Raw genomic sequence first — 576,716 nt, 5'->3', positions numbered from 1 at the left:
TGTTCAAAAATGTACTTTTATTTCTCTTCTTTTTCACAGTCCAAATGGGGCAAGTCAGAGTGGGCAGTGATTGTAGAAGAATCTAAAAACCTTTCATAAGCCAGGCATAGTGGAACATGTCTATAATCCCAGCATTTGGAAGTAGAAGTATAAGGATCAGGAGTTCAAGGGCATCCTCAGCTACATAGTGAGTTCAAGGCCAGCCTGGACTTCTTAAGAGCCTGTCTAAGAAACAAAGCAGCAACCATCAAGATTCCATTGATGCCTGTAGTTCAGCCACTGGTTATCTTAGGAGTTGGGCTTGGCTTGGCTTCGTTACCTCAGGTGGTCTGAGTGCATGTGACTGATGTAAATGAGGTCTGCTTTGCACAGCCTCTCCAGCCAATCAGATGGAGGCTCATGTAGCAACCACCATCCTCGGGCAAAAGCAGGGCCAATTAACCAAGGGTCAAACACCATCCGCTTGTCTCCCAACTTGAGGTCCATGCAGGCATGAGTGAGATATGTTATCTGTTAGAAGAGAGTGAGATTACTGTTATGATCGGGTTACTGGTCAACCACAATGGAGTGATGGCTCAGGATGTTTCTCTGACACGGTCAGGTCAACTCTGCTCAGTTCCAACTGCAGGAATGCACTGACAGAGCACAGCCCCCTCCACAGACTGCCAGAACAGGGCCTGGTGTCAAACCAACGGATGCACCTGATTTTACTCTCTTTAAACCAGATCCTCTATGTTTAGGTATTGTGTGGCCAATCTAAGCAGCACAGTTTCCAAGGTAAAGCAGTTAGAAACATTAGGACTAGCATCAAGGAACATAACACGACAGTGTGGCATCAAGGCATGTTGATTACATGACTCCTGATTAGTTTGGTGGGTTGGAACAACTGCAGACTGGAGTGAAATCATGCGAACTGAACTGTATGGTTTTCTGCACTACATTACCTTCTTACTACCTATGCAGGTACCAAGGGCCTCCAAGAATGGGTATCAACAATGACTTCCAGACAGACACAGGTAGGGGATTCTAAATTCATTCCTCACCCTCTTGCTTCCCCCTGCCTGGCACACCTACAGATAGGGGAATTCTAAACTCATTCCTCACCCTCTTGCTTTCCTCTGCCTGGCACACCCACAGACAAAGAACACAAGGAGAAAAGATAAGATAAGAGTTAGCTATGACACAAGGAACCGTCAGGAATCAAATTCTTTTTTATTATTCCTGAGTGCAGTCTCATTTGTTCAAACAAAGCAAAGCAAAACAAAACAAACAAAATAGTTGTCCAAATGCACACAGCTTCCTGAAGCTACAGAATATATATATATATATATATATATATATATATATATATATATATCTTTGTGTATTTATCTTCCCCAAACTTCTGAAATATTTTCTTTAGAGGAACATGTCCTGAAGATAGAAAATTCATTCAAGACTCAGGATGAGGTGCAAAAATGCACAGCTTGTTATCTGTCACAATGGGAATACAGATTATTCCCCAAAGGTCCTGTGCTTGCAACTTGGTAGCCAGGGTGGGGATGCTGAGAGTGCATGGGATCTTTAAAAGGTAGAGCCTGGTGTGAGGTAATTAATTCATTAGGGGCAGAAATTTTAGAAGAGATCAACGTAGTTCTTGCAGCATCACAGGATCTCAGGAGCTGCTAGTTCCCTCAAGAATGAGTTTCATGAAGGGACTGGCCTGTCCCTCCAGTCATTGTTCTGCATGTATGACATGCCACTTTCATGCACACTCTTGCCATTGTTAGTCCATCCATCACCAGATCTGGGCACATGCAAACAACATGCTTTTGAAGCTCTCAAACTATGCTTTAAATTAGCCTCTTTCCTTCATAAAGTCTTAGCCTCAAATATTTTATCATCAAAGCACTGATGATATACCATCTTATCCAAAAATGTTCAGATACTAAGGGTAGTTCCTGAACTTTTCCCAACTGTTTTACATATCTCTTCATTGAAACCTCCTCTAAAACATAATTTTTGCAGGTTACATGTGTGTACATATATAATTTCTTTCTATGTAAGTAAATATAGGTATGAAGATATGCAAATATATCTATGAAGGAGATCTTAGTTTTATTTTGTTGTTAGGAATATTATAATTTTAATATGTCCTTACCTGTACTTCCCCAAAAGCCAACTCTTCAGGAGTCCTGGGATCAGAGTCCCAAGGGTTAGGAGGATTCAATTCTATAAGGAAAAGCCCATCGTTTCCATCCATTTCGACAACTAGAACCAAAGGGAGATAAATCTGAGCAAGTGGTAAAATGATCTTTTCGGAAATACACTGAAAGAGAAACATATAGTACAAGCAAAGAGGTTCAAAATCACTCACAACAGAAGAGAATACTCATTGATTGCACAGCACCTACCAAAACAATGGCTACTGATGATGTTCATACCCTTATTCATGCTACACTAAAGTAACTCAGGGGATCTCAGGCATGTTTGACACATCCATCTCCACACAACTGCTGTGTAATGAAACCAGTGAAAGAGAGAAGGTCAAGTGGCTGAGAGAATGTACGAGAAGGAACTCCTAACCTGATGACAAATGCCAAGACGTATAACTAGGAAGTAGTTTCAAGTCACTCACATTAGACTTGAGAGATGAGATGACTGACAGATACAAGAAATAAGCCACAGGCAGGCAGCATGATGAGTGACGTCTTGCAGAGGAATCCTGCGCAGGCAGCATGAGTGACGTCATGCAGAGGGATGCTGCCATGCAGAGGAATGCCAGCATAGGAAAGCTTAGAATACACCAAGATGTGTCACATGTCCATTCCAATCATGAGCCAAAAGAAACCTCTCCTCTCTTAAATTGCTCCTTCCCAGGAATTTGGTCACAACAATAAGAAAAGTAAGTAAATAATTCCCAACAACAGCTTTAGTTTTCTTCTCTTGCAGTATGTTTGTCTGGTTTTGGTATCAAGGTATTACTACTGACCTAGTTGGTCTGAAACAGAATCACTTATGCCCAAGTGAGCTCGATTGCCAGACTGGTTCAATATTTGAAAAATGCAATGATAATTCAATATTCAAAACTCAACGGGCTACATCATATTGGCAGAAGGAAAGGAGGAAATACATGAGCATCTTAACGGTTACAGAAAAGATATTTGACAAAATGCAGCATCCTTTTATGAGTTAGAAGATACTGTTAGGAGACAGAGAGTAGCAAAGCAGTTCCTCAACCTGAAAAAGGACAGTTGACAAACACACAGCTGCTTTCACTGTGAGAGCAGAAACAGAACCAGGAGGCTCTTCTCTTGCCACTTCTGCCTGGAGGCTTCTGATTAAAAACAATTATGCAAGAAAATGGAGTAAAAGACATGCAAATCAGATAGGTGATCAATATGAAATCAATATTTCTATACATAGCAATAAGCAATCTTAAAATTATGTTTATGGGATGGTCAAAAAGAATAAAATACTTAAGAATGAATTTAATCAAAGTACAAATTTTCCACTGAGCCAAGATTAGAAAAAAGCAGGATGGTACAAAGATCCCAAAAATATACATTAGTGAAAAGAAAATAGCTTCAACAAATGGTGCTGGTAAAACGAGATACCCACTTGCCAAGAATGAAATCAGATTGCCATCTTTTACTCTATTGAAAATTAACCCAAAAGGATCAAATACCTTAATACAGGATCTAAAACAGTGGAACTTCTAGGGGAAAGAGTAGGTGAGAGAGTCCAAAATGTGGATGGCCATGGGTATGAAGTTTCTGAATAGGACTCCAGTTCTATCAGGAAATGGCACCAACAATCGACAGGTAGGACTTCATGACATTAGCAAGCTTCTGCCCAGCAAATGGAGCAATTTGGTGAAGAATGGCCACAGACTAGGAGAATAGATTTGTTTACTATACATCTGGCAGAAAAGTCATACCTAGAAAAGCTAAACAATGAGAAATCAAGTACCCAATCAATAAACGAGCTAGTGAAAGGAGCGGGCAGGGTCTCCAAAGATGAAAAGCAAATGATCAATAAACACGAGAAAGCACGGCCTTGTCTCACAAAAACTATCAATAAATCAGGTAGGTCGAATGGTTTAAAATCAGAACAGATCCAACACTTGGAGATTGGAAGCTGCCAAAGTCTCCCCTCCCCGACCCACCCTAGCAGGAAGTATTGATAAGTGTTTACCCAGCTCGTCCTGACAGAAGCTCCCTGGAGGGTTGATGTACTTCATGGTGCTCACATCTAACTTCCAGTTGTGCTTTGTACATTTAACGGACCTGAGGGAGTGTGAGGGGGATGATAGTCAGCTGTATGACATAGTGAAAAAGACAGTTAGTGCTGATGAAGCAGGATGGCAACTCATGAGAGGGAAGTCAAAGCAATTGATGGAACGCAAAATAAATGAAAGAAAATCTATGAACAGATGATACTAGGGGAGCCAAGGAAATGCTGGCTAATCATCAAACAACGTTTTTAAATGTGATGATCAAGTCTGTGTCATGCAATGTTGTGTGTTAGAGACAACAGAACGGTCGTCTCCTGAGCCAGTGCTCAGAGGGATAGTCAGTCTGGAATGAGGTTAGTCATACACAGGCTCTAGGGGAAAAAGTGAAGGCTGGCCAGGGGTAAAGCGATGACTGTACCCAGAGAAGCAAAGTGATGATAGGAGCCCACGCTCCTGAAGACAGCCCTTGTCCAAAACTGCTCAAAAGGCCCTTCCCATAACAGCAAAGTGAGGTTCAGTGAGAATGTGCTCATACATATGTGTGACTTATCCACTTGCAACCCTTCAGCTCTAGTGTTCAACTAGTTTCAAATCCCAAAAAATGTTTCCCTAGAGTTTAAGGTTTGAGAGCATGATTACTGGATCAGTTATGATATACTCAGATAAACATGAATTTCAGGCAGAGTAAGTATATTTTTTTCTTCTTTTCTTCCTTTGATTTTTCAAGATAGGGCCTCTTTGTATACCTATGGCTGTCCTGGAACTCTCTTTGTAGACCAGGCTGGCTTTGAACTCATAGAGATCCACTTTCCTCTGTCTCCCAAGTGTTGGGATTAAAGGTGTGTGTGACCACATCTGGCTAAAAGTGAATATATTCTTGAATGCATATCTCTCGTAACATTTACAACATACACTAAAATTTGGTTTTATCAGTCATTATTTGGGTGAGTGTTCTACATTTCTATTTACTAATTTAATTCCATTTCAGAATAAGACTTAGACTAGAGCAAGCAGGAGACTTCTTAGAGGAGGTGCTGTGCAATTTTTGCTATTTGCTTGAACCAACTCCCTTCTTTCTTACCTTTCTTCTTGCTTTCTCCCTTCAACTTTCTTGAGACAGGATCTCATGTAGACCAAGCCAGCCTTGACCTTACTATGTAGCTGAGGATGACCATAAACTCCTAATCCCTCTGCCTCCTCCTGAATGCTTTGATTACACATGTACTCCACCATTGCGTGGTTCACTCTGCCTAGCTCAGTCTTATTTTTTGTTTTTTTTGTTTTGTTTTTCAGTCAGAATTTTACTCTGTAGCCCAAACTGGTCCCAAATAAACAAAAACAAACAAACAAACAAAAAAAAACCCTGCCTCCGTCTCCCAAGCACTGGAATCCCAAGCATGAGCTACCATATTCAGTGTCCTTTCGTCTACCCAGAAAATAAAGCTTGTCAGACTTGGGGTTGCTCATAAGTTCCTGCTGACATTCAAGAAGCAAGGAATTTTTTAACCAAGGGATGTCTCCTGCCAGAAACATCATTTGAGGAAGAAATCAAAAACATCTATTTAAACTTGTAAGCATGTCATGGTGACATTTCTAAGCTTCATTATATCCAGAATTTTTAAATGTTCATTACTGGTCAGTTAGAAAGCACAGTCTGTAGTTCAATTTATGAAGGATTACTTTGTGGCCCTTTCTTTCTCAGGAATAAGTGAACAGCAACCTCTAAAACTTAGGATGAGACATTCATTCCAAATGGAACTGTAAAGCACACTAGGACCCAAGAGAGAAAGCTGTCAGAGCTCAGTGTAGTTGGGTGGCAGCTTGATGGGAGGAGGCAGGAGTGGGACAAGAGAAGATGCAGGGTCAGAAGAAAGGAAGAGGTGAGGAAGGGCTAGGAGGGGACAAGAGAGAGACAGAAGTGAACAGGTGGGCATGAGGAGGACTCCACTCCACACACAGAAGTTGTGAGCATGTTCAATTTAAGGACATGAAATGTATAGCCCCTGAGATATGTTGCTCTTGGTTATGTGTCAGGAAGAAAACTGACTGAATGGCAGGTAGGAATGGACTATGCTTGAGTGTACCCTGGAGAAGATGTCTCTCAGGGATTGGTAACTACACAGAGGGCTCAAGTAGAAGAATAGAAGGTCAGGCAAATGGGAGCCATCAAAGGCATACAGTTTAGCTACTGAGCAATGAGCTCCACAAAGAATAAAGTGAAGCGTGCCTGGCTTCCCTGTGAAGGTAGCAAAGAGAACAGGTATATGGACTAGGGAATGGCTCAGTGGGTGAAGGGCTTGCACACAAGCAGGAGAACTTGAGTCTAAACCTCTGCACTGCTGCAAAAAGCTAAGAGTGACAGCGTGCACCTATAACCAGCACTGGGAATGTGGAGACAGGAAGATCCCTGGGGCTTCCTAGCCTGATATAGCTTAATTGGTGAGTTCCAAGTTCAATGAGAGACTCAAAAAATCACATGTAGTGTGACTAAGGAAGAAACTCTCCATCAACATCTGCCCCTCCCCACATACACACCACACACACACACACACACACACACACACACACACACACACACACACACAAATATTCACACAAAACAAGGCTAAGCTCTTGGCAAAGTGAAAGTAAGATCAACCACCTTATGGCTTTGCTTTAGGCAAGAATGGCTGATCTGTGGTGAGGAACTGAATGCAGAAAAAATCAGTTCTTCTCAATAATCTGTATATACAGACAACACAGGAAGTTCATGTCCCACAGGAAGAGTAACAATGGTGAACATTTATTGGCTATTCATGATATACTACAGGGGATGGTCTTCTAAATACTTTTTGTAGGTTTTGAGTGAGTGGATGATTCTTTTTGTGTGTGAACACGTACATGCAAGTGTGTAATCCAAAAGTCACTATCAGAAGTCTTTCTCAATTTTTTTCCATTTACTTTTTCCCTTTTTCAATTTTTTTAAAATAAGCTTTATTATTTTAAAAAATCTCGCAAATAAATTTTTAAAAATTACATACCAAAATTTTCCAGGAAGTCTATGAAACTTCATGAACTTACATATAGTTAGAATTGACATTCAGAATAGAACGTGAGCTTCAGTCTTACCCGTTCAGAATTGAATATATTTTATGCATTTATCCACTACCCGAACCAAAACATCCAAGACAGAATTAGAACTTGAAAAACAATTAGCTTCATATTGTCTTTCATAACGTGTCCATCACTTGCAGTCGCTCCTTCCTCGTTATTTCCACTTACTCTTTTTGACCCAGGGTCTCTCATTGAACTTGGAGTTCATTGATTACATTAGACTGGCTTTCTAGGAAGCCCCAGGGATCCTCCTGTCTCTGCCTCCCCAGAGGTTGGGGTTGCAGACACATGCCAGAGTGCCTGACTTTTTACATAAACACTATGGATTTGAACATAGGCCCTCATGCTTCAATAGCAAACATTTCATTTTACAGATGAGCAGACCGAGGCCGAGAAAGGTTATGAACTTGCTCAAGGTTATTCCTGAGCTGGTGAGTGGTGAGGCGGGCTTCTAATGCAGGCAGGCAGGAAGGAGAGATCACACTTAGCTTTAACACCCCCCCCCAAGTGGTTTGCTACGTGTTGAAAGACAGGAAATTCAAAGTTTCCCAACGACAATCAGCAAGAGAAAAAACTTCTATCCACCCTGAGTTCTGCAAAAATCTACTAGAGACAGTGGAGATGAGATTCCCTCAGAAGAAAGCCAACAGACAGCCCACTTGGAATATTACCTGCACTTTTTGACTACAGGTGTGACAGATTAGCACTGGAAAGTCTAATAGCACATGTAATAACATGAACTGTGAAACTGCATGTGTAATAGCATGCACATATAATAACATGAACCGTGAAACTGCGTGTGTAGCCCCACAAATCTATGGGTAGATGTGCAAATGTCCTCTACACAATGATAGGGGGACATTCTTGGACAACTCCTCAGCGCCCTCTAGCACCGAACTATCCATACATGACTAGAGCAATAAGATCAATGACACAAAGGAAGGAAAAGGCCCAACACCCAAGGACACAGGCCTCAGACCACGTCAGGCTGCAGAGGAGTCTGCTACAGCGGTGCTTCTTAGCCTTCCTAATGCTGGGACACTTCAAAACAGTCCCTCAGGCTGTGATGACCCCCAAGCATACAGTTATTTCCTTGCTCCTTCATAACTGTAATTTTGCTAGTCTTATGAATTGTAATGTAAATATCTATGTTTTCTGATGTCTCAGGAGACCCCTGTGTGAAAGGGTTGTTCAGTCCTGAGGAATCGCAACCCACAGGTTGAGAACCACTGCTGTAAAGGGTTCCGTATCCAGAAAGCAACTGGTGCTGACAGAGCAGATGCCCCGGAATTCCCTTGAGCTGTGCCAGATAGTTTCCCAAAGCCAAACAACTCTGTCCTAACATTGCTGCTGCCCAAGGAGAGATGAGAATGGAGGCTGGCAAAAGCATGAGTCCTTAGAAGGAATAACCAGACGACTAATGTTAGGATGGGGACAGCTGGGACTTTGTCTCTGATAAGCAGGGCTCGGCTGACGGAAGAATTCCATCTACTTCCCAGCACGGTTGGGAAGGGCTCTCTGCCTGTCTCTCTGTGTCTCTGTGTCTCTGTGTCTCTGTGTGTCTGTCTGTCTCTCTCTCTCTCTCTCTCTCTCTCTCTCTCTCTCTCTCTCTCTCTCTCTCTCTCTGGTGTGTGTGTGTGTGTGTGTGTGTGTGTGTGTGTGTGTCCTGGGAAAACGAAACTTCTGGAAGACTTGAATCTTTGATGAATGCAATACCGCATATGTGTGTGCCCACCCCTGCATCCCGAACATTCCCACACACGTACACATACTCTAGAAGCTAGGTTACAACAGCGAGGATTGTCAAGCTAAATTAGAGTTCTTAGAAAGAGAGAAGAGAAAGGAAACCTAAGCAACACATATAATTTTGAAGCTAGAAAACTGTCCCAAGGAAACAAGAGGAAAGCTTTCTAGAAGCAATTTGTTTATTTGGTCGTTTGAAATGTCTGTATGAGCACGTTTCAAATCTAACTGCAAACAGGGTCCCCGGCAAGAGAGCAAAGGCCCCATGGTACCTTCCGTCTAAATCCTCAATGTCTTTTATGAACAGGCCTCCTTGGTGCTTGCAGAGGTTCTTGCATGCCTTTAGGTGGTTTTTCTCCTTGTATAAAATGTACTCTTTGCCAGTAGTCTTATTTCGAAAAAAATTGATTCCTTCCTTGAGGTTGGCAGTTTCAGCAGGTGACAGAGACAACAGGGTCTCAGCTGTCTGTTTCCTGAGAAGGAAGACAGCATTATGAGGAGCATTAGTGGTGCTGGCTTTGAAAGCATAAACATTCTGAACAGAGAGCTCAAAATTCCATCTCCCACAACCCATTCTCAGTGGCTCCCTACTAATAGTGCCCTTTCTCCACCCTTTAAATGCATGTAAATAGCGTTCTGCTGTCCTGCAGAACTGGGCCCTCTCTCACTTGCCTGTCCATTGCTGTCAGCTCCTGGGTATTCCAAAGCAATTGCCAGGGTTCCTTTTACTTCTGAGGCTCTTATGCTCACACCAGGAAGGTGAAGAAGGCGTTAACTGCCTGGAGAGAGAATGTTTACCCAAATTCACTATTTCCGTTGATAGTTGATAGGGTTTCCTCTCTCCACCCCACCCCCCCTCTTTGAAAAGCCTGGGTCTTCAGTTCAGTTTTCCCTGGCTTCCCTTTCACATTTGGACATTCCTCAGCCACACAGGGAGTTCAGGTCCTCCAGGATCACCATCAGCCTGTAGGTTGCACCTCCCTGGCTAAGCCTCCTGGATCCATCCCTGTAACTCCACCCTCAGGGCACAGCTCCTGGTAAGCTGCCTGCTCCCTTTAAATGTGTCTGCTTTGAAAGCCCTGTCTTCAGTTTTCTCTTCCATCACTTAGCTTGCTGTCCTTCCCATGCTGTCTTCATCGGTTAGCTATTTAACAAATTAACCCTCTCAGGCACTAAGTTTGAAGGATTTGCTGAAGACATCAGCAACAAAGGAGGTATAGAAGCACCAAGCTTTAATTCAACCCAGTTTCTGAATAGGTTTTCTGGGAACTTTGAATCGGGACAAAATTGAAGTTCTGTGGAGAGGTTTTCCAAAATGCACTTTTTTGCTTTTCTGTGATGTAAAAATCTGGGTGTATGTGGTTACTTGTATCTTTTACTCCAAACTTAAAGTGACCCAAATTATCTCCTCTCCTCGTGTTGCCTTTAAAAACAAGCCCAAGTGTATGTGGGGATGATTTCACTTTCACTCTGTAAATGTCTTAAACTACATGGTAAAAATAATTGGGTGGGGGGAAGGGCGAGGAACTCAAGCTATTTCCAGTTGTAAACAGAGAAGGCACAGCTCTGGGACAGATACACATCCCACAGCAGAGCCACTGTCACTTCTGTCCTGCTCTCTTCCCAGATCTCTTCACAGCAGATGTGGCATTATTCCAGAGATACATTTCAAATGAATACAGTGGGAAGAGATCCATTCGAAACCCTGGAATCACTTTACTGACTTTTTACAATGTAATGAGCCAACATCCACTTAAAAGCCAGTACAGGTACCATGCCTGTAGTGGGTAGAGGTGCACAGAGAAACCATCTTCAGATGCTGTGATCTTCAGATGACTTGATTGAATGGATCACAAGGCCCACATTCTGTGTTAGAGTCCGGGTTGTGTCACCCCCTTAAGAAAGCAGGTACAATGAACTGCATCTCTTTCTGGCATCATATGCAGCCACATTGGAGATAACACAAAGGAGGAAAAATATTGGTGCTCCAATGTACAAGCTTGTTTTTGAGACAGGGTCTTATGGAACCCTTTTGGTCTCAAACTCTCATGTAGGCAAAAGTGTCAGAGGTCAAGGGCATCCTCACCAACATCAAGGCCAGTCTGGGCTACAGGAATCCCCCACATTAGTTAATTAAAAATAACCACAACAGATGTACATAAAGACTATTATATAGAGAAATATATCTGTCTTAATGGCTTAAAATATCCTGAATTCTTAGTTTTCTGTCATATTTTTTGATGGGATACATTTTGCTTGTCTTTCACTTACTGTTCAGCTGTGTGTGTGTGTGTGTGTGTGTGTGTGTGTGTGTGTGTGTGTGTGTACTTTAGACAGAGTCTCTATGTAGCTATGGCTGGCCTTCAACTTGCCAGGTAGACCAGGCTGGCCTCACATTCACAGAGATCTGCCTGCCTCTGCCTCCTAAGTGTAGGGGCACCACTACGTTAGGCTGCTCTAAGTTTTAAAGGATATGCTCTCGCTGTGTATCCCTCTGACTCAGTCTCCCAAGGCCTGACCTCGTAGGTGAGGTGTGCACTCCAACAACACAGAGGCCAGCTTTGTTTGTTTATTGTTTGTTTTATGGTGCTGTGGCTCAAATCTTTGTAGTTAGAAATGCTAGGCAAGCATTCCACCTTCGAGCCACATCTTTATGGTTTTTGATGATTAATTATGACCTGAACTATGAACTAGCTATAATTCCTCTTCATAAGCAGTCTGTGTATCTAATCTGAACTGTCTTCTAGAAATTCTCCATCATAAGATGACAGTAAATCAACTTAAGAAGCCTTTAGGAGCAGTAGCTGTTGTGGGGTTGTGAGCCCAGGACTGTGGATGGAGCAGCATAGGATCCCAGTCCTGGGCTCTGCTGCAAGCCTGGATGGGAACCAAGGCTCCATGCATACACTGCATCTGATGGGCAGAGATTGCTCCGTGAGGGTACCACCATGCCCGGCCCAGTCAGAAACCTCCTAACTGCTGCTTTGCTCCCTGCGGGGATGGCTCAGACAAGATGGAACAGTTGTCCAGGAAGTCAGGGATGCACCACACAACCTAGCACCTGATAAGCAAGACCCTTAGGTGCAGGGGCAGCCACAGCTCTACCCATCCAGTCACACCCTGACTGAGAGGAGTCAAGTGACAGCAGCACTGGTTGTAGGTCTCAGTTAAAGCCTTCTGGCCACCTGGACAGCAGAAGGGTCACTTCAGTTGCTGTGTATCGGGACAATGACAAGGGAAAGCTGAGCAAGGAGGTATCAGCACACACACTTTGGAATCCCTGTGAGAGGCCCTCAAATTACATATCCAAGAGGAGATTGGAAAGTGCCAGAGCGCAGATGGCTCAAGTTTAAAGGAGGCCTTTGTGTGTATGATAAGGCCGGATGACTTTGCTGCCTCTGAGCCTGATGGGAGACTCACCACGGAATGCTGACAGCTATTTGAAGGCCGAAGCCCTTTGAGCTCTTGTCATCTCCCCAGAGAATCACATGAGCTCTAAGTGCCCTATTCCCTACAAGTGGAGTGAGGTTAAAGCAAAAACGTTCCTGATAAACAGCAAGAGGCACAGTCAGTGTGTCAGGGTGTTGGTGAATGAGTTTAGGAGGCAGGGGCAGGGGGATTGCTATACATTCAAGACCAGCCTGGGCTACAAAGCAAGACCTTGTCTCAGAAACAAACAAAAAAACTGGATGCGCTGGCTGTGTTAACAAGTGGTTAATCCACATCCCCCCCATCACTTTTGAATCATTACCAGTATTTTGTGTGTATAAATGAGTAAGGTAAATTAGGCAAATGTTTTGAAAACATTACTACATTAGTTATCATCGTAAAGTGCTTACTTTAACATAGACAATGTTATTGATTTACTGCTTCTAAGATCTGTAGCAAGTTAGATGTGGTGGTTCACTTCTGCTAGCTCCGTACTGAGAAGGCTGAGGCAGGAAGATCATGAGTTCAAGCCCTGCCTCAGCTACATAGTGAAACTCTGTCTCCCAGAAGGAGGTGAGACATAGCACCATAAGTGATGCTGTGGGGATTTATTTTGAAAACCCCAAATCTAGAGCCATGCTGGGTATGGTGGGACACATCTATAATCTCAAGAGGACAAAGCAGGGTAATCAGGAGTTCAAAGCCAGCAGCATACATACTGAGTTCCAAATCAGCCTGGACTACAGGATGAGACACTGCCTCAAAAACTAACAATGTAGGCCAGGCGGTGGTGACCCATGCCTTTCATCCTCTCATGGCCCAGCCCAGTCTGCTAGCCATGATGAATGTACTACTTTCCCTGCTCTTGACATTTCCAGATGCCTCTGGCCACACTCTCCCTCATATCTACAATAGAAACCTTCCCCTCAACCACAAATAGTCATGTCCTCACCTGATGCTAAAACCTCCGGGAGGGCCACAAATAGACAGACCCCTTCCAAGGGCCTGGCTTCTCCTAATTGAACCAAGCTGCTGATCTGGCTCTCCTAAGGCATGTGTAGGTCATTTGTTCCTGCACCCACCATACTTGAGTCCACATTCTAGAGTCTGCCTCTTCAGCCACTTCTTCCCTCTACCTGGTATGCTTCTCCACTGAGATTCCTGGCATCTCTCAGTCTCTCTGGCTCTTGGAGCCTGTGATGCTCTCCTGGGCACCGGTCACATGCAAAGGCTTTGTTTCTCCTTCTGCCTGCTGGATCCTCATCTACTTGGTAACTGTTACCTCAGAACTGCCTGTTGTGTCTCAGCTGGCTCACTGGAGCCTACTATTATGATAGAAAGCCACACTGGTGTGCTGGGAAGCTCCTCTTGCCCCACTGGGCCTCCATCACATGCAGGATGCCCATCTCCCTTATGATTCGGGACATTTCTCTCTGACAAGTCTCTCAGTATGCTTAGGGATGCCACACCCCAACTGAAATCCTTGTCAACAGGATACTTATCCTTCTCTCTCCCATCCTTTTCTCCCTTCCTACATGTTCTCAGCTTCCTCCTGGAGCTTTCTCATCTCTACCTAGGAACTGCTCATGTCTGTGTCCTTGCTGTTTGTCCTTTGTCACTGGAGCCTTCTGTTAAAGTCCCACAGCTTTCTTATGCCCTCCTGGGACTCTACAATATAGGAATCCTCTCTTGGGTAGAGTTCCCATTTTGTGACATTTTCTCTCCTTTTCTGATTTGTTTTTTCTAATCTTTTTTCCTCCTCTGACTCAGAGATTTCATCAAAGCTTTGCTGTCTTTCTACAAATGACTTGACCTCAGTACAGCTCAACGGCTAAAACACGACACACTCATATAGACAGAGTTTCTGTTCTACTTGGTCCCCAAGCCATTTAGCCCCAAATAAACACACTGATACTTATATTAATTATAAACTATTAGGTTGTTGAATTAGGCTTCTTACTGGCTAGCTCTCTCTTAATTATTGACCCATAATTATTAATCTATGTATTTCCCCATGGCCTTACCTTACCAGAGAATGCCCAGCTTGTCCTATCTTCTTGTAGCTACATGGCATCTCACTGGCCACTTCTCTCTGCCTCCTCTCCCCAGAATTCTCCTCATCTGGTAGCCCCGCTTATACTTTCTGCCTGGCTACTAGCCAATCAGTGTTTTATTCATCAACCAATAAGAGAAACATATATTAACAGCATACAGAAGGACATCCCCCATCACACCTGATTTTCAAATTCTTGCAAATTATAACAACTTCTGCCACTGCACAAACAAATGGTCCTCAAATCTCTTATATCTAAACCTGCTCTTCTCTACTCTCAGAAGTCTTTTTATCTCTAAGCTGTTTCTTCTTTACACTCTTGAAAATCTTTTATCTTTATGAGTTCTTTGCTCTTTGCTCTAAAAAAAATCTCTTAGGACTATGTCATAAATCTATCTCAGGATTTGTAAGTTTATTGAATATGGTTTAAAATCTATAAAATCTGGAGTTAAGAGCACTGGCTGCTCTTCCAGAGGTCCTGAGTTCAATTCCCAGCAACCACATGGTGGCTCACAACCATCTAGAATGAGATCTGTGGGCCTCTCGGCATGCAGGAAGAACACTGTATACATAATAAATAAATAAATAAATAAATAAATAAATAAATCTTTCTAAAAATTATTAGTTTTAAAAAAGAGAATAAAAAGATAAAAAGTAAAGATGACCCATTTGCTTGTACAAATGACAAGAGAATTCTCTGCAGAGCTTATAAGAGTTTCCACATTCTCAAAAAAACAAAAACAAAAACAAACAAACAAACAAAAAAGAGTTTGAACAACCCATGATTACAGGAAAAAATAGGTCAAAAGGTTTGGACAGGAATTTCACACAAGAGAATAGTCTGACTATCAATAAATGTCTAAAGGGAGCCAAGTATCTCTCATAATTGTGGAAATTAAAATTAAAATCATAACAAGATATGGCTGCACCCACTAGAAGAACTAAAATTAAAACAACTGAAAATATCAAGTGTTTCAGGGGTGGGTGGCAATGGAAAATATGATAAGTTACTACGAACAAGCAATGTGATTCAGTCACACTGAAAAACACTGTGGCATTGTCTGGAAAAACATGGGCCCCATCTCCCAGTACTTTTTTTAGTCTCAAAACTAGACAATGATATGCATTTGTTCTTCAAGACACATGTACAATTACAACAGCATTATTTACATTAGCACTGAACTAGAAAGCTCAAATGTTCAACAATGAAATAATACATTATAGCTATGTAGGTTTTTAGGTAAATTATACAGTATCATATTAGGGTAACAGGACACAGAAATCAATTTAACAACTTGCATACATGTAACAATAATCCACACAGGACACTGGGGAGAAGATACCACATATAGAAATGCATGCCATGATTTCATTCAGATGAAGTTCCTCAGTGGACAAATTCACATTCATTGTTTAATAATGTGGGCAAAATATTATATCTTCAGTGGGAGAGTTGTAACTAGAAAAGAACAAGCTACAGATGGATTAACTGAAGCGTGATATGGAAGCAGGTTTGTAGTTAAGTTTAAACGGCCACACCATGGTGTGTCTAGCTGGAGAAAGCAAAGCAGACCAAATCCAGAATGGCAGAAGGAAGAATTCAACAGAGTGGGCGTTAATAAACTAGAATAGAACACAGCAGGAAATGCAACCAAATCAGTTGCTCCAAAAAAATTTGATAGAACATTTGGGAAGATTACAAGTAGCAGAAATAAAAGAGGCTATACCTTACCATCATCTCTATGTTGGCACAATGGGTAAATTCCTAAAGTAACACAAATTGCCAAACTTGTATCATTGTAGCTGGAGTTTCTGTCCAGCCTGGTCCCACAGCTGCTTTGCCCCAAATAAACACAGAGATTAATTTATAAACTGTTTGTTAATGACTAGGGCCTTTTACTGGCTAGCTCCCTCTTAATTATTAACCCATAACTGCTAAATCTATGTATTTCTACATGGCCTTATCTTACCAGAGAATAGCTGGCACGCCCTATCTCCCTGGTCTTTACATGGCGTCTCTTGCCCTGGCCTTTCTCTGCCTTCCCCTCCCCAGCATTCTCCTTGTCTGGTAGCTCCTCCTATATTTCCTGCCTGACTACTGGCCAATCAGTGTTTTATTCATCAACCAATAAGAGAAGCATATATACAGAAGGACAATCCCATCATATCATAAAGAAATAAATAATCAAAATAAATCCATTATAGGCAAGCAGATGGAATTAATAGCAAGGTACCCCTTTCTTTAACTGCTATTAGAGTTCTTGACCCTTCCTAGGGAGCTAGGGCCACACTGCTGTGAGGCTCTCACACCATCTGGGGACTAGCATGGTGCCTGAAGTGCACATCAAATCCTACTCTGAGTTAAGCACCTCTACTTGGCCCTCACCCTCTACAACAAGGTGCCCAGTGGCAGAGCATAAGATCAATGCCTCCATTAAAGCAGTCAGTGTCAATGTTGAATTTTTCTGGCCTGGCTTATTTGCAAAGGCCTTGGCTAATGTCAACATTGGGATCCTCATGGTCAATGCAGGGCCTGGTTGCCCTGCTCCAGCACTGAAGCGGTGACAGAAGGCCATCCTGCCCCCTCCACTGCTGCTGCCCCAGCTGAGGAGAAGAAAGTAGAGGCAAAAAAGAGAGAACACGAGGAGTCTGATGATGACATGGGCTCGGTCTTTTTGAATAAACCTCTTCGACTGATGTGTTCAATAAAAAGCTGAATGTACAAAAACAAAAGGAACCTAAATAGTTCTATAGTTGGAGGTACAGCTCATCTATAGAGCATGTGTTTACAACATTCAAGGCTCAGAACCAAACAAAATAAATTTCATTCCAGAAGTGAAGCCCAAGCCCAAACAACTTCACTGATGAATTCTGGCAAACACTTACAGAAGTATTAATAACAATCATTTGCTCACCCTTTCAAACCAAATGGGAGTTATCACCTCTCACCAAAAACAAGCCTTATTTAACACCTGAAAATTCATGGACCAGTAAAATTGCTCAGTGGGTAAAGGTGTATTCCACCAAGCCTGAGTTTGATCTCTGGGACTCACATGGTGGAAAGAAAGAACCAATTTGTACAACTTGTTCTCTGACCTTCATGTGTGTGCTGCACTCACACATGCACAAAAAAATCAATTTCTTAAAATAAATTCAGGTAACATTATATTATAAAAGACAATTGCATGATAGCACAAAAACTGAAGGAAGACTGAAGAAAAAAAAAACTGTTACAAACTTATAGGTGGAAGAAATTCCTATAACCTGACTATAGTAATCTATGAAAGCCCCATTTGTAACACTAATATCAAAAGAGGGAATGCATAGGAGAAAAATCAATGATGTCTGTTCTTCCCATATCAGTTCATCATTTTATTAGAGGTTCTAGCCAGAAAAGTTGGGTGAAAAAAATTAAAGTATCATCTGCAGGCAGACTGAATTGATCCCTGAGGACCCTGGGATCCTGACTCTGCTGAGATCGCTGGGCTATTCTGGCCCCCAGAGAGTGCACAGAGTGCAGAGGTGAGCTGCTTCAGCCCCTGCGTTGGGCCCAACTTCCGTCTGCCCACCCTGGCAAATCCTGCCCCAGGATCTTCGACAGAACGACTGGACCCCTGAGGACCAAGAAACCCAGAGTCTGCTGACATCTCTGCGCCAGAGCTGCTCTCACCCACCTGGAGAGAGAGTGCCTCAGATCTGCCTGCACCCAACTTGAAACCCATTAGAGTATCAAAGTCAATTGCACACACCTGAAGAGAACACTGGACCCATACACACCAGGAAAGGAAGTGACACCAACTGTACCCACTGGAAGAAGAGGTGGGAAGACAACAATATAAGAACACATCCAACAACAGGAAAACAAATATGACACCACCAGAGTCTAGGGACTCTACACCAGCAAGACATGAACACCCGAACACAGAAGAAGCAGAAGAGAGCAACCTTAAAAGCAACTTCATGATGATGATAGAGAACCTAAGAGAGGAAATCAGAAAATCCTTCAGAGAAATGGAAGAAAAGACAAAGCAAAAGATGCAAAAAATCAAGGAAAGCCAAAAAAGCAAAGAAAATACAATTAAACAGCTGAAGGAAACAGTTCAGGACCTGAAAACTGAATTAGAGACAATAAAGAAAACACAAACTGAGGGAATGCTGGAAGTGGAAAAGCTGAGTAAACAATCAGGAACCACAGATGCAAGCATAACCAACAGAATACAAGAGACGGAAGATAGAGTCTCAGATGCTGAAGACAAACTAGAGGAAATGAACTCGTCAAGCAAAGAAAATCTGAAGTCTAACAAATTCATAACACAGAATATCCAGGAAATATGGGACACCGTGAAAAGACAAACCTAAGGATAATAGGTATAGAAGAAAGTGAAGAAACCCAACTCAAAGGTGCAGAAAACATATTCAACAAAATCATAGAAGAAAACTTTCCCAACCTAAAGAAAGACATGCCAGTGAAAGTACAAGAAGCCTACAGAATGCCAAATAGAGTGGACCACAAAAAAGTCCCCTCGTCACATAATAATTAAAACACCAAATGTACAGAATAAAGAGAAAATATTAAGAGCAGCAAGGGAAAAAGGCCAAGTAACATATACAGGCAAACCTATCAGAATTACACCAGACTTCTCCATGGAAACTCTGAAAGCTAGAAGGACCTGGATAGATATTCTACCAACTCTGAGAGAACATGGATGCCAGCCCAGACTACTATACCTGTCAAAGCTTTCAATCACTATAAATGGAGAAAACATGATATTCCACGACAAAACCAGATTTAAGCAATATGTAACCACTAATCCAGCCCTACAGAAAGTACTGGAAGGAAAACTCCAACCTAAGGAAATTAACTACACTTGCATAAACATAGGCAATAGATACTCCCACTCTACAAAAACACAAAATAAAAGGCAGGATAAATCCACATACAATACCAGTACCAACAACAAACCAAAAACAAACAATAATAAACACTCAATGGACCCTAATTTCCCTCAATATTAATGGTCTTAACTCATCTATAAAAAGACACAGGCTAAGAGATTAGATACGAAGACAGAATCCATCCTTCTGCAGCATACAAGAAACACACCTCAACTTCAAAGACAGACATTACCTCAGAGTAAATGGTTGGGATAAGATACTCCAATCAAAAGGACCCAAGAAACAAGCTGGGGGTTCCTATCCTAGTATTTAACAAGATAGACTTCAAATTAAAGTCAATCAAAAGAGATGAAGAAGGTCATTTCATATTCATCCCAGGAAAAATCCATCAGGAAGAAGTCTCAATTCTAAACATCTATGCCCCAAATACAAAGGCACCAACATTCGTAAAAGAAACATTATTAAAACTCAAATCACAAATAAGGACTCACACAGTTATAGTGGGAGACTTCAACACCCCACTCTCACCACTGGACAGGACCACCAGACAGAAACTTAACAAAGAGACAAAGGAACTAACAGAAGTTATGACCCAATTGGGATTAACAAACATTTATAGAACTTTCTATCCAAACACAAAAGAATATACCTTCTTTTCAGCATCACATGGAACCTTCTCAAAAATCGACCACATTCTCAGCAACATAGAAAACCTCAACAGGTACAAAAAAATTGGAATAATCCCGTGTCTTGTCAGAACACCATGCTTTAAAGTTAGAAATCAAAAACAAATCAAAGTGCAAAAAAACCTACCAGCTCATGGAAATTGAACAACATGCAATTGCAACATTCCTGGGTCAAGGAAGAAATAAAAAAAAAAGAAATTAAAGACTTCCTAGATTTCAATGAAAATGTTGACACAACATACCCAAACTTATGGGACACTTTGAAAGCAGTACTAAAAGGAACGTTCATAGCTCTAAGTGCTCACATGAAGAAACCAGAAAATAGCCACAACAGAGATTTGACATCACAGATGAAAGCTCTAGAAAAAATGGAAGCAAATTCACCCTGGAGGAGCAGACGCCAGGAAATAATCAAACTGAAGGCAGAAATCAATAAAGTCGAAATAAAGAAAACAATTAAAGGATCAATATAACAAAGAGTTGGTTCTTAGAGAAAATCAACAAGATAGACAAACCGTTATCCAAACTAACCAAAAGGCAGAGAGAGAACATGCAAATTAACAAAATCAGAAATGAAAGGGAAGACATAACAACGGACACTGAGGAAATCCAGAGAATCTTCAGGTCATACTTTGAAAACCTGTACTCCACAAAATTTGAAAATTTAAAGGAAATGGACAATTTTCTGGACAGTTATCACTTACCAAAATTGAATCAAGAACAGATAAGCAACTTAAACAGACTTATAACCCCTAAGGAAATAGAAGCAGTCATCAAAAGTCTCCCAACCAAAAAAAGCCCGGAGCTGGATGGCTTCAGTGCAGAATTCTACCAGAAATTCAAAGAAGTGCTAATACCAATACTCCTCAAATTGTTCCACAAAATAGAAACAGAAGGGACATTGCCAAACTCTTTTTACAAGGCTACAATAACCTTGATACCCATAAAGACACAACTAAGAAAGAGAACTACAGACCAATATCCCTCATGAACATTGATGCAAAAATTCTCAATAAAATCCTGGCAAATCGAATACAAGATCTTATCAGAGAAATCATCCACCATGATCAAGTAGGCTTCATCCCAGGGATGCAAGGATGGTTCAACATAGGAAAATCCATCAATGTAATCCACCATATAAACAGACTGAGGGAAATAAAATACACATGATCGTCTCACTAGATGCCGAAAAAGCCTTTGACAAAATCCAACACCCCTTCATCATAAAGGTTTTGGAGAAATCAAGGATAACAGGAACATACCTCAACATAATAAAAGCAATATACAGCAAGCCAACAGCCAACATCAAATTAAATGGAGAGAAACTCGACCCAATTCCTCTAAAATCGGGGACAAGACAAGGCTGTCCACTCACTCCATACCTCTTCAATATTGTCCTTGAAGTCATAGCTAGAGCAATAAGAAAACAAAAGGAGGTCGAGGGAATACAAATTGGAAAGGAAGAAGTCAAACTCTCACTATTTGCAGACGATATGATAATCTACATTAGTGACCCGAAAATCTCTACCAGGAAAAACTCCTACAGCTGATAAACACTTTCAGCAAAGTGGGAGGATACAAGATTAACTCAAAAAAATCTGTAGCCCTACTGTATACGGATGACACATTGGTGGAGAAAGAAATCAGAGAAGCATCACCCTTTACAATTGCCACAAACAACATAAAATACTTTGGAGTAACACTAACCAAAAAAGTGAAAGACCTGTACCATAAAAATTTTGATTCTCTGTAGGGAGCCGTCCCTGCATTCTCCATTACAATGATGGTGCCTGCAGGCACTGAATGTAAATTATTTCGCAGGCGCTGGGTAATTTTCCATTTCCTTGATCTCTGCCTATTCCGTGGCTCATATGGCCTGAGGAGCTGAAGCCAATCATAGGGTGACACGTCCCAGGCAGCGGCTGCCAGCCTTTATTAGGGGACGGGATTCTTGGCTCGGGGTCTCCGCTCTGGTAAGCTTATGCTCTCCTCTCAAGACGCATTAAAGCTTTCCTGCAGAAGGATCCGAATGTCCTGTGTGGTTCTTGCTGGCAAGACTATCGCACGGGACATCTGGTGCCGAAACCCGGGAACTTGTTAACATCGCCGGCACTGCGGAGACCCCTTGGCTACAAGGCGGATTCAGAACTGCAGAGTGGTAAATTCAGAGAGGTATGTCTTTTCTGGACTTTGGCTTGGGAATGTTGCTATTTTGGGAGGTTAGTGTAGAGGCTTCTGTGCTTTTACTAGGAGCCATTTTGACCTTTCTCACTGTTGTAGGAATCTTAAAGAAGTCCAGAATTACATGTCAGAAACCGAATGTAGTGAGAGATGGGGCGCGCCCAACAATAAAATATAAGGAAAAAGGACCTCCCGGGATGTCTAATGACAAGGGAGTGTGTATAAGAAGAGAAACAGCAACGAATAAGGAAAAAGGACCTCCCGGGATGTCTAATGACAAGGGAGTGAGTAATTTGTTAGATGATTCTGTAAATAAGTTTAAAGTTTTAAATCTTGATAGCTCTGATGACTCTGAAAGCTCAAGAGATAAAGTTTTAGAGGAAACAGCTCAGCTAGGTGAAAAAGAAACAAAAAAGGAGGGAGAGAAAATAGGGAATAACCGGTCACACCCCGGTAAATTTAAGAGAAATAAAGACTCAAAACCTAGCCTCTGCCCTACAATGAACTAGAGGCCTTGGAGCTGAACAGCTCAGACTCTGAGATTTTAGACTCTAGTGACCCGGTAAATTTAAGAGAAATAAAGACTCAAAACCTAGCCTCTGCCCTACAATGAACTAGAGGCCTTGGAGCTGAACAGCTCAGACTCTGAGATTTTAGACTCTAGTGAGGAAACAGAGCTAGAGCAAGACAGATACCACCCTGATAGAAAAATGAAAGCAAATATGAGGCCATCGCCTGTTAATCCAGCGGGTGTACTTCCATCAGCACCCCCATTATTTGGTACTGACTCCTTTTTACCATTAGAGGAGCGGAGAAAATTACAGATGGCTTTCCCAGTCTTTGATAGGGGAAAAGGCCATGCATGTTATTCAACACTTCTTGGAGGCCTGGAATGCCTGGGGCTTTAAAGCCTCATAAACATTGACGCTCGGGGCCATACTGCGGCCAAGCGTCACACCTCAGAACCTGAAAGGCCAAAGGAAATGGTAAAAGATATCTTAACTGGTCTTTGGAGAGTCCCGGATCCTATTCTCATAAGATCCAGGGGAGCTATATGTGTTTTTCCACAGGATGAAGAGAATCCCCTGTAGATCCCGGAAAGACTCACACGAAGAGCCCCTTCGGACCCTCAAAAGTTAAAACTCCACCCTCTCCCCGGGAGTTGAGAGCAGCTATTATCCAGATTAACTCCTGTCCTTGACGGAGAGATTGTCATCATGGATCGCTTAATGGGTGGGGATGGGATTGTTTGGTGCAGCCGTTTGCTGCGGATTGATGTTACTTCTCTGGCTGGTCTGTAGGCTCAGGGCTCAAACTAAGAGAGACAAGATGGTTATCGCCCAAGCGCTTGTAGCTTTGAAACAAGGGGCTTCCACTGACATTTGGTTAACTATGCTTAAGCAATAGGCCGCCGGCCAGACAGCTCTTGCACACCCGGAGCCTAGGCTCATTGCACAGGGTAGAGTGTCTGGTTTGAGCAGCCCATGAGGGATGTTGAGCAAGGCATCGCACAGAGAGTTGCCCAGTATGCAGGCTTCTCTGGGAGGCATGTTGTCCTGCATAAGGGTTGCCTGCCCTAGTCTCCCTTTCCCAGAAAAACGGCAGAGGACAGGTCGAGAGTGCTTCGGGTCAAGCTAACAGCCTGATGGCGACTCTTGTACACAGTCTTAATGTTTGATTGGGAAGGTACAACCTCTGCCTCTATCCCTCAACATATGGGTGACCTATTTGCTTGTAAAAATATAAAGCCTTATCATTAATTAATAAAAAAAGGGGGAGATGTAGGGAGCCGTCCCTGCATTCTCCATTACAATGATGGTGCCTGCAGGCACTGAATGTAAATTATTTCGCAGGCGCTGGGTAATTTTCCATTTCCTTGATCTCTGCCTATTCCGTGGCTCATATGGCCTGAGGAGCTGAAGCCAATCATAGGGTGACACGTCCCAGGCAGCGCTGCCAGCCTTTATTAGGGGACGGGATTCTTGGCTCGGGGTCTCCGCTCGGTAAGCTTATGCTCTCCTCTCAAGACACATTAAAGCTTTCCTGCAGAAGGATCCGAATGTCCTGTGTGGTTCTTGCCGGCAAGACTATCGTGCGGGACAATTCTCTAAAGAAATAAATTAAAGAAGATACCAGAAAATGGAAGGATCTCCCATGTTCTTGGATAGGTAGGATCAACATAGTAAAAATGGCAATCTTGCCAAAAGCAATCTACAGATTCAGTGCAATCCCCATCAAAATCCCAACACAATTCTTCACTGACCTGGAAAGAACAATTCTCAACTTTATGTGGAGAAACAAAAGATCCAGGATAGCCAAAACATCCCTGTATAATAAAGGAACTTCTGGAGGCATCACCATCCCTGACTTCAAGCTCTATTACAGAGCTATAGTCCTGAAAACAGCTTGGTATTGGCACAAAAATAGACTGGTAGACCAATGGAATAGAGTTGAAAACCCTGATGTTAACCCACACACCTACAAACACCTGATTTTTGACCAACAATCCAAATTTATACGATGGAACAAAGAGAACATCTTTAACAAATGGTGCTGGCATAACTGGTTGCAGACATGTAGAAGACTGCAGTTAGATCAAAGCCTATCACCTTGCACAAAACTTAAGTCAAAATGAATCAAAGATCTCAACATAAATCCAGCTACACTGAACCTATTAGAAGACAAAGTGGGAAATACCCTTGAATTAATTGGTACAGGAGACTGCTTCCTGAACATTACACCAGTAGCATAGACACTGAGGTCAACACCTGATAAATGGGACCTCCTGAAACTGTGAAGCTTCTGTAAGGCAAAGGACACAGTCAATAAGACAAAACGACAGCCCACACATGGGGAAAAAATATTCATCAACCCCACATCCAACAGAGGGCTGATATCTAAAATTTACAAAGAACTCAAGAAGCTAGTCTCCAAAACACCAAATAATCCAATTAAAAAGTGGGGTACAGAACTAAATAGACAATTCTCAATAGAGGAATCTAAAATGGCTGAAAGACACATAAGAAAGTGTTCAACATCCTTAGCCATCAGGAAAATGCAAATCAAAACACCTCTGAGATACTATCTTACTCCTGTCAGAAAGTCCAAAATCAAAAACACCAATGACAGTTCATGTTGGAGAGGATGTGGTGAAAGGGGAACACTCCTCCACAGCTGGTGGGAGTGCCAACTTGTTCAGCCACTTTGGAAATCAGTATGGCTGATCCTCAAAAAATGGGAATCAGTCTACCACAAGATCCAGCAATTCTTCTCTTAGGCATATACCCAAAAGAAGCACATTCATACAACAAGGACATATGTTCAACGATGTTCATAGCAGCACTATTTGTAATAGCCAGAAACTGGAAGCAGCCTAGATGCCCCTCAGCTGAAGAATGGATAGAGAAAATGTGGTACATTTACACAATGGAGTACTACTCAGTGGAAAAAAAACAATGGAATCTTGAAATTTGCAGGAAAATGGATGGATCTAAAAGAAACCATTCTGAGTGAGGTAACCCAATCGCAAAAAGACAAACATGGTATGTAGTCACTCATATGCGGATTTTAGACATAGAGTAAGGATTATCAGCCTACAATCCACACTGCCAAAGAAGCTAATAAACAAGGAGGACCCTAAGAGAGACATACATGGTCCCCTGGAGAAGGGGAGAGGTTCAAGATGTGCTGAGCAAATTGGGATCACGGGAAGAGGGGGGAGGGATCTAGGAGAATGAGAAGGGGAGAAGAGGAGGGATGCCGAGGACATTGAGGAGCAGAAAGTTTGAGTCAGGGGAAGAATACATGATAACAAGAATGGAGATATCATAATAGAGGGAGACATTTTAGGTTTACAGAGAGATCAGGCACTAGGGAAATGTCTGGAGATCTACAAAGATGACACCAGCTAACAATCTCAGCAAAGGAGGAGAGGCTCCCTTAAATGCCCTCCCCTGATTATGAGATTGATGACTGACTTATATGCCATCCTATAGCCTTCATCCAGCAGCTGGTGGAAGTAGAAGCAGACACCCATAACTAATCACCGACCTGAACTGGAACCCAGATGCAGAGAAGGACCAGTGAAGAGCACAGAGGTCCAGACCAGGCTGGTGAAACCCACAGAAACAGCTGACCTGAACATCCGGGAACTCTTGCTCCCTAGTCTGATAGCTGGAATACCAGCATGGGACTGATCTAGATCCCAGGAACATGGGTTTCTGTGAGGAAACCTCAGAAATCTGTGGGACCTCCTGTAGAAGCCCAGTATTTATCCCTAGTATAGGTGTGGACTTTGGGACCCCATTCCATATAGAGGAATACTCCCTGAGCCAAGACACATGGGGGTGGGCCTAGGCCCTATCCCAAAGGATACAATAGACACTGATGACACCCTATAGAAGGGCTCACTATCCAGGGGGAGCAGAAAAGATATGTGACAGAAAAGGTTTTAGTTGGTGGGGGGTAGGGGAGGATGGGTGGGAGAAGGGAACTGGGATTGTCATGTAAAACAATCCTGTTTCTAATTCAAATAAAAAAGTTGAAAAAAATTAAAGTATCCAGATCAGTATCCTGAAACTCTTTGCAGACAACATGACCTTATACAGAAAACCCTGAGTTTGTCACAAAAACAAAACAAAAACAAAACCAAAACAAAACAACCCCCCCGAAAAAATTGTAAAGCAGTGTTTAAAGGAAGTAAAGACCTAAGTAAAGAGAGAAAGATATCATATTCATAGAATGAAAGACTTAAAGTCAGTTGATCTCTTTACATTTATCTACAGATTTAATGCAATTCTTATCCAAATACTGGAAATTGGCAAATTAGACTCAAGAAATTCTAAACAATAATCTGGAACAAAAACAACAGTACTGCAAGAATCATGTCTAAATTTCAAAACTACAAAGTTAGCGATGAAGGAAAAAATATACATGGACAAGATAGACATGATCATCCTGAAATAGAACAGTGAGTATTTAGTCCCTTAATTTCCAACCAAAGTGTTAAGACCTTTTGATGCAGGATGAATGGTCCTTTCAACCTACTCATGCTGGGATAACTAAATAGATATGAGCAAATAATAAATTGCACTCCTATCACAAGTGACATGCAAAAATTAACTCAATACTTCTCACAAGGGAAAATGTAACAACTTAAACTATAGAACTGCTCAAAGCAAGTGGTGAGGAGTCCCTTTCGAGGATTTCTGGACTGAGAAAATGCAATGACTATAACATAGCTGAATTCATCATGTTCCTACTTTTACAGGCCTGCAGAGGAGCAAGCCCTTCCATCCCATGCTACCCAGAGGCTTTGTGGTGCCACCTTTTGGTTGGTCATGCAGAATCAACCCAAATGTTCATTGGTGGATGAGTGGATTAAGAAAATGTGGAATATTTTGGTTGTAAGTACAGTCTTTAATGGCTGTGCCAGAAGACTCCAAGTAATGGGGGATAGGGAGCCTGAACTGGCCATCCCCTATAACCAGGCAAGACTTTCAGTGGAAGGACTGGGACACCAAACCAGCCACAAAGCCTACCTATAATTTGTCCTGCTTACAAGATGTAGTGGGGTAAAAGTGGTGCAGAAATTGTGGGAGTGATCAACCAATTACTGGTCTAGCTTGAGACCCATGCTACAAGAGGGTACCCACCCCTGACACTGCCTGGAGGTCAGGACCCAGAGACTATATATCCCAGAGACTCGGATAGAATCAAACATAACTGGCAAAACAAGTCAATGAAATGATTCTAATGATATTCTACTATACTCATTGGGCGAAGCTTGGGGAATCCTACAGAAGAGGAGGAAGAAGAATTGTAGGAGCCAGAGGGGTCAAGGACACAAGAAAACCCACAGATCAACTAACCTGGGTTCATAAGGACCCAGAGAGATTGAATCGACACCAGGGGAACCAGAAAGGGACTGACCTAGGTCCTCTGCATATATGTTACAGTTGTGTAGCTTGTGAGACTCATAATAGTGGTAACAGTGGCTGTCTTTAATTCTTTTGCCTGCTTTTGGGACCCCTTTCCTCCTACTGGGTTGCCTTGTACAGCCTTAATATGAAGTCTTACTGCAACTTGATATGCCATGTTTGGCTGATATTCATGGGAGGCCTTCCCTTTTCTGGAAAGAAACAGAATAAGATTGGAGGGGGAAGGCAAAAGCAAGGTGGGGACTGGGAAGAGGGGAGGGATGGGAAACAGCAGTCAGTGTGTTAAAAAATAATGAAAAGAAAATATGGTACATATATACACACACAGTACAATATTAGGTCCATAAAAAAGTAAGTTCTGTCATTAGCCTGATGAGTTCAGAAGTCATTATGTTAAGTGAAATGAGCTAGCACAGAAGTACAGATACTACATGATCTCACCTGTGTGTAGAAGCTAAAAATTCTGGCAACAGAATAATGGCTGGCAGAGGCTAGCAGTAGCAAGGAAAATGGGTAACAGAAGTTGGGCAGTGGGTACAATGTTATAGTTAGGTAAGATACATGTGTCCCAGTGTCCTATAGCACAGCAGGGTGACTTGTTAACAACAGCATGTACATTTCAAAGTAGTTAAAAGGTTTGAATGCAGCACCACAAAGGAATAATGAATATTGATGGATAAAGTAACTACACCAATTTGATCATGTTATATACATGTATAGAAATATCCCCCTGTACTCCATAAATATGTACCATGATTGTGTATCAAATGGTTAAAAATACAGTAACTAAAAAGTGAAAGAATTAGACTTCAGAGGAGAGTCAGAAAGAAATTCTACCAGAGGATGAAGAAAGACCCTTGTAGTTAGAAAAACAGCCCATACCAAGGGATGTGGGCAACACAAAGCTGAAGATGACCAGGAAATGACTCTCTTTTGATGCGCCCCTATAAGGTAAGAAGCTGATGTTGTCCTAAAGAGTGGATAAGAGAAAGAAAGAAAGAAAGAAGAGGGGGAATGGAGGGCAGGGAGAAGGGAGAGAAGCAGGGAGGCAGGGAGGCAGGGAAGGAGGGAAGAAGGGAGGCAGAGAGGGAGGCAGGGAGGGAGGCAGCAGACAGGCGAAACCTGATTTCTATCCACAGAGCCCACATCACAGTAGGAGAGAATCTACTTCACTAGGTTATCCCCCACCTTCACAAGTGCACTGCGACACATGCCCCAACCCCATCACTCACACACACAACAATAATAAATAAATAAAAACTAATGAATGAAAGGAGCCACCCCTTCGTTATTTTTGTTCAAAGATATCCTATGGCAAAATGACATGCAGTTCAAAAGACATCGCCCCACTACTAGAATCCCATTCAGTTATTAATAATAAGCTCCCTCTACCATTATACTGTAAGAATATGTCTCCAAGATGAGAACACTCAGGCTTGCATGTTCTCATTCAATTTGTTGGGTTCCTAGAGCAAAAGTGCTCATGGTCATGGGATCCTGGTAGAACTGAACGAAGAGATAATACTATTCTCTTCTTCTGAGTTTCTCTCAAGTTATTTATAGAATGATGGATTTCTTCTGCTACATAACCCACTCCCCCCCCCCCGTTTTTAATCCTCAGAATCTTTGTTTCTTCATTTATACTCAGACTTTGCCCCCTTTGGCAAGACATTGGGTTTGCCTATTTATACTAGTTCACCCAGTGCCACTTCCTCAGTCCGTTCCTAGTCACATGAGGTGAAGACACACAGGTGCAGAAACTAATGGGCTATTTTTAGTACCAGGCAAAATATGTACATTCACCAGATGGGACAGTGGCACCAGCAACCACTTAAGAATTTCAACACGGAGTTTAAAATTACAGTTACAGAACCATTCCTACAGACAACAGGACTCCTCAGTCCTATGTCCGCTGTGGCAGGTAAGGAAGATTGAGATGATGAACAGAAGGAAGGGAGGAGAGGGGAAGAAAAGGGTAGACAGGATGGAGGAAAGAGGGAAAATCTGTTACTTCTCACATAAGCTTTTTATCCCGGACCCTCATTCCCAGGTGGTTGTGGAATATTTGTACACTATGTGAAGCTGTGTTGCTGTGATCAATGCAATAAAAAGCTGAACTGCCAATAGGTAGGCAGTGGAGGATAGGCAGGATCTCTGGGGTGAGAAAGAGAGTCGCCAGCCAGATGTGGAGGAAGCAGGATGGGAAGTGTTGAGATGAGGTAATGAGCCACACAACAGAGTGTAGATTTTAAAAGATGGGTTAATCTAAGTGAATGAGAACTAGTTAGGAACAAGCCTAAACTAAGGCCGAACTTTGATAATTGATAAGTCTCTGTGTCGTTATTCATGAGCTGGTGGCCCAAAGAAAAGTCCAGCTAACCCAGGTCTACCAGAGAGCAGAAGAACATCCAGTAGAAATACCTGGTCAGTCTCTCCCATGCCACCCTCTACCTCTGTCAATTCTAGACAACCAAATCTTTTTTTCACCTGTATTCCACATTTAAAATTTGTTTTTACCATTTTTTATTAATTTTTTTCATTTATTTTACATACCAACCAGTTTCCCCTCCCTCCTCTCCTTCCATCCCACCTGGCCCCCCACCCCCGCCTCCCTTCTACCCCTTCTCCCATCCACTCCTTCTCCATCTCCACTCAGAAAGGTGCAGGCTCCCGTGGGAGTCAACAAAGCATGGCACATCAAGTTGAAGCAGAATCAAGTCCCTCCCCCTGCATCAAGGCTAGGTGAGGCAGCCCAGCATGAGGAATGGGTATCCCAAAACCAGCTCAAGCACCAGGGACAGGTCCTGATCTCACTGCTAGGAGCTCCACAAACAGACCAAGCTGCACAACTGTTTCACACATGCAGAAGGCCTAGGTTGGTTCCAGGCAGGTTCCCTAGCTGTTGGTTCAGAGTCTGTGAGCTCCCACCAGCTTAGGTCAGCTGTCTCTGTGGGTTCCCCATCATGACCTTGACCCCTCTGGTTTGTACAATCCTTCCCCTCTCTCTTCAATGGGACGTCTGGAGCTCAGCTCAGTGGTTGGACAGACAAATCTTTTGACTGCTCATTCCCTACTACTGTGCAATGAGGAAGAGATTTCTACTCACTGTTGGACACTGTGGTGTGTGCCATGTGTCCTTTGGTCAGAAGGAGTTATGTTCAGCAATGTCTCCTGTTCTGGATTTCCTTTCACAATCTGAGGATATGTGTTTCCCCTACATGAGCACATCTCTGCTCTAAGTTGGGATGGATTCTGTGAAGGGACCGGCTCCCCATTTCGGCAGCCATAATAGCTTGTCTGACCTTGTCTTAGTCACTAAGGTCAGATGCCTGCCCCTGTTGGCAGTCATAACAGCTGAACACATGCTTGTTTGACATTGTCCTAGTCACTAGAAAGTCAGATGCCTGCCTTGTGGCAAGGAGCCAATCAGAAGTTAGCTGGTGGCGCTATGCTTTACGGCTCTGGGTGTGCTTTACGGACAAGTGCACAGCAATGATGCGTGGAGCATAGCAACCACCCTGGGAGGGCCTATGGGCCATAACAACCAGTTGGCCAATCAACACAGGGCAAGCCCTCCAAGCCTAGAGGCACACCAATCCTGAGCCTGTGCATACCCCTAGACACTCCCCTTACGATGCCCTACAAGATCGATCAGCAGCCGGTTCCAGGTGTCTTTGCCAGCCATACGCCATGGCAGGTGGGTGAAAGACCCGAGCTAACATGGGGTTAGCTTGTTAAAAAAACAATAAAGCCTCATGCAGTTTGCATCAAGCTCTCGAATCTGCCTGGTGATTGGGGTGGCCACGGTTGTGGCCTGGGACCCCGGATACCTGAGTTTTTCCAGGGGTCTAACATCTGAACAAGATGCCTGAGTAGCTCCCATTTCTATACAGCTCCAATCTCATCCACCAGCTATGTTTGGAGCCTTCCCATCCACAGCCTCCAGTGGTCTCTGCTTTTCTTGCCAGCAAAAACAACTGTCCTTCTCAGTATGATATGCCTGAAGGGACCAGCTCCCCATTTCGGCAGCCATTACAGCTGAACACGTGCTTGTCTAACCTTGTCCTAGTCACTAGAAAGTCAGATGCCTGCCTCGTGGCAAGGAACCAATCAGAAGTTAGCTGGTGGCGCTATGCTTTACAGCTCTGGGTGTGCTTTACAGACAAGCGCACAGCAATGACGTGCAGAGCATAGCAACCACCCTGGGAGGGCCTATGGGCCATAACAACCAGTTAGCCAATCAACACAGGGCAAGCCCTCCAAGCCTAGAGGCACACCAATCCTGAGCCTGTGCGTAACCCTAGACACTCCCCTTACGCTTCCCTACAAGATCTCTATGCAGCCCCTTCGAGCTGTCTTTGCTAGCCATCTGCCATGGGGGGTGGGTGAAAGACCCGAGCTAACATGGGGTTAGCTTGTTTAAAAAACAAAACAAAACAAAAACAATAAAGCCTCATGCAGTTTGCAGCAAGTTTTTGAATCTGCCTGGTGATTGGGGTGACCTCGGTCCTGGGCTTGGATTCCGGAGGCCTGAGTTTTCCGGGGGTCTAACATGCCCAAAGGTGGGCCAAAGGAACTGGGGTTTCAATTCAGACGATTATTACACTGCAGCAGCTTCTCAGTGTGCACTAACTCATGTCTTCACTGAGCACTCATGAATATATGTCTATCAATTACAGTCATCTCCCAAACCCAGAAGGGATTTCTGGTGGCTACCAACATGCTTGGCTTTCATGTACCCTTTGAGCTTCCAGAGGGCCACATATTATATGGTCATCTCTTAGTATGACCCATCGCAGATTTCCATTTCCTTTTCATCTGGTCTATATACCTAGACCACTGATAGTTGTCTATGGGTCAGTAAAATCACAAACTTACAAGCTCTGCTGGCTAGATAGTCACTTTGATGTGTCCAGACTTTGAATCACCTAGGAGCATACCTTTGGACTTGTCTGTGAGAAGGTTTCTAAAGCAGTTTATTTGGAGAGGGAAGACAACCTGAATATGCCCCATGATGGATCCCAGGTTGATTAAAAAGAACCAAGGAGAAAGAGAGATGTGCCCTCTCATTCATAAGTCTCTGCTTCCTGACTTTGAAGAGAAAGTGGGTATTGAGCCTGGGATACATATTTGGTAGTGTTTTGTAGTTGAATGATGAAAATAGGGTGATGTTTGGCAATAAAGGGGTTTTAGGTGTTTCATACCCAGGGATCTACCTGAGAGGCTAGTAAGGGGAAAATGTGTGTCAGATTGTGTGGTTTGGAAAAGGAGGAGGGGGAAGAGCTGGTGAGCCTGGGGTCAAGCCAAGGAGGAGGAACTTAAGAAATAGAGGCTCCCACTTTGACTAAGAGGTCCCTTCCCAGCAAGGGGAAAGGACAGGCTGGTACCACTAGGAAGAAATGGGTAAAGGGAATACCCCTAGAGATACAGCTGAGTGATGGGGTTTGGTGAGGCTGGTAAGGCTGCCCCCCTACTCTGACACACAGAGGAACAAAAAAGAGAGGTGGGCCCCCAGTACTTCATCAGGATGATGGAAAGGAGATGAATCACCCTGATATTGTGATGGCTATCTGAGGCCCCCAGTTGGAGATGGTGGTGGTCAGGCCATGGGAGCTCAGACCCCCTCAGTTGTTCATGGCCAGACCAAGGAGCTCAGTTGAAGGGCAATCTGGGCTTGATATTCTCATGCAGTAACAGATACGGAGGCAGTCAATACCCAAATGTCTTTCTTGATGGCACCTTGGACATAGTCCTGGTGGTTTACAAGGACTCAAACAGGCCTGAGCCCAGTGACCCTCCTGACCACATTTGAAACAGGGACATGGAAGTTCTTGGGCTTTAGAAGATCAGGGAGCCTGGGCTTTTGCTTTGGCCATCTGAGAGGACTTAGCCATCATCAGGTATTTTTGGTTTGGAGTTTTTCATCTCTCCCCTGGAACACCTTGAAGGCCACAGTTAAGACTTCTGCCTGTGTATTCAGGGGTCCCCTCTCTAGACATTTAAGTTTGGCCCTAATATCAGGGAAACTTTGGGAGAAGAAGTAGGTCATAAGGAGTTGTTTTCTGTCTGGGGTCTTGAGATCCAGATAGGTATATTGTAAGAGGGCCTTTATGAGGTGGTCTAGGAATTGAGATGGATTTTTGTGTCTTTCCTGGATGACCCCTTGGACATTTGCATAATTTACTGCCTTAAGGGCAGTCTTTCAGATACCAGCCAGGAAGCAAGTTAAAAATTGATTCCTACCTAGGATGTCCCTGGGGGGTATTGTAATTCCATTTGGAGTCCTGGTTGAAGACTGACTCAATCGGGACTGGGTGGGTAGCCTATTGCTGAGGAGGGAGAAAGAGAAACCAGAGAGTCTAGAGAGGAAGAGAAGGGACTGTGTGTTGAGACCAATAAGGAGGAGGCTTGTTAGTGTGAATGTGGGGGACCAAATAATTCTGTTATGTTTAGCATAGCCTCAGGGTAATATGCCTCCTATTTGCATCTCTGTGGGCCTAAGCATCTGAATAGGCCTGCACCTGGGTGGAGGTGAGAGGTGTGTGAGTGACTAGGGAGGACAGGAGTGAGGGGTGAGGGACCAGAGGAGAGAGGAGAGCAAGGAGAGAAATGGTTCCCTCGTGGTGAGGAAAGGATGGTTAAGAAACAGCAGAAAAGATGGCTAATAAAGAAATGACTCTAGTTCTACAACATGGAACTGAGAACTCTCTAAAGGTGACAAGATGCCTGTGTTTAGTCTTTATAGCCCCTGGGTTGCTAGGAGTTTCAAGGTCCACACACCCCCATTCAGGCCGAACCTCATGGATTAAAGCTGAGACATCGTGGGACACAACATGTGAATATATAATGGAGAGATCATCCTGCTTGGGCTTCACAGCTAGGAATTGTTTCCTGCTTAGTTGGTTTATCCCAAAATGGCATCACACCACATGGTTCCTTTAAGATTACCCATGTATAGATTTTTGACTCTAAACCCCAGGGTTACAGACATTTCAGATTTTTAACCTTACTCTTTGTGTTTAAAAATCTTGAAGTAAAATTTCTACCTCAGCAAAAGTTTTAAGAGTTAGAAAAAAATCCAAAGAGTATGAGATGAGTAGCAATGGGAATAGTTTGTCCCTTTATTTTGTTTTCCTCTCCCTTCTCTGTCACATAGCAGGTGGTTCACCTGATATGGGACAAAGATTTTGAAGGAAGCATGCTTGGGTCTAGAGGAAGGGGAGCTATACCCCAACTCCAAAGGCAGCTTTTAATTGAAGTGGGAGAGCTTAAAAACAGAGCAGGCTAATGCCATTCATGCCTAAAAGACATAGTCAAATCCTTATAAAACTGAATCTAATACACGGACAACAAAGAAGGCTTAGAGATAGGAAATTTTTGAACCCTGGTCATAGATATAAGATGCTACAGGAAAGAGATAAGAGATGCACCGGCCAGGGAGGAGTGTGTGCCAGGTATGTGCATGCTGCAGGGGGGCAACTCCTTTGCTTTTTGCCCCTCCTGCTAGGTCTGGCTTCCCCAACAAACTTACAGATCTATCCACAGTAACTTAAAAAAACTAACAGGATGTTTCCTGTGTGTGTGTGTGTGTGTGTGTGTGTGTGTGTGTGTGTGTGTGTATGTATGTGTGTGTGTGTGTGTGAAGACCAGACAAAAAATAAATAGGGCTAGAGTGGAGAAAAGAGAAAGCTTGAACACAGGCAATGGGAATCCCTTTGCATTTCCACAATTGCTCACAGTCGTTGTAAAGGTCCTCAATAATATTATGATCTAGGGTGTTGTTACACAGACATTTGGATTGATTATCCAAGGGGTATTGGGACCACATTTGACTGCAAAGGCAAACAAGTTTCAGACCCTTCAGGTTGGGTGCCAGGTGTAGAGGCTGGAGATTTTCTAAAAGGCATCTCAAGGAGAAATGAGAGGGTAAGGAAGATACTATTCCCATGGATGACAGGAGGAAAATGTCACTGCAGCCTGTAGTTGTGGACATCCCCAGGACTTAGAGAGGGACAAACAAGGACCAGGCTCTTCAGAGGGTCATGACTACACTCAATGGGGATCAGAAGCTTAGTCTGGCTAAGCCAGAAGAGAGACTCAGAGCCTGGTACCAGGGCTTTCATAGAGGCCAGAAAACAAGGACAAAAACTGAGATCTAAGAAGGGGGTCTCATTCATGGGAAAGGGTCACAAATGAGGTTGCAAAAGACATGAGGGCCTTGAAAAGCTGTGGGATTATAGGCAGTTCCAGAGGTAAGATGAGAGAAGAAGGCAGGAAGAGGCACCATAGCCCATTTGGGCTTAAGGGAACTGCAGGATTGCATCTACAAGTATGGTGGAATAGGGTCAGGTGAAGAGAGCATTAAAGACCATGTCTGGGCGTACCTCTGCATCCAGAGGGGTGCTGGACACTCAACAGTCACTTCCTCAAACTCAGGGAAATGTTTACACAGATCAAAGGGGGAAATTACCCAGTTGACCTTGGTGGATGGAGTGCTGAGCCATCATTGACCCCCAAAGGTTAGTCTGTTGTGGGTGGACTGCAGATGAAGGATAGGGTTCCAGTGCAGTTCAGATCATGAGAGGGTGCACAGGCACCAGGACAGCCTATCTGAGTCACAGTAAGCATTGTAGCTTGGATGGAAAGGCATCCTGGCAGTCAGGAGCCAAAGAATACCACAATAGGATAGCAGCTTACAGGACCCCTCTAGGGAAATGTTTCCCCAAAGCAAGTGTAACAACTCTGCTACAGCAGAGAAGTTATTACAACTCTGATCTGCTCTGCTCCAGAGCAGTGTTACAGCTCTGTTGCGCTAGGGGAAATTTTATCCCAATGAAAGTGTGACAGTTCTGCTCCAGTCCTGCTCAGGTGAAAGTTTTAGCTGGGTTCCAATCCCCCAAAAGTGTCACACTGCACAATAAATCTCACTCAAGAGATTTATTGGGAGGGAAAAATCCACAGGAAGGGGGGGTATCATAACACAGAGTGTCTGGACTCTATATAGTGCTTCACTAACTTTAAATCTTTTTAAGTGCTAATGAGCAAAAACCAAGAGCTGCTGAGAGACATTGGATCGTGGGGAGAAAACTATCAAATTAAAGCAATCTTATGTATTTTAAGGATATCTTGACTTCAGAAAGGAAGTCAGAAAATGTGTTGCAATGGGGGAGAGGGTATGCCTTTGTTTCCATGAGAAACAAAAAGATATGGATTCCCTCAAAATCAATAAAGATCAGATTTCACTGGGGGAGACTTCCTGAAAATCTTGACTATAGACATGAAGACAAACAAACAAACAAACAAACAAACAAAACCAAGAGAAACCAAGGTGATATATATGCTGATCCATCTACATGGTAACAGCTCTGAGACTAGAAGAGACATGATGAATTTTGTTGGTTACAGAGTCCTCATGACAGTTTGGTTATGCAGTCCAAATGGACTTATAAAGTTAACAGATGTCTTTTTCCTTCTCAAAATAGAGCAGAAAATCATCTTTAACTGACTTGTGCACACTGCACATTTTATGATCATGCCAATGCAAATATGTATATCGCCTTTCAAAGTTTTATGTTTTCAGAACAAAAGGACCAGACAAACACCAATAAAGACATGACAAGTATCCTAGGTATTCCACCCTCATAGAATACCTCTGTTGCTGTTTCCTCAAAAATCTGCATCCAGGACAACTTCAAAGTGACTTTCTAAGATGGTCCAGCCTCAAAGACTACTCCAGCCAAATAAGCCTTGCACTTTCCCATCACACACAGAATGGATAATGACACAGACTTGACTATTATCCCAAGTTTCTCAGGGTCCCCTAAAAATCATTGCCTCCTGACAACAGGAAATAATTTTAGGAGTACAACATGCACATTCCCAAGAGATAGAATGGGTGGGTTTTTTGGTTGTTTGGAGGGGGTGTAGTTATGGATGTTTATCATCATTTAGGGAGTTAGTTGTTATTGGTCATGGTCAGGGAAAAAACTAAGCAAAGGAGGTTAGATTCAGGGATCTCTTTCTGAAAAGAAAAAAGGGGGATATGGGAATGATAGGATAAAAGGGTAGACTATTTAATTTACTTTTAACCAAAAAATCAGCTACTAGTCTTAACATTGGTATGGAGTTTTGTATATTGACACAAATTTAAGGTTGTTTTTGTTACATCATATGTAAGATATTATACCTATGCAACTAATTTAAAATAGTAATGTAAAGTTCTAATCTTTGAAAACTACTATTACAAACTGTTTAGGATAACTAAGATAATAATCAAACTTGTAGTAAGGATTTAGATATAGACAAAATAAGCTTTATTTAGTTTCATATATTTTAGGTAGATAGGTGATCTTTAAATACTTCAAAGAACTACAGAATATAGCATTTAAGGTGTTTTAATAACATAAGGCTTTTTATGACTGTGAGACATTTGTTCCTGGCAGAACCAATCTGCTTCAAACAAGATGATGGGCAGTGAAGAACCTCCATATGGAGTCTTCTTTTAATGTGACCAAGTCAGCCACTGGGCAAGAAACTGCCCTTGCCTTGACTGCTGACAGTACACTGTTCAAATTGGACAAGCAAGACACAAAGAAAGTCAACTGCCGAACTTTGCCAAGACAAGGTAGGTCAGTCCTTTAAAATTCCTGCTTCACAGAAAAGTCTGTCAGATATTCTAAGCCCCAAATGGATGTCCCAACATTGCAGAGGAATCTTGAGTGACTGTCCAGGCAGCCAACTGTCTATCATTTCTATAGTTTAGAAGTTGCTTGCTCTGTACTTCCTATTTACTCAGGTAATATTATATCCTTCTCAAGTCTCTGATGGAATTGAAGACTAGATATTTATAGTTTTACAGTTTTCCTTGTTACCAAATTCAGAAAAGAAACTTACAAAAAAGATGTAAAGTTTAAAAAGATTGAGAGACATAAAAGCTTAAGTTGCTTATCCAAGAAAATGCTTTAAAGTCTAGAAAGATATTTTTAGAATGGTGATACAAGTTGGCATAAAAAGCAGTTTAGGCACAAAACTTTGGACTCACCAAGATAGTATAGATAATAGAGTACTTTCTTCAAAGTTGCCAAATACAAATAGACTGGCCATTGTGAACGTAATTCTTACCTGATAAATGTTCTTATTGCACATACTTCATTGATATTAGAAAAAGAGCCTTTATTGGGCTAAAGAGGTAGATGTTGGGATAACCATTTTGTACACTGTGTGAAAATGTCTCTGTTTTACTTTACCTGCTCAAGGCACTTTTTGATTGGTTTAATAAAGAGCTCAACAGTCACTAGCTAGGCAGGGGAGGATAGGCAGAGATAGGAACTCTGAAAAACTCTGAAAAGGAATCTGAGGTGGGAAATTTGGCAGCCAGATGCAAAGGAAGTCTGACATACAGTACTGAGGAGAAGTAATGAGTCATGTGGCAGAATGTAGATTAATATAAATGGGTTAATTGAAGTTTTAAGAACTAGTTGTGGAAAAGCCTAAGCTAAGGCCAAATTTTCATAATTAATAAAATGTCTCTGTGTCATTATTCGGGAGCTGGCAGTCAAAAGAAAGTGCCATTGTACCCTTTCCAATCCTTTTTCATCACTCCAGGACAAACTCTTGCTCCATCACATGGAAGTTTGCTTTCTGTTGCTGTGATAAACACTTTGACCGAGAGCAACTTAGGGGTAAAGGAGTTTATTTCTGCTTACAGAGTTGTCCTTCACTCAGGGCAGTCAGCTGAACTCAAAGTAGGAATCTGGAGATAAGAGTTAATGCAGAGGCCATGGAGAGGTGCTGCTTAGCGGCTTGCTTGCTCAGCTTGCTTTCTTATAAAACCCAGGACCACCTGCCCAGGAATGGTACTAGCCATGTTGAGATGGGCACACTCTCATTCATCATTAATCAATAAATGCCCCAAAGCCTTGTCCACAGACCAATCTGATGAAGGCATTTTCTCAATTCGTATTCCCTCCCCCCAAATAATCTTGACTTATTTCAAGTTGCCAAAAATAAATAAATAAATAAATAAATAAAGAAAGAAAGAAAGAAAAAGTAAAAACAAATATCTAACACACATTTTTTTTCTAAAAGGCCTGGCAGCACCTATCCATAATCTCAGTATTCAGGAGTCAGAGATAGGAAATTGTGAGTTCAAGGCCAGCCTGAGACACTGTACACAATTTTTATAATAATAATAGTAGTAGTAGCAGTAGTAAAAATTCCTGTTAGTGGTAGAAAATACATTTTTGCTTAGAGAAATTAAAGAGGAAATACATTTTTTGTGGTACTAGATGCTGAACTAAGGACTTTGTGCATGCTAGGCAAGTGCTCTGCCACCCCTATTTTGTACATTTAATGCTGAGACAGAAACTAAGGAAATTGCCCCAGCTGTCCCGGAGATAGTGATTAATTCCCTTTGTGCAGCTGCCTGAGTATCTGGGATTAAAGGATTGCAACACCATACCCAACTAGAGAAAGGAAATATTTCTATGACATCCATATGATAAAACAAGATTTTATCCTCATGTAAAGTTACTAAAATGGATAGGACAGAACTACAAGATTGAGCAAATTTAAGGAGGACCATAAAGGATGCTAATTAGAGGGCCCCAAGAAGCTGCTTTGTGTCTCAGAGTGTTCTAGTATCTACAGAAGACCACCAGATGCTGCTGTGGATTTCGATACCAACCTTTCTTGACTGGTAGAAATTCTCTTTACTGTTTCCAGCAACAAAAGGGTGGTAAAGAGGATTCTGAAAAAAAAAAAAAAAAAAAAAAAAACGGGACAGCAAACGGTCTTGCTGAAAGTCACCCTGTAGTCCCCTTCAGGGAATTTAGTAGGAAGAAGCCACTTCAAGAATGACTTCTTAAGTTCATCATACCATATAAAGGGGACACAAAATTCAAAAGACATTCTCTTTCTCTCTCTATCTCTCTCTCCCTCTCTCTCTCTCTCTCTCTCTCTCTCTCTCTCTGTGTGTGTTGTGTGTGTGTGTAAAGTAGAAAGGGGATCATGAGAGGGAAGGAAAGATCTCAAGGAAGGGAGAAAGAGGAGTCATAAGTTCAACTTTGCTCTTAGCTTCTTAGACTCTATAAAAAGGGCAGCATATATTTGGATATGCTAATAAATACATGATTTAAAAGCTTAAGAGAGACTCTGGGGAGAAGGAAGGTAACCATCTGGAGGAAAAAGTGGGTCCCAGGGTGGGGACAGTGTGTCAAGAAAGCAAATGAGCACAAACTATATGTATGAAAATGCCAGAAGGAAACCCATTACTTTGCATGCCAAATTTTTTAAAGACTCAAGAGAATCTAATAATATCAAGCCCTATAAACAGGAACTCATATGAAAACAAGAGTAAAACAATAAGTAGTGCCAAGCAGCCTATTGGTCTGTTCAGTCTTCTGCTTCTGTTCTTTGTAGTTAGAGCCTAAAATCACATTTGTATCAGATTGTATCAGAAGACACTGAAATAAATTGCCCCTTTGCTTTATTCTCTCTGTTGGTCTGTTTGCCTGTGTTGCAACACAGTCAGAAGAATGATATGTGGAGAACAATGGAGAACTTGGAGAACTATGACACAGGTTCCAGGAAAAAGAGTCAGAAGGTCTTTTTCCTCAGATACCTTTTGTTCCCTGTGTTGTTCTTAGATGTGATTTTTGTGCTTCCCTGTGACAAATATATGCATTCAATTTATAAGACATGTCCGTTCTTGTTGGTTGTCAGAACATGGCCATAGAACCCAATCTGGTTCTTGTACCCTGAGTCTGAATTGGGCCTTCTGCCTTGCTTTAGTGCTTCCCCAGATATAATTTCTAGTACATGCCAGGCAATTGGTCTGTCTTTAGAAAGTTGAGGGAAAGGGCTGCTCTGTTAATATTTAGTAGGTGTTTACTGGTGTTCATTAGCATGTTTTTTTCTGATCATGGTTTTCTGAACTCAAGCAGCCCTCCTTGGATCACTGCTTTCTTTGATATATTTGTGTATAAAAGTACACTGAAACTGAGGTAAGGTTGTCTACAGCACTAGACTGTAGTCTGCCCCATTCTTTCGGAGAAGATCTGCACAGGTTGATAAAAGTTGACAGCCTAACTATATGGTGGATTGAATTCCCCAGGACATTAAGTATACATTTTCTTGGTTGTTTAGAATAGGAATTTGATGTACTTTAAACTACTGTGCAAAAACAATTATAAAAGAAACTCAGGCTATGGAATCAGTTGTGGTATTCAGATTTATCTCACTTTAGCAGCAGAATATTACTCTATGGAGGACAACACAGAGTCTATCTACTCAGAAGTAGTCTAGGAAGATTAATCTCCATGCCCTTAATCTCTCAAGAATGAGGAGGGGGGCCTGGAGAGGTGGGCTAGTAGTTAAGAGAGCTTACTCCACAATCATAAGGACTAGAGTTCAGATCCTAGTACCCATATAACAAACTGAACATCCCACATATGCTAGTAGTTAACATCAGATATGAGTGTGGGAAAGATAGGAAGGTTGCTGGGACTTGCTGACTTCCAGCCATGCCAAGAAGACAGGAGCCCTAGATTTAAGGAGAGATCCTGCCTCAGAGGAATAGTCTAAGAACACAGAGGAAGATACCTGATGCCTTCTTCTGGCCTTTGAGAGTGTACATACCTGCACACCTTACATACAGACACACATAGAAAAAAACAGGATAGGATAGGATAGGTGATAGATAGGTAGATAGATAGATACACTTACATACATGGCTTAATGAATAGATAAATAGACGATCGATAGAAGGAAAGAAAGAAAGAAACTTCACAGCTTCTGTGTTTCCTTCTGATCTCTCCCAGCCATTTTGTTTGTCCACCTCTTTCTCCACAGACTAGATGTTGAAGTCCTGACTCCTCTTCCTCCAGTAGGCGATAGAAATCTGAGTCCCATTTCCACAAACTACAAAGTACACAATAGTACTCAAATCTTCCCCTGCCTTTCTGTCTTAGAGCTAGCCATAATGACATTTGTAAGCCAGGTGGTGGTGGTGCACACCTTTAATCCTAGCACTCAAGAGGAAGAGGCAGGTGAATCTCTGAGTTAGAGGCCAGTCTGGTCTACAGAGTGAGTTCCAGGACAATCAGGGCAACACGGAGAAACCCTGTCTTTAGAAAGCCAAAAAAAAAAAAAAAAAAAAAAAAAAAAAAAAAAAAGACTTTTGTTGACTTGCCTTGTCTGAGAGTAGACCCTAAGATCTATATTTCACAAATAGGTTTTCTGGTTTTTCCCACTCAGTTTATTATCTAATTGGATAATATCTAATTTTTTTTGCTCAAACACATTTAGACATTGATGTCCACGTTTTAGTTGCACTTATACCATGAAGTCTCCATGAAAAGTCTATCACTTCCCCCATCTGATTTTATTTTATTTCTCATTGTAGTGTGTGTGTGTGTGTGTGTGTGTGTGTGTGTGTGTGTGTGTGTGTGTGTGCAAACACATTTCCTGGCACACATGTGGAGGTGAGAGAACTTTCAACACTCATCTCTTCCACCATGTAGATCAAACTCGGGTCACCAGGCTAGGCAGCAAACACCTTACCTGCCGAGCTATACAGTACCTGTCCCTTCCGTTCATTTTAATCTAGTCTTGCTTGTAGTGACTTCTAGTCTTCATTCATTTCCTCAAAGCACAGCCCTCTGCCTGGAATATTCTCTGATTCCTTTGTATATATTTAGCTCCCTTACCTCCCAACCCCAAGCCCATCAATCATCAAGAAAGACTTCCCAGAGAAGATGAAATCCATGACAGGTATGGCACTCTCACAACACCATGACTTTTCCTTAGTGTGATATATCAAAAGTCATCATTTCAGGGTTTGTTTTGTTTGAGACAGCGTTTCTCTGTGTAGCTTTGGAGCCTGTCCTGGAACTTGCTTTGTAGACAAGGCTGGCCTTGAACTAAAAGAGATTGGCCTGCCTCTACCTACTGAGTTCTGGGATTAAAGGCATGCACCATCACCACCTGGCTTTCGTTTTTAACTATGATGTTTACTAATTTCTCCATTCTCTAGAAAACTGTCAGCCATATGTATGCATGTGTTTGCATGATACCTCCCCAACCTGACTCACAAAAGAATTTTGATAAACATTGTTTGAAAGAATTGATGACCATTTCCCCTAATAGCCCACAGAGGTGATTTCCACAAAACCTTCTCAGGAACCTTCACTTTAAACCCAATGCCATTCCTCAGGTATCTTCACAACAGTTGCATGCTTATTTCAATAACTAAAACTTAACAAAATGTTACATTTGACTTTCTAGAATTCAAGGGTTTAACTGAGAGTACCCCAAATGCTGGCTAGGGAGTGGTCTACAGAACCATTTCTATTGTGTTTGATAGTCCCCAACAGAAACAGAAGGCAGGTGGCATGTTGTTCTGACAAACCTTGTGAAGCATTCAACATTTTATTGACAGGTGTTTTGAGACTGATTGCATTCTGTTGTTTGACTTGAGAACAGGAATCTCAAAACAGCATCCAAAGCTGTCCAAGAACCCCCCCCCCCGTCATCCTACCCTCTTTGGATCCATGAATTCAATTTACCTCCTAGGCCAGTACACCCTCAGCGCGAGACCGTGAGTTCTCTAAGCCCTGAAACCCTTGTTGTTCAGTATCTCTCTTGGCTGTGACACTTATTGAGCTCCTGAGCAAACCACAGAGTATTAATATGACAGTAGAAGTAAGAGTCTGGAGCCATGAAGATCAGATGCGGCTGACTGAAAGTAAGAGAAGTCCCCAGAGAAAGACGGGTAAGAGTGGACAGTGGAGAGTACTGCATTACAGAGAGCAGGCACTGGAAGACAGAGTAGCAAGAGCAAGCAAGGTGTGGGCACCGGACAGGTTCTTTGTGCAAGTACCTCAGCTGCCTAGCGGCTGTTCCTCAGGTAGACACTGCTGTATCTTCAGAGATAATTGCAGTGTCATCAACTCTGCCACCAAGAACTTGCAGTTCTTCTACCTAGAAAAAATGTAAACCCTTAAACTTGATGTGGTAATATGCACCGGGAATCCCAGAACTGGGAAAATGGAGGCAGGAAGATCAGGAGTTCAAGACACTTGACTGCTTAGGGGGTTTGAGGCCAGCTTAGGCTACAAGACAACACATCTCAATAAACAACTGCCTATTATATAGATTGAGATAGATAGACATAGATACCCTTATTTGAATAGAATAAACTAGAAATCGTACCTTTACTCCCTTCTGAGTTGAAAAGTGTCACAGCATCAGAGCAGCTGCTCAAGGAATATCAGAAGTCCAGGCCCAGATTTTCTTTTAAATGATGTCTTCAACCAGCAGGGATGCAGCCTGGAAATTTTAATTTGCTTGATTAGAAATTTGCTTTGATTTTCTTGTGGCCGGGAAGCCTTTCCAAAAGCAATTACCGGAGTACAGGAGGGAAGTATTCAGTTCCTTTGGAGACACAGAGGGTGAGCAGGCTGTTGTGGCTATTCATCTTTGTATGTCTGCCAACTACACTGCTCCTCTCCAAGCTCCACCAATTAGACACAAACAAGGGGGTTAGGAACTTTAGATAAACTGAATTATCTGCCAGGTCAGAGCTAGGGTGTGTGTCTGCATGCATGAGTGCATGAGTGCGTGTGTGTGTGTGTGTGTGTGTGTGTGTGTGTGTGTGTGTGTGTGTGTGTGTGTGTGTGTTTTACAGATACGCAAATGTGGTCTAACAGAAGAAAAGCCTAAGAATAACTTTATCTACCCCCTGACTAGTATACTTTTCCGAAGTAAGTCAGTCTACCATAAACAATTTGGTTGTATCAGGAAAAACATTGATGCCTGCTTTATACTGAACAAGGATCAGCATGTCTGGGGCATAGAATTTAGTTCTAGGCTTAATGCCTTCTGATCCCCTTGATGCTTGATTAATATATGTCTGTCTTGCTAGTCCCAAGGGCTTAGAGTCCAAGCCTAGATCTCACCAGTCTACTTCCCCCTTTTGAGAAATTCCCCTATTTCAGTTCTTGAAAAGGTGGTTTTCTATAGTTATCTCAACAAGTATAACAGTGTCAAGAAATATCTAGTACCCTGCCTCCTATTCTGACTTTTAAAATTTCACTCTCATTGAAATCAACTAGCCAAGCAATGGTGGCTTGTGTCTGTAATTCTAGTACTTTGGAGGCTGTTGTAGGAGAATTACCATGACTTGAAGCCAACCTGGGCTACACTGAGTTCTAGGCCATCCTGGGCTATAGAGTAAAACCTTGTCTCAATAAACAAATTAGTTAATAAGTTAAAACCAAAACAGAACAATGGCCAGGGAGATGGCTCATTCAGCAAAAGCATTTGCTCTGCAAGCCTGGCAAACTGAGTTCAAATCCCACGACTTACATGAAAAGCTTCATGCTATAGTTCATCACTCATGTGAGATAGAAGGTAGAGATAGGGAAGTGTCCTTGGATCTCTTGGGCCACCCACCATGCTCTGGAGCATTAGGTGAAGCAACAGAAACAAAGAGGGATCCTGTCTTGACAAGGTGGATGGGGAGAACCAATTCTCCAAAGTTGCACTCTGACCTTCACATGTGCTCCACAGCACAGCATTCCCCATACCCACAGTGCACCACGCCTGTCATTCTAGCACACAGTAGGCTAATGCAAGAGGATAACCAGGTAGCTTGACTACAAAGTGAGATCCTGTCTTGGGACAACAGCAACAAAGAAATCATTAATACTCCATTCCTAAGTTTTCTTTCTCCTGACTCCTGGGAACCTCCAAACTTTCATTTAAAAAACAAAAAGGCTAATATTGAATTCTCCAGATATTTTATTTATGTGCATCTTGACTCTCTAATGACATTATACGTTTCTGATTGGACTGCAAACTTGTAGTTAGATTATGAGTCTTGCTTTCTAATTAGATTGGCCCTATAATTAGGTTATTGGCCCTGTAAATACAGCTTTGCTCCTGCGTTTACCACGGTGCTTAAAATGGCATATAGGAAATAACCTGATAGCAAGCTTCTGGCAAAAATAAAAAGGGAGTTTTAACTGCATCTCTAGCTACAGAAATGCCCATCCGGATGAAAGACAGAAGGCAATTTAACCTTAGAATTCTTATGGGCACTGCCTGGCCCCTAATGTTTCCATTTCTTCTCTCAGTCAAGGTCTTTAAAATTCTTGCTTCTGCTTTTCTATTCAGTGTCATGTGACTATTTTTATGTCCATTTTAGTTTTTTGAGTCAAAGTCTCACTCTTGTAGACGAAGGCAACCTCAAACTCATGAAACTGCTTCAGTTTCAGATTTTCCAGTGCTGAGATATCAGCTATAAGCCATCACATGACATTTTATCTTTTTCCCTTTTTTTTATTAGAAAGAAAATTATTTTACGTATCAATCCCAGGTCCCTCTCCCTCTCCTCCTCCCCTGCCCCCCTCCAATTAACGCCCTACCCATCCCATACCCTTTCTGCTCCTCAGGGAGGGTGAGGCCTTCCATGGGGGGGGGGTCTTCGAAGTCTGTCAGATTCATCAGGATAGGGCCTAGGCCAACCCCCTTGTGTCTAGACTCAGGGAGTATCCCTCCATGTGGGATGGGCTCCCAAAGTCCATTCCTATGCTAGGGATAAGTACTGATCCACTACAAGAGGCCCCATAGATTTCCAAGGTCTCCTCACTGATACCCACATTCAAGGGGTCTGGATCAGTCCCATGCTGGTTTCCCAGCTATCAGTCTGGGGCCCAAGAGCTGTCCCTTGTTCAGGTCAGCTGTTTCTGTGGGTTTCACCAGCATGGTCTGGACCCCTTTGCTCATCAGTCCTCCTTCTCTGCATCTGGATTTCAGTTCAGTTCAGTGTTTAACTGTGGGTGTCTGCTTCTACTTCCACCAGCTGCTGGATGAAGACTGTTGGATGGCATGTAAGTTAGTCATAAATCTCATTATCAGGGGAGTACATTTAAGGTAGCCTCTCCTCTGTTGCTTAGATTATTAGTTGGTGTCATCTTTGTAACTCTCCAGACATTTTCCTAGTGTCTGAATTCTCTTTGAACTTATAATGTCTCCCTCTATTATATTATCTCTTATCTTGCTCTCTTCTGTTCTTTCCCCCAACTCAACCTCCCTGTCCCATCATGTCTTCCTCACCCCTCCTCTTCTCCCCTTCACATTCTCCTAGTTCCCGCTCCCCTCCCCCCATACTCCCTATTTGCTCAGGAGATCTTGTCCTATTTCCCTTCTCCAGGGGACCATGTATGTCTCTCTTAGGGTCCTCCTTGTTTACCAGCCTCTCTGGCAGTTGGGCTGCAGGCTGGCAATCCTTTACTCTATGTCTAAAATCCACATATGAGTGAGTACATACAATTCTTGTCTTTTTGTGACTGGGTTACCTCACTCAGAATGGTTTCTTATGACATTTTAAAAACAACCACTTAAATTCCTTTTAGAAAGGCACTCTAATCGCGTGTGCGTGCTTTTCTTCTTTTTTGGTTTTGTTTTTGTTTTTATAGAGCTGCACATCCATGCAGCTATCTCCCACATGGAAAGATGGAGCAGTGGGGTTGGAGAAATGGCTCAGCAGTTTAGAGTTCTTCCCCCTCCGGCAAAGCACCTGAGTTTGATTTCCAGCCTCCCCCCTACTTCCCCCGTGTTAGGTGACTCATAACTCCAGCTGCATTGAGTCCATTGTGCTCTTCTGACCGACACTGTCACTTGCCCATGTGTGGCTAATGCACACAGAGACATGTATACCCATATACATGCAAATTTTAAAAATAAATCTTTTTTCTTTAGGTTACAGAGAACTTCTAGGAGTCAGTACACCCCTCCTGGTCAGCTCTCATCCAGAGATTGATCACTACAGGCAGTGATGCCTGCTCTACACAACTCTCATCACTCAGTTGCATACTCTCCTGTTTGGCCTTCTCTCCTAGCATCATGACAATGGTGTTCAACAAAACTGTTATGCAGAGCAGTGATTTATTCTCTTCATTGTTGGATAGCATTATGTTTTATAAATAAAAACATTTTGTTTATCTACTCATCTACTGTTAGATATTTGGGGCTATTCCTTGCTTTTGACTACTATTGTTGGATAATACCCTCTTTATACATAATGTTGGGTGGGCAGAAGTACCCATATACATTGGAATATGCCCAAGAGTAGAATCCCTGACCAAACAGCAGTTGTACCGTAAGCTTTCATAGGTGTTTTCAACCCATTTTCCACACCTAGCAACAAGTGAAAGAGATTCCTGCTGCAGTACCCCTGGCTTTGGGTACCTACCATTTGAGTTACCTGAATGTTAAGGAACAGCTGACTCCATTTTTCCTTTACTCAAATTTGATTTATTTCTCTATTGTTCCCTATGGTGTTTTCTTTAATCATGCCCCAAACTGAAGGTTAAACTATAGGTCAGCTTGGTTTTAGACTTATTCTTCCTCTATTATCTTGTGATGTGTGCATCATAAATTGTTCCCAGTATGGCTGACCATAAACCCACCACATGTGCTTTTCTCATAATCTTAAAAAATAACTCACAGCGAGACCACTTTCTTTGAGATGTAGGACTCTCAGCTACTTCTCCAGCACTGTGTCTGCCTGCCTGATGGCAATGGACTAACCCTCTGAAAATACAATTAGGATCACACTTGCCTGAATACCCCTGTTAGAGACTTAATGCCGCTCTTTGGGATCTCCTGGCCTGGGGAATGCTGGCAGGTCAACTTGCCCCCAGCAGTCCAAGGAATCCAGAGTCTGCTGACATTGTAGTGCTAGTCCCACCTCCACCCACCAGGAGAGGGAGTGTCTCAGACCCACCTGCATGCATCATAAAACCCATCAGAGTGTGGGACCTGCTTGCACCCACCAGAAGGGAACCTTGGACCCCTACCCACCAGGAGAGGAAGAGACCCCACCTGCACCCAGAAGAAGGGATGGGAAGTTGACAATATAAAAACACACTCAACAACAGAAAAACCAATATGATGTCACCAGAGTCCAGGAACACTACACCAGCAAGACCTGAACATCCCAACGCAGATGAAGCAGAAGAGAATGACCTTAAAAACAACTTCATGAAAATGATAGCGGCCCTCAAAGAGGATATGAGAAAATCCCTTAAGGAAATGGAAGAAAAACAAACCAAAAATGCAAGACATCAGTAAATCACTTAAAGAAAGCAAGGAAAGCCAAGAAAAAACAATCAAACAGATGAAGAAAACAATCTAAACAGTTCAAGACCTGAAAACTGAAATAGAGACATTAAAGAAAACACAAACTGAGGGAATGCTGGAAATAGAAAAGCTGGGTAAATGATCAGGAACTACAGATGCAAACATAACCAACAGAATACAAAAGATGGAAGAGAGAATCTCAATTGTTGAAGATACACTAGGAGAAATAGATTCATCAACCAAAGAAAATCTTAAGTCCAAGAAATCCCTAACACAAAGTATCCAGGAAATATGGGACACTGTGAAAAGGCCAAACCTCAGAATAATAGGTAGAGAAGAAGGTGAATAAACCCAACTCAAAGATGCAGAAAACATATTCAATAAAATCATAGAAGAAAACTTTCCCAATCTAAAGAAAGACAGGCTAATGAAAGTACAAGAAGCTTATAGAACACCAAATAGAGTGGACCACCAAAAAAGTCCTCTCACCACATAATAATCAAAACAACAAACATACAGAATAAAGAAGGAATATTAAGAGCAGCCAAATATACCCAAAAGAAGCACATTCATACAACAAGGACATCTGTTCAATGATGTTCATAACAGCATTATTTGTAATAGCCAGAACCTGGAAGCAACCTAGATCCCCTCAACTGAAGAATGAATGGAGAAAATGTGGGACATTTACACAATGGAGTACTACTCAGTGGAGGGGGGGGGGCGGGCGGGCAATGGAATCTTGAAATTTGCAGGCAAATGGATGGAACTAGAAGAAACCATCCTGAGTGAGGTAACCCAGTCACAAAAAAGACAAACAGGGTATGCACTCATTCATATATGGATTATACACATAGAGAAAAGGATTACCAGCCTACAATCCACACTGCCAGAGAAGCTAGTACACAAGGAGGACTCTAAGAGACACATACATGGTTCTCCGGAGAAGGGAAAAGGGACAAGATCTCCTGAGCAAATTGGGAACATGGGGGGAGGGGAGAGGGAGCTAGGAGAATGTGAAGGGGAGAAGAGGAGGGGTGAGGAGGACATGAGGGAGCAGGAAGATCTAGTCAGAAGAAGAATAGAGGAGAGCAATAGAAGAGATATCATAATAGAGGGAGACATTATAGGTTTAAGGAGAAATTAGGCACTAGGGAAATGTCTGGAGATCTACAAAATGACACCAACTAACAATTTAAGCAGCAGACGAGAAGCTACCTTAAATGCACTCCCCTGATAATGAGATTTATGACTAACTTATATACCATCATCCAGCAGCTGGATGGAAGTAGAAGCAGACACCCACAGCTAAACACTGAACTGAACTGAAATCCAGTTTCAGAGAAGGAGGCGTGAAACCCACAGAAACAGCTGTCCTGAACAAGGGAAAACTCTTGGTCCCAGACTGATATCTGGGAAATCAGCATTAGACTGATCCAAACCTCATGAATGTAGGTGTCAGTGAGGAGACTTTGGAAATCTATGGGGCCACTTATCCCTAGCATAGGAATGGACTTTAGGAGCCCATCCCACATGGAGGGATTCTCCTTGAGACTAGACACATGGGGGTGGGGGGGCTAGGCCCTATCCCAAAGGATATGACAGACTCTGAAGATACCCTATGGAAGGCCTTACCCTCCTTGGGGAGCAGAAAGCATACGGGGTAGGTAGGGTGTTAGTGAGGTGGGGCAGGGGAGAAGGGGAAAGAGAGGGAACTGGGATTGACCTGTAAAACAATCTTATTTCTAATTCAAATAAAAATGAAGGGGAAAAAAGAGCAGCCAAGGAAAAAGTTCAATAACATATAAAGACAAACCTATCAGAATTACACCTGACTTCTCCATGGAAACTCTGAAAGCCAGAAGTACCTGGATAGATATACTACAAACAGTAAGAGACCACGGATGCCAGCCCAGACTACTATACCCAGCAAAGCTTTTAATCACTATAGATGGAGAAAACAAGATATTCCATGACAAAACAAGATTAAAACAATACATATCCACTAATCCAGCCTTACAGAAAATTCTGGAAGGAAAACTCCAACCTAAGGAAGTTAACTACACACAAAAACATTGGAAATAGATAATCCCACTTTACGGAAAGCCAAGAGAAAAAGTGGGGTAAACCCCCACACAATGCCACCAATAACAACAAATCCAAAACAAACAAGAATTAACACTCAATGATCCTTAATTTCTCTCAATATTAATGGTCTTAACTTGCCTATAAAAAGACACAGGCTAAAAGAACGGATACAAAGACAGAATCCATCCTTCTGCTGCATACAAGAAACACACCTCAACTTCAAAGACAGATGTTACTCATAGAAAAGGGTTGGGATAAGATTTTTCCAATCAAATGGACCAAAGAAACAAGCTGGGGTAGCTATCCTAGTATCTAACAAATTAGACTTCAAACTAAAATCAATCAAAAGAGATGAAGAACATCATTTCATTTTCATCACAGGAAAAATCCATCAAGATGAAGTCTCAATTCTGAACATCTATGCCTCAAATACAAAGGTACCCATGTTCATAAAAGAAACATTACAAAAACTCAAACCATACATAAAACTTCATACACTTACAGTGGGAGATTACAACACCAGACTCTCACCACTAGACAGAATCACTGGACAGAAACTTAACAAAGAAACAAAAGAACTAATAGAAGTTATGACCCAATTGGGTTTAATGGACATCTATAGAACATTCCATCCAAAAACAAAAGACTATACCTTCTCAGCGCCACATGGAACCTTCTCTAAAATCGACCACATACTTGACAACATAGCAAACCCCAACACATACAAAAGAATTGGAATAACCCCTTATGTCTTATCAAACCACCATGCTTTAAAGTTAGAATCCAACAACAGTACAGATTGCAGAAACCTTACAAACTCATGGAAATTGAACAATGTAAAATTGCACCATTCCTGGGTCAAGGAAGAAATAAAGAAATAAATTAAAGTCTTCCTATAATTCAATGAAAATTAAGACACAACATACCCAAACTAATAGAACATTTTGAAAGCAGTACTAAGAGGAAAGTTCATAGCACCAAGTGCCCACATGAGGAAACTGGAAAATAGTCACACTAGAGAATTAACAGCACAACTGAAAGCTCTAGAACAAAAAAGAAGCAAACTCACCCAGGAGGAGTAGACACCAGGAAATAATCAAATTGAGAGCTGAAATCAATAAAGTAGAAACAAAGAAAACAATACAAAAAATCAATGTAACCAGGAGTTGGTTCTTCGAGAAAATCAACAAGATAGACAAACCTTTATTTAAACTAACCAAAAGGCAGAGAGAGAACATGCAAATTTAAAAAATCAGAAATGAAAAGGGGGACATAACAACGGACATTGAGAAAATCCAGAGAATCTTCAGGTCATACTTTGAAAACCTGTACTCCACAAAATTTGAAGATTTAAAGGAAATGGACAACTTTCTGGATAGATAACACTTACCAAAATTAAATCAAGAACAGATAAGCAATTTAAACAGACCTATAACCCCTAATGAAATAGAAACAGTCAACAAAAGTCTCCCAACCAAAAAAAGCCCAGGGCCAGATGGTTTCAGTGCAAGGGGGTCAAGACCAGGTTTTAGAAACCCACAGAAACAGCTGATCTGACAAGGAGAGCTCATGGACCCCAAACTGATAGCTAGGAAACCAGCAAAAGACTGACCCAGACCACCTGAACATGGGTGTCATTTAGGAGGCCTGGGCAAACTATGGGGCCTCTAGTACTGGATCAGTACTTATCCCTATAATACCAATGGACTTTGGGAGCTCACCCCCACATAGAGGGATATTCTCTCAGACTAGACACATGGGGAAGGGTCTAGGCCCTGCTCCAAATGATATTTCAGACTTTGAAGATCCCCCATGGAAGACCTCACCCTCCCTGGGGAGCAGAAAGGGGATGGGATGGGGGTTGGTGGGGGAGCAGGAGAGGAGGGGAGGGAGGGGGAACTGGGATTGACATGTAAAACAAGCTTCTTTCTAATTTAAATTAAAAAAGAAAAAATAACTAAAGGCTCATGCCTTTAATCCCAGCACTCAGGAGGCAGAGGCAAGCACACTCTGTGAGTTCAAGTCCAACCTGGTCTACAGAGCTAGTTCCAGAACAGCCAAGGCTATACAGAGAAATCTTGTCTTGTAAAACCAAAACAAACAAACCAACAAACAAAAAACTGCTAACTGCAAAATCCACTTTTATAATCATCTCGGTATAAAAGGTCCCCTTACCATTAGTCAAGGCCACTTCATTGTCCTAATCTTGAAGAGACTAAATTTGGTCCAGCTGTAAAAAAACTAAAAGTTTTTCGCTTTGCAACATTTCAGTGTTAGTTCCTGGTTTTTGACACCAAAACACTGGACACTGACCAACTACACCCTGGCTGAGTTTGAGGATTGGTTTATCAGAAAGGGGACTTAACCCTGTTACACAACTCTGGCTCAGGCAATTTGAGTCTGAGAGGAGTGCTAGGAGTCCGTGTTAGAGGAGCATACTCGGGAGTCCATATTTTATTACTGTAAGTTCCACATTTATAACCTGCTTCATAAATTCTAAGAGTTTCGCTCTTGGTTTTTATTATTATTATTTTTTTTTACTCTTTGAGACAGGGGTCTCTCTATGTGTATCCCTGGCTGGCCAAGGAATTCTCTATGTATACCATGCTGGCCTAGAACTAGGTGTATACCAGAGTGGCCTTGAATTGTGACAATCCTGATGCCTCTGTTATCAAGGGCTGGGATTCCAGGTGTGCAGCACAACACCCAAATGGAGTCTCACCTTTACCAAGAATCTTGGAGCTGGACATGTTAACACATCTGTAATTCCTGTCCTTGAGATGCTGAGGTAGGGGGTCATGTGATTCAGGCCAGCCCTAGCTACAAAGCAAGACCTTATCTAAAAAATAAGAATGCACAATAAAAAGGAAGCAGGAAGCCATTAGTAGGAAGCAAGTCCTAGGGTGCATAACTGTGAGCCATCTGTAATCACTAAGAACAACTTTGAGGGAGTATTCCTCTATGTGGAATGGGCTCCCAAACTCCATTCCTATGTTAGGGATAAGCACTGATCTACTAGAAGAAGCCCCAGAGATTTCCGAGGTCTCCTCACTGACACCCACATTCATTCAGTCCTATGCTGGTTTCCCAGCTATCAGTCTGGAGACCAAGAGCTCCCCCTTGTTCAAGTCAGTTTTCTGTGAGTTTCACCAGCCTGGTCTTGACCCCTTTGCTCATCACTCCTCCTTCTCTGAAACTTCTCCTTCAGTTCAGTTCAGTGTTTAGCTGTGGGTGTCTGCTTCTAATATATATATATATATATATATATATATATATATATATATATATATATATATATATTATGTGCATTGGTGTTTTGCCTGCATGTATCTCTGTGTGAGGGTGTCAGGACCTGGGGTTATAGACAGTTGTTAGCTGCCATGTGGGTGCTGAGAATTGAACCCAGGTTCTCTGGAAGAGCAGTAGGTGCTCTTAACCACTGAACCATCTCTCCAGCCCTATCCCAAAGGATATGACAGACTCTGAAGACCCCCTATGGAAGGCCTCACTCTCCCTGGGGAGCAGAAAGGGTATGGGATAGGGACGGTGTTAGTTGGGGCTGGGGGGCAGGGGAGAAGGGGAGAGAGAGGGAACTGGGATTGACATGTAAAACAATCTTGTTTCTAATTCAAATTTTAAAAATGGAAAAAATAACTAAAAAAAAAAAAAACAAAAAACAACTTGCAGCTAGCTTGGTGGCATAGGCCAGGAATCCCAGCACTGGAGAGGTGGAGGCAAGATGGTGTTCACTAGGTCATCCTTGGCTACATAGCAAGTTCCTGGAGAATATTGTGCCTCAAATAAACCAACTAGAGGCAAAAAGACAAAGGAAAAGAAAGAGAAGTCTAGTTTCTCCTCACAAGAGTAAGGCTAGGCATGTAAAGAGAATTTGCAGCCGGAAATAACAAGCTGAGTCTTCATTATACAGCTTCTCCCTAGGGGTTTAATAATGGAAACTGAAAAAGCTTGCAAAACATATTTTCCATTTCTAATAATGCTTATTTTTAAAGCAGAATTGTTTGAATTCTCTGAAACAGGGGGACAGGTTTTTGCAATTTCTTTTTGTCTTAGTGTATCCACCAAAATAACATAGAAGACTTGGGGATTCATCTGAGTTCAGGACAGCTGGAATGGGCAGTGAGGGTGGAGGCCTCTTAGGAACAAGCTGATACTATCTAGAGGACTGGGATGCCATGCCTTCCCCACCTCAGGTCCCACCAAAGGTGAATACGACCAGTGCCATTTGCAGAAGAAAGAGCTGTACTCCATGTCTGAGCTGGGAAGGGATGCAAGGAGGGGGTGGTATTGTGAGATCTCCAGCCAGAGAGAGCTGGAGCCAGAGCACCAGAAATAAAAACAAACAAACAAACAAAAACCAACCAAACAAAAAACCCATAATTGAAAAAAAAAAAGTTAGGGGACATGATGGTGTGCACCTGAACTCACAACACTTCTGAGATAGGGGTGTCCAGAGTTCAAAACCAGCCTGAGGTATAATGACTTTTGAGGTAAGCCTGAGCTACAAAATACCCAATCATAAATAAATAGACATATGAATAAATACATTTAATACAATAAGCATTAAATTAATAGCGATGATGAAATTTAGAATTAAGCATTTTCTTGAAATCTCCAAGGAAAGCGTGTTGCAGTGATCACACTGTGACACTCCAGTGTTGAATAAAGTTGACCTTAAATCAGGGGGCAGAGCTTGTGACTAGCTGACTGGAGTTGGCCAAAGAGAAGCACAATTTGAATAGAGAAGGAAGGAAAGAGCAGGGACTTGAGTTTGGGCTTTCTTTTGGTTTAGGGATGAGTGAAGAGACACATTTCTTGCTAGGTCTCTGGCTAAAAAGCAAGGTCAGCTGGCTGCTTCTCAGCTTCTCTGGTCTAGCAGTTTTTCACCCCCACATCTGACTTTGTTGGTAAATAGAATGATAGAGACTTGGTTTACACCTACATATTGTCGCTGCAGCAGGGCCACAGGACTGAAAGGCCCTCCAAGGCCAACAGGGAGGGCATTGACTGTGGGTCGTGGGGCACCAGATGATAATTAAAATATCAGTAGACTCATGTGCAGCCGCTAAGCTGACAGAAAAACACCAAAAGCAGGTGCAGTAGAAAGGGAAGCAGAGAACAAAACAAGTTTGCTAAATAAAGCAAATGCAGAGGTCTGCAGAAGATGTCAATACCAAGCCTCGAAACAGAAAGAATCATCTGGACTTATGGCTTGCAGTGGGGTGTCCAGAGAACAGAAGAACAAATGATCAGGGAAATCATAGCAGAGCATTTCTTCACCTGATTGAAATCCGAGTTCCTATTTAGTGGGCCTAATGATTGTTTTGAAAGAACACTTAAAAAAAGCTATATTATGGGGCTGGAGAGATGGCTCAGAGGTTAAGGTTAAGAGGTCCTGAGTTCAATTCCCAGCAACCACAACCATCCCTTATGAGATCTGGTGCCCTCTCCTGGTGTGCAGATATACATGGAAGCAGAATATTGTATACATAATAAATAAATAAATAAATCTTAAAAAAATAAAAAAGAGCTTCCCAAATTGCAAGCGTTTAAAAAAAGCTTAAAAAAGCTATATTATAATCTGATGGCTGACAAAAAATTTTTTTTAAGTACCAAGAAATCCTACAAATTGAGCATGATAGCAGGTGGCTATAATTCCAGCACTCAGGAGCCTAAAGTAGGAATTAAGAGTTTGAGGCCAGCTCTGCATGTTGAATTCAAGGACACTCTGGGTTACATAGTGAGGAGGAGAGGGGTGAAGGAGGGGGAAGAGGTGGATGAGGAGGAAGACAAGGGAAGCCCTAGAAGTTTCCCTTTGTCCACTCCACTCACCTACAAATTTACACAGATAAAGAAACTGCCTTGAGCCGTCTAGTTTTCTAGTTTGCAAGCCTGGAGAACTACTAAGGGGATTCCCAGGGAGAACTTCCCCACCCCCAACTGTGACTCAAGTGTGGCAAAATGAAAATAAGCTAAAGACATTTTATTCCAGAACACACAGGGTTTCAGCTGTGCTCAGGAGAATCACAGCCTCCTACTCCTCTCTGCCCTGGTGGAATGTGGATGGCCTCTAAGATGCCCTCCCAGCTGTCTCCATGGAGACTCTTGCATGCTCTCCCTAGAGCACTCCTCTAAACTTAGAACGTGTCCAGAAATTTCCCCCCTCTGGCTACTATTCTCTTGCTCCTTCCTCTCCTTTCCTTCTCTCTCTCCCATCTGCCGAGTATCTTCAGTACCCTTCACCCTCCTCCCCTCATCCTGACTTCATGCCCCTCACTATGGCAATCTGACTTCCTCACTGTCCATTTGGACTTCTAACCCAGAGGCCAACGATGCCCTCCCACTGGGGACCCCAGAGCCGGTTACCTCCCTGGGCTTCTTGTATATATGCAGGACTTTGGCTCCTCCTGGTGAGATGCTCCTCCCCAGGGACTCCAGATGCCTTTTCCCCTTAGTGTTTCCATAGTTCTCTTTGTTTGTTTTCCTGTTTGTATGCCTGTGGACTTTACAGTTTGCAGGCTTTCCTCCCTGGTGCTCTAACCTGATAATGAACCTGTTTAACATATTTGTCTCCTTTGTTTATAGAGACTGAAACCCTTGCAAGTAAAGGGAGGGGGTGTTGTGTGCAGAAATTGCTGGGAAGATATCCAGGGATGTTTCTGAAAACTCCAAAATTGGGACTTTAGCCCATATGGGCTGGTGCAGGAGTAGATGGCCCCAATCAGTCTTAAGAGAGATCATTTGCTCCCCCTCCCGATTCTCCTAAGTTTCTACACTGGGAATATAAAAAGAATGACACTAACCACTGGCACTCCCAAGGTAAAGTACAGAAGTTGGCAGGACCACTGTGCTGTATGCATCTTCCACCTGTCTGGGTTAGGAAAGGAAACAGTTCTGGAGCTGGTGACAGAGCCTTGCTTGGTAGTCCAGGCTGCACTAGAATTCAGTATTTAGTCTAGGCTAGCCTCTAACTCATGGCAGTCCTCAGCCTCCTGTATGCTAGAACTACAGGCATGAGCCACCACATTGGAGCACCCATGTCTCCAAACAGAATGCAGGTTGAAAAGTTCCAGACCCTCTGGAGGCATGTTCAGCCACTCTCTGAAGGCATGTTCTCTACCTGCTTTTAGTCAGGTGTCAATGTGGGATTTATAGGCTATTGCAGCAATTAATACATATTATTATTTCTACCCATTTGTGAGGCAGAGGTAGAAATATTTCTTCAGTACATGTGCGTGATCGCTCATGTGTGTAGAAGTCAGGAGACATCCTTGGGTGCTATCCACCCCGTTTTTTGAGACAGGGTCTCTCACCCCTCTTGGGACTCACCAAGCAGGTGAGGCTGGCGGGCCTGTCTCCTCCTCCATAGCACTGGGATTTCAACCACAAGCTTCCACACTTGGCATTTCTACATGAGTTTTAGGGGTGTCAGTTGTTCCTTTGCCTGGCATTTCCACGCCCCACCCTGTGGTAGTTGAGAAACTGGGGTGGGGAAGGCAGCATTTATATGACTGTTTATTTTTTTCCTTTCCTTTTTTGAAACAGGATCTCTTTGTTTTGTCTTGGCCAGGCTGGACTCAAACTCACAGAGATCCTCCAGCCTCTACCTTTCAAATCGATGGAAGTTGCTGCTATCCCTTCCCAGTAGATGACTGGTTTGGGGTCACCCACGCTTCTGTAAGCAGCCTCTCGCTTATGCCCATTAAACTCATCGGCTTGTTGCCGATGCCCTATGTTTCTTTATATCTCCCACGGAATGAGTTTCTCTTTCTCCCTCTCTTCCTCCCTCACTCTTTCCCCAATCCAACCCATTAAGAGTATCTTCCACATCTTGCTAAGCATACAACACCCTCTACTCCCACATCCCATCAAGCCCCTGTACTCTCAATGTCTCCTTGGAGTCTTCTCCCTTTGGGCCTGGTGGAACTACTCTTGACCCTCTGTTCTCTTCCCCTTGGAGTAAATGCACCAGCCAAGTCTGAGTCTACACAGCTCTCATCTGAACCACAGCAGGAGCATCTCATGGACCTTACCACCTCCCAGACACTGTCCTGGCCTCCATCCAAGACATTTGATATAGCCCAGCTCTTCAACCACTCAAATCGGATCATGTTTGTTCCCTCTTTAAACTCTCAATGTTGTAAGAGATGCCCACAAACCTTATAATGACCTGTTACACCCATCCTAGTCTGGTGTGCACCTGCTTCTCCAGGCTCAGGCCATACCATTCTGTCCACCCAGGCTGAATACCCTCCTTGTGGGTTTTCTGATGCTCCATGCCTTCTCTTCTTGGCCAGCTCCTCCTCTTGAAATCCACTTCTTCCTAATCTTTGCCTGGCTGATGCCTGTTTTCAAATTTCTGCTCAGATTTCAAAGTAATGCCAGTTTATCTAGATAACTCTGACTTCCAAAGAGTTCAAGCCCAGCATGAGAGCAGATAGCTTGCAGAACTGTGTCTTTTGCCTTCTATTGTTGAACAGCCTTACCACTGCTCATCCAATTGATCTTCAGCTTTAGACACATGGAAAGGACAAGGGACATGTCTGTCATGTTCACTACTAGATCTCACACATCTTCCACAGTGCATATGTCAAAATCTATGTTCTTTACTTCTTATTGACATGTAACATGGGCTACAGTGAGACATTTCAAATGCATACTTATGTTGGGTAAAGTGACCTTGGATTGATTGACCATTTCATCACTTCAGATACATTATCATTTCTTTGTGCAGAGAACATTCTGCTCCAGTAGCTATTATTCAGTATTGAATTGTCAACTATTGTGACCCTCCCGTGCTTTCAAGCATTAGAAGTCATTCCTTCTGTCTAACATGACACGTGTCTTCCAGTAAGTCAATGAAGGAATGCATGTTTTGGAGCAGACATTTGGGAGGGCTGCTTATGCCTGTCAGTGGAAGGGAAGTGAGGCTGAGCAATCTCCAAATACATAGTCTCAACTGGAAGCTTGGTTCAAGCCAGAGGAGGACGTATGTGGTAGCTCAGTCCTATAATCCCAGCGCAGAGGCAGGATTGTGAACTGCAGCCCAACCTGAGCTACAAGGAAAGACACAGTCTAAGAAAGGGAAAGGAAATGAAAGGACATGAAGAGGAAGGAGGGGGAAGGAGAGGAAAGAGAAGAGGAAGGGGAAAGAAGGAAGGGCAATGGGAAATGGAGAACATGAAGGAAAGAGGGAGGAGGAAAAAGGGAGAAGGAAGAGAGGGGGAAATGAGAGAGCCAAGGAAAAGGGAAAGATGGGGGAAGCAAAAGGAAACAAAAGGAGGAAAGCAAGAGGAAAGGGGGAAGATGGTGGAAAAGAAAGGAAGGAGAGGGCAGAGGTGAGAAGACGATGGGGAAGGGATGCAGAAAAGAATAGAGGGGGAACAGGGAGAGGCAAGAAAAAGAAACAGGGTCAGAACAGTGTTTTTAAAGGCAGACATATTTACAGAAATAGCAAGGCATTTGAAACAGCATGTTTTGAAAGAAGCATTGTATTCTTAGTGCTATAGAACCAACGGGATTCAGGATGTGCCCAAATTCAACAACTGCTATCAGTGCAAGGTGCAGTCCCTACGGAGGACTGTTGTGGAATACTTGTTTAACTGTGCAAAAATGTGTCTCATTTCTTTAACTATGTAAAGATGTGTTGTATGTGTTAATGTTGCAGAATATTTGTTTGACTATATAAAGATGTATTGCATTTGTTTAACTATGTAAAGATGTGTTGCTGTTTTACCTTGCCTGCCTAAGGCACCTGATTGGTCTAATAAAAAGCTGAACAGCCGATAGTGAGGGAGGAGATATAGGTGGAACTTCTGGACAGGGAGAGTAAGGAGGAGGAGGAATTTAGTCTGGGGCAGAAAAGAAAAAAGCGACAACATGGAGATGGGGAGGGGGAGGGGCACAAGGGCAGCCAGCCAGACAACGAGGAAGCAGGAAAGTAGAACATAATGAAAGAAAGGTAAAAATCCCCAAGGCAAAATGTAGATGAGTAGAAACCAGTTAAATTAAGTTGAAAGAGCTAGTGGGACAAGCCTAAGCTAAGTCTGAGTATTGATAATTAATAACAAGTCTCCATGTCTTTATTTGGAAGCTGGTTGAGGCCCAAGAAAATCCCAACTACAGAGGACACATTTTCTATAGTAGATAAATGCATTCTGCATAGTTTTAGTCAAGTAAGAGTGATTTCAGTAGGATGAGACATTTAGGGTTAGCCTACTCACCTAGCTAACATAAGACACAGGAGAGACCCAAAGCAAGCAAAGTTTTACATGACTAAAAGTGTAACTTTTAAAGATTTGTTTTTTATTTTTATTTATGTGTATGTGCATGTCTGTGTGTATGTGCATCCACATGTATGCTGTAATCAAGCCTAGAAGAGGGTGTTGAATACCCTGGGGCTGGTTGTGAGCCACCCAATATGTATGCTGAGAAGCAAAATTGCATCTTCTGCAAGGGCAACAAGCACTCTTACGGGATAAACTATCCCTGAAAAATGTAAAACAAAAAACAATCCCAGGACATCATGGCTCACACCTGTAATCCCAGTACTTGAGAGGCTGAGACAGGAAGATTGCTGTGAATTTGGGATCACCCTAGGCTACATATAAGTCAGAACCATAGTGTGAGATACTGACTCATGAAAACCATTCCAAGAAGTATTTTGAACTGCACAATCTAATCTAGAGCGTCATATTAATCATGCTCACTTGGCCACACATCCTGTGCCCACTCCCTTCCTGCTTTATACAATACAGAAAGCCAAGGCCAAGAAGGTGAGCTATTTTCTTTTCTAGGTAGAATTGTAATAAATGCATTTTATAAATAAAATTTTAACTGAAAAGCCGCAGTACACGGAAAAGGAAGAAAGGCTATTAGTCAGTAAAACCCGGTGGACATCTGCAGTAGTTTTATTGACAATAAAGAGTTCTGGGGTTTTATATCTTTGACTACTTCCATGTCTCCTGCCAATTATGAAAATAGATTTGACTCCAAACCCAGTCTTAAGTCCCAAGTTTTATCTTGAAATTATAGTTTTAATTTTTAAAAAAAGTTGTTTAGGATAAAATGCCCAGAAAAATGGTGGATGGGTATGACAAAACAAAATAAAACAAAGCAGCAATATGTAATTGTGTTTAATAGTTATTCATTATATGGGAGGTCTGTTTAAGGATAGTATCTAGGAGGCACTTACTCTGGGGGTTTCCTCAATAATTAATCTGACCTAGACTAGCACTACCAAAAATAAAAGTATCACATAAGGGGAACACATTTACAATATTGCTATTTGTAAAGGCAGTAAACCAAAAGAAAATATTATCAATAGTACACAGACATCTTATATAATGACCATGGCACTACCAATGGACTCTATGCATTGTGCCATTTTTTTCACAACTGTAACTACCACCTACCATCAAAGGAAGGATGTGATTAAAGTCAACGGTACTGTGCTGAATTGTCTGAATTCAGTGCCCCGCATATGAGGAAAGTTCATTTAATTCAGCAACAATACAGTACATTATGAAGATGCTATGCTTAGAAACAGATACTACAGAAAAGACAGTTTACATGTCATTAGTGGTGAATCTAATCATAGAAACCTGTGGTAGAATATTATTTTAAGGTATGTGATTTTTTTATGCTGCATTTGCTTAACTCTGTGAAGCTGTGATTCTTTGCCTGTCTAAAACACCTGATAGTCTAATAAAGTGCTGAATGGCCAATAGCAAGGCAGGAGCAAAGATAGGCACGGTTGGCAGGCAGAGAGTATAAATAGAAGAAGAAACTTGGAAGAGGAGCAACATGGGAATGAGAGAGGAAGGAGATGGACTTCAGGGGCCAGCCACTCAACTACACAGCTAGACACAGTAAGAAAACAAAAAGGTATACAGGCATAAAGATAAAAGCCCCAAGGTCAAAGATAGATGGAATAATTTGAGAAAAGCTGGCAAGATACATTAAACTATGTATCTCTATGTAGTCTTGGCTTACCACCAGAGAATGCCCGGACCTGTTACTCCTTTGGTGGCTACATGGTGATGCATTATAATTAACAAATGCCTCTGTGTGTTTATTTGGGACTGAAGGACAGTGAAACTAGGTGGAACAGAAACTCCATCTACAAATGGTGCCCAATGTTGAAGACAGATAGTTATGGTTATGGCTATGATAAAAGATAAATTACATATTAAACTTTAGACTCACAAAGATAGGATAGATGATAGAATATTTTCTTAAAATTTTGCCAAATGCTAATGGACTAAATATTGTTAAATATAGTTCTTACTTGATAACTGTTTTGTTATATATAATTTTACTATGTTAAAGTTAAAACTTTCCTTTTATTTAGACAGAAAAGAGGAGATGATGAGGGATGTCCTGTATGCTGTTAATATATGTTTCTCTTAATTGGTTGATGAATAAAAGACTGATTGACTAGTAGCCAATTGACAGAAGGTATAGGTGAAGCTACCAGAGGAGGAGAATTCTGGAGAAAGGACATACCTCTGGAAGGCTTACAAGGTGAAGATAGACATAACCTGGGGAGGCTGAAGAGGTCCTTAGTGACATTCTGTTCTAAATCATTGTGTAACCTTGCCCCCACCTGTCTGCTGAGACTTCTGGGGAAATCTGTCTCTGACAGAGAAAGTTCTTGTGCTTTAAACATTTGATAAAGATGAACCAGAATTTCCAGTCCTAGATAAATCAATACATAGATGATACATAATAATAGAGGATAGATTATAACAGATAAATATTAGATTGTAGGTAATAATTATAATACATACATTAGAAAGAGGTGATAAATAATAGATATATAAATGATAGATACATACATGATAGATAAAAAGGTAGATGCAAGATATAGGATAATAGGTGACCTATAGATAGATAGTAGGTAGATAAATGACAGATAGAAGATTGTAGGGAAAGATCCTGGATACCTGTACCACTGACCACATACCATACAGGTATCCAGGATCTCTCCCTACAGAAGATTAATAGATAAGTAAATGATAGATAGATAGATGATAGATATTATCTGTAGGGAGACACTGTAGCCCCCCTCCTAGTAGCCCCTACAGGTGTCCCTGGCCACTCCTATGAGGGCGTGGTCAGGGGAGGTCGAAGATGACGCTGGGGCAATTCTTAAGGGGCCGAGGACACTTGGAGACCCCTTCTTTCTCTGGCCTTGCTAGTTTGCTGCCTCTGGGCATGCTCTGACTTGCGTTTGGCTGGTGTTTATCTGAATAAAGAAATCTTAACATTACGGACTACGGATTGTCTTCGGATCATCTTGGCGCACGCTATACTTTGAGCACATTATAAATATCCAAAAGGAGTCAAAGCAAAGACTCAAATGGGAATTTGCACATCTGTGTTCACCATTTTCACTAGCCAAAAGGAAGAAAAGGCCCAATTTTCCATCAATAAACAAATGGATGAACACCACATGGTATGTGCCTATTTTTTTAAAGAAGGGGTGAGGCGGGGAGAAAAAAATTCTGGCATACTTTTCAACAGAGGAGAAACTGGGGGAAAAAAAGTGAGCTTAGTGAAATAAGTCCAACACAAAAGGCCATATTCTTCTATGTGAGCAGTCATGGTAAACAAGTTCACAGGGACAGAAATCAGAGGAGAAATTACCGCCTGGGTGAGGCATTCATGTGGGGTTATTGCTTGCTGTATGCCACGTTTTTATTTGAAATGACAAAGGATTTCCAGGTAAGATATTGAGCGTGGTTAAACAGTCTTGCAAATACACATACACACTTGGAATGTATAATGATTAGGTGATAGGTTATAGGCAATGTATGTTTTGTCACAATAAGAAACAATAATACTCCACCATTTTCTGGTCCTGCCAAGATGGAACTGTCTAGTACACCAAGTTCCTGTTCAACAACAAAATCAAACACAGCAAGCAAAGGAAGAATGATTCCTAAAGATATTCAAGTCATCCACAGCCAGGAGCAGAAGGAGAAACTGAGGGACAAAAAAACTACCAGAAAACAAACCACAAAGTAAATGGGAAATATGGCATAGTAATGGTTACCTTGCAAGGTGGGGAGGCACACACCTGTAGTCCCAGGAGGTGGGAGTCTGAGGCAAGAAGATTGCCACAAGTGTGAAGCCAATCTCAACTACATAGTGAGTCCTCAGCCAACCTGTGCTACACTGTGAGATTCTGTCTCAAGCAAACAAATATAAAAATAAACAGTCTGAAGCTGGGTGATGCTAGTACATGTCTTTAATCCCATCAGAGGCAGGTGGATCTCTGAGGCCTTGGCCAGCCTGGTCTACAGAGTGAGTTCCAGGATATGCAGGAACACACAAAGAAACATGATCTCAAAAGTATGTACCAGAATCTCAAGGAAGCAGATTCCAATGCCAGTGAAGGAGTGGGCTTGCTGCTGAGGCAAGCTAGTGAAAACAGACAGAGCAAAGGCTTCCTTCTCACATGTGCTTATATCGGATTCCAGCAAAAGCAGTGGCCCAGATTAAAGCTGTACTTTTCCACCTTAGGATCCAAATTAAAGGTGTGTCTTCCCACCTCAAAGAGCCTGATTAGAAGCAATCCTCCCTACTTTAAATTAAGCAAAAAATCCCTCACAAGTGTGTCATTCTGTTTTCGAATTTTAGTTAATTCCTGATGGAGTCAAGTTGACAGCTAAGAATATCCATCATACTGTCCTCCAAAAATGATTACAAAGATATTTGGTGATCCTGAGGTTACCAGCACTGACCCAAAAAGTTAGCAAATCCTGTCTTTAGTGTGCTTGCAACAATGTCAAGCAGGAACTTGAGGCCCCATGGTGACACATAAATCAGGGTCCTACTCATTGGAACATATAAAAGTGGACTTTACTGACATTCAGCTTAGCAGAGGGGACCAGAGTTTGATGTTTATGATATGCACTTTTCAACCTGGGTAGAAGCTTTTCTTACTTGCACAGACAACTAGCTTGGAACTTGCCCATGCAATACCACCCACAATGGTAAGGCTAAGTCAGAAGAATACACAGAACTTTTAAAATGGCACTGGCCAAACATTACTAAGAAACAGACCTCCTTTGGCCAGAAATTCTGTCACTTGTCACTTGTTTTGGATGCATTGCATGCCCTGTAAAAGCAGTTATTTTTCTTTTGCGATCATGTTTGGTCTTTCACCTCCACTGTTTCCGAAGGACTCAGGGGACCTCTGAGAGTATGGACACACCTGCTTCCAGCAGTTCTTGAAAGTTCTTGGCTGACACTAGACATATGTCCAATCTTCACCATTCCCTACCTCATAAAATTCTATCAGTGGGTATACCACCCCATGCCACAGCTGCTGTGAACCAGAGACAGGAGCGTACTACAAGTGCTGACTCAGACCAGCCTCTGAAACTGAACATCCCCCAAAAATCTGGGAATGGGGTTGATGGCTCAGCTCCTTCCTTGTCTCTTGATGTCCTTCCTGATGTTTCTTAAAAATTTTACTCTCACCTGGCATGATTCCATCCTTCGTGTCTGTTCTGAGGAGCAGTAGGCAGTTTCCTCTGTCCGACATGCCGCACACTGAAGTGTGCGTCTCCACCTCATGGAAGACTCGATGGACATGGACGTGAGCCTTCTTAGGCCACAGAACTACCTTTTCGGTTGTGAGCTAAAAGCTGACAAAGATTATCACTTTAAGGTGGATAGTGATGAGAATGAACACCAGTTGTCACTAAGAACAGTTAGTTTAGGGGCAGGGGCAAAAGATGAATTACACATCGTAGAGGCAGAAGCAATGAACTATGAAGGCAGTCCAATTAAAGTAACACTGGCAACTTTGAAAATGTCCATACAACCAACAGTTTCCCTTGGTGGCTTTGAAATTACACTACCTGTGGTCTTACGGTTGGTGTGGTTCAGGGCCTGTGCACATTAGTGGACAGCACCTAGTAGCTGTAGAGGAAGGAGCAGAGTCCGAAGATGAAGATGAGGAGGATGTAAACTCTTAAGTATGTCTGGCAAGCGATCTGCTCCTGGAGGTGGTAGCAAAGTTCCACAGAAAAAAGTAAAAACCGATGAAGATGAGGACGAAGATGATGAAGATGATGGATGATGAAGAAACTGAAGAAAAAGTTCCAGTGAAGAAATCTGTATGAGATACCCCAGCCAAAAATGCACAAAAATCAAACCAAAATGGAAAAGACTTAAAACCATCAACACCAAGATCAACAGGTCAAGAGTCCTTCACAAAACAGAAAAAAACTCCTAAAACCCCAAAAGGACCTAGTTCTGTAGAAGACATTAAGGCAAAGATGCAAGCAAGTATAGAAAAAGGTGGTTCTCTTCCCAAAGTGGAAGCCAAGTTCATTAATTATGTGAAGAATTGCTTCCAGAAGACTGACCAGGATCTCTGGCAGTGGAGGAAGTCTCTTTAAGAAAATGATTTAAACAGTTTGAAATATTCCGTCTTACTTAATTTCTGTAACAGTTGATATATCTGGCTGTCCTTTTTATAATGCAAAGTGAAAACTTTCCCTACTTTGTTTGATAAATGTTGTCCAGGTTCTATTGCCAAGAATGTGTTGTCTAAAATGCCTGTTTAGTTTTCAAGGCTGGAACTCCAGCCTTTACTTGGTTTTCAGTTTGTATGGAGTGTTATGAGAGGACATAGTAATAGAGGTCAGATGTGGAAATGGTAGGGAGACAAAAATATATGTGTGAAAGAAACTCAGTATTTTAATAAAGAAAAACAAATAATAATAAAAACAAATTTTGCTCTCTTTTTTATTTTTTGTGCATTAATGATTTACCTACATATGTGGCTTGTGAGAGGCTGGATCCCCTGGAACTGGAGTTATAAACAGTTGTGAGCTGCCGTGGGTGATGGGAATTGAACCTGGGACCTCTGGAAGAGCAGCCAGTGTTCTTAACCTCCGAGTCATCACTCCAGCCCTGTCCTTCCTGATCTTGATGCACATCGGAATCACCCCTACTCAGCCTCTCTGACCTTGTCAAATAAATTAATCGGGAGAGAACGTTGTCCCAGAGCAACTCCAATTTCTGGACATCCTTCAGTATATCTAATTGCCCCCAAGAGGGATTCTGCATTACTTCCTTCAGGTGATGCTACTTGGGACTAGGCCAGGCAGGGATCACCCCTTGGACCACACCTTGATGCCCATGCTAGAATAACAGACTGTGATTTCTTTTGGAGATGGTACCAACTAGTGACACCTTTAGACAAGTTGCCAGAGGACAAAAGAATGATTGTGGGGGAGTCGATTGATCATATCTTAGACACTGGTCATGTGTGAACTTCTCCATAAAGGGAACCTGGAAGGAAGTGCCCACAAGGGACAAAGAGTTCAGGCTGTAACGGGCCTGGGTGGAGGAATAACAAGAGAACTGACCGTAGAGAAGTCTTTCATGTGGGAAAGTCATGTCTCCAAATGCTGGCTTTAGTAAATGTCATCCATGGGCTCCTTAGCCTAGGTCAGACCTGATGGATGTGACAGGTTACTTCTACTGGAGTGGGAAAGACTAGCCAAAGTCTAACTTAAAACACAAAATGGATGTGTTTTAACTGGACCACCTATTCAGTTCATAGGAAAAGTCCAATGTGTGCAAAATAAAAAGGGCTGTATCAGACTAGTTAAAAGAACAGCAATTCACCAGGAGGTGGTGGTTCACGCCTTTAATAGTCCCAGCACTTGGGAGGCAGAGATAGGTGGATCTCTGTGAGTTCCAGGCCAGCCTGGTCTACAGAGCTAGTTTCAGAACAGGTTCCAAAGCTACAGAGAAACCATGTTTTGAAAAACCAAAAGGAGGAGGAGGAGGAGGAGGAGGAGGAGGAGGAGGAGGAGGAGGAGGAAAAGGAGAAGGAGAAGAAGAAGAGGAGAAGGAGGAGGAGGAGGAGGAGGAGGAGGAGTTCCTGATGGCACATACTTCTCCTGTCCTAAGGGTATTTACAACTGCTACTCAGGAGACAGTTGTGATCTAGTGTTCTTGGCACCTGACCTAGAAAGTGAGGTCCAGCAATACTTGTATCCCTTAGATTAAAAAACTAAGTACTCCTGTACTTTTTCTAGTCCTTCTGGGAATAGCGCTGGCTGGGTCCATGACCACCAGTGCCACTGCAATAGGCATCCAACTTTTCCTATGAACTGAATAGGTGGTCCAGTTAAAACACATCCATTTTGTGTTTTAAGTTAGACTTTGGCTAGTCTTTCCCACTCCAGCCAGCTCTCTACCCAGATCAAGGGGGAAAAAACAAAACAAAACAAAAAAACCAAAACAATCATTCAGGAAAACATAGTCACTCAGAATTGGAACATTCGTTGGCAGCAATAGTCCTCCACAATCACAGAGAATTAGACTTGAGTACCACTCAGGGAAGTATGCATGGTTTAAATGAGGAATGCTGTTTTTGTGCTAATCAATCAGGAATAGTATGAGAAAATGTCAAAAGTTTTTTTTTAAAGGATTAAGGCTAGAAGTACAAGTGGGAGCTATGGAGATGATACACCAGGAGTGTCAACCCAGTGTTTCAAGACTGATCTATCAGCTGTTATGAAGGTGAAGAGGAGAGAGTAAAGCTGAATAAGGTAGAGAAGACCAATTATTAGATAATGATTTATTGAATTTATTTAATGATTTACTTACAGCACTGCTTGGATTGATCATATTCAAACATAAATTCATGTGCTAACTCAAATAGACTGACTGAGAATAATAGCAGAAACAATGGGCTGTTGTCCTTAACAACCTTCTGACTGTCATATACCAACCTGCTGACTGTCGTATAGATACTTCGACAAAATCTTGCTTGCTTGCCCACTCCCACCTTCTGGTTTTAGAGTATAAGATGAGAATACAAACTGGACCTGGGACCATGCCTTTCAAGAGTTATCCTAGCTTCAGTCCACCAGTGACATTTCTCTTCCACTCCCATTAGTGTCAGAGCACTTATTCCAGAAAGATTCCCACAACAGCTCTACCCCATAGGTGTGAATAATGTGCCCAAAGTATTTCAAAGCAGGACTTGGCTAGATTAGCATCAATGTAATCAGGGAACATCAACTTTGAAACCCCCCTCTAAAATTTCTCTTTGTAACTTTAAAAAGGTAAATAATGAAGTAACTACTGTAATGTCATTTGCCAAGCAAGCCAACACACCAATAAAGCACATTACTTATTCATTGTCTTTCTTAGTGAAACACCTGTCCTCTTGCTTTGAGGAAGAGACTGGGTCACACTTAGACAGTTTAGACATTCTTGCCATCACCCCTTCCCTCCACTGGGACACATCCTGTTACAAAGGCAGCAGAGAAGTTCCTGGGAGCTCTCAGGCTGACTTCGGTCAGCATCAAATGGGAAGCATTATTACATTTCCTGGACAAGTGCCAACATGATCTATGGTACAAAAGGGATTGGGGGCCAGAAAATTGCAAAAGTCTTAAGCAAAGGGTTTTGTTTGAGCTGTCATTTTAGCCTCCAGAAACAAAGGCTGAGTGAGTCCTCTGATTTCCTCTTGTTTTGAGGTATCTGCGCCCCAGTCTAAGGGATAATCTGGCATTCAAATAGGAAAAGAATCTGTTGGGTCCAGGAACTTCTCATACTGGCTCTTCATAGTGCTATGAGGATTGAGTCAGCACATATTTTCCTTAGAAAGCCTAGAAAGTTTGTGAGCCACCTAGAACTTAATTTCTGTGTCAACACAGATTCTTTTTTAAATTAAACTTTTGGAGATAACTATAAGTTTAAATAATTTTAAGAAACAGGACAGAAATATTTCATATAGGTTTCAACCATATTAACATCTTCCAAAACTACAATGCAGTACAAAGATCAGCACATTAACTAGATGAGAGCATTTCTCCCCTGCTTCCCCCATATTACCCTTTTAGAAGCACACTGTCTCTCCCACCCCCATCATGAATTCTTTGTGCATTGATCTGGGAAGGGTTAAGTGTTTGTATTGACCACAGGACAGCTGAGTGTCATTCCTCAGATGTCATCCATCTTTTTGTTGTGAGACAGGACCTCTCATTGGCCTGAAACTTGCAAAATAGAGCAGGCTCGCTGCTCAGCAAACCCAGGAGATCTTATCTCTACCTCGCCAGTGCCCACACTGTGAGCACATAACTCTATACTCAGGTTTTCTCACATGGTTTCTGGGCATTGGATTCAGGTCTTGGAGATAAAAGGCAACCAATTTACCAACTGAACTCTCTGCCTATCCTAATCATTGACTCCTTTAAGTTTAAATGAGATGAATATTATGTAAGTATGAATGTATTTTCTTTCCTCTTCCTCCCCCCTTCTCCTTCCTTCCCCTCTTTCTCCTGTTGCACTAGAGATTGAAACTAGGGCCTTACATAGGCTAAGCAAGTAGAATAATTATAAACTCTGAGGTTACAGACCACATGTTAAAAATTATAGGGAAAACACAGATCGAAACACACTGAAGACTGTGATATTGAGAAACATTTGCTGAGTGGAACTTTACATTGTGTAGCTACACCCTGTTCAGCTGCGTTTTGTATTTGGGCTTTGTTCCCGGAAATCAGAACTGGCACACAACAAACACATGTCGACCAAGTCACCATCCCAGTGATCTTTCTGAGTACTGAGAAAGCAAAGAGTAGTCTGCTATCCTCCTGTATGGGGAGTATAGAGTCAGAAAATGTGAAGGTTACAGTAAATATGAGGGGATTGATTTTTCAAAGGTATTCACTTTCAAAGTGCCTAGAAAAAAAAAAAAGCATATGATTCATTGCTACAAGAAGAAGACTCCGGGTTAGAGAGGTGTGTCGTTCCCCGATTCTACAGGTCATAATTTCATTCCATGCTTATCATGTGGTAAATATTTGACCAATGTCTTCCTGTTAGGAAATGAAAAGAATGCCTTCACCATGATCACAAGACCTGGTGGGCTCTTTTCCCAGGTTTGCTGTGCTGTTGTCCGTGTCCTTTCCCACAGGCTTCTTAGACCATGAAAGCCATTCTTCCCACTAAGGGGAGGAGTCTTTGTCCTGTCCCATGTGTCTGGATGAGAGTTTGTAAGGACAATGGAGAAAAGAGGTAATAGTGGCATTGCTGGGGGAGGCTATAGAGCCACTGGAATGGGGGATGGAGCTGGAAGATGTGTGTCATTTAGGGGAGGGGTGTGCCTGTTCACTGTCCTATCTCTGTCTCATCAGTGCCTTGTGAAGCCAGGGCTAACGTGGGCAGAGGATCCACCTGGCCCATTCTCTTTGGAATTCTGCTCAGAGGCAAGGCACCAGATTATAAGGAAGCCTAGGTTCCATGCAGGATCCATACATAGGTGTCTAGCGAGGACCCCAGTTAAGAACATGGTCTTCCCTGACCCCAGACACATGAGATTGTGAACTTCTCAACAATTCCTCCCTACCCTCTAAAATCTTTTCTCTGAGACCCAGAGAGCACAAAGCAGAAGCCAGCTGTTTCTGCTGCATTGAACTGGGTACCTACCTCTGGCTTCATGAATAGGTTCAATGGTTATACACACACACACACACATACAGACACACACACACACACACAGACACACACACACACAGACACACACACAGACACACACACACACACACAGACACACACACACACACACACACACACACACACACACACACACACACACACACTACTTTTATTTCCACTAGTATAAAGTGAAAACATTACAGATATTGTCATGTTAGAGGTCACAGATGCCAGAAGCATCCCGTGGAACAGGTACAACATGGAGTATGCACTTCATTACTGTATAGCTCTGGCTAAGCACAGCCGATACTATGTTTGCATGTCACTCAAAGGCTTGTGTGTTAGAATACCTGATTCCAAGATGGCAGTGCTATTTCAAAGGACCTTTAGGAAATAAAGCATTACTGGGGGAAGTGGATCTCTGGGGGATGGACCTCAAGGTGTATATGCTGGCCTCGATTCCTGTCCTGTTTTTGCTTCCTGACCTACCATCATGTGAGCACACAGCCTCACGTTCCTGTTGCCATGTCTTCCCCTCCATGATGGACTGTAACCTTACCATAAGCTGAAGTAAACTTGTCCTTTGGTGGCATCTTTTCAGGTATTTGGTGACAGCAATGTGAACATAACCAACGTAGGTTGTGAGCACAAAAGACGATATGCCTTAGAGAAAGACAGAGTCTAGCTGTAGGAAGATGCCTGATGGATAGCGTGATCACACTGTGCAACTCGCATGAGGTGTCATGAGTTTAGGTAGGATTTGGAGAGACTAAAGACAATATGGCTTGCCAAGCAAAGAGGAACCACTGAGCCAGGAACAAGGGAGAAATGCATATCATTGCCTGGGTTTGCAAGAAGGATGGAGGTGTGCATAGAGAGGGCCAGAAGAGTGGTCTCCAGAAGCCCCTGGGTAGCTGGGATGTCAGCAACACCACAGGCTGGCCCAGTCCCCTTGCCAGGTTGTCCAGAGCCAGCTCCTTTTAGACATAAAGGAACAAATCGAAAATTATCCCAATCTTCTCAGCTGATCTTGACATCAACTGAGTCATTTTCTTATTGGCAGAGTGTGTGAGATGTGGATAACAACCAGTGTTGGTAGCACACTAGATGACCGGTGTCACCATCTAATGCCTAGGAGCAAATACTAACAACTTGACACTATCTCTACCATTTCTAACTTCTAAATGTGAATATTCTGGGGCTAGAGAGGTATCTCAGTGGTTAAGAGTACTTGCTATTCTTACGAGGGGTCTGGATTAATTTCCCAGCACCCACATGGCAGCTCATAACTTCACCCCTGTTCCAGGGGTTCTGACATCCACTTCTGTCCTCCGCAGGTACTATGCCCACATGATGCACATCCACACATGCAGGCAAATAAGCACACATAAAGTAAAAATAGGTAAATGAATCTTTTAAAATAAATGCAAATATCCTTCAACTCAGAAATTATACTTCTAGCATTAATTCCTCCCTTTTTGTTTTTTGGGTTTTTTTTGTTTGTTTGTTTGATTATTTCTTATTTTGTTTGGAGACAATGTCTCACAGTGTAGCCCAGAGTGGCTTTGAACTCACAGCAGTTCTTTTGCCTCAGCTTTCTGAGGACTGGAATGACAGGCCTGAATCATCACAGTCGGCTTCTACAAATTTTGTAAAAAACAAAAAAATCTCAGCCTTTGTGGAGGAAACTACCAATGAAAACAAAATATGGGTTATTAGAGTTATTAAACAAAATAATTCAACAGCACCAAGCTTCCAGTTCTAGTTTTTGATGCAAAGGGGGGAAACTGTTTATTTATCAAATGATCACAATATTTACTTCAGAGACATCCTGTGGTTCAAAAAATATGCAAAACTGAACATTGGAATTTGCTATACAAACTACAGAGGCAAATCTCCCATTGATCTTTATTCAAAAGAAATATTTCTTAGTTGGAGCAGTAGCTCACTCTTGTAATCCCAGAATTTAGGAGGTTGAAGCAAGACTATTGTCATGAGTTCAAGGGCAACCTAACCTATACAGTAAGATTCAATTGAGAGACAGAGAAAAAAAAAAAAAACAGACAGGGACTTCTCTACCAAGTTCAAGTTCAGACAAAGAAATCTCAGAGAGATGTTGGCAGTTCATTCAAGGGGCAGAGGTAAAGGAGAGGATGAGAAGTGTTAAGAAGCCCTGGGACACACCTGGAAGATAAGCACTGAAGGCATCCAGATGGCAGGTGCCATGCCTGAGTGCAAGCCATCATAAAAATGAATTATAAAGTTGCATCATGTGTATGAAAAACTTCTTTGTTAAATATTTGATCCTTGTAGCCAAACTGTCCAGAATCAAGATACTTCCACATAAGCTGCCATCTGACCACGATGACATGCAGTGATCTTTGATCTCTCTTCACAGCTTTCAACAGTTAGTGGAGAGGAAGACACCCACAAACTCAGAAGCCAGTTTTCTGGAGCTGACACCACAAATGTTCATCAATTGCTCACCTCTCACATATCTGGAAGGCAGAAATGACATGCTAGATTGACATGTGGGCAGAATGCTTCCTTCCTGAAGTTTTGAGGGAGATCCAACCCACACCTCTTTCCTTGCTTCACAGGACATGGGCAGCCCCTGGCTTTCTTAAGGCACGTAGAAACCTACATCATAATACTAAATCCATTTGTGTTTTTTCCCTGGTTAATGTCTAAATCAGGCACAGTGAGACAGTAAGAACAATAAGAGGGCTCAGGCGAGGTAACCAAAATGGCTGGATTATATAGAAAAGGGCATCTGGTAGAAGGGCAGTTGAGCCCATGGGCTGGAGAAGTTAGGGTAGGGTGCAGGGTATGCCAGCCAAAAGAACCCTGTAACAGGTGGGAGAATCTGTCAGTCAGGTCTGTTTGCTATGTTAAATAGGCACCTCAACCAACCCAACAAGCACCAGCATTCACCTTGTTGTGGGGAAATTTCTGGAATAAGCACTCTGATGCCAATGACAGTGGATGAGAGATGTCACCAGTACACTGAGCCAGGACAGCTTCTGAAAGGTCTTGGTATTGTGTACAGACTACATTCTCATTTTATCCTCTAAAACCACAAAGTGAAGCAGACAAGACTTTACAGAAGCATAAGAGGCAGTCAACAGGTGATTAAAGTCATCAACCCATTGTTTCATTGGGTCAATCAGCAGGTTATTAAGGTCAACATCCCTTCATTTTAGCTATTCCTTCTGGCAATTCTGTCCAGGTAGCAAGTAAAGTTATGCTTGGTAAATAGGCAGTACAAGCAGTGCTTTAAGTAAACTACTAAATAAATCAGTAAGTTGAAAGGGGAAAATTAATTAAAGTCTAAACCCCAGACTCCAAAGCCCAAAAAGAAAACTCTTAGTTCCCAAAAAGCAGCTCAGCAGACAAGGTTAAACAAAAGGTCCACAAGACTCAAGCCCTTAGACCAGATATCACACCCTAGAATGGCGTTCAGATTTCAGACCAGATATCACACCCTAGAATGGCGTTTACATTCCTCTGGACAATTAACAAACTCATTTCCTCTGCAGCATCCTGCTTGATTGTACCTTGCCTTGAAGCATGTAATCTTTTGTCCTGTCCTATAATCTTAGGGCTTCCAGCCCTACAATTTTCCCTTATAAAAACACCCCTCAGTCAAAAGTGGGCACTCCATTTGTTCCTGAAAGAATGGGGTCCTTGCTGCAGCTCGTATCCTTGAGTCAATAAAGAAACCTTTGTCCTTGCATTCGATGAGTCGTCTCCTTGTTGGCGGGTTCTTCTGGGGTTCTGAATTCTGGGCACAACAAAGTCAATATCTAATAATTGTTTTCTCTACTTTATTCTACTTCAATCTTTTTGTTTTCTTCCTTCCACAGCCATAGCCTTGATCTGCTTCTGCCTTTATGCCATGACAGACTATTTTCTCAGACTGTGAGCACCAATAAGCCCTTTCTTCCTTAATCAGCTTCTTGTCCAGTATCTGGCCATAGCAACAGAAAAAGGAACAAATACAGGCCATTCAAAAGCAAATCAGCTAGCATTTGCAATACAATGCAGACCAGAGCTCCTGGAAACTGGAACCAGAGGATTGAACCCTGAGAAATTCTCTAATGGAATTGTTCTTGGCTCCTATCAAATTTTATAAATTGTCTTCCTCTTTTATTTCTTCTTCTGAAGGGACCAGCTCCCCATTTCGGCAGCCATAACAGCTGGACACATGCTTTTCTGACCTTGCCTTAGTCACTAGAGGTTAGGTGCCTGCCTCATGACAAGGAACCAATCGGAAGTTAGCTGGTGGCGTTATGCTTTATGACTCTGGGTGTGCTTTACGGACAAGAGCACAGCAATGATGCACAGAGCATAGCAACCACCCTGGGAGGGCCTATGGGCCATAACAACCAGTTGGCCAATCAACACAGGGCAAACCCTCCAAGCCTGGAGGCACACCAATCCTGAGCCTGTGGGTATCCCTAGACACTCCCCTTATGCTGCCCTATAAGATCTCTATGTAGATGCTTTGCAGGGTCTTTGCTAGCCATCTGCCATGGGGGGTGGGTGAAAGACCTGAGTTAACATGGGGTTAGCTCGTTAAAAAAAAACACTAAAGCCTCATGCAGTTTGCAGCAAGCTTTCGAATCCACCTGGTGATTGGGGTGACCATGGTCCTAGGCTGGGACCCCGGAGGCCTGAGTTTTCCGGGGGTTCTAACATTTGGGGGCTCGTCCTGGATTTTTGACCACCCCTCACCTGAGTGGATTCGATCTTGGAGGTAAGATGATTCGAGCTTGCAACTTATATTTTCAATGGTCTGTATGTCTCTTGCTGTTTTGTTGGTTTGGTGCCATGACTTGAATTTGATCTGGGCCTGAGCAAGACTCATATTTGTACTGGTATTTGGATTTGTAATTTGGACCTCAGGGGAAAACAGACGTGTTTCGAGACTCTGAAGTCCCACCCTGGACGAAAGTCCGAGGGTCATTTGATTTGGACCATAGGGAAAGCAGACGTGCCCAGAAACAGACGTGTTTCTGTCCCTACTGCCCATGCACATGGCATGCATGGGTCAGGGATCTTTTCTTGATGCCCTGAGCACGTGGTGTGGGACGGGACTTTCTCTGCCATGCGCCACGGGTTAGGGTTAGAATGTGCTGCGGCAGAGTCCCCTGAGGCTGCTGCTCTGAACTCTAACCATTGCAGCAGATCCTGGCTGATGTAGGTGGGTCTTTTTCTGTCCCCACCTGCCGGTCTGTGAGGTGTGCAAGGTGGGGCTGTCTCTGCCCCAACTGCCATCCTGCCGTGGGTCCTGGCTTGTGCCAGGAGTTTCCGTGCTCTGACGGAACATGGCTGCAGGGCTGCCATCTGCCTAGCTGCCCGGCCTTCTCTGTGCTCCACACACATGGTATGCAGGGAAACCGCGGGGGCGGGGTGTCTTTTTCCCACCCCTGCATTGGCCGAGGGTCTGGGGTTACCAGCAGCACCCCCACCCCAGGTCTCTTCCCTCAGCACGTGAAGCTCGGGCAGGTGAGCTGTCTGGTCTGATTTGGATGTTCTAAAAAAAACGGCCTTAAAGTTATTAAAAACTATGGAAAGGACTTTGATAAAAAATTTTGTGTTCACTGAGAAATGAGAGAGAATGAACTAAAGTGATAGAGAGAAAGGGAAAGAGAAATTTGTCTAAGAATGTCTAAGAAAATCGGAAGAGTAAACCAAGGGTATATAGAAAGTTATAGAGGGTTAAAGCAAGTCGTAGAAGGTCAGAAAAAAGGTTGTTAAAATAGAAAAATGTAAACTGTTTGTTCTGGTTTCTCATGTCTACAAATAGTAAAATTTTAAAAAATGGTAATATAAGTTAAAATTTTAACCATGTTAAGCTAATTCTGTTTAAAAAGTCCTGTTTATTTCTCAAGTAATTTATATATACTTGTTTTAAAATGTTCTGTTTCCTGGCATAACCTAAGTTCTCTTACAAGCATGTAGCTAAAACAAATGGTGAGGGTCACCGCCATTTTGTAGCCAGCCACGTGGCACAAAATGACTGGTAGCCATTTTGCTAAAGTTGAAAAAAGATACTTAAACCACCATCTTGACTAAAGGTGACCACATGAAAATTAGAGGTACCATCTTAGAAACAAGTTTTTCAGTTAAGATTTAAAATGTTAATGCTTCTATATATTACAGAAAGACATTGAGGGAATTTAAATTTCTTTTTAAAACCAGTTTTTTAAATGTTTATGTTTTTTAAATGTCTTTTTATTAATGTTTGTACTTAAAGAGCTTCAATTTAGAATCATTTTTAAGCAAAGCCTGACCATGTAAAGTTCTTGTTTTATAAAAGATGCTAATCTAGCCGGGCGTTGGTGGCACACACCTTAAATCCCAGCACTAGGGAGGCAGAGGCAGGTGGATTTCTGTGAGTTCGAGGCCAGCCTGGACTCCAGAGCGAGTGCCAGGATAGGCTCCAAAGCTACACAGAGAAACTCTGTCTCAAAAAAACAAAAACAAAAAAAAATGCTAATCTATTTTAAGATATTACAGTTTATGTTTTCAAAAGTTAAGTTCAGGGCGTTGATGGCACACGCCTTTAATCCCACCTCAGAGGCAGAGGTGGGAGGATCTTTGTGAGTTCAAGACCAGCCTGGTCAGCAGAGCGAATTCCAGGACAGACTCCAAAGCCACAGAAAAACCCAGTTTCAGAAAGAAGTTAAGTTTAAACAAAGCAGCTAAAATGTGTACATGTAGCTACTGTTTAAGGACTATAAGGTAACTCTATGCAGTTTTAAATTCAGCTGTGCTAAGTTTCAAATATTTTACTCAGTTAAAACCAGTTACAGTCAGGCTGAAAATTAATTACAGAAATAAGACCTTACCTAGCCACCTGTATGCTTCTTGTGTGCTTAAGGCAAGAAACTAAAACAGACAGACAGACCTCTAATGCTTCAGAGACCTGCAGAATATGGCACTTAAATTGTTATCTTTAAAGTTTATAATATCAGACAGACTGCCAGATCCTGACAGTGACCCAAAGTCTCCAAAGAAGATTATGAGGCAACCCATTTCCTGCACCTGGACCACTGAGCAAGATGCTCAGATGTGATACCTGCCGCATGCCAGGGCCTGGCCAAGACTGTGGACAAAGCTGCTGGACACTGGAAAATTGATTGCACCCCCTTTGCCTAGACAAAACAAGGTCAGTCTTTTCCATGTCCCTCTTCCACAGAGAGGAAAAAAACCTCTCACCTTATAGGCCTGTCGAAGATTGCTGTTCTTTGAGACATCTGACTCCAGTGGTAATGGAGAAACTTGGGTGTGGCTAATTGTATATGGACTGGCTTCTAACTGGCTTCTGTCACTTTTTAGTAGATTCGGATAGAATATACCCTTCTCAGATCTCTGAAGTATTAATGGTTGTCAGCTTGACAGCATCAGACAGTCAGATCCACTATAGACTATAGTCAGCATGTTAGCTGATAAAATAGTGACTATCTACTGTTCAGGCATAAGCTCAAGGTTTTTAGGTTTATTTTGGTTGTCATCTAAGTATAAACTTAAAGGGCTTTTCATCAGGCCAAAGGCACCTCTGTCCAATCCATACCTAGCTCTCTGGACAGAAGAAAAATGTACATGCTTATAGCCCAAATCTGTAGTTTTTGCTAGGACTCAAAGTTATAAATATGTTCCTGCTGTTAGAACAGATATCCAGATATCTGCTTTTTCTGCACTGTGGGCTTCAGTAAGTAACCTCTGTTCCTAGTTTAAACATGTCTTAAACAGGTTTCTGTTTCTGGCAGACATCTGAGTATCAGTTGCTGACTACAGGCTGTTCTAGTAGACTGTGAGCCCTGGACTTGCTGTGGATGTGAACCAGTCCAGCTGATGTGGACACCCCCTGTCTCTGCAACAAAGTCTGCCAACAGCCCCTGATGGATTCCCCATTGCCTAAATTTCTTTTTATTTTTTTATTTTTTTATTTTTTTATTTTTTGCTTTTGACTAGCATTTCAACCTTCTGGGGTCCCTAACTTCGTCCCAAAGTCAGCAGGAAGTAGCATGGGAAAGAATTCGCCGTCCATTTTCCCTGGTTAAAATGCTAAGTCAGAAGGAACTCCATTGCATGGGGATGCCAATATCTCTCACTCCCTGATGGGGGCGCTAGAGAGACAGCAATTCCATGATTGGAATTTCCAAAAAAGAAAATGGGGGAATGAAGGGACCAGCTCCCCATTTTGGCAGCCATAACAGCTGGACACATGCTTTTCTGACCTTGCCTTAGTCACTACGAGGTTAGATGCCTGCCTCGTGGCAAGGAACCAATCAGAAGTTAGCGGGTGGCGCTATGCTTTACGACTCTGGGTGTGCTTTACGGACAAGAGCACAGCAATGATGCACAGAGCATAGCAACCACCCTGGGAGGGCCTATGGGCCATAACAACCAGTTGGCCAGTCAACATAGGGCAAACCCTCCAAGCCTGGAGGCACACCAATCCTGAGCCTGTGGGTACCCCTAGACACTGCCCTTATGCTGCCCTACAAGATCTCTATGTAGCAGTTTCAAGCTGTCTTTGCTAGCCATCCGCCATGGCGGGTGGGTGAAAGACCCGAGCTAACATGGGGTTAGCTCGTTAAACAACAATAAAGCCTCATGCTGTTTACATCAGACTTTCGAATCTGCCTGGTGATTGGGGTGACGACGGTCCTTGGCTGAAACCCGGGAGGCCTGAGTTTTCCAGGGGTCTAACAATATTATATTACGCTCACAAATGGAAATTAAATTTCTTTTAGTTGAGAAAACCCTAAGAAATATAGGAACCTAGCACTAGGTTTCAAACTGGGACAAGGGCTGAGGTGCTTACTTTACATATAAAAGTGAACCTGGCCTCCAGGTTCTTCCACATCCCTCAGTCCCTACCAGTTACAGGGTATGGCTGGCACATCCTGCCTCTTACCCTAAACTCTCCAGCCCAGAGATACTGGGCTGCCCTTCCCTATATAACCCAGCCATTTTGGTTATCTGTCCTGTTTTGGGCCTCCTGGCTGCTGCACCTGGTTCCTCTCTTTCCCCTCTCTCTTAACTGCCCCCCCTCCTCACATGGTTTAGGGTCATGTTCACTCTGGAAACTTTCCTTTTAAAGTCAACAAATAAAGTTGTATATATTCAGAGTGTCCAACATGCAGATGTGACCTGTGTTTACACTATAAACTGTATTCAAGCTGATCAGCATATGGATGGCTTCACATACTACTTTGAAAAGAGGAATGTTAAGCTTACTCTCTTGGCGTCAGCCTCCTAGTGCTTGGATTCTATGTAGCATCACACCAGCTCAAGACACAAGGACACTCTGCCTTTCTTCCTCAGTCTACCACCAGTTCTTAGCGGGCTGCTTGCTGGGATTGGCTCTTACAAAGCTTTCTCTAGCTGCTTTTCTATTCTTTCTGTTCTGATTACTGGTCAGCCTCGTCCCTTTCATGGGTCACAATTCCCAATAGAGGAATGAAAGGTTTGGGTTGCAAATGGCCAAAATACAACTTTGGGTACCTCTAGCAAACGTTAGGTTATTGAAAGGAAACTGCTTGCCATGAACATAATGAGGCTAAAAGCTGGGGCTGGGGCTCAATTTGTAGTGATTCTATACTGGCAACACATGAAGGCAGGATTGGAGTCACATGCCTACAATCCTAGCACTCTAGAGGAGGAGACAGGAAGATCAGAAGTCAGCCTCAGTTACATAGTGAGTTCAAGGCCATCCTGAGATATATAAGATCCTGAGATATGTCTCAAAAGAAGAAACAAACAAACAAAATGGGAAAAGCAGCTGTGTAGATGAGCTGGTTATTATCAGGGGTATCCATGGGGTAGAGAGCAGGGGCTGAATGTTCTTTTCCTTATTGTGACTGAAAGCAAAGCTGGCCAGCATGGTGGCACATGCCTGTTAGCCCAGTATTTTGGAAGCTGAGGCAAGAGGATTAACTGTGAGTTTCAGGCTGACCTGGGCTATGTTATGAGGTCTAGGCCAGCCCCAGACTACAAGTGAGACCCCGTGTCCAAAAATTAAAACAACATAGCAAAAGCTAAAACAATGGCTTCACAGCAGGACCCATTTATCACAAGAGCAGAAGAGCTTGTTCTGGCTGTTCAGGAGCTGAAAATGCAGACAGCTGCACTCTCTTTCCCACTAAGGCTGTACTCAACAGTGGAAAGGCATATAGAAACTGACAGTGCTATTGGGAAGAGGAAGTGAATGCTAAACAACCACATATTGTTTTTACTCAAAGTCCTTGACTTACCAGATCAGCATGACTATGGGTTCTAGTTCTATGATTTCTCTCTTGAATTTTTAAAGTAGTACTGTTTTTCCTTGTTTTGTTAAAATTAGAAACTTATGTCCTGGGAGTGGTTCCTTTTCCTATGAGTCAGTGACCTTATGAATATGAACTGCCTTGCCCCTGGATTAAGACCAGGAGTAAAATTCCCCTTTACCCTGCTCCACCCAGGAAAAAAATGTTCTCCCCACCACAAAACCTTCATAATTCTTTCTACTCTTTGGAAAAACAGTCAGCCATTGAAGCCAAGTTATTTTTTTATCTTTTCATGGAAAATTGACAGTATTAAAAGAAAACTTATCTGGGTATAGAGGCACATACTTCTAATCCTAGGACTGGGTTTATTGGGGCAGGAGGATGAGGAGTCCAAGATCATCCTTGGCAACAAAGCCTGTTGATCCCAGCCTGGCGGAGCAGGACCTTGTCTTAAAGCAAACAAAATCTAAAGATAATGGTGTGTTAATTCCCTTGAACCAACTCCGGCAATCCTACTATTCACACATGTCCCACATACACACATCTCACTTGTTGTTTTATCACCCCCAGCTGGGTATAATTCTAAAACCCTCAATAGTTCAATAAACATCCCCAAAATATAAGAATCCTAAATACAAATAAGCACACCCCATTGCCTAACTGAACACATCTGCTAAAATTTTCTTCATGTTATCAAATATCTAGTCAGTGCGGCCAGTTTTACCCAACTATTTCATATATCTAGATCACCTCAGGATCCAAATATGGTTTCTATCCATTTCAGGCAAATATTTTAAGAATGTCTAGGTGCTGTAATTCCAGCAGTTAGGAGTTGGAGGCAGGAAGATCAGGAGTTCAAGGTCAACCTTGGCTACATAGCCACTTTGATGGCAGCCTAGCTATGCTCTACCATAGCTCAAAAAAAAAAAGAAATCTTTTAGAAGGGGGCTAGCAAGATAACTGGACAGGTAAATGTGCTCACTGCCAAGATCAACAGCCTGAATTCTATCTGTAGAAACCACATGTTGGAAGGAAAGAACCAACTCCTACACGTTGTCCTCTGACCAGCATCTGCATGTACACACACACACACACACACACACACACACACACACACACACACACCAGATATAATACAATATTTTAAAAAGAAACTGAAGAGACTTTAATACTTGCTTCAAAGTTTACAGTATCAATTTTTAGTTTCAATCTAATTCTCTTTTATTTTAAAATGTAGATGTGGGGCCAGAGCCATATCTCTGTCTGTCATCAAAGCCTAATGACCTGAGTTTGACCACTGACACCCACATGGCGGAAGGAGAGACCAATTCCTGAAAGTTGGCCTCTAACCCCCACATGAGAGCTGTGACAAAAGTACAGATACACATAAATAAATATTTAAATTTTTGTTATCATTTTACACATATGGGTATATTGCCTACATATATGTCTATGAACCATCTGTGTAACTGGTACCCATGGAGGCCAGTAGAGGGTGTTGGATCCCATGAAACTGGAGTTATAGACAGTAATGAGCCACTGTGTGGATGTTGGGAATTGAACCCAGGTACTCTGCAAGAGCAGTCAGTGCTCCTAACCCCTGAGCTATCTCTCCAGCCCCCAACTTCCTTCCTTCCTTCCTTCCTTCCTTCCTTCCTTCCTTCCTTCCTCCCTCCCTCCCTCCCTCCCTCCCTCCCTCCCTCCCTCCTTCCCTCCCTGCCTTCCTTCCTTCCCTCCTTCCTTTCTTCTTTTCTTTAATGTGTACAAGTGTTTTGTCTGTATGTATGCCTGTGTACCACTTGTATGGGGGGGGGTGCCCTTGAAATTCAGAAGAGGGCTTCAGATCCCCTAGGACTGGAATTATAGATGCCTGTGAGCCACAGATGGTACTGGGAATCAAATCTTGGTCCTCTGTTCTTTCAGAACAGCCAGTGCTCTTAACCACTGAGCCATATCTCTAGCCCTAAATATACACATATATTTTGAAAATTTACCCATTAAAAGAAGAGTCAAATGTCACTTTGGAGGTCCTGTTTCTTCTTTACCAAGGAGCCAGATGCTCTTACTGTCTAGTGATCAGCTCTAACCCAGCCATCCTCTCCAAGAAACCCCTTCAGAACCTGGCATGATTTTCTCGTATGATCTTGTTTAGAATAAAGCACAATTGCTTTGTTGTCTCCTTGTGAAGAGATAGCCACCTAGTGGCAACCTGGTGAAGTGTTCAAACTCCTCATTTGCCAAACCCCAGCTAGTACTTTGGTTCCTTTATTTTTTTTGCGAAATAAAAAGGTAAGTACATCTCTTCCTTCTGAGGTTATCAGTTTGTAAAAAGTATAAAGCCTGGTCCATACAGTTTCTCTTGGGTGCTGTGTCCCTCTCATACACCCCCCCTCTAAACAAATTGTGCTGTCCATGCCTGATAGAAAGTACATTCATGACTTCCACCTGGCCACTCTGGCAGATTGACTTGTCCCCTAAGAAACAAGCAACCCTGAATCTGCTCAGATCTCTGGGCTACTCCCACCCCCACTCAGGGCAGAGGTGACCTGCTTCGGCCCCTGCTGTGGGCCCAACTTCTGCCTGCCCACTCAGGGAACTCCTGTCCTGGAGTCTGCAGCCAAGTTGACTTGGCCCCTGAGAACCAAGCAACCCAGAGTCTGCTAACATCTTTGTGCTAGTCTAGCTCCCACCCCCCTGGAGAGCAAGTGCCTCGGACCCGCCTGCAACCACCTTGAGACCCATCAGAGTATCAGACCCTCTTGCACCCACCAGAAGAGAACCTTGGACCCATAAACACCAGGAAAGAAAGAGATACCACCTGCACCCACTGGAAGAAGAGATGGGAAGACTATAAGAACACATCCAACAACAGAAAAACCAGTATGACGCCACCAGAGTCTAGGAACTCTACACCAGCAAGACCTGAACATCCCAACACAGATGAAACAGAAGAGAGCAACCTTAAAAACAACTTCATGCAGATGATAGAGATCCTAAGAGAAGAAATGAGAAAACCTTCAGAGAAATGGAAGAAAAGACAAACCAAAAGATACAAGAAATCAAGGAAAGCCAAGGAAATACAATTAAACAGCTGAAGGAAACAATTCAAGACCCGAAAACTGAAATAGGCAACAAAGAAAACACAAACTGAGGGAATGCTGGAAGTGGAAAAGCTGAGTAAACAATCAGGAACCACAGATGCAAGCATAACCAACAGAATACAAGAGATGGAAGACAGAGTCTCAGACACTAAAGATAAACTAGAGGAAATAAATTCAGGGAACTCCTGTCCTGAGTTTAAGCAAACAAAACTCTTAAGTCCAACAAATCCTTTACCACAAAATACTGGTGGTATTTTGGGAAATATGGGACATTGTGAAAAGGCCAAACCTAAGGAAAATAGGTATAGAAGAAGGTGAAGAAACCCAACTCAAAGGTGCAGAAAACATATTCAACAAAATCATAGAAGAAAACTTTCCCAACCTAAAGAAAGACATGCCAATGAAAGTACAAGAAGCCTACAGAACACCAAATAGAGTGGATCACAAAAGAAAGTCCCCTCATCACATGATAATTAAAACACCAACCATACAGAATAAAGAAAGAATATTAAGAGCAGTAAAGAAAAAAGGCCAAGTAACATATAACGGCAAAACTATCAGAATTACACAGGACTTCTCCATGAAAACTCTGAAAGCAAGAAGGACCTGGATAGATATTCTACCAACTCTAAGAGACGACGGATGCCAGCCCAAACTACTATACCTAGCAAAGCTTTCAATCAATATAAATGGAGAAAACAAGATATTCCATGACAAAACCAGATTTAAGCAATATGTAACCACTAATCCAGTCCTACAGAAAGTACTAGAAGGAAAACTCCAACCTAAGGAAATAAACTACACTCACAAAAATATAGGCAATAGATAATCCCACTTTACAAAAACCCAAAAGAAAAAGCAGGGTAAATCCACATACAATACTACTACCAACAACAAATCAAAAACAAACACGAATAAGCACTCAATGGTCCTTAATTTCCCTCAATATTAATGGTCTTAACTTGCTATAAAAAGACACAGGCTAACAGATATGAAGACAGAATCCCTCCTTCTCCTGCATAGAAGAAACACACCTCAACTTCAAAGACAGACATTGCCTCATAGTAAAGGGTTGGGATAAGATATTCCAATCAAATGGACCCAAGAAACAAGCTGGGGTAACTATCCTAGTATCTAACAAATTATACTTCAAACTAAAATCAATCAAAAGAGATGAAGAAGGTCATTTCATATTCATCACAGGAAAAATCCATCAGGAAGAAGTCTCAATTCTAAACATCTATTCCCCAAATACAAAGGCACCAACGTTCGTCAAAGAAACATTATTAAAACTCAAATCACAAACAAGACCTCACACAGTTATAGTGGGAGACTTCAACACCCCATTCTCACCACTGGACAGGACCACCAGACAGAAACTTAACAAAGAGACAAAGGAACTAACTGAAGTTATGACCCAATTGGGTTTAACGGACATCTGTAGAACATTCCATCCAAACACAAAAGACTATACCTTCTCAGAGCCACATGGAACCTTCTCTAAAATCAACCACATACTCGGCAACATAGCAAACCTCAACAGACTCAAAAAAATTGGAATAACCCCCTGTATCTTATCAATCCACCAGGCTTTAAAGTTAGAATTCAACAACAATACAAATTGCAGAAACCTTACAAACTCATGGAAATTAAACAATGTGCAATTACCCCATTCCTGAGTCAGGGAAGAAATAAAGAAACAAATTAAAGACTTCCTATAATTCAATGAAAATGAAGACACAACATACCCAAACTTATGGGAGACATTGAAAACTATACTAAAAGGAAAGTTCATAGCTCTAAGTTCTCACATGAAGAAACTAGAGAATAGTCAAATCAGAGAGTTGACATCACAACTGAAAGCTCTAGAACAAATGAAAACAAATTCACCCAGGAGGAGAAGACACCAGGAAATAATCAAACTGAGGGCTGAAATCAATAAAGTTGAAACAAAGAAAACAATTCAAAGAATCAATGTAACCAAGAGTTGGTTCTTCGAAAAAATCAACAAGATAGACAAACCTTTATCCAAACTAAACAAAAGGCAGAGAGAGAACACGCAAATTTAAAAAATCAAAAATGAAAAGGGGGACATAACAATGGACACTGAAGAAATCCAGAGAATCTTCAGGTCATACTTTGAAAACCTGTACTCCACAAAATTCGAAAATTTAAAGGAAATGGACAATTCTCTGGACAGATATCACTTACCAAAATTGAATCAAGAACAGATAAGCAACTTAAATAGACCTATAACCCCTAAGGAAATAGAAGCAGTCAACAAAAGTCTCCTAACCAAAAAAATCCCAGGGCCAGATGGCTTCAGTGCAGAATTCTACCAGAAATTCAAAGAAGGGCTAATTCCAATACTCCTCAAATTGTTCCACACAATAGAAGCAGATGGTTCATTGCCAAACTCTTTTACGAGGCTACAGTCACCTTGGTACCCAAGCCACACAAAGACACAACTAAGAAAGAGAACTACAGACCAATAACCTTCATGAACACTGATGCAAAAATTCTCAATAAAAATATTGGCAAATTGAATCCAAGAACATATCAGAAAAATCATCTGCCATGATCAAGTAGGCTTCATCCCCAGGATGCAGGGTTGGTTCAACATTTAAAAATCTATCAAAGTAATCCGCCATATAAACCAACTGAAGAAGAAAAACCACATGATCATCTCACTACATGCTGAAAAAGCCTTTGACAAAATCCAACATCCCTTCATGACAAAGGTCCGGGAGAGATCAGAAATAACAGGAACATACCTGAACATAATAAAAACAATATAAAGCAAGCCGACAGCCAACATCAAACTAAATGGAGAGAAACTCAAAGCTATTCCTCTAAAATCAGGAACAAGGCAAGGCTGTCCACTCTCTCCATATCTCTTCAATACTGTACTTCAAGTTCTAGCTAGAGCACAAAAGGAGATCAAGGGGATACAAATTGGAAAGGAAGAAGTCAAGCTTTCACTGTTTGCAGATGATATGATAGTCTACATAAGTGACCTGAAAAATCTTACCAGGGAACTCCTACAGCTGATAAACACATTCAGCAAGTGGCAGGATACAAGATTAACTCAAAAAAATCTGTAGCCCTACTATATATGGTTGAGAAATGTGCTGACAAAAAAAAATCAGAGAAACATCACCCTTTACAATTGCCACAAACAACATAAAATACCTTGGAGTAACACTAACCAAAAAAGTGAAAGACCTTTACCGTAAGTATTTTGAGTCTCTAAAGAAAGAAATTAAAGAAGATACCCAAAAATGGAAAGATCTCCCATGTTCTTGGATAGGCAGGATCAACATAGTAAAAATGGCAATCTTTCCAAAAGCAATCTACAGATTCAGTGCAATCCCCATCAAAATCCCAGCACAATTCTTCACAGACCTTGAAAAAAAAATTCTTTATATGGAAAAACAAAAGACACAGGATAGCCAAAACAACCCTGTACAATAAAATAACTTCCAGAGGCATCATCACCATCCCTGATTTCAACCTCTGTTATAGAGCTGTAGTCCTAAAAACAGCTTGGTATTGGCACAAAAATAGAGAGGTTGACTAATGGAATCAAGTTGAAAACCCTGATATTAACTCACACACCTACGAATACCTGATTTTTGACAAAGAAGCTAAAGCTATACAATGGAATAAAGAGAACATCTTCAACAAATGGTGCTGGCATAACTGGATGCAAACATGTAGAAGACTACAGATAGATTCAAGCCTTTCACCCTGCACACAACTTAAGTCAAAATGGATCAAAGACCTCAACATAAATCCAGCCACACTGAACCTACTAGAAGATAAAGTGGGAAATACCCTTGAATTAATCGGTACTCGGAGACCACTTCCTGAACATAACACCAGTAGCACAGACACTGAGATCAACAATTAATAAATGGGACCTCCTGAAACCAAGAAGCTTCTGTAAGGCAAAGGACACAGTCAGCAAGACAAAGCCACAACCCACAGAGTGGGAAAAAATATTCACCAACCCCTCATCCAACAGAGGACTGATCTCTAAAATTTACAAAGAACTCAAGAAGCTAGTCTCCAAAACACCAAATAATCCAATTAAAAGTGGGGTACAGAACTAAATAGACAATTCTCAATAGAGGAATCTAAAATGGCTGAAAGACACATAAGAAAGTGTTCAACATCCTTAGTCATCAGGGAAATGCAAATCAAAACAACTCTGAAATACCATCTTATACTTGACAGAATGGCTAAAATTAAAAACACCAATGACAGTTCATGTTGGAGAGGTTGCGGAGAAAGGGGAACACTCCTCCACAGGTGGTGGGAGTGCAAACTTGTACAGCCACTTTGGAAATCAGTATGGCTGATCCTCAAGAAAATGGGAATGAGTCTACCACAAGATCCAGCAATTCCACTCTTAGGCATATACCCAAAAGAAGCACATTCATACAACAAGGACATATATTCAACCATGGTCATAGCAGCATTATTTGCAATAGCCAGAACCTGGGAGCAACCTAGATGCCCCTCAACTGAAGAATGGATGGAGAAAATGTGGTACATTTACACAATGGAGTACTACTCAGCAGAAAAAAAAAATGGAATCTTGAAATTTGCAGGAAAATGGATGGAACTGGAAGAAACCATTCTGAGCAAGGTAACCCAATCACAAAAAGACAAACATGATATGTACTCACTCATTTGTGGATTTTAGACATAGAGTAAGGGATTACCATCCTACAATCCACACTGCCAGAGATACTAGTAAACAAGGAAGATCCTAAAAGAGACAAACTTTGTCCCCTGGAGAAGAGGAAAGGGTCACCATCCCCTGAGCAAATTGAGAACATGGGAAGAGGGGGGAGGAAGCTATGAGAGTGAGAAGGGAAGAAAAGGAAGGATGCAGAGGTCATGAGGAAGCAGAAATTTTGAGTTAGGTGTAGATTAGAAGAAAGGACATATGACAGGTAGGATTTTAGTTGGGGGGATGGTAGAGGAGGAAGGGAGGGAGAAGGTAACTGGAATCGTCATGTAATTCAATCTTGTTTGTAATTCAAATATATAAAAAATAAAAAAACAAAAAACAAAACAAAACAAAAAAGCCTGTTTTAATGAGAGACAGAAATGGTTAACCAGAATCCAGGTGAAAAGCCTGACTCGTGAGTATGCTTGTATTCCCAGTTATGGAGAAATGAGAGATAAGACATTGAGAACCCTGGAAGCATGCTGGTCAGCTGGTCTAGCCCACTCTACAGAGCCCTGGAAGCTTGCTGGCCAGCTAGTCCAGCTAGTCCAGCTCACTCTGCAGAGCCCCAGGCTAACAGGAGACAGTGTCTCAAACAGAAAGACAAAGGTGCCTGAAGAATGACACCAGATATTGTCCGCTGCCCTCCAAACACTTGAGCATACCTCCAAGTACAGGTATGTGCACACACAGAAAGAGAAAAAATAATAAACTGGGTAGATTTATGGTTAATATTTTTGCCTCAGGTAACCAAGAAAATAGTTTTCAATATCACTTCAAAATCCTCCCCAACTATCCCCAATTGGAGTTCAGCACAGCCATAAGCAAAACACTCGGAAGGCCAAGGCAGTAAAGTTCCATTTCAGACTTAGACAACAAGGGGGGGGGTCTCACTCTAGCCCAGGCTGGCCTGTGTTAGAAATGTGTTCAATATCGTAAAGAAGAAGACTACCTCATCAACTATAGTGTCTTGGTAACACTTGAGTGATTTCTAATTGAAAGGCTGTATGGTCCAACATTCAGAAGAGTAAGCACACGTGGCCAGGGTGGCTTCTATCCTTTATCCCTATGACAAGGGGAACTTAGATGTCCCTCAGAGTCCAACCTCACAGACCACTCCCAATGTGTTAACTGGAAAAGCATCTGGGAAAGGAGAACAGAGTCAAAGTATAGACATGACAAGGCTTAAACATTGAAACATTCTAGGAGTTTATGAGTATACATGGTCTCAAATTCAGCAATGAATCAACATTTCAGGAAACTGGTTACATATGGTTAAACTGACTAAACTAATCTAACCAACATTTTAATAAACGGCAAAGGACAGGGCATGTGATCGGAAGCAGGCCCAGTGATTAAACCTGTATGTAAGATAAGACAAGTTTCTCATACCTGAAACTCACTATGAAACCCAGGCTACCCTCAGACTACCAGCCACCCTCATGCTGCAGCCTCCTGAGCGCTGGGATTCCAGGTGTGAGGCACCATCCTCCATTGGCTACAGCTTTTGTAGTTCTGTGGAGTAAGATTTCCTGGGGATTCTGCCTGCAGTGTTGTACATCAGAGGGCAGGCCCTAGCGTCATCAGCCACAGTGGTATCAACTTAGATGTGTCTAATCCACCAAACCATTTGCATTAGGTCTCCAGCAAAGGCTTGCTGGAGCCACACCTTGCCAAGTCAGCAGCCTGCTATGACACATATTAGCTTCTTCTAGAAGGTCTGTTTACAGAGGTCAGGTCTATCCTATGATAGGTTCTGCCAACTTCATCCCATTCCTCCCTGGTAAATAACACATAAGATACTCTTGTTTTGCTTTGTTTTGTTTTTGGAGACAAGGTCTCTCTGTGTAACAGTCCTTGATGTCCTAGAACTCATTTTGCAGAGCAGGTTGGCCTGGAACTCACTAAGATCTGCCTGCCTCTGCCTCCTGAGTGCTGGGATTAAAGACATGAGCCACTACTGCCCCAGTGAGACCCTATACTTTTTAATAAACTTGCTTGACATAAGACATGAGGGAGCAGAAAGGTTGAGTCAGGTGAAGAATAGAAGAAAGGGTATGTGATAGGTAGGGTTTTAGTTGGGGGGGGGGGGGGGGAGGAGGATGGGAGGGAGAAGGGAACTGGGATTGTCATGTAAATCAACCTTGTTTCTAATTCAAATTAAAAAATGATTTAAACAAAGATGACCTTTGACTTGATTTTTTATTGGTCATCTTTCAGAATTAAACAGATTGTTTTATCCTTTATACTAGAGGTCCTAATATTTGAGAAAATACGGTTTCTTTTTCTACTAAGAGATCACATTTTAACTTGGTTAGTATTGAATGATAAAAAAAAAAAAGATACATAAAGAGGCAGGAGGATCTCTGTGAGTTTGAGGCCAGCCTGGTCTACAGAGCAAGTTCCAGGACAGGCTCCAAAGCTACAGAGAGAAACCCTGTCTGGAAAAGATAAAAGGAAGGAAGGAAGGAAGGGAGGGAGGGAGGGAGGGAGGGAGGGAGGGAGGGGAGGGAGGGAGAGGGAGGGAGGGAGGGAGGGGGAGGGGAGGGAGGGAGGGAGGGGAGGGGAGGGAGGGGAGGAGGGAGGGAGGGGAGGGAGGAAAGGTCAAAGATATAGAAGAAGAAAGAAAGAAAGAAGGAAGGAAGGAAAAAAGAAAGAAAGAAAGAAAGAAAGAAAGAAAGAAAGAAAGAGGAAGACAAGGTGCTAAGGAGGTTATAGGAGTGTGATTCATGATCTCTTCAAATTGGCTGTGGACACAAGACAACTGATCTTTCCCCCAACAATAGTATCCTACTGGAGACATTGGCTACCAAACTCAGTCTAAGTGAGTTTCCCTCTGGCCTAGTTCCCAGGACCTATAATGCAACTGTGAATCCAGCTATTTCTACCTTGTTGCTGATACTGTACACTGTATTGGTATCCTACTGTCCTGGCACTGCTGTGATAGCAGCTAGCCCTAACTACACACCTGACCTAGCTCTGAAGAGCTAGCACCTAGCCTATGACCTACTGGATACTTATGTCCCCTTATGTGAACTTTGTTTGGAACTTTCCGGAGAAGGCCTAACCAAAACTTGGTTCAGGAAACCCAGAAAAATGTGATACCTATGAACTGTGTTTTTTGAGGCCTCATTCAAGTTGTTCTGAGCATATGGTAATCAACTGGCTAAGGTATAAATATAAAGAAAAATAAAAATGCCCTGGACGTAGAGAATTTACTTCAGTTCCTCAAAGCTGGAGTCTCCTTTAGCTACGATGGCTAAATTCATTCTTAAGGTGTGTCTTTTGATGGACCTGCATGAACCCACACCAGCGCCATGGCATATTACATCTGTGACAATACGAACTGAAAGAAACATTTTATGGAGACTCAGGAAGGCAGTAATGAGAAAGACACCATCTTGTCAAGTGGGAAGTGACAATTTCCAGATGTATGAGTCTGCTGATCTGACTCACGAAATCAGCCTGATACTTTCCGCAGGGTGAAATTCTTTTCACGTAATAGTCACAGCTTAGTTGGGCATGTCCCAGGCCTACAGTCCTAACACTTGAGAGGCTCCCATAAGAAGATGGCAGTGGGGCTGGAGGATGGCTCAGCAGTTTAAAAGCTAGGCTCACAAACAAAAATATAAGAAGGTGGCAATGAGTTCTAGGCCAGCCTAGCTACACAGAGGACCCTGCCTCTAAAGAGTAGGCATGGTAACAATAGTAACAAGATAGGAATGGAGGTCAAGCCCCAGCATTGATTTGGAAGCTATGAAATACATGCAGCAATAGGAAGTTCTTTGCAGAATACATGTATCTATTAGCATAAGAGATGAAATTCAGTCGGGCATTGGTGGCGCATGCCTTTAACCCCAGTACTCAGGAGGCAGAGGCAGGCAGATCTCTGTGAGTTCAAGGCCAGCCTGGTCTCCAGAGTGAGTGCCAGGATAGGCTCCAAAGCTACACAGAGAAACCCTGTCTCAAAAAAAAAAACGAGAGAGAAAGAGAGAGAGAGAGAGAGAGAGAGAGAGAGAGAGGATATTCACACTTATCCCAAGACTTTTTTTTGTTACCTTCCTTTGCTTGTATGTCCAAGTCTCCAGCAGCAGCAGTCCCAGCTTCTCCACATAAATTGTGGCGTCCTCTGAACCACAGCTATGGGAGCAGCTCAGCCAAGACACAGAACACACAACAGACTACACAGTCAGGAAAGGGGCCAGAGTTAACACATCCTGCACAGTGCAGCTCTAACTGAGTCAGCCCTTTCAGTGCCTCCAGCAAGACCTTTAACCAAGGAAGGCATTTTCCTAGTTCTTGGGTGTACCAGAATTTTCTGACATTTGTGTCGTATCTATAGAATCTCACTGCCTGTGTTAAAAGCCTTCTGTGTATTCTTGGTTGGATCGTCAACTCACGTCTATTTCTCAACAATGACTACGGGGGCCGGGTGTTTTCTCTACATGTTATATCCCATGTATTTTAAAGCTTTCTGTGTGTATTAACTTTGTCATGTCTAAAGGTTGTTAGGCAAGCTTGACTGTTAATAATTTTCTATTCTACATTTCTAGTTTGAGTGGTTTAGCTAGCCTATCAGGCACCAGCAGATGCCCAGCGGTTCCTGCTAATCTGTAGATAGACTAAAGCTGACTTAGAACACTTCTATCTGGAAAATGGACCATTGTGTTTTCTGTTTTATACTCTGAGATACACAAGATCCTGTCTAAAAAATCCAACAGTCCCTGAACAGATGAACAGCTGTGTAGCTCTGATGCAATTCAACATGACTCCAGGTTCACAGATATCTTTCAACTAGTCTCAGAATGAAGGAGGGCTGTTTTGTTTGCTTATTTGTTTTATGAGACAGTGTCTCAACTGGTAAGCCTGCTTTGGAATAATCCTGTCGTACATTGTGAAGATATGTTGCTCTCATCGTTAATAAAAATTGGATTGGATGATGGCTAGGCAGGATTTTCAGGGCAAAGAGACTACCGGGGAGAATAAGGGCAGAGTCTAAGGAGATGCCATGAAATGCAGAGTGAGCAGGATGGAAAGTATTTACATGAGGTAAATGAGCCTCAGAGCAACACACAGACTAACAGAAATGGATTAATTTAATTACAACTGCTAGCTAAAAATGAGCTTAAGCTATTGGCTGAGCATTTATAATTAACATTGTCTCTGTGTGGTTATTTGGGGAGTGGCTGGTGGAACAGAAAAGTCCCTGCTGGCCTGGGACTGGGAACAAGTTCCTTCCTCAGCCTCTTCAGTGCTGGGATTATGGGGGTAAGCTATCACACCCAGCTAAGTGGTTTTAGTTTGGGTTTTTTTCCTTCTTGTTTTTGTTTGCTTTTATTGTTGTTGCTGTTTGAGTGGTGGAATCCAACCTAGGGCATATACCAGCTAAGTGCCCTGTGGGTGAGGTACATCCTTGTTAGGAGTTCCTGCAGATTTCTGCAGGTGATCTGATTCCAGAGTGATAACACCTAGCTTAGATCTGCCTTTTCTGATTGCTACCTCAGCTCTCCTACCTTCTGTTTGATGTCTTATCTGAGAGTTTCCTAGGGGTTCAAACCCTATGCAATACTTAGTTGGTTAAAAACCTGGCATACTGGTGGCCCTCTCCTTTCTCAGACATGGCTTGTGCCCATCCCCTCATATCGGTGTACTCTGAAAAGGGGGAGTCATCTGGCAAAAATGTCACTTTGCCAGGTGTGTTTAAAGCTCCTATTCAACCGGATATTGTGAACTTTGTTCACACAAACTTGAGGAAAAACAACGGACAGCCGTATGCGGTGAGTGAATTGGCAGGTCATCAGACCAGTGCTGAGTACTGGGGTACTGGAAGAGCTGTGGCTCGAATTCCCAGAGTCCAAAGTGGAGGAACCCACCGTTCTGGCCAGGGTGCCTTTGGAAATATGTGCCGGGGAGGCCACATGTTTGCACCAACCAAAACCTGGCATCGTTGGCACCGCAGAGTGAGCACAACCCAAAAGCGATATGCTGTCTGTTCTGCCCTGGCTGCCTCAGCCTTGCCAGCTTTGGTGATGTCTAATGGTCATCGCATTGAGGAAGTCCCTGAACTCCCTTTGGTAGTTGGAGATAAGGTTGAAGGTTACAAGAAGACCAAGGAGGCTGTTCAGCTGCTTAAGAAGCTTAAAGCTTGGAAATACATCAAAAAGGTCTATGCCTCTCAGAGAATGAGAGCTGACAAAGGCAAAATGAGAAACTGAAGACGTATCCAGCGCAGGGGACCCTGCATCATCTCTAATGAGGATAATGGTATCATCAAGGCCTTCAGGAACATCCCTGGTATTACTCTGCTTAATGTAAGCAAACTGAACATTTTGAAACTTGCTCCTGGTGGGCATGTGGGACATTTCTGCATTGGACTGAGAGTGCCTGCCGGAAGTTAGATGAGTTTTATGGCACTTGGCGTAAAGCTGCTTCCCTCAAGAGTAACTATAACCTTCCCATGCACAATATGGTGAACACAGACCTTAGCAGAATCTTGAAAAGTCCAGAGATCCACAGAGCCCTCCGAGCACCACGCGAGAAGATTCATCATAGAGTCTTGGAGAAGAACCCACTGAAGAACCTGAGAATCCTGTTGAAGCTCAACCCTTACGCAAAGATTATGCATAGGAATACCATTCTTTGCCAGACCAGAAACCACAAACTGCGGGTGAAGAAACTTGAAGCAGCAGCAGGAGCAGCACTGGCAGCGAAATCGGAGAAAGGGACAGCAGACCAGAAGTCTGCAGAGAATAAGAAAGAAAAGAAGCCTGTGGATGTCAGGAAGCTGAAGAAGCCTGCAGGGAAAAGGCTGCAACTACTAAGAAACCAGCAGCTGGGAAGAAACCAGCAGAGAAGAAACCTACCACAGAGGAGAAAAAGCCTGCTGCTTAAAATTATTAAAGTCTGTTTCATTCCATAGAGCAAAGAGAGACAGCCTATTTGAATAAACCTGATCAAAGATAAAAAAAAAAAAAACCCTGGCATACTGGTGGTATTCCATGATTGAGAATTTGCATTTGACATTGTCCCTTTGAGAAGCTTAGTTAAAATGTTTGGAGATATGGAAATCAACTTGCTAAAGGTATAAATTAGAAAACAATAAAAAAAAAAAGCCATTGGCTAAGGAAGAGGGTCTCAGTCCGTGAGAGACTGAGTGCCCCTACAGTCAAAAGGCTATAATCAGCCTTATGGTGCCTCTGCCCTCTTTCCAAGGACCTGCATGAACCCACACCCAAACCCAAATCTGTTCTACAACACAACCCAGCTCTTTTTTGACCTTTTATTTTGAGTCAGGATTTCCCTAAAATGCCCAGGCTAGTTTTGAACTTGCTCTGTAGTCAAGGCAGGCCTTGAACTCATGGTCCTCCTGCCTTGGTCTCCTGAGTAACTGGGATTACAGCCTTGATCAACCAGGCCCAGTTTAATGAATGTTAAGTGAAATCTGTGAACTAAGTAGTTTGAGTGACAGATGACATTCACACTCTCCCCTATCTGTGAAGCGTCAGACCCTCCCAACATGATACTCAATGGATACTCAATTCTAAGCCAGATGCATACCTTGGTTTTGGATGCTAAGCTTGCAGAATGGAAAAGGATGAAAATTCTTCATTAAAAGTTCACAAGGTGCCAATGAGATCATTCAGTAGATTAAGGGACTTGCTGCCAAGCCTAAGACCAAGGTTCCACCTCGTAGATCCACATGTGGAAGGAAAAATCCTACAAGTTGTCCTCTGATTGCCACATGTATCCTATGTCATGAGTGCATCTACACACCATGCACACAAAATAAATAAATGTAAGCTTTTTTTAAATGCACAAGGAGATTCTGATGTCTGATTTTTAGACTGTTACCCAAAACAAATACTGGTTTGTCTTTTTTTTTTTAAATCTCAGAAGATCTGTTAATAAAGTTTACAGAGTCACCTATGTTGGCAGGAGTAGGCCATTCCAGTTACTCAGGAGGCTGAGGCAAGAGAATCATTTGAGCAGTTTAAGACTAGCTTGGGCAAGAGAGTTAAAGCCAGTTAAACATTTTTCACTGATGGGGGTGTTGGAGAGATGGTTCAGCAGTTAAGAACACTGGCAGCTCTTCTAGAACACCCAGGTTCAATTCTTAGAACCCACACAGCAGCTCACACCAAGTAACTCCAATTCCAGGGATGACACCCTCTTCCAGGTGTTGATGTAAGTTTTCTGGCCCAGCATGGGTCCCACTACCTGGAGCCCCAAATAAACACACAGACACTATATTAATTATAAATCTGTTGGCCGATGACTAGGGCTTCTTATTGGCTAGTTCCCTGTCTTAATTATTAACCCATTTCTATCAATCTATGTATTGCCACAAGGCTGTGGCTTACCCAGTAATGTTCTGGTATGTTGTTACTCCTTCAGAAGCGTCATGACTTGGCCAGGGCCTGCCTACCTTTCCCAGAATTCTCCTTGAATCCTAGACCCGCTTATCTTCCTGCCTCATTGGCCGAACAGTGTTCATAAACCAATAAGAGAAACATATACAAAAGGACATCCCCTATCACCTCCTCTTTTCTGTCTAAATAAAAAGAAGGATTTTAACTTTAACATAGTAAAATTATATATAGCAAAACAGTTATCAAGTAAGAACTATAGTTAACAATATTTAGTCAATTAACATTTGGCAAAATTTATAGAAAATATCCTAACATTTATCCTATCTTTGTGAGTCTAAAGTCTTACATGTAACTTATCTTTTATCATAACTACAGAAAACTACAGCCATAACTATCTAATCTGTCTTCAACTCCATCAAAGACCTCAGAAGGATAATATATAAACTCTAGAATTGACAGAGACATCTCACTGCCTGGTCAGTCACCCAAAGTTCCTCTGTAATGTCGGAGCATCCATCTTCAGCCCATGGGCCACAGTGTGTCTGGCAGACTTCTCAGCAAAGCAGAAAATTTGAAACTGTCCCACCTGAATTGGCTTTTGTCAGTCATTTTGTGTGTGTGTCCTGCAGAATGTCTGGCTGACTACTCCATGAAGCAGGAACCCCTCAGGACTGTCCCATCTTGTTTCAGCAGTCACTTTCCTGTGGGTCCTGTATGTCCAGTTTATACAGCATACAGTCAAACAGTTCAGGCAAGAGCAGTTTCTTGCCCAAATGGCTATTTCTGCCATGTCAAAGGCAAACTCCATGACGAGTTTCTTAGGTGCCCATCTTCCTCTCTGAAGTAATTGGTTTTGCCAGGAGCAGTTGTGTTTCACTATCATGAAAAACCCTAAACCATTTTAAATGCCATATTCTGTAGGTCTTTGAAAGGTTTGAAGACTATCTATCCATCTCAAATATATCTCTGTATATCTAGAAAACCTAACTAACCTAATTATAAATTTTATAGGTGATTATATATAATCTATCTGTATTTAATTATATGTTACATTTTAAATGAGCTAGATAAACACAATACTTAACCAAGAGGAGAAATATACATATAACAAAATTGACCTTAAATTTGCATCAATAAAACAAAATTCATACCAATACAAAGTATTCATTGCTTTTTACTTTTCTTTTCTTTTTTGTTTTTTTCCGAGACAGGGTTTTTCGGTGGCTTTGGAGGCTGTCCTGGAACTAGTTCTTGTAAACCAGTCTGGTCTCGAACTCACAGAGTTCCACCTGCCTCTTCCTCTTGAGTGCTGGGAATAAAAGTGTGCACCACCACCACCACCACCAGGCCCGAAGTATTCATCTCTATATAATATTACCCCCTGTTTTTCCTTTGGAAAGAGATTAGTTATTGCGTGCGCTCAAAGATGATCCATAGGCCATAATGCTAAGATTTCTTTATTCAGATAAACACCAGCCCAAACGCAAGCCAGAGCGTGCCCAGAGGCTGCAAGCTAGGGTGGCCAGAGAAAAGGGGCATCCATGTGTTCATGGCCTCTTAAGAATTGCCTCTGCGTCATCTTCGCCCTCCCCTGACCATGCCCTCATGGTCGAGGCCAGGCACACTCGTAGGGGCTACTAGGAGGCAGGGCTACAGTGTCTCCCTACAATTCCCCTTTTAGTCTAAAAGAGGATTAAAACTTAATAGTGTAAAAGATCCAAAATTAACAATCATAAAGGTAAAATACAAGAAGATACAATAATCTGCTATTGCACATCCTAACTATGTCTATTCTGGCTAAGCCCTAAAGTCATGTGGAAAAGGTGTCTAACTTGAACACCTCCTTCCAACCCCAACTCTAAACAATAAGAAAGTTATTTCTAACTAGGCTTATACTACCCTAATAAACAATAATGGGGAACAGGGGCGTAGCATCTTCTAAGTTACTTCCTGCTGAAATGGGGCGATGGTAGCCTTGAAAGGTCCTGTGGAAAAAAATGTTAGTATAGGGAAAGTCTCTAATGGGTTATCTCCAGTCCATGTTAGATGGGATTTGCTTGATTGAAGATATAGGTTGAAATCCTCAACCTGATTGAAGTCAGTACTCGAGGCTCTGATCGGAGTGTCATTTGAAATGGAGTAAGTTGGATCCAGTGCAGTCAAAGAGGTATGGCCCAATTCCTTTTCCAGAGCATCCAGGGATTGTCGTCAGGCAGGTCTTCATTGGCTGTATGGGACTCAAACATAAATGTCAGCAGAGAAATGTTTGCTTGCACATGTATGTATACTGGGAAAGGCAACAATGTGAAAATGACAATTATGAGAGGGTGTAGGCCTTGAAAGAAAGAGCCAAGAAAAGACAAAAGATAGTCCTCAAATTCTTCATTTAAAATTCTGTATTACATCAATTGGCTTCTGATATAATACAGAAACTCCAAAATTTAATTAAACAACATGCTTGGACTTTAGGGGAGGAAAGCCAAATCTAACTCTAAATCCAGCATCGATTTAATTGAATAGGGACTAGGAAATGAAGAGAAATAGAGTTATTTGAGAGGCAGCTGTAAAGTTTACCGTATGGCATGTTCCTTTTGTTTGATGGTTATAGCTACCTTCTTTCCTTTAAGTCTCTACCCATGCAGTGTCCTTTGACTTCTGGAGGTGAGTTTTTCTGTGAAGATAAAAACAAAGCATTTCCCATTCCTTTGGGAGGTTTCTATTTAGTTTATAAGATATACCTCAGTGAATACTTGTCAGTCGTCCTTGTCAAGAGGGTTGTCTTTTTCAACTCGAATCTTGATCAATTTTGATGGTATCCAAAGTTTTTCTTCTCCTGTGGAAACAAATGCAAAACCCCTACCCCAACGTAACACATGTCCAGGTTTCCTTACCGAGGTCAGTATATCTTTGAAGTACAGTGGTTGATTCAGTTCAGCAGTGTCTTTCTGCAGCTGTTTGTCCTTTGTCATTGGCATTAAGAAAGTTTAGTGTCAATAAAGCATATGTAACCTATGTTTGGGGGGTTTTGACTTACCAGCTTGCCTATGGAGCCTCTCCTTAAGCATCCTATTAGATCTCTCAACAACTGCTTGTCCTGTAGGATTGTGTGGTATATCTGTGGCATGCTTTATGTTATAATATTTGAAGAACTGTTCCATTTTTGTGGAGACATAATGCTGGAGCATTGTCAGTTTTTATCTGTGCAGGTATGCCCATAACTGCCATCACCTCTAGTAGGTGTGTAATAACGGAATCAGCTTTTTCAGAGTTGAGAGCAGTAGCCCATTGGAAACCTGAGAATGGGGCTACAGTGTCTCCCTACAATTTGTTGTGATCATTAACCATTTATAACCAACCCAATTTAAATTAAAAAAAATTGTAAATAATATTTGGGAATTTGGGTGTTGTTCTCTTCAAACTGATTCCTGCTGTTTGGGGGCAAGGTCTATACCATGGGGAGCCTCAAAAAACACAGAAACCTGGCCAAATCCTGGCTGGTTTTGCCACTTAAACTGAGTCAGGAAACCTCCCTTAAAGAGTTGCACGAGTTTCTGCTTGTCTCTAGCAAATCAGAACCCACTCGAGAAAATGATGCTACCAAGGAGCCTTGCTTGCCTCTGTTCCTTTGTTTTTTAAAATTCCTTTTTAAGCTTTTGTCAGGTTCAATGTGGAAATTCTCTCTCTCTCTCTCTCTCTCTCTCTCTCTCTCTCTCTCTCTCTCTCTCTCTCACACACACACACACACACACACACATTGGTATAGTTTGTTGCTGTTAATTTTCTGGCCTGGCAGGGGTCCCATCACCCTGGAGCCTCAAATAAACATGCAGACACTATCTTAATTATTAAGCTGTTATCCAATGACTAGGGCTTCTTATTGGCTAGTTCTCTGTCTTAATTATTAACCCATTTCTATCAATCTATGTATTGCCACAAGGCTGTGGCTTACCCAGCAATGCCTGGCATGTTGTTACTTCTTCAGCAGCCTCATGACTCTGCCAGGGCCTACCTACCTTTCCTAGAATTCTCATTTCATAGCCCCACCTATCTTCCTGCCTCATTGGCCAAACAGTGTTTTATTCATCAACCAATAAGAGAAACATATGGAAGGACATCCCCCATCATCCAGGTTTTTCAGGTACCAGGCATACATGTGGGATACAAACATACATGCAGGCAAAACAGCCATACCTTTAACATTCTTATTGAAATGAAATTTGCATGTGCAGGCACCTGACACTGAAACAGATCTAGCACTGCCACCAGAAGCAATAGACTGCCTATCATCACATTAGCATCATGCTACCAGAAGAGTTTCCTTAAAACATGTGATTTTCCAAATCTGCATTTTTGAAATTTATCTATTTTTTGAAGATAAAATACAGCATTGAACTTCATTTTTTAAAACAACTGTATTACATTTATTCATTTTTATGTATGGGTGCTTGTATAGGTATGAAGGTCAGAAGACAATTTGTCAGAGTCACTTTTCTCTTTCTACATGTGAGTCGTGGGATTTGAACTCAGATATTAGGCTTGGTTGGCAAGTGTGTTTACCTGCTGTGCCACTTTGCAGGTCACACTCACAAATAAATATGTAAATGTAAAACTAATGCTTATAAAATAAAACAAAACTCAGGAACCCTCATTCACTGTGCATGAGAATTACAAAATGGTCCAACCACTCTGGAAATCACTGTGGAGGATTCTCAAAAAGCTAAAAATAAATCTCTCATATAACCTATCTGTACCACTCCTTAGCATATGCCCGAAAGTCAGCCAGGCGTTGGTGGCACACACCTTTAATCCCAGCACTTGGGAGGCAGAGACAGGTGGATCTCTGTGAGTTCGAGGCCAGCCTGGTCTCCAGAGTAAGTGCCAGGATAGGTTCCAAAGCTACACAGAGAAACCCTGTCTGGAAACAAAACATAAAAAAGCATATGTCCAAAGGTCATGACATCCCATTCCACAGATACTTGCTCAGCTATGTTCATTCACTGCTTCTCTATTCACAATAGCTAAGAAACGGAAACAACCTAGATGTCCTTGAACCAACAACTGGATAATGAAAATGTGATACCTATACACTTAGAATTGTATTCAGCTGTATGAAAAATGAAATCATGAACGTTGCAGGTAAATGGATGGAACTAAAAATGATCATATTGAATGAGGTAACCCAGATCCAGAAAGAAAACCATCGTCTATTCTCTCTTATCATAGGCTCCTAGCTCCAGATCTTCAGACATGAGTACATACCCAGGAGTAACTACAGAAAGCAGGAAAGTAAAAAGAAACCATTGCTGGGGTGTAAAGGTGGGAAAGTATTAGAGATGGAAATAGCAGGTGTGCTGGCTAGTTTTGTTTTTTTTTTTTTTTCTTTTTTTTGTCAATTTAACACAAGCTAGAGTCACCTGAGAGGAGAGAGCCTCAATTGAGAAAATGTCTCCAAAAGATCAGGCTGTAGGTATGTTATATAACTAAAGAAGCTCCATGTTATGCTGGACATCCATGTTGGAACCCACCAACCATTTGTCGCTGATTCTAGTTCCTGCAAGATAAGTTCCCAGTAACCCTGGCTCAGTAACTCCCACCCAGAAATGTACAGTCGTGACTATCTATTTGTTATGATATGACTAACTGCTTTTTCTTTATTTTTCTTTTTTTTTCTTTCTTTCTTTCTTTTTATTTATTTTTTATTTTTTATTTTTTTTTTTGCTTCAGTAACTTGCTTACACAGATAACCAAAGATGGTTTTGAGTTGCCTTAACCACTTGGCAGAACAGAACAGTTTTTGCTTGCTTACTTAGATATTGAAGTTCTCCTGTGTTTTTTCCCCTTTAGAAGCCCTTCATGGCAATCTCAAGTTTGGTTCTGTGATTGTTCATCCTGCTAGCAGTTAACAAATAAATCTTTTAATTATAATTGGACTGAACCTATGATTTTTGTTTTTTGGGTGTTTTTGTTTGTTTGTTTCAAAGCAGGGTTTCTCTGTGTAGCCCTGGCTGTCCTGGAACTCACTCTGTGGACCAGGCTGGCCTTGAACTCACGGAGATCTGTCTGTCTCTGCCTGCTGAGTGGTGTGATTAAAGGCATATGCCACCACTGCCCAGCCTGAGTCTATGGTATTTTACAAGGAGTCATCATTTCCTTAACAACAGGCAAGCCTGTAAAGCATTTTCTTAATTAGTGATTGATAGGGGGAGGGTCTGACCCTTGTGGGTGATGCAAAACTTGGGCTGGTGGTCCTGGGTTCTATAAGAAAGAAGGCTCTTTCTATAAGAAAGAGCAAGCCAGTTAGCAGCACCCCTCCATGGCTTCTACCTCAGCTCCTGCCTTCAGGTTCCTTCCCAGTTCAGTCCCTGTCTTTACTTCCTTCAGTTACGCACTATGAAGTGGAATTGTAAGCCACTTGAACCCTTTCCTCCCTGAGTTGCTTTTGGTCATGGTTTCACCACAGGAATAGTAACCCTGAGTAAGACACCAGTGTACAAGTGATCTGATAAAAAAGTAGAACAAAGGGAGGCTGTCATTAGAGAAGAGAGATAAATAATAAAAAAAAATAAGGGGAGAGGGTAAAATACAGTTGTCTGAAAAGGCCATAAGGAGTCATAGTATTAACAATTAAAAAATGCAACTATGTCATACATTAGTCTATGTATAAATATACATATATAGTTTAAATGAAATTCTCTTATCTGGGCTGACAACGTTTCCTCCAAGACCAAAGACTAACGAAACCTCCAACAACAGACATGGAAGCCCTCTTTTGAGTTGTTAACCAGGGTTGTCCAAAAGAATCCCAAAACATACAGCCAATCGCTATTGCCTTTGGTTGCCCCCTAGAGGTGGAAGGTAAGTCCTTATTGCTAAAGACACCATACTTCAGAAACTGGACCCAAAGTCCCCTTGAGTTCCAACTGGCTGAATGCCTCCTTCCTGAGGACTAGCTATGCTGGTACAAGAAGGTGCCATGCAAGCTTCCAAAGGAGGGAAGCCACCAACAGACTACCCAGCTATGATGTCTATCAACCACAAGAAAACCAGTATGGCACTGTAGCCCTGAGGCTGTAACAAACAGCTCTTAATTGGACTTAAGACCATTAAACAAGATGAAAACTATGCCTGGTACTGAAAACCTAGCCAACCACCCAGGTCTAGTGAAGTCACGGGTCTTGCCGGGAGACCACTTTACTAAACCAGCATAACCCCTACCAACAACCTAAACAATTTGTTTTTATATCCACAGATAAACATAGTCCCCACTCCTCATCAAAGACACTTCTTTTTCTAACAGAAGGAGGTCACTACAGAAAAGTACAACCAAGCAACTGCAAAGTTATGGAGCCCAGTTCCAGCAGATACATCTACAAAGCAACTCTCCCACCTAAGACTCAGGGAACTCGGTGAAAGAGCTGGTGGAAAGACTGAGTGAGCCAGAGATCAGGGAGTTTACTGTGAGATCCTGTCTCGTAGCAATGTCAGATGCTACACCTATAAAGTCTCACCAGCATGACTGCCTAAACCGTAGCTAAACAAGGACAACCAGGGACACGCTAAAGTGGAGGGAGGAAAGCCCAGGAGGCCTCAATCCTACACAAAGAACTACAGGAAACTAGGAATGCTGAGAGCGGGAGAAATTGTCTTTCCCAGAGAAAAGCACACCAATTGGTTGTTCAATACCAGTCCATATGTACTTTCGTCAGTTAATCTGTTAGGAGGATCTTGTTATATGTACATTGAACAGGTCGCTACTCCCCTCTCATAGCCAAGATGGTTTACTAATTGCTTTGATTACAATTTTAAGCTCTAGAACTGCTTCTGTTACAGCTCTAATTCAGCAATTGTATACTGTTGTTGATCGTGTCAATAATTTATCCAAAAATGTTTCTCTTGCTCTTTTTACTCAGAAACAGATAGAAAGGAGACTGGTAGATAGAATTGATGTCTTCAAAGAAGCAATTGTATACATGGGAACTCAAATTCAAAATATTAAGGTTAGAATGACTACAGCTTGTCATTTTGGATATAAGTGGATATTTATTTATTTATTTATTTATTTATTTATTTATTTATTTATTATATAGTGTTCTGTCTGCATGTATCCCTGTAGGCCAGAAGGGGGCACCAATTCTCATTATGGACAGTTGTAAGCCATCATATATAGTGGCTGGGAATTGAACCTCTGTAAGACTAGCTAGTGTTCTTAACCTTGAGCCATCTCTCCAGCCCCATAAATGGTTTTGTATTACCCCCTTACCTTACAATGATTCTGATGTCTCTTAGAAACATATTCAGGCACATATGAAAGAAATTCGCAAGAATTCAGATTTCAATATGAATATTAATTAATTACATGAACAAATTACTGCAATTTCTCATTCACATTTAAAAATGTCATTACCAGAACAAGTTATTCCTAGGCTATATTTTTCACTTACTACTTATGCTTCTGAAAAGAACTTCTGGTTCTTTATTATTAATTTGGATACTGCTATAGTAATTTTTCTTATTTTGTTCCCAGTCTTCATCAGACAACTAAGTCACGGACTTCACATGGCTACTCCTGATATACATGAACTTCATTTAAAAATAAAAAAGGAGGAAATGGCGGAAGCCATGCTGTCACCATTGGGAATAGCTGTGTTGCAAATGGAGCTCCTTATACAGCAAGGCCCTTTGGAGAATCCCATCCATTTGACAAGGACCTATGGATACAATACTGCAAACTCCTGTGCTGACCTTAGGGAGCTCCTGAGCTTTAGGCTTCTCTAACTTTTGCTGTGTTTAATCCTATAGTAACTCTTAGTTTTGCCTTGTTAGTCAATGCCTGAGTTTACAGAAAAATTACACTTCTCAGATCTGTTACAGAAACCAATTTCTCCAGTCATCCCTGGCTGCCTTTGCAGTCATCCTGAATAAGCAGGAGGAACTCACTACGGTTAATAATTATTGTTTATTCAATACCAAAAAAGATAAATATATTCCAAAGAACTTAGGAACCAAGAAAATGGTTTCTTAAAAGATAAAAGAGATAAGACACAAAAGATCAGACATTTCTCTGGCACTAGGATATGAACACTCAGATAATTTTCCAATATCAAAGTATCAGTAAAGGAATCTAAAACTCCTAATTCCTCTTAAAGAAAAGTACATGTAGAAATTTCCAGGAAGAATAAAGAAACTTAGTCTCAATAAAGAGATAGGTATTAATCATTACTATTTTGAGAACTTATAAAGAATAGGATTATAACTGCTATCCACATAATAAAGGTGATATACAGATTACTCAGAAACTGGTATACACCTGAAAATGATACTCTAGGCATCACAATATAGTCAGCTGATCTCATATTGTTAAGAATTAATCACAGGGTTGAAATCTCTTACTTTGTAACCACATGTTTGCTGCTGTCTAGGGCACAGTATGAATAATATGTACCTAGCTAGATATAGACATTCAGCTTGCTATATAATGAGATGGGGTAAAGGTCAATGACATTGAGGGAGTGGGAAAAAAGAAGAGGAACTAAAATGTTAATGATTCTTGGAAAATGATTTGAAACTGCCCATGCTTGAATGCATTAGAACCTGTATAAATAAAGACGGTTTGAGCTAGTCAGACTCCTCATTTTTCACTGACTTCACACATTCTTCCTGTGGCAAAAGAACCCAGCTGGAGCTGGACTCGAGAGGAGCCCAGTGTTGTTGGGGCATGCCTTTAGTCCCAGCACTCAGGAGGCAGAGGCAGGTTGATCCCTGTGAGTTCCAGGCCAGCCTGGTCTACAGAGCGAGTTCCAGGCAGGCTCCAAAACAATACAGAGAAACCCTGTCTCAAAAAACAAAACAAACAAACAAACAAACAAAAAAGACTGCATAGAGAATTAGTTTTCCCCAAGGATGAGATCCTTAATTGGTTGCACAGTACCAAGTTATCAGCCTTGAAATCATATACATACAAGCAACATTAGTCTGATACAGCAGGTTGTAATTTATATATTTGTATGTGTGTGTGTGTGTGTGTGTGTGTGTGTGTGTGTGTGTGTGTGTGTGTGTGTATCAGTAATAATCAAGGAGAGAGGGACCATGAATTTGAGAAGGGGAGTACGTTGAAGGGTTGGAGTAAGGAAAGGGAAAAGGGAGACTATGTAATTATATTTTAATTAAAACTTTAAAAAATAAGAAAAAAGCATGAAAAATAATGATTTTCATTCACTAATTAAAATGACTGGTAACACTTCTTTTCTGTGACTGCTTGTTCCTCCTTTCCTCGAGGCTAAGTAAAGCGAAACAGAACAGAAACAGCTGTAGGTGGTCAATTAGCAAACATTTTCGAGTGTGTGTGTGTGTTTTGTTGTTGTTGTTTTTGATAAGATCTCATGTAGTCTAGCCAAGCCTTGAACTGAACAATCCTACTGCCTTAGCCTTTGGAGTGTCAGGTATAAGGCACCAACCCTGATGACTAGTTTTTTATTTTTGATGGCAAGGACAATTTATCTTTGATCTTCTATCACAGCCAGACCTGCCCTTCTCTGTACAGTATCCAGCGCTGGAAGCTTCATTTTGCTCCACAAACTCCCATGCTTCCTACACTTCTGTGCCTCCTACACTCCCTCATCCCTGTGTTCCCTGCTGGGATTTTCTGGTGTCTCTGGAAATCACTATAGAGGCCTCCCTGGAATGCCTGCCTAGCTGTATATGTTCAAAACAAGGCATAGCCATGGAGCTCTGAATTTCCACACCCACGATCAGGCTTTCCAAGTAATCAGCAGAGGAACAGGTGGCCTTTTGTTGGCCTGTCCCCAGATGTCAAACTGTTGATTTGAAACACTGTTAATCCCTCAAGCCCAGTAAGACAGAATTTACTCTGAGCCTAATAAAATGGTCCATGGTCTGGAAAAAGAACTTAGGTAGTTTCAGGTCATGGAAATGGTTATATGAGCATCCACAGTCACAGAACAAAAAACAGCCATTATTTACTATTTGCCAAATGCCTTGGTGGGGACAGCAGTAAGGTAGGTAACAGCAAAGAGGGGACATCTTTGCTAAGATTTTGGATGCTACCTAATGATGCTGTTAGTTTTAGGATCGATCGAAGCTAGTATCTGCTAAGAATATAGTCCGAAGATGTCTCTGAATAGTCAGAAGGATGTTATGTCAAGAACAGAAAGCAGGTAATTAAGGTGCTAACTCTGTAATTACAAGTAGGTAATAAGTGACTGTTACAGGGATTAATGATGGCTCAAGATAAATTTTGCTCTAGACCCACAACATTCTAACTCTCATGAAGTTCTGATCTTCAGTGGAGGTATGGGCTTTCTTCTGTAAACTTTAGTTCACAGAGTACCTGAAGACTTTTCATTCAAGGATGATTAATAACCTAGCGGAGTGGGGCTGGGAATGAAGCCCAGTTAGTAGAGTGCTTGGCTGGCATATAAGAAGCTCCACATAAAAACTGGGCATGGTGGCATACAACTGGTAGAGACAGAAGGATGAAGAATTCAAGATCATGCGTGGCTACCTAGAGGCTAGCTTGGGCTACACAAAATCTGGTCTCAAAAAAATTTAGCAGATGAGTTATTTCATCATCGTCGTTGCTAACTTCAGGCAACTCATTGGAGAAGGAGGTTGTTTGGGAATATATTTGGAAGTGGATTTCTCTGATTCCCACCTCTTTCCACTTTGTATCATAATTGGGCATTTTAGGGCAGAAGATCTGGTTGCAGAAGCCCCCGCAAGCTGAACGGACCACGCATCCTGGCAGCCAATAAAAGAGACAGCCATGATAGAAAACAGAGATTTACTCAACATGTTGGCAGAAGAACAGATGCGGAAGTCCCATGACTAGAGTTCATCTTCATGGCACATGAGCTTTGTGTTTAAGCAAAGGAAGAACTGGGGCAGGAGAACTTAGAGGTATCGCTGAGTCTGTAGCCCTGGTCAGGGCATGGTTGGCTTTATCATTGTCTCTGCTCTGGATCTGAGAGGCATTCCAGAGGACTCCGTAGTGCTCAAGTCAAGCTGGTTCTCAGGAGGTGATTATATCTGGCCCAGTGCAACCTCACCCCTCAGATAATTGCCCCTGTCAGGGGTGGGGTCCTGTCCTGCCAGGTTTCTAGAAATCCAAGGCGACTGCAGATTTATGTCAGTGGTTACCTTTGTGCCCTGAGAGGGGGTGAGGCAGTTAGGTAGACAGACCCTGCTTGAGCTATTGGCACGTCTGTGCAGAATCGAGGCACTCACTGAGCTTCCTGCTGAGTCAAGACAGAATGGAGGCAGAGCTTCCTGCTTTAGTCACCTCATGCTCACCACCTCATGCTCTCGCTCTTCAGCAGAAGTAGCCTCTGGCTTATTTTTAGTTAAATATATCTGTGTGTGAGTACGTACACGTGAATGCAGGTAGCTGTAGCAAGAAAAGGGCAGCAGGCTAGAAGGGGGCTGGAACTCGAGGTTCAAGCAGCTGTGGGCTGTCAGATCCCCAACTGCGGTCCTCTGGAAAAGCAGCAGGCACTCTTAACCACTTAGCCCTTGCTGCAGCACTCAGAAAAGCAGCTCTTGGTTGCCTCTTGTCTTTATCCCATCTGCTTCTGAGGAGGTTGTATTGGGTCCGATCTTTGCAGAGTTGGCCTCCACAGTTAGGCACTATGAACAGCTGGGGACAGTGTGGGGTACAGAGGAACTCATGACCTGTCCGTACTGTCATGTGCCTTGCCTCTCACCCCTTCACACCAGCTTCTGACTCAGAGATATCTCTCGTTCCTGAGATTTTTCTTTTCAGTTTTTTAAGGCAGATTCTTTGTTTTGTTTTTTTGTTTTTTTGGGGTTTTTTTTGTTTGTTTGTTTGTTTTTTTGAGATATGGCTGCTCTGTGTAGCTTTGGAGGCTGTCCTGGAACTCTCTCTGTAGACCAAGCTAGCCTTGATCTGCCTGCCTCTACCTCCCGAGTGCTAGGATTAAAAGAGATTCTTATTTAGCCCAGGCTGGTCCCTAACCCATTATGTAGTTGAGGATGTTCATGAATACTGATCCTGCTGCCCTCACCTCCCAAGAGCTGGGATTACAGTTATCTGATCCTGAGTTTTTTCTTGATCTCAAGACAGGTGGCAGCTGGCAATGAGAACCATTAGAACAAAGGGTGATGAGTTAATAAATTGCTTCATTTGTTAAAAAAATATAATTCTTGCCTTTAATTCCAGCACTCCGGAGACAGAGGCAAGTGGATCTCTGTGAGTTCTAGGCCAACTTGGTCTACAGAGCCAGGACAGTCAGGGCAATATAGAGAAACTCTGTCTTGAATAACAAAACAAAACAAAAACATATAATTCTTGGCTACATAGTGAGTTCAAGTCCATCCCAGGGTATGTGTAACTGTCAGAGAGAAAGAGGGAGGGAGAGAGAGAGACAGAGCGAGCTAGTCCATGTTGCTACAGTCGGAAGAGGAATCAGTTCTTCAGGGTTACCGGCATCTACTTTATGTTTATTTCTTTAGCTTAGCCTTTTAAAAAGATTTGTTTTGTTTGTATTTATGTGAACACATGTGTCCATGTACATGTGTCTGCAGAGGCCTGGAGATAGAGTTAAAGCAGTTGTGAGCCTGATGTGGGTGATGGAACCTGAACTTAGCTCCTCTACAAGAGCAGCACCTACTCTTAACTGCTGAGCCATCTCTGCAGCCCCTATTTTGGTCTTTCTGGGGAGCCTTGACCTCAAGCAATCTTCCCGCTGATGTTGCAGGGGTGAACCACCACACATGGCTTGAACTCTAGGTTCACACAGAGCAAGAGGGGCTGAGAATGTTCCTCATTTGGTGGGTTGCTTGTTGAGTATGTAGAATTCTTGATTAAATCCCTGGTGTCACCACCGCTGGACATGATGTCACACGCCTGTAATCCCAGGTGGAAGATCATAAAATCAAGGTCATCCTTGACTACAGAGTGAGTTCCAGACTCGACTGGGCTACAAGAGATGCCATCTCTAATTAAAAAAAAGAAAGAAATGGAAGAAGTTAGGGGCGCTTACTGCTCTTACAAAAGAGGACCTATATCAGGCTCTCATAACCACCTATAAATCTAATTTCAGGGAATCTAGCGTCCTTTCCTGGACTCTATGGACTCATGCATATACACGACACACATACTTACACTCAGGCATATGTACACACATACATATAAAATAAAAAGATAATGAATAAATAAGAACAACTGGAGCAGGGGCAATACAAGTGTATAATCAAGCGATCCTCATTAAGGCCGTGGTCCAGCTCATAGTCTCAGAGTCTATTAATCACTGTCATTACCCTGTGAGAACCAACCTGGTTCCTATAGAAAGATCTGCTCCAGCAGATAGCCTCTCCATCATAAGCAACTGGTTTTCCTTTTTTTGTACTTTTTATGAACTTTAAATGATTTTAGTTTTAATGAAAATACAATTACATGTTTTTGTGTAACTATTCTCCTTACAACCCTTCCCATGCCCCACCCCCCTTGCAAATTCATGGCTTCTTTTTCTTTTCATAGACATGTGTGTCTATGAAACACACACACACACACACACACACACACACACACACACACACACACACACACACATATATATATATATATATATATATATAATATACAACCTGTTGAATCAGGCTAGTGTTTCTTGTGTGTATATGATTTCAGGGTTGATTTCTTGGTATTGGATAACCAATTAGGTGGATTATCCCTGGGAAAGACTAATACTCACTGTCTCAGTTGTCTTTAATTGCCTATTGTCTTTGTCTAGGACTGAGATCCCATTAGATTTGGACTTTAGTAAGCCTATCAGTGTTGTTATTGTTTAGGTCTTCCTCAGGCAGCCTATTGTTGAGGTATTGTGGTTGTAGCTTCCCTGTCATTTCTTTGAGACACAATCTCACAACTGACTTCCAGGTCTTCTCGCTCTTAGAATCTTCCTGTACCCTCATCTGTGATGTTCCCTGAGCCTTAGATGCAGGAGTTGTGTGTTGTAGATGCATCCCTTGGGACAGGGAACCCCAGGATCAGTTGTCCTCTACTTTTTGACCTGCTGTAATTTTCTGTGATGGTGTCCATCTACCACCAAGAGAAGTATCTTTGATGAGGGGGGAGAATGATATTTATCTGTGGGCATAGGAACAAATTTTAGAATGCAGCCAGAAACTATACTAGTTAAGTGGAATTAGTAGGTTCTCTAAACTCTATGGGTAGTTGTCTAGATTTCCAATCTTTGAACATGATTTCCCTCCTGTTGAGCAGGCCTTAAGTCTAATTTGACAGCTATTGGTTACCATCAAGATATGAATGCTACTATTGCAATCCTTAGGGATATCTTGCCAACCTGGTCCTTCATCATAGTTGACAGAGCTGAAAAGGAGTATTAGTTACTTTATTTATTTGACAGCTAATGTAGCATCTTTTGGTACTATGAAAACTGGACCTTGTGTGTGTGTGTAGATGTGGGGAGATTTTCAGTCAGATCCAGCTAGAAAGGGGACTTCTTATGCTTGGTGCTGGGTTGTTAGATATTGTTTATGGGTATGTGGGGAGCATTGTCAGCTCATGTGGCATAGCTTCATTTAATATATGTATATATCATGCAATTTTAGGTAAATATAAAATAATTCCTTATGGTTTTTCAAACATCCTTAAATGTTATTAGCCCTTCCTCATTTGTGCATCATTGACATCCCTTTTACTCCCCAATTTAAGCCATTCCCCCATTATCCCCATTTTTCCCTACCACTTGTACCCTGAGATTTCTATCCCTAGTCCTAACACAGTGGTCCCTTTTCACTTTCCTGGGTTATGCCCTCACATCTGAGTTTATCTCCTTTACCTGGGGTCAGGTTTCTGCTTGACTCTGCCTGTCTTCATTGTCTACTGGATTTAGAATCACCTAGGAAATTCACCATTAGGCATGTTTTTGACAGTGTTCCTAGAAAGGTTTAACTGAGGGAGGGCCAAGATGTGATGTGGCCACAATTTACATTGGTGCCATCCAATGTAAAAAGTGAGCTGAGAAGCCATATTTATGTCTCTGCTTCTTGATTATGGACACAATGTGAAGAGACACTCAAACTGCTTCAGCCATGCCTCCCACCATGATTGACTATGTTCTCTCAAGCTGTGAGCCAAAATAAATTCTTCTATCCAGTGCTTTTTGTCAGGTAGCTGGTCACATTGACAAGGAAAACAATTAATATGTAACCATTTTATCCTTTGGCCATGCTGGAGGCATAGAGATGAGTCGACATCTCTAACTTTTTCCCTTGAGTCTTTGGGTACCAGAACCAATAGCACTGATCTATAAACATTTCTGTGACAAAGGACTGAAGCTCCCTCATCCTCCACCCCCAGCTATGTGAAGCATGCAGAGCAAATTGCACTTGAGAATAGAAGCTGCATCCTGGAGAAGATCTTGTAAGATCTTAAGACTGGTCCCTTATAGTTGTAACAGGGATGAACAGATTCAAGGTTATGAGGCAAGACCACACCTGACCCAGACTACTACTACCTCTTCCTCCTCCTCCTCCTCCTCCTCCTCCTCCTCCTCCTCCTCCTCCTCTTCCTCCTCCTTCTCTCCTCCTCCTCCTCCTCCTCCCCCTCTTCTTCTTCTTCTTCTTCTTCTTCTTCTTCTTCTTCTTCTTCTTCTTCTTCTTCTTCTTCTTCTTCTTCTTCTTCTTCTAATTCTTCCTCTATTTTAACCTAAAGCTTATGTCTTGTGTGGCTGTGGTAGTAATCATAACACTCAGAAGGCTGAGCCAGGGGGATTGCTATGAGTTTGAAACTAGCCTAAGCTACATAGTGAGTTCCAGGCCATCCTTAAATACAGTGATACCCTATCCCCCAAACAACAATAGTAACATCAACAGAACTCCTCACACCCCACTAAAATTCATGTTAATACACTAAGTCACTGGACTCCTATGGTGGTTTGGATAGGTATGGCCCTCATACACTCATGTGTTTGAATGCTTGGTCCATAGGTGGTGGCACTATTAGGAGATATGGCCATGTTGGAGTAGGTGTGGCTTTATTAGAGGAAGTGTGTCACTGTGGAGGTGGGATTTTAGGTCTCATAAGCTCAAGTCTTGCCAGTGTGTTTTAGACTCCTTCTGCTGTCCGTTGATCAAGATGTAGAACTCTCAGCCCCTTCTCCAGCACCACCATGTCTGTCTGTATACCACCACGTCCTGCCATGATGAAAATGGACTAAACGTCTGAAACTATAAGTTGTCCCTAATTAAATGTTTTCCTTTATAAGAGTTGTTGTGATCCTGGTGTCTCTTTACAGCAACAGAAACCCTAAGACAACTCCATTGATTTTTCTTCCAAGTGTGCTCATATTGAATCTCATTTTTCTGCTTTTCACCGTGACTTGTCTCTTTAATTGGTACATTGGGATGGGTGCCAAACTCCACTTGAGCAAATGCCAGAGCCCAGGCTTCTGCCCTAAAAGTGCAGTTACTGAGCCAAGCCCAGGCACCTCTACACTTCCCTGGAAGTCTAATCCAGGAGCCCAGAGTAGTGGAACAAATACTATAGTGGATGAACCTTGGCCTAGAAGTCTTGAGTTCTCCTTTAGCTTTACTCTTGAGAGTACCCTGGCTTTGAAAAAGTTTCTCTACAAATCTGACTTTATTGCTACCTTCTTTTCTACCCATGTAGTGTCCTTTGACTTCTGGAGGTGAGCTTTCCTATGAAAATAAAAACAAAACACTTCCCTTTCCTTTGTGAGTTTTTTATCCAGTTTGTGAGATGTACCTTGGTAGTTTACCTGTCATTTTTCCTTGTCGAGAAGTTTTTCCTTTTCAAATGGAATCTTGATCAACTTTGATGGTATCCAAAGTTTTCCTTCTCCTGTGGCAACAAAGGCAAAACCCCTTCCCCAATGTAACACATGTCCTGGTTTCTATACAGAGGTCTATACATCTTTGAAGTATACCAGCTGATTCAGTTCAGCATTTTTTCTGTAGTCTATTGTCTTTCTGCAGCTGTTTGTCCTATCTCATTAGCACTGAGAAAATTTAGTGTTAATAATGCATTATGTAGCCTATGTTTGGGAGTTTTCATACCCACAGCCTGTTTATAGAGCATTTCTTTCAGTGTTCTATTAGATCTCTCAACCACTGCTTGTCCTGTGGGATTGTGTGGTATACCAGTCACATGCTTTATGGTATAATATTTGAAAAATTGTTCCAATTTGATGGAGACATATGTGGGAGCGTTGTCAGTTTTTATCGGTGAAGGTATACCCATAACAGCCATCACCTCTAGCAGGTATGTAATAACAGAATCAGCCTTTTCAGAGCTAAGAGCAATAGCCCATTGGAACCCTGAGAGTGTGTCTATAGTATGATGTACATATTTTAAATTTCCAAATTCTGCAAAGTGAAAGACATCTATCTGTCAAACCTTATTTCTCCGAATGCCCTTAGGGTTACAGCCTGTAGGCAATGGAGCTTGATTATAAAGGAACAGGTAGGACAGTTTCTCACTATCTCCTTGGCTTGTTGCCAGGTGATGGAGAAGTCCTTTTTCAAGCCTTTGCTGTTTATATGGTGTTTCTTATGAAATTCCGAGGCTTCTAGCACACTTCCAATTAATAAATGATCAATCTCATCATTGCTTTGTGCTAGTGGACCTGGAAGACCCTTATGGGATCTGATATGTGTAATATATAAAGGATTAACTCAGTTCCTGATTGTGTCCTGTATCTGTATAAACAGTGAAGTTAATTCTGTATTATCAGGAATAAATTCTGCAGTCTCAATGTGCAAAATGACTCTCTCTGCATATTGAGAATCAGTAACTATATTAAGAGGCTCTATAAAATCCATAAGTACCATAAGAATTGCATGTAATTCTGCCTTCTGTACAGAGGTATACAGACTTAGAACTACTTTACTTACCTCTCATGATTTATAACCTGCCTTACCTGATTTGTTGGCATCAGTGTAGAAGGTAAGAACTCCAAAAATAGGATTTTGTCTTACAATACATGGAAGGATCCAGATTGTCTTTTTTATGAATTTAATTCTGTCAGTTTTGGGATAATTGTTGCTATTTTTTTCCCAAAAGTCAGTAAGAGCTATCTGCCAATATTCATTGTCCTTCTATAAGGAGGAAATTTCCTCATTAGTTAAAGGTACTATAATTTCTGCTGGATCTTTTCCAGTCAGTTGATAGAGTCTTAATTTGCCCTTTAGAATCAAATCAGAAATCTTTTCTATATATGTCTTTAGCTTTTTATTCTGTTTTTGTGGCAGAAATATCCACGGCAATATAATATCTTCTCTCTGCATCAGAATCCCAGAAGGGTATTCTCTGGATGGTAAGATAACCAGAATACAGTCTAAATCAGGGTCTACATGATCTACATGTGCATCCAGTATTCTGCTTTCTACCCACTGTAATTCTTTTTTTTTTTTTTTTTTTTTTTTTTTTTTTTTTTTTTTTTGCTTCAGCGGATAATATTCTTGGACTGTTTAAGTCCTTGTCCCCTTTAAGGGCCATTTTTAAATGCTTTAAATCATGTCCTTCGACACCAATTATTGTCTGTAGTTGAGAAATTTCCCTTAGCAGTTTCTGAAGACTATTAAGGGTTTGATAATGATCTCTTCTAATTTGTTCTTTTTGAGGCCTGATTCTTTGTAAGTCTACTTGTAACCTAGATAATTAATAGACTCTCCTCTTTGGATCTTTTTTTGGGGCAAACTGTAACCCCCAATGAGGTAGAACTTTCTCCATTGTTTCAAACATTCGTTCTAATGTTTCTTTATTAGAATCTGATAATAAAATATCATCCATATAATGGTAAAGAATGGATTGTGGAAATTTCTTAAGAATTATCTCCAAAGGTTGCACAAAGTGCTGGCACAAGGGAGGACTATTTAGCATTCCTTGTGGCAAAACCTTCCACTGAAATCTCTTAACTGTCTGTGAATTATTAAGAGTTGGTATGGTAAACGCAAATTTTTCCCTATTATTTTCTTGTAACGATATAGTGAAGAAACAATCTTTCAGATCAATGGCTATGATAAGCCATCCTTTTGGTATCAAGGAAGGCAAAGGCATACCAGGCTGCAGAGAGCCTATAGGCTGAATCACTTTATTGATGGCTCTTAGGTCTGTGAGCATTCTCCATTTACTTGAATTCCTTTTAATAACAAATACAGGAGAATTCCAAGGGCTGGTAGATTCTTATATATGTCTAGCATCTGTTCCTGAACTAACCATTCTAAAGCCTCTAGCTTCTCAGAGGTCATAGGCCATTGTCCTACCCAGACAGGTTCATCTGTAAGTCACTTTAATGATAGGGCCTTTGACTCCTCTGAAGGTCTATCATTTGCACTTTGTTTCTGTACAGCCTGGATGATTGGTAACTGTTTTCCATAGAGCCTAACTAAATTTTGTCTACCATCAAAAGATTGTACATAATTCACATCTGATACTGGAGGAATGTTAATCTGGGTATTCCATTGCTGTAAAAGATCACGACCCCAGAGATTTATAGCTCTGTCTTCGACATATGGTTTCAGCCTTCCTTTCTGTCCTTCTGGTCCAATGCAGACAACCCAATTAACACTCTGCTGAACTCTAGATAAAGTTCCAATTCCTAAAAATTGTACATTCACCTCTCTAAGAGTTCATTTCTGAGGCCAGGACTTTTGGGTAATAATAGTCACATCAGTGCCAGTGTCTACGATCCTGGTAATAACTTTATTATTAATTCTTACTTTCAAGTGAGGTCTCTTATTATTAATAGAAGTTTGCCAAAATATGCGTTTCTCGTCTCCTCCAGTCATGTTTGATTCCTCATCAGTAGCCAAACTACCATCTAGAGTAGTATAATTTTTACAATAGTCAATGAACTATCTATTCGTCCTGTGAGAGATTGTCCTCCACAGCGACTGAGAATGACCGAACCTTTCTAGGTGTGGGGGACTTCTTGAGTCCCCCATGGTGTTTCTCGACCATAATGGGTTTCCTTGTATGTCTCTGGTCTATCTATATTCATTGGTCCAGTGTCTACCCTTACCAAATCTTCTACACAATCCAGAAGGTGGAGGCCTTCCGTATGAGGCATTGTTAGAATTCCCTTGCCTACAATTTCTCTTAATATGACCTAGGAAACATCTAGGTTCCTGGTTCCTAGGTTCCTGGCCCTATGGCGAAGGCTCTTCCTACCCAAGTTCCTGGTTAATAGTAGTGATAGCATCTGGCTTCTTGGTGCCTATGTTGACCTCTGTAATGTGCTTCTCCTTCCCAAGCCTCTGTGTCATTACCTTTAGAACATTTAAACTCCTGTTGCCTTTTTAAACCTTTTGAGATTGCCTCTCCTTACCCAAGCTCCTGTATCCTGTACATTGTAGTCGAGGTTAGCTGCATGCAAAACCCATTCTTCTAGTGGCACTGATCTGATCTTTAAAGGCAAAAGTATTCTCTTGCATATTGGGTTTGCATTTTCGTAAGCTAAAGAGTATATGATCGATTTTCTTATTTCTAGATCTGTTAACCTGTAATCCTACTGCCCTAGTTAGTCTTTGTAAAAAGTCAGGGAACTGTTCTCTTGGTCCCTGTTCTGTCTTGGTATAGGTTTCCATTCTTTCTCCTGGCTCACAAATCTTGTCCCAGGCATTTAAGGCTGCTGTCCTGCATAAGGACAATATATGGTCATCATGTTCAGACTCAATATGTGGGTTAGCATAATACACTCACCAAGAATCTTATCTTGGGGAGCATAACCTTTCTTTATGCCTTGAAGCTCAAGGGCTTTTGCTTCCTCCCTCCATTGAGCTCTCCATTGTATCTGAGACGAATTTTCAAGCACAGCTGCTACTAGGCGTTCCCACTCTGTGGGTGTCACCCTGTTGAAAGTTGCCCACGAATGTAATAATTGTTTTACATAAGGGCTATGGAGACCATATGAGACAACCGACTCCTTACTTGACTCAATACTCTTGAGATCTTTCAACTGTATGGTCTGCCATTGATATGCCATCTGCCCATGAGGATGCTTTTTAGAGGGTGGATTTTCTATCATGGTTGCTGGGAACACCAGTGGTGTACACATAACAACCTTAGGAGAGTTTTCCTGATATTTGAGTGGAGTAGGTGCATCGGATTGGAGTAAGTCTGTTTCTGAGTCATCCCACTGAACTTTTAGCCTCGCTTCCATAGTCTCATGAATAGCTTCAATTTCATGAATCATGTGAGATTCCAAGCATGTTATAGAAACATTAAGTTTCCCTATTTCTTCATCTACATGAATGAATGAAACCTTTAATATGCTCTTCCTAAGATAGCATCTGAATGGCATGTAAATTGCCTTCCAGATATCCAATCTTAGACTCGAGCTTGTGACCTGTAGTGACATGGATCAAATGGTCTGAGCCAAGTTGCCAATCTTGTTCTGGTTATTAGCTATCTTTGTATCTAAAGTCTTGGACACAGAACAGATTCTTGTTTCTAGTTGACTACAGATATGCTTCACTTTGTTATAGTCCTCAGAGAGCCTAGCATCTAATGCCTCGGACATGGAGCATATCTTTGTGTTCATTTTACCATAAATCTGCTGTACATTGTCCTGTGTAACAGACAACTTTGCATCTAGTGTATCAGACATGGAACAAAGCTTTGTTTCTATTTTGCCATGGATCTGTTCCACCTGCTTTGACAATGTGGTGTGGCCAGTCTGAGTATCCTCCACCTCTTTGTGTAAATGTTTCACCTCTTTGAACTCAAATGCCAAATTTTGTTGGCTGGCTTTTATTTCCTGTATCCAAGCGGTGAAATTATCCTGTTTCTCGGGCGTCTGGCTAGAGGGATCACTTGTATCATAATGCTGGCTGCTAATACGGCATACAGGCAGGTAACTGGCAAATCAGAAACCTCCTCTAACAATGAATTCACATAAGAAGCAAAGATATTAGCAATCGAAATGAATGTTAAATTTTCTGCCATAATGTTACCTGGTGGCTTCTACTCCAGATGCTGTAATTGTTTTTGACCAGCAGGTGGTGCAGGTGTTCGGCTAGTTGAATCTGAAAGGATACTAGGAGCTCTGGGGACCAAGTTAAGAAAGGATGGAAGAGGGGTGGGCTTTTGGGAGCAGGGTTTGGGAAAACACCTACGAAAAGTATCAGGCAGGAACTGCGCTCGGTTATGGCAACAGCGGTAGCTTGGTTTGTGCTCGGGAGCCGGCTCAGGTGACTGAAATCACAGTGTTGGCTGGAACAGTCAGCGGTGACCTCTGTTCGCTAAGCAGCCCAGAAGTGGCTGGTCCCAGCATGGGCGCAGCATTTCCGGGCTCCGGCAGGCTGAAGTGGCACAGGCAGCGGCGCTTGGCTGGGCAGGTGGCAGCGGGGAATGCGTGTGTGCCATGCGGTCTCTGGGCTGGATGTGAACACCGTGGCCTTTCCTGCCCAAAAAACCTCGGGGAGGCCTGTGGGAAAGAAGAACTCTCCTGGCCGAGTGTGTGACTGGCTATCTGCTCATGTGGGTGGGCAGCTGAGTTGGTGTCCTGGTGGATCCCGCATGTAATCCCAAATGGGGTGTAGGCTTGTCACACCCATTGACACCAGATAAAGGGGAATTATCAATACGGAGTCAGGTGAAGATATTAGGATATTTATTAGGGAATGCCTTACTTACTCGGAGCAGCCTAGCCAGCTTGCTGGGAACAAGGTAAGTAGAGCAAGCCGATGAAGAAAGGAAAGAAGAGGCTCCCACATGCATGCCTCTCACTCTTAAACCTCCCTCATGTCACCCCGGGCAGGTGTGGTTAGGGTGTCCCCTACATGAGTATTTGTATTAGGAGTGGCTGTAAGAAGCATAAAGCATCTTCACCAATTATGGAATGTATCTCTTTTCATTACCATTACAAGGAAGGGCTTCTTTGTATCATGACACTATGACTATCACTGAAGTGCAACTGTTTCTGAATTAATACTGAATCCTCCTACTCAGTAAGAGCTGCTACTTAGTAGTTTTGGTAGTATTGTTAAGAAACTGCCAAGTGCAGGAAAGAAAAAGAAAAGAAAATGCCCAAATCCAAGACCCAGCTATAGTGAAAAAAAAAAAAAAAACCTAGCCACAGGGTTTCATAGTGTCCCTATTCAACATGACCCCCAGCTTCAATCATGGATTATTTCTAGAAAATGGCAGATTTTATATTATTTCACTTGTTAACTGAACAATAAGCTAAGTCCTCCTCTTTTTCTCCCCTTCCCCTTTCTTTCTTTCTTTCTTTCTTTCTTTCTTTCTTTCTTTCTTTCTTTCTTCCTTCCTTTCTTCCTTCCTTTCTTCCTTCCTTTCTTTCTTTTCTTCATCTCTTCCTCTTCCTATTTGGCCCCATCCTGACTCATATAGCCCATATTAGCCTAGAACTTATTATGCACCTAAGACTGACTTAGAACTCTACTGCCTCTACCTCCTTAGCACTACGATTACAGATTAGGCATATGCCACCATGCCCAGTGAGTGTGGTGCTGAGGATTAACCCTGGGGCTCTGAGTATGCCATACAAGCATTCTGTTAGTTGAACTATGCCCCCAGTCTGCAAACTGTGTCTTCTTAAAGATAGTTCCAAATTAGCTCCAATCACAGACTTTTTTGTGGTTCTGGGATTGGATCAGGCCCTCAAACATGCTACAGCTAAGTGCTGACCACTGAGCTACATTATTGGTTGGCATAACACGCATTTGAAAGGTCTTCACGAATTCATTGGGAAGGACATTTTTATCTTATTTTATTTTTTAACAGTCTCATTCTAACGAAGGTTGGTCTGGAACTTACTATGTAGTGCAAGCTGGCTTTGAATTCCTGTCTCAGGTTGCAAATATTAGTACTATAAGTGTGAGCTTTCGTTACCATTTTATACACTTCTTTATGAAAGCCCTTAACACAGGATAGTTTCTGGGGTGTGACATTTATCTTAAAATAATTAAAAGGTAAGAAGTAGTGCAGGGAGTCACCGTAACCATGCCTTCTAAGGGCTAGCTACAGGTTTGCCTGACCATGCCTTGGTGTCTCCCTACAGAGTAGAGATACAGTTCAACGGTAGGGTACTTACCTGATACTGGCAAACTCCTGCTTTGTTTCCTAGCATCCCAACAAAGAAAAACAAACAAATGTACAAAATTACATAGGGAGTAAATCCTGTTAAGTTGGTGTTGGTGAGATGACTCAGTGGGACAAGATGCTGGTTGTCAATCTTTATGACCTGAGTTCAGTCCCTGGGACCCATATAGTAGAAGGAGAGACTGAACTCAACACATGCACACTTATACACTGAACAAACAAACAAATAAATAAATGCTATATACTTTTAAAAAATACCATTGTTCTCACTCTCGTAGGCAAGACTGGAAGTAAGTTGGGGACTTTCTGTTATGTTGCTGATCACTCCATTTCTGTTTGTTTTGTCACTGTGGGTTTAATCACTAGACAATATTGGTGTAAATAATAGTATGTTAAGTTATCATAAAAGCATTAAGCATCTTGGCAAATGCTTTATTCAGCTTGTATTTTGTCATCATAATGAAATGCAAAAAATGATATAGTGACATAAATGCTCATGTAGAATTAAAAATAAAAATGCACATGTCAATTCAGGTGTAGTGGTGCATGCTTTTAATCCCAGCACTTGGGAGGCAGAGGCAGGTGGATCTCTGTTAGTTCAAGGCCAGCCTGGTCTACAAAGTGAGTTCCAGGACAGCCAGAGCCTGTCTTGAAAAAAAAAAAAAGCCAAAAACAAAAACAAAACAAAAACCCGTTGTTTCCCAAGTTAACTTTGTCATCCAGAATTTGTTAAATTACTTCACTGTGTTAACATCTTAAAGTGAGGAGTGATCGATGCTCAGTATAAGAACACTTGAACAGTTCTGGGTTTAGTGCAGAGCACAGTAAGGAAAAAGGGGGGAAATGCTGGGTGTGGTGGTCCACATCTATAATACTAGCCCTTGGTAGGCATTAGGCTTGAGGCCAAGCCTTGGCTACATAATGAGGTCTAGGTTAATCTGCAGAGTAAGACTCTCTTAGAAAATGAAAAAAAAAAAAACGAGAATATAAAGTAGAGATTACAGATGGGGCTTAGACGTAGTGTGCTTGTCTAAAATGTAGAAGCATTCAGTTCTATCTCCAACAATATATAGTCAGGCAGGATGGTGCTTGCTATACTTTCAGCATTCATCAGGTAAAGACAGGAAGATCAAGGGTTCAAAGTCACCAGTAGCTACATAGTAAATTTGAGACCAGACTGGACTACTTGTGACCCCTTGTGTCAAAACACCCAAAGGGCTGCAGAGTGATTTATCAGTTGAGAGCACTCGTTGCTCTTACGGAGAACTGCAGTTCATATACAGGCACTCATATGATGGCTTACAACCCTCCATAACTCCCTTACAAGGGGGTCTTATACCCCCTTTTAGTCTCTTCAGGAACTGTACACACCTGGTACACTGATACACTTGCAGGTAACATGCACACATAAAATAAAAATAAATCCCAAAAAAGGAATAGAAAAAAAAATTAAAACACAAAAATATCAAGAAAATCAAGAAGTGCAGGAGTCCTGGATTATAGGATTGCCACTCAGCACCTCTCCAGGCCAAAGGGGACAAAGTTCTTTGTTCTTATTTTCACAAGTTCCCTATTGTGTAGAGTCTTCAGGGCTATTTTTGAAATTTCATTGGTTTATCCAGAAAAACCCCGTTAAACCATGAGCATTTGAAAGACTGTTTTGTGTAGTAATTCCCACTGACTTCAGGGAACAAATAGTTAATATATAAAGAAAATATATAGTTTAGACAAATTGCCAATTTTATTAACAAAGAGGAAAAGAAAGGCCTTAGGTAGTAAGCTCAAGTCAACAAGTGTTTACTGGACATCTGCCTTGTCCAGGTGTTTGAGGCAGAGGTGTGTGGCTGAGTGGCAGAGGCTCCTCTGGCAGTGTTCAAGAGGCTCTGGGTTCAATCCCCAATAACACCCGGATACTTCCTACACTTCCTGCCTTCAAATTGCCTACTGTTTAGTTAGGAAACAAAGAACTATCACCTCCTCCCACTCCAATCCAGTATTCAAGGGTTAAATAGGAAAACTGGACAAAGACACAAGAATGAAGTAAGTCCCTTGTATGGTTGTGTTTTTTACGTGTGTTTTAGTCTTAGGAATCTCAGAGATCTGAAAATCCTTGTAGAAATTTTATCAAGAAGGTACACAAATGATGGGTTTGCAAACAGCAAGAGGCAGATAACCTAAGAGGGTCTTAGAAAGAGTAGAGTCTGGGGGACTGGGAGATGGCTCAGCTAGTATGAACCTTTGTTAGAAAAAATCCAAGTTGATCTCTCTGAGCATGGCACGAATGTGGAGGGATCAAACTGATTACCACAAGTTGTCCTCTGAAGCCCCCTCCCCCCAAAACTGGCCCATTTTGTGCACCCACAGTAACAGTAAATTACAAAAGAATGGACCCTTGCTGAGTAGGCATGGGGGTTGCAGGTAGGGTGAACTAGGTGGGAAGAGAAGGCCCAACCACCACAAGAGTATCTGGTGTAGAAGGTACTCTCTCAGAATAGCCTCCGTTTTCATCAGAACAGTGGTTAATTACTTGCAAGAAATCTTTTGACTGTTGATGCTCCTTCATAGGAGGGGTTGGGAGAGTCAGTGGGATCTTTTTTTTTTTTTTTTGGTTTTTCAAGACAGGGTTTCTCTGTGTAGCTTTGGAGCCTATCCTGGCACTGGCTCTGGAGACCAGGCTGGCCTCAAACTCACAGAGATCCGCCTGCCTCTGCCTCCAGAGTGGTGGGATTAAAGGCGTGTGCCACCAACGCCCGGCTGAGTCAGAGGGATCTTATATGAGATTCCAGCCACTCTTCTACACCTCTGAGCCCGTGGTATGTGATTTGACTCTAACTGCCTGTGGCTTTATGATCTTGGAGGTGCTAGGGTATGTAAAGGGTGGACTCCTAACTGAAAGGGGGACTTCCTTTGTACAGCATTCATGCAAGGGTTTGTGGCTGCTTTGGGGTCACCCACAGTCCTGTAAATAACGCCTCACCCATGTTCTCCAGGATGGACTTTGGTGCAATTGAACTCTGTAATTGGAGAACTACAAGGAGGGTGTTTTCAGTCTTCCCCAAGAAGAGTCCCACCAACAGCACTCCCGGGGCAGCGTTGTCGGAGTAGAAACTTAAGATTGTTTTTAGGGTCAAGGTCTACAGCTGTCTTTATAACTAAACTACCAACTCATCTTGATTGCTCATACTAGGGGTCTTAGTACCTGGGAGGTTGAGGCAGATCTGAGGCCTAGGCCACCAGAGAGACACTTTAAAAAACAAAGAACTAAACAGATGTGGTGGTGCACTCCTTTGATCCCAGAACTCTGGGAGCCAGAGGGGATCTTTTAGTTGGAGGCCAGCCAGCTTGGTCTACACAGCGAGTTCCAGGCCAGCTAGGAGATTCTGTCTCAAAAACCAATTAACCAATCAACAAATACAACACAACAAAAACAAAAATTAAGCTTTAAGGTCGGGACCTGATTGGTCAGTCAGGGATATTCCCAGCTGCAGGTGAAGGAAGTGCACACAAGTACTCCAGAATCTGAAGGAACGTGGATGGGTTGGGTCAGGTAGAATGGGATTTAGCAACCGGAATAGGAATATTCGGCTTTTGTGAACGGCATCTGGCCCTTCGACATACCCTGAGGCTTAAGGAGACAGGGTCGCCATCAAAGGCATTTTCCCAAGAGGCCCCTGTCTTCTCATCCTACGGTTGTCTATAGATTGCGTGTAGCTCTTAATAACCATAGATGTGAAATTAATAACGCGGGTACTAGGGCACGGAGCTCGGAGGGGCCTGAGATCCAGAAGTGCACGAAAGGATCCCAGAAAACAGCAGCTTCCGCAAGGGGGCTCTGCAGTACTCGCTGGGTTCCGCAGCTCCTGGGCCTCAGGGTCCTTTGACCAGCCGGGATTTGGGGACCAGCCTCCTTGCAGCTCCAGTCCTCCTCGCCCGCAGCCAGCAGATGGCTCTCGGGCTCTCTCAGCAGCTCTGTGGATCTCTCTCCAGACGCAACCGCCTGCTGCACCGGAGCGAGGCTGCGAGGAGGGGCGCGGAGCCCGGCGCCGCCGCTGCAGTCAGGGAAGCAGCCACCGCAGCCGAGCACCGTGTCGGTCCCCGGGCTGTGCCCCGCGCCGGGCACCGTGCGCCCAGGCCCGGAGGCCGGCCGGGGACCCGTGCGGAGGCTGCTCTCGCGAGGCGGGGAGGAGACGCAGGGGGACCAGGAGGAGGAGCAGGAGAGGGTGAAGGAGAGGAGGAGGAGCGGGAGAAGGGGAAGGAGGAGAGCAGGGCCGGCCCGCCCCTGCCCAGCCCAGCCCCGCTGGAGGCCGAGACCAACCGGGCCGCCCAACCCTTGCCTTCCGCTTCACCTACGCCCAAGGTGCGGTGCAGAGGCCCGGCTGCGCGGCGCCCGCGCGAGGAGGAGCGGGTGCTGCATCCGCCTTGCGTTCGGCCCCCGGAGCTGCGAGCCGAGCGGGCGGCATGTAGCGGCGGCCGCAGAGCCAGCTCGGATTTGCAACTCTTAGGAATTTTTTTTTTTTTTTTTGGTTCTGCGGGCGCGCGGCAACCTTGGATCCCTGCTGCTCCGGCCCACTCTTCCCTTGCAAGCTGCGGCTCCCTCGAGGAAACATTAAAGGGTTTAGGGAAGGGCGCGGGGCCGAGAGTCAGTGTGGGACCCAGGATCTCCCCGCGCCCAGTGGGCAACCATGACCGACGAGAGCTCCGATGTCCCCCGGGAGTTGACGGGTAAGCCTGGCGCGGGGGGCCGACTGGCCATCGTTCTCTGTACATACCTCTTCTCCGCCTTCCTTTCCACCTCCGTCCTCCCGCAGAGTCCCCGCGCCCTGGCGCGCTTGTGGTATGGGGCTGGGTCGCCGGGGAGCGCCTAGAAGTTTGCTGGCCTGATGGCCGCAGGAGCTGGGTGCAGAAAGAGGAAGGCGTGGGGAGGCATCGGGAGCCCTGGAGGTCTCCGGGTGGGTCTCTCTGCCCTGCCCCACCAGGTGGGTCAGGTTGGCGGAACATGGAGCTGGAGGGACGTCCCTTCCAGCGGCCAGCCCCATGGACCCTAACTCGGAAAAGTCCGGGAAAGCCTAACAGGAGGATGCCTGGCGACAGCATCGTAGATCCCCTCAGGCTCGTGCCAGGCACCCTCCAGGAAATTCCCCTCTGGGGTTGCCCCTCTCACTGACCACCTTAGGGATGGAGGCGCAGACCCAGCGTCAGGACCCGGTCTGGCAAGGCGTGGCTTTGGGGATTGAGCTGGTAGAGAGAAGGTTACCGACTGACGTCTACTTTGGGCCAGGAAATGGGGGGTTAATGATAAAAGCCTTATTTAAATAATGATTTACCTACCTACCACCCCCAGTCTCTTTGGAACACATATATGGTACTCTGTGCCAGGTGACCGGTTGCTCGGGGGCCCTCCTGGTTGGCCGCGGGCCGGGGGGGAGGGGGCTGGGGCGTCCTCTTTTGGAGCGGTGGGTGGGGAGAGCATTAGCTGAAATTTAAGTCTTGGAGCTTTGCTTTATCAGGAAAGGTTAAATGGCAGATGACAAATGGCCTAGGAGTGCGTTAAGGTGAATGTGTCAGCTTGGGCATGCTTTGAGACTGATTCTGACCTGTCTTCTCTGAGGTACCATGCTGAGCACACTCTCAGTGCCTTCATGTTTTTTGGGTGCAGACCTGCAGGGAAATTTCTCACTGAGGGCTCACCTCAGTCTGGAATTTGCCCCTCTGCTACATATTGCAGCGTTTATATTTGAGAGGATTTGGTGTCCTGTCACAAAACTGCTCACTCTGCAGGTGAAACTTGGAGGGAAGAAGCTGTTGCTGATTTTGTATGGAACTTTGCTTTTGTTGAATTAAAACACGCCACCACGACAGCAAAAAGAAAAAAAAAATTGAGGGAGATATTCTTGCACATCCCCTATTTTGTTCCAGGCCCTCTCCTCAGTCACGGGAGTCAGTTCTGAGACATCGAGGAGTGACCCATTTGGTTCTGAGTGTTTCCAACACCCTGCCTGAACAGGAAAGTAACACTGGAGGCTCCAAAGATGCCTCCTAGGGTAGTAGATATTTAGAAAGTTGTGTAGCATTGTCCTGGAACCTGAAGTTTCAGGTGATTTTAGAAAGTTGTGTAGCATTGTCCTGGAACCTGAAGTTTCAGGTGATTTAGACTCAAGGGAAAATGTGGAGGGTGAGGTAAAAAGACTGCTTTTATCAGTGGTTTTCAGTTCTCACTATGCTTAAAAGTTGAATTTGACCCCTCTTTTGAAGGGGATTTTTGTGTTTTGTGATTTTGGAAGTACAGTGGCCGGCAGGATCCTTCTCTGGCTAAATCATTTGATGTATTTCTTCACCAAACCTTCTGTGATATGCCTAGGCCTTTACATGGTTCAATTAGGCTATGGGGGGAAAATGTACCTGCTCTTGCTTTCTAGTTTCAGGAGCTCACAAGAGTTCTGAGCAGTCCAAAATGGCAGACTGCAAGGGCCTCACTGTATTCTCCTAAATGCCCCCTTTAAGGTGTGTAAGCTGTTGATGATGTATCTTTCTGATTAAGACTTTTTTTTTTCTTTTAAAAGATAGGGGCTCTGGTAGCCCAGGGTGGGGTCAACTCACTATGTTGTAGCTGAAGTTGGCTGCAAAAGGTTCTCACTCCTCCTGCCTCAGTCTCCTGAATGCTTGTTTACAGATATGAGCCACCTCTTGAATTTTGTACAACAGTTTTAAATGCAGAAAATAAAGGGTGTAGGGGGTCTGGTGGGAGGGATTTGCAGTGTTCCAAGCTATTAATCCTAACACTGTGGAGGCAGAAGCAAGTGGATCTCTGTGAGTTTGAGGCCAGCTTGGTCTATATAGTGAGTTCCAGGACCGCCAAGACTACATAGGGAGACCCTGTTTCAAACAAACAAACAAACAAACAAACAAACAGAGAACAAGAATCCCTTGTCTGGTGTGTCGCTCATCACCACCAGAGACACTACTTTTATCTTCTGGATTGTGACTTCTGTCTGCTTTCATGTGTGTATAGTAAGTGAATTTCAGTGGTCCACTTCCCATAAGTCTCTTAGTGGGTGGCATAGGGGGAGTCTGTGTGGCTTTTGGTTCTGATGAAATAGTAGCTGGACAGAGAACTCCCAGTGCCCAGTCTCCCCCACATATACCTGTCCGTCCTAATTCTGCCTCCTTGCTGTTCCTTGAGCTGTGTTTTCTTTTTTCCAGCCTTCTTTTTCCTTCTCTCATCTTTTCTCGACCTGCTGTGTAGTTGTTGCCCAGATCAATATACTGAGATTTCTTTAAAAAAATGTTTTTGTTTGTTTGTTTGTTTTTGGTGAGAGGGTCTTGTTTTATCACACAGGCTTGTGTTGGATTACTAGACTGAGTGATTCTTATGCTCCCCTAGAGCCCCCCTTGCCCCCCCAGGACTTGAGACTATAGGCAGGGGGACCATCAAGCCCAAAGAAGGTGGGAGTGGGGCTTGATCTCAGAGGGCCTGGGTCATCATAGGCATGTGCTCTACCACTGAGCTACACCACAGCCCACTGCTATCAAGACTTTAATATCTAGAACTAGAGAGATGGCTCAGCCATTAGGAGTCCTTGCCTTCCAGAGGACTTCAAATTGGTTTCCAGACTTTGTCTCAAAACAAAAACCTCTTGAAGGCTGACAACTCTTAGACTTGTTCATCTCGTAGAAAGAGAGGAGAGCACCAACAATGAAAACAGCTAGACCCACTCCTCCAAATGCCTGTTCTGCACTAACCCCCCTTTTCTTGCTAAAGAAGGAATACAATGAAACCCTTTCTTTCTTTCAGAAAGCATAAAGGATGTTATTGGCAGAAAGATCAAAATCTCAGTGAAGAAGAAAGTGAAGCTGGAAGTGAAGGGAGACAGAGTGGAAAACAAAGTGCTGGTGAGTGTGTCTGCCTTGCTTTTCTGGAGACGTATGGGAGCCGAAGTGTCTTCGCCCTTCTTCCCCTTCCACTGGGTTTCATGCGGCCTTCCTTCTAGTGCTTGATCTTTTCTTCAAAAGTCCGATGGCCAATTTCTTAGGTTTGCTGGACTCTTTCCTTGTTGAAAGTTGGAACTATCCGAAGGGCTGCTCATGTGACTTATCTACACAGTCTTCTGGAGGATTTTAAGAAATTAGCCAGGCAGGGGTGTCACACACTTTTGGTCCCAGCACTCGGGAGGCAGAGGCAGAGAGGCAGAGAGGCAGAGAGGCAGAGAGGCAGAGAGGCAGAGAGGCAGAGAGAGCCAGAGAGAGCCAGAGAGAGCCAGAGAGAGCCAGAGAGAGCCAGAGAGAGCCAGAGAGAGCCAGAGAGAGCCCAGAGAGAGCCAGAGAGAGCCAGAGAGAGCCAGAGAGAGCCAGAGAGAGCCAGAGAGAGCCAGAGAGAGCCAGAGAGAGCCAGAGAGAGCCAGAGAGCCAGAGGCAGGTGGATCTCTGTGAGTTAGAGGTCAGCCTGGTCTACAGACTGAGTTCCAGAAATTCTCGTGTCATTGGTTTAACAAAATGTTCTCAGATGTTACATGCATTAAGTCATCTGGGAGCTAATGACTGAAGAGTGTAGACAGTGCACTTGTTGCATTCCCTGGAGATCTTGGGGTTCTAGAGGAATCACTAGTTTCTAGGTGCAGTGTCTTCGTGCTGCCATTGGACTTGGGTGTTCTATTCATTCCTCTTTAGCTCAAGTCTTTAGGGGCCACCAGTGGCTGACTAGTATGAAGAGGTGCAAAGTGATTTGTTGTATTTCACCACTTTTCTCAGTTGAGAGTACCATAAGTCTAAATTTAAGTGTAGTTGGGAAGCTCCAAGTTGTGACTATGACACCTATAATCCCAGCACTGGGGAAGCTGTGACAGAAGGATTGTCTTGAGTTTGTGGCCACCCTGGGATGTGAGATATCATCTCAAAAAAAGAAAGAAAACAGGAGCTGGAGAGATGGCTCAACTGCTAAGGGCACTTGTTGCTCTTGTAGAGAACCTGGGTACTTCCGTGGTAGCTGATAACCATCTGCAACTACAGTTCCAGGGAATCCAACACACACTTCTGACTTTTCCAGGCATCACGCATGTACATGGTACAAATTAGGCTCAACACTCCTATGCATAAAATAAAATTGATCTAAAAAAAATTAAAGAAAGAAAATACCTCCCACCCTCAATAAAATCAGTGCAGATGGAGAGATTTATTTTATTTTGCTTTTCGTGATGGGTTTTCTCTGTGTGGGCCTGGCTGTCCTTTATAGACTAAGCTGGCCTCATACTCAGAAAAGTCCACCTATCTCTGCCTATTGAGTGCTGGGATTAAAGTTGCACGCTGCTGCCACCACTACCCTGCTTCATGTCCTTCCTTCCTTCCTTCCTTCCTTCCTTCCTTCCTTCCTTCCTTCCTTCTCTCTCTCTCTCTCTCTCTCTCTCTCTCTCTCTCTCTCTCTCTTTGAAAGTCTCACTACTAGCTTGACTGGCTTCTTCTACCTTGTAGCAATGCCCATACCTCAGGCTTTTTAGTACTTCAATTGTAGGCATACACTGTCACGCCTAGCAGGGCAGAATATTTTCCAACATTTTGCCATGGGAAATTGCAAACATGCAAAATTAGAGCAACATATTGTATCAAATCCTGTGTTTGTCATTTAGCTCTAATAACTTTTAGTGTTTTGCCAATATTGCTAATTTATCTATCACCCCCTACTACAGATTTTTTCCCCTTTAAGTATTTTAGAACAAATCTGAAGCAGATGGTATTGAAAGAGAATATTTCCAATATTCCATTTCTTCCATGGAATTGCTGTAAAATTGTAGCGTCTTTCTGATCATGCTTGTCCTAAGAATCTTAGATCATAGACTCAGGACATGTGATTGTCTCATGTGGCTATGAGGATTGTGCCATGGATATGACTTCTGGTTCTCTGTTACACAAGTCAGATGGCAGTGGCATCAGGGTGGGAAAGCTCAGGTGACCTTTGCACTGCTCTGAAATGTGCTCCTTTAGACTCAAGATTCAGGTTATTAATAGAAAAAAATGATTGATGCACAGCTCTATTTTGCTTAGCTTTAAATAGTCAGATCTCTTACATTGTGTTTTCCTTAAGAGTGTACAACCACTTTTGTGTTACCTTTTGGAAATAGCAGTGCAGAGACAAATGTGTTCTTTTATATGTTCAAAGTAACTTTATTTTTGGATTCCCTCCTCCATTCCTTCCTTTGGTAGCAATCAAACCCATCTACCATTGAGCCACATAAAGCCCAGTGTGTACTTTTGACCCCAGGGCCTTACACATGCCAGACAAATGCTTTACCATTGAGCTATACCACGCAGTTCCCAAATGAAGCTTTAGTTCTATAGTATATAGCATAAACATCAAGTCCCATTTGTTCTAACGGCCTGAAGAATGACATTTGGTATCATTTGGTGTTTATGTTCTTCATTACACCAGATAAGCTGTGCCATGGCTTAAATTTATTGATAAAATCTCAAAGACAGAATTGTGCCCACTATAAAATAAAACTGCTGTCATTTTCAAATATCTGTGATGATGGCAGAGGGTGTGTACAGATCAGTGGCAGAGTGCTTGGCTTGCATGTGCAGGCCCTGTGAGCAATCCCCAGCACTGGAGAAAGAAGTGAAAATAAGAGATGCGAGTGCTTCCTGTAAAGTTTTTGGCTCATCTCTGAGTTCATGAGGGTGGAATCAACTTACAGATGGATTTGAATTTAATCATTTATCTCCCTGAATCTGGAATCATTGTGATTTCTAGACTCTTGGCCTGAACTTTAGGCTTTAAGTTTGAACGGGAAGTAACTGACCTTCACATTTTAGTTTTTGGAGTTTTCAACATAGAGAAAATTGAGCTAATTATCAATCTACTCAAACAGGTTATTAGTGAGTATAATTCTCATATGTACTCTTTGAGTGTGTGTGGTGCATGCATGTGAGTGTGTAGGTATCCCCATGAGGAAACTGGGAGGAAGACATTGGATGTCTCTCTTTACTGCTCTCTGTCTGGTCCTTTGTGATAGGGTCTCTCACTGAACTGAAGCTCCATTTCTGCTAGGCTGGTTGGCTAGCTAGCTCCCAGAGTTCCCTTGTCTTTGCCTTCCATCACTGAGGTTACAGCCATGCCTGGCTTTTTATGTGAATATTGGGGATATGAACTTCGGTCTTCATGTTTCCAAAGCAAGTACTTTTACCCACTGAGCCATCTCACCAGCCCCATGTACTTTTTTTTCTCCTTTCTTTCTTCCTTTCTTTCTTTCTTTCTTTCTTTCTTTCTTTCTTTCTTTCTTTCAGGTCTCTATAGCCCAGTCTGTCTTTAACTCAGAGAAATCCTCCTGCCTCAGCCTTCTGAACACTGAGATCACAGGTATGAGCTACCAATGCTGCCTGACAGTGTCCTGTTTCCCATTTATTGTTGGGTAGAGCTTTGTCTTCATCTTTCTTGTCATGAGAGTGTGACTCATGTTTTGGAATACTGAACAAGTGGTAGGTGCTCTGCCGAGTTCTCTGAGTATAACCTTCTATCCCTACTGCTACCCTGTGAAGTAAGGATACTATGTGTATGTCTAATTTTCAGATGAGAAGGTTGAGATTTGTAGAGACTGAAGTGATATGCATCCGGTCACCCACTGAGTTAATGATAGAGCAGGGGACCCAGTACACAGACACTTTCTTTGCTTGTGTTCAAAATAACAGGAAAATACCTTTACTTGTTTGGTGGCTGCTAACTTCACTGGCAGGAGATGCTGGGGGTTTAGAAGAATCAGAATGCCTGCCTTTGATTTGCTTGACCCAGCTGAGTGCCAGGTATATGGCTTGACAAGTTGAGTCAAGTGTAGTCTCTTTGTAGGATCTCAACCATCAGTCTGGTATGGTAACATCTATTCTATATATTCTATATACTATATACTATATGCTATATGCTATATACTATATACTGTATACTAACAGTAACTAGTCTGTGGGTTTGACATGTGCTCTGTAGGAATGAGTGGGGATGGGGACCATGTACAGAAGGGGTAGGGAGGACTTCAGAAAGAGGTGAAACCTAAGGAGGTGCTTAACTAGATGAGAGGAGTCAGCCTTGGGAAGAGTGGAGAGCAGTCTGAAGGGCCTGGAAGCCAGAGCGAGCATAGAGAAACCTGTCAGGTAGTGAATTCCTTGTAACTCTCTTATCAGGAAAGTGGGACTGGTCAGACAGGTCCCCCCCCCCAACCACGTGTTTTTGATGATCCTTACTTTATTCTTTAGCGCAGGAAGGAGACTCTGTGGTAAGGACTTAACAACTTTAGAACAATATTAGTCAGTTGCTTTCTTGAATGAAGCAGGTATTATAATAGTAGTCATTCCTACACCTTGCTTTCCAGATTAAGTGTATATTTAAATACTGGATAGCATCTTGACAGGCATACTATGAATTACTGTGAACACCTAATACTTTGTCATGATGCTTCACTAACCAAGGAGCCCTGCATTCTCTTTTATCAGTGACCAGAACCTGTTAATCTTAAACCCAAGTACTTGGTACTTCTACTGAGGGGCTGGCTATTTTGGATGGGTGTTATTCTGGATGACATGTTTCAATGACATGTGGGAGTGCTGTTATTGACTCAGATATAAACTCCTACCTTGAGGGCTCTGGTTGGGTCTCCCTGCCTTAGGCCACCAGGTAGGTCATGTTGGTGGAACACGGAGGTAGAGGTGATTATAACTTTCTCTCTCTCTTAAAAATGGGGTATTTCTGGGGCTGGAGAGAAGGCTCAGAGGTTAAGAGCACCGACTGCTCTTCCAGAGGTCCTGAGTTCAATTCCCAGCAACCACATGGTGGCTCACAAACATCGTTATGAGATCTGGTGCCCTCTTCTGGTGTGCACATATACATGGAAGCAGAATGTTGTATACATAATAAATAAAATCTTTTTAAAAATGGAGTATTTCTGATAAATGTTGTAAGCATTTGCTGGTTTAGTTTGCTGTATTGTTAAGTCTATCCTATATTCCAGTATGGAAGGGTGATCTCCTACACCTGACCATGTGGTTTTTGTGGCTGGCCTGTCTAATACTTTCCCCATCCCTGCTCTTTAGCCCTCCCGTTCCTCAACTCCTAACTTGGTACAATAATACCTGTGTTACACTCACTCTTCTGTGAATGTCCCCTCTGGAACAGTGCTGTTCAGGGATAACAGGTTGCCATACCAACCCCCCCCCCAAAAAAAAAATCCTTGCAGTAATTAAAACAAACAAACAAAAGAGCAGCAACAACAAACCCACATAATTTCCCACAGGAGTCATAAAGAGTATGTTTTGCAAGTTTATAGATAGCCTCCAAACAGTGAAGCTGTACTGCTGCCTCCCTACCTCCCCCAATAGTCTTGAGCATGTTGGCCAAATGACTACCACAGAGTCATACTCCAAGCCCAGGAAGGCTATTTGGTTGATCTGGAGAGAGATTCGGGCCACCTTCACAGTGTTTGGGATAGCCCCCTTCTGATCTCTGGGCCCTCTTGGGGTAAGCAGGATGGAGGCAGGATGGTGGGTGTTGAGCACATTGTTGATTTGACTGTGGGTACTGGCATTTTAGTCCTGCTGTTCAAGTAGATGTCAGAGTGAAATTTGCATCTAACATCCATAGACTGCAGTTGCTTTTGAAGAGAGCTGTTGGGATGTCATGGCTCTTGGCCTTGGGTTTAGTTAGACCCTGTGCAAGGCTGTGGGACAGTTCTGTAATTTGAACTGCCCTCTTTGTGTATCACGAGGAGTCTCAGCTTTTCAGGGTTGCTTACAATTCACCACACAGGTGATTTTCAAAGCACCTGGGTGATGTTACACAGCTTTAGAAAGCCGAGCTTTCAAAACCAGCAGCCACATTGAACTGATCCTCAGGGGTGGGTGCTGGAGGCATGTACTTGCTGCCAAGGATCCTGGCGCAAGTTCTGGGAAATTCAAAATAAAAGAAGCTGTGTTTGAGTGTTTCAAAACTTCCCTGAACCTAAAACTGTGGTCAATGCCCACCTGGCGGTGCCACTCCTTTCTGTGTAAGGGTGGGGGCTGTCACACTTTCCCAGGATGCAGTTCTGCCTGTGGGTACCTGAGCTGCGTTCACATTCTGCCATAGTCTGCAAGTGGCCCAGTTTCTGCTGTGGTTAGCATGGCCTGTGAGAGTCAAATGACCTTGGGCAAGGAAGCCGCTGGACGAACACCCAGCTCGGTGTAACTTTTCATTGTTAAATAGATACTGTTTCTCCAGCTTCTGGGATTCGGCCTCCCTGGGAACTGGCATAATGTAGCTGGGAGGAGGGCAACCGAGGAGCTGGGAGCTGAGGGTATGAAAGGGGCATTGTATTAAGCAAGGGGCCAGGAAAGCTCACCAAAATATGGAATGAATGGCCAGAACTCCCTTTTCCAGTTTATAGACTAGTTGCAGAGGAAACAAAAAGACATTATGAGAGTTTACCTTGAGTTTCCATTCCAAGGAAACTCTGTTCACATCTATTGTTCAAGTAAATTGGAAACCGAAACAATGTTTTGTTCTTTTAAGAGAGGGTCTTTCTGTCACCAAGGCTGGTTTGGAACTCAATATAATCTAGACTAGCCTAATATAATCTAGACTAGCCTTAATTCTCCTGCCCCAGCCTCTGAAGTACAGTGATTACAGGGAGGAGCCAAGGTTGGGCTTTTCTTTAATTTTTGGAGACAGATTCTCATATAGTCCAGGCTAGCTTGGTGCTTACTAGGTAGCTGAAGATGACTTTGAATTTCTGATCCTCCTGCCTCTACTTCCCCAGTGCTGGGGTCACAGTCATATGCACTACCCTGGGTTTACTTAGTTTTGGATAGAATGTTTTGTACATTCTACCTCTATGCATTTACCAGTTGAGCTATACTGCTATGTTTCTAGCCAGTGTACCCCAGGCTTAAAAGCCTTACCCCCATCATCTTTCTAAAATGCTTTTGTCTGTTAGTAGAATATGAGAATTTACATGGGTTTGTCCTAGCGAATTTGGACACTGTACTATAGCTGCAAATCTGAGTGCAGTGTAGACTACAGACCATCTCGAAAACAAGCTGGGAAAGATACATGACCCTTAATTTCAGTACTCAGGAGGCAGAGGCAGTAGGTCTCTGAGCTCAAGGCTAGTCTACATAACAGTTTTAGGTCAGCCAGTGCTACCTAGTGAGAAAAACAAACCAAACCACAAACAAATACAAAACCAAGCTGGTAAGGTAGCTCTGTTGATGGAGTTCTTTACTTGGAAGCATGAGAATTTGAGTTCGGTCCCTTAGCCAACATAAAGAAAAGAAGCATGCTATTGTAATCCCAGCACAGGGCAGGAGACTGGGATTCCCTGGGGTTTACTTGCCAGCTAGCATAGCCTGTTGGGTGAGTTTCCAGGACCAGAGATTTTTGTCTCAAAAAACAAGGTGGATGGCATGCATGCATGCATATGTACATGAGCTTGTGCATGAGCATGAGTGAACACACACACACACCCCACAGTCCTTCCTCCAGGAAATAACATTTTAAAAGAGAATATTATTTAAAAAAATGGATGTAGACAACAATTTCTTTTCCCTGGAAGGAATTCTGGTCTTTCACATGCTAGGCAAAGCACTCTACTACTAAGCTAAACCCCAGCCTCTGTTTACATTTTTTAAATTTAACTTAATTTTTGAGATGGGAGTCTTACTCTGTAGCCTGAGATGCCCGGGAATTCACTATGTATCCTAGGCTATCCTTGAAATTGCAATACTTCTGCCTCAGCCTCCCCAGTGGTGGGATTGCAGACATGTGCCACAACACCTAGATAATGTATGATATATTTAAAAGGGGTGGTGGTGGTGATCTCAGGTCTCAGAATTATTTTATTGTCTCCTAAACTTCACTTTGACTCTCAGTTTTGTGGCAGCAACTCTTGTCCAAATCTGTTTGAATTTGAATTTGTGTGGTCCTGTGTTCATCCCTGCAGGACTGTAATGTGACCATGGTCTCTATTGCTATATATTCTAGTCATATCCAATATTTGGCCTTGTAAGTGCACATGGCCTCAGTTTTCTTGGAGAAATTTCTGGAAGAGGATTGCTATGGGATGGTTTTCTATCTATTACGTAGGAAGAATTCTGGATTTTTGTTTTTTTTTTTTCTCCTGTTTTTGTTTTTTAAGATACTTAACATATTGATCTCTTTGCTCCTTGGACCCTAGCTCCTGGGGGCAAACTTCATTGGGTTTAGTAATTTTCTCCCACAAGTTATCAGGAATGGAGGAAGCAATGGATGGGAGGGAGTCTTCATGTCTACAGTCATAGCTCTTGGGTGTTACTGTCTTGAGTGCTGTAGCTTGTTTCTCAGGCTAGACTCTTCAGAGAAGTGAGGTTGCATTATGTGACTTTGACCTTAGCCCTCACCATGGAACTGTCTTGTCTTGAGTCTGTGAATGCTACAATAAATGATAGCGAGTGGACTTGTACATGATAAGGTACATAGCACATTCAGCAGGTAAACTATACCATGAGCTCATGTGTTCAGAGTTAGACCAAAGTCTTAAATATGGTAGAGTGTAAAAATGAAAGGTAACACTGCCTTCTCCCCATAGTTCACCAGTATGACAACAGTCTCTGGAGTCCTGTTCCCCCTCCTGCTCCAGTCTCATTTACCTTCCCCACCTTCTGACCTTTCTTCCTGTCACCTTGGCTTTTGGGTAGATGGGCCTCATGATCATGATCTGTTGCTTTTCTTCATGGAAGCTGTTGTGGTCCAATCTGGCTACCCTTCAAGATCACCACTGTGTATGGCACTGTGTAGCAGGTAAGGGGCTGGGGATGCAGTCCAGAGATAGGGCACCTGCCTAGAATCACCAGTCACTCAGTGAAGGGCTGGCTGATGGTGAGGCTCAGTGATAGGATGCTGGCCTACTATGTGAGAAGCATTGGTTTCCACCCTTAGTACTACCCAAAACCAAAGCACCCAACACTTCCCATTCCCAGGGTATACTAGTTAGGGTTCTCTAGAGGAATAGAGCTGATAGAATGAATACATTAAAAGGGGGGTTTATCTGTCCTACATAATCATCAACTAATGGCATCTCACACTAGAGAAACCAAGTATCTGTTAGATGCTCAGTAACCCAGTGGGTATGGAGGACTCCTGCAGATCTGCTGGTCTTCAGTTCTACACTGGAAGCTGGAAGAAACTGGCTCTAATATTAGTGAAAAAAACAGCAGTGGCAACAACAGAGTAGATGAACTTGCTAACAGAGTGGAGGAAAGCAGGTGAAGAGCAAAGTGTCTTTCTTTCATGTCCTTTTATCTAGGCTTCCTAAAGAAGATGTCACCCATTCTTAGGATGAGTCTTCCCATGTCAATTAATCTGATCTAGACAGTCTCTCACAGGAGTGGCCAACATCCAGATCCATTCAAGGTGACAACCAAAGTTAACTAGTATATAGGAGGGATTCACTTTCACCCAGTCTTGTGAAAGAGTCAAGTTAAGTCAACTAGACATGGCCTTAGTGGGATTGGCAAAGTATGGTCCCTTGCAAGGTTCCTTGAGGTAGCTCTCTGCTTGTGAATCTGGCATAGCCACCACCCTGGCCCAGGTCCAGGCTGTTGGATGAAGTGTTTGCAGAACACTTTGTTTTCCTGAATTCCTCTGTCCCGAGTCAGTTATCACATAGGCCCGCTCAAGATTTTATCTTCCATTAGAGCATGGACTGGAAAGAATGGGCTGTGTCTTTTGCTTGCTTAAGCCTGGACAGTCAAGCCCGGCACCCTCTTTCTTCCATTACCAGCAAAGTCTGCCTGAATCCTTGGCACAGCATCCATCCTGCAGGTCAGGAAGGCATGGTGTAGGCTTGTCTCCTGAAGAGCAGGCACCCTCCATGTGAAGATCCCAGCCCTCACTGCCTGTACAGATGCACAATTCCTCCAGGTCCACTGTTTGTGAATTAACTGAAGTTCTAGGAGTGGTCTTCCTTTCAACAGCTTGTGTCATTTGAAAAAAAAAAAAAAAAAGTCTTAGTGTTGAAATAGTCTGTGACCCCTATTTTACTGTGTCCAGGGTCATTAGAGCTCTGCTGTTCAGTTTTTCTTTTCCTTTTATTTATTTAGCTTTTTTGGGGTTCTGGGTGTTGATCATCCACCTCACATTAGGCAAGTGTTGAGCTTAACTCAACTGCTTAACTCTTTGTATTTTATTTTGATACAAGGTCTCGCTGTGTAGCCCGTGCTTACCTTGCTTAAGCTCACTATGTGGCACAGGCTGGCCTGAAACTTTTGAGTTCCTCCTGCCTCAGTCTCTGAGTTCTGAGATGACAGGCATGCACACATCTCCAGCTCCATCTCTTGTTCTAAGTTTGAATATAGGAGCTGGTTTAGTTTTCCTTTCCTAGCCCTTCTGGTTAGCAAAGGTGAGACTCTCAGTACCTACCCCTCAGGGTTTCCTCAGCCCTGCACCACGGAGTGTTCTTGCCACAGAGACCGAGTGAAAGGGCACCTGTTCTGTCTGAGACATGTGCAGGTTGTCTGCAGGGCTGGGCAGCAGTACTGAGTGTTCACAGAGGCTTCACCTTGCTTCTTTTTGGTCCAGCTGTGTCCTTAATGTTCTGAGCTGCAGCTGATTGTTAGCCTGTGGACAACAGGTTGATGATGCTCCTGTGTCTTCAGTTCACATCTTCATCTCTCTAGGGGCTTCCTCTGGGCTTTTGAATTGGTCAGTTTAGGATGAAATTTCCAAACTTCCATTTGTTCCCATTTAACCCAGGCAAACGATGCTCTAAGCCAGTGGTTCTCAACCTTCCTAATGTTGTGAACCCTGTTGTGGTGACCTCCTTCATAACTGTAATCTTACTACTATTATGAATTGTAATGTAAATATCTATGTTTTGTGATGGTCTTAGGTGACCCCTGTGAAAGGGGATTGAGACCCACATTTTGAGAACAGCTATTCTAGGCTCTCTAAGACTTGCTTTCCATTGTGAAATGAGTAACCAAAGTTTGCCACCTTGCCATGCTTTTTGAAAATTTAAAGACACATTGCGTATAAAATATCTTGCATGTGTCTAGCATACAGTAGGCCACTGGATGTTTCAGCTACTTTTGTTCTAAATCAGGCAGAGTGCTTCTGTAGTGAGAATCTGTGTAGTCACCACCACAGATGACTCAGGTGTATTTTATAAAAATATTTCAGAAGGAAACTCTCAACTTTGCATCCCCCCTGGCTGTCTGCAGGATATTTGCTGCCACTCAGTCTGCACAGTGCTATTTTAAACCAGGGTCGGCTGGCTCTAGAAATGGTCTGAGTGATTTTTACCCTGCTTCTCTTAAAAGGGTAGTGTTTTATTTTTATTTTTAATTGTGTGTGGTGTGTCACATGCAGGTGTGCACACCTATGTGTGCAGTTGCAGAGGCAGAAGTTCAATGCCTTGCTCTCTCATGCTCTACCTCATTCCCTTAATTTAGGGAATTAGCTTGGTGCTGGACTTCCAGGTAACTGGCCCAACAATCCTCCTGTCTTGGGCTCTGCCTTCCAGTGGGGGTTACAGGTGTGTGTGTGCCCATTCCTAGCTTTTTATGTATGTAGGTGCTGATTTGAACTCAGGTCTCAATGCTTGGGTATCGAGCACTTTTACCTGCTGAGCCATCTCCCTAGGCACAAACGTATTGCTTTTCAAAAATCTTTGTTAGTGTTTTGAGGCAGCATCTCATACAGCCCATGATGGCATCAAATTTGCTTTGTAGCTGAGGATGAGCATAAGCTCTGTGCCTCCATCTCCCAAGTGTTGGGATTGTGGTGTGCACTTTTCTGGGTTGATCCAGCCCCCTCTCCGCTTGCCTTCCAAATGTTAGGATTACAGGTGTGTAACACTGTGCCTGGCTGGGAAATCTCTCTTTTTTCTTTCCTTTTTAAATTTTTGAGATAGGATTTCTTGGTGTTGCCCTTGACATCCTGGAACTCACTCTGGAGACCAGGCTGCTCCAAATTTCCAGAGACCTGCCTGCCACTGCTGCCCAGTTGAGATTTGTTTTTTTAAACAAAAGGCTCAAGTACATTATTGAGAAGTTTGTTTCTGAAGACAACATTGTGCACATCTTCTATCATTTCTCATCCCTCTTTTACAAGGAAGGTATTAGGAAATCGACACAAAAGTCTTTCCTTCTCTTTCAAGTTACTTGGTAACATTGTTAAATATTCAGTCACTGGCAGTCGCATGCATTGAAGGGTTTGCTTTTCCAGCATCAGCTGCCTGGGGTTAGTTCCTTTCAGTTGCTTCCCCCCTCTCAGATTTCAGTTAAGATTATTCTACAGATTAAGATTAAGACTTTTTGTTTGGTTTTTCAGACAGGGCCTCACTTTACCCCTGCCCAGCTTGGAACTAGATATGTAGATTGGGTTCAGATTCATCTGTGCCCACCTTCCAAGTCCTGGTATTAAAGATATGTACCCCATGCCTGGCCTAAGTTTATTTTATGGGGGTGCAGTGACATGGCATAGCAGGTAAAGGTGTCTGTTACCAACTCTAATGACATTTGTTCTGAGGCTAAGACCCAAAATAATGGAAGTGAAGAGAGCATTGAGTCCCAAAAGTTGTCCTCTACTCACATACTGTAGCTTGTATGTGCACCACACACACAAATAAATAATCAACGTAATTAACAATTTCAAGGATTGTTTCATGGGGAGGCGGCATCGTTTGAGGTTATCTGCTCTTTTAGCTTTGTGTTGTAGCTATGCTAGGAGGGTTCCTGACATGCTGAATGCTTAACCTGCAGGTGTTCTGGACTCTTACTATTTTATTGTTTCTGTTTTCTTTTCTTTCTTTTTTTGCTTCACCCTCCCTCTTCCCCAGTCCTGTGTTTTTGAGACAGTGTCTTACTATGTGGCCCTAGGTAGCCTGGAACTAATTTTATAGCCAAGACTGACAACTCATGATCTTCCTGCCTCAGCCTCTCAAGTGCTTGGGGGATAGGCATGTGCCACCATGCCTGGATGGCAGTCTGCTTTAACAAACTCTTTGGGTAATTCAGATGCTTACTAAAGTTTGAGACGTTGCTGGCTTTGTTATGGAGGCCAGCTCCAATTAGAGACCTGTGGATACGCTTGGAAACCACACTGACCATGTATAGAGCTTCAGACCTGCTTAGGAAAATGGCTTGACTAGGCTCGCCAAGTAGATGTCTTTGATGTCCACCATCGTTTCAGAGCCTTCTGTGTGTGCCCAACTTTCTGTGTTCCTGCACGTGTGTTGCTTTGGATAGCTCTTCTTCTTCTTCTTCTTCTTCTTCTTCTTCTTCTTCTTCTTCTTCTTCTTCATTTTTTTTTTTTTTTGTGGTGTGTGTGCCTTCTTATCGAACAGTCCACTCATGAAGGATCAATCCCCAGCACCCTTTGGTGGGGAGAACACAGCCTTTGGAAGCAGCTTCTGAGTGTGGTCCCTGCTGGGTGCTGTGAGGCCAGGGCTGTCTTTACTGCTTCTCTGCATTGAGTGTTGTTTTCTTTGCGTGGATACTTTGCTTCATGAATTTCTGAAGCTCATGCTCTCCTCTTTTGGGGGATAAAATCTGTTTTGTCTTGTTCTTGTCCTGTCTTTCACCAGCTCACACAGAGGCAGCCTCCTCCAGTCTACCATCTTATCCACAAGTCTCCACATCTGCCTATGGAGAGTTTGCTATTTTCTTGTTTAGAAATGGAAATCACACAAAATAGCCCAGGCTAGACTTGAACTCACTGTATATCCCAGGCTGGCTGCAAGGTAATGTTAATCCTCCAGCTTCAGTCTCCTGTATGCTGGGACTACATATGTGAGCCACCATGCTTGGCTAGAAAGTTTTAACAGTGCTCTGGAGATTTGAAAATGAACCTCCACAGTCTGGCTTTTCTGGTTGGGCTGGGAGGGGGTGTAATTGACCAAAGGGCAAATGTGTGTGTGGGCCAGCAGCAGCCAGTGCTTCATGCCACTCTCTGACATGTGCATTGGGTTGGAACCCTTCCCATCTTCCTGTTGGGTGTTTGCAACAAAATTGGGATGAGAATCCAAGACCTCAGACATTAAAGCTCTTGGATATGCAGACTCTTGAGGTAGCTACAAGGCTGGAATCAGATGACATCATTGCACAGCTGCTCTGCAGTGGGTAATGCTCAATTTGAAGTTTAGTTGAAGACCTTCAGTGAGTGTATCCATCAGCAGGATTTCCAGTTTCCTCCAGGCTGAACCTAATAAAGTTACTGACATGGCTTCTAGCCTCTTATTTCCTCTTCTGTTTACTTCTTTGATACCCTTATGGGAGACCACTATGATCTGAGGCAACACCAGGATGCCATTGCTCCTTCTTACTAGAAGAAACTGAGGAGTACACAGTGACCTGCTGAGTTCATTGATGCACATTGCAATCCCAGCACTGGGAGGTGGAGGCAGGAGGATCAGAGACTCAAAATCATCTTTAGGTACATAGTGAGTTCCAAACCTGCCCATTCCAGGCTATCTGAAACCTTTCTAAAACAAACAAACAAACAAACAAATAAACTGAACAGAACAATCAAGATAGAGAGAAGGTCAGCGGTCTTTGCAGCCACTTTCTCAGAGCAAGGGCACTCAGAACTACTGGGTAGCTACTGCTTCTTTTTACCTGATAGCACCATCTAGGAGCTGGGGTTAGATGTAACTCAGTCGTAGAATACTCAACTAGCATACATGAGGCCTAGTGATGGAGCTGTGAAACGTTCATTTCAGCATGTTAGCAGTTTACCAAAGGATACTGCCTAGGGCATGTTTCAGGAATCCTGGGGCCTGCTTGCTTTCATAGATAAGAGCAAAGAGCCCACTGACTCTATCTGTTCTCGAGGTCCAGTGCTTCAGCATTCTTTATGTGTGGGTGTGCACGTGCTGGGCAAGACCCTCACCCCTGAGCTCTCCAGGTGCATTCTGTCTTACTGTTCTTGCCAAGATGCACTGACAGGAACCATCTCTCCTGGGGGGGGGGGGGTGGTTGCCAAAACTCCTGCCTTAAAAACAGAACAACAGCGAACAAATGAACATGCCAGCATTTGATATACAGGGAATACAGCCTGTTGAACATTTTATAAAAAATTAGTAAGCCTAAAGAGGTATCTTCCTAATTTGAATGGATGAGAGAGGTTCTTTTTGTTGGCTCATGCCTCTTATCTCATGGACTGCCATTTCTTCCCTTTTTGCCTTTAAAGCTAGAGAGAGGACACAGGCCCAAAAACCTTTGTGTGCAGCAAGGTCTTTGGGTTCTTCCACATAAATCAAAGAGGGTGAGCGACATGCAGAGTATTCCACATGGCTGTTCAGGTGCGAATGAATTGGCCAAGTTCCATCAGGAAACAGTCTGGATCTTATGTTTAGTTAGTTAGTTAGGACCTGTTTTCAAGGCCAGCTTTAAAAAAAGAAACAGCTTCCAGCTAATAGTGTAACAGAGATCTGTATTTTCAAAACAGTGTGAGGTTGAAGCTTCTCAGGACCCCAGGCTTTTTTCATTTTCCTCTTTTGGTTTTTTGAGACAGCCTCTCATGTAGGCCAGGCTAGCCTTGGACTACCTATGCTGCCAAAGATATCCTTGAGCTCCTGATCCTCCTGCTTCCCAACAGGCTTCAATGACAAGTGTGCAGCAGCAGTCTGGGCTCCAGGACAGTTGATTGTATTTCTTTATCAAGTGCTCTAGTCCTAATGATGGTCTTTTCATGACATGCAAAGCTTGTTTGCCCAGTAAATGACTGAGACCTGACTATGAAATTCAAGCCCAAACTGGTTTTGCAGGGCCTTGGAGAGTCTCTACTCAGCAGCACATCTGATCTAGTTCAACTTTAATTAGCTTTATAAAGCAAGATGCAGGATCGATAACAGAGTCAGAGATGAGAGAATGATCAGCTGCACACAGCTACCCATGGCAGCCTGTGAACTGGACCCTGCTTGGGACAGTAGAGTTTGAAAGACATGAAGGGCTTGTGGATGGGGGTATCTGAGCTCTGCTTTCCATCACACTGAGTTCCTAACCCTGGAGGTTACCCAAAGCTAAAGGAGAAAGCACATCTTCTCCCTGCCCTGCCCTCCACGTGGGTGGCACTGTGTTCCTGCTGTGGCCTTGGGACAGTGAGTCATAGCCAGTAGGTAAGGTAAGGTGTTCATCCTGTTTCCTCTTCTGCTCTGTCATTTGAGAGAGCAATTTATTTCCTGCTTGGGAAGGCTTGATCTCATCTTTGGCATAACACACACACACACACACACACACACACACACACACACACACACACACACACACACACGAGAGACAGGCATATCGGATGGACTTTCATCTCAGCTCTTGCTAGACAGGATAGTCTCTTCCTCTTTTGTGAGAGATGTTGTCTTCGTCAGGAGTTTTAATGCTGTGTTAAAATACTATGACCAAAAGCAACTTGGTGGTGTGTATTTCAGCTTACAGTTCCGAATCACAGTTCATCATTGAAGGAGTCAGGGCAGGAATCTTAAGTCAGGAACTGAAGTAGAAGCCACAGAGGAGTGCTGTTTACTGACTTGCTCAGTTTGCTTTCTTGTACAGGACCACGTGCCTGGGGACCCTTCCACATCAATTATCCATCAAGAAAATGCCCAGAGTCTTGTCTACAGGCCAACCTTATAAAGGCATACTCAACTGAGTTTGAGAAATGACCCCAGCTTGTATCAAGTTGTCAAAACAACCAACCCCGTTCCCACCCCCACCCCCCAAAAAACTAGCCAGCACAGATGTTTGTACTAACTGAATGAAATAGTTTTTTCCTTATGTCTTCAGTGCTGACAATTGGTTTCTTTTTTTGTGTGGATGTATGTTTTTGGATATGAAAAGGCTTACTCATTGTGTGTCCCAGGCTAGACTTGAACTAGAGATTCTCCTGTCTCAGCCTCTTGAATGCTGAGATTGTGTGAGCCATTATGTCTATGTCTAACTTTGTTTTATTTATTGAGATTTTGTTGCTTTTATTATTTTCCTGTGTGTGTGTGTGTGCATTCGTGTATTGGTGGTGGTGGTGGTGGTGGTGGTGGTGTGTGTGTGTGTGTGTGTGTGTGTGTGTGTATAGGGCAGAGGACAACTTGGAGTGGAGTTGGTTCTCTCCTTCCACTATATGGATTCTGGGGATCAAACTCAAGGCTCTTGGAGACAAGAGCCTTTTCCTGTTTATACAGACAGTATCACATGTGGCCCAAGCTAGCCTTGAAGTCAGTATGTAGCTGACCTTGAACTTCTTATTTTTTTGTTTTCACACCATAATTTATTAGACTATGAAATTTTTGCTGGGACACACCTAAGGCCCCATGATAAATTACATTAAGTATGCAGCTTTCATTTCACACAATTTGGTGACCTTGAACTTTTGATTCTCCTGCTTTTGAGTGTACTATCAAGCCCAGTTTTTTTCAGCACTTGGGATCAGACCCGGGGCTTGTTCATGCTGGGCAAGTACTCCTCACCTTTTGTTTGTTTTGTTTTGTTTTTGAGATAGGGTCTCCTGTATTGCAAACATGAGACTAGGGTGACCTTGAACTCCTAATCATCCTGCCTTATCTCTGCAATGCTGAGATACTGGAAGGGCCTTGGCTCTGGGATATTGATTATTTTTAACGAGTAAACTTTTACCTGAGCTACATCTAGTTGTTGGCCAAGAAAGCCTCTTATTTCCTTCCTGTTGGTTCTTGGAGCATGTAAAGCAGAAATCCCTTGTGGCTCAAAGTCCAGACTCATTTCCCAGTTAGAAATAGATGTGCCGAGCTCAAGACCTCGGCCTTGAGTATCTCAGACTTCAATGGGTGTCTCGATGGGTGTCTGCCTTTCAGTCTTCCCAGCCTTCACCATCCCCATGCAGCAGTGGCGCTAAGAATCCTGAAGCCCTATTTCACATTTCACAAGGCAACATGTTCTGAGGACCTCAGAAAAGCTGGCAGACAGGCCATGGCTGTGGTATTTCATCCTCTACACAAACAAGCAGTGTGTTTGTGAAAATTTGGGCCGTTGTCATGCCTGTCTGTGACATTTTAGAAATTAGCCAGGTGGAAAAAAAAATATGTGAAGGAGTCCCCTTCATCCATTCTGTTCTTTAGGAAGAGTTTTGAAGTGTTTCATTCAAAATTACTGTGATGGTACACACCTGTAGTCCCAGTACTAGAGAAGTGGAGACAAGATCAGAAGTTCAAGGCTAGTCCTGGCTACACAGCACATTTACTGCCATCCTGGATTACCCGAGGCTATGTAAATATACTTTATGTATTCAATAATAATAAATAAAGAAGCTGTGTGCTGTAACATAAAGGAGGAAGAACACAGTGTCTTGGAATCACTGACCATCAGGTCAAAAAAATGAAGTCCCTTTCCCAGGGACTGTCCTTGTGGGTTATCAGATAAGATAGTAGTCTGAAAATTGTAAGTAATAATTCTGCTTAGAAAACATCGAGGAATAGGGCTGAGAAAGGTTCTGAAAATAGATTTCATCTTGTCTGTGATGTGCAGTTTGTAGTGAAGCTGCCCAGTGGCTTTTAGAGGACAGGAATGGATTTGTAAATTGTGTTTTTTTTTTTTTGTTTTTGTTTTTGGGACAGGATTTCTCTATCCCTGGCTTCCCTGGAACTCACTCTGTAGAGCAGGCTGGCCTCAAACTCAGAGATCCCCCTGCCTCTGCTTCCCAAGTGCTGGGGCTGGAGGCATGCCTGGCACCTGTGGTCTTAAAAGGTGGTAATGAGTGGAGGGTGTGAAAGAAAGGGTTATAGTTAAGAAACACCTTTCCAGTGGCCCAAGCAAACTAGTAAGAGGATGCTGATGGGCAGGGGACAGGGACTGAGCTCCCAGCAGCAGGACAGGGTCACGTGGAGATTGCTTGCCCTGGAGATTGTTTGGCCTTCTCAGTGGATGCCCTTAGGGCGTTCAGGTGTGAAATACTTTTGGGAGTCACAATTTTACTTTCCCTGCTCATGTGTCAAACCACATGGTAAGTGTCACAATTTTACCATTAAAAAGGTAAAACTAGGGCTGGAGAGATGGCTTAGAGGTTAAGAGCATTTACTACTTTTGCAGAGGACCTGGATTCAGTTCTCAGCATTCATAACAGGAGACTCACAACCATCTGTCATTCCAGTTCTGGGGATCTGATGCCCTCTCACTTCCACCGATATCTGCATGGACACAGTGCACATATTCTCATGGAAGCACACGCACATGCATATAATAAACGAAAATAGCAAAGATATTAAGACAGTCCTTTAAAACTTCCCTCAGTGATGTCTGACAAAGCAGACACTAAGCACAGTGCAGGCTCTCACTGGCCGCTCCTTTGGCTCCATGCTGCTTGTGGCTGAGCCTGCATCACTTTGACATCAAAAGGAATAAGTAAGTCCGCTTATGGCTCTCCGCTGGGTTTGCTGCATTTCGTTCTGGTGGAGATGAGAGAAAACATCTTGGACAAATTAAGCAGGGTTTGCCCTTTGCTTTTCTTCTCATTTTTAAAAGAGAGGGTCTCTCGTAGTCAGGCCAGCTGGCCTCAGACTCACTAAGTAGCTGAGGAAGGACCTTGGATTTTTTGATCCAGCTTCTACTTCTTGAGTGCTGGGATTTTAGGTGTGTGCTGCCACACCTGGCTTCTGTTGTGCTGTGGATGGAATCCAGGGCTTCATCTAGACAAGCACTAAAATACCCTAGCCATAGCCCTAGCCTTTGATTTTACCTTTCTGAATCGTACAGTTCTTTGTGTAGGGTTTGGGTCTTGTGGGCTTACCTCTGACCATTTTAGCATGTCTGCTGCTGTCCTTGTTCAAGTCCTGTTTAGTAGTCACGCTGGTGAGACTTTGTGGATGTAACTTCTGACATTACTAAGAGACACAGCCTCACTACACTCCCTGATCTCTGGCTTTTTGGCCCCGTCTTCCACATTGTTCCCTGAGGTTTTGGTGAAGGAGCTGCTTTGTAGATGTATCCATTGGGACTGGGCTCTACAGATCTGCAGTTTGGTTGGTTGTGGAGTGTTGATTATCTGTTATTCTCTAGTTGTTTTTGTAGTTGAGCCCTGTCAGTTGAGAGTAGATGAAATAAAGGAATATAGTGTTTCTCTCCCATTCATTGAGAAAGAATGGTCATCTCTGTGCATATGTGGCTAGTGTATAACTGGACAGTTGGATAGTCATGTGCTTGCCTTCTTCACTGTAGACATTGTGTTCATTGTGTATATATTTATATATGTATACATGCATACATATGTTTTTTTTTAAAATTATGTTTCTATAGTTTATGCCAGGCTCAAATTAGTCATTCTCCTGTCTCAGCTTCCTCAATGCTGTGATGAAAGCTAAATACCACCGTGTCTGGTCAAAGAATTTTTTTTTTAAAGATTTTATTTATTGAGACGGGCGGTGGTGGCACACGCCTTTAATCCCAGCACTCGGGAGGCAGAGGCAGGCGGATCTCTGTGAGTTCGAGACCAGCCTGGACTACAAGAGCTAGTTCCAGGACAGCCTCCAAAGCCACAGAGAAACCCTGTCTCGAAAAACCAAAAAAAAAAAAAAAAAAAAAAAGTTTATTTATTTAGTCTTCTGTCTGCATGCCAGCAGAGGGCACCAGATCTCATTCAAGGTGGTTGTGAGCCACCATGTGGTTGCTGGGAATTGAACTCAGGACCTCTGGAAGAACAGTCAGTGCTCTTAACCACTGAGCCATCTCTCTAGCCCTCAAAGAATTTTTTTTAATACAGAAAATTGTCATTAAACATTATACATCCAAGCCAGGAGGTGGTGGCAATGCCTTTAATCCCAGCACTTGAGAGGCAGAGGCAGGAGTTCCTGGCCAAGCTGGTCTACAGCCAGGATTACACAGAGAAACCCTGTCTGGAAAAACCAACCAACCAACCAACCAACCAACCAACCAACCAACCAACCAACCAAATAAACAAATAAATATACACATATATCTAAAATGAGGCATGGTAGTACATGTTCTATACACTGGGGAGGCTAAAGTTGGAGGATTGAAGTTTTAGGCTAATCTGGGCTATGTAGTGAAATTTTGTCTCAAAAAAAAAAAATCCACATGCAGAATCCCCCAACAAACAAAACAATTTAACCAAACCATTACAGTTAATCTGTTTAGTGCTAGCTGAGTATATAGTTCAGTGGCAATGGGTGTATTCAGTGTCCGGAGTGATTTTATCATTTCAGCTCCTGGCCCCTGTGACTGCCATCCTATTCTTACTCTCTAAAATGCTTTTATTCTGAACACTTATAGAAGTGGAATCATGATATTTGGCCTTTTGTGTCTGGCGTATTTTATCTAGCATAGTATTTTCCTTGAGAGATGGCCTTGCTATGTAGTCCAGTCTGACCCAGAATTTGTGGTGAGCCTCCTGTTTCTGTATGCCTCCAAATGTGGTTGTTGTGTGTTTTTTAATGTCGATCCCAGCATTCTTTTTAAAGGCCGACTAATATTCTGATTGTGAATGCATGTCTCCCCTTCTAGTTTTTACTTATTGTATACATGGTGTGTGTGTGGGACATGCACATATATGGTATGCATGTGTCACCAGGTGCTGACGGTGGTCAGAGTGCAACTTCTCAGAGTGACTTTTCTTCCACCTATGGAGTTCTGGGGCTTGTTTGGCAAACACTTTTTACCACTGAACTTTCTTGCAGGACTATATGCTTTTTGTTTGCTGTTCATTCATCGTTTGGACACAAACCGTTTCCTCCTGTTGGCAGTGTGGACAGTGCTAGGAGCTGCCTTAGGCTGTCTGGTCTCTGCTTCTGCTTTGTTTCCACATGCTGAGGAGTTGCTGTGTCATTCAGGAACACCAGGGGTCCTGCTAGCGAATCCATCAGGCTGTGTCCTGCCTGTTCATTTTTAGAACTGAGCAACAGTAACCATGTTTGTGAGAAATGTCCTCATATTTATCTGCCACTTGGAATTTTCAACTAGACACAAGAACAGAGTGTCCTTTGGTCATTTTTTTTTTTTTTTAAACCTATCATGGAATTTTCTGTTAGTTCCTTGCATGTCAGTGTTTGGGTACCTGCTAGTTCCCTACTTTCTTTCACCTGATTTGCACTCTTCCATCTTTGATCACTTTTTTTTTTTTGTATTTTTCATAGCAGTTGAGATATTGATTAGATATGCATACAGCATTACTCTAAACCATAAAAACAGATCTGCTTACCATGCATTGGTTTTGTTTTGCTACATTTAAGATCTGATGTCAGCTCTTAATTTGTTTTGGCTACAGAAGAGGAAGTATTCCTGCTGTTAAAAATAAACATTAAGAAGATAGTCAACAGAGAAGTATTCAGACAGCAGGGGCCAGCTTCCACATGGAGTCTGAATAGTGTGGGAAGAGATTCTATTGTTAGATATCTGCGATACCTTGTCCTCATTTTGTTTATATACTGTATTTCCTGTGGCTCACTGATAGTATTGAAATCTGTAGTTTTTTTCTTCGCATCTTATTTTTTTATTAGATAGATCCATTTTATTTTATGTGTGAATGCTTTGCCTGCATGTATGTATGTGTACTGCATTCATGCTTGGTACCTGGGAGGTCAGAAGAAGGCATTGGGTGCCCTGGGACTGGAGCTAGAGATGGTTGTGAGCCACCATGTGGATGCTGGGAATTGAACTTGGGACTTTGGCAAGAGCAACAAGTGCTTTTAACCACTGAGCTATCTCGAGCCACTCCTCACCTCTCCCCTTTTTTTCCAGACAGAATCTCACTGTGAAGCCCATTTGGCATGGATTTTGTAGTAATCCTCCTGCCTCTGTGTTTGAATCACAGGTATTTGCTACTGTACCTGGCTTAAATTTTTTTCTTTTTTCTTTTGGTTTTTTGAGACAGGGTTTCTCGGTGGCTTTGGAGGTTGTCCTGGAACAAGCTCTTTTAGACCAGGCTGGTCTCAGACTCAACAGATCCGCCTGCCTCTTCCAGAGTGCTGGGATCAAAGGCATGCACCATGACCGCCTGGCTCTGGCTTAAATTTTTAGATTTTGTTTTTTTTCTTTTGGTGGGGTGAGTGAAAAGATGGATTATAGTACTTGTTGATTTTGTTTTTATTGGATACTGAAAATTTTCACCACTTGAGTCAGAATGTTGCCCACTCTTTAACCAGGCATGGTGACACAGGCCTGTAATCTCCATAATTACTGGTGGAGGCCAGGAGATTAGGAATTAAAAGCCAGCCTGGGCTACACAGTACCTCTCTCACAGAATGAAAGTGTGTGTGTGTCCACTTATTTCCCAAAAGCATACCTTTCCAGTGGCTGTGGATGTTGGCTTTCAAATACACAATGATAAGACATTAAATGGGTCACCAGTTACAGTCTGGTGAAAACAGCTGCATTAAGCTATTTCACATTGCTATAAAATTTATTCTTTTAAACAAAAGTATCAGTGATCGCCTTTGTGTTCTTCCGTTTCCTTAAGGATACACAAGTTCTTATTTCTTATCTCTTTTGGTGGTTAACTTGTTCATAGCTGAGCTGCAACTGTTTTTATAGGAATTAAGCTTAAATTTGCAGTAGGCATGAGGCCCATGGTTTCTCTATTTTTCTTGATGGAAGTAGGAAGCTTTCCTTAGCCAACTGCCACACAAAGTTCTATAGGACAGTATTGCACAGCCCTCCCCTCCAAAGTGGGACAGATTGAAAAAACAATATTTTTGTCTCTTGTTTTTGCTTGCTTGTTTGTTTTGATAGTATTGACTGTCTTAGAACTCACTTTAGACCAGGCTAGTCTTGAACTCAGAGATCTGCCTGCCTCTACTTCCCAATTGCTGTGATTAAAGGCATTCTCCACCATGTCCAGCTTATTTTTGTTTCTTGAAGAAAAAAAAAAAATCCAGGCCTAGGGAGATGGCTGAGGGCTAGTGGGAGTGGGTAAGGCACTTGCTATGAAGACTTGAGGATCAGAGTTCAGATCCCTAGCACTCATACAAATTCCAGGTGGGGCGATGGCCTGCCTGTGAGCCCAGTGCTTGGGAGGGAGAGCCTGGGAATCAGAGTGGCTGAGTTGATACATTCTGGATTCAAGTGATAAAAACCCTGTTATTTATTTATTTATTTATTTATTTATTTATTTATTTATTTATTAGCTGCCTGTCTCTGCCTCCCAAATGCTGGGATTAAAGGTGTTCGTGATCACTGCCTGGCTGAGAGACCCTGTCTTAATGAATAAGAGTGGAGAGGGATAAACAGGGCCGGCTAGACAGATACCTGTCTTACCCACTTCCCCCACCCCAGTAAAGAACACTAACATCAACCTTTAGCTTTCACATGCATACACATACCACTGTATCTTCACATACACTTGTGCCTCCACACATGCAAGCTCACAGTTCATACACGCTCGTGCTACACATACACATGCAAAGAAAAAACCCTTGAGAGTCTTCAAGGGTAAGGGACTGGAGCTTATGGTATTGATGTCATTTCCTTCTGCCGGTGCTTATCTGGAGTCTCCTCAGGTGGAAGCTTCCACAGGGTGGAGAAGTATCAGCCAGGACTGGAGTCAACATTATTATTGTCATCAGCATGTGTATGTGTCCCCACTCACACCATGTCTGTCAGTGGATGCCGTGTACACAGTACAGAGGTGAGAGGTCAGGACTGAGTATCATCCCTAAGTAATTATCTGCCTTATGTTTTCTGTTTATCTATTCTGTGTCAGTCTCATCCAGGTATGTATATAAGGAATTTTAGTTTGCTGCACTCCTTATTCCTATCTCTTCTCCTTTTCGCTCCAGACCCCTTCTTCTTTGCAGATCTTCCTCCTACTTATATGTCTTTTTTTTATGTGTGGCATGAAGATGGAGGTTTCTGTCCCTCCTGGTCCCATAGCTGCCTTGCTCCAAATAACACACAAAGACTTATATTAAGTGTTAAACTGTTGGTGGATGGCTAGAGCTTCTTATTGGCTAGCTCCATCTTAATTATTAATCCATTTCTATTAATCTATGTATTGCCACGAGGCTGTGGTTTACCCGTAATCTGGCTTGTTACTCCTTCAGCAGCATGGCGTCTCTTTGCCTCTCTGCCTCTCTCACCAGCATTCTCCTAGCCCCACCTATCTTGCTCCTTCTACTGGCCAATCAGTGTTTTATTCATCAACCAACAAGACATATATACAGAAGAACATCACCCATCAGTGGCACGCTGAATAAAAGGTTTCTTGGTGGAACCCAGGGCCCACACATTTAGCTTGTCTTCTGAAAACACTTTCAGCTAGGCTAGGTGGCCAACAAGCTCTAGGGATCCTCCTGTCTCTGCCTTCCCAGAGCTTGAACTACAAATGCCCATCCTTACTCACCCATTGATGTGGGTGGTGGGGATTGAACTCAGGCCCTCAGGCATGCATGCATGGCAAGAGCACTTTATTGACTGAACTGTCTCCTTAGCCCTGTTACTATTATTGTTTTTTGTTTTTGTTTTTCTGAGACAGGTTTCTCTGTCTGGCTGCCCTGAAACTCACTTTGTAGAACAGGTTAGCCTCTAACTCACAGAAATCTGCCTGCCTCTGCCTCTGAGTGCTGGGACTAAAGCCATGCACCACCAAGCCTGGCTACTATTGTGAGGGCTGAGAATTGTATTGTGAAAAGCTGCCTCTAAAGCAGTGGTTCTCAAACCTTCCTAATGCTGCCTTCCTTTAATAGGGTTCCTCATGTTGTGGTGACTCCCAACCATAAAATTATTTTCTTTGCTAATTCATAACTGTAATTTTGCTACTGTTATGTATTATAATATAAATATCTATATTTTCCGATGGTCTTAGGCAACCCCTATAAATTGCCATTTGGTCCCCCAAGGGGGACATGTCACCCAGCTCCCAAATAATCACACTGAGACTTGTTATTGCTTATAAATGCTGAGCCTTAGCTTGGCTTGTTTCTAGCCAACTTTTCTTACATTACCCCACCTACCTTGTGCTTCTGTGCTTTTAACTTTCTCTATTTCTGTATATCTTTTCTTTCCTTCTTATTCCATGTCTGGCTGTGTGGTTGGATGGCTGCCCCTAGCATCCTTCTCTCCTCCTTTTCTCGATCCTTCCTCCTCTCTTTTTCTCCTTCCATTTATTCTTGCTACCTGGCAGCCCCACCTATCCTCCTGCCTACCTGTTGGCCACTCAGCTCTTTATTAGACCCATTAGGTGTTTTAGACATGCAAAGTAACATAGCTTCGCAGCATTAAACAAATACAACACAAAAGAATGCAAGAAATCTTCAACAACAAACCACTGCTCTAGTGGATTGCAGAAGATACTGTCTAACATCCTCATTTTTGTTGTCTGGTGTCTGATTCTGTCCTAGGAGATCCTGACTGGGTGGCAAAATCACCGGAATTGTTGGGGTCAGAGTCTATGCCCTGGCAGCCCTAACATACTAGGCTCAGTCACAGTCCTCAATAGGCAAAATAAGCAAAATAACTAAGAGTGAAAGGAAGAGAAAGTCATTTGAAGTGGTTATACTAGGAAGAAGTGGTCCAGTGACCCCTCCCAACAACCTCCATCTTCTGGGGATACTGATACAGGGTATAGATTTAAATGGAGGGCAAGAGGTATATGTAGCTAGGCAGTCAGGTCTAGGCCTGGCCCTACCCACTTTTGTCTCATCTCTAGCTCTTCAGCAAGGTGGTCTAACAGGTCCTCAGAACTGCCTGAGATCTCTTCCTGGGAGACAAGCTCCTCCCCTTGCTGGCCTCAGGCTTCATTCCTCCTCCCAGAATTCCTTGGGAAATTCCAATTTCTTGGGTTCCATTGTTTGATAGCCAACTGATAACCCAAAGGGAGGGGCACGATTTAGAATGTCTCCATTCCTGCCTGGATGGTCACACAAAAGAAAGCAATGTGTGTGTGTGGGGGTGGGGGATACTGAAAATTCAAACAGGTTTTTAGTTACTTAATAAATTCCAAATTACATCCTTGTTTTTAGTTTGTTTGTTTTGAGACAGGGTCTTGTTAAATAGACCAGGCTGGCCTCAGACTTAAGGCAATCCTCCTGTTTCAGCCTCCTAAGTACTTGGAATTACAGATGTGTGTCACTACATCTGCCTCAAATGTTTTCAAAAAAATGTATCTTGTCAAGGTGAGGGTCAGCTCTCCGCTTTGTTCTGTCTTGTCAACACCTGTGAGCTTCATGCCCAGCCCTTTGGGACTTTCCTGCCGTGCCCTTAGCAGAGGCTGGGCTGTTGTAATGAAGTACTAATGCTTTGTGTTAGTCCAGGGTCACGTGTCCCCAAAACACAGGCCAGGAGCTGTTCAGAGCTTCAGATGTTGACGGTGGTTCTGAATTTTAAGCAGTCTTCCTTTCCTTTTTCTTCCACTTTCCTCCTTTTAGGAAAAGGGCCAGCAGCATTGCAAAACATAAGTCATCCATTATGCAGGCAGGCTAAGTTCTGTGAATGTGAGAAAGCAAGGTTTCCAGAGAGCCGACACTCATGATAAAACAGGAATTTGACCGTTGATTCTCAACATGGTTTGTTTTGTTTGTATTCACATGTGTGGCATGTCTCTAAAATGGAGGCCACTTGGTTGGGAGATTCATATTATGAAAGGAGACTTTTTGTTTTTTCCTTTTAAGATAAGGTGTCTTGATCTGTAGCCCAAACTGGTTTGGAGTACACATTTGCTACAATCCTCCTGCCTCAGCTCTCCCAAATTTCTGAGATTACAGGACAGATGTGGGTCGCCATACATACCTTACTTTGGAGATGTTACAGTTCGTTATTTGCATTTTTGTCACTGTCTAGGGATGGCTTTAGGATTGCTCATCCTGACCCACTTCAAGTGACTTGTGTCCTTTCTCACTCACTGAGAAGGATGAGGGCAGGGCCACATTGCCAGGCTGTAACTTTTACATTGCTTGAGAAGACAGCTGGCCTGGCTCTGTAGTGTCCCACCTCAGCTCTTCCACTGCTTGTAATTTCCTTTGCATGACTCAGTTTAAAAAAAAAAAAAAAGCAAAAGCAAAAGCTAGGGATCAGATGGAGCCAGTGAATGGGAGGAGGAGGTGCCAGAGCTGCCCCTTCTGGGCTGCAAGGTCCTTTGTATGGGGCTTCAGGGAACTGGGCCTGGGCCAGCTTCTCTAGCCACTTGGGCCTGTGCTGAACTGAGAGAATCCCTCCCCCTCTTCACCTTGGAGGATGTCCTGCAATTTTAGGGATACAAACCATACAGAACAGAATTTATTTCTGCTTCATGATCACGACTGTCTTTAGGAGGGTAGGAATGGTTGAGAGGAAATTATCCAACAGAGATTTGCATGAAGGCAGACTTCCAGTTACCCATATACTGGCTAGTTTTATGTCAGCTTGACACAAGTTAGAGTCATCAGAGAGGAGACAGCCACATTTGAGACAATGCTTCCATAAGATACAAATGAGATCAGGCTGTAGACAAGCCTATATGATATTTTCTTATTGAGTGATTTATAGGAGAGGACCCAGCCCATTGTGTGTGGTGCCATCCCTGAGCTGGTAGTTCTGAGTTCTATAAGAAAGCAGGAGGAGGGCCTGGAGAGATGGCTCAGTGATTAGGAGCACTTGGCTGCTCTTCCAGAGGTCCTGAGTTCAATTTCTAGTAACCACATGGTGGCTCACAAAAATAAGATCTGGTGCCTTCTTCTGGTCTGCAAGCATACATGCAGGCAGAACACTGTATACATAATAAATAATTAAATCTTTTTAAAAAAAGCATGCTGGACATTATAGGGAGCAAGCCAGTAAGCAGTATTTTATGCCTTCTGCATAAAAGCTCCTGCCTCCAGGTTCCTGCCCTGTTTGAATTCCTGTCTTTACTTTCTTTGATGATGAACAGTGAGTGACATGAAAGTGTAAGCCAAATAGACCCTTTCCTCCCCAACTTGCTTTTGGTCATGGTGCTTCACCACAACAATAATAACCCTAACTAAGACAGCCCAGAAAGTGGGAAGGGTCCTCTCTGGTCCTTTAACCCTTCCCTTCCTGTGCCCAGCATCCCTAGTAGGGTTAATAGGAATCCTGACTCCTGCCCACTGCTTGTGTCCTCATGGTTTGTTCACTGCTCAGGATGCTTCTCTTAGTATTGCTTTGGTTTTTTGATCATGTAGCCCAGATTGGCCTTGAACTCACTGTGTGGCCAGGCTGACTAGCATCCCATCCCACATCTTTCCACACCCGTATCTTCAGCTTTGTGGACTCAAATGTACACTGGCACAAAAAATAAAAAGAAAAGCAAGCCTATCACAGTGGCACACACTTGTAATCCCAGCACTTGGGTGGTGGAGGCAGAAAGATCAAGAGTTCACGGTCAGCTACAGGATGAAACCTTGTGTCAAACACCAAACCAAACCACTACCATTGTCCCTGTCAAGGACTGGCTGTGGTTTTAGGTGTTTATGCTATAGATAAATGTTTTGACATTTTTAAAGGTTAAAAAAAATAACAGGTAGATATGTGAGCACTGCATGTAAATCACTCCTGCCTTCCCAACTCCTCCTGTGGCTTCCTTACTCCCTCCCAAATTCCCAATGTCTTCTTTATTATGAAATATTGCACACATATGTAGATATAACCTGCTGAGTCCATTTGACACTGCTTGCATTCACATGTGTGCAGGGATGACTACTTGGGGTTGGATAACTACTTGGGGTTGGATAACCTCTAAGGGGAGCTTCTCCCCGGAGAAAACTGATTGTCCTTCTCTGGAAGCCATTGGTCACCGGCAGATCTTCAGATGTGGATGGAACCTTGTAGAGTTTCTCTGCCATGCTGGCATGCCAGCTGGTGTTGTCCCTGTACTTCCATATTGTTGAAATTTTATGGGTGTGTTTCCCCTGTCATGTCTAGAGGACACTATCTAATACTTAGTAGCAGATATCCTGGTCTTTTGACCTTTATAACCTTTTGTTCTCTATTCTACAGTTTTCCCTGAGTCTATGCATAAGAGTTGTAGTATCACGTGGGGCTGGGACTCCATGAACTCTATCCACTGCATTTTGACTAGTTATGGATCCTGTAATGGTCTCCATCCAGTGCACAAAGAAGCCTCATTGATGAGGGATGAGAGTGACATTTATCTGTGGGCACAAGGATAAATACTTAAATCCAGTTAGAAATTATATTGGTTTAGGAAAATGGCAATAGTACGCTCTTTTTTAGGATCTGTGATCTCTCCAGCTGTGGATGGTTGGCTAGGTTTACAGTACCAAGCATGAATTCCCTATTGTTAAGTGGGCCTTAAGTCCAGCAGTGCCACTCTTTCACTGCTGGGTCAGCCATTTCATTGTTGTGGTTCATAGTAGTTTACAGTTGGGTAGGACAACAGATTGCTCCTCTCTCGGCAGCTTGCATAACACCTTCCAATAATACTCTGAGAGCTAGTTGTGAGGGAGGAGGCTTCCAGGGTAGTTCCAGCTCAGCTCTCCAAGTCTTGTGTCGAAAGTTTGTGATGTGATGTTTTAAGCAATGGGTTCTTTTTTTAATTAAAAATTTTCATGTTAAGGGGGGCTTGTCACATGCCTATAATCCCAGCACTTGGGTGGCAGAGGCAGGTGGATCTCTGAGTTCAAGGCTACCCTGGTCTACAGAGAGAGTTCCAGGACATCAAGACTACACAGAGAAACCCCGTCTCGACCCCCCTCCCATGAATGTTATTATTATTTTAAAGTGTCTTGTTTTATTTTCTTTGCGAATCTTATACATGTTTTGATTATATTTACTTTCTCCACTCCTCTCAGTTGTACGCCTGCTTCCCTTCCCACCTCACTTTGTGTTGTCATTGTTTTTTTCCCCCACCCATCAAGTTCATTGTGGGCTGCCCTTGTATTCTTGGAGGTATGGGCTTCCACTGGAGTGTGGTCCACTTACCAAGAGCTTACACTCCTATAGAAAACTGACTTTCCCTCTCTCAGCAGCTGTCAATAACCGATAACTCTCAAAATCCCTGTGAGTTCATATGTGTAGTTGCCCTGCTGTGTTCCGAGGACACTGTTCCTGTGTTCATCCATCACCTCAGTCTTAACGGTCTTTCTGCCTCCTCTTCCAGAATAATCTCTTGAGACAGCTGGTTGCATCACCACCACAGGCCAATGCATGTTCCACTTTACATGGTTCAGGATCTAATTCTAGGTTGTGTCAAGTTGACAATTAAAGCTAATCAGTGAAGCATTTTATTTTATTTTATGATGGAGGTTCAGTAGATACTCCAGGCTGCTTTCCCATTTTCTGTGATCTGCTTGCCTCAGTCTCCCTGGTGCTGGAATTTGTAGGCCCACCATGCTCAGTTGGCAGGCATCTTCTGGAATGCATAACTCACTCTTTGAGTGGAGCAGGAGCTTCTGAGAGACACTTGTCTCCCTGCAGGTGCAGCCCTGGCATACCCGTTCTCTGCACTGCTCACCTTTAAGGGCTCCTCCGGAATCTCCCTGCAGTGGTAGGCTGCAGGCCCAGCTCTCCCACCAGCCCCACACTACTTCCTTCTTCATTTCTCAGCAGCCTCTTCTTGCACCTTTTTTCATTTTTGGTCTTTTCATCAAGCAGATGAATTCTATTTCATGTCTCCTGTCACCCCTTGTGACAGAGTGAACACCTCTGTGACCTTCCTTTCACACCATGGTCATCCAGATGGACGCAGAGGATTGGTTAGTCTATCCTTCACCCTCACTTTTCTGTTCACTGTCCTCACTCAAATTAGGGACAACAGTGTAAAACAAAAGTAGTAGGCACTCCATAGGCTCTCTACTCGAATTGTGGTTCACAGTTCATCATTTCTTTCAAAAAAGAATCTCATCCCTGTCAGAACAGGGATCAGAGTCCACAGTCATACTATGGTGACTGCAAGTTACATGCAAGGGGCACTGCCAACATGCCTACACTCCCCACCCCCTAACCTGCCTGTCTCTAGACTTGCTTTAAGCAAGTACCCCACCCATGCTGGTTGCTCTCTCCTTCCCTGTCTTTTTTTCTTTCTTTCTTTCTTTCTTTCTTTCTTTCTTTCTTTCTTTCTTTCTTTCTTTCTTTTTTTTCTTTTTCTTTTGATGGACTCATTGTGTTGTCTAGTCTTGTTTTAAACTTGTGGTGATCTTCTTACTTCAGTCACACCTGGCTTAGTTTTCCAGAATCTTCATTTTTGTTTGCTCTCGCGAGTAGCTTTTGGGAGTCCTGAGAGAACACATTGATCTGGGAAGAAGCAGTAAGCATACTCATTGGCTTTCTGCTTTATCTTGCCTGCTGGGTAGCCTTGTGTGCAGCAGGCTCTCAGTGTGTCACACCATACAGCCATTTGGCTGCAGGAATGCAGGCCATCTCTGTGGTCTCAGATCGAGCACCCACACTGAACCTGGTGAGGAGAGGATGAAGATGGACAAAATAAGACCCATCCTGGCTGCCAGAGAGGTGCAGAGAGTAAGGAAAGAGGGACTGTGTTTGCGACCCTGGTTCAGACCTTAGTGTTGTCTTGGGCACCGTCTTTCAGAGTTTGATGGTCTCTCCTTGGGTCAGCAGAGAGACTTTACAAAGTCCTTTTGGTCACACTCTCTTCTCCCTCTTCACCCCAAGTCTGGCTTGGTGGTGTGCTCCTGTAATTGTTATACCCAGGGTTGAGGGGGCGGAGGCAGGAGGACTTTCATGAGTTCCAGGCCAGACACAGGTCTGTATGAGAAGCAAAGCAAAGCAAAACAAACATAAACGTGGCCCAGGAAGATGGCTCAGTTAGTGAAATACTTGTCACACAGTGTAAGGTTTGAATTTGATTCCCCTGCACTCAGCAGAAATCTGTGTGTGCAAACATGCTGCTGTAATCCCAGATTCAGGGACGCAGATTAGGAGCCCCCCCAGAGGCTTGCTGGCCAGGTGTTCCAAATTCAGTGAGAAATCTTGTTTTAAAAAATTAAGGAGGGGAGCCATAAAGCACCCAATGTCAACCTGTGTTTCTCACATGTGCTCGTACACACACACACCCATAAGTACACACACACACCCATAAGTACACACACACACCCATAAGTACATACACACACACACACACACACACACACACACACACACACACACACCCCCTCAAACAACAAATCCTCTCTTGGAAGAGTGGTATGGTTATATTATTTCCGTTCCTTTGCCTCATAGCTCAGTTTGTGCCACTAGAGGGAGGATACTGGATCACTGTTGAACCAACACTCCTCCTTTGGACAAACTCCTGATGCATGGTGAAGTTCTGGGTGTGGAGAAGGAAGAATTAAAGTATTTCCTAGATTCCCTCCCAGGATGTCTTATATGGGAGCAGGGTTCCCTGCCCTTCGTCTCTCTGGAAGAGGGGCCATGTGTACACCCAGAAGGTAAATGTGGTCTGTTTCTCTGGACCCGAAATAGGAGCCGGACACACCCCATACATAGAAAAGCCTCATTTAGTGAACTCTAAAATTTGAAAAATGCATTCATGGGAGACTGTGTTCTTTGGACTCTCTTGAGTTGGACATCTTAATTCAGCAAGGGAAGGCAGGCCCAACAAGGAGCGGCCTGCTTTGAAACAATGGGGGTACATAGCCTCTTCTTAAAGTGTCCAACAGAAGCCTCAGCTTACACCTGGAGTAAGCTAATTAGAGCAATTGTGAGCTGCTCTCCTTTACTCTGAGAAATCCTTGCACTCGGTCAGGTTTCCCTTGGCTGCCTTCCTGGTGGGACTTTGTATATGCCAAAAAAAAAAAAAAAAAAAAAAAAAAAAGATTAGTTCTTACTGTTGATGTGTGGCAGTAATTTAGAAAAGATTTTACAGGGCATATTAGCATGTATTCCTCTAATCTGTGCCCTTTGATACTAAAAGTTATGCTAATTTCAGAGGGCTCCGTTTCCTTAAAAGGAAGAGTCTATGAATCTAGCCGGAGCTATTTGAGGGAGGATCACTGGCTTTGGAGGGGGCTGGGTGATCTGAGAGGTTAGTTGCTCTTTCAGACCAACAATCCAAATCTAGAGCCCATTAACGTCCCCAACCATGCAACTTTGATATTTATTATTAGCAGTATTTTTGTTGTTGTCGGCTTTTTTTTCGTTTTCTGGAGCCCATGCTGCTGTTCTTCTGGGTTCTTTGGTCTCTTCTGAGTTAGTCAACTTAATGTGAGCATGGGAAGGCAGGTCTGACAAGGAGTAGCCTTCTTCACACCTCTTAAGGAGTGGATGGTCCCTAGAAGCTCAAAACTTGTGCAAAATCCTTTCCTGGGGGTCATAAAAGTTCCTGCAGATTTTAAAAATACTGAATCTTACCATGTTCTCACCTCTTTAAGAACACATACCTCGCTGGGTGGTGGTGATCCCTGCACTCAAGGCAGAGGCAGGCAGATCTCTGAGTTTGAGGCTAGCTTGGTCTACTGAGCCAGTTCCAGGACAGCTGTGGCTACACATAGGACCCTGTCTCCAAAAACAAAACAAACAAACAAACAAAAATACATGTCTCTTTGAAGTGAAGTGTCACTCACCTTGTCTGTCATCAAAATCCCGGTGCACATCTTATGTTCAGACAATCGTCAGTTAATGGAGCTCCAATGCCGAGGGCAGGCCATGAGTATATGCCATCTCACTTTAAGACCCAGAATAAAAGCTAGACATGGTGGTGTGTGCCTGTAATCTCAGCATTTGGGTGGGTAATGCAGGAAGATTGCCATAAATTTGAGGCTCCTCTGAGCTAACCAGTAAGTTTGAGGCCAGCCTGGGCTACAGATTGAATCCCAGACTTTAAAAACTGACAGAAAAGCTGGACATGGGAGTGTATGCAGGAGGCTGGGACAGTAGCATTTCACACTTAAAGTCAGTCATGGCTACACAGCTAGACTATTTCTCCCCTCCCCCACAGAACAACATTAGAATGTGAGTGAACCTCACTAGTTTGTTAGGTTTTAAAACAGGCCAGGTAAGATAGGAAAACTTACTCTGTCTCCTTCCCTGGTCTGCCAGCCCTTTGTGAACAAGTCTAGGGGAGGGAGAACCCCATTGGTGATTTCCAGTGGATGAGAGAAAGCAGGGTCGGGAGACCTGCTGTATTCACCAGTGGAAAAGATGGGGCTGGTTCCAGGAAGAGGGAGGGGCTAAAAGGAAAGCCAGCAACGTTAATAGCTGACAAACACGAGCTTCCTGCTTCCCATCTGCTTGCAATCAATTCTGAAGGTTTTAGGTATAACTCAGCTTATGACTTGCAACCTGGCAACACACTATTAGTTCCCCTGAGTAGGTCCTCAGAGAGAGGTAGCTGTGATCTCTTCCTGTGCTGGCTGAACTTCAGGGGTTTCCCGGTTACTTGGCATTCATGATAGCCCTGGTCCTTCAACTGGACACTGCCCCCAAGCTTCCTGTGGAGTCTAGTGGGAGGGGTCTGCATTGGCTATTTCAGAGGATTACAGGAATGGGGAGGACCTTAAAAATCTAGACATTTCTGTACTCCTATCCCGATTCATATTCAGCAGTCTATGTGAACAGCACCCTGCCTGTCTTGTCTTTCTTGTTTTGGAGTCTTATGTAGCCCTGGCTAACCACTGGCATCACTAGCCTTGAACTCTTCATCTTCCTGCCTCCACATCCCATGTGTTATAATTACAGGGTTGTGCCATGATACCAGGCTTTTTAAGTTAATTCTAGAGATATCCAGAGGAATAAAAGAACAATTTTTTTAGAGCCCGTGGATGGCACTCAAGTGTGTCTGCACTTTCATGTGTGGTACACATGCTGTTTGGGCAACATAAGGTTGTCTGTGCACGTGGTACACACTTTACAATTCCTGCTCCATCATGGGGAGTGGACCTAGCTCCCCATGGACTTATAATCAACAGAATTGTTTGATTGATGCCAGAATGTGTTACAGAGGAGTGGAGACACTTCTGAGGGAGAAGTGTGAAGTAGATGGAAAACATTTGTCAGGTCTGACCAATGAGGTAATGGAATAAAACAGAGATGATGTGTGTCTGCAGGACTCCCTGGGCATAGAGGAGATGCCAGTGCGTGGCTGGCTTTCTAGGGCTGTTTCTTACATGTTCATGTAATGCTAATATCAGATCACTGCTGTATTGATGGGCAGCGCTAAGAAAAATATTTCAGCTGGAAGGTGTTGTTAACATTGATTGACACTTTAACCTATTCTAGTGCAGGAGGGGAAATTCCAGTGGAGTAGGCTAACCTCTGGAATGTGAGAGCCACAATGTGCCAGCGCTTGGCTCAATGCTGCCTGATATTCCACATTCAGCACCATTGTAAGTCTGGGAGTGTCTGTTTGCTTCTCTGTGGGCTCCTCTTTGGATTATAGCTGAACACAGGAGGTGCAGACTCCTTCTCTAAAGCATCAAGAGATTGTTTCCCATGGGGTTAGTTCATGTCAGAGTTTCTGTACTTTTCAAAGCCTGCTACTCCATTGAGCATATATACCACTCAGCTGTAGATGAACATTTGAATTGCTGTCTCCTCATGGATATAGTTACTTTTTTCCTTTTCTTTTTTTTAAAAGATAGGGTATCCTATAGCTCAGGCTGACCCAGAAGTCATTGTGTAACCTAAGGACGCCTTGAACATCTGCTTTATCTGTCTTTACCTCCTGAGAGCTGAGGTTACAGACATGCCTGACCATAGCCAGTTTCTGCAGTGCTGAGGATTGAACATAGGGTTTTGTGAGTCTAGGTGAGCCTTCCATCAACTGAGCCACACCTTCAGCCAAGAATTACTTTCTTATGAACCTGGATTATCAGGCACAGAGCTAGGATTTGAAACAGGAATTGGATTCAGCCTGGATCTGACCCTAACGGATATCACAGTCTTTGAGGAGAAAGTAGGTAAATCAAACATTCTTTGTTTCCCACAAGAAGAGCTGTGTTAGGAACGAACAGTTATTGCTGTGTGGCCTGAATTCAGTTCATCTAATTAGGCCTTGAAGGGACTTGAGAGTATGCCACCTATGGAGGAGGGTCTAAGGAGGGCTCTGGATCCAAAGGAAGATGGAATCCATTCTCAAACTGGAAGTAGTTAGGATATGGAGAGAGTTGAAATATAGCTAGAAATGTAGAAGACAACCAGGGAAGAGAAGAGGAAGGGTTTGGGCACATACTGAAGAGAAGAGAGCTTTCCTTGAAGGCCACTGGAGCCATGGGAGGCTTTGGAGCAGCCACTGGGGAGAGTGACAATGGATTTGAAAGGGGTTATGCCAAAGGTGGGTGCTATAAAATCCTGCTGAAGGTGACTTTCTCTTTCCTTGACTCTCCTTCCTTCCCTTGCTTTTTCTCTTTCTCCCTGTTCTTTCCTCCCATCTTCCTTTTTGTTTCAAGTGTCCTAGTAGCTGAGGCTGCCTTTGAACTCCTGATTCTCCTGTCTCAGCCTCCTATGTACCATCCATCCATCCATCCATCCATCCATCCATACATACATACATACATACACCCATTCATTCATTCATTGATTCATTGATTCATTCATTCTTTATACATGTTTTCCTACTGAGCAGGTGTGGAAGGGGCCTTCTCTCAGACAGCAGAGAAGGGCACACTCTGTCTTGGGGACCAGGTTCCTCTGAGCTTTGGGTGAATGTGCTGAGTTTGATCTTGGGTGTCTATGAGAGCAATTCTCAGAGAGGAGGTTGTCACCATCTGGGTGGGGGACAGCCATGGAGATATGAGTATTTGCCAACAGGAGCATTTGTTTTGTGAGAGTGTTCACATGTTGCCACAAGCTGTTCAGTATGGAAGGATTTGTGCTGTGTCATGTGCTGTGAAGGCTGATAGTTAAATGCCTTAAAAATGTGGGGAAGGAGGACCCAGACTCAGGGCTCTGCTGCGGGACTGTTGCTGAGCCCTAAGTGGCATTCTCCCTACGGCAGCTCTCATGTGGTATTGTTTTGACATGAAGGGAAGATAACTTATCGTAAAGAGACTGACTGAAATAGTCTGACAGTTTGCATAATTACATTAGCTTGAAGTTTGCTATTACTGCCTGTGTTATACAGTTCTTTATTTATTTTCTCATAGAGATAATAGAAATGTATTCAGTTACCATCTAGGCAGCAAGAGAGACAGATAAATGATCTGATCTTAGTCCCTTTTATGTTGCTATAATAAAAGGCTGGGTCTTTGATAAAGGAAGAAAGGTTTATTTAGCTTAGTTTTGGGGAGAGAAACCTCTGCTGAGGTTTCTTGATTCCACTGATAAGAGATGCTGAGAAAGGGAGAGGTGACAGAACAAAGCTGGAGATTCAAGGGTCTGGTTGGTCTTTTGTAGAACAACTTGTTCTTGAGAGCTAGCTGTGTGGGCTCCCTGAAAACCGTGTTAATCTTTTGCAGGAGTACCACTACCAATGGTCTGGGGACTACCCATTAGATACCACGTCTTGAAAGGTCCATCATCTCCACATCTGGGGATCGAGCTTCTGGCACACAGAGCTTAGTGGGACAGTCACTTTGGCCCACAGCACTTTGCAAATGTTATGCTTGTGGCAAGGTTTAAAAAGCATTAAGAAGTGATGTTTGGAGTGGGATGGGGGATGTGTAGGGTAATCAGGTGCACACCTGGCTTTTGACATGGAAGCTGGGCCTCCAAACTCAGGTCTTCAAGCTTGCATGGTAAGCACTTTACCATGGAGGCATGTCCTCATATGTTCTCATCCATATTACTTATTAGAGACAAGATCTTATGTGGCTCAGACTAGACTTAGACTCCTGATTCTACTGCCTCCATCTCCTATGTGCTAGTTAGAATTGTAAATGTGTGGCATCATGCATGGCTTAGAGTTAGTTTTTGAAATTTTGTGTTGTTATTATTATTTGTATGTGGGTGTACTAACATCAGTTTCTTTGCACCTTGTGCATACTGGAGCCCATGGAGGCCAGAAGGAGGCATCAGTTGGTCTGTAGTTACAGATGGTTGTGAGCTTCCATGTGGGTGCAGTAAACTGAAACTGGGTCTTCTGCAAGAGCAGTATGTGCTCTTAACCATTAAGTTGCTCTCCAGCCCTTGGAGTTTAGTTTTAAACAGAGAAAATAGCTGGGTGTGGTAGGACATGAGTATAATCCCAGCATCTAGAAGTTGGAAGCAGGAGGATCAAGAGTTCAAAGTCATCTTCTACTACCAATTGAACTTAAGGGCAGCCTGGGCTACATGACATGTAAGAGAGAGATTATGGGGAGAGGAGAGAGAAAAGAAGGGAGAGAGGGGCGAAAGAGCAGGAGGGACAGAGTATAGGAATGAATAAGAACTAGAATGAGCCATCTAGGATCAGGAGAAACAACCAGTGGGAGAATTCCGAGAACCAGAAAATTGGCTTTGCCTGGGAAGTATCCAGACAGACCCAGTGGTGACAGGGCCCTGGGTCCCAGTTGAGTGGCTAATTGAAGCAGCATAGACAGCATTGACCTTCTGAGTAGGTCAAGTCAATTCAAGGATCACCTTGACTTCACAATGGGAGGGACTTTTACAATAGAAGGAACCAGAGATGCACAGCCCCCTTTTTTGTATTTTGTGATTTCCAAATATCAAGCTTTCATTGATTTCTCTGGCTCCCATCCAGCTGCCACTGCTGTGCGCAAACACATACTGAATGAGCATTTTGTTGTCTTGAGAAGAAGAGCATATGGACTTCAACAGCCGGCCATATTTTCATTTACTACTATATTTAAGACGACATCCAAGATAAAACAAAATTTCCTGGTAACTAGCATAACAGACTGTAATAAACATGATCCCTGACCACCTTGTGGGCCTCCGTGCTTCCTACACTTCCTCAACCTGGTGTCTTGGAATTGACAGTCACAGAGGTATCTGGCAGATTTCTATCAGCAGTACAAAAATGCTTGTGACTTTAGGCTTCTTCAGGTTGCTGTTCAAATGGGGTTGTTTTGTCTTAATTGTTTTTTCATTTTGGGTGATTATGAAATGCTGGGACTTGGGGAGGATCTGGAGGTAGTGAGTACTTGGATCTGCTTCATTCTTGGTCTGGAGTCTTTGAAGTTATTTCATTTAATCACAGTTATGTGGTAATGGTATTTTCTACTCTTGCAGAGGAAGAAACTAGCTACTAAAGGTAGCTCCTTTCATTATCACTGTCATCCTCACCATCGCCATCACCAGTGTCAATAATCTTTGCTGTACTGGGGAGAGAAGACTGGCCATAACCCATGCTAGTAATTTTTGCAGTATTAGGGATGGAAGTTATGGCCTTGTCCATGCCAGGCAGGTGATGTCCCACTAAGCTCTGTTCCAGTCCAAGAAAATGCCTGCTTAAATCTATGTCTCAGCACGTGGGAAGTAGAGGCAGGAGGGTCAGGAATTCAAGACAAGCTTTGACTGCATAGTGCATTTGAGGCCAACTGGGCTGTTAGGCCTTTAATATAATGATCAAGAGATGTCATGATTAGAAGTTTGTGCAGCCAGCTCCTTGCGTCTGTAGATTTCTCATCTGTGGATGTGACCAGCCACAGGCCAAATATATATATATATATATAATATATATATATATATATATATATCCTGTATCTTTTATAAGTATGCATACTTTTTTTCTCATCATTATCCCTCAAATACTGCAGTTTAACTATGACATTTACACTATGGATTTTTATCAAATCTAAGGATGATAACATGTACCATTTGCACCATATTAAATATTATAAGGAACCCAGGGAGGCTTTGAAGTACATGAAGGAACATGTTTAAATTATATGCAAAGACTGCCGTTTGGGATTTGAGATTTTTATCTCTGAAGGTGCTGTTTGAATCAGTTCTCCTCCCATATGGAGCCATAGCTGTTATCTTTATGAAGGCTAAGGATGAGGAACTGCCTTTGGAGAGACACTGCCGTTATGCAGACTGAGGTATGAGTGCAAAGGAGCACTTGCTGCAGTGGAACTCAGGGCGCCCTGGGAGAAGCTGAAGAAGTGGATTTGAAATGGGCAGTTACACATGTATTCTTACTCTAATTCCTGATCAGGAAGAGTGAGAGGCAGGAGGACTTGCAGGACTTTGACACTAGCCTGGGCAAGACTAGCAAGATTGTCACAAGAAACAAACAAAAGGATTTGATTATATTTTTAGTCATAACTAAATGCAGATTTCTTCTTATGCCAGACAGATTGATTTCGAAGATCACAGACCCTTAGTTGTCATTATGCATGTATGTGGGGGTTTATGCATATATGTGCATGTGTATTTGTGTTTACATGTGTGTGAGCTCATGTGTGTGCAGGTGTGCATGCTCCTGTATATTTATAGGTGTAAGGCCCAAAGTCTTTCTTCACCACTCTCTATTGAGGCAGGTTTTCTTGCTGAACCCAGAGCTTGCCAATTCCAATTAGTCTACTTAGCCAGATTACCCCGTGTCTTAGTGTTTCTATGACTGTGAGAAACACCGTCATCAAAAGCAGCTGGAAAGGAAAGGGTTTATTTCAACTTACAGCTTGTAGTCGAGCACCCAGAGAAGCCAGGGCAGATGCCACAGAGGTACTCTGGTTACCGTCTTGCTCCTCCTGGTTTTCTCAGACTACTTTCTAATAGCACCCAGGACCACCGACAGGGTGGCACTGCCCACAGTGACCTGGGCCCTTGCACATCCATCATCAATCACACAGGCTTGCCCTCAGACCAGGTGGGTAGGAGCATTTTTTGTTGTTGTTGAAGTTCCCTTTCAAAAATGATTCTAGTTTGTGCTAAGTTGACATAAAACTAGCCAACACACCCAGGGGTCCCCTGTCTCTGCTGCCCGAGTGCTAGGATTGCAGGTGCCAGGGACACCTGCCTCACTTTTACTTAGGCTCTTGTGATCTTAATTCTGGTTTTCACTCCCATGTGGGTGCAAGTGCTTTATCCAATGAGCCCTCTCCCCAGCCATTTGAGTGTTTTGAATGACAGGGCTGAGGGAAGCAGTGAAAAGAGTGGCAGGGCTTTCTTTCCCTTAGGCTTGATGTAGGAGAGGGTGTTTTCCAAGTCTTGGTTCCCCATATTATCACCATATTATCACATATTATCCCCATATTATCACATAGTTGTTTAATAACTAACCCGTGAGAAGCATGAAGTCCTACGTTCTACTGAGGACTAACAGAAGCCATTGGCTAACAGAAGCCATTGCACACACTGGGGAACATGGGGATGGCCTAAGACTGGAAGATGGGAGTGGATGAGGCAGCAGAAAAACAGAGCTTCATTCTATGGTTCAGTGAACACTCCCGGAATGCCCCACAATGGGGTCAGGCCCTTTTATTGTTGGTAGGAGAAGGAAGATAAGATAAAGAGACTGTGCAGACTAGTCAGAATCCAGCTTGGCCTGAACAGCCATCTGGGGCATAACTACCATTTTGTTTGTTGCGTGACCTTGGCATGCATTCTAAACCCCACGGAATAATCAGTTTTTAAGGTACACAGCCAAGGGACTGGGGAGGTTGTTCAGGGGATAAAGTGTTTGTTATGCAAGCACGGGGACCTGAGTATGGATCTTAAGCCTCTACGTAAGAAGATGTACTTGGTGTTGTTCATCTATGCATAGATGTGTATCTGTGGGAAGACAGAGAAAGTGGTTGGATCCCTGGGGGCTAGCCTATTGACAAGTTCAAGGTTCAGTGAGGGACCCTGCCTCAAAATAAGGTGGAAAACAAAATGTAGCGCTTGTGCAAGTGAACACACAAACGTGCACACAGCCAGCTGAGGCCAAGTGTTCTGTGTCACACTCGGAAAGTTTCTGCACTGACATTGGGTTCTTAATAGTTTTCGTTTATTTCTGGTGCTGGAGATTTAACTTGGGCCTTTGTACACACCAACTAAACATTGTGCCATGGACTTAGGAAGCTCTCCTACTTTGTGAATACTTTTTGAGAAGTTTTGTATGTCTTTGCTGATGGCTGTCCAACTTTCGTCTACCTTTGTTCTGCCTTGGGATATTGGGATCTTCCTGTCTTCTGCCTCTCAGAGCATGCTTCTTTCCCCCCATCTCTATTATTGTCCTCTGTGTGATTCTGAACTTGCTTTCTCTCTGGTCTCATAGCACCTTTTGCCACAGTCACCACTTCTCTTTGGTGCCTTCTGCTTCTGTGACTGTTTTAGATGCATTGTGGTTTTTGTTTTGTTTTTTTTAAAAAAAAAAAAACAGACTTGGACACACACACACAAAAATCCAGTGCTGTGTGAGAAGAGTCATATCTGTGGCAGTGGGGTTACAGTGAATGGCACTCTTCCACTCAGGGCTGGGTGGATACCTCTGTGGAGACACTGATGCCTGGAACTGGGGACAGTGGGTGAGGCATCTAGAATTCATAGTGATGCATAGTAGGAGATGGACGGAAGATTGCCTCACAGAGGGCTTTGCTGAAGATTTTGGGGATGGAGAGAGGGAGGATGAGGTGTTTAGAGTGCCACACCTTGACCTCAGGATGGCATGACTGGAGTCCAGGACACCAGAAAAGTGGCATCCAATTTTAAAAAGTTCTTTTGGCTTCAGATGGGAGGAGAGTCAGGGTTCTGGAGTGGCTAAGGCCACATGTTACCTGCAGCTTCAGGTGAGACACTTTTCAGAAGTGTGTGCCTTTTTGTTGATCTAGCTTATTTCAAAGGGTTTTCCCATCCCAACCTGCCCCACAAAGCTGGAACGCAGGCCCTTGAACATGCCAGACAAGTGCTGTGTCATTTAGCCTTATCTCTAGCCCTATTGCCATCATTTTGATAAGTTTAGCAGAAGTAAGCCATATTGAAGAGATAAATTTACTAGATGCTGATCATACCATTGTTTCTATGGGAAATCCATAAGAAAAAAACAAAAATAAAAACAAAACAAGCCAGTAGACCTCTGAGAGGAGGCACATACCTGTCTTTACCTACAGGAAGTTGAGGACTGAAGCCTTGCTCACACTCTGGGGTTTGATAATACCAGAGTGATGTGATTTGGGTGAAGATGCTAAATGGTTTTTCTGTAGCTCAGAAGTGGGAAGGAGGGCAAAAGAGAAACAGGAATGGTTCTTGGGGGTCTTTGCTGTTTTACGACAGGGTCTCACTGTGTAGTCTGGGCTGGACTAGAACTCAGGATGGCCCTGAAACTGAATTGATCCTCCAGCCTCTGCTTCACAACTGCTACAATGACAACTGCCTTCCCCATGCCCAGCCATTTTCAGGTTTTGATCCATATGTAAGGATGACTTGTGCTGAGATGGGGAGAGGAGCATATGGGGGAGGGAAGAAGAAAGCCTAACATTTGAGACATTTAAATTGGAAACAGTCATTACTCAGGCAAACCGAGACAATATTTAATACTCTAGAGCTCAGGGTGCAGGCTCCTTCCCCCTTCTGTATCCCTAGCCTTCAAGGTTTGTATGCATGAATCTTGCATGCATGTGCACACAGTCAAACACACTTGAAGGGAACTTGTCTTGACCACTGAGACCACATCATCCTTGTGTGGTTTGGCTTCCCCAGCTACAGACACAGCTCTGTGATTTTGTATCCATGGCACTTGTGCCCTAGTTTTCGGGCTACAGTTGTCCACGTGACCCAAGCAGGTGTCCTTTACCAGGACTCTGGAAATACAGCACTAAGGAGATATACACCTCTCTTTGTTGCCTGCTCTATCAAGGAAGCCCCTGAAGAGTAGAGCTTACCTGGAACCAGAGACTGGAGAACTGTGTGCCTCTGTTGTTAGCCACGCTGTATCCCTTGGAAAGCCAGGGTGGCATGGTATTAGATAAGTAAAAACTTTGGTCAGCAAGTTTAAAGAATTTTCTGATGACTGAAGCTTTTTGAACATTTCATATCTAGGGTGCTTCCTGCTGCCCAAGGCAGGTGGTGCTCAGTGTTTGCTGAAGTTATTTGATGATGGAGTGCTTTGCTTTCCACGTGGTGTGTGTGTGTGTGTGTGTGTGTGTGTGTGTGTGTGTGTGTGTGTGTGTGTGTAGGGAGCTCTGCCTGGGAACCAGTGTAAACTGCTGCTGTAAGGTGATCTTCATAGTGGTGGTGTCACTGGGAATTTGCAACCACTAATACTGTTTCCTCTCCTTCCCTTCCCTGCCTCTCTCTTTCACCAAGCTTCAGCTGTCCTGAAATTGCTTTGGAGCTAAGGCTGCCTTGAACTCCAGGCTCCTGCCTCTACCACCACGTGCTAGGATTCTAGGCATGGTACATCATGCCCACCATGCCCAGATCTCTGTGCTTTATGTTTTAGTTTACTAAGATGACCATAGTCCTTCTTTCCTGGCTATTGTGTCAGAGCCAGATTTTATCCTCCGCCGCTAAGTTTTGGCTCTGTGACTTGCTTAGAGTCACAGCAAGTAACATAGAGTACTTGTTCTATGCTGTGCTCTCCCTGAGTTCCTGTATTCGAGAGAGAGAGAGAGAGAGAGAGAGAGAGAGAGAGAGAGAGAGAGAGAGAGAGACATGAGCATTTAAAGTGGTCTTCCTTCAGAGGCTCTGGGAACACACCCTAGTCAGTGGAGCAGCTCAGAGGGGCTTGAGTGATGCTAGTGTTGAAGGACAAGCTGTAACTCAGAGTATTGACCTCAGGCAGCAGAGGGTTATGGAGGACCCCTCTGCTCTGTGGGAATTCTGGTGCCACAGAAAAACCTGTTTGTCCCTGTCCTCATACAAGTTCACAGTGTCAATTGCTGTGCAGGAGGATGAGGCCAGTCTCAGCAACAAAGCTAGACCCCTCATGCAGCCTGTAGGCCTGGTTGGTACTGTGTTAACAGCCCTCCTCTGCAGATGGACAGTTAATTCATAGAAATCCTGACAGCATGCCAAACCATTGATATGATTTCCATATGAGTGTCTAAATAACAGTGGCTTGAAATAAGGAAGTGTACAATTGAAAAATAAACCAAGGTCTCTTAAGCAATTTCCATTTTGATGCCATGGTTATTAAAAAGATGTACTTTCTAAGGATGTGGTCATGTTATTTTTCAACTCCATGATTTTTTTGAAGCTGTGCTTAAATGTTACAATTGTTTAGAATCAACTAAGAGAGAAGAGATGGATAAGACATTTTACTGATTCTGACACATCCCCAGATAAGAAGTGCCATTAGGGACTATTTATACATGAGTGAACCCACAGTGTGTTTCTAGATTGATCGTGGAGAACCAATTCATGGAGACCCTGTGAGGCTCCCCCCTCCCCCACCAAGAGTGCCCTGCCATGTGCACCGCCCTTCTTTGTCCCTTGCAGGTGTGCTTTCTGGCTGCCCCTGCTTTCTGCATCCCCAATAGCACACCAGACTCACTTCTGTGGAAGGTAATGTGATGTCTATGTGACTCAGGTTCTCATCCCTGGCTAGCTCTATAGCCTGCTTTACCATCATCGCTGGGCTCTGTCATTTCTATCACATCAGTCCGGCCTGTAGCTGCTTCTCAACTAGCCCTCCACTTCCTGGTTCTCCCGCTGTTGTCCATGTTCTGTACTCTGGGAAACCCCAACCAAAGCTTTCAGGTCCTTCCCAGCATCTCTCTTGAACTTCTGTGATGATCAGTCAGGCTGTGCCCTTCTCTGAGCTGCTCCAGGCTGTGTGTGGAGCATGGTTTCAGGCTGTGCTTTGCCCCAGCAGCTGTATTTTGAGTGCAAACGCAGAGACAGGTTGTGCTGGGTGGGTTTTTTTGTTTTGTTTTATGCCTCTGTCAAATTAGCCCATAGGCAGACTGGTGGGATATTTCCTTGATTAATGTTTGATGTGGGAGGGCCCATCCTAGTGTGGTGGATGCCACTCCTGGCCAGGTGGTTCTGGGTATTGTAAGAAAACAGGTTAAGCAACCCCTGAGGAGCAAGTAGGCATCATCCTTCATGGTTTCTCTTTCAGTTTCCCCCCTTCATGTTCCTGTCCTGCTTGAGTTCCTGCCTAGGTTTCCCTTACTGATGAACTGTGGATAGGATGTGTAAGCCAAATAACCCCTTAACCCCCAAGTTGTCTTTGGTCATGATCACTATCATAGCAATAGGAAGCAAGTTAGGTCACAGAATGACTGTGTGTGTTGTTTGTATAAATACACAGCCTCTACTTCCTGGTGTGAACCATGAGGGCACAGGCATAAATGACCTACCCACACAAGTAATAAATGCCACCAATGAACTTAACAATGTAGATCAGGACCACAGAGGCACATGGGTATGGCATAACCAGAAAACTGCCTATGAACTTTTGAGCACCCAGACCAGTGAAGGGTACAACTGTGTCTGGGACACAGTGACACCCACTGACCATCTGGTGCCTGTTTCTTGGGATAAGATGGACAGGTGACAATTTCTCAACTGTCCCCAAGGTGTTAAGCTTAGCAAGGCTTCACTTGCTTACCTCAGTCCACTGGGAATTGCCTCGCCTCATTCTGTCCTGCAGCTCATTTGCTTCTACTTAGCTTGTCATGAAGGGCTCCGTGAGCCTCCAACAATTTCCTGATTAGACTTGTGAATATCTCTTCTACCCACCGCAGTGATTTTCTTTACCTCTCTGTTGGTTCCTGTCTCTGCTATTAGTAGTGTCTTTTAATCCTTTGCCATTCTGCAACCCACATGTCATTGTATGGTGTGCCCTATATGATCTTTGAATTGATATTAATAACTGACATTGAAATAAAAAAATACTGTGATTGCCAGTGGTCACACTGTAGGGAGAAATTAGCATTACGCAGTGAATCATCACCAACAAAACTGGAAACCTATGTAGCTTGTGAATTTGTTATTCATTAGGTACTAATATTATGGAAAGGGACAAATGTATCCACTTACAGTCCTGACATCCTCTTTGCAGACTGTTTGCTGTCCTGACAAGATCAGGTCCTGGCCTTCATGCTCATAGGTTATGTTGCCCCATGACCCTTGCCCCTATTTCCTCTGGTTCATACTTTAGGATCTAACCTCTGCAAAGGCCTTCATGTCATTGCCTCTCCTCTCCAACCTCCCTGAGCCTGGGGTTGACTTAATATCTTCCCTGGGTATTAAGGTGGCCTGTGATCCCAGACTGTCTGGCATTAAGCCTGCCTCCTCAGTGACACTCAAGTCTTTTACCCTGAGTTTCAACTCTCATCTATATATAAAACTGTGTTTATGTGCTAGGGTGGTGTTAGGATAAACTGAATTTAAGCATGTTAATTGTTCATGAAAGTGCCTGTTCAAACATTCTATTATTATTTATATTTAAATGTATTAATATGTCTTAAGCTAAAATCTATTCTTATTCTACTTTAATGTGGTTTTTCATGTTTTGGGTCCTGCGTGTTAAACACTGGGTTTCCTGCATGTCAAGTACATACTTTGCCCTCTTAGTTGATTTAGATATCTTTTGAGATAGGATCCTGCTATATATTCGTGACTAGTCCCGAACTTGCTATGTATATCAGGCTGGCTTCAAACTTGGCCACAGTCCTCCTGCCTCAGGCTCTTGAGTGGCTGGCATGGACCATTATATGTGGCTCTAGATTTTTTTTTCCGTCATATTTAAAAAAAAAACCAGTATCCTACATAACCCAGCCTGGCTTTGATACATAAATGCACTATGTATCCAAAGCTGTCTTTGAACTGCTGATGTTTTAAGTGTGGGATTATAGGTAATACCTGGCCTGACTATAGACTTTGTACTAACAAATGTATAAATTTGGCACAGTTTCCTTTAAAAGTCAATGCATAGGTTGAATAGAAATATTGTTATAAACTCACAGTATACCTATGTTAATAAGTAAAGTACTTAGCCATAAAACATTGGAGTATGATGTCATAGGCTTAGGGACTAAAACATATATTGCCTTTTTGTGCTTATCAGCATCAGCCACCAAGCACACTGCTGCACTTCCTTATTGTAATTTATCTGTTTGCAAGTTAATAAATGCCTTGCTGCACCTTAACTGTATTACTTCAGATGTTGGCCGTTTAGTTTCCAGGTATTTTCATATATTTGTATTCAGTAATATGTGTTTAATGCTTCTGCACTCTTAGATTTCATTTCTTCTTCAGCCTGCCTGCTACATCTCCACTTTGCCTCTTGCCTGCCTACAGGGCTGGTACTCAAACCCAGAGCCTTGTGTACTCTAGGCAAGCACTCTGCTGTTTTCTCTCTTTGTACATTTCTGGCTCATTATGTACGTTACAGTAACTGATCACATGTCTTCTAACCTGTTGACCTCACCCTTTACAGAATGTAAACACGGTAGAAGAAAAATGAGATCTAGACCAAGTCTAGGAAAGTGGCCAGAGTCAATTGAGTCAGCACACAATGGTGTGATCAGCCTCATCCTCCAAGAGCTCATGTCCACAGTGGCTCTGGTGACAGCTGAACTGCCTGGAGTTGTTCTCTGAGAAGCAGTAGAGAGAAAGTCCAGTGTACAGGGTGATTATGGCAGCTGTGGGCCAGAGCCTGCTCAAGTGCAGTGAATGAGTCCAGTCACAAATGGGGACAGCACAGTGAATGATTCTTTTGTCACAAGGTGAAATCTAGTACTAGAAAGTGTCCCTAACAAAGGATGCTGCTTTGCCAGAGTGGACATAGCACTGTGGAGAGTGTTTGAAAGCTTTCATTCAGTGACTGGTGTTTTGGCTCATTTAAGATAGGTGCTCCAATCTTAGTATTGGTAGGGAAAGGCAGGTACTGCCCATTATAGTTGCAAATATGTAATATTTAAAGTGACTTTGGACCCTGGTCTTGCACAAGTGTCCTAGGGGATTGCTGTCCTCACAGAGATAGGAGCAGCTTGGAGCTTGTGCTGCAGGGTGTCCTAATAGTTCCGTACATATTAGCTTGTAGCTATTGCTATCCCCTACGTGTGAATGTGTGCCCATGAGCACGTGTGTGTTCATGCAGAAGTCGGAGGTCAATGTTCAGATGTCTTTCTTATTCAATCTCTATCTTATTTTTTGAGACAGAGTCTCCTACTGAGCCTGGAGCTGCCTGTTTTGGTTCGATTGTCTGGCCAGCACTCCTCAGGCTTCTGGTTCCATTCCCCTCCATTGCTGGGATTATGAATGCATGTCCCTGCACTGTCTTTCTGCATGAGTACTGCCGATCAGAATTCAGTTACTCATTCTTCCACAGCAGGCACTTTACCGGCTAAGCCATCTCTCCGGCCTCTTTTCTACTTCCTCACTGGTTTTATGAGGAAAGTCTATAATTGGTAGCAGTTTTCCATTTTGTCATTACCACTGAGCAAATGTTAACTGCCATACTTAATTGATAGAATAAGAAAATTTCATTTCTCTGAAAGTTTTTGGTGCTCTTCCAATAAGTGGGCCACAGACAAAATTAGCACCTAATTTTATGGATGAGTTCTGTCTATGATAGAATCTCACCCAATTCTTATTATGCAGCTTTTGTCTTTAGAAAGTTACTTAAAATTAAAGAGATCAGCATGTATGCTTTATATGAGGCAGGTGGAAGGGTGACCCCATTGATTCATCATTGGGGCCCTGGCCAGTGTTATTCCTACTGAAGTGGCCCCTTAATGGTAATAATGCATTTTGATGGAATTTGCATAGTCCATGAATGAAGAGAAGCCTGTGGAATTTACTATTTGTGATTCACACCCCCCCTCCCAACACATTATAGTTTTCTTACCAGTGAAAAATAGAAAGACGATAACAAATCAAGGGGAAAACGAAGTAGTTGTTACTGATGTTGGGCTCACTCAGAAGGACATTTGTTTATGCAGATATGGGTCTGTGGTTGAAGCTTTGGCTTGAATCCTAGCCCTGCTCCATGCAGCCTAGGCCCAGGTCTTTGCCTTGCTAAACTTCAATGATCTTGTCACTGGGCCTTTTGTAAAGATTAAAGAGTAGAGTACAAAGCCATTTGTGAGCAAGGTAAATTGTGGAGAGAGGTTTTTTTTTTTTTTTTTTTTTTTTTGACAGTTTTATGTACCTCAGGCTGGCTTCAGACTCTCCACATAGCTGAGGATCACGCTGAGTTCCTGATCTCTTGCCTTTACTTCCCCAGTACTGGTGTTAAAGGCATGGGCCACTGTGCCCAGTTTTGTGTGGTATAGCTTTGTTTATGCTAAGCCAGCATTCTACTACACCACAGCCTGAGAGTGATGATTTCATTAACATAGAACTGAATATAGATGCCAGTATCCAGGCTCTGGGCTTGTCCTGCCTGTTATCAAACCTAAACTGTCAATGCCATTGTCCACTCAGTCTTCATTACCTTTCCCCCTTACAGACACATGCCTCTTACTTTCAAGATGACTTTCTCTTTAGTCCTACCATAGCCAGACAGTTTCAATCCTCCCTCCCTCCCTTCTTTCATGGGGTCTTACTACGTAGCCAAGACTGGCCTTTAACTTGTGATTTCCCAGTAGCCATGCCGCAGCATACTGACTCAGATTGTTTTCTATAAAAGTAGAACTAAAGCAGAACTTTAAGCATCCTCTACTGAGTTTTCCCCCACCCCTACCCCCACCCCCTCCACCCCCACCCCCTCCACCCCCCGCCATGGAGTTGACCCAGCTGCACAGACACAGACTTTCCTTAGGAGAGTGTGACTTAACTCTGGAGATGCATGGGAAAGCAGTAAGGGCTCCTTGCTCCTCCAAGAGTCAGTTTCCATTGAATAGTCCCTCATCAGAGTGCAGCTTAATGTCTTGTGGAAAGATAGCTGGCTTGTTGATTATTTCTGAGGCAGAGCCCCATGCAGTGCAATGGGCCTCCAAGCTGCCTCTCACCTCCCCAAGTACTGGAGTTACAGATGTGCATCATCAGGCTCTGAGATTGCTGTTCGTTTTGTTTTTTGTTTTTCGAGACAGGGTTTTTCTGTGTAGCCCTAGCTGTCCTGGGACTTGCTTTGTAGACCAGGATGGCCGTAAACTCACAGAAATGCACCTGCCTCTGCTTCCTGAGTGTTGTGAGTAAAGGCGTGAGCCACCATCTCCCAGCCCGAGATAGTTTTTTTTTTTAAATTTTTTAACATGTTTATATCACAACACTATGAAAATAGGATATCCACTGTCTGCCGACTTTCAGCTTATTGGGATTTATAGACCAGGACTTACCTAATTAGAACGTATTACTTTTAGCTATAAGGCAGTCTTATGGGCATCTCTTGGATAGGGTTGATTCTTAAAGAAGCCAGACACCTGTAGGCCAATGAGTGCATATTTGTTTTATAACCTCAGATCAAACTGGCAATCTGTCTTTGCAATGTCACTGTTGACCATAGAAGCATTGGCCACAATAGTCAAGGAACTAGATAGATCCTCTGAAGACCTGTGACCACCCACACTGTGAGGAGAGAATGACTACCTACCTGCATTGTCAGATAGTGTTGGGTGTGTCATCAGTAGAGCCAACCTCCAAAATGAGTCCCTGAGGATGGTGTTATGAGGAACCTGAGTGTCAGTGAGATGATGGTTTGGTAGGTGACAACGTTTGCCTTCAAGCCTACCAACTTGAGTTCAGTCCCCAGAATCCACTTGGTATAAGGAGAGAACCGACTGCTGCAAGTTATCCTCTGACCTCTGCAGTGTGTGATTGTGCACACATACATATACAAATAAGTAACTGTAAAAGTACAAATTAAAAAGAATGTGGACAGCTGTTGCTAAGTGACAGCTATCCAGAATTTCAGACTTCAGGAAAGTTTTAGATATCTGTATTCCGATTTTGGGCTTATATACTTCAGTGACAAAAGATAAGGGGATGCAGTCAACAGGATTTGACAGTGGCAGTTTTCAAATGAATTTAGATCTGAAAAAAAATGTCTTCATACAAGATGGAAGCCTGACCAAAGGAGCCCTCAATTACAGCAGCAGGTGTTTGCACACTGTTATTAAGTGCTGCTATGAAAATTCTGGGTCGTTGTGTGACAAAAACTTGATGCACCTGGTTCTGAAGTCATTGCCATGTTACAGAGGGGCAAACCAGGGGACAGAGTTGTTAGATATTTGATACAGCTATGTAAGTAGCTGAGCTGGAGTTTAAATTGCAGCCATCTGATTCCAGAAAGATATAAGACTTTCAGAAGATGAGTAAAGACAAAAAAAATTATTAAAAGTTCTCAGAGTTGGGTGTTGTGCCAAACACTTGGAATCCCATGATTTTAGAGGCCAAAGCAGAAAGATGGCAAGTTCAAAGTCAGCCTTGGCTACCTGCCGAGATGGTATCTCAAAAACACACCAAACCAAACCAGAACAAAAGAAAACAAAAAGAACTACAAAAAGAAACAAACAACCCACCAAACCAAACAAATTAGCAGAAATACCTATGATGTCAAAAATATGTATTTGAGAAGTAATAAAGATTTAGTTTTACTAAATGAATTTATTTTCAATAAGGTCTTGCTATATATATAGCCCAGGATGGCCTCAAACTGCTAGGAATTCTTGTGTGTGTCATTATACCTAGTTTTTATTCAATGCTAGGGTTCATATTTGCCTAGGCAAGCAATTCTAGCCAGTGAACTCTACTCTCTACTCCTAATCTAAGGATCTTAACAGGATTTGTTTTCAGAGACCTGAGAATACTTTGGATGAAGCTATAGACCCAGCTTAATGGAAGTACACTGGCCTAGCATCCACGAGGCCCTGGATTTAGTCCCCAGTACCACACAACACAACAAGCAAACAAAAAGAACATTTGGAATATTGATAGTTTGGCCATGGCCATGCTCTCTAAGGAAGGACAGAGTGTGATGTTAATCGTGGAGAGGTCAAAGATGAATGGCTTATGCTCTTGCTGAGGAAAAGGCTGGGAAGCCTTGATCGATCCATCCATCCATCCATCCATCCATCCATCCATCTATCTATCTATCTATCTATCTATCTATCTATCTATCTATCTATCTATCTATCTGTTAAATACACTTCAAGCTTACCCTATAGATACCTGTGAAGGTTTCCTTATTTGCTAGTGAGTAGCCCACACTTGGGAGAATTCAACACTCACCGATTAAGGTCATTGCAGTTCTTTCTGAGGAAGCGATTTTCATGTATAAGAAACCGGACCAGACACTTGTCTGGCTGTTTGCTTTTCCATTTGGAACAAAGTCATTTAAATCTCATTTCCATAAGGAGAAAGTCAAGTTCAAAGAGGCTGGAACCACTATTCCAAAGCTACTCAGCTGTCTGGTGACTTTAGCCAACTGCTCCCCTGTCTCTGTCATTTGCAGATGCTCATGCAGTGGAACCTGGTATTCAAGTCTTGCTCTGCTATTGCTGCTGCAACTCTCATCATTTTACTCAACTGAAGACAAAGGGCAAACAAACCATGAGGGCTAAATACATGTCCATTCTTCTTTCTAGCTAGGCCTGAAACCTTTCTTTAATCTGTTAGTTAAAAGAATTTGTTTTTGATTGTTTTTCGACAGTCTCACTGTGTGGTTCAGGCTAGTCTTGAACTCAGCATCTCCTTGCTTTAGCCTCGAGTGCAGGGCTTAGAGGCATGTGCCATCATGGCCAAAAAGTTTCCCTTGTGGCTCTGTGACTTTATAAAGGCATTCTTTAAAGTTCTCTAGATGCAAAGATGATGGTCTAAGGCAGGAGTCAGGTCCCTGCAGAGTCATTTCCAGGTCTTAAAATTTGGATTTCATTCCTTTTGAAAAAAGATGCTTGCAACTTTCTTGGTGTCCCAGCTATGAGAGCAATTTCTGTTGCTGTGGTAACCACACTCCAGTAGTCCTATCAGGAAATATGATACATCTATCTGTCTAATCTTGTTTTTCAGTCATGAAATGAGGACAGTTTCATTTGAAGAATCCTGTGAAGCATCTGGCCTGTAATAATCCTTCTCATTCTGGTGTCTTAGGGTCTGCAGAAGAGTGTACCTTGGGAGGGATTTCCTCAATTCTGACATAACCACCCATCTTCCACATGTACCCGTACAGCTGAACATGCCTTGAGAAAATCACACGTTATTATTGTTTTTAAAAGGGTCTCACATAATCTAGGATGGCCTCCAAAACCCCTCTGCAGCTGAAGATGACCTGAACAACTCCTCATCCTTCTGCATTTACCTACCAGGCAGCAGAGCACAGCCCCAGGCCACCATGCCCAGCTTCACCCTGCCACACTGATCATTGCACTCTGACATTAGGAACACGGTACAGAGCAGACTTGAGATGTTGCCTGTCAGTCATCCCATGCTTTGTCTGTCCTTTCTCTTTGACAACCGTGCCTGTGTTGTCCTTGGTCTGCAGACGGCCACAGACTCCATCCTTTCAGTTGTTTCCGTTTTCACCAAGAAGCAGAGATAGTCAGAAGACAATTCCTGTCCTCCCCAGCTTTCCACCAAACCATTCCCTAGCCCCTGCCTCACCCCTCTCCACTCATCTTCCTGTTCCACCCTGCCTGGCCACCTATCTCAGTGCTGCACGCCAGTCTGTCTCCATCCATCTATGCTTCCTCAAAGACACTGCTACTTACAACTTTCTTGTTATTTCCTCTATCATTTTTGACTGAAGTCCCTTTGGCACACACGTTATTATTTCCCTTCATCAATTAAAGTGTCTTCTCTAGATTCTGATTTCCTCTTGCCTCTCGCTGGTTTCTTTTATTCTTTTATGGCCATAGACGTGTTCATCCTCTTCAAATGGACCATATTTGAGTAGCTTGCCTGTATGCAGTGTCTTGTGTCTCCTCTTCCATGCTCTCCCGAGCACCTCACTGAGGTTTAGACCCTGCACACACTTCCCTCCCTCTGCCTTTGTCAGGACATCGAGTGTTTCTTTGCTGAAGCCATGGTCAGGTCTCTGTCTGCTCTTGCTCTGCATTTACAGCAGTCCTATAAACCCTCTGAGCTGTGGGCTAGCCCTCCTTAACATCATCTTCCCTGGGCTCCCTGAACAATATTCCTGCCTGTTCTTTTTCCTGTAGGCTGCTCTTTAGCCTCCTTTCCTGGTTCCTCATCTGTTTAACCTCTAAATGGAGTGCCTCCGATTGCATGCTCCATAAACTTATCTATAGTTACACTTATCTATAGAAATACGTCTATAGGATAAGGTTTCTATCCACAGTCACCACCTCATCACAGACCCCTTTATCCAGTCATTAGCTGGGCCACCAGTGTGGTCCTTCAGAGATAGCTTGTTCAGAAGGGAAGGCATAGTTTCTGATAATGCCTAGGATGCTGCTGCCTTGGCTGGCAGCCCACACTGCTCCTTCAGAGAAGCCACGGAAGCATTCTTGATGAGTTGTTCTCACACACCCTTCCAGCAGATGCTTTAGACTCCATTTAGAGTCCATTCAGTTTCTCTACCTGTACCGTTATCATCCATTTATTTGTGGATTAATGATGTACTCTTGTAGCTGGCCTTTCTGCTTCCTGCTTGTTCTTCTCCAGTTATCAGATGGACATAGATTGAACTAGCACCTCCTACCTCACTCATAGCAAGAGCCAATATTATTACTGTGACCTGCAAGGATAGCATGCATTTATCATCTGTTACTTTCTGACACTTCTTGTACATCCCCTCCCTCCCCATTTGCAGGGCTGCTGTGGCTTCAGAGCTTTTCCAGTGGCTCTCCCCTCCGCCTAGCACCTCCTGCCACTTGTTGCCATCTGTCCAGGTACCTCCCTCATTTACTTCAAGCCTTTCCTCAGATATCTCTATGAAAACTGTTGTTGTGTATGCCTCTGTGTGTGTATGGTGTGTATCTGTGTGCAGGCACATAAATGCCATGGTGTTCATGTAGAGGTCAGAGAACAAGTTTATGGTGTCGTTTTCTTCCTTCCATGGAAGCGTCTGGGGCTTAAAGGTTGCCGGTCTTGCTTGGCAAGTGCCCTTACCCTCTGAGCTGTGGGCTAGCCCTCAAATGTTCCCTTTCAGTGAGGGCTTCCTCACCACCCATCGGATGTCCGTGATCCTTTTTCTGTTCTTCTTGCACAGGTTCTTATCCCGTAACCTAGCAGCAGATATTCTATTTATTTCGTTCCTTGTCTCCTCATCTCCTGACTATTCCACAAATCCAGGAACCTTTGTTTAGCCCATAACCCATTCTCAGGGCCCAGGGCATAACTCTGGCCATTCTTTTGCCTTAAATTCTTTGTAAATCTGCCAGAAACACTTCTAAAGCTCATTAACATTCTCAAGTTTTCTCTTGTATTTACTATCTGTGTCTGATTAAAGACCATCCAGCAAGCAATGTCAGACTGAGACAGGGGAGGTTTCTCCACGCTTTCCTGTCTTGTTTCAGGCAAAGCGTTCTCAGTGAGAGGGTTCTCAGTGTAGCTCTGTTTGGAACTGTGTTGGCTTGTTGCCTTATTATGAAACAATGGGTTGGGGAGGGCAACGTGGGAATGTGATGATGTCAGAAGCTTGTGACTTCATTATTTATGTCATAGCGTCACTTCAGGATGAATCCGTGTGGTGTGCAGTTGGCTGCTGCTTTCGTATTCCTTGCTTCAGTTTCCGCCTCTCCTGTTTGGGTAATGAAGTCTGCAGCACTCCAAACGTGAGCTCATTTAGATTCTACAGAGAAAAGCTATGGAGCGTTTGACAACTTAATTCAAGTCAAATGAATCATATCGTCTAAATGTAGCTGCTCAATATTTTACTAAGAGTCCTATGATTCCATGTTCTGTTAGTTTTAGTGCCTGCATTAGCAGGCAAAGGACAGAGCCTTGATTTTTGCCTAGTTTGCCAGGTAGTCCAGGCTGGCCTAGAACTCCTTATAGAGCCCCAACCATGTGGCATTTCTATTGCCTCAGCCTTCTACTGCTAAGATTACAGGGGTACACTAGCCTGTGACTAAGGGTTTTGTGTTAATGCTGAGACTTAACAGTGTGATGCCCTGAAACCAGTGCTATTTCGGAGGTAGGAGATCCTGACTGAGTGATCACCCCTAAAACTGGATTTTGGGACTGAATCTGACCTACATGCGTTGTAAAATGTGACTTGAATTCAGTGATTAGAAGTCTTTTTCCCCTAGAAATACTTCCATTTTTTATTCTTCCTTGGGAAACTGGTTCCCAGTACTCATATTGGACGGCTCAAATCATCTACAAGAGCAACAAAGGCTCTTAACCACTGAGCCCTCTTTCCATCTGACTGGGATAATTTTTGAGAAATTAGTTAAACCTGTTTCCTTGCTGGATTCAGTTGTTCCCTGTCCTGGGTAATTCTTACCTGCTGCCTCTTCCCTCTGAGGGGCCTGCTCCAGTGTAGGGGCAGTGGAATTTACAGTGCTTGCCTGAGGATGTTATGTTGGAACCAAAGTGGACCCCCTCCCCCATCCCTCCCTATCTCCCTCCTGGCTCCCTCCACTTGTGTTTGTTTCTGTGTGTGGTGTTGTATGTGATTATGTGTTCATGAGAGAGGAACTTGTGATAGATGATGTGCTCAAAGTACTCCAGATCTTTCTGTGACCCTACCATCTCTCCAAACATGTTATCCGTTCTTTCTGTGTCATCTAAAGGTTTCACGACAGACATATTTGCTTAGCATGTTCTCATTCAGGAGCATTTTTTGTTTGCACACAACTCGAAGCGTGATATTTAAAGAATGAGGTGGAAGCCACACTGGAATTTTGGCATTTGCTGCTGCTGGCAGCCCCAACCTCTCATCCAGGGCAGGAAGCTTAGAAATAAGAGCAAAGCAGTCCCATTTCAGATCACTATGGAAAAGTGGACAAGCGATTCAAATTCTAACTGTTGAAAACTGACAACACGTATTTCCAAGTCTGCATGAACCAATAGAGCCACCTACCTGAACCTCTTTTAAACTTGGACTGTGTAAGGACTTCTACAGCAGAACCTGAGATTTATATTGTGTATGTAAGTGTACAGACTAGGTACATGTCGTCCTCAATGATAGCTTCCAATCACATGCAGTCCCAGAGCACATTGGAATGCACCTGTTTGGATTGTGGTATATTGCAAGTGTGAAATATATACCATATTTCACACTTTGAGGAAATAATGTGGAGTGTCTCATTGATGATTTTTTATTGATTATTTGAGCGATGAAATTTTAGATATGTGCAGTTAAGTAAGTTAACATTATTACTATTATTATTTTAGATTTTTGGATCAGTTCTCCTTCTGTTCTCAGGTAGGACTTAAACTTATTGTGTAGTCTAGGCTGACCTCAAATTTGAGGCAAATCTTTGGCCTTACCTTCTGGAATACCAAGATTGTAGGTGTGTGTCAACATGCCTATCTTAATATTCTTTTTTTTTTTTTTTTCCCCGAGACAGGATTTCTCTGTGTAGCTTTGGAGCCTATCCTGGCACTCGCTCTGGATACCAGGCTGGCCTGGAACTCACAGAGATCCACCTGCCTCTGCCTCCCGAGTGCTGGGATTAAAGGCTTGTGCCACCAACACCCCACAAATATGAACAAGTTTTTTTTTTTTTTTTTGAGACAGGGTTTCTCTGTGTAGCTTTGGAGAAAATATTCTAAGTTAGTATCCTATTCCTTCCCTCCCTGCCTCTCCTTCTCCCCTCCCTCCCTCCCTGCCTGCCTGCCTTCTGTTGGCTACAAGAGAGTTCATCCTTATATACACACACAGCTTATGCCCTGTAGCCTGTTCTTTTGTTCCTCAATATTCGAGGTCCTGCTGCACTTTATGAGAGATAATTAGCAGTCTGTTTTCCAGGCCTTGGCAAAGCACAAAGGACAAATGTAGGCAGTGGAGAGCTGTTTTCACAACTCTTGGCTCTCATAATGTCCATGCTTACTGCTCATGTTAGTGTTTTTGGTGTGTTGAGATTGATTTGATGTTGCCTTTGTCACTCACTGTACAGGCTCATTTTATGTCAATTTGATACACGATACAGACATTTTGGAAGAGAAAATACACCATAGATTGGCCTGTGGTCAAACCCGTGGTGCATTATCTTGATTGACGATTAATGTAAAAGGGCCCATCTCTTTGTGGGTACTGCTACTGGATGGTGGTGGCCCTGGGTGCTATAAGAAAGCAGGCTTAGAGCCATGAGGGAGCAATGCAGTAAGCAGTGCCCCTCCCTGAATGATGGACTACAAGCTATGATATAAACTCTTCCCTCCCCATGTTGCTTTGAGTCATGGCATTTTTTTTTTTTTTTTAAGCAATAGAAACCCTAAGACACTTAATTGTGTTTTGGTGTGTCTCTGTTACCTAATGCTCAAGAGAAATGAACTTGAAGTCATACAGGTGCTGGTTTGAATTCCAGCTCAGACACCTGACCTCAGGGTAATCATTTTGATGTCTGTAAACCTCATTGTCTTCCATTCCACAGGGACCTTGATGACTCATCCCATTGGGTGATGTTAAGGGCACAGTATTATCACATCCAAGTGGTTCTTGTCTGTGCACTGCATCCATGGCCTGGACCATTGCAATAAACACACTGACCCCTCCTGTTGATGGTCATTGTTCTTGGAAACCTTCATTGAAGAAATGTTTAAGAAAGCATCGAATGATTTGGGCTTTTACATAGAAACATGTATGTTAGGTTCCCTATTGACCACATAGCAACTGCAGAGGGCAGGAGCTGGGGTGAGGATCCCATCTATTACTGAGGCACTGGGAAAAGGGTGGGCCTGCTCAGAGATCCCTAGCTTTAGTCACACATACTACAGGTCTGGTGTCATGCTTAGGATGTGACAGGACAGCAGGTCATCAGGGCAGGATCCTATGTCTGGACATCTGGTCTCTCTTCCTGTATGGTATTGATTATCGTATAGCTTGTAATACTAACAGAAGCTTTACTATGGCATTGATTATGGCTATTGCTATATTATGTGTAAGCTGTTGTTACAGCTTTCTGGCAGGCCACTCTGACCATTGACTGATTCTCATTTTCTCCTCTCAGTGAGTGCACCAGGGGTTAGATGCACAGATTCCTGTTATTTATATGATGAAACTGAGGCCCAGAAGGTCAGTTAAGCTGCCTAGAGTCTCAGAGTCTGCAGAGCTGGGTCTGGAGACTTGATCCACACTCCTTTCCTGATCTTCATGTTTGTTGTTTTCCATCTGTTCTGTCACCTATGGGTACAAACTCTCTTCTGAAGTGACATTTTGGTAAGGCTACATCACTGAGTGTTTTTTATCACTCCAAACTGAGCCAGCTGAAGGATGTCTGGCCTGCCACTGTGGGATTTGACTATGTATTTTCTCCTTGGTTGTTTATTATGTATAGGTTTTGAATTTACAAAATTTATTGTCAGTACTTGTAATGTGGGGGACATTGTACATTTCTCTTAACTTTTCATGAATAAGTTGTAAGCAATAGCTCAGTCGGCAAAATACCCATCATCCAAGTATGAGGACTGCAGTTTGACTCTCAGACACACATAAAAATGCCAGACATGGTATGTTGGTAATCCCAGCTCTGGGAAGTCAGACATGGGGGTGGGGTGGGAGCATGGGGTATCTCTGAAGCTTACTGGCTATCCAACCTATCCTCCTTGGCCAGTTCCAGGCAAATTCCCTGTGTAGCCAGTTTCATTTACTCTGCATCTTAGCCCATGGAGTTGGGGATTCGTCTAAGTGGTTTGCAACTAGGAGCAGTTTTGCTCTGCAGGGATCATCTATCCCTTGGGGGGGGCGCGTTTTAATTGTCACAATAAAGTTTGAGATGCCAGTTGCTGTTCAACATGGCATAGTTGAAAGAATTTTCTACATTGGGTATGTTGACAGATGAGCATAATCCCAGTCCTCTGGAAGCAGGAGGGTTGATGAGAATATCAGGCTAGCCTGGGCTATATATAGGGAGACCCTGTCTCAGCAGCCCTCTCCCACATATTATCTGTGCACAGATGTCAATAGTGCTGAGGTGGAGGATTGGCCTGGCAGTGTTCGTGTGACGACTGTCTCTAATTGCATGTCAGTGCATATCACTAGCACTTGGCTTGCAGCTTTCTGGAAAATTTTTCTCTCCTGAGATAGCAGTTCTTTCCTGTTTCAGTCTGCTCTGCCCGCAGCAGGGGCTAAAGCCTAGAGCTAACAGTCTTGTGACCAAGTGGCAATGGATGAGAAGATAAATATCAGCATGCTCATGGGGTGAAAAAAAAGTTTCTGGTTTTCTCATATTTGCAGTGAAAGCATTCTTAACTGCCATACCACAGAGACTTAATGGAAAAGACCTCAGTCCATTATCTTCTAATGGTGTTTACCCTACCGTTTCTAAAGAACAGTTGCTGCTGAGGTGTGGAGGCGTCTTCACAGTGTGAGATGCTAGAGGGTGTGGATTTCTGCTCTCTTAGGACTTCATCTTCCTGGCTCTTTTAACCCAAACTCTCTTACAGAAGTCTTGGGAGAGCTGGCCTCATAAAGCTGGCCAGTTTGTTGACACATTCTCCTACCGATATTCTAGCATGGCCTGCATCCTATAGCCTAACACTTTCTCCTTGGACATCTCCCACAGCCAGGACCCTCAGTCAGGATCCTGTGCTAAGAGTCACCTCTGGAACTGCCATGGGGACATCCTATGTGCTTCTGATTTACCTTGTGAACAAACAGAGCTTAGAGCTGCCTCCTGTTGGGGGTGACTCACAGGTGCCTGGAACTGCTTTCTTACTTCATCTGTCGCGGTCAAGTCTGTTTTCTGAGAAGTGCCTCATAACTCTCAGAACAAATGCTGGAGACCTGTCATTTGACCTGACTGCACTGGATATCCCAGGCTGGCCTCAGACTCGCTATTGTAGCTGAGGATAGCCCTGAACCTATGATCCTCCTGCCTCTGCCTCTAATTGCAAAGATGACTAAATGATGAGATTATTGGTGCTTTCCACCATGCCCAGTTTAGGCAGAGGTGAAGATCAAGTCCAGATGTCATGATTGCTAGGCAAGTGGGTTATATCTCAAGCCTGGTGCTATCCCCCACCCCTTTTCTAAATGCCTCATCTGCTTGGGCAGAGCATCAAGGGACTTCGAGTGTGAGGTGTGGGATGATGAACTGGAAGCAGAGATGGAGGAAGGAGAGACAGACCTATCCCCAGGACCCTACTTCCCGTAGCTAAACACTTCCTCCTAAGTTTCCAGAACTTTCCAAGATATCGCTCCCAGGTGGGGATCAAGCATTCAACACACACTTTGTATTTAGACCACAATGCTATCTGGCTACTTTATTATTTTACTTTTTCTTGTGTTAGTTATCAAACCTATTTCAAGCATGTAAAGCAGTATATTAGCAAGCACACGTGTGCATATCCATGCTGAGTCTAGAGGACAAGCTCAGATGCTCTTCCTCAGGAGCTGGCCACCTTGCTCTTGGCACAGCTGGGAATTTGCCTGGAAATGGCCAAGGGAGATAGGTAGGCCAGCCAGGAAGCTTGAGAGATCACTCCATGCTCCCATCCCACTCCATCTCTGGCTTCCCAGAGCTGGGATTATCAACACACCATGTCTGGCATTTTTATGTGTGTCTGAGGGTCAAACTCCGGTCTTTATACTTGCATGGCAGTTATTTTACCAACTGAGCTATTTCCCTGTGCTCCCCTTAACTATCTTTAAGCCACAATTCAGTAGTATAAATATGTTTCTATTGCTGGGCTATAGATCTGAACTTTCTAGTCTGTGGAATACATTTTATTTCACAGACAGGCATGGTGACTCATGTCTTTGTAATAGTCTTGCCTGCTTCTTGTGCCTCTTTCACAAAGTGATTCCCACTTAGTACAAGAATCAAATTTCCTTGGTGAACTTTCCTCCTTCTTCTAATACTGTGGGTCAGCTGGTCAGTGAGTTTTCTGTAGTAGAATTTAGACCATGCAAGCTCATTTGGTGGGGTTCAAAGTAGAGGTGAATTTTAATACCAACAATGAGGGACTAAGGATTCTTGGTTGCTAAGGGGTTAATTTCACTGGGCAACAATTGAAAACATCTCCATCTTATACAAGGTCTCAGGGTGTAACAGCAGGCAAAGGCGACATTCCTAGCACCTATCCTTCCCTCCCATCCCCAACTTCCCCCACAGCAGTTCCCTAGACCCGATCACACCCTGGCATCCATGCTTTTATCTCAAGGGAGCCGAACCACAGATAACAGGCACTGTCTAGTTTTGTGTTAATTGAGCTTTGGCTGCAGCCTGTGCGGCTTCTTCAGCCACAAATTCATCAGTGTGTCATCAGCCTGGAGTCCTGGCCACACAGCAGACCTACTTTGGGAAAGGGTGCTATCTGCTCAAGTTTTAGTAAGTGGTGCTGGAAAGAGAGGTTCTTCCTGGATCTTTTGGTGATGGCTTTGTCTTTAAGACATCTTTCTTTCCTTTCCTTTCCTTTCCTTTCCTTTCCTTTCCTTTCCTTTCCTTTCCTTTCCTTTCTTCCTTCCTCTCTCTCTCTCTCTCTCTCTCTCTCTCTCTCTCTCTCTCTCTCTCTTTCTTTCTTTCTTTCTTTCTTTTTTCCTCCCCCCCTCTCTTTTCTCCTTTCTTCCATTCCCTTCCTTCCTCTCTGGCTGCCTGCCTACCTCCCCCTCCCTGCTCCCCTCCCTTTTTAAAATTGAGGCCGACTCTCATTATGCAGCCCTGGCTAACCTAGAACTCTAAATAGACCAGGCTGACTTGGAATTCATAGAGATCCGCCTGCCTCTTCGTCCTGAGTGATGGGACTAAAGGTGTGTGCTACCATGCCTGCCTGGCTACTTACTTTGCAGATGTGCTGTGGATCTCACTGCATAATAGCTGTTTCAGTGGGTTTTCTAGGGGTGGGACAGATACTTTGGTCTAAGAGTGCTTTATTATTTTTGTGGCAGCCTAAAATACTAGAATCAGTTACTTGAATTTTTCTCAAGAGGCCTCTCACCTCTAGAAAAAAATAGACTAAGTTGGGTAATTGGGATTTTCCAGTAGGGAATGGTGGTGGTGAGATTGTTCAGGTTCTCTAATCAGGAGAGCAACACCAAGCACAAAAGCTAGAACAAAGCACAGGTGTCACTATTGTAGCTAAGGGGAAGTCTTTAGAAGCTGTTTATAGTCTGTGATGGCTTAAGGGCAAGTTCCCTAGTTCTAGGGGCAGATGATGCAGGAGTTCTATTACCTCTTATGCAAGCTTTGTGACAAATAGTTGATAAATGAAGAAAAGGAGTGGCCATTTATGATGGACTCCTTCTAGTTGCTTTGAATTTCTAGGTGAGACCCACTTAATGTTTGGAATCCTCTCTCTGCATCTTTTCAGTCTAACTGAGCTGGTTGTAAGCCTGTGGTTCAAAAACACAAGACTGACTACCCCCCCCCCCCTCTTATTTTGCTCATATAAGGAGCTCCACAGAAGGGCCTTGCACACAGCAGAGGTGAATTCTGGTTTTCATCTTGACTGACCTCACAGAGGGTCTAGGGAGTCTGTGATAATGTTTCCCAGGAAGATGGATTGAGGAGGGAAGACACAGCCTGAATGTGGCTAGGGTCCCAGGCTGAATCAAAAGGGGGAATGGAGAGAGTCATTGCAGTGCTGTCACACCCCTCCCTGCTTCCTGGTCTGCGGGCATTTGAGCAGGAGCCCCACACTCCTGCCCCCTTGCCTTCCCTGCCATGGTGGATGTCCTCAAACCAGGAGCCCAAACACACCTTCCTCCCTTGTTGTTGCTTGCCACAGGAGGCATTGTAATTGTCATGTTAGACAGTAGACAGCAAGTGGAGATTGGGAGGTAAGAAGAGCTTTTGTCTGCCTTATCATTTATCACCTACCAGGTGAGGCTGCTGCGGAAAGGCCTCATCCAACCAGGCAGAGGCCTCTTGTGCTTCACCTTGCTTCTGTGAGCTGACTCTCCTACACTGGCCAGAAGTGGAAGCCTAAGGACTTTCACCAGCTGTGGTGAGCAGACACAGCTCTGGAAGCCTTTAAAGTGGCCTAATGCAACGTGGTGTTCTAGAATGGCATGACAGGGCACCAGCTTCCCAGACACACATCCTGCTTGCTGATAAGCAGGCCCCCAAGTCAGATGTGTTAGCCTATAAGCAGGCACTGGGCTCAAGGCTACATACAAAGGTACTCAACACAGGGGGAGATTTGCCTATCCTCTCTAGCTCCTTCCAGCTTCCTGGCCTGTGGTCTGTGTTTGGAATTTGAGAGGAGGAACTCTGATGAACCAGCTGCAAGAAATTCAAGTAGGAATCTTTTCCCATGGGTTCCCTCATGTGCACAGTGTGTGTGTGTGTGTGTGTGTGTGTGTAGGCCAACTTGGTGTCATTTTTCTGATTTCTGAATCTGGGTGTGGTGCTTCCTTTAGGAGTGGAGTGTTCAGTTTAGTTGCTAGTATTTCCTACTGTGCAAATAGAAGGTTTCACCAAGTTTGACAGAATGGCTTAGTCATTTAATGAAAACGAAAGTGCTCTTTCTAACATGTGGGGGAAAATTGAAAAAGTTTGACTTGGTTTATTAGAACTTAGCATTGGTGGCCTTAGTGAACAATGGTGGGGCTTTTGACTGATCCTTAGCCGGACCTGTCACCTTTGCAGGTGTATCTTGTCCAAATGGAGGGTGCTAGAGAGGACTTCCTTCTGAGAAGCAGAGGTGGAAGGGGTAGAGGTGGGAGGATCATAGGACTGGGGTCAGCCTGGTTCACATGAGACCCTGTCTCAAAAAAAAAAAAAAACCCAAACCAAAAAAAAAACCTAAAAAATGGAGGGAGGGAGGGAGGAGAGAGAGAGAGAGGGAGGGGGGAGGAGAGAGGAGAGAGAAAATAGGAGAGAGAAAATAGGAGAGAGAAAAGAGAGAGAGAAGAAGAAGAAGAGAAAGGGGGTGGAAGAGAAGGCCACCTTTCTGCTTTCCTGAGGGCTGGGGGCGGGCCTTGAGGCACAGAGCAGCCATTGTTCCCACCCATGCACTAACTGGCTCTCACAGCCCTTGGGAGTTTGCAGTCCTGTTAATAGAACTATGGGTTGGGAATGGAGATACCTGGACTTTCCTGTTTGCAAGGAATTTTGGGTACTGTCTGTGTGTGACCAGGGAGGGAAGAAGGAAAGAGTCTGTATGGGGAGAGGAGTATCGCGGAGGAAGGAGTGGGGAAGGTTCAGACGTTCAGCAGGTAGGTGTTCACTTTCCTACTGACCTCTGCAGTGCTGAATCCCAGGTCTCCTCCATGATACACAAGTTCTCTACCTCTGAGTTGCAGCCTTGCCGTCTGTTGCAGGGCTAGGACCAGAGAGGGAGAAAGAAGAGGACCAGCAGTGTGGGGAGTGGGGGAGTTAAGAACAAAGTCTAAATACATATACAAAATGCCATAATGAAACACATTACTTTGTATGCTAACTAAAAGAAATTAATTTAAAAAATGAAAGAAGAGATCAGAAATTTCTAGCCCAAAGCACAGAAGCTGCAATCAACTTCAAAGGAAATTGAGCTTTGGCAGATTCTTCATTCACCATTTGTTCCTATTATTGTAACACACAAATATTGCCTGTCAGTACTTGACATGCGCTGCATGTTTAGGATTTAATAAGGGCTGGTAAGCAAAGCGAAGAGTGAGTATTTCATGGCTACATTTTTTTTGTTGTTGTTTATTTGTTTTGTTTTCTGAGGCAAGTTGGTTCTCAAATTTGACATTTGACCCAGGCTGCCCTTGAATTTCTGATCTTCCTGCCACCACTTCCCAGATACTCCCAGGATCAGAGCATGTACTACCATGCATGGCCTGGTTGCTTCTTTTGGTAGCCATAGAAAACTTTGCCTTTCGGTGGGCAGGATGGCATTAGAAGCTGGCTAGTGGATGCTTGCTGGTCCATGAGAGACAAGATAATCAGTGTGGTATTTATACTAAACTTGGCTTCACTCTCCTGTATAATAGAGGTCTCATAGATCTTCTAGCTTCAGGCTTCAGAGTTCAGATATCTTTTGTTTTGGATATGCAGGTAGTTGACTGCAAAATTTGTGGAGATTTGTCCTGATTGGCTATTCTTAGAGTCAGTCCTAATAAATGACTCTGAATCTACAAAGTAGCACAGTGGAAAGAATGTTATTGCCAGGGTGCTTAATTGTTTTTCTTGAGTGTACATTTATACATTGTAACAAGAGGAGAAGGTAGAGCTCCTAAAATAAAGTTGTTCTAGTTATTGTGTCCTAGAGAAAGAAGAGTCCCCGCATGAGAGTGGGGCTGGCTGAGGAAGACTGCACTGAGACACCCTTTCTTTGCCATGCCAGCTCACCTGAGGTTCTTTGGGGATGTTCTGACATCTGTGCAAACTGGAACTCACCTTGCTTCCATCCTTGAAGAGCCGGGATGCTGGGGAAGTCTTAAAGTAAAAGTGAATTTAATTTCTGTTTGAAAGCTGTTTTGCTTTCAAACATGGAAACTCTCCCCTAAAGGGTGTGTTTTGGTGCCTGGGTGGGGAGGTCCCTGGGTAGTCCTGGCTAAGCTTCAGTGATTGAGGCCTCCTTTCCTCCTTCCTAAATTCTAGGCTGGGGAGTACTTGCTTGGATGTCCATAGGCTTGAAATGATCTTTTGAGCAAGTCAATTTGTAGAAAGAGATATGGGCTAGGTGAAGTCAATAGATGCCCGTTTTAATTGGCAGGATGTGTGTAGGACTTTGAAGTTCTGGGATTCTTATTTTGGAACATTTTAGGGAATCACAGTGTCACAGAGAACACCTGGACAAATGCTGCTCCTGGCCATTAAGTCTATTTACCCCCTTTATCCTGAGACTTTTTCAGATCGGCGTCCATGTTTGTCATTCATACAGAAAGCCTTTGCCACCATGGCTATCCTACGTGTGAGTTTCTTCATCAGTTGCATAAGGGCCCTTTGCATGTCTCCTGGGCATTAGTAAGGACCTGAAGGGCATCCTGCTAGCGTCTCCTTTGTGGGAAGCAGGAAATAGCAGCTTGTTTTGTGAGTGAGAGGAAAACTTGACCAGTATACCAAGAATACATGGCCGGCACTTTTTTAAGATGATGAGATTTTATAAAACACTTGTTTGAGATAATTGTAGACTGAATACTGCTGCCAGAAATAACACAGTGACACTGAGTACCACTCACTTCCTCCAAGAGTGGCACATTTGCGGTGACTAATTTCTATGTCAACTTGATTGGATTAGGAAACACCCAGAGCTTTAGTGAGCTCCACCTTTGGGTGTGTCTATGTATTTCCAGGGAGGCTTAATTCAGGGGAAGAGCCATCCCAAATGTGGGCAGGATCATCCCATCCATGGCTTGGGAGCCCAGACAGTAAAAAAGGAGAAAGCCAGATCAGCTTCTCATAAAACCAGACCAGATTTAGTTGCAGGTCACCTGGCCTTCCCTGCATGGGCCGGTAGGTCGGGGACTGTATCATCTGACCAGTGAGTCAAAACAAACCCTTTCTTTCTTCAGTTGCTTCTCCTCAGGTTGCAGTAAGGGGGAAGTAACCAGTGAAGTGTCACACAGCAACACAAGTATGTACTGAGAAAATTCACATGGATGTAGTTGCTGACCTGTCTCTAGATTCCATAGGTTTATCATGTACTCTGATAGGTGCTTAGCTCTGTACAATTTTGTCACAAGTAACTCTTGTAGTTATCACTATAAATTACAGAACAGTTCCATCACTAGAATCCTGAGTGGTATCCCTTTATAACCATAACGAATCGTTCCCCTCCCCTTCAATCCCCTCCCCCTGACAACCACTAATTCTCCATGCCTGTAATTTTATCCTTTCAGGCAGATTCTATAAATGGATTATATTCTATGTATCTTTTTTAGCTCACCTTTTTAATAGGCTGGCTATTTGAATCTATTATTTCAACCTTTGCAGCGGTTCCACAAAAGGATGGATTCCCTTCTCTCAATGAGGCAGTGAAGTCCTACAGTTAGTGGACCTGGAAGCTAGGAGGAGCTCAGGTGCACTTGACCCTCAGCCTTGCTGCTCCTGCAGAACACTTGGGTTCAGCGCTCAGTAGCCACATGGTAGCTCAAAACTGCTATAATTCTGGTTCTAGGGATTCAATGCCTCTTCCTCTCTGAAGGCTCCTAGAAGGCATGTGGTGCACATAAATTTACAACACACATGCAAAATCAGTAAAATGTAACAGAAGTAAGTAGTTAGTGACCGGGCTTTCCAGTCGATACATGGTAATTTAGTACAGGCACACTGAGAACAGGTTTCTAGTAGTGCCTTCCCTGGTGGAAGTTGATTAGCTCTGGGAGCACTTTGGGATGTAGAGGGAATTAACCAGAAGATCTGGGTAATTGAGCCTTGCATGTAAACTATCCTAGAAGTGTTTAGATTTCTGCCAAGTGGAAGCACATGCTGGTGTTTGCACAGCCTCCCATGTAATTACACATGTTAGCATGCGAGCTGTGTGTTTACACTCTTCAGTTTTACAATGAAAGTATTTTCACATGTTGGCTGCTACTGTAAATTGGTTTCTCTTGTACATTGGGTAGGAAAACTGTGCCATTCTCATTTGGGAGGGTGTAGCCTGGTTCTGTGATGGAAACAAACTGAAAATGAAATGTGTGGCCTTAAGGATACTTTAGTAGCATAAACTCCCTCTACAAAGAACAGTGTGGCCTTTGAGAAAGTTGGGCCTGGTAGGGTAGGTGCTTGCTGAGCTGGCATAGGTCTGGTTTCTTTGAGGCTGTGTTAGTGGTTTGGGATGCTGCAGTGAGGAACAGAAGGGCAGTCATCTGTGGCTGGGAAAGCTCTCCTAAGGGAGGGCTCATCCTGCCAGTGATCCCAGCACTCAGACCTGTTTATGGTGTAACTGTGTGTGTCTTTCCTGTTAGTGGGTTTGGTATGTGTTAGGTGACCTGGAGTCAAGGCCTGAAGAAGGAAGATCAAAGGAGAATATTACCACAACAAGGAAGGAATTAATATTTGGGGACAGTTAACTTCAATAGCTCACATTTACATCATCTTTAGACTCCCCTTAACCACGTCTCCTGTATTGACTTCCCACTTTTCTATGTCAGCTAGGGAAGAAGTTCAGAGTTTACTCATTTTGCTATTTCCTGATGCTTGCTGGAGCCACAAGAAGACTGTCTGTGTTACTTGGAAGTACTGTTAAACTTAAGTAACTAATAGAGGTCAGACTTGGACAATTTCTGAGAATAATCTTTAGCTGCTCTTTTCCTAAGGGAAATAAACTCAGTTGAGTTCCCTAAAGCACAGTGCAGTTTTACCATTTCTTGAAATAATTTCCATTTCCCTGCCCTGGAAAAGCAGATGGTTACAAAGAGGTTGAGAAAGAATTACAAAGTCATTGGTTTAAATTAGCTCAATACATCACTCTTAGAACTCATGAAACTGGCAGTTAATGCCTCTTAACAAACACTACATACATGCAGATCAGTGTTTTCAGGGGAAAACCGGGGCACACAGCCAACCGGAGGAGACAGTACAGACGAAGCACAGTAGTCTCAGGCAACATCACCTGTAGAATGACAGCAGATAACTGTCAACCCACAGTGACGTGACAGTTCCAGAATTTTCCTATGGAAATATTTAAATCTGACACACTTAACTTTTGTGCCCTTCTCACATTTCAGAAATGTGGATTTTTTTTTTTTTTTAAATGGAGTCAGGCTGGCCTTGAATTTGATAAGTAGCCATGGCTAACATTGAACTCCCCGTCTTCCCTCCTCTTCCTCCCAAGTGCTGGGATTACAAATGCGCACCACTTGCACCCAGGTGGGTGTAGAGTTAAGGAGAAGTTTGCATCTCTATGATTATGCTGAATATACTTTAATGTGACAATTGGTTTAGCATCTTTTGTTCTAGATGCATTTTTTTAAGTCAAAACATTTAATTGGACAAAAATGTTGTGTTGCCTAATGTAATACACAGAATGGTAGAATTCATGCTTCATAGTGAGGAATTATCATTTAATGAAGTGATTATTAGGAGAGTTTGACCCCCTCCTCCCTGTTTTTTAGGGTTTAGCAAGGAATAGCCTATGTGTCCTTATTTCCTGTAATTTTTGGCCAAATTTAAAACTCGTCTTTCGATCATCTGCCTGTCTGTCATGTATTTAACAAAACTGGGGATTGAAACCCAGGACCTCATTCATTTTAGGCAAACACTTTACCACTGTGCTGTACCCCTGCTGCATTTTACAGGACTACATGAGAGGATGAAGTTAAGTGATGGGTCCTGAGCTGGGGCTGGGTCCCAGGAAGGGAACTCAAAATGAGTAGATTTCACCATGCAGCATGCTCTGTGCCATAGATACCATTAGAGCAAGGCCCAGCAGCCATGACTTTGGGTTGGTTCTCTACCCCACCCATCTAGTTTGCTTGCTTGCAGTTGACGATCACGCTGTATTTTGATTTTGTTTTTCCCCAAGGTATTTCAGAAATTACATGACTGCTTCTCATGGATTCAGTTTGTACACTCCTCGGAGGCTCTGTCTGTGTCTGTTTTAACACCACAGGTGTTCCCCCCCCCACCCCAACCCTTCCTATCTGTCTGCCACCTGTTCAACCCCTGTGTGTTACTATGCATTGAAGTGAGATGGAGAAGCCTAAAACAAGTCGTGGACTGTGTGTCCTGCAGGGAGGGCTGGGCCTTTGGGTCACAGTAGCTTCTTTCATCAGCAGAGCCCAGCTAGGGAAGGGACCAGCTGTGGGTGGACCCCTGCTGTCTCTGAAGTGCCAGTTACTTGGTTGTGGATGCTCCTCGTTGGCCTGGAAACATTGGCAGGGAGATTGAAAGGTCCTTTTTGTGACCTACAGTAGTATGCCCTTATAGCCATCCAGGAGTTGGAAAAGCTCAGAGCCGTGCTGGGAGCCTGCGTCAGGAGGGTTTGTCCCTGTATGGGAACCAGGTTGGTACTGTGGATGCTTCTACTTTCCCATCAGGCTGCAAAGCATCCTCCATCCTGGCTGTATTCCTGCTGTCTCCTCTGTTGAGCTACTTTTCCATCATCTTCTTAAAGGTGTATCTGGCTTTGCCTCAGCCTCCCTCAGCTCGCTGTTACAGTACACACAAAAGCACACCAGGATCCTACTCCTCCCAAGTGCATTAGAAGCCAGGAAATATAACCACAGGAATTAAGCACTGGGACCCGCTTCATGCTCTGACAAGTGAGTATTTTTATCTCAGATGTAGGAATTCCGAAGCTTCTGTCCCCCTTCTCCTCCAGCCCTCCTGCAGCTGGAGGCAGGAGGGGAAAGATGATGGAGAGAAAGGGTTTCTTGGCTCTCAGGTGCCCCAGCTTTATAATGTACATCAGCCTGGAGCTGACTGGCTGTTCCCTGACAGTTTATTTTGAGACTGTGTTGTTCTCAACTCTAAAGAGGTGGATGGCTTCATAGTAAAAGAAGATGAATAGGAAATTGTGAGCTGTCTGCATGGCAGGATTGCTTGTTGAAGTGAAAGACAGCCCCCTCCCTCTCCCCAACGGATGGAATTCCCTATCCCAAGCATTTGTGTGGCTTGCAGAATGCTGTGGCCCTACCTCACTGGTAACATGTGTAAACCTGATGTGATTATGTATCTTGTAATCACAGCACTTGTGAGGCTGAGGCAGAAGGATTCCTACAAGTGTGAGGCCAATCTGGGCTATATAGCACAACCCCGTCTTTAAAAGAAAAGAGAGAGAATTAGGAAATGGCAAAATTAAAGGAAGAGAGTGTAAGCAGGTTTTTGGTCTGCTTTTGTTCACTAAGTAGGTATTGCTGTATGTCTTCAGGGCAAGGTAGCATGTTTGTTAGCCTTAGACTCAAACAGACCCTAGTGGGCACCCTGGTTCCGTCATTTTTGAAAGGCCTCCATCAAGTTTAGCATTTGTTACCCAGGCCCCCCAGCAGTAAAGGTGGACAGTGATGATCATGCCGGCCTCTAGGACTGTTCTTAGTGTTAAGATAATGTATGTGATGATTGCCTAGGGATACTTATTTTTAGTGTTTTTGCTGACTTGGGGACCAACAAAGGGAATGGAGTGAGCCCTGCCTTTCGGGAGCTTTCGGCCCACAAGGTTGTAAGTCACATGATCAGGAGGGGTAGGGAGTGTCCACTTCCTATGGTGTGGTGGGAGGGACTTTCTGGAAGCATTGGGATTAAGACTGCCACATTATTCATGGCCTAGGTGCACCATCAGTTTCTTTGTGAAGGGCCCTGTGCAGGGGTGCAGCTTTGATGTCTAGGATTTTGGAAAGGACCTTAAAGGACATAAGGTTTTCAGATAGGTGGGAGGTGTGTGACACTTGGTTTGGTGGGACTGAACAAGGTCCTGCAGGGCACATGAGGTCTCCCAGTAGTGGGGGAGACTTTGGCATGGAGCAGGTGAGTGGGCTGGCTTCATGGCCTGGCTTCTTTGTCATCACTGCCAGCTGGTGGTAGGAGCATACTGGTGGGTGGTACAGGTCAGGTGACGTGTGATGCTGTCTTCTTGTTTCTATGGAAACACCTTTGCTTAGGACCAGGCTGGCTGTATTTCCCAGAAAGCACCTTTTAGATTGCCTTTCAGGTTCTATTGCCTTCCTGGACACTTAGGTTCCATTTGTATAACCATTGTGTTACTCAGCGTATGAAGCTGTGAAGATATGTGTTGCCTTGTACCCCATTTCTGTTTTATGTCATGTCCTTTTTTTGGAGGGAAGGCCATGCTATGGAGACAAGGATGGCCTTGAACTCCCAGGTCTCCTGCCTCATCTTCCTGAGTGGGAATTACAGGAGTGTGGCTGCAGACCTTGCTCAGCTCTTTGCAGGGTTTCTCATTACTTTTTTTTTTTTTTTTTTTTTTTTTTTTTTTTTACCTGCTTAGGAATTTATTCTTCTTAAACAATTCTGTTGGAGGTTCTATAGGGTCAGCAAGGTTTTAAGTGTGTTTTGGCATATTGGTAGATTTCCATTGTCAAGTTCCTAGTGAAACTGTAATGATCAGGAGAAAATCCAAATCGTCAGTATTTATATGATGCCCAGAAACAGAGATCTCAAACTTTTTATTTTTGTTTTTTGAGACAGGGTTTCTCTATGTAAAGCTTTGGAACTCCCTTTGTAGAGCAGGCTGTCTTTGAACTCACAGAGATCTGCCTGCCTCTGCCTTCTGAGTGCTGGGTTCAAAGCCAAGCCCCACCACTGCCTGGCTCTCAAACATGTTTTTAGAGAGACAGAGAACAAATATTTAGACTTGTCAGTCAGCTCTGCGAGGCAGACCTTGTCAAGTGTGTGCACACTTGACACCTCTGTTTCGTGCAGTACCCACAGAGACTGGTTGTTTCATAGTAAAGTTTTTATTTATGGAAATGGGCCAGGTTTGGGTCTCTGAAGTGTCTACTGTCACCTACTCCAAAGGAAAGGCACTTTGTAGTGATAGAAAGTAAATTGAAATTAAAATGGTTTGAGCCACGATAAGCTACACAATTTAAAGATAATTCCACAAAGGTGAAACTTAGTTGGTTTTTACTCCTGTTATTATTACGATAAATCTTTCCATCCAAAAGCCGCCGGGCCCCACTGCCACATGTGCGCTTGCTTTATGCCATCCGCCCGCCCGAGTTAGGCCCAAATGAATACACAGAAACTTGTATTAGGTTCAAAGCTGCTTGGCCAATGACTAGGATTCTCATATGTTAGCTCAGTCTCAATTACCATACATCTATATATTTTATAAGACTTATTGGATGCCTTATTGGCATCCCTCCTTGCTGGTGGATCACATTGTGCTGCTGGAGCAGGAGTGGAGGGGAAAAGAGAGGGCCCTTCCTGTTTCTCCTTCGCTTAAATATGAGTCTCCTTGCTATGTCACTTCCTGTCTGGATCACCACTTCTCCACTACATTTCCCAGAATCCTCTTTGACTCCTAGTCCCATCTAACTTGCTGTTTCATTGGCCGAATAGTATTTTGTTTAACAATCAATAAAATAAACATGCACAGTACATTCCCCATCATGTTATGGTGTGCTTTTATCCAGTGTGTCATTTTCAAAGGCTTTAGTAACACATTGTCCTCCAGGAGTGGTGGTGCATGCCTCTAATCTCAGCACTTAGTAGGTCAAGATCTCTTAGATCTCTTACAGCCGGGCGTTGGTGGCTCCCGCCTTTAATCCCAGTACTCGGGAGGCAGAGGCAGAGGATCTCTGTGAGTTTGAGACCAGCTGGTCTACAAGAGCTAGTTCCAGGACAACAGCCTCCAAAGCTACAGAGAAACCCTGTCTTGAAAAACCAAACCAAACCAAAAACCAACCAAAACAAACAAACAAACAAACAAAAACAACAACAAAAAACTAGCTTATTCTTTAATCTCAGCACTGGGAAGACAGAGTCAGTCGGACCTTTGAGTTCGAGGCCAGCCTAGTCTACAGAAAGAGTTCCAGGACAGTCAATACTACAAAGAGAAACCCTGTCTTGAAAAATCAAAAGACAAAACAAAACAAAACAAAAACTAGCTTACTTCAAAAGAAAGGCGTGTTTAGATATCAGTGATTATCTGTGGTTCAAATGGAGAATGCCAGAAATAACAAATCCTTAATTTAAAATTGCATGTCATTTTGCATAGAGTGACAACGTTTTGTTATTCTTCTCCCTTTTCCTTCTCTCTCTCTCCCCCCCTTTTGAGATTGGTTCCCCTGTATCTCAGGCTGGATTGTGAACTTATTGTATAGCTGAGTGTGGACCTTGAACTCTGACCCTGCACCTCCTGAGTGCTGAATTACAGGTGTGATTACTTGGACATCCTTTTTTTCCTTGAGTAGTCTATGCCCTGTTTTAAGAGTCTCCCAGGGTTTTGGCATGTATTCCCTCTAGATAATGGGGACTGCTATTGCTTGAATTAAACTGGGTAATTAACAGTGATTTGTAAATAAACCCTAAATATCGTTATCTGTAGTTTTTCTTGTTTTCCTACCATCCAACTAGAAATGCCTTTCCCCATTTTTTTTTTTTTTATAACTCTGACATATGTTTATGGGATGTCTTCTTCCCACCAGACTCCAGAAATTTACAAGTTGCTTAAGTCACAAAGGTTTTCTTTGGGAAAGCAGCTGGCTGGACTTTATCTCATTCTACCCAGATGTGGGCTCTTGCCTTTGACCACATCAAACATAGGGCCTAGGGCACCAGGAACCCTGTGTGGCAAAAGGAACTTGACCTTTTCCTCAGTCTACTGCGTATGTGTTTGGGAAAGTGGTTTTGTTTTGCTTTGTTTTTTTCCTTTTTCCTGTTTTTTTCCTTCTGTGTGTATAGTAGAGAAAGTCTGGAAGAATTTACAAGCAGTGAAAATATTTTAATAACTTAGCTGTCAAAATTCCCAGTCTTAATGATTCAAGCGATTGTTTTCCTGCCCTTTAGAGTGTTCACTTAGTTCATGCTTTGAATTTCTGTAAGTTCTGCCTGCCAAACTGTAAATAACTTGTACCTGGCTACAGAGGGCTTTGCCCTTGAGTAGGTTCAAAATAATGGCCCCGTTATGTCTAGAAGCCCCTCCTGAGTATCCTATGTATCTGTCGTCTGCCTAACAACCACTTTGTATGTGTGTGTCTTTCTGTCTGTCTGTATGTCTATTAATTCCATCCCAGTCTCTTTTTTGTATGTTTCTCCTTCAGCACTTCTGGTCCTTTCAAATTGGGTGTGCCTGTCTGTTTCTGTTCACAACACTTCTGGCACCAAATAATCCAGCCACCCCCATCAGCTCTTTAACTCTCAGATACAGAAAGGAGGGCTTGATGTGTGCACTCCAAGCACTTGGAGTCACCCCAGCACTTGGGAGATGGAGGCAGAAGGATCATAAGCCACAGCTGTGTATGTAGTTCCTAATCTCCCACCTTCACCCCCCCCCCCCCCCACCCCCCCAATTAGCTAGCATCAGTTAGTGCAGTCCTACAGCTCATGGACTCAGAAGCCACAAGCTGAACAGTTCCGGACTTCAGTTCAACTGGTTATAAAATTGGAGATCCTAGGAACTTCTCTTTGGGTTCCATGTTGGCTAGAATGGCTCTCAGAATGGTCATGCATTTCTTTCTTTTTTTTTTTTAAACTGGTTTTTTAGAAAGGCTGTAACTCAGGGTCAGCCCTGTAGAAGAGTTTCATGGAGCTTCCATGCCTTCTCTAGGTGCCTCACCCTTTCAGCACCACTGTACTCACCAAACCAGTAATTTCTGAACCCCATAACTTATTTAGGGTTTTTAAGGAGGATCCAATCTGAGTATACTGGCTCTTGCCTTTAATCCCAACACTCAAGAGGCAGAGGCAGATGGATCTCTGTGAGTTTGAGGCCAGCCTGGTCTATATAATTCCAGGACAGCTAGGTCTATATGGAGAGAATCTGTCTCCAAGATAGATAGATAGGTAGATAGATAGATAAATAGATAGATAGATAGATAGATAGATAGATAGATAGATAGATAGATAAGCAAGCGAGTGATGAGGACCCATTATGGTCACTGGTGATTTAATTATTGGCCCGGTGATTCATCCAGTCTTTTTCCTCCAATAGGAGTTTGAGGTGAGGATGCCAAAAACTCCCATCCAAGCACATGGTTGGCTCTTGTCTACTGGCTTTCATCCTGAACCTGTCCAAGTATTTACATCGAGCTCTCCTTGGCCTAAACTTAGGTGTTATGAAAGAGGCTGAGTAGGTGAAAAAGCAAAACAAATGTGCCTTTTATTCCTGTGGCTCAGGAGGTCCCAAGGGTTTTAGAAGCTCTCTGCAGGGAACTAGGGCTGGAGACCAAATGCCATTCGTCTACCGCAGCACCATGGTGAGGCGGGGTGAAGTAGCGGAAGGACCGTGAGGAGGAAGAAAGGCTCTGAGGTTCTCTTTGGTGTGGAATTGGACCCTCGGATCCCAAGCAATACAAAGTGCATGGCACTGTGGGTGACTTTAGGAGCTATGAGGACTGTCAGTGTGAACAGTAGGATGAGGAGAGATCCGAGGAAGGAAGCTTGATGACTAACAAGTGCAAAGGGATAGGAGGGCAGGGAAATGGGAGGTGGCAAGGTGACAAGGCAGCTTCAAGGCAGGAAGGGCCTATGGGAAAGGCTTCTGCAAGAATGTGAGCTTTTTATCTTTGCCCTCATTTTCCTCACAGCTACCGGAAGCTCACTGAGTCAGTGAAGTGCTTTGAGGTGAGAGATAAAAATTAAAAAAAAATGATTTAAAAACAAATATAGTTGGCAGAATATGCCAATGCTAAAATCATGATGAGGATGCGAGTATAAAAATATGACAGTCACTTGTGCATTCTGTTATAAAAACAGAGGAAATGTCATTTCTGTTTCACTTAAAACAGTGGTTTGTCCAGGGCTGGAGAGACAGTGGTTTGTCCAGGGCCGGAGAGATGGCTCAGAGTTTAAGAGCACTTGCTGCTCTTAGACCTGGGTGCGGTTGTCAGCACCCACATGGCAGCTCACAACTGCCCTTAACTCCAATTGCAGAGGATATGATGCCCTCTTTGGTTCTATGGGCACCAGGAACACACACACCTGCAGGCAAAACTCATATACGTAAAACAAGTGAGTGGCTTGCAATCTGGAGCAGTTCTACTCTGGTATCTACAGACCCTTCCTGCTGAGAGTAAGGCTGGTATTCAGTCGCAGCTTTGAGTATGCCCTGATAATTCTAAGTAACAGCTGCATGCGACTTCACTTCACAGCAGGGATGACAGTCACCCAGGACAGGGAGCTGAGGTGGTGGCTAAGTATCCTAGCTTCTCTGCAAGGTCTGAAGGCAAATTCACCAACAAAAATGGTGTTTAGCCAGTGCTAAGGTCCCTTCAGTGCCTTGCAGGCATGGCAGCTCTTCTTCGTGGTCTGGGGACATCCAGGGGACACACTAGGCTAGCTCCTCTGACTAGAAGAGACAAGTGGCAGCTGTAGTGTCTGATGAGACCCCAGTGACACCTATAAAGGGCTCCACAGATGCCCTGGTTTGTGTCTTCATGGCAGCTGTTACCTTTGCACAGGTGCTGATTGTTGTCACAGGAGCAAAGGGTGCCTGACCACCATGGCAGTGGTCTGTACTTCATGCTATGTCCCAAATAGAGCAGTGAGGAGCACTCCAGCTGTGTCTCCAGGGGAACAGTGAGGAGCAGTGCAGTCTGTGTCCCAAGTAGAGCAATGAGGAGCACTCCAGCTGTGTCTCTAGTGGAACAGTGAGGAGCACTCCAGTTTGTGTCCTAAGTAGAGCAATGCAGTCTGTATCCCAAGTAGAGTAGTGAGGAGTACTGCAGTCTGTGTCCCAAGTAGAGCAATGAGGAGTACTCCAGTTTGTGTCCTAAGTAGAGCAGTGAGGAGCACTGCAGTCTGTATCCCAAGTAGAGCAGTTAGGAGCACTTCAGTCTGTATCCCAAGTAGAGTAGTGAGGAGCACTGATCTTTATTTGTCAGAAACAAACTTGAAATTGGATGTCAAAATTGGAAAATGAGCTTTGAGCTTTGTTTACTACTTGGCCCCCTTCAAAGGGACTTGGTAGTTTAGTGGCATGACTATTTGTGTTTATGAAGACTTCCTATGGGAACTCTTTTGTTTATTTTGTTTAGTTAAGATTATTTAATTTTATGTTATCTCATCTGTCTGTGGCTACCCAGGTGCAGTGCCTGTAGGGACCAGAAGAGGGCGACAGATCCCCTATAACTGGAGTTGGCTATGGTTGTTAGCTGCTGTGTAGGTGCTGGGAACCAACTCTGGTCTTCAGCAAGAACAGTTTTCTTTTCTTTTCTTTTCTTTTCTTTTCTTTTCTTTTCTTTTCTTTTTGTCCCCTTTTAAAAAATTTAAATTAGAAACAAGCTTGTTTTACATGTCAATTCTAGTTCCCTCTCCCTCCCCTCCTTCCCTGCCCCCCACCAACCCCCATCCCAACCCCTTTCTGCTCCCCTGGGAGGGTGAGGCCTTCCATGGGGGAGTCTTCAAAGTCTGTCATATCATTTGGAGCAGGACTTAGACCCTCCCCACTGTGTCTAGGCTGAGAGAGTATCCCTCTATGTGGAGGAGGCTCCCAAAGTCCACTCGTGTACTAGGAATAAATACTGATCCACTACCAGAGGCCTCATAGATTAACCAGACCTCCAAACTGACATCCTCATTCAGAGGGTCTGGAACAGTTCTATGCTGGTTTCCCAGCTATCAGTCTGGGGTCCATGAGCTTCCCCTTGTTCAGGTCAGCTGTTCCTGTGGGTTTCTCCAGCCTGGTCTTGACCCCTTTGCTCATCACTCCTCCCTCTCTGCAACTGGATTCCAGAGTTCAGCTCAGTGTTTAGCTGTGGGTGTCTGCTTCTGCTTCCATCAGCCACTGGATGGAGGCACTAGGATGGCATATAAGGTGGTCATCAATCTCATTATTGAAGAAAGGCATTTAAGGTAGCCTCTCTACTATTGCTTAGATTGTTAGTTGGGGTCAACCTTATAGATCTCTGGACATTTCCCTAGTGTCAGATTTCTCTTTAAACCTATAATGGCTCCCTCTATTATGGTATCTTTTTTCTTGCTCTCTTCTATTTTTCCCCGACTCAATCTTCCTGCTCCCTTATATCCTCCTCTCCCCTCCTCTTCTCCCCTTCTTCTTCTCCCAACTCTCGCTCTCCTCCCCCCATGCTCCCAATTAGCTCAGGAGATCTTGTCCCTTTCCCCTTCTCTGGGGGACCATGTATGTTTCTCTTAGGGTCCTCCTTGTTTCCTAGCGTCTCTGGAGGTATGATAATCCTTTACTCTATGTCTCAAACCCATATATGAGTGAGTAAATACCATGTTTGTCTTTTTGTGACTGGTTACCTCACTCAGGATGGTTTCTTCTAGTTCCATCCATTTGCTTTCGAATTTCTAGATTCCATTGTTTTTTTTTTTTTTTTTTTCCCTCTGAGTAGTACTCTGTTGTGTAAATGTACCACATTTTCTTCATCCATTCTTCAGTTGAGGGGCATCTAGGTTGCTTCCAGGTTCTGGCTATTACAAATAATGCTGTTATGAACATGAGCTTCCCCTTGTTCAGGTCAGCTGTTCCTGTGGGTTTCTCCAGCCTGGTCTTGACCCCATGAGCTTCCCCTTGTTGGCCAGATGTCTTTGTTGTATGAATGTGCATCCTTTGGGTATATGCCTAACAGTGGAATTGCTGGATCTTGTGGTAAACTGATACCCATTTTCTTGAGGATCAGCCATACTGATTTCCAAAGTGGCTGTATGAGTTTGCACTCCCACTGCAACACTGTTGGGCCATTTCTTTAGTCCTGGATTGTGGTTTTCAAGGATGAAGTAACCAGGTCATAATGCTGGGCCTAATTGTTTTAACTATTCATCCCTACATTTAGCTGAGTTCTCATAGACTTGAGTACTCTGTTTGGAGTACTTGGGAGTACATGTTTACATGTACCAATAATAGAGAATTAGCCATATTTATTTACTTGGCTAATACCCAATGAGCTTACGGGGTTTGGTTATGATAGACTCATGGATCCATGCTGTTTTCTTGAATAAACTGATGCATGACTGTTTTATCTGGATGTTTAGATTAGTGAGCTCTGCTGTGGTGGATAGTCCCATCAACAGTCAGATTAGCAGGGCTTTGTCATCTGCTTTTGAATTTTCTAGGATAGATTCTTGGGGTCTGTGGATTATTCTGGGCCTTAGAGTCTATTTACTGTTCATGAATACTTCTGTCTAATCATGGGGACAAAGGGGAGATGTGCTTCAGGCTGACTGGATGCTTCTTGGCAGGTTTGGTAATGCAGGCAATGCAATTAATCTTGACTTTTCAAAACAAGGCTGCAGATGGTCTTTGGGTTGCTTCTGTGTTTGGCTCTTGCTTTCCTGCCAGTGTGGTTGATGCTCCCTTTGGGTATATCAGGCAGGCGTGAGTCCACAGGCATAGAAAGAGTGTGATTCACCTTGGAAATTTGGTATGGGCAGTAGCCTGGTAATCAGCACATTTAATTACATTGCCAATCACATGAATGATCTGCAATTTCAAAATACCCTGGTGCAAATTAAGGATACAACATTTTATTTTGATATCTATAGTGTAGTATCTGTTACTGAATTTGTTAAGGTAGTTTAGGGGTAGGAAGTGAAAAACGGAAACAAATGCCCAGGCACCCACTTCCTGGATTAATAGAAGGCAAGCATAAGGCACAGCCCACAGTGAATGCTGTGTAAACTCTGGTCATTGTTACTGATTGATTGTTTTTTTTTTTTTTTTTTTACCTGTCAGAATTTGCATGGAACTAGCAGGTAACAGGTGGGAATCCTCCTGTAGCATACCTCCGAGTCACTAGCAGTACACTGCATGTTAATATTATTCTATTATCCAATAACTGTTCAGATTTAAGGGAAGTTTGAAGTGCTTCTAGGTGCAAGTCTGCATTTGAAAAAATACTAGTTATGCTGGTTGTGGTGGCACATGCCTACACTCATAGGACTAACACCTTAGGAAAAGGAGGCAGGATTCTCTCAAGTTTGAGCTCAGCCTGATCTATATAGTAAGTTTCAGGTCAGACAATAACGCATGGTAAGACGAATGAACAACTAAACAAAAGAAAACTATTAGCTATGAACTGGGGACGGGGCAGATTTAGTGTTTGGACCATGGCTTTTCTTTCAGTCTCCAGAACAGTGATTCTGAGGAATCTGCACAGAGATGTAAGAGTTGACAGCAGAATCCACTGAACACAGAAGCTATTGAACACTGTGGGCAGAGTTCCTATTTCATAAGGCAGGTGATTTCTGTGAGTTCGAGGCCATCCTGATTTTTGAAATTTTGTATGGGAATTTTCACATGCACAAATAAGGGAGTCATAATCATCATTGTCATCATCAGCTACCATCCTATGAATTGCAGAAGTTTCTGGGGAGATGACTGTCTGTGAAGTCATCTTACGCTGTGCAAGCGTCAGACCTTAAGGTCAGATCCCCACCAGGTAGGTAAGAGCCAGACATGGTGCACACATCTGAAATCCTAGCACTAGGAAGGCAGAGTTGGGGGAGCCCTGCTTTCCTGGTAACATTTCACTCATTTCTTTGAGCCATTCTGGAGATTTACCTGTGGAAGGCAGAACACCATAAGGGTAAGGGAGGGCACGGGAGTGGCCTGTTTTTTGGTGGCAATGACTTCTAGGCCAAATGGGCCAGCTCTCTGTGGGGGTGGTAGTGGTGAATTTATAATTACAACCAGATATTGACAGTACTGGAACAAGACTTCAGGGGGAACAGCATTTATTTGTGCATTTCGGGGAAATGGGGACGAGTCAGCAGGTGTGACAGTCGCCCTTGTTCCCAGTGGGCAGTGGCTCCAGGACTGGTTGTGTACTGGCCAATGGCTTTCACTTTGAATACCTTTTGGAGTAAAGAAAAGACAAGAGCCAGGCAGTGGTAATACACACCTTTAATTCCAACCCTCAGGAGACAGAGGCAGGCAGATCTCTGTAAGTTCAAGGCCAGCCTGGACTATAGAGAGAGTTCTGGGACAGCTAGGACTACACAGGGAAACCCTGTCTTGAAAAACCAGAGAGAGAGAGGGGGGGGAGGGAGAGAGAGGGAGAGAGGGAGAGGGTGGGGGTGGCAAGACTAGCTGGGGGGAACCGTCAGAAGGAAGACAGGAAGGACTTTGAACAGATGGGCAGGTGGGTGTCCAAGGTTTCCCTTTTGAGCTCCCTGGTGAGCCTTAAAACTTGTCAGAACCTGTGTCTGCCTGCAGGTGAGACGCTGGGTGTTTGAAGCCTTTTTGATGAAAGAACGTTTTGTTTTTCCAATGTTGAGGATGAAACTCGGGGTCTCATGTATGTAGGGAAAGGGCTCTGCCATGTAGCAAATCCCTAAACCTGGATGAAGCATTGTTTTTAAGAGTCAGAAGTGTGTAAAATCCACTTTACAGGTAACTTCTTTGTTTTGTCTAGAACTCCGAGGCTGTAAGCTTGGGAAAGCTGCTTCTGGTGGTGTCTGTCTGAATTGAAATAGTGGAACATCCTTGATGAAAATGAAGGCTTCATTGTCCTAACTTCTGTCTACCTAGCAATGACCACTCATGGGTTAGTTTCTACTCAGTATGCTGTGAGCTCCCCTCTTCTACCCCACTGCACACCCCATATCCCTGCTTGCACCGCCAACAGTACCCAGATGCTTCCTCATGTGGGATCTGTGATGCCACTGGGCTTCTCTGACTAGGAACAGGCTGCCTTGAATCTACACGCGAGGATTCAACAACTGTCAATGGAAAAGCATTATCTGTGTGGAGCCGGGACAGACTGATTTTCTTGTCCTGGTTCCCTGTACTAGTGCACTGTATACAAACTATTTACATAGCCTTTCTATATTATGCCAGGCATTGCAAGTGAGCCTGAGATGGTTTAGTATGCAGGAGGATGTGCACAGTTTATATGCAAATGCCATGCACTCAGTGTAGAGGGCTTGAGCATTCAGAAGCATGGATTTGGTACCCCAAGGTGTTCTAAAATAAATCCCCTGGGATATGTAGGGGGACATCTGAAATGTCAGCAGTTTTTTTTCAAGAGACACTGAGTTGACTTCAAAGGAACCCGTCCTTCATTGTCTCCCTAAACGTTTAGAAATTATGGAGCTGTCCATCATATGTTTTTATAACTGCAAATCCTCTTTATGTCAGAAATCCCTCTGCAAAATGATAGTTGCTTGAGGTTTTAGTCAGATTGGAAGCCGTTTATCAAATCTTTCCTTCTAAAATGGAATAATCACTGGAGTTGATTATGTGAAAAGGGGACGAATATATATGCATATTTGTACATATATACTTAATTCTAGGCAGTGGGAAAAACAAGTCATCATGGACAAGAGTGCAGTTAATTCTTTCTCCATGCAGTGACTGGAGCCTAGGAGGGCAGGGCACTGGTGCTGGTGTGGGCCACAGCAAGGAGGAGTAGTTCTGTGATAATTACAACAGGGATGTCGCCTCCTCAGGACAGACTTTAAGCATTAAGAATTAGCATGCAGACCCTGAATTTCTTGTGCAGAAAAATTCTCCACGTGGCAGGAGATAGTTGAGTTACATTGTCAGGAAATATTCCCTTATAAACAAGAGGTTGGCTTATAGCGTGTACGCTCTTCTGGTGGCAGTTGCCTATATCAAAAGAGGACAAACCTAGGCCTGGTGAGGGAGTCCTGTGACCCCCCAAGAGTTTGAAGGCAGAATCAGGAGGATTGTGAGATTAAAATCAGCAAAACACGGCCCCATGTAAAAGCAAGCAAACAAACAACTTTAGAATATTGCAAAGGCAGAGAAGCAATATTCTTCTCTGATAGGAGTCATTGGTACAGGACACTCATTGCCCGATTACTTGTTGATATCTCCTTCTCCCATACTGGAGCTGGCTTTATTAGTATATGTTTGTACATTTGTTACCAGGCTTCCCTTAAACGTCTGTATATGCTGTTACTAAATCTGCCAATTTTTCTAAACCAAGTTTTTGGTTTTTTTTTTGTTTGTTTTGTTTTGTTTTGTTTTGTTTTTGTTTTTCCTTTTGGGGGACTGGTTGAGGGTGTGTGATGTATTTAGCACAGCTCCAGAGATGGACCTGACTCTGGCATCGAGGGAAAGAAGAAAAGACAAGCATATAGACACATGTAAAGAAAGAAGAGCTGGGGTAAGAGTTGGTGGGCTAGGCTCTCTGATGGAGATGCTGCAGCACCCTGGAAGTGCAGTGTGTTTATTACAGACAGCTGAACAGAGGGGCGGGACACTACATAGAGCCAAACCAGGCCGAACAAGGAGGCAGCTTTAGCCCATCTCCAAGCCGTCTGTAGGGGGAGCGGTCGTTTGGGTCCTGAGTATGGGGCAGGGGAGCTACGGTGGACATTTCCTACATACACTGTCAATATCCACACTTGGACCAGAGGAAGGTTTGTCATTCCACTGAGTCTTACCCAGAGATAGGTGGGGGGACACTGTCATTTTCCCATGGTACTCTCTGCTCTAAGGATCAAACCCAGAATTATTGTAGGGCACATGGTCTACCACTGAGTTACTCTCCAGCCCCAGCTTTTACTAATTTGATTTGAAAGCTAAAGGAACTCTGATGGTGTATTTTATAAGAGATAGTGATTTGTATCACACAAGGAATGTGACTATTCATTGATAGTCATTAATGATTTGGAAATATTTTAGTAATAATTTACTCTCATGTCGTTTAATTAGGGCAGGTGGCTGGTGAGCTTTCCTAAAGTCCTGGTTTCTCCCTGGTCACCTTTCCAGGGATCAGTGGTTGTTACAGTGCACACTTCAGTGTGGGGCCCAACTCAGAACTATCAGAAGATACAGGGATACTAGTCTGCAAGGGAAAGAGATGCTGATGAGGTCTGATGATGCTGATTGTTCTCATTTCCATTCTACCATTGCTTCCACTTGCACTGTACTGTTGTGATCTGGAAATTGACTTTCCCTTCAATTGCCTTGTTGGATATCACTAACGATTTGCTACATGTTATAGAAGCCATTAGGCATGTGGTTGTCTGTGTAAGACAGTTGGATTGATAATTTTATTTAAGTTAGTATTTCCCCTGGTGCATAAGCTACACATGGACCTGGAGGCTTCCATACAGAGGAGCAGAGCAGAGCAGGTGCCATTGACTCAGGAAGACTTGCCCACCGTTACACAGTTAGCTAGCCAGTGTACAGTGAGGGATGCTGATGAGTTTCGCAGCCAGTTCCCAAAGGTGCCAGGTGGCACCACTGTGTGGGACCTGGCACATTAACCTTGGCGCAAGAAACTGTGTTTCTTTTTTGAGTCTAGTTTTTGATCAGTAGTCCTATGTATGATTGTTACACAGTTGTCTTTGCTGTTGTAGTTGAATGATGCTTTTGGGAGAAAAATAGGGAGGAGGACTTTCTTGTTAATTTCCCTTTTCTTTTCCATGTATTTGTCTTGTTTTTTAATTATGAGTTGTTTCAAACACAGAAAAGCTAGTTGTCCCTCTGTTCATCCACATAGGACCACACAGTTTCTGTCATCTGCATTTCATTTAACGTATCTGTTCGAGCCTCTGTCATTAGCCAGTGTTTGGGGAGGTGTTGACAGAGCAGGAGGCTTGGTGCTTATCGCCCCTGGAACCTGAAACTTCGTCACATGGCTCACTTCCTCTTCTAGCAGTGACAGTGATGATTATGATGAGGTTGGCAGCAAAGCCGACTAAAGTTCTACTAACTCATTTACTAACTGCTATGGCTCAGAAGTGGAAACCGAGGCCCAGAGGGGATAAATTGATCCATACAGTATCATACATAGTGAAAGTGGAGTAAAAAATCTGGTAATCACTTGGACACACCCCTCCCACACCCTCTTTTTATAAAGATCTGGAGTTAGTATTTTCCATGTTTCTTTCTCTGTATCTTTTGTTGTCTAAGTTTACCAACATATTATTACACAAACAAACCAAAAGGGGAATTGAGACCTCAAGGGCATGGTAGTGCATACCACTGAGGGGCAGAGGCTGAAGAATTAGGAGTTCAAGGCTGATCTTGGCCACACATAGTATTTGAGGCTAGCCTCGGCTACATTAAAGCCTGTCTCAAACAAACAAGTATACCATAAAACCTCCAAAGGGACTAGGAGTCTCCTCAGATGATGGGTAGATGAAGGTCTGTGCACTCTTGTTCCCTAGTCCATTGTCTAGGTGTGGTGGCTCCTGCCTGTCACCCCAGTTATCTAAGAGACCAGGTTAGTAAGGTTACACTGAGTTTGAAGCCAACTTCAGTTATACAGTTAGTTCGGCCTAGCCCAGGCTACTGTGTGAGAACCTGTTTCCAAACACTAAAATTAGGATGTGCTGTGTTGGGAAGGAGATAGGAAGAACTAATTTCCTGAGAAGGGTTACAGGATGCTGAAACAAGCAGCCACAGAGACACCTTTAGTCATTGTTGGTGGAATACACAGTGAAGAACTTTCCTATATCCAGAACTTTTCTACATTGCTGGTCAACGGCAAAACCACTGGAAAAGGGGACACTTCTTCCTTCAGGTTTCCTGGCTCCTTTGGCCCTGGTAACATTTTTGTTTTGTTTTTAAATCCAAGTTAAAGAACTATTTTTAGCTGACGCTCATGGAGTCCATATTTTGATCAGAATATAAGACTGTTACCTGAAGGATGTGTCTTCTAGTAAAATGCATAATACTAGGCAGCTGGCAATGTTTAAATCATATCTATATCTATATCTAATCTCTATCTCTATCTATCTATCTATCTATCTATCTATCTATCTATCTATCTATCTATCTATCTATATCTTTGTTCTCCTGAGTGTTGGGATTGCAGGTGTGCATGGCTGTTGCTTTTTGTATTTTGAGTCACTGACTTGTGTAGCGTAACAGGAAGTTTTGGCTAGCATTGGTCTAAAGGTGCAGTTACAGAAGACCGCCGGAGGCAGGGAACAGGGGCACCATGGAGCAGTTTCCAATGAAGTGGGGCTAAGGAAGTGGAAAGGAGCTTCTGCTGAGGGGAAGCCTTTTCTCCTTGCTTCTGTAGGTGGATGGTCATCCATAGGGGTCCCTGTGACTTCTTATATCACAGGCCTTAAATGTGACTTCTGTACCTTCCCCATCGGCAGGACTTTCCTATGCTTTCTAAGGCAGCATGCAAGCTTTTCCTATTGGAGATCTGTTCTTTCCAGGCCACGAAAAGAGCTGCCGCATTGCCTATGGGGTTTCTTCCCAGGAAAAATTAATATCAATTCCTATGAGCTGGAGTTGAATCCCCTGGGTCATTTCTACCTCCCCAGTATTGGGCTTACAGGAACACACTACCTCCCCAGGCTTTGTACTGCCTCCCCGGCCCCCAATCTATTCTTTTCCTTTCCCTTTTATTTTCTCTTTCTTCTCATTATAACTTCATAAACCATACTGTAAACATATCAAATAGTAGAAAAAAAAAAGCAAACCACATTTTCAAAAGTCCTTATTGTATCAGAGAATTATAGAGGTGAATGAGTCTTTACTAGAGGCAAACCATCTTGAGGAAATAAATAAGCAGATAGCATACTTTATGCTAAGGTGGTTGCAGTCATCTATCATGGTAACCTTAACCTCCACTCTCAGTATTCGGGATGAACTCAGGTCCTTGGGCATGTCAGGCAGGTGCTCTGTAGCTGAGTGACATCCCAGCCTGCTTGTTAACAGCCTTCCTCATCAGGAAGGTTTTTGTTCATTTGCTTGTTTGTGGGTTTTTTTGGTTTGTTTGTTTGTTTTGAGATAGAGTTTCTCTGTGTGACTCTACCTGTCCTGGAATTCACTGTGTAGACCAGGCTGGACTTGAATTCACAGAGATCCACCTGCCTCTGCCTTCCAAGTACTGGGATTAAAGGCATGCATCACCATGCACAGCAAGGAAGTACTTACTCTGAATGCCCAGATTGGCTGAGCCATAGGTGTTCTGGGGATGACCTGGTCAACTCTGCATGTATACTGGTTCAGAAGGACAAGTGGACATTTTCTGGCTGGTGTATGGGAGGGCAGAGATGAGAGTTTCTCTCTCTGGTGGCCAGTCCTGTGTCTTCATGACAGGAAGCTATTTACTTTTAGCATTCCTGGCTCTGGCTGATGCCCACTTTTCGTGAACAACCTTTGAGATGGAGGAGGATGCCATTGGCACCTCGGGGGAGGTGGCTATGGAAGTGAGAATAGTTAGGCCACAAGAAGTGTACCACTCAGATGAAGTATGCTTGCAGTCAAGCTTGGTGAAGGATAGAGCCGCTTTTCTACTCAGTGATGTGCCTCACACAGCTGGTATTTACTGAATCTTTATTGCTGATGTGGTTCTTTGGTGAAAGCCCTTACATGAACCCTCATTTAATGTTCATACCACTCATATGGTAGCTACTATTCTGTGTGGATTTATAGGTACAGATATGAGGTGTGAGGGCCTTGGGTCATTCACCCCAGTCATGCAGCTAGTGAACAGTGAGGCAGGCCCAGACATGTCTGTCCTGGGAGTTTTGAGCCATCCACCTGCAATTATGCCTATGGAGATGACCTGACTTGCAGAAATCATGTGCTGTGTCTTGGCAGCTCCAGGTGTGGCCACAGTGGCTATTGCTTTGTCTCCAGATCTGTCTTGACCGCAGAACTTCCACGGGAACCTGTGCTGCTTTAGCACAGTGTGGTGCACTCCAGCTCAGTCCAGCATCGTCAGGGAAAGAGCAGGAAGGCTCAGGAAGGAGAGTCCATCCCAGTGCTCTCTATGCCAGTTCTGGGGCCTGGAAGGCCAACAAGGGTCTTCCTGGTCAGTCTTCACACCATGGAGGTTTCCCGTGGAATGAGAGTGACATTTCTTAGTATAAAGATGGAATTTTGACTTACTTCTTTCATTTTAAGTAAATGCTTTGCCTCACTTATACCTCATCCCTTCCCCAGGATTAGGACTGGAAAGTTTTTGGATGGACTCCCAACCCTCTTAACTTATTAAGTCAGAGACATACATACTATAAGCTCAGGCTGTCCTAAAACGCAACTCTGTAGTTCAGTGTAGCCAAGGACTCACTGCACTCTTCCAGCTCCAGCTTTCTGAGTGCTGGGATTCCAAGTGTGAACTACCGGTCCTGCCTTTAATAACAAGGGTCTCTTATGGAGATCAAGCCCAGAGCCTAGGATATGCTAGGCAAGTGTTCTACCACTTAGCTACATTCCCTACTGAATCCCTATTATGTTCTTTTAAAAAAATGTCTGAGTTGGGGAGTTAGTAAAACTACTTTATAAAAGAATATGAATAGTGGCCATCAAAGTAATTGGCCAAGTGATGTCATGACAGCATTGTCTGTAGGTAACCTGTAGTATATAAAATAATAGAGTCCAGAAAGTTGTTTCAGTGTTGAAAACTCATTCTTCATCAACATCTTCACTGTCCTTAGGAAACATGTGTAAAGTCACTGTACAGAGTTGGCATTTGGCATTATGCCAAGGTAGTGACAGCTTGACTGTCTGCTCAGTCAGAGAAGCCCTGGTTAGGTGCACTCTAGAGACCAGGCTAGATAAATGAGGAGCCAGCCTCAATTCCAAACAACAACAACAACAACAACAACAAGAAAAGTTATTAATTGGCTAAGACCTATGAGATAGTTCTAGTTTGTTTCAATCTGTAATGTCCTTAGTGTAGTTAAGCTTATTTCACAGGAACTAACACTTGAATGATGTTATTGCTATTAATTTTAAAACTAATTATAGTGTGTGTTCACATTCATATGCTGATGTGTTATAGCATGCATGTAGAGGTCAGAGGACATGCTTTTACTCACTAAGGCATCCCACCAGACCAATTTTAAATTAATTTGGAGGCTTATACTTGTTTTTGTTTTAATAAAATATCTGGGTTCTGATTTAATAATTTTGTTTAGGGATTTATTTGATAATTTCAATATTCTCACAATGAGGGAAACTGTATATTTTATACATATATAGAGACGCTTTCCTAATTTTACAGCAACTATAAGCACACAGTACTAAAGCAGGGGCAGCCAGCATTTAGTGGTTCATACAAGATGTAGCATCATGCCTTAGTGGTGTGTGAGTCAGGGACTCAGCTTGTTGGTAAAGTGAGTAATGTGTTTTTTGTTTGTTTGTTTGTTTGTTTTTTCCAGTATCAGTTTTTCTTTGACTTAGTGCCTTCATTCTCAGGGAATTTAACTGATTTCAAAGATGAGTCTAAACTTAATTGAACTGCCTGCCCTATTTACTTCTGGGATGTGCAAGTCAGAGCTGTCAGAAGGGTGAGCCTGTGAGGTTAAAAGGCAAGGGTGGTGACAGCTCATTCTCCAGCTGTCTGGGTAAAGATTATTCCTGAACACTGTTGTTCTGTTCATTGCATCTGTTAGGATTTGTTGGGGGAACAAATGCACCCTGGTATACCAATAAGCACCTCACTGATGGGGCCCCAACCTGGTTACCTAATCCTCCTCCCTTGATTGTGTGTCAGGCATCTTAGCAGACCTCAGCACCATTACTGGGATAGATGTGTGGAAACTTCAAAAGTCCAGCCTAAAGGACACACAGAGGCAGCAACTGTATTTATTGAGCATTTAGCATTTTGAGTCCTGGCTGCCTTTGAACCAGGAGATAAAGGACTTGTATGTAGTTTTCTTTGTCTCTTTTTGAAGTAAGTTTCCTCTTCCTACCTTCCTAAAGCCTCCTTTTCTGATTAAGCTGAGGATACTGTGAAGCAGACTGCTGTTAATCTTCCTCTGCCTGGAATCTTTAAAAGTGAAAAATGCTGAGACTAGCATAGCCCTGTCATTCTCTGTGATCTCCGCGGGGAAATGAGATGCTGATTCTGTGAAGGGCCTGGAACTTAGAGCTGGGAGGATAGCTCTTAAGTTTTTATTTTCTTGTGGCACTTAAGATGTTAACATTGAAGGTCAGGGAAGGAAATCTCATCTGAATGACATTGCCAGAGTGAAGGATGGCCTGTAATATAGTAGAGTCGCACTAGAAAACACCGGAAAAGTGCATCTTAAACCACTTATGTGCAAAACAGGAGACTTTGATGGTAATAAAATAGAACATGTCCTTTTAGAGCTTAAGAGTTTATTTTGTTTGCTTATTCCAGTTTGTGTTTTGTTGCTGTGACGAATACCGGGGCCAAAAGCAACTTGGAGGGGAAGTAATAGCTTTATTTCAGATTACAGCCCCTGCTCAAGTGAAGTCAGTAGAAGCCATCCCTCCCCACTTCCCCTCTTCCTCTCTCCTTCTTTCTACTCACTGTGTAGGTCAGCTGGCCTGAAACTTGCTCTGCGGCCTATGCTGGCCTTAAACTTGTGGCAATTTTCATGCCTTGGCTGAGTTCTAGATGCCATCATTGCTAGTCCTATTTCCCTCAATCCCGTGTTTTTCTCCATTTCTTTTATCACTAGTCATGGATCCATGTCTTATTTGCCTATAATGTGTCTCCACTCTAGGAGAATATATCAGCCACTGGAAGGCAGTGTCTAGTAACATGCAGCCACAGAGTAATTATTTGTTAAATGACTAATCATGGCTCCCAAAGAAAATGGACTAACTAGATCAAGCATGTTGAGGTAAATACTTTGTTTTTTGTTTGTTTGCCCCACCCTGGTGACACTAAAGAAGGAGGAGTCACTTACCTCTCCTGCTCCCCACTCAGAAGACAGGAAGAGGCACAGGTAGACAGAGACAGTGCTGATGCAGAGTTGATGCAGAAGCCCTGAAATTGCGGGAAGAATCTTAGTGGCTGTAAAAGAGGAATGATGATTATTGTTCCCTGAGCAAAACACTTCTCTACATAGCTGCTGCTCTGAGGAAGAAAAATTATGCTAGTGAAAAAAAAAATTACCCCTTCTCCCATTAGTATGCCTTTCCATACACCTAACTTGCTTTCTTTGTGGCTTTGAGATGAAGTTTCTCTATGTAGTTCTGGCTGACCTGGGATTTGCCATGTAGTCCAGAATACCCTCATACTTTGTATTCTATAGGCTTTTATCTCTTGAGTGCAAACATGCTTGACTCTGTGCCCTGGTTGTAAAAGATGGCCTATGTAGTATTTAAATCATCTACTAATTGTCACCAGAATAATACATGATAATTTTATATTTCCTATAAAATCTTCCTCATTGGGATCCTGACCCATCCTTTATATTCCATTCACTTCCATGAGCAGACATCTGCAAGCCTTTATTAAAGTGGATTTCCCTGAACATTCATCCTTTGCTGGAAATGACACCCCAGCCTCTGGGCAATGCAGAAGACTAGTGCTGTTTCATTGGTCCTTGAACACAGTAGGCAATGGGCAGATAGTCCATTGACACCCCCGTATGTCTTCTCTGCTAGTTTCCTTTGCTTGTTTCTCTTCCTTGGACAGCTAGTAGATATGTTTGAAGAGGGCAGAGGTAAGTTGGAAACAGCAGATTTTCTGGCCTTTTCCTTATGGAATATGATTATTAACTCAGAAGGATGTATTAGTTACATGGCAGACAGTAGATGATGTTAGACAGAACTCAGATTTTATAATTAGATTCACAGGGCCTGGAGAGATGGCTCAGTGGGAGAGAGAGAGAGAGAGAAAGAGAGAGAGAGAGAGAGAGAGAGAGAGAGAGAGAGAGAGAGAGAGAGAGAGAGAACACCGGAGTTCAATTCTCAACCGACATGGCAACTCATAGCTGTCTAGAAGCTGCAGGGATCTGACCCCCAGCAGGACTGCACACCCCAGATATGCATTCAGGCAAAATACTCTCATACACATAAAATAAAAATAATCAGAATCACAGATGTAGTAACTTTCCCCCTTCTAGAAGCTAGAATTTTTGCTGCTGGAAATGAGGCAAGGAAGAAAGGTAAGAGTTCCCGAGGCAGAGATGAAAGTGGGCCTTGTGCCAGGTACCTTGGGGGCACTGAGTGAAGAGGACACAGCCCGTTCCTGCTGTCACACACACTATGGTCTGGTATGTTGGCAGATATGAGGTACACAATCCCAGCAATTCAGATTGTTCTGTAAAAGTAGGACGGGAGCCTGGGAGACCCGAGGCTCAGGTTCTTCTTTAGAGTTATCCTTTAGGCTGGAAAGAGGGAAGATGGGGTGGGAAGGGAATCACTGGAAGGGGAAGCATTTAAAAGCAGGGTGTGGTGTAGTAAGCCTGCAACCCCCATGCTCTGTAAACTAAGGTCAGGGTGACTGGAGTTGAGGAACTCAAGACCTACCTAGGTAACATAAATTTGATCATGAACTCTGCAAGAGGAATTTTAGTTGAGCTGTAGGAGAGAAGCCAATTTTGAATAGCAGAGTAGTGATTTTGTACCAAAACCTTAGACTGAGTATATTAAGTTGTGTTAAAAGGGGAAGGAAGCTGAAGGGGGCCCGCAAGAGCTGTGCAGTGTAAATGGAAGTGCTCCGTGGAAGGGAAGCCATATTTTATTTATGGCTCGGCAATCCTGTGAAGGTAGGCAAGATGTCCTAAGCTCTTATGATGGCATAGCCATGTCTCCATTCCTGGAGGAGGAGGAGGAGGAGGAGAAGGAGGAGGCAGAAAGTAGGATGCCTGAAGGTAGTTGGGGAGATGGCTGACAGCTGAACAGTTGACTATTGTCTTTGAAGCTATAGGTTTGAACCCAAGCATCTTGACAAATAAACTGAAAGGCAATCTTAGAGGTGGGCAGTTTGAAGTAATAACCAGCCCAAGCTAAAGTGTGGTGGGATGGCTAAGGCGGTCTAGGGATAGGAAGATCACATGGCTGAAGTCCACATTTTGAACACTGTGTTTATTCTTGTGGCAGCCTTACCGAGGTGTGCAGTGTGACTCTTAGTTCTCCAATCAGGAAAACAGGGCACAAAGATACAGCTTCCTAAAGTCCCATGATCGGAAGGTTTTGCAGTGAGTCAGAATTTATACTAGGGTGATTCATATTCAGGAAATAGTATTCTATGCGAATGGAGGCACTATCATTCCGGGTGACAGAAGTGTGACTGTGTAGGAAGAATGGGACCAGGTCTTGGTACCACATGTGAAGTCAGTTGAAAGAATTTAGGAAACTTCCTGGTCTTTAATGCCTCAACTGTGTTAATCCCCCCATAGCAAAGGTGGTTAGGTAGATAATGAGTGGGCGTTATCAGAGGAATTTAACTTGGTCTGGATCCTACCCCATCATTCCTTGTTGCTGGCTGCCACCACACCCCCTCTCTCCATGTTTTTCTTCTCTGGAATTAGTGCATATTCTCACTCCTCTGCCTCTGTTTTATAATAATATTAAGCAGAGTCCAGCCCTATGACACTTTAAAGGAAGGCCTATTTCTGACTGTGTGTCACTACTAGAACACTGTAATTAAACCATTGTGCTACTCTTCTGTCTTTAAAAACGTCATTAAAAATCACATGCTAGATTACAGAATTTTGTATCACTTGGTATTTTAAAAAGAGGATATAATGCATAATTACATGAAGAACTGACTGACATGGTGGTTCACTCCTGTAATATGAGTACTCAAGAAGAGGAGACAGGACAATTGTGGTAGTTTGAGGACGGCCTTGTGTACATAGCAAATTCTATGCCAGGCAGTGTTATATTGAGAGAACCTGTCTATTAAAGTAAACAAAAAAAGCATCCAACATCAGTAATGTTTTGAAGTAGCACATGTTCACCTGTGAGGGAAGGTTCAGTTGGTTTGTTTCCTTCATGCTTGACTTCTTCCAGCTTGCAGTAATGGGATAGCAGGAAGAATGGAACGATTATGTCTGACAAGCCGTGTGTAAACATTCCATTTCTGTGTAAGCAGAAATAACCAGGCGGGAAGAAAGGATTTGCACAGGTGTTAGAGCACAAAGCCTTTGCTGGCGCCAGGCACCAGAATAGAAGCTGACCTCAGCGGCTTCTTGTCCCTTTCTGCAGGATTGGGGACCACAGGAGGGAGTGACATCCTTATAGCAAACATTTACCACCAGGGGCCTGTTATTCCTAGAAGTCCACATACACCAAGGGCAGGGAAACCCAGAGAGGGCCTAAGCAATGGGCCCAGAATTTTGGAATGTAACTTAGAAACTGGTTTTAACACTTACGTTCATTCACTTAATTCATTCATGAATAGCAGTATCTCACAGTGCAGCCCAGACTGGCCTTGTACTCATGGCCTGTTTTTCCCCCAGTACTGGGATTACAGGCAAATCCAATCTCTCTCTCTCTCTCTCTCTCTCTCTCTCTCTCCCTCTCTCTCTCTCTCTCTTAACTAAGCTGATATAATTAGTGTATTTTTAAATAAAAAAGATTTATATGTTATGTGAGTGTCTGAGTGAGTACATGTATGTACTATGTGTATGCATTACCTGTGTAGGCCAAAAGAGGGCATCAGATTCCCCTGGACCTGGAGTTACAGGCATTTGTGAGCTGCTCAATGTGGGTGCTGAGATAGCTCAGGAGTTAAGAGCACTTGCTGCTCTTCTGGAGACATTAGAACTTATTCACATTCGGGTCACCCAACTAACTTATTCACTCAGGCAAAATCTAATGCCTCTCCCCTCAGTTTCATTACATTATGGTTACAGAATACACTTAATTGTAACAATATAAACAGACTCTGTAACATGTCCCATATAACATAATTCCTTTCCACACCTCATTTAACTCTCACAGCTCTATGAAATACAGATACTATTTTAAAATTCCCAATTAAATTTTTGTGTGTGCAGTGTGTGTGTGTGTGTGTGTGTGTGTGTGTGTGTGTGTGTGTGCGCGTGTGCGCACACCCACGCATGTGCAGGCCACAAGTTGATGCCAGGTATCTTCCTCCATTGCTCTCTACTGTACATATTGGGTCAGGGTCTCTCACTTGAGCCCAGAGCTCACTTACCCAGCTCGAGTGGCTAGTCAGTTTGTTCTATGGCTCCCCCATCTCCATCTTCTAAGCACTGGGATCTCAAGTTGGCTGCTGTGCCTTCCTGGCATTTAACTCCATTCTTCATGCTTTTACTTTATGGCAGATACTTTACCCACTTTGACACCTCCCCAGCCCTTATTCCTTTGTTTGTTTGTTTTTCCAATGTTTGTTTTGAGACAGGTTCTCACTATGTAGTATAGAGTGGCTTCAAAGTCACTGATCTTCCTGTTTCAGCCTTTTTGAGGCTGAGATTATAGGTTTGTGCCACCATACCAGGTTTATTGCTATTGGTCACAGAGGAAGACACTGAGGCACAGCGAAGGTTTAGTATTTGTCCCAAGGTCATAGAAATAGTAAATATGGAAGCTGGAGTCACAGTCAGGTACTTCGAAACCCAGCATGCCCATCAGATGGCTTATACCTGCCTCTGACTCTGGCTCCAGGGCATCTGGCACCCTCGTTTAGCCTCCTTGTGCACTTGAACTTATATTACATACTCCATGTGGACACACACACAAATACACATAATTAAACATTTTTTTAACGCAAGGGATGATATATTGGACAATCTTGCTATGGTCATATACCAATAAAACTGAACCAGGCGTGGTGGTGCATCCTTTAATCCCAGCATTCTGGAGGCAGAGGCAGGCAGGCAGATCTTTGTGAGTTCAAGGCCAACCTGGTCTACAAGGTGAGTTCCAGGACAGCCAGGGTTGTTATGTTCCAAGGGTCCTGAGTTCAATTCCCAGCAACCACATGGTGGTTCACAACCATCCTTTATGATATCTGGTGCCCTCTGCTGTGTAGATATACATAGAAGCAGAATGTTGTATACATAATAAATAAATAAAATCTTTAATTTAAAAAAAAGTATGATGCTGGACACAGGGTCACAGACACACTACACTATTTAAATTCAGTTAAAATTCAACTTACAGTATGACTATAATGAAATTAAGCTGAGAGTCGAGGTGTCTAGATTTAATCTGGGTGAATAAGCTAGCTGGGTGACCCAACTATGAATAAGTTGGAATATTGCTGGGAGAGCAGCAAATGATCTCAAGCGCTAAGCCATCTCATAGGATAGTTCACAACTGCCTTAGGAGGTAGGAAACTTGCAAACTCAAGGCCAAACTGGGCAACATAGCAAGTCTCCCTCTCATAAAACTAAAAAATAAACCAAATAAACATCATTCTCTACCACACTCCACAAAAGAGACAGGTGTATGCTTTTGCCACTGGGACTATAGTTTGTGAACCCTGTGCCAGGCTGTATTGTATAGTGAGAAACACTAGTAGTGACGGTAGAACCCACACTTGCTAGCCAGGAATGCTGCTTCTGTTTTAAAAGGGACTGGGGACCTGGGGTGGCCCTACCTTGAAGCATTTCTGATGTTCCTTTTGGGTAAAGTGTCCTCTTGCCTCAGCTAACGCTTGTGGCTACTGTGGCTGTGTGTGTTGCTAAGAGGCTTAAAACGAGAAGCGAGGTTCTAGTCTCTCAACCCATGTGACCTTGCAGGAGTCTCTCATTATCTGTCACTCAGCATTCTCCACAGTGGTGGCCACAAATCTCATCACTTGCTCATGCCCCTTACTCAGGTGTGTGTGGTGGATCACAGAGGGCTTGTCCTTAAGGAGCTGAGGAAATGGCTCCTATCATTTTGTTTGTTTGAAATTTACAGGATGTATTGGGCTATAAGATCCTCTTCAATGATCAGCATGCCACCTGCATGAGCATGGATTTAGGGAATGAAGTTAAAATGGTAACATTTATTAGTGTTCAAGGAGTGTGTTCCAAAGTCCATCTCAGACTGCACCACCCCTTTAAGAAAATGTAGGCATTGCTGCGGAGCTGTGTGCTTTAACAGTGTGCAGAGGTTTTAGAAGACACTGCAGTGTGAGACTTTGCATTTGGAATTCCTTTAGAAGCAAAGGGGCTGGTGCTTGCCTTTCAGTGAAGATCAGATGAGATTCACTCAAGTTGGCACTGTGGGGTACGCCCTAAGTGTCTGTGGAAGTCTTACAGAGTGGCTGGAGGGCAGTGATGGCTTTGCTCCTGGTGAGCATACACACACCCTCAATATTCCATTCCCCTTGTTTCTTACAGTCAAGGTCTTACAGTGTAGCTCAAATCTGGAAGTCACAGTGATCCTTCTGCTTCAGCCCCCCAAGTGTGATTATAGGTGTGAGTTATCATGCTACCTTCCCTTCTCCTCCTCCTCCTACTTTGCAAGAAAATTCTTTCCCTTCAAGGCCAGAATTTGTGTATTGACAGAAAATTTCAGCTTAGGGTTTGCCTTAATATCTTTGTGGGTTTTGTTTTGTTGAGCAAAATTGAGAAAATGGACCTTCTTACCCTTGGGACCTAAAGAAAGTTGATAGAAAAGCTTGTGTTCCATGGGGAAGGGCCTAGGCCTGGCCCAGGATGATGTGGTAGACTTTGGGGAGCCCCTTTTGAGGGCCTTACCCTGCCTGGGGAGTGAAGGGGGGATGGCTAGGGGCAGGTGGGATGTTGGGGGGAGGGGAGGGAGAGGGAGAAGGGATTGACATGTGAAGCAAGGTTGTTCCTAATTTGAACTAATAAAAAAAAAAAAAAGAAAACAAAAAAGAAAAGCTTGTGTTCAGCAAGTGTGTGCTGGGTGCTGGAGCGATACTGCTGTCTAGCTAGCTGTTGTCTCCTCATCAGGGATCCATGGGGGCTGTTTCTGCTTAAGCGCCTGTTGCTTCAGGAGCCTCCTTTCCTCTCTTGACCCTGTCTGCAGCCTCTCATCTGCTGGAGGTGTCAGCTGTGTGGAAGAAAGTGAGAAGATTCCCCGTGCTCAGATTGGAAATGCCCTCAGAAATGACCATGACCATGGAGGTTGTCATTGTCAATGAGGAGGTTTTGGTTGGAGCATGAAGAATTTCTCATAGGCTCCTGTGGTGGAAAATAGGATTCCAGCTGGTGGAGCTGTTAGGAAGGTTGTGGAACTTAGGATGTGGAGCCTCACTTACTGTGAGAGATCTGCTCTGCTTTCTGGCTGCTTCCTGTCTGTGACACAATTCTACCAGCTAGCCACCTCATACTCCTCCCATAGTGCCTTCCCTGCCTTGAGGGACTATAGTACCTTGAACTGTAAACCCAACCAGCCCTCCCTTAAGTTGCTTCTTGTGAGGTGGTCACACCAAGGTTAAAGGGTTACTCTAGCACATCTCTGCACCAGCATGATCCTGGCTGTTTCCATGTGGTGGAATCCATGCCTGTGCTGTAAATCCTCTGAGGCTATACCTTGGGGCAGTTGGAAGCTACATGGATGGGGCTGCTTGGCATGGCTAGAGTCTCAGTAATTGATTGACTCAGTTTGTGCCGATAAAGGAAGAGGTAGTACCTGTAGCTTTCAGTCTTGCATTCAGGTATGAGGACCTGCTGTGCTATCAGATGCTGAAAGATCTGTTCTGCCTCACGCCTACTCTCTTACAAATGTTCTTAGAGCCTCTACATGACTGTGGAGACTGAAGCTGGCTCTCAGAAAGTAGGACCAGCCAGCACAAATCTTTTTGTGACTTGTCTGTCTTCCTTCAAAGCCTGGGCTTCCTCATGGATGTATCCCTTCTCAAACAAATTATTTTGAACTCTGTATAGCCAAAGGATGCTGTATACTTATACAGATGACCTAAATACTTGTAAAAATAGGAAGTCGACATGCCAGACCACAGAATGTGAGCCTGTGAAGTTCCTGGGTGAGGGCAGAATGGTCATTAGAAAATGTCTTCCTCTGACCAATAAATAGTCCTTACTCAGAGGGGAATGTGTGGTTTTGTTTTCTTTTCCATCTCTTTTGTGTTTAAATGACTAATACTATTCAATACCCAGCCTGTGACCTTCAGAAATATTTTGTGATAGCACCCATGGAAGGGGCATGGCAGGAGAGGACCCGCAGTTTGGCCAACCTTGGTGGCTGGTGGAGGGAGGTGTTTATCCCTAAGTGTAGCCACAGGGTAGGAAGACTAGCAATGGCATATGCTGCCCCATTCCAGTTGCTTAAGTATGTGCTTTGAGATTAGTTTTTAAGCCTTATTAATTAGGTGCTCACAGGGGACCTTGTAAATGCTTAATTACCTGTGTGCTCATTGTATAATGATGTCCAAAGGCATGTCTTCATTCCCATTCATGTTTTGCTCACATTTCTCTGTGACTGTATTGCAGATGAAACTCTCTCCTGAAATGGAGGATTTCTTCTGTGATTGGTGTCTGTTGTTTTTCTCAGAAGGCATAAAGAAAACTCAGGAACTACAGAGTGTTCTTCACAGAAGGGTTGGGAAGAAAGGGCTGCATGCAGCAGGTGTAGAAGGCAGAAGAAGAGGTTGGAGCAAGATGGGCAAAGACCTGATAGGAATAGTGGCAGCAGGGGCAGAGAAGGAGGGTCTGGGGGAAGAATGGGAAGACAGTGAGGAGAGATGAAGACTGAGAAGTCAGCATCTAGAACCAGGCAGACAGAGGCAGGTGGTGACAGTGACAGAGACCAAGCTATGACCAGAGAGAACGCAACCTTTTCCTTAGGGTACGACTCATCCCTCTGGCTGGTGCTGATCTGTGTATTTATTTGCTCCATAAGGCTTTAACGTTCTGTGTCCGATCTGTGGTTCCATATGTGCCACTTCCAGAGAAATGTGGCTCTGAAAGGAAGATTGGAATCTGGGGTGAGTGTAGGAAGCACCCCAGAAGTGTAGCCAGAGCATCTGGGGCAGAACTCCAGCTCTGTCTTGTGATGCTGTGCTTGCTGTGGGATACAGCAATACAGTGGGGCAGAGCTGCTCACCACACCTCAGCTGGGAAGCAGAAAGGGAGGTGAAGGATTCAGCACCAGAATGACATGGAAAGCCCATTCCTGCTACACAAGGTGGATAATCTCTATCTGTCCCAGTGTCCTATGCTTAAAATGGGAATATAGATAGTGTTTCTCCCATAACTTAAACGCAGGCACACATTCAGACTGTTCAGTGTATATAACAGGAATTAACTCACCAAAGGATTCAGGTATTGGTACCCTGGCTCTCTCCACTCTTCATGCTTCCTGGCTACCAAGAAGTAGTTACAGGTGTGCTTCACCACATATTCCCTGCTATGCTGTTCTGCCTCTCCACAGGCCCAGAGATGATCTCAAGTGGCCATGGACTGATCTCTGACCCACCAGCCAAAAGAAATGTTTTCTCCTCTTAGGCTGTCTGCATTCCTATGCTTATTCCTCATGACCAGCAATGCTGCCTGCATTTACCTGGGCATTTTTCATGTTACTACTTTTCTTCTTTGCCTGGCCCCCATGAACTGTGATTGACTCATAGCATATAAAATCTTCAAATGATATCTTCAGCTGCCTTCAATCTCAGAACTCAGAGTCGTTTAGAACAGGCCCACTTTTAAAGTCAAGCAGTAAAGGCTTTAGGCAAGAATGGATCCTGAGCATAGCCCCCTTCTCTCTTCCTTAGACTGATCTAGGCCCTAGTGTAGTGGTTCTCAACTTTCCTAATGCTGGTACCCTCTAATACAATCCCTTATGTTGTAGTAACCCCCTACCATAAAATTATTTTTGTTGCTAGCTAGTAACTGTAATTTTTCTACTATTATGAATTGTAATGTAAATATCTGATATATAGGATATCTGATATATGACCCCTGTGACAGGGTGGTTTGACCTCAAAGGGATCAAGACCCACACGTTGAGAACAACTACTCTATCTAGTGCATTCTAGCCAAGCGCTGTATCTCTGGACTGTATCACCCGGAGCTCCTGAAGTCCTGATATGTAGCTTCTAAAATTCTATTCTAGGATTCCTAGATTAGCACATATGTGTCATTTACTAAACAAGGATTTAGTAGCAAGGAGGTTCCTTGGGAAATGAAGGAAGGCAATTCTGTTACTGCTAGCAGGGCCTTGGCCTCCTCTTTCTCTCCTTCAGAAGCTCATGAGGCCCATGGGGATGTCTAGTGCAGGGAGCCAAGTTAGACAATGGGCACGTACCCTGCTCAAAGCTAGGCACCAGCTTCTTTGGATTCAAGAGGGGTCTTCTGCATGGCAAGAGAGGCTCATAGGCCCACAGGACTCCATGGTGTCCAGATGTCATTGGTTGATTATCAGGAAGGAAGTTCAATCATGTCCTCTCTGTAAGGAAGCAAAGTTGGGGAAGGTCTCTTAGAAACTAGCCTAATTTTTCTGCCTGTGTGTTACATGAGTGTTATCAGCCTGTGCCCTGATGGTGGAAACCAGAGGGCAAACATGGGTGCTACTTGTCTTTGGTGACATGTGAATGAGAAGATATTGGCCTTCACTAAGTTTGCTGTCAATGCCCTGATTTAGGATACTATGCAACATGACCACATTCCAGTGTCCTGATCTCATCTGTGGGCCCAATGCTCGACACAGATTCTTCATGGGTTACTTGTCCAAATAAGCCTTGATTCAGGCATTCCTAAACTGAAAGTGGTTCTAGAGGACCAAGAAGCCATCCCTGGTCACTTATTGTTCTGTAGTAAGAGCCAAGCCACATTATAACACTGAATCATGCCACCTTTTACGGTGGTAACAGGGAAAGTTTTAGGGTATCAGTGCCATTGAACCCAGGCAGGTGAGACCGAAGCCCCTCTGGCCCATTTGCAGTACTGACGCCATCATCTGCCTTTGTGTTTCAGGTGCTCACATCATGCCGCGCCTTCCTCCTGTCAGCACGCATCCCCACCAAGGTAAGTGGTGTTACGTTCTTCTTCTGAGACAGACGGACTGACAGACACACTCAGTACATATCCACATGCACACTCTTGCTTGTATCCAGAGACACTCAAAAGAAGGGGCGCCCAACCTGTGACTATTTGATCTGACATCATCTGCAGATGTGTTGAGTTGCCTTCACAGCTGTTCTGCGATGCATGCTATCTGCAGGTTGGGCAAGCCTGCTCTAATAAACATGCATTCACAGATCCCTTATACAGACACAGTATTTAGGCCGATGTGTCTAGAGTTATCTTAGCACACATGTTTTGTTTCATTCCTCTCCTAGAGCGCCCCTAGAAATTGTCCTGAAGGATGCTTTTCATTTCCTTTCAATTCTGTGTAAAGCCATCCCAAGAAAAATGGTGAAGCATTTTGTGTTCCGTGTCCCCAGGCTCTCTGTCCCAGTCATTTTTCTCCTCAGCTGCACTGTGTCAAGTCCCTTACTTATTTGCTTCAGTCCAGCAGTAGCAGCTTTTTTTTTTTTTTTTCTATAGGGTTTTGACATGTGGGAAATAATCTTCCGATTCTAAAGGGTATACTGCATGGTTGTGAGCGCTGTAGCCCTCTCCAATCTTCCTGTAAAAAGAATTCTTCAAACTCTCCTTGTCCCTGTAGTCCCCTCTCTCCTTGCCACCCCTCCCTCTCCTACCCTCTTCTCTTCTTTCCTCCCTCACCTCTTTCCTGCTTTTTCCCTGTGTCCCCTCGCCTTCTGCCCTTTCCTTTTCTGCCTGCCCCTCTTCTTTTCTTTCCTCCCACTAACCTGCTCTCCTCTCTTCCCTCCTTCCTCCCTCCATCTTTCCTTTTCAACACTCGCCTTCCCTTTCTCTACCTTCCCTTCTCTCCTTTCTTTCCCTCACCCCTCCCTTCACTCCCCCTTTTCTTCCCTCTTCCCTCCCCCCTTCCCTTTCCTCAGGTTCTTACTCTGGTCCCATACTCCCTAAGTACCTCAGGCTGACCTTGAACTCACAGCAATCCTCTTTCTCAGCTTCCCAGGTTTGAGCTACATACTAAGCTGCACGCTTACAAGCCTCTCTGAAGAAAGATACTTGAGGTTCTAGCCCTTTGACATGTAAAGTGATACATGTTTACTGTGTTTTAAACTGATCAGTTACTATGGCAATGAGGCTGGACTAAACTCTCTCTAAAATAACTAAGGCCGAGCAGGTGTGGTATTGCATGCCAGTAATTTTGGGTTCCAGGCCAGCCTGGGCTACTTAGCCTTAAAACAGGAAAGGGGCAAGGGTGGAGGGGCGGGGTGGTGGCTGGAAGTGCATTCAGGAAAGCAGTGTGTAACCAAGCTAATGCAGAGGGAGTTATCTGGGGCTTGAGAAAAATAGCTTGCCCTAATGAAGAGAAGGCTCTGAAGCAGAGTATGGTGGTTCTTGCACGTGATTCTAGCACTAGGGTGGTAGAGGCAGCAGGTCCAGGAGTTGAAGGTCATCCTCAACTATATAAAGAATTAATTCCAGGTTAACCTGGGCTACATAGTGGGTTCAAGGCCACTATGGGCAAAATGAGAGATACCATCTAGAAAAGAAAAAGAGATGGCTCCTGGGTACTGCTTGGGTAAACATGTGAGATATTCCAAATGCATAGACATGCATACAATGGAGTCATATGTCTCAGATCGCCCATGAAGAAATGACTAGGCAGGATAACACACACCTGTAATTTCAATGTTGAAGACAGGAAGATTGCTGTGAATTCAAGGCACTCCTGGGCTCTACAGTGAGTACCAGCCATCTTAAAAGATAATGGGGGAGGAAGGTGGAAGGGTGAGTATAGGGGCAAGGGGGTTTAATGTGGTTTTGGCGGTTGAACCCAGTGCCTCATGAATGTTAGGCAAGATTTCTACCAACTGAGTTACACCCCCAGCCCTACCTTGAGCATGTCTAATAATAACCCAAAGCTCTGACTCAGCCCGGGTTCAGCCTGTCATCCTTTACTGAATGTTGGTCCCTTTCCACCTCTTGTTGGCTCATTGGACTTGAAGTTATTCTTTAAGGGCTACCTGCGTCTCTCCATGCTTCCCTGGTTCTGTTAACCCAGTGAAAACCCTCGTTGGGCATAATGTAAGCATCTTAATTGTGGTCCAGCATCACAAGACAAATTGACAAAAGTGGCAGTGTTCCACCTGGTGACTCACACCAGTGCAATGCATGGCTGTGCACCCACCCTGCATCTGTTGGATGCAATGACCGCTGAGGGCCCATGGGGTGCCCTTTGTATAGAAGTTATGTCAGGTGCTTTAAATGAGAGGTCTTCTCCATAGCAACTAGAGAGGACTATGAAAGGAGGGAGTGCCTATGAAGCAGTGGGGGCCAATGGAAGTGAATTATTGAGAAAACTGACACCTTGCAGTTCACACAGAGGTGGAGTCAGAGGCATAATCTGACCATGCCTGTGCTCATCTACAAAGCAGGAGACTTCAAATGCTCTTTTTGTAAGTTTTTGAGATAGGGTCTCATATATTCCATTCTGCCTCTACTTCCCAAATGCTGGGATGACACCATGCCTGGTCGATGTGGAGCTGGGAATCAGACTCAGTGCTTTGTGTATACTAGGCAAGCACTCTACCAACTGAGCCACATCCTCAACCCCAAGAGTTCTCTTTTTCAAAAGGAATTTAAGTTGGAAGCTGGATGCTTTCCCATGCCAGTAGCCTATTAGGCTTGACTCAAATAAAAGCTTTGGCACTGTAAAAAAAAAAATGGACTGCCAAAACTTTTATATATTTTTAAGTAATACTGGTAGCCAAGTGTGCCATTTCAGGAAACAATTATCTGCTGTACTTTAAAGAATTTAACTCAACTCAGATGTAGATGTTGGTAGTATTGGGTAAAAAATTGTCGCAGTCATTGAATGTTTCAAAATGTGGCCTCTAACGGTGCATGTAACCCATGGAGGAGAACACTCTCATTCCTCTTTGAGTTTCCAGTGTGGCACATAGTAGGCTGTTCTGAAGTATCAAATAAGTGAATATGAAAGAATGAACTCATTTATTCACTCTCAAATACCACCCCCTCCAACAAAGTCTTGCTATGTAGCCCAGTTGGCCCTGAACTCATGGTGATCCTCCTGCCTCAGCCTCCTGAGTTCTGGAATTACAGATATCAGCCACCACCCCAAGTTCTATGAGTCTAGCTCCAGACATCACTGTGCCTCTGCTGTTCAACTTTGGGATCTTCTGCTTTAGTATTTTGTCCTATTGTGTACCTTGGCACAATATGCCAGCAGGGGGCAGAGTTCAGACCATGTGGGTTGATTCTATACTTGTTTCTTAAGCATGACAGCTGGCCTTCTATATCTATGGCTTTCATATCTGTGGATTCCATTTATATGGATTCAAAATACGTGAAAGCAGTGCTTCCCTTCAGACATTTTCTCTTCATTCTTCCCGGGCAGCATGACACTGCACTGCATTGTATTAGGCGTTATAGGAGCTGAGAAGATGACTTTAAATATTTAGGAGTATGTGTGCACATGCACAGTGTGAGTGTAAGAGATGTGAACATCTGCAGATTGTGGTGTCTTTGGGCATCCCCTGAATCTCCCAGGGCTACCAAAGGATGCACATGTGTTTCTAGATTTAATGTGAGATGAGCCCAGTCATGTCCCTCTATCTTTTAACTGTTTGGTGTAAGTAAGATGAAAGACTGCACAACTAAGACAAAAGCTAGTGATCAAAGATAGATCTGGGAACGTACTTCACAGTCAGGAGAATGTTTAGGGTAGAAAGAGGTGATGATCACAGGAGATGAAGGGAAACTTCTTAATTAATTCAAAAGAGGTAGCTGAGTGGTAGGGTATTAGTCTGGTTTGTGCATGCTGGTTTGGTGCCTGGCATCATAAAATAAAAAAAATGAATAAACAAAATGTAAAAGAAATAATAAATGAATACTTGGAGGAAGGGCATGTATATGCCATTGAACATAGTTTAAAATTCATAAATATATTCAAATATTTAAAACAGGAATTTGATAGATTTGGGGGAAGAAGGTGACTTTAGTGAGTGACTGGAGGATGACACAAAGAGGAAGATAAAGGTTTAGAAGAAAGGTCCAGGACATGGAGACTGAGGCTTTCCAAAGGAACATTGTGGAGAAAAGGGAGAAATACGTATTTGGTGGCTTAGTATCCTGTAGGCATTTGTCAGTGTGTACACAGTGGAGTAGAGTGCAGGCCTTTCATCTGGTTTGAGCCTGGATGAAATGTAAAAGTCAGGTGTGCTACTTCCCCCGCTCTGTTTGTGAGATGGGTAATGCCTCTTTTGAGATATGATGAATCCCAGCTCTGTTACTGTGGACAGAGGTATCCTGTAGCCTGTCTTCAGAAGGTGCACAAGCCTTACTTAGCCTTGGGGTAGCTCTGATGATGGCATGTTTGGACCTCAAATGATATGTTTTTAAGCCCTCATTATAGGTCTCTTCTTCCCCTTTCCCCCTCATTACAGCTCGAGTTAACCTTCAGCTATCTGGAGATTCATGGAGTCATCTGCCACAAGCCAGCTCAAGTAAGTATGAGCTCCACCAACCTGCCACTGTGAGGTCACACAAATGAAGATTCTTGAGACAGAACAGAAAAGCAAGAGAACAGTAGAATTTTCAGGAGGAGCAACTGCAGAAGCTGTGTGTGGGAGGAGTCTGGAGCTCATTCTGATAAGAAAACTGGTAACTGAGAGAACCAAGCAACTCCTCAGCCAGCTGCTGTTTGGCATGATGTATGGCAGATATTAACGTCAAAGCTTCATAACTTTTATAAAGTGCTGTGTGAAATACCTCCCATCCCAGACAAGGCTGGCCTCAAGTTCTCAGCAATCCTCCTGTCTCAGCCTCCTAAGTATGGGGATGACAGGTATGAACTATGTGCCTGGCTTTATGAAAGTCTTTCTTGGAAGGAAGTAATAAGTGATTTCTTTTTGGTGCTTCAAAGCTGATTAAAAATAGTTTCATTTTAGCTATAAGTTGTTGCAGTGAAGTGTAAAATCCAATAACTTTTGGCATATGTATATCCATGAAACTGTTAGTACAACCAGGATACTGGCTATATTCATCACCTCCCCATCTGCAATCTCTTACAGGCACCTGCTTTCTGTCGCCATAGAGTGGGTCACATTTTATAACATTTCATACAGATGGAATCACATAATTTATAGTCTTGCCTTCTTCACTCAGTTAACTATTTTGAGGTGGATTTATGGCATGTCTCAGAGGCTCTTTCCTTCATGTTGCTGGGTGGTGTGCTGCCTCATAGATATGTCAATTTGTCTGCCCTTGCAATTGTTGCTGGAGAGTGAGTTGTTTGCAGTTTTGACTGTATCAGGTACAACTGCTTCTTTGGACATGGATGTGGGGGTCCCTGTAAGTGTCATTGCCAGGATGGAAATGATCTGGGTGAGGTAAGAATGGAACTCAGTTCAGCCTTGGTGCTGGGCCAAACTTCAGGAGTCTGACACCAGGTCGTTTATTTTAGCTATATTTAAGCACAGCACAATTTTGGAAAAGTTTTCTGGTGACAATTAATTTAGTCCCATGTGTACAACAAAGCTTAAGAGATGTTTACACTGAAGCTGTTTAAAGATGGGTTCTGTTGACTCAGAAACAATGATCAAGATAAGGGACCATGGTGAATGACTGAGGTAAACATGCCTATGGGAGTCAGGATTGGACGGGCCCTATGGTAGCATGGAAGTAGGGTGTTGTAAAGTACAAGTGATAATCTCTCTTAAAGATGGCTTTATTGACTAGGAACAATGCTCAAGACTTGGGGTAGGGGGGAGATCTGAGATAAACAAACATAATATTCTGGGGGATACAGGTTTAGGTAGCCTGGCCCTACAGATAGCAAAGGATCACCAGGCTGTAAACTACATCCTTTCCCAGCATTCTTGCTGGAAGACAGGCAAACATCTTCCTTTGAAGAGATAAGCCTGTGTTTTCAACTTTCCTGGCTTTTCCAGTGTTATTTCTGTGCACAAGGACTGCTTACCATACATACTGCTTACATATATCCTTTCATTTGTCACAGGTCTTAGTAGAGTGGCAGGCTCCTGTTGTAGGTGTGTTTGTTTAGCATTGAGTACTGTGAACCCGCCCTCTCAGAAGGTGGCACTGTTGTGGGTTGCCATCAATAGTGTGCTAGAGATATAGTACTTTTATATCTCCCTGAGCATAAGTAAGGTCCATTTAATTTATTTTTAATTTTAGCCCTTTTAACAAGTATGTAGGGTGCTTTTTTCTTTCTTCTGAATTTAAAAACAATATTCTGGATACAAATAATTGACTTTGGCATTTGGTTTTACCTTCTCCTCACCTTGCTATCCTCAACTGGTAGAGTCAGCATTTCTAATAGATTTTGTTATTTCTGTAGAGATGCTGTCGTCATTTGTGTGAATATGGATAGTTTTTCTCTTTTTTCTGCCTCTCTTCCATGGGGAGGGTATTCCTGAGTTTTATATGCTCCCATACATCTTGCTGATGTATTAAGAGTTCAGTATACTGACTTCTTTTTACCTAGGATGCTTCCCAGAGTTATTCTGAAGTCATCTATCTTGTAGAAAGAGGTAATGTGTCTATGAAAGAGCAGGCTTGCTTATCATTTCCCATGAAAACAGGAGACTGCACAGACACAATGGTTCCTCGTGTGTGTGTGTGTGTGTGTGTGTGTGTGTGTGTGTGTGTGTGTGTGTGTGTGTGTCTGTGTCTGTGTGTCTGTCTGTGTGTCTGTGTGTCTGTGTGTCTGTGTGTCTGTGTGTCTGTGTAGGCATCCATATGAATTTCTCCATGTAACTCTGGGGGGATATTGAGCTCTGGGAAGTTTATTATGGTGCCCATACACCTTTGTTATGACAAGGAGCTTCCTGGCTCCAGCCAGTATCTGTGGAAGGAACAGTAACAGGACAACTTATTGGCTCCTAGATGGAGTAGAATCAAGTCTCAGACCCCAGTAGGACTCATTGTCTCTTCAGGACAATGCTGAAGAGAAGTGGCCAGATCAGATGTTCCTGTCTCATGCCTAGTCTCCAAGGGAAATTCATTCTTTCACCATCAAGTGTGACATTGCTATAGATTTGTTCTGTAAAATTTGATTTTTACTTAGTTAGGGGCATTTCCTTTCTATTCCTAGTTGAGTTTTTATCAGGACCAGTGTTAACTTTTGTTCAGTGTTTTTCTTTATTTCCCGAGATTGGTGTGTTTATTATGATTCCCTCCTTTGCCTTCCATGAAGAATTATATTTATTTATGAATATTTAGTCTTTTATTCCCAGGACAATCCCCATGAATCAAAACATGTTACTTGTTGTTTTTCGAGACAGGGTTTTCCTGTTCCTGGATGTCCTGGAACTTGATTTGTAGACCAGGCTGGGTTCTAACTCATTGAAATTCACCTGCCTCTGCCTCCCAAGTGCTGGGATTAAAGCATGAGCTACCACCACCCAGCTAACATGTTATCTTTTTATATATTGTGGATTATATTGAAAATATAATGAATTTTGATTTTACATTCTGTTTATATTGTTATATCACCTCATAGGTACACCACCTTTCATTTATATCGTCTTCTATATCTATGTATTTTTTATCTTATTAAATTTAAAATTCTTAAAATATTATCTACTGTCATTTCACATGTTTCAATATATATATATATATATATATATATATCCATATGTTAAACTTTGGAAAGGAGTTTTTGCACTGCTGTTTAAGATGCTAGTTTGTTGTTTTCCTATTCTCTTTTCTTCTCCAAGACGTTAGCATAGTCATGGAGTAACCAGACGAACTAGGAAGGAGTCTCTGTTCTTCATCTCCTTTATAAGAGCAGTGCTAGCATTAATTCCTTAGACATTTGGAAGTTGGCTATGCTTTGAGGTCATGTCACTATCCTTCTGGCTCATGGTGTTCTCTTGTGATATCTGTAGAAATCATTGCTGATATTGATCATTTGGTGAGCTTTTTCTCTTTGTGTTAATTTTGTTAGACATTTATTTTATTGATCATCTCAAAAACAACAAGTCCTTTCTCTGATCTTTATTTTTATAACTGATTACCTCTTAAAAGCATATGTAACTGATTGCTTACTTCTTAAAAGCATATGTGTGTTTAGGTTGTTGGTAATGCTCTTAAAAAGAAACTGTCAAAACTGTCATTTACAACAGCTGAGATTACATACAAATCCTTGGAAATTTTCCATGGTTCAGCTTAGAGCAATATTTTATCATTCTCCAGAAACTAGGTTTTGAACAAAAAAATCACAACAGCATAAGTTTGCCCAAATGGCCAAACATATGTAGGAGTGAGTCATCACTCATGAGTGATGGATGGTGATATACCCCTAGGCTGGTCTCTATTGAGGAATGTCTGTTTATGATTCAGATGGGAGAAGAGGGCATTAGTGAATGTTAATGCCAAATTCATATTGAAAGTGTGACTTGACTGTGGTAGTTAAGTATGACAAAGATGTTGGTGAAGGTAGGTGAAGCTCCTCCTGTGGCTTCAGGAGCTGACTATCCCATAACCTGTATAGTCTTGTCACCTCTTTGAGCCAACTGCTTAGAAGAAATGGCAGTTGTCTGCTTCAGCCACAGAGCATTCCAGTTGCAGGTAGTTGCTGTGTGAAGCTCTTAGAGTTACAGGGAGTCTCTGACATGATGCTCTTAGAGTTCCTGTGAGTACGACCCAGTGATGTGGGCTTGGGAGATGAAAGGAGAGTGCAACAATAGCCAGGGTTCTGTGGTCTGACAGTTTAGAATGCAATCCCAGTTCCATAGTGGTGCTCAAGTCCTGCTGTGTTTCACAGTGGCCTCTAGCTTGTGTACGAAGTACAGATCCCCACTTGGCAGCTCAGTCTTTCCCTGTCACATCCCCTCTCCCCCTTTGCATATATGCCCACATACATGACATTTAAGGACATTTAGGACAATTTGGATTAAATAACTGAGTAGTTTGCTTGTTTTAAATCAACTATACAATTGGTTACCTGTGTTCTGAAGACTGAGACTCGGTAACTCATGTAACCCAGGGGAGGCTCAGTAACTCACATCCCTCCAGTCTCTAGTTCATGTGAAGTCATGAGGACAATGAGATCTGCCAGTTACAATCTACCCCCCCCTTTTTGGAGTAAAGATTTTATTTTATTTTTATTTTTGAGAGAGAATATGAATGTGCACATGCAGACAGATGCCTGTTAGAGGAAAGAAGAGGGCATCAGGTCCCCTCAGGCTGGAGTTGCTGGTGGTGCTTGAAGTGGGTGCTGGAAACTGAACCTGGCTCCTGTGGAAGAGCAGCACATGCTCTTAACCTATTGGTTCTCAACTTTCCTGATGCTGTGACCCTTTAATACATTTCCCTTTGTGGTGGTGACTCCCAACCATAGAATTGTTTTCACTGCTACTTTATGACTGTAAATTTGCTACTGTTATGAATGTAAATATGTTTTCCGATGACCTTTTTTTCTGAAAGGGTTGTTGGACTCCCAAAGGGGCCATGACCTAAAGATTGAAAACCACTATCTTAACTATTCTTAACTACCTCTCCATTCCCTACAATCTAACCTTAATAATGGATTCTTGCTAACATTCTGGGCTTATGAAACTTCTGTCATTGCTATTTTTAACCATTTAAGTGTGGTTTATCAGCTCAGGTAAAATGCTTGGAACAGAATGCAGTGCCCTGTATATGAATGAATAAGTAAATATGTTACAGAATTAGTGAAGTTTGCCTTCATTATTGCGCTTTTCCTTTCCTTTGTGGAAATCTGGGATGTTGAAATCTTATTTGCAAGTCTTGATGATAGCACCACACCTTTGGTGGTCATGATCTTACACCTTTATACTGTGGAATTTTTAGATTTTCATCTGTAGCTCAAGATCTGCTATTATTATTATTATTCAAACTAAATTGTTGCTCTGTCAGAGTACACAGGTAAGCCAACCTCTGCTTGTTTCTGTTAGAGGAAACAAAATCATCTTATGTTTATTGACTGATGTTTAGTAAAAAAAATGCTGCCTATACCTGGGCCCAGTGAATTAGGAGTGTAGTCTAAGCCACTAGATGCCAAGGTAGGAGGATGGCAAATTCAAGACCTTCCAGCACTACACAGTGAGTTCAAGTTGAGCTGAAGCACTTTAGTGAGATACTGTCTCAAAATGGAAAGGAGAAACACGGTAGAGGATATAGCTCAGTCCATAAGATGCTTGTATTGGTCTCCGTGATCAGGAGTAGACATAGTGAATGTAATCTCTAGTGATTTTTTTTACATTAGAAATATTTTTTTTATTTAGAGAATACTTTATTAGTTTTTGTAATCAAACCCACGTAGATAAGACCTTACATATTTAATACAATGTGTTACCCCTGAAATGGAAAAAAAATTAAGTTCAACATTTCTAGACCAATATGGCTGTTAATTTCTGTACTATGCCAACTCAACACAGTAAACTGGGACTCTCTAGTGATTTTAATTAATGGCCTGGCACACTAGGCAAGCACTTTTCCATGGTTACTATTTTAAAAGGGGGTAGAGGTTATGAGTTCTGCCCTGTGAGGTGTTTGAACATTCTGTTTCTGCTCAGCCTGCAGCAGAAGGAAGCCAGCATGTGACAGACAGCTCTTTTTGTTGAGGCTGTGATGTGTTGGGTGGCTCCACCTTGGTGGCTTTGTTGCAGACTTTACATTATGCAGAGGTGTTGACACCTCCAGCAGGGCTTTGTAAGCACCTTCATGTCAGGTTGGATTTGAAGGCTCATTTCTTCCCCCACCTGTTGCCCTTTCTCTTCTCTGTCATCCTATTCAGTCCTGCATAATTAGGGATGATTATGTGTGAAGATCAAGTGGAATTAGAATAGGATAATTATGAATCACTTGCACCCAGACTGTGAACTGAATAGCAGTGAGGAATGTGAAAGGACCTTCACCGAGGACTGGGGGCAGGTTGTCAAGCTTAGACACACAATGGCCTCCCACATGATCTGGCTTTAGAAGTGATTATCCACATGTGGAGCGAAGAAGGAGTGTGGCAGCAGCATTGACTCAGCCTCCCCCTGGACACAGTGGAGTCTGGTAGGAAACCAACTACAAAGCTTCCATGTGTTGGGCTGCTGCCTTGTTCTGTGGTCCGTATGTCTCTTGGACCACTGTGTATGGGACTTAGCCTAGAAAATTTTGTAATTTCCACCTCCCCCTCCTATTCTCTTCCCTCTCTCCCATTCTTTGTTTCCTCATGGTCTTTTCTTGTATGTCTCAAGCTGACCTTGAACTTATAGTAATCTTTGTTTCAGCCTTCAGAGTGCTGAGTTTACAGGTATGCACTACCATGCTTGGGTCAATTTTTTTTAAATCGTGTTAATTTTATATTTTTATGGCTGTGTGTGTATGTGTGTGTGTGTGTGTGTGCGCGCGCGCGCTCGAGTGCGTCTATGTGTGCACACATGTGTGCATGCACGCCACCATGCACATGTGGAAGTCAGATGACAACCTTTGGGAGTTGGTTTCTGCTTTCCACCATGTGAGTCATGGAGAACAAACTCAGGTTGTTAGGCATGACAGCTGACACCTTTAAGTACTGAGCAATCTCACTGTCCTTCTTTTCCTTCCTTCCTTCCTTCCTTCCTTCCTTCCTTCCTTCCTTCCTTCCTTCCTTCCTTCCTCCTTCCTTTTCCCCCCACTGACACTATTTCCCCGTTTCTTTCTTGATGGTGTCCTATTATTGTGGCTCATTTGACCTGAAACTTAGTGTATAGCCCAGGCTGGCTTCAAACTCATGGTGATCCTCCTGCTTCAGCCTCTCTTGTGCTGGGGTTATCGGGTGTTAGCCACCAGGTTAGCTTCCATTGTCAGTTTTTTGAAGAACTTGTTGAGAGTTAAAATTGAAGACTCTTCTCCCTATTGCTAGGTGGCACCGAGTGCTCTCTCTCTAAAGTTTCATAACTGCTAGGATCAGTTGCTGGGTCTCACCATTTCAACACTTTCCATTCCTTTTCTCCTTAATAAGAATACATTGATTCAGAAATTTTTTATTTTCAAATTGCCTAATTTTCTGGAAATCCAGAATGAACTGTGAGCATTGCTTTGTTACTCTCCCTGACTAACTGAACATGGAATTTGGATTCCATTTTTATACACATTTAAGTGACAACAGGGAGCAAATGCTGAGGATGTTTAGATACTGCGATGGTCCCAAAGGACATCATTGTTCATGGCTACTTAGAGCAGTGGTCCTCAACCTTCCTAATGCTGTGACCCTTTAATATAGTTCTTTGTGTGTGGTGACCCCTACCACCTGCCATAAAATTAGTTCCTTGCTACTTCATAACTGTAATTTTGCTACTGTTATGAATTGTAATGTAAATATCTGATATTTGAAGTTTATATCAATATGATATTGACCCCTTGGAGGTTGCAACTCACAGGTTGGAGCCACTGACTTTGAGGGTTAAGACAATGTCATCTTTTAGAAAAGTGACCTGTGACTGTTTCTTGTGAAATACTCCTAACATCAGCAAGTTGCCTGTTTCCAGGTGGATTTTAACTCATTTTCAGGATAAGGTGAGGAATACATCTCAGCTTTATCTGGGGTCTCCAGCCCACTCTGTCATTAAGCCTAGCAGATTTTGTTATCCTACTGTTTCAGTGTTTTCTCTTTCAGGTCTCTCTCTGCTTAAAAGGTTGGCCTTTTAATAATAACTTGCATTTCCCTTTCCTCCTAGTAAAAAAAGATTATTAACTTGTGTTTAGGTATTTTACAAGATTTCTTGTCTTAAAAATGCACTTTCAAAAGAAAGAAAAAGAAGCGACAAATGGATGAAGTTATACACAAAAGCAGAGCTACCACAAGCATAGGCAGATGTTTCTCACGACAGGATCAGACTGGGATGTGTGGGATGTGGCCATCACCAGGGAGGTCTATTCCAATCAGTTTGGATGCTGATCACATCCATAATCAAAAGCAGAGGATAAACAAATGGATCCTTGTTTGCTTATACTCAGCTCTGTTTCTCTATTCTTACATTGTTTGGGAATTCCTGCCTGGGGAATAGGACTACTCATAGTAGGCTGCCTTCTTTCACATCCGTTAACAATCAGGACAGTCCTCTACAGACATCCTCAAAGCCCAGCCTGATCCACACAAATCCTTATTAAGGCTCTCTTCCCCAGGGATTTGAGGCTGTGCCAAATTGATAATTAAAAATATCTAGGCTGATTTTATTGCCTGGCTGTTGGAATATCCCAGCAATAAACATAAATGTGCAAGTGTGTGGTATGTTGGTCTAGCATCTTTTAGGTGATATAGCTGTGTCAGATGGTGGTTATGGTTTTAGTTTCTGAGAACCCTCTATAGTGACTTACATTGCTGTTGTACCAGTTTGTATTTACACCTGTCATAATGCTTCTTACATACATCACTTTATAACCTTTTTTTGGTGTGTGGAGGCTGAGATAGGGTTTTTCAGTGGCTATGGAGCCAGTCCTGAAGCTTGCTCTATAGACCAGGCTGGCTTCAAACTCTCAGAGATCCACCTGCCTCTGCCTCCCAAGTGTTGGTATTAAAGGCGTGCGCCACCACTGCCTGGCCACTTTATAACCTTATTAAAGAGGGAAGAAATTGGGCTCCTTGTTAAGTGTGCTGCTTGTTCTTGCAGATGGCTGTGGAAACTGAGAAGTGTAGCATGTCCCTGAAGATGGCATCACCTGAGGACGTGAGTGATGTGCTGGCTCACATAGGCACCTGCTTGCGGAAGATATTTCCAGGCCTCTCCCCACTGTAAGTCCTGTGGAAGAGCAAAGACTTTGTTCTTTATCAGACTGACAAATGTGAAAATATTTTACTCTTATCTTTGTTCCTATACCTCTTCTTTTCTCAGACCACTTAGACCACCACCACCACCACCACCACCACCACCACCACCACCACCACCACCACCATCACCACCCCCGCTACCAAAACCATGTCCTCCTCTATTCCCTCTGCCTCTGCTACCACCACCTCCACTTCTACCACCTCCTTCACCACTACCACCCCTACCCCCACCCCAAGTACCACAACTGCCTCCTCCATCACTTCTTCCTCTATTACTACCCCTACCCACCCCATCTCATCCGCCACTACCACCTCTATCCCCCGTCCCCTCCTTTTCCTCCTCCTTTACGACCTCATCTTCCTTTTCCTACAATCTTTCTTCCTTTTGTTCCTTTTTTCCTCCAACTCTCCTTTTCTGGGTCAGGGAGAACAGGAATCAGGGTGGGGGACAGTTTTACTACATAGCCCAAGGCTAGTCCAGGACTTTGAGCTATCCTTTTATATTAGCCTGCAGGTGATTATAAACTGGTCACCACGTCTGGTTTAGGATAGTGGTTTAGCTAACAGTCTACATTGGGGGTGGGTGTTGGAATGAGGGGTAGATGGACTGAGGCTTATAATGTACACAGAGGCTTCTGCCAGGAAGCTCGAAGAGTAACACAGGAGGATGCATTCCACCTATTGTGGGAAATCCCTTCCCACTGAACATGCTGAGGGGTGCTCATGCCTATGCATGGTGATTTGTGGTGGGTCTTTCCTGGTGGTAAGGGGAATTCTGACGACTCTTGCCCGTTTTGGAACATGAAGGAAGGCAGGTCTGTCTTAGGGAAACATCTTTTTATCTTCACAGCAAAGGGCTAAAGAGGCATGGAGGTTAGGGACTATTTCATTTGCTTTATGCTGAGTGGACCTGCTTGCTAGGTTCTCTTTTATTCTCATTACAGACTTGCTAAGTGAGCACACTCAGGATAGCCGGTTGCTGAGATAACAGTGTGTGCCTGGCCACATGGTGGAATAGGGGAAGGGAAGCTGGAGTTGTTTCCTGCCCTCTGCCTGTAGTATGTCAAGCCTTGGGTGTTTTTAAGGAAAGCACTTGCTGATGCTCCAAGAGGCACACACCTGCAGGGTAGGCTGGGAGGTGAGGGGTGAGTCACAGCAGTGGTAGGGAAACACTCAGGAGGGAAACTTCCCCTAGAGTGGTTTCCGGTCACCCTTAAAGATAGTTGATTTTCTTATCTTCTGCCCAGGTTCTTACCATGCCCTGTCCAAGGACAAAGTGAGCAGGCAGTGAAGGGTGACCAAAGAGGACTTTATTGACAAAAGATTGACAGTTGAACGGAATAGGAAAACCAGTCACCATGCAAGAATGCCACCTCCATGCAACAGTGAGAGACTGGAATTCTTGCTTTGCAATAGGATGCAAACCAAGGACTTGAGGAAAGTGTTAGGAGGGTTAGAGCTCCCACAGGTTGGTGGTGGAGTGGGGCTGGAGCAGCAGGTCTCAGAGGGCCTGAAACAGTAGGTACCCAGCAGAAGCAAATTCCTGCCTGCAGCCACAAGCTGAATCGTGGAAGCTGAGTCAGGAATCAGCCACTGCTTCTAGCCAAGATAGAGGTTGAGGTAGGAACCAGTCACCCTGCCTGAAGCTGCAGGTCTGGGAGGCTGGAGCAGTGGTAGCCCAAGGGGCAGGGAGTCTGTCTCAGCAGGTCTTGAAGGCAGGAAGTCTTCTTTCCTTCAGGGAGCTGTGTCAGTGGTTCTCAACCCGTGGGACATATCAGATGTCCTTCATGTCAGGTATTTACGATTCATAACAGTAGCAAAATTACAGTTACCAAGTAGCAAGGAAATAATTTTATGGTTGGGGGTCACCACAACATGAGGAACTGTATTAAAGGGTCAAAGCATTAGGAAGGTTGAGAACCACTAACCTATGTTTAACCCTGTTACATAATACCCAGGTATGTGCATATATTCCAGCCCTCCTCAAATCAAGAGGGAGAGAGAGAGAGAGAGAGAGAGAGAGAGAGAGAGAGAGAGGAGAGAATGAGAATGTATGTGTATGCAAAGTAGGCATAGAATGGGGGCCATTTAGGGAAGAGCTATCAATCCTGGAGGAAGACACAGACCTAAACCTGTCAAAAGAGTTCCCAACCAGGTGTGGCTCCTTTCTTCCACAGAACTGGTGGGGTAGCAAGTATAAAGAAAAGGCGCCACAGGATTGTCATGCCTGGAAGTTTGAAATAATGTCTAGTGGCTATGGCAGTGTTGCTGTCATGATTGTACAAGGGACTGCTGCCATGATCTCTACCTAGTGGTGTCTTTCTGTCATGGTTGGGTCCAATAGACTAACACTGGGACTGTCCTATCACCAGTGTTGGAGGCTGTCAAATCCAGCTCTGTTTGTGCCTGGTATTTGTTGGTGTGGTTTCTGCTCTTCCTGCTGGCTGCCACTTAAGTAGCACCGGGGACTCTGCTACTCCATCAACATCAGAGGACTGACCATGTGGGGTAAACATGAGTTCCCAATAGCTGAAACTTTCCTTTAATGCATTAGCAGTGAAGGGACAGAGGGCTAGCTCTTCCCTGTCACCCTCAGCAGTGAGGAGTCCTCTTAATCCTTTAGAGTCCTTAACTCAGGCAAGCTCAGGATTGGGTCCTTAAAGAATTTCAGGACTAGTCTGAGGCAAAGTTGGGCTTTTAATAAAAATTGAAAGAAAAGTCATTTAAAAAAGACCAAGTGTTCCAGGAAGTCTCCAAAGCCACACAGAGAAACCCCACCCTTGCCTCCACCCAAGACCATAAGTACATCCACCCAAGAGAGGGGGTGTGACCTTCACAGGAAGGAACGGAAGTTTATCGAAAAGCATTTAAAAATTAAAACAATATGTTTCAGTAGTGGTACTGGGGTTTGAACTCAGGCCTCCTAGGTGTTAGCCAACCACTCTGCTTGCTACCTACTTGTCTACCTACCAGCCTGATTTAAAATTTTCAGATCTATATTTATTTACTTTTTTGTTTGTTTTGTTTCTTTGAGACAGGGTTTCTCTGTGTAACTTTGACTCCTATCCTGGAATTCCCTCTGTAGAGCAGGCTGGCCTCAGAGCTCACAGAGATCCACCTGCCTCTTTCTCCTGAGTGCTGGGATCAAAGGCGTGTACCACCAATGCCCGGCTCATTTACTTATTTATTTGTGTGTGTGTGTAATCATGTGTGTGCCACAGCATGTTTATAGAGATCAGAGGACAACTTGTGGCAGGTAGTCACTTCTTTTGCTACTATCAGGGATATTACCAAATTAATTTTGGTTTTGGCTCTATCTTTATTTTTTTTTTCCTTCCAGAGAACACTTAACACTTAATACGGAATAATGTTTTCAGTGTAACTTCGTATAATGCCCATTTGTAGCTAGGTAGCTTTGATAAAACATTGGCATTCCCTGGTTTGTGCCCTGCATTCTCCCCTCTAGTCTGTCTGGTGAGCATCTCCAGAGGGCTGGTCTCAAGCTGCATAAACTCATTCTGTCCCAGAAGAACTGTTTTTCTTACCCTATAAAAGCCACCTAAATTGCTCAAGGATTGGCTTTGTTGTTCATGGTCTCATAAGTAGGACGCCATGAGTTAGTTGCCAGATTCTTGATGTCATCTCAGTGACTCTTGGCTGGGTCCTTTGTTTTTCTTTTTGTTGCCTTTGCTTCACTCAGTTCGGACTGTGTTACTTTTCTCTACTGAAGCATCTCTGTAACTAGTCTCTTGACCTCTTCTTTTCTGTGCAACCAGCCCTCCATACTGAGCAGTTATCTTTGTATAATTCAAGCACTATCTGCGTCTTGATGACTAGCTTCCTGATAAAACTGAAATTGTATCTCCCGGCCCAGAAGAGAATTGCTTTCCTACCACATGATCAGCCTATTTCAGAAGACAGCAGATGCTGGAGCTTCTATCCTTTTTTATGAAGGTTCCTTCCCGGCCTGGCTCTGTTATGTTTGACTGTGAAACTCCCTCCACAGGCTCACATGCACTGTCCCGATGACTCAGTAGTGAGAGTGTGGATAAGTTCTTTTTTTTTTTTTTTTTTTTTTTTTTTTTTTGTTTCAGCTTTGCTTTGGGGAAGGGGACCCGCGCTCTGCCCCGTGCTGGGATTAAAGGCGTGTGCCACCAACGCCCAGCCGAGAGTGTGGATAAGTTCTTAGGGAAGTTTTCCTTTGGAGCACTGCTAAGTGGGGAGTGGCTTGAGGACTCTGTCAGATTCTAGAGAATGTTTGTCAGTATTGAGAATGGGTGATATTAAATCACAGTGAGGAAATGAGTGAGGGCAATAAGAGAGAAAGGGAGTGTGTGATTTTGCAGCATATGATCAGGTATCTGAGAGAGCTGTAATAAACACATGGATGGTCCTGAGAAGGCAAGAGGCTAGATTACAGGCCATTGCTGCCTGCACCTGTCTCTTTGGTAGCCAACATGTGTTTTACTCTTCTTCAATCCCTGGTCCCTGACACATAGGAGGCATTCCACCTGACACCCACCAGAAACACTGTAGGTCAGGCTGGCCTCAAGCTTGGGGCAGTCACAGTATTCTGCAGGTTGAGGTAGGGTTTCAAGATTCAAGATCAGACTGCACAGCCCATACTTGTCCCAAAAAACAAACAACAGACAAAAAGCCCACTTAAATATCTGTTTGACTGTATACAGATGAAACTATAGTTGTCAAATCTGAATTAATAAATAATATTATTCCTCTATATTAGCATACAAAGTAATAGGGTAGTGGCTGTGCAATATGGTTTTGACATACTTTGTGATCCTTTCATGAGTGTGATACGTTTGACGACTGGCTGCTAAGGTTGATGTATTACAACAGTGTTCTCTTTTTTTTGTTTGTTTTCTTGTTTTTTTGTTTTTTTGAGACAGGGTTTCTCTGTGTAGCTTTGGAGCCTATCCTGGCACTCGCTGTGTAGACCAGGCTGGCCTCGAACTCACAGAGATCCGCCTGCCTCTGCCTCCCGAGTGCTGGGATTAAAGGCGTGCGCCACCAATGCCCGGCACAACAGTGTTCTTTACTCTGAAACAAACTGATACTCTTTATTTCTCTATGAAGATCAACATTGATTGAAATGTGGAAAATGCAGTTACTTTGAAGAAAAATGCTTCAAGGGGAATTTATATGGAAAGGAAAGTGTTTTGCTGCTCTGAGATGCCTCTCCCTTTCTAAAGCAAGAGGTAGCATATCATGTTAGGGTGACATCTTTGAAATGTGAACTGGGACTGATGAGATAGCTTAGCAGGTAAAGCACTTGCTGCTAAGAATGTTGATGAGGGTGCACACACACACACACACACACACACACACACACACACACACACACACACACACTTTCTATGTCCCACCAGCCAGCTCACAATAATGATATGAAGACTTATTAATTTGAAAGATTGGCCTATGGCTTAGGCTTGTTCCTAACTAGCTCTTATAACTGAAATTAACCCATACTTTTGTTAATCTGCATTCTACCATATGACTTTTACCTTTATCTTTTTCTGTATGTCTGCCTGACTTCTCCACTTCTGTTCTTCCCAGAGCCCTCTCTGTGCCTGGAAGTCCTTGCCTCTATCGCCTGCCTAGCTACTGGCCACTTAGCTCTTTATGAAACCAATCAGAAGGAATCCTTGGCAAAGACACATCTTCACTGTGTACAAAAAGATTATTCCACAACACACCAGCACCACCACTACCTCCATGCTAAATAAACAAATGTTATAAGAGATGCTTAAATGGTGACTGTTGAGGACAGTCACTGCTTTGGATGTATACAGGGCTGGATTTTTAACTCAGTTATTCTCCATGGATTCAAATAATTCAGAAATATTGCCAGCAGCTTACTGTGAGACATGCATGAAGAGCTGGTATGCTCACTGGAGGTGTTTTCTTTTTGTCTTTTTGCCATGCACAGCAATCTTTCTGAGTCTCATGTAAATTAAATATGTCCAAACTACCATTGGTTCGTCACTAGAGCCAGTAAGGCGTCTAGGGCCCAAGCACATCGTACCTGCTCTCACAGCAAATGCTGTGTGTGTCTGGCTCAAGTTTCTGTTTGCTTATATGTGAGCTGGAATGCCCGTCACTACTCTGTGCTGTCATTTAGCTGAAGGCAGAAAACATGTCACAGGATTTTCTTCTCACACATACATGTGCAGGGCTAGAGCAGCAGAAGCTTGGCTCTTTATCTCCTATGGAAATACATGCACATGTTTTGCAAGGCTCCTTTGCCTTCTGACATCTCAGCAAAAAAAGGAAGGTGAGAACTGTTGAAAAGTGGAACTCGTGCAAGAGCCCAGATGGATGCTTGTGCTGAGCTGCGCTCGGAGACTTCTGTACCAGCTGACTCTTCCCTCCTACCCATCTTCCTCCCCCGGGGTATGAAAGTTCTGTGCTGTTTTTGAAGTAGAAGCCTCTGCTTTCCAAGTTTGCTTATTTTGTTGTTGTTGTTGTTTTATTTTGCTTTGTTTTTTTTTCCTTCTGCGTTCTTAGAGTGTTATTGATGCAATCTGTTTTCTGTTATTATTACAAAGCATCTTAGGCCAGGCATGGGTAAATTTCAAGATTAATTGTCCTTATATTTCTGAGGATGTAGGACCCCATTGTAAGGATTCCGGCACTATGCGGGCCTACCCCTGTCACCAGACAGAATGCACTCAGGCAGTAAGTACACTGGTCAGCATGCAGGTGCAAAGGAACCATTTAAAATAAAGACCCTTGCCTACTTACTGTCTCTTTACCTCTTTTCTCCGCCCCCTTCCCTTTCTAATAAACTTCTCATTTAAGCTCTGTCTGCCTGGCATGTTTATCCCTCCACCTCAGTCATCCTCCCCTGCCATGGAATCCGCCAAGGTTCCCCTCGAGTTTTGTCATAGCACCCATGGACTATGTTACATGGGAAAAGCAAAAAGACAACAAACAAACAAACAAAACCAGAAACAGAGGCAGCGTCATACAGAAGGGGCCAAATAGATGAGGTCTTTAATAGATCCTATCTGGAGAGAAGCGAGTCCCTGACACCGGCATTAATCTTGTCTTAGAGTGTATTTTCCCTCTTTGACCTCATTCCCTTCTACCCAGCCCCACCCCTTAAAGGTCTCACCACCCCAGCATGCCGTACTAGAGACACAAGCTTGGGATGCACACTTACTGCAGATCACACTAACAAATTCATTTCGCCAGCATCTGGCCAATGATTTCTGCATTACTTTCTACCTGTCTTTGCCTCTCCAATCCCTGTCCCATCTGTCACTGTAGGAAAAGCATGCCCTACAGTTCTTCGGAGACAACCCAAGAGTTTTTGTTTTTGTTTTTGGAGACAGGGTTTGTTATGGTACTTTCTCTGTAGACCAGGCTGCCCTTGAACTCAGAGATCCACCGGCCTCTGCCTCCTGAGTGCTGGGATTAAAGGTGTGCGCCACCACCTCCTGGCCTCAGTACAAGAGGAGAGAACTGACTGTCTCAACTTGTCCTTTGACCTCCACACTTGCATCATGGCTTATGTACATATACACATGCACACACACACGCACATAAATAAATGTAAAAAGTATGCCTAAAGAGACGTGAACATAGTCATGCATAATTGTAGTCCAAACACTTTGAAAGCTGAAGCAGAAGAATAATTGAGAGTTCAAAGCTAGCCTGGGCTACAGAGAGCCAAGACCAAGCAAAACATAAGCCCAAAAGCACCCATTAAAGAGATTAAGTTATGTCCAATATAACACATGGGCTATCTTAGAGTTTCTATTGCTGTGATGAAACACTATGGCCAAAAGCGAAGTTGGGGAGGAAATAGTTTATTGGGCTTACCCTTCCACATCCCTGTTCATCATTGAGGGAAGTCAGGGCGGAAACTCAAACAGAGCAGGAACCTGGGGGCAGGAGCTGATGCAGAGGGCATGGAGGAGTGCTGCTTACTGGCTTGCTTCTTATGGCTTGTTCAGTCTGTTTTCTTATTGAACCCAGGACCACCAGCCCAGGGATGGCTCCACCCACTATGGGCTGTGTCCTCCTACATCAATCACTAAGAAAATGCTCTTCAGGCTTGCCTACAGCCCGATCTCGAGATGTTTTTTCAGTTGAGGTTGCTTCCTCTCAGATGACTTTAGCTTGTGTCAAGTTGGTAAAACTAGCTAGCAGTTCAGATAGGCTGAACAACTGTAATCCCAAAATCCAAAATTTAAAGCTTTTGAGAGGCGATGTGATACCACCAGTTGAAACACTTCACCAAGAAATGTGTCTTTGTGTGGTATATGTAATTTCATGAGTGTGTGCTGATGGTGGCCAGAGGAGGATGTCAGTGTCATTCTCTGCCCTTTGAGAGAGGGTCTCTCACTAGACCTAGAGAGTCATTAGACTAGCATTTCCACCCCAAATGGCACATGCTGTCTATAACCAGGTCTTTCCATGAGTACTGGGGATTTGTTTTCTGTTGTTTTTTTATATATATAAAATTTATTTAAATTAGAAACAATCTTATTTTACATATGAGTCCCAGTTCCCTCTCTCTCCATCCTCCTATGCTGCCCACCAACCACCTCATCCCATCCCCCATCTACTCCCCAGGAGATCATCAAAATTTGTCAAGTCATTTGGGGCAGGGTCTAGGCCCTAAGGGAGTATCCCTCCATGGGAAATGGGCTCCTGAAGTCTGTTTGTGCACTAGGGATACATCCTGGTTCCACTGCCAGAGGTCCCAGTGCTTCTAGCTAACACCTATGTTCAAGGGGCCTGGTTTGGTCCTATGTTGTTTCCCCAGCAGTCAGACTGGGGTCCATGAGTTCCCACTTGCTCAGGTCAGCTGTTTCTGTGGGTTTTCCCAGTGTGGTCTTGACCTCTTTGTTTGTCACTACTCCACCCTCTCTGAAACTGGATTCCAGGAGTTTGGCTCAGTGCTTAGCTGTGGATCTCTGCTTCTGCTTCCTCAGCTACAGGATGAAGGCTCTAGGATGGGTATATAAGGTAGTCATCAGTCTCATTATAGGGGAAGGGCATTTAAGGTAGCCTCTCCATTATTGCTTAGCTTCCTAGTTGGGGTCATCCTTGTGGATCTCTGCAGAATTCCCTGGTTCCAGATTTCTCTTTAAACATATAGTGGCTCCCTCTATTGATGTCTCTTTTCTTGCTCTCCTCCTATTCATCCCCCCACTCAATCTTCCTGATCCCTCATGTTCTCTTCCCCTCTCCTCTTCTCCCCTCCTCTTTCTCCTACTTCTCTCCCCCTCCCCTAATGCTCCCAATTTTTTCAGGAGCTCTTGTCTCTTTCTGCTTCACTGGGGGACCATGCATGTCTCTCTTATGGTCCTCCTTGTTTCCTAGCTCTCTGGAGGTGTGGATTGTAGGCTGGTAATCCTTTTCTCTATGTTTAATATCCATATATGAGTGAGTACATACCATGTTTGTCTTTCTGTGACTGGGTTACCTCACTGAGGATGGTTTCGTCTAGTTCCACCCATTTGGGTGCTGGGGTTTTGAACTGAGGTCCTTGTGTTTTGTGCACAGTCTTATCCAGTGAACCATCTCTTCAGCTCCAACTACCATAAACCTGTGCACAAAATTATATAAAAACACTGCATAAACCTTTCTTCATCTCTGGCCTTGGTGGCTCAAAGCTTCCATTCAAGTACCTGGGAAATATGAGGAATTCCCAAGTCCACGCTCCCCCACTCGTGGTTTCTGTGGTTTAGGGCTGAGACATGCTGGGCCATGACAGTTCTACTCCCACTTTCATCAATCCTCTTGCTGAAGGGACCAGACCCTCACCCAGCCCCCTGCCTTAGTAGCCGTGAAAGGCTGCAGAAAAGATCCAACAAGATGTAGGCCTTTGACTTAGCACATGTTGCTGAGTTTCTGGTCTTCTGAAATTCCCAGCCCTGCCCCAGTCACTGTGACAAGGAACCAATCAGAAGTTAGCTGGCAAGCTCTGGACATGCTTTATGGTAACAGTGTAACAGTGGCATACAGAGCATAGCAGCCACACTGGAAGGGCCTGTAGGCCATAGAAACCAGTTGACCAATCAACACAGGACAGACTGCCCAAGCCCGAGAGTGCACCAAGTCTGGGACTCTTGTGGTCCCTTAGACACTCCCCTTGCTCTATCCAATAAATTCCCTGCCTCGAGGTTTCCCCTGGTCCTTCTCACTCCAGCCACCATGTGGAACCCACAGAGGGCCCGAGTTAATGCAGTTAACTCATTTAATTAATAAAGACTCTTTGCTTTTGCATCGGGAATGGGTCTCTTGGTGATTTGGGGGTTCAGAATTTGGGCACAACACTTGCCTTTCTCTCCTAAGTGCTGGATGCAGGTGTGCACCACCCTCACCAGCTTGTCTGTTCCTCTTGATAGATTTCTAGCTTGGAGAATGTATTAGTAACTTTTCTGTTGCTGTGATCAAATACCACGACTCCAATCATTTTATAGAAGGAAGAGTTTATTCTCACTTATGGTCCCTGAGTGGGAGATCCCAATGGCAGAGAGTTGTGGCAGCAGGTAATAGGAACAGGAAGCTGAGAGATCAAATCACTAACCACATGCAGAGAGAGAAAACTGGGAGTGGAGCAAGTTCCTCGAGTCTCTAAACCTACCCCTAGGTACTTCTCCAGCCAAAAGTGCTGCTAGCTGGGAACTATGTATTTAAATGGATTAACCCTGGTGAATATTTCTCATTTAAATCACACTGGCTGTCTCATTTGAATCACAAGCGGCTTAGCATTGTCACGTGTGCCTTTAATAGTAGCACTCAGAAGGTGTGCTGGCTAGTTTTATGTCAATTTGACTGAAGCTAGAGTCTTCAGAGAGGAAGGAATCTCAATGGAGAAAAGGCTTCCCTTAAACCAGGCTGCAGGCAAGCCTGTAGGGCATTTTCTTAATTCTTGGCCTCTGCATCAGCTTCTACCTCGTGGTTCCTGTGTGGTTTGCCTTCCTGTCCTTACTTCCTTTCGTGATGGACTACAATGTGGAAGTGTAAGCCACATAAACCCTTTTCCTCTCCCTGTTGCTTTGGTCATGGTATTTTAGCACAACAATAGTAATCCTAACTAAGGCAGGGGATAGAAGTAGGCAGATCTCTAAGTCCAGTGCCAGTTTGGTCAATGTTCTAAGTTCCAGGACAGTCAGGTTCACATAGAGAGCTTCTCTCCCAAAATAAAACAACCTCACTACAGCAAACAAATAGTGTGTGTGTGTGTGTGTGTGTGTGTGTGTGTGTGTGTGTGTGTGTGTGTGTGTGTACATTTTCTGTGGATTTTGTTGACAACCTTCTTTGGAAGTAGGCCCTAACACAGCATAGGTCTTTAGTCAGTGTTTGGATGGATTCATAAGTTGCTTACTAAATGATGATGTGGTCATGTTCACAACATCAGCTCCCATTTTAGACATTCTACCATGTTCCAGTTGTTGTTCTAAGTAATGTGTTCATTTCTGTTCTCACAGCAGCCCCGAGATATGAATTTCCTTGTTTCATCACTTCTGTGTCATGAATAATGATAGTTTGGGGAGGCAGGCTACATTTTTGTTTTTGTTAATTATGTGTTTGTGTGTCTGCATGTGTGTGCAGTGCCTGCAGAGACCAGAAGAAAGTGGCGAATATTCTGGCTGGAGTTATAGGTGGTTGTGAAATGCCCAATATGGGTGCTGGGAACTCCAGCCCTCTGCAAGAGCAATTTGAACTCTTAGCTGCTGAGCCATCTCAACAGCCCTGGGATTCATTTTTATCCACTATGTGAACAGGCAGGAACTTTATTAGCTTTTGAGGAGGAAGAGAGATAAGAGGAGTAGGATCCAGGCATGGCCTCAAATGACCCACAGTCCCTTAGCACAGAGCCAAAGGACCTCCTACTAAAACAGAGATGACCAGTCTATTGATGAACATTTGCATAGGGTACTATGGATTGACTTAGAGAATTGTTCTTTAATTCTAAGAAGCTGGTCACCTGTATTTGATAGAAGTACAATATAATAATTCATTAAATATAGCATTTCTTACTTTTTGAGACAATGTCTCATGTGATCCATGCTGTCCTCAAATTCAGTATGTAGCTACAGATAACTTTGACATCCTCCTCACTCCGCTTTTCAAGTTTGGTATTATAGGTGTACAATTCCTTGTGGCTTATGTGGCACTGGGTATGGAACCCAGAGCTTTTTGCATGCTAGACAAACACTCTACCAACTGAGCCACACCCATTACCCCTATCCCCTAGAGCACTATTTTCTAAGTGTTGTAACAAAAATTTCCCGTTAGAAAACAACAGGGAAAATAACTCTTAATGTCTGTATTTGTAAGAGGAAGCAAATCAAAATATTAATACGTTCCTATAAATTGTCATTTCCCTACTGCCCATCTAATGGAATTATTTTGACCAGATTTGAAGTAACACCCATCTTTGTTTAAAGCAAACAAGCAAAACACATAGTACAAAATAAATGTCTATATACTGTTCCAAAACCACGAGCTTTGAAATGTGTTGTTGGGGTTAACCTTTCAGGAGAATCATGAAGAAAGTCTCCATGGAGCCACCTGAGCGCCTGGCCAGTCTCCAGGCCCTGTGGGACAGCCAGACCTTGGCTGAGCCAGGACCCTGTGGTGAGCATGCATTTTAAACTAAAACATAAGGGGTTGGATGCCCGTCCCCCTGCCAGGAAGCTGAGTCTATTCCTGGTCTGCTACTGTAGAGTACAATTAGTTCAAGGTGTAATTAGCATGCACAGACTTTAGATTGGTGGACAGAAGTCCTATATTTAAGCCCGACTGCAGCCTGCTGTGTATGCACCGCAGAGCTGGGGAGAATCCTTGCTGCTTCTCTAGATGGGAAAGATAACTCGATTGCCAGCAGCTGCCAGATTGAAGCTGTAAACTGTGATGTAAAAATTGTTTTCCTGCAAACCTGTCAATATCAACATTTCTGCTTCATGCTTCAGGTGGGTTTTCACAGATGTATGCCTGTGTGTGCGACTGGCTGGGGTTTTCATACAGGGAAGAAGTACAGTGGGTAAGTGAGCCTCTTCATCTGCGTGCACACATACCTGGCACACAGTATATCCACATCGGTTCCCCCTCCTCCCTCTCTCCCACCACTCATTTTATTTTGACTACCATCTTTCAGGTTACTCCAAAAGCTGCCTGCGTCCTTATGCAGTTCTCTGAGGTTGTCTGGTTTCTCTGTTTCTGCACATGGATTTATTTTCTAACCGAGTTTTGCTTTAAACAGGATGTGGATACAATTTATCTGACGCAAGACACCAGGGAATTGAATTTACAAGACTTCAGTCATCTTGAGCACAGGTAAGCCCCATCTTTCTGCCTTTCCTTTATCCCTTCCCTGTTCTCAGGACTGCCACTCTTTGTTGTTACTTAGGGACAAAGGTAACGTTCAGAGAACCCTGTTATACAGGGAGCTAACAAAGTGTAAGAAGCCTTGCTTATCACCGCAGATGGTCTGTGGAGGTGCTTCTGTGTACCCAAGACTAAAGTCCATGTTTGGAAAATGCCCTGACATTTACTGTGGATGTAGCTTACAAAAGCCCATTTGGGGGCTGGAGAGATGGGGCGCCAGTTAGAGTACATGCAACTCCTGGAAAGGACCTAGATTCAGTTCGTAGCAGCCATTTGGGGCAGCTCATAGCTGCTTGTATCTCCAGCTCCAGCAGGGTCTGATGCCTCTGGCCTGAGAGGGAACCTGCATATACATGCATACGCATGCACATAATTGAAAATAAATCTTAAAAGTCCGTGGACCAACGCTATAAAAAATATAATACTGTTGTTCCAAGTCACTACTTTATAATAGTATTTCTGTGGTGAAATTTATTCTTCATTTCTAATGACTTTTTGTTACAACTTCCTTATTCCTGGGGACTTACTCCTTTATATGTATGCACATGCTGGGGAAAACCAGTTTTGTCAATATCTGCCTGGCAATATTGATAATAAAAGCATGTTGTAAGTAATTTGAAAGACTTTTCCACCGTTTTTCACCCCTGCCCTGAATAGGAAAAATAGCATTGTCGAGAGATAGCTGAGTGGATAGAGTGCTGGCTATGCAAGCAGAAAGACCCGAGTTCAAATACCAGAACCCACATAAAAAGCCAGATGCCGTGGAGACCCTAATGGGAGATGGAGAAAGGCAGAGACAGGAGAGTCCTTGTGGTTTGGGCCAGGTAACCTGGTACACTCGGTGGCAAACAGGAGACCCTGTGTCCTGATTTTATTTTTGTTGCTTTGATAAAATATCCAGACCAAAAAAGCAGTTTTGGGGAGAAGGGGGTTGTATTAGTTCACAATTCCAGGTTGCAGTCCATCTTTGGCAGGAACTGAAAACATCCAGTTACATCACAGCCACAGATGAGCAGAATGAGATAGCTGCATCCCTGGTTCATGCTCAGCAAGCTTTCTGTGCTATCACACAGGGCAGGGCCAAAACCGTGAATCAGTGCCACCCTCATTCAGAGTGGCTCTTCACAGCTCAATTAACCGAATTCAGAAAATCTCTCACAGGCCAGTCTGACTTAGGCATCCCTCATAGAGTTTCTCTTCCTGAGTGAGTGTAGAGTGGGGCAAATTGGCAATTAAAACCCTGGCTTAACCAAGACGAAAAGTCAAGAACCAACACCAGAGATGTCCGAACACCACATACATTAAGATGTGGCATGTGAGTGCAGTGAAGTGACTGCATCATCTTTTAAATTTAGAAATTATTAGCTCCTCCTCAATCTGAGTAAAAATGGTCTTTTTTTTTTTTTTTTTTTGGATGTTCAGTGAAAGGGAACTACTTTTGCTAACAGCTTTCAGTAGCTCATACTTTGTACTAAGACAATTATCTCTTTGGGATACTAGAGAAGAATTTTGTATATACTTCCCTCTTTATAACACTGAATATTGAAAGGGATTTATGCAGGTGACTAGCTATCCTAAGAGCAGCTTCTATTTCTTCATTAAGAGCATTCCTAAGCAAAAGTGGCATTTAAGACCAAACAGTCAGTGTGGCGATGGGGGTTAGTGGCTGCAGAGCCTGGTGGTGAGTGTGACCGTGGGGTTGAGTGTCTGCAGAGAATGGCAGGGTCCTGCTTTGTCTTTCAGCTGTTGCTTTTGCAACACATGCAAATGGCAACATGGAAGAAAGGAGTTGTTTTTAGCATTATTATGAAATCGTTTGAACCTGTGGATAAGTCTCCAGGACCCCAGGAATGAATGGACCATAATTAGAAGGCATATGGCCTGCAGAAGGGGAGATACTGTAGGGCACTTTAATGCATGACACTTTTTTGTGTTTCATTTCTGTGTTGCATCCTCAATGATTGTAGTAGGTTATACAGCTTGGTGCCGAGCTTTGCTGCTCATCCACTGAATTAGTTGCTCCACTAGGCCTCAGAGGGAAACTAAGAGAGCCATGTGATGCAGATGCCTACAATATATAGCAAAGTAGCTGATACCAAGAACTATTGTTAGGACCACCAGACTTTTCCCTGTAAGTGGATTTACCCATTTCAGCGGTGGAGAATTTTCTGTTTGTAAGCACTGAGTTAGTGGGATAGATGAAGATCACCTATTCTCTTTTGCTCAGTTAAAGAATTAAAAAGTACTCTTTTTTGGCCACATGCCACGGCACACGCTTTTAATCGTAGAATTTGGAAAGCAGAGGCAGATCTCCAAGGCCATCCCAGTCTACGTAGAGAGTTCTAGGCCAGCCAAGGCTATATAGTGAGCCCCTGTGTCAAAGAAATAAGATAAAATAAAAGGTCTCTTTTCATTATGGACCATCTCATCTATGCCGGGTAATAATTACTTTAGACTCTGTGAGCCAGACAGTTGCTGCTGCAGTTACAGCAGGTCCTGACTGGGATGGTTTTACCTAAGGATCTCATCACTACATAAGGATGCGAAAGCGATAGTCACTCTCAATAGAAACCATTCTGCAGATTTTCATCTTTGAGCTTTTTCTGGGCCAGGGTTATGTGGTTTAATTCATTCTCTCCCATTCATGTTCATATTCATTCATAGTTTCTGTTTCCCCCTCTTGCTCCACTGCCCCTCCTCACCAGCCTCTTTTTCCTTTTCTTGCCTGTGGCACTTGTATTCAAGGCCTGGCTTCCTGCCCTCGTTGCCAAATAAACATTAAAGTATGGGCTTCAGAGTGGTCCTGCTGGACTCCTCCTGTTAGTCCCTGGAGAGGATTAGTAATTAGGAACTGCTGGGAAAAATGCCTGCTTAGTTATTAGATTTAGGTTCCAATGTTTTATTGTAGTGTATTTAGTTTGCTTAGTATGCTCTTACAGTTGGTCCTGTCTTAGTTAATGCCGTGCCAAGAAGAGGCAGAGATTGAAAAAAAAAAAAGAGCCTCCTTACCCATTTCTCATGGGGTGTCTGGAAGGGCTTCGAGCCGACGTGTTAAAAATGTAATTATACTGTAATTTGACATGGCACGGAGTGATGAGGGCAGGGGCAGTGTTGCCAAGGAAGAGGAGAATATATAGCATTGGACACATTGACTTCTCTGCTTCCCAGAAGACTTTTAAGAGGAGCTCATCTCATTAGTCCTCTGAGGACTAGTTGGACACGCACCATTGAGTTTGAACTCGGCCCGAGAGAGCCCTTCCAGCTGATTCATGCTCTTGTGTTGTCGTATTTCTTGGTCATGAAGGTGACATTCTTGAACAGGGAACCAGCAGGAATGAGTTCTAGAGCAGCTTATATATGTGTGGTAAGGTGGTTCTGAGGTCATGGGGATAGTGTTTTATTCTGAAGTTAATATTTTAGTACTATAGCACATGTAGGTGATTATAAGTAAACTCACACAGGGTACATTTATAATCCTTGTTGTTAGAAATGAATAATCAGAAGATTAAAAAATTTTAAATCTATTATTTGGAAGTATTTGTATATGCACATATGCCATATGTGGTGTGGGCATGTGTCAGTGAGTATACGTAGAATACAAGGATAATTTTGTGGAGTTGGATCTTTCCTTCCGTTTTCTAGTGGGTTTCAGGAATTGGATTCGACTTGTGAGGCTTTCATATCAAGCACCGTTACCTGCTGAGCCATTTTCCAGCCCAATATCAGAAGTGTATGTTTTGTTGTTGTTTTGTTTTGTTTTGTTTTTTTAAGACAGGGTTTCTCTGTATAGCCCTGACTGTCCTGGAACTTTCTCTGTAGGCCAGGCTGGCTTTGAATTTACAGAGATCTACTTGCATCTGCCTCCTGAGTGCTGGGATTAAAGGCATGTGTCACTCCCACCTGGCTATCAGAAGACTGTTTTAAAGACTTCTCTGACACCCTGAGGGTATCTGAGGACTGTTTCTGTGAGATGCTGTCCAGTTAGTAAGCTCAGAGTGTACAGGACATATCTCTGTGAGCTAGGAAGCCAGGAAGGCATCACTCATTTGCAATACCCCCCCCACCCCCTCTCCAAGACAGTCTCATGTACCCCCGGCTAGTCCTAAACTCAGATGTGTAGCTGAGGATGGATGACCTTGGAGTTTTCATCTTGCTCCTACCTTCCAAATGCTGGTTTATAGGCATAATCCAGTTTATGTGATACTAGAGCAGGAATCTAGACCTTTCTGCATGCTAGGCAAGTACTCTGATATCTAAGCTACAGCCCTAGCTATTTTTAAACTATTTTTCTGATTTTCACATGTGTGTACATGTGTGCATACACATGCATGAGTATGTGGAGGCCCAAAGTTGATTTGGACATCTTCCTCAATCTTTCTTTGCTTTATTCTTTGAGGCAGGGTCTCTTAGTTAAACTCAGGGCTCACCCATAAAACTAGTCTTTCTATCTATCATCTTCTGGGGAATTCTGTCTCCAGCTTAAGAGGCTGAAATTACAGGTGGATCTCCACATCCACCCAGTATTTAGGTGGGTGCTGGCAGTGTGAACTCTGGTATTATTCCTTGCACATTAGAACCTTAACCACTCAGCCATTACCCTAGTTTTAAAGCTCTCCAAGTTCCATTCTTGAAGTAGATATGATGGGAGATAGTTTGTTATTCCTAGAAAAGCTATCCAATCACAATGCCAGGAAAACAGTACCATTGTTGCAGAGTTTCCCACAGCCTTTCCGTGTGTGGCCACTATGTATGTACATAGAGTGTAAAGAGTAGCAGGATTTGGTGTTCCCACAGGTCACTTTTCTGGGCCTTTGCTTACTTGTTAAGTTTATTAGGAAGACAACTTCCCTCTTGTGTGAGTATACTCAAAATTCACATGCTGCCCCTTGTTGGTGTTCTGTGTTTGAGCTCTTCCCATCTTGGGCATCCTGGAACTTGCTAGACATCTCTCACACTTGGTGTCTTTCACACCATCTCTTTAAAAGTCTCAGTGTTCTTAAAGTTTCAGGTAGAGATGGCAGGAAAGGTAACAGAATAGAAAAAAATTTGGCCTGAAAATAGTAGCAGGAAAAATGCCCATGAGGTCACACAGCTCAGAAACTAATGTCTCATAGGCTGCCTAGAACCTAGGGCAAGAAAGACCTTTACAAAAGAGCTGGATTCCAACACTCTTGCCAACTTTATCTTCATATTCAACTTCTTACTCATTGCTCAAATATATTAGTATCATAATTCAGTTTTTGTTTTGTTGAAACAGTATCTTGTTGTGTAACACAGGCTACCCCCAAAATTGTGATTCTCCCATCTCAACCTTTGAGTGCTGGTCTTACAGTTGTGTACCATCATGCCAGGCAAGTAGTTTATTTTTAAGTTGAAAACAACAAGAAAACTTCAAGAAGATAGTGGCACTCTGATGTCAGGAATGCTGTCAAACTCCTATGCTTAAGCAATTCTCCTGCCTCAGCCGGTTGCCGGTTACCCTTATACTGAACATTTTAATTTATATTTATTTATTTATTTATTTATTTATTTATTTATTTATTTATTTGGTTTTTTCCAGACAGGGGGTCTCTGTATTGTTTTGGAGGTTGTCCTGGAACACACTCTGTAGACCATGCTGGCCTCGAACTCAGAGATCCGCCTGCCTCTGCCTCTCCATTGCTGGGATTAAAGGCGTGTACCACCAATGCCCGGCTTTTAGTTTATTTTTATTGGACAATAAAAAGTAACAAAAGTAAGCTTTTGTTATTTGAGTGATCACTTCCGAATACATTGTAGTGGGCTGAAGATGTAGTTCAGTTAGTATGCTCAAAGCCCAGGGTTCAATTTCCATCACCACATAAAACTGGGCAAAGAATCCCAGCTGGGTCAGGAGGACTAGAAATTAGGCCATCCTTAGCTGCATGGCAAGTTTGAGGCCAACTTGGGTTACGTAAGACCTTATCTCAAAAATACAAACCATAATACATCTTGGTATTGACTGGGAGATGAGAAAACAAATGATTGGCTAAATGCGCAGAAAGGGCTTTAGTTCCTTTGATTAGAAAGTATGCAGACATGATATCTGAATTCTCTGTGGAGGAGACTGAAGGTTGAAAGTATGGGAAGCAGATTAATTGCTGGTGGATTGATGACAGTCATTAAGTGGGCTTGTGAGTCACACCATCTAGGATTGAAAGCCAGCTGTCTGGACTTGGTGTGAATGCATAGACCAACCAAGTTCCCCATGTCTTAGGAACCTTCATCTGTCTATGCGCTTTATACATAGAAATGTTCAAATAGCCAGGCATGGCAACACACACCTATAATCCCAGCATGTAGGAGGTGGAGGCGAAGGATCACTATAGCTTTAGAGCATCTGGACTATACAAGACTTGTCTGAAAAAACAAAATAAATTTCAAATATGTTTCATATTATAAGTGCATGCAAAGCCTTTTCTTAACAGGGCTCTAAAGACACAGGAAATATCTCAGGAATCAACCAAGGAGACGTTTCTGTATGACAGAAAGGAACTAAAGGAACAAAGTTTTTTTCTCAAAAGAAACACCAATAGCCTTATATATTTAAAAAAGAAGTCTACCATCAGGGAAATGCAAATTACAACCACACAGAAATTCTGTCTTACTGTTAATTTTCATATACCAAGGGGTTTGTGCTCTGTATGTGTGAGAGTGGGAGTGGGGAGGGAGAGAAGAGAGAGAGAGAGAGAGAGAGAGAGAGAGAGAGAGAGAGAGAGAGAGAGAGAGGACAGAAACCATCCAGGGGAGTTTTGTCTGAGGTTTGTTTATACTCGCATCTTTTTAAGTCCTGATAAAACCTGTCGGGATGAGCTCTAGGAAGTGAAGACAGTCAGGTGCTGCCTTGTATATTTTCTGTTTAAATGGGAATTCCCACTATTTTCTCCTTGTTGACTCCATGATGCTGTATGTTGAATGCAGGACTGAGTCCCCATCCTTGCTCTCAGTTCTTCCCATTGAGACTTGAGATTCAGAGGGTCCAGTTCAGACTTTAATTTTGACACGGGAGTTTCCTGAGGTACTCTCTGGGCATCCATCTACCCAGATTTGAGGCTCCCCATTCTCTGCATGTTCTAGCCAGGTGGAAAATTGTTAAATATGGAAGACATGGGGGCTTCCTGGGCTGGCATGTGCAGTGATGGTCCATTCACTTTTGTTTCAGTTTTGCATTCTAATGTAGGACATTGCACAGTCTATTCATTCTGCTGTTGACCAGACATTCTACTTAGCTTATTGTCTATTAATGAACAATGCTGTTAAGGCTATTCTTGTATTTGTTCCCTTAGAGAAAAATGGGCAGATGTGTACCAGGATGCCAATAATTGTAAATTCAGCCATTATGTCTACCACTTAGATCAACAAAGAGGTTCCTGCCTCTCTCTGGACTTGTGTGTGTCAATTCCTAGTCATGGTTCCCTCTTCCTCACTACCCTATCCAATTGTAAGAATTTTCCCAATCCTTCTTTGATTTTTATGGTGCAAATACGCTGTTCTAGTTTGGTTTTCTGTTACTGTGATCAAATATCATGACCAAGAGTAACTTAGGAGGAAAAGATCTACTTGGCAAAAGCGGGAACTCAAGGCAGAAACCTTGAAGGAACACTGCTTACTACTGGCTGGCTCCCTGGCTCACGTTCACCTCCTTTTCTTATGTAGCCCAGAGCTTCCTGTCTAGGGCTGGAATTGCCTACATTGGGCTGGTTACTACTACCTCAAATTACTAGCCAAGAAAATAACCTACAGACATGGCCATAGACCAATTTGAGGGAGGCAATACTTCAATTCAGGTCCTTTCTTCCCAGGTGTGTTAAGTTGACAACCAAGTTTAGCCACCAATATGCATAATATGACTGAAGTAACGCTGTACATCAACTATTTTCTCTTGCTTCTTGTTCTAGTCTCAGAACCTGTTGTACCTGAGGCTTCTTCCATCCTCTGACTCCTTCTTGTATTGCACAGACCCCCCCCTTCCCCTCCCCAACTGCATCTTCCTTGAGTACATCTTCCAAGCCTTGCAGATATTAGCTTTTTGAAAAATCTCTTTACTGAAAAGCTGTTTGTGGCTACTTTTCCTCCAGTCAGGTTCTCTATGCAGTTGTCAAACCTTAGATAGACAGCAAGTGTTGTGGTTATGTGTTGCTATGTGGTAAGCCTCTAAACTTAATGGCCCACAGCAACACACCTATAACTCAGTGATGCCTTTTTCATTCACTTTTCTATGGGTGGGTGTCAGCTAGCTGGTTGCTTCGAGACCTAGGTGTGGCCCTTCCCTGTGGTCCTGGCTTCCTTGTAAAGAACCCGAGCTCCATGGGTGAACTTGGAAGAGTCAGAGCCAGGTAGACACTGAACATGGTCTCTTCTAACCTAGCCTCTGATGCATGCCATCACTGAAGGACACCTGTGGTTTCTCTACTTTTTGGTGATTATAAATACAGTGGTGATGTCTAACACTATTGAAGTTTTTGTGCAAATGTAAATTTTTACTTCTGTTGGGCAAATACTCAGAAGTGATATCAATAGGGTCACATAACACAGGGATAACAAACTCAAGACAGAGTCAAACTGTCTTCGGCACTGAGTAGGCCATTTGTCTTTTCATGGGCTGCATTTGACAGATGCAGTTGTGCTGTGTCTTAATCCACATTTGGTGCTGTCTGGGTGTGGTCTGAATGTCTGCCATCCAGTACACACCTGTGGAGAAGGGTATTTGATTTTGGCTTTGAATTGCATTCCTCTATAATGGCTGGTCTTTTGTGCCTTCTTATGTGCTTCTTTGATATATGTGAAGGTATAAACTTTGGTGAAATGTGTGTTTTAGATCTTATGCCCAGTTATAAAATTGGAGTGTTTGCATCTATATGTAAGAGGGTGCGTGGGTGTAGCAGTGGTATACATGTGGACGTGTGGATGGATCAGTGGTGGTTTGTGTGTGTTGGGGGATATGTGGGTGTGTGGGTGTGGTGTAAGATGCATGTGGACATGTGTACAGTTCAGTGGTGGATGTTTGGTCGTTACCCTCAACTGCTTCACTGTATTTTTTGAGACAGGGTTTGTCTCACTGAGCCTGGAGTTTGTTGTTTTGACTGAACTAACTGGACAGCAAGTCCTTGGACACTGTTTATCCCCACATTTCCAGCACTTGGGTTACAGACATGCACTGGGGTTACAGACATGTGCCACCTTGCCTGGCTTTTATGTGGCTGCTGGGGATTGAATTCAGGGTGCGAGTCACATTCCCCCTTGCTCCATGTAGCTTCTTTCCTTCATTATAGTTGCTTTCTTCTCCCTGGTTGCCTGCTAGGCTGTACCAGGCTGTCGCTGTTACAGAGCAGGGACTGGGTGCTATGTTCATTGTTACATTAAACCCTGTGATTCATGCATGGTGGCTGGCACTTACTGAATATATGAATGGATTGAATTACTGGGCATAGTCAGTCGCCCATGCCTGCACACATCTGTCCCTAATTAGTTAAAGTATTCTGTTCTTTTCTTCCTGCCTCATTCGCCCCCTCCCATCTTTGGAGCCCTGTGAACCTGTGCCCATCTGCTCCAGGTGGAATTACTTGGTCCCTGTGTTCTAAGGGCACTTTTATCATTTCTAGTATTTGGTATGGCTCCCAGTTGTTTTTCCTATTCATTTCCTTGTAGGAAGGGGCAGGAGAACAGATCACTCACCTCTTAATTCTCAGCATGTAGTAATACTACCTGGTATTTAGTAAGCACTCCAGCAGTGTTTACTGTTTGAATTAAGATACATTTAAGATCTCCTTTTAATGCTTTTGTTTCATTTGTTGTTTGACATCAAATTACCTTCTAGTCAAGGTTGACCTTGAACTGCCGCCTACTTCTACTTCCCAAATGCTGGGATTACAGGTATGAGTCGCCATACCTGGATTTTAATCTTAATTTTAAAAAAAACACCTTAATTTTAAGCAAGTTAATAAAGAGAAAAGTAAACAGAAAACCTGGCAGATGGAAGCTGGTGGTGCTCATTTCTTTGCATTGGTTTTCTGGGTTGCCTATGGTGATGCATCTCATCTCCTCACTCATATCTGAAGAGCTCACACTGGTGCTTCAAAATCTGGCAAAGGCTTTAGTTTTGTGGGCATAAACTCTTAGGAACTAGAGCTAGAATATAGCAATGACGTCTGCTTTACTTATTTGTCTGTCTGTCTATCTATCTATATCTATCTATCTATCTATCTATTTTTCTATTGTCTATCTATCTAATCTGTCTATCATGTATTATCATTTCCTATCTATCTCTGTCATCTATTGATCATCTATCTACCTATCTATTCATCTGTTATCTATCTATCTATCTATCTATCTATCTATCTATCTATCTATCTATATTATGTCTGTCCATATCTATTGTAGTCACATTAGGAAATCAGCCTAGGTGTCTGTTTTTAGAAGACTAGGTCAGAAAACATGGATTATTTCCACACTGTAATTTCATTCAGCCACAAAGAAGAATGAAATCATATCATATACAGGCAAATGGATGGAAGTGCATAGCTCACTGTGTTAACTGAAATACGTCAGATTCAGGAAGACAAGCATCATGTATTCTTCCCACCCCCTAATGTGTGGAACTTAAGCTTAGAGGTTGGAGTTGGGGGAAGAAAACAGGAAAGCAGAAGTGGCTCTACCAGGGAACAGGAAGCTGGACATGAGAGTGGGGTGGAGGTAGAAAGTAATGGAGAGGCTTGGCGGATATGATCAAAATATAAGCATCCACAAATATGTCACAGTGCACTCTGCTCTTTTGTGTGATCAATATGTCTCCTCCAAAAGAGAAAAACCATTCTAATAAAGGAAAGAGTCTCTGGTCCAGCCTCACTTCCTATCTCTGCAAATCAATCCCTTTGCCTGGGAAACAGCCAACACCTCCTGGCTTGTTTGCTGGATACCTGAGGCTCTCTCCATGAAGCACTTGGATGAGCTGCATTCTCAGCTCTTTCCACCTTCTGCCTGTCTTTGCTGTTCCAGGCGAAATTGCAGCATCTGTGTCTTATACACAAAACTAAAACTGGAGTTTAGGTTTCAAAGATTTACAGTCTGATGTTGTAGAAGTCAGATGTTGAAGCAATGAATGCAAGAGAGCTGAGGGCTAAGTGGAGAGGCATGCAGCATTCTGGGGTTTGGGGGTCCACAAGGAGGCTACAGAAGAGGACATGTGCAGTGAAGGCATCAATGGGCATGTGAACTTTCAGAACACCGCTCAGCAGTGAAGGGCAATGCTGCCTGTACAGTACCATGGCGTGATATTTGAGGAATATGTGGTAGGGGCAAGGTTGGGAAAATGGTGTAGAGGCAGGGATTTCACATGCAAACTTTTACCCCATAGCTTACAAGGTCATAGGAAGCTTCAGAGATAATTATATCTGCTCTGTCTCAAGGACGGGGTCACTGCTGGGAAGTGTAAGAACTACCAAATGGTTGCAGGACACTTACTGAGCACTGAGAGAATCTGATGATTATTACTATCGGAGAGTATACAGTGTTTTCTTTGCTTAGGGAACAACCTCTCAGAGACTGTGTGAAATCCTTGATGCTTGTGAATCTATGAAAAAGTCTAAGGAAACAGGCCCATTAGTGTAGTGTTAGATGTGATTTCTTTCTGAATGCTAGAATCAGCTTCTTTCTCTTGGAAATCAGGAATTGGAGGTGCTGGGAATAATTTAATTTTGTGGAATTCTCCTTGTATTCTGCTGTATGGAGATCTGTTGCAGAGAATTGAATTGTTTACTATTAAAATAGTTTGGAGGATCAACAGCTATAGCTCAATAGATAAAAGTGCTTGCTGCAGAAACCTGGCATTCACAGTTCAGTCTTTGGAACCCATGGGAAAAGCAGATGTGGTGGCATTCATTTGTAATCTTAGCACTTCACAGTGAGATGGGAGACAGATTCCCAGAGACAAAAGAATTGCCTGCAAACTCTCAGTCCAACTGGTCTGAAGAAGACAACAGAGAGACAAGACTCATCTCAGCAAAGTGAAACTCAAGAGCCTACTCTTGAGAATTATCCTCTGACCTAAACTCTGACCTACACATGTAATTATGACATGTGTGCCCATGCACACACACACATACATTAGATGAAAATATAGTATCTTCATTTTCTTTGTTTTGCTTTTTGAGACCGTCTCATATATCCTAGACTGGCTTGAATTATCCATATACCACGGCTGACCTTGAACTCCTGATATTCCTGCTGCCATCTTCCAAAAGTGATAAGATGACAGGCATACGTCACCCAACCTACCTAAAAATGCAGTGTCACTGGAGATATTTTGCAGGACCATGCTCATATTCTTCATTAATTTTGCTTCTAGAGACCTGATCCCCATCATTGCTGCCCTGGAGTATAATCAGTGGTTCACCAAACTGTCCTCCAAGGATCTGAAGCTGGTAAGTCACTGAAGATGCAGCCAGCATTGCCCAGCTTTGCTGGACTTCAAAAGCCTGGTAATTGTCAGAAAAAATTTATTTGATACCATGCTGGTGAGCTGCACACACTTTATTTCTTGAGGAGATCTCAATCCTAGGAATGATTAGCATAACATTGTGTGAAGTTTGTAATGTGAGAGTTTCAGAGAGATTCATCCTCCTGTTTTCAGTTGCCTCAGGCAATTTTAGAACAGAAAGGAGCATTTAGCATTGCCTTCTGTACACACTTATTCAGTTGGCAAAAGCTATTAAAGTCACATTTGCACAGCTGCAAACAGCTGGCTTTATATTCCAGCCCTCCAGTTCATCACCACCAAGTTTCCCACAAGAACAATTGCAGGAAATAGCAACAGGTAGACTTAGTCTGATTCGATCATGATAGTTAATGTTAATTCTGTAGATTTTTTTTTTTTTTGGTAGAAGGAGATTTGTACATAGACACAATGAAATCAAAGTGAAATCTGTTGATTTTCATATTAAATAGAACAGCCAAATATTTAATCTGTTTTGGTAGTAGAAACTGTTGGAAACTAGACAAATTCAAAGCTGCTATAATGGAAAGAAAACTTATCCACAACTTAGTTTTCAGATACTTCATTTAGGATGAGTATCTAATTTAGATTTTGTTTATAGAGGCATGGAATCTGGGGGTAAGATTTTCTTTATTGACACTAGATTGAGAAAGGACTTTGCAGGAATGGAGCTCGTGAACAGGTTACTTGTGTGTCTGAATTGACTAGGATAGGTATGACTTAAGGCATTGTGGGTTCAAAAATGGGCTGAACTCATTTGGGAACTTTCAGGAGCCATGGTGGTGTAGGAAAAGAGCACGGAGTCAGAAACCCTAGTTTGTTTGTTTGTTTGTTTCTTTCTTTCTTTCTTCTTTCTTTCTTTTCAAGATTACCATGTCTCTTCCAACCAGACTGTGGGAGTGGAGATGAGTTATCTAACCCTCCTAGACCCTAGTTTCTTGTTTACCTATGATTGTGCAATAGCTGCAATCATGTTCATTTCTGTCCTGTGTAGGTATTATAGCTTTTTTTGTAAAGTAGCTGCATAGTAAAAGCTTGCTTCATAAATAAAGAATAAAAATCACTGAATAAATGAATGAGAGAACCCAACCAGGAAACAGATATGCCCTTGCTGAGATGAGTAGCCCATCACAGAGATTACAGTGAGCAGTTTGTTGCTGTTTTTGCCAGTGCCTGACTATCCAGGAATTTCACAACTGTTGACTCTTATGATAATCATCATCAGGGACTAGTGAAGAGGTTGAGAAACAAACTGATGTGGGAGGAGGTAGGTAGGGAATGAACCCAGCTAGGTAGCCGTGTGTTTACATTATCGTGATGGGGCTGGAACAGCAGGAAGAGAGTGGGGCAGCCCTCTATGAATGAGCAGGTATCCATGATGGGAATGGGAGCCTCAGGTCTGTTGGGGTGGGACCATCTCAAGGACTGAGCTAGCAGAGGTTGTAGGTGGGAAAGCAGAGACCTTAGACGAATGAGGAATCCTTGGACCAGAACAGATTCTTGCCAAGACACATTTTATCAACTCATTTAAACATTCATACAAGCATAAGAAAAAACTGGGTCCTTGAGAAGATTCACAAAAGGCTTTAGATAGGCAATTCTTGGAGTTTTTCCCAACTCCCCAGTACAGAAAGGAGTCCAACCAATTGGTATTGGCATGTCATCGTTGTTCCTTCCTGACATCATCATCTTGTAACCAATTTAGTGTTCAGAATATAAGCAGTATATGAAATTTCGTCTTGGGAAAACAGAATGGAAGGGCTTAAATACTTTCTTAGATATAAGAAATTTAAGTCAGCCCTTGTTTATAATACAATTGTATAAAATCATTTATCAACACCTGAGCTACAGTAAGTTTTGGAGTAAGTCAGCATAAATAAAAACATAAACACTTAGAAATCCAAACAGAAAAAACCTCACATCCAACTCTGCCACCATGACATGCAGCATAGTTCTTCTGTATGCAGTTCCTCTGTGTAATAATTATATAACTACATGATTTAAAAACAAAACTATTAGTGACCTGAAGAGCTGGCGCAGCAGTTAGGAGTGCATCCTGTTCTTCTAGAGGACTTGAGTTCTACTCCTAACACCTATATCAGGTAGCGAGTAACCACCTGTACCTCCAGCTCTAGGAGCATCCTTTATCTCTGGCCTCTGTGAGCACCTGCATTCATATGTACATACCCAGACACAGATACTCACACACATACTCTCATATATACACATATATTCACACATATAATTAAAAATAGTTAAAAAATACTATTAACATGGAGACATTTAGTTAGTTCTTTGACATTTCCCCTTTCTCCTACTTTAGTGAATCCTAATGACCAACCTTACCATGATGGGGCTGGTCCCTGTTGAAGCACAAAACATTCTATCCCTTACTGTTTTTATTTGTAATAGAGAGTAATATATAGCTACTGGTTTGGTAATAGCATATGCATATAGGACACAGCTCAGTGCCTGGTCCTCAGTGAAAACTTTAACAAGACCCTCAATGTCATTATCATTATCACTTCATCTTCAGATTACCACCTGGAACATCCATCACTGCCTTGGGAAGTCATTTTACTTTTCCAAAGAAAGGATAAGATGGTCTTATGAGGACTTGTAGCACTGCCAAAAGGGCCTTTGTTACTGCATCATAGTTGTGTATTTTATCTTACACCATTCAGACTGCTTATAACAATACTATAGATATTATGCAACTTATACAACAGAAGCTTATTTCCCACAGTTATGGATGCTGGGAAGTTCACCATTTAGTCATTGGCACGTTCACTGTGCAATGGCATCCACTTTCTGGTTTGTAAATGGCTCTATTAGATGTGCCTTTATGTGGTGGAATGAGCAAAGCAGGTCTCTTGGGCTCTTATCAGGGCACCAACTCCATTCTTGAGGGTGTGCACTCCCATGACATACTCACCTTCCAAACCCACCTGCTGCTGCCATCACATTGTTGGGTATGTTTCAATAAGTGATGGTATGAGGTATGGCACCACCTCATGCCACAGCATTTTTGTCTCTTCCCTGAGGAGTAGTACACTTGGAGACTGTATTTTGTGCCGTGGTGTTGCCAGGTTTTCATGGTGGTGCACAGTGGGGATGCTCTCTGACTAGTTCTTGAATGAATGTGTATGAGTGAGTATTTTGTTTTCTTATATTTCTATGTTGTGTAGATTTATAGCACTCAAGTAAAATCTTTTTCATCAGACCTGCAGAATGGTCAACAAATATTTTCTGTTACAGTCCACAGATGTCTGTGAACAGATCTTGAGGGTGGTGAGCAGGTCCAATCGACTGGAAGAATTGGTGTTGGAAAATGCTGGTCTCAGAACGTGAGTATTTACCTGAATATGTGAGCACAGTTGCTTTAAAATTTTCTGCCATTTGCCCTTTTAATTAGTACATGATCTTTTAAAAGTTTAAAGTGCACACATCCAGTGTTTTCTTCTGGAGAAAAAGAGACAGAATGAACAAAAACCATATAATCTTCTTATTGTAACAAAATACTCAACAGAAGCAACTTGAAGAAGGAAGGGTTTGTCTAGACTCAGCGTAGATAGAGATGCAGTGTATCATGAGTCCTGTGTGGAAGGCCTGGGGCCATTGGGCTCATGTGGTGGTTATATACTTCAGGGGTCAGGAAGCAGAGCAAAGGCCAGGCTATAACCTACATCCCCAAATCTATGGTCCTGCATTGGCTAGCTAAGCCCCCAACTCCCTAAACATCACTATTAGCTGGTGGTAGGGACACATGCTAAGATACATGAGCCCGTAGGGTAAATTTCACACTCAAATCACAATACAAATCAAGCAACCAGTCCATGATACCATCATTATCTTAAAAGCCAAGCATGTTCCCCTCCAGTGTTGTGGGACATTCTGAGGGCCCATAGTGTAGTGGATAAGAGTATGAGCCTTAGTAAAGTGCCTCATGATTCAAGCAGGGAGTTTAGAAGTCCTACATTGCAGTGTCTTTACCTTAGAATGGGGATAGTAACTGAGGCTGTGAGAGTAGGCAAATTGATGTCCGTGTAGCACTTAAAAAAAAAAAAAATCTTTCTCACTGAGATGCCTGTGCGGCTTTTACTACTGTAGTCATCCCCCTGTGATTTTCTTACATAAATCAGTTTTCATCGTCTCTCCCCGTCATCATCCAGTGGTTTTATTCTGAAGAGCACGAGTTAGAATCTGTTAGAACAAAAGCTTTATTGTTGTTAATGAGCAAGGCAGGTATTTTGTAATCCTAGCACTTAATGTGCCATCTCAGGTTAAAATATAACTAAAACTGTGGTTTTTCTTTTTGTGTAAAATAGGGGGCCAGCAGTGATGGCCTTTGACTCAGTAATGAAAGCAATCAGTTTTACATTTGTGAGTGCTGGAGGAAATGAGAAGTGAGATATAACGAAGAGCCTACTACTGTTCTCAAGATTGCTGTGGAAGTTTTAAAAAAACAGGAAGGGGTCAGTGATACTGTTAGCCATATTCAGCGGTGTATCTACAACTGGATGTGTTACCCACCATCTGATGAGAGTCTGCTAGTGGACAGGGGTGGGGAGATGCTGGGGCAGGGAGGGCTGAAGCGGTCTTTTGGCACAGTAGTTAAGAATACAGTTCTTCATACCAGGGAACACGGTGTAGTGGCAGGAGTGTGAGGTGGCAGACAGCCCACAGCAAGTGTGGCCCCTTCCTAGTGACCCACTTACTCCAGTGAGGGTCCACCTCTGAAGCATTCCACAACCTTCCTAAGTAGGACTGGTGCATGGAGACAAAATGAGCCTGTGGGGGATTTTTTCATAGGTAAGCCAAGGGAAATGATGTATTTTCTCTGTTTTTTTGTGTGTGAGCTTTTGTCAAGTCAAAATGAATTGAATATTATATATGTGTGTGTTGTCCCCGCATCCCACCCACAGAGTGGCAATTGAGCCTAGAGCTTTCCCATGTAGGCAAGTGTTCTATCCCTGAGCTGTACTCTATATGGAAAAGTGTAAGGGAGAGTTTCTTTCTTTTAGGTTTCATTCCATTTTAGTCCTTAAATATTTTGATAGTTTGCCCCTTGACTATTACTCACGCCATTTTGTTTCCTTGCAGAGATTTTGCACAAAAATTGGCCAGTGCTCTAGCACATAATCCTAACTCAGGACTTCACACGATCAACCTCTCCGGGAACCCGCTGGAGGATCGAGGTACTACTGATGAACCATACATGAGATTAGGAATGCCAGAGGTGTAGGACACTATCGTCTTAGTTTTTCCAGGGCTGGGAAGTAGTACCAACTTCGGTTTAGACACCTGGTGCTCTTGCTACACCTATCCAGAGTCTTCCACACATACCCGGAGGCCTCTCCATATCCACCTTCACTTATACACTGAGAGTCCTCTCCACATACACCTGGAACCTTCTCCATACCCACCCAGAGTCCTGTGCACACCTATGAGGAATTCTCCCCACACCCAGGTCAAGTCCCACCCCCACTCACACTGTCTTCCTCATCAGGGGTCAACGGCCAATTAACTTTCCTTGGGCTGTAGCACTCAGGCCCCCTGTGCTTTTGCTCACTACTGGTGGAGACCACTCCCAGATCTCACAGGCTGCTTAGTTTGTATCTGCCACCTCTCACAGGGCAGTTTATGATGTTAGGGGCCAGCTAGAACTAGCCTCAGAGGCTTTCATTTCTTTCAGATTCCTCTGTGATAGGGTGACCCACTCAACACATACCCCCTTGGGCCCTTAGTAGTGTTTTGAGACAAGACTTGCTGTGTAGCCTAGCCTAGTCTCAAATTTGTACTTTTGTCCCTCTGCCTCAAATGTTCTGAGTACAGGCATGCCCTTCAATACAGATCCCTACCCCCCTTGTAGATATTGAAGAGAGGCCTTGTGCATGTCAGGTGAATGCTGTCCTGCTGAGTTCTATCCCCAGCCCGGGGTTTCTTTGTAGATGAGGGTAGAATTCATTGATTTAATAGTCATGTGGTGAACCCCTCTTATAGTCACCTGTCTGTCCTGCTCTATAGGAAGCATTTAAGAGGGGGCCAGAATCTTGGTGACTATTTAAATTTGTACCCACCACACCTATCTTTTAACACTTTATTAGTTTTGAACATGAGATTGTGATGAGGTTGAAGGAGCAGATTTGTGAGGAGAAAGATTCATCAAACATGTTTGCATCTGGGGCTGGGGTATGACAGGGTGCTTGCCTAGCTAGAGTCAATCCCACCACTGCAAAGCAAAAAGGAAAATCAAAGGAAAGTGTCTGTAAGTAGCAAAGGCAGTGCCTGCCTTGACACACGTTGGATGGAAGCTTGTGGCTGAATTCTCCATCTTGGTCTCAGAACATTGATGGATGGGGTTGGAGAAGGAATGACTCTATCTCTGGAGGGAACATTTTGTTTTCATTTGCTGTTGGAAATGTTTTCCAGCCTTGTTGAATAGGGCCTTTCATCTTTCACGGTTAGGTATTTGATGAAGATTAATTATTCAGCTGAGCTGAGGGCACCGAGACAGCTTAGCCTTTACTTTCTGACTGGGATGCTGCTGTTCGTGGAAAACGATTCCCTTGTAGCATTCGCACAGGAACCTCAAGGGCAACTTCCATCATCTGAAGTAGGGAGTCTGAAGGAAGGTGGGGGCTGAATCCAAAACTAGGTCACGTGGCAAGCAGCCCAAGCATGAGCCAAGGCTGAAAATAAAGACACAGGGCTGGAGTGCAGGGGTCTCGGGTGTCGTCATTTCTGTAGGAAAAGCAGCTGTCCTCTCTATCAGCTCTGCTGGAAGAGGCAGAGTGGTAAATGTGGCAAAATGGAAATTGTACTCAGCGCCTCCTATAGTCAGGGGAGCGGTGTGGGGTTTGTTTGTAAGGTGGGGGAATCTGATGTATTTAGCTACTAACAGGGCTGAATCAGAGGGAAGTCAGGTCCCTAAGGAGGTGAACTCTAGCAGACAGGTGGGCTAGCAGGGCACTTTGAGTCATTAGGAAAATGTAAATTAAGAGCACAGTGGGGTACTAGCTCATAGCCAGTCATCTGGCTGTGATAAAAATAAATGCATTTGAGAGGTTATGAGGAAAGGAAAATGCTGCCATTGCTGGTGGGAATGGAAAAGGATGCAGCCCTTTGGAAAGTAGAGAGATATTTTTTTAAAAGGTTAAACACAGATTTTCCAAAGACCCTACTCGTGGTTATCAAAAGAAATGAGACAGTTTGCACAAAGACTCTGCAGTGAGCACAGGTTTAGAGGAGTAAACCTGTAGTTTTACTACAGGTTTAGTGTGTGTGTGTGTGTGTGTGTGTGTGTGTGTGTGTGTGTGTGAAAGCAGCCCAGTGATCATCAAAGGGTAAATGGGATGTTGCACACTTGGATAAATGGAATATGGTACATTTGTCCCATCCTCAGTGTGGTTGGACCTCAGGAAGGAGACACACCTAGGAGACCACGAGTCACTGGATTCTGCTGGTGCTATAACTGAGCTCGGGCAGTTTTTGCCTTTCTCCTAGAGCACCCACTGCCTGTCACTCTCTCTCCACGCCTGCTTCCTCCTATCCCTCCTTAGACACACAGCATTTAGTGCAAGACTTTTCGTAGGCAATGAGTACTTTCCTTAAGTAGAGTTGGATTGAATTTAACTTCATTCTGTTATTTGCTTTTAAAAACTGCACTTGAATGTCATAGTGAAGTTTACAGAGGGTTCTTTCGTGTGAGTGAGGGTCTGTGTTCAACAAAGATGCCTTTCCCTCCACCTTCTGTCCTCAGAGATACTACTTCGTGCTCATTTCATCCACCTGCATTAGCTGTGTCTGCTACAGGTACCGTTGTCATGGATCATTGTGAATATCCCTCCGCTACTTGCTCACCAGGTCTCCAGTGTGTATTCTCCTCACATTGTCTCCAGTTTAGACATCTAAAAATATTTTCACAGACTGAGACTTTCTCATTTCTCCTCTAAGTTCACTCATTGCTGTATTCACCACTGACTTGGGTGGCTGTCAACACTCATCTACTTCAGTCTTGAGCCTCTAGAAACAATTTTCATTGTCTTTTTTTTTTTTTTTTGAGAGAGAGGGGTGAGGGGGAGAAGTGTGAGTGTATAGATAGAGCCTTACCATGTAGCCCAGGATGACTTCAAATTTGGAGCAAGCCTCCTGTCTCTGCCTCCTGAGTGCTGGGATAATGGTGCTGCATACGTACCTCTGCTTCACAGTTAGAATGGGATGCTTTTCCCTGTTTTTTTATTCAGGCTAATTATCAAAATATGCTTGGTATCTTTTAAAATCATAGGTAGAAATATCATAAGAAATTTAACCATGTGTAAATTTTTTTTTGAAATTTCAATCTAGCGAATAACAGCTTTTGTTTTTTTCATTTCCTATTTATTTAGTTTTGAGACAGGTTGTCTTCGAACTGCTGTTTGTCCTGCCTTTACTTCCTGGGTGCTGGAATTATGAATGTATGTCACCATGGCAGGTGTTCTAAGCTTTTCAATGGCGATGATTTAGATTTTAAAAAAGTAAAAAACTGGGGTGGGGATCAGAGAGGAGGGCTTTGACATAGAAGAGAGAGCCTAGACCAGTGAAAATTACTTATAAGGAAACTCAAACCTGAGACAGATAGGATCTCAGTGTGTTAATAGGACAGAATTCTGGGACATTTAAGGACTAAGTGCAATTTGATTTTGTTTCTGAACCACCTACCCTGAGACTTACTTGACAGCTCTCAGACAGAAATTGTGGCTGTTGGCTTTGTGATAAGAATATTGATACAGCAAACCCTGGTTATTTACAGCATGGACTACTTGTCATACCAGAGTCTAAAGGACAGGTCTGCAGCTTTTAGATTATTTTGGGCTTGTGGAGAGGAAACAGAAGATGTGATTTAGTGAGCAGAGGGCAAGAATGTCTGGGTGAATGCATCAGATGCTGTCGTATAGGCATGACAGCTGTCACCTTCATCAGAACAACCATGACTACTGGCAAGAGACCCCCAAGAACCGGGTAGAAGGGCAATGGTGCTGTTTCTGCTCTGAACCAAGGCTGAGGGTGGAGCATCTCTGGTAGGTGGAGGCAGGGAATCTCAGTATGGCCCTCTCTCTATGTGTGTGATGAAGTGACAGTTGCATTGCTCTTGCTATGGGGAGTAAGATCTATAATTAAGTCTGAACCATCAGAAAGAGGAAGGTGGGAAGGTGTCCTAGAGTGGCAGTCTTGTCTGGTATAAAGTGCCTGCCTGCTGTATTAATGGATCCTACATGTGAGTATGCAGATGCCCCAAGAAGAGCTGAAGGTTTAAAGCAAACATTGCAGTCTCTGAGGGCATCACTCAGAAGCATAAGCGCAAGCCAGCTCCTGTGGGATTATGTAGCTCTTGCTGTATGCATTTGTATGGAGGAAGAAAGAATTGCAGTGGGAAGAGGTTATGCCTCCAGCCTTGCCCCCTCCAGTTGGGTTCTGATTTGATGGGTGAATTCAATAAAAGGCAAGGAGATGGAGGTGTTGGCTTGCTGCTTCTTATGGCTATGGAGCTGAAAGGAGAAAAGAAGATAAATTAGATGAGTTTTGTTGAGCTCCTTTTGCAATCCAAAACTGTGGAATCCATGAGGGAAGCTGGATAGTGAAGAGGAAGAAAGTGAGTTGGGAGTGATGGATGACACTCTTCAAGCCTGTCTTTGGTACAGAGAAAGAGAAAGTCCATGATTCAAATGCATCTGGGGAACTTAACAGTGGCCTAGTGAGAGACTGGTAATCGGGAAATACATAGTACCTGAACTGCTTAAATTGGGAGAATTCTTTTAACAATCAATTTAATTCTTTTAACTGCCTAGTCTTCTCATGAGGCCGCCGATTGTGGGATTGATGGTGTCCATCTAAGTGCTACGGAAGCAGAGAAATTGAGTAATATCATCACACAGTCCTCTGGGAGATAAAGGCTATACAAAAGGAAACCACTCATAATAGTCTGGCTCATAGGAGCCATTAGAGACACTTGGCCATCATCAGAGATCCCACAGGCATCAGAGCCTGAAGGACAATAGAGGAGGGACAGGCAATGCTAAGGGACTTGGGCATGGGGGAGGCAGTGTTTGGTGGCCAGTGTGCAGGTGTAGATAGGACTGTGTTCACCAAGAAAGAAGTTAATTCACGAAGGACAGCGAGGCAGGGATGGAGCTCTGGTGACATTTCTGAGCCCTGTGCTAGGCATTATGTTATCTCTTTGAGGTAAGAGTGGCTTTCGTAGACTTCAGTCAACAGGCATGTGGACCATGTCCATTGGCAATTGTGAGCAGATGAGAGGCCAGAAAGCCAAACAGAGGGACCTTTCCTAGTCACCTGGAAGCAAATGTGAGCCAGAAACCATCAAGACAAAACTGATGGAAGATCAGATGTGGTGATGGGGAATCTTGTAAGGCCTTAAGGCCTGAGCAGCAGTTCACCACAGGGGCAAAAAAAGAGAAAAAGAGGTACAGATGATGGGCACTGCACCCCCTGGTACAGAAGAAGATCTCCAGGGGTGGGTCTTCACCACCCAGCTGTATCCCTAATGAGGTGGTCCAGGTCTCCTGCAGGCTAATGGAGAGCACTGTGAATTTATTGTTTTCAAAATGCTTAGGGTGCAGGATATGTGTAGGACCCAGATGTGCTGTGGTTCCTGGTGGCCCCAGGAACATTGCAGGCCATGAGAGTCAGCTGATGGATAAGGAAATAGAATCATGCAGGTGAAGATGATTGTCTTGACTTAGGGGTTGGCCACTTTCTTCGCTGAGTATGCTGTGAACATTCATCACCCCCCCTCCCCAATAGAGCGTATTTGTCCATCTAGGGAGTCCTCTCAGCAGCTAGGGGTGGCCTGTGGAGAGGCATTGGCTAACTGCAACTGAGGTGCAGTACCAGCCAGGAGTCTGCTGAATCAAAGGGGATGAATACCGGGAGCAGCCCTCATCATTAGTGGGCCATGGTCCCAGTAACCAGCAGGCCTGTGGGCTGCCCTGTTCTCTATTGGCAACACAGGTTGAGCCAGTCCCATTCACTTCATCAGAGTAAGGAGATGTACAGAGGCCCCATGGAAATGTCTAGGGTGAATAAGGTGATCAGCTTAGGGATAATGTCTTTGGATTTTGGATAGCTAAGGTGGTACCCCAATCTATGCCACTATACCAAAACATTGCTCTTCTAGCAGACCAACAGATACATTTAATAGAATTTTTTCATGCTAACATTTCACTTTTGTGTCATATTATCTGTTGACTCCTGAGATTAACTAACACTTCCTTGAAAGAGGCAACAATGAACTTTCAGAGGAGAATAATCACATATCTATGTCACCTTCTTCCAGGTCTCAGGGAACATGGGTGGGGGTATAGAAGAATGTAAAAACCAGAGGGAGATACAGGGTGCTATATACTGTTATTCTTCCAACCAGACATCTGTCATTGTCATTAAAGCAGCTGTCATTAGAGACCTTCATGACCGGTTTGTTGACATTGTCTCACAGAAGGGATGCAGGGAGAATAGTTATTGGACCCTCACCTTATCTAAGTCACTCTCTTCTGCATCTCCCAGCTAACTGTATCATTTCACCCTAATTTCATGGCTTTGTGGTCCTGGAAGATGTCAGAGTATATAGAAGGGAAAGATTTACTAAAGAGGGGACTCTATCTATACAGCTATGGGGAAGTCATTGTTTATGCTGCGGTGAAACTTTACAGTGGTGTGACTGCTTTGGGACAACCCACAATCATGTAAGTAGACTCTGTTTGTAAGTCCAATGAACTCAATGGTTTACCAAATCGGTCTTTGGTGGAAAATGACCCCATGCCATCTTGACACACACACTAGTACATCACTATTAAACCATAGCCTTTCTTTTCTTGCTTACCCCCACCATCTCCCATTAATATCAATCTCACCATATAAAGCATTCCAAATATTAAAACTTCTACAGTCTTTGAAAATGCAAACATTTTTTTAAAAGTTCAGTCTTTTAAAATATCCAAAGTCTCTTTCCAAGTTGAAGCCCATCTTCAATATCTGAAAGTCTCTAAAATATCCGTAGTCTCTTTAAAACTCCAAAATCTCTTTAAAAGTTCATCTTTCAATTGTGGGTTGTAAAATAAGAAAATAAATTACACACTCTCTTATCCCAAGAGGGAAGAGCCAGAGCATAGTTACAATCAAAGCGAATTCGAAATTCAACAGTATGAAAGTGCAGTGCTTGGTGTCTAGGACCCAGTCATGACCCTCTGGGTTCCAAAGGAACTGGACTATTAGTTCCATTTCTTAGGCTTTGCTATCGGTACCACACATAGCTTGATTGATAGGTTTAGGCTGGCTCCACTCCATGTCTGCTTCTGTCCTTGTTGGTCCATCCATGGGATTGGCATGCTTCAAATGTGCGGGTCTCTACTACAGTTGGGCTGCATCTTCTTCAGTATCCTTTCCTGGGCTCTCTTCATGAACTCTGACCGTGACAGACACAAAACAGGACTTGCATTTATTCCCGTTATTATGTTGCTAGAGCTCTGCCAGTAGAATTTTGTTAGCTTATTAGCATAATGCTTTAAATTAGCCAGGGCCTATCAATCCCATTTCTCACCATGTGAATCTCAGTGACACCAGGGTGGCCCAATGTTGAAATTGTATATGGTGTTGTAAGCTTTTAAGTGCACATGTGACTAATGGGGTTAAATTTACAATGTCAAATCTAATTTTCCTGTGTATGGGAGTTAATAATGATGGATAGCAAATTAGCATATAAAACATCTTATAATTAGTTTTTCATTAGAAAAAAATGCGTTGAAGTAGAGGAAGCTAGGATAGTTGCATTCTGAAGGGAAAAATATATCTTTCTTCTACATAGTTTTTCAAAATCTTGGGAAAATCTAGTAATAAAATATCCAGTGGAGGCTTTAAGCAGTAAATTTGAGTGTGATTCACAGCTCTGGAGACTCTGCTGTGTTTTGTTCAAATGGTTAAATTGAATAGTTTTGGTCCAAAATTTTCATCACCTCTCCTGTTCTTTCTGCAAAGACCATGTTCATTTGTGATTGCTTTCTTCTCTCACGTCATCGGGAAACCAGCTTCAGCAAGTGCAGAGCATCTGTGTTTCTTTCTTTTCACCTGGCAATACCTACATTCTGGAACCTGCTGAGACTTTATTTCAGCACTGGGCCAAAGCAGGGGCCTTTGTGTGGTAGCTTGTGGAGATCTCCTGGCCAGTGTCTCATGCTTCTCTTCCTCAGGGTAAACACATCACACTTCGTGTGTGTGTGTGTGTGTGTGTGTGTGTGTGTGTGTGTGTGTGTGTGTGTGTGTGTGTATACACATTAATGTACATATGTATAGTCTTTTCTCATATTCTCTTTCCTCCATTCTCTCCCCTTCCTTCCTCTCCTATGTCCTTCCTTCTCTGTTTTTTTAAAGAAACTGTCTTAAATGGATGCCACATTCCACCAAGGAAGGCAGGAACAACTTTAACAAGGACTGTGATCAGTATTTATTTGTTTTTTATTCATAAGTTTTTAAACCATCCAGAACAATAATTCATTATAACCTCATCCTCCTCTATGATATAAAACTATGTTTTAATGACAGCTGTGATGGCAAATGTCTGTGTTCACAACAGTGTGCAGGTGGGGCCAGGAAGGTCAAGAGTTCAAGGATAGTCTGGCCTACTTGAAAAATGTTTTTAATGATGTATTTTCTTACATAGCCATTATATGTTTCTAATTACTTATCTAGAATTTCATAAAAACATATTTATCTTTAATAATTCTCTTTACTTTTAGACTCATTTAAAAATACTTAAGAACTACACAGCATGACTTTGCATGTATTTGAAACTTAGGAGTTTGCTATTTATCACTTCTGCGCTTTGGGTTGTTCTATTGTATTTCCAAAGAAAATACTGCTTTTGGGTTGTTCTATTGTATTTCCAAAGAAAATACTGCTAAGTTATTTATTCCTTTTGGGTACCTTCCCTTTTAAAAATGTGTTTACAGGTAATGAATGAGTAAACATATATGTGGATATCCCTGGTTGTTTAAAACACACATTCCATTTATACCTAAAGCGTATGACCATTTCTAACTTATATTTGAGTGTGGGCACTCACAGATTAACCTGGTATTGAATGTGTTTCTGACAAACACACACACACACACACACACACACACACACACACACACACTTGTTAAATGTTTAAAAACTGTGTCTCCTTAAAGAAGAAATTTAAAATAAATGGAATCAATCCAAATAGAACATAACTTAGGTTTAATGGTAATGTTTAACAGATGAAATTTTATTCTGATAGGTATTACTTTTCGAGTGATCATAGGGTAAAAGGGCCAGCCAAAGTTACACACCTTGACCCTGAAACCTGAGCCAAAGAAGCACACTTTGGCCCTAAAACCAGAGCCAGTGAAAGAAACACACCCTGACCCTGAAACCAAAGCCAAAAGGTTAAAAAGGACCAATGGAAGAAACACACTTTGGCCCTGAAACTGGAGTTAAAGAAACACACTCTGCCCCTGACCAACTGAGCACAAAAACCAACCAATCCCTGAGCAAGAAAACAAACCAATCCCTGAGCAGGGAACCAACCAATCCCTGAGCAGAAAATCCAGTCAATCTCTGAGCTTATCCAAACTCAGGGATTGAAATCTGACCAATTTCCACCTTGAAAGTCTTCACCCTGGAAAAACTCCTGCAGTTGGGAGCTGCCTTTTTCCAGCCTGACAGAGGCAGCCACCCTCCAGGATTCCTCCCTCGAAATAAATCTCTTGAATGAAGTTTGGTACCACCTTCTTTTGACTGAGTGGGGTGGAGCCCAGCAGAGAAAGAATAACTTTGGTTGGAGCCAGGGCTGACCAGAGTAGAGCAGAACCTTCCCCTAGAAGATCAGAGTTGTTACTCCAGGGGATCTGAGTAAAGCTGTAACAACTTCACTGAGGAAACCTTCCCCTGCCAGAGCAGAATTATTACATTGGGGAAACTGTAAGTTGCTATGCTCATGGTGACTTTGTGGTACTCCTTGGTTCCTGACTGCCAGGTTACGTTTCCATTGAAACTGCAATGCTTAGTTATTTGAAGATACAGAATATGGCTTTAAGGGCATAGTGTTAATGTTATAGAATTTATTTTGCTAAGTAAAAATCATATAATGGAAAACAATCAAGAATGGGCAGTGTTCATGCCTGTCATCTTAAATAGGGTTTCTATTGCTATAAAGAGACACCATGACCACAGAAACTCTTATAAAGGAAAATATTTCATTGGTGCTGGCTTAGTTTCGGAGGTTTAGTCCGTTATCTTCATGGTGAGAAGCATGGCAGCATGCAGGCAGACGTGGTGCTGGAGAAGGAGCTGAGAGTTCTACATCTCTTGATCCACAGGCAACAGGAAGTGAAGTGTCACATTGTGAGTGGCTTGAGCATATAAGACCTCAAAGCCCACCTCCACAGTGATGCACTTCCTCCAATAAGGCCACACCTACTCCAATAAGGTAACCCCTAATAGTGCCACTTCCTGTGATCCAAACACTTAAATACACGAGACTATGGGGCCATTCCCATTCAAATTACCTCTGAGATCAATTTAAAAGTGAGAGTCTGGCATTCCCCATTCTTCCCAAAAAGTTCCTTTTTTTTTTTTCTTTTTAAGATAAAAATCTCATTATGCAGACTTGGCTACAGCTGAACTTCCAATCCTCGTGCCTTAGTCTCTTGAGTGTTGTGATTATAGGGGTATGCCACCACACTTATTTTCTATTTTTTGAAATAATTTCTCTCATGGAAAGATAAGGAACATTCACAAAAGCCCATCATTAAATCCCAGTTGTGTCAGTCTGCTTCCCTCAAGTATTCCACTCAGTGTTGAGTGGAAGGAGGGTGTTGCTCAGGTCTCACAGTTCAGGGGACTCTGCTTCATAGTTGACTGGGACTTTTCCTCTGGGCCTGTCCTCAGGTAGTACATTGTGGATGGATCTTGTGTCAGAACAAAACTACTAGCATCACTAGTGAGGGATGAAAGAGAAAGAGACCAGAATTGTTCAGTCCCCTTGGGAGACATATTTCTAGTGACCTAAGCAGCTTCTAGAAAGCTCCACCTGTTAGAGGTTACACCATTCCCAATAGCACTGTTGTAGGTACCAAGTCCTTTATTCAAGACCAACAGAAACTATAGCACCATATTTACATAGTAATGAGTGTTTGCAAAGTGAATATTCCAATGCAACCACTACCAGAAGCAAGAAAAAAGAGCCCTATTCAATGCTACCCATTATCTGTGGGGCTTCAGTCTCACTCCTGGCCCCACCACCTGGAAATGATACCTGTTTTGGTATATTAATCCAGTTGCTTATAAGTAACAGAACTTTATAAATAATGACTTACAGGAACTCATGGAAGTGCTTGGTAGCTTTTGTTTCTCTTTGTGGAGAAGATTTTAGAGATTTAAATTCTTGGGGACGAGGGTGTAGTGCAGGGATAGAGCACTTGCTCAGCATGTGTAAGGCCCTGGCTCCAATTCCCAGCACTGAAATAGTTGTAGATGTGTGTTCTTGAAGATGTAGAAGGGATAAACTATCTCTTTTTTTTTTTTTTTTTGAGATAGGGTTTATCTGTAGCTGTGGAGCCAGTCCTAGAACTCGCTCTGTAGACCAGGCTGGACTTGAACGCACAGATATCCGCCTGCCTCTGTTTCCCAAGTGCTGGGATTTTTCGTGTGCCACCACTTATAGTAGGTAATTACCAATACGGAGTCAGGTAGAAATATAAGGGTATTTAATAGGGAAAAGCCTTACTTACAGAGCAGACCAGCCAGCCGGTGGTAGTCTGTACAGCAAGAAGCAAAGAGAAACCAAAACCGAAAACGCAGTCCCCCTACTCACTCTGACCACACCCTCACAAGCCCTCAGGTACTCCTGTAGCCAGCCCCTAAGAAGGCGTGGCTACAGCTTCCCCTACAATTCCCCTTTTAGTCTAAAAGAGGATTAAAACTTAACAGTATAAAGGTAAAATATAACTAAACCCTAAAGTCATAAACAATAGGAAGCTATTCCTAACTAGGTATATACACTATCCTAAGTGACAACAATGGGGAAAGGGGGCGTAGCATTCTCCAAGTTACTTCCTGCTGAAATGGGACGTTGATAGTCATATGGGGTCCTGTAGAAAGAAAATGTTAGTATCCAGTCCATGTTAGATGGGATTTACTTGATTGAAGGTCTCGCTTGAAATCCTTAACTTGATTGAAGTCAGTACTCGAACCTCTGGCCGGAGTGTCAGTTGAAATGGAGCAAGTTGGATCCAGTGCAGTCGAGGAGATGTGGCCCATTTTCTTTCCAGGGTGTCCAGGGATTGCTGTCAGGCAGGTCTTTATTGGCTGTGTGGGACTCAAACATAAACAGCAGAGAAATGTTTGCTTGTGTATGTACACATGCTAGGGAATGCAACCATGAGAGCATAACAATTATGAAAGGGTGTACACCTTGAGAGAAAGATCCAAGAAAAGACAAAGACAGTCCCCAAATTCTTTTTTTATTTTGTATTACATCAATTGGCTTCTTGATACAATACAGAAACACTAAAGCTTAGTTAAATAATGTGCTTGGATTTTAGAGGAGGAAAGCCAAATCCACCTCTAAGTCTAGCATTGGTTTAATTGAATAGGGACTAGGAAATAAAGAGAAATAGTTTTTTGAGAGACAGCTGTAAAGTTTACCGTATGGCACATTCCTTCTATTTGATGGTTATAGCTACCTTTTCTTTTTAAGTATCTACCCATGTAGTGTCTTTTGTCTTCTGAAGATGAGTTTTCCTGTGAAGATAAAAGCAAAACACTTCCCTTTCCTTTGGGAGGTTTCTATTTAGTTTATAAGATATACCTTAGTAGAATACCTGTCATTTGTCCTCGTTGAGAGGTTTTTCCTTTTCTAGTCGAATCTTGATCAACTTTGATGGTATCCAAAGTTTTTCTTCTCCTGTAGAAACCAATGTAAAACCCCTACCCCAACGTAATACATGTCCTGGTTTCCATGTAGAGGTTAGTACATCTTTGAAGTATACTGGCTGATTGAGTTTAGCAGTTTTTTCCATAGTCCAGTGTCTGCCCTTACCACACCTTCTACACAATCCAGAAGGCAGTGGCCTTCCATATGAGGCATTATTAGAATTCATTTGTCTAAACTGTTTCTTCTCACATGAACTTTAGTTGTATATTTCCTAAGGAATTTGTCCACTTTTTCTAAAATAAATTTTTTATCATATGTACAGTGTTCTGTCTGCATGCCAGATCTCATTACAGATGGTTGTGAGCCACCATGTGGTTGCTGGGAATTGAACTCAGGACCTCTGGAAAAGCATCCAGTGCTCTTAACCTCTGAGCCATCTCTCTGGCTCCATCTAAAATAATTTTTACGTGTAGTGTGTCTTTGTCTTTGCTTGTGTCTGTAAGCAACCACTGATAGTCTCTTTGAAGCCAGTCTTTATGGGATTTATTAATTCTGTTAGATTTTTGAAGAACTACCTTGGTTAAATTTATTTTTATAGCTTTATATGGCTATTGATTCAATTGTATTTCATGAATGCTGGTATCATAGTTTTTCTTCTACTCAATATTTTCCAGGCTTCATTTGTTATATTGTTTATACAGCTTAAGTCTTAAGTATCTGGAGATTTCCTGGTTCCTTTTCTATCAAATTTGTAGTTTTATCTCACAGTATTAGGAACATTTGGAAACCATACGCTATTGTAGTCAGAGGATAGCTCTGTCCATACTCTCATTATTTAAGGAATATGGCATTATTAAAATGCACTTTATGTCTTAACGTATGGTACCACTTGTGCATGTGTGCTCAAAGTGCACTGTGGAGCCTGTGTCTATCTTTGTGTGCTGTGTTTTCATTTCTGTCAGACTCAGCTAATAGATTTTCAGAGTGCTGGTCAGAGTATATAGACTAGAATAATTATAGTCTCTTCATTGGTGAAACGTCACATTTATCAACAGTGATACTTGGGAAATCTAACTTATTACAATTACACAATACTTGAGTTTGTGATTTTGGTATATTTTTTCATGTCTTTCCATTTTTGGCTTTTAACCACACATTTAGGTGTGTCTCTTAGTGTCTGATATTTTTATTTAGATTTGCCATTTTTGGCTTTTTTTTTTATTAGTTCAAATTAGAAACAAGCTTGTTTCACATATCAATCCCTTCTCCCTCTCCCTCCCCTCACCCACACCCCTCCTACCCGACATACCCCCCACCCCATCCACCCTCCACTCCCCAGGCAGGGTAGGGCCCTCCACAGGGGCTCCTCAAAGTCCACCACATCATCCTGGGTTGGGCCTAGGCCCTTCCCCATGTGTCCAGGGCAAGAGTGCGTCCCTTCATGTGGGATGGGCTCTCAAAGTCCCTTCTTACACTAGGGAAAAATACTAATCCACCACCTGGGGCCCCCTAGAGTGCAGAGGCCTCCTCATTGACATCCATGTTCAGGGGCCTGGATCAGTCCTGTACTGGCCTCCCAACAGCATCTGGGGTCAATGTGTTCCCCCTTGTTCAGGCCAGCTGTTTCTGTGGGTTTTACCAGCTTGGTACCGACCCCTTCGCTCTTCATTCCTCCCTCTCTGCAACTAAGTTCCAGAGTTCAGTTCAGTGTATATCTATGGATGTCTGCCTCTGCTTCCATCAGCCGCTGGATGAGGGCTCTGAGGCTCGGGCACCCGCTGCAGGACAGAGGGCAGGGTGTAAACAGGGATCAATTTTTGGCTTTTTAAATTTTAATTTAGTTAAGCTGGGCAGTGGTAGTGTATACCTTTAATCCCAGCACTCAGGAGGTAGAGTCAGGCAAATGTCTGTGACTTTGAGGCCAGCCAGTTCTATAAAGGTACACAGAGAAACCCTGTCTCAAAAAACCAAATAACAATAATAGTAATAATAACAATTTTATTTATTTATTTCACATCCTAACTGCAGCCTCCTCTCCTCTTAGTCTCTTCCCCCCTGCACCTCCATTTTTGACTTTTGAATGTTCAAAACATTTATATTCTTATATAATAATATCACATCCCCTCTTCCCTGCCTATAGCACTAATTCTAATCACTATTAATAATAAAAAAACCCAGATTCAGATATTAGTGGGGGAAAGATGAGAGATCGGAGAAATAAAACGGCCAGCCACTAGCTCTTACTTCTACCTCAGACAGAAGCGAGGATCCTGTCCTCAGACTGCTTCAGACTGACTGACTGCTCAGACTGCCCTGTGCTCCTGTCTCCTTCCGCCTTATATTTCTCTCTCTACCCAACCATATCCCTTTCTGTCACCACCTCCTTAGTGCTGAAATTAAAGGCGTGCCACTCACATTGCTGAGCTTTGTTTCTCTTTTAGACTGAATCAATTTCATGTATTCCAGGGTGACCTTGAACTAACAGATCTGTCTGCCTCTGTCTCCCATGTGCTGAGATTAAAGATATGTATACCACCACTGCCTGGCCTCTGTGGCTAACTAGTGGGTCTAGCTTTGCACTCTGATCTTTAGGCAAACTTTATTTGTTAGATCATAAACAAATATTACCACACCTGCCCTACCTGCAACCCTTTTTATGTTCCTTTTTCCCAATCCGTCCCATGTCCCTCCCCAATTGATTGTGCATTAGGTGCAGGAGTTGTGTTACAGTATGACCTGTTGTGGTTTTCTGTAATAGTGTGCATATGCTATGAAGAGATGCTTTGATGAGGGGTGAGAGCTACACTTATCTGTTGGTATAATAACAAAATGTAGAATGCTGCTAGGAATTATGGTTGGTTAGGTTCCCAGTACCAGACATGATTTTTCTCCTATTGAGTGGGCTGTAAATCCAATTACACAATTGTTGGGTGCTGCCAAGATAAGTGTCACCATTGCACCTTTAGGGATATCTTGCCATACTGGGCATTGTTTTAGTTCATTGATGTAACAGTTGGATAAGAGCATTGATTGTTTACCCCACACTTGGAAAGCTAGAGGTTTCCAGGTTAGCAATAGTTTGAATCTTCTACTTCTGTGCCGGAAGAGTGTACTGTCTTTGGCAGTAGGTACTTATCTTCAACTCTGAGAGGTAACCAAAGGCAACAGCAATAGCCTAGCACTTGGACTACCCTGATCAACAATTCAAACAGAGGTTTTTCATGTCTGCACTGGGGTTTTTCTTATATCCCCATTCACATGGGGATCATGGTTCACCTGCAGCCTGAGGCTGCTTGAATGACGTTAGAAACGGCGCGTGCTTATCTATTCTTTTTATTTCTGTTTACAAGAACACTTAGTTCCTTGCAGTTCCCGAGCGAGTGAGCTGGTATTTCCAGTCCCTCACACTTACTGTGAACTTTAGAAGACATCTAATTTTAGATAAGAGAATTTCTTTGTGAGGTATCCTGAGCCTCAAACCCCACTTTAGGGGGTTTAAACCTATTCTGATGTTCTGTTTGAGGTTGTTAGCCATAAGCTAATTAAGTGCAGGAATTCATCTGATAATAGCAGAGCTGTTACTTGAGTAGTTAAAATTACCCTCTTCTTGACAATAATGAAATTGCATCTGTTCATTCCAAAGAGAGATCAGCTCATTAAGACAGAGGCTACAGAGACAAGAGAGGCCTCTGCATCTCCTTCCCTAGAGGAGTTGTGTCTTTCTTACACAGAGAGAGAGACAAAGACAGAGACAGACAAACAAAAGGTCTTATAGCTGCTTGGATTTAAGTCTCATCCCTTATCTTAGGAGAACTTGTTTAGTACTGCTTACTTTGACCTCTGGGAACACATCCCAGGTGGTAACAGGTCACCTCCATGCTTAGTCATTATTTTATGTCTCTCTGTGTGCATCTTTATGTAGGAGCACATGTATGCATGTGCCTGAGTGCCCATGTGTGTACTTATGCTGTGGAGGCCAAGGTCAGACTCCAGTGACATTGTCAACTGTGTTTCTTTGAGGTTGGAGCTTTTCCTTTTATCTGAAACTTGTCTATTTGACGAGGCTGGGCAGCAAGCCTCAAGAATCTACCAGTCTCTGCCTCGTCAGCCATGGGACACCGTGTCTAGTAGCTAATGGGGCTCAAACTCAAGTCCTTGCACTTGCATGTTAAGCACTTACCAAGTGAGTCAGTTCACTAGCCATGGATTTGTTGTGAACAGCATTATGACAGGGAGTATGTAAGGATAAAGGTTTAGATGTACTGTCCATACATATTAGAGTCTGCCACTTCTCTCCAGCCTGATGGATAGCACAAGAAGGGAGAGGTGCATGACAGAGAATGACTACAAAAGGAGCCCTAACTTCAGACAGAAAGGTACATCCACTGTCCTGAAATCATACTTCACTTTTTACAGAGTGTAAAACAGTCATGCTTCTAAGTACTTAAAATTCTAATAATCTGTTTTTCTTTCTCAGGTGTGTCCTCCTTAAGTATTCAATTTGCCAAACTCCCAAAGGGATTGAAGCATTTAAACCTATCTAAAGCCTCATTGTCACCTAAAGGTACAGTATATGTGATATACTTCATATCGTGTCTCTGATTGTTGTACCTGTTGCTTTTGACCAGCTATTACTCTGCTATGTAGTTGATTAAAATATGCAAATTATAGTATGACAACAGCTTTAAGGTTAAGATATTGTACAATTCAAACTTGATAATGTAAATTTAAATTCTTTGTAGAAAGTAATTTTTAAATTTGTGCACAGTCCTAATTATGTAAGCTTTGAGCCAGTAAGTTCTCACTGGCTGGCTGCCTCTAGCCTTGTAACTCACTTTCCTGGAGGCACCTGTTCATGTTTTTCTTGGTTCATTTTTGGCAAAAGATGTTGGCTTCCCCAACTGTCAGAGTGAGTGTCACCTTCACACAGAGTCACTGGGGCTTGCTGCTGAGTCACCATCATAGTCCCTCAGTTCTGGTCTGTTCCCAGAATGGTTTATTATTCTCTTGGGTCTGACTCCCTCCTTCCCCATGTCATTTATCTTATCTAGTCACTCATCAAACCCTGTGCCTTCTGTTGCTCTGACCAGCTCATGGCAGTATTAGAAAAGCCCTCCACACACCATCTCTTAATTTGTTCCATGCTTGGTACCTCTGACCAGCTCATGGCAGTATTACAAAAGCCATGCTTGGTACCTGGACACCCTTTCATCTCTTTATATTCACAGAGCTTCAGTGAACCTGACAAATTCTTTATCTGTGAGGGTCTCTGCTTCAACAGACTTCTCACTCCCAAGACTACTGGTCACTTGCTCCTTTCTCTGCCTATTTATAGATCACACCAGGGTATTACTGTCTCAGTACTGTGTCCTTTCTATGAGAATGGTTCACCTTGGTCCCATGAAGTTCTTGTGTCTAAATCTGTGGTTCCTGGCACAATGACTGCACCATTGTGGGCTTCACTGAGGTTTCTAGAATTGGAAAAACTTGCCATTTCTTAAGTGATAGTCTCTGCTGTCAGTCAGTTCAGATTACCTGTGTTTGAAGCCTGGCTTTCCTACTTCCTGGGAAATGCTGTCCTCATCTCTATTCCCCATTGACTTGTGAGATAAAAATAAATTGCCATTTTGTCATGATACTGGCGTTCACTGAGTTAATAAACACGGTAGGTATAGTTTCAGGCACTTTGATACTGCCAGCAGCTGCCACGACCTTCCATGATCACAATCACCATGCAATCACTGTCACACTCAGCTTCGCTATTGTTGTCTCTGTCACCATCATCATCATCATCATCATCATCATTGTCACTCTCACAATCACTGTCACCAAACCATTGCTACCCTGTCTGCTGTCACCCTCATTGTCATTGCTATGATGGTTACTTTCACTTTCACCATCAGCGTCACTGTCACCGTTGTTTTCATTATCACCCTCACTATTGCCACCACTGTCACCGCCACCGCCACCATCGTTATGGCTGTCAGCATCACTATCCGTATTACCACTATCGGTGTGACCATCACTGACACCAGCAGTATCATCACCATCTACATCAAGACCTTTGCCATCACCATGATGTGCTGTCATGGGTCGCCACATACTTTTAGTTAAACGTGGGACAGCTTGCATGTGCCTACTGCCAATTAAGTGAACTCACTCTGACATTTAGCTTTTCTCTAATTTTCTTTTCGAAGCTCTTACCTCTCAACTCACCTTCCCCACTTGCTTCTTCCCAGGCTGCGTGGTAAATCTCTCTGTTTTTAACACATGTGCATTTTGGTTTTAAAGTTTCTGGCTGGTAGAAGCATTACCCACTCAGTGCCGTGCCTGATATCGCCTTGTCTCAGGGTGTCACCACTGGCTGCATTTTGGTTAAATGCCTATAGCACTGGATGCTGGTCCATCCAGTTACATATTATTCTGATTATAGAATTGCAATAGAGTGTTTTGGAATCAGAATTGATACATAAATGTCACCATCTCATGTGCATATACTCTTGTACCCCTGTTTAACACTAACGTGTGCCTGTCAGCTACTAGTAGGAAATTTCCCCAGGTCAGTGTTAGCTGATCTGGTGCCAGAAACCAGATACAGGTCCCAAGCTAAGATTCACTTCTTTTTGCTGTTCCTGTTAAGGTCAGAAATTGAGAAGAGCATTTCTGATGATTATCAACTTATTGGCATATTTCTGATAAAGACACCGATAGGTTAAGTGAATAAACAAATACTATTTTCAATGTCATCACTCTTTTTTGGGCCCAACCTTCCCACTGCTTTCTGATGTCTGTACAGGCATGCAGAGCTGCTTGTGCTGTGATTGGTGTTTCACAATTGTGGTTGATGATGTTGGTAAACTCACTCACTTTCAGGGCCACCTGATGATCCAGGGTATGGTGTGACATTATGTAATTTATTTAAATAATCTGCCACACACATGCATCGTTTTAAGTTCTTCAGCAATGCCAGTGTCATTGATGTGAACTTGGCCACTAATTTTGCTTATTTCCTGCATCTTTTTTAGGATAAATCTCCTTAAGTTGAATTATTAGCTCAAAAATATGTACATATTTAGAGCTTTCATGTTCATTGCCATCTTCTCCTAGGAGTATTTTATATAAATTTGTTTATTTTCTCACCATCACTGAATATTATTTTCCCTTTTCATCCCCAACTCTTAAGATTGACTCTCCTGTAACACAATTTGGCCTTGAACTCTTGATCCCTCCCTTCTTCTGTAGCTCAAGCTGGCTTCTAATTCATGGCAATCCTCCTGCCTCAGCCTCCTGAGTGCTAGGGTTATAGTCATGAGCTGCTGTGACTGATGCCCTTTGTGTTCTCTCATGAAAATGAGTTTGATGTTCTCCTTTTCTCTGGTGGTGATTCTCAACCCTCATACAGTTCCTCATGTTGTGGTGACCCCAACCACAAAATTATTCTCATAGCTACGTCATAACTAATTTTGCTACTGTTCTGAATTATAATGTAAATAATCTTTATTTTCCAATGGTCTTTGAGGGTCACAACCCATATGTTGACAACCACTAGCTTAGGGCATTCCCCCACTTTTCCACAACCTTTTGTGTGTCTTCTTGGAATGTTGCTACTTGACATTCTTGGTCAGTTTTCTATTTACAGTGCTGTTTTTTCTTAATGTATGTACGTTCTCTACCTATATTAATTTGCAATTGTGTTCTAATATTTATTAATTATGGTAAAGCAAAGAGAGGGGCACATTGATCATCTGTCCTTTGCAGGACAGGCTTTGGTTTTGAGGTGGCCTGTCGTCACTCATGTCCTATCCCTTCACTATGACAAAAGTAGGGTAGCTGCACAGGTAAACAAAGGAGTTTTTGTGTCCTTGAGTGAGGACAGCCTGGTCTGCTTGAACCTGTCACAACTAGTGTTTCCCTACCTGTGTCTTTCATATAATGCAAGAGCCTGTGTCAGAATGTGTGCTTTGAGAATTGCATTGTTTTATAAGATAGGATCTATAGAATTTTAAATTGTCCTTTTAAGATGTATATCTTGAATTGTTCAATTTTAAAAAATACTTGTTTCTTAAAGACAGGCTCTGAAAGGTTTAGAGTTTTGCAATTGTAGATTTAAGTTTCTAGTAAATGTGACATATTTTATTTCCTAGAAAACATGTATATTTATGGTTCCATAATAGAAGACAGATTTTTTTAATCTCCCATGGCCCCCAGCACATGCACTCTCCCTCATCTCAGACACTCACTGCTTGATGGCTTTCTGGACTCACACAAGCATCCTGCTGCCTGGCAGATTATGTCAAGGCAGGACCATCTGGAGCCACCTCTTCCAGCTGTAAAGTCTGCAATCATGAACACTGAGCGTGGTCAGAATCTCACAATAACCAGAGCCAAGGATGGCATGCCAATCTGTGCTGCATTTGGGTCGTAAGAGCCCCGTGTTTCTCCAGTGCTATAGTTTTGTTATTCCTGTCATTCTTGAGCTTATTAACACAGGCCTTGTGCAAAACATGGGCTCAGGAAGTGGGGAGGGACGACCCTTCTGCTTTAGGAGCATGAAGGTGGCCTGGTAACAGTGTCCCTCTGGAGTCTAGTCAGAGGCTGGCTACCTGCCAGGCACCCATGCTTGCCAAGGGGCTCTTTGCTGTCAGGATTAATTTGGTCTTCTCATTTTGGAATTTATTTACTGGGTTTTATAGTCCTTCACTTAAATACATGACTTTATATGTGATTTTCTTGAACAGAGTCTGGTATTCTCCATGTATTTTAGGCCCAGTCATTCCACTAAAAAGAGAATGGTGAACACTGAGGGCAGGAGAAGTGGCTGGAGAGAAAGCAAAGCACTTGTAGGTGTGAGGTCTGGAGTTTGATCTTCAGAAGCCACATGAACAACAACAACAACAAAAAGCAAAACAAAAATACAGGCCTGATGGCAAATACTTGCCATCCAGCAATGAGGAGGAAGAGATAGCTGAATCCCTGGGGGCTCATTAGCTGGTCAACTTAACCTAGTTGGTGAGTCCCAGGTCAGTAAGATATTCTATTTCAACAAACAAGGTGGAGAGCTACTAAGGTTGACCTGATGCCTCCACTTGGACACATACACATACCCCCCACCCTCATACACACATGAATGTGCAATGAATATGGATGACAGGGTAAAAGAAAGGATGTTGGTCATTTATGCATTCATATAGATTCTATATAATGTATACATGTATGCTATAGAGGGTTGCTTTGGGCTGGTACTGCAGGTTCTATTTGTGAAAGAGTCCTACTTCCTTGTATTGGATGCTCTTGATCCTTGTGTGGATGGTAACAGTTGCCTCACTGGACCCTGAGGATGGTTGTCCTCAGGGTCTGTGGGATATTACAGATTGGTTCCAGCTTCTCCCCCTCCACATGCCAAGTCCCTTATAAGTGGCATAGCCTTTGCATATAACCCACACACATCTTGCTGTGTGTATTAGATCATCTCTAGATTATTTATAATGCCTGCTATGAGGCTATATAGTTATTGTCTCAGTTTGCTTTCTATTGCTATGCTAAAACACTAATCAAAAAGCAAGTTAGATAGTAAAGATTCTATTTAGTTTTAGATTACAGTCCATAATCAGAGGAAGCCAGGGCTAGGTAGAACTCAAGGCAGGAACCCCAAGACAGGAACTGAAGCAGAGACCATGGAGGGGAAGTGCTGATAACTTGCTTGCTCTCCATGGCTTGCTCAGCCTAATTTCTTATTATTCTTTGGACCACCTGCTGGTGGCACCACTCAGAGTGGGCTGGATCCTCCCATATCAATCATTGATCAAGAAAAGGCCCTACAGATTTAACTACAGGAACTCTAATGGTACATTTTCTCAATTGAGATTCCCTCTTCTCAGATGGCTCCAGCTTGTATTAAGTTGTGAAAAACAAAAAGAAAAACTAGCCAGAGTGTGTGTGTGTGTGTGTGTGTGTGTGTGTGTGTGTGTGTGTGTGTGTGTGTGTAATCATTTAGGGGATGCTGACCAAGAAAAAAGTCTGCACATGCTCAGTGTATAACCCTCTTTTGTTTCTGGATTTTTTAGATGGGTCTCAGTATATAGCTCAAATTTGCAATGGCTTTTTAAAATTTATTTATTTTTTTTATTTTTTTAGGCAATCCCATGTATCCTGGTCTTGCCCCCAAACAATGTATTTCAGGCTGCCTTTTAAACTCCTGGCAATCATCTTTTACCTCAGCCTCTCTAGTGCTGAATGTCAGAATGAACTGTAACAAAAAAAAAAAAAAAAAAAACACAAAAAATGCTTTGGAATATTTCTGTGCAGGTTGGCTGAATCCACAGATGCAGAGACCACAGGGGAATAAAGCCCTCTGTGTTAATCTGTCTGTGTATGATGGTCTCTAAATGTTTCAGGACAAAAATGTGTCTTTCTATGATTCTACATCTCATAAGCAGTAAATGTTGGGTTGATAGTCAAGGAATTCTTTACACCTGTCCGAAATATTCCTCAGTGTTCTGTCTCCTCCTTTTCCATACCTCAGTGTTCAGTCTCCCTCGAGCTCAGGGGCCTTTCACAGGTTCCCATTGGAATGATCACCTCTCAGCCTAGTTAAGTTCAGCCTGAGCCATTTCTGTCATGAGTATAGAAATTTTATAGTTCGTTAAATGAAAGTTTTCCCTTTTTGCCAGGCATACTGCTCTACTCCTGTTATCCTAACTCCCAGGAGGCAGAGGCCGGAGGATTTCGTCCTGTTTAGTTTACACTGGGATACATAGTGGAAACCCCATTTCTAAAAACAAGAAGAAACAGTTATTCTTTTCAATTCCTTCACGTTGTGAGCATTTCATCTCACTGTTCAAAATCCACTTCAGTTCAAATTTCACCTTGAACATAAATGCACTTCAATAGAGTAATATATTCCTCTGTCAATTTCCCAATACTTAAGCAGCCCAAATGACCAGTATTTGCATGTGTACCATTTAAATACTATTCACTAAGTCAAGAATTCTCTGGTAGGGTTAAATGTAGGCTTAAAATAATCAGCTAGATGGCTTTCATCACTCTGGGACTTGAAAGTTAAACACTTTCTGTTCTTGTATAAATTGAAAGACAAAAGTGCAGGTTGTCGGTGAGAAGTCTGGCTTCCCAGAGGGACTGTCAGGGAACTAACAATCAGTGGTCCCCTCCAATGACAGAGCTCTGGCCCTGTGGGTCTGGCAGTGTGATTTGTCTTGAGGGCTGTTTGTGCAAACTCCTCAGTCTCATTTTGTTTCTCAGAGTGGACACTGAGCTTGGATGATTACTCTTGTTGCAGGGGTGAACAGCCTTTGTCAGTCCCTCAGTGCCAACCCTCTGACTGCCTCTACCCTCACCCACCTGGACCTCTCAGGGAATGCTCTCCGAGGAGATGACCTCTCGGTAAGTTTTCCTTTCCTCTCCAATGGGGGCATCTTCAGAAAGCCTGCGATCATTTCTAACCTGCCATCCTGGCTTGTTTCTCTACCACACTCTTAATCGACACACTTTAAAATCCAGTTAAAGGCTCATGCAATGTTGTGAAAATTCCAGAGCCTGCCTTAATTGAATGTAGACTGTCAAGATAATTAAGTTTCTTCTTCACTTAATGGTGCTGAGGTTCACATCCTTTTTGGAAATAGTTTCATTTTCAGATAGTGTTGTTGGGATACTGATGCTGTTTGTTTGTTTGTTTGTTTGTTTGTTTGTTTGGAGAGAAGCTGTCAACCTTGAACCCACTGTGTATCAGAAAGCTGACCTCTAACTCAGGGTGATTGTCCTAACTCAGTGTTGAGATTGAGGGTATGAACCAGGTCCCCACCCAGCTTTTGTTTGTTTATTTGTTACTATTAAAGGGGGCTATTAGGATAACCCTGGCTGCAGACTATTCCATAAATAAGCTAAATGTAATTAGGGGCTACTAGTTAGAGTTTGATTTTGAAGGCCTATCTAAGTAAATAGATAAATAAATTCCCTTCAATTCTAACAAGATGTTTTATGTGCTTTAATAGTAATATAAACATTCAACAGATCTTTCTGTAGTGTGAGGGGTTAGTTATGAGTTCTTTATGTGGTAAAGAGTCCCTTCTGGTCACCATTCTAGAGTTTAAAAGAAATCTGCCTTTGGTAATGGGGCTTGCAGAACGTGAGTGTTTGGAAAGGGCCTTCATTTATATACTGCTACTCCACAGAGATGAGAAACATTGCAATGTATTCTTATTTCTTTTGTTTTACTTTACCTTTAAGGCAGAGAATACAAAATGAAAACTGTGCGTGTGTGTGTGTGTGTGTGTGTGTGTGTGTGTGTGTGTGTGTGTGTATTTATTTGAACCCCACATACACAGACACTTGAAATCATTTTAACAGTGCTTGTTTCCTGCTGTTTTCCATCGTCATTTCTGGTATCCACTGATAATCCTTAAAAATGATCCTCCAAAGATAAAGCAAAGAGCTCCATGGGAAAGACCATGGACTTCATGGTGGCACCATGAAGGATAAATGAAGTGGAAAGCTGGCTTGGCAGTACATTCCTAGTACTCAAGAGGTTGAGACAGGGGGATTGAAATGAAATTGAAGTCAGCCTGGGCAACAAAATGAGTTCCCAGCCAGCCTGCATTACAGAGTACAACCCAGTCTCAAAAAATAAAATAGGAGCTGGAGAGATGGCTCAGTGGTTAAGAGTGCTTAGTACTTTTGCAGAGGACCTGAGTTCAGATCTCAGCACACACATGATAACTCACGGCCACCTATAACACTAATTTCAGGTGATCTGATGCCCTCTTCTTATCTCTGTGGGTCCCTGTGTGCATGGGCTATGGTGCACATATATACACTCCTGTGCATACTCATAAAATACTTAAGGACATATTTTAAGATACAATAAAAAAAACAAAAGCAAACAAAAAGGAGGCTGATATTAAATAAGACTCATTTATAATAGGGACACGAATAATGATCTCAGACAACAAAATAGCTCCATGTTGCCTGGTCCAGGGGTACAGCTTGTTCCAGTTTGCCTCTGGGTACAGTGGAGTGCAGTGAAGGGGCTGAGTGGACATGGGCTCCCAGCCAGGGAAACACCAAGGTTCTAGAGTCCTCAGCAGGTGCAAGGACCCACTTGGTTTCTGCTTCCCGGAAAGCCACATGTAAAGGGTCCCATCTCTGCTTCAGAGAGGAAGAGCTCCCCCAGCTGGTGGAGGGAAGCAAAACCACAATAAAATAAAATGGCCTTAAGAAAGGTCACAGGAGTCTAGCCAGAGCCAGGGGTACTCCATGTAAATGAGGGCAACATGTTTCTGCTGAACCAGACCTTGCCATGTAATTTGTTCTGGGCCTCTTGTTACTCCAAAGCATTTGCTGGCTAGTTTTGTGTTCTCTCAAACTCTTTGCTGGAGAGTATTTTCTGAAGTCCATAGAGTTCCGCTGCAGCATTTAATGAGTATTGGTTCAGGAATGAGGCTCTGTCAGCATAAGCTTGTGTGTACTTTCACTGAGTGTCACCCAGTGAAGCAGAGGAGAAGTGAACATTGTCACCTGGGGCAGGAGACTTGGACTGTGTCACTGGGGAGCTCTGGCTCCTGTTCATGCTGGGGAAATTAAAGGACATCAAAGGGATTTATTTCATTGTTTTCATGCCTGCGCAGGGTTGTGGGAGGGTCAGGAAATTTTAGGCATTGTGGTGACCCAAAAGAAGACATTTTAGCAGTACTGGAATTTTGAGTTCTTTTATTTTGTTTTTCTAATAGTTTCCTCAGAACAATCTTGTTAGGTTTTTAGAAGTCACTCAAGATAGAAAAATCATTATATTGAGGAGAAAAGAAAATAGCCTGAGACAATCTACGGCTCACATTCAAATAGACCTTCTCTCAACACTATGAGTGACTCGAATTTTGATGGGGTGCCTGCAATCCAGGTGTTGTTTCAGACTAAGGGGTTAAGTTAATTAGCAGTACTCAAATTATATAATAAAACCGGAACTAATCAAGAAATCAAAGCATGTGTGAAAGAGGGGTGTGTGGCAATAAGATTCTTCTTGGCCATTTTTTTTGAATGTGTAATTTTTCTTTAAATGCCCTTTGGGTATTTGCTCCTGGGGAAGAAGATAGAATAGCAACCAGTCTACAAACCTGAGAAACAGTCAGGAAGGTCAGGGGTGTGTGGGTGACTGTTCTGAAGCATTAACGTACATGGCAGCATGTCCTTCTAGAGCCTAACATCCACTCTCTGCTTCTTTCCAGCACATGTACAATTTTTTGGCCCAGCCCAACACCATTGTTCACCTGGATCTATCTAATACAGAGTGCTCTCTGGACATGGTAACACCTCTTTCTACCACTCGGGCTCTCACAATGCCTACTTTGATGGGTGGAGACCTACTACTTTAGTAAAATATTCTCACAGACCTAGGATTGTGTGAAAGTGATAATGTCCATTTCTTCCTCAGGTGTGTAGTGCTCTTCTCCGGGGGTGCCTTCAGTGTCTAGCTGTGCTCAACCTCTCCAGATCTGTCTTCTCTCACAGGTATGACTGTCTCCCCGCTACCATTACTGTCTTACAGTCCCTCCTTATCTTGAAGAGGTGTGAGGATAGTGAACACAGAGTGATTGATGGAAAGAGAATGTGTAGTTGTTTGAGATAGAGTCTCACATTATAGCCTGGCTTCAAACTCATCCCAATTTTCCTGCCTTGGCCTCCCAAGAGCCTGGATTACAGGTTTTTAGACCATCATACCTGGTTTGAGAGCTAAATGTCATAAATGAAAGATGGTCTTAAATCATAGCTATAAGTTTTTGGGCCTTGAAAATTAAAGATTTTTTTTTTGTTGGTGTTTTATCTTTTGAAAACACAAGGGTCTTGTTGATAATGTTAGCCTGCTTATATGAACTGTGTGTGTGTGTGTGTGTGTGTGTGTGTGTGTGTGTGTGTGTGTGTGTATTCATATATGTGGGCATGTACTTTCTTAATATAGTAAAACCCTTTTAAAAATATCTATAGCTTCTTCTCAGTGACGAGGTTAGAAGTAAATATGAACGACTTCTGGCAACAAAGAATAATGGTCACCCTGAAGCTTCTGTTTGTGATTTGTAGGAGGGGAGGGCTAATTATGTCATCTCAGTTACAGACTTAACACCTGCTGACACAGTGCATTTGGAGCAGCAAGGATTTGTAAATATCGGCCACTTTGCATGGAGTGGGTGATGAAAAAAGCTTGGGCCTCCCAAGTGCAGCATCCATAGCTATTCAGTGCATTAGTCTGGTTCAACCCTACTGTGCAGGATCAAAAACACATAGCATCAATTGTATTTTGCACATTATGCTCTTTAATGATCTGTGACGCTGCCTAATAGTAGAGCATTCTCCAGATTTACTAGTTAATCTTTTAAAAGCCTTATACATTCAAGAGAATAACTTGATTCATTTGGAATATTCAATTTGATGGCATGCTTTACTCTATACCTTACCTTGCAAATATATCAATATATATTTCCAAATACTTTGGGTCCATTATTTGAGAGTGATATAGACATTTCCCATATGGTGGCACATGCCCATAATCCTACATGGTAGAGGCAGGAGAGTTGGGAGTTCAAGGTGTTACTCAAGTCACATGGTGAGTTTGAGAACATCCTAGACTAAATAGGACTCTGTCTTAACAAATAGAGAGGAAGAGATGAGCCTTTACAGACCAAAAATATGCTTCCAGTTCCTCAATAGAGTGTTGTTACAGAATGTCAAAAGTCTGGGAGACAGCATGGTAGAGCGTGTTCAGCCAGGTTGTCCTGTCTTATATGTTTAGAGGCAGGTCACGAAGCCTCACTTTGACAGAGCTGTAATTGACTGAGGAACTGAATTACAGGGTGACAGCTCTGCTTATAAAGGTTTTTGTATAATCAGCTCTTTTGAGCTCAGTTGCTGTGAATTCTGCCACGACTGGTCTTCAGTGGCACTGTTCTTTGAGTGTAGCAGAATGGTGTAACCCATTGCCCTGTCATCCCGATGAAAGATTATGATTAAATTGTTAATACTCAGTACCTTGCTTTGATAGAGTTCTGGAAAGCATGCGGTAATTCTGTTAGAATTAGCCAGTTTATACTGAGGCATAGATTGTTAGCCAGTCTAGTTAGCTTTTATTCACAAATGATTTCATAGTTGTACCAATCAGGAGAGTCTGGGTAGTTCCAAGTGTCCCATGTGGGCTGACCATGTCACCTTCAGCCTGGGAGGAAGGAAGCATCCTTTATCTGGAAGATGTAACAGAGGACAAGATGAGGCTGGCAGTGTGTGTCCTGGCTCAGAAAGCTGCTTTCTGGGAGTCACATCATGTCCCTTCACATTCCATTGGTCACGGAGGCCCACAGGGCCAAGCCACCTGTCCCTGGAGTAGTAACAGGAACATTGTCTCTTATACTAGACAATGTTCAAAAACAAAAAAACCCTCCAAAGCAGAGGATCAGGAATAGAAGGATTTCAAAACAGCAATGTAAATAGCATTCACTTACCAAAAAATAAACAGGACTGACTATACAATCTGACAGGCTTCACCATTTGGAAACAGCTCTGAAATATCTAATGTCATGTCTCTGACCAGAGTCCTGCTTATTCCTAGTTGCCTTTTTCTCTTCTCAGGTAAAGATTTCCATGACTTACATTTTCCTTCCCAAATAGCTGGAGGTTGTCATATTTTAAGACATTGCTTTTAAAGCTCTCAGGCATCACAGGTTTTTAAAGACATCTGTACATCCAAATGCTGTTGCAGGTTATGTGGCTGACCTAGACCCCTGAGGTGCCTGCTGCCCTCTGTATGCCATCATCTAAGTGACATCATGGGCTTCAGCTAAGTGCTTCATGCTGCTGAGCCAGTCCCAACTCCCAGAGAAAGGAGCAAGCTAAGCCAGCAAACTCACTGTGGGTGCTTGAAGCCTGTACCTTTACAAACCATTATAGTACAGGTTTGACCCAGCAGTGCAGCTTTATCCATTTTTGACTGACATAACAAGAGGAAACATTATCCAGCCACTTCACTTTCTCCTTTGTCTTTTTTCTCATGTTTGGCCTGAAATGATTAGGTTTACAGTGTGAATGTAGTAGACAAATGGGCTATTAGTCATGCAGGCTTGAAGCCATTTAGTGTGCTGTTCCTCAGATCCACATCAGGTTATCATCTCATTGAGTCTGCCTGTTGGCCAGCATTGGGTCCATAGTACGATGACTTCAAAACAAAACTGACTGTGGTGGTATATTCCTGTCATCCCAGCACTTGGGAGGAACAGACAGTAGGCTGAGGAGTTTGGGGTTATCTTTAGCTATATAGTGAATTTAAGAGCAGCCTGCATTGCATAAGACTGTCTCAAAAAACAGAACTGGATCTATGGCTCAGTGGTAGAGCACTTGCCTCTAGTGAATGGAGTCATCAGTTCAGTCTCCAGTACTGTCAAAGACCAAGAGGCAAACACAAATGAACTGTCACTGAGCACACTGCCCAATGCAGTGTCAGCCTGTACCACAGATGTCACCCAGTGGCAAAGGTCTCAACCTTCATGAATAACACATGATTCCAACCTCCTATTTTAATGTTTCGTGAGGATCAGTGGGCTAGAATACAGTGAGTTTACTAGATACCAAGAATAGATATAGTTTTGTGGGTTAGCATTTAGACTGATTTTGTGGATCTCACGTCTGCATACCCACCCAATAAGCAGGATGGATAGAATGTAACCACTCATGTGATGCTTGTGTTATGTTTGTTTGTTACCTTTTTTTTTTTTCCAGGAAAGGAAAGGAAGTCCCCCTGTCTTTCAAGCAGTTTTTCAGCAGTTCTATGGCTTTGATGCAAATCAATCTTTCAGGCACGAAACTGTCTCCTGAGCCCTTGAAGTGAGTGATCCATTTGTCGTCTCTAGAGCTTTTAAAGTTACATTTGTGACTGTGAATGTGCTGGAAGGAAGGAAGGCAGAACAGGCCTTCCTATTTACTTGCAGGTAAATAGGGCACAATGGATGTTGCTGTATCTCCTATTACAGTCTTCCTGTGGCTTTTGGTCTTCTGTAAAAGCTGTCCCATAAAAGTTGTGTCCCAGGCATGTGTAGAAATAGCACAGTAAAGTCCATTTATGTGTAGTTAGTGTGAATCTTGGATAGTATCCCAAGTATCTTTTTAAACATCTGTCCAGTCCATTTTGGACATATTCTTCTGTGTGTGTCTTAGCCAATGTTTGGCTATTTCTGCAACTACTAATAGTCAGATTTACTATATATCCCATCTATACAAGGACATCAATTTGTAGCAAGGTAGTTACAGAGGTAGAATAGGCGTTGTTTGGCTGGTGAGGTGGCTCAGCAGGAGTAAGCTCTTGCCACACAATCCTCACAACCTGAACTTCAACCCCAGAACCCATGTAAAGGTACAAGGGGAAAACAGACGCCCAAATGTTGTCCTTTGACTGCCATATATGTTTTGTGACATACTCACATGTATGTGAATGGAAAGAGAGAACTGACTACGCTCACTTTGCCACATGTCTGCACACACACACACACACACACACACACACACACACACACACACACCCTTGTGATTTGATTGCTGGTAGCTTGAAACAGCTGTCAGCATTAGTATTCTACAGATATTCTTTTATACTTTAATCATATTGTTGGCATACTCATTCAGCAAATATTTATTTTAGACCTACCACATGCTTAGTCCTCTTTGCTCATAGAGTAGATTAGGAGACTAGCACTTTCAGGATGGTTTTGGTGTGACCAATGTTTAAATATGACATAGCTGTCTATTGGCTATTGTGGAGTTCTCACTGTGTGTGCAAGACCTGCGAATTGCTGGTGGGACAAACTATCAAGAACCTAGCATGAAATAATCCCTTTTGTCTTGCATTCCTTTTGCCCTCTCATTCTTTGGGGTTAGAGGTCCTTTCCCTGGGGGGAAGGTCCTTTCTCTAAGATCACTGGGAACAGGTGTCACTCCAAGTAGGAAATGTGTAGTAGGAGATGTTTAGTGTGTACACTGTCTGCTTTGTGTCCTAGTCAGTTTCACATTTGTCTGTTTCCTTCCTGCTGCCCACCTTTGAGTTCATCATGAAGTCCGATTGAGGACTTCTTTTCATTTTATGCAAATTGTTTTTAAATCGATTTTTCTCCTCTTGCTTTTATAATTGTCTACTTAGTGTGTGTATGTGTGTGCATGAGTGTACCATGGTACATGTGTGGAGGTCAGAGGACAACTTGTAGGAATTGGATCTGTCAATCATTGGAGTGACCGAGACTGAACTCATGTCATCGGGCCTGGTAGCAAGTGCCTTACCACCGAGCCTCCATTCTGTAGAATTTAAGAGCCTCTGGTGCACATGGAGATCCAGGTGTGCTCAACTGCATTGGACTTCACAGGACTGACTTGTAGCAGTGGGAGCAATCCACTTTTTTGAGAGTTTTGATATCTGCACAATGATGAATCCAATTCCCTCAATTTGCAGAAGAGAGATAGCATCTGCCCTGTCCTGCAGGTAACTGGACTGCCAGGATCCTGGACACAGCTAGAAGACATGTATCTCCTTAGCTCTGGGGTGTCTGTATCTTCACCTGCACATTCTGTGAGGTGACTTAATAAACTCATCTAGCTCTCATTTCACCCTCTGGAATACTGTGGGGCTAGACTCCTTCACTGTCTATTCCTTAGAGAAAGCCAGCCTCACTGTGCTATGCTAATAACAATCACCTAATAATATTCTAATGATTCTTAAAGCTGTTCTCAAGCAGATGCAGGTGGGGCTTTATCTACGGTGAACACAATTTGATTTCAGTATGCAATTAGGTGGGCTGTGGGTTTATTTGCATAGGAATAGCTGTGCTTCCAAGGCTTGCATTTATGAAGGAGTCACCTCCTGTCAGACAGAAGAATGCAGACGTGTCACGTGCCCACTGTTGTCAGAAACAGAATGCAGTTGGCATTTTCAAAAAGTAAGAGGGTGCTTGGTATTTGACCTGTGTTTCAGAAAGTGTGTTCATTTTCCAGGCTTTATTCAGTGTGTTTGCTGTGTGTAGTGTGTGTGTGTGTGTGTGTGTGTGTGTGTGTGTGTGTGTGTGTGTGTGTGTGCTTTGCGTATGGGTGAGAGTGTGCTGGTGTGCATATTGCTGTTCATCATATGAAGTTGTGCCTAGTATATCTGTTTCCTTTCCTCAGAGCACTGCTCTTGGGCCTGGCCTGCAATCATAGCTTGAAGGGGGTCTCTTTGGATCTCAGCAACTGTGAGGTAAGACCACCCTTATAGCACACTGGAATAGATAACAGCCTCAAAATTGTTTTTGAATTCTTCCCAGGAAAGTGAGATATTGTGGGTCCATAGGGAGAAGTGAAGCAGAAAAACACATTATGCAAGTTTCACATGTTCTGTGTCTTGCAATTTTATCTACAAGTCACCACAGAACACCTCTCCAATTATATCAGAAGATGCTTTTAATGACTTTCCCCACATTCTTAGTGCCTGTAGCCTGAGTGTTTCATGATGAATCCCCATGATACAAAGCCATAAAGTAGCTTCACCATCCTGAAATACAGTGCACCACATTGCTTTTAGGGGACGAATGTGTAGAGCTGAACTTGGATTTGTAGGATGTAAAGCAGAATGGCTATTTTTTTTTATTAACTCTTTTTAACATCTTAGCTTAAGACAAGAGCATTAAAACATCTCTTGAAATTATACAGCAGCTCTTAACACTTCCAGTTAAGGAGCCCTCAAAGAAGAGCTGAGACTAAAGGTCTGTGTGTGTTAGAGGACACTTAGGCTCTCCTCATCTGGAAACTGTCAGTTCATGTGGAGATTAGCAAGAGAATTCCAGCTGCAGACACAGTTCTGAGCCTGGCTTTGCCCAGAGTGTCCTCCCCATCCCTTCTTCCCAGGCTGTTAGCATTCATATTTGTGCCTTTAGACTGACTGTGCTGTGGTCCCCGCTAGCCTTCCTCCTCAAGGCCACCCTCTTTGAGGACCTTAATCAAGGCCAGTCTTCCTTATAAGTCCCATCAGACTGTGTCATCCTAGGTGGATGGGCTGATGTGTTAGTTGCTCTGCTCATTTCTGTGACAAATACCCAACAAAGGGAACTTAAGGAAGGCAGGTTTTTCTTGGCTCACTGTTCAAGGCTGCAGTCCATCGTCTCAGGAAGTCATGGAGTAGAGAACCAAGCAGCCATGACACTGCATAGCCAGGAAGCAGAGAGCAATGGATTCCAGTGCTTTTTGTTTTATCTTTATTATTATTATTATTATTATTATTATTATTATTATTATTATTAAATGCAGGACCTCCAATTCGTAGGCCGGTTCTGCTTACATCATGTGGGACTTTTTCTGGGAATGCCCCCACAGGCATGCCCAGGAGTGTGCCTCCTAGGTGGGTTGATGGTGTAGATGAGCCGTCGCTGATGACATCACTGAATCTCTGTGTTTGTGTGAGATAGAAGTATTAGTGTTCCTCTAGGAAGATGTCACAAGATCTGAAGGAGCTCTATTTGGAAAAGTACCTTAAGTCATCCTCTGTGGTTGTGTTCCTGTCTGTCCCACTGCCTCTCTTTCCTTCATTTAATTTTAGTGTGAAGGTCACTTTTGTGACCTATTAATCTTATTGTGTTGGAAAAGCAAAACTCCTCAAAAGCTAAAAACCAAAAAACCTCTAGAATATTCATTTTGAGTAATGGAACTGTAAATGTAATCATTGGTCCTCTCATTATAAAGATATACATGAAGCAGAAACCAACTCTAGAAATATGAACATTTTGCTCATTAGCATTTTGCTAAGGGTCTGCCAGTAATAAAAACCATTTATCATGGGAATGGGGTCTGCTAAGAGTCATTCTCTAAGGAACAGGAAGTTGGTGAGAATACCGTGACCAAACACCAGCCAAACCACATTAGCTGTGACTCAGCTGGGGCTTTTTCAGCCTGATGAGACACTCTGTCACATGATCAAGCTGTGACAGGCGTGAGTGATCTGTTGGCCTCATGTACAGATGAGGAAATGGTGAAGTCTAAAAGTATTTGAAGCAGTCTGGCTCTCTGATGGCACTCTGTTAATACCAGCATTGACTATCATTAGAACATTAAATATGATTAGACATGTTCTTATTAGCAGTTTGAGACAGGACTTGTTCAAAGGCTATCAGGTAGACCTGGTTTAAAACTTGTTCTTAAATCTCTTGAAAATCTTTTGAAGGTCATACTAGATGAACCTTGTAAAATATTTCGGTAGGTTTAAGATGTCAGGCAGTCCAGGCATGGTGGTATACCCCTGGAATCCAAACATTAGGAAACTGGAGGATGAATTTGAGGGCAAGGGCAGCACAGCAGTTTCTATGGGCATTTTTGTGAAAGTCAATCTAACTACCAATACTCCTTTGTACTTATAGTTTTCTTTTGTAGTTTTCCCATGAAGATGGGAATCCAGGTCAAATGATTGATTTTGACAATGGAATTGACCATTATTATTATGATAATTTTACTTTTAATTTGGGTCTTTCATTTATGGGTTATAGGAACATTTACAATGCTTAGAAAGCAAGCCTTAGAGGTATCATAGCTCTATGTTTATACACTTTTATAGCTGAAGTTGCAGGGCCAGTGACCAAGCTTCCTGGTTTTGTGTTACATAGCTGCTCATCAAAATTGGTGCAGCACAAACTTATTTTTCTATGCTTTTCCAGTATTTTGTTCCATACTTGCTTCTTAAGGTTGGATGTCTAAATGTAAATGATTATCTTCAGGACATAGTCCACCTCCCAAAAGGTATTTGGAGTTCAAAGATAACCCATGTTGGGACACTTGCTGTTTTGTGGGTTTAACCATCAGTCCCCGGGTTGGTTACTTAGACTTTATGCATTGCTCTCAGAAGGAAACCTGCCTTAATGTAGAAATAGTCTTTTGCTATTAATTCTCTGTTTCTCCATCTTAGATGCAGCTTCCTTTGATCTTACTGTGCTAGTCAAAATCATGGAAGAATTCCACACTTAATTTTCTCCCCATGATCAGATAAATACAATTTTAATATATGTGCTGCTGAAACAAGCATCTTAAATACAATTTTTAAAACAAGTTTGAAAGATATGTTAAATTTTTGAGAGACAGGGTTATCATAGCCAAGGATAACCTTGAACGGCCAATCCCAAGGATTGGGACTGCCGTCTTGTAGTATCACACCTATGTCCCTATTAGATATATGCTTAAATGTTAGATTTGACTTTGCACTTGGAAGCATATCATCTATAGTGTTCTACCTCCCTACGAGGACACAATCATGAATGAAATGAAATGAAATTGTTCAGTGATGCAGTAACACTTAACGGCTCTATGATTTTCCTTTTTTTATTTTTTTGAGATAGTATCTTACACATCCCTGGCTATCTAGGGACTCTCCATGTAAACCAGGTATCTGGCCTCAAATCTGTAGCAATCCCTGGGCCACAAATGTTGAAATTGCAGGTGTGTACCACCACACTGGCTCCATTCTGCTTTTTTCCCCTTATCTGTTGGTTATTATTTGAATCAAGGTCTCTCTCCCTGACTAGAATTCACCAGGTAGCACAGTCTGGCTTCAAACCCAATGCCTTCCTTCAGTAAGCTCCTGAGTGTGGGATTATAAATGTACTGCCAGCCACTGCCATACCCAGCTCAATCTTGCTTTCTTTTAAGTAATGCTAGCGTGGGGGATGCAAATGAGCATGATTTTAAAACCAGTTTTATATTCACATATGCATGCATGGCTCTAACTATGCAAATTCATTTAAAAGGATTTTCATTTACAGCAATGGAACGGCTTTTACTGTTTTGGGAAAGAGTTAGCTTTAAGGGAATTTGAGGCACCTAATAACTTATAAATGTAATTTAATACTCTTGGTACTGAAGATGAGTATTTAAATTTTTGGATTGTATTTGGAAGCACCTCCTATTTGGAAGTGTTTCTTGGACTTGACTCTGTTGACATTTCAGCTTTGCCTTCATTCTTGTTCTGCTGCTGCTTCTAATGCTTTTTGTCTTTTCCCTCCTTTGCTCCCCTAAGCTTGGCCACTGTGTAAGTACTTCATGCATCAATAACTTAAGAGTGTTCAACCATTTCATTGTTTTTTAATGAAACAATTTAAATGTTGAAAAACATACTAGTTTTGTGCGTCTATGCTTCAAATAAGACCCTAAAAATAGTTACAAAATGAGCAGAATTGATCACTATATATCATTTGCATTTTCTGTTTCTGTGAATGGAATATATCTTTTACTGTACCAATAGTGATAGAGTGTAGGAATTTTCTTGTACAATTTTATTTCTCTATAGGAGCCATTGTCAGCACATAACCTACCAGAAAGACTTATTAAATTGGTCCCCCTTTCATGCTCTGAATATCATGTTGTGTTTCTTGAGCTGTTTGAATGGCTTCTTCCTTAGCTTTGGCGTTGTGACTAGAGCAATGCATCTCAAGAGCTATTCATGGTAAAGAATCAGCTTTTTCTGTTTACTTTTAATGTTGGCAGTCTCAAAGTAACAATTTTTAGAAACATACTTAGAATTAATTCCTAGAAATAGCTATAAAGATAAAATATACAAGCCCTCCATTTTTATTGTTTATGTGCAATAGGCCTATAGTTGCTAATACGGTCTTTCTGAGGAATTTATGTTTAATTTCTGTGGTTCTGCTTCTTCCTTGTGATTGTTGGCTGCATTGGTCCATGAGGGTCCATTGGATCAGATGGCTATGGGTACAATGGAGAAAGCCCCCTGAGAGCCCCCTAATGACTTCGATGAATTAGCTCAACTTTATTCCAGAATACAAGGAATATATAGGATTGGGAAGTCTGTGAACAAACTCTAATTTGCATTAAGTGACTTGCTCCTATCATAAGGCTTCAAATGTGGCAGCAGGGTCCTATAGCAAAGCTCCTAGCACAAGTCTTAGTTACCATATGTGCAGCAGGAGAGGCTTCTAGCAGGGAACTGTGCCAAGGGTCACCCTAGAGATAAATGAGGCATCCAGGCTTAGAGACAGCTTTCAGATAAGGTCAGTCCACTAGATAAGGGCAGGTAGAAAGCAGGAAGTGTCACTGTCGGGGAGGAAGTCCCCATGTTGCAGAGCTTAGGAAAAAGCTGTCAGGCCATGGTAGACTGCAACCTCTGACCAGCCAGCAAGGCCTCCCAACAAATTTCAACCTTACTCTAGACCAGAAACACACTGTTTATAGATGGGTATGAGCCTGTGGGTGGCTCTTGGAATGGCATAGTTCTGGGAGCCTTTAGAGCTAGCTGCCAATGAGGAATGAAGAGATGGCTCAGTGGTTAAGCAACCCTGTAGCTCTTGGGGGATTAGAGGCCCTCTTCTGGTCCCTGAGGGTACCTAAGTGTTCTTGCGCACACATACATCGTTTAAAAAATTAAAATAAAAACTAAAACTCCTTAAAACTTTATGTTGGGAAACAAACAAGGTTTGTATAGAGTTTCCATGGTGAGACAGGCTTGACAGGTGTTGGGGTAAAGCTGAAGAATTCCAGAAAATAACTAGCTAAGTGCAGCAGTTCCTCAGCAGCTTTGGAATCTGCATCTGAGAGACTGTGGGTTCAGAATATTTGGGGAAAATGATGCCTAAACTGAAAAGATACAGGCTGTTCTCCTTGTCACCAGTCCTTAAACAGGACTGCACAGAAACTCTTCACATGGCATTGTTCAGGGTTGAGAGTTAGAAGTAACGTGGAAGAGAGTTAATACCTACGAGGAACATGAGTACCTCACATGCAGCTCCTCCATGGTCTGTGTGTAATGGATTGGATCATGCTGGATTGTGGTACCTTTGGGAGTCCTTGGAACCAACCCTTCTCTGTGGACATGGTCACTGGAGAGTGAGAGGAACTAGGCAAACTCTTTCCTGTTGGACTGGTCTTTGTTCCCTGGGAGTAGGCAGATCAGCCCCTTTGATTGGTCTCCCTCTAAGTGACTCTCATCCAAGGCACCTGACAGCATTTTGCTATTATCTTAAAAAGTAAGTGGAATTTTCCTAAGTATTTCTGGACAAAACAGTGACCCCAGAGATTTGTGCTTAACACACAGGAATGTGCAACAGACTTTGGAGATTAGCTGCAAGACATTCTTGAACTATTGCATATGAAATAAGAAATGAGGTTCTTTAAATTTCTGTATCAATTTGAAAAAGTAGAAAATGGTATTCCGTAAGTTTAGTGTAGAAAGTTATATAAACACTATAAAAATGTTTTATGTCCCTGAATGGGTTCCTCATAAATAACAACTGGTCTTCTCCAGTTGATAGTAAGTTTTCGGATGAGGAAGGACTATGGGTACTTTGCATCCTGTAATCATAGTAGTCAAGTGTTGTCAGAGAATTAAAAAGATGTGAGCCCCTCATACTTGCTTTGAGTTCATAGGGAAAGATTGAGGGCTGGGAAGCATATCTCCCATGGCTGCCTTGCTCCCTGGGATGATGAATCAAACCTTGGAAGCAGAAGCAATGACTTGAAACACTCAAGTTCTAGTGTCTGAAGGGATTTGCTTGGTTTACAGCATTTGAACAGAAGTTCTTGTATACTGGTGTACATTGCCTTTTTGTTGTTGTTGTTGTTTTGGTTTTTGGTGCTGGAGATTGAGCCCAGAGACTTGAGCATTTGAGATGAGCTACGATCTCCAACCTTCCGCTGAGTAAAGTTGACCTATGTGTCTCCACCTTTCCCCACTCTTATTTTCCTAAGAACTTTAGGTTTTAACATTAGATCATGTGGTGTAGCAAACAGTATCATTCTCTTACGATTGTTAATAACATCCTCCCTTCATTTGGAGTTGATATACATTTGGTTTTTGATGGCTTATTTTAAGACATTCTGTTAGGGATTTTTCAGTCTCTCCTGCAGCAGGAAGAGCACTTTACCTCGTGTTTGGTCTTTTTCTCTAGCTGAGGTCAGCAGGAGCTCAAGTGCTAGAAGGCTGCATTGCTGAAATCCAGAACATCATCAGCTTAGATATCTCTGACAACGGTAAGACACAAAAGAAACAAAAACGCTATGGGAACAAGCAAGGAAGGGGAAAATGGCACACTAGTCACAGGCCAAGATGCAAATTCTAAAACAAGTCATACAATATCCTCTATCCTGTGGTAAAAGATCTGAGTCCAGCATTTTTAACTTCTTGGTAGTCATAAAAATGTTTACTTAGTTTGCTGTATTTCTGCTGGTTTAGTGAGTGTCCTGATCCTGTTAAATTTGCATAGAAAGCTGTATAACAAGTTACCTAACAGTGAGAGTATAGTGGGAGAGGGGAAACTGACAATATGATTTCTGGATCCTGATGACTTTGCATGGACACGGACCATAGAGGAGGCTTAGGTAAATCCTTGAAGAAAATGAGTTCACCTCTGTGAACTCCTAGGACATGGTAAAAGGGCAAAGAGCTCCTCTAAGAATAAAAACTGAGGGTCATGGGGCACCAAGCTCAGCACAGGCATGACTTCACTTCTCTACTTGTGTTTTGATGCTGTCTTTACTCTTCTTTCCAGGTTTAGAATCCGACCTATCTACCCTAATTGTGTGGCTCAGTAAAAACAGATCAATACAGCACCTGGCATTAGGCAAAAATTTTAATAATATGAAATCCAAGTAAGAGTTTTGAATTTTTATATGATAATGATGAAAATAACCAGCCTCCTGACAGCTTTTGATTTGATTCCACTGTCTATGTCTTTAAAATCTCTTTAGAAATCTGACGCCTGTGTTGGACAACTTAGTGCAGATGATCCAAGACGAAGACTCTGTGAGTATCCGATGACACACTTTACTCTCTGTGATTGTTTCTATTGGACTGATGCTGATGCACTTTCAGATAATTCATGATTTAGATTTTATCGGTCTTTAAAAAAATAGAATATGCCACCGAGTGTTGGTGATGCATGCCTTTAATCCCAGCACTTGAGAGGCAGAGGCAGGCGGATCTCTGTGAGTTCAAGCCCAGCCTGGTCTCCAGAGCGAGTGCCAGGATAGGCTCCAAAGCTACACAGAGAAATCCTGTCTCAAAAAACAAAAACAAAACAAAAAAAAAGAATATGCCTTAGTGGAGTTTTGAGTATATTCAAAATTCTATTCTCCCATTCATCAGAAAGATTAAAAACTAAGAACTTTTGAAAACATTTATCACCATGATCATCATCAATGTGTATTCTGCATGTGTGAATGTGCATGCATGTGTGTACCAATTCAGAAGTAACACTGCGCACGTCTGGAGGTCAGAGGGTGACTCATAGGAGTTAGTTTTCCTCTTCTACTATGTGGTTCTTAGGGATTTTAGGTTGTGAGGCTTGGCAGCAGGACTTTCACCCACTGGGCATTTCACTGACCCAAATTAAGAGGTTGCCAAGGTGTAAATTAACTCTTAAGCCTATCTGCATCCTAACCAGCTAATACACCAGTCTTCAGATTATCTAGCTGGTTGTTTTACCATGAATTATTTGAAGTAACATCATGTTTTCAATTTGAACTTCATCTAGTAATTATACAAAATTTCAGATACTAGGGAAGTTTCTTCTCATCTTAAGTGGTTGCTTGGACTCGATAGTCATCTTCCTTATATTTTTATGCCTTTTTAGTTGCTTCTGAGCAAGACTTAGATCAAAGTGAAGGTGTTTCAGTTCAAATAGAATTCTGTTGTGCATGAGAAAAGGAAGCTATTTAACAGACAAAGTAGAAGACCTGTCATGAATTCATTCAATTGAGAGTGGTGTGTCTTATGTTACAATTTCTTGATGCTCCTTAAGACTTTATCCTTTTCAGAGGATAAAGTCATGAAACAGTTTCTAAAATTCAAATACTTGTTGCCATTATTAAGAGCCACACTGTGAGTTGTAGGGTAATTTCTTACATGTATCAGGTGAAATATGTCACATTTTGAAAAATATCATTTCCACTTTTGAACTTCTACCAAGAAATGATAGAATATTCTATGGCATCTGTAAGCTGACTTCCCTAAGGCAGCTATGGGGCTGTGGGTTCTGCTACACTAGATCTCTCTTCACCTAAGATGTGAAAATTCTGTCTTCTTGATATTCTCACATGTATCTGTAATCTCTAACCTATGCTAAACACTCAATTATTCAATGGATTCTGCTGATTTTCTGTGTCCTTGTCTGCTAATAACGTCATTATTTTGCTCCCCTTCTATTAGATTAGTAAAGTCAAGGGTAAAATTGGAGTGTAATTCTAATTTCATACATTTAATTTGAATTTGTACCACTCTGTTTTACTAACATTTCAGATTTTCTGAGATTGGCCCAATTTAAAAAGATTTGGGAACTCAAATTTACAAAATCATACTTAGTATTAATCCCCAAATATGTGCCTTAGTAAATATTATAAGAAGTTCTTAAGTTTATGAAGGTTGTATATATTTCAAGTTCTGGTTATTGCTTAATGGTCTTCAAATTGTTTTTGTAGTTTTAGAGTTTCTTACTTAAAGAAAATTTCTATATTTAAAAATGCACGAGAAAACACATTTGCAGATGACACATTGGCTATGTAAATGTGAATTCTGCCGAGTTACAAGTTTGATTAGCATGTTGATAATAATTTTATGATGAATAGCTTTTTTATTTTTGTGTCACCGAAATGATGTGGGGTTTTCAAAAGACAATTATCACCCACTTTTTCTTTTACTTAGGAATCTGTAATATGCAAATCCCTCTAAAGTGATTAGGAGTTGAGCCTCATGCATTAAAAAATTTCACAGAAAACCGATTCCTTTGGGCCAAGTTTTGGTTTTGCTTAAGTAAGAGCTGGGCATTTAGAAGTAATCTTCTCCTTTGACACTTTGCCCTCTGTGGAACACGTTCCTTGGCAGCCCATCTAATATCTCAGTCATCCAGAACTGTACATGATACTCAATGGGGAAACCCAGATTCCTGAGAATTCCAGTATGATTTTCCACTGTAGGTGATGGCAGCTGCATCCAGATTCATAAGATGGTGACAGTGAGTGACCAACAAGGCAGAGAATCTTTTCTGAAGGATTACAGAGAAACCCATGTTGTAAGCCACAAAATAGGATGAGTCTCCCCTAGGAGGGCCTACAACCTGGAGCCTGTGTCTAGATTCAGCATTAAGCATTCAGGTAGTACGGCTGTATAGAAGTGCCATGAATTGGAAGAACTGACCTTATAAATATGTATGTACTTCAGGCTCTCCTGTTGCCATTGTGGGTCTACCCATTTTTCTTAAGTATTAATTGGGGTGCATTAGAATTTGAATGTTGTGATGGAATAATAATTTGATAGCTTTTTGATCTGGAAGTTTCCTAATATCAGAAAGAAGCCATGGCAGATCATTTTTGTAGTGGTGGAATAGAGAGTGCAGAAAGGGGGGAGATGTGGTTACCTGTTTCCGTAAAGTGGTGTTGCATATGTGTTTTTTGTTCACAACATTAGGTTGCCCAAGTCTGAGAATTTTTCATTGTTTTCCATTTATCTGAATGTAAGATATTAAGAACACTGTAGTCCCTTAGCTTTTTGGCTGAGATGTCATTTCATTGTCTTAGCCACTACCAGTCCCCTTCACTTGAATAGGTTTGATTCTGAATGCTGTGCCATTGCCTTCTGATTTGTCCTGGGCTGAGTCTGAGCAGCAGCATTTCATTTGGATGTCAAGGATGATGGTGTAGTCACTGAGTCTAAACAAGTCACATGATATTTGTGAAGATATTTGAATATTATATTTTTTTATCCCACTCCTTTGAAACTGGGTCCCATGTAGTACAGTCTTGCCTTGATTTATCCTTCTGCCTCTACCTCCCAAGTGCTAGATCACAGGTGGGAGCCATCATGCCTGACTGATGTCTAAATTTTAACTCCACCCCCCTCATCCTGTCCCTTGTAATTCATTGAGAGAGACCTTTTTCTTTTATACACATTGGTGCATGACCATGGGCCTGGTGAAGCAGGCATAGGTAGATCTTATGTTGTGTTTGCTTGTTGTCATAGAAATCAATCAGATTCATGCTGTGCCCTAATTTCATAGGCCACTAAGAGAAACCTTAGAATCTTCTAGCCATTCACCTGCCTGGGATGTCAGAGCTGCTTACATTAATGGGGCTAGAGTAAATCACTCCACATCATCCAGAAGACGTCCTCATTCCCCGGGTCTGAATTAGGAGTTTTAATGCCTTGGTGATTCATGCCCTGGGATTCATCCCATTTCACTAAGCTATACCTTGCACCAAGTTTTGCAAACGCAGATGCCCACAGGTCTAGGGAGACAGTAGAGCAGGTTGAGTGATCTGGGCACAAGGAAGAAGCCCTGTTAAGAGTTTGTTTAGGAGCTGGGCGGTGGTGGTGCACGCCTTTAATCCTAGCACTGGGAGGCAGAGGCAGGCAGATCTCTGTGAGTTCGAGACCAGCCTGATCTACATGAGCTAGTTCCAAGACAGGCTCCAAAGCCACAGAGAAACCCTGTCTCGGAAAAACAAAAAACAAAAAACAAAAGAGTTTGCGTAGGTACCCTGATGGCCAGACCAAACCTGTGCAGTTTTCAGTTCCTAGTTTAAGGGAACAGAGAAGGTGTTGCTTTGCAGTCACATACAGTATATGGTAAACAGTTCATACAGATTTGACTTTTTGTTTCTGAACTGCAGGCATATCTTCTCACGGAAACTTAATATAGTATTAAAGAATGATGACCAAAACTGTCCTAAAATAAACTCCTTGGGGTGTGCAATGTAGTTTTGAAAGCACATAATCTGAAACTAGCACATTCACACCTATCCCAATTTAGCTCTTTGCTAAGTTCATGACCTTATTTTGTTGTTGTTTGTTATTGTTGTTTGGTTGATTGGTTGTTATTTTTGTTTTGTTTGTGTGTGGGTTTTTGTTTTGTTTTGTTTTCTGTCTTGCTTTTTTGGTAAGATGGAATACCATGCACTCTGTGCTGGCTTTGCTCCTTCTGCTTGTGTTTCCCAAATGCTGGTATTACAGACTTGTATTCCCCACTACTTCATGCTGATCCCTGCTGTTTCTTGCTTGGTAAATGACAATGATAACAGTGTCCATGTTATGGGTGCCTAAGAGGGTTAATTGAATCACATGGTCTAGAGAGATGGCTCAGCTGTTAAAGTCTAGGCTCACAAATATGTGTGAGTCAACATATAAAAAGACTAGGCGGTGGGTAGATACAATAAATGCTTAGCAAATAGTCATCAATAAAACATTATTTATCTTCGGTGGTTTTGATTTCCTGTGTTTTAGGGTTATTATTTCACTTATAAAAAATAATTTGGGTAGAAAAGAATAATGCCTCAGTTGGGACAAGTTGGGCTTGCCATAGAAGCCCCAGATATTCAGCAATAAAGCACCTGTTCTCCAAGTTTCACTTAGGAGGTCTGTTTGATGCCCTAACCTTCAGGTTCCAGCCTCATCCTCTTGGGTCCAATCACTGGTTCTCTGTGGAGAGCTGGATAGTGGTCATTACTTTGATGAGAATGTTCAGTGCTGTGTGTGTCTGCCCCACAGCCTCTGCAGTCCTTGTCCCTGGCTGACTCAAAACTCAAGGCTGAGGTCACCATCATCATCAATGCATTGGGCAGCAACACCTCCCTGACCAAAGTGGACATCAGTGGAAATGGCATGGGGGATATGGGAGCGAAGATGCTCGCCAAGGCTCTGCAGATCAACACCAAGCTCAGGTAGGCAGGGCTGTCCAGGCCCCAAGGGGCGGATGCTCCTTCTGGGAAGTCTGGGCCTCCCAGGGTACCTGCTGGAAAGAAAGTAGTTTCATACTTTCATCAGAGTACTTGCTTGGGACGCTCCTGAATGTATACATAGACTTATTGATGGATAAGGAGAAAGGAAGGAAGGAAGAAAGGAAAGAGAAAAGAAAGAAAAATTATTGGGTGAGATGGCCATTTTTGTTTTGTTGAAACAATTGAATGTTATTCGTTGCTTACATAATGCTATTTAAATGCTTACAGGCTTGTCCAACCTATGTCCTGTGGATGGCATGCTGCTGCATGCAGCAAGAGATAGCTTTGAATTCAGTCCAATACACACTCTTAAACTTCCTTAAAACATTACGATATTTCTAAAAAAATAAGTAACTGCCTTGCATGGCTTTTGGTCATGAGTGTTCTGTCAGGATGTCAAAAGGTTGGATGTGCCTAGACAGTGTTGATTCGAAGCGATTTATCTCCAGCAAGACGATCATCTTCATCTCAGTGTCTGATCATTGACATGGTTTCATTTCCAAACAGGACAGTCATCTGGGACAAAAACAACATTACTGCACAAGGCTTTCAAGATATAGCCGTTGCTATGGAAAAGTAAGTTTTAATTGGGATTCTTCTCTGACAGAGCAGTGAAGAACCAATGGCATTAGTGCCACCTGTGGGGTGGTAGAAGAAACTATAGGTAGAAATCAGATCTTTGCCAACCAGCCATGCAGTTCAGGAGACCAGTGGCTTGGCTCTGATGTGAGTTTTCTCAAGTGCAGAACAAGGGTGGAGGTAATGATCTGCCAAAGCAGATGGTCATCAGAGGTCACTGTTCCTCCTGCTTTTGTGGTCCACAGTCCCTCTGCACTGGGTTTACTCTTCTGTTTATCTGGACAACATGAGGGTAAAGATGGGGACGGGGATGTGTGTATAGTCCAGATAATAAAAATGACATTGATTAATGGTGAGTCCCAGGCTTCTTTTATTGCTATAGAAGTTTTATTTTAGTTGCTACTGATAGTTACAATTGTTATTTGCTGCCCTACGTACTTTTCTGATCAATGAAATGAAAAAAAAAAAGTAACAATAATAGACAGGGATGAAAATAATACTAGAATGTCTTGTTTTCTGCTTTGACTCATGTCAGACTAAGAAATCAGAGTGTCTCTAAAGCAGAGAGGTGTTTCTAGCATTCACCCAGAAGAGCAAAACATCATGTGGACAACCCATGTGCCTTTGTTAACCTTGAGCACATTCATGGAGGTTGAGGCAAGGCCAACAGGGAAAATTCACTGAGCTTACTAGACAGGAAGCTTGTTGGTCTGGGGGACCTGAGGCAGAACTTGATGTCAGCTCATTGATGGAGGTGCTGTTGCCAGGCAATTGTTCTTGCTCTTGCAGAATCTTGTCTTAATTGCTGCAGCCTTAAAAAATGTTAAAGATGACATTTTCTTACTGGAACTTGTGCACATGGACCATGGTGCTTCTAGAATCAGAAGGAACGGTGTCACTATTTATCTGAGACTTTCAGGCAGGAACCCTCTTCCTACCCTCATTAATCCCTGGGTCTGGTGTGGATGGGTGTGATAAGAGTGGAACCTGGCTACCATCAGTTTTCAGAAATGCTAGAAGCAAATTCTGAGCCTTGGACAGGAGATGTACTAAAACACACTGGGAGATGGGGCTGCCACGGAAAAGCCCTTTCCCCAAGAAAGGGAGGAAATTTTCACTGTCCTGGATCACTCCCCACTGTGCTGTCTCCAGCCCCATCAGCCAGCATATGGCGTATCTCACTTCTTCGTTTATTCTTTATTTTCTCCCTAGGGAGAGGATAAGAGTTAATGTTCTTTAAATTTCTCTTTTGTTTTGGTTTGGTTTTTTGAGGCAGGGTTTCACTACGTAGCCTTAATTCACAGAGATCCACTTGCTTCTGCCTCCTAAGTACTGGGATTAAAGATGTGTGCTACCATGACCAACTCCAAATACCTTATTGCTCTTAATCACATGCTTCTACTTGAGCCAGGAATCAGAGTACAAAATAAGAAGGATTCAGTTCCTAGCCCCCACCACACACACACACACACACACACACACACCTCACCCCCACCCTCTTTTGAGACCTTGTCTTGCTATGGTAGACCATGCTGATTTCAGACTTGGAACAGTCCTCTGGCCCCTCTCCTGACTTGGAGTTCAGGGATTACAGGGCAAGTAACCCGCCTGGCTTCCTTATTTGTAGTAACACCAGGCTATAGAGTATAGGGGAGGCAGCTTACCACATCACAGTATACCACCTTCTCCAAGAGCTGTCTGTGACTACAAAACCACCTGTGTCTGTCGCTAGAGCAGGAACAGTGATCTTTACTGTGTTCATATCACAGCAGCCATTCCAATCTTGCAGGACACTGCCATCCCAGACTGGCATTTAAGAGAAGCCAGGAACACACCCTGTCAGTCCTCACCATTTCCCAGTGGATGCTGGTGTGTCTGGATCAGTCAATTATGTATGCTGGGCTCCAGGGTGCCAGATCTTCCATATCACTGTTGGTTAAATCAACCATGCTGGTCTGGAATATGATAAAAATGGGATGTGGGAAAGATTATAAAAAGATTTATAGTCTTTTAATTCCATTTGGCTCATTCCTTTTATAAGCAAACAACTTGTAAAACAAAGTAAACAAAGATAGAAATTAAAATTGTAGGGGCATGTCAGCCTTCTTTTGTTTAATTCTGTATTGAAGTACTCTATCTTGTGGACTACATGGCTGTTTTCTCTATGAGGAAACAGCTATCTAAATTGTTGCTAATAAAACAATTTTTTTGATTATTCATTCATTACTAGTGCCTTATGTAGGGGGGTTAGTTGCTAAGTCACTATTCTGGTGATAGCCACCTAAATGTCCATAAGACTCACAGCTGCTCATGGTTTGGAGATCTAAAGCATGACTCCAGTGTTACTCCATTATATGTGAAGAATGCCCAGGTATACCATCAAATGGCCCAATAGATCACTTCCCTCCCACCCCCCAACAGCAAGCTGTAGAAGTGAACAGTCACCTTGTGGGTGGGGGTGAGCAGTCATCTGCTGTGTTGGAGTGTGTGTTTCATAGCAAGTGGGAATGGTTGTCCAGGCACACAGAAACATGGAGCAGGGCAGGCTCTGAGGTAGGCCAGATTCCAATTTCTGTGGTATTTTTCACCCCAAGTGGCTGTCCCCTACACTCTTGAGTCTGATCAGCCTACCAATAGCAATGACATAGCATGGGCATAGTACTCTATAGCTGGTTTCTGCACATGATGGCTTTGGCTGATTTATTAGGCAAGTTGAACAGTGGCTCACAGGGATCAGGGTGCCTAGCTAGGCAGGCCACCCATTTTCCCCAGGCTTATTCTAGAGATGGTTACATGTTATGGATATATTTATCCAAAGAATGCCAGAATAGAAGACACTATTTTGTGGGTGCTAATGGCTTGACATCTTATTTGGTTTTGTTTCCTTTTTTTTTTTTTCTTTTTTGGAGACAGGGTTTCTCTGTGTAGCTTTGTGAAGCCTATCTTGGCACTCACTCTATAGACCAGGCTGGCCTCAAATTCACAGAGATCTGCCTGCCTCTGCCTCCCATGTGCTGGTGGCATGTGCCACCAATGCCAGGCTGTTTCCTTCTTGTACCCATTTTGGTCTTGCTATCACATTCAATTGTCAGGTACCATCAGATCTGTAGATAGCTGCAACCATGAAACTAGTTGATACTAGACTTTCTTCCTAGACTCTTTATCCATCCATCTTTCCAGTTCCAATGAGATTTTGTCTTTCATGTTAATTTAGAATGGAATGCAAAACTACATTCATCAACCTCATCTCTGTTTTGTAGGACAGTGCACATTAATGGTGTCATCCAGCCTTAATGCATATGGATATTTAAGACTACTCTGCAAAATCTAGGGCTCTTTATGGCTGTGTGACTTAGAGAGGTATTTTGTTTTGTGGGGCCTGGACTTGTTTTGTAGTCTTGGCTGGACTAATACTTCCTGTATTGTCAAGGCTGGCCTCAAATTCAAAGCAATCCTCCTGTTTCAACCTTCCCGGTACTAGGAATGCAAGTGTACACCAGTTTAGCAAGGATAATTCTTTGGTGTGTTTGTTTGAGACAGCATCTGGTGTAGATCAGGCTGACCTCAAATTCCCAGAGATCTGCCTGCCTGTTTCCAGAATGTTGGGATTAAAGGCGTGCACCACTGTGTCTGACTTGTAAAAGATATTCTTGCAGCTATCTTTTTAGATCTCAAAAAAAAGTGCTCAATTGTGATAACAGAATGGTTTTTTTTTAAAGTGTATGCTTTTTGTTCCTTTCTCCAGGAACTACACACTGAGATTCATGCCAATTCCTATGTATGATGCTTCCCAAGCTCTTAAAACAAACCCTGAGAAGACAGAAGAGGCTCTGCAGAAGGTATTGACAACTGAGAGAGCTGAGTACATTGTGCTCACATTTGAATTGTGTTTATACTTATTCTGAACATATGGCTATGACTTTCTCATAGAGCTTTTTAAAACCATGTATTCTTAAGATCATGACTGGCATGATTCTTAACTGGGTGTGGAAAAAAATAATGAAGACCTAAACCTTGCATGAACTTTTAGGGGAATACAGTAAAATGCTTATTATATCATCATGTCCAAGTATAGACACCTCCTCATCTTTGGAGAATGTGGGGAGCCGAGGCATCTCTTGTTCAATAGCTTTCCCATATCTCATTTTTCAGGATTTTGTTTGTTTGTTTGTTTTTGGTCTTTTGAGACAGGGTCTTCTATAGCCCAAGGTAGCCTCAAATTCAGTGTGTATCAAGGGATGACCTGAACTTCTGGTCCTCTGCCTATATCTGTCAAGGACTACAAGCATCCTTTGCTTTTTATGACTACATATCTCTAAGTTTAGATGTGCTCCTATGTTCCATTTTCACTCTGGTGCTTTTTCTAGAGCTTTGAAGTTGTTTCTCTCTCTTTGATGGTACCATGGTACCATCCTCTAGCCAGACTCCCAAATCTGGCTTTTCCTTTCTCACATCTTTGTTAGCCAATAGGCCACACAGTTGCCAGATTATATAGGCTAAAGCTATTTTCTCATTCTCTTGCCCCTGTGTTAATAATGCCACATTTGGCAATTCCTGTCTCTTTTCCATGTTAGAAAAATTAGCCACCATCTTTTATGGTAAATCTAAACAGGCGAAACATTCACACCATCCTTCACTGGCACATTTTTTTTTTCTGATAAATAAAACTTCATCTCCCTAACACAGAATGTAGTTCTATCTAGATCTGCCTTCTCTCTGCCTCCAGCTCTAACTTTTCATTCTGCCCCATCTCAAGGAACTGCAATGTTGAATCTGACATAAGAGTTAATAGTCTGTTTATACTGGCTTTTCTGGTCATTGAAGTTTGAGAACCATTGCCTTTCTTTGGTCAAGACTCAGCTCCTTCTACACTACTGTGCTTGGCTCTTGAGTTTGAAATCTAGTGTCTAGAGCACTCACAATGAATCCTTGGGGCGGTTTCACTCCCCTGATGGAGTGGCCCTCCTGGGATTTCCTCACCTGGACATGGAGTTAAGTTACTCTCCTTTTCTCTCCTAACAGACTTTCTTAGTTACTTTCTGTTGCTGTGATACAAGACACTGGCCAAAGCCAATTTGAAGAAAAAAAGACTTAGTTTGGCTTATGGTTCCAGAGGAATAGAGTTCATTATGGAGAGGAAGGCTTGACAACAGGCAAGGGAAGCATGGAGGCAGGTGCAGAAAACTGACCACATTTCTAGCCACATACAGGAAGCAGAGAGGCAGAAGAGGAAGTAAGGCAAGGTTATAGCCTTCAAGGTCTGCCCATGCCCAGTGATGTACTTCCTTCAGCAAGGCTGTACCTTTTCAAAGATCAAGAACCTCCCCTAGATGTGCCACCATCCAAAGACCAAGTATTCAAATACATGAGCCTACAGGGGACATTTCTTCTTCAATCACACAGACCATGAGCTTCTTGAAGGAAAAGCCCATGAGATTTTCAAACTTTTCCATTCTCTGCAATTAGTATATTTCCCATCATATGTGCTTAGAGCCTTCTTAACCATTTTGAATATAAAGGAATAATAGGAAGTACCAGGGAAAGATCTATAATGGCAAAAGAAATTATTCCAGATTTTCATTTGAAATATATGACTTTAAAACCAATTCTTACCTAAGTATAGTAATTCACCTCTATACTCCCAGGAGGATCTCTCTGAGTTCAAGTTTAGTCTGAGCTATAGAGTGAGACCCTAGCTCACAAAACAAACAAAAAGCCCAACTTTTCCCAACTTTGTAGCCTTCAGTAATTACTTAATTCTTGTGAACTTTAGTTTTCACACACATACACACTTTTATACGTATGTATGCATGCATGTGTATATGCATATATATGAATATAAATAGGAAAAAATATGTTGTACCCTAATTATGTTTAATGGGATGCTAATAAATATTTTAATGTATGAGGTCCAGGTACAGCATTCAAATGTTTATCATAAATTAACATGGGTGCAGCCTTTAAAACAGCAAAAGAGATGGTTCTGTTTCATCTCTGCTGTGTAGATGAGGAAATGGAAGGGAAGGGCCACTAAGAATTTGGCTAGGATTACAGACACCCATTACAAAGCCATGCTGAGGCATGCAAGTTCTTCAGGTGCATAGAGAGAGCGAAAAAGCATTAAAGAGGGAATTAAGGCAAAATAAAGTTCCATTTTTCTTAGTTCAAATTGTTCTAAGAGATGATTGCTTCCTTAAAGAAATCCTAGTAACAGTGTGCTGGATCTCAGTCATAGTGTGTGGAGACATGAGGCTACTGGGTATTGTATTTGTGGTGACCTCTGATGACTAATACCATGTGGAGACTTGAGATGACTGGTTGTCACAGTGTGGAGATGCAAGGTGACTGAATATCTTAATGTATGTTGATGTAAAGCAAATGACAGCATGCTGAGACAAGATGAAGGTAGACCAGCAGTCCTCATGACAAGAGATTGCACTTTTTATTAAATGTGTAATGCTATTTGGAAGTAGACCTGAATGTATTATAAACTTGTATTTTGGATGTTAAGACAAACACTGAAAAAAAAAAAAAAAAAAAAAACAGGGCTCGTGCTGTGTTCATGTAGCTTCAGCTGGGGGAAGGGAGCTTTCTGTTCTACTGCCTCATCAGTGTTTGCTGGGAAGGAGCTTTTGCTCTGCTTTCTCTTTCCTGGGATGCAGGTAATTACTGTCTGGGTTTAATTGTTCCTAATTGCAATTGAATAGTACTTATTTTAGCATATGGAAAATTAAGATGAAAATGTAATAACAGTAAGAGGTTCACAGTTATTAGACATTCTTAACCAGGGAACCGCAGTGACAAATTAAAAGGCAAATGGTTAAGACACATTATTAAAACAATAAAGAAGGGAAGGATAAACCAAGATGGCACAATTTATCCACCATAAATCATTCTTTTCTCTCTTGGATACAGTGTCTCACTTAACTCAGGTTGGCCTTATAGTCCTTTTTATCTTGCCTTTGTCACTTCTGATTTCACTGCATATGATTGCTTCCTATGGTGTAGCTGCTGATGTTTATAGGGGTGTGTGTGTGTGTGTGTGTGTGTGTGTGTGTGTGTGTGTGTGTGTGTGTGTGTGTGTGTGTGTGTGTGTGTGTGTGTGTGTGTGTGTGTGTGTGTGTGTGTGTGTGTGTGTGTGTGTGTGTGTGTGTGTGTGTGTGTGTGTGTGTGTGTGTGTGTGTGTGTGTGTGTGTGTGTGTGTGTGTGTGTGTGTCTGTACTGAGCAGTCACACATAGAACACTTTGTAACCAGTTTCTCTTCCTGTTGCTAAGATAAAATACTCTAACCAAAGCAACTCAAGGTAGGAAGGGTTAATGGTGGTTCCTATTTATAAGCTATAGCACATGGTGGGCGCACCATAGGTGTAGAGGCTTCGGAGAGCTGCTCACAGTACATCTGAGGTCAAGAAGCAGCGAACAAGGATTGTGTCCAGTTGCTTTCTCCATTTCACACAGTCTTGGTTCCCCTGCCCAGAGAATGGTCCTGCCCCTGATTGAGATGGTCCTTCCCACATCCATTAACAGTAATCAAAATATCCTCCACAGACATATCCAGAAGCCCAGATTTGAACTCCTGAGCCCTCTGCTCCCACCTTCCCAGAACTGGGATCACAGGCATGCACTACCATGTTGTTTCTGTGGTGGTGGGAACTGAATGCATGGTCTCATGTGTGCTATGTTAGCACTCTATTAACTGAGTCGTATCTCCAGTCCCTCAGATCATTCTTTGAAAGTATATTTATTTCTTTGAGACAGCTCTCTGTATGTAGCCCAGGCTGTCCTAGAACTGCCTGTGTACCCCAGGCTAGACCTTAAACTCACAGTGATACTCTTTTTTATGCCTCTAGAGTATTGAAATTGTAGGCTTTCAACACCATACCCAGTGAAAACCCTCCTCATAGGTGTTTAGCATTCTAACTAGTTCATCCTGCACCCTGTGTACAGAGAGGGCCCATCCCACAGTCTGTTGATCTTCATAAACACTTCCTTTCCATCTGGTTATAATTTGTGCCTTCCCAGTTTAAGAAGAGTTTGTATACTAATTGTCAAACCACTTCAGGGTTTCTTGCTTTGTGCAGGGATATGTTTTCTTATTTGCTATGACTTTATTAAAATCGAAACTATGAAAATTTGGTAGATTATTAAAATTAGATTATACCAAAGTTACTACTTTTATAACTGTTACTTGTTACGATAAATCTTTCCTGCCAAAAGCCGCCCGAGCCCCACCACCACATGTGCGCTTTACGCCAGCCGCCCGCCCGAGTTAGGGCCCAAATGAACACACAGAGAGACTTGTATTAGGTTCAAATGCCGCTTGGCCAATGACTAGGATTCTCATATGTTAGCTCAGTCTCAATTATCATAAATCTATATATTTTATAAGACTTATCTTATAGAGAATGCCTTTCGTTGGCGCCCTCTCTTGCCAGTGGCTTGCATCCTGCTGCTGGAGGATGCGAAGGGGAAAAGGAGAGAACTTCCTGTTTCTCCTTGCTCAAATATGAGTCACCTTGCTATGTCACTTCCTGCCTGGATCACCACTTCTCTACTACATTTCCCAGAATCCTCTTTGACTCCTAGTCCTGTCTAACTTGCTGTTTCATTGGCCAAACAGAACTTTATATAAACAATCAATAAGATAAACATACACAGAAGTACTTCCCCCATCAGTTCTTCCCTCTCTCTCTCTCTCTCTCTCCCTCCCTCCATCCATATTTCCCTCCCTATGTTCCTCCCTTGTCCTCAACCTTTCTTCCCTCTTCCTCTTTCCCTTTCCCTGACAACCCCCAGCCCCACCCCCCGCACACACACATGCTTGCCTTCCCCTCTTTCCTTGCTTCCTTTAATAATTAGCCAGGTGCTGATCAGTTCTGGGGTGTGGATGAAGTTGAGGTTCAGAGGGTACAATTGCCCTCTTTTGAGGAGAATCATTTCTGAACTGCTTGGTAGTTAAAACTTCTCATCTCCTGCCACCCAGGGATGAGAAGCCTGAGCCAGCAGCTGCTGCCACTGGCTTATCTCTGTCAGCTTCAGACTCACACAACAATGAGTTCAGCTACCTCTGAAAGCTCATTTTCCAGCTAAAAGCACCTCTGATAAACTCCAGTGTCAGAGCTCTGTCTGAGTCTGGATGAGTTATGGGCTCAAAGAGCTAGTTGGTGGGCCATGCTTACTGACTCATAGCCTGATAACTTTATTCCCTGAGGAGTAAAAATGTGCTCTTGAGAGATATGTGTGTTCTATTTCCAGATAGAAAATTATCTGCTACGGAATCACGAGACTAGAAAATACCTTCAGGAGCAGGCCTACCGCCTCCAGCAGGGCATTGTCACCAGCACCACCCAGCAGGTAAGGGCCCCACTGTCTCCGGACTGTCAGCAGAGGCTCGCAGGGCCTAGTTCCCGGAGGACCTAGCAGATGGAAGGAGAGAAAAGTGTTTTTGAGCATTAAGAAGGAACTGCAATAAGAAATGGCATCCTAGAAGCTACCAATTGGAGAAAAACTTTTTGTTGTTGTTGTTGCTGTTTGTAAGTGTTGAAAATTAGGAGACTGTGAAAGTGAAAACTCAAGACAGGGATTGAAGAAGAAAACTGAATAGAAACAGAGCTGAGTTCTACTTTACATTTCATGGAATCATGCAATTTTTGATCATTAATATATATATATGAAAAATAAGATACATTTGGTTCGGAAATGGAGACAGTAGTTCAAGCCTATAATCTCAGCCTTGGGAGTCAGAAACAGGAAGATTAGGAGGAGTTCATAGTCATCTTTGACTTTGGACAGAGTTTGAGTTAACCTGGGCTGCATAAGTTCCTGTCTCAAAACATTAAAACAAAAGCACACAAACAACTTAAGGTGAAAGCCACAGCAAAATCAAGTGGTTATCTCTGAAGGTTGAGAGAAACTGACAGGATTCCTTTTATTGTCATTGGTTATCTCAGAGAGTGCTGAGTGAACCTACCCTCCTAGACATTTCAGGACTGTTCACACGTCTACTGATTACATGTTTTACTTAATTAGGAAAAGTCAAGTAATATGTGTCAAGAATTTTTTTTAGTATTTCTGACCTAGCACAACTTTTGAGAAAGGATTATTTAGATTTTGCCAAGCCTTAAAAATCTAATTTTTCCCCTGTTAGTGACTAGCATTACTTGAATATTTTACAGCTACTGTTTCTAACAGATTTTAATTTTTTCTTAAGATCTATTTTTATTTTTAATAGAGGTATCAGATAGGTGTACACAAGTGTAAATGCCCACAGAGGCCAGAAAAAGGTATTGCCTGGAGCAAAAATTATAGGCTTTGTGACCTGCCAGACCTATGTTTTCTGGCAACCAAACTCAGGTCCTTGGCATGAGCAGCAGTGCTTTTATGCACTGAACCATTACTTCAGCCCTGGTTCCAGTGTTTAACCTTAAAAGCAGCAAGACTGTTAACACCATACCTTTGCCTCCTTTCCAATAATGAGATACCAAAATGTAAGCTTCTTTCTCAATCCAGTGTCTTTCCAACTTCTTTCAGATTGAGAGAGCAACCCCCAACCCCACACCAAAACAATGACAACAAAAAACCCACCAAAAGTAAATAGAAACAAACAAAACCACAAAACCACAAAAGTGCTTGTTCTTCACATCAGATTCTTTTCATCTTCTCATGGAAAGCAACGGCACACAGGAGAGGGCTGTGGATGCTTAACTCTGCCTTGGTGGCTCATTCTGAATTATTTGAGTCATTAAGTACTAGGTACACTGCCGCCTTTCACTTTGGGGATTTCTTGGGATTTTATGACCAGCTATTTTCCTACTTGAATCATTTCAGCGGCTTCAGGGGAGATGTACCTTGAAGTATTAAGACATTCAAATACAGGAAGAAAAGACCTTTTGTGACAACTGTTCCAGAACCCCCTAACCAGTGGTCATGCCCCCAGATGACAAGGGAAGAATCACATTCTGAAATCACATGGCTCTTCATGCATTGGTTGTCTGGTGTCTTTGTCTAGGATTTTGTAAGAATCAATACTGTCTTTTTGTTTTTGAATTCTCTGCTCTCACTCACCAGATAAGCCATCTTAACCAGGTGTGGGGAAACTGTCTAACATAGTAAATATTCTAGGCTTTGTGTACCTACTGCAGGTATCACCTTCTGCCACTGTGTCGTAGATAAAGCCATATACCGTGTATCAGGTTTCATGGATGCACTGTGAGCTTGTCTATGGATTAAATATCACAAAGTCGGGCCCAGAATTATCCGCTCCAAGCTCTAGTTCTTCTCCAAAGAGCTATTTTCTCAACACTCTTGAACTCTTTTTTTCTCCTTGAGATCATTACTTGGCTAACCTCCCCAGCCTGTAACAATCTGAAACATGACCCCTATATATGTCCACTGAAGTGGCTCTCAGTAATTGTCCCCATCAGTAAGTCTAAGAGTCCTTTTCGTATTGAGGCTGTGTCTTGCTGTGTTGTCTGGCTAATGTCCGATTCCCTGTGTACTGATGCTCCTGTCTCTACCTTCCCTGGGGGTTATAGGCCTGTGCCAGCACACCTAGCCCTTGCAATAGTATTGACTCTGGGTGTTTTTTCCCACTCTGTCTTGATATGGCTTGATGGTGGGGCTATTTTCTTACTCAGGATTTTCTCTCTTCAGCATCAGGAATATGGATGTGTTTCTCTTGTATAAAGAAATAGCCAAAGAGGAAAAGAACTTTGTTTCCTTAAGAAGTTGTTTGGTGGAAGAAGTAGGGACAAGTTGAAAGTGACTCAAGATGGCATTTATTGTGAGGGGTTTCTATGCTTTGGTTCAGCAACCCAGGAGCTCTGAAGGAGCCTGCTAGTCCCTGCAAGTGTACCATGAGTTAGTTGGGTGATGAGGTTGCTGAAGAAGCCAACTGCACTTCTGTCAACTCAGAGGATGGAAGTGGGTAGTCCAGCTCTGCCCACCCCTGTCATTTTACTGAGGCTTCCAGACAGAACAGTAAATTCAGGGAAGGTATATCTCAAATAGGGTGAGCCTGCTGGTGACTATTGAACTATATCACTGTAGAAACAAATATCATTAATGTAATGATTGGGAATGTTAAGTAGAAAGAGTAGGTGAGGGAAGAAAAGAGTGTTCAAGTATTTGGATGACCCTCTGTGATAACGCTTCAGGTTCTCAGTGGGGGAAGATGTTTGACAAGAGTTTGGGAAGCTCGATTAGGACACAGATAAAGAAAGGTCATTCTGAGCAGTGACATAATGAGCATTTCCATAGAATGCTGGTTGCCTTAATTGCCTTTCCTGTTGCTCTGATAAAATGCTCTGACAAGCAACTTAGGAGACAAAGGGCTTGCTGTGGCTCACAGTTCAAGGGTTCCTTCTCACAGCAGGAAAGTTAAGATAGCAGAGCTTTGCAGCTGCTGAGCACATGGCATCCACAATGAGGAGGCAGAGAATGGTGGATGCATCCTGCTATTCAATCCCCTTGCCCAAATATTAAGAGGATGGTCCCGCCCACAGCTCACAGCTCACAGCTCACAGCTCACAGGCTTTGCCTTGATGTCATTGAAGTGATCCCCCACAAGCCAGCTCAGGGTCCAGACTCCTGGAAAATTCTAGATTCTGTCAAGTTAACAAAGAACACTGACCACAGCAGTCAACACTGTTATGTGTTAATTTTAAAAAGTAAATGGACACTAGCAGTTGTGTGTCAGATGAAGCAGGAAGAGTTAGTCAAAAGGACCACATTCCTCTACGTCCTCTTCCATGATGCTTTGTAATTGGATAACTAGAGCAGTCTCTTTGCTACTCTGTAGATGGGCTTTCTGTCCTGCCCAGTCCTCAAGCTGTTAATCTCAAATAAACACACAAAGGTTTATATTAATTATAAACTGTTTGGCTGATGGCTCAGGTGTCTTATTGGCCGGCTCTCTCTTAATTATTAACCCATTTCTATTAATCTGTGTATCTCCACAAGATATTGGCTTACCAGTGATGCCAGGATCTCTTGCTTCCTTGGCAGCTACATGGTGTCTCCCTGATGGTGACTCACTTCCAGTGTTCCTCTTCTAGAATTCTCCTAGTCTGGTAGCTCCACCTATACTTCCTGCCTGGCTACATCCTGTTTGTCCACCAAAACAGCTTTACTTATCAACCAATAAAAGAAACATATATTCACAACATACAGAAGGACCTCCCCCACCACTACCCCTCCTGTTAATTGTTTTCAATTATATGCTTTAGGGGTATGGATTATAAAATGATAGTGAGACACCTAGATTTGCCCCCCCCCCCACACACACACCAAAATTTTAACTTTGCCCCATGTCGCCTTAAGTAAATAACTTGCCTTTCACATCCCCTGGGCTCCAAATGTGCTACATTTGTTTTTGTTAAAGTTTAGCAATTGCTTGGATGAGCCCTTATAAAATGAGAGTTTGTCTCATTTGAAGAACAAAAATTTTATTTTCCTTTTGGCTTTAAAAGTGTTCCGTGTGGAGACCATTTTTGTGGAGTTCATTTAAACACTCTCTCCTCTGTGAGTGCTGATGGCACACACTTCAGGGGGCTCTTTGGTGCTAGTGGAGAGGATTGACTTTATTGGGTTGCTTCCACATGCCTCTTGGGTTGGCCTTTTGTGGCTTCGGATGTGTATCTAGTTTATCTTCTGAAATTAGAAAATCATTCTTAATCAGATGTGAATTATTGATGACCATTTTTGTTTGGATCAATATGCCAGTTTGAAGAGTAAAGATTTATGTCCATCATGAAGGTTTTTAGAAACACAGTCAGCTCTCTGCAGGGCATTGTGGGAATGCAGAAAGTATTCAATTCCTGCCTGTACGCATAGATTGGAGGTGGAGAGTGGATGTAAAATGAGAAGCTGTTCCTATGAGGGGCTTGAGACAGTCACTTACAGGAAGTCTGGGAATGCTACAACAGAAGGGCTGCTGGGTGCATCCACAGTGCTCTTACTAGGCCCTCATCAACAGGATAGAGGCTTTGAGAGGGGGTGATTTACTGGATTGTCTTCATAATGCCTGGAAAGACATTGTGAGCCTGACTTTATAAAAGGAAAGATGAGAGAGGCGCCAGCACTGCAGCAGGAGACCCTAGTTCTGAGGTCAGAATCCAAGTCTATATTCTATTCTGAAAGCACTCTCTCTGTCCCTCTCCTTAGGGTTTCACAATGTTGTCGTGGCTGTCCTGCCAACCTCTATGTAGCCTAGGCAGCCTCAAACTTGTGGTAATCCTCTTGTCTCTGCCTCTGGAGTGCTTGGATTGCAAAGCCTGAAAAATGATTACAATTTTATTTTATTTTGTGATGCTGGGGATTAAACCCAGTGCATCAAGCATGCAGTGCAATTTCTACCAAACTAGTACTATCCCCTTTTGGGTGAGGGGTCTGTTGTTCTGGAATTTGTTCGAGAAGGAAGGGAGACTTTAGCTTCCTATTGACACAATATCAAATTATTCAAAATAAAAAGAAAAGGGTAATTTAATTTAAAAAATAGAACAGTTAAACTTTGTTGATTCAACTGATTTATTAGATGGGCAGGACACTTATAAGGTCCCTGAAGAATGGACACTTTTTCATTTATTTCATTCTTTTATTCATTCATTTCATTTTATTCATTTATTTACTTGTGTATGGGGGTAGGAGGTAGGCATGTCTGTGTGCCTTGCATTCACAAACAGAGATCCCAGGGCACCTTACTTGCAGGAACAGTTGTCTCCTTTGTCATTTGGGTTTTAGGGATAAAACTCAGTTCCTCAGTCTGGGCATGTGCCTTTACCTGCCAAGCCATCTCACTAACCCAACAATTATTATTATTATTTTTGCTTGTGAGACAAGTCTAATATGCCCCAGACTGACTTTGAACCTTGCTTTGCAGCCGAGGATGATTTTAAATTATCCTCTTCCAACTGCCTAGCTAAACAGTATTTTTTAAGACCCTAAAATAGGCATTTAGATGTGATGAAAATGCCAGAGAAAGGTTTTGGAGGTCACCATAATTGCCATTTACTTGAGATGAATCTTTTCTCCTCCTTCATTTCCTCTTGTATACCCACACCTGGCTGACTGTAAAAAAAAAAAAAAAAAAAATAGAGGTTATTTCAGCCCATGGTCCCAGAGGTTTTGAGGACCAGGAGTGAGACCCTGAGCAAGGGATGCCCATTCCATGTGACACCCACCACCACAGGGAGATGTGGTCACTAAGAGAAGGTTGGCCCCAAGGCAGATTTAAAATAAGGATGCGGTAACCATTGTCTACTGTCACTGTGTACACAATGCTCTGCCACTTCCTTTGTGTTCTTTAGTTCAATCCTGGACCCACTGAAAATGATTCGAGTACAAATAGCTTGTGAGACAAAGCTGCTGGGGTAGACACTAGGTGGCATTAACTTCATTGTTACCCATGCTAGTATGACATGACACATCCCACCTTTATCGATTGAGACAATATCTCATGTTGTTCTTCAACTCGCTTTGTAACAACCTTGAACATCCAGATCGCCATCTCAACTACCCAAGTGGTGGGATATCTGATGTGTGCTACCATACCTAGTTTATATGGTACTTGGAATTGAACCCAGGGTTTCATGGAAGCTAGGCAACCATTATCCCAACTGAGCTACAGCTCTAGCTGCCCTGACTTGCTTCTATGCTTTGGTGGTTCTCAACGTATAAAGAAAAGCACTTCATATAATAGAATTTTTAAACTGTCAATTTCCGGAGACTGTTTTGGTTTCCATACAATTGAGACCAACCGGCAGTTGTCAGCATTCTATTGTCATGTCACTAGTCTTGGTAATAATGTAAGACATTGTTTTGTTTCTTCAGCACCTCTCCCTCTATCTGACACACACAAGGCACTTGATGACAGTTAATGAGAGTCACTGTCTAGCAGATCACCATGGGGAGCTACAAGATTTGAATCACCTAGATGATTCACTACACAGTATTCTTTTTAAGGGATAAAAGAGACCAAAATGCCTCAAATCTTTTCCTGGAGCTAATGTGCCATTGGTTTCTTGCATGTTTAGTTAGACTAATTTAATAATTGGTTAACCTCCCTTCTGGAAGATGCCAGCAAGAGATTTTCAACCTCATGCATTCTGTTTTTTTGAATTTTCATTGTCCATTCTGTGTCTTCCTTTTTTGCACCAACTTGGATGCTTTTCTGGTTTCACAGATGATTGACCGGGTATGTGTAAAGGTTCAGGATCACCTCAACTCCTTGCGATCCTGTGGGGGCGACGCTATTCAGGAGGATTTAAAGGTAGCAGAGCGGCTCATGCGTGATGCTAAGAATTCTAAAACGGTGAGTTTCTCCTCGGAATTCATGAGAGTCTGCATTGTTTGTCCTGTTGGTACATGTGTCTATTTCTATCAATGAAAATGAGGAGTGGAGCATGGTGAGAGTTTCAGAGTATACAATTGAGCCCTGAGTAACGGACAACACAATACTCTCACTGTCACCTCTGACCCTTTGTGGTAAAATTTGGTTCCTAGGTTACTCACTCCTGTAATCCTAGAACTTGGGATACTAAGGCAGGGAGGTTGCAGCAAGTTTGAGGCCAGCCTGGGCAGCATATTGAGAACCTGTCTACAAAGACTTCACTCTCCCAAAGTGTGATATAATAGGAAATAGACTTAGTGTGAGCCAGAACCTAGGATCTTTTCCTGTTAGGGTCACGTAAGTAGGGTTTTAATTGTTGTTGTTTTTGTTTTTTTAAGATAAGAGTTTCTCTGTGTAGCCATTGGCTGTCCGGGAACTCGCTCTGTAGGCTAGGCTGGCCTCAAACTCAGAGATTCACCTGCCTCTACCTTCTAAGTGTTGGGATAAAAGGCATGTGCCACTGCTATTCAGTTCATTTAAGTAGTTTTATTTAGTTGTTTCATTGTTGTTTTACTTGCATTTATTTGTGTGTGTGTGTGTGTGTGTGTGTGTGTGTGTGTGTGTAAGTTAAAAGGTAACTTGTACAATGTAGGTCCCAGGGTAGGCTTGGTGGTGAGTACCCACTGAGCCATCTTACTTACTGGCCCCAGGACCACAGTTGCTGAATGTTGTGTGAGGGACCTTACAGATTAGTCAAATAGACCTATGATGCAATAATAATATATATTGAGCCATTGTCCTTGCATCCTGTCACAGAGCCTCTAAATCCCTGGAACATTCTGAATGACAGAGGTGGCAGTAGGCAGATCTTTAGGTACTGGTAACCAAAGCTCTCCAATACAGCAGCATTCATCTTAAGGAGTGGATGTGGAAGAAACAGCCGTAGGATGCGCATTGGCTCTTCTGTCCAGTCCACACCCCCTACCAATGGGAAGGGCTAGAGACTGGGTCAGTCACCCATGAACAGTGACATCATCAACCATGTCACCAATGTGACTTCAGTGATATCATCAACCATGCCTCTAATGCAACTTTGAGGGAGTCTTAAAACAGGGGTTTAGATAGCTTTTGCTTGGTGCCAACAAGGTGCTTGGAAGCTGGCATACCTGAAGATGGCATGGAGCCCTCTTCCCCAAGCCTCTATAGAGAGCCCTTTTCTTTAAGCCCACGTGAAACCCTCACCTTTGTACCTGGTGATGCAGTGCTTTCATTTCACTGTCTGGGTTGGAAACCAGCAGTGGTAAGGAAGTTGAGATGAGTGAGGCATTCCAGCAGGTCACTAAAACCTGAGGGCTAGGTGGTAGGGCACCCTTGACTTTATTATCAGTTTTCCCGAAGTACCAGTTATGACCTAGGATTTGTGACTGGCAGCTAAGTGACATAGTCCCGTAGGTCTGAGTCATTTTCTTATGGCATCTGACAGTCTAGGCAGAGTGTATCAGAACTGAGGGGAATCATGGGATAACCACTTGGTAGGTATCTGGAGAGAAGTGGCATTAGCTGCATCTTTGGTGACAAAAGTATGATGAAAGTAGCTTAATCCTCACAGCCTGGACAAAGATAAGGAATGTACAAAGGACACTGACTGACTCCATGGCATCAGAACTACTGAACGGCAATGTGGTTGTGCTGTCTCCCAATGTCACTAGCATTGTTGGGTTTCACTGAGCATGAAAGATGCCAATAGAGACATGGGTGGGCCTCAATTTACCATCTGGCTTTGGCCAAGGACTGATGATCTCTATTTCTTGACCTCTCTGTAACTCCACAGTGGTCTTAATGCTTATTAAAATATTTACTCTTACAGCAAGGTTACTTTTCACCTTTCTTACAGTTGTTACCGAATTTATACCATGTGGGCGATGCTTCCTGGGCAGGAGCCAGTGGCCTATCATCCAGTCCCATTCAGGAAACCTTGGAATCAATGGCTGGAGAAGTCACAAGAGTTGTTGATGAACAATTGAAGGTCTGTGGGTCCTGTTATTTTTGGAGAATGAATTTGTGATGATGTAACTGTTGTTAGCATTCCATGTGGTAGCTGCCCGTATTTATAGGGTGCACGTGTGTGTGTCTGTGTGTGTGTGTGTGTGTGTGTGTGTGTGTGTGTCTGTGTTGTGTGTGTGTGTGTGTGTGTGTGTGTGTGTGTGTGTGTGTGTGTGTTTGTAATGTGTGCCTGTGTGCTTACACTAAGTGGGCAAATACATGGGGTAGAAGTAAGTATGGCATTTAGTGTAGTTTGTGTTTTAGAATGCTTTCCTACATAGTTGTCTCGCTTTGGATGACAAGTCTCTAAATGCATTTAATATGATTGACTGTTAACTGATTGGGGAGGGGTGATTTCCATATAGAGGAAGAAGTGCTCTGGGGGAAATATATTACCTTTGATTTTTGAGAGTAGAAAACATGGTGGGGACTGTGTGTAAACACTGTGTGCTATTTACATGGAGAATGACAGTAGAGGCACACCCATCCGTCCTTGACATAGTTAGGGAATGGTTAAACAGACTTATTTAGAATGGAGCTATAGGGCACCCAAATAAACAGAGGTCTGTTCTTGGCTTACTGACTGAAAAAAGGCTTTAAAATGTCCCTAAGTCTTTAAAGGACGTGGGTAACCTGAGCGCAGCTTTTTCTAAAGGTAATTTCAAAAATTAGCTGCCCAGAGATGTTTCCCATTTAGAAGGATTTTTTGCCTTTCAATAATGCATTAAGGTCCTTTGAGTTTCTGTAATTATTTAATCTGTTTCCTTCTGAGAAGGTAGCATCTACAGCAAGTGGAGGAGCTGAGGTGCAAACAAATGACACCTTTACAATATGCTAATTATGCTCTGAAAATTAAGCTAACAAGGCGGAAAATGCTGTGGATTCTTAGACATTAATCCACCTCCCTGTGCAGGTCCCATAGACACACTGTTTGAATTTGTACTGAACAAAGACAGTGTGCTGCTTCCGAGTCTTTCTAGACCACACGATAGTAAATTGCTCTTGAATCCTTCTATACATGGCCTGCCTGTACAAGATCATTCGTTCTTATAGTGATAATAAACAACTTTGTTACTTATGTCTGACTGTAAAAAAATGAAAACTAATGAGAAATGCTTAAGCATTGCCAAAAGTAAATTTGTAAAGAATTACCGAAACAGAGATCACCTCAAATTCTGCCTACGTACTCTGTCTTACATCTTTGTGACGATGCCATGCAAATGATTAAAGAAGCTTTTACACACAGAGTCATTATCACAAGTGCAGTTCTAGCAGTGAGAAAGCATCGTTTCTAATGGCTGCATTAAAGATGCACTCTGCCGCATAGATGTACCTATTCTAATTTCTGATGAACTTTGATAGGGTGAATTTGTGTAATGGCCCCAGGGCTGGGTGAATCACATTATGCTTTTGTATGGATTTGCAAACACATCAAGCAGTGCAGAGAACTATTTGTTTATCATATGCTAAACAGCACTGAGTATAGCATGACACTTCTAATATTTTTAATGTAATGGGTTAAGAAAAAAAAACTCCAACCTATTGTGTGTTTTTATTTACATAATAAATACATAAGTATTTATTTATTTGTGGTGCTGGAGCTTGGCCTCAGGGCTGTATGCTTGCTCAGTAAGCATTTGATCAGTGAGCTACATACCCAGCACTGTGTGGTTTCTGTTGAAACCTATTGCCTATTTCCATCTGTTCCCTGCCCCCTCCTCCCTTTAGAGCATCTGTAAGAATTTCTTCCTACTATAAGAAAGGCTGTCATTTAAGTCTGCATGAAACGTGGTAACAGCTCCTTTCCTGTCCAACAGCTTCCAACTGTTGCTGGTTTTTCATCTTGTCTAAGCTACAGACTGCCCTGACCTTGGCTGTCTGTTTCCCCGAAACTGCCTAGAGCAGTTGAAATTGAGTCTGGCTAATTTTTCTTAGGAGAGACTAGGGCACAAATATCCAAATAAAATAATTTAGATTTAAAAGGCCTGAGATAATATAGGTGCTATTGTTCTGTGGATAGGCTTTTCCTACTTTTCGTTTGGAGTTTTCTGAACCCTTATTGAATGTCACCCATGTCCTCTGCTTATCACTGTTCTACTACCTCCTTCTCTCCTTCTCTCACTAACTCCCAGGCTCCCAGCCGCCAGTAGCCTATGTGTTGGCGCTGTTTGTGTTTCTCCCGCTCCCTGCTTACATGTCATTCCTGGCCCTTGTGAGATTCAAGTTCCTTTCTCTCTGAAAGCACCTATCATGAATCACAGCAAGTCCTTGTTCAGAGAATCCTGTTTTCTTAAACATTTACTTTCTTACACTTCCCATGCCCTGAAGATCATTTATTTCCTTTCTACTTTCTTCTACTGACCTGACAAATAGCTTTTTCATTTGGTTTGGTTTTTCGAGATAGTTTCTGTGTGTAGCCTTGGCTGTCCTGTAACTTTTTCTGTAGACCAGCCTGGCCTCTGCCTCCTGAGTGCTGGGATTAAAGGCCTGTGCCATCACTGCCCTGCCAATTTTCCTAATTATGATAACCATGTAATGCATTGGTTTCCTTACAATTAAGTAATAAAGTGCATTTCATATAATTAACGAAGCTGTAAGGATCATTCCTTACTACAAAAGCAAATTTTCATTGTTAAAGGAGGCCTTTTCGTGTTTGCAGAGTCTCTAACATCCATCATGACAGCAAGAGCTAAAGCAGGGTTGTTGGGGTTTTTTTTGTTTTTGTTTTTGTTTTTTTTTTTTTGTATTAACTATTATTTTGTAAAAAAAAAAAAAGAGAGAGAGAGAGAGAGTTTTATTGTAGGGAATGGAAAAGGGGGGCAGGCCTGGCTCAGCACCTTGGGTATATTCATCCTGACAGTGGCTGAGGGTGGCAGCTGCCTGACTGTCTGGACCACTGTTCCTTACTTATGTAGCAACAATGTTGATTACTTCTTGCTCTGATATTTGATCAGGATAATGCCTCATCATAACCAATGATGTGAGTTTTAATTATTAGATGAGAAATGTTCAAATAGTTCATTGGGCTATTTTTCAAAATGATTATTTCAGAAAGCAGAAGAAAATGGGCAGGTGGGTCGGTCTCTTCACTACGCCCTCGAGCAAAGAGAAGGTCTATAGAGTCCCTTCTTTGAGAGGCCTCGTGTTCCCTGCACTGGCCTGTGTCAAGGTGTCAGGATGACACCTGGCCTCCTATCCTTCCCTTTGCCTCCTAACATTACTGCTGGGACAATCATAGAGAATAATGGGTTTGGATGTTTTAATGTAAAACATGTTTATTTGGGTCTGGAAAGTTCTTACTTTCTTTCCCTCAGGCTTAAATGGTGAAAATTTTTCACTGGTAAATTTCAGATTTACTTAGGCTTTGAGGCCTGGTGGGTTTAAGGGGAATTCTGTCCAATCAGATTTTGCTTTATTCAGAAGAGTTCTTTTTCTGTATTTAGGATTTTTGATGTTGCTGCTGCTGCTGCTGCTGCTGCTATTACTGTTATTGTAGTTGCCGCTGTTGCTATTATTGTTGTTGCTGTCATTGCTGTTGTTGCTGCTATTGCTGTTTTTGTTGTTGATGCTGTTGCAGTGGTTGTTTTGCATTTCTCAGACTGACATCAGGATCTTGAACATGTGAGGCATATGCTCTACCACTGAGCTATATCCCCAACCCCATACTGGGTGTCTCCAAAGCTTGAGAAAAAGCAGTTTCTGAACACTCCAGTATGGATATTACACTTGCAATTCAGAGGCTCAATACCAAGCTAAAAGAGTAGCTGCCATCTTAAAGATATTAATCCAGCTTGTCTTACAGACATTGTACAGATATCCTAACACCTGGTGGGTGAGTAGGTTATTTTACAGTTTGGAGGTGCGCACCTTGAGACTGTCTTAAGGGAACTGAATTCTGTCACATTTCAGATTCAGGGCCTGCTCACTGAGAGTTGTCCAAAGACAGTCACACAGAGATCAAGAGTATGAAAACAGTATCAGAAAAGTGCAGGGTGGGCACAGAGTTACATCAGCCTGGCTTAGCATTCCAGAAGGAGGGAAAAGATAGTGAGAGAAGGTGACATTGAAGAATGTTGGGAACTGGGAATTGGCAGACTGACTGAAGAAGCCCAGCAAACCCAAAGCAGGAGAGATGGGGTTCCTAAGGAGTCTAGTGGGAAGAAAACTCCCTCTTTCTCCCTGCCCTCCAGAGCCTGGCCATTCTCTGCTCATCAGTTAAGAAAGGCAGGAGGTAATGAAATGATGTCAGCAAACTTCCTCACAAACATAAGCTGTTAGTGTAGAGGTACACATCCAGCTGGACCCAGTGTTTAAGGAGGATGCCGTGAAGACGACACTTCGTCAAGACAAACTGAGATAGTGGGGCTGGAGATGTTGCTCAGAAAGGAAGAGCATGAACTGCTCTTGCAGAGGACCAAATCCAGTTCCCAGTTCCACATCTAGCTGTTCTCAATTACATACAGCTTTAGCTCCAGGAGACCCTATGCCTTCTCCCACCCACCCATCCTCAGCCCACATCTTTATAACGACATCTTGAAAGGAAAAAGAAGACACCCCAACACACACTCTGAGTTGGGTTAGCTTTCTCTTCCTAGACCACATTAAAAAGTAATAATGTTGTACCTTGGGCCAAAAGAAAAGCTGTCAGGAAAAAAACCCTGAGCTTTGAGAAACAAGAAAGAGGGAAAATGTAGTGTTGCTGTCAGGACAATGTACTGAAACTTTCTCATGCTCTACCTAGTTTTGTGCTAAACAATCAACATAACATTAAACAGAGCCAACTACTCAATATGGCTACTGTTTCCTTTTCATGCTCATTTAAATTTAAGCTAATTAACATCTAGTAAAATTTAAAATTCAGACTCTCAGCAACACTCTACCTCCCACATCACTGTAGATAAGTGTTTGCTTGAGGCTCATTAATACCTAAAGCACAACATGAGGCTACAGGAAACAGGTGGTTGAAGGATAGGAACCAGGGGACAGAGAACCCATGCTTGGTGTGTATGCAATATAAGTACCTGAGTTGGAGCCTGTGGTATTTCAAGTGTGTCCTAGGACCCTTTCTCCCAGCCCTGTATCACATGGATCATCCTGGAAACCTTAGGTGCTGTTGGCTCAGGGAACAGGGAAAGAAAATTGTAGGTCCCAAAGCAAAGGTTTGGACAGACTTGGGTATCAGAAGATAATACTAGAGGAGAAATGGACAGGAGACCCTCTAGCCCTTATCTCACCAATTCCACTAAGCACTGAGTAGCCCTGAACAAGTCACTTACCTCCTCTGAGCCACACTCTCCTTATTTATAAACTAAGTATTTCGGAATCAGCCTTCATTTACAGAGTGTTGTGTGGACTGAAAAGCATCCTGGATGAGATTTATTTTGTAGAGTAAAGTGCTGCCTAGATCTGTCACTCGGTGATTATAGGTGGATAATTCTGTGCAGTGTCATTCAGCTAGGTTTCAAATTTGGGTCTGACAGGAAGACAGATGACTTCTCCATAGAGCAATCCCATTACCCATCTTGGGCAAGTCATTTAACTTTCCTTAGTGCACACATTCCTCACCTGTGAAGGAAGATCCCTTCAGCAGCCGCCCCATCCATCTGCACAGATGCTAGAAGGATAGAATGTGCAGTATCATTTCTCAGATGCTGTGGGGCTGTGAGAAAACACATTTTGGCTGTTGCTATTGAGCTTGTTTATAGGGTTCTCTGTAAATGTTTTCATCTGTTATTATTTATGTTGCTTATTGCTGCTAGCTACCGTTTTACCTAATATGAAAGCTTTTCTCTTAAAAGAGAAAGATTGGCAGTCATTTCAGTGATTTTGTTATTTTTCTGCTGCTGTATTTTGGTAGAACTATTGAACGGTTCATTATAATTTAGAGGCTTGTGTGATTTGGGAAATCACATACGTATTTTAGGGATTTCTAATTCTCAAGTTTGTATCTGATAAGCATGCTTTCTAGAACCTGGTTGCTCATCTGCTATGGCATGTTGCTTTGTAAAAGGTGGATACTTGCATGTTTTATTCTTCTCATTCATGGCTTTGTGTTAAGTTCAGTTGCTGCACAGAATACCTCAGATGCCTGAGGGAAGCATGGGTTCTGCCAAGTGTCTGATTTAAAGTGAAACCTTGAGTTTATCAGTCACCCAACAGTAGCAAATCTCCCAGGGGCTGTCTGGAGTCCTTGGTTGTACTCCAGGGGGTTCCTGTCCTCCAAGGGTTTGGTATAATACACTTGAGTGTTGTGGTGGCTGTGTCATTATGACCCTCTTCTGCATCACAGGGTTTGCTTGAATCCATGGTGGATGCAGCCGAGAACCTCTGCCCCAATGTGATGAAAAAAGCCAACATCCGACAGGAACTGATCCACGCCAGCACGGAAAAGATTTCTATCCCACGCACCTTTGTAAAAAATGTCCTGTTGGAACAGTCTGGAATAGACATTCTTAACAAAATTAGGTATGCTCAATGTGCTACTAAGCTGAGGAGCTACAGTATATAAGACATGTCCAGGTTGTGGGCAGGATAGTTAGTGTTGATGGCTTTATCATCAAGAAGTATGTTGAGATGTGCCTAACAGACTCAGAAAAATGTAAACATAGCTATGCACACAAGGAATATATGTAAACATAGGCTACATACACAAGTAAGAGTTCTGGCCATATTATGGCTGCATTACCTAGGAGCACGGAGTCTGCAGCTCTTTAAGGGGGAATATGCAAGGAGGAAGACATGATTGCAATTCCCAGTTTGTGATTCCAGCATTTATCTTCCATTTTCTAAGCCACTGATTTAAAGTCTGAGGATATTTCCCTCCCTTTTTTCTCCCTCCTCCCTCCCTTCCAGTTTTGTTATTGTTGTTTTGGTATTTGTTTTTTGTTTCTTTTGATGAGGGATCCTCAAGCTATAGCCTGGGCTTTACTAAACTCTGTAGCCCAGACTAGCCTGAAACTTATAGCTGTCCTCCTGCCTCAGACCTCTAGAGTGAACCATATTTTCATCCCGGGTTAGGATGGTGGGCTTTGAAGTCTTCAGATATGTCTGTTTAGAGAGGCTTGAAGAGTACATCAGGATTTCAGTATTGAGAAGATATATTACAAACTTCATTGAATTTTCACGTAGACCCTTGGCCTCATCAGTATTGCATTATACTCAGTTCATTTTCGTTACACTTCTTACTTGGGGAATGAGAAGCCTAGTTCCAAACATTTTAACATTCTTTTTTTTTTACCTATTTCTAAATATTGATAAAAATATTTAAATGAGCAGAGAAATTAGCAGTTGTGCGGAGCTGGGAATAATATGATCACTCAACTATGAAGCCAAATGACTCCAATCAGAGCAAGTCAGAAAGCCAAACAGATCGTCCCTGGGCTGTAAACCATAGGCAGGAAACCCACAGGCACTAGGTGGCCTCAGATTGGAGACTCAGCTTTGCAGTCTGTTGGTTTAATGAGCTCCTGGTCTCTACTGGGATGAAGTCTAAAGCAGTTTGAAAAGTCCCAGAAATTTTGAGTTTATAGAACGACAAGGATTATGGCGTTTATATATGCCAGCCCTCACAGGGGTGCTCACCAACTTATGTACTCTAAGACTCAGCTTTGTTATTGAAAATAAATATTTAAGTATGGCATATTTTAAATATGAATATTTAAAATGTGAAGTGTATAACTATTAAATATCCCCTTAAATATTAGGATGGAAATCCTTATTAGCCAGTATTCTTTCATGGCAATAGTTTCAGCCACCAGTAGACCATGTGCTGATGTCTGTACTGCAGTATCAAGTTCTTTTTTCTCTCCCTTTTAAAAATATTTTAGATTATATTATCATACATAATAATGGCTTTCATTGCGACATTTCCACACAATGTATTCAGTCATATTTACCACAACTCCTGCTCCACTCTCTGGATAATCCTGCCCTTCTTCCCAACCCATCTCCTTTCTGTTTTTATTAGCAAATTCTGCCACCTACGGTCATCTTCCTTGAAAATTGGAAAATCCAGAAAGTCACACAGGAATATAAAACCCTGTACACGGGTGTATGTCCATAGACTGGTTTCTTGGCCTTTTATAATGTATTAATCTGAGCACTGGGAACTCACGTCGTACAAGGATAATGCAGGCACATTTGTATGTATGAGAAGTCTTGTAGAACGAGTAACTCCTGAGAAAGTAGAGCCCCAGCAACAAAATGATAGAATAGTTCAGAGACATCAAACAAAGTGACATTTTTTTCCAGAATATTCTGGGCAATCTTTATTAAAAGTTTAATTTAGAATATTATCGCAACATAGTATGGTTTGTTTGTTCAAACATTACCAATTTTTCAAAAACTTCCTTTAGTGTATATAAACTAAGAAAGCTTATACCCAACATGATTTTCTACAGGGACATTTTCATTTTTTTGAAGCAGAGTTCTATAGTGACATTTTTAAGTCTTCACTTTGGTACACACCTTGGAGTCCATAAGCCACCCCTCCCCATCTTCAGAGAAGAGGGAAGAAAGAGAGGTGTGAAGTACTGCACCTAGAGGGTTAGAAAGACACATTATCTCAGGCATGGCTAATGAGAATCAGGAAACACTGGTTACCACCGGATTCCAGCATCCTCTGGAAGCTCAGATAGAAGGACTCTGTTCCGTATTTTTGGTATAAGACAAAATTGAATCTCACCTGGATGCCTCTGATGTGTTTAACTTTCTTATCATCATCATCATCAACTCTGTTTAGGCCAGCCTTAAATGCCAGGCTATCCTTCTGCCTCTGTCTTCTGAGTCCTGGGATTCTGACTATGAGCCATCAAACCCAGCTTAAAGTATTAGATCCAATATCAGTGAGCCCTAGATTCATAAAAAAAGAATTGAAGAATCCTCCTGGATATTTACACAAGTATCAGAGTTAATCCCCTCCCTCTGAACCCCTAACAGTAATCTTCCTGAGTAGGGAAGTCTTAGTACAAATTGCCGCACTTAGGTTACAGGGCTTCTCCTGTTGCACAAATACACATTCAACCAGAGCTTTAGGATTCAGTAATTTTGTTTTGACATCTCATTTGTCTGTTCTGAAAACATAAAAGTTGTTGGCTTCAAAAGCAGGCTAATCTCATAAAACAATTTTTAGAATGTAGGTATGTGACTGACTTCCTAACACTCTGCCCGGAATCTTGGACACATGAACACTGACGCTTGAGTAGGGTGATTCATGGATGGTGAATCCTTATGAATAACTGAAATGTGAACTAAAACGGGAGTCAATGTCTAGTAGGAACCAGAGCCTGTTGCTTAAAAACTGTAAGACTCTTTTTGTTACTGAGGAATTTTCAGAGGTCAGATTAAAAGGCATCCAAACTAAAAATTGTAGTAATTTCTATTACAAAAGGTAAGAGCACAGTGGAATTTTGATATGCCTAGCATAACGATAAGCCAAAGCAGAAACAGTGTGACACAGTTCTGTTGTTGTAAACATTTTATGTGCTGTGTGCTTGTGTGGCTGTCTGTGCATATTGAAGTGATAGCCAGACTAGACTTTGTGAACTTTCTGCAGTCCGAGTCAGCTCATGCCTGTGTCAGTAGGTACAGGGTGTCACCCGGCACATGTGGTTCCTATTAAGTTTGTCTTTACCCATGTGTTTTCCATTTCTACCATTAAATCTCAGGCTTCAAACTCAGAGACAAGTTGACATTGGCAATGGATGTCAGTTACCTGCATGTTTATGGCAGTGTTTAAGGCTTACTTTTGGTACTCCTTCTCCCTGTATTCTTCCATTCCATTTTCAAAGACAGGAATGGAATCCCAGTTGGCCTTAGTGGCATGGCCTCCCAGCTATATGTTCCTCTCTTCCCCAAATACAGGCTAACAAGTTTCTCTCCCCTTTGGTGCCCATAGTGAGGTGAAGCTAACAGTGGCCTCATTCTTGTCTGACCGCATCGTGGATGAGATCCTGGAGGCGCTCTCCAACAGCCATCGAAAGCTGGTGAGTGCCAGCATCAGGAGTGAGGCCCTCTGGTTTGCCCTGCCTTGACATAGAGTGGGTTCCAGGAAGGGGTGTGGTTTGTTTCCTCTGTCTTCTTTGTAGCATGGTGGGTGGAGAGCCTGGCATTCCCTTCCCTTGTCTACTCCTCCTAGCCTTCCTGGAATGCATTAGAATTGAATGAAGGAGGTAGAGGGAGGAGTAGAAGTGAGCAGGTTTAGAAATCTTGTTCAATTTCAATGAAGGTCAAACATTTGGGTAGATGATGTTAAGACTAATGTCTACAATGAACATTTTTAGTTATGTACTGTACTACATATGCTGATGTCTTTCTGGTAGGATTATTTCAGAATGGAGCCAGGCGGTGGTGGCACAGGCCTTTAATCCTAGCACTTGAGAGGTGGAGACAGGGAGAACTCATTGAGTTTGAGGCCAGCCTGATCTACAAAATGAGGTCCAGGACAGTCAGAACTGATACACAGAGAATCCCTGTCTTGATAAGCCAAAAAAAAAAAAAAAAAAACCAGAATGGCTTTGGGGTTTTGAGACAGATCTTATTTTAGCTCAGGCTGATCTAAAACTGAAGGCAATCCTCCTTTGTGGTCTCCTAACTTCTGTGATTACAGGTGTGACCCACTACTCCTTGCTCAGAATAGATATTTCTTATGTTTATGTTAGCTACAGAGGGATAGAGACATAAATATATATTTGTACATATATATGTGCATATATATGCGTATATATATATATATATATATATATATGGAGAGAGAGAGAGAGAGAGAGAGAGAGAGAGAGAGAGAGAGAGGAAAGAGAAACACGTAGCCCATGCTAGCCTCGATTCTCTACATAGCTAAGGATGACCTTTAACTCCTGATTCTCCTGCCTCTCCTTCCTGAATGTGTGTGCTGCCATGCCAGCCTATTCTTTAAAATCCAAAAGACAGTTTATTTGTAGTGGCAGTGCTCCAAATGTTGCCTGTGGACCCAGCTGGCCTCGAACACACATTACCAGTCTGTGGACATTTATTAGTTAAGAAGCCAGCAGGGGCTACTGAGACTTTCTAGAGCAATTGGACAGGACCACAATATTCAAGCACATACTATTTTCTAAATTTTTCTGTGTTGTATTTTATCAACGTGGCAGCCCTGTGCCAAATTTGTAGAAAACGGATTGGTGGTCCATCAAGCAGAAGAAGCTGTGTTCTCCTCTCCTGGCAGCCAGGGGTAGCTTTGTTGTTTAGAGTTCCCAGTTGAAACTCAGTGGAGCGTGTGCTTTAAACATCGATTCATTCATTCAAGAGACATGGTCTTGCTGTAGAGCCCTGGCTGGCCTGGCACATTCTATTTTAGAAATGTTTTATTGCTGTCCCATGGGTACTGGAGCTGCCTCAAAATGCTGACAGGATGCCACCAATACTGGATCATGTCTTGGCGTGATTCCACCTGGAAGGCCCTCATGGGAAGTTTGAAATTTTCACTCTTTTGCCTTTTATTAAGAATTTACTCAAAATATTAATTTTTCTTTATGCTTGGTCTGGGTTATAAAAACAGAAAATAAGTATGGTATGAAATTAACTATGGAATGAAAGTGGTCAATTAGTTTCCTTCCATTAGAGTTTAGGGATGTTCTCGAGGCTCATGTGGACTTCCTCAGCTGCTTCTCATCCCTTCAGATATAGTTTCGGGTGTCTACATCAATCCAGCACATTCCACTTTATACTATTGCTTTTGCAAATTTCCTAAAAAACATAAAAATAGGAATAATGGCTCATCAAATATGGTACTGCATACATGAAAACAATGGAAGGTAGTTTATTAAGTTTTCATTTATTTCTTTTTAGTATTTAAAAAATAACGAAAGTTGAAATCACCTTACCATAATTAGATATTATTAAGCAACTAGATACACAATAAAATTCCTGTTAAATAAAATTAATAAGAAAACTACTTATTTTATTCCCAATTAGGTAGTATTTTTATTTATTGACTTAAAAAAGATTTTTTAAAGGTTTGTTTTTTATTGGGTGTGTTTGGGTGCATTGATGAGCAGGCAGGCATATGGAGGACAGAGGACGATTTGTAGGAGTCTGCTCTCTTGGAAAGTGAGCCTCACGGTTCACTTCCATGGTGTATATTGGCAGCAGGTGCTTTGACCCGCTGAGTCATCTTGCCAGTATCCTCACTTAGGTTTCTTACTTGGCCTCCGAAAGTCATAAAAGAGGAAAGCTACTCTAACTTGTATTGATTCAGAGTCATCATTGATGCTAGGCCTGGTGGTAAACACCTGGGATCCCAGCACTCAGGGGCAGAATCAGGGAGGTTCTAGGTCAGGCAGATTAGATAATGAGTCATATTATCAATTTCCTTGCAAGATAGCACTGTACAGCACCACCTGGTGGAAGACATCTTCAGGAATCACTAATCAGTTCTGACTTGTTTCCTTCTCTAATTTCTCCTTGCCCTTCTTGACCCTAGGCGGACCATTTCAGCAGGCGAGGCAAGAGCCTTACCCAACGAGAGGCCGTAGAGGTGGAGCTGGCTGAGGAAAAGCCAGTGAAACGTGCCACTCTTACGGTGGAGGATCTCACCGAGGTGGAGAGGCTGGAAGACCTAGACACCTGTATGGTAAGCCTCAGCCCCTGCGGGTGCCCCATACCCCCTCCCCACCCCCACCACCATTGCGCAGTGCCCCTGGTTGGCTTTTAAAGTCCCATTGTTTGAAATCAGACACATATCAGAACTTGGGGAGAGGCATCCAGGACCACATGGATGAAGCAGCTTCCACGAAGAGGCATGCAGGTCCAAGATGGAACCTCTCAGGATGACACAGTGGGGAGTGACCTTCCTCAGGGTCTGATGGCTTCTCCGGGTCTGATCATGTTGGCTTCAATTTCAGTGCTTACTTTGTTGTAAAGACCCAATATGCACAGTTGCACTTGAGAAGGGAGAGGGCCCTAAGTTAGGCTTAGACATTAATGTGGCTTGCATTAATGTGGCTTGAAAGGTTACTTCTGAGATCACAGAACATATTAGATACCACTGATCTCTTTGAAAAAAAATTCAGTACTTGGTCAACAACTGTTAAATGTAGGTTCCGGCTGAAATTGGAGAATGAAAACTTTGAAAACACCCTGAACTCATAAGATGGGTTCTTTTGGTGGTGGGGGGGGAGTGTCTTGTTTTTTTTTTTGAGACAAGGTGTTTCTCGACAGCCCAGGCTTGTCTAAGACTATGCATGTCACTCAAGTTGACCTTTAAGTAAGGACAGTCTTCATGCCTCATGCTTGGGGTTACAGATGTGAGCCACTATAAAGTTCAAGCCAAAAATGCTCTTTTTGTTGTTGTTGTTGGTATTGGTGGTGTTCTGTTTTTGAGACAGGGTGTAAGTAGCCCTTGCTGACCTCAAAGCTCTGTTTGTAGAGGATGACTTTGAATTCCAAGTCCTCCTGACTCAGCTACCAAAGCACTAGGATGACAAGTGTGCTCACCATAGTCTGCTTTGATGTCTCTCAGCACTCAGAAGCAGAGGCTAATAGATCTCCATGAGTTTGAGCCCAGCCTGTTCTACATAGCAAGTTCCAAGACAGCCATGGCTATTACATAGAAAAACACTGTCTCAAAACACAAACCAAACCAAAACGAAAAGCCATGAATAATGACAACAAAAAACAAGGTCAGAAAGAGGGTCTTCTGCAAAGGGGGATAGGATGGGATGGAGAAATAGCTTAGTGATTAGTAGTGATTGCTGCTCCTTCAGAGGAATGGAATCCGCACACAGCTCACAACCACAAAAACTGTAGCTCCAGGGAATCTGACACTTTTTTCTGGCCTACTTGGTTATCCACAAGTATGTACATGCATGCATGTGCACGTACACACACACACACACACACACACACACACACACACACACACACAAATTAAATAAATAAATAAATAAATAAATAAATAGTGAGATAAATCTGTACAAAGTATATTTGCTGTCCACACCACCTGCTCCTTTCACACATCAGGGCATCTCAGGGAATCAGGATGTCCAAACTGCAGCTTCTACCTGCACTTCTTGTGAGCATTCAGGGTTTGAAGGGTTCAGTTCTTGTGTTACTGATTAATTATCCTTAATTTGTCACTACTTCTAATATAATGTCTTTAAAAAGTGCCCAGAGGTTGGGGTGGAGGTGAGAAGGCAGTGTCTGTGGCTCAGGCTTGGCATTACTAGCTCACTAATTGTCTGCCATTCTCTCAGTTATTTTAATGAGTGTCAGACCAGTTCAAAATCAAAAAAGACATTTGTTGCTGAAGAGCTATTCATCTCTGACTGCTGTTTGCTTGGAGGAGAATTAGGGCAGGCTTGAATTAACTGGAACACTACTTTGCAAACCCTGTCTCCAGCGATAGAGCAGCAATTATTTCCTTCAATACTTTCTAGCCATATACTTCAATATTTAATTTTAAGTTTTTGAATACACTCTAAAATTTAGTGAAAGGGTAATTGATCTAATTGAGATACTATTTTTTTTAATTAATTTAAGGAAATTGCCTCATTTTCTGATACCAGCAGTTCACATATATGGAAGTTCTGACACGGTTCTTGTAGCCCAGGCTAGACCTTCAACTTCTGTGGAACTGACAATGACTTTGAACTTCTGCTCTTCCTGCCTCTACGATTTCAGTGCTGTATTGCATACATAAGTCACCTTGTCAACCTTTTGGCAGTGATTTTTCTTTTTCTCTTTGTGTGTATTTGTCTGAGTGTGGGTATACAATTCTCTCTCCCTCTCTTTCTCTCTCTCTCTCTCTCTCTCTCTCTCTCTGTCTCTCTCTCTCACTGTGTGTGTGTGTGTGTGTGTGTGTGTGTGTGTGTGTGTGTGTGTGTGTGTGTGCATATGGAGGACAGAGGCTAAACTCAAATGTCAGTCATTGGAACTGTTTCCCATGTATTTTGAAACAATGTCCCCCACTGGGATGCGGCACTTGCTGGTTCCTGACTCTACCTCTACTGAGATACAGCTCCATGCCATTATGTTGGGCTTTTTAGTTGGGTTCTGGAACTTGAGCTCAGTTCTTTGTGTTTTTAAGAAAACTGAGCCACCTGTCTTGTCAAACCCAGCCGTTTTTAGTTAAATGGTTTGTTCACACGGCTGCTAACCACAGGCTGTGGTCAGTGTGTCTCGTTTACAACTAGCTGCACAGCAGATGGTCTACATGATGCCTGTTAAGTTATTCCTTGCAGTTTTATTCAGTGACAGCCCTTTCTTATGGGTAGCACTTTCGAAAGAGGAGATGTGACAACATTTTAGCCATGAGGTTCACTAGCACCCTCAACCCCCACGTCTTAGTTTCACTTCTATTGCTTTGAAAATACTCTGACAAATGGGAAGAGCTTTATTTCAGCTCACAATAGAAACACGGTGTGTGTGTGTGTGTGTGTGTGTGTGTGTGTGTGTGTGTGTGTGTGTGTGTGTGTTTTGAGACAGGCTGACATGCAGTCCAGGCTGCCCTGAAACTCCTGATCCTCCAGTCTCTAGTTTCTTAATGCTTGCATTATCATTCTGTACCCACTATACCTCATGAAGAAAGAAGAAAAGGTTGTTGGTTTTTTGTTGTTTTGTTTGTTTGCTTTTTGAGGCAGAGATTTTAGTCTGGGTTCTGAATTCAATGATATTTTAATTTGGGAAAACATTGCCTGTAGGTACTAAGCATTAATGAACTTGGTATATAGTGAGAGGGCTTGTCTATCAAAGGGGAAGAAGATGGGAGGTCCTTAAAGGAGACCTGTTACCTAGGTGATGGACAAAGAAAAGGCTGGAATGATGGCTGCTGGCCCTCAGAAGAACCCAGAATTTTGGTGTGGTTGCTCATGCCAGTAATCCCAACACTTAAAAGGTAAAAGAGGGAGGGTCCAGGATTCTAGGCTAGCCTGGGTGACATGAATCCTTGCTTCAAAATAAACAGAGTGAAATAAAAGACAAGGCCAGGGGAGGAGGCAGAAGTACCGTCTGCTGATCAATTATGTAGTGATGAACTGTGGGAAAAGAGACTCTGGATCAAAAGTAAATTTCTTTATCCTTGAAACATTTGTTGTGTATGAGGTATTCTTGGATTCCCACAGTAGGTAAGTAAAGCTTCCCACCAGACTTCCAACACTGAAAGACCCCACCACAGTGCTAACTTGGATAGATCCAGGCACTGACTCTCAGGTAACTTCAACTCCTGGCTCTGCTTAGATGTTGGGACGTGGGAGTGTACCACTAACAAGAGGTCACAGAGAAAGGCTTTCTTTCTGGCAGCATGCATCTTCCATTCTTCCATTCCATTGTAAGGTCTATGCAACTGATTTGTGAAAAGACTGGGCTGAGATCAAGCATAAAAATCTGAGAACATGGTTGAGTAGGAGGATCCCAAGTTCAAGGCCAGCCTGGGATTCAGAGTGAGTTCAAGGCTGTGGCAACTTAATGAGATCCAATCTCTGAACGAAAACTTAAAAGAGGGCTGGGATGTAGTTCCATGGTAGTGTGCTTACCTATCATGTTCAAGGTCCCAAGTTCAATCCCTGTACCACACATATATACGCTAGGTGTGAACATGCTGGGTGTGTTGGCTCCTGCATATAATGGAAACATTTGAGAAGTTGAGGTAGAAGAATCACTGTGAGTTGAAGATGTAGCCTGTGCTACATAGTAGTGAGTGAGACCCAGCTCAGAAAGCATTTTTTAATGTATGAACATAGTATTGGATTAGATCAAGTGCCTATTTTAATTATGCATACATGCATGTGTGACAAACTGCCATGTACTGTAATTTACCTGCTTTATTTCAGGCTTCCTTAAATAGGAGGGATCTAGAGGTGAGGAGATGGCTTAGAGGGTAAAGTGCTTGATGTACCACCTAGCACCTAGCACCGGTGTAAATGAGCTGGGTGTGGCGGTGTGCATCTATAATCCCAGCACTGGACAGAGAAGCTTCTCTGGGGCTTGCTGGAAAGCTAGTCGAGCTGAAATGGTGACCTCTAGGTTCAAAACATGATGTTCAGAGTGATACATAGGGAGATACTTGACATCAATCTCTGGCCACTGCACACATGTGAGCATATCAGCATATACCACACACTACAGAATAATCAGTGTCTTAAAAAGAAGGCTTATAGCATCTCCAGGGATTGATGTTGGTCTCTTCAATCTGAAGGGCAGAACTCTAAGGGCAAAGCAGAAATAAAGGGTGGAGGAGGATGTGGTACCCTTTAGAGTCTGGGCTATGTATACTAACTCTCTACCCCTTTTGCCTGTTTTCTGAGCCCCAAGTCCTTCTCTTGACTGAAGTATGATTTTGATTTATGTCATTTATCTCCACTAAGGGCCCATTGAGTAAGCACCACTATAGCATTTATCATTGGCTAGGTGTGTGGTGGTACATTCCTTTAATCCCAGCACCTGGGTTCCAGGACAGCCTAGTCTACATAGAGAGACCCTGTCTCAAAAACAAACAAAAAAACCTGCATTATTATGCTATATACATGTTCTATATCACTGCTGATTTTATCTCCAGATATCATTGTTACAAAAGAAATTGCCTGCTTTTAACCAAGAGTGATGGAAGTTTCCAGCAGTGTACTCTCTACCCCTTAGACACAGTTGTGTGCTTATTGGAACCTACTGTCGGTATTATCAGTTTGAAAATTCAGAGCTGAAGGAATGCATTTGACTATAAAAAGCAGCCAGAGCCTTAAGAAATACTGCTTGTGTTCTTCAGCCGTAATTCTGACTTCAATTTTTCTTCATCCTAATTTACTCATTTAAAAAAAGATTTGTCATATATGTGCCTAAGCTCATTTTTGGATTGAAGTGGTTCTTCATTAATAAACATGAAAGCTAGATACAATGGGAAATGTGTTCTAAGAGAGGAGTGCTTGTTGCTATGGAAACAGAAGCCTGCTGGGGGAGGGATGTTGTCAAGGAAGGCTTCCTGGAAGAAGGTTCTAAGCATTGCACCAGGTACCCAGCTACTGATGGTTTTTGGAAAAGAAGTTGGTGGGGAAGACACTGAGTAAGTCAGCCCAGGAGAAAGCCACAGGAGCTTGGAATAAAGAGACAGTTTGAATGCTGTACATTATAGTGTGACAGGATTGCTGAGGCTGAAAGGGAAGAAGAAGCCATTTCATCCCACACAGCCTTGTAGTGCAAGGGGATTGGACTGAAAGGTTTGGGCAGAATCAGATGTTAGTGATGTCAACTGAGATGGCTACAAGGCCCTCGGTGAGCTATTCATTTGTGGTAAATAAATGACAGGGCTCTGAGCTCAGTGGTCAGTTCTGAATTGATAGCTAGCCACACCCATGAAAATTCATGCTTTAAATATGTGCCCCAGAGTAGCTTTGCTCTCTGTATTTGAGACAGGGTCTTGTCTGGCCACCATGCTTAGTTTTTCAAGATTCTCATTGGTGCTGTAACAAAGCATTCTATTCTGTACTTTGTGGCCTCTCCCAAGTAGGTGGAGGAGTCCATGCCCTGTGAGCAGTTACTGGATATTGAAACCCTAAGTGGTGGAGATTCAGCAAAGACGCTTCTGGGGACAATAAGAAACTGCTCCCGTGTGCACTAAACTACTCATGTTTTGCTATAAAACAATACCTTTCAAAATATATGGGAAGTGTGTTTGATAGGAAATTTACCCAATCTTCACAATAGCCTGGCTATAAATCTTGAATTCATTTTAAGCAAGCTCAAAGCAAATGAAAAATAGCTGACAATATTGCTGTGTTCTTGACATATTCTCTCATTGGTGAAATAGATTCTGTAAAAATATTTCTTAAGCCAGGCATGGTGGTGCATACCTGTAAGCCTAGAATTTAGGGGGTGGAGGCAGGAGGCTCAGGAGTTCAGAGTCATCTTTGATTACATAGTAGATGCCAAGGCCAGTCTGAGGTTCATGAGACCTTCTCAAGCTTTCTCACCAAAAGAAAGCAGAAAGGAATGATCTAAAATAATGAAAACAGCAGGGCATCGTGTGCATACCAATAATCACTGCATTCGGAAGGCTGACACAGGAGAATTGATGACAATTTGAATTTAATATTTTTCTCTTAAGGCTAGCCTAGGCTACATAGTGCATTCTAGTCATAGCTGCAGTATAGAGTCAGACCCCATCTCAAACCAAAACAATGATGAGTAAATCAAGTAGCGAATCCACAATTTTCAGAGTCCCGTTTTAGAATCCAGTCGGGGGAGGGGGGTGTAAAAAAGGAGTTAATGTGAACATGATGGGAACTGGGGAGATGACAGAGACCTGTGTTTGAGCCTCAGCGCCCACATAAAGGTCCAAGTGCAGCTGCAATGCCCTTAAAGTACCATTGCTGGGGTGGGAGAGGCAGGGACAGGCTGATCCCTGGGGCTTGCTGGCCAACCAGGATAACCAGACCAGTGAGCTCCAGAGTCAGCGACAGACCCTGGCTTTAAAAAACAAACAAACAAAAAGGTAGAGAGCAATTAAGTATAGTATCTACCTCTGGCCTTCACACACACATATGCATGATACACATACACACAGAGATAATACCATACATACAAAACATGGCAAATATTCTGGTTTCTAGAACAGACCAGTTTTCCCAAATTTAGGTGCTGAGCCATCTTTATCCAAAACACTATTTGAATATAAAGAGTTAGAATAAAGAAAATTGAGGAGTTGATTTCAGAAAAGCTTGGGACCCATGGGACTTGAGCCACATGGTGAGACCTGCTGGTGGCCACTTGGTGCCTACAGCATCCACCCAGAGTCTTCACTCAGTAGCCCTGCACCCTGAGCCCCCCCCCCAGCACCACTGCACTTTGACTGACTGTTTTATTTGTATTCTTTTAGCCTCTCTCTAATCTCTCTCTGTCTCTCTGTCTCTCTGTCTCTCTCTCTCTCTCTCTCTCTCTCTCTCTCTCTCTCTCTCTCTCTCTGTGTGTGTGTGTGTGTGTGTGTGTGCGTGCGCGCGCGTGCGCGCGCACGCGCACGTGCTTGCGTGCAACTAGGGGAGTCAGTTCTCTTCTTCTACCACATTGGCTCTGAGGGTAGAGCTTTTATCAATCCGTTGAGCCATCTCACCACCCAAATTGCTCTTTTAAGGAGTAAATTATCATAAGCTTTAATATGTTCTCTATTAGCACTGTGGTATTATCTTTGTCATGTTTCCAGAGCTAATTTCATGATATCACCAAACTGTGGAGTCAATTCCGAAGGCAGGATGGACATCTTCCCCTAACCTCCTAATTCTTGCCTCCCATGGTAAATGGGTTTTCTAAATTAAGTATTTTTAAAATATATTCTATAGGTGTCCTACTTGGTCAGGTTTCCTCATTCTTCTTACACAGTGATGAGAACAGATGCTGGCAAAGCTTCTGTGAGGTTTGGAACAACACAGACTCACCATATAGCAATGGTCTTAGGCATTTCCTCCACTCTCTTCTACTCTTATAGGGGTAGAGATGACCTATTATTATTAGTGCATATCATGTCGCCATGTGCATCTGAATTAGCACTTCCTAAAAAGATACCTGCTTGAGGCACTATGATGGTGCCTCAATTTATTGAGCCCAAGTATAATTCCAGTGCACTGGACATGGAAGCAGGTGGATCCAGAAGTTCAAGGCTAGCTTCAGCTATGTAGAAAGTTTAAGGCCAGCCTGAGATACAATGAGAACCCATCTCAGAACAGCAACAAAAAAATATAGTTTCTTGAAATCAGTACCAGATAATTTCATTTTTTGGCTAATACCAAGAAAAATGCTTAATTCTATTCATTTGTAAAGAGAGTACTCAAGTGTGAAATTTCACTTTGGGTTCATTTACCAGATTAAAGTGCATAAAAAGTAAAATGATTCCTGTTCCCTGGAGAAAGTATGGTATAGTAGGAATATAATAGCTTAATTTTCTTTCATTAGAAAATATTTGTAAATCTGATAAAATAAGGAAATAAACCATTTCAATTTCAGGATAGCCCTCTGCTGTGATGCTATGGCAATCTCTGGCCAACAATGTTCTCAGAATGAGTGTGTTTGAACATCACAGTGCCAGCTCATGTTGAATGTGAAGCAAGGCCATGGTGTGAGAGCTGATGGGGCAGTGAGGAGCCAGATTTAATGGTGTTGGGAGAAGCCTGGTGTATCCTCCAGGCCTACCCTTCTTCCTTTTGTCCTGATTTACTGCAGCTTTCTCACAGCTGATGTGTTCCTCTGTCCAAATGTTATCAAAGAAAGAGCTGTATCTTGTTTTCTCAGCTGATTTATGCAAACTCAGAGTTCTGAAAATAGAGATACATTGAAAATGACTTTCTAAAGACAAGTGTAGTGATATTAGGCTAGACATTTTAAGGCTATAAATCAATTGAGAATAGAGTCAGCTCCCCTGTGAGCATTGACTCAGCAGATAATCTAGTTGGAAATACTTCAGTTTTCTCATGTAGTTCTTTAAATAGGGATTACCTATATCCATTTTTAAAGTGCACAGGAAAGTACAAGGTCAGCCAAGGATGCCTTAAATCAAAGAGCATGGACTGCTTCTGTAGCCAAAGAGACCATCTCAAAGGACATGCGGGGTAGGTATAGATGCCAGTGGGACACTGAATGCCAGAAAGAATAGTGATTGCAAAATCTTATGATACACTGAATTAGTTTTTAAAAATATACACTGGTTTGTAGTAATGCTCAAAAAATATATCAAGAAAGGAGTGGTTACAGGGACTTAACAGAAGAGGGGAAGCTAATAGGAAGAAGAAAGCAGTAGAAAATTCCATTTTTGCAGCTCTCATTGTATTCATTAATTAAGGCAAGCATTGCTAGTAGTTGCTTAAAAATAGGCTCTCCTGCATAGACTGAGAGCAGTGCTCTCCAGAGTGGCTATTAATGACAGAGGAAGCCACTTGACATCGAAATGCCTAGGAAGTCCCCACTCCAATCAAGAGACCAAAGAGCTTCCTCAACAATAGTGGGCCCACCTGATGTGAACTACCTGTTGTGACTGACTCAGCAGATCACAGCATCCACTGTGTGAAAGTCCTGCCTAAAACTGTTTCACCTGCCTCTTATTATGAAGAAACAGAAGGAAGAAAAGCTGAGCTGGGGTAGGGTAAAGAGGAGGTCCTGGGTTAGATAGAAGTAGTTAAAGATACATTGTTACACATAGTGGACAATTCTCCATTAGGCTCTGGATCTCAAGAGGAGGGGATTTATATGTTTGAAAGATAATTTCCGGAGGCTGAGTGTAGTGGCATATGCCAGAGCTTAGAATGTAAAGGTTCAAGGCCAGCCTGGGCTATATGTGACTGTCTCAAAGAAAACAAAAGCTTAAAGAATCCCAATTGAGGAAATTTGAACATAGACTATAGTATGTGGATTGCATGTTATATGATGAGTATTAATTTTCTTTGATTCACCAATCATATGTGATTATAGAGGAGTATATCATTTCTGGGATGAACATGTAGAGGTCAATAAGGAAGAAATATAAAGATACTAACCTTTAAATGTTTCCACCATGGCAAGATGGCCCAGCAGGTAAAGGTGCTTATTGCCAAGCCTGACAACCTGAGATCGTTCACCAGGACCCACACAGTAGAAGGAGAAAATTGGCTTCTCCAGGCTGACCTTCACACATGTGCTTTGGCGCGCACACACACACACACACACACACACACACACACACACACACACACAAATAAATGTAATGAATGGTTCCAACAAAAACTGTGTGTATAAGTTGTTTGTGGGGAGAGGGAGGAAAGTGAAGGAAGTAAAGTGATTGGGAGTGTTTAGATAAAAGGAAAGAGCTTATGTATACATTTGAAGGTTTTAATGTCCAAAGACGTGGGTGCCAGTTGACAAACTGTGAGAGTCCAGAGGAAGACTTCAGCAAACTAATGAGAGACACAAATGTAAGAATGGGAGTCAAGTGAGCGTGTCCCATTTATAAGGTTGCTTGATTTTGGTTGCTTTCTGTTTCTTCTTCAGTGCTAGACATTGAACTCTGAGCCTTACACATGCTAGGCAAATGCTCAATGGCCAAGCAGTGGCCAGTCCTGAAAGGGTTTTTCTTTGCAGTGGATTGAGTCCTCAATGTCTTACCTTTGTATGTCCCTTTCCATACCATGGTTGTAGTAATTACAGTTGTGTAGCATGTTGAATTGAAGCAGTGATTCAATTTTCTTATTCATTTACCAGCATCGTCCAGGCTTACCTTTCCTATCTAAAGGTGTTCTTTTAGTCTTCCAATAGATGCCTGGGAAGGTGGGGTGTGAAGGAGGTGCCCAAAGCAAACTTTTGAGTTCGTCTCTAGGCATTCTCCTATTTTGACCAAATTTATACCATTTTTCTAGATGTATTTTTAGCACAATGCTTAAGATGTTTCAAAAAGCATCTTACTATATTTGTAAACATTGCAGCTGGGTATGGTGTGTATGACTTTAACCCTAGCACTATGGAAGCTGGCAGATCTTTGTGAATTTGAAGCCAGCCTGGTATACATGTCCTGTTCCAGAACAGCCAGGGCTTCATAGAGCCTGTATGAAAACAACAACAGAATCCCTGTTTTTTTTTTTTTTTTTTTTTTTTTTTTGGTAATAAAAGATGGTATAATAAATGTTCTGGTCATTAACTTTTACAAAGTGTTTACCTCCAGCTAGATACCTCCTGTTTGCACTCTAAGCTCATTTCCAAAGGTAAATCTACTTGGCCAGCACCAACTTCTAGTTGGAATATGTGAGCCTGATGTGTGGCCTGTTGTCTGGGGACTCATTGCCCAAGCTGCTATCTTGGAAGTTCGACCCTCCATCTCCTACTGTTCTGAGAGTTTTCCCCTCATCACAAGTGGTCTGGGCCAGTTTTGAAGTCAAATTTGCTGGCTTACTGGGGAAGTGCTCAATGCCTGACAAAAGATTTTTTTTTTTTTTTGGTCTAATAGGATAAACAACAATGCCATTGGAGTTCATATTGATTTTTCAAATCCCTCTCTCATGAGAAGTTTTTCAATAAAGTAAATGAAGAATGTGGCTGTGGTACTAGCCCTCAGTTTTTATTTAGATACTGGGTTCTAGCGAATATTGTCTCCTGAGTGTTGGAAAGCAGCCTTTCTGGAAAAATTTGGGGTTAACAGTAGCATTAAACAAAATATTTATCCATGTAAAACAACCCTGAGTTATTTTAAGAAATTTATAGATTTCTTTCTGCCTGTTGGTACATTATTTTTTTTCTATCCTCAAATTCTTTTTCATCATGAGCAGCAATCAGGAGGTGGCCCTGGATGTAGTTTCTGGGGTGTTCTCCTGAGCTCCTATAGGAATAAGTCCAGACTATCAGTAGTTACCCTGTATCTAGAATGATTCCTTTCCATGGATTAGAGTGATTGTAAACAAACATCTTGAGGTGTTACTAAGCAGTTTGTCTCAGTTAGGGTTTCTGTCGCTGTGATAAAATACCATGGCCAAAAGCATCTTGGGGAGGAAAATGTTTATTTCAGCTTATAGGTCTCAGGTCACACTCTCTTACTGACTGAGGGACATTGGAGCAGGAACACAAGCAGAGGCCATGGACGGGTGCTCTTGCTTATACATCTCAGACCACCTGCCCAGTGGTGGCCGGGTCCTTCCATATCAATCATTAATTAAAAAAATACCCCACTGGTTTGCTTACAGGCCAGTCTTATGGAGGCATACATTTTCTTAGTTGTGGTCCCTTCTTAGAAACACTAGTTTGGGAAGTGGGAGAAAACCAGGACAATTCATTAAGAAATACCACTCAGTGCTCAATGCCCATCTTGCCAGCTCCTTATGAGCTGGTTTTTGGCATGCCAGCATCTTTGGTCTAACTAGAACACAAACTCAGCATGGGACTATATTTTATTTACTGCCATTCTGTCCCTTCTCCAAGAGGAATCAACAAACAGTATGTATATGTATTCTGCAACCTTTACTAAACATTGAATGATCTTTTTTGGTTTTTGTTTGTTTTGGTTTCTGGAGACAGGGTTTCTCTGTGTAGCTTTGGAGCCTATCCTGGCACTCGCTTTGAAGACCAGGCTGGCCTCGAACTCACAGAGATTCTACCTGCCTCTGCCTCCCAAGTGCTGGGATTAAAGGCGTGGGCCACCAACGCCCGCCCCAAACCTTGAATGATCTTAAGCTTTACAAATAGCATAATGACCTCCTTTGGCCACCACCAGCCGTCTTTCTTGCCTTCCTCTTCCCATAGGCACCATCAGGGTCTGACTGGACACATTATTTTCCATGTGTAAATGTACACCTGTTCATGGGCAGCTACTAGATAGTATAGTCTTAAGGTTTTAGAATGTACATAGCTGGTCTGCCAATGGGTATCTTTCTGAAATTCTTGGCTGAACATTATTCTGAGATTTCTTGCCGGGTGTTGGTGGTGCACGCCTTTAATCCCAGCACTCGGGAGGCAGACACAGGCGGATCTTTGTGAGTTCGAGGCCAGCCTGGTCTCCAGAGCGAGTGCCAGGATAGGCTCCAAAGCTACACAGAGAAACCCTGTCTCGAAAACCCCCCCCAAAAAACAATGCTTAGTAAATATGAAATGAGAATTCTGAGAGTGAGGCTTTCCTCCTGACATTGCCAACTAAATAAAGCCTTTGTGTGAATATGGACGGTGGCAGGGATGGTATTGGGAAATGAATGGTTTTTCCCATGCATCCTCCCTTTCCTCTGCAGTGACCCACACTGTTTGCACACACAGCCTGAGGAGCTCTATATTTTCATTTCATTTCATTTGTTAAGAACAATTGACACATAAAATACAGAACTAAGAAAAATAAAGCCTCAGGTAGACAGAGTGGGGACCTTCCACAAAGCATGTATTCTGGAAGTTTCAGAAGGATTCTCTGTCACATCATGCTGTTTTCATACACACTGATGACTCAAGTACAACTTTTAAAATATTTTGTCCTTTAAATAGTAAGATGTGTTAACAACTGTCAATGGTGACCAATGGATTTAAAGTTTTAATGTAAAATGTTAATTCCCACCAGGAAATCTTTAGTTGCACTTTGACAGGTTGACTGTACAAGATTCCAGTATCAGATTCTGTGTAAGAAGCTTTAATAACTGAGTGAGTAAGAGAATTCTGAGTGCTTTTCTCCAGAAATGCAGTGAAGAGCAAAGTGGGCTATAAGTGGCTTTTAAGAGACGGCTGTGCTCACCCAAAGATTCCCAGTCCCCACGTTGCAGGCCAAGACAAGACCTAAGTGAGGGTTTCTAATATCTGTCCAGTGTTCTGCCCACTGAGTGCCCTGGCAGCTGATGATGTCACCGTGGATTTGGAGATATCCTTAGAAAAAGAGTTAATATCTGTATGTACGAACATTGCAATTTCTCAAGCTGTAGCTGTGCCGCTGCTTATCCAAAGCTTGGCTGGATGCTTTATGCTGTGAACTTGGCACTACTCTCACCCTGTTTCTTTGCTGCAATGGCTGTTTGTGTATTTTAGCTTTTCCTACTTTGTTTACATATGGTCTCTCTCCCTCCTCCCCTTTTCTTGTAATGCTGTTGCTTTGTCTCTCTTCCATTCATATTTTTTTTTCCCTTTCCTTTTGCTGCATGGAGACTCTCTGCTGTACAAGTGTAAGTATCCTCCAGTGGCACTGCAGTCCCTGGCCATGCTGGTTCGCATTCTCACGCTCCATTTGCTTCTGCACTGCCTGGCTGGTCTCCCGGGAGATGTTGTCGTTCCATCAGCAGATCCTGAATGAAACAGGCAATAATTTAGAGACAGGATTGGGGTTGACCAGATGGTTCAGTCTTAAATAAACCAGGGGATGAATTGAAAATCTCCCCAACTGTCTGCCTGAGGGTAAGAGAACTTGGAAGAGGATGCCACATTTGATGGGGGCAGTGTGGGGGGAGTTCTTACAACTCAAGGAGTAAATGCCCAAGTATTTTTCATTCTTGTCATATTTCTTGTCACAGGCCCAGGATTATAGAAAATTAACAATATGATTTGTTTCTCATTCCTAATCTGCTTCTCAACTGGTATTGGTTGTGTGTGCGTGGGGGTGGGGTGGGAGGTACTTTTTTCTTTTTTGACTGGAGAAGGAAGAAAAAAAAATAACTTTGGTTCTCTAGCTTAGGATGAGAACATTGTATACTACTCTTTGTGAAAACTTAGCAAAAAAAGTTTAAAATGTTTTTAATACGGAAACTATCTTATCCTGTTTTTATGGTAATTCGAGCAATTTAGGTCTCATTTTTAAAAATTATATGCTTAGGGATCACCTGTTAGAAGTGGGTCTGAGAGGCGGAAACTGTTGGGAACCAAGTTCTATTATTACTTTGTAAACCGTGTTGACAGTGAACAAATGTTGAGCTACATGCAGAATAGCTTTACACATTATAAAAATTGGCTCCAATGAGTAAGATTTCCAAGAAACATAGATATCTACATGCTTTTGGTCTCTTCAGAAACAGCCATGGTGTGCTGTCGACGCTTATCACACAGTACAGATTTATTGGCACTTTATGGTATCAAGATGAGAAAGTCTATATTTAGGATTTCCTTCTAAAATTGCATTTTCAAATAAAGACTTAACATTTTTCCTCTTCTTACTCATAAAATGCATTTTTTTTCAAGGTTAGTTCTGGCTGAGCTTAAAGATAGCCCTGCTCCTTCTGTTTTAGCTGCCCTTGTCCTTCATCTGATGAGCAGTTTGGGATTTCCTTGACTCAGAAAGCTGCTTAGCCATTGGCAAGTGTGCAGGGATAGTGGAGTGGGGCTAAGGCACAGGCTGAAGGAATTAACCCTTTCATTTTTGTACAAAAAGAGAAGAGCACACATAGTTCTAAAGATGGGTCGCTGCCATCCCTCCTCCCAGGATACAATTTATCAACCTAAGCATTAAGAGAAGGAAGAACGGTGCAAACAAGTGGATTTCTAGAGAAGCTGGAAAATTTGCTGCTAAATAAGCAACTAAGTCCCTCTTTCCTGTCCTCGATTGGGAGTTTTGCAATGGAGTCATAAGAATAAGCAAGAGAGACTGAGCAAGTCTGTATTTGCTATAAAAGTAAGAAAGCATTAAAAAGAAAAGGCACAGCTCGTGAGAGGTGAAGTCTGCGTTTTCTTTCTGTGTTATGTGTTATCTTAATGAGAGAAAGATTGAAGCTATTGGCATTGGAGGGTCTTTTGTTGTCTTGAGGCAGGGTGTGTCTGGCTTCAAACTTGCAGCAGTGTGCCCCTCTGCTACAGCCTCTTGCATGGTGGGATTACAGGCTAGAGGTAGTACCCAGGGCTGCAGTTTCTCACTTCAGCCAAGAACCACCAGACCTTTCTAAGGATGGTAAAACTTGGGAACTAGCAGAAATGGGAAGACCGACAAAAGACTTTTATGGGAAACATAAGTATCAGTTCTCTGCTCTTGGAGGGATCATTCAAAATACAAGAATGCAGTAGAATGTACTAGAAGATATTTTTTCCTGTTATTTGAAACATAATACCAGGCTTTGAAACATTGGAAATAGTAATAATTAAAAAAAAACAACTAATTCCATTCTGATCCATGTCAGCTAATGAAATGCCCAGTGACTTTCCTGTTTTTATGTGTCTCCAAGTGACACCTAAATGACTTATTTATAGATGGGTCACCAAGTTTGCAAATGAGTTTCTTTCTCTAGTTCTTATCTGTTCTTTAACTGTACATGAAATTATACATGTGTTCCTTTTCAAATATTAATGCTACTGTATGGACAAGAAATGTTACAATTTTGACACCTTTCATGTACATTTCTTATCTATTATACTGGCTCTAAGGAGATGGAAACTGGAGCTAGGCTGTTTTTGTCTGTGAATGCTCTGTGTGCAAACAACCTTATCCTGAGGCACAAAAAGGACACAAAACCTCAGGTCTCCTACACACCTGCATTTTAAACTTCTTTCTTGGTTATTAATATCTGGATAAAATTATATCTCAAGCTTAGTTTGTGTTGTTTTTTGAATGTGTATCAGACAGGGTCTTGTATAGTCGAAGCTCACTTCAAACTTATTGTAAAGTCCCTTGCTGGCCTTGAGTTGGCAATCATGGGCGAACACCATATGCCTTGTTTCTGGCTTCCCTGTTGACCTTTTCACTACTGAGACTGTACGAAAGGTGTATAAAACTCTGGAGAACTAAACACATCGTGTATCTTATCAGAGGTTCTCCTTAAAATAGATGCCTACTGGCTTTTTGCTGAATCTGAGGAGTGGGGTGCTCCAGACCACTCCAATGCTCTGCAAGCTGTGAGCCTCCCATGAAACCTGGCTGCCTCCAGCAAGTCACACTGGTCTTTGGGGAAAGCAGTTATGTGTAGGGAATCTCATCAGCTCAGCTTTTCTCTCCCTGTTCTCCCAACATTTAATAGCAAATGGGTGTTTCTTTTATTAGAGCCAGGATAACTGTCAAAACTGAAAAGTTGTTTGCTTTTCCAGGTCGGTGTAAACCAGGTTATTTTTTTAAAGAATATAGAATTGGAGAAAACTTTAACTGACAACCATTTCATCAAAGTATACGACACTCTTTCAGCTCTATTTTCTCTTAATTTGTATGTGGGTCAGGTTTTTGAGCCAGGCTTGGTGGTTCCTGCCTGAAATGCCAGCATATAAGAATCTAAGTCAGGAGGATTGTGATCTTGAGGCTAACCTAGGCTACGTAATAAGACCTTGTCTCAAAAAATGAAACAAAAAATCCTCAGCTCTTCTTCCCTCCCCCTGCCCTCAAACAACAACAAAAAAATGATGTTAAAAAATTAGTATCATGCTGGTTTAAACACAGCTACAGCCCATCATCTGTATTGGTAGCAATGGCGTAGTAGGGGGCTAGCTCCATCCCTGGTTCTTGTCCTGGCCCAGATCATCTAACAGCTCAGATTTGTTAGTGTTTATCACTCATCCCGTGACTTTGTATTGATCTTCAAGTTTATCTGTATAGCTGATGCCTGAGGTTCTTCCGAGCTTTACCATCTGTATCTTCTGAAGGAGACAGGTCTGGGTGGTAGTGTTTGGTCTACACTGGGTGACAGCGCTGGTGATGGTAGATGGCTTGGCAGATGACAAGTGTGGGTGGTGGTGGAAGGTCCACACAGGATGGCAGATGTGAATGGTGGCTGATGGTCTGTGGTGGATGACAGGTGGGGATGGTGGATGCCCCATACTTGATGCCAACACTTGGCAGATGTTCTCAAGTTTGGCCTTGCTCTGGGACTTATTTTTAAAGGGCTCTAGCAGACAAGACATTTACTGAGAAGCTGATAGTTTTGATTTGTGGCACATTGTCCTAAAATTTTAATGGCACACTGTGAAACAAAGAGTTAAGCTACCTAAAGCATTGAAGTGACACACAGAGACTGCATACAGTATGCCTGCACCAGTGTTGCTGTGACAACCGACAATTACAGTCATGAATAATCTCTTTCAGTGCTTTGTGACTGATGTTTAGTCTTTGAGGCTGATTCCTTATCTCCATTTTGACATTCTCACGTATGGCTTAGAGTTAATTTATCATTCGCTGTTCTTTTCAGCTGCAGGAATAGATTTTAACTAGTTAGAGGTGTAGGATAAAAGAGCAGTTGGCTGAATCACTCGAGAAAGTTCTAAACATTTAGAAATCCGTCTATGCATCTCCTGAGTCAAGCTAGCAGCTGCTACAGTGGAGCCATTGTTAAGTAGTGAAACAGGAACCTAGTTTAACTAGCTGATCCCCGGTGCCTTGGAGTTTGAGATAAGTTTCCATGCTTACCTAAGTTCTGCCTCTCTCTGATTGCCAGATGACTCCCAAGTCCAAGAGGAAGAGCATCCACAGCCGAATGCTGCGGCCTGTCTCCAGGGCGTTCGGTGAGTGTGGTACCAATGCCAGCCACTTCCTTGTAACTGGGAAACATCCCAGCAGGGAGTTCACACTGTCCCACAGAGATCCACTCTATAACTTGAGAAAGATTTGGGTAATTGGTAAGGAGCAGTAGACTTAGATATTACTTTTCAAGACCAGGTATGGTTGCTCATTCCTGTAATCTTACAAAACTGGGGTAGAAGGATGGATGTGAGTTGAAGATCAGCCTGGGCACATAGTGTGTTCTAGGCTAACCTGGCTACAGAGTGAGAGCCTGTCTAAAACAGAACAACGCAAAACATAACTTGTATAGATTTCTTAGGTTTTTATTGTTGCTGGTGATGGAATTGGGTTTCTCTATTCTTCCTTTCTTTTATCTTTTTTCCCTCCCCCTTTCTTCCTTTCCTCCCTCCTTCCCTGTCTTTCTTCTTCTCTCTTTTCTTTCCTTCCTTTTTTGTTCTGCTTTTGAGAAGGTCTGAGTGTGTGTCCCAGGTTGTCCTGAACTCAGCAATGCTCCAGCCTTAGCTTCCCCAGTGCTGGCACTGTAGTTGTACTCCACCAGGCCTGGCCCTTGGGAATTTTCTATTATACTCTTTGCATCATCCTTTGCTTTGGGATCTGTTTTATTTCAGAAATGGAGTTTGATCTTGATAAAGCCCTGGAGGAGGTGCCGATTCACATTGAAGACCCACCTTTCCCATCAATCCGGCAGGAGAAGCGAAGCTCCGGGTTGATTTCTGAGCTGCCCTCAGAGGAAGGCAAGAGACTGGAACACTTTACCAAGTTACGGCCCAAGCGGAACAAGAAGCAGCAGCCTACACAGGCAGCGGTGGGTGTCCACAGGGCTCCTCAGGCCCCCTCCTTTCCTCCACCTCCTAAATGTTCCATAATTGTAAATAGTGCCACCAACTGGGGATCAAGTAGGTGTTCAAATATGTGAGCCTACAGGGTATTTCTCATTTAAACCATCACAGAGATGGAAACAGGTAAATCCCCAGAAGCCCTTGGGCCTGCTAGCCTAGCATATGCAGACTAGGCTAGCAAAGTGACCCCGTCTGAATGAAGGTAGTAACTGACACCCAAGATGGTCCTCTAACTGCCACACGTATGCTGGCACATATATGAGTACATGTACATACAAAACTAAAAAGAGGTCCTTAGCTCCCTGGGCTGGCTTTGTGTATCTTCTTTGCTGCTGGCTGATTCTATGTGAACCCATTTCCAGAGCCTCTCCTGAGCTCTGCACCTTCAGATGTGGAATGTTCTGGGACACCTCAGGCTAAGCAATTTCTAAACTAGGATCCTGTCTTGCCTGTCACCCTGCTTTTCTTTGTTTATCCTGTCCCCTGTGGGGTCTCACTGGCTGACATGTTAAAAATCTGGCTGTAGCTGGCCATAGGGGCATAGCTCTTTAATCCTAGCATGTGGGAGACAGAGGCAGGTAAGTTTCTGTGAGTTCAAGGCTAACCTGGTCTACATAGCAAGTGGTCCAGGCCCACTAGGACTACATAGAAAGAACCTGTCTCAAACAAAAGAAAACAGACAAAATCTACCCGCAGCAACCACTATGCACCACTACCATCTACTTAATCATCCCTGACTTCCATCCTAGATGCTGGCTTCTCTCCATCCTCTTTTCTTACTGTTTTCCCTGGAGCTGAAGATGACTGGCATATTTTTCAGATCTCCATGGAAACAAAACTTCTTCCAGGAAGCCCTCCTTGCCTCTTCCTCTCTGGTCCTACATAGCTGGCAGCCTCAGGGAAAAATGGTTCTCATGGACTTGTGCTTGGTGCAGAGCTGGTGAACCCCCCCTCTCCACCCCCATGGGAATAGGTATTTACCCTGAGATAACTCTTATTACATATTCCCAGCTCTCCTCTTTGCCTGTGAATTCCAGGGAGCATGACTTGTGACTCGTAACCTATAAGAATATGCCGAATACTGATGATGTGGCTTAAGAATACAAGCAGTATGTGCTCAGTAGTGATTATTGAACCAATTGGGGGAGAGCTGAAAGCACAGAAAGCTCCAGGGTTTCCCCACTTGCCCGCCTGGTCAATAGTTCTCTTTAGAAGAGTGTTCATTTGAATCTGAAGAGCTGGGCCTAGTTTCATAGTTTCCTTTCCAGCTCATTTGATTTTGGATTCTTTATACAGCATTACGCAAGCATATATATATATATATATATATATATATATATATATATATATATATATATGCACTTATTGGTATTTTAAGTAAGGGAGAGGGGCTTATCAGATAAAGAAAGAGACACCTTCCGCTACGCTGGCTCAGACTTGTACTCTAGATTGTTGCTGTGTAAATGGTCCCTCTTTGGCTGTCACTTCTGCAATCATTAGCAGCATGACTTGAATGTGAAATGATGGGTTCAGTGTCTCTGTGCCCTTGGAGGGAAACATTTTGTGGGTTTGTGCATTTGCTTATTTATCTTGCTTTTATGATTCTGGGGACCAAACCCCACAGTCATGTGCAAGTTATTCTTTCTTCCTGAGTTTAAAAAACTAAAAAAGAATGAGGCATGGTGGTTCCTTGCTGTAATCCTAGAGGTTGTGAAGCTAAGGGAGGAGGATCAGGACCGCAAGGACATCCTTCAGTACACATCAAGCTGGAAGCCATCTTGGGCTATAGGAAGCCCCTGGAAAATAAGAATAATAACAAGAACCACAGGAGCAGAGGAGTATGGTTGTTCTTGGATATACAGTGAAGGTGCATTAATTATCATATGATTTCTCAAGGCTCACTGTCTCCTGAGTACTGTCTCTTACAACAGCCTTATTAGGGATCATTGATATTTTCCAGGTAAGCAACAGGAAGAAGCAAAAAGCTAGAGATAAATCTAACTGAATAAAATAGTTTTGGCTGCTTTCATCACTAGTGTTTAGTCTCGACAGTTATCTGATGTGACCACCAGGGTTTTTGCCAGGACTGTGGGTAGAACCAGCTTGTCCCGAGTTGATCTTGGCATGTCTGAAGCCTGCCTTTGACCTTCACTGCACCCTTGAGCTACCCTAGAGATCAGAATTCTGAAAGCCGAGGCTGTTTCAGATGCCCACATGCCACTATCACTGAGCCAAAGCTAGTCATGCTGTCACTCTGATTTTTGTGCCAAAATTAACAACAAAATTACATAAACACTGTCAGTATAACAATGCTAACTCTCCTTTAAGGAAGTAAACCACATATGAGTGGCTGTTCCTAGGAACACAGACTTGTGTGCCACCATAGAAAAGCTTTGAAGTTACAGGAAAGAAGGTCACAAATCCTTGTATTCACAAAAGCACAGAGAGAGGTTCATTAAGGAGGTTTTCCAGCATTCTCAACTTCAGAGCATGTAGAGGCTCGTGGGGTCAGGCTTAGGCGACATTTGAAAAGACATGAGGGTTATTGGGGTAGATACTGAGGTGGACAGTCACTGTATCCAAAGGGACTAAGAGAGGAAAAAAACAGCTTTGTCTCTTGACCATCAACATTCCATCTGTGTTCTCTGGGGGAACAGACTGCATAGCTATGCATAATGGATTTACTGGGATGGCATACAGAGGAGGGGCTGGGCAGCTCAGCGAGGCCCATGCTGGAGAGGCTGAGAACCTTGTAGCTGCTCGGCCCATGAAGCTGGGTGCCTCAGGTGTTCAGTCCATGTTGGAAAGCTGAAGAAGCTGGAGTCTGATGAGAGTGGAAGCTGGCAGTGTCTGTGGTGGCAGAAGAAGCATCAGTAGACACACTCACCAGAGGAAGCAAATGCAGACAAAACTGCCTTCCCTCAGACCTCTTTGTATATGAAGCACCCATTGAAAGGCGTTGCCTACTCTCATGGTGCAGCTTTGCCCCAGTTAACCCTTCCTGCAAACTCCCTCCAAACATACCCAGTAGTGTGTCTCCTATCTGAATCTAGATTTGGTCAAGTTGACAAGATGAACTGTTCCCTCTCCAGTTGCCGTGCTGTGTCCACCTGAAGTCTGGCAGCATGCAGGATCTTTAACACAGAGAGGCAGCTTCTCCCATGCTTCAGTTCACAGTATGAAATGAAACACAGATGATCCTTTTTTTTTTCTTCAGTGATGGAAATGGAACCCAGGGCCTGGCACATGCTAGGAGAGTGAGAACTCCCCAGTGTGCTACAGCCCAGCTTATAATTTAAAAAAAAAAAAATTAACAAAAATTCACACTTAGATCAGACTTCAATAATGTCAAATTGCCAGCCTTTTGTTTGTTTGTTTTTAAGGTTTATTTACTTATTATGTATACAGTGTTCTGCCTGCATGTTTGCCCACTTGCCAGAAGAGAGGGCCAGATCTCATTATAGGTGGTTGTGAGTCACCATGTGGTTGCCGGGAACTGAACTCAGGATCTCTGCAAGAGTACCCAGTGCCCTTAACCTCTGAGCCATCTCTCCATCCCTGCCAGCTATCTTGTGGCTGACAATTATAAGCATCTGCCCTCTGCACTTTAACTGTCCCCTGTGCTCATGCAAAAGTCTTTGTAAAAACAAGAGTAGTTTAATCTACCCCCTTTTATTCCCACTTATTAAAGTGTATATGTGTTCTCTTAGACATGTGTGATAGTCCTTCAAATTGTTCTTGAGGCCATTTTAGTAATTTATATTTTCATGGAATATTGTCCATTTGATCAAATTGATCGTTTATATAGAATTAGAATTTGAATTGCTCTTAACTATTGTTAACTATGTCTCCTTTTCTCATTCTCTGTTTTTAATTAGTTAATTTTTCTTCTGATTTCAAGATTGTGCTTGGTTCCTAGGCTAGCCTCAAATCCAGCAATCCTCCAACTTTACCCTTCCCAGTACTAGATTCCAGGCCTGAGCCACCATGCTCAGCCCCATTCCTGATACATTTTAATGTCTTTCATCCATTGTGTAGCTGTCTCATGGTCTGTTCTCAAAAAACTGCCTTTCAGTTTTCCTCTGCCTCCCAAGTGCATTTCGAATTCTCCTGCATTGCCTTCCTTTGGTGATTTCTGATGTTTCCTTTAGGTGTCTGTCTTCCTTCTTTGTTGCTGTGGGAGACATACATGGAAGGTGTGTGTTCACTCTGCTTCCTATGGTGTTCTCTCTGGGCACGTTTGCTCACACTTCCTTCTGGTTTATAAAGCCATGTGAAATCCAGGTGTCCACTATGCCCCTGAGTGTTTTGCTCAGTCACCCTGGTGAGGCAGACAAGAAGGTGGTTTGAACTGCCTTTAACCTCCCAGCACCCACTTACCTGCTAGTCATTCACAAACTAACCTTCAGAGAGTACACATTCATTGGAGGTGCACAGCACCAGTGACTTACTTATCTGAGGAAGATAGACAGCTCCCTGAGGCGAGTGTGGTCCTGCCCGTGCAGGGTGATCCCTGCTCTCCCTCTCCAACAGCCCTGCTGCTCTTTGCATCTGAAACTGATTGTGGTTGACAGAAGATACTTGAATCACATCACAGCTTTTCCTTTAGCTTGAAAATGAGCGTTAGCAGCATGTGCTTTTGGCCTTGAACTCTCTTGTCCTGATTCTCTTCATCATAGTCTGGGTTTTGACTGCTCTTCCGAGGCTAGCTCAACCTGAGCTTCCCTTTAACTGCTGTCTTTAAAGCACCTCCTTTTAAAGCTGCTGGGTGTCTCTTAACCGGTCTCCTCTGTTCTTTACCTCTAAAATGTCAGGGGTGCACGGAGGGGCTGGGAGCTGCAGCCTAGCCCTTTAAGCTGCTGTACCTAGAGAGAGCTGCACTTCCCCCTCCATCTCTGCAGCCTCCGTGTTCTCCGTGCATGCTATCATGGAACTCGGGGGCCAGCTATGAATTCTGTTTTCAAAGCAGAGAAAACAAAAAGGGCTGAGGGGAGAAATTGAATGAAAAAAATATATAACCCTTTATTTATTGGATCAAGAAGGGGAGTGATTGGTGAGGCAGCTAAAGGAAGCCACTCCTAGCTATCCTCTTGTTTCCCTGGTACTGAGATTATAGTTGTTTTTGTTTTGGGTTTTGGTTTTTTGTTTTGTTCTTTTTTTTTTTTAGATTTTTGCTTTTTGTTCTTTCTTTCTTTGTTCCTTTCTTTCTTTCTTTCTTTTTTTCTTTCTTTCTTTCTTTCTTTTTGTTCTTAAACTTTGTAGCATTTTGCAAAAAAGAACTTTTCACAGTCTATTTGGTCCAGCCATATGAATCCCCCATTATGCATTGTTTACAGTACATCTTGTAAACCTGGTTCATGGGTGAATGTGGTGATACATGCCTGTAATCCCAGCAATAATGAGGCTGAAGCAAAAAGATTGCTGCAAGTTCAAAGCCAGCCTGATCTACATAATGAGTTCCAGGCCAGCCAGGGCTACTAGCAGAGACTGCCTGAAAACCTGTGCCCATCTACAGCCAACCCAAGCTGTCATTAAAACCTGTCCCTCACAATCACCAACATCATGCATATCTATAAACCTGTTTTGTCCTTACTAGGTTATGGTTCTACACCTGGCCTCTGTTCCTGTAAATCCCTATTGGAGTGAGTCGTGGCCATGTTGTAGGTTGTTGAATCCAATAGAACTGAGATATATTGAGTTGACTTTGGAGTAAGGTCATGTTTGTTTTGCAGATCTGTACCACCAGCATCGTCCCCCATGATGGAGAACAGAACGGCCTCATGGGCAGAGTGGATGAAGGTGTAGATGAATTTTTCACCAAGAAAGTGACTAAAATGGATGGCAAGTAAGTGTCCAGTCATTTCATTAAAAACAGTATTTCATTTACATCTAAATGGCTAATGGTTATAATTTATATAGGCATCACAGTCTTATACAAGAGATTTACCATTTGGATTTGTAAAAAAGTGGTCTCTAACAAAGCATCATTGGTATGGTTAGGGAACTTGTTAGAAATTCAAAGTTTCAAGCTCTCATCACTGATCTGCTGAACCAAGGGACTGTAGGACCTGTTCCATAGCAGTCCACATCACATCCAGCCAAACTTCTGCTAATCCAGAGGTGTTTCTTATATTCACCTGGAAGATTCTTTTTCAAGGCAGTGAGCATCCTTTGAACTTTCTTATTCATAATTTGATCTGTTGGCAAATTGGGCAATAAAGTGACAGGAGAAGTGGTGCAGGGCCCTTGGACTTACCCGATGTTGTGGTTGGTATTGTCCGTTTGACAGGCTCTTGATCACCTAGTATACAAGAAAAGCCTCTAGGCATGCCTATAAAGGATTATCTAGATTATGTTAATTGGAGTGGGGAGATGCAGCAGTATTGCATCCATTTCCAGACTACATAGAAAGGAAAAAGCCAGCTGAGCATGCTACTTCATTCCAGTAGATGTGCAACTCACACTGTACCTATGACTGCCTCTCCATGATGGGCTGTTTTCTGGAACTGTGAACCAAAGCAAATCCTCCCTTAAATAGCTTTTGTCTCTGGGAATTTTATTACAAGAGGAAAAGTAACTACTGTGTTCTCTAATGACTTTTCTCTACATTTCCTTATTACTAGGGTGTTGCTTTCTTAGAAGAGAGTTCAATGATACTTTAATTTCAGCTAGGCACAGTGGCACATTCCTATAGTCCTAGAACCCAGAGACTGGAGCAGGAGGATGACCATAAATGAAGTCATCCTGGAATGCATAGTGAATTCCAGACCAGCCTGAACTATATTGTTCAACTTAAAATACACCTGCCTTTATATATGATTTTCCTGAAGTTATTCAATCTGTTACTAAAAGCTGATATATCTCAGAACAGACTCCAAGTTTGGTTATGTTTGTTGAAGACTGCTTCAGCTTAGAGACAAAATTCAGGAATGCATTAAACCTTGCTGATAGCTGAGGGCAGGCCGGCAGGAGAGCTGTGGAAGGGCTTGCCTAGGCAGTGATTGATGAGTCTTATCTATTCTCTGCAGGATGCTAAAGTAGAAATAAGTTAAGTCTTATATCCATGGCAATGGAGCTTAGAGATGTTGTAAGCTTTAACACCTAATTATTGATTGTCATTGACACAAGTCTTGCAGACTAACATAGCATAACTTGGCAGAATTCTATCTTTCAACACCCACCAATATGTCATTTATTCTTTGATAGTTTCCTATAATGCTATAATACTTCATTCCCCAAAAAAATAATTCCTGCTGGTTCCGGGCCTTCCCCTGTATACACATCTATCTGTAGTGTGCATCTTCAAGAGTCCATTTCAGTTTTGGTTGTTTTATAATACAAGGATTAGAGCGCTACATTTTCAAGAGGGTCAAGAAACACCAATACAAACAGAGCAAAATGGAAAATTCTCTCTTGATGAATTGTTGCCGGTCTCACCCAGAATACTGTTCAAGATCAATACCTGGGTCTTATTTTTCTTTTTTATCACTTTAGAATCTTTTATTGTTTTATATTTTATTTTTTATTGTTTACTTTGCTATTTTATTTTCTTTTTGAGACAATGTCATGGTGTAATCCCATGCTGATCTGGAATTCACTAAGCAGTCCAGGGAAAATTTATACACTCAGTCATCCTCCTGCCTCAGCTGGGATTCCAGGTGTACACTGCCACATACAGGATCTTTAGAATGTTCGTACCAGCTATGGTAGTTATTGACCAACAGTCATTGCTAAAAACACATCAAGACAATTGACCTGTCTCTGTATAGTTACAGATACCATTGCTGGCTCTTCTTTAACTTAGAAATGTGTGGGCATTGGATGTGGACTGAGTACTCTGTCACACCTTTCCCACCGGACTTCCTCTCTTGATCATGAAGCTTTGTTCTTCATTTTTCTTTGAATGATATCTGGGTGTATTTGTAATATGTAACATCTATTTCCCAAAAGGTGTTAGTCCAGAATTTGGTCATGTTTCTGTGTGCAAGACTAGATAGCTCAACTTTCATCAGCTGTTGATGGGACCTACAAAAAGTTTAATTTTTTAAACTATGTTTTCCTATGAAAATAGATTGTCAGTTAGACATTTTAGGGTATGGTATTAGGTAAAACATCATAAATTAGTGCAAAGAAAGTTTGAAATTCAGTGTTATGTGCTCATAGTTTTAAATGTCAAGTGAGCTGCAAGGCTTTAACTAGAAAAAAACCCATTTCTTTTCCCACTCCCTGCTCCCCAGAGGCAACTGGCTTTTATTCCATTAACTGTTGACTTTGCCTTCTCTTTTTTAATAAAATACTTTTTCCTATTTTTCATTTTTCAATTTCATATACTAGTTCTGTCAACATCTGGCTACAGAGGATGATAGTGTATCCTGTCCACTCTCTGACCCTACTGAATTCTTTCTTTCTATTGACTTTTTCATTTGATGATAATGTTTGCTCACTCATTATTCTATGATTGCTTCAGTGGGCTTCATTCTAGCCCTGTAAGTATCCACACCTGATTTACCTGATGGCATGCTGTGGTCACACTTCCTTTTCTATAGGGTTGGGCTTTTGGTTTGTTTGTTTGTTTGTTTTCCTGGAAGCTATCCATCCCTTTTTGTTTACTTAATTTTCCCACAATGCTCTCATCTGTTCAGTTCTTTAAGTCTCCTATAAAAGCACAAATATCTGAGTTCTCTCTCATGCTCTCCATCTTGTCTTCTTGGACACATCTCACACCTGGTGTTGTGGGGAAGACAGTCCCTTCATCCTGTGCAAGTGGATTCCCTTCAGCACATCCTTGCGTCTTATCTGCTTTTCAGAGTCTGAGATTTACACCCTCATTTTGATAGATTTCCTCCTGTGGTTACTTTCTAAGAAATGGAGTGTTAACTGCATTTCTAGAAAGGTTAAGATCTTCCATTTTGAGTGATAGTGTTGCTGGGTATGAAATTGGGGCTTGGCATACGTTTTGCTTTGGAATTCTGAAAACACTGTTCCCTAATTTTCTATCTTCAAGAGTTCTCATAAGAACCCAGTGTCTTCTTGAGTCCTGATTCTTTGTGACATGGTTTTGTTTTCTCTCTCCTCAGGAAACATTGGAGTGTGTCTGTATTGAGTTTCAGGGTACAAAAATTTTATGATGCTGTATTCCAGAGGGGGATGCTGGTTTGTCTATCCAGTTTGCTGTAACACATCAAGTGTTAGACTCTTAAAATTCATGTTCTTTGGTTCTGAAGTATTTTTTGTTTGTTTGTTTCTTTTGTAAATCTCTTCTATTTCCTCTTTACACTTTGACAAACTAACTTCCTCTATTCCATCTGGTATTTCCTTGGTTAGCCTGTTAATTCTCATCATTTCTCTCCCAGTCTCTTACCACTTGTGTCTCATTTTGCTTTTATTTCTGTTTGGTGCCTGTGCAACACACCCTCAGTCGCACTGTTTCTCAGGTTGGCTCTGTGGACAATGATTTTGGGGTGGGCTGGACATTGTTGACCCTGTGGCTTGGAAAGAGGAAATAATACTTGGTGAATTGGTTTCCAGCCATTCCTCCCTATCTCTCAGCTTCCCAGCCACTCTGCTCTGTAGAAGTGTGGCTGGTTAGCAGTCTGCAGCCACTGAGGTTCTAGCTGCTCCTGGGCCTCCAGTTTAGGTTTCCCTTGTTTAGATCCATGAAACTATTTTGCGCTATTTGGGCTTCCAATAGGGTGTTGCCTATTCTAGCCTGTGTGGTTTTTGTGTTTGGTTGTTGTTCATTTTCTCCTTGGTTCTAGTTTTGATGGCGTTTCTGGGGAGCTGGGGGGGGGCGGGGAATCCCATCTCTAGCTTTGAGTGGCAGATTCCTTGGGGCACTCGTTTTGTTTTTTCATTTCACCCATTTCCCAAATTTCATTTTTTTTTTCTTCCTGGAAACCTATCCTAAAATTTAAACGTATACTGTCTAGTTTTGTTTTAGATATAAGGTTTCCTATAGCCCAACCTGACCTTGAATTTTATATAGCTGAGGCTGGCCTTGAACTCCTGATCCTCCTGCTTCATCTAACAAATACTAGAGTAACAGGTATTATACCAGCACCCTGGCCACGTCTTTTCCTTTGTTGCTTCTTCTAGTAATTTATTCCACTTAAGGAAAGACCCAAATATTTGCCAGGACTGAGCAAATATATTGGATTTCACCAATTACCTAATAATTACAGGTGGTCAAGGAAGCCCTTTCCAGTAACCCCCAATTAAACAGGGTAGTTGCCCAATTATGGCTCAAGCCAGTCTAGGAGAAGTTCACACTTAAGCCCTTAACCATTACAAAGGTTTGTCCTCAATCCTGCCTGACTCCTTCAAATTCGCTCATACCCCACCAGTAGCCTAAATTCCTCCGTCTCTAAACACAGGCTTAACATTTTAAATGCTACAGAATGTAGCTGCTTATGCAGGGGTCACCTTCATGCTCATTGACTAACTCCTCAAGGGACCTGTTTTCATGACCAAGCCAATCAGTTCTGTGATTTTGGTTGTGGTGCAGGAGGTCATCCACACGCTGCTCGGATGCCCACGATCTGGGTGAAGGAGATGAGAAGAAAAAACGGGATTCTAGGAGAAGTGGCTTTCTCAACCTAATCAAATCGCGCTCCAGAACTGAGCGGCCACCCACGGTCCTGATGCCAGAAGAGTTCTCATCCCCAAAGGGGGCAATTCGGAGTCCGCCAGTGGACACCACCAGGAAGGACATAAAAGCAGCTGAACACAATGGTGCTGCCGAACGCACAGAAGAGATGAAGACTCCAGAATCCCTGGAGGAGGGTCTGTCAGAGGAAGCAAGCAGGGTTGAGCGCAGTGACAGCAGGGTTGAACGCAGCGACAGCAGGGGTAGCCCACAGAGTGGCCGGCGCTATGTGCAGGTGATGGGCAGTGGGCTGCTGGCTGAGATGAAGGCCAAGCAGGAGCGGAGAGCCGCGAATGCACAGAAGGTGAGGAAGGGGCCCTGTGTCTGGGTTTGTGCGTCTGCTTCTCTGTTTTTATGGGGGAAGGGGTACAGAAAAATACGTTGTTGGTTAAGTAGAAATGTTAATACTGGGCACTGGAGAGGTAGCTCTGTGATTAAGAGCACTTGTGGCTCTGGTAGAGGACCCCGGTTCAGTTCTCAGAACCCACATGGTGACTCATAACCATCAGTAACTGCAGTTCCAGGGGACCAGACGCTCTGAATCCTGGGCACCAGATATGCATAAGGTACACATGAATATATGTGCAAGCAAATACTCACACACATAAAATAAATTTTACAAAGAAAAAAATTTTTTAATGTAAAATCTAAATATTTATTCCCAAAGAATTTAGAGCCCAGCTCCAGAACTGCTTGCTTGTTTTCACTGCCCCCAGGCCATGCCTTGTTTGTTTCATCTGTTGGTTGTTTTGAAACAGAGTTTCATGTAGTAACACAGGCTTGCCTCAAACGCACTTAGTGACCCAGGTTGGTCTCAGATTCACTATGTAGCACTGGGTGGCCCTAAACCCCTGATGATCCCGCTGTTTCAGTTCCCTACCCTTTCCTGGGCTTACTGTCCAGCCCAAAGCTACACACTTGAAGGGCATGGGACTTTAAAGGTATATCATCTATTTTTGAGAAATAGGCTTTGCCTCACCTGCCTGTCTCCCTGTGCTTTCGATAGAAGCCTGCAAGAACTGGTCCCCAAATAAGACTGGCTTAGGTGAATCTGAATGGAGATGCAGAGGGTAGCTGGAGATGGCAGAACCAACAGGCAAAGAACCAATGGCAGTCAGATAATCATTTAAGGCCCGCTCCATGCTCCCTGTAAACCTTTTCCAAGCTTCAAAGTCCCTTGTCATATTCTAGATTTAAATGGCAAAAGAAAAAGTCAGGGTCTCCTGTTAGAACTGATAGATTACCGAATCCACTACTGTAGGCGGGCTTTTCTTTCTTGCCTGCTAATTCTTAAATAACCAACATGGAAGCTTGATATAAATGCTCGGTTATGATAGCTCAGCTTATTACTGACTCATACAACTTAAATTAACCCATTTCTATTCCTTTATTTTCGGCCAGGTGGCTCAGGGCTTGTTCCCTCACTTTGTACACTTGTTGTCCACGTGGCTTGTTTCCTTTGCGTCTGGCTGATGGCTCTAGAACTTTGTCCTTCTTCCCAGTGTCCTTAGTCTGGTTCTCCCACCTAACCTTAGCCTGTCCAGCTATTGGCCAGTCAGCTTCTTTATTAAACCAATTACAGCATAATTTACAGTGTACAGAAGGATTATTCCAGAGCACAGGTTTAGAAGTTGCTAAGTCTCAGGGACAACGTAGAGTGTTTGCCTGGTGTGTATGAGAACCTGAGTTTATTCCCCAGCACAGCAAAGGATGATTTTGAAAAAGGAAAAAAAAAAAATATGTTGAATCTCCTCAAAGTCAGGTTTATAGATAGTTTACTTCCCTGTCTTCCTCCATTGCTTTAAGCTTTGTGATTTAGACATGAAACCCTGCAGGGTCTTGCACACTCAGCCTCCACCAGTCTCTTTTTCAGAATTTTGTCTATGGGCTTCTATAATTTTTTAAGGGAATGTATCCTTGTGGTGATTATTAAGATAAATGTACCCAGGTTGTGTGTATCATCCTGACATCTGAGAAGTCCCCAGAGGAAGGGAAGCTGTGCATCTGTTTTTCTTGAGGCCTCAGAAGAAAATGGTTCTCCCAATGGACCTTGGCTTGGAGGAAGTAAAAGGTGGACTGCACAGCAAATACAGAGGACTCTTGCATTGGTTCTTAACATCTGCTTTTTATTAAACTCTGCATCCCATAAGATTCTGCAGCTTTCATGGTAGTTCTACTATCCAGCAATTTCCCAGCTGCGGATACCTGCTTTACTCCTCCCCCAGGCCCTGACGGTAGCCCAAAGATGGGAGAGCCTATATAACTGTCTCCTGCTGGTGCTGTAAGGGAGACATTATTGACCTTCAGCATGCAGAATACTGGAAAAAAAAAAAAAACTCACAACCCTACCATGAGCCAGATGCCTGCATATTTTATAAATTTACAACAGCAAGTGTGGTGTTTTCCTAATGAACTGTTTGTCACTGTTTCCAGTGATGAGCAGCTAATTTTGCTGAAAAGACAGGAATTCTGGAGTGGTTTCCCATGTGTTTGGGATTGATACATAAATTGGCTCAGAGTGCCAGAATCCTTCTGGTTTAGTGTTTTTGTGCTTGGTACAGGTTTATGTTAATGCTCTCATAGTGCCATCTAGTGTTCTTTTAAACAGCCTTTGTTAAAAAATAAATTTTAAGCAATTATAGTTTAGACCAGTCATGGCTATTCTACCAGAATAATAAAAGCTTTAAAAACAAAACAAAACAAACAAACAAAAAAAAACTAGTGTTAGAATGTTTCCTGAAATATATCATTGAGTTGTTTACAAAGGTAGTAACATCAGCATTCATGGTTGATATACAGTTGCCCTTGCCACTGGAAGAGCAGAGAGGGGGAAGGCCCACATAGACAGGCTTCATAGAGTGTTGCACTGTGCCCTGCAGGCACCTGCCCAGAGGACTAGCATGGGACCCTCTTCTCTTGGGGTCACATTTTCATTGCAATACTAGATCGTGTGCTTTTTGTCACAGTGGTGCTGCTAAGAACCTGGGGCTGTGGTCTTGCTGAGAGTCCACTCCACCTCCATGCTTCCTCCTAGCCAATGCAGCAAGGGAGTGAAGCTGCACCGATGTGTCATGGGGATGAATCACCTATGCTATGGGCACCATATTGAATCTAGGAGAGGGTGGCAGATTCGTGTGCTTTAAATGAGGAGGGGTAATCAGGCTGCCTGTCACAGTGCCTACTGCTCTCCCGGGTCACCTCATATTTTGTATTTTAATTATTAATTAACATTTGTTTTGAGAAAGAATCTCACATTGCAGCTCAGGCTGACTCTGACCTCACTATGTAGCCCAGGCTGGCCTTGAACTTGGCCACAATCTTCCTGCCTCAGCCTTCCTAGTGCTGAGACTATAGGTAGGAGCCACCATCGTAACATATTGTGGGTTGTTGCATAAGAAGTAGTGCCCGTAATCACTGTCCGTAGTGTTCTTGGAGTTTATGTAAACACTGGACTTTGGTTCCACCTATTGTATTTCAGACCCTTACTCTAATGTGGCCCTCTAGACTGTGAGGGAGGAAGCTGCTTTTTCTCCTACAGTTTCAGCTCCTACCCTAAGACTGCCATAGCCCACCCTTCTGAGCCATCACAGACTCCTCTCCCCTGAGTTCTTATAAACCCCATTGGGAGCTGAGGGTGTAGCTCAGTGATGCATTTTTGTCTCTCATGGGTAAGGCCCTGGGTTTCATTCCCAGCACTTCAGGGAAGCAACAACTATTGAAAGTTAGAACGATCCCTGTCATCCACCTTTGCCTCCTAATGGCATGTCTTTGTCCTATGGTTCTGCTTAAGTGGCAAGAGAGACATAGAATATTGGAAGCTCCTCAGTCTGGAGCGGTACACCAGGATGGAAAGGTTCCAGTTCCTTTTAAAACTTTATTTATTTAATGTGTATATATTTGCAGGCAACACACGTGGTCACAATGCACATAGGGAAATTAGAGGGAAACTTGCAGGAGTCAATCTTTCCATCACTTGGTAAAGTGACACTAGCCACTGGAGCTTGTGGCTCTGGCAGGCCTTGCACTTTTCCCCCATTCTGTGTCTGCCTTGCCTTCACGCCATTAGATTATATTCCAAAAGCTAGCCACCAAGGTCCTGCTATCAAAGTACTGAAGTCCAGCCTTCAGAATCCCCCTTTAGCTCATCTAATTAGCATACTCAATTAAAATTAAACACTTTATCTCCTAACACAGGGTTTCCACACTTACCTTTATAAACCTCCATTTTTTATGGGTCTTGTCTGTCTCCCATCCAGAGCCAGTCCTTTGTCCTGCTGGAACAAATATCCCTGCCTCTTCTCCCTTGTCCTCTGTCTCCTGTGTTTGTCTCTTCTTCCTTGTCCTCTGTCCCTCTAGGACAAATACACATCCTTTGTGCTGAGAACTTGGTCTTGGGGGTCGTGAGCCTATATACCGATCTTTCCATATGGTGTTGTGACTCGAATCTGGGTTCCAGCGACCGAGCCAAGTTTTCAGACTTGGCAGAAAGCTCCTTTACCTGTTGACTCATCTCTGTGATCTCTATGTTGCTTTAAAAAGTAGATTTCCTGGAAGCATGGTATGGTGGCTCCTACCTGAAATCCCACCATTTGGGAATCTAAGAAGGATTGTGAGTTTGAAGCCTGGACTACATTCAAGTGAATTCTAGGGGGGCCTGGGCTACAGAATGAGATGCAACCTAAAAACAAAAGAAAGGTTGTCCAAACACAAACATATAAAAACAAACAAAAACAAAAACTAGGTTTCATGAAAAACAAACCTGGACTCCTTTGCCTTTGTAGATTGTAACCCCTCATGTGGATTTTGGGGGTACAAGTCCTCATAGCTATGATGGTCCCTTCAACAGTGACAGTGCAGGAATGTTCTGTTATCATTCATTATCTGCTTTATTGTTTCTTTTTATTTTCCCTCACATCTCAAATGTGCTCTTTTTTGGGGGGTGGGGGGTCTTGAATTTTTAGAAGATTGTCAATGACGCCATCTCCCAGGATTCCTCCAGCCCAGTCTTGAGCAACACAGAGCGGTCAGATGCGGGCGGAACAGGTAAGCAGAGCTGTTGCTCACATGCCCTGAGGAAAACCCATTCACCCTCTGATTTTAGGAGTTGCCTGTGATTGGACAAGAAAAACACAAATGGAAGAGCAAGTCATCATGTTCTCCCCTCTGACCTAATGTACCAGTCCCTTCCTGTACCAGCCACCCCCCAGGGGTGCTACTCCCCACCCATGTAGCCTTGATCTTAGGGGGGGGACATTTTATTTTTTTCTGATTTTCCAGATGGAGGAAATTAAGATTACCTTCCCCAACTTTTCCTTTTTGATAAATGCCAAAATTGTAGGCTTTCTGGTGAATGAACATAGAGTGATGTTTTGAACAGCAAATTCCGAATGACGTGTTGGAGGAGGGCAGTTATTTTGTTTGCCAGGAGGGAATACTGTACTCCTGTGACTCTGCTGTGAATGGAATCCCTCATGCTTTGTTCCCTCACAGTTGTAGGTGTAGTGAGTAGAGGTAAGATGCATGGGGTGGAAACTGGCAGGAACTTGTAAGTGGCTGTTAGGAGGCCTACTCTTTCACCAACAGCAGGAGCTGTTTTCACCTTTAACCCTGAGATGATATCATAGCCCTCACCACAGCCTTTTCCCCTCAACTTGTGGCCGGATCCCTAGAGGGTCAGTTGTGGTTCAGAACTGAGACACTTCCTATTAGTGTGTCTGCCCCTACCTGTCAGGTCCCAGAAAGATCCTGAAGACTTCAAATTCATGAAGAATTAGCTTCTCCTTGCATATGAATATAGAACTGTGGGTGGTGCAGAGTAAAATTTGCTATCTCATTGCAAGGATCTCTGAGTTCTTGTCTTCTGGAAGGAAGGAATTTAGCTGAGAGACACTTATCAAGCAGTTTATTTAGCAAAGCAAGCATGTCACAGAGGAATGAAGTGGGCTGTCCCACAGTGGCAGGCAGCCTAGCAGGCTCCACAAGCAGGAAGGAGGTCATAAGCTATTTGTGAGACTCTTTTTACCCCAGCTCTGCCCCTCTGCAGCATCTGCCCCCTGCCTGGCAATCCCTGGACCAGTGAGATGCTTCTGAGAGGTGCTACCAAGGCATCCCTTTCTGTGAAGAAAGTCACTCTTTCACTAGTGTTGACTCTAAAAGCACAGTGAAGTGGATGCTTTTGTTCTCAAGATCTGTAATGAGGAATGATAGCCACAGAGAGAACCACATTTTTATATTTGAAAGATTAGTTTCTTTGACTTTTGATGTTTAAAATGGTTTTTGGCCCACTTCTCATTTTAGTGCCCAAACTGCACCCAGGTGCTCCAGAGGCCCGCTTTGGTTTGGGAACACCAGAAAAGAATGCCAAAGCAGAACCCAGAGTGGATGGGGGCTACAGGTCTCGAAGCTCCTCCAGCGTGCCCACCAGTCCGAAGCCCCTCCTGCAGTCCCCCAAGCCCAGCCCAGGAGCCCGGCCCTCCATCCCTCAGAAGCCAAGAACTGCCTCCCGACCTGGTAAGGGCATTAGTGGTCTGGGAGTCAGGCTGGGCCTAGCTGTCCCCACAGGTGGCCTCAAGAGTAGATAGAATGTGGAGGAAAAAAGATGGGTGGAGAATAGGAAGTTGGAACTGGAAAACACTTGAAATGTGAAGGAGCTGGGATCTGGAGAGGGCTGAGAGAGTCAAACAAAGGCCCTCCATATACAAGAGGAGGAACCTGAGACTGCCTGCCTGTCAGGAAAAGCAGCCTGGACAGGCTGAACCATCAGCAGAGGCTGGTATCTGAAACCAGTCTCCAGGGTATTCAGGCAATGAGAAAGACCAGTCTAAAGACAAAAAGGCCTAGGAGCAGCACAGGCTTGAGAGGTTGTATACCATATCCTGAAGTCTATCAGAGGTGTAAAACAGAATGTGGCAAACTGTGGGCCTGGTTTGAAATAAGGTTTCCTCCATGCAAATCTTCTACGGGTGCATTGCCGATGTGGCCGGATGTGCTAGGTACAGCCAAGGTCTTCACAGCTTCACAGTCCAAGAGACTTAGCCTTTGGCCAGATATAAAGGTGTTTGCTAACTTAAAGTGGAAAGTCTTACTGAAGAAACTTTAAAATACTAGGAATGGGTTGGGTTCTGTCTTATTTTCTTATGCAAAAAAAAAAAAATGTCTCTATCAGGTCTTCTTTAAAAAATATTGTAAGAGTTTTCAAAACATCCCAAGTTGAATGAGTACATGTCATGAAATGATGGACCTCTTTCAGCTCTTCACCTCTTCTCTGTATTTCCCCAGAAAGATCAGCAAAGAGGGTAGACATACAGCCAGACCTTTGGCATCTTCATCCTCACCATTATCATCACCTTCCTCTTGACAATTGACAAGTTGAGGCAGGAGAATTGCCATGAGTTTGTAGTTAACCTGGGCTGTGTAGTAAGTTCTAGGCCAGCCTGGGCTGCAGGATGAGACACATCGAAAACAGATTAAGTAAATGAAAAGCAGAAAAGTCATCAACAGAGGCTTCATGGTTTTTTGTGCTACGTGAGTTTCTAGTTTGAAATAGGGAAACAACTCCTAACATCTGACCTACTTCATGGAGAATCTCGGTTGCCCAGTTGTTGATACCAAATGTAAAGCTAGCTAGATTGCTTTTATTCTGTTGCAAGCTTTCTTCAGCTATGTTGTTTATCTCAGTACATGGCATATCAAAAACATATCAGAAACTGATAGGTGCTTTGATAAAGCTTGAGAATTCAGCAATATTTTCAAGTGTGTCTTCTCAGTTACACATCATGACACTTCTGAAAGTTTATGGGGTCACTGTGTCCCATCATAGCTTTACTTCTGTGGTGGCACAAATAAGAGACTAGAAGGAGAGTGTAAGACTGAGGAGAGTCTACCTTCCACACACAGTAGGTGCACGCACTTGCTTGAATCCTACATACTGATGGAGAAAGAAAGGAGTTCATTAAGAGTCCTTTTGATTTTTGTAAAGCAATGCTGGCTTTCAGATAAGAGCCTGCAATCCTAATCCTGGCTATCTTCACACCCATTTTGCCCAGGAGATCATTTAATTTCCGTGTAGGTCCAGGAACCAAAGTCCTTGATGGATCCAAAAGTCCATGATTCCAAATTACTCCTAGGGCACTGGAGTCCATGAATGTAGGTACATGGACATGTGTGTGTGTGTGTGTGTGTGTGTGTGTGTGTGTGTGTGTGTGTGTGTTTGTACATGTGTGTTGTGACTAGCTCTGATAATGGCGAAAAGGCATTTTGTTACATACAGTACATGTTTTAAGACAATCAACAACTTTATGACTGATGCAGAAAGAACCTGTAATTCACTTATAGTCTCATTTTCAAGTATTAGCTCATTGAATATTTGCAGCATAGATTCAGATCTGTACATATGTCAACTTTTCATAATTGAACTCCCTTTTTTCTCGATTGTTCTTCAATGTTAATTACTTTCCTTAGCTGAAATGCAGAAGTAAGTTTTGACTAGAAACATTCTGTGATAGCTTTTCATTTTTTTATGGATCATCTCTTTGTAAAGATTCACCTGGCTTATAAACAGTTTGTAGAACAGTTTGTTTTGTGTCTTTGTACCTCTGTAGAAGACACCCCAGACTCTCCATCTGGTCCTAGTTCCCCTAAAGTTGCTCTTCTTCCACCCATCCTCAAAAAAGTCCCCTCGGACAAGGAGCGTGATGGCCAGAGCAGCCCCCAGGCCAGTCCCAGGACCTTTTCCCAGGAAGGTAAGAACATCTATCCTCTGCCTCCGTTCTCCCCAGAGAGGGTCATTTCAAAAGGAAGAACATAGTCCCAGACTTAGTCTCCTGGAGTTCAAGTCAGCATCCCTTGGGTTGCATATGGGAACCAGAGTGGGCACTTGATTTGGCATTATGTCTGACCTTAGGACTTCATGAAGAATGAAAAGTATAGCTGAGCCACCTAGTCAAAGACCCACCTTCTCTACAGGAGCCCACTTCTCAGCTGGCTTGCCGCATGTTAGGACACAGTTTTGAATATTTTCTAGGTCCCATTATTTGTAAGGAAAGCACCCCTAATTGGCATGTCACCATTTCCATGGTTCAAGGGGTGCTGTAGTACTTTGCCATCATTGCCATGGCTCAGGATCAGGCCACCTGCCCTGAAGGACCTCGAAACTCATTGTACTCTCTGGGTCAAGAGTAATTGTTCTGCCTTCTCAGAAATGTGGTCCCTGTGTAGACACTACCAGAGGGTCACTGCACAAATTGTGTTTCTTTCAGTTCTCTGAAGTGGGAATGGCCATTTCCTGTGAAACACAGTGCTGGCTCTGCACCAGAAATGCATTATAAAAGAGTTCTTAGCCCCCACAAGCAGACCCTTGCTGTACTTTGGGCTGGATTGTTAACTGTATTTTAGAATTCTGTAGCCTCTCTGGCTCTGAAATCTCCTGTTTGCTTTTCTTGGCAATAGTCTTGGGTTGAAGCTAATAGTAGACAAGTTTGCCTATTATCCTTGTGTCTTAGGAGTCTGATAAAAAGAAATAAATAACACTTTGCTCTTCTGTCTCCATTCTGCACATTTGTTTCGTAGGTGGAAGTCTCTCCTACTGTTTATAGATAAAAGAAGGTGGGGATTTGACTGAAGGTGGTAAACTACTTTTGTCAAAGAATCCAAAGAGGGGGCTGGTATTGACTCTCATGTCACAGCTAGGGGATAGATGATGTACTTGGTATCATAGCCCAAGCATTAGAATGAGTCACTGTGTGGAGAAAAACCTTTAAAAGTGCTGTTCAAAGCAACCTCAGACCCTGAGAGACCCTCACAGCCAGGTCACCCATCCAGTTCCTCCCCATTGGTTCCCTTCTTGTCTTTCCAGTCTGCATTTCTGCCTTTGCCTCATAGCTTTTAGGAAGCTTTGAAAATGCCCAAGAGTGTTTTAATGCGGATGGGTGGGAGAAGCATGATGTGCAGAACTGAAATGCAGAAGAACTTACACACAACAGGTCAGGTGGGGGCCAGAGAGTTGAGTTTAGTAAATTTCTGCTTATGAGTGTCCAGTCTATAGCCCAAGGGCCACCTGCAGCTGAGTTTGGCTGAGGATGGATATGGCTCTAGCCTGACGCAAAATGATAAGCTTACTGTAATCAATTGTGTTTTCAGCAGGTTTTGTGGAGTTAAGAGTTTTTGTTATGTTTTGTTTTTAACTCAATTGCATGGTTCCCAAGTGCCAAAAAGATGGACATAACCTGACAGGTGACCAAAACTATCCAGAGTAGGAATGTGTCCTGGAGCCTCTACTGACAATGCAGGTGACAAAGGACACCACTAGGAAGCTCAGAGCTGCTGTGAAAAGTGAGGATTTCCAAATAAGGGAGCCATCCCTCAAGAACTGGTGGTGCTGCATACACTTGCCTACCATAGGCTGACAGAAACTATAGAGCTCCGGAGTTGCTATCCGGTCTGAATCCAGAAGGAACTAGTCGCATGTCACAGTACTCTGCACTAATGTCAGGCTGAGAATATACAAGGTCTGGGCACAGCTTTCAAGTGTCTGAGAGGGTAGATTTTGATGTCAGCTATGAACTAGCTGGTCTTCAAAGGGGGTGGAAGCCATGGCAGCCACTCACGGGCCCCGCCTTTCTCTCCAGAAGCTGTCCCTATTGTCTCTTCTTGTTGTGTTATTTATCCTGGTTACTTCATTCCCTTGTTCTCTGCCTCCCTCTGGACTAGCGTGCCCAACTAATTTCTGAAACAGGTAAATGACTGTAATTCTTCTGGATTATTCCATAGTGAATGTGATTTTTGTTAACCCATCATGGACTCAAAGTTATAATGCTGGGCATTTTTGTTATTCCCTTTCTGGGGCAGACTGGAACTCACCTCATTTTGCACATTGCCATAATGTTGGCTGTTGAATTCTGTAGACAACAGTGGATCTGCCCAGGACCAATACTCTTAAGTTCTTTGAATTCTAACTCGGGGTGGATATAAGCTGATATTTAAGTTTTAATATTAGTAATTTTAACATGGATGTCAACACATTGATCTATTTGCTACTATAAAGGGTAAAATGATCACTTTTCCTTAGTAGTGCAAAGAGGAGATTATTTCAAAAGGCATTCTGATCATGACAGTGACAAGCCTTCCAGTGGAGGGAAAAGATCTTCAAAACTCTACTCCACCATTGCAGAAGAGGAAGTGAATGCACCTGGGTACAGGAAGTCACAGCCAACAAATGGTTAGAGCCTTCGGTTTTCATCCCTCGCTGACCTGAAGCTGATGAACTGGCACTAACAAACGAACTTTAATTGAGTAGCTGCTGTTGGGGCTGGGTCAGATACTTCATAGAACTGAAATCTTATTCCCTGTAACAACAGGATGGTCCCTCCATAGGGTGTGGTAATTAAATTAAAATCTAAAACTAGATCATGGGGAGCTTCAAGTTACCTTAGAGGTTTGCCTATTCAAATTTTAGTGAGCATGAAAGTTAATTTTTATATGTGGGGGTCATATTTCTCATTCTTTTCCTTTCTATCTTTCCCCCCCCCATTAAGTTTCCATTGGAGTCTAGCTAGAAATTCTCTAAGATGTTACCCAAACACTGTGTTAGGGAAAGATCAACAAAAACCCCCAGCAAAATGCTGACCTTGAATTGCATGCATGACCTTTCAGTGGATGTTTTCCCATCTGTTCATTTGTCCACCTCAAGAGGCAATCCACTGCATTTGCCAACACTAGCCTTCTGCTCTGTCTGTGGCAAATTCCCTGTGGCAAATTCCCCCCAGGTGAGAACAGTTCCAGGGGACACTAAGAGGGTTAAAACCAGCACTACTGACATGGGGAAAATGCCTTCCCATGACTACAGTACAAAATTCATTTAAAGGAGAAAAAAAAAACATAATAGAGGAAGAAGAATGTACCTATGGCAGTCTGCTACATGAGATCTCCTTAAAGGATATCCGCCCTTGGAGTGGCACTCTTTGCTTCCATAAAACTTTATCAGGGGTTAACAAGTGTGAGTGTATTTAGATGCCAGAGGTCAGGCATGAGGCTCGCATTCTAATGTAGTAAACACCATGACCTTCATTTTCTCTGAGCATTCCAGAATCCAAGTTGATGAGTGTGACCTCGTGATAGGGAAAGCTTGTTTTTAGAGAATTTGCTTGGGAACAGATGTAAGGCTCACAAAGTCCCTACCAACTCATCACTAGCAAGAACATCTAGGGCTTGCCTTGCAAGCCAGTGCTATAGGAAGACCCTGTGGCTCTTTGCCTGTTGCTCTGATATTAACTAGTTGGATAATAGGGTGAAGTTAAGGCATAGCCCACAACACAAAGCAAGAACAGTAAGTCATGTAAGGATAGAGTATTCATCCTCTCTGGACCAAGTAGTGTCTGCCCTGGAGAAAATGAATGTAATTGGTCCTTTGCTTTTAATCAGTGTGGTGGGTGTGTATGGTGCTAAGGATGGAATGTAGGGCCTTATACCTGCTTAACAGGCTCTATACTACTCAGCTATATTCCATACCTGTGCTTCACTTTCAACTGATTCCCTGTGTAGTACATGTATCTTTATTTTTACAGTTCTAAGAAATGCAGTCTGATGTTAGAAAAACAACAACCAATTCTTAATTTCAGTCATAAGAAAGTCACATCAGTGAACAGCTATGACATTTGTGAAGAGCAAAAGAGTAATTTTTTGAGACTTACTAGGACAAAATCTCTTGTGTGTTTTATTAAGTTCATGGATGTTTCTACATTCTGGAAATTTACATTTTCAACTATTAGAGCCACTGACTTACTAACAAGTCACATCTTAAGAATAAGGCACCCTTGGTGCAAATATAAGAAGTACTGAAAGCACTTACACAGCACACAGGAAGCCCATCCCTTGGGACCCCATCTGTAAACCAATAAGATGTAAAGTAAAAGGGGATGCTTGCAGAGATAGGCCAACTCCCTGAAGTGAGAAGCCCTGTGTCTTTGACCTTCTCTCGATCTCAGTAGTTTACTGTTCTCCTTGTGATGGGTTGGGTCAAATTTTGATAGGATTAAATGGGACCATCTTGTATTAGCTTTTCTACTTTGATTTCTTGAAATAGGGAACTCCAAATTTTCACAGGTGCTTCAATTAAAGTAATTTATGTCTAATATGTTTGTCGTGTTTTGTTAGTGCCTATTCTTCTCACATTACCTCCTTTGAGAACTACATAGCCTCTACTGTTTGAATAATTTCCAGTTTTTTAATTTAGCAGAAAAATTGACAGAATCATGGTGTATACTTTTAAGAGTAATCTTATGATACTAACCCAGCTTTCTTAATTTCTCAAGCCTTGTATTCATGAAACAAATGGCAGCTGTTGTTCTCAAGGCACAGTGCATATTTAATGACTATGGTTGACATTATTTAATTGTGTGGCTATTTTGAGATTGATTTCATGTCCTTTCCTCTCTGATTGTAAGATGATATTTTTGTTAGCAAATATCCTGTTTCTTGAAGAAAATAGCTGCCTTTGTTTGGCTTCATTAGTGTCGAAGAGCTTTCTATTTGTATCATCTGATTCTGGAAACACCTTTCTGTATCCCTTGCTGCTTCCATCATCCAGCCTGCAGCCACAGACACTTGCCTGGTCTCAGTCTGTGAACTAGTGCTTGGCTCAACTTTCTTCCCCTGGATCCAGATCCAGGTTCCACTTCTGTGTAAGAATTCTATAAGAGCAGAGAACTGTTATTAATGTACACCTACTATCCCAGCACTTGGCAGGTAGGGCAGGAAGGTCTAGCATTCAAGGTCCTGTTCAGCTACAGAGAGAGTTGAGAATAACATAAAACTCAATCTCAAAGCAAACACAATTCTTCAGGAAAAATTTAGCAGTAGCTTGAGATTTTTCCAGCTATTGCTACAAAGAATTTTTAAAAAGCAGGGTCAACTACAGATTATTATTTTAAGGAAATGCCCTGTTTTCTCTTGGTAAATATATATCTCTCTGGAGTTTATGATGGGGAAATTCTACTCCAAGTCTGTATGTGTATTTCAGAAGCTCAAAATTCACATATATACATATGCAAAGTTGAATCACCATCAAGAATGGAAGAGTTTGTGTTTGAGACTCTGCAACACTTATTTCCACCTCAGACAATATGTAAATACACAAGCCAGTACTTCCAATTAGTAAGTTACTGTCCAGTCCATATCCTTGAATATCTTTCATCATCAATAGCAAATGGGATAGTAATGGATAGATAGACTCTTCCACCAGTACACCCTGGTGTTCTTAATAAGTTTAATCAAACAATGTTTTTCTTTTTTTCTTTTTACCTTGTATTAAATCAAGGTGTAGGAAGATCAGTCTGGGTAATTAGTGAAAGTCTAAATTTTATAATATTTTTAAAAAATTAATTCTGAACTTTTAAGTTTCAAACAGATATAATTGTATTTACACCCTCCTTTAATGAAGTCTGACAAAAATGAGTTTCATACAATAGTAATTAGCATCTTAATTGGATGAAATCAAGTAGATTATCCCTAAGGGCTGGAAATTAACTCAACAAAAATCATTCTTTCCACAAAGTAGTTTGCATCAAGGATCAGGACTAAACAGGGTAGCAGACCAATAGAGTGCTGAGCTCAGTTCAAGTGTGAGGTGAGCATCTTCCTGCCTGTCTCTAATGCTAAGGACATGCCAGCTGCCACTAGGGTCTTTATCACATGCAATCATAATTTAATCAATGAAGGTGAATGTGCTTGGAATGAACTTAACCCCAAGGGTTCACACAGGCTCCACCCCTATTGTAGAATGCAGTTTTTAATGTTCTTACCATAATAAAAGGCATTCATAGCCTTCTTGAAATTGGGATATTTTTCCTCTTAGTCACCATGTTGGCTAAATGGTAGTTCTTACTTTCATGGCTAAGTGTGACTGTGTTATCAACCAGAAAGGAGCAGATTAGCTTGGTGATGTCTGCTCTTCCCTCCTCCCCACTGCTCCATTTTGCCCCACTCCCACCCCTCAGTTCCCTAACCTGGAGGACTCAAAAGCCCAGTATCAGCTTGGAAGGTCAGTGCCTTGCTGGAGATGAAAAGACAGCCTGCCTTTTCCAAGAAGATCCCCATATTGTGTCCCTTTAAATTCCACCCGTGTTTGCTGTTGTGGCCTTGATCTATAAGGTTACTTCTGTTTTTACCTAAGACATAAACTTTTGGCTACATGAATGTCTCAATATTTAGAAAGCATTTTTGTGTCATCTCATATGAAGTGGATTTGGCCTGAATTTCCAGGAGGTTAAAGTATTGAGAAGGATGAAAAGTTGGATTATTATCTTAATCTAGGGACTCACGTATGTTTTCTCTCAAGACAGATGAGCGCCCCCGCCCCTGTTTATTTTCCCTTGTGTCTCCCACTGCAGCTTTAGACATATCTTCCCATTCATCTGTTTGTGGAGAAACAAAGTCCTAGGAGACAGCACAGTCCCCTTAACTTTTGAGGTTGATTTCTTGTCAAGTATCCTCAGGATGGTATTACAAGTCTTCTCTGCTCCCCCTGTTCTTAGCACACACTCAGACTGAAAGTTTAAAGGACTCTGGATATGAGCATCAAATTGATTTTGTAACTAAGAGCAAAATATTTAGAAATATTTTATTGATCTTTTTTCTTTAAGCCTGGCTTATCAACAGCTTCCAAAGTACCAATCACATAAGCAATTTTTTTTCTCCCAATAAAGCTTTAAAAAGCAACTGTATTTTCTTATGTCCCGGCCCCCTCTGAGAACTTGCCCCAGAGAAGTCAGAATTTTAAGGGACTGGAGAAGTAGTTCAATATGTTCTGTATTGTAGAGGACAAGAGTTTGGTTCCCATCACCCATTATCAGGTGGCTCATGATAAATCTAGCCTCTGTGGGTACCTGCAAACACACACACACACACACACACACACACACACACACACACACACACACGTGCACGCACGCACACACATGCATCACACACATCAAATCTTTATAATTTAATTACTTGACTTTATAATGAGATTGAAAATGTTGTTTGTGGGTCTCCCCCCTTCAGGATTTGGGGTAATTTTAATTTAATGTTATTAACAGAAAGACTCAAATCATGGCAATTAAGTTTGCAAAAGAACTTTGAGATATTTGTGTAGAGGTTTCATAAAGTCTGCCTTCTTGAAATGGTAAGCATTTAAACTGCAGGCTCCTGATGAGTTGATTTTTTTTTAACATAATGTAAACATCCAGGTGACCAGACCATGAATGAATCCCCTGTCTTTCCCAGGACTGAAGAGTCTGTTCCTGGTTGGAGTCCTGAGATATGCATGGCAGGATAGCTGTGCTTTTTCTTTAAGCAGCTTTCCACATGGCATGGGTTTGGTATTTTTAGCTCAGATGGCATCTCTTCAGTAGGCTTGGGACTCATATCACTGGAGTTTAGCCTCTGAACTGAATCTTTCCCGGGTGTGGTGGCAGAGGAACCAGGATGTAGACAGAAAGAACATGGGCTTTAAAGAGAAAAAAATAGCCCAAAGCTACCTGTGTGGCTAGGAAGAACATCAGAGATGCACGACAAAAGTCTAGGTCAGCTGTCTCTGTGAACCCTTCCAGTTTGCCTGTTACCAGTCCGAACAGGCAGCAGGAGTAGGTACTTTACCTGCAGGGTTGAAGCTGTCACAGGCATTATTTAATTCTTTGTCACAGACTTTATCTGTAGGGAGTGAAGCACAGATGGTCTGAGGCACAGAAAGACAGATCTGTCTGACGTCCTTCCCCCGTGGCAGGAATAACCAGCTTTCAGTCATCTGCAGAAGGCATGGCATTGGAACCTTGTCCAGCCAGCACCTCTGCAAGCCTCTGCGTGTCCTGTCCTCTGTGCTGTGTAAAGGGGCAGCCTTGGCTGTGGAGGTCACCTGGCTCAGCAGCCTGTTGACCCCTCCTGGCTTCTCCTTCTGCTTGTCTACACCTCTACCTCCAGTTCTCGTCGACATCTATGCTGGGTTCACCCCATCATAGGCTGGTCTTGCGCATGCGTGTTTGCTTATGTCCACCTCCTTGTGGTTTCATTGGCTTGTCCTTGACTTCTGTCCAGAGAGTCCCTTAAGTACAGTGGTTGGTTTGTTTCTGAATAAGTCCACCATGACCACTTCCCTCCCCCACTTCTCAGGGTTCCTCACCCCACTGTTGGCCAGGTCCTGTTATTGCCTTGTCAATAAACTATTCCTCTTCTTTACCTTCTGATTTCAGTCTCAAGGAGAAGCTGGGGTCCACAGGCTCAGGAGTATCAAGAACAAAAACAACAGTCCTCTGGCAAAGATGGTCACCAAGGGAGCAAATCCAGTGACTCTGGAGAAGAGGCAGAAAAAGAGTTTATTTTTGTGTAACGGTGCCCACCCCAAGCCTTCCCATGCAGGGTGCTCTCCTCAGCCCTCAGAGAGGAGCCACGGGCAGTGCGTCTTCTCCCTTCTCTGGTGCTTTCTTCTTTCTCTCATATATATATAATATATATATATATATATATATATATATATATATTGTCCACTTTTTGGTTATCAAAGCACATTTTTGGTCTTTCCCCACTTGATTTCTAAACATTGTTTCTTATGCCTTCAACAAAAAGCCAGCAATTATTCCACGGGCCCTACTTGAATTTCTCTGAGGCAGCTACACATTGCCCTGCATGGTATTTTTTGGAAATTAATGAAGTAACTGGACTCACACCTAAGCAACTATCCAGGAAACCCTGGGGGCACTGCAGGGTGTATTTGTGTCAGACCTACACATGACTCGATATAGCAATTTATTCTTGATGTATGCAATTGCACATTGTAATATTAACAGAGCACACTAATAAATAATTTGTATAAATTATATATATTAGATCTTGGGCATTGTTCTTCATGCTTCTGTAGGGGCACTTCCTTCCCCATGGAAAATTGTACATTTAAAGCTTGGTTGGTAACCTTCGAAGACCATCAGCAAGCACAGCTAAGAACACAGTGTGAGAAGCCCGGATTCGTGTATATAGTCGATTGGAATGAGGTCTTAGAATATTCATGTTTTTGAAGGCCTTTAATTTCTGTCTGCTTATTAGCTATTAATGTGTGGTTTTTAAGAGAAAATTTTGGCACCTGTAAAAAAGAAAAAGATGTCTAAATACTACTCTTTATAAAACATCTCACAGATATTCACTTACGTTACAGGCTGAAAGTATTTTATTCATATGTATATTTATACCAATAAAATGATTTTCCAAGTGGAATTTTTGCTTCCTCCAGTTCTTTTGTTAGGATTGGCTTGTACAGTGAGCCTGTGGCTAGTTTCTAAAATTTAAAATAATCGCAGTCCACAGATAATCACATCATCTAGAAATCATTACTTTCAAAATAAATATAATTTGATATTTGCACATTCTGTTCCTCCCACTGGAACACAGATGAAATTTACTAGAAGGTCACAGAATTCTTTGTGTGCTCCATACCCAGCTCCATGAATCTGAGATCATGTGAGAGATGCTGGCTTGAGTCAGGTAGTATGCTCGCCAGCTAGGGAGAAAACAACACAAATGGGGCTTGCGTAATGTCACTGTTTACTTCATCCCTCCTCCTTTTGCCACCCTTGGATGGCTGACCTAGGAGTGAATTCCAGTCCTAAAGGCCAAACCACTTGCTATCAGATGACCTCATAGCAACAGACGTACAAGATTATTCTCTTTAGGTGTGGCTCTCTTGTCAGTGCAGACATGGCCAGACGGACACCTATGATGGTGCTAAAGTTGGAGAAAAACAAGAAAGAATAAGAACTGCAGACTGTTTGGTGGTTTGGTCAACAGACTCACAGTCCAGCTAAGCCCACACTTGGAATAAGCAGTACTGCAGGTGTCACCCCCCCCCCCATATACAACCCCTAGGATGTTCTAGAAGTCTCAGAAAGTGAAATTCGTACAGGCTTTGAAGTGATGCCTTCATAAGTACAGGGACTGTGTCTGATTTTTAAGTATATTGTATTTTTTTAAGCTGGAGGACAATTTTATTAGCATTTAAAAGAAAAGCCACTGAGCAGGGAAGCTGAACATCTTGACAGAAGCCACAGGGGGGAGATGGAGAAGAGAGAAAGCATAACCTTTTAGTTTGACATGGAAGCTCAGCAAGCCAGCTACCTGGCAAAAGGGAGGTAGCTTCAGAGAAATTGTGAAACAGTCCAAAGTACCTGAGAAAGCATACATAGGCTCAGGCCAGCACCCCAAAGAAAAGTAAGTTGTTAGATGTTTCAGAGTGAGGACCCCAAAAGGCAGGCAGACAAAACCTCCTGGTGGCTCCATAGTGGCTCTGTCCACTCCCTTAAAGTGAGATTGAGTCACAGGGGAGTTATGGGGAGGTTCACAAAGTGCTGCTGTCAACGGTGATCAAATTCACATTCACTTCGAATCTTAGGTGGCATGGGGTATATCTGCTGCTCGTTGCACAATTGGGGTTTCAGTGTAGGAGAAGGCCAAGCTGTGAATAGCCTTGGTGTTTGATCAAGGCCACTAAAACTTGTCTCTGCATCAGGAGCCACTGTGTTTTTCTACAGTGATATGATTAGAGCAAAGATCTATAACCCTGGAAACTGCAGGCAAGTACCAAGAGAAATGGATGATCAAGAACTGTGTTATTTGTGGGGCAGAAGAACCGTGCTCCTCCTGATTATCTGTGAGGTAGCATGCTGACATGCAAAGCTGACAGTCCACAGCTGCTAGCCCCCAGCTTGGCGGAGGTGGCCAGGCAAAGGGTAGTCTACTTGTAGGCCTTCTACTGTCCTGACCTGGACTGTTTTATATTTGCCCTGGATGTCTCTCTGCTCAAGTCTCCATTGCTCCTCCCAGGTTCCCTTCGAGGTGATCATCAGCCTGTAAATGTGGACTACAAGAGTCTCCTGCCTCCTCTTCCCTCCACTGCAATGCTCCACTTACCACCCCGCCCTGGGTTATCAGAGAAAAGATTTTGCAGAGCAGACATACAACAGCAAGTCTCAGCCCCCAACATGGCTGTGATATTTCAGAGGCGTCACCTGGCCTCAGTTGCAGCTGTCAGAGCCCTAACTTTGGAAAGATGGTGGTTCTGCTCCCTTTGCACTCACTAGACTGAAAGCTCTGCCAAGGTGCATCTGCAGTGAACGTCATGAGCCTTCATGGAGACAATGCCTTGTGTAGCTGATGAGGAAACCCTGGGAGTCCTGATTAGAAAGCTAATGAACTGCTTTCATGGTCCTTCACTGATATCCTCTCCATGATTTTGGGCCTATCCTTTCTATTATCCCAACAGAAGCATACTTTCTGATGGTTTGGGGTTTGGGCTAAACGAGGACACTGAGGTTTGTCCTTTTGAGTAAGAGACTTATTAGTGTCATTAAAGCCATGAGCACACAGATATATAGCGGGAACTCTGGTTACAGGGTAGGCTCCAATGTATAAGTGAACAGCATGCTAAGGGCTCTGATGAGAATTCAGGCCCTCTAGGCAGAGTGGGGTTTCCTTGTAGGTCTAAGGAAAAGGACATTTTATACCACGCAGTTAATAAATAGTCATAGCATGAGGCTGCAGTGAGGCTGTCCCTTGGTGGCAGGATGAGAGGAGCAGCGTTCTGAATTGGAGAATTCCTGACTGAAGATATGGAGGAAGATGAGCACATGTGGCTATGCCCATTATAAAGTTAGCTCTCTGATCTCCGGAGTCAGGCAGTCTGAGCCTGTACATTTCCTTGGGAAAATAAAAATGGCAGCAGCCATTCTGACATCCAGGCACCATGGATTCCCAGTCAGGCTCTTCGTAGGGAGCTTGTCATGTCTTCCACAGAAACAAGAGTGAGGCTGCAGGAGCCTGAGACATAGTTTGGTCTGTATTCTAACACCTCTCTCTATGTTTTGAACCCAGAACCCAAGTTTTAGCCAGACTGCTAAAGCAGTGAAAACAACAGAGCCACATGTTCTTTCTATATTATATGCCCATTGTCAGCAGTATCTCAAGGTTAGACCAGGTGTGTTTAGTTCCAGAGGTGGAGGCAAGGGATGGGGAGTTCAAGTCATCCTCAACTACACAGTGACTTTGAGCTAGCCTGAGCTACATAACCCTCCGCCCCCCCCTTGCCAGGTAAAAAGAAAAGTCATGGGCTGGTGACAGAGGTCAAAGGAAGTAAGAAAATCTAGCTAAGCTCCATCTTTATGCCCTGCACTAGATTCAGCTCAGCAGGCTGCTGTGTTGTGGTGGGAACCAGTCCTCTCACCTTCAGCGTCTCCTTCAGCATGCCGTGATCATGCTGATCAACTGACAATAAAAACATTCTGAGGAACTTCGTGTCTGGAGTTAGAAAGCATTCTGTGGGGAGTCATGTCAAGCTGTCTACCAAGGGACTCGAGGGTGAGGCAGACAGAAACCTGCTGGGAAGATGGGCTTGAGCTCCAAGACACCGAATCCCTGCCATTCGGAATGAACATGCATGAAGCTTTAGCCACTGTAGTAACCATGCAGGAGGGGACCCTGCAAAAGAAGAAAGTCTAGTGCTAGAAGGAACTCATAAGAGGGACACTCCTAGGCCAGTCCTGGGAAGGCCTGCTCTTCCCTCAGGAGTGGGGATTAAACACTGGCTGTTCCCTTGTCTCAGAAGCACATGCTCTGTGGACTGCTGACTCTCTAGCAAGCTACACCACTCTATCAGAGGCCTTGGCATTCCTCTCTGTGACCAGGTTCTTAGAGCTTGCTGCTCTCACCCTCACTGATGTCTCCTGGTCTCTGCCCTCTGCCCAATGCCAATTCTAAACAATCAGGGCAACTCATGGACATTGGAAACTTCCTGGACCCAGTACAGAAGCTCCATGAGTATATAGTAATCCCTCACCATGCCCATGAATGACACACTACAGATCTCTCTGGAGCTTGTGAGACTCATGTTTCACTGCCAGAAAGGGCCAGAACCACCTTACCCTTGCATCTCTAGTAACAAGGACAGAGCCACCATGCTGTTCAAGCTCTAGAGACACAGAGCCATCATGATGCATCTCCTACCATATATTGATGGGGCCTTCATTGTTCAACTACAGAAGAAGCAGCTGGCTTTTTCCCTTCTAGGTGAGGGGAAACAATTTGCCATTAAAGATGTGGTCTGTTAGTCCAACTGCTAGGCTCCATGAAAGAGCTTCTGAGCCACAACTGGCCTCCCTGTGGCCCAGGTGTACTTGGCAGAAGACAACAACTTGACTGGTGACTTTTTAAAGCTCTAGACAGCCCTGCCCTTTGGCAGTCCACAGTCTAGGGAGGATTTGGGGCATTTGAGAGCTTAAATTCTAGAAAACAGAGTGAGAGAACAAGCCCTAGGGTCAGAAAATTCATTGTTAGGACAGCTGTCATGAATAGTGTGATGGGATCCGAGAGAGGGAGGGAGGGAGAGAGAAAGAGAGACAGAGAGAGAGACAGAGAGAGAGACAGAGAGACAGAGAGACAGAGAGAGAGAGAGAGAGAGAGAGAGAGAGAGAGAGAGAGAGAGAGAGAGAGCCTTCAGTTCTGGAGAGCAAAGCAAAGTTTTTGTGCTCTTAGAGACTTTGAGAGACAAGGGTGTTAGTTCTAGCCTCCACATTAGAAGTCACAGGACATTGATGAAAGCAAGTCAGTTTTTTAAGTTGTCCTGGGTCTGGGAGTGGGCAGTGTGGTCCAGCTTCAAGAAGAAAAGAGAGGACTCAGAGGGCTTCAAGGTACTGTGTACTTGCTTTTCAACTGTCTGGAGAGAGGGAAGAACCACAGGGATTGTGGCCCGATTTCTAGAAGATCTGTAATTCAACAGTCCATGCCTATAATCTCAGCATTCAGGATGCTGAAGCAGAAGGATTACCATGAGTTTAAGATCAACTTGAGATACATAATAAATACCAGGCCAGTTAAGGCTATATAGTAAGACCCTATCTCAAAAATACAGGGAGGGAGACTGAGGGACAGAGAGGAGGGGGGAGGTAGAAACTGATTCATAGTTAGTAGGCAGTCTTCATTATGCATGGCCATGGGGGAACAGAAAGTTTGGTCAAGCACAGGATGGGGCAAGGGAAACATGCAAACAGGGCCATGTTTTGAGTTTTCTGCAAGCAGGTATGATGAGGCAGGATGTTATAAATGAAAGGTGAAATCTCTCCCACAGACTCCTGTGTTTGAATTGGTTTCCAGCTCATGACACTGTGTGAGGAGGTTGGTCACCACAAGTGGTCACTTGATGATCATAGCCCAGCTCTGCTTCCAGTCTCACTCCTGCCTTTTGTTCATGGCCATGTGGAGAAATGGCCACCACATTGTTCCCAGTGCCACGGACCAAACTACTCTGCTTGTCTTCCTGACGATGATGGATTGAAATCCTTCTGAACCTGTGAGCAAAGCAAACAATTACTACCTTAAATTGCTTCTGTCAGTTACTTTGTCAGTGATGAGTAAAGCAGTTTGCAGGTCACCCAGGATTCGCATTGGCTCATTTAGATGCTTTCAGTGGACCCTGGGGCAGAGTGGCTGACCTAGGTTCTCATTTAGGAGTGTTCTTTATTAATTCATTAAAGAACACCATGCAATAGGGGTTCTTTTAACTACCACAACTGTGCAATAGATGCGTGTGGGGATGCTTTGTAAAGCATTCAGAGTTGTCTAGTTTTCTAGTGTCTGATCCTGAAGGTGAATAGAGCAGGGAATATGTTCCCCAAAGCATGAGGACCACTTAGACTCAGGAGGCTGTGGCAAGGAGGAGGTTGGGGGCATCAGACTGGGAAGGTCTAGAGGCCAGGAGGCTGTGGGGGACATATGGCAGAGGTTGGGTGAAATGGGGCACAGGAGACAATGAAAGCCAAAAGACCGCAAGGCAGGAGGTTATAGGGCCTAAGAGGCAGTAGGAGTTGGGAGGTTCTGGGAGACAGGAGGCAAGAGGCTGGATACCAGAGGCAGGAGACTTGCTGCCAAGGGGGGTTTATTGTCTCCAGGGACCAGGCAGTTCTGGGAGGAAAGTCCCTCTACTGTCAGCCAAGCCTCAGAATTACAGAAAATAAAAGGTCCTAATGATCACAGAAGCCACTCAGATGCCTGGATGAAGGAGGGTATGCTCTGTGAACATGTCTGTCCCCACAGCTGAGGGTCGGGGGTGGGCATCTTCAAGCTTATCTTCCACTGGGAGCCATCTGTGTACCGCCTGTTGTTCAGATGGAATGGCTCTTCCAAGCATCTTTCAGGATCCCAACTGCTTCCATCCCTGCCACAAAACCTGTGTCCTCCTGGCAGTCCAGTGGCTGTGAAGGATCTCAGCTTTCCTGGCTTCTTGAGTACCTTGGTAGTTTGAGTTGAGGAGCAGAGGGTTAGAGACCAGCCACCAGAGCATAAAACAGGCTTCTGGTCCAGAAGTAGCTGGCCCTGAGAAAACTGGTCCAATAGTCTAAGCTACCACCTAGCCTTGCTGCTAAATGCACTCTGGGATGTCACTGTAAGCATGGGTTCTAAGCTTGGCTTACAAACTACTGTAGTCGCCCAAAAATGTAAAAAACAAAAAGTCTCTGTTGCTGATGAGTTCAGCTGACACTGGGAGATGAGAGAGAGACAGATAGACAGACAGAAACACAGATAGAGAGAAGAGATAGATAGGCAGGCAGAGAAAGACAGACAGAAACACAGGCACAGAGACAGACACACACACACACACACACACACATACACTCACATGCCTACTCTCTCTCTCTCTCTCTCTCTCTCTCTCTCTCTCTTCACACACACCACACACACACACACACACACACACACACAGAGAGAGAGAGAGAGAGAGAGAGAGAGAGAGAGAGAGAGAGAGAGAGAGCATGCATTTGACAGGAGAGCACAGACATGTAATTCGATGAATTCTTCTGGAAAGGGCAGGAGGAAGGAACTTGCATCTCTCTAAATCTGATTTCCCCTAATAAAATACTGACATTTACTCTCTGGTTGCTTGTCATAGAAGGCCCTGAGGTGGATGTGGGGTGTCACTCAGTCTGGATGCCTGGTTCCCCTGCTCTGTCAGCATTAGTGAAAAAGGAGTTGAAAACCCCAGACAGATGGAAATTTGTAGAAAAATACACCCTGCTTTTGGAATTCTAAGTGTTGGATCAGGGATCGGAGGTGAGCATGCACATGTTTTTGCCTCCTCCTGCCTCTTTTACCCTCTAACCTCCTGTTTTGCCTCCCCATGCTCCAGAGTGTCAGCTCCCCAAAGGGCTTGCTCGTAGTTGTCCCCCTCTTCCTGGTGGCTCCTCAAATGAGTAAAGGAGAAATATGAAAGTGCAGCCCCTCCACAGCACAGCTGTGCAAGGGCACTCTATCTTCCAAACGCTGCTTCAGTAGACTGAGGCTTCCAGCGTGACTGCACCCCACTCACTGTTCTCTCGGCTTACCCAATTCATTCTTTCCCTCAGAGGTTGGGCAAAGTGGGACTCCAGAACCTCAGACTTCATCTCAGCATTAGCTTTCTGGAGAATATAGCCACAGGCAATTTTAAGGAAGTGACTTTATAGCTATGCTAATGATATCTAGCAGGACTGATTTCCAGTATGTCACTTGCTGAGGAATAATCTTTTTGTATACTGTGAAGATGTCTTTGCCAAAGTGCCTTCTGATTGGTTTAATATAAATCTGAATGGCCAATAGCTAGGCATGAAGAGCTTACGCAGACTTCTGTGAAGAGAGAGAGGGGATGAGGGATGAATGAAGGTCCAAAGAGACGCCGGAGGACATGGAGAGGAAACAGGGTGTGCAAGATGGAAGAGAGGTAAAAAGCCATGAGGCAAAACATAGATTAATATAAATGAGTTAATTTAAGTGATAAGAGCTAGTGGGACAAGCCTAAGCTATAGGCCAAGCTTACATAGTCAATAATAAGTCTTCAAGTCTTTTTTTTTCTTTTTTCTTTCTTTCTTTCTTTTTTTTTTTTTTTGTGAGCTGGTGGCAAAAAGCAAAATCCGCCACAGTAACTGACTCGTAATGGGTAGGTGTCACAGAGACTCAAATCTCCCAAGTGAAATCCTCATGTCCCTCCCCAGCACACACAGCCAGTCTCTTCCTTTAAGGTCCTTAAAGGTATTTTAAGGCATTTTCTCAATTAGTGATCAGTGGGGGAGGGCCAGACCATGGTGGATGGTGCCATCCTCTGCTGCTGGTCCTGAGTTCTATAAGAAAGCAGGCCAAGCAAGCCAGTAAGCAGGTTCCCAGCCCCATGGCCTCTGCATTAACTCCTGTCTCCAGGATCCTGCCTTGCTTGAGTTCCTGTCCTGACTTCCTTCAAAGATGAACAGCAATATGGAAGTGTAAGTCAAATAAACCCCCTTTCTCCTTAACTTGCTCTTTGGTCATGGTGTTTCATTGCAGCAACAGAAACCCTAACCCAAGTCCTGAAGTAATCCTTCTCTCCTTGGGCCTTGTTGCTGTATGCTCCATCTCCCTAGCTCTAGGCAGCAACTGATCTGCTACTCAACTCTGTGAATCTCTCCTGAGTATTTTACAAGTGGAATGAAACAGTATAACCACTGCTTTCACTCAAAAAGTTTTCAAGTTTCTCCCATATTGTAATACACATCATTTTCTTTCTTTTTTAATAGCTGGATTCTATTCCATTATATGAATATATTGTTTTGTTTTTCCAGTTTTTCTGTTCATTTGCTTTTTCCTTTTTTGGTTTTGTTTGTTTTATTTTGTTTTTAAAGATAGGGTTTTACTGTGTAGTTCTGCCTTTTCTGGAACTTGCTTTGTAGACCAGACTGGCCTTGAACTCACAGAGCTCTACTTGCCTCTGCCTCCCAAACTCTGGGACTAAAGGCGTGTGCCACCACTACCTGGCACTTTTTCCTTCTTCTTATCATGAATAACACTGTCAAAATCTGTGTAAACCTTTTTATAGATGGGTTGTATTTTTGAAAGCTAAGTAATATCTATATATAATTTATAATATATTATATAACATATATTATAAAATAATATAAAACTATACATGTGCGCACACACACACACACACACACACACACACACACACACACACACACACACACACACACATGCCTAAACTTCTCCTGGCTTAGCCTTCCTAGTGTTAGGGTTATAGGTGTGTATCACTCTACCTGGAACTCCTTTTTTTAATTTTTTATTCTCACAGCTTTTCTTTTTGTATCTACAATTTTTGTTTGATATTTATACATAATGTGCTTTGATCAAATCCATGCTAAATTCTCTTCAATTCCCCACCACAATGTTTCCTTTCAAACTTGATGTGCTCTTTGATTTCAATGCCCACGGAGTCTATTTCCTGCTGCCTGTGTGTGCATACATATGGGACCATCTACTGGAGCTGGATAGCCTCCCAGGGCCCAAACACCTGGAGAAAATGCTTCTTCCTCCCCAGCAGCCATCGGTTGTCAGCAGCTCCTCCCATGGGGGTGGGACTTCATGAGGCCCTTCCTGATCCATGCTGGGATTTTGAGCTGGCTTGAGCTTTTTTGAATGAGTGTGTGTGTGTGTGTGTGTGTGTGTGTGTGTGTGTGTGTGGTACCCACTGCTGTGAGTTAATGTGTACCACTGCACTGTCCTGACCCACAAACTGCTCAACATAAAGAGAATAAGAGACCGTGGCAATCCTTTTCTGTTCCTTCTGTTATGCTTCATCCTGTGTGGTCAGGGTCACCTGCGGATATTGTGGACTCCATCATGGGAAGAAGTTGTCATTGGAGTTCTCATCCCAGGTCCCCATTCTCTACTAGCTGACACATATACCCTGCAGGATTATTGTATTTACTATGTTTCTGCCTTCCCTAGAGGAAACCTTAAATTCAGGTCATCACACATCTAGAATAATCTTACTGGATGACACAATTCTCAAGAATTATTTATTGTTTGTAAATGGTAGCACCCCATGCTCCCTTCCCCATTGCCACATAAAACTCAGCCTATCTCTCAGGACCCTGGTCTTTAACATACTTGGAAAATGTGGGACAGCCTGGTGTACCAGGTACCCATAATTTGCTCTACCCCCACAGCTAGATTCCTTCCTGCTTGTTCAGTGCCTATGCCACACCCAGAACCAAATAATCAGCAATCATCCTGCCATTTAGATCTTCACCTCCCTGGCTCTGTGACTTATTTCTCAACCAGGGAAAGAAAACGGTGATGTTTAATGAGTCCCTCCCAGGATAGGGGCAGCAGCTAGAAGCTTGATGCATCATTTCCTGTCGGTTCTTTGTTCCCTTCTGCCCATCTGTGTGCCTTTAGTTAACCCCGACAATTTAAGGCTTCGGCATAAAATAAATTTATGCTTGGAATGAAGGGTCGTCTTTGAGCCACTCTGTTCTTCCATTTAAACCCAGCATAGCATCCGGGTTTGCCATTTTTCCCCAAAGAAATACCAGACCAGGGGGCACAAGGACAGCTTGAAATCTCAGTGTAAATATTGACTTATCCGAGCTGCTGGGCAAATAAAGTGGCTGTTAGCCCCATGAGGTGTGTTCTATTCAGTTTAGAAGCAGGATTACCAGATAAGGGAGGAATTCTCGATTGTTCTGTTTGTGGGCTTTCCTGACTCTGATGGAGGTCTGAGGAAGTTCCTGGAAAAAATATTTACTTTTTGGATAAGATGCTCATCTCAACCACCTCACCCAACTTTATCCTCTGGGAAAACTCCTGTGTGTTCCTCTGATCTGAAGTTACCCATTTCCAACTCAAGCAGAAACTCAGGCTCCTGCTGTGAGATAGTGCAGGACCTAGATTTTCTCAACATGTACTCAAAGATACTTTCTTGTCTCCAAATGAAAAAAGTACAGAAACCCGAGCATAATGCCAGGCTGGCATTTCCATAAGCAGCAGCAGACCCTATAGGTAAAGATGGCTTTGAGCTCAGGAGGCTCCCAGTTTAAAGGAAGCAGGAACTTGAAAGCAAAACAAAACACAAGCAACCCAGAGATCCTACAGATCTCCACTTTCCAGCATGAGGACTTGAGTAACTTGTAGTCTGTTCTGCTTGATTCTTAAAAAGTTCCTGCAGAAGATGCTACCCATAATGCCTTTTTGTTGCTCTCCTCACTTGCCACATACCCAAATGCTGCTTGTGGGCAATTAGGTGAGGCCATATGATGTGAAATCTTTTGCTAATCCTTCTGTAGTTGTGGACACAGAGTGCTGGCCTGTGTCTTATTCTCTTCATGTCCTCTAAATAATCAGTGTTACCCCAATCTTAGGGGACACTAGAATCTCCTATAAGTTGCCTTTCAAAAATCCCACTTCCGGTGTGCCTGGAGGCCCATGTCTGTAATACCACTCTAGAGGCTGAGTCAGGGAGACTGCTAATTTGAGGCTTGACTAAACTGTGCAAGGAGTTTTTTTTTTTTTTAAATCAAAACAAACAAACAAGATACATACATAGAGTCTTGAACTATAATTACTATATCATTGAAATTGATAAATTGCATCTTTTAAGCACAAGTGAAATTTACTTATAAAGTGTCATTCAGCAAATCTCAACTCATTTATAAAGATGATTATCATAGATCACATTCTCTATTTACAATGGGATTAGGCTAAAAATCAACCACAAAAATATTTAGAAAACATACATACATAATACATACATACATACATACATACATACATAGGAAGCAGGTTAGCTTATAGGTCAAAGGAAATCAGAAACTAATTAGAAAAAAGTGTAATTGAAAAAAGCTCATAGGCTGTAACTAAAACAATAGTTGGAGGAAATGTGTAGCTTTTACTTAAGTATACTGAAAGGAAAGAAATTTTCAAATTAGTGAGTCAAGTGCTCCTGCAATCAGGTTAAGAAAAATTGCTTTCCTGAATTAGCAATGTTTCATGACCAAAGTTTAAAGCCAGTTTGGGAAGGAAATGGCCGAGTCCTTTCCCATATGCTCACATAGATTTAACTTTTGCTTCCACTGAGTTATGAAATAGTGTGTATCAGCCATGATCCCTAGTGTTACCAAATGTCTGTGTAATTGCAGAACATACATAGAACCAAAGGGGAGAAAGTGAAGAAGAAAAATTTAAGGCCTATACTATGTTTGTAAAATTAAATAAATTAGCTTTTGTATGTGTGTATGTATGCACATAAATAGGGGTACATGCATGGTGCAGCAAACATGTGGAGGTCATAGGACAATCTCAGCCATCAGTCCTCACCTCTCAGCCTTCTCTGAGAGAGCAGCTTGTTCAGCATTGCATGTGGCTGGTTCTCCTGTATCCATTTCCCATCTCTCAGCAGGAGCACTGGGATCATAGCTGCAGTTACTGCACCCAGGTTTGTGTGTTTTCTGGAATTCAAATTCAGTTCCTCATGTTGTGTAACAAGTACTTACCCAGTGAGTCCTTTCTCCAGTAACATATACTGTTTTTGTTTTACTAAACTTGTAATAAGATGCTGTATAAGTACCTAGAAAAACATTCCAAGTCTCTTGTCACGTTAACAAGATAGTTTAGAAAATGATGTTGACCGTTAGTGCACATTATCAGTCTCCTGCTATGACTTAGTGACATGTAACCTACCCATTAGGGAAAAAGTAAATCCCATTGGGACGATACAGAAAAAATGAACAGTGAAACTGTGCATAAGCAATTTTGGACATGTATATTACAAACTTGACCTCTTTAAAATACATATCACACCTCTTTAAAATCCAAACAGACTCTAAATAATCACCATAAAATAAGCCACTATAACTACTTTACAGTGAATGTCATTGAGAATTTTTTGTTGTTGTTGTTGACTGTTAGCACAGTGGGAAACGCTCTTTTTTCCATTTTTCCTAGGAGTAGAAATTCATGATCAAGATAAGAAGCCATTCTCATCCATATGTGTTAAAGATTTCAGATGTCAGCCGGGTAGTGGTACATACCTTTAATCCCAGCACTTAGGAAACAGAGGCAGTTGGATCTCTGTGAGCTTGAGGCCAGCCTAGTCTACAGAGAGAGTTCCAGGAAAGGCTCCAAAACTACACAGGGAAACCCTGTCTCAAAAAAAGTATTTCGGATGTCACGTGTTGTTCTGTCCAGCACTTGTTTGTAGGGGAAATAATTATATGTGAACAAACATTTAGCTGATAGTGAAAACTGGATGACAAAACAGGACTTTAAACAAATTATAATTTACCACTGAGATGACACCATAGAAAAATATTTAATGACATGAATCATAGTATTCAGTGAAACAGGACAATGACGGTAGAACAAACCCATTTTGGTTCATATAAAACGGCCTGGGAGGCAAACCTGTGTGTTGTTATTATTAGCTATGTCTGGGAGTTGAAATTATGAAGTTTTCCCCCTGTTTTATTGTTTCTGAATTATTTAAAGAATGTGTACTAGTTGTATGATTGTAAAGGAAACAAAAATGAAAATACTAGCAAACATTAGCTCTGTATCCAGTGATTTAAAATTTTTCTTATGGTAAACACTGTCCCATTTTGTATCTATTCCCTTTGCTCCTTGGTTAAGATGACCTCTTTGAATTCTAAGTCGACTGTGCAGCCCGTGAAATATCTGCTGAGTGTGAATGATGAATGTTCAATAATGGCCAGTAAATGATACCAGAGAAAACACTGTGTTCTTAGTTCAAAGTATCATTGAGTTTATAAAACGGTGCATATATTCCAACCTAGAATTGAATGCATGCTTCAAGGTTAATTAGCAATGTTTCAAATTATAGACCACTGTTGCTTCTTATGCAACTAACCATTAATTAGCTATGCAAATGAGGAAAGCAGGAAATGATTACCGGAGGAAAAAAACACATCAGTTGGGGAAAAGAGAAAAAGACTTCATTTTAGGCTTGAGTTTCAACCACTGATTGTTAAAACAAAACTGACCAGAATGTCTTAAAGTATACTTTTTTTCTTTTTCAAACTTGAGGTACTGATAAAAAAAAAAAATTAGACATTTGTTTTCTTTTGAGACTGTCCTTCCAAAAAGCCATATCAAAATATAATAACAAAATGACCAAAATGTAAACAACATAAAACTAAAGAAAAAAGTATGGTTAGTGATTGCAATACAACCCCCAGGGGAGATTTTAAAATGACACTTAGAGTTCCCCTTCTAAACCAGCTACTCTGGAGTGTGGGAGGAGCTGAGCCTACCAATGAACAGGCTGACTCCTGCTGTTCTTGAGCATTTGCTTTCTGGTAAAATCTATGATTTGATTAGATGAGCCAGGGAAACCTTCCCAGGTATCTTTCACCTTCCCCTAATATCTCCTCTGCCGAGAATTTGGGAGATTTTTCTCAGAAGGAAACTCTACGGGAGGAGTGATAGATACTCAAACAGAATCTGCCCAGTGCCATGATAGGTGATGGCATTAAAAAGAGAGTATCACTGGGGCTGCCAAGATGGGACAGTGAGGAAAGGCACTTGCTGTTGGCCATGTCACCAAGTTCAATCCCTGGGACCCACATGGAAAGAGAGAACTAACTACTTTTACCCTCTTTGCTCACTTTGACACATGTCTACACAAACACACGTACACACACATACACACACACACACACACACACACACAGAGAGAGAGAGAGAGAGAGAGAGAGAGAGAGAGAGAGAGAGAGAGAGAGAGGTAATAAAATTTAAATTTAAATGTAGCTCATGGGTGGAAATGGCAGCTACTCAGAAGCTCCTGGCAACCCTTGGAACTTTCTTGTTCTTTTGCTTTCCAATCTAAAAGCAGCCCCTTAATTGGTTTCTCTTTCACTAATGTTTATCTTCTAGTTTTTCTCTGCATGGAAACATGCTTCTGTTGTCTCACAGGATTGGATCTGACTGTATGTACACTTTGGAAATTGCATTTTAGTATTAACCTTATGTTTTAAGACTTTTTTTTTTTGAGATAATGGTCTCTCTGTGTAGCTCAGGCTGGTCTGGAACCCATAATCTTCCTTCCTCAGCCTTCTAAATCCTGGAATTACATCAGTGTGCTACCACGGCTGGCTTCTGAGAAACGCTCTGTGATATAAATTTTCTGTTTAAGCGGCAAATCCCATTACGGAGAGGCACCACATGGAGATGTAACTAACTGCCCTGATTTAGCTCTCTACCACTGCTTTAGGCCGTTGCCTTGCTTTTCCTTCTGTTTCTGATCAGAAAAAAGACCAGTCAACAACATAGTGAGTTCATGGTGATGTTTGAGATTGTAACCCACAATTTCCCTATGGATACTGAGCCCTTTCCCCTTTCCTGCTACTGTGTGTTTCTCCAATTTGTGTATCTAGCACTTCTGGACAAGTGATGATAGTATTTTTCTACCCTTTACCTAGACATACTCCTCCAAGTTTTTTTCACCATGAAGTTTGTATGGAAGATTAATCATTTTAGTATCGAATTTGTACTGTTTACTATATTCTGTGCTAAGAGTTTATAGCATCATGTATTTAACACTATGACAACCCTACAAGGCAAATCCTGTTATGGTCTCATTATATAGTAAGCTTAAAAAAAAAACCTGCTTCTAAATAACTTGTCCAGTATCACATAGCTAGTAAGTTGCAAAGCTGCATTCTGAACCCAAGGTTATCTTCTGAACTATTTTAAATATTATCTAAAATCCATATTTATTTAAAAATTTAAACATCACATTTAATATCATGTCATATTAGGCTTTTCATGTCATATTAGGCTATAAATTTTTCCAAACTTTCCTTTTCTCCAAATCCTTTTTAAAGAATACAGCCACTCTGTCACCAGACACTACATGATAGCATCCATGATTTACTGAGCATTTCCATGTGTATCTCTGATCCTCACAGCAGCCTTCCAAGGCAGACATAATATTCTTCAGTTTGAAACTGAGGCTTAGAGATCAAGAAACGGTGTGCTATCACAGAGCTACCATTTGGTTCAGAAGGATAATGAGCTAGAACTATTGGATGAGTCTCATGCTCTTATTACTACTGTAGTTTAAATAGCTTACATCTGTGTGTGTTTAAAGAATAAATTGAATGCTAATAGAGTGGGCAGGCTACAAAGAAAGGGTATTCCTGGTCCAACTCTTACTAATTCTCTCTCTCTCTCTCTCTCTCTCTCTCTCTCTCTTCTCTCTCTCTCTCTCTCTCTCTCTCTCTCTCCTTCCTTCCTTCCTTCCTTCCTTCTTTCAAGTTTCACATGGTAGCCTGGGTTAACCTGGAAATCACAGTCCTGAATTGTAGGTGTGAAGCTCAACTCTTACCGAACTCCCAAACTCCTCCAGATTCCCTAATAACATGCTTTAAGTCAAAAGTCACCAGTGTAGTTTCTTTACTTTCTGGGAGATCAGCTAGTCAAACAGTTCTGATCATCAGAAAATGTGTTCTTTAAATGGTGGTTGCTTTTTGGTCTTAAAGTGGCTCTATGGAGCCAAAGGCAAGCCTCTGAGAACTCTGCCATTGACAGCATATATCTGGGTAGCCTTTTTTTTTTTTTTGAGACAAGACCAAGACCTAACTTTGTCTCTCAGGCTGCCCTGGAACTCCATATGTATCACAGCAGTCCTATTTCAGATTCCTGAGTGCAGGGACTACAGGTATGTGTCACCCATGCCTGGCTCCCTTCAGTATCTTAATGAAGACGCTTTAAGTCACAGTGACTGTTGCTGTGGAATATTATTTTAAGATGTGTTGCATTTGATTATGCTGTGGGATATTTGTTAATGATGCAAAGATGTGTTGCATTATTTTATGTTGCAATTGTTTAACTCTGTGAAGCCTTTTGATTTTGCCTGTCTAAAACACCTGATTGGTCTAGTGAGGCAAGAGAAAGGGTAGGCAGGGCTGGCAGACAGAGAGAATAAATAGGAGGAAGAAGAGGCAGCAGCTAAAAAGGAAGAGAGGAGGATGCCAGGGGCCAGCCACCCAGCTACACAACTAGCCACAGAGTTGTGTAGAAGGAATGAAAGGAATACAGAATAGAGAAAGGTTAAAAGCCCAGAGGCAAAAGATAGATGGAATAATTTAAGAAAAATTGGCTAGAAACAAGCCAAGCCAAAGCTGGGAATTCATAAGTAAGAATAAGTCTTTGTGTTTGGTGGACCCCTCAAAGAGTAAAAAGAAAAAAAAAATCAAACAAACAACTACAGACTGTGGTACTGTTCTGCAGTAACAACTCCTTACAGTACATTACAGTACAGCAATGTGTGTGTCCTCTGTTGACACACTCTGCTGTCAGAAGGTACTTGTGAGCGCCTCCACTCTTCTTCCCTCCCCACCACAGTATGAGTCCATCTCAACAGATCCAAAGGATGCCAGAACTGACACTTTTTCCAACCCTTTACACGGACAGCCCTTTCCAGAAAATCCCTTAAGACATTGGTTTGAAAAGTGAGTCAAAAACTGAAGGGAATGTTTTTATGAGTTTGACAAACAAGCCGAAAGGCAGTGAGCCATGAACAAGAGAGACAGCTCCTTTCTGCCTGATCGCCGCCCGCCCCCTGCCCGCCACCAGCGCAGCAGGGAGGAGCCCAGCTGTGATCTGCAGGGCGCTTGGGGAGGGGCAGGAGGATGCCAGCGGCAGGGCGGGCTCCCGGACTGCCTCATAGAGTCTGCCACCAGGCTTCTGACTGCTTAGCAACATCGCGGAGCAGGTCGTCCTCGAGTCTGCCCTGTCCACTGGTACCTAGCCATAGCTGGAGTAAGCTGGAAGAAGAGTTGGGAAATACTACTAGGCGACCTTGCCGCTGTCAGCACCATGGACAACGCACGCGGGCAGCCCCAGGCGCGTCTGGATGCTGCTGGCTTCTGGCAGATCTGGCAGCACTTCGACAAGGAAGGTAAGTAAGTTCCTTTGGCTACTTGAGTGCTTAGCTTAGACACCGAACGAACTAGAATTTCTCCTAAGCATCTTTCCTTGTAGGAAAATTTGACAACTGCGTGCCTGATAGAGTACACCCAGCGCCGTAGGCTTGTTACGCTGCTTTTACACATCAGAGGGATTTTGCTTTCCAACCCGTGTGTGTGTGTGTGTGTGTGTGTGTGTGTGTGTGTGTGTGTGTGTGTGTGTTAACATACAATTAATATACTTCACAAATATCATTGCAGACATACTCCAGGCTGATGGGCCAAGACTCAGAAATCTCTGCCACTTCTGTAGATATGACAGGTTTTCATTAACGACTGTCATATTACCCACCTTCCACTCTCTTCGAAGAAGGATGAATTTTGGCAACATTCAGGTTTACTTCTCCTCTACCTCAAAACACATTCTTGAAAATAAAATATCTGCTTGTCATTTGGTTTTGTTTCATTAGTAATTAAAGAAAATATCTGAAAGGCATGTTTACACACAAAGGCTAGGATTGAGTATTTACTTCTATCAAGACATTAGTGGGCCGATACTGAAATAACAAAAAGTGCAGGGGCTAGAGAGATGGCTCAGCCACGAATATCACATACTACTCTTTCAAAAGACTCAGGTTGGCCTCAGCACCTATGTTGGATGTCTTACAACCACCTGTTACCACACTCCCAGGGATCTGATGATCTCTAAGGGCATCTATACTGACTTGCACCCCTCCCCCCCCACACCTGCATACATATAATTAAAATAAAATACAAATCTGTAAAAGAAACTTTAAAGCATTCATAGGAAACATAAAACCAAGGCTAAACCCAAATCTAAATGACAAGGTGTGATGGTGATGGTGCATGCCTGTGATCCCAGTACTTGGGAGGTGGAGGCAGGAGAATCAGGAGTTCAAAGTCTTTCTCAACTACATAGCAAATTTGAGGCCAGTCTATGTTTCAATTCTCCCTCTCACCTACAATATTCTTTTAGACAAATATGGTCACATTTATTCTGTATTAGTAACACTTATTTATGTTTATCTTTTTGCATTAGAAAAAGGTTACATCCGAGAGACAGAGCTGGATGCCTTCTTTGACCATTTACTGTCAAAATCTGGCACTGAGGTGAGTACTCATATCACATGGCTCTCCAGGATGTGTCTCTCAGCAAATGTAAGCCTCAGAGTCTTGTGTTGATTTAAATCTATAATCCTACCTGACCTCATTTCTTCTTTGCATGTAACATCTTTCCCTCTCCTAGCAACATAAAGAGATTTAGGCAGATTTTATAAAGGGTACCATCATATCAGGCATGCTGGCCACTGATTTTCATTGAAACATCTGTCACTCAGTTAGAGTGCCTAAACTTTTGTGGACTCAGTCAACTCTAATTTGGATGTTTCCTTGGTTACATCTCTGCTAATGGACTTCAACATGGGGTAGGGTAGCTCTTAGACCAAAATCACACACACACACACACACACACACACACACACACACACACAGAGAGAGAGAGAGAGAGAGAGAGAGAGAGAGAGATATTATGTGCTTTAAGGTTCCATGTTCACACATGGCAAACAAACCATTTAAAAAATCATTTCCTCATGATCTGTTTGACTAAAAGGTTGTAAATTTCTCACAAACTGCTAAACCAGACAAAACCAACATACTCAGAGTCAGACATAAAATGTAAAGTAGTTTACCCAGATGGTAAATTTGGCCTGGAGAGATGTGGATTAATTCTAGAAGGTTCCTGTACCAAAGAGGAGGAGAAAAAAATAACAGGGACGCCAAAGGCCAGGCCAGTCTGTGATTCATGTTGAATGTGGAGAGAATTCCTTTGGGTGGGTGGTCACCACAAGAGGAAAGGGTCTGGGACAGCTATATTTATATGAATTGTCTGTCTCTAGGTTTTAGTTCTTTACCTAGTTCTTTACTAAGTATTGAGGCATACTTAGTCCCATTTCAGAGCCATGGCCATGGGTTCTCTACTCTAGAAGAGTGCAAGAAAAGGTGTTAGAGGGTGGGACAGCCAGTGAAGAAATAAAATCAAAAACAAAACAAAAAACAAAAAACACCCCTTGATCTCCCTCTATTTGCCTCTCATGGTTTTTGTCTTTTGGTGTTCTGGCCACTTCTGCGTTCTCTACCTCCCAATCCCTATTATTGGATTCCTTTCTCTGACCTTTCTGTCTCATGTATCTCTGTGGGCTTTGTGTATTTCTCACCTGTTTCTTCAGCTCTCTTCTGACTTTCTCTATTTTCATTCACTTGTCAAAGTTTTCTCTTTGACCCTCAGGTCTTTTATTTCTCCCTTTCTATCTCTTTCCTGTGTCTTTGTCTCAACTCTTTCTGCTGTTTATTTTTACTTCTAAGTTTCTCTCAATTCCTTGGGTCTCTCTTTCTCTTGGTCTCAGAGTCTCTTTTTCCTTATTGCCCAGCCACTCTCTCATGCTGTTTGCAGTCTATGTGGCAAAGGGTGGCAGGTGAAAGACATGGAGCCATGAACTCCTTCTCCATGCTCTGCCTTTTATGTATGCTTCTCCCCAGCCTTCATTGTCGCCTTTCATTAGCCATGGGTCTAGCTGAGGAAGCTTCCAGCAGCTGGGATTCTCATTGCCACTTTGTCGTCCAGTTTCCCATGCCAGCAGCCCACTCTGAAGCCTGTGAGCCATGCATCTGTAAATGCTCGGGCTATGATTTCATAGGAACCCATGATTTAGATACCATATATTCAACTCTGAATGGAAGATATTTTAAGAAAACAGAGGAAGGTAAATTAATTCAAACCTCTCAAACTCTAAGACAAGATGATTACTTCCAAAAAGAAACTTCACAGAGATCTCAGAGGAAGGATTTTGATGGCTTGGGTAGATCAGTCATTAGAGTACTTGGCTAAAATGTGTGAAGCCCTGGGTTTTATGTCTTGTGTTGCATAAGGCATGGTAGCAAACACCTGCAATTACCACTTGGCAAATAGAGGCAGCTCCATAGCAAGTTAGAGGCCAGGTTGGGCTACATGAGAGCCCATCTCAAATAAATCACACACACACACACACACACACACACACACACACACACACACGCATGCATGTAAATAAAGTATTTATTCTGAGAGAAGGATTCTGGGGTTTCTAAGAGAGATCTACTTGCTCATCAGTCTTACTGAGCAATCAGCCTCCTTGCAGTCGCCTGTTCTATAGAGCCTCTGATGGGGCATCCACTATTAAGGTTGCTCTTTGTCACTCCACCCTCACTTTCTGCATGGTGATGACCTGGAACCCTAGCAAACTGACTGAGGGTGGTGAGGGACTAAAGAAAGAGATACACAGACACGTGCACAGTAAAGCTGGGGTCATGTGGGCTATATGCCGGTTGCTGGAGTCTACACATAGTTATGCAGTGCCAATGTGGACTCTCCCTGTTTTCATTAGGTACAACACAGGGGATGGGGTTAGCTAGTCTTGCTAGAAGGTGTCTCTAGGTGAGCAGTCTCAGACTATAAACATCTGGGAGAAGGAAGCTATGGCTGCTCAGTTTTGCATTCAGATCAGAGGAAGGCTTTGCCATTTCTCTGAGCTTCACTATAGGAGGGGAGCTTTACCAATTTCTCACAGGTCTGAGGCATTGGTCTTTGACATGGTTGTGACCATGTTAACAGTACACATTCAGTCAGGACTTCATCCACTCTTTACCCATTCATTCAGGGTTTCCTTGGCTCTCTACACACCTTTTCTTTTTACATGTTGAGAACTGGCCACCATCACCCAGACAGACAGATGACTTATGCGATTGAGACCAGACAGGGTACTCTACATTTAGTATTTTGACACATGAAGGAGCAAGGTTGGCAGGATGTTTGGAAACCATTGAAGCCCTGTTCACCTTCCACAGGGGAAAGAAAATACAGTCTTTTGTCTCTGGCAGCCCACATCAGAGAAGCCTCATGGTATGAGGGAAAGATGGCTATTATGTGTAGACAGAGTCTAATATTTATCTTAAACTCCAGACCTATAGCTGAGACCAATATGCCATTGAAATACATTTCATTCTGGACTTTAATGTCCACAAAGTGTGAATAACCATGTCTTACTCTTCCTGTTTCATGAGGAGCCAGCACAAGTAGAAAATGCATTCTAGTAGCTGAAGCTGCGGCCATGCACATGCTCTCATAATGCCATGATGATGTGGTGTCTCCTTGGGAATCTTATCTTTCCTAGCCTTTGCTATGAGCCCCTTTGCCTAACAGTCACCAACGGGTAACTGAAAATATACTTCTCAATCCTGTAGGAACCTCTGAGATCTACAACAAACTCTGGAGATTCACAGCTTGTAAGACTTGGAGACAAACCTTTGAGCAAGTGTCCCAGAAGCCTTTGAACAATCTTGTAAACCACATTCTCACTCCACTGGCTCTGAGAGTAAAAAAAAAAAAAAAGCACTCAAGCAGAGACAGTGACTTTCTGGCAGTAGTCACCGCAGGAGCCACAATATTTGCTCAGTGTGACACAATGGTCCAGGCAATGTTTCCTGTTTTGTCACTGGAGGCTTTGATCTCAATTCATGAATGTCTCCTCCCACATTTTTCACTTGGTGTGGGTTCACTTAGGAACATAGTCAAGTCCCTTCACCATTCCTCTTTTATAATCCTCAAATGAATACATTTGGCTGATGTTTTTACAGAGTCAATCTGTCCAAGTCCACTTATTTTAATCATTACTCTAATCATTCTAAATATAAAACCAAAGCCCTTAGCCTAGCATATGGCTTTGGTGTGGCTACAGTATACAAATCCATTTGATTGATAGGTTGTCTTTATAGAAATACTAGTGGTTCTGCTTTGGCTTAGAAAATTGAAATAACTGCTATTTTGTTCAATCTTTAGTTTTTACTAGCAAAGCTTTTCATTTTGGGGTGAAGCTTATTCCAAACAAAACACATTCTGCATTTGCAGGTGGGGACGTGATGAGAATTGATTCACCGGATTCTTCCTCATGCACACACTTCATTGAGTTTTTGTGTTTGAATCTCCTTCTTCCAAAGTAGTTATTCTCAACCTTCTAATGCTGTGACCCTTTAAGACAGTTCAGCATGTTGTGGTGGCTCCCAAGCATAAAATTATTTTCATTGCTACTTCATAACTGTAATTTTGCTACTGTTATAAATCACAATTTAAGTATCTGATACGTAGGGTACCTGATACATGATCCCCAAAGGGTTCACCACCCACAGGTTGGGAACTGCTGTAGGTGACAGGTAAGAAACATTGAATTTCTTTAAATTTTTTAAATTTTATTTATTTTTATGTGAATGGGTGCTTTGCCTGCATGTTTACATACCACATGCCCTCAGAGGTCAGAAGAGAGAATCAGATGCCCTAGAACTGGAGTTAAAGATGATTGTGAGACACTATGTGGTGCTGGGAACTGAACTGAAGTCCTCTGTAAGAATAGCGAGTGTTGTCAATGGGTTAGACATCTTTCCAGCTCCACAACTCTGTTTTTGTACTTGTTGACAAGTTTGCTCAACAAACACGGATGAGGCAAATGTGGATCAATTAACACAAACTCAGTGGCTCCCCATGTTTCTGGTGTCCACTTCAGTCCAGAGGCATGGGAAATGACCATGATCGTATTTAAAGGAGAATCCTTTCTTTTTAGAACTTCTTAAGTCTTAAGGAGCTTCCTTCCAGGATGGGAGGTTTAATCTGGGATGCTGTGTACCACCACTGCAGTCTTTTCACACCACCAGTGCCACTTCCCAAAGGTCTCCCCAGTCAAGCATTGTGACATGGCTTGCATGTCTCCTGTTTCTGCCTAAATATATTTAACCCCAGATATACACACCATGATCTTAGAGAACCCGATAGCTCAAATCATCAGTTAAGAGCATTTTCTACCTTGTTTATAGGTCAATATCAAACACATGTTCTGTACCTCCTTCCTACAATTAGTGAGACAGGAGTCCAGTGCCAGGGACCATATTCTCAACATGATGTCTGGGTCTTCCCTAGCATGAAGTTGGTTCTACTGACCAAAGTACCTGGACTTCCAAGGATTGGATTTTCAACTTCAAAGTCTTATGCTGTTTAGAGTTAAGCAAAGATGTCTGTGAGTTGCCTGAGTTCAAAGACAGTGATGAATGGAGTCCAACCAAAATTGGAAACTTACTTAAAACATGAGATTGCTTTTGTTGGTCATTTGATTACATGCTTCTCCACTGTGAACTTCATAGATGACAATGTCTTGTCACAATGTCAAAAGGTTGGGTACACTTGAGAGAGAATCATATTGTTCAACTTAATTGTTAGAACCTATCTTGAAAAAAAACCAAAGCAAGTCACCAAAATGTTCCTGGATTGTTTAAATAATTTCTCATTTATAAACCTCCCTATTCTAGGCTTTAATAACTCTTCTGGACACTCTGTGTTGTATTTGAGGTACTTCAGGGAAGCACAATAGTATACTTCTGAAAGTGACAAGCCAGCCTGGGTCGGCCAGTGCCCAGCTTGTCAAATCACCCCATCTTCTTGTTTCGTGGTGGCCAAAAGAAAACAACAGCCTTCTAAATCCCAAGGCAATGATGCCTCAGATGCTCTAATGTATTTCTCCTTCACTCTTCTAAATCACCAAGACTGATCTGGGAGAAAATACACCCTGACTAAGGGTAGCAATAGACAATGGTACATCTCAAGATGAGAAGATGGAGAGTTGGTGTAGCTCTTCAAACTGGTTTTACACTCTTGGAAATGTGCTATGTGAACAGCTCAGCTTAAGGGACTGGTCCTAAGGAAAAAAGACACTGCTGCTGGTTAGTCAAGTAAAAACCTAAACCTAAACCCCCCCCACACACACACAGAGCTGTGTGAGAAATGTCACACATGGGAGAGAGCTGGGATATCTTTGGTAACTCAACATCTACTTATTTCTTTGCTTTCCTCTTTAATTATGTCCCTCCTACAATTATTTTTCACCAAGAGAGAAAGCAAGGAGTCTTCAAAGCTGGACTGTTTAGTTAAAAATTTTAAAAGCTTTGAGTTCCTGGAAAGAACTCTTGTACATTAATTACTACCCAGTCTTTTCATTCAACCAAATAGCTGATGATATTTAAATGCATTCTTTTAATGCCCACAGCAGTCACTAAGCTTCTTTACATCTGTTTTAGTTAGGAGATTAATAGGTGGTTGGTGGATAAGAAAAATCTGTCAGTGCTCTCTTTTGAAAAAAAAAACAAAAATCATTACATGGTGACTGGGATACATGCTTTGAATGCTTGTGATCCTGGTGGCTATAACTATACATTCTTTGTTTCAGGACACTCTTATGGAAGAAAATGTGCAGAAAGTGAAGCAACAGTTAATGTCTGCCCATGATGTCTCTAAAGAAGGTCACGTACTGATGAAAGAGGTAGTTCCATGACCACATACCCCATGCCCTTATATTCATGAGCAGACATTTCCTTTAAAAGACAGTGGCAGCCAGACATGATTACTCATGTCTGGCATCCCATCACTCAGGATGCCGAGGCAGAGGGATTGCTGCAACTTCAAAACCAGCCTAGGTTTCAGAGTGAGTTCCAGGCTAGCTTGGGTTCAGAGTGACACTTTGCCTCAAAACAACAAAGCCACAAGAACCACAACAGAAAGCAGTATACACTAAGATGATGAAGAGCCTATTGTAGTAAATATATAAACCAGAAACTTATTAATACTAATCATTATCAAGACTTTTGTATTGTAAGTAATTAGATGGTTTTACACTTTTATATGATTGGAGCATAGTGGATTTGTCGCACCACAAGCATGAGTAACAGGTACAATCTGGACTCACTCTGTGACACTGACAAGTCCCACAGAAAATTACCTTCACTTATGGTGACAACTGGAAAAGAAGACAATGTACACTTTAACAACCCCAGGCAATCTTGCCTCTGTGCCAAGACAGTGCTGTGATCACCAGGGAAAAAGACATTACCTTGTTCACAGACCATGTGAAGTAAATCAACCAACCTGGCACTTCTATAGGAAGGTGGTCGGCTGAATGAACACATTTGCATATTGTAGTATAAGATAGACACTAATAGTGTTATAGCCAGAGCCTCAGAATCTAGGCAGAGAGCAGTCATTCCTGTGTCCACACCTGATACTGAAGAACCCAATAGCATATGACCAGCAAAACATGGCAGTTCAGTGTGGGCCTGAGGGTGTCAGTTTGCAACATAGACTCTGCCACTTATTGTGCAGTGTTATCAGCTTTTTTCTGTGTTACCCAGAAATGGAGAAATGTCCTAAGTGCAAGGCTGTGTTCCTGGCCACAGATTAAGATTCTGCCTCAAAAAGCAACAAAATAAAACATAAATGACTGCGTATATATGAACCTTAGAGCAACACTTTCTAATATCAATAGATTAAATCATCAATTCAATGGCAGAAGTGCACATAGAACAAATTAAATGATAAACAAATTCAGCATCATCACCATTACTGCTGTGGTTATTTCTATTGGGAGGATCCACAGTTTCATATCTAATAGGATTATGGCATTTTTTGAAAGAACCAATAATTAATGAATGACCATCGCTGAGGTTTAGAACTGCAAGCTGGGCTCTCCATCCTGGGAGCTCTGAAAATGTTCCCTACAACATGTGCATTGCATGTTCTGCTTCTTAAGTGGACACTGATAAGAGACCATGACTATTCCTTTTTGTTTCCTGTAGCTTGCCAGTATGTTCTTATCTGAGGATGAAAATTTCCTCCTGTTCTTTCGCCTGGAAACCCCTTTGGATAACAGTGTGGAGTTCATGCAGGTGAGCACTTGTTGTTTTCATGGAGAAAGAGGGTGGGACCACCATTCATTACTCTGCTTGTCCCTAAGGCCCCATGTATGTATGCATGTATGTATGTATGTATGTATGTATGTATGTATGTATGTACCTACCTGCCTATCTGCGTACTTATATTTGTAATGAAGTCTCTCACTGAACATGGAGTTCATGTTGAGGAGCCCTGGGATCTTCCTGTCTCTACCTCTCAGAGCTGGCATTACAAGAACATGCCAGCACATACAGATTGTTCACATAGGTGCTAGGGATGTGAACTCAGCAGGTCTGATTGCAGCAACCACTCTGCCCACAAACTATTTCTCTAGCCCTTTTATTGTATCTTCAATGCCCTTTTTGTGTTCCTCCTATTTCCTAGGGTGTAACCTTTCCTATGAGCCTGCTGGCAATATGCCTTTTCTTTTTTCCTGAGCATCTTTTTACTTTGTATTCTTAAAGAAGGGCTTACTGAATATTTACACAAAATCTTTAGTCCTCCAGTGGCTCAGATGCAATAATACTATAAGATCAATAAATGGAGATTGCTTGGAGACAGCATTGTAACCTGTGTTTCTTAAAATTACTTGTTTTCATCATTGTGGTATACTTATACATAAAAATTAGAATGTGGATCACATTTAATACATGCTTTTTGTAAGTCTGGAAAAAATCAGTTGTAAATGATACAGACTTAAAGGAGTGACATTTCTGACTATTTCTCACTAAACATCAGTTTCATGACCAGTGTTTACATTACCCCTTCAAGGTCTACAATCTGATTGTGGCTAGAAATTAAGATCCTGGCAGTTAGTGTGTTCATTATTTCTCTGGGTGCTGTGATAACAGTCTCCAACAAAAGCAAATTTAGGAAGGGTCTGTCTGGTTTACAGTTTGATAGTTTGGTCCATCATAGTGAGGGCACAAAATGAGGTGGCAGAGGAGACAGGCAAGTAGTCACACTATGTCTGTAATTAGGGGGAAGAGAAAGATGGATGCAATTGCTCAGTTGGCTCTTCTCCTTTTATTTAGTTGGGGGCCTGTCTATGAGATGGTCCTGTACATGCTCATGGAATTTCTTCCATCCCCAGTTAAACCTGTCTGGAGAGACTCTCAGGCATACCAAGAAGTGTGTCTCTTAGGTGATTCTAAACCAGTGAAGATTACTAAAAAGCAAAACAAAGCAAAACCAAACCCCAAACGCTTCATGATGATTTTCATTGTGAGCCTCCTTGGAATAATCAGAGGTTATCAAAGTAAAAGCATTGGTTAAAAATGACATTCTGCACTTTCCCTCACAGATGTTCAGCTTTTGTCTTCCAGTTCAGTAAGCAATTGTATCTTCAGTGCATCAGTGCTGGCCTCAACCATCAGGAGGGATAGCTTGCCACTGTGAAGTATCAGTGCCAAATTTTCTCTTCTACCCAGAACAGGGCTACACAGGCAAGAGTCCTTGAAACTTTTCAGTTTGTTTGTTTCCTTGGTCGTTTAGGCTTTCTGATGCAGGGTCTCTATGTAGCACACACAGGCCTTGAACTTGTAATCCCCCACATCATTCTCCAAAATTCTTGGATTATAAGCATGTACCATCACTGCCAATTGTTTGCTTTGTTTTTTCCTTTGGCATGTCATTCTGTGTAATCCAGGTTGGTCTTATACTTAGGGCAACATTCTTGCCTCAGTCTCTCCAATACTGGGGTTACACACAATCTACCTTGCCTTGCTCTTAGCTTCTTTATTCTCCCCAAAAGCTCATCATTTTACCAACATAACGCTCTTTAGCGTTTTAGTTGTTAACAGGTAACAATCAGATTTTCCTCAGATTTGTCTCCCTGAAGCACTGTTCTCTGAGTAATCCTGTCTGTGTGGTCAGAGCACAACAGACATGCTTAGGACACATTTGGCTCCTATCATTTCTTTCCTTCCTGGAACTGTTTTTTTTTTTTTTTGTCTTGTGGGGTCTCACATATTTCATATTTGTGACAGCTCTATATTTAAAGCAGTATTTTTATAGTATCTTCCATTTTTAGATATTTAATGCAAAGAAGGTATTTCTGCTTTATGCACTGTTCCCAGTAGAAGTCTCTTGTTTTAGGCTTCCATTTTGAGTTTTCCAAAGGAGGCATGGTCCTCTTGGGTGGCTCTGAGATTTATCTCCATCTCTGCTGAGTTCTACCCACAGCAAGTCTGAGCTCCCTGGAAAACCATCTCTTTACATCCAGGTAGTAACCATTTGCAGATGGTGACTCACAGGAACACTATATAAGTCAACTCTGAAATGTCCGAAGATGAACAGTAATATGGTTTGAATGTGAGATGTCCTCCCTAGGATCATATCTTTGAACACTTAGTCACTGCTGGTAACACTGCTCAGGAGGTAGAGTCTGAGCAGAGGAAGTAGATCACTGGGCCTGGGCCTTGAGTTTCATAGCCTGGCCCTACATTTTGTCCATTCTCTGTTTTCTGGCTGTGGATATAATGTAATGGACTAGCTGCTTTGAGTTCCACAGCCAAGCCTTCTCCTCTAGGATGGACCATGTTCTCTCAAACTGTGAGCTGAAATAAACCCTCAATTAGGCTACTTCTTGTCATATAACAAGAAGTCAGGCAGCTAAGGCTCGAGATGAATGGCTTTTGTGTGTTTCAGATTTGGCGCAAATATGATGCAGACAGCAGTGGCTTCATATCAGCTGCTGAGCTTTGTGTGAGTACCAGTGGGAAGTAACACTAGGTGAAGGGTTGGTTTGTTTGGGAAATATATATAATATACTCATGTATATTATAAATTTATATATAAAATTATATAAAATTCATATACACAACATATAATATAAATACATATAAATATAATATAGTTATACAATGGTATATTATATATTATAAATTTATATATAACATAATTATATATATAAATATATTCATATAAATCATATATATAAATAAATTAATTTTATTTCTGTGGGCCTAAAACACATGGCTTTGACTTTGTTACTTCAAAAAGAGCATATTTATGTTAAGATTTAGAAGGTGAGCTGACAAGATGGCTCAATCAGTAAAGGCATAAGCCTAATGACCCAAGTCCAATCCTTGGAACCACATAAAGGTGGAAGGAGAGAAACAACTCCACAAAGTTGTCCTCTATTTGCACACACTGCTGCACACCTCTGATTGTCATATGTATGCGTGCACACACTTACAGCACAATAATAAGAAATTTAAAACCAACAAATAAAGACTTAGAAATTGCTTGTCATGATGCTGTCCTTGGGAAAGAAGTGAATGCATATTTTATGATATGTTTTGTGCTAGGAGTTCCTCTCTGGCTTCTAAGAGCACCTTCAGTGGCAGCCCTCCATGCTTCTATGTAATGCTGATTTAACATTTTATTTCCTCCATGAAACAAATCACAGTCCCACCCCAATAGAAAAGACCTTAAGCAAGTTTATATCGTATTTGCTCACTGTGTTCAATGTCACTCTTCTGTTGGTGTCACAGAACTTTCTCCGAGACCTTTTCCTCCATCACAAAAAGGCCATTTCAGAGGCTGACCTGGAAGAATACACCAGCACCATGGTGAGTGAAGGAGCATAGGCCCCATGGGGGAGACTGTCCTGGCCTCTTCATTTCCCCAAGAAATGTTTTCTGGTGGATGGCTGCGTGGGAAGAGACTGGCTCTGAAACAGTGGCTAAAACTGTTGTAGACTCTTTCTTGGGAACAGATGCATGCATTTGAGAGAGAGGGCTGTTCACCTGTCTTTGGAGAGACCAGAAATGTCCAGAAAACACTAGGTTTTTAAGCCCTTGCTAGCAAACCCAATGGTCATCAAAGGGACACAGAAACATGTAAACATGGACCTGTGCCATCAGGACTCAACACATGGACATGGCCTCCCACCATAGGGGTGAGTCTACTCATTGAGCTTGTGGGCTCAGAGCAGAGGAAACTCAGATGGAAATCTGCATGTTTACTGTAGCTGTGACCTAGGAAAGTGATGAACTGCTGCCTAGGTAGTGTCAGGACAAAGCGAGTTGACGCCTATGGAGCTCTTTGCATTCCATGGAGAACACAGGTACACTGTAGTCATTAGCTTTTATGCAGTTCTTGTCATTATTTCGCACTATACTTTTTAAAATCATTTTTTAAATTTAAATTAGAAACAAGCCTGCTTCACATGTCAACCCCAGCTCCCTTTCCTTCCCCTCCTCCCCTGCGCCCCACCAACCCCCCACCTCATCTCCCCTCCGCTCCCCAGGGAGGGTGAGGAACTCCATGGAGGATCCCCAAAGTCTGTCATATCATCCGGGGCAGGGCCTAGGCCCTCCCCCATGTGTCCAGGCTGAGAGAGCATCCCTCCATATGGAATGGGCTCCCAAAGTCCATTCATAGACCAGGGATAAGTACTGATCTACTACCAGACATCCTATAGATTGTCAAGGCCTCCTCACTGACACCACATTCAGGGGCTCTGGATCAATCCCATGCTGGCCATCAGTCTGGGGTCCATGAGCTCCCCCTTGTTCAGGTCAGCTGTTTCTGTGGGTTTCACCAGCCTGGTCTGGACCCCTTTGCTCATCACTCCTCCTTCTCTGTAACTGGATTCCATTTCAGTTCAGTGTTTAGCTGTGGGTGTCTGCTTCTACTTCCACCAGCTGTTGGATGAAAGCAATAGGATGGCATATAAGTCAGTCATCAGTCTCATTATTGGGGGAGGGCATTTAAGGTAGCCTCTCTACTGTTTCTTAGATTGCCAGTTGGTGTCATCCTTGTAGATCTCTGGAAATCTCCCTAGTGCCAGAGCTCTCCTCAAATCCATAATGGCTCCCTGTTACTATAAATCTTTCCACCAAAAGCTGCCCAGCCCTATCGCCACAAGGGCAGTCTCTGCCAGCCACCTGAGTTCTGGCTACCACATGGATGGACAAAATAATACAGAGACTTATATTACGTACGAATGCTGCTTGGCCAGGATTCTCATCTGTTAGCTTAGTCTTAATTATCATAAATCTATATATTTTATAAGACTTATCTTATCTGACACCTTCCATTGGCGTCCTCTCTTGCTGGTGGATCACATCACACTTCTGGAGGAAGAGTGGAGGGGAAAAGGGCCCATTTCCTGTTTGTCCTTCCTTAAATATGAGTCTCCCTGCTATGTCACTTCCTGCCTGGATCACCGCTTCTTACTACATTTCCCAGAATCCTCTTCGACTCCTAGTCCCACCTAACTTGCTGCCTCATTGGCCAAACAGTATTTTATTCAACAATCAATAAGATGAACATACACAGTACATTCCCCATCATCTCCCTCTGTTATGATCTCTCATTCTGCTCTCCTCTATTCTTCCCCCGACTCAACCTTCCTGCTCCCCTATTTCCTCCTCTCCCCTCCTCTTTTCCCTCTCTCTTTCTCTCAGCTCCCTCTCCCCTCCCCCATGCTCTCAATCCTCTCAGGATATCCTGTCTCCTTCCCCTTCCCTGGGGTACCAGACATGTCTCTCTTAGGGTACTCCCTGTTTTCCAGCCTCTCTGGCGGTGTGGATTGTAGGCTGGCCATCCCCTGCTCCATGTCTAAAATCCATATATGAGAGAGTACATACCATGTTTATCTTTTTGTGACAGGGTTACCTCACTCAGGATGGTTTCTTCTAGTGCCATCCATTTGCCTTTGAATTTCAAGTTTCCATTGTTTTTCTTTTTTCCTGCTGAGTAGTACTCCATTGTGTAAATGTACATTTTCTCTATCCATTCTTCAGTTGAGGGGCATCTAGGTTGCTTCCAGTTTCTGGCTATTACAAATAGTGCTGCTATGAACATGGTTGAACAGATGTCCTTGTTGTATGAATGTGCTTCTTTTGGGTATATGCCTAAGAGTGGAATTGCTGGATCTTGAATTTCACACTCTTCTTATGGTATTCTTGACCCAAATAACCATGAGATGATTTCAGTATCCAGGTCCTGGGAAAATAATTAGTAGGAAAAGTTGCCTCTGGTGGGCTTATGATTGCTTTCTGTTTTAGTGTTTACTAAATGCTCTCAACAGTTTGTGTTGACTTGCACCTGTTGCTATGCCAGCCTCTTCCTGTCTCCAGGGCTGTGCTTCATTCTCGTTACATCTGAAGGTTTCTTAATTAGTAAGTAAATTACTTACAGTCTTAGTTGTATATTGTAGGAATGTCACATTTATTTCATACTTTAATGCAATGCTTTTTAGAATTTCATACATGAGTACTGTATTTATATCACTCTTCTTTTTTTTTTAACCAGTGTCTCCATGTTACATTTATATTTATACAAAGAATTCCTGAGCAGAGCTTATGAGAAGTTGGAGCTTATCCAACTGAGCACAGTATGTGGTTTTCTAAAATGTGGGCCAGTGTGTGTGTGTATGTGTGTGTGTGTGTACGTGTGTGCTTGTGGTGGGGGCATGCATATGCATGTGAAGACATGAGGTCATTCTTTAGAAACCATACCATAAAAAATGGGGATGTCTCACTGACCTGAGTTTTATTGGTTAGCTGGCTACACTGATTGACAGTGATCCCCAGGGATCCTCAAGTTTGTTTTCCCAATGCTGGGATTACGCACAGGCTACCACTCCTGGTTTTTTTTTTTTTTTTTTTTTTTTTTTGTGGGTTCTAGGGATTAAACTCAGGGTCTCGTGCTTGCAGAAGTATTTTACCCATTGATCTATCCCCATAGCCCTGTATATAGGTTTTTAATTCGGTTGCTCAAATACTGAAACTTCTTTCAGAGATCAGCTAACCAAGAACAGCCAATTTCTCAGCCAAAGGCATCATAAAGTTAAGCTTCCTAGATGTCAGCCCAGGATCCCAACAGAATAACTCTTTGAACTCTGGCCACTCTGAGTGCTGGCCTGGGACAAGTGAGTCTTCCCAGGGAAAAATGAGAGCTATACTGACCATGATGACCTGTAAATAAGAAAAGATGATGCTCAAGACAGAACCAAATCCCAGGACAAGATGTCAAGGAAGCATTTGGCTTATTTGTTCTAACTGAATGCCAGGTGATATTGGGAATCTCGAGCAAATACCAGCTCAGTTCTGGGAAGTGGCAATCTCCCAGGGGCAGGAAGCAGGTGGCATAGTCAAGAGCCTCTGAGATCAGTCTGACCTAAGCTCCAGAGAAGCTATGTCATGGAATATACACAAAAAAGAACTAGTTTGCATCTTTCAGGGGGCCTTGAACATATTTTAAACATCAGTTGAACAGAATGTTAGCCTGTCTGTTGTTATCTCGATTTAATTAATTTGTAAAACATGAACTACACAATGAATACATTTACATTTTAAGTCTCTTGGAGCTTTTCTGGCTTTTCTTCCAGCTTGAAGCTGTTTGAGCAGAGGACTCCTGTCCACCTCCAGATAACAATTCTAATCCCTGCTTTTTTGCTTTGTTATATAGCTTAGCTATTATTTTTCTATTCTTCTTCCCCTGGTTCTTGAGCATCCTTCAAGATTCTGTTAGAAGTTGTCTTTCCCTAAGAAATCCTCACAGATCCTTTCAGAGCGAATCCAGTACCACTCTCTGTCTAGCCTATTGTGCATGTCTCCACCTTAACCTCACAGTCATTCACCTAAGTCATCCAGCAAACACTCATTAAGTGCTTATTGCGCCCTGGGCATGAATAGAGTCACTGGGGATTCAACAGTGAGGGAAATTGGAAAGAGGAGCTTGGCAGTAAACAATATATATGATAAATAATAAATAATATTGCATGACAGAGTGAGTGGAAAAGTAGAGCCAGCATGGCAGAGAACTGAGGGTACTCTAGTTTTACTTATGTTGCTGTGATAAAATATCCTAGCAAAAGGGAAATTAGTGGAGGAAGAGACTTATTTCAGCTTAAAAATTTAAGGTTACAATTCATCATTGAGGGGCAGTCAACTTTAAAATGCTAGTCTCATTGCATCCACAATCAAGGGCAAAAAGAAATGACTATGTGTCTATGCTCGCTTGCTTGCTTGTGCCTAGCTTGTTTAACCCACTTTTTTTTTTTTTTAAAAAAAAATGAAACTCAGACTTCTTGTTTATTTTTTATTATTTTTTCCATTTTTTTTTTTTTTGGTTTTTTCGAGACAGGGTTTCTCTGTGTAGCTTTGGAGCCTATCCTGGCACTCACTCTGGAGACAAGGCTGGCCTCTAACTCACAGAGATCCACCTGCCTCTGCCTCCCTAGTGCTGGGATTAAAGGCATGTGCCACCAACGCCTGGCCTTTTTTTTTTTCCAATTTTTAATTTGAATTAGAAACAAGATTGTTTTACATGTCAATCCCAGTTCCCTCTCCCTCCCCTCCTCCCCTACCCCCCCCAACTAAAACCCTACCTATCACATAACCTTTCTGTTCTGCAGGAAGGGTAGACTTCTTGTTTATTATTGACAAATGTATTAGTCTGTTTACCATTTTTTTGTTTGGTTTAGTTTTTTGTTTATGGTTGAAGCACTATGGCACACTATGGCTGGTGCTACTTCCTGCACTCTTATACAGGCTATGGACCTCTGCCTAGGGAATGGTAACACCCACAGTGGGATGGGTCTTCTATATTAATTAACTTAATGTAATTCCCCATAGATATGTCCCAGGCCAACCCAAATGTAGATAATTCCTTACTGGGATGCTTCCCAGGTGATTCTAGTCTGTATCAAGTTGACAATTAAAGCCAACCATGACATAACCTCCCTATAGCCTACAGCAGAATCTTATCTCCAAGTTCCTGCTCTCACAGAAGTCTGACACTCATCATGCTGCTTAATATAAATTGAACTGAATTTTTAGTTGTTACCTAAGAATCAACTATGACTGAACCATGATAAAGTAAGTAAGGACTCTCTTGGGGACCCTTAAACTTAATGCTCCAGGGCCAAGTAGACATGGCAACTGGCAGGGCCAATCCACTATTATGGCTCTTGCTAGGGTCCTTCACTACAGAATGATTCTCTAGCAGAAAAATCCTGAGCACTAGTTATGAACCCTGATGACTCCCTAGGGCAGTACTGGCTAGAAAGAGAGGACTAAGGACATGTCCTGGTGGACCAGGATTCATATCACATTTTGTCTCCTTAAATTGAGTCTCTGCTCTTCCCTTTGGACTGTGTGTATGTGTGTGATCTTCACAGTCAAGTTACATTAGATGTGGGAATAATGTTGCCAGAGAGAAAACACTATGGGAAGGCATATGAAATGTTAAGGGGAGGAAAGGGGGGTGAAATAGTATTGATGTAGGGCTGGGTAGGATACATTGGATCCATCCACAAGGGAAGGCCTTGTGACTTCATTATCTTAACTCTGTCCCTGGTGCCCACCTTCCAAGGAACAGATAACTTTCAAAATCATCACAGATATTTCTAGTTTGTAGCTAACTTTCTTGTCGAACTGTCTTTGGATTACCAGCTCCCAAATAATGACATGGACACTTCTTATTAATTATGATATATTGGTATTTAGCCTAGGCTTACCACCAAGTAGCTTTTATAACTTAAATTAACCTGCTTCTATTAATCTACATTTTACCACGTGGCTTTTTTTTTTAACCTCTCTTCCATTATATATATCTGACTTGGTCTGCGTCTCTCTGGCATTTCTGCACACCTAGATTCTAACCCTGAGTTCCTTTCTGCCTGGAAGTCCCACCTATTCTCTCCTGCTTAGCTATTGGACATTCAGCTCTTTATTAAACCAATCAGAAGGTGTCTTAGGCAAAGAGATATCTCTACAGTGTACAAAAAGATTATTCCACAATACTTGTTTGCATCAGTCCCCAAACATTAAAGGGAATCTATGACCCTCCAAGTCACTCTCATCTGAGAATTCTGATCTATTCCAAAATTCTTCATCCTGTTGAATGGCAAGAACATTGGCAATGGCAATGGGGTGTTTCAGGGACATAGTGTTAAGTCCTCCTTTCCTCAGGGATCAGACAGACCTCAAAATGACTCAGAAGACGCCATTTTCCACCAAGGGATGGCACTATGCTGATGTTTTTCCTTATTATTAAGCTTGATCTGGTAAATGAGTTAATGCAAAGATGTGAGATTTGTCACTGACATGTTTAGGGGGGATCTGGGAAGGAAGACGAAGTCCCTGTCTTAGCCTTTGAGCCTTCATCAGGGGAAATCTGGAGAGGTAGCGGAAAGGACCAGAGTGCTCTACTTATTCTTATCACTCCCACTAAATGTCACCACCATAAAGCATAAACCAGTAAGAGGAGTAGAGTTCAGGTTTCCTGTCCATCCTTCAATGCTAGCTTTACCTGGAGTCCCAAGTCTAGGAAGCTGTGTATCTCCTGAGTGCTGAGTGATTCCTTATGAGTGAATCATATTTCTGCTGCTTTAGTGTCTTCTTGCTGCACAATGAACACAATCATTGCAAAGATGCACTGAAGACTTTCTTTTGAGGTTTAGCAGGAAATGCTTTGCTTAAGAGATGTATCCTGTCAGATGAATTCAAATTGATTCTAATGAGAATGGCCACAATTGATAGCTATGTGAAGAAGCATGGCTAACAAACAAGCTACGGGTGAACGACCAATCAGAAGAGAAAGGCTCAGACCTGCACACTTTGTCCTGTCCTGATTCCTAATTAATGTTCTGGAGGAGGAAGGGAGGAAAGGACGCTGCAAGTTCCAGATAGGAGGAGAGACTGTCTAGATTGATAATTGTTAAATGATATTTAATTTTCTTAAATGCAAGCTAATGACTCTGGGAGTTACTATCACAAAACAGCAAACGAAATTCTGACACTTTGACAGACAGAAATTTCTATGAGGTTAAGCTGGCCTTGTGACTGGCATGATGTCTGGACTCATTTGTGAGAGATTTTCTCTGTCTGTTTACTCTCCACAATCTGAGGATGTTTAAAATGCAAGCTAATGCCTGACAACATTATGTCTCTGGCTCAAACCATTCTTCTGAACTTCTTGGGCACACATGGATATGTGTCTCAACTTTTATATCCAACACCTCAAACTTAGCATGCCCAAAATTGAAGTTCTGACCTTGTCTCATAAGCTTCTTCCACATTCGGTTCCCTTCATCTTGACTGATGTGTCAAGACAATCAGTCTTGATGCTTTCTCTGCCACTCTAGATATAATTAGCAAACTCTATCAACTACCATACTAACATAGATTCTGTCATTATTAACAAAATGTTTGAAGCACAGTGGTATGTAAAGAAAGGAGACTCATTTAGCTGACAGTTTAGGTAGGCTGAACATCTAAGATTGACTAGTCCTAACCTATTTGGTTGCCTTCTGGTAAGGAAGTCATGGCAGATGCATCCCCATGGCAGGAAAAGTGTATGTGAAACAGGACAGAGTGAGGCACAAGCAGAAGGACACTCCAAGGCCATGCTCAGTCTTCTCATAACAACTCACTCATCTTGGAACCGAAGTCACACAAGACCTACTTTAAGCCTTCCAAATGAGGTAACCACTTCCCTGGGTCCCAACTCATAGCTTATATACACTTTCCTCCACTCAACACTGGTACATTGGAGACCAAACTAAACTTTTTCACCTCAATGTTGCCCCCACCCCGGAGACTAAGCTTCCAGCATATGTTCTTTTAAGGGAGACTCAATATAACAGCAGCTATATTCAAATTACATCATGAATCTGGCCATTCCCACCGTGTTCTAAGCCACAATGATGGATAGTGAAGAGGCTTCGTTCGGTCACTGTCAGCTTCTATGCTCCCTGTTGAACACAGCAGCCTGTGATTTCATTATGCTGTAGCCAGATTAGCTTAAACCCTCCTACTGTCTTTCCGAGAAAATGACGAAGCATTACTACCAGCCACCATTAGTCTTAATTTATCTCCTTTTGATCCACCTCAACATATTGTTGTGTGATAGACTTTTCCTCGTGAGACAAAACACACATGTTTATTCACTACAGAAAGGGAACCCCTGGCAGGCCAAAGTAACAATTGCACAAGTGCTCAACCTGTTTAACTAATGAGTATTGACACGAGCAGGTGAGAAGTTGCTTACCAGGAGCAGGGATGACTCAAAGACGGCTGCATCTACTGAAAGCCAACTCCAACATGGGTGATGACTCACAAAAGCCACAACCCCAGAGCTTTCTGCACAATTCGAAGGCAATTCCAAAGTCTGAGAATCTCTCCTCTGTAACTCGGCTGGTCTCTGTCTTCCAGGCAGCTTAGCTGATCTAGGAGTCTCTAGGTGACTCTGCTAGTCTCTCAGCATCCCTCCTGCTTATATACACTTGAGGAACGATGGGCCTAGTGAATCTTGTCAGTTTCAGGGACTTTCTGAAGCCATTGAGTTGTTGCTTCCTGAGTTTTAAGGAGCTTCCTGCAAAATGGAATGTTTTACCTCCTTTTAGAACATCGTAAGTCTTAAGGATCTTCCTTCCAAGATGGAAGGTTTAATCTGGGAGGATGCTGCTATGTAACATCACCTGGTTCTTTCCACACTACTGCCAACTCCACCAGCAAAGAATTGTGCCATAGTTTGCATGTCTCCCATCTCTGCCCAATACCCTTAACCCAGATATGTATATTACTTTTACCCATTTCTTTCCAATCTTTGCTCAAAAAGCTGCCCTTTCACTAAGGGTGTCTATTATGATGAGATGGTTCATCACTGTCAACTTACAATCACCTAGAAAGTAAGCCTCTGAGATTGTCCGTGTGTTTTAAATCTCATGTGTATATGGTGTGTGTGTGTGTGTGTGTGTGTGTGTGTGTGTGTGTGTGTGTGTATGCAGAATCCTTGGTGTGTAACTGCATGTACTTCCATGCTAAGGTACTCATATGGAGGTCACAGGATAACTTTCAGTGTGATAGGCTAGTCCCTTTGTTGTCCATAGCTGCATATTCCAGGCTAGCTGTCCATCAAGCTACTGAGTTTTCTCCCATGTCTGCTTCTTCCCATGCCTGGATGAGCACTGGGGTTACAGATGTGTGTATCCCCAAGCCCAGTTTTGACGTGGAGTGCTGGGGTTTGGATCCAGGCCCTCATGCTTATACAACAGGCACTTTGCCCATTGAGCTCTCCAATTCTGATTTGAAGTAAAGCCCGAAGGCAGTGTTCAGATGGCTGGGAGTCTAGCTGACCACACCTGTGTCCAGTTCTTCCTCAAGTGCTTCTCAGCCTAGAAAGTTTCTTTTTGAATTTGCCCAGCAATGGAGCCAGGCCCATGTCTTTCAAGGTGAGGTTACTACTTGCTTAGGACTCAATCTAATCTTGCTTTCTATTAAGACAGAACCCCCTATAATGGCAGCATCACAAATCATGAGCTGTGAGCCACCCTGAAAAGTGTTATCTAACTGGACATAGTATTTATATTTAAAGGATATGATGGCACATGTAAGAAGTTCCAAGTTACTCCTGTACCATCTGTGATATCCCTGTTTCTGCTTTATGAGACAGAGTCTTACTATAGAGCCCAGGTTGGCCTTGAACTTGCACCAATCCTTCTGAATCAGGCTCCTAAGTGCAGGGTTTATAGGCACATACGATTACAGGTTCACCCCTGTTTTATTAGGTTCTATAACAGACATTTTTTGATGCCAAAGTTTGGGGAGAACAGGATTTCAAATTAAATTCAAATACTAAAAATAAACTGTATTCGGAGAATGGACCTAAAACTAATATATTTTCAAATGAGCTCACACCTCCTGTGCTTGTGCAGCCTCCTCACACGATATGCACACAGATACTCTGGAACTCTAGAAAGGGAAGTCCATACCCCAACTCATGCATGTAAAGGCATTTGCCCCCTGTATATGCTAAGCCCCGAGAGGTTAGAACAGAAAGTTTTGGCTCTTAATGTTATCTCACCTAAAAGCGCAGATGGGACAATGCTGGATGTCTTTTGCCCTCTGTTCTACTCAATAAGGGATCCTCTCTAAGATCCCTTCACTGAAGGCTTGGTTGCTGAGATGGCATAGGCAAATATAAAATACTTAAATAAAACCCTGACTCAAAGTGAAACACCAGATTTTCAGTTGTCATTATTATGCAGAGTCTTATTTCACCTACTAGAAATCCAGCAATTATTGCTGCCACCTACCAAATATCTACACTTCTCCTTCCAAGTGTGGCAGGACTGACTGCCTTACTCCTTTGAATTTAGATGTGACCAGTACCTTGCTTTGGAATAATGAAATTTTAATCAGCTAAATGAGCTGCCATTTTTTTCTGCTATGGCAACCCGGAAGGATGCCATAGATTAGCTGCTGTGAGAGGAGAGCTGCCAGCCAGTCCTAGATACTCTGCCACAGGAACAAGACATGGACCTGGGGTGTGATAACACACTGAATACTGCTCACTGTGACCCATCCTTACCAGAAGCTGAGCTGCAGTCATTTGGTAGCAAACACTCATTTCTCCTAGGTGTGTTTCTTAACTCAACTGGTTTAGAGAGGTGCCTTAAGAACTTTCAAGATCACTGGGTTGTGGTGGTGCACACCTTTAATCCTAGCTCTCTTGAACCAGAGGCTGGCTTATCTCTATCTGTTCAAGGCCAGCCTGGTCTACAAATAGAGATGTGGGATTCTGGGACAGCCATACAGAGAAACCGTGTCTCATCCCTTGCTGCCCTACTTCCCCAAAAGAAGAACTTTCAAGATCAATTCCTGGCACAAGCATTTGTCTCATCCATGTTTCCTTTTGCCTTTCAGATGAAGATCTTTGACAAAAACAAAGATGGCCGTTTGGATCTTAACGACTTGGCAAGGTGAGTGGTGTAGAAATGATGGCTAAATTCAGAAGTTCTTGTCCAAGGGCTTGATAGCAATGCACATCCTTTGAAATCTGAGATCCACTCTGGCCTGCAGTCTAAGAGACCAGGTTCATCTTACTAAACCAACTGCACTGATTCTAAATCACTTCGGGAAACAGATTCCTTTGTGAAGATAACCAAAGCTCCATCCCACCTACATGCACAATGCATATAATTACTTTTTTAAAATTTCATAAATGGGTCATGATTGGGTTTTGCCCATAGAGGAAATCCCAGGACCAAAGTATAAATATCCGCCTCCAAACCCCAAATCTAACAAAACAAAACCAATGATAATGATGACGATGAAAGAAAGAAAGAAAGAAAGAAAGAAAGAAAGAAAGAAAGAAAGAAAAAAAGAATCATGAAGCTATTCACTGACTTTGGGAATGTTGGGTGGTTAATTCAGAACAAAAGTCACAACTGATTGACTTCAGTAGGACTAGCTTTCCTCTGGCCTTTGAGGGCTGACTACCCTCTGAAGTACCTGAAGGCTAGCAATGGAGGAAGGGAGAATGAGAGCGGGAGCAACATAGTCTATGAGTCTTCCAGGTGACTTGGGATTGATAGATCACATGTATATTGTTATGCAGCTTTCCATAACTATAATGGATGTCAGATGAAGGTTAAATGATAAAAAATTGAATTATTTCACCATTTTATTTATCCAATTATTTCTGGATATCAGAAAAGCATGACACAACTTCTAGAAAGAATTTCTTGATTGTGTGGTGGAAGCATTTTGGTATTGTGTATCTCTTGTTTGTGTGGTCCTCTACCTCTTTCTTGTTCTTGACATTGAACCCATGGCTTTGCATATGCTAGATAGGCTCAGTGCCTGGTTCTGAAGGTTGTCTGTAAAGAGACACACTAGGAAGACTGCCATCAGTCCTGACCATGATATTGACTCTTATGCAGTAGATGAATTTCTGCTTCCTAGGAGAAGTGTCTTCCTGAGTGACTCTCCCCAGGAGCTTTGTCCTAATCTTTGGTCACTGATGAAAAGGGAACATTGAAAGACCAGTCAAAGAGAAATAAACTGCTTCTTCCCACGGAGCTGGGCAAGGGGACCTCAACTCTAAAAGCTTGTTTCTGCTCCCTCCACTTCATATGGTTTTCTTGGGAAATTAAGACAGAATTCCCACACACACCCCCAGTAGAGGTCTGAAAGATTTGTTTGAGAGTTACACCTCAGAAGAAAAGTCAGTGTCCACAGGATTCATTGAAATCAGAACAATATGGGCAACAAGCGCTTTTAATCTTCCTATTCCCTCCACTGACATCTTCCTAGTCTCAACCTTTCATATAAATGGCATCAGGGGAAGCATCTGAGTGGTAGAGGGCTTTGGTGGCCAGCATCCTTAAGACTGTAAGTTCAGTCACACATATGCACATGCAGGTGCGTGCACACCCACACATGCCCACACACACACACACACACACACACACACACACACACACACACACACCACGCACACATGTGCATACATGCAAAGAGAAATATGAATATAAATAGAATCATGCATGCACTTTTTATGTCTAGCTATATCACAATAATGTTTTGAAAGATGTGTCTCTGTTGTGACTGACCACTGGCCCATGAATTTCTTGTTGTGGCTAGGTACTCTGTTACACACACTCTGTATTTTGTTCCTTTATCGCATGACATACACTTGGATTGTTTCTACTCTTTAGATACTATGAACAGTGCTACTATGTGAGTGTGACAAGCCTCTCCCTTGTTTATAATCTTGGAAGTAGAATTTTGGTTCAAATGGCAATTCTATATTTAATTTTCCATGACACTGCCAAATGGAAATAGTAGTTTCTACACTGCCCTGATTACTGGAGATTTGTAATAAGTTTTAAAAGTGTAGAGTCCTCCAATCTTGTTCTTTTTAAAGATTGTTTAGGCTATTCTGGGTCCATTTGCATATCTTGGTATAATTTTATCACTAGATAAGTCAGTTTCTACATAAAGGCAACTCAGATTTCCATGGATTTTTGTTCTGAATCTGCTATTCAAACTGGAAAGTATTGTCTTCCTAACAACATTGTCTTCAAGTTTATAAGCAACAGTTGTCTTTCCATCTTTCCAGGTCTTTAGTTTCTCTAGAAGATACTTTGGAATTGTCAATCTATAAGTTGAGCCTATCATTGTTCAATTTATTCTCAATCATTTGCTTCTTTTAGATGATGTCTTATGGGGACTGGTGCTTTGGATCTTAGTTCTTTCTTGTTGCTGTGATAGAACACCTTGACCAAAAACAACTTAAGAAAGGGTTTATTTCAACTTACAGTTCAAGAGAGATAGAGTCTACAATGGTCAGGAAGGCAAGGCAGCAGGAGCAGGAGGCTGTCTGGTCACATTGTCATCCATACACAGGAAGGAGTAGGGAGAGAACAGGAAGTGTGGTGAGGCTACAAGATCACTAAAACATTCCTTTAGTGATGAGCTCCCTCTAGTAAGGCCACACCGCCTAAAGGTTCCTTAACAGACCTCAGAATGACACCATTAACTGGGTACCACATGTTCAAACACATGATCATGTGGAGGGAAATTTCTCGTTCAAATCATGACAGTTCTGTTTTGTTTTCCTCTTCTCCTCTCCCCCTCTCCTTCACTTCCTCCTTCCCTTCTTCCTTCCTGTTTCTTTTTCTCCCTCTTCATTCCCTTCCCTCCATTTCTTTTTGTTTTTGATACAAGGTTTCTCTATGTAGTCCAGGCAGGCTGGCCTTAAGCTCATGCTATTCCTGCCACAATCTCCAGATTGCTGTGATTTCAGGTTTGCAGTTTTGCTTTGGTCATTTCTAGTGGACAGAAATGCAATTGAATGAGTGTTCTGTGTTGATTTTGTCTTCTGTAACTGTGCTGATCTTGCTTATTAGCTTGAATAGGTTTTTGTTTGGTTCTTTGGATTTTATTGATGATTTTACCACTTGCAAATAGCAATAGTCTGTTTCTTCCTTTGCATTTTTCTAGTCTCTGCTTCTAACGGAGCAATGAACCCATAAATGTTTAATGTGATTACTAATGATGTAAGGATTGATGTTTGCTATTTTTCTGTGTTTATCTGTGTGGTTTCTCCTTTCTATCTTATGTTAAATAAATATTTTATAGTGAACTATTTTCATTCTCTTATTGTTTCTTTCACTATTTACAACTTTTGGTGCCAGGGACCAGCAGTTGACAGGTTCCAGAGAGGAGGCAAGAGTGGGGGAGGGAGGGAGGGAGCCGGGTCAGTGGTGGTGCCAAGAATCTTTGCAGCCTGACTAACTAGCAATCAGAATGCTTCTTTATTTAACAGAAGTCCATAAGCAGGGATAGATTCATGTTGTTCCAAAATGTAGATCATATAATTTTTGTTTTCTAGACATGTGTTTAACTTTTTCTCTTGCACATCTGGGGCCACAAATTTATTCACCATTGATGAACCATGACAGAACAGCGTTATCTTTTTACAATCATTTCCCCTCAAGTTTAGTCATCATTGATAAACAGAATTACCTCTTATAGCTCTTTTATAACAAAGTTATCTTTTATCATTTTTACTTATCAACCCCAAAACCCAATTTTTAAGAAATTTTAGAGGCATATGACAGCCTGCTTTCAGGCTGGTAGCTTTTGTGGCTTCAAGGACATTAGACAGAAAGAAAAGCTCTAAGCCAGCCTGGGAAGATTGCCATGTCCCAAGCAGTGTATTATTAACTCTTAAAAGTCAGACTGCCCAAGAAATATCCTCAAATATAAGGCCAAAGATGCTGCAGTTATTATTCAGTTCCTGGCATAATATGATATTGATATCTTATATATTTATAGAATTTATTTATATGCTTAATCTTGACATTCTTTTGTTCCTTGGCCATAAGACACAAGTGGCTCCACACAACTAACTTTTCTAAGGAGGGGAGGTCCTGACATCTCATTCTTTTTATCCTCTTTCTGCATCATTCTTTGTCCATCAATATAAGCTCCTGTGTAGGGCAGAGGTAACTTCAGGTAATCTAATTTTGTTGCTATATATGCGACATAATCGCCTCAGTGTATAGCTGGAAGAGGCTGGAAATTGGATCTGTTACCAATTTCTCACCAAATCTTGTTGACCTTTTAAGTTACTTTGTTGTGATTATCTTGTTCCTCAGTAAGTCCAGGAACAGATGTTTCAAGAATGTATCAGAGCGTCATACAGAGAACTCAGGCTTCTTTATGTGTGACACAACCTCCAAAGCATGAGGAAGGTCTTCAAAAAGATAAGAATATCTCCCTAAAAGCAGGAGTGGTAGAATGCTCAGGACTTTCCTGGGGAAACTTAGAAACAGTAGTCTTGGGAGAAGGCATAAATGATTCATAAAAAATTACCATCAATCCAATATCCCCAAATTGTACAATTATTAAAAGCCTGCCTGCCCCCCCCACAAACATGTAATACAAGGAGACCAAAAGCAAAAGTGGCACGGTGGCCATCATGCATCTCAGTTTTGCTGGATCTTTGTCAAGCAGTTGTGTTGGCTTTATGGCTTTTGCCATTCCCATCAGATATGGCTGTGTCATTCTGGGTTATTTTCTTAGTGGTTCTCTGGGAGATTACCATTAACAAATAGGATCAATAGCAGCTTAATTTCAGCATTATAGTAAATTTGTGCTTGTTTACAGTTTCAAACTACAGTTAAATCCCCCATGTTCTTTATGGCCTCCAAATCACATCATTATATCCTGTGTTCTCAACACCTATTTATTCTCTCTCTCTCTCTCTCTCTCTCTCTCTCTCTCTCTCTCTCTCTCTCTCTCTCTCTCTCTCACACACACACACACACACACACACTCTTCTTTCCTTCCTTTCTTTCTTCCTTTCTTTCTTTTCCTTCCTTCCTTTCTTCCTGCCCTCCCTCCTCTCTTCTTCATTCCTTCCTTCATTCATTCATTGCTCTCTCTGTTCTCTCTCTTTCTTCTTTTTCTCAATAGGTTATTGCTGTGTTGTCTAGGGTGGCCCTGAACTACTATGTTCAAAGCATCCTTCTGAGTACCAGTCAGTATATCAGGTGCCTGGGGCACACATTTTGGATAATTGTTTGACGAGGCTAAAACTTTGTAAACAACTAAAATGGCATTAATCCCCCCCCTTTGAAATGTGTACGTATGAATGTTTCGGCTGCCTGTATGTGCACTACTTTCATGCCTAGTACCTTTGAAAGCTGTGAGAAGGCTCCAGATCCTCAGGAACTGGAGTTACAGAAGGTTGTGAGCTATCATGTTCTTTCAATTGAAACTGGATCCTCTATACGAGCAGCCAGTGCTCTTAATCACTGAGCTGCCTCTCCAGGCCCTTGTGCTGCCTTTTATTTTTTTATTTAATTATTTTATTTTGTTGTTGTTGTTTTTGTTTTTCGAGACAAGGTTTCTCTGTGTAGCTTTGGAGCCTATCCTGGCACTCGCTCAGGAGACCAGGCTGGTCTCAAACTCACAGAGATCCGCTTGCCTCTGCCTCCTAAGTGCTGGGATTAAAGGCGTGTGCCATCAACGCCCAGCCTCGTGCTGCCTTTTATAATTGCTCTTGCACTTACTCTTACTGATGCTTTCGATTCTTCACAGGAACTCAAGTTTGTGCCTAGTGCCTTCTCACTTCAGGCTGAGGACTCTGCTTAGTTTTCCATTTAGGACATATTGCTGGCGGTGGCACTTTTGTTGTTCATTTATTTGGTGGAATTTCTGAACTAGTTCCATACAGTCTATCCTCTTCATTGTATATATCCACTGAAATCTATTCTTGGGCAGCTTAATGGTCAATTTGTGACCAGAAAGAGGTTGCTTTTGTTTTGTTGTGGATGAAGTGGGAGCCAGGCATAGCAGGCAGGGCTTGGCCCATGCTAGGTTAGCCCTCTACGGCTAAGCCATATTCCCATCCAAGGCTTCCTTAAATGTCTGGAACAATGAATTTCCAGTCACTTCTCAGGGGCTCAGTGCACAAGTGGGTAAACAGAATGCTACAACGTTTCTTGTTTTCTTCCTTTTGTTTTTGTTTTATTTTGCTTCCTGGAGACAGTGTCTTTGAGGCCCAGGTGATTTCAAACTGAAGAGTCTTCTGTCTCGGTATCCAGAGTGCTGGGCTGACTGACCTGCACTACCATACTGTGTTGTTTCCACTGTTTTTACAGAACAAACACTACCCAGACTGCCAAAGGCTTTAAATGAGTTTTCATAGTTCTGCAAATCTTGCTCTGACAGTTCTTTCCATTTTTCTCATTGCTTTCGTGGGGCAAACTTTCATAAGCCTGCGGTCTATGATTTCCCACCAGGAAGGGTCTTTAAAGCTTTGTATAGTGAAGGTTAATCACTGGGAAATTTGCCCGTCACTCTCCTTGCATTTATGGTGTAGGAATTCCTGTATTCTAAGCTTCTGTGCAGTTCTTCAGGATAATTCGGAAACCATCAACTATTTCCTCTCCACAGAGTTGTGCATTTACTGATAGATGGGAGAGCTTACAGAGGGTCATGTGGATTCTATTCTTTTTCCCATTTAGGATTCTGGCTCTTCAGGAAAACTTCCTTCTCCAATTTAAAATGGATGTAAGTGATGACATTTCTCTTGATGGGTTTCTGCTACCCTTGTTTCTTTATGTATCTGGAAAGCAGGAAGGAAAGAAAGTAAATTAGTTATTTTTCTTGTCACTATGGTAAAAAATCTGGCAAGGAAGAGAAGGGAGGGAAGATTTATATTGGCTCACAGTTATATAGATACAGTACATCATGGCCATCATGGTCAGGGAGGCACAGTGGCAGGAGCAGCTTGTAGCTGTGGAAATGGGAGCTTGCTTACATCTGGGTAGAGCAGGAAGCAGAGGACCCAGTAGGAAGTTGGGCTGTACTTTAAAACCTAAACACTTGCTACTTGGTGACTCACTTCTTCCAGCAAGGCCTCATCTTCTCATAGTTTTATAGCCTCCCAAAAAAGAGCCACCAACTGACAACAAACTGCAAACACAGAGCCTATAGGGGACATTCCCCATTCAAACTCTAACAGCAGACATCCATTTGTCTTTTAACACTTTTAGAGGAATCAAGAAAGTTTAAGAGTCATTGATTCGGAGTTTATAAGGGTTGCCCAACACCCTATGGGAGTTACATACCAGTGGCTATGCATTGCTGGATTGACATAATGTTTTCTTTGCACCCAGGCTTCTTCTACTGAAGAGAGGAAGAGGGACTTTGAGAAAATCTTCGCCCATTATGATGTTGTAAGTGTTCTTCATGCTTTGAAGCCATCTTTAGGCAGAAAACTCACTTTGTTCCAGTGTGGCAGCATCCTCCTGACAAAATCTAAACTGGAACAGTGAATGGCAGTCCCCTGTATGTGATATTATGTCAAGGTGCCGTGAACATGTTGGATGATGAAAGAATGGGTGAGGCTGATTTATAGTTGAACAGAGAGGAACTCAGAATGCCTTTTTAGCTTGTAAAACCATGAGAAAGATCCTCCTTGTAAGACCAGACATCCATTTATTGTGTGTGCCAAAAGATGGGAACAACCAGAACTCCCCCAACCCCCACCCCTGCACACACACACACACACACACACACACACACACAAAGTGTGAAATGATTTCTCTTGTAGAGTGATTGTACAGACATTCTTCAGATAGTGTACTGGCTGGTTCTGTGTGTCAAGTTGATACAGGCTGGAGTCAGAGAGAAAGGAGCCTCAGTTGAGGAAAGGCCTCCATGAGATCCAGCTGTAATGCATTTTCTAAATTAGTGATCAGTGGGGGAGGGCCCAGCCCATTGTGGGTGGTGCCTTCCCGGGCTGCTGGTCCTGAGTTGTTTAAGAAAACAGGCTGAGTAAGTCTTGGGAACCAAGTCAGTAAGTAGCACCCTGCCCTGCCCTCTGCATCAGCTTCTGCTTCCAGAAGCTTCTGCTTCTGGAACACAGCTTCTGCTTGTGTTCCTGCTCTGACCTCCTCCAATGATGGATTATGATCTGGAAGTGTAAGCCAAATTAACTCTTTTCTCCTTAACTTGCTCTTTGGTCATGGTGTTTCATATCAGCCATAGAAACCCTAACTAAGACAGGTGGGGATATCATTCTAGAACCCTAAATGGCACAGGGTTGAATTTCTGAAGATCAAGGGAGATTTCTGGAGATTTCTGGGATAATGTGAGAAAGAGGGGAAATGAGCAAAAAGGTGGGGAATGTCCTAAGAACCCTCTCCATGAAATGAATGACCCAGAAGACCTGGGCTTCATTCTGAGCAGCACTGTACCCGGGCAATGCAGCACTAAGGTATTTACTTTGTGTCTGTGGCCCAGCTTTCCATCTGAACTTCTCATTCTTGTGACCTGGGATAGATACCTCAACTTCTCTATTTTACCTGCCCCCCCCTTTTCTGAGACAGGGTTTCTTGTGTAGTCCTGGATGTCCTGTAATTTACTCTGTAGACAAGGCTGGCCTCAAACTCAGAGATCTGAGAGTGCTGGGATTAAAGAAAGGCATGAGCCACCACTGCCTGGCATCTCCCTGCCTTTCCCCTCTTCTCTGTAAAGCTAGAGAAGATCAGGATAAGAGTGGATCTGATGGAGCGGTGAGAGCTGTGTGAACTACATTTGTAAAGCTTTTACAGAAGAGTTTGGTGCTCATGACCTGCTAGTGAATCTGGTAAAGGCCGGAGTTTTCAAATAACACGTTAAAGAGCGAGGGCAAAGACAACATGGGGGAATAGATGGGACTCGGGGGTGCCAGCTCATGCCTCTAATCCCAGAACTCAGAAAGCTGAGGTGCAGTGTGAAGTATTTGCTGTGAGTTCAGGACTAAGATGGATTACAGAGTGAGACCTTGTCTGAAAAGTTAAGAAGTAGGCAGGGGCTAGAGAGATGGCTCAGGGGCTAACAGCAATAGCTGCTCTTCTGGAAGACCCATGTTCAATTCCCAGCACCCACATGGCAGCTCACAACTGTCTGCAACTCTAGTTCTAGGGGGTTCTGATACCCTCTTCCAACCACCAAGGGCACAGGCACACAAATGGTGCAGAGATAAACAGGCAGGCAGAGCACCAATACATATAAACTAAAAATAAATACCCCGTTAAAAACATTGTGGGGGGAAGGCATTATTATAACAGGTACTTTAGGGAAAAATGGACATGTTTGAATGTCTATACTTCATTTTAATTTCATGTTTACACAGATTACAGAATGATTAGGAAAAACGTCTCATATTCAGAAAAAAAATGTTTCATATACTTATTCAATATAGCCTCCCTCTATTTAAAGTTTACCACTTTCACTAGTGACCAAATGATTGCTCAGTTATAAAGCAAACGATTTAAATGTCCATCCTGTCTTCTAAGAGTGATTGTTGTATAATTAACACTTCCCTGATCAGAAGCCAGTATGTGGGAAGCAGATGCCAGTAATTCCATGGCAATGCTGTTTGCTGAGGAGTTCAGAGCAATGCTTCCCTTTGGGGGGCAGGAAGCTGTTGATGAGGGATTCTATTCATTCATGCAGGGCACTCATATCCCCTGAGAATAAAAAACAGAGCACCCCATTTCTAAATTGGTTGGTAGTTGCAAATGAACACTGATTGGTCAATTTGTCAAATTTATTCTTTAGCTTTTTGAACTAACAAAATGATATTTGAGTGATTGGATCCTTTTGTCCTTCAGAGTAAAACTGGAGCCTTGGAAGGCCCAGAAGTGGACGGATTTGTCAAAGACATGATGGAGCTGGTCCAGGTGAGTTCATGAGGCTGGAAGGGTTATTCCCATCATGCATTGGGGGAGACATTGTGACAAAGTGCATTGTTTATTTCTGGGAATGAGCGAGGCTGAAGATTAATACCAGAGAGAAAGGTCTGGAGACATTTTTTATTTCATAACCATTAAGATTCTGTGAGACTCAGCAATCCTTTCATTTTCTTAAGATCACATGAATTAAAATAACACGTAATTAACATAGAAGTGTTTTTAAAACGTCATTTTAAAGTCATTAACTTTTCCCAAGTAGCCCAGTGTCACTGTGTATTTTACTGTTTTATTTCTCAGTTGTTCAGAGCCTTTCCTCGCCTCCATGTGCCTTTCTTAGAGTTCATCATTCCAATAACTTTAATTTTAAATTTAATTTCATATAAGGCTTGTTTCCATCAAGGGGTTTTTCAAATATCCAGCCTAGCAAGGACACTTACTGTATGACATTGCTGAGTCTGACTGAGGTGGCTTAGGTTTTATTATATCACATGGTTGTTTTCTGTAGGGTAGACAATGTTTCTAAAATGTCAGTCTCCTTCTTTTGAACTTTATTCTCTATACCTGTTTATAATCTCCTTACATGGACAGTTCTAATCTCTCTTCCTCCAGGCAGCCGTGTAGACAGTAGATTTAGTAGTCTGTGTACTTAGGGATTACTTTGAAGTACATTATTAGATACACGATGATTGCATACTGGCTGTTTAAGACAGCAACAAATTAAAGTAACAGCTATTAATTACTTTTGAAGTCTCCGAATTATTTGCAAATATAATTAAAACTAGGAAACCTTGTAACAGAGGGACCAGTTATCCATATTTTGCACAGATCTCTAGGAAGTTGGCACTCTGTGGCTGAGCAGACACAGGCACAGTTCTGTCTGATGTTCAGTCAGGATCACTGGCATGTCACCTGTGGCTCCCTACTTACCATCCTCATCCCCAGGGGATGAGGATGAGAAAGTCATCTCTGGGATATTAAAGTTTCATGGCAGATATGTTGACCCAACCAGAATTTTAGTTTGCTCTGATAGATTGAATGGGAGTGCAAGCTGCCTGGTTTCCTCTTTGTAACAGAACCAGGGTCCTGACTGAGTGTAGTCCTAGGGCTTCCATAATCAGACAGAGCGCTTGCTCTTCCATCCCTCCTGTGAGTACCACATGGGGCTGAGCATCACATGTGGAGACCCAACTAGAGCTGTGCCAAACTCCTCTCCGGTATAGACCTTGGAAAGCACTCTCTAGATAGTCAGTGTTTGATCCTCCCTCTCCCATGTCATCTGCCATCTCTTCTTCTCATCCTTTCTTCTTTGCTTGGAAATATTTCTGTCCAACATAGCAGAACTCTATTCCAGATCAACTATTTATAAGTTTTATGTCTGTGGATATGTTTCTCAAACCTTGCGTTGCCCAACTTGTCACCCATAAGAGGTGCTCAGTGAGACTTGCCAACCAAGGCTAGGTGGTAACTGGGGATGCTGTAGATTCTTACCATGGTCCCTGAAGACAATATGACTTCCCAAATTCAGTCTCTATTACTGTTTCAGAACAAATCAGCTATTACCATTAGAGTGCATTTCTGATCTGGAAAATTACAAACATATAAGAGGAAGTTTCCCAAAAGGAATCTTTAACTCAATGAATGACCACATCATAAGGTATAATCCTATCTGAAATACTAGTATGCCAAAGGTGTGCAAGAAAGCCTCCAGGACAGAATGGCTGTGTCTAGGGGCAACTGACTCACCATAGTTTTAAAGTATATGATTCCTTTTCTGATTTTAAATTATCTCTGCATATAAAAATATTGAAGAAATGGAAAGATAGCTCAGCAATTAAGAACACGTTTTGCTCTTGTTGAGGACCAGAATGCGGTTTCCAGCATTCATAGTGGGTGACTCACAACCACCCAATCACCTGTAACTCCAGCTCCAGGAGACCTATATCCTCTTTTTTCCTACACACACACACACACACACACACACACACACACACACACACACACACATCCATATTTTTTTAAATTATCAAAAATAAAGCAAAATTTAGGAAGTCAAGAAGAATATGGGCTAAGAGTTCCAGTTCCAGGATGACTACCTCTGTTCCAGGTCCAGGTTCACCACTAGCTGGCAAGGTGATTGTGGGTGTCATTTAGCATCTACAGATATGTTTCCTCTCCTGCTTGTCTTTTCTTTTGCTTGCCATAATGGGGATCGAAGACTAGAGCTCACTTATGCTGGGCAAGCACTTGGCTACTGCACTAAAATCCAGCTTGCTTTTATTTATACTGTGAAACAGAGTCTCACTAAGTTGGATAGCCTGATCTTGAACTCCATATATAGTCTAGGCCACTAGTGTTCATAATATGTACAGAGCCTTGAGCCATAGTCCAGGCCTCTGGTGATCATAACATATACAGGGCCTGTGAGTCATAGTCCAGGTCTCTAGTGTACAGGGCTTGTGCTCCAGGATACCTAGCACAGAGACTTGGGCCTGCTGGCTGATGGGCCAGACACTGGCTGCATTCTTTCAGGGGAGTTGGAATGCAGAAGGTATGGGGTATGATGAAACCTGAAGATGACATTGAGGGACAGGGTGACTCACAAATCCGCAGATAGGAGGGAAAAGCACAGGCTATGAGCATGCATGGGGGCGGGGGACCAGTCTTGAAATATCCTAATTCCCAAGGCTCATGAGAGGCAGATCAGCAGTTTTCAGTCAATTGCTCTGAGCCTAGTGTCAGGTGGTCCTTTGAGGCAGATGAGAGAAAAGGTCTACTTTTAAAACGAATGCTTACAGTATGATCGCGGGCTGACTGCTGAGTCAGCATTCTGACCCTAAGACACCTGCATGAGAGCGGGCAGGTTAGATGGTCTCTCTGAGATGTAGTTTACTTGCCCATAATTAAGTCTGAATCTTTATAAACCTCCTATGCTTTGAAGATTTGAGATTATGTTTGTAGAGCCCCTATGCCAGGAATCTAAAAGCACTCCTGTGTTGTTGACTTGCTGCTATTAAGGCAGTCTTAAAGATGAAGGCTCTGTGGCTTCTGTGGTTTGTCTTAAGTGATCCAAAGATTTTAAAGTAGTGATATTTAGCTTTCCTAACTCATAGTGATATGTTCAGAATTAAAAACATAACTTACATGATACAGTGGAATTTCTCATACAGCTTCCCTTCCTCGTTACTTCCCACTATTCTAATACCCCAAACATTTCTCACTTACTTGAAGGAAATAATTATTCTGAAATAAAATATACTATTTTTCAACTAGGAATAGAAAGGTTAGAATAATTTGCATGAGGTAAAGACACTGGCAAATGATTCATACTTAGATGTAAATGTCTACCACTCCAATCTTCTCTGAGCATAAGGATTTGCCATAAGGATACCACTTATTGGAGACAAAAGCTATAGCAGTGAGTTATTAAAGATGCTGAAGACCAGACATCTCCACTTTGCATCTGTACAAAGATGAGTTCTTCACAGGACTTCTTGTACAGCTTGCTGTAGACTTCCAAGCCATATTTCATCAAGTTGCAACATGCCTGCCTAGTACCGAGACCCAGGACTCTATACTTTCTGAGCCCAAAGAAAGGAACTTGGTAACAATGCATTTCATCTTGTCTTTGCAGCCTGATCACTGAGGGTGTTCTGATAGGTGTGAGAGGTCCCCAGCCCCTCCCACCCCTAGCCCAGCCTCGTGTTCCTTTAGTTCAGGGGCTCTTTTCTCTCCCTCCCTCTTTAAAGCCACAGTCAGGACAGATGTGGTACCTGTAGGTCATTGTCCCTGCTGGAGTGCTGATTAGCCTTCCTGGTTGTGTCTCTAGTTTGGGAATGGGAGGTTTTGTCTCCTACTGAAGATATTTGAGAGGTTTCTTTGGAAGAGAAGAAAGCTTAAGGCAGGGTTGGGGGCGATGGGGAGTGCTTCCCAGGGACTCAGAAGTCTCTGGAAGAAAGCTGCCGTTTCTTCACCTCACTCGGGTAATGAAGAAGAATGAACATCCAGCTCACTGATTTTCTTCTCTTTGGTATCAGTTTTTCAGTTTCAATTCATCCCCCTTCCCTAGCTTTCTCTAGAGCTGTGTGAGGTGGTAGACCAGATAGACCAGAGCTCTGTCAGCCAGAGACCCTGCATGAAAGCACCAGGTCTCCCCTCTGGGAAGAAGGCTGAGTTCTCTGGAGCCTCTTTCCTAGTCTGGGCAAAGGCTGTCACTATTTCCCACCTGGGCAACTGTGAAGAGGGGATGAAGTATGTGACGGGAGTCACTCTGGTACTGTGCTGTGTGCACCCTGGAAGCTTCAAATGCTTCCCTGGGTGCAGGTATAATTGTCCCTCCTTAGTCTGGAAACACACTTGGACTAAATCTTCAGTTGCTACTTTGATATGTAACATGGAAACTGGATTTTTATTGTGTATGAACCCTCTTTAAACTAGAGGCACTAAACATCCCATGGACAATAATAAACATGTCTTCCCTCATTGTCATAAAGACAAAGACTTCTTTGGGACAAACTGTCTTCAATCCAATTGCTTATAAAGCAGACTTTTCTGAAATAACCATGGCAATCGATGTGGAAATAAGACTTCAAAAATGTTTATTTACTACGCCTGAAAGTGCAGGCTAAGAAATCAAGCCACCGCCAGCAGATGTTAGGGACCCTGGGTGAGATAAAGAGACAGTAGCTGTCCCTGGCTCTTTATGGCCCCTCATCTGCCCCACTTCTAAATTCCCAAAGCTTAGGGGACTTAGGGAGGGTGCTGAAGTCTGGGATTGCTACTGGCCTTCTGAATGACTGTGTCCTCTTATCCTCAGCCCAGCATCAGCGGTGTGGATCTTGATAAGTTCCGGGAGATTCTGCTTCGCCACTGTGATGTGAACAAGGATGGAAAGATTCAGAAGTCTGAGCTGGCACTGTGTCTTGGGCTGAAAATAAACCCCTGATCCCCGGCTGCTCTGCTCTCTGCTTGTGTGTCTGTGCTCTTGCTGTGGGAAGTACGTTTGTGCTTTGTTCTTGGGGACCCAGTCAGCAAACCTTCTCACTGATGCTGTGGTACTCTTGGGCAGAGGGAGGGACCCCAGGGTGCTGCTTGTAGAGGCAGCCATGATCCTGTACCATGGGAATCCCCCATGTAGCTTCTTCTGTCTCCTCTCCTTGATCTTGGCCTGTCCCCTCCAGCCTCAGTTTACCTGCTAGTCTTGCTCTGCTCAATCTTCCCCTTCACCGGGTGAATAGGGATAGCCATCTGCAATCTGCCATCTGCTGTTTGTCCTTGAGCTTTCTGCTCAGAGTATCACCTGTGCCGTGCTGTCACAAATACGTCTTCATGTAGAAAGGAATCTGTAGTCAAGAATAAAATTGTGCTTGAGTTATAAGCTTTGTAATTTCCTGATGGTTTGGTGGGAGCCCTAGCTGGGGAGCATCATCCTAAAGCAGTGATTAGCTGCAGGCAGCTAGCAGTTGCCCCAAATCATTGTTTTTTTAATTGGGTGGGAAAAGCAGAGTATCCTGGGTCAGGTTTCACTGTTTTGTTTGTTTCTTTGGGGCAGTGTTTTACTGTGTAGCTCTGACTAGCCTACATCTTGCTGTACAGCAAAGACTGGACTCCAACTAACATCCATCCTCCTGCCTCTGCTTCCTGAGAAGTACTGGACTTTTAGACATGTCATGAGCATCTTGGCTTTGTTTTTAAGACCTTGATGAAGTCACTTGCTCAGGTAGGAGAGTATGTTACTTTGCTTTCTGTTGCTTGATAAACACCAAGACCAAAAGGAATTTGGGTAGAAAGTGTTTAAGTGTCTTATATGTCCCAATCACACATCTTGATCACAGTCCATCCATGAGGGAAGCCACAGCAAGAACTTAAGCAGGACAGGAACCGTAGGCAGGAACTGAGGCAGAACCCATGGAGGAATGCTGTCTGTTGGCTTGCTTTCTGGTGTCATGTCACCTGTCTTTTACTTTACAGGATGACTTGCCCAGATATGGTACTACCAACTGTGGGCTGAGCCCTCCCACATAAATTATTGAAAATGCCCCACAGACTTGCTTATAGGCCAATCTGATGGAAGCATTTTCTCAATCAAGGTTCCCTCGTCCTAGATGACCCTACTTTGTGTCAAGTTGACAACAAAACAAAACAGACAAACAAAACCCCCAACTAACTGGCACAAGCGGATCTTCAAGAAATCCAGATAAAATGTGGATACACAGTCATCCTGTCCTCTTCCAACAATATCTTCCAGAAGATTTGGAACCCTCGGGTTTTTATACTCCAGTACCTTCATGGGCACCTGTGCATAAGCCTGGCCCACTGTAACAGTTCATCTCAGTTGTTGACTTGATGAAATCTAGAGTCACCTAAAAGACAAACCCCTGGGTAACTCTGTGAGGCGTTATCTTGGTCAGGTTAACTGAGGTGTGAAGATGCACATATTGTGGGCCCTCCCTGGCTGGGATCTGGAGTACATAAATGAAGGGAAGTGCACGGCACGCACTCATTCCTGTTGCATGGTTGTGGCTGTGGTGAACTATCCCTTTGAACTTGAGTTAAGATGAATCCTTGCTTTTGTCAAAGTGTTTTTTATCACCACGACTGGAAGAGTAGATGAGACACCCTTTTAACATTGCTCTGATGTCTCCCTTTCTTGCCCTCACATACTCATGCTCCTCACAGAGCATCAAATGTCTTTATCAATGAAAACAGTAGTCTGTAAGTTGGCAGAGCTGCCAGCCTCAACACTGTAAATACGTGCTCTGGGGGCGGGGAGTGGCAGATGTTTCCCTAGCATCAATATCATTGTTTAAAATCACTTCTAATATTAGTGACCATTCCCCTAAAGAAAGTTTAAAGCTGGGAGGTTCTTCTGGGAACTAAAGTGCTTCCTGGCCTGGAACATATACTCATGGCAGTAGATAGTCACCCTGGCAGGAGGGGACACATTATACAGAGGCATACTTTCTAGAGAGCTAATGAAACTCTAGTGGAGGTCTGCATCCCTAAGAATGAAATTTCCTTTGCAGTCCAGGCTGTGGCAAGGAAAGGCTGAAGCCCTGGTACCAGCCTGAAAAGGGACCTGCTCCAGAGAGTCCTCATGCTGCTGACAACTTAACATAGGCAGATTTCCTGGATGTTCTTATTTTCATCATTTTCTATAAAATTACAACACTGATACAGAAAAACTGAAGAGGAACTGAGACTAGCTCCCCTCTCATTTTGGCCAAACTATAAGCAAATTCATTGTTTTTGTTAATTTCTGTTTTCTAATTAATTTTAAGAAGTGGCAGGTTTATGAATGTTAAGTGCCTCCCTGTAACACCAGGGCAAAGGTAGGCTGGGTCAAACAAGAGAATCAGTGTTTTAAAAACTGTTGGCTTTTTCCAGCCCAAAGAAACATATAACAGGAAAAAAATCAAAACAAAACAGAAACAATGTAAATGAGAAGAAAAAATATCTGATCTTAGAATTAGGAGCCCTGGTTAAATTTTGAGCCCATTCTACACCAGTTTTATAGTAACGGTGCCTATATCTCATTCATATATACACATGTAAAATCTTTTAAAGGTGGATTAATTTTTTAAGGGCTCTGAGTTTAGATCTCCAGCCACCATAAAAGCCAGTCATAGAGGCCCCTCCTATCATCCCCAGGCTGGGGAGGTAGAAGCAGGGGTATCTCTAGGGGTTGCTGGCCAGCCAACTTAGCTTAAGGTACAATGAGAAATCCTGTCTCAAGAAATAAGGTGGAGGGGTTAGAGAAGAAATCCAACTTGACCTCTGGCCTCCACATGCACATGTACCCACAAGTGGACAAACACAAAAATAATAAGTCACTATGGTTAGTGGGAAGATTGCATTATTTACCAAGCTAATGTGGAGTATTTCATAAATATAATGCTCTACACAACATTGGGTGAGATGGTGGCAATGAAAGTGATCTACTACTTGCTCCATCCCTCCTTCAAAAGACCTTGGGTATTCTCCCCTGCAGTTACTAGTAGTTCTTCAATGAGCTGGACATCAAACATTCTTCTTGGATGTGAGGCCTGACTTTACCTCAGAATTCATTCTTATGTTTTATTCATTTATCTTTGAGGCATAATTCTTATTCCCAAACTTAAAAGAGTAGCGAATATTTCCAGCTTCTCCTTGAGATCTGCATTTTGCACTAGAAATCTAGAGGATTTCTAGACCTGTACCCTGGCATGTCAAAGAAAAATCAGAGGACAAGAGGCTCGAATATTATCAATAGAGTCATCATCACACTATTATCAATGTCAAAGTCGTTGTCATCACCATCATCATCATCTTAGACTTCATTTCCCTTTTAGGCTGGTTCTTATTCCCAAATTAGAAAGAGTAGTAAGTTTTCCAGATTCCCCATGACACCTACATTTAAAGGAATCCAGGGACAGCTAGTACATGCGCTTGTGCAGAAACTGCAGAAAAAGGCTGTCCATCTTGCTGAAGAACTGCACCTCAGTAAAGAGAGGGCTGTGCTGAAGGTGCTGTTATTATTCCTGTTTTATAAACTAGAACATTTGGGATGAAGACAGGAAGCAGAAGTCTAAGGTCTCCTACCTAGGAAATCACCCAGTTCACCTCTGGGTTTTAATCAAGAGTTTAAGTGGCTTTGACAGAATGGCTAAAACATTCTTTGGTTTCATTGGGGATGTAATTGTGCTTTTTTTTTGTATTTGTGGTATTTTTTGAACACTAGTAACTGCCAGCTAAGACAGGGACTATCATGGAGCAAGTTGAGATACTCCAGAGGTAAAGGCTGAGGATCATAAGGAACCACTTCTAGAAGGGTTGGTAATGCAGTAATGCAATCCTAGATATTCAGGATACTGGGGTAGGAGATTGCAAGTTCCAGGCCTGCCTGCCTGGGCTATGTAATGAGTTTAAGGTCAGTTTAAGAAACTCAAGGACACTGTATCTCAAAATAAAAATTAAAAGACAGGACTGAAGATGTAGCTAAGTGGTAGAACACTTACCTAGCACATGTGAAGGCCTGAGTTCCACACCATAAAAAGAAAACAGACCACCAGCCAATCAAACAAACAAGAAAATCATAATGCAATATTTAAATAAATTACAATGTGCAAAAACCCAGCATAGAAAGAATATCAACAGGTTAAAAAAAACAGGGCCAGTGCAATCTATGGAGCCTCTGGTATTTATCCCTAGTATAGGAATAGACTTTGGGAGCTCATTCCACATAGAGGGATACTCTCTCAGCCCTGCTCCAAATGATGACAGACTTTGAAGATCCTCTATGGAAGGCCTCACCCTCCCTGGGGAGCAGGGGAGGAGGGCAGGGAGAGGGACCTGGGATTAACATGTAAAAAAAGGCTTGTTTCTAATATAAATGAAAAAAATAAAACAGGGCCAGTGTTCTTGATTTTTTCAGGCTCCATTGGGTAGATTTGTTTTTGGTGACAAGTGCTTATTGTGAATTTTAGTTTTAGGAGACAGTTTTGCATTTTCTAAATTTTTCTTTTTGAAAAAATATTTATATTTATTATTTAAGCGCACGTGTGCACATCTGAGAGAGAGACAGACAGGAAGATTGAGGGAGGGAAGAAGAGAGGGGAAAAAGGAGAGGGAGGGGGAGAAGGAGAGGGAGGGGCAGAAGGAGAGGGAGAGTTGTGTACATGAATGCAGTACCCACAGAGGTTAGAGGGGCATCGGATCCTCTGGATGTTAAGGGCTGGTATGAAGCACCTGATGTGGGTGCTGAGGATGGAACTCTTTGGTAGAGCAGTGTGTGATCTTAACCACTGAGCCATCTCTTGAGCTCCCTCTACTTGTTAAACACCTAATTACTAATTTTGCAGAATCCATTGACCCATTGCCTTGATCTACATAAATCTTCCAGAATTTTCTGTTTCAAGAGCTTAAGAATTTAGTCTGCAGAGAAGACAATGGAGGGAGATGAAATGTGGGAGAGGAGAAAGCAGCAGATCCTGGAGGAGCAGGAGGGCAAGCTGAGCTCCTTCTTCCCAAGTAGAACAAAAGAGATAGACCTGACTTTGATTAACAGAGTAAGCTCCGTGGGCCACATGCACCGGAATTGTAGCTAGCTTCGTGAGAGAACACTACTGAAAAAGTAGTCTTAGAAAGGAGGAATTTTGGATATTCCCTATTCTCATGAGGATTCACTGTGTTCCAAGTATGATGAAGAAAAAGCAGAGATCTGGAAGACTCAAACATCCATCCTCACCATCCTCACCATCTCACCACCACCAGAGTCAGAAGCAATATCATTTTCAACATTATTTCCATCAGTGGCAGCAGCATTGGCATCATCATCCTAATCAGCACCACCAGCAGTATCATCAGCACCATCATTAGCATCAGCACCAGTAGGAGTATCTTCATCATCAGCATCATCACCACCATCATCATCATCATCACCATAATCATTACTAGCAGCACCATCAGTAGCAGCAGCAGCAGCAGCATTTCCAACATCATCAGCATCTCCACATCACCAGCATCAGCATCAACAGCACGACTACCACCACCATTATTAGCATCATCACTGCCATCACCAGTTGCATCGACAGCATTACCGTCAGCAGCATCATTACCATCAGCATTAGTATCATCAACAGCAGCAGCAGTATCATTATCATAGTTATTATCAACATCATTATCTATCAAAATGTAACTCCCATTTTAACCAAGACATTGAAGAATTTATTTTTCTTTTCTAGTTTGTGGAGTACAGATGGTAGAACAACTGAGTGATAGAATGCTGAACACAAGGTGGTGGGGAAAACCAGTTGTGTGTAAATCCTCAATTAGCAATGCTGTGTCATTTACAAATCTGTGCCACTCTGAGTCAGCATTGTTCACTTCATGCACAATTATAGTAATCCTAGAGCAAATGTTAGCACTGTAATGATGCTGCTTTGCAGAGCGATCATCTGAGAGCCATTCTCAGCGGCTACATCAGTATCACAGCATTTGTGTAGCTCCAAATTACTCCAGAGATAGAAAAGGCTGCATTTTCTCAGTCATCAAACAGGGCAGCCTGCAATTAGATTATGCATGCTGTCATCAGGGGGCTGGCAAGCCTACTTCACATGCTGGAGGGCTGAGGATGACCTTTAACAGATGCAGAGTTTCAACATAAAAACCTTTGGGACTGGAGCAGATAATGAACCATGGTTTGAAGCCAGCTGATTCATGTTTTTGTCTCTGCTTCGTAAGTACTTGAAGGAGGGCTTCCAAATGTCATTGTTTGGATCTCTTAAAGGAGTCAAAAGAACCAGATTCATTTATATTTGGTGAACCCAGAGGTCAATTGAACCTAAACTGCATACTTTTGCTAGTCCATTGACCATTTTCTGAATATCTGCTTCTTAGTTTTTTTTGTTTGTTTGTTTGTTTTTTTTGACCTGAGATTTACCTTATCTGGGTATACAGACTGATCATACCTAATACAGATTCACTTACAGGTCTGTTCTACTTGTTATAATTAGCTGAATGTCTTCCTCTCTCATCCCCATCCTGCCTCTGTCAGCAAGCTAAAGAACAAACTTGCTTTTATGGAAGCCTGGCCTTTGATTATTGCCATATCTAAATTCAGAGGAATCTTAAATGTTTCTCTACTGCACACAGATTTTATCTCTTGCCTATTTACCACCCATGGTAAGAATGTTTGTAAGATTCAGGGAACAGTTTTAGCCCCGGATTTTCTTCTATGGGTCTGCTGCTCCTCCAGACTGCTTGGGAATATTTATGTACACCTGACTCATTTTCTTTCTCATATCAAATGCTGGTGACCATTAAGCAAAACTTGGAAGCCATATCTTCCAGAAAGCTAGTCTTGACTTTGGAGACACAATTGATTGAAAATGAGACAGCTGGTCTATCGAGAGAGAGTACTGAAGCAAAGTCCCAAGGTCTACATCCAGGTTTTTCAAGGAACCCCCTGGAGAGCTGCATTTATCCCATCATACTGCCATATCCAAGTGCCAAAAACTAGGTGACTTAAACACCAAAATGTATAAATCTATGATTGTGAGGGCTGGAGTCTGGGAGAGAGCATTGTCAGGGCTGGTGCCCTGCAGACTATGAGGGCAATTGTTCCAGGTGCCTCTCCTGGCCTTTTATGGTTTGCTGGTAATCTTTGGTATTCTTTGGCTTGTAGAAGAATCGCCCAGTTTCTGTCTTCACATGGGTTTCCCCCTGGGCGTACAGTGGTCTGTTGGTCAGTATGCCTTCATCTTATGTTTCACAGCTGCACTGATCCCATTTCCCAATAAATTCACATTCTGAGGTACAAGACACCAGGACTTCATTACATGAATTTTTAAAATAAATTAATTAATTTTGTGTGGGAGGAATGTAGAGGTTAGAGAACAAACTAATGGGTCCCATTATTTAAACTTGGGTTGTGAACCTTGGCTGAAAATGCCTTTACACACTGAGCCATTCCACCTGCCCTCAAAATATGAATTTTGTGGGGCCACAATTAACCCATCACAGAATCCTTGGGAAAGTCCCTTTTAGCTTCCTTACCTGGAGATAGGACAAGAATAGCTGCTCTCAGATTCCTTAGAAGGCTAAGGATGGGGTCTAGTGAACGTTCCTTAAGCAATCTTCTTCATTTTAATACACGTGACTGCTGAGGACATTTCTGTGCTGTTTAAACTCTGGTCCCATGAATGGTGCAGCCCAGTCTGTGGCCAGACTGTGGGAATACTCTGATGCACACAGCCTGGAGTCTCTGCATTCCCACCCCCCACGTTTAGGTTTACACACACACACACACACACACACACACACACACACACACACACACACGTATGTATATATTTGGGGAAGACAGACATTAAGTCTATGGAATTTGCTATGAATATACTGGCTCATGATGGATCCAAATTTTAAAAGGAAATAAACCTGTCCTTTTCTACAGGGAGCTTGTTTAGTCTCTACATTGCCATTTCTTATTAAAACTTAGGAGAAAATGTTATTCCATGAGTTTGGAAAAGGTGAATGACCCTAGATGATACAGCATGTGCTGAAAACAAACACAGGTATTGTCCTGACTATGGCCAGTTTAATCTACTCATTTACGTCTTCTGCCGTCTGGGGATCCAACCCAAGGCTCTGAGTGCTAGGCAAGAGCTATACCACTGAGGTCTGTAGTCTCCAGTCCTGTGTGTTAATTGTTTACTTCAAGCACTCTCTGGCAATACTTTTTAAAGAAAATCAGTGGTGTGGGGAAAATAAATTTTATGTAAGAAATGCCTGCACTCAATTTTCCAGACATACTTATGCTACTTGAATGTGGGGCATTTATGGTAATGTATACTTCTGTCAGATCTTGAGAGTGCAGGAGTATGGAGGCATGAGTAGATATCTATACGTGGGACATTGTTTTCCTCGTGGGGTCACCTGGGTTGTGTGGGGACCTCCAGGATCCTATCAAGCACATGTAACCACAGCTGGTAAGGGGCCTTCTGTGGGAACACAGGAGGAGTGTCACAGGTGTATGGGGAGAAATTGGCGCCATCTCTTTCCTTGGACACCACCCATCACAGCCCTGTCTCCCAGGCAACTGCATCCTGTTTCTAGCGAGTTTCTTTAAATGCTCACCAGCATCCTCTTTTTTTTTGGATCACGAGGTTTCAGTGAGCAGTACAGTGCTAGTCCCACGGAGCTGAGGCCCAGTGAAATTCTGAAATTCCTGGGTGTATTCTTCCTGAAGGGATGGATAATCTTCTGAAAGGTTTCCTTCAGGAAACAATCAAGGGGAGATGACTCAGTTTGAACTTAGGGTTTTTGTGATACAAAGGCAGTTTCAGATAGAAGGCATGGGGGCGGGGATAGAATATGAAGTTAAATTACCTGCCCAGACCTTCTTGCTGGAAAAATGGCCTTCAGTTTGCTCTGCACCCCATTTTTGGTCACATCCAGTGAGTGTTACTGAACTTGAGAGAAACAGGAGATGGTGGCTGGGGCAGGGGTGTGGTGGAACAGAGAGAGAGAGAGAGAGGGGGAGAGAGAGACATAGAAAGAGGCAGATATAAAGACAGATGGATACTACGGGCCTGTGTGTACAGCCCTCTGTAACTTCCTATCCCTTGGTGGAAAGGGCTCCACACCATGGATGCAGTTCTGGACTTTGTCCAAAGGAGACTCAGGACAAGTATCTGGCTATGGTGCTTGTTAGCATACCAAAGAGCACACTGGCCCATAGGCTCACTCAGTATCTGTGGTGGCGTTTCAGCTCTCCTCAACCCCTGCTCCTCACCCTAAATCTCTCCAGCCTACAGGCTTCCCTTCCTCCAGCTTCTGATTCTTATATGCCCTGCCATTTCAGCCACACACTCTCTTGGTCTGCTTGCCCTCTCTCCTCTTCTACCCTGCTTCTCTCTGTCTTGTTTCCAGCCCTTCTTTCCTCTCAGAGCCTTGTTCGGTCTACTGGTCATGTTTAGTCTGCTACTCCCTCTCCTTGCTCTGAACTCTTCCAGACACCTCTGGCTGTACTTTCCCTCATATCTATAATGCTTGCCCAATGACTAGGATTCTCATGTTAGCTCAGTCTTAACTATCATAAATCTATATATTTTATAAGACTTATAGAGGATGCCTTCCGCTGGTGCCCTCTTTTGCTGGTGGATCACATGGAGCCGTGGGAGGAGGCCAAGGGGGCAAAGAGGACACTTCCTACTTCTCCTTCCTTAAATATGAGTCTCCTTGCTACGTCATTTCCTGCCTGGATCACCACTTCTTACTATATTTCCCAGAATCCTCTTTGACCCTGGTCCCCTCTAACTTGCTGCCTCATTGGCCAAACAGAACTTTATTCAACAATCAGTAAGATAGGCGGGCGTTGCTGGCACACGCCTTTAATCCCAGCACTAGGGAGGTAGAGGCAGGCGGATCTCTGTGAGTTCGAGGCCAGCCTGGTCTCCAGAGCGAGTGCCAGGATAGCTTCCAAAGCTACACAGAGAAACCCTGTCTTGAAAACCAAAATAAATAAATAAATAAAAATAAATAAATAAATAAAAATAAACATACACAGAAGTACATTCCCCATCAGGACACTTTCTTGCTTGACTAATAATTAATTTGGGAGAGTCCAGCTTTTTGAGGGCTGCATTATCGCTGGACAGGAGGTCCTATGTTCCATAAGAAAGCAAGCCCAGCAAGCTATGGAGAGCAGGTCAGTAAGCAGTGGGCCTCATGGTTTCTTCAACTTCCTGCCTTGAGTTCTTGCTTTCACTTTTCTCAATGAAAGACTATAAATAAACCCCTTTCTTCCCCCAAGTTCCTTTAGGTCAGTGTTTTAATCATAGCAACAGGGAATCAGGTAATACATAGGGCCTCCTGCCTTCACTCCTTACACCCTTCACCCCAATGTATGCATTTGCCTCTCAGGGTGTTTAGAGGTGACCAAGAGCAGTTGAACCAGGAAAGGAGAAGCAAATCAAAATTCCCAGGATAGGTTCTGGAAAGCCACCCGTCACATTCAAGTCACCAAGCCTTTGTCAGTAGTAAAAGGGAAGCAGCCCGTGAATTTGCTTCAGCTGTGTTTGGACTAGGAGATGAAACAGTCTACAGAAGGGGAAACAGGCAAATAGAGACTTTAGCTTTTAGGTGTGGTGGCCCATGCCTGTAATCCTGGCCCTGGGGTAGCTGAGGCAGGAGGATTGCTGTGAGTTTAAAGCATGGGCTATATAGTGAGCTCTAGGCCAGTCTTAACTACACAATGAAACCTGTTTTGAAAAATAGAAACAGAGAAGAGAAATCATAAAGGAAAGAAAGAAAAGAAGGAAGAAAGGAAGGAAGGAAGGAAGGAAGGAAGGAAGGAAGGAAGGAAGGAAGAAAGGGACAGAGGCAGAGAGCGCATACACTACCCTGGAACTGAGCAGAACTTCAAGAGTAATATTTGCCAATAAAAAGTCAGAGTGCCACTAAATGAAATGAATATTGATGTTTCCTTGGCATTTTCTAGAATTCCCATACACACAATTGTTAATGGTGAGAAGAAAGAGGCAGAGTTTCACACTGTTACCTCACTAACTTTTAGGGACCTCACCTTAGGTTGGACCAGGTGACTGGGTGTGGTGGTTTGAATTCAATGTCTCCCATAGTCTCAGGCATTCAGATCTTTGGTTCCCAGTTGGTGATGCTATTTGGGGAGCCATAGGGGGTGTGGCCTTGTTGGAGGACCTGTGTCACTGGAGATGGACTTGGAGATTTTAAAGATGCCATTTCTAGTTTGCTTCCAGCTTTGCGCTAGTGGTTCAATACATGAGCTCTTCGCTTGCTATTCCAGCTGCACCCTGCTGCTTCCTCATTGGGATGGGCTCTTTATCCCCTTCCCCAGCCATAATCCAAAGAAACCCTTCCTTCTTGAAATTTCTTTGGCTATGATGTTTTATTATAGCAACAGAAAAATAACTAATCCACTGGGGTTCATGGCTTTGACTCTGAAAATAATTTCACAATTAGCTGATTTATAATAAAACAGAAACTTTTTAGATTTATTTTATTATTTTTGATTTTGTGTGTGCCCACATTGTAAATTTCTGAGGCAGCATAAAGAGACAGGGGACAGATGATAGGGTATGACCTTCAGTGAACAAGTCTGTGCTTATTAGCACACACAGTGAGGGACACCCTGTCTCTGGAGGAAATTGGAGGGTCTGGGGGTTGGGAACATGTCTCCAATCCTTTATATTTGGAAATGAGGAAATTGTTGCAGCCATAGGGGGCTATGTGCAATTTCATACTCTCTTTTCTCAAATTATATGCTTCAAGCAAGACAGATTATTTTGGGGGACAAGCTATCACTGCAAATTTTCCTTCTGGGATGACCAATAGTGATGGATCAAGGTCATCTGTAGTTTCACAGGAGTCCTGTATTGCCACTGAGGCACTCTGTCCTGGAGATGGGAGGTGTCTGATGCTCTGGAGGTGGAGTTGCAGGCAGTTGTGAGTCCCTTACATGAGGTCTAGCAATGGAGCTCAGGATCTTTGTAAGAGCTTCTAACTGCTGAGGCATCATTCTAGCCTCAGAGTTACAAATTTTAGTAAAGATATTTTTAAGATCCATTTTTATTTCTTTTATGTGGATGCTTTATCTGTGCAGTACATGTGTACAGTGCCTGCAGAGGGCATCAAATCTCCTGGAGTTGGAGCTACAGACAGTAGTTAGCTTCCAAGTGGGTGCTGGGAACCAAGCCTGTGTCCTTTGTAAGGGCAGCAAGTCTTCTTAAGTGCTGTGCCATTTCCCTGTATATCTCTCAAGATATTTAATACAGGCTTAAGTATCAAAAGAAGGAGTGGGTGTTCAGCAGGGTAAGACATACCCAAGAGCACTTTCTTTGAGATAATAGCACCAAGTGAGACTTACTCAGGTGGGGTAACGGGCTGACCCAAGAAACATTACACAATTCAGTGTCTTGGCCCCAGTCCTGTATATGCTTTGGGTGGCTCTCCGGTTATATCTCAAAAGGTTTCCAAGAAACTTTTCTTCTTTCTTGCCCTCTTTTGATAAGACAGACAGGTGAGGGTACAACAGAGATGCACTGGACAGAATTGTTATCTGATAGTAAGTGATGGGGGAAGTACTTCTGTGTATGTTTATCTTATTGTTAAATAAAGTTCTGTTTGGCCAATGAAACAGCAAGTTAGACAGGACTAGGAGTCAAAGAGGATTCTGGGAAATGTAGTAGAGAAGTGGTGATCCAGGCCAGAAGTGTTATAGAAAGGAGACTCATATTTAGCAAGGAGAAACAGGAAGTGTCCCCTTTTGTCCCCTCTGCTCTTCCTCCAGCTGCGGGATGTGAGCCACCGGCAAGGAGGGACACCAATAAGATGCCCAATAAGATAAGTCTTATAAAATATATAGGTTTATGATAGTTAAGACTGAGCTAACAGATGAGAAATCCTAGTCATTGGCCAAGCAGCATTTGAACTTAATACAAGTGTATTAATTTGGGCCCTAACTCAGGCAGACAGCTGGTGTAAAGCACACATGTGGCAGTGGGGCTCGGCAGCTTTTGGCGGAAAGATTTATCTTAACAAGTAAGACCAAATCCAATGGAGTTGCACAAGTATTTAGAACAGGTTCTTTCCCTGTAAATGGAGTCTGTAGTGATGTTACAGTAGCATTGAAGGTGCATTAAGGGAAAGCCGTTTCCTTCTGTTGGAGAGAATGGGTGGGGACCAAATGTCCTATAGGACCAGACAATCACGGGCTAAGAGACCAACTACCAGGAAGACAAAGTCACTTTAAATTGTGCTAAATAGATGGGAGGAATACTTATTCTTTTAATGGAATAATGACCTTTTCTTCCCCAAAAGTTAGTCTCTGTTACATCCACTGAGCAACCACTGTGAAGTTCTGTTGGGTCTGCCCACCCTTCTGAGTCCTGATTCACAAAGAGGCACTTTTTTTCTTTTTTTCTCTCTTGTCTCTTTCTTTAGAGATGCTGGCTAGGGCCTAAGTATACCAGTTTTGGTACTTTGGTCATTTTCACTATCTCTGAAGTTCTCCTTTGACAGATGGGAGGAGGACAACTGACCCAAATCATGGCCAAACTAATTAAATCAAGCTTCCTTTAAATTCCTGCACACCGGCTTCCTCCCTAAGGCAGGGCTCAAGAGGTCAGCACTGGAAGTAGTAAAAATATATAGCTCGGGGTAAGAGGTTTCTAAATGGGGGGGGTTGGCAGGCAAATAGGTGGGGATTACAGAAGGAGGACATAGTCATAACAGGTTGGTCACAATAACCTCACGAAACAAAGACATGGTGGCTAGGTGGTCATAGAATGGGGGTCATAACAACAGATGGTCATAATAACACTTTGAAACAAAGACAGGGTTGACATTTCCTGGAACAGGAAGTACAGAACCATTTGTAGTTAAGGTTACAGGAGGTGCATAGCCTAATCCTTGAGAAACCGATTTAATCATAAATAAGAATGAACCTAGTTTGTCTTTACTATAAAATGGCTTTCAAGCCCAAGATGAGGCAGACTGGTTCATCGGTGGCTGACCTCCATGTTAACTTAGCTCAGATGGCATGGCTTTCTCTTTTACTCTTGCCCATTTCCCTCTTCCAGGTAGTTGTTTGAGGTTTTACTTTTAAACTATAAGAACACTTTCCTTAAGTTTGTTTTTTTTGGTTTCTTCTTCTTTCTTTCTTCTTCTTCTTCTTCTTCTTCTTCTTCTTCTTCTTCTTCTTCTTCTTCTTCTTCTTCTTCTTCTTCTTCTTCTTTCTCCTCCTCCTCTTCCTCTTCTTCCTCCTCCTCCCCCCTCCTCTTCCTTCTTTTTCTTCTCCTTCTAAGTTTGTTCTTAAACTTTATTAACAAGAAAACTAAGAATCTTGAGAGGGCACTCCAATTTTCCTGGTAATGTTGTACCCTAGATGGGACTCTGAAAAAGAAATTTGGCGACAATGAGATCTCTAGAAAATCACAAGTTTATGGCTAGAAAAGAGGAAGAGCTAGAAAGCTTTGATAGTGTTGGTGTTCTTGCTGCCCTTCTACTGAAAGGCTTCAAGCAGATGCCTGAATGAGAGGCTACTCTCCCTTTCCACGTTCCCCAAATTTTCCCCAAATTCTATCGTTACAGTATCCCCAAGAGTTGTGTGAAATGATCTATCCCAGGCACAAGAGAATGCTAGTTTCCACTGTAAACTTCAATTGATACATAGAAGGGATTAGAAGAGTCTGAGAGCACATTCATATCGGATTGAGAGCCTTATGGTTTAATACCAAATATACCTGCTTACCTGTCCAACAACTTGATTTGAAAGTTAAGTTTGGCACTTTTGAAAGAAAACTGGCAGTGTCCTTCAGAGAGACACACTGGCGTATTTTCTTTCAGATGAGAGGATCTGACACCCAGGGATGGCTGGGCTTGCTTCACAGGGAATCTGGGTCAGGATGCAGAATAACCAAGGCTAGCTATGAATTCATACTGTGAAGCCTGGTTGCTAGTTGTCTGAGGAGGTTTGTAATGTTATTTTCTTCACAAACTTTCCACAATAGCAAATTTCACACACAAAAAAGGAAGTGGAAATTGACTTCTGAAATAACTTCTATTCATCTATCCTCAGGGAGACAACCCAACATATGTCTATGTAAAGAGAAGTTTATTTTAGGACTATCTATAATTGGGAACTCCCTTCTAACCCTTCAAATGGAAAGTGGTAAGGAAATGGCTAAATAACAGGTGGGGACCCATGTTATCTGTGTGGTGCAGGTATGCCAGAAGGGATGATTTCAAAAGTAGCATCAAAGGGAAGATTCTTATACCATCTCTGCCCTGGGGAAGGACAGGCTTAAGAATATATATAATCTTTAGGGATGGAGAGATGGCTCAGTAATTAAGAGCACTGGCTTTGTTTCAGAGAGCCTGTCAGTTCCCAGCCCCAACATGGAAGCTCACTACAGCTTGTGACTGCAGTCCCTGGGGAGCTAATCCCTCTTATGGCCTTTGTAGGCACCAAATACCCTTGTGGGTCATAAACCTATCTGCAGCCCAAACAGCCATACCCATGACAATTAAAAATTGAAAAATATTTTAACTTAGACATTAGTTTTTTCTTTTCCAGCCAATATTCATCTGGCTATTGGAGGTAAATTAGGATATTTGCTAAATTTTCCTGGTCGTGAAAACAATCAGAGGGACTTTTTGTTAACATTCCTCCTCTTATGGAGACTCTTGTAGCTCAAGGTCAGCCTGAAATTTATATAGGATTAGGGAGTCAGGGAATTCTATGACCTGACAATTTTGGGGAACACTGCCTTAAAGACAACCAATACAGTATTGCCAACGTGTTCACAGTCTGCTGGTGAAACGCCACTTCTTGATAGTCACTCCTTCAGGGCAAATCCATTCCTCCGTACAATAGCTGCATCGTGGGACTGAAAACATAGTCTGTTACTTCAGAGATGAATTTAGAGAACATTCAAAGCTTCCATCTTGGCCAAAGTGTCTCACTTTCTTGGATTGCTTGCCTTGGGGAAGCCAGTTGCATCTTGGGATAAGCTCTGGACAGACCCCGATAGCAAGAATCAAACCTGTCTCTACTTTTTCTTTTTCTCTCCCAGGATCACCTGTGTTAGGTTAGTGTTACAGCAGAGCTATATCCCCAGCCCGCTTTTAACACTGTGTACTTAGCAAGGGTTTCACTAAGATGCCCAGGCAGTCCTAGAACATATGACCCTCCTGCTTCAGCTGTGGAGCAGCAAGTCAGACCTGGTTGTTGGCCTTTTGTGAGTGAAAGAGGATGGAGAAACAAGAGAAGATAATGGAGATTAAATATGAGCAAGGTGTATGATAGACATATGAAATGTCATGATGAAGCCTTACCTTTATCCTAATTTTTAAAACATGAAAAATAGGGCAGGGAATGCCAATCACTGGGAAGTGCTTGCCCCGCTTGTCCAAAGCCTTGGGTTTAATTCTCAGCACTGAAAGAGAAATCAGAAAATAAACTGTATCTGTTCAAAGAATCAATTAAGAAAGGAAAAAGAAACAAAGCAAGCAAGAAAGAAAAAGAAAAGGATAAAATTCATTAGGTAACATAAGTATAGAGAGAAACCACTGATCAACATTGGTAACCTTAAGGAGAGTCGTTGAAACACCATGATGCATTAAAGAATCAAGATGAAAGGAAATACATTCTTGTCTCATCCCAGTAGTCATTGCCACACCTTCACAAAACTACAAATACATGAAGGCCTGCATTCTTACTTTGGCTATTATTTCTGTGATTTCCTTGATAAGATTACTTTTCCTTCACCTGTCCCCACCTTCTTCCTTATCTCCCCCTTTCTCCCTCTTCATTTTTTCTTTTTTCCTTCCTTCTTGAAAGTCTAACAAGATGCCCAATGCACTGTGGCAGGCAGATATTAAAGTTTATATCCTGTGGTTTGTTTAGCAATATACATGGATGCAAAGGGAGCCTTCATGTATCTGAAACTGTAAGTCAGAATCTTTTAAAGCACATTTGAAAATTCACACACACACACACACACACACACACACACACACACACACATCGAATTACAACTTCCCTCTGATTAAAGATCTCTGATAGTCTCCTCCATTCTGTAGTCATATGGTTCCCATGAGAACCATTTCTTATATTCTATTCTTTCTGGACCAGTTGAATGCAATGCCTGGACCGATCTAGAAACTCCCCAAGATTTTAAAAGCTGCAATTAAGTAAGGGGTCATTCTTGTTTTCCAATGATTTAAACCAAAGGCATAAAGTTGCTGCCTTATAATCCATTTTATGACTTACAAAATAACAGACATTTGACTAGAATACTTGTTTGTGCAGCAAGTAATTGCTAATTAGAGAACAGGTAGACAGATTCAGAGGGAAAGACAAACTAAATAAAAAAGACATAAGTGAATACAGTGGAAGGAGAGACTCAGCTAAAAGAAACCAGTAACAAAGGGTTGGGGGTTTATGGTTTGGCTATTAACATGTAAGTTGTGTTTTATTGTGTTTGTAACATAGAAATACATAATGGGGTATATCTTTTTGTAAGACAGATATTTTAAAATACACATTCATCACAGATGTGTCCCTTTCTGTCTCTGAAATATTTTTCTTGTTTTAGATAAAGATGTATTTTCCATTTTCAACATAATAATTATTACAACTTCCAAGAGATGTTTATTATCAAATAATGATTTCACTAAATTATTTCCACTGAATATCATTCTTGATATTAAAAGTACAAAAAAGTATTAGAGTGTTGATTTTATCTGAAATGTATATTTTCTATCCTCTTCTTCCAAATCTTCTGGACCAGCAAATTTTAGGTGTAGAGTTTACAAACAGGACACAGCTGTCTTCCATTTTGATTCAAATAGTGTATTTAAATGGCACAGTAATATGCATTTTTATTCCAAAAGTGAGGAAAGGGAGAATAGTGAGAAAATACTGGACCAAAGCAAGACAGAAACCCAGCAGAGCAAACTCCAAATTCTGTATCCCTATGTCCAATAACATCAAAAGGCTTATTAGATGGCTCTTTATATCTCCCACTTTTTCCAGCTTTGTTGACTGTAACACAGTTCTCCCTCTTGGGCTGGTTCAATGCCCTGTCTGTAGCTCTCCTTGGTAGATATCCCATGGCTCTGGTATCTCCAATATCTTTTAGTCTCCAATGCAATCCAGGCTTCAATATCACAGCTTCATGCAATGTCCACTCTTGGCCTCCATTTAGGGCCTTCCATGTCACATGCCTGGCTTTAGCAGCTTTCTTTAACTGCAGAGGAAGATTCTACAACCGCTTTATACAATATTTTTCTTGATAAAACAAAGCTGATAAGCTCTGCTTCCTGCTGGGGCTGAAAACTGGCCAAATCCTTGAATTACATTTGCATAAGCTTTCTGTTGTTCAGATCAGAGGAATTTCCTATCATAGGTTTCAGGGTTAGCTGGGTGGGGTCTTGCCCTGAGAGTACCATATCCTTTGTTCTATTCAGTATCAGGCCTTTCTTTAAATTTTACATCTCCTTGGGAATATTACATCCCCTAGTGCTCTTTTGCAGTCAGTACTAGGTAGTATTAAAATCTCTGCTAATGACATTTGCTCAAAAGTCTTGGATTTCACTTCCATTGTTATGCCAAGTTCAAGAGACCCCCAAATAGATCACCAAGGAGCCGACAATGCAAAAGCAAAGGTTTAATAATTCACGAGTTAATTGTATTAACTCGGGTCTTCCATCCATGTGACTCAGTGGGTGGAGCAAGAAGGACCCAGAGGGACCTTGAAGCAAGGGATTTATTGGGGTAGAGCAAGGGAAGTGTCTGGGGTGGCAACAGTCTCAGAATTGGGCTTGGGCTACCTGTCCTGTGTTGATTGGTCAACTGGTTGCTATGGCCTACAGGCCCTCCCTGGGCAGTTGCTATTCTCTGTAAACCACTGCTACCATAAAGCACATCCAGAGTCCACCCCTAACTTCTGATTGGTTCCTTGCCACATGGAGGGTATCTGACCTACTAGTGACTAGGGGGTTGCCAAGGTCAGGAAGCTCAGCACATTTTGCTGATTCAGAGGCTTACCTCTTTCTGAGTCTTTTCTGCAGCCTGTCATCGCTGCTAAAGCAGGGGGCTGGGTGAGGGTCTGGTCCCTTCACCAACAGATTTTTTTTAGACCTTTTCAATACATAGTCCTCCCAAATTTGAGTATGGTAGTAAACATGTATAAAGCAGCTCACAACAGGTTGAGAAAGGAGAGCCAGTTCAAGGTCAGCTCTGCCTACATAGGGAGATCTGTCCTAATTTTAAGAATTTTATTCTTATACAAAACAATCTGAAGGCAGAACTTTACATTGAGATTTATTTTGTTTCATAATGTGAAGATAGTATTCAATTGTTCTGACTTCAGTGGTTCCTAATAGAAATCCATAAATTTGCACAGGAGATAAAATCACCTCTTCTCTAAGACTTTTCACTTGTTCTCAAGAATTGTCACAAATCATATGAGGAGTAAAATATATGTAGGAGTATATTTACCATAAATGTTATGGTTAAAAACTATCTCTGTTTCAAACTGAGTTTCAAATTAAACTTCTGTGTAAAAAGGAAATACCTAGGACTCAGCAGAACCTCATTTTAGTTTAAGGATTATCAACCACAGGATGCCTAGACCACAACTCTAAGGTCAGCCCTATCAGCTGTTGAGTCTTGACAGCAACTTAAAGAGGAGACTGATCTCAGAGCCACATGGCTCATCTCCCAAAAGTTTTCTGCTTCCCCTTATTATGTAATTGTTATCCCAAAATATTAACCAGAAACTTATTCTCCTTCTGTAATCTCACTTAACTGCTGCTTGTTCAGAAACAAAACAAAACAAAACAAAAAACACGATAATGCCTCACATAGCAGAAAAATCCTCAACAATTTAGACAGCTGTTGTTTGTGTCTTTCAGCCATTTTTCCCTTTTGCAGCAGTTCTCATGTTGTTGTCAAAACTGTTCTTAGTTCTCACAAGATTTCTATAAATAAACTTTATTTTTAAATGGAGGTTTTGTTTGGTGGGGGTCTGTTCCTGGTGGTCTTCAACTCTGAAGCAAAGTTATATGAGAGTGCTTACAAGGAAATGAAACACCAAGTATAACCTTTACATACTGAAGTGGTCAGCATCAATTATGAAGATGTGATAATTCTTACTGTGGCATCCCAATTTCTTTTGCTTACAGATGAACAAACTAGATGGCTCTATTTTCTAGCCAAAACTTGTAAAATGTTCATTCCTGGATTTCATAAAAAAATTATGACAATTGGACTGCACAGGTGACACAGCTGTTGAAAGTACTTCCTGCTCTTGCAGAGGATCTTTGTTTGGTAGTACCTTCATTGAAGTTCTCAATGGCCAGTAGTTCCAGTAAGGGGTCTAACCCCATATCTGGCCTCTGTAGCTACTGAATGTTCATACCATAGGGACATACCACACATGCAAACACTCATAAAAATCTTAGGACTTGTCCTCCTGCTGTTAAAAACTGACAGGAGTAACTCTGTCTTCCAAATGTGTCTGACTTTTTTGGCCAACATTTTCTAGCTCACTTTGTGAGGACTTTTTTCTTGTAATGGTGACACGGTACTGACAGGTTTATAACACAATTTTGCGAAGTTGTAGAGCCTGGTCATTGCCAGGAGAGAACGGAGTTAATGGCCTACTTTTAATTCAGTGGCAGTTTTACTCCATAACCCGCCGCAACAGTACTAGAGCTTCACACTATCCTAATCGTGTCATGTAATTTTCCCAGGAACAGTCTTACCACTGCTATAAGCTAATAACACGTTACCGCTGGCCAAAATTTCAGCACATGGGAGTTGTTTCCTACATGGTAAATATCTGAAAATTTGACTGCCCTCCAATGTCATTCATGCACAGCTTTTTATGAAAATGAAGGTGGCTCTGAAAAGAGCCGTTTGTTTTGAAGTACTAACAGCAGTCACTTGCTCCTGGAGTCACTTGGCCTGAGCCTTGTGGTGGGTCTCGGTCTTCTTGGGCAGCAGCACGGCCTGGATGTTGGGCAGGACGCCGCCCTGCGCGATGGTCACGCGGCCCAGCAGCTTGTTGAGCTCCTCGTCGTTGCGGATGGCCAGCTGCAGGTGGCGCGGGATGATGCGGGTCTTCTTGTTGTCGCGGGCCGCGTTGCCAGCCAGCTCCAGGATCTCGGCTGTCAGGTACTCCAGCACGGCCGCCAGGTAAACTGGTGTGCCAGCCCCAATGCGCTCTGCATAATTCCCTTGGCGAAGAAGCCTATGAACACGACCCACGGGGAACTGCAATCCTGCTCTGAAAGAACGGGACTTCGCCTTGGCACGAGCCTTGCCGCCCTGCTTTGCACGCCCGGACATGATTTCTTCAAAAGCCTTAAGAAAAGCGTAAGGGAGCGAGCGCTTCCAGGCCTATTTATAGTCTGATGGAAGGTCCTTAATTGCCACCTGATTGGCTGATTGATTATGGACTAGCCAATCAGAAAGCACTACTTGAATTCCCCTTATTTGCATATGCAGAGCACTTATTATCCAATCAGACAACGTGTGTCCATACGTCATTCGAGGTCCACGCCTATAAATACCACTCTTCTCAGCTTCTAGTGGACTGTGTTTTCTCAGCAGTTGGAAGTGTTTTCGGCCGTTAGGCTGTGAAAGGTTACTTTCGCTATGCCGGAGGTGTCAGTCAAGGGCACTACCATTTCCAAGAAAGGCTTCAAGAAAGCGGTCACGAAGACTCAGAAGAAGGAGGGTCGAAAACGGAAGAGATGTCGAAAAGAGAGCTACTCCATCTACATTTATAAAGTGCTGAAGCAGGTGCATCCGGACACCGGCATCTCCTCAAAGGCCATGAGCATCATGAATTCCTTCGTGACGGACATCTTCGAGCGCATCGCGGGCGAGGCTTCTCGCCTGGCGCATTACAACAAGCGCTCGACCATCACTTCCCGGGAGATCCAGACGGCTGTGCGCCTGCTGCTGCCCGGGGAGCTGGCCAAGCACGCGGTGTCCGAGGGCACCAAGGCCGTCACCAAGTACACCAGCTCCAAGTGAGCGCGCCCATCTCACTCTTGACCCAAAGGCTCTTTTCAGAGCCACCCACCTCTTCCAGCAAGAGAGCTGTGCTTTCGCTGGTCCTAGTACTGGGGTTGAGCATGTGACTAAGCAGAAGGGAGTTTCACTTGCCATCGGAACAGCTTTTCAAATGTGGTTTGGTTTTCAGAGGACCGCTTAATCCCACAAGTAATGTGAGCCCCAGAGCCGAAGGATTTCTGGCCTGATGTCTTCGGTGTAGTGAGGGTTCTGGGATTTAGTTTTGCTGGAAACACCAGCAATAGGTAGGGGGCTGCCTTACTGTAGCCTCAAACGATTCTTAGTGGAACACGTTAGGTGGAGTCAACTAACGGCAATAACGGAATTTTGTGCTCCTGCCAAAATGGCCGCTTGGGCCTATGCCTTTGCTACCATCTCTAGTCAGAAAGTCTAGCTGCCCCAGCTTTCGGAGCCTTGCCAATTTTGTGACCATTCTTAACGTACATTCCCAATTACCCAGGGATAGTGAGGACTATTTAGGGAAAAAGCCAAAAAAAAGGTAGTAGAAAATGTTAGTTGACTAGGCTATCAATGAACAGGACTGGCAAGGGCAGAAAAGTTCAACTAGGAACATTAAGTCCTGCTCCACTTCCGGCAGTCTACAATCCTCTGCCTTGGCCAGATTCCATCTTTATACTAGTCTGTACAGTGTACACTTATAATACCTGAAAAAAGTAATTGTTTTACTGCCTTCCATAGTTTTCCCAAACAGTGTCCCTCGTGGCCACTGGTCTATGCACTCTGAAGAGACATGTGACCAACACAACTTACAGTTTTAGAGATCAGTCCATGATCATCATGGCAGGAAGCAGACAGACACGGTGCTGCAGTAATAGCTGAGATCTTATATCCTGATTTGAAGAGAGGAGGGGGAGACAGAGAGAGAGAGGGGAGGAAGGGAAGGAGGGAGGGAGGAAGGGAATGAGGGAGGGAGGGAGGGAAGGAGGGAGGGAGGGGAGGGAGGGAGGAGGGAGGGAGGGAGGGAGGGAGGGAGGGACTGGGCCTGGGCTGTGCTTTTGAAGCCCCCAAATCCATCCCCAGTGAAACACTTTGCCAATAAGTCCATACCTCTTCCAACAAGGAAAACCTCCTTATTCTCTTCTCAAACACTTCAACTCCCTGGTGACTAAACATTTAAATATGTGAGCCTATGAGGCCATCTTCATTCAAACCACCACAGGAGACCAAGTGTTCAAACAATGAGCAAATGGGAGGCAATTCACATTCAAACCATTACAAGGGTCTATCCCCCACCCCAATGCAGTTTGACCTCATTTGAATACTCTTAAAACAACATCCTCTAACATTGTTTTCTAAGCATGGTCATACTCAAAGGGTGAGGCATAAGCATTCTGTCGGTAAAATAGTTTAATTCATGGCACATATCTTAAATCTGACCCTTAGGCTTTAGCATCACATGAAAAATTCATATTGTAAGACCCCCAGAAGCTCAGGCCCCCAGGATCTCAGCCCAGGACCGTAGCCACCCCAATCACCATGATGCAGAGTTGAAAGCTTGATGCAAACTGCACGAGGCTTTATTGTAGTTGTTTAACGAGCTAACCCCATGTTAGCTCGGGCCTTCCATCCATCCACCATGGCAGATGACTAGGAAAGACAGCTTGAACTGTTTGCATAGAGATCTAATAGGGAAGCATAAGGGGAGTGTCTAGGGGTATGCACAGGCTAGGATTGGTGTGCCTCCTGGCTTGGAGGGTTTGCCCTGTGTTGATTGGTCAACTGGTTGTTATGGCCCATAGGCCCTCCCAGGGTGGTTGCTATGCTCTGCACGTCATTGCTGTGCACTTGTCCGTAAAGCATAGCACTACCAGCTAACTTCTGATTGGTTCCTTGCCATGAGGCAGGCATATGACCTAGTGACTAAGACAAGGTCAGACAAGCATGTGTTCGGCTGTTATGGCTGCCGAAATCGGGAGCTGGTCCCTTCAATATCACATGAATCAGAAGTATTTTATAATAAATGACACATAATGCAAAGCTTTCTTTGGTCAGATAAATTAACCTGCCCCAAATTTTCTGTGCCATTTAATTAAAAAATGATTGAGACAGCTTTCTCACTTGTGTTTACTTCCCCCAGGAAGCCCCATGTTACTGAGGACTTTGTCTTGTGCAATCACTCACACAAACACATTCCATTCAACGAGCAGATGTTATAAGAATGGGGACAGGAACACAATTTTTATAAAGAACTGTTTGGAAGGAAAAATAAGGAGAACATTACTAAGTGGAGGTGCATCTGACCCAACTTGACAATACAGGCCAATGATACCAGCTTGCAATGGACTGTGCAGTGTAGACTTAAGTTAGAGGGATAGGCCCTCCAGTCCTGTTCCTTCAGGGACAGCAGGTTTCTATAGCTGTGATAAAACTCTTATCAAAAGCAACTTAAGGAGAAAAGTGTTTATTTCATCTAACTTGGTAGTTCCTCATACAACTCAGAACTACCAGCCCAGGGTGACACAGTACACTGAGCCCTCCCACATCCATCACTAATCAAGAACACATCCCACAAACTGGCAACACAAACCAATCTGATGGAGGCATTTTCTCAAATTTAAGTCCTCTTCCCAAATAACTCTAGCTGCGTCAAGCTGACAAAACAAACCAGGACAAATGGTATGTCTATACAGTACTACTCAGTGACTGAAAAAGAAAAATGAACAATTGCTGCAAAAAAAAAATGAACAAACCTGTAATTTTTACCAGTGTTTCAGATGCAGACACAACAGATTTGGAAGCTGTACAGATATTTGCTGTCTCCAAATATCTATTTATGGGAGCTGGGACCCCTGATTACAGATAGCACATGCTTCCAAAAAATGCACCTTCAGATGCTCTGTCTGTTATTTCTTTGGTCTCACAGCTAAGCACTCAGGAGTTCCCCTCCTGGGCATCTCACTGTACACAAAAGTACAAGGCTTTTTTCCCTATGTGTACAGTATAGGGGTATGTGCATGTGTGTGTTTATAGTATGTGGGTATGTGTGTGTGTGTGAACAGTATGTGGGCATGTGCATGTGTGTGTACAGTATGTGGATATGTGCATGTGTGGGGGTATATGCATGTGAGTATTTATAGTATGTGGGTATGTGCATGTGTGTGTACAGTATGTGGGTATGTGCATGTGTGTGTACAGTATGTGGCTATGTACATGTGTGTGTACAGTATGTGGGTATGTACATGTGTTTGTATGTACAGTATGTGGGTATGTACATGTGTTTATATGTACAGTATGTGGGTATGTACATGTGTGTGTACAGTATGTGGGTATGTACATGTGTTTGTATGTACAGTATGTGGGTATGTGCATGTGTGTGTACAGTATGTGGGTATGTGCATGTGTTTATATATACAGTATGTGGGTATGTGCATGTGTGTGTACAGTATGTGGCTATGTACATGTGTGTGTACAATATGTGGCTATGTACATGTGTGTGTACAGTATGTGGGTATGCGCATGTGTGTGTGTACAGTATGTGGGTATGTACGTGTGTGTGTACAGTATGAGGGTATGTGCATGTGTTTGTATGTACAGTATGTGGGTATGTGCATGTGTTTGTATGTACAGTATGTGGGTATGTGCATGTGTTTGTATGTACAGTATGTGGGTATGTGCATGTGTTTATATGTACAGTATGGGGGTATGTGCATGTGTTTGTATGTACAGTATGGGGGTATGTGCATGTGTTTGTATGTACAGTATGGGGGTATGTGCATGTGTTTGTATGTACAGTATGGGGGTATGTGCATGTGTTTGTATGTACAGTATGGGGGTATGTGCATGTGTTTGTATGTACAGTATGGGGGTATGTGCATGTGTTTGTATGTACAGTATGTGGGTATGTGCATGTGTTTGTATGTACAGTATGGGGGTATGTGCATGTGTTTGTATGTACAGTATGGGGGTATGTGCATGTGTTTGTATGTATAGTATGTGAGTATGTGCATGTGTGTGTACAGTATGTGGGTATGTGCATGAGTTTATATATACAGTATGTGGGTATGTGCATGTGTTTGTATGTACAGTATGGGGGTATGTGCATTCATGTGAAGGTGCTCTTAGAGGTCAGAGACATCACATCCTTTGGATCTGGGTTAAATGTGGTTGTGAGACCCTGGTTGTGGGTTCTGGGAACTGAACTGGAGTCCTCTGGAAGAGCAGAAAACATTCTTAACTACTGAGCTATTTCTCCAGCCTTTCCATGATTTTTTTTTTTACTGTATACTTTATTTCAAACTAAACCTTTTTTAAAGAAAAGAAAGCATACATGGGGGCTGGAGAGATGGTTCAGCAAGTAAGAGCACTGGCTGCTCTTCCAGAGGACCCTGGTTCAATTCCCAACACCCACCCAATTCACAACTGTCTCTAACTCCAGTTCCAGGGAATCTTACACCTTCATACACATAAAGTTAAATAAATAATTTTTTAAAAGAAAGCATCTATGGACAGCGTAGCTCTTTAAAAGAAACTATATAAATCAAATAGAAGATTCTAGTGCCTTATTTTTCATTTAATGTTGACCTGCTTTTGCAGAAAGAGTTCAGGCAATGAAGAATGAGTCTCACTCAGAATCCTCCAACTGAAACGAGAAAACCTATATCCTCTCCCATTAGTACTGAAAAACATGAGGATCCTGTCATGTGAGCCAAGCACAAATTATGAAGGAATGCAAACGCAGTTAGTAGACAAGGTCTTTGCATTCCCACTCCAGTCTGCTTTGTAAGGAGACCCAAATGAACGCACAATCTCTCCTCAGGATCCTGGCATAGCAGCTTGGGCTCAGTAGCTCCAAGGGTGCTGACCTACAGGGTATATTTTCTCCTACACATTGCCAATAGACAGAACATCTTCCGCTGGTCCCATGGCAGGCTTCACCTGAAACCTGCAGTTGTGGGCCCTTCTGCCTCTGTCACTGGTGATACTAATTACCAAGAGAAGGCCTGGGAAGTGACAAGCCCTGCCCCCATGTGGAATGCCCTAGCCTGATTTCCCTTTAAAATATGGCAAAGTGCAGTTGGATATTTAGAGATGCAGTCCGAGCGATTAGGAAGCAGTTTGCCTAAAAAGTCTGTCACATAAATCGTTTCAGCTAGCACCAATTTTGTTATCCAATCCGTGAAGTCCAGACACGGCATCGAAGTCAAAAGTATGCAGCCCTTCAGCGTGTGGGTGGCTCTTGAAAGAGCCTTTGACTTGTGAATGTGATGTGGCCTTCAGTCAGTTTTATTTTACCACTGCTTACCTGTCGATGACCTTCTCATTTTCAGACATGGGCTAAGCACAAAGGCCATGTCCATCTCCCCAACCATTGCAGGTAGATGCTTGCTGAAATGTACTAGACACGATGCCACGATGCAGAGTTATTGATGGGCTAGAGCTTGGTGTCCTGTCAGCGAGATGCAGACTATGACTGGCCTCTTGTGGGCATCCTTTGTGCTCCCCAGCCACTCTGAGTGCCACCAGCAGCTTTCCGGAGCACTTTGTGGCAATCCTGGCATGGCTGCAGAAGTGCAGCAAAAGATGAACGGATCCGGGCGGTGGTGGTGCACACCCTTGATCTCAGCTCTTAGGCAGAGGCAGAGGCAGAGGCAGAGAGGCAGAGAGGCAGAGAGGCAGAGAGGCAGAGAGGCAGAGAGGCAGAGAGGCAGAGAGGCAGAGAGGCAGAGAGCCAGAGAGCCAGAGAGCCAGAGAGCCAGAGAGCCAGAGAGCCAGAGCCAGAGCCAGTTGCAGGGCAACCAAGGGTGCACACAGAAACTCTGTCTTGAAACAAAGTGAGTGGAATCTGAGCTGGAATGAAGTGTGAGGTTTACAGGCATCAAGCTCACATAACCAGCTGCGGACATGTAAATGAGGTACTACTGGTAAGGTCCTTGGGTTACTACAAGACTAACAGCATCCACGAAGCCAGAAATACCGGCTTAGCGTCATATTGGGCACGAAATGTATCTTCACCGTCACCCGTTTTCTGTTATTTTCGTTGTAACAGGTACTTTCACGGGGAAGCGGGGAAAGACACATGCCCAGTCTAAGTAAGTCCCATCCACAGCCGGGGGCCTGCGGACTCCAAGCCATCTTTAAGGAGACCTGTTCTGTTCCGGGGTGCCCTCTGAATGGTTGGGCGAACAGCCAGGCTGATTGAGATTCTGAGCGGGTCTGCAAGGTGTCTGGCCACAAGAAGATGACTGATTTATCCGTCTACATTCAAGTGGCAGAAATCAGGACAAGCTCAAACTGTTTGGGATTAGAGACTGTAGAGAAGGATGCCTTATCTAATATGCAAATACTAAGCCATAAGCACACAGTTCCAAGCCAGCGAACACCTCTCGTGTAGAAAAGGCTTGTGAGTGACCTGGACTTATGTGGGGAAAAACACTAAGATGGAATCAGACTCTTGTCAGAGCAGCTCACCATTCTCACAAAGAACGTGACTGGATCACAGGGTCACAGAGGATTTGATTATCAGCCATAAACGTAAGACACCACAGCTTTCACACAGCAACAGGACTGTGGGGAGAATTTCATACTAGTGGAAGGAGTGTCTAAATGGGTTTTCTCTCCAGTGATCTGAGGCTATGGTTTATGGTCTTGGACAAGGCAGGTAACACAGTGGTCCGAGCAGGTCCCAGTTGTGATGTTATTACTGGGGAAAGGAACCGGTCTAGAGTAAACGTTGTTGCAATGATCTGTGTAGTTCCTGAGAAAAAGAAGGAAGATGTGGGGTCCTCTTTGGGAGCCTCCTGGAATTCTAAAGCTAAAATAACTGCAAATAGTTGAATTCAAAATAAAAATAAATTGATAATTTACTTTCAGAGAGTAGACGAACAGAATGAGTTCTGTGGTAAGCACCTCTCAGCTTTTGGGGGCAAGCATCTTCAAAGTTTTCTAATCATGACTTTTCAGGAACTGTGGGGCTCCTGCATCTGTAATCACACCATGTAAAGAAAAACAGGAAAGGCACATGCTAATCTTTGCCACCTGAGAAGCCATCTTGTAAAATAATAGTTTCATTTATTTGTATTATATAGAGGTTATTATCTCAAGAAAAACATTTTAATAAATGAGCAAGGCAGGAGGCTCCAGGACCAGAGAGGAACATTGCACACTGAAGACTAAGCAGCTCCAGTGCTGTGATTCTGAGTACATCCCGTAGTAAACAGCCACCAAAGAACCAGTCCCACAGCGAGCAGATTATGAAACAAAGCAAAACTCTGCCGCTACAAGCTACAAAAATTCCCTTAAAATTTAGGAAGTTAACAATTGTTTGCTACTCATATCTGTAGAGTTATACCCAAACCTACAGAACTGGATGTGAGACACATTTGAGGGAAATAATTAAAACTTAAAGCTTCATGTGAAACGAACTGGAGCATGAATTTAGGGATTGTTTTAAAATTCTAGGTATATAGTTTTGAAGAGTGTGAACATATTTAAAAACAATGGTGGAATGAAAGTTTCTCAAACAATTTAAAGGGATTAGCACGAATATAGAAAGCGGTGAGGACTATGATGGCAGGGAGGAAACTAAAGTCATGGGTGGACTAATATCCTCACACTTCCTTCCACTGCTCATGCTCAAATGCTTAAGAAAAGCACAGACATGGCCAGGGAAGTGGATCCAGATTGTGACAAAAACCCATTTTGTTGTTTTAGAAATGTGTCTAATGAAAGCTACAGAGTGCAGTCTGTTACAGGAATCCACAAATCTTCCTTTAATATGAAAGACCACACTGGGTCCCCTAAAAAATACAAACAAGAAACCAATGGCAAACCAGGGTCCATCAAGGAATATAAGGCTGCTTGACTATTGTGTAAGATGCAAACTTCCCTTTGTAAAATGAAGGGAAAACAAATCTATTTCAGGTTCAGTTGTAACTCTCTGATTTTGCTGTCTGGTCTTACATCAGCTTGACATACAAGCTAGAGTTGTTTGAAAGGAGGGATCAATAGGGAGGAGATGCCTTCATAAGATCCAGCTGTAAGGCATTTTCTTAATTAGTATTGCCATCCATGGGCTGCTGGTCCTGGGTTCTATAAGAAAGCAGGTTGGGCAAATCAGTAAGCAGCATCCTTCCATGGCCTCTTCATCAGTTCCTGCCTCCAGGATCCTGCCCTGTTTGAGTTCCTGTCCTGACTTCCTTCAGTGATGAACAGTGATGTGGAAGCATAAGGCCAATAAATGCTTTCCTCAGCTTGTTTTTTGGTCATGGTATTTTGTTGAAGCAATAGAAGCTCTAACTAAGACACTGGGAAAGATACTTGTAGTTATTAGAGGACTTACCCCATCACTAGTAATATCCTAGCAGACAAATCTTTGAAAAGGACATTAATAATATGTAGCACCTCAGAAAGAAAGAAATAACAATGTTGGTGACCTTTGAGGTGTAATGCCATACAGAGCACAAAAGTCATATTGGAATCAACTATCCCCTTCGGAGCCATCTATGCTTTCTGAGAAGAGCTGAGTTTGGATTTAAAAAAACTATCATTCCAGCAGTAAATAACATGTATTTGGTATAATAATTGTACTCACTTTGATATGCTAGTGTTGCTCTCTCCTCAGTTCATAAAAATTATACTATATGAGAGAAATTTTTGATAAAATATTTTTGGGGAGTATTGGCTTTTTTTCAATTAGAATGTAAAAAAAGCATATGGTAAATAGTAAAAGAAATAGAATGTTCTACTTTAATAGGGTTGGAGATGGGGAAGGAAAGGGATTAAAAACTAATGAAATTGGAAACAAGCAAGGACAGATAAGGCTGGATGTTAAAGCCAAAGGGAGAACATAAGTATGTCTGATTACTCTCCAATGTGGGTAAAAGCAGCAGAGGGATTAAGCATGAAATATCTCTAATGTCTGTTTATGAAAAACCCTAAAGAGGGAACTACCTTGCTGATAAACATCTAATTGGGGGCAAATTCAGGTAGTAGCAATAGCACACAGAATTCATTCATGCAAAATGTATATATAGCAGGGTTGAAGAGTTTGTAAAAATTGTTTTTACCACAACACAATTTAAGGAATACAGTTTATTATAAGACTAAGTATAGTGTGATCACAATAGACGATCCGTAGTCCGTAAGATCAAGATATCTTTATTGAGATAAATACCAGCCAAACACAAGGCAGAGTGTGCCCAGGGCAGCTGAGCAGTGAGGCAAGAGAGAGAAAGCTTCCCATGTGCTCCCTGTCCCTTAAGAACCTATCCTGAGTCATTCTGACCTCACCTTGACCACGTCTTGACAGGTATGGTTGGGCACACCTGTAGCCAGCCTCCAACAAGCATGTCTTACTGTCCCCTACAATTCCCCTTTTAGTCTAAAAGAGATTAAAATTTAACAGTGGAAAGTATCCAAAATTAACAGTCATAAAGGTGAAATACAAGAAGATGCAATAATCTGCTATTGCACATCCTAACTATGTCTATTTCAGCTAAACCCAAAGGTCATCTGAAAGAGGTGTCCAAACCTGAACACCTCCTTCCAGTCCCAACCCTAAACAATAGGAAGGTCATTCCTAACTAGGCTTATACTACCCTAATAGACAATAATGGGGGATGGGGGCATAGCATCCTCTAAGTTACTTCCTGCTGAAATGGGATGATGGTAGCTTTTGTGGGGTCCTGTGGGAAGAAAATGCTAGTATAGTGAAAATCTCTAATGGATTATATCCAGTCCATGTCAGATGAGATTTGCTTGATTGAAGTGAAGTCAGTACTCAAAGCTGTGGTAGAAGTATCAGGTGAAACGGAGTAAATTGGATCCAGTGCAGTCGAGGAGGTATGGCCCAATTTCTTTCTGGAGCAACCAAGGATTGCTGTCAGGCAGGTCTTCATTGGCTGTGTGGGACTCAAACATAAGTATTAGCAGAGAAATGTTTGCTTGTATATGCATGTATGCTGGAAAAGGCAATTGTGGACAATAATGATTATGAGACGGTGTACACCTTGAAGGAAAGAGCCAAGAAAGACAAAGATAGTCCCCAAACTCTTCTCTCATTCTCTATTACATCAATTGGCTTCTTGATACAATACAGAAACTCTTAAGTTTAGTTAAATAACATGCTTGGATTTTAGGGGAGGAAAGCCAAATCCAACTCTAAATCCAGCATTGATTTACTTGAATAGGGACTAGGAAATAAAGAGAAATAGAGTTATTTGAGGGACAGATGCAAAGTTTACGTAGAGCACATTCCTTTTGTTTGATGGTTATAGCTTCCTTCTCTTCTCTTTTTTTTTTTTTCTTTTGGTTTTTCGAGACAGGGTTTCTCTGTGTAGCTTTGGAGCCTATCCTGGCGCTTGCTCTGGAGACCAGGCTGGCCTTGAACTCACAGAGATCCGCCTACTTCTGCCTCTCAAGTGCTGGGATTAAAGGCGTGCGCCACCAACGCCTGGCTATAGCTACCTTCTCTTCTTAAGCATCTACCCATGTTCTTGGACTTCTGGAGATGAGTTTTCCTGTGAAGATAGAAGCAAAACACTTCCCTTTCCTTTGGGAGGTTTGTATTTAGTTTATGAGATATACCTCAGTAAATACATGTCACTTGTCCTTGTGGAGAGGTTTGTCTTTTTTAACTCGAATCTTGATCAACTTTGATGGTATCCAAAGTTTTTCTTCTCCTGTGGAAACAAATGCAAAACCCCTACCCCAACGTAACACATGTCCAGGCTTCCATACTGAGGTTAGTACATCTTTGAAATATACTGGTTGATTGAGTTCAGCAGTTTTTTTCATAGTTCAGTGTCTTTCTGCAGCTGTTTGTCCTTTGTCATTAGCATTAAGAAAGTTTAGTGTCAATAAAGCATTATGCAATCTATGTTTGGGGTTTTTTGACTTACCAGCTTGTCTATTGAGCATCTCCTTAAGTGTCCTATTAGATCTCTCAACCACTGCTTGTCCTGTAGGATTGTGTGGTATACCTGTGACATGCTTTATGTTGTAATATTTGAAGAACTGTTCCATTTTTGTGGAGACATATGCCGGAGCATTGTCAGTTTTTATCTGTGAAGGTATTCTCATAACTGCCATCACCTCTAGCAGGTGTTTAATAACAGAATCAGCTTTTTCAGAGTTGAGAGCAGTAGCCCATTGGAAACCTGAGAATGTGTCAATAGTATGATGCACATATTTCAAATTTCCAAATTCTGTAAAGTGAAAGACATCAATCTGCCAAACCTGATTTCTCCAAATGCCCTTAGGATTACAGCCTGCCTACAATGGAGTTTGGTTATAAAAGGAACAAGTAGGACAGTTTCGCACTATCTCCTTGGCTTGTTGCCAAGTGATGGAGAAGTCCTTTTTTAAACCTTTGTTATTTACATGATGCTTTTTATGAAATTCTGAGGCTTCTAGCACACTACCAATTAATAAATGATCAATCTCATCATTGCCTTGTGCTAGTGGGCCTGGCAGACCCGTATGGGATCTGATATGTGTAATGTATAGAGGACTTCTGTTTCTGATTGTTTCCTGTAACTATAAAAACAACGAGGATAATTCTGTATTATCAGGAATGAATTCTGTAGTCTCAATATGTAAGACAACTCTCTCTACATATTGGGAATCAGTAACTATGTTAAGAAGTTCTGTAAAATCCATAAGCACCATGAGAATTGCATATAATTCTGCCTTCTGTACAGATGTATATGGACTTTGAACTACTTTACTTACTTCACCTGCTTTATAACCAGCCTTACCTGATTTGTTAGCATCAGTGTAGAAGGTAAGAACTCCAGAAATGGGAGTTTGTCTTACAATATGTGGAAGAATCCAGACTGTCTTTTTTATGAAATTAATTCTGTCAGTTTTGGGATAGTTGTTGCTAATTGTTCCCAAAAAGTCAGTTAGAGCTATTTGCCAATATTCATTATCCTTCCATAAGGAGGAAATTTCTTTATTAGTTAAAGGTACTATAATTTCTGCTGGATCTTTTCCAGTCAGTAGACGAAGTCTTAATTTGCCCTTTAAAATCAAATCAGAAATCCTTTCTATATATGTGTTTAACTTTTTATTCTGTTTATGTGGCAGAAATATCCACTCCAATATAGTGTCTTCCCTCTGCATCAGAATTTCAGAAGGATATTCTCTGGATGGCAAGATAACCAGAATACAGTCTAAATCAAGGTTTATCCGATCTACATGCACATCCAATATTCTGTTTTCTACCCATTGTAGTTCTTTTTCTGCCTTGGTGGATAATATTCGTGGACTGTTTAGGTCCTTATCACCTCCAAGAGCCATTTTTAAATGTTTTAAGTCATGACCTTATACCCCAATTATTGTCTGTAATTGAGAAATTTCTCCTAGCAGCTTCTGAAGACTATTAAGAGTTTGAAAACAATCCCTTCTAATTTGTATCTTCTGTGGCCTGATTCTTTGTAAGTATATCTTATAACCTAAATAGTTAATAGAATCTCCTCTTTGTGTCTGTTCCTGGGCAATCTGTAGCCTCCATCTAGGCAGAACTTCTTTCACCATGTCAAACATACGTTCCAAAGTTTCCTTATTGGAATCTGATAAAATAATATCATCCATGTAGTGATAAACAAAGAATTGTGGAAAATTTTTACGAATCATTTCCAAAGGTTGTTGTACAAAGTGTTGACATAAAGCAGGACTATTTAGCATCCCCTGAGGTAAAACTTTCCACTGATATCTCCAAACTCACTGTTAGTTATTAAGAGTTGGTACAGTAAATGCAAATTTCTCTCTATCACTTTCTTGTAATGGTATAGTGAAAAAACAGCCTTTCAGGTCAATTACTATGATCGGCCATTCTTTGGGTATTAAGGAAGGCAATGGCATTCCAGGCTGTAGAGAGCCCATAGGCTGAATTACCTTATTAATGGCTCTCAGGTCTGTCAGCATTCTCCAGTTACCTGACTTCTTTTAATAACAAATACAGGAGAATTCCAAGGGCTGGTAGACTCCTCTATGTGTCCAGCCTCTAGCTGTTCCTGTACTAACTTTTCTAGAGCCTCTAGCTTCTCAGAGGTCAAAGGCAATTGCCCTATCCAGACAGGTTCATCTGTAAGCCATTTTAATTGCAGGGCCTTTGGTTGCTCTGAAGGTCTATTATTTGTATTTAGTTTCTGTACAGCCTGTATGGTTGGTAACCATTTCCCATATCATCTTACCTGATCTTTTCTACTATCCAGCGATTGTACATAATTCGTATCTGACACTGGAGGGATGTTAATTTGAGTTTTCCATTGCTGTAAGAGATCACAACCCCAAAAGTTTATAGTTATATTTGCCACGTAAGGTTTTAGTCTCCCTTTCTGTCCTTCCAGTCCAATGCAGACCACCAAGCATACACTCTGTTGTACTCTAGATAGAGTTCCAATACCCAAAAATTGGACATTCACTTCCCTGAGTGGCCATTCCTTTGGCCAGGACTTGTGGGTAATAATAGTGACGAGTCAGTGCCCGTGTCTAATATGCCGTTAATAATTTTATCATTAATTTGTACCTTTAAGGGAGGACATCTGTCTTTGATTGAGACATCTGTCTTTGGTCTGCCAAAATATGTGCTTTTTGTCTTGTCCAGTCTTATCTGATTCTTCATCACTAGCCAAACTACCATCTATAGCATTGTCATCTTTCATAATAGATGAGGAACTATTTGTCCTGTGAGAGATTGTCTTCCACTGCTACTGGAAACAACTGGACCTTTTTGGATGTGGGGGCCTTCTCAAGGTCCCCCTTGGAGTTTCCTGATCTTAACAGGTTCCTTTGCATATTCCTGGTCGATCTACATTCATTGGTCCAGTGTCTGCCCTTACTACATCTCCTACACAATCCAGAAGGCAGTGGCTTTTCATGTGAGGGATTGTTAGAATTTCTTTGCCTACAATTTCTCCTATATGTCCCATTCTACCACAGCTGAAACATCTATTTCCCTGATGCTTCCGTGGACTCCTGGAGTGGTCTCTTCCTACCCGAGGTTCTGGTTCATAGTAGCGATGAACCCTGGCCTCTTGGTACCTATATCGATCCCTGTAAGGTGTTTCTCCTTCCCAAGCCCTTCTGTCATCATCTCTGGGACTCTTAATCTCCTGCTGCATTTTGAAACCTCTTGGGATAGCTTCTCCTGACTAGATTCTAAGCTTCTTACACATTATAGTCAATGTAGGCAGTATGCAAAACCCATTCTTCTAGCCGAGTTGATCTGATCTTTAAAGGCAAAAGTATTCTTTAGTATATTGGGTTTGCATTGTCATAAGCAATTGTATACACAATCGAATGTCTTACTGCTGGATCTGTTACTTGTAAGTCTACCGCTCTGGCCAACCAGTCTAAGAAGTCCTTGAATAGTTCTGTTGGTCCCTGTTCTATTCTGGTATAAGCTTCCAGTCATTCCCCTGGCTCACGAACCTTATCCCATGCATTTAGTGCTGCTTTTCTGCTTAGGGACAGCATATGGTTGTCATATTCAGCCTGAACCTGTGGGTCAGCATAAATACCCTCTCCTAAGATCTTTACTAGAGGCGCATCATGACTGTCTTTAATTGCTTGACGTTCAAGAAGCTTTTCTTTTTCTCTGATCAATGCCTTCCATTTGATTTTACAAGAATTCTCAAGTACAGCTGACACCAGTCCTACCCAATCTTCGGGCGTCACCCTGTTAAAGGTGGCCCATGAATGTAATAGCTGTTTTATGTATGAGCTATGAAGACCATATGAGACAACTGACTCTTTAATATGCTTAAGATCCTTCAACTGTATAGGCCACCTGTCCCTGGGAGTGTTTTCTGGTTGGTGGCTTTTCTACCAATGTTGCTGGGTAGACAAATGGTGTACATGTAATGACTTTAGAATACCTGTGTGGAGTAGGTGCCTCAAAGTGGAGTGATTCTATCTCCTTGTCCTCAATGTGATCCTTGAGCCTAGCAATGATATCTTTATGGAAAGTTTCAATCTCATTAATTATGAAAGATTCAAGGCATGATAGCGAATCCGTGAATTGTTGTGACTGCTCTTGTATATGGTTTTCTAGGTGTTTAATATGTTCGTCTCTAGCTAGCATCTGGGTGGCATGGAGACTGCCATCTAGGAATTGAAATTTAGATTCAAGGTCATGATTTGCCTCAGCAATCGACCTGATGGACCTTTCTAGTTTGTCAGCTCTGTTCTGTAATTCATCTTGCAAATTTTCAAACCTAGATTCAACCCTCTCATATATTTCAGCCATTGACTTAATGGCATTATCCAATTGTTTAAACCTATCCTGAGTATCTTGCATCTTGGTATCTAGACTACAGGACAGAGAGGCTATCTGAGTTTCCAGTTGGCTACATATTTTCTTTAGTTCATCACTGTCCTCTGACCACCCTGCCTTTATTGTATAAGACATAAAGCAGAACCTATCACCTAGCTTCTGTTCTACATGCTGCATAAATGTATCATGGGTAAGTCTTGTCTCCAAAACCTCATTACGTAAAGCTTTCATGTCCTGTAGCAGGTGGTGAAATTAATGTTATCCCTGTTCCTGGGACCTCTGGCTAGTGATAATGCGTGTATTAGCATGCTAACAGCTAGCATGGCATATAGGCCAATATTCAGCAGACCAACCCCTTCCTCGAACATTGAATTTACATAAGAAGTGAAAATGTTACCAATTGAGGCAATTGATAAATATTGGGCCATATTTACCAGTCAGGTTTTACTCCAGATGCGGTAACCACTTTTGACCAGCAGGTGGCGCAGGTGGCACAGGTAGCACAGGTGGCGATTGTTTTGAGTAGGACCTGAAATTTCCTGAAAAATCCTTATAGAGCGTGTTAAGAACAGATTGGGGGTGTGTTTTTACTAGGTATGGGAAAACTTTCGAACAGTACCTGGTGGAGACCAAGCTTGGCAGATTGTAGTTGGACACGGGCTTGAGGCTGAGCATGCATGGTGGGCAGCGCAGCTTTGGCACAGGAGCTATGCAGGTGGACTAGCCACGCGGCCCTTGATTCCGGGCTGCAGGCATGCACATGCAGCTAGATTTGAGTAAGAGCCTGTGGCTGAAAGGTGGTGGATGCACAGTTTTTATTGCTGCCTGGGGCAATAAAACCTGCAGGGAGGCCTGTGGAAGATTTAAACTCTCCTGGCCAGGTGGATGGTGGGTGGGAACTGAGTGCGGGGCTGGAGAGATGGGCTACAGGGTGAGAAGATTTAACTCACTGTTTTAGGTTTTCTCGAACGGGCAGGTTGAAGCAAAGCGAAGACCTTGGAATACATCGGTATCCTAGTGTCCTTGTGTAACATGGCTTCTGGGCTGTGCCCAGCAGGCTCGTAGGGAGCCTCAGGAAGCTGCAGGAATCCAGAATGGGCCATGGATTTCAGGGCGCCCTTTATAGCATGAACACAATAGACAATTCATAAAGTCAAGATATCTTTATTGAGATAAATACCAGCCAAACACAAGCCAGAGTGTGCCAAGGGCAGCTGAGCAGTGAGGCCAGAGAGAGAAAGCTTCCCATGTGCTCCCTGTCCCTTAAGAACCTATCCTGAGTCATTCTGACCTCACCTTGACCACGTCTTGACAGGCGTGGTCGGGCACACCTGTAGCCAATAGGCGTGGCTTACTGTCCCCTACAACTAAGTGACTTGTTAAAAAAAGTTTTCCAGGACAATGTACTACAATGGGAGGATCCTAAAACTATTATTCTCAATTACCCTGTTTTGTCTTGTTGCTCTCTCATGTATCATCCTCATCGATTGGGTCAGGAAAGGAACTATAGTCACCCAGTCCCCAATGTAGGTACAGAGTTCAGGAGTGCGAGACAAGTGAAACCACTAGGGATAACAGGGATAACAGGAAAAATCCCAGAGATTTTTCAGACACAGAGTTGAAAGGGACATATTGGTGGCATCTAGGGCAATTGAAGGTTTCAGAAAAGTGAGTGTAGAGTTGACCCTCTTACTGCAATAGCAGTACTGCTTGTTATTGAAATAATTACAAAAGTGGAAGTGACATGAGACTAAGAAATGTTGTGGGTAATGGGAGAAAAGGTGGAGGGCTGTGTATCAAATTCCTCTCAGAAGATGACTTCAATAATGAGTGAATTGCCAAATACAGAGTCAGGTAAAAGTAGTAGGGTATTTATTAGGGAGATGCCTTACTCACAGAGCAACCTAGCCAACAGGCAGGGAACGGAGTAAGTAGAGCAAGCCGATGATGAAAGGGAAGAAGGGGCTACCATATGTGTGCCCCTTACTCTTAAACCTTCCCCACATCACCCTGACCAGCCTGGTCAGGCACACCTGTAGCCAGCCCTGAGGAAGTGTGGTTAGGGTGTTCCCTACAATTCTCCTTTTAGTCTAAAAGAGGATTAAAACTTAGCAGTGTAACGTATCCATAATTAACAATCATAAGGGTGAAATACAAGAAGATACAATAATCTGCTTATGTCACATCCTAACTCATTCTATTTTAGGGTGTTCCCCATACTTCAGTCCCAGCAGTTTCTAGTCATGTAGCAAGAACATTGCAGGAATAGTCCTTTCTAGGGCTCTTCCCTGTTTCTTTAGTCTATTTCAAGCAGGTCCTTTAATTGCATGCACATGTCTCAGACAAACCCAAGCAAGTTTTGAACTCAGTATGGTGAAAGCCTCACCCAGGACTGTGGTCAATTTAGATCTTCCTACTTAATTAGAGTAGGCCACAAGGTTAAGCAGAGAGTAAGGAGGAAGCACAGATTTAAGCTGATGATGGATTTGTCTCTGTATCTGGTACCAGAAGGCAATCAGAGGAAAATTTCAGATCAGACAAGAACAAGAAGGCATAGCTGATCCTTTGAGAATTTATGTGTTCTTCTGGTTTCTTTTCTTGGGATTGTCAATCAAACCCTCCCTTCTGCTGGGACCTAGGAGAGCAATGGGATGGCTAGGCCTGCTATTCAGTTCCTTTTGCCATGCTGTGGCTCCTGAAATCTTGAAACTCATCAAAACTTGACCATATGTAACCACATCCGCCTTTATGATCACACACAGTCACAATAAAAATCAATATCCCATTGTTTCTACCTGGACTTGTGCTTTCTTCTACATTCTAAACACTCCAGTGGGAATCAACTAGTAACATATTAGTATAATGTGACATGTATACTATGGCCATTGTGCTGGCTACTTTTATATGTCAACTTGACACAAGCTAGGGTTATCTTAAAGGAAGGAACCTTGATTGAGAAAATGTCTCCATAATATCAGGCTGTAAGGTATTTTCTTAATTAGTGATTGACTGGGGAGGGCCCAGCCTATTGTGGGTGATGCCATCCCTGGGCTGGTGGTCCTAGGTTCTGTAAGGAAGCAGGCTGAGAAAGCCATGTAGAATAAGCCAGTAAGCAGCACCCCTCCATGGCCTCTGCATCAGCTCCAGCCTCCAGATTCCTGCTCTATTTGAGTTCCTGTCCTGACTTCCTTCAATGATGGAGTATGATGTAGAAGTGTAAGCTCAATAAACCCTTTCATCCCCAACTTGCTTTTTGGGCATAGCGTTTCATCACAGCAATAGACACCCTGACTAGGACAATCACCACATGCTCTCTAGTGACATGATTCTGCTAACAAAAGCTAATCATGCTGCTTTTGCTGAACCATCATAGTCTTACTGACACTTTCTCTCTTAAATATGCAGCAAGGTTAAGGACTTGCCAATGAATGTCCTCCCCATTACCTCAGAGAACTAAAAGTATTGTGTCATATTAGAGGCTTCATTCTTAATTTATTTCTTCAAAACTAGACCAGAATAACAAATTCAAATGAAGCCAGTCTTATTACTAAAGTCTTTAAAATGTATTTATGTATTTTTGAGTACTCTATCTGCATGCATGCATACATGCCAGAAGAGGATATCAGATCCAATATAGATGATTGTGAGCCACCATGTGATTTCTGAGAATTGAACTCAGGACTTCTGTCAGAATAGCCAGTGCTTTTAACCACTGAGCTACTCCTCCATCCTTAAGATGGAGAAGTCTTAAATGGAATGTCAGCAAGGCAATAAAAGGGCAAAACAAGACTCAAGCATCTTGTTACCAAAAAAATACAGTGTGACAGTACACTTAAAAGCCATCTGCCCACTCACTGAACAAGGGTTACTGAGCATGCGAACACAGAGTGGTACTCAAAAATTAGTTTCATATTAGACACTGTCTCAAGAAGTTTGTATATAAAGAAGTAAACAAATGAATGAACTGAGAATTTTTTTTAAAAATCCTAAGTGCAAATGCAAAGTTACTGCTAATGTTTATGTGTAAACCTTGCGGAGACTTAAGAGGTAGAAAGTCTTGCCCTGATTTGAAGGGACTGGAGATCAAGAAAATATTTCCAAGGAAGGGCATATTTGAGCCACATCTGCAGGATAGTGTCAGAAAATGCCATTCAGGGAAAAGGCAAGATTCCATGAGGGACATGGAGGAGTGTCACCAATGCTGAGGTGTGGCCGGCGATGGCATCTTGGAGTAATAAAAAAGCAATTTAATGTGACTAGAGAATATGGGGATGTACCTGGGTGACATGACTGGGTAGCAGCTGGAGGTCAGTTGATGCAAAGTTTTGGGTGACTACGGAGCTTGGAACACATAATCAAAAAGGAAGATAGACAGAGCTCCTCTGTACAGGGGCAAAACAGAAGGGTGGGGTTTTAGGAAACTGGTGGCATATGGATAGATGACCCATGTGGATGGATGACAGTGGGGCGAGAGAACAAAGGAGGGGGAAGAGCACTTATCCAGCATCTTTGTGCTCCAGCCAGAGACCTGGTATCCCCTGAGGCACAGGGCCATGCTATTACTACAGATAAGCACTCACAGACAGAGCCACTGTCCTGTATGCTGACTGTTAAGCATTTTCATTATTAAAAATTATATAAAATCACAATAGAATAAATTAAATTGAAGATTCTGAGAATGCTCAAGACATCCTGCTTGCCTTCTTTCTTTCTTTCTTTCTTTCTTTCTTTCTTTCTTTCTTTCTCTCTCTCTTTCTTTCTTCCTTTCTTTCTTGTTCTTGAGAACAAGTCCCTATATCAACATTAAGTTCACTTAATGCATTAACACTTTGTGACTGTTGTGAAGTGCCTGCCATAAACACCCTAAAGGAAGAAGAGTTTATAAGGCTTATAACATAAGGTGAGCACTGTGTACAATGAGCACAGTATACAGTGAACACAGCATATAGTGGACACATTGTGCAATGGGCACAGTGTACAACAAGCACAGTGTAAAGCAATAACAGCACACAATGAGCACAGTGTACAGGGGTCAGAGTGTGCAGTGAGCACAGTGTGCAGTAAACATAGTATAGAATGAACACAGTGTACATGAGCACAGTGTACAGTGAAAACAGTGTTCAGTGAGTGCAGTGTGCAATAATCACAGTGTACAGTATGCACAGTGTACAGTGAATACAGTGTATATGAGCATGGAGTACAGTGAGCACAGAGCACAGTGAGTATAGTGGGTAGTGTTCACAGTGCACAGCAAGCACAGTGTGCAGTGAGCACAGCATAAAGTGTACACAATGTGCATTGGTCACAGTGTGTATAGCAAACACGGTATACAGTGAGCACAGAGTACAGTGAGCACAGTGTGTGGTCAGTGCATTGTATAGCAAAAGCAGTGTTCAGTGAGTGCAGTGTGCATTTAGCACAGTGTACAACATACACTGTACAGTGAACACAGTGTATATAAATACAGTGTACAATGAGCAGAGTGTGCAGTGGGCACAGTTGCAATGAACATAGGGTGCAGTGAGCATTGTGGGGCAGTGAGCACAGTATGCAGCGACCACAGTGAGTAGCAAGCACAATGTGAAGTGAACACAATGTTCAATGAGTGTAGTGTGCAGCAGGCTAAGTGTGTAGTGAATGCATTGTACAGTGAGTGTAGCATACAGTGTGCTGTGGGCACGGTGTGCAGTGAATGCAGTGTGCTGTGGACACAGTGTGCAGTAAGTGCAATGTGCAGTGGACACTGTGTGCAGTAGATATGGTGTGCGATGAGCACAGTGTACAGTGAGCACAGTGTTCAGCAGGTACAGTGTACAGCAGGGTCAGTGTACAGCAAGAAAAGCACACATTGAGCACAGTGCACAGTGAGAATGGTGAGCAGTTAGCACAGTGTTCAGTAAACACAATGTACATGAGCACAATATACAGTGAGCACAGCATACAGTGAGCCCAGTGTACAGTGGGCACAGTATACAGCAGGCACAGTGTTCAGCAGGCACAGTGTACAGCAGGGACAGTGTACAGCAAGAAAAGCACACATTGAGCACAGTGTACAGTGAGCACAGTGCACAGTGAGAATGGTGAGCAGTTAGCACAGTGTTCAGTAAACACAATGTACATGAGCACAGTGTACAGTGAGCACACTGTGCAGTGACCACTGTATGCAGTGCACACAGTGTGCAGTGTGCACAGTGTGCGGCTAGCCAGTTGTCCAATAAGCACAGTGTGCAGTAGACACAGTGTGCAGTGGACATGGCATGCAATGGCCACAATATACAGTGAGCACAGCTATCAGCAAACACAGCATACAGAGGCTACAGTATTCAGTGGGCACAGCATACAGTGAGCACAGTGTGCAGTGAGCACAGTGTAGAGTGAAGAAAGTGTGTAGTGAGCACTGTATGAAGTGCATACAGTGTGCAGTGAGCACAGTGTGCAGTGAAGAATGAGTATGTTCCTGTATGCTGAGTGTTAACCACCACCATTATTAAAAATCAAGTTATATAAAAACACAATAGAATTAACTAAACTGAAGACTCTGAGAAGGCCCATCACATTCTGCTGCCACCATCTTCTGTTTGCTTCCTAGGCTCCAAGGCTTTTTGTCAACAATTCTCTTGAATGGAAGGTGCTGTTGAAGGGCACACTGCTGTGTTTTTCCCCAGCTTTACCACGAGCGATGTTCTTGTAGCTGGGAATCAGGCTGGACTTGATTCCACCTCAGAAATCAGGATTAAACCCCACAACTTTAGTTATTCTTTTATTGTCTAGACCCATGACAATCTGAAAGGAAGTGTTAAAGACAAGGAGTGAGCTTTAGACTTTGATGTAGCTATAGTTACATTCTGAACAGCCTCCAGTATGAAGGAAATGTTCTTTTTTTAATTCAAAGTAAGTTAGCAGGTTCAGTAAAATAATTGCTCATTCCACTGATACCTGGGAAAAGGTCCAATGCACTTTCATTGTACATGGTGATTTTTGTTTCTCTCCCTCCCTTCTTTCATGCTTTCTCTCTCTTGTTCTCAAGAACCAGTCTGCACTGAGCACAGTGTACAGTGAGCACAGCACACAGTGATCACAGCACACAGTGAATGCAGTGTGCAGTGGAGAGTGAGCAGTGTGTACAGCTGACATAGCACACAGTGATTGCAGTGTGCAGTGCGTGTGGTTTGCAGTGGTCATGGTGTACAGTGGACACAGAATGGAGTGTGTGCTGTGAGCAGAGGACACAGTGTGCAGTGAGCACTGTGTGCAGTGAAATGATTTGCAGTAGACACAGTGAGATAGGAACACAGTGTGCAGTGAGTATAGTGAGCTTTGTGTGCTGTGAGCACAGTATACAGCGGACCCAGTGAACAGCGGACACAGTGCACATTGAGCACAGTGTTTGCAGTAAGTGCAGCAAGAACAGTGAGCTCAGTACACAGTGAGCATGGTTTGCAGTGAGCACAATTTGCAGTGGGCATGGTGTTTAGTGAGTGCAGTGTGTTATGAGGGCAGTCTGTGGTGAATTGAGTGCAGCACACACCAAGTGCAGTGAGAGCAGTAAGCGCAGTGAGCACAGTGAGCACAGTACACAGCATGCATGGTTAGCAGTGAGCACAGTTTGCAGTGAGCCCAGTGTGCAGTGAGTGCAGTGTGCAGTGAGGGCAGTCTGCGGTGAACTGAGTGTAGTGCACAGTGAGTTCAGTGTTCTGGGAGGGCAGCCTGCAGTGAATTGAGCACTGTGTGTGGTGCACACACTGTGTAGTGGACACTGTGTGCAGTGTGTACTGTGGGTAGTGGATACAGTGCGCAGTGAGCTTGCCTAGTGAGGGCAGCCTGCAGTGAATTGAGCACTGTGTGTGGTGCACACACTGTGTAGTGGACACTGTGTGCAGTGTGTACTGTGGGTAGTGGATACAGTGCGCAGTGAGCTTGCCTAGTGAGGGCAGCCTGCAGTGAATTGAGCACTGTGTGCAGCACACACACTGTGCAGTAGACACTATGTGCAGTGTGTGCAGTGGACACAGTGCACAGTGAGCAAAGTGTGAAGTGAATGCAGTGAGCACAGTGCTCAGTGAGAGTGGCGTGCAGTGAGCATGGTGTGCAGGGAGTGCAGTGCACAGTGAGCTTGCCTAGTGGTCTTTGGCCCTGAGAAAAGGTATGGTAGAGATCTGTTTACCTCAAGGCGTCCAAGAAGCAGAAAGTGAAAGAATCTGGAACAAGAAATGGCCCCCAAGAACACGTCTGCAATGGAGTCTTACCAGCTAGACATTCACCTCCAAGTTTTTCGACCACTTCTCAGTAACACCATCAATTTAGGAATTCCTTTGTGGATCATCAGAGTCCTCATGATCCAAATCACTCCCAAGAGACTGGACTCACCACTTAAGGACTGTATCTTCAACACTTCATATCCAAATCATAACTGAGGAAGTGTGAGTCACTATCACGTTGAAATGCTAGTGAGACAGCCATTCAAACTGACTTTGTGGAGCTATTGTCAGCAATAAAGTTACTTTTAAGTGGAAAGCAGATTTCACAAGAGATGCCAACTCTTGTGAAGCTAAATGTCTAAATTGAAAGCCAAGGGAGCATTCTAGCTCAATATTCATTTTAAAAAGTTATATTAAGAAATATGTAAGGGGCTGGTGAGATGGCTCAGCAGCTAAGAGTATCTGCTATGTAATCCCTGTAACCCACATAAAGATGGAAGGAAAAAACTGACTCCATAGAGTTATCCTCTGCCCTCCACACATTATCATAGCACATATGCTGCCCCTCTCCATCATGTACACACAACAATAAAAAAGGTTTTAAGAAACAGAAAACAGACAACCAGAGAAATTTATTTTCCATTAAGCTTTGTGAGACTTTGAATTTTATGAGTGTGTGTTTTGCAGGTGTGTGTGTAATGTTCATTCATTTTTTTTCTCCCATAGCTAGCTGTTAAACATTCACTATGGTCATTGCAATCTATCAATTGTATATTTGAGAGGATCCCTAAATGGGATATGTGTATAGACGTCACAGGAACCAATTGGAAACATTAACAGTTACTGAATCCAGAAAATGTCCTGTAGGCCACAAGGCCAGAGTATTGGATGAACAACTTCCCCTGCAGTAAGGAAAATTAGACTTTCCCAAGTTGGAGAAGTTTCTCAATTTTTCTATGACAGTTTATCACCAAGATAACAAACCTATGAAGGTCTCTCTCCAAAGAGGGTTAGAGTAGTCACTGTTTACAGTGCACTGGTCTGGGTGAGAGGTCTGGGGAACAAAACCATGTGACTGGTTGGGATGCTCACCACTTGACTCTTAAAGCTTTCAAAATCACATTTATTTATGTATTATTTATTGTGTGTATGTGTATGCCATTGTGTATGTGTGGCGGTCAGAGGACAAAGTAACCTGCAGGAATTGATTCTCTATTTCTGGTACATGGGACCTGGGGATAGAACTCCGGTCCTCTGGCTTGGCAGTGAGCATCAGCCCTATTACTTGCGTCTTTGCAGCTCCACCTATTTTATTTTCTAATGTTTTTACTGCCCCGTGAGGTAGGTGTGTGTGTGTGTGTGTGTGTGTGTTTGTGTGTGTGTTTGTGTGTGTGTGTGTGTGTGTGTGTGTGTGTGTGTGTGTGTGTGTATGTGTGTGTGTAGTATGTGTACTCTCATGCATGTGATGATCCGGAGATGGTTTTTGGGAGTCAGTTCCACCATGGATGCTGGAGATTGAACTCAGGTTGTCAGGCCTGCACAGAAAGAGCTTTTACCCACTAAATCATGTTTCTTCCCTTCCTCCTTTATTTGAAAACATTGTTCCTCCCATATCCAGTACATAACAACCAGTTAACATGTCCTGAGAGACTCAGGAAAAAGTGGCACCACACAAGACTGCTTCAGAAGACTTCACAGAGATACCCAGAAGCAGATCACACTCGATTCATGCAGAGGAGAGAGCAGATCCTGTAGCTCTCACAGAAAACCCAAGTGGAACCACCCTGGTAAATTTGAACATTTGCTATATCTGTATGCAAATTCAGCAAAAATTTCCCATGTCTTAAGGAATTAAGTGCATGATTCACAACAGGAGCAGGTGCTCAAGGAGATAGTAGTTAATGCAGCTCTTACTTTAGCAGCTTAGTACTCTAAAAAGCGATCTCCGATGATTTGATCAGCTTATTTGTAGCCTGACCCTTGGATAACTGCCTCATAGGACTGTTCTCTGGAGTGCAAACTGTCCATGATCCCCAGAAAATAACATCTATAAAGATGACTCAGTAAATAAGATGAGATCAATAAAACATTATAGTCACATGAACAGGTACTAAATATGTACTGAAATGCTAGCTATGGCCAGGCGTGATAGTATGTACCTATACCCCCAGCACTTAAGTGACTAAGTCAGGACAAATGTGAGAGGCCAGTGTGGACTACATAGCAAGACCTTAGAAAGAAAGAAAGAAAGAAAGAAAGAAAGAAAGAAAGAAAGAAAGCGAAAAAGAAAGAAAAAGAAAGGGGAAGGAAGAAAGACCTAGAGATAGGAAGGAGGGAAGAAAGGGAGAGAGGAAGAAGGAAGAAATAGGAAGGAAAGAAGCAGGGGGAGCTAGTTATAGTTTCTTTAAATTAAAAATCTTAGTAGGTTGGAGATCCTGTTATAAATCCTGAAAACTGTTGAAAAGATACATCCCTAAATAATTCCAAGACATTGTTTTATTGTCACTAGAATCATCATCACCTTGCCCCATAAACATTCCTATCACCAACACACATCTTAGAATAGTGTACAAAACTTGAAAGCATAGACTCTAACACAGTAAAACCCCAGTCACTACGACCCTTCTGGACGACCGAGTTGTACACCATCTTGTGGAGTACCCAGTTTTCCAGGTAGCACCCATGTCTGCAGTGTCTTGTGTTGCTCCTTCCGTGTGCTCAGGTTTGGCTGTGTGTCCCTGAGAATAGAACATGCAGAAGTAAAGAAGTGATGGGACATTACTTTAGAGATTGCTTGTAATAGTCACTGCAGCTTCTTTCAGTCAGAAAGTGAAAAACAGAGTCCGAATAGCAGCTGACTGATTCACCAGCAATAGACTGCTAATAAAGAGACGCCTTATCACCGCCTTGAAGTTCAGAGTGCTTAGAAAGAACCTTTGATACTGAAGACAAAGACATTTCAAAACAAATGTCCGAAAGTATCACCAACAGAGAAACTCTGAGTACTGTAGCTATAAAGAGGATGTGAGCATGTTTGCAACCCTAGTGCCATGAAGGCAGTGATCATGGCATTGGGGGAGGGGGACCCTGAGAGTCTCTGGCCAGCCAGTCTAGCTAGTCCATGTCCCAGAGTAAGAGAGCCTGTCTAAAACAAGATAGACTACTCCTGAGAAGCAATGCCTGAGATGGGCTTCTGGCCTCCACATGTACACACAGCGCTGCTCATTTTAAACCACTCTCCACTCCACAAAAAAAAAAAAAAAAAAAAAAAAAAAAAAAAAACTGAGGCCGGGCAGTGGTGGTGCATGCCTTTAATCCCAGCACAGTATCTTTACTGTGAGCTCCCATGACACAGAGATGGGGTGGAGAGAAAGGGAGAGGGGAAGAGGGATGGGTTGAGTGAATTCTGGTTCCTCTTTCTCCTCCTCCTCTGTCTCAGACGCTAATACTGTTGGGAGGGGATCGCTTTTGTACCTTACCCAAACCTAATTATATCCAGAAAGCTCCAACTCCAAATACCATCATGTGGAAGGTTAAGGCTTCAACATAAATTTCAGGGATACAGACATTCACTTCATATCATCCATTAACCTTGTATCCAAACACATATTTCCCTAGTTTCTAATTCTAGTTTATCAAATTTTTGAAAATTTACAATTTTGAACATTTACAAAAACTGCCTCAGTTTTAATTTTTATCTTATTATAAGTTTATTTGTATAAATCCATTTGTATTCTTTGCAATATTTTCCTTTACCTGAATATCTACAGGACTATTACTGTATATTCTCCACCCACCACTGGGATCCTTTATTCAAGAAGGCAGTCCTTTGTCATACGTTACCGTATTCTCTTACATTTTTCTTTTGAGGTTTTTAAACTGAAAAAGTATTTTTCATTTTCACTTGGTAGAGTATATTAGTCTTTATAATCATATGTTGTGATTTTCTGTAGTATAGGCAGAGATTATTTTTAATCCTACAAGAATTGACTTTTCTTATTAATATACCTCCCCTGTCCCCCCCTTCTTCTCTGTCCGTCCCTCCCTCCAGTTGGGAATTAAGCCAGGGCCTTGCACATGCTAAGCAAATGTTTTACTCTTAAGCTACATCCCAGCTCTTGCTTGATGTAGTTCAGACTGGCTCTAATTCATAATCTTTTTGCTTCCATATCCTGGGTGCTGGATTATGGGCATTCACCACAGTACCTGGCTGCTTCTCAGCTCGCCTCACTCTCTCCAGTTCCCAGCAGTTCCACTGCTTCTTGTGGGACTGATTTGAAGGACCTGAATCTCCTTGGGTTACTGAGGCAGGAGTTAAGCCTTGTAAATGAATTGTAAAGCACTGTTAAATTGCTGTTAATGTTAACAATGTGTTTTGTTATAAGCACTTCTTACAATATTCATTTTTCTTTCAAATAAACTAAGGTATCCAGGGCAGGGCCACTTGACTTCCTAACAAACAGTTGTTAGGTTCTTCTGTGGTACCCTGATTGTCCCATAGCCCACAACCCTCTCCTTATGCCAGCCCTGCTGCTTTGAACACTCCGAAGACCACTTGAGACAGTAAGGTGGTACCCACAGCTGCCAGGTGCTCAAACATAAGCCTATTACTTCCCCAGACTGTTTCAGAAGCCTTTCACTCACTAGAGGGGGAATGCTGCCCGTGACTACAAAAAGATCTACGGTTGGCTCCTACAATTCTTCACTTGCATAAGCCCCTCCCAAGGACGCAAGTGTGGTTCTTTTGGAGGAAGCATCCTTTGGAGGTTGGAGCAGATTCCCTTGCTGTACCTTGTTCTGTCTACACTAGGAGGCTATGTGGTTCACTCTCAGCTGGGAGTCATCATCCTGATGGCAACATGAGGCCCTAGCCCAAGGAAGAACTTCTCTCAAGTGGTCTATTCTTACCTGTTTGATCTTTCCCATTTTAGGGCTGGGTGAGCTGGTAACAGGAAGAAAGGGGAAATGACAAGAGGATCTGAGAATGACAGCCGCAGCTGTGGAGCAGTAGCACTGGTTGCAGTAGAGATGACAAAGGCAGCAAGTGCCAGAGGGGCAGAGGTGGCAGAGATGATGAGAGCTGTGATGAGTTGAAGACAAGAAAACGAGGTCATTGGGAGAGTTCCAGAGAGCTACCAAAGGGTTTTAGATACCATAGGTCCATTAGCCATAAAACAGTCTCTGTCAATGGCTCAGTTCCTGAACAATATAGCACCCATTACTGTAGGACCGAGGGCCTAAGTGCCTGAGGCTTGTAAGAGAGTTACAACAGCAGAAGGTGCTGCTGGCTCTGTTGTGCCCACTGCTGCTGAAAGCTGGGGAGGATAGTAGCTGCCAAGTGCTAAAACCACTTGATTAACCACATAGCAGTAAGCCTCTAGCCTGAGAATGTGTTGAGCCATAAGTACCTGGCTTTGATGAAGGCAGTAGGTCAAAAGCTGTGCTCTGTATAAAATTAGTTCTGTTAGACATGGGTATGGTAGAAAATTGCCACAAAGGAGACAAGATGTCACCCCATCCTTTGAAGGCTATAATACCTCTGAGGCCATAGAAGGTGACATTACTATTAGTGAGCTGGTCAGAGGGGTGACAAGATGGCTTGGCAGGGAAAGATATGCCACTGTGCTTGGCAACTTGAATTCTATTCTTGGAATCAACATGCTGGAAGGAAAGAACACACTCTTCAAAGTTGTCTTTTGACCTCAACAACTGAACATTTACCCACACAGACTTCAACACATAAATAAATAAACATATCAATGTAAATTTCAAAATGACACAGGCAGAGTACCAGGATGTCTGAGTATCAGGAAAGATATATGTGACTCCAGATGAACTCCAAGTATGAGGAAGATTCAATGAACTTGGTCTGCTTATCAATTAAACAATAAAACAAAGTTAAACATTAAATGGCTCAGCCAATAAAATCCTCCCATTGCTAAGATAAGGGCTAAAGGTTCTGAGTAATCATTTACCCCTAAGGGTTAGACAACTGCAGAAAGCCGAGAAACTGATAATGACCGGAATCAGAACCATGCACTCTACCTTCCTCAGGTTTGCTTTCACGTTCTTGCTCTGTTTTTGTTGATGTGGGAATGGGGCCTTTTCCTGATGAGATTGTAGGTGGTGAGCAAGACTGTGTTTCTCTTGGGAGATGGTTCTGAAAAGTGAGACAGGATGCTGCCTTTTCCTAAATCAAATGAGGTCCCTGGGAACTCCAGAAGAGGGAGGGAGGGAGACAGAAAGTTTGCGGGGGGGGGGGGGGTTGGGGGGGAGATCAAGGGAGAATATTGTCTGAAGCAACTAGAAACAAACAGTGATTGTCAACTCAGGGTTTACATTTCTAAGAGCTACTGAAGCTAGAAAATTAAACATAGCACTCGTGCGTTTAACTTGTTTTTGTGAGATACACTAATTTAAAGAAACAGCATTAACCAACAGATTGAGGCAATACAGGCTGATATCTTAAAGAATATTTTTAACAATCTTCGAAGATCAACTTAACCTAAATAGACTAAACCCTGGGAAATTACATGGAGAAATGGAGGGACAGAACAAATAAAACCCCACATGGCTTCATGCAGTGGTTCAAAGCCTGGGCAGGAAGACTATTGGGGAGTTGTGGATGACATTAAATGGTTTCTGTCTTTTGGGAAAACTTCATCCCATTCATGTCTCCACCTCTCCATTGGACACACTCTCACGTCAAGCCACCCACCTAGAGTCTCCAGTGGCCTTTCTCATCTCCACACCCATCTCTTTAGCACACACTGAATGTGGGCTATTTCAAGGAAGGCAGCTCAGCCCAGGCACCATCTATTGCACACAGGGTGGGAACAGCTGCCGCCCAAGCCTGCTGTTCCTTGTTTTCCTGCACGTATTACACACTGGCTAACATCATTCCAGTTCCTGGCCAGGCCTAGGGGACCCTGGCCTATGCTGTGGCCCCTGCCTGCTGCTTTGATTTCAGCTCCTAGCTTGAATCTCCATTCTCACCCTGGGCTAGCTATATCAGACTGCCCTCTGCCTTCAAAACAAGCCAAAGCCACTTCTTTCATCTTTTGCTACCATGCTCATGTGCAGCTGGACTTCCCTCTCAGCTCAGAGATAGCCACTGGGTACCAGCAGACTAGTTGGTTAGACTAAGCAAAGCAGATGCCCTCTCTGTCAGAGTTAGCCCCTTAGTCATTATCATCCATACTCTCCCGCTTGCCTCCCAGCTATGCCTTCCTTGCTTTTTATTTTTTTTCTTATTATATTGCACCCTTTCACTCACCAGGGCATGTGTCCTGCATATTTTCCATAGGCCTGTCTCTCTGCCTCCATCAGCCTTGTCCCACCCTTATCCGTCAACTGGCAAACTCCACTTTATGTCACAAACTCAAGGAAGTCCATTTTCAGGCATACACGCTTCTGGTGAAGTATCTATGGAAAGCAGTGAGTGAGAGTCAAGACCTTTAGTCATGCTGGAGAAAGCCACGGAAGCAGAGCATTCCATTTATTCCACAGATGTTTACTGAATCAATGAACGGGCCAGCAGTCAGTGAGCTCTGTGGCATTGCTTCACTGGGAGGGTCTGTAAAGCTACAGAGGAAAATGCTGCCCTGAACTCTTTCTTCAGTTCCGTGAATGGTAGACACTTCTGTTCCACCAGTCTCCCTAAGGTGTGCATAAGAGTCTGCCCCTCAATTTTGCTTTTCCAGCAGAGTCCTCAGGCTTGACCCACTTGATTCTGCCATTCAGTGTTGGTTTGGATTTAACCTGTCCGTCAGTTTATTTCTGAATTTCAATGCAGGCTGGCAGGCTCATCAGTCTAATCGCAGATGGTGTAAGTTGGAGTCTTGCCTGTGACCGTTCACTTTTAGCTGTAGTGGTGACATGCCTGGAAATTAGGTGACGTTTGCAATGACATCGATACACGGGTTCATACCAAACCCAGCACGTGCTGCCTATCTTCTTCAATGTAATGATTTTGTATTCCCTAAAAAGCAGGTGAAGAATGGCTTTGCCTCACCAGAAACTTCCTCCTCCCTTACTTTCCTTTATTTTGGCTTGGCCCTCCAATTTCTCTGTCTGTGTTCATCCTCAGGCAGTAAGAAGTTCATTTCAGACTTCAGATAATCCCAACATCATAGACAATAGGCCTACTACAACAGAGAACATAAAGTTCCAAACTTTATCTAAAGTAAAACTTCCCAATTTCAGGCTGCACCCTGGAGGGAAGGGCTGATTGGATAGCCTCATGTTGCCCTTATCAGCCACTCCCCTCTCCTCTTGTCCTGGCTAAAGCTTCTAACTCTTCCAGAGCTGGGCTAGGGCAATTGAACCAGATATGAGGCAGGCAGTGTCTTTTTGACCCAGTGGATAGCCCATGCTGCATCTTTAGATGGGGACTTCAGTGGTCCTTTTCCTTTCAGGGTGACTCATGCCTTTTGGTTCTTTCCTCAGCTGCTGACCATCTTTTAGTCCACTTCTGCTGTGGTCACAGAACAACTTCTATGCCATGTGCTTGGGCAGATTTTAGAAAGCTGTGACTGACTTTGATTTCTCTCAAGTAATCCACATCCGGTTAACACAGGATGTGTGTGTCTGTGCCCCAGACACAGAAGACATGACACACTTTCAGCATGGGGTGGGTGCTTTCTCCTCTATGCAACATACACCCACAGTTACAGCTTGGGCCCTCTGAGTTCAAAAGCATATGAACTCACAAATCCCCTTCTCTCTGTCCTTTTTGCCTCTGCCCCTCCCCCAACAAATTCTATCGGGCATATGTGTAGCCCTATAAATGCTCCCTAGCAAGTAGCCACTATGAGTTGGCCCTGCCTCTCTTCCTCTTTTGTAAAATCTGGATGGATAAGATATTCCTTCTGCTTGTCCATCTCGGTTAGTTTGTGCCGCTGAGTTTGATTCAGTAGTTTCTTTCTTCTGAGACCTCTGAGGTGGTCCCTTCCAAGTTCAGTAGGGGTCAGAATGTACTATTTTTTTCTTGGTGTATGTTCAGATGAGAGACAAGAGTCCCATTACACACAGAGAGACACACACAGGCATACACATACATATACACACGGAGATATCATCAGAATGAAGAATTTCTATGTCTTATAGGTTGTAATCAGAGGTTTTTTGTGGTGAATATTTGTTGTTGTTGCTTTAAATTTTATTCATTTATATTTATGTTTTATGTGTGTATATGTGTGTTCCATTCAGGACTGAACATTCTGCAGTCTCTTATTTTCCATACCTTGACCAATTGTGTCTCTCTGCTTTGCTGCAAATAGAAGCTTCTTTGAGTAGGATCATAAGATGTATTAATTTATTCATATATTAAGACATTAGGAATTGGTTTAATAATATGCCCATTCAACAGAAGAATAGCAGTAGGGAATATGACCTATCTAGCCATAACCACAAGTTCTTGGCTGGTAAATGGTGCCAGGAATGAACTTCTTCTTGTAGAATTGGCCTTAAATATAAGAAGAATGTGGATGGTTACACTCATGATGTTTATGCCACTATTGTTCTAATGGGCATGTGTGGTGGCTTGAATAAGACCCCATAGTCTCAGGCATTTGAAATCTTGATCCACAATTAGTGGCACTGCTGGGTAGTGCTATGCCCCATGTGACTTGGTTCTGCAATCTTGACTAAAGACAATGAGGGAATGAAAAAATGATAGACGCACATACAGAAAAGCTAGGGTTGAGTAGGCTGTGTATCCTCTGATGGAGCTGCACCTACTTCTCCTACAACCCAGAACCTTAGCATGTTTATTATGTACAGCCCAAGGAGAAGAAGTTAGCTAGTCTTGCTTGGCAGGAGGTCTTTGTAGGCAAGGAGTCTGAAGCTGTAAACATCCAGGAGGAGGGAGTTGCAGTGTTAGTTTTTGTATGCACTTGATCAATCATCTGTAAACACTGGTACTTGGACCAAAAGAAGAAGACTTTGGGGGCTGGAGAGATGGCTCAGCAGTTAGGAGCACTGCCTGTTCTTTCAAAGGACCTGAGTTCAATTCCCAGCAACCACATGGTGGCTCACAACCATCTGTAACGAGATTTGGTGCCGAACACTGTACACATAATAAATAAATAAATCTTTAAAAAAAAAGAAGACTATGCCAATTTCAAGACTACCCACATGGGGAAAGGCTTTGCCATCTCCCATGGGTCTGATGCCTTGGTCCTTGTATGGCTGTGCCCATATCACTAATACATACTTATTCAGGACTTCAATCCCGGCTTCCTCTGCTCCCTACAGGGTAGGTTGGGAAGGTGTAACCTTGCTGGAGGACGTATGTTAGTGAGGGCAAGCCTTGAGGTTTTAAAACCACGTTCCATTCCTAATGTGTACCCTCTGCCTGATGCTTGCAGTTCAAGATGTGAGCCTTCAGCTCCCTGCCCCTGACGTCATGCCTTCGCTTCCCTATTGTGGGTTCTAATTCTCTAGAATTGTACACGAAAACAAACACTTTTATCTGTCAGTTGCTGTGGTCATGGTGTCTTAACACAGCAATAGAAAATTAACTAAAGCAGCATGTCTTGCCTGATCAGTAGTTATTGCAGCTTGAAGAATTTGCAGCTGATGGTTACTGTTCTCCTCTGGTAGTGTGCACATAACCTTCTGACACCCAGAAATCCAAAACAGCCCCCTTGAAAGAGCTTAATGGCTAAGCTGTCTCTCTAGCCCCTCTTTAAACACTTTAAGTATCATTTTAATTATATATAATGTCTTCTGGGTGTTAAGTCTGATGACTTGGCTTAGTTGGGGCTTCCTCTCTGGATGTTCATCATTTTGAAGCACGAGCTCGTATTAAGTAGAACTTTGCCTGTAGTAATTTGCTGTGGCCTGTGTACATCAAAAGAACCTAGCTATAGTCCTTGATTTTTCATTAGGGGCTTAGTTCCCAGACAATATAGTGTGAATGCAAAACCCCAATTCTCCAGGGATTTCCAGAGTCCCTATTTTTAAACTAGAGGCTGGGGAATGTGCAGAGATTCTTCAAGTTCGGGGGCCTCTAGGGCTTCTGGCTGTGTGTTAGGATTTTCCTTATAATCTCATTCCCGGCATGGGCCTGGCTTCATCCTTCATAGTTCCTGGGCCACACTCCTGCACCCCGACAGACCCTGCCTCTATACCTCTATGCCTCACTCAGCCCTACATCACATGCAATTTCCATTGCATCCTCAAAGGACAATTGTTTGCCAGATTTTACCTAGTCTAATTGTTTTAACGGGACAGTTTGTATTACTCCAGAAAATTTAGTCTGTTGGAATCTTCCAGATAAAATTTCACGTAAGTGGCTAAAAATTTTCATGTCCACCTAGGCCCTGCTCCAAATGATATGACAGACTTTGAAGATTCCTCCATGGACAGCCTCACCCTCCCTGGGGAGCAGAAAGGGGATGGGGTAGGGGGTCAGTTGGGGACAGGGGAGGAGGGGAGGGAACTGGGATTGACATGTAAAACAAGCTTGTTTCTAATTTAAATAAAAAAATAGAAAGAAATTCATGTCCAGGTGTTACAAATTCCAGCTTAAGAACAGGGACCACACAGATATAGAAAGAATCTTATAGATGATCTAGACAATACAGGCTAGATTCCCCTTTTCAAAGATACAGCTAGCTATTGTGATCTCATTATGGTGAAAATGACCTACAACTGCCATTATTATTGGATACCATAAAATTTTCAGTTGTAGTGAAGCTTAATAAGCCCTCAGATATATAAAATAATAATTATCAAGAATTGTTGAAATAAGATGCATAAACATATGAATAATTTCAGGGAATTTTGTACACATTTCAAAATATTTTTGTGGGCTACTGTAGAGAATGGTTGAGGTTTTGTGTCTTTCATGTTAAAGTAGCCATTTGGCTCTATCTTTGCTTTTCTAAGCCCTCACATTTGGTTACTATCAGAGCCAAAGATGGGGACCACGTCATACAAGACACAGGGTGCTTTCTTGTCTGTGTTTGCTCTTACATGTTTTTATTTCAGTAAGTAGATGCTGTACCTTAGAAGGAAAAAGACAAAATGTCTACTGGAGCAGACATCAAGGCGAGAGTGGGAGACATTCCCAATGACAGCAATTTAAACATGACCCAAGAACAATCCTTCAAGAAAGGTAAACCTTGGCTATGAGAAAAATAGGATCTATGTCTCCCAACTTCCTTTTTCTCACTACTGCCAATAGCCAACAGAGCTTAAAGGTGATAAGGCATTTTTACTTGTAATTACTTCATTTCTCACGGGTAATCTTGAAAGCATACAGAAAAGAACAGAATCATGTGGCCGTTATTTGGAAGTGAAAACAAAAACACAAAACAACTTAAAAAAAAAAAGCTACCAAAAACCAAAACCAAATCAAAAACAAAACAAAACAAAACATACATAAAAACCAGGGGACCAACAAATCTGAATCACCTCAGAGCAGATTTGAAATAGGAAGCTGAGCTTGGCCTTTGGCCAAGGGCTAAGGGCTAAGGGCTGGGGTCTATTTAACTCATTTCAGATCACTGTCAAGATGAAAACTTAACAGCTTTCCCCCGATGAGGACAAAATGATAGATATGTCACCAACTACAAATACAACTCAACTACATACGCTGAATTCTAGTTGAAGTAAGATCCTAGTTAAAGTAACAAGACAAACGATTCTGTCATTAGAAACAACTGTGAGTGAAAGATTATTTTAAGAATGCAAAAAGTGTCAAATAGTAGCAGCCGCCATCACAGCGCAATATGTGAATGGCTCAGCTCTCACTGAGGCACCTACAGACAAATTATTTTACAACCCTGGTGAAGTTCAGGAGCCACAGAGACTTTCAAAACTTGCTATTAGTAAAGCATCTGGGATGGAGATCCAGGTGACTGCTTCCAAGATTTAAAGGAATTAGATAAAACCCATGAATATTAAAATAGGAGTAGGATATTTAATATGTTTGAAGTACATGGCGCACTCACAAGCAACAACATAAAGAAGTGTTTTCAGTAAATTCTGATCTAGCAAGAATACTCTCCCTACCATGTTGATGGGCAAAACGAAAAGATGTTGCAAACAGTAAGAAGAATTGTTTTCCCACATGATTTGTATGTAAATGTGTATATATTATCTGTCTGTCTGTCTGTCTATCATGTTTCCCATCAAAGCCCAAGGGAAAGAAGAAACATGAAAATGACAAGCACTGGTCACGGTCACACCTGTAATCCCAGCCTGGTCTGCATAATGAAACCCTTTCTCAACAAACAAACAAATAAAAACATAATAATAAACTTAATTTAGTTATAGAAGCAACACAAAGTACTTGATAAAACCTTCAGGGGCTTAACTGATGATTACAGTTTCATGTTGGGGCACTGAAAAGACGAGTACATGGGTGAAGCATGGAGAAGACAACCTGGCCACACTCCTTAATGAAATATGACACATTAAAACAACAATGGCCAAAATTCCACTGTAACTTTCAGAAGGAGGTCCTAGAATTAAATGGGCCTAGACTCAGGCCAAAGGTGATATCCATCAATCCTCAATTTTAAAAGTGCATCTCTACATGCAACGGTGCCGCGTTGGCTACTCCAGCTTCATCTTCTCCCTGGATGAAACCTGGAAGCTGCAAACGCAAACACAGAGTTTGACCACAGTGACCACATGCTACCTCTGCCTCCCAGTTGTGATCAAACTAAAGTGATTGGAACAGAGGCAGGCTTTTTGCAAGCCTAGATTACTGTGTTAAGATGAAGATGATACACAACTTCAACCTAGCACTAGCCTGTCACTCATACTAGTCCTTCAAAGCCCTGCACAAGTTAAATATCTTATTGTTAATAGTTATAAATGACACTGATCTCATCTGCTTAAGCAGGGAATTGGGAATAATTTTCACCCCCTCCCCACAAATACACACAGCAATCTCAGCTTCCTGACGGTTCTTGCTCTAAACCTGTTCAAGCCCTTGATGGTTCATTCCAGAGTCCTGATAACCCCATCTCTGAGGCTGGCTCTCCATATATTCTTTAAGGCTCTGCTTCCAAGGAAGAAGCTCTCCATCTCAGGAGAATGGAGTCTCCCAAAGAACAGTGTCTGCACCCCCTATACTTGTGAGAACCAAGCAGACACAAGCCTTTTGCCTCTTCCAGACCTAGAAAGGGTAGGAAGAAAGCAGGCTGACTGTATGATTTTTGTTCCTTTTCCTCCTAGGCTTCTGTTCACTGAGGCATGGTCTAGCCTTTATCTTGCAGCTCTGTAATTTTTCAATTTACACCCAACAAATGAATTTGAGCATTGCCATAACAGCTATGGTGAACACCACAGCAGCATCCAGCCAGCTAAATACTTCCACAGAAAGACCCCCTGCCAATTCCCAAGACTTCTGGAATGAAACACTACAGGAATCTAAGGTAATGATATGTTTTATGAGAGCCTGAGCTATTTCTTTGATTCAAGAGCCATCTTATGAGAAAATGAAATCCCTTTAGCATGAGAACATAACACATATTTGAGAAGACTTTTATCTCTTTCTATTTAGTGTCTATAAGTGAAACCATGGCAAAGTCAGAATGAAATATGGTTAATCATTTAGTAAAAATAAATTCTTCTTCTATAAGGATGAAAATCATCACAAAACCAGGTTCATAGATTATGTCAACTTTCTCTTCCACATAATGCTCAATATCTCAGCTATGAAGTTTCTTTCCTTATGAGCTTTTCCTTCTGCCTGTATCTAATATATATATATATATATGCATATATATAATGTATCTATCTATAATATATAAAATATAGTAGTTCATATATATCCTACATGGATATGGATATTATATGTGTTTGCCTTTCTAAGACAGGGACTTTCTATGTCTGTCTTTAAAACTCATTATCCTCTTGCTTCAGCCTCCTAAGTGCTTGGATTCCAGGCACACACCAGCATGGACTCCCGTATTTTAATTGGTCAGTTAATCATGGGTGCATATAATTGGACTTTTTTTTCTTTATGAGACTGGTGAATTGGAAGAATTTAAAAGAGGTTAAAATGAACTGCAAATTGCTTTTTGTGTCTCAAGTCTTACAGTCAATAGTTAACAGCTAAGCAAAGTGTGTGACACAGTTGTAACCTCAGGACTTTGGAGGTGGGAGGAGAGGACTAAGAGAGCAAAGTCAGCCTGGGCTGGCAAGAACCTGTCTCAAAACCAAAATGAAATGAAACAAGCCACCTATGTAGCCAAACAACAAAGCCCTCCTTGTCGTCTAGGCCCCTGTGTATGACTGGACTCCTGAGATCCAGGGAATCCTCCTCAGCTCCCTAAGCTATGGATCATTCTTAGCTCCCATCCCCACTGGCTATGTGGCTGGAGTATTTGGAGCCAAGTATGTGGTTGGAGCAGGCTTGTTAATTTCTTCAATCCTGACTCTCTTCATTCCACTGGCGGCTGATGCTGGAGTAGCCTTGCTCATTGTCCTTCGGGTCATCCAAGGCATAGCTCAGGTATCAAGATCTTTACCAACTATAACTGGCATATATCTATGTTCTAGAATGATCTCATATCTCTAAGAATGGATCATTTTCCCCAGGTTATGGTATTAACAGGTCAATACTCAGTGTGGGTCAAATGGGCTCCCCCACTGGAAAGGAGTCAACTCACCACCATCGCGGGATCAGGTAACTGGTATCTTAATTTCATTTTATATGCACTGCCCAAGAGTACTCATCAATGGACTATCAAGAGAATGAACGTTTTGTATCCTAGTTAGCCTGTCTTCTTAATTCTTGCTTTTTAGAAATAGACCATCTTTTATTTTTTTATCAGAACAGCGTGTTAACAATGTACCAAATTCTTGGATTTTGTATACATTCATTTCTTGTACCCTCATAGGAACCTTATAAATCATCTAATGAGTGTGTACACAGTGTAAAGAATCCAAGACACAAATAGACTGTTAGTGTCATATTATACAGTCGCTGAGTGAAGGAGCAGGGTTTGTATTGTGGTAGTCCGGATCAAACCCAAACCCTGAGGCACCATCACTCAACTCTGTAGGAAGCAAGTTGATTCCCAAGACCAACTCTCATTCCCATAATGTCCTTGTATCTTTTGCTCAGGGTCAATGCTTGGGACATTCCTTGTCCTCATTTCTGGTGGTCTTCTTTGCCAGACCCTCGGATGGCCTTATATTTTCTATATCTTTGGTAAGTTTATTCTTTTTAAAAATCTCAAAATGTTTATGACAAAGAATGCTGAGCACCTGTGATGAACATATCTCTGGCTATCCAAAGTCTAGCAGGTAGCATTTATGTAAAGTTGACCATCTTCAAAATTAGTCATGGTGTAAATCTTGCTGATTTATAAAAGAACATGTAAATTTTAGTATTCTCTGGACTGGAAAGACAGCTTAGCAGTTAGGAGTATTTGCTGCCTTTCGCAGAGGGCCCAGGTTCAGTTCAAAACACTGACAAGTTGGCCCATAACCATCTGTAACTCCAATTCTAGGGGAACCCGTGCCCTCTACTGACCTCCAGAGGAGCACATACACACATGCAGACAAAACACTCATGCATATAAAATAAAACAAATCAGTCTGAAAAAAGAAACTAGTATGAATTTTAGTAGCTTGAATATATAGCTGAGTAATCTTATGACTTTAAGACTATCAGCATTCGCCTATCTAGACTAGGGAGATGGCTTGGTTGGTAAAGTGATTGCCATGTAGGCATAAGGAACTGAGTCTGATTTCCAGAACCCACGGGGGGGGGGTATCATGGTGCACATCTTTAATCTTAGCACTGGGGAGGCAGAGACAGGCAGGACCCTGAACTTGCTGCCAGCCAGCCCATCCTGCTTGGTAAATTCCAGCCCATTGAGAAATATTGTGATCAAAAACTAGGTGGATGGCACCTGAGTGATGACATTCAACTTGGATGAGCCATGCAGTACTGGTGATGTTGAGTTCTCCATCACCGTAATAAGGAATGTATTAGATAAGTTTTCTGATGATGATTAATTTCATTCTACATGGAGAAATGGTCTAGGTAATCAATTGCATATAAAACAAGAAAGATAAACCAAAGGCAGGAAAAGGCTCAATGAAAAAGAGAACTTTGCAGTCCAACCAAAAGGAGGAGTGCTGACAGGTGCTCGTTTGTGAGGGGGAAGTGCACCAAGAGCTTGTGTGGCTCTTCAGTGGAACAGTGTGTGTGTGTTTTAAGCCTCTGTGAATGCACTGGTTTGAAGCAGCTGTCATTCTTCCCGAAGTCCCATGGAACAACTGGTGACCTCTAATCTCTGTTTCTCTCATCTTCCTTGGATCATGGAGCCACTGGAGTATGTTCCTCCCTAGAGGACAATGAAGAAAGACAGTTTTCCTCGGGCATAGGCAAAAGCACGTTACATGAACAAGACCTAAGTCAAGTGGTGGCAAAGTACCCACTATGATAATGTCATTCAAGGGTGCAATGTAGGGGATGGGAGTAAGGTATCAGCCCTACTTATTCTGACAGCCATAGGAATAATCGGACTGGAAGAAAACACCCATACAATGCTGGCTGGGTCTTCTATCCTAGGTGGAATAGGCTGTGTCTGTTGCCTGATCTGGTTTCCTCTCGTATATGATGACCCACAGAATCACCCCTTTATCAGCTCTAGTGAGAAGAGATACATTGTGTGTTCACTGGCTCAAGAGGTACATTGAGGAATTTCCCTGTCATTTTCCCCATGCCTGGGTGTCTCAGAGGTATTTGTAGCAGGGGAGCTCCTACTTTGTGATGGGGGGATAATCACATGTGTTTTCTTTTAGGATTGCTCTCCAGGCTGGTCACTTCCCATTAAAGCCATGGTCAAATCTCTCCCACTTTGGGCCATTGTAGTGTCTTATTTATGCCAATACTGGCTGTTATCCATGATAATGGCATACACACCCACGTATATCAGCTCTGTACTTCAAGCAAACCTCAGAGACGTGAGTACAAAGAAGGTGTACCCAGTCATTGGGTTTGTCTGTATGATCTCACTCGTGGCCGCAGGATGAGGGATTAGGCCAGGATACCTTATAGGAAATGCAACCAGTTAACTTGGATTCACAATGACCTCAGTGTGGTCCACTGCTTACTTGAGCAGAGGTACGGTTCCAAATCAGGCCATGGTGTTATACTTTTAAAAGTCCCACACAAAAATTTTATACTTAATGAAGTCAGCATTTATAAATAAGATATTCTATTGGCAACATAATTTTTTGAAAAGATTAATAAATTCTGTTGCAAATAAGATGTTATTAGACTTCTTTCCCTCCTTCCCTCCCTCCCTCCCTCCCTTCCTTCTTTCCTTCCTTGATCCCCGTCCCCCGTCCCCCGCCCCCCGCCATATAGTTACACTAAATAGTCCAGTCTGACCTGGAATTTACTGAGTATCTGAGGATGGCCTCCAAATCCAGGTCTTTTTACCTCCACCTCCCCACTGTGGGATTACAGGACTAGTTCGAAATGTTAAAAATAACTATTTCTGTGTGGTCTTTATATATGAAGGGAACCTTTCTTCTTTGCTTTTATTAAAAATTACTGAAGCCAGGTATGGTAGTACATGCCTTTAATCCCAACACTCAGAAGGCAGAGGCTGTAAGATATGTGTGAATTTAAGCCAGCCTGCTCTACATAGTGAATTCTAGGTCAGCTAGGACTACATAGTGAGACATTCTGTCAAAAAAAAATTAAGAAGATTAAGTTATGTGCCTATCCCCCTGAGAATTAAAGGTAAATGAGAATTATAGTAACAAAGAATTCAATTTACACTGAAAGTGACATGTATATAATGCAAAGTGATAGACACAGAGCATCCATCAGGATAAGTCAGGTCCATGATGGGACAGTGCTGAGGATGCTTGTACTTACCCAGCTCCAATCTCCAGAGTGGAATCCTGTCAGCCCTGCCCTTCGTGTTTGGCTGTGTCTGCATTATCCTTGGTGGTCTGTTGGCAGATTTTCTCCTCTCCAGGAAAATCCTTCAACTCGTAACTATCAGGAAGCTCTTCACTGCCATAGGTAAGAGCCAAGCTGGCTTCTGGGTGGCTGTGGGAGCTCAGGAGCCTCTTTTTTATGTCTCTTGTTGTGCTGCAGGGGTCCTTGTCTCATCTGGGATTCTCGTGCCCCTGCCTTGGGTCAGGTCCAGCCGTATCACCACAATGGCCTTCTTGGTACTATCGTCTGTCTTCTGCAGCCTCTGTGATTCAGGAGCCCTCATTAACTTCTTAGATATTGCTCCACGGTAGGGATCTTTTTGCCTTATCCTCATAGAAGCTCAGTTCAGGTCCAGGGACCCTACCTACCCTTGCTCTGATGCAAAGGTGAAAGATAGTGTATGCATCAGGTCACAGGGGATAGTAACATCAGTGCTACATCTCTGTAACTCCTGGAAGAGGCTTTGGGCTAGTCGGTCATTGTGAATGCAGCCTTTTCTAGCTGAAACAAGAGCAGTCTGTGGCCATGCAGACACCTCTCCTGTCAGTCTCTGCTGAAGAATGCAGGGGAGATTGGTTACTGGACGGTCTCAAGAGATCTTGTCATGGAGGCCTATGTGAAGCTTAAATAGAGGGAGAGGGTGCTGGGAGAAATGGCTCAGTTGGTAAATACTTGTCAGCCAAGCATTTGTACTTGACTTCCACCCCTAGAACCCACATTATAAGAAATAAAGTAAAATAAGTCAGGTATGCACTTTTAATCCCAGTGCTGGGGAGGTGGAGAAAGCAGAGATTCCTGTGGTTTGCTTGCAGCTGGCCTAACCTACTCAGGAATTTCCAAGCTAGTGAGAGACACTAATTCCAACAGAAATGTGAACAACACCTGAAGAATGATACCCAAGCTTCTCCTCTGGCCTCCACATGTAGCTCACACATATACATGCATGCCAGCATGCATGTGCATGCATATACATCTACAAAAATAAAGGGGAAAAACAGAGAACCAGAGGAAAAATCATTTTCTCTGGTGTGGGTCAGGTCAGAAAGAACTGAGACCAGACATAAAACTTCCAGGGTCCAATTCAGCAACAGGACATATTTCAGCTTTACACAATGGGCCACTGAGACATGTGGGAGATAGGCTGGTCTCAGAGTATAACCATTTCATCACATGAAGGTCTTTGATGCAGAAGGAGGAGACTTTTGTATCCCTAAACAAGGCTACAAGGTTGGGCTCAATAGTAAGAACCAAGAAGCTGATATGTTAGCATAGACTACCCCTGAAGGGTTGAGCCTGTAGCATAGGAGTACAAGTATCATTAGTTAGCATGTTTTGTTCAAGTTTAATATACAGCATCTTAAGTGTTGTAATTTAAAAAATGCTGCCAAGAGAAGTGACACCATACAATAGGACTCACATAGGAGGTTTATTGGAAAAGGAGAGAGAAAGGGAAGAATAAGGGGCAGAGATGGCAACAGAGACTGGTCCCTGGGGACAAAATTGGTGGAAGAGAAAGAGAGAGAGGGAGATAGAGAGAGAAAGAAAAAGATGGGAGATGGGCAGGGCCCTTTTAAAAGGTAACATGGTGAATGTGCACAGGAGGTGTCTTAGTGTCTGTATCTGCTGACATATCCTGTCAGAACTCCAAGGGCAGGCCAGTACAGACGCCAGAATACTAACACTAAGCATCCCCAGAGATAATCATATAGATACCACAGTGCAATGAAACCAAGTTGAGTTCTTTGCTTACGTGAAACTGTCCTTTTCCAGGTATGCTGGCTTTCTCAAAGGACTTTTGCAAGTGTTTTCTCATATATCAGGAGGCATAGCTCCTACTGTTGCTGGATTTTTCATTGGTCAGGTAAGATTAAACATTGTAAGGAATATCAATAAAAGAAACTGAATGGTGGTAGTTAGTAGAAGTCAGTCTAAGGAGCTGTTAGTTCCTCAGTGAGGAAGACCTCAAAGCTCATGAGTCTGGAGCCCTAACATACCTTCATTCCCAGCTCAACTTATGTAGAGAAGTTCCATATTCCATGTGTGTGAGAATGCTCAGTGCCGTGGGTTGTGGTTTGTGAACTCTTACAAGACAAGATTCTCATGTTAAAAAATCTCACATTTCCAGTAATATTCATGGTATTTCTCCTACAGTATAGTATTCATCGTGGTTTATCTCAAGCTGAGGGCTCTCATGATTTTGAGAAGTTTTCAGTGTTAACATCTTGAATGATCTGGGAAAACCAGGATGAAGTGGTTTTCTGTCTAGGAAACTAACCAGTCTTTGGAAATTGATGAGTAAGATGTTTAGTGAATGGATGAGTGAAAAGCTCCCTGCACCTCACACCTATGCTCTGCCATTCGTTAAACTCTTTGCTCCTTGGTTAGAGCAGAAGCACCCTGACCAGAGTGGCTGGGATGCTGGTTTTCATTCTGAAGCCTTCCATCCTGGAGTTGCATTTTGATGTAGTTAAAATAAGCAAGGCACTTGGGAGGCCAGTTTGGTCTACACTGTCTCACAAACAAATCCCCAAAAGAAGAAAAAAGTAAGAATAAATAAATAATTAAACCTGATGATTTGAAAATTGCCTAAGAATTCTAGAGATACACATTTCACATGGAAAAGGATGTCTGTGAAATTTATGAAAATCTCATTTCTAACATTCCCATGACTTTGAATCAGTAACTCAGGAAATGATAGGAGATTAACAAAGAATTTTTGTTTTAATGAAATCAAGTCACTTCTTGCCCTCGAAGCTTCCATTCCTTTCTAGTCTCTGAAAATACAGTTAGGGATTGGTTAAAAGGAAAATTTTCACATAGACCTTGTTTCTCTTGCAATTGTTTTAGCAAACAAACACACAAACGTCCCCCAATCCTATCCCATGAAATCTATATTGAAAAAAATTGACAGAAAACTAAATTATAGACATATTGGTGGTAAGTGCTAAGAGAAGAAGAGAGTAGGAAACAAGACTGGTTTATTGATGTGGTCAAAGGAGGAATCTTTGAAAAGGTGACATTAAGCAAGTACTGGAAAGAAATGAGGGAGTGAGTCAAAAGAGTGCCTGATGGGGAATGCTGTCTAGCAGAGGGAAGAGGGGGTGTGATGGCCTGATGTTAGACATGTAGCAGTATATCCCAGGAGCAAGATGGGAGTCATAAAGACTGGGTTAGTTAGGAGAAGGAGCATCAAGGTGTAGAACCACACCTGTTCTGAACCAGGGTACAAGAAGCAAGCCACCATTATTAACAAGTAGTTTCCTGCCTCTAGGATCCAGAGTTTGGCTGGAGAAATGTGTTCTTTCTGGCAGCTGCTATTGATGTAGTAGGCCTGCTCTTCTACCTCATCTTTGGCCAAGCAGAGGTACAGGACTGGGCTAAGGAACAGACATTCACCCATCTCTGAGAGAAGTGAGCAATGTGTGACATCCTGACACTTCCCTTCAAAGATCTCCTTTTGTGCCTTGGCTGTTAAAGTCATCTAACTGGAAGGGACTTCATTTCCAGGGTCATCTCAGAGATCATTGCTATGTGATACTAAAGGTAATTCCCCCCATACAATTTGAAGTTTCACAAGGGAAGGGAAAGATTGGTTGTTTATAAGGGTATGCTCCTGGAAGCACAGGTGTGTCCGACTTTCTATGAATACTCTACTTTTCCCTGTTGCCACGGTAAAAGCATCAAGTGCTGGAAGACAATTTACCATCAAAACTAAAGAGGAAGCCAGAGTACAGGAGTGATGAATTGGAACCATGGGAGAGTGGTACCATGAACTCTGTAAGCTATCAACAAGAGACCTGACAGCCTGGAAAACAATGTCTACATGCTGAAGTCATTTGGCAGGAGGCCAAAGTGGTCTTGTGACCATTGTGAGCCATTGTGAGTCTTGATGTGTGCAGAGAGTCTAATTGAAAACAATCAGAATAATGAACAATGAAGAGTAAATCTATCATGCAAAAAGGAATGAACTTTCTTCAGCTAATACAAGTTGGGTAATAGAATGCAACTATTCCAGATAGTTTTCTGTCTGTGGATCTTGGCTTTGGATCAAAATCACTTCTAGAATATAAATACCACTCAGGCACTCTCTGGAGTCAACTCTTCCACAGTTTCCTTCTTTGCTTCCACTCTGACGTGGGCCCCATCTGGATGTGGATCTGTGCAAATCCCTTATGTCTTAGTCTTAGTGAGCAGACATTGCTTTGTGTGTCTCTGATCTCACGTTTTGCTTTGCAGCATCAGTTTCATCATAGCTGCCCTTTGACTCATGTGGTTTCAGCCATTGTTCCATGAATCTCATTCAGTGTAGAATGTCTCCTAACAATGTCAGTGAGACCCATGCTTGCTCCAGCTCATTCCAAAGAACTAGAGAGAGTGTGTGGTGTCTCTTTGCATTAAGGATCCACATGGATGACACAGTGACTACAAAAGAGAACATAAACACTCAAACACTAAGTGAATATTAATGAATATATTAGTGTGTATGAAGACATGGCAGACATCACAGTCATGCACAGCTTGAAATAGCTCACTATCACAGAAGGATAGATAACTTTAATCAAAGTATCACAAGTGAGTGTGCAGTGATAGCTGTGGAATATGGAACAAGGAGGAATATGGAATATCTTACTAGAATAAGTAAGTGTCATGCACTAATTTAATGGTGAGTGCTGGCCATCACCATTACACAGCATCAATTGAGCTGGTATAAAAAAGTTACCTGATATAGGAGGCTGATGGCATGAATATTCAAGGAAGAATCTCTGGGAAGATCCACGGCATATACAAAGAGAGAAAAGTCAGGAGTGAATGAGAGCAGAATTGTCTGGGAGGCGATTAAAGAAGAAAAATCAGGAGTGAATGAGAGCAAACTGGGATGTGAGGAGGTTATAGCATTACTGAAGTCAAGAACATCCAGGGCATTGTGGACCCAGTGAAGAGTATTGGTCATTATGGCAAAATCAGTGGCAGTATTTTAATGGAAAGGGATGTAATCAGGGTTCTGATTTTCAGTGGCCACACTGCATAAAAAATTGTTTATGAGGTGACAGTGCAGTCCAGGAGAGTGGTGGTCTGTGGCCTGGGTGGAGGGGACAGTGGGAGATAAGCAAGTGGAAAGCCTGGCCACAGTCTAGTACTCTATGAGAGTGGATGTTGTCTACAGCAACAGTTGCATTTGGTTTGTTGTTAGATCAATGAGGATGCTTCACACAACGATAACAACATACACAATGAAGACCACAAACAGAAAAATGGACACAAAGGTCTGGATGGCACATGTGACATTTGGGGTCCCGTATGAATTTGGTAACAAATTTTTCAATTTTCAATGAGATTGCCAGGGTGGATAGTATGACATAAAAGAGAGCCTATGACTAATCCTTCAAGATTTCCAGTGTTTAATGGTCAGTTAGCGGATGATTAGAGAAAGAAGGGCGAAAGCACAGCGAGAGGAAGGGAGGGAGGAAGGATAAAAATAATAAAAGGCAAACTAAGAGAATATTCTTAGGATGGAGAAGTGGAAAGGATGAATTACAAAGAGAGGTGATCAGTCAGCATGGCATCAATCTGCAGAGCTCTGGCTGATAAGTAGAAAGCAGCATGAGAAGAAAGGGGTCCACTTCTGAGACCGTGGAAGCAAAAGAGTGGGATGGAGAAAGGTGACAGGATCCAGAATCAAAGAAAGTTCGGAGGAAGCTTGTTGAAGACTCCTGAGGCAGAGCTAGTTGAGAAATGAAAGTGGCAGAAGGGAAAGCCTCAATCATGACTGGGAAGTTCCTGGGAGAGGGTTGAGGAGGGACTGTTGTGACCTAAAGCCCAGCTAGGAAGATAACAAGGATGGAATGGAGGTGGCATTACCTTTTTACTGACAGTGCAAGGTCATGTCCGTATTTGCTAGTGAGAAATCCAAAGAGGGTTTCATCTAAGTATCTTTCCTTCTACTTGAAAGCACAGTGAGTGCATGAGTGGTTTGTGGGTAAGACAAAGGCTACAATGTTCTTACTAGACAGAAGAGAGACATGGCAGAGATGCCCAGCTGGTGGCCAGGCAAGGTCTTTGCCTTTCATACAACCCCTGGAACAAGCACACATTCTTCCTCTTCTGGTCCATTCCCGAACCAGGGCATGCATCATTTGACACATCTTCAGAAAAGTCTGGGGCGCCGTTTATGTAAGTACTAATAAATGTTTGATAAGTCACTTATTGGATCAGCTCTGAGATGGTATAGAAGACCAGTTAAGGGCACAAATGGAATAGGAAAATGTCCTAGTTTCTGCCCTGCTGACATTGTGACAAATACCATGACCAAAGCAACTTATAGGAGGAAGAATTTATTTGTCTTACACATCTGGTCACAGTCCATCATTGAGGGGAGTTAGGGCGGGAACTCAAGCAGGGACTTGAAGCAGAAGCCATGGAGGAATGCTACTTGCCAGCTCACCCACAGGCTCATATTTTGCTAGCTTTCTTACACAGCCTAGGACTATGTCCTTCAGGGTGGTGCTGCCCACCATGGGCTGGACTGTCTTGCACCAGCTAACAATCAATCAGTCCTCCATAGGCAAGCCCATAGGCCAATCTGATCTGACCAATACTGTGATTGAGACTCCTTCTCAGGTGACTGTAGGCTATGTCAAGATGACAGTTAAAGCTAATGGGAACAAGAGAAAAGGAAGCAATTTTCCCACAAATTTATATGCCTTGCTTTCAGAGCCCATGGGCTCTTTTTCTTATGGTGTTACAGTATCAGAAACCTGGTGTGACACCTTTACTCTCTTTGGCAATCCTGCAACTGACCCAGGTCTTATTAAAGGCACAGAGTCAGCTATCCAAGGTCTTCATTAATCTATCTCTTTTACTTCCCATGACTCTTTTATTTTTATTTTTGTTTCTTTTTTGAGATTTACTTAATTTTATTTTATGCGTACAAGGGTTTTGCCTGCATGTATGTCCATGCACTGTAAGCATGCAGTGCCTGTGGGGGCCAGAAGAGGCCTTGAAACTGGAATTAATCATGGTTAGCTGCCATGTGGGTGCTGGGAATCAAACCCAGGTCTTCTGGGAAAGCAGTCTTCTTAACTGCTGAGCCATCTTGCCAGTCCCTATTTTTTGTATGTTAATCAATCATCTTTAACTGCGGCATAAAACAAGTTTGACTACTCTCTGGGTCCATCAAAGAGGAAGCTGTTTTTTTCTATATTTTCTTTCAAAATGGGCCATCCTGAAAGAATAAAAACAATTTAAGATTTTTCAAATGGTTTGTATATTTACAACAAAGAGGAATGAATGTTAAAAATTGAAAACAAAATGAATGAAACCAAAACCAAACCAAAAGGCCTCTCATGAAGTTGTAAAGTTTCATCTTATGTTTGTGTACTGGATCATAGAGGAAGACAGATAAATAAATCCACCTTTAAACTCAGACATATAACTTTTTACATATAATACACAGTGCAAAAGAAGCACACAGATTAAAGTGTGTGAAACTGGCCCCTCAGAATCCTCATGCCACCCACTCCTGGTGTTAGTGGCTTTCTGGGGACGGTGGTCTCAGGCAGGTTCCACTTCCTTTCAATAAGGACTCTGACCTCATGCTTCACAGGTGCTCACTTTTCTATTAACTTTTGTAGAAAAGGAAAAGCAAAACACACAGCGATGTCACTGGAGAATCCTTGCACTCAGAGAGTGTGCCAACACCTCAAAGAAATTAGTTTAGGCTAGGAGATTTTTCTCAAGTTGTCTTTCTTGTCCAGTGACAGGTTATACATGACATTTTCACCTGTCTCCCCTATGGACATAAAAATAAATACAACTGCCAGGTGTCGACTTGCCTTCTTCCTCTGCCCTACCCTGGGAAACCTATGTGAAAATATCTGAATAACTTTAGTATTTTGCTAGGTCCAGTCTCAGGGCATGGAGATACTCAGTGCTATGTGTTGAGGCTGCACCCTGGAAACAAAATTAGGAAAGAAAAAGCCACTGTGCCACAGAGTTGGCAATCCCGTAGTTTGATATTGCAGCTCTCAAAACAGCATATGACATTATAGTAGTAATAGCTACATTCTCTGTGTTCCCAAATTTCAGCTTTTAATAAACTAATTTGTTATTAAGAAAATGAATATAAAACCTTTCTTGGTGATTCTGCACCAAGCACATACTCCAATTTCCGTGTTCCTGCACTCAAGCACCATCTGCCCTTTCTAAGAATCACTTTTGCCACCTATAGAGGTTACTATCTGATGGACTGGAGTAAACCTGACCTTTGGCTGTTAACAGGCATCCAGACCAAGTCCTCTGCATCCATACACCCTGTCTAGAAGCAGCAGAGAGGGTGAGGCCAAGATGTTAAACCAGGGTATACACCCAGAATCCTAACTAGAACAACAATGGAGAAGGCACATGCTATTCTGTTTTGTTTCTAAGGTGGTTGTGTTTTCTGCTTGTTGGCTTGATTTTGCTTTTGTTATTTTGAGACAGGGTTTCACTGTGTAACCCTCAATGTTCCAGAACTCAATATATAGAGAGTCTGGCCTCAAACTCACAGAGATCTGCCTGCCTTTGCCTCATGAATGTTAGGATTAAAAGTGTGTGTCTCCATGTCCAGCCCTGTTCTAGTCTTTTTACAATTGGTTTTACTTATTTTAACTTAAAGTTTCATTGTATATATTCAATGGATATGGCACATGAGAACAGCTGCATACAAGCGGATAACGTACATTGAGTGCCTTCCTCCCACGCCTCTGTCCCCTTTACTTCTTCCTCCTCCAGTCCCCAGTTTGTCCTCATTCTTTCCCTACTATTTTGCTTTGATTTCAATGTCCTGCATATCTACATGATGTTATATATTTACATGTCTTTCTTTTCTATTTATACTTTTTAATCATTTTTTTATTTGAATTACAAACAAGATTGTTTTACATGACAATCCCAGTTCCCTTCTCCCTCCCTTCCTCCCTACCACCCTCCCAACTAAAACCCTACCTATCACACATCCTTTCTTCTAATCTACACCTGACTCAACCTTTCTGCTCCCTCATGACCTCTGCATCTATTTATACTATTTTAGGTGTGTGTGTGTGTGTGTGTGTGTGTGTGTGTGTGTGTAGCTCTATATGTCAATTATTCATTGCCTACTCCCTGTCTATCAGAATCTTGTCAGCTGGACAGAGCACTGACTTGCTGCAGGTAATCACCATGCACTCTATTCAGGGAAGGGAATGCAGGTATTTGAACACCTCTCAACGGCATTGTCACTGCCTTGAGTCCACAGATTTTATCTAAGAAGTTCACTTCTGTTCTCCTAATGTGAGGTGGCCTATCTGTGGCAATATGGTTCTTAGAAAATCATGGCCAGTCCTTGTATAATAGGCCAAATTGTGGTGTTTCAATGGTGGCCTTCAGGGTAGTCTAGGGCACACATAGCAGATCTATAACCCCAAAGTGAAGCTCGGGCAGAGTTGAGGTGGAGAAAAGCTTTGCAACAATTTAAAAATGCCTGTTTTTACCCAGAGGTCAGAGCAATAGAAATATACCCATCCTTAATTCTGGTCATGGTGGCACAGACATGTAACTCAAGCACTGAGAAATGGAGCAGGGAAAGTCATGAGTTCCAGGCCAGCTTGGGCTATATAGAAAGTCCAAGGCTAGTCTAAGCTGTACTTATTGAGATCTTGAATCATCACATATACGCACAAACCCCACAAAAACAAAAACAAAACAAAACAAAAAACCCAAGCCAACCCAAATTAACAAAGAAAAACACCAAATAAATGTTTTCTCCTGCCCCTTGCTTTCATTTTTTATACCAAGGCTTTAAGCAGAGCAATTAGAGAAGAAGAAAAATGAAGGTTATCCAGATTGGAACCAGAAGTAAATTTAGCAATATTTGTAGATAGCAAATTTCATTTATGGAGAAATCAAACAGTATCCACTAAAAACTAGTAGGATAAGCTTAATAAAACTGTAGGGCATTACAAAAGTTAATTGCATTTCTATTGTATTTAACACAAAAATTAAAATGAGAAGATTCCATTTAAAATAGAATTTAAAAACCATGTGCCAGTATGTACTTTTGTAATGTCAGTGCCTGAGAGATGGGAGTGAAAGTTCTGGACTAGTGTGGCTGGGCTCCACGGGGAGTTCCAAGCCCATCCAACATCATCACACAGATTCCAACTCTTACACAGGAGTTCTTCAGTAACATACTCAAACCACAATAGATATTAGAAAAGTGCATTAATATCAGCAACAGAAATGACCAATGAGCAGTGGCTCACACATAACATCAGCTCACAAGCAATTGTACTCCTCTCCAAAACAAACAGCCAGGGGTAACAACAAAACCCTCTTTGATGACACATTTTTGTCTTCTTTTTTTTTGGGGGGGGGGAGGAATGTCTGTCTATTCTGACTGCTCCTATTTCCTCACATCGTATTTTCTTTCCTTTTCTTCTCCAGATAAAATAGACAACAGAAAATTGCAGAAAGCAAAAATGTGGCTCAATGGTTTGTAAGCACAAGGACCTGAGTTGGATTCCCTGAATCCATGTAAAAATGTACAGCGTAGGGGTACATACTTGAAAATTGAGCACTGAGGAAGCAGAGGCAGGAAGATCACTGGGCCTGATTGGTCAATAAAAGACTTTGTCTCAAAAGAGGTGGGCAGCATGAGGATGACATCTGAAGCTGTCTTTGGCTTACACACACACACACACACACACACACACACACACACACACACACACTCGCGGACGCGCGTGAGCCCAGACACACATGTATGCTCTCTTCCCCCATGCCTAAAAAACAGTGAGCTCAGTATCTTTTTGTCTCTCCACTGGTGAAACACTAACAGCTATTGGCATCCATCACAGCGGGGATCTCTTGATTCAATGGGGCTTAAAGACAGGGCTATTTCACAACTGCCAATTCTAATGCAGGAGTCATTTTTTCTCCCATTTATTCGCCACCCACAGTTTATATGAAACACAAACTACCAGATTCTATTTGAGCACACCTTAACTGACCTCCTGTCTTCTATGATACTATGCCTAAATCCGCAGTAACTTTTAGAGCCTATGTAATTTAAGTCCTGGACAGCGCTTTCCAGAGACATTGCTTCTTTCGCCTCAACACACCACATTATCTGACCCTTATTCTACTTTCCTGAAGGCATGTCTTCATCTCTTTTGCATTTTCCTCCGATGTTCATTTTTGAGAAGTTCCGTCTCCCAAATTTACTACAGCAATTCTGATGTCTCCCCAGAACGCCAGGCCAGGGGGCGCTGTGGTATCAGTGATCTTGTTTCAGATTTACCATGCTCTCCCCCAGCCCACATCTTATTGCTCCTTCTCAGAGATTCATCATCAGCTGCTCTCTTCCCTGCTGTCTTCAGTTTCAAAACGCTCCTTAATCTGATAATGTCTCACCTTCACAGTCGTGTGTTTTTTATTTCTTTAGCCCAGTCCTGAATTTCTCCCTTAGCAAATATAAGGTAGAAAGTTAGGCATGTCACATTAATGCCTGCCATCAAGAAGAAGATTTTATGCCAAGCATTTTCCGGATCCTGAGAGATTAAAATACAAAGTGTGAGTGACTGATCTTGATTTTGGTGTCTTATGACATTTAAAATATAGTAGTAAAATAATATGTAGACTCAACACAGATCACTTAAGCATTCAAAGCACTTATAAGTAACCAAGAAACTCATCATTTCACTCAAAAAGTAATTGATTTTTATTATTTATTTATTTACTTACTTACTTACTTGTTTTTGTTTTTTTGAGACAGGTTTCTCTTTGTAACCCTGGCTTTCCTAGAACTTGCTCTGTTGAACAGGATGGCCTTGAACTCAGAGATCCTCCTGTCTCTGTCTCCGAAGTGCTGGGATTAAAGGGATGCCCCACCACCAACATACATACCAGTTTCTTATGAATAAAATGCATCATTTTTCTCATAATTTATTATTCCAAAACTTCCTGTCTCTTTCAAGATATCTTATCCAAACAACAGTGTGTTGTATCAGATAAGCGTGTATTGATAGGTATTCTCTACGAAAGTATGTTTTCAAGTATGGTGAGCAGATTTAATCCATTTCTATGCACTATAACTATTTTTAGCCATACTATGTACAGTAATTATTGTTTCCATAAATGCCTCTCATAACATTTTGTATTTCTCATGGCAGTGTTCTGATACAATTAAGAGAAAACATTCCAGGTTTTCTTCTTTAAGGCCTTCATGGTATTGGGTGTGGTGGCACACACCTGTTGTCTCAGCATTCAGGAGGCAGAGGCAGAAGAGATTCAAGAGGCCAGCATGGGGTGCATAGTGAGTTCCAGGTCATCCAGTCCTACATAGTGAAGTCCTGTCTCAAACAAAAGCCCGGAACCCCTTGGTTATTCTTAGCCCTTTGTGAACACATATTAGTTGTTTAAAAAACATCATCATTCCCACAAAAATAATTTAAAGTTTTGATTGGGATTATATGGAACCAGCAGATCTTATAACAGAATTCAAAGGCATTTTACAATTTCAAGTCTTAATATAAGAAAATGGTGTATCTTGCCATTCATTTATGAGAATTTTTAAAATTCTGTAAAAACTGTCTCCTGATTTCTCCACAGATATATAAATCATTCATTAAGTATATTCGTAGATATTTTATTTTAGGGCTATAAATGATAAATTAAAATTATTATTTAATGCTATTTACTCAGACAATAATTTGTAACTGCATGGTGGTGCGTACACTTTTAATCCCAGTGATCAGGAGGTGGAGGCACATGGATCTCTATGAGTTCGAGGCCAGTCTTGTCTACAATGTGAGTTCCAGGAAAGACAAGCTAAAATGCTGTGTTTATCAGGGTCTCTGCCCTTCATGTATTCTGGAGAGCACCCCTAGGAACAGAAGTCCTTTTCTCAACAGAAAAAAATTCTTTGAGTTCCTGCTTCTTGCAGACACTGCCTGCTATTGTCACTGCATCTTCAAAGTTCAAAGACAACTCACCTTCCAGTTTTCAGTATTGACAACTATTTCTATTAAGAAAATTGACTCAACAATTGGGGTGGAGATCATGACAGGGAAATCCACAGACACAGCTGACCCAAGCTTGTGGGAGCTCATGGACCAATAAGCTAGGGAGTCTGCATGGGACCAGCCTAGGCCCTCTGCATGTGGGTGACAGTTGTGTAGCTTGGTCTATTTGTGGACTCTTAGCAGGGGGGCCAGGATCTGTCCTTGGCTGCTGAGCTGGCCTCTTGTGGTGGGATGCCTTGATGCAGGGGGGAAGAGCTTGGTCTGGCTTCAACTTGATAAGCTATGCTTTGTTGACTCCCATGGGAGGACTTACCCTTTCTGAGGAGTGGATGGGGTGGGGAGATAGAAGGGAGGTGGGGGGAGGGAACAGGAGGAGATGAGGGAGGGAAAACTGTGGTTGGCATGTAAACTAAATTTTAAAAATTTTTTAAAAAGGTAATTGCCTCAAATCACTCACTCTCCCATTGGTGGAAATAGAATCCTTAGAAGTTCCTTTTGATCACATTAAGTCTGGTATTTCTAATTTAATTTTTATTTCGTTGATTATAAAGGAGTAAATTGGATTCCTTGTCAAATGTCCTATTTCTTACATCTTCAGTCTCTTATTTTACTTTTAAAATGTGCATTACTTCCAGTATCTTTGAAGCTCTAATTCTAAGTTTGTTTGTTTTTTTTTCACACTTCTTCAAGTGTTTTGTATTTTTTTTTTCAATTTTGAGCCCTATTTACTGAACCCCCATGGAACATGAATTCAGGATGTTTCTCTAGAAAAACTTAATTTGCTCCAACCAGGCAGCTAAGATCATGAAAAGCAATTTTTGGCATGTGACATTTAGAAGAAACAAGATTTAGTGGGGCTGAAAAGAAAGCTCAGAGGTTAAGAGCACTGGCTGCTTTTTCAGAGTACCAGGGTCATCTATTTCTAGCACACACATGGTGTCTCACAATGGACTGTAAATCTAGTTCTAGAAAAAATGATGCTCTCTTCCAGACTCTAAGGGTACCAGGTATGCACATGACATACATGCAGAAAAAACACCCATTACATAAAATAAAAACAATAAAAAAATTGGGGGAGAAACAAGATTTGAGTGTAGACTTCAAACTCTTGTTGGTTTTTTTGTTTTACATGCTCAGTGGAGGTTTTATTCAATGTTTCTCTTCCCTCACACTGAGGCAAAGGCAGACAAGATTTCTTCCTGGGCAGAGACAACTTTGCAAAGTTCTAGAATTAAATTTCTTCCCACCTTTCAGAAGTTAGCAGAGAAGTTTGCTCGGTTGACAATAATTGGAAGTCAGCTCAAGGTATTCAAGAGATGGCTCTTATGCTCAGAAAGAGGACTGATATTGGCTGCCTTGGTTTCCCTTCTCCAGGGAGGCCAGCATTCCTCTTAGGGAGTTTCAATGGCATTTCTGCCTTTATGACACCATGCGTATGTGAAGCAGGATTTCGGGAAGCTCCTCTATGGGAAAAGTGACTACGATGTATGCTGATCACCTACCTCATCCTGACCCATCCTGATTGGGTGGGTTGAAGAAATTCCCAACACAACTTCTCACCTGGGGAGCTTTCCTCCAAATAAAGCAGTTTATGAGCTAGTGAAATTGATAGGGGTGGGTTTGGGGAGTTAAGGACCCTTTTTCTATACTTTGTCCTGCATAAGGTAGAAAGAACTCTGGATGTGCAGGCATCAATAACTTAGAGCGTACACAGTGCTAGCAGCTGGCTGTTCTGAGTCAATGCTCCAGCCCAGGTGGAAGAACACAGGGTTGAGCAGACACTAGTTAGACTCGGCATGTCAAGAAGGGACTGGTCTCAGGCTCCCAGAGAATGAGGGGAAGGTGCAAGCCGAAAAACCCAGTAAGACATAGATAGACACAAGTCTCAGAAATGTTGCTGATCACCTGACCAGGAGGGCAAGACAGACCTCTAGAATGATTAACTGTGTTTCTTTAAACCAGCTGGCTTCTCAACTCACTGAATCAGACACTCCAAATCAAGTGCCTCGGAAAGGTGCTATTCCTGCCTCTGCTCACAGCTTTTGTGGTGGCAGGGAGCATGACTTTCAGTATTTCAGACACAAAATGAGGGTGCAGTCCTTTCTCACCACACCTAAGCCAGCACGCCCATCCTGGCTCTGCTTTTTTAGAACGTTTGTCTGTTGATTCACAGCAGCCAGTGGCCCTGTGGTCATTCACCTCTCTGGGATCAATTTTTTGAATCTCTAAAATGTTCTTTTACCTGTTTTTTCAAGAGGAGGCATGGATTTTAAAACTGTTACTTGTGTGTATCACAGGATTTGTGCATGTGAGAACACGCATGTGCCCCAGCATGAACGTGGAGGTCGGATGAAATGTTTGTGGAGTTGCTTCTCTCTTTCCACCTGTAAGTGGGTCCTAGGGTTCTAAAAAGGTTGTTGGGCTTGTGCAAGTGAGTGCTGTACCCCTAAGCCATCTCGCCAGCCTGAAGCACATATTTTAAGGAACTTTAAATTGGCAGAATATTTCAATTGTGTCTACCAAGAGGCTTTGAAGTAATTCTGTGACAATTACAGATACAGTGTCTGCCTCTATAGAAGTGACCGTGTCCTCCAGCCTTTATCTCCATGTCTTCCTCTGACAAAGCTCATCTCATTACTTTCGCTACTCTCACTCAGTCAAATCCTCTTTCAATAGCTACTGTGCCCTGTTAAAACCAGAGACCCATTTCCTCTCAGACAACAGAAGAGTTCTCAACACTCACAACTGACACACAATGATATATTGTCTGTAGGAGTGTAGACTCAGAGGACCACCTGCTGATGGCATCTCCTCCAAGGTGTGTGTGTGTGTGTGTGTGTGTGTGTGTGTGTGTGTGTGTTAGAGAAAGAGAGAGAGTGACTTTCTTTATACAATTAATATCAAAACCCCAAAACAAACAAAAAAACAACTATCATATCTGCATGCTACTTACCTGATTAAGGATCAACCCAGCTACAGCTGAAGAAATTAGGCCTCCCATCATTCCAATTAAAGCTGTAACTGCTTTAAGAAACCCATAATATCTGTACAAAAATGAAAGAGAACATGGATGGGAAAGTGGTACAAATGCTTCAGGCAAGGCTACCCCAATCCATCGAGGCTTGAAGGGGGAACTGCTGATGCTATGAATACCCATTCCAACTGCTTAAGTTCATTAACATGGCAGAAAGCATCCATGCTTAGTAGCAATGTTCTCATTGTTCTACCGTGTCATAAAGGTTAACTTTAGTGGTAAAGAATCTATGATATTCTGAAAATGGTCTCATGTTAGAGTGAAACTCAGCAGTGTTGGAAACTCCTAAGTACAGCCAAGAAATTCAGAAGGTGATAGGGGCTGCCCATAGGAACTGGAGTGAGACTGATGACTGAAGGGCTCTGTTCACTTAGTCTAATCACACAGACCCAGAGCCACGGACCCTACGGATTGCTGCAGGGCCTCTGATGAGGAAGTGAAAAGCTGTTTATAAGCAGCCATGATTGGCTAATCCTGGATGCTGATATCAACTTTAGCAGGAAATGAGCAAGAAAAGCCACAGAAAGTCATACACCAAGGAGAGGGCATCAGTCACATCAGTCACAAAGAGTCCATCAGTCACAAAGAGTGAGTTAGTGCTTAGTCAAGAGCAGTTTGGCTCAGGTCTGGGAGCCTGGGCCCTTCAGCCAGCATTAGAATCTGTGTTAGACAAGTCTTTTCCCTCCTGAGTAGGGAAGTCTTCAAGAATCTTTTGTTTTATTTCCTTTGGTCTATACTGTTTCACGTTGTCTTTACACATGCGATGTGGGAGGAGCACAGAGCTTGCCAGTTAACTCATCAATCTCTGCTTAGGAAAGGGTCATAGATGAACCCTAAACACTGTGAGTCCCAGGTGAGAATTTTGAGCTGAGTCTTTAGAGAGGTGGACAGTGTATCCTACTAGAATGCTATCCTTTGTCTACCTCTATTGTAAAAAATACTTGTGAGCAGCCTCAGGGATTGGTGGTGGCAGGGACCATTAACTGGCCTCAGTTTCCACAGGTCACCTATTTTCTGTAGCAATGGAACCCTTGTGTGGAATTGGAGCCAGTTATGACTTTTCTGAGCCCTTGTTACTTGTGTCTTTATGAGCTCCATAAAAAATACTAGTTGTATTTTTACACACACACACACACACACACACACACACACACACACACACACACACAGGCACACACACGCATGCATGCACCTGCACATTAATAATGAATAAATAAAGGTATATAATGAGTTTGAACAAAAGTAGAAGTCTAATATATTTCTCTTTACAATTATGAAGTACATTTTAAATTTTCTAGCCATTTCTTGAACTAAAGTATATTTTATGTGGTGTTATGATAGTAATGCTAGGCTTCATTTTATTCCATTGAGTTTTGAATCCTTTCGTTTAATCAGTGTCTCTTCTTGGCAACAAAGCAATATGTCCTTGAATATTTAATTTAACCTGTGCAAGAAATCAGGAAGTTGGACTCAGGACTTACCATCATAGACCCAGCATGTGGGAGGCTAAGGCAGAATTAGGACTCTCCCTCTGTAATCCATTGTACATCCACAAGATGGAGCACCTCCCTGACATAGGGCAGGCAGGTGAGACCTTTATCCTGCATCTCACATCCCACAGTCCCCTAACAGTGGGGATTTCATACAGGAAAGCAAGAGCTTTAATGTAAGAATTGCTAAAATGTAAGACGTTTTCTTTTTTGCACAATGCTCAGCTGTAATTCGCTTATCCTTTAGCTGGGACAGCCTATGGTCTGAAGTATTTTGTAAGCAAATTAAAGAAGGAAGTACTGCAGCAAGTTTTCAGTGTAACTGATTTAACACTTGAGCATAAAATGGTTGAACCATATCTGACCAAAATTAAGATGTCTGAATTATGTCTGTCCACTGTGGGAGGGAAGGAAAATTCAAGGACACATAATGCACTTACTTATTAAATAACTAAAACAATTGAAGTCATTGTTGCAGCTGCCTTGAGAGGATGGCATTGCTGTCTGACTGTACCAGGGGGCATCCTAAGACCCTGCTAGTACCATCTGCTCTTATTGCATCACTGAGGACATGACTGTCTATAGATAGGCAGCCTTGCAGAAAGACATACTTAGGTGTGGACCCTCATTGCCTCCATCCTTTGTTTTCCCACCCATAGTATGTGGATACAATGATTATAGTCAAACCAGGGCATGATAGGCACATAAGATATAACTAACATGATAATTACTTATGATTTTACAGATATGCTAGTTTGTAGATAGAGTCTTAAATTTTAAGTGAACATATTTTAATTGCTTTTCTATACTTGATCAGTTGCTGATTGCTGAGAAGCAATTGATGTTGCACATACTTTATCAAATATTTTTGTATCTTTATATAATTCTATGCAGTTAGAATACTTGCTGTCATTTTTTGATTTATTAATTTATTTATTATGTATAGTGTTCTGCCTGCATGTATGCCTGCAGGCCAGAAGAGGGCACCAGATTTCATTACAGATGGTTGTGAGCTACCATGTGGTTTCTGGGAATTGAACTCAGGACCTCTGGAAGAGTAGCCAGTGCTCTTAACCACTGAGCCATTAAATGCAAGCCTTGAAACTAAATAAATGAAATGTATACATTTGTTCCTTCTTATGGGGTATGCTTTATGTGGACCTGGTGGGTGTAGAGTAAAAGGGCCTGCCAAAGAAACCCACTCTGACCCTGGAACCAGAGCCAGTAGAAGAAACACACCCTGGCCCTGAAACTAGAGCCAAATAAACACACCCTGACACTAAACCAGAGCCCAAGAAACCCACCCTGACCCTGAAACTAGAGCCAGTGAAGGAAACCCACCCTGGCTCTGAAACCAGAACCAAAGAAACCCACCCTGGCCCTGAAACCAGAACCAAATAAACACACCCTGACACTAAACCAGAGCCAAAGAAACACTCTTTGTTCCTGGAACCAGAGCCAGTGAAAGAAACACACCCTGATCCTGAAACTAGAGCCAAAAGGCTACAAAGGGCCAGTAAAAGAAATACATTTTGGTCCCGAAGACAGATTAAAATCTGAAGAAGAAACCAAGCAATCTCTGAGCAGGAAAACTAACCAATCCCTGAGCACAAAACCAATCAATCCCTCGGCACTAAATCTAGCCGTTTTGAGCTTGTCCAAGCTCAAGTGGATCAAAATCTGACATAATCTGTCCCTGAAAAATAATCTCCCTGGAAAAACTGCACCCTTAAGAAGCTCCATATAAGCCCTGCTGCCTGTTCAGTTAGCAGCTGTCATTCTCTACTCCAGCAGAGGCAGCCACCCTCCTGGATTCTTTTTTCCACTTAATCTCTTGAAACAAGAGTTTTGGGTGAAGATCTTTCCAGGCACAGAACTGGGTATCTGCTGGGAAATCTTTAGGCGAACAGAACAGACAGAAGTAACAGGAGCAGATTGCTACATTTCTGCAGGGGTTTCCCCTTTAGCAGAGTGAAGCAGAAGTAACATGTGGGCCAGAGCAATGAAGAAAGGAATACTTCTGCTGGGAAACTCCTTAGAGGAGCTGAACAATGCTCAGTTTCAGTGGCTCTCTTGGAGAGGGGCAGGATTGCCACTTCCTGCAGGGAGACCATCCCCAGCATCAGATATAGCCTGACTTCCTGACAAGTCAGGATACCTTTCCCTCCAGAGCTGTAACACTTGCAGTGGGCAAGGTTCTTTTCAAATTTGTAATAATGATCTTTCTGGTTAACTTCACTAGAAGTAACTGCTTTGGTAATCCTGTTAATATTTTGCCAGAGTTCTCCAAGGAGTGTTAGCCTCACAATACAGTGTGAGTGTTAACTGTTACATGGTGTGAATTACATAGCTATTTCTGTTAGTCACAGTAATCTCTCAAAGAACATCTGATAATAAAAAGCAGTTTCCACACTAAACAAGTATGAACTAAAATCCTAGATAGGACCCTGCTATGGTTTGTTTGTATGTTCTCCAGGTTTTGTTGTCAGGGGCTTGGTTGCCAGGGGCTTGGTTGCTAGGTTGGTACTATAGGATGCGATGGAAGGGTGTGACCTATTGGAAGGTCTTTAGGTAATTGGGGGAAATGACCTCAAAGGAAATGTAGCTCATCTGTTCCTGACCCTTGTTTTATTTCCCAGATGGTAAGATGAACAGTTTTGCTTCACATGCATTCCTGCCATAATGTCCTGCCTCCTCACAGGACCAAAGTAATGGGGCTAACCCATAAAGGATAGGGTCTTATATAGCCCAGGGTGGCCTGAAATTTGCTGTATACCTGAGATTGATCTTGGATTCCTGCTCCTCCTGCCTTCACCTCCAGAACTGGAATTAGAGTATGTATGGCCATACCAGAAAGAATGATATTTTAAAATTATTATTTAATAACAAACAAAAGAAAAAATACAGCAATCCCTTTTAAAAGAACTAGAAAAAAAGCAGTTAAGAATAAATTTAACCAAGGAGTGAAATGACTTATACTCTAAATCTATAGGACATTGATGAACTAAAGACATGCAGAGAAGAAAGACATCCCAGGCTTATTGAGCAGAAGAATTAAAATTAGTAAAATATCTGTTTCTTAAAGTTATCTAAACACTCTCTACATGCCTTGTGAAAGTCCAAATGACACTTTTCACAGAAATAGACAGCAAATTGTTAAAACATATATGGCCTCACAAAGGTAGATAAAGCCATTCCAAGGACAAAGAACAAAGCAGGAAGTCTCATACTACCTGTCTTCAAAAAATACTTCAAAAGCATGGCAGCCAAAGAGGTGAGGACTGATGTCAAAGTAGACACATTGACTAATGAAGCAAAATAGAGAGCCAAGAACTAAATCTAGATATTTATGACAGGGTTAGTTTTTAACAGAATTGATAAGAACAGAAAAATGAAGAAAGGACAGTAAATAGTACTGGAACCCATGTATATCTACTTACAGAAGAAAGCAGAATGGCACCTTTCTTTCAGACAATATATAGTGATGGACTCAAAAGTAATTAAAGACCTGAATCTATAAAACCATGAGAAAGAAGCACTGTGGGAAACTCTGTGGTGATATATTATTTATGGTTTATTAAAGCTTGCCTGTGGGTTCAGAATGCAAGCTAGCCACAATCCATAGAGGTCAGGCAGTGGTGATACACACCTTTAATCCCAGCAGCCATACTAGCTAGCCAGGCAGTGGGGGCACAACCTTTAATCCCAGGACTCAGGAGACAGGCAGATGGATCCCTCTGAGTTCAAGGCCACACTGGCTACACAAGAGTGAAGAATAACAGAGCTCATGCCTTGTTACCAGCACTTAGGATCACAGGCCTTTGATCCCAAAACTATGGAGGTATAAAAGGAAGAAGCAAAGGGTCTTATGTAGAGATTTAGTTTCCAGACAGGGAGAGCCACTGTCTCTGAGGATTCATGGAGAGTGCATTGCATGCTGAGGATTTCTGGAGCCAGGATCACCCTTTCAATCTGAGGTAGAGGTAAAAGCTAGTGGCTGATTGCTTTGCTTATCTGACCATCAGTTTGAACCCCAATATCTATCTCTGGGTTTTTATTTTTCATGTTACAAAACTCTATGACTTTGGCTTGGACAACAATTTTTTTTTTTGGTATGACTGAAAAAATCTCAAGCAACAAAAGCAACAGGAGAAGACTAGAATTACTTTGAACTACAAACTTTCCATAAAGTCAGGGAAACAGTCGGTGGAGTGAAAATAAAACATACGCAATGGAAAAATATAAAGCATACATTTGATAGGGTCATCATCAGAAACACATCAGAAAGCATCTCACTATCAACCTAGATGAACATGAGCAAAGACCCCAAATAGATAACTTTCAAAAAGGACCTAAAATTGGCCAACAAATAGATGCGAAAAATGTTTACCATCACCAATCATCATAGCAATGCATATTCAAAAAACAGTGGGATGTTACCTGATACATTAGGCTGGCTGTTATTAAAAGGATGAGAGAGGTGTGGGTGAGAGGTAGAAAACTGAATTAATGTAGCCACTATAGCAAACAGTAGAAGGTGCCTCACCATATTTGCCAGCACTCTGGCTGCTCCACACAGATTAGGAGGAGACTAAGTCAGAATGTCAGACACTGCAGTTGCATGTTTATTGCAACATTATCTACCCAGACATGATACAGAAAATACCAGGGTCCACCAGCACGAAATGGAGAAAGACTGTGTGGTCTGTATGCACAATAGAATGCTATTTCCTTTAAAAGAAGGAAATCCTGTCATTTTTAACAATATGGACAAACCTGGAGGATATAATGTTCAGTGAAATAAGCAGGCCACACACAAATGGTATACAATATCATGAACATGTGGAATATAAAAACTTGAATTCATTAAAGTAGAGAATAGAAAGGGTGTTATCAGAGTCAGGGGTAAAGGGAGTTGCTTAGGAAGATGATGGCTGAAAGATACAAAATGTCAATGAGAATGACTAAGTTCACCAGATCCATCAAACAACATAGTGACTGCCATTAACAGCAATGTGCTGTATTCTCGAAGACACCTACTATAATAGATTTGAAGAATTCTCATTAGAAAAAAATGAACTACATGAGTAATATGTATGTTACTTAACTTCATTTAACCATACTACAATGCACCCATTTCAAAACATCATGCTTTGTACAATAAATGCATGCACTTTTATTTATTAATGCAAATAAATTTTAAGAGAGCCTTACCTGGGAGCAATATCCAAGGCATTGATATGATGTCCAGAGAAGGAAAAGCTGAGTGTTGAATTGGCAAGTGTCAGGAAAACAATGGTGCTATAGAAGTTGTTGCTCAGGTAGAGCAGGCACATGGTGAAGATCACAGGACAGAGAATACCTGAAGAAAGATTCAGACCATACAGTTAGGTGCTTCCGAACACAGGGCTGACGAAGTCCCCAAGTGTTTTTTTCTGTCCTGGCTGTTCCTTACCTATTGTGGTGAAGAGTTTCCGGACGTTAGCTGTGCTGAAAATCTTCCTGGACAGGAAGAAGTCTGACAGCTGACCTGCTACGATACCACAGATGTAGGCAAGCAGATAGGAGAGGCTAGACAGCAGTCCATTCTGAGGAGGAAACATCATTCTGAGTGTATACGATGGGGAAGCATTCCTGTACAGTCAGTGTTTTCACTGAAATTCAGTAACTGATGCGTACTTTGGACTTGAAGATGTGACTCAGTGGTAGAGTTCTTGTCTGGCATGCACAAGGTATTGGGTTCAGCACCCAGTCCCATCTAATTAATAAATGAATTAAATGTGTACTGTGATGCAGGAAACCATCCAGGTACATGCAGCACTAGAACTGTGTCTGGGAACATGAGTTCCAATGAAAGAGGAACATAGTTTTCAGGTTGGTAAGAATTGTCACCATCTTCTATAGATTTTTGTTTTTAGTGTCATGGGACCTGGAAAACTGTAAGAGAAGACTGATGAGATCAGGAAGTGTTAGCCCTAAGAAAAGTGATAGAGAATAGAGATGATATTGATAATTCGTGACAGACAATTGCATGTTTGCTCTAACTGGCAATGGTTAACTCTAGGAATGACTCCATGGTTTCATTAAGATAAAGTTGAGTCAGCGAGTGCTTGTATGACCACAACACTTTGCTGGCCGCTAGCTGAGGCAGTAAATACAGTAAAGAATGTTCCCAAGTTGGAAGCCCAGATTCCATTTCTAAGGAAGTCTTTCCTGGTTACCTTGATATCAAATGATAAGTTCCAAGCATAATTGACTCCCAGTGTCAGATAAGCAATGCAGATCCTTTAAGAGTAAGACCGAAAGCCCAGGAATTGTAGCTTTATTCCAGGAACAGTAGGTTGACAAGAGCTGGGCATGGTGGCAAAGGCTGGCTCAGTAACTTTCACATTAGGAAATTTCACATTTTTTTTGAGGTAAAAACCTCACACTGTGGCCCAGGTTAGCCTCAAAGTTAGAGCAATCTCCCTGCTTCAGCTTCCTAAGTGTTGAGATGGCAGGCAGGCATTCACCACAACACTGCCTTGTAACATATAAGACATATATATATATATATATATATATATATATATATATATGGGAACTGAAGGACTTGTGGAAATGTGCCTGCATGTGTGTTGATGGTAGAATTCCAGACATTGTATTTATACCAATACATTTTGTCTGGGCAGAGTTCACATGTAGGAAACCATGCATTTCAAGGTAGAGAACAATGGCTAGTGTAGGAAGCAGACAAAGACTGAGTCTATGGTCACAAGACACAAAGAGAGAAAGAGAAAGTCCTTCATAAATTTAAAGATAAGTACACTCACCTCTCTAATATTAACATGAAGCACGGTGTTGATAAATGTTGGAGTATATGTAACCAGGAGGCTGTTGGACCATATGAAAGCAAAGGTATTGAGGACAATAGCCCAGACTGGAAGAGACTTAAGCATAGCTTTCATTGGCAGAGATTGTCTGCGAGAGCTGGCCTGGGAAAGAAATCAAGAATCATTCTGAATGAGGATCATCAGGAATGTACTTTGTTTGGAGCAGAATCTAGAATCTGCCCAAAAGTAGCTGGGTGTTCTACCTGCTGGGTAAGAGAGGATGTGATGTAGTCCTTCTCACTCCTGCTCATATATGGGTGGTCCTTGGGGTCATCATAGAACAGAAAAAACCAGGAAAGACCCAGAACACAGCCAAGAATACCTATCAGAGAATCACATGTTACAAAGAAGTTCTATCTAGAGTTTTGGATCAGGCACATTTCAGAGCATCAGTCTGAGAACCTAGGTGGTCTCTTTCTTCTCTGAATCCCTCTGAGGCTCACACTTTGACAGTCTTCTTTGTCACCACAACTGGCCCTTGCTGTGAATTTTACTGAAATTCTCAAGTGTCAGTGAGCCCTTTGTTCTGTCCTGACCCAATGAGTCCACCCACTCACTTAGGGTTCCCCAATGTTGGGCCTTTATATTTTCAGATTTGTAATGGCTCCCTACCCCAAGAGCATGCCATACTGAGCTTTCACAGAGTTGTACAGGCACACAATTTTAACCACCACAGCAAGGGTAGATGTGTTTCCCTATTCTGACTCTGCCTTTTGCACACTATAGGAATTAGGCATTTTCTAAGCATTTTCTGTAGCCTTCTGACACGGAATTAGCCATTGATGGCTTGAATAAATATCAACCCCCCCCCCGTACTTTCTGTTGAATTTGGCCAATAGAAAACCTGGGAAGGGATGAGAGGGAGAGGGAGAACAAAGTATCCTTTCAAGCCTGCCACATCTCCCTCCTAGAGTTACCTCCTTATATGTGTTCCTTTGTGAATAAATAGAGGTGGCCCTCAGGCATCCAGTCTGTGGAACTTTTTGATTGGTTCTGAGAACTCTGGCTCATTGGCTTTCTTGGGCTTAAGGGAGGGGTTGTAGTGGTAGCTCTTGTAACCTATCTTTACATTATGACATTGTCCCTATAATTCTATAGTCTGTCTTTCAAAGTAGTTGCTTGGTAAATGTGGTGGTTTGAATGAGAATGGACCCCATAGGCTCATATGTTTAATGTTTCGTCCTCAATTGGGAATGATTCATCCTCAACTGTTTGGGAAGGATTCAAAGGTGTGACCTTGTTGAAGGAAACGTGTCACTGGGGGTGGCACTCAATCTCTGTCTGTCTGTCTGTCTGTCTGTCTGTCTGTCTGTCTCTCTGTCTCCGTCTCTGTCTCCGTCTCTGTCTCTGTCTCTCTCTCTCTCTCTCTCTCTCTCTCTCTCTCTCTCTCTCTCTCCCTCTCTCTGCCTCGTGGCTGCTCCCCACCATGATAATCATGAACCTGTCCTCTCAAACTGTAAGCAGACCCCCAAATTAAATATTTTTAAAATAAGTTGCCTTGGTCATGATGTCTTATCATGGCAATAGAAAAGAATAAGACATTAAAAATCCCCAAGTTTGCCATAGTTGTGACTTTGAGCAAAATGACTTGAGTATAAAATATCCCAAGAGGCTCTTGTGTGGAACACTTGATCCCCAACTGGTGACACAAGAGTAAAAGGCTATGGGATCTCTTGCAAGTGGAGGAAGTCTTACTGGGGGAAGTTAGTCACTGGGGGTGGACATCATAGCTTGAATCCAACAGTGATTCTATAATTCACTTGGCAACATCTATTCTTTATTTTGCTTATCTTACTCCAATTTGTGCAGTTTATTTTCTCCTGAAGATGTTACTGTTTTTGCTTATGGCCTAGGACTATAGGTATGGATTATATATAACATACTCATTGTATGACCTTTTAGAAATCAGTATAGGTGACTATTATGATAGTCTGTTCCCGCCAGAAAGTCTTTTGCATAAGACATATCAAACTGTAACATGTAGTTATGTAAACTGTGTAGGAAATTGCAAACTGAATGTCTGACCATCAGCCTTTTGAGTGCTGATTTCCCTTTCCCTTAGTGAAGGCCGTGTGATGTTTATTATTATTGTTATTGCAACCGACCAGTTTGCCCTCTCTCCTCTCCTCCCAGTCCCTCTCCACCACCTCCTCTCTGCACCCTCCAACCCCGGGTTTTTTTTTTTTTTTTTAAATAGGCATTTCCTATAAATTGTTAGATTAGATTAGATTTAAATTCTTGTGTATTTTTAAGTTTTGATGCCATACTGAGGTTTCATTAAAAAAAAAGAGACTCACCAAAAATGTAGAAAACCATGGGCCAGCCTAGAAGATCACAGATGAATCCACTCACAAGCAGGACAATAAATGGTCCCATTACAAACCCTAATCAAAGGGCACAGAGGACACCCTGTTAACTTAACAAAGGCACCTGAAAATGCAGCTAATAAACCTGTGTTATAATAAACAATCTCCATGAAAGAAGTTCATTTTTCCATGAACTCTGTCCTCAGAAGGAACAGAGAAAGTCCTTCTATTCTTGCCTTTGCAGGTGTTTGAGGTAAGGACACCTTTTCCATTCTAAAACAACATCTCTCTCTCTCTCTCTTTCTCTCTCTCTCTCTCTCTCTCTCTCTCTCTCTCTCTCTCTCTCTCTGTGTGTGTGTGTGTGTGTGTGTGTTGTGTGTGTGTGTGTGTGTGTGTGTGTTTGTGTGTTTGTGTGTTTGTGTGTTTGTGTGTTTGTGTGTATTTCCATGTTTATTCATTTGGAGGTTGAAGTCCAGTATTTTTTTTTTCTCTTGATCTCTGTATTGAGACAAGGTTTTTCAATGAACTTAGAACTCACTGTTTCAGTGTGGCTGGCTGGCCAGTGAGCCTTTGGCCTACATCTGTCTCTGGGTCAACTGTGCTGGATGTATGCTTCCATGCCTGCTATTTCACATGGGTGCCAGGGTTCTCATGCTTTTGTGCAAACACTTTACCCACTGAGTCATCTCCTCTCCCCCAGTTAAAGCAATACTATTGCAGGGGATGTTTCTTAGCCCCTAGCAATTCAGAGCACATGTTTCTAATGGCTCTTAGAAAGAACATGACACAAGGAGATGAAAACAGGACTTCACCATTCTTGGCTTAAGTATTTACCTGATAGAGTCATAGAGGTAAGTCGGCCTCTTTCTAAGGGAGGTGCCCATTTGACCCATATTTCATGCTGGCCCGTTGACACTGTCCCCTGAAATGAAAAGATGAGGACTTTTGAACTCTAATACTCTGAATCCAAGTTCTATGTCTTTTTTTAATCATATCTTAATACCTGGGCCATTCCCTGGAGTACTCGACACACAATGACCAAAGCTGCTCCAACTTGTGCCGCTGGTGGGATGAGCAGGGACAGCACAGAGCTGAGGAGCAATGAAGACCCAATTATTCTCTTCATTGGGTATAATCCAGCTAGGTACCCAACAGGAATTTGAGCCACGATCATACCAGAGAAGACAGAACTGAGTATAAGCCCTTGGATATCAAGGCTCCAGGAATACACAGGGTTCTAAAAGAAAGAAAGGGACACATATCTAAGGACTCTGCATTGGAGATATAATCTGATGTTCATGGGTTCCAGGGATGTGGTTTTGCTGCTCAGTCTGTGTAAAGTCCCTCTTCTTCCTAGAGTGACTGCTGTCTTTATCTAAAAAAAAAAAAAAAAAAAAAAAAAAAACCCTTTGTTTTCTTATAATGTCGTTTACATATGTATTTGCATTTTATCATTGATATTTTTAATTGTAGGTTAAGTATCTCTTATCTGAAATGCGTGGGACCAGAAAGGTTTCAAATCCTTTTGGGTATTGGAGATATTGACAGCAGGGGTGAGCTACCTGCTTGCTTTGCACCCATAGTTAGGAAGAAGAAAGATGAATGCTGACACTCAGCCTGTTTTCTCTTTTTTATTCACACTGCCTTCCCAGCCCACTGAATGCTGTTATCTACAGTTAGAGTGAGTTTCCCCACCTCAGTTAACACAATCTAGAAACTCCCTCACAGATGTGTTCAGAGGCTTGTCTCCTAGGTAATCCTAGATTCTGTCAAGTTAAATCAATGTTAACCATATTTTTCATTTTCTTTATAAGGTACCTTCTTTTTTGCCCCCATCTCTTTTCCAAAGTTCTTATTCTAAGGAAGTTCTAAGTCTAGGGCTTTGTTATTCCTTACCTAGAAGTCATGCAACAAACCCTTCCAAAATCTTATTAAAATGTTTGCTTATGTATTTAGGTGTTTTTATCTTCATTCATGTCTGCACACCAGAAAAGGGCATCAGATCCCACAGGATTACAGTTATAGACTGTTGTGAAATGCCATGTTGGTTCTGGGAATTGAACTCTGGGCTCCTGGAACAGCAGACAGTGATCTTAACAGCTGAGCCATCTCTCCAGCCTTTGACCTTTTCTTTAATCACAGAATATGCTCATTTAGGTCTATACTCATAGACCAAAACCTGAATTTCATTTTCTAACTGTTATTATTATCTTGCAAATAATATATGGCCTTTGTAGAAACTAGCTAACAAGATAAAGTTTTAAACTTATGCTTTATACTTTAAGTATACCTTTACATCATCCCGTATCTCCATTGCAGATCCATTAGGTAAATGGGGTGGCTCTGTGCTGTTCACCATAGCTACCATGGTGAGGTTCAGGCACACTCTCTGGGCCATGATGACAATATTACAGAAGTGCAAAAAGATAGCCAGTCCATATCGAAAGGAACAGAAACCTGGAACTGGGAAGTAGAAAAGAACACTTCAATTAGTAACTCAGTTGAAGTAAAAATTCTAGGAACTCTATATATCCTATATAGTAAATTAAAATTTTATTGTAAAAACATCCTTCTAGAAACTACCATATAATACTAAGACATGGAACTTGTATAATAACCCCTATTACCTTAAAACATCATTCCAGTTAGAATGTCCGGAAATGTTAATTCAATTTGCTTTGGTGCATGTCTATTTTTAAGATCCTTGGACAAATACCTTGGGTTTTCTTTGGAAGTAAGTCCCCTTAATATAATCAATGATATTTTCTCTCAAAGAAACTGCTTTAATCTTCAAACTGATATGGCTACTCTAGTTGAGAAATTCATATTTTCACATTGCAAAGATTTTTTCTCTAGAACATAAACTTACCGAGTAAAGAATATAATATTGGTTAAAAAAAAAAACCAAGCACACTCATCACTGGATGATATCAGGGATTCCAGAAATACATGCTCATCTATGACTAAATTTTGAGAGAGAGAGAGAGAGAGAGAGAGAGAGAGAGAGAGAGAGAGAGAGAGAGAGAGAGAGTTGCATGTCTGTACCCATGCTCATATTGGGGGAAAGTGGTTGTGCATATGTGGAATCCAGAGGTCGATGTTGAGTATCTTCCTCTATTGTTCTCCACCTTATCTACCTTAGTTTTTGATGAAGCATCTCTCATGGGACCTGGACCACTCTGGTTAGGTTAGACTGTCTGACAAACAAACCACAAGAATCCATCCTCTGCCCAGCACAGGGATTACAGGCACACATCACCACACCTAGCTTTTTATATGAGAGCTGGAATCTGAACTCAGGTCACTAGTGTTGCAAATGCTTTCCTGACTGATCCATCACCCCAGCGTCTAAACATTTTTGGGTAAATGTACTAATGTAATTCAATGAAGGAAAATAATGTCTGCTTTGAAGAATAGCACTTATCCCAAGGAAAAATGAATACACTTGAACAAAAAGATTTACAGAAAAATGTTTGCATCAGTTTTATTTAAAATAACAGAATGTTTAGAAAGAGTATACATGCTGCATTTAGTAACATAAAGCATACTACTCAGAATTAAAAAGGAAGTAGGCACTGAAAAACTCAGTCACTTGGATTAGTCTTAACAAAACATGCTAGACTAAAGAACTAGTTACTAAAGGCTGACTACTGTAGGAATCTATTGTTATGAAGTTCCCTAACAGTCAAAATAATTGGCATGTCCTTCCATATATCCAAAACCAGAAGTGAGCATCTCCACCATGCTGGATCCATCTCACTGGAGTCTTGCATGTCTGACTGCTCCATCTGTGACCTCTAAACACAGATTAAAGGCTTGTATGATTCAATCACTTTCCCTTTATAATTTCCTATTTACCTGGCAAATGGTTTGCATGTACCCAGAGTTATCTTAGAATTCTGCCTACTGTAGTTCACCATCCAACCCCTAAACGTTTATGTTCATCACACATGCAAAACATGGTCAACCCATCCTAAGCCCCATTTTATTGTAATGTTGCCTTGAGCCTCCTCAAAAAGTTATTACTTCAAATTGCAAAATCTCACCATGTAAATCAGGCCCAGATGATCCTTATGGGAGTGATCCCCCTGGGGTACAATATCTGTCTGTGGACTTGTCAAAGAGGCAAATATAAGTTCTTATTACTGCCACCATGCAATAATGGGGCAGGTATAGGCAAAACTAGAAACATTGAAATTCTAAAATAGAAAAAAGCCATGAATCCACAATGGGTTTGAAGTTCAGTCGAACAAATACTGGGTTTTAAAAGATGAATTTTCATCCTAGTTACAAAATAAAATGGCATAGAGTTTGATCATCCAGTACATGCATCGTGAGGGTATATTTTAGTTGTCAATTTCACCATATCGAGAAACTATGAGGAAAATGGTAACTTATACTTCTGGGTTTGTTGTGACAATGTTTCCAGAGAGGGTTGGCATCTGGGTCTCTATTCAGAATATTTTTTCCAGTAAATCGATAGTGGATGCTGCCTCTCATACAGGCCAATCAACATAATGTCAGCAGTATAATCGACTTCTGTGATACCTTGTGAAAGAGGAAAGCAACTAAGTTACAACACCCGGCTAGAAGACTGACAGAAGTTACACACGGCCACAGCACTCACCAAGCCCCACATATCTATGCCTGTTGCTCAATGCTCAATCTTCCAGCAACAGAGACCAACATTAAGCTCATAATAAAGCAATTCCTGTGGGTGATCAGCTAACAAGCTGGTAACAGATAGATTATATTAGATAATTTCCTGCAATAGATTATATTAGATAATTTCCTGCATGGATGGGGCAGTATTTTGTTTTTTAATTTATCTTGTTTTTGGTTTTTTTGAGACATGTTTTTTCTGTTTTTAAAAGATTTATTTATTATACATACAGTGTTTTGTCTGTATGTTTGCCTGCACACCAGAAAAGGGCATCAGATCTCATTATAGATGGTTGTGAGCCACCACGTGGTTGCTGGGAATTGAACTCAGACCTCTGCAAGAGCAGTCAATGCTCTCAACCTCTCAAGCCATCTCTCCAGACCCAGGCCAGTGTTTTGAATTTACTAGATAGACAATAATTCTGGATATGAATTTCTCCTTCCTCTATGCATTGTTTCTCTAGAAATAACCTCTAAATTCAAAGAATGCGGTATTCCTCATCATGGTGTTCTATACAACAGGAGCTCACTTCACATTCAGAGATGGGCAGCAGTGGACCTGTGTTCATGGAATTCATTGCTCTTACCATACTTGTGGTGGAATGGCCTTTTGAAGAACAGTTATAGCATTAGCTTGGTGGCAATACTCTCTGCATGGCTGGAACAACTTTCTGCTAGAGTCTATGTATACCCTGAATCAGCATCCAACACATGGTGCTGTTTTTCCCATAGTCAAAATTCATGAATTCAGGAATCACAGGGTAGAAATAGAAACCATCATCACCCTAGGGATTTGACAGGAAAAGTTTCACTTCCTATTTTCAGGAATTACTGCTCTGCTGGCTTCTACATATTGCTTCCAGGGGGAGAAATTCAGCAAGGACTGAGCTTAAAGATAAGGCTTCTCCTCTGGGGGACTTTGGGGTCCACAGCCTCCTAGTCAATGGGCTATGAATGGAGTTTAGTGTTCATGGAGTGATAAATCTGATCTTCCAATAGAAAAATCTGGCTTCTATTCTGCAACTAGGCAAATAAAAGTGTGGCAAACAGGTGAGGTCCTTTAGTGTCTCTCTTAGTGTTTCCCAGTCTGGTAATTAGGGCTAATGAGACTCAGTAGTCACAATCCTATCCAGACCTTTGGGAATCAAGCTGTAGATACCTCACCAGGTAAAGAACCACAGTCCATTGAGGTGCTTTATGAAGACAAAGGCTGTATGTAGAAGATGGTAGTTATAAAGATCAGCTATGACATACGACATATTTATAAATATGACATGTGATCAGTCCCAGAAAAAGCAATGGTGACTATCATGAGTATTTCTTCCCTGTTTTGTTAAGAATATTTGTGTTTATGCATACATGTAAAAAGCAAATTTGTTTTCTTTCTCCTATTTTGTTTTTGCTATTTAATATGGGACTTGTTGACGACGATATACAAATATTTAAGCACTGTTAGTTGTAGTTATGGGATGTCAGAATTACATTAAGAATCATGTGAAACTTCATTGCCTTTTCTGAAGATTTCTGAATTTATGCTTCCATAGAACATTTCTCTCACATGCCATCAGTGGTATTGTGTTTAAGAAGGTGGACCCCTGTCCAACAGAACAGCACTACCTTTCTTGGGAAGGCACTGGTTCTCCATTTGATACTTATCTTCTTGTTGATGGGCTTGGCCTCCATCCACTGTGGATGCAAAACACACTGGTCAGCATAATAAAGGGAGCAACTGACTGAGCACTCAGGACTCCTCTCTGACTGAAACCTCTCTAACTGGGTCATCAAAGGATGACTCAGCCCATCACACCAGTGCCCTTTCACCTCCACTGAGGGCCTTAGTTAATGTTCCACTTTCATGATCTTTTTTTAGTCATTTAAAATAAATAGAAAATCTGGTAACTATAAAACAAGTAATCCTGTCAATCCAGTTTATTATTATTATTATTCAATGAAAAATAAAGACTTTATTACAGAAACAAAAATTGAGGATGTTTGCTGCCAGCAGGCTCGCCCTGCAAGGCAGAAGGTCATCAGGCAGGAAGAGGCTGCAACTGCACATAAAAGCTAAATGTTGGAAAAGGAGTAAATACAAGTAAAACTCATATATATCAGCCCTGGCTGTCCTGGAACTTGCTTTGTAGATTTAGCTGGCCTCAAAGTCACAGAGATCCACCCACAGCTGTTTCCCAATTGCTGGGATTAAAGATGTGCTTGACCACTGCCCAGCCCCAGCTCATTTTCTATATCTTAAGAGAGGTGAAGTATGACTTCTTAGTAATGCTACACTCTCTGGAGATAGACCATTCTTCATAGTTCCATGTAAATCTGTCTGTAGCCTCAGTTTCTCTGGTAACAGAGTTACCTCAGCCAAGCCTCTGTCTGCTGGGCAGGGGCAGCTGGAGAGTGGTGGTGCAGATGAGTTAAAGTCAATTCCCACATATGCTGTGAGCCTAGACTTTGAGATCTGACTTCATCAGTTCACATGACCCTCACATGTCCCTGAGACACCTAAGATTTGTGTATTTGAAGCATTCTAGAATACATAGAGGATCAACCACAGTTTTCACACATTGGAACCTCTTCTGAACTCCTGTTTATACAACAAACACAGAACACAGTACGGAGATACTATGAATAACTCATGCACACATAGAGAAACACTACATGCATACTATACATAGGACACAGTACACAGGTACTACATACACCACACAACCATACACATGAATACTACACACAGAAACACTGTACATATACTATGCATATAACACAGTACATAAATACTTTACACATACATATTACACACAGAGAAAAATACTGCACACATACGATAATATGATACAGTGTATGAATACCTTATACACGTATATTACACACAGAAAAACATGACACATATAATATACATACAACACAATACATGGAAACTACTGCTACTGCTGCTGCTGCTGCTACACACACACACACACACACACACACACACACAGAAGCACTAAATACATACTACACACAGACAGGAAAGCACACACATAATACACATGCAACACAATACACAGCTATAATAGCCTTACAAATATACTACATATATATCACACATATAATCATACTACACACAAACTATATGCACAAGAATATATGGCATACACATCCCACATAAACACTATGCAAAAACCCAGTACACTCATACTATGCACACAAATACACTACATGCATACTATACATACAGAAACCTTCTGTAAATGGACATCTCACATACATATTCATCACACTCAAATAGTACAAACCCTCCACCCACAAACCAAACCTACATTCATCTCTATAGTCTATAATGATACATGTGGACAAACTGCACACACCACATCTCGTACCCACTTGCTGCCCAGTGTACCACATAGGCCACAAGCATTTACTCTTTCCTCCATCACTGTTACACTGCAACAATCACAGACAGCTCACCACACAATCCACACTTTCTCATTCCTTGTGTCCCTTCAAGTAATGCCCACTTCATTCCACAATGTGTTCCTTTTCCCATTCCTTGTGAAAAGCCTCTAAAGATAAGCATGTTCTTCTAACAAATGTCCTCACATTGCTAACTAGCCAGGGAAGGACCCCTAAAGCCATCTGGAAAATTAAAAGTTAATTTCACTGGGCACATAATGAAAACCACACTGACCTGATAAAGACAGAACAGCCCTTCCTCCTTCCAGGAAGATTTTTCACTCAACTTCAGTGCTGAATTTTTCTACTTGCTGCTAAATCCTACACCGAATTCTTGACCTCCTCATGTCAAGGGTAATGTTTAATTTTTAACTTTTCTTTTACCCTAGCCTTGCATCTTCTGAGAAGAAACTTGAGTCTTGAGATCATCCACAGGACTAGAACCTTCTGGGAACCAATTAGCAATTTCAGGATTTAATAAACAGATCCCATAGTCTCCAACCTACCCAGGAAGGCAAATGCCTTCCAAAAGTGTTCCCAAGATTTGTCAGTTGAGGACTTTGGAATTCCATGGATTGTCACAGAAAGGCTATGGCTTTAGAGGTGTCCTGATATCTTTCCCCTACTTCCTTCCCTTCCTTCTTTCCTTCCTTCCTTCCTTCCTTCCTTCCTTCCTTCCTTCCTTCCTTCCTTTTTCTCCTCTTTCCCTTCTGCCTCTACTCACATTCCCCTCCCTCCCTTCCTCCCTCTTCCTTCCTCCCTCTCTTTCTTTCCTTTTCCCCCTTCCCCCTTCTCTAATGCTTTCTCCCTTTTCCTCCTGTCCTCCTTTCTCCTCTTTCCCCACTCCTCAGAGCTCATACCTGTTTGAGCCTGCCTCTCAAAGCTGTGGTTTGCTCTGTGGCTTCTCCTGGTTAAGCTCCTGGCTCTTCTGAAACATTTGAGCTAAAACTCTTTGAATGTAATCAGCAGATCAGTTATGGACATCTAAGCCCTCGATCAGAAATTTTTCACTGTTGGTAATTTGTTAATATACATAAGCATTTTAATTTTTATTATGCCTTTTCAATACCATCAAGATTTGACATTTAGCAGATGCTTTATGACTTGAACCCCATTTTTCTCCCTAAATAGAAATGTTGAGGCCAGATGTGATGCAGGCCTGTGTGCTCTGTACTTGAGGCAGAGGCAAGAGGATCATGAGTTTAAAGCCTGTCTGGGCTACATAGCAAGTGCCAGACAAGCTGTAGATGTGCAATGAGATCCTGTATCAGAAAAGGAAAGAGAAGGGAGAGATGGAAGGGAAGGAGAGGGAGGGAAAAGAAAATCCAGATGTTGAAAACCCTTTGCCCTGGAGCCTTGTCTTGTTACACAGTGGGAGTCGTGATTCTAGGAGGTGTTGAGTCTCTTGTGTGCCGCAGCAAGTCTGTACTCTGCTTGATATATCTGGCGATTTCTGTTATTTCGAGAAAAGGAGACTTTTTAATGATTGAAAGATCCAAGTTAGCAGTTGTTCAATGTCCACATTTTGAATAAACAACACTCCTACATGGCGTCAATGTCCCAAGTTCTAGGTACAGATTACATAAGAAGGATACCTCTTTCTGTTTGCTGCCTCCACTTCCTATTGCATCATGAGTCTCTGAAGTTGCTTCATCTGAATTCCATGTTCTGCTAATTAAAATTTTACTTTAGTGGTTTATCATGGAAAATTTCAAACACACAAAAGATGTAGAACAGTCCAGTGTAACCATGGACTTATTAGTTGGCTTTAACTGTTGTTAGCATTTGAATTTCTCTGTTCAATAGTTGTTTCTGTGGTATTCTAAAGCAATTGTCAGACATTGTGTAATTACTTCTACAAAAAAAGCCCCCCCCAAAAAAAACCTCAGCATGGAAACTTAATTCTATAAACACTAGTAAATTAGCAAAACCCTTCGAATTTCCTCAACTACTTCAGAGTTGTCTTCTTTATATTTGGTTGGGTTTTAGGTATTGTTTATTTATTTGTTTATTTTTGAGACAAGGTCTCATGCAACCCAGACTGGCTTATAAGTCATGATGTAGTCAAGGTTGGGCTTGATTTCCCAATCCTCCTGCCTCTACTTAACAAGTGCAGGTATTTCAGACATGTGCCACCATGCCAGGTTACATGCAGTGCTGGGCTTTGTGAATGATGGTCAAGCACTGTACAAACTGAACTACAGCCCCAGAGAACATGCTATTATTTTTAACTTATGTGTTTATGTGTGTGTCTGTATATTATGAGTGTTGGTGTTCTCAGAGTCCAGAAGAAGGGGTTAGGTTCCCTAGAGCTAGAGTTACTGATGGTTGTGAGCTTCTTGACATGGGTGCTGGAAACTAAACTTGAGTCCTCTGGAAGAGCAAGAAGCATTCCTGATCTCTGAACCATCTCTCTAGTTCCTTGATGTCATTATTTCTCTACTGTCACTTGAGAAACTTACTACCTTAATGAGATAGCTCACTGGTTTTACCCTTAAACAATTCATTCCCAATACCACATATATTCTGTCTGTAAGAAGTTCATGTTAAACCCAGGAATGTTGGCACATGCTTATAAATTCTAGCACTTGAAAGACTGGGGCAGGGAATCATGAATTTGAAGACAACTTGGGCTACATGTGGAGTTTCAGGCTAACTTGTGTTGCATATAGAGAGCTTGTCTAAATAAATAAATCATGTGAAAATATCTATATATAACCAGGAGTGGTGGAATATGTTTATAATCCCAGCACTTGGGAGATTGAAGCAAGGAGATAATGAGCTTGAGGTGAACTAGGTCAACATAGAAAGTTCAGAGGCTCAAAGATCAGCCTGAGTATATGAGTATATACCTGGCAATGAAGTCATTATTGGCACACCTAGTCAAGACAAGGAGACCATAGTCTATACAGACCAGAGATGTCCCACACTTTAGCTTTCCTAGGTTATATAGGATGAAGAATTTCCTTGGGCCACTCATTAAACACAGAAACACTCATACAAAGCAATAAACAATAAAAATGTCTGTATATCTGCCACTACAGTTAAGCAAAGACCTTACACAGTAGCCCCAATTATATAATGCCCCATTAGGAGAGTCAGAGTTGATGAGAGGTTCCATGTTTATAATAAATAATAATGAAAGTGAACCCATCTAAGTAATAAATCTCCATTGACTTAAAATATAAAAGAAAAAGCTGTGTGGTGCTGGTGTGGTGCATTTGGGAGGAAGAGTCAGGCAGATATCTATGAATTCGAGGCTAGCCTGGTCTACAGAATGAGTTCCCAGACAGCTAAGGCTACACAGACAGACCCTGTCCTTAACCACAACCGCCCCCATCAAAAGAAAAGAAGGCAAAATGAAACTGCTGGGCCATTTGATATTGTGTTTAAGATATTGTGCCTCATTATCTGGTTTAATGGAAACAGCTGCTGTATCACTGAGTTCTTACAGTATTGACCAGATATTTTCCTTCTAATTATACTTGGACTGTGATTCATTCTTGAAAACAGTTTCTCACAAATGTAGGCACTGGCAAGAAGTTATGACACAAATAAAAGGTGTGACTATGAAGTGAAGGATATTCATTTCTGGTAAAATGTGTCTTATAAAAGTCTAATAAAAAAAAAGGCACATGGTGGTTTGAATGAGAATGACCTCCATAGGCTCCTATATTTAAATTCTTAGTCACCAGGGAGTGGAACCATTTAAAGATTAGAAGGATTAGGAAATGTGGCCTTGTTGGAGGAAATATGTCACTGAGGGGTTGGTGCTGAAAATTCATAAGCCTTCTCTCTCTCTCTCTCTCTCTCTCTCTCTCTCTCTCTCTTCCTCTCCCTCCCTCCCTCCTCTCTGCCTGCTGCCTGTGGATCAGGATGTAAGGCATCAGATGCTGCTCTGGCACCATGCCTGCCTGTTTGCCACCATGCTTCCTGCTATGATGATGGTGGACTAACCCTATGAACCCGTCCCCAGTTAATGTTTTCTTTTACAAGAGTTGTCTTAGCCATGGTGTCTCTTCACCACAATAGAACAGTGACTAAGACAAGGCACTGTGGAATAATCTTTTTGTGTGCTGTGAATATGTTTTATTGACATTGGTTAATAAAATAGCTAATTTGGCTTATGGCAAGGCAGGATAGAGCCAGATAGGAAATCTCAGCACAGATACAGTAGAATAAGGGTGCAATCTGGGCAGACTCGATCCAGCCACCCAAGAGACAAGATGTCAGAGAACCAGTAAGCTACCGGCCACATGGCAATGTAAAGATGAATAGAAATGGGTTAAATTAAGTTGTTAGAGTTAGTTAGTAATAAGTCTGAGCAATAGGCCAAAAAGTTTGTAATTAATATTAAGCCTCTGTTTATTGGGCACAATCAAAGATTTCTTTAAGTGGAATGTCAGATTGCAACTTAAATTGGGATGTTCCATTTGAAAACTGCCAGGCAACATATTTATGTCAAATAAAAACGGAGTCATAAGTATACCAAAAGAGTAATTATTTTTTCAAGAATTATGAAATATGTCTTAATTTAAATGAACCAATAAAGGCTTCTAAAATTGCTAAATATGTAAGCCTGCTTTATCAGCAAATTTTGGCCCAAACTTCTGTTTTATACCATAAATGACTAAGTAACATGCAGCAAATCATAGTCTCAGCATCTGTCCTTGACTTACTCATCTTATGTCCAAATGAAAATGATGCATTGCCATAGTCAGCACACCAACACATTTAAGCATTTCTGGATTTGGTGATCATGTGGCCCATGGGAAAGTCAGTTTTGATGATAATTTGCCTGATGTTGTCCATTTTTAATGCCTCTGTATATACATTATCTTGATATTACTTCATTAAGCACGACCTTGGGGCACCAGTTTTTCTATTTTCCATTAATTTGAAAAGCCTCCTTATTTACCTATCCTCTCTAAAGTCTGGTACATGCCTTTACTCCCACACTCAGGATGCAGAGGTGAATGGATCTCTGTGAGTTCATGTCAGCCTGGTCTACAGGTGACTTCTAGGCCAGCTGGAGCTATACAGTGAACTACTAAAAAACAAACAATAACAAAAACCTGCACCAGACACATTGACAGTAGAAAAAGAAAATCAATTTTAGCCTATCCTTTTATTGTTTCATGCAATTCCTTGATTTATATGTGTGTTTCCTTAGTGACATGGTATTTCTCAGTGATACCTTTTATAAAAATTACTAGTTGAAGCCAGGTGGTGGAGACACACGCCTTTAATTCCAGCACCTGGGAGGCAGAGGCAGGAGGATCTCTGTGAGTTCGAGACCAGCCTGGGCTACAAGAGCTAGTTCCAGGACAGCCTTCAAAGCCACAGGGAAACCCTGTCTCAAAAAACAAAACAAAACAAAAAATTACTAGTTGAGCTGTTTTTGTGTCATTAACACTGCCCTCTATGGCCACAGCATAAGATTTAAAATCAGAAGCTATACTCTCTAAACTTCATTTAATAGGTTTTTCATAGTCTTTAATTCACCAGACAAGACAACAGAGCTGAGAAACCCTCCCTCTTTCTCAGCATGAGTTATGTCTGCCACACTGTCCCCTACATTTTTTCATAACCTCACCATCAGTAACTGGTTTTGGTATTTTTGCTATTAAATATACTACCACATAATTAGCTTTCATAATAGAATCTGTTTACATTGCAACCTTAAAAAAACATCTTTTTATTGAGAAGACAGACTCTTGTTCAGCTCCACTCATTTTCCTTACAATACAATCCTTGATATGAACCAGATTTGGCAGCATGTCTTCTATGCCATGCCTTTTCAAATTACCATCATTGAGAGCTTGCCCAAAGCCCTTACACATTAGGCAGAGTAGCTGTTTGTTTCAACAGATTGATCAGTGTGATTGATTATTTGCCTCAACAGAAATGCAGTCATCTGTTCAGTTTCATTGAATAATCTTCCTTCATTTGATAATGTTTCTTTGGGAAGGGGATACTGTTTTCTTTGGAGACTTTGTAAAATTCATGCTGGGGTTGAAGAGTAATAGTACATATGTGGTTATATGGACTTTTATTATGAAAGTTAATTGGCAGGAAAAGAGAAAGCAAGGATTGGTCCCTTGGACATGTGTCAGCTGTTGATGCGGTGTGAAGTAAAGGTTGGCTTGTGAAGGCTGGCAGATAGTATGTAAGGTACTGGATGAGATTTAGACACAGTCTCAGGAAGTGACTAGCAATCCTCACTTGTCTTCTAAATAATGCTGAGCTTCACCATGTTCAAGTAGTTAAGTATTATCTTAATGGCTCAGTCCTTTGGGAAGGACACAGGGACTCAAATGATAAAACTTGAAATGTGTCAAAAGTAAATTCATATGAAGACCAGAGAGACTGCCATATCCTTGGTCATACCCATCCTTAGGGGAGAGGGGTGTCTGAGAGAATTCTCCTGTGAGGTTTGGGTGGATTTTGATAGCTCATCTACCCATGTGATGGCTTCTTTCTATGGTCCTCAATCCCCATGGTGAAATAGAAGCTACTGTGTATGCCAGACAGACAGGTGGCTGATGGATCTTTGGCCTATGGCTAGCTCTTAGGCTAATGAGGTAACTTTGACTTACTGAGACTTGGAAGCATTGATTAGTACAGTATCTGCACCTTCTTTGGAGAGTAATAGAAATATTAACCAAGATTCATAGTTTGTTTATTCTGTGTGATAAGATTTTAGCCATGATTAATTTCTTACCTCTAATGTAATACTTTGAAGAAGCCATTTAATCTCATGGACATAAGCAAATTGAAATAATAAATGCTGGTCTATCGGGTTGTCTTAAGATTTAAAAAAAGAGCAGATATAGTTTGTTGACTTCTAGTAAGTGTTCCTCATCCAACACTTTCATGGGTGGTGTGAGGCAGAACGTTCAAGCACAGTTTCTTGGGTTAGAATGCTCAGGACCGAACCCTAGTCTTGCCGCTCATAACTGGACCTCGGCCAAGCTACTGAGCCATTCTTGGAGTGCTAGTAGTCTTCCCTGTTGTAACTCAAGAAGAATCAGTTCTTTCCATTTGAAAATAAGTATCTATGCCCCAGAGATGCTGATGTAAATCTAGAACATTACAGAGAGGATGAAACATTGACCTTATGCATGTGAATTTACCATGAGGCAGGAAAGAGGTGTGGGGAATGAGACAAACTGTACAGTGACCATAATAACGTCCTCATCACCACCATGTATTGTTGCATACACAGATTCATGAATGAATTCATTAGCATACAAATTGCTCCCAGTGGACTGTCAGCCATATTGGCAACACTGATTGAGTTGTCATCTAGACCTACAAAGCGTCTGAAAGTTTCCATTTGGTCCTGTCACCCCTACTGTCAGAACCACATTAACCCATCATGCTACTATCCTACATATATGGCACCCTGAGCCACTTGCCATCTCAGCAATCTCACCCCTGCCTCTTCATTCAGAAGGGCAGATCAACATTTCATATACATTCAGCTTCTTACCACACGACTTTTCACCCCTTCCCTTCACTGACAGGCTCTATAGTGTCATGTCATAGAGTATAGTCTTAGAAAAGACTATACTCATAAAGCTGAAGAAAACAAGGGGGAAAATATGATATGTCTTGAATTTCAGAGGCAACCAAAATAACTTTTAAAAACTTTATTGCAAGACAAGCATGGAGGTATCCTCTTTTGGCCCCAACCCTCCAGGGTCAAAAAAAAAAATTATCCACAGTTACATAGCAAATCCAAGGTCATGCCAGTGTACATGAGACCCTACCTCAACAAAACAAAACTATATTAATTGTAATGGTGTTTCCGATTTCCTGGTCTTGGTCCTTGTCTTGTGACCACAAAGAATAAGGGCCATGAAGCAGAAGCAATGAGAAGAAATTAAGTGAAAGAAAAGTTCTCCATGATTAAGAGGAGACTCCAAAGGTTTTGCCAAGAAGGAAACCTTGTCTAGGGTTTCTTTTGTTTTTTGTTTTGATTTTGACACAGTGTCTCTCTGGATGCCCTAGAACTCACTATGTAGACCAGGCAGACCTCAAACTCACAGGATCCACTTGCCTTGACCTCCTGAGTGCAGCAATACATGCCACTACATCCAGCTCTTTGTCTAGGGTTTTTAAATGTTGACGAACAAAGAAAGTTTTGATTGATCACTGAAGAGTGTGCCAGTCTGGAAAGGGCACCTGGGGAAGTACAAGTTTATTTCCTCCCCAAAGTCTCCATCTTTTAGACACTATACATAATGGGAGAAGTGGATAGGCTTGTTGCTTGAAATAATATGTATTCCTGATTTTTATTACCAGGGTCTTGGTATTGGGGTCTTCACTGTAGAATGTTCCCATTGATATTCCTTGTCATGGCCTGTGTTAATCTCTTTTTGTTTTCACAATTGCCTTTTATTTGACACACAATATGTTCAAGGCACAGGATACAGCCATCAATGCTTACAGGAACTTATCAAGTATAAATATCCATGCAGTACTTGGATCCTGGATGTCCTTGTGTCATCTTGAGAGTACATTCTTGTAGGAGGTAAAGAGGTCTTTGTGCTCACAGATAAGCATTAGGGGAACGAGGAATGTTAAACACACAGAGTTGTTCCTTCAAAGGAAGGGATGTATAACCGGTTAACTACCAGGAAGGCTGGGAACAGACAAGGTTAATAGCCTGGTGACCTTTTGCTAACAGTGTGGCAGAGACCACACCAGATCCTCCTCCAGAACCTTAGCATGAGCTAGTTTTTTTTTTTTTAAATCTGTAGAACCCATCTTTATGGATGTCATATGTATTTACAAAGAGTTTTGATGTAGCCATGTCTGATCTTTATTTAGCTTACTTTGTGCTTTACTGTACACACAGGACTGAGTTAATTATCACCAGGAAATTTTTCAACAAATTGTAATGTGCTTAAGTATGCCTAAAATAAACTGCTCTGGGTTAGATTCCTGAAGTTAGTACCAACACTGGCTATTTAGTCATGTTGAACCAAAATACCTTTTGGCCTCCTACAGTGGTAGTCATAGAGACACACCCTGCACCCCAGCACATTCCAATGATTAGTCAGGATTGATAGTCCCCCTCTGTCTCATTCAAGGGTCTTCTTGTTCCCTGTCTAGGAAGGGTAAAATGATCTTAAACTTCAGAGAGTTCATTGAGTAGTCCATTTCTTTTAAGAAGAAAAAAGCATCTAAGGTAGCGTCATTTTCATCAACTGGTTCAGTTTTAACAATTTTTCATTTCCACAAGGACACTTATTTGACAATCATGACTTTACAGTGGCAGCAAGTTTAGGAGGCAACAATGAAGGGAACATTCATAGGCTGTCCCTGCAAATCAGCACTGGCCACTGTGATCAAAGGACACAGAAGACTCTAGCAAGAATATGGGCATCTATTTTCAATACCCCAATTTAGTTTAACAATTGTTGTGAGTAGGCCTTTTATGAAGAAAAAAGGCATCCTTTGCTTTTGAAAATTTATATATTTTTCAATTTTTTTTTACTTAGATTAAGGCAACCTCCTGCCTCAGAGCCTTTGCTGTGTCCTTCTAGCTTTTGATTCATCTCTTTTGTATGTTCCACCACTGTCTCTTCCTTCAAAGTTTCCCTAAGGACTACTTCCTTCTCTCTTAGATCAGACCTTTACCCAACATCCTCCTCTTCTATATTTCCATATCCTTGTTTCAATCAAACTTTATGAAAATATTTCTCTTGCTTGCTCAGCTTCCCTGCTAGTAGTGTTCACTTTCTTAATATAAAAATCACAACAATAACCTCAAAGAGGTTAAGAGATATTTTATTCTGGATCCAAATATGATCCAATATGATCATGGCATGGAAACATAGACTTAAGTTACCCCAAGCTCTATGTTTTAATGTGAAAGCAGTTTTGTTAAGTTATTATAGAAACACAACAAATGTAGTCGTGGATCAGGACACTTTTAAATACATTGGTGGAAATAGCAGGTAGGCCGTTTAAAATAAGTGGGGATAGCTGAGAGCCTCCAATGTATTTTAATCCAGCATAAATACCCAGGGTCTTTGCAAATGGTAATTAAAATGAGACTATTATGGTGGAATGTCATCCAATAGGACCAGCACCCTCATGAAAACAGGAAAAACAGACAGACAGACACACAGAGGGAGCATGATGTGAAGTCTGGGAGTGAAGAAGGTGGCGTAGTCACTGCCTGCCTGACGAACTTTGCCTCTCTGATTATTTGCCTCCTTAGTCATTGTCCTGGTTGGTTTATTTGTCAATGTGATGCAAGCTAGAAGTTTCTGAGAAGAGGAACTTCAAATGAGAAAACCTGTCCATCAGATTTCCCCATAGAGAAGTCTTGTATGGCATTTTCTTGATGAATGATTGATGTTGGAGGACCCAGAACACTGGGAGTGGTGCCACCCTTGGGCAGGTGGTCCTGAGTTGAATAAGAAAGCATCATGAGCAAACTCATTGAGAGCAAGACAGTAAGCAGCACTCCTCCATGGTGTCTTCTTCAACTTTTGCCTCGAGTTTCTGCACTGACTTTCCTTGGTGATGGGGTGTTACATCAGAGTTTTGAAATGAAATAAATTCCCTTCTCCCCAGGTTGCTTTTTGTCATGGTGTTTTATCATAGTAGTTGTAACCTAATTATTGACAGTCATTCTCTTCAGCAGTTACATTGAACTCCAGGATTACAGCATTGATAATAAGCATCTTTATGACAAAAGACCCAAATTACACCTCGAAGGACAGAGCACCTGCTCCCAAATGAGGATAATGCCAGGTACTCAGGTGGTGAGGCTGTGCCCTGGAACAGGTGTCATCATTCCATGAGACTCAGATACTTGCCTCAAGTGGTAACAGCACTGAAAACTTCTCCAGAACTCGAGATAAGAACCAGAATTTAGACAATGATCAATAGACCACTGGCACCTTGAAGACAGCTTTAAGGACACTGCTTCTCAATGCGACTATGTCAACTTAATCTTTCTTTATCATTTACCACAACTCAGTAAATTTTTTTGATTGGCACGTGGAGTCTAGTCCTTTGAAACTCCTGGAAATCAGGGCTTTTATCCTAAAACTCCTGTAACCTGAGAAGGCAATATCTAAGCCAAAGGGTCCCTGAAACTGGAAAGAAAATAAAATAAAAGCAGAGAACAGGTCCTCTTTCACAGTCCTTACAGAGAACCAACCTTGTCAACACTTTAATTTCAGAACCGAGATAATAGTTGCTATTGTTTAAGTTGCTTGGTTGTTGGCAGTTTGTCAAGGCAGAAAGCTGACACACATGGCTACTGGGTCATCTCACTGCTAACTCAACCCCAGCCAAGTTGTTATCTCTCCTCTGAACAGAACTCATCTTCCTGTGTTCTCTGTGTAGCATTCTATCTGGTCTCACTTTCCTCTGTCTTCTCTAGCATCCACCCAATTAAATGGTAGGCTCCTCAAACCCTTCCACACAAACATATCCTATTCCCCTTCTCTTCATCTCAGCTCACCCTGCCTTATTCTAGTCCCTAAAAACTGCCGCAAAAACTGATATTCAGATGATTACTTGGCTAGTCATCATAATTCAGAAATTCAGAATGCTCCATCTAGCAAGATCTGCCCATGTAACTATTGTTTTGAGTCCTACTTTACTGCTTATAAGATATACTCAAACTCTCCTATGACACGTGAGCATGGCATACTTTCACCACACACATTCCTCTAATTTTGTGCTGTGTACTTTCCTAACTGAATATGCATATAAGGGACTCCCTTCACATTGTACCCTGTTTCCTGCTTTATGCTTTTGTAGAAATTGAACTCTGGTTTGGGAAATCTGACCATAGACATTCAATCCTTTTAACATCTAGTCCAGGAATTGACTGATGGAAGAAACCTTCCCTGTGTGTTTCAGCATGGGATCGCAAACCTTCACTGGTGTCTCATGTGTGTCCCTCTAGTACTGTATGTAAAACAGTGTTTGCCAGACACATCAGAAGGAAAACTGAGCCAAGTGTTGGTGGCACCCGCCTTTAATCCCAGCACTCAGGAGGCAGAGGCGGGAGGATGTCTATGTGTTCGAGACCAGCCTGGTCTACAAGAGCTAGTTCCAGGACAGCCTCCAAAGCCACAGAGAAACCCTGTCTCGAAAAACAAACAAACAAACAAACAAACAGGAAAACTGTATTTAGCTTATTCTAGTGCCCCAACAAACAGATTGGCACTTATATCAAGGCACTTATATCAAGATCACAGTCATTTCTGTGTTTGCTCATGCTTTGTTTCTCTAACCTTACCCTGATCTGTACTCAGAATGTATTACACTGCCTCTGTGGGAAATGACTTGAGGACAGTACTATCTGTCTTAGCAGTAGAGGTCAGCAATGGGGAATAGTCCCTGATGCTGTCCTGGGCCTCTGAACTTGGTCTGACCCGCTGATACCTACAAACCATTACTTTAAAAAACACTGTGCCAGTTTTACTTTTGAGTCCTATAAGTGATTTAACCACTTAGTTAGGCATATCCCATAGAAGAAAGATAATTGCCACACTGGGCAATTTCAGGACAGTGTGAGATAATTTGCACAGGATCAGGCAGAGGACAAGAAAACCACAAAGGGTTCTAGAGAGAATCAGAGCTGGCACAAAAAAAAAAAAAAAAAAAAAAAAAAAAAAAAAAAAAAAAAAGACCAAATGGACAGAGGGAGGAAGTTACCAGAATACCTGCAGAGGGTTGCCTGCTGGGACTGGGGTTCCTCAGACTACAGACTACATTTTCCTTTCTCTATCAAAACTCTAGCCAAAGCTGGTAGACAAGGGAGTGTGGGATGCAGACCATGCAACTCACCTTCCAGTAGCCTGAGCACAGCAAAGAAGAATGGAAGGCATGTGGAGCATGTAACAATAGCCAACCCAGCAAATAGAAACAACAGGCTAGAAGTATTAGCCAGTGGTAGAATGCTTGATCTACTTCCAGTACCACATGCACAAAAAGAAATTAATATTAAATCTGACAAATAGAAAATAAACAATTGCTCTACTAACATTACTACTCTGGACCAAGGGTTCAAAAACTTTTTGTTCTTGCCTTTAAAAAATGTAAAAACTTCCATGTCAATACCCACATTCTCAATGAAAAGATGACAACCTGGTCCTTTGCTATCACTTTATTTGACTTTATTCATCTTATATTTTCTTCACAAGAAGTCTGAATGAAAGTGGGGAAACCCTGATGTCACTTTTGGTGGAAGTCTTACCACATAGGAAGCAGCATGCGTAATGATTTTTTTTATTGGAAAAAAGACAGCTGAGGAAGGAAAATGACAGAAAGTTAACAATTTGAAGTCCTGCTTCTGTGACTGCACCTCTACTGAAATCTTGTCTGTTACCTTCACAAACGAGTGAGCGTCCTCTCTTTAGCCCATT

General features: G+C 42.5%; 8 protein-coding genes, 2 long non-coding RNA genes and 2 pseudogenes across 18 annotated transcripts in view; 7 read left to right on the top strand and 5 right to left on the bottom strand.

Moving 5' to 3' along the window:
- Nucleotides 1-49,259, top strand: part of LOC118238608 — a 77,050-nt gene extending 27,791 nt beyond the window's left edge. Inside the window, exons 4-6 of one of the 3 annotated variants that reach the window (XR_004769362.1) lie at nt 1-1,016; nt 38,679-38,860; nt 49,000-49,259. The exon at nt 1-1,016 is cut by the window's left edge and continues 3,398 nt beyond it. This is a non-coding gene — a long non-coding RNA (uncharacterized LOC118238608). Of the gene's footprint in view, nt 14,460-38,678; nt 38,861-48,999 lie in introns of those variants that run through there. The other 2 variants (XR_004769364.1, XR_004769361.1) reach the window with 2 other exon arrangements.
- The window catches only part of Cmah (cytidine monophospho-N-acetylneuraminic acid hydroxylase), a 99,487-nt gene extending 40,547 nt beyond the window's left edge, over nt 1-58,940 (bottom strand). The window contains exons 1-8 of one of the 2 annotated variants that reach the window (XM_027409341.2): nt 58,855-58,940; nt 45,448-45,564; nt 45,116-45,216; nt 9,725-9,831; nt 9,325-9,525; nt 4,177-4,268; nt 2,141-2,250; nt 320-510 (exon numbers count right to left, since the gene is read on the bottom strand). In XM_027409341.2, coding sequence (XP_027265142.1) covers nt 320-510; nt 2,141-2,250; nt 4,177-4,268; nt 9,325-9,525; nt 9,725-9,732 — 602 coding nt within the window. In that variant the 5' untranslated portion in view covers nt 9,733-9,831; nt 45,116-45,216; nt 45,448-45,564; nt 58,855-58,940. Of the gene's footprint in view, nt 1-319; nt 511-2,140; nt 2,251-3,667; nt 3,873-4,176; nt 4,269-9,324; nt 9,526-9,724; nt 9,832-45,115; nt 45,217-45,447; nt 45,565-58,854 lie in introns of those variants that run through there. The other variant, XM_027409344.2, reaches the window with a different exon arrangement.
- A 9,119-nt stretch (nt 58,941-68,059) lies between these two features.
- Nucleotides 68,060-69,042, top strand: LOC100758076 (annotated as a pseudogene).
- Nucleotides 69,043-97,708: 28,666 nt separating this feature from the next.
- LOC100757785 lies at nt 97,709-99,074 on the top strand (annotated as a pseudogene).
- Nucleotides 99,075-130,093: 31,019 nt separating this feature from the next.
- On the top strand, nt 130,094-408,126 carry Carmil1 (capping protein regulator and myosin 1 linker 1). 5 transcript variants are annotated; one of them, XM_027409345.2, is made up of 38 exons: nt 130,094-130,277; nt 133,348-133,445; nt 238,151-238,201; nt 242,683-242,742; nt 251,869-251,990; nt 264,550-264,647; nt 264,983-265,053; nt 265,273-265,346; nt 277,759-277,834; nt 281,164-281,252; nt 283,009-283,103; nt 300,333-300,419; nt 307,152-307,255; nt 310,090-310,167; nt 310,296-310,372; nt 313,622-313,726; nt 316,043-316,112; nt 322,792-322,873; nt 323,392-323,491; nt 323,591-323,645; nt 328,380-328,552; nt 329,117-329,185; nt 332,934-333,027; nt 338,444-338,542; nt 345,369-345,497; nt 347,410-347,541; nt 353,848-354,023; nt 357,454-357,541; nt 360,016-360,165; nt 378,320-378,386; nt 379,014-379,210; nt 384,977-385,089; nt 389,749-390,193; nt 394,851-394,932; nt 396,187-396,399; nt 398,490-398,630; nt 400,955-401,104; nt 407,112-408,126. In XM_027409345.2, exons 1-38 carry the CDS (start codon nt 130,238-130,240, stop codon nt 407,246-407,248), a joined length of 4,287 nt encoding a protein of 1,428 aa, XP_027265146.1. In that variant the 5' UTR covers nt 130,094-130,237; the 3' UTR covers nt 407,249-408,126. The 5 variants fall into 5 exon arrangements, with proteins under 5 accessions (XP_027265146.1, XP_027265148.1, XP_027265150.1 ...); XM_027409347.2 differs by having other exon boundaries at nt 130,238-130,277; nt 400,958-401,104; XM_027409349.2 differs by having other exon boundaries at nt 130,238-130,277; nt 401,001-401,104; nt 407,112-407,250.
- Nucleotides 329,554-332,940, bottom strand: LOC113835007. The gene is made up of 2 exons (XR_003484118.2): nt 331,039-332,940; nt 329,554-330,062 (listed from the first exon to the last, which is right to left on the bottom strand). It is a non-coding gene; the product is annotated as an uncharacterized LOC113835007 (long non-coding RNA).
- A 17,277-nt stretch (nt 408,127-425,403) lies between the features above and the next one.
- On the top strand, nt 425,404-464,281 carry Scgn (secretagogin, EF-hand calcium binding protein). Its single transcript, XM_027409578.2, has 11 exons — nt 425,404-425,653; nt 426,721-426,791; nt 432,980-433,072; nt 434,382-434,471; nt 437,128-437,184; nt 437,976-438,053; nt 449,148-449,203; nt 455,768-455,813; nt 456,422-456,481; nt 458,906-458,974; nt 463,800-464,281. Exons 1-11 carry the CDS (start codon nt 425,572-425,574, stop codon nt 463,926-463,928), a joined length of 831 nt encoding a protein of 276 aa, XP_027265379.1. The 5' UTR covers nt 425,404-425,571; the 3' UTR covers nt 463,929-464,281.
- A 20,686-nt stretch (nt 464,282-484,967) lies between these two features.
- Nucleotides 484,968-485,381, bottom strand: LOC100756730 (histone H2A type 4). The gene has a single exon (XM_027409579.1). It carries the CDS (start codon nt 485,358-485,360, stop codon nt 484,968-484,970), a length of 393 nt encoding a protein of 130 aa, XP_027265380.1. The 5' UTR covers nt 485,361-485,381.
- A 288-nt stretch (nt 485,382-485,669) lies between these two features.
- LOC100756432 (histone H2B type 1-A) lies at nt 485,670-486,054 on the top strand. Its single transcript, XM_027409580.2, has one exon. It carries the CDS (start codon nt 485,670-485,672, stop codon nt 486,051-486,053), a length of 384 nt encoding a protein of 127 aa, XP_027265381.1. The 3' UTR covers nt 486,054.
- Nucleotides 486,055-521,564: 35,510 nt separating this feature from the next.
- Slc17a4 (solute carrier family 17 member 4) lies at nt 521,565-531,874 on the top strand. Its single transcript, XM_035441514.1, has 11 exons — nt 521,565-521,655; nt 523,728-523,927; nt 524,776-525,009; nt 525,096-525,183; nt 525,625-525,711; nt 527,083-527,201; nt 527,316-527,477; nt 528,420-528,552; nt 528,628-528,775; nt 530,239-530,329; nt 531,740-531,874. Exons 1-11 carry the CDS (start codon nt 521,565-521,567, stop codon nt 531,872-531,874), a joined length of 1,488 nt encoding a protein of 495 aa, XP_035297405.1.
- Nucleotides 531,875-539,897: 8,023 nt separating this feature from the next.
- Slc17a1 (solute carrier family 17 member 1) lies at nt 539,898-561,514 on the bottom strand. The gene is made up of 11 exons (XM_035441513.1): nt 561,487-561,514; nt 557,498-557,670; nt 556,211-556,444; nt 556,042-556,129; nt 555,199-555,285; nt 553,105-553,223; nt 552,842-553,003; nt 551,485-551,617; nt 551,244-551,391; nt 544,459-544,549; nt 539,898-540,032 (listed from the first exon to the last, which is right to left on the bottom strand). The coding sequence occupies exons 1-11, from the start codon at nt 561,512-561,514 to the stop codon at nt 539,898-539,900; spliced, it is 1,398 nt and encodes a 465-aa protein (XP_035297404.1).
- Nucleotides 561,515-576,681: 15,167 nt separating this feature from the next.
- Slc17a3 (solute carrier family 17 member 3) overlaps nt 576,682-576,716 on the bottom strand; it is an 18,049-nt gene continuing 18,014 nt past the window's right edge. For both annotated transcript variants that reach the window (XM_035441511.1, XM_035441512.1), the window contains one exon: nt 576,682-576,716. This exon is cut by the window's right edge and continues 100 nt beyond it. In XM_035441511.1, the coding sequence (XP_035297402.1) occupies nt 576,682-576,716 (35 nt within the window).

This window comes from Cricetulus griseus, chromosome 3 (genome assembly GCF_003668045.3).
Source record: "Cricetulus griseus strain 17A/GY chromosome 3, alternate assembly CriGri-PICRH-1.0, whole genome shotgun sequence".
In the NCBI taxonomy this organism is placed as follows: Eukaryota; Metazoa; Chordata; class Mammalia; order Rodentia; family Cricetidae; genus Cricetulus; species Cricetulus griseus.
The sequence above is the reverse complement of the archived record's forward strand: the minus strand, read 5'-3'. Positions and strand labels throughout refer to the sequence as shown.

Excerpts from the sequence above, each read along its gene's own strand:
- Slc17a4 (XM_035441514.1), top strand. The coding sequence starts at position 521,565 with ATGTCTACTGGAGCAGACATCAAGGCGAGAGTGGGAGACATTCCCAAT. Across the intron at positions 525,010-525,095 it reads TCATCCAAGGCATAGCTCAG|GTTATGGTATTAACAGGTCA; the intron begins GTATCAAGATCT and ends CATTTTCCCCAG. Across the intron at positions 528,553-528,627 it reads GAAGCTCTTCACTGCCATAG|GGGTCCTTGTCTCATCTGGG; the intron begins GTAAGAGCCAAG and ends GTTGTGCTGCAG.
- Carmil1 (XM_027409345.2), top strand. The coding sequence starts at position 130,238 with ATGACCGACGAGAGCTCCGATGTCCCCCGGGAGTTGACGG. Across the intron at positions 300,420-307,151 it reads AGCCTCATTGTCACCTAAAG|GGGTGAACAGCCTTTGTCAG; the intron begins GTACAGTATATG and ends CTCTTGTTGCAG. Across the intron at positions 323,492-323,590 it reads TTTAATAATATGAAATCCAA|AAATCTGACGCCTGTGTTGG; the intron begins GTAAGAGTTTTG and ends AAATCTCTTTAG.
- Scgn (XM_027409578.2), top strand. The coding sequence starts at position 425,572 with ATGGACAACGCACGCGGGCAGCCCCAGGCGCGTCTGGATGCTGCTGGC. Across the intron at positions 426,792-432,979 it reads TGTCAAAATCTGGCACTGAG|GACACTCTTATGGAAGAAAA; the intron begins GTGAGTACTCAT and ends TCTTTGTTTCAG. Across the intron at positions 449,204-455,767 it reads GATCTTAACGACTTGGCAAG|GATTCTGGCTCTTCAGGAAA; the intron begins GTGAGTGGTGTA and ends TTTCCCATTTAG.
- LOC100756432 (XM_027409580.2), top strand. The coding sequence starts at position 485,670 with ATGCCGGAGGTGTCAGTCAAGGGCACTACCATTTCCAAGAAAGGCTTC.
- Slc17a1 (XM_035441513.1), bottom strand. The coding sequence starts at position 561,514 with ATGGAGAACCAGTGCCTTCCCAAGAAAG. Across the intron at positions 557,671-561,486 it reads CCAGTGCCTTCCCAAGAAAG|TTCCAGGTTTCTGTTCCTTT; the intron begins GTAGTGCTGTTC and ends TCTACTTCCCAG. Across the intron at positions 551,618-552,841 it reads TTCATGTTAATATTAGAGAG|AATGGACTGCTGTCTAGCCT; the intron begins GTGAGTGTACTT and ends TTTCCTCCTCAG.
- LOC100756730 (XM_027409579.1), bottom strand. The coding sequence starts at position 485,360 with ATGTCCGGGCGTGCAAAGCAGGGCGGCAAGGCTCGTGCCAAGGCGAAG.